Source organism: Zootoca vivipara, chromosome Z1 (genome assembly GCF_965207765.1).
Source record: "Zootoca vivipara chromosome Z1, rZooViv2.hap1.1, whole genome shotgun sequence".
Lineage (NCBI taxonomy): Eukaryota > Metazoa > Chordata > Lepidosauria > Squamata > Lacertidae > Zootoca > Zootoca vivipara.
Window position 1 is genome coordinate 20,663,907 of NC_142583.1, and position 531,094 is coordinate 21,195,000.

The 531,094-nt window shown below is 42.3% G+C and overlaps 13 protein-coding genes and 3 long non-coding RNA genes across 49 annotated transcripts in view; 9 read left to right on the forward strand and 7 right to left on the reverse strand.

Moving 5' to 3' along the window:
• Positions 1-5,990: 5,990 nt before the first annotated feature.
• Positions 5,991-30,943, reverse strand: TRMT9B (tRNA methyltransferase 9B (putative)). 5 transcript variants are annotated; one of them, XM_060278810.2, is made up of 4 exons: positions 30,812-30,943; positions 17,650-17,804; positions 14,550-14,723; positions 5,991-12,361 (listed from the first exon to the last, which is right to left on the reverse strand). In XM_060278810.2, exons 1-4 carry the CDS (start codon positions 30,853-30,855, stop codon positions 11,325-11,327), a joined length of 1,410 nt encoding a protein of 469 aa, XP_060134793.2. In that variant the 5' UTR covers positions 30,856-30,943; the 3' UTR covers positions 5,991-11,324. The 5 variants fall into 5 exon arrangements, with proteins under 5 accessions (XP_060134793.2, XP_060134794.2, XP_088517050.1 ...); XM_060278811.2 differs by lacking the exon at positions 30,812-30,943 and adding an exon at positions 30,585-30,723; XM_088660924.1 differs by lacking the exon at positions 30,812-30,943 and adding an exon at positions 18,048-21,995.
• On the forward strand, positions 30,023-65,525 carry LOC148687297 (uncharacterized). 3 transcript variants are annotated; one of them, XR_015947863.1, is made up of 4 exons: positions 30,038-30,138; positions 55,607-55,817; positions 61,918-62,182; positions 65,508-65,525. It is a non-coding gene; the product is annotated as an uncharacterized LOC148687297 (long non-coding RNA). The 3 variants fall into 3 exon arrangements; XR_015947861.1 differs by lacking the exon at positions 65,508-65,525 and having other exon boundaries at positions 30,023-30,138; positions 61,918-62,219; XR_015947862.1 differs by lacking the exons at positions 30,038-30,138; positions 65,508-65,525 and adding an exon at positions 48,130-48,301 and having other exon boundaries at positions 61,918-62,219.
• On the reverse strand, positions 33,641-34,703 carry LOC148687298 (uncharacterized). The gene is made up of 2 exons (XR_015947864.1): positions 34,526-34,703; positions 33,641-33,959 (listed from the first exon to the last, which is right to left on the reverse strand). It is a non-coding gene; the product is annotated as an uncharacterized LOC148687298 (long non-coding RNA).
• A 24,409-nt stretch (positions 65,526-89,934) lies between the features above and the next one.
• LONRF1 (LON peptidase N-terminal domain and ring finger 1) lies at positions 89,935-109,390 on the forward strand. Its single transcript, XM_035112593.3, has 12 exons — positions 89,935-91,898; positions 95,759-95,877; positions 98,083-98,205; positions 98,478-98,624; positions 99,452-99,680; positions 99,765-99,861; positions 101,048-101,162; positions 102,392-102,513; positions 104,047-104,205; positions 104,285-104,447; positions 106,831-106,983; positions 108,109-109,390. The coding sequence occupies exons 1-12, from the start codon at positions 91,271-91,273 to the stop codon at positions 108,265-108,267; spliced, it is 2,214 nt and encodes a 737-aa protein (XP_034968484.3). The 5' UTR covers positions 89,935-91,270; the 3' UTR covers positions 108,268-109,390.
• Positions 109,391-111,490: 2,100 nt separating this feature from the next.
• PAICS (phosphoribosylaminoimidazole carboxylase and phosphoribosylaminoimidazolesuccinocarboxamide synthase) lies at positions 111,491-154,160 on the reverse strand. Of its 8 annotated transcripts, none has more exons than XM_060278813.2 (19): positions 153,754-154,160; positions 150,727-150,813; positions 146,182-146,661; positions 144,275-144,364; positions 144,063-144,167; positions 139,624-139,707; positions 134,787-134,858; positions 132,682-133,041; positions 131,764-131,829; positions 129,822-130,009; positions 121,719-121,758; positions 119,558-119,755; positions 117,194-117,372; positions 115,828-116,007; positions 115,615-115,728; positions 114,087-114,170; positions 113,817-113,997; positions 113,430-113,588; positions 111,491-112,111 (listed from the first exon to the last, which is right to left on the reverse strand). In XM_060278813.2, the coding sequence occupies exons 1-19, from the start codon at positions 154,130-154,132 to the stop codon at positions 111,945-111,947; spliced, it is 3,213 nt and encodes a 1,070-aa protein (XP_060134796.2). In that variant the 5' UTR covers positions 154,133-154,160; the 3' UTR covers positions 111,491-111,944. The 8 variants fall into 8 exon arrangements, with proteins under 8 accessions (XP_060134796.2, XP_088517061.1, XP_088517065.1 ...); XM_088660935.1 differs by having other exon boundaries at positions 146,182-146,619; positions 153,754-154,144; XM_088660939.1 differs by lacking the exon at positions 150,727-150,813 and having other exon boundaries at positions 146,182-146,619; positions 153,754-154,144.
• Positions 122,302-170,753, forward strand: PPAT (phosphoribosyl pyrophosphate amidotransferase). 3 transcript variants are annotated; one of them, XM_035112602.3, is made up of 11 exons: positions 122,302-122,853; positions 157,454-157,520; positions 159,621-159,827; positions 161,088-161,200; positions 162,079-162,224; positions 163,886-163,958; positions 166,224-166,375; positions 167,720-167,847; positions 168,398-168,619; positions 169,195-169,315; positions 169,707-170,753. In XM_035112602.3, exons 1-11 carry the CDS (start codon positions 122,726-122,728, stop codon positions 169,880-169,882), a joined length of 1,533 nt encoding a protein of 510 aa, XP_034968493.1. In that variant the 5' UTR covers positions 122,302-122,725; the 3' UTR covers positions 169,883-170,753. The 3 variants fall into 3 exon arrangements, with proteins under 3 accessions (XP_034968493.1, XP_088517073.1, XP_060134792.1); XM_088660947.1 differs by lacking the exon at positions 122,302-122,853 and adding an exon at positions 153,683-153,708; XM_060278809.2 differs by lacking the exon at positions 122,302-122,853 and adding an exon at positions 154,300-154,533.
• Positions 170,754-174,322: 3,569 nt separating this feature from the next.
• Positions 174,323-207,551, forward strand: AASDH (aminoadipate-semialdehyde dehydrogenase). 3 transcript variants are annotated; one of them, XM_035112315.3, is made up of 15 exons: positions 174,323-175,471; positions 175,949-176,200; positions 181,235-181,355; positions 185,119-185,429; positions 188,482-188,674; positions 193,148-193,389; positions 194,051-194,157; positions 194,537-194,709; positions 196,026-196,218; positions 197,207-197,322; positions 198,657-199,419; positions 200,234-200,397; positions 201,022-201,147; positions 201,834-201,965; positions 203,822-207,551. In XM_035112315.3, exons 2-15 carry the CDS (start codon positions 175,971-175,973, stop codon positions 204,209-204,211), a joined length of 3,261 nt encoding a protein of 1,086 aa, XP_034968206.3. In that variant the 5' UTR covers positions 174,323-175,471; positions 175,949-175,970; the 3' UTR covers positions 204,212-207,551. The 3 variants fall into 3 exon arrangements, with proteins under 3 accessions (XP_034968206.3, XP_034968207.3, XP_060134790.2); XM_035112316.3 differs by having other exon boundaries at positions 174,553-174,807; XM_060278807.2 differs by having other exon boundaries at positions 174,593-174,988.
• On the reverse strand, positions 193,583-313,070 carry CRACD (capping protein inhibiting regulator of actin dynamics). 7 transcript variants are annotated; one of them, XM_088660929.1, is made up of 14 exons: positions 312,946-313,070; positions 277,746-277,847; positions 273,657-273,740; positions 251,125-251,290; positions 243,014-243,149; positions 235,510-235,674; positions 232,882-232,950; positions 228,687-228,872; positions 223,527-227,106; positions 221,791-221,981; positions 218,821-219,013; positions 212,518-212,674; positions 208,412-208,472; positions 203,912-204,125 (listed from the first exon to the last, which is right to left on the reverse strand). In XM_088660929.1, exons 3-13 carry the CDS (start codon positions 273,721-273,723, stop codon positions 208,454-208,456), a joined length of 4,929 nt encoding a protein of 1,642 aa, XP_088517055.1. In that variant the 5' UTR covers positions 273,724-273,740; positions 277,746-277,847; positions 312,946-313,070; the 3' UTR covers positions 203,912-204,125; positions 208,412-208,453. The 7 variants fall into 7 exon arrangements, with proteins under 7 accessions (XP_088517053.1, XP_088517055.1, XP_088517056.1 ...); XM_088660930.1 differs by lacking the exon at positions 273,657-273,740; XM_088660927.1 differs by lacking the exons at positions 203,912-204,125; positions 273,657-273,740; positions 277,746-277,847; positions 312,946-313,070 and adding exons at positions 193,583-193,811; positions 251,968-252,112.
• Positions 313,071-316,190: 3,120 nt separating this feature from the next.
• On the reverse strand, positions 316,191-350,293 carry CEP135 (centrosomal protein 135). Of its 3 annotated transcripts, none has more exons than XM_060278805.2 (26): positions 350,092-350,293; positions 348,633-348,788; positions 347,582-347,772; positions 345,602-345,769; positions 344,339-344,480; positions 343,682-343,766; positions 341,722-341,850; positions 340,625-340,840; positions 338,737-338,802; positions 337,893-338,043; positions 332,899-333,092; positions 331,246-331,389; positions 330,951-331,094; positions 329,391-329,456; positions 328,571-328,722; positions 327,777-327,892; positions 325,785-325,939; positions 324,671-324,726; positions 323,692-323,860; positions 322,784-322,894; positions 320,790-320,975; positions 320,233-320,442; positions 319,681-319,883; positions 318,283-318,387; positions 317,913-318,050; positions 316,191-317,523 (listed from the first exon to the last, which is right to left on the reverse strand). In XM_060278805.2, exons 2-26 carry the CDS (start codon positions 348,743-348,745, stop codon positions 317,502-317,504), a joined length of 3,432 nt encoding a protein of 1,143 aa, XP_060134788.2. In that variant the 5' UTR covers positions 348,746-348,788; positions 350,092-350,293; the 3' UTR covers positions 316,191-317,501. The 3 variants fall into 3 exon arrangements, with proteins under 3 accessions (XP_060134788.2, XP_060134787.2, XP_088517060.1); XM_060278804.2 differs by lacking the exon at positions 350,092-350,293 and adding an exon at positions 349,288-349,945; XM_088660934.1 differs by lacking the exon at positions 350,092-350,293 and adding an exon at positions 349,288-349,916 and having other exon boundaries at positions 316,191-316,348.
• On the forward strand, positions 325,568-340,084 carry LOC148687299 (uncharacterized). 2 transcript variants are annotated; one of them, XR_015947865.1, is made up of 3 exons: positions 325,568-325,690; positions 326,626-326,726; positions 339,952-340,084. It is a non-coding gene; the product is annotated as an uncharacterized LOC148687299 (long non-coding RNA). The 2 variants fall into 2 exon arrangements; XR_015947866.1 differs by lacking the exon at positions 339,952-340,084 and adding an exon at positions 333,073-333,210.
• A 2,248-nt stretch (positions 350,294-352,541) lies between the features above and the next one.
• EXOC1 (exocyst complex component 1) lies at positions 352,542-381,903 on the reverse strand. 5 transcript variants are annotated; one of them, XM_088660943.1, is made up of 20 exons: positions 381,790-381,903; positions 378,342-378,475; positions 375,508-375,638; positions 374,096-374,255; positions 372,094-372,281; positions 370,558-370,785; positions 369,367-369,499; positions 369,105-369,214; positions 367,972-368,025; positions 366,277-366,426; positions 365,332-365,437; positions 361,981-362,025; positions 359,304-359,467; positions 358,072-358,182; positions 357,907-357,983; positions 357,432-357,660; positions 356,728-356,911; positions 355,456-355,655; positions 354,162-354,356; positions 352,542-353,148 (listed from the first exon to the last, which is right to left on the reverse strand). In XM_088660943.1, exons 2-20 carry the CDS (start codon positions 378,463-378,465, stop codon positions 352,996-352,998), a joined length of 2,742 nt encoding a protein of 913 aa, XP_088517069.1. In that variant the 5' UTR covers positions 378,466-378,475; positions 381,790-381,903; the 3' UTR covers positions 352,542-352,995. The 5 variants fall into 5 exon arrangements, with proteins under 5 accessions (XP_088517069.1, XP_060134779.2, XP_088517071.1 ...); XM_060278796.2 differs by lacking the exon at positions 381,790-381,903 and adding an exon at positions 381,030-381,237; XM_088660945.1 differs by lacking the exons at positions 367,972-368,025; positions 381,790-381,903 and adding an exon at positions 381,030-381,237.
• A 2,075-nt stretch (positions 381,904-383,978) lies between these two features.
• EXOC1L (exocyst complex component 1 like) lies at positions 383,979-392,148 on the reverse strand. Its single transcript, XM_035114126.3, has 3 exons — positions 391,906-392,148; positions 387,277-387,407; positions 383,979-385,705 (listed from the first exon to the last, which is right to left on the reverse strand). The coding sequence occupies exons 1-3, from the start codon at positions 392,024-392,026 to the stop codon at positions 385,436-385,438; spliced, it is 522 nt and encodes a 173-aa protein (XP_034970017.1). The 5' UTR covers positions 392,027-392,148; the 3' UTR covers positions 383,979-385,435.
• A 4,057-nt stretch (positions 392,149-396,205) lies between these two features.
• On the forward strand, positions 396,206-437,952 carry LOC132592607 (uncharacterized). The gene is made up of 14 exons (XM_060278256.2): positions 396,206-396,486; positions 399,235-399,346; positions 404,306-404,383; positions 408,541-408,629; positions 411,592-411,742; positions 412,271-412,354; positions 425,824-425,888; positions 429,995-430,072; positions 430,521-430,581; positions 431,043-431,097; positions 432,779-432,828; positions 434,174-434,233; positions 435,156-435,203; positions 437,291-437,952. The coding sequence occupies exons 1-14, from the start codon at positions 396,206-396,208 to the stop codon at positions 437,516-437,518; spliced, it is 1,440 nt and encodes a 479-aa protein (XP_060134239.2). The 3' UTR covers positions 437,519-437,952.
• Positions 437,953-464,459: 26,507 nt separating this feature from the next.
• Positions 464,460-478,980, forward strand: NMU (neuromedin U). 2 transcript variants are annotated; one of them, XM_060278792.2, is made up of 10 exons: positions 464,460-464,784; positions 467,986-468,044; positions 468,836-468,883; positions 469,016-469,075; positions 470,437-470,466; positions 470,580-470,630; positions 474,154-474,228; positions 477,644-477,697; positions 477,877-477,916; positions 478,652-478,980. In XM_060278792.2, the coding sequence occupies exons 1-9, from the start codon at positions 464,595-464,597 to the stop codon at positions 477,910-477,912; spliced, it is 603 nt and encodes a 200-aa protein (XP_060134775.2). In that variant the 5' UTR covers positions 464,460-464,594; the 3' UTR covers positions 477,913-477,916; positions 478,652-478,980. The 2 variants fall into 2 exon arrangements, with proteins under 2 accessions (XP_060134775.2, XP_060134776.2); XM_060278793.2 differs by lacking the exon at positions 470,580-470,630.
• Positions 478,981-480,525: 1,545 nt separating this feature from the next.
• Positions 480,526-488,507, forward strand: PDCL2 (phosducin like 2). The gene is made up of 6 exons (XM_088660789.1): positions 480,526-480,558; positions 484,062-484,182; positions 484,859-484,949; positions 485,571-485,705; positions 487,135-487,343; positions 488,386-488,507. The coding sequence occupies exons 1-6, from the start codon at positions 480,526-480,528 to the stop codon at positions 488,505-488,507; spliced, it is 711 nt and encodes a 236-aa protein (XP_088516915.1).
• Positions 488,508-500,081: 11,574 nt separating this feature from the next.
• CLOCK (clock circadian regulator) overlaps positions 500,082-531,094 on the forward strand; it is a 36,456-nt gene continuing 5,443 nt past the window's right edge. Inside the window, exons 1-19 of one of the 3 annotated variants that reach the window (XM_035111565.3) lie at positions 500,082-500,544; positions 514,515-514,637; positions 514,976-515,067; positions 516,010-516,069; positions 517,741-517,889; positions 518,532-518,623; positions 519,535-519,624; positions 521,134-521,254; positions 522,618-522,731; positions 523,862-523,980; positions 524,789-524,871; positions 525,083-525,189; positions 526,023-526,170; positions 526,426-526,501; positions 526,973-527,114; positions 527,417-527,517; positions 528,927-529,016; positions 529,419-529,577; positions 530,419-530,625. In XM_035111565.3, coding sequence (XP_034967456.3) covers positions 515,021-515,067; positions 516,010-516,069; positions 517,741-517,889; positions 518,532-518,623; positions 519,535-519,624; positions 521,134-521,254; positions 522,618-522,731; positions 523,862-523,980; positions 524,789-524,871; positions 525,083-525,189; positions 526,023-526,170; positions 526,426-526,501; positions 526,973-527,114; positions 527,417-527,517; positions 528,927-529,016; positions 529,419-529,577; positions 530,419-530,625 — 1,905 coding nt within the window. In that variant the 5' untranslated portion in view covers positions 500,082-500,544; positions 514,515-514,637; positions 514,976-515,020. The remainder of the gene's footprint in view (positions 500,545-514,514; positions 514,638-514,975; positions 515,068-516,009; positions 516,070-517,740; positions 517,890-518,531; positions 518,624-519,534; positions 519,625-521,133; positions 521,255-522,617; positions 522,732-523,861; positions 523,981-524,788; positions 524,872-525,082; positions 525,190-526,022; positions 526,171-526,425; positions 526,502-526,972; positions 527,115-527,416; positions 527,518-528,926; positions 529,017-529,418; positions 529,578-530,418; positions 530,626-531,094) is intronic. The other 2 variants (XM_035111564.3, XM_035111566.3) reach the window with 2 other exon arrangements.

The following is a 531,094-nucleotide window of genomic DNA, read 5'->3' on the forward strand; positions in this document are numbered from 1 at the left end:
TGTTTGTAGATACAGCTGGTCTTCGTCTCGGGATTCCTCTCTTCATGCCCATATAGCAAAATAAAATCCTCTCCTATTTTGGTTTAATGATCTACTGAGGCCTTCAGCTGACAAGCACTCTTGTGTGAATCAACCCTTTTAAGTAATCTATGGATCAGATTGCGAGTTTCAGTTTATCAAACTGGGTCAACACAACATTACATGAGGGACTTACTCCAGCTATATCCCAATTTAAGTCCGTCCGTTACTGGCAGAGCTGTTAAAAGAGGTTTTCACAGCAGAGAGGAAACGCTGTTGTCCTGTCCAGGAAACATGTAGGTTCCTTCAAAACAAAAGGGACAAAAGACCAAACGATAAATCGGAGAAAGTTTAATGTTTGCAAAGGAAGGAAGTCGAGAACTGGAATGTTGGGCTTCATGTGTCACTTTGCAATGCTGTCAAAGAAAGTAGTCAATTAAAATGCTACTTTTGTGCCTCTAGAAGGAGAGATTCCATTTTTGTCGCCTCCTGCGGTAACATTCTGAATGCCACATCGATAATTAAGTAGCTGCTGCTGTGCAGCAAAGAAGGCATCTCCTTTTGCTGCTGTTTTTCCAGCTGTGAATCCAAAGAAATGTCAGAGCATCCTCTTCCCCCCCCCCACACACACACCAGCACCCCACCTCCCCATCATTTCAATGGGATGTTATATATATTATAAGGTCCAAGATATAAAATAAATGTACCAAGCAAACACATACATAAATACCGGTATATAAACCGCATGTCTGAAACAGTACAGGAAAAAGTCCTGAAACCATTTTGTCTCTCCCAAATTGACTTCAAATGTTTCTTTGCAAGGAGGGAGGAAATGAGAAAAACCTCCCCATTGTCTCCCTGCTCACAAATCCTGCCTTAAGTGCACATATAAGGTATGAATAGGGTGAGCCTGTGACCTGGACTCAGGAATTAAGTATTTATCATCACAAAAGAATAGCCAGGCTAGCCAGGTAAACCCATCAACAGGTTTCGGGTAAGACAGGATTCTGTTGTAGACCGCCCCTTCTCTGATGTATGTATGATGTATTGGGGAGTGGTCTTGGGCTCCAGGGTGGGCAATTTCAAAATGTCTACCGTACAGAAGGGCTTGCACGCCATTGTTCTGGGTCCCTCCTGCCTCCAGCGTATGGTTGTGAGCACCCTGTTGCAACAGTTAATAAAGATCAGGCTTACTAGCTACTTTGCTTCTCAATATTCTCTGGTTGGCCTCTGTTATTTTCTCCTACCGATGGAGAACCTACAAAAGGACTCTATATGGGCTCTTGGGTACCCCATAAGGGAAAAGGAGCAGTTTTTTCTTATAACAGGGACATGTCCTTCCAACAGAGGAGCTCAGGAAGGCGATAGGGGAAAGTGGTGTCCTAGATGGGTAGCCTTTTAGAGATAATTGTGATTACTTGGGAAGAGGATTCTGTTGTGCTATGAAATGACTTCGCCATTCACATAATTGCACTCATCAATCTTTTTTCAAAGGGTAAACTTGATGCTTCCATATGGGCAGCAATGAAATTGTAATAATGAACCTTTACAACCAATTTGGGAGTTTTGTGTTCCTAAGCTGGATAAGTGAAACACAGAGTCTTGTGCAAAAGGGGAAACACTTGGTGCAATGGCAGGGCATCAGAAGTCCCCCAAAGGAACCATGATGTCGCAGCCCCCACCCAATAGGTAAAGAATGGGGAACTGGATGAAGCCCGTCGGTCAGATCCAGAACTACTACCCCTCCACCACCCACTGGCCACTTTGATAAAGGCCACCCACCATAGCTGCCAAGTTATCCCTTTTTTAAAGGGATTTTCCCTTATGCTGAATAGGCTTCCTCGCGAGAAAAGGAAAAACTTGGCAGCTATGCCACCCACCTGCCCATCACTTAACATCACCATGACATCAGGTGATTCAATTCTTATGTTCATATACAGGGTGAGTCTTTTAAAAGAGGCCCCGTGGAACATGTGTACTCTGTATCCACGGGGCCTCTTTTAAAGAACTCACCCTGTATAATGATTGTGTGGTTATTGCCCAGTATCGCATTTGCCCAGTATCTCATTGTTGTGATTTAATTATTAGAAGCTTGTGATGCATACACCAAGAGGAGTGGCCACTGCTTTCTCTAGGCAAAAGAAACCCTATTTGGAAGGGCTGTAGAACCACACAGCTCTATTGCTAACCTGCAATAGAGATCAGCAAAGCAGTGCACATACGGCATGATTGACTGAATTGAGTAAATAGATTATTTTAAATCCTGCTGCTGAGTAGATTGCATTGCAAACCAGCTGAAATGTGAGTTCTGCGGTCAGGGTGGAAGCATTGCTCCAACGAAATTTGTTCCTAAACATATGGGAAATCGTGCAAATTCCTTATACGTTCGTTGCTCCTACAAGCCAATGCTTTCAAAGTGCCTGGCAACTCAACCCTGGCAACATCACCTCGGACAGATACGCTTGTGAAGACAGAATGTCATTTCTTTGTTGCCAGCATAGAATGTCACGGTTTATGACAACATGTCACCTGCAACGATGGACACACCTCAACCTAAGCAATTCCGTCCATGCAGCAATTCCAAAGCAACATGGATATGTTTCCTGCATATTCATATAAAGTGAATTCCGCAAAAGGAGGAGCCAAATGTGCCGATTCTCAGGTTTTAAAATCTATTGTATAGGATTAATTTTTAAAAAAATAAATTCCCTTTGTAAAATACGTGCATCTGTGTGTATGAAAATGCAACATGGACATTCCTAAAGCTTTGGAAATTATCAGTCTAGTCAAACAGCAACAGCTGATGGGCATGTACCAGCACTGTGAAGTAGATTGGGAAAACTCCCGTGGCACACAAAGGGAGACAACCAATAGAGTTTATAGTGGGTGGGTGTGGCTTGAGACTTGTGGAACCTACTTGTTTTTTGCTTGAACCCTGAGATCCACCAATTGCAGCCTGGCACCAAATAATGGTTCAAGGGTGGACATACACTTACAATTGAGGGACAGGGTGCCTCTGAGCACCTTCAAATGTTTGGCAGCGATATGGAGAGGATACAACAGTGATGGGTGTGTTGAGCAAACTCCCAGTGGGTGTGTCTTAGTTGCATAACTGTGGGCTGCGGCACAAAACTCTGGCATCAGTGTGGAGGGGATACCAGACTTGGGAGGTTTGATTTGATTTGATTATTTCATTTCCATATTGCTTAATATATTTTTTAAAAATATATATCTCTTAAGCAGTGTACAAAAACCTGAAGTAACGACAGACAACTTAAACAAAATATTACAAAAATGTGCAGCTACGTATAAAAAGGTTACATTCGTACAAAGTTACTCTAATATGCATAAATCAATATCAAGTCATTTTCCTGCTGACACAACCTCCCTCTCAGCCTCCAGGTTCTCACTCATGGTCCAGCAAATTCTCCTTCTGAGGTGGTTTGTGGAACAGAAACTCAGTGTATTCATTTTTAAAAGCCAGTGGCACACATACCCATATCCTAAGAGCCCATTGGTTAGGCGACAAGATTTATTATGCAAAGCATCATCTGGAATTGTGATGAGCTTATTGTTGTTACTAAGAAGTCGATGCACGTCAGGTAAGAAATATTACGTCCCAGACTCTTGATCACCAAAAGATGGGAGCTTTGACTATTCTCTAAAACAGTCTGGAAGAGGTATTAATCCTCTGTCAGGCAAAGCAAGAAAGCTAGCAAGAGCTCTTAAGGCTGATGTTCTAATGCCTTCTGAATTAAATATACTGAAACTAAATTCTAACTTCTCTCTCTTGTATATTTTTGTGCCTGGGAAAGCGGTCTCTTAGAGAAGAGCCGTATTACAAATCCTCCTCAATAGGCTGAGCACCCTCTAGTGGAAAATTATGTCTGTACTGCTGCCCATAGTTATAAACTATGCTATTGCACTTATTACTTCCCAAGAGAAAGTGTTTACTATGAGAAGGCTCTGCACACTTGTGGCGATTGGCATCTATAAATGAACTTTCACATATCCTGCACACACCGCAGGCATAACTTTTCAGACCATGCCCCAAACGCAATGCTGTTTCATTGTGCACATGTTCACCTGTGTGTCATTCATTCAGTGCTGACTGGCAAAATGGTGATAAATCAAGTTATTTACATGTAGGTGTGAACCACTCTCATATTATTATGAGCAGGGTTTATTTTTGAGAAATTGTGGTTCGGTGACTAAACACTAGAACTATGGGAAGAAACTAAATCAGCAAGCAGATGTCTGCAAAAGCTTCACAGACAGCCAACCTATTCGGGTGGGCATTCCGGGTCATCCCAGTTTCCAGATGGACAGTTGTTGTTTTCTCATAGCAGAGGTGAGGAATCTGTTGCCCTCCAAAGATTATTGAACTCCAACATCCATCATCCCTGACCAATGTCCATGATGGTTGAGGGTTGATGGGCATTGGAGTCCAACCACATCTGAAGAGCCACAGATTCCCCATCCATGGCTTGTACCAGCAAAGAATCCTATTGTATCTTTAATGCATTGTGACTGATGGCATATGTAAGTCATAGTTGCTGCCAATGTTTTTAGCAAAACACACAAACACTCTGATTTCATTTATGTGTATTTTTATGGTTGCAAAAATTCGGGCGTGTCTGGGTGCCACTGAGCATGTGCAGGGTTTCTTTCAGTTAATACTGAATTTTAAATCTTGCAACCCACCCTGGGACCTGCTGGTGTAACAAATACAATAAGAAGCAACAACACCATTCAGATACCATCTGTTGGCAACACCACCTTTTTGTGAGAAAAGCAGTGATTTGTTTAAGGATATCCAATTTGCAACTGCCCTGAGGGCCACACTAGGCTTCAGTGCTCTTCTGAGGTCTTATGGGGAATCTCTCTTCCGAAGGTGCCGCAAGCTTGTGAGGCCAGATGCAATACCAATAACTTTCAAATAGCAGCACTAGCTGATGCTATTTGCATTAAACACACAAACAAACATACTGCATTGTTATCAAGATGCATTTAATGTCCTGCCCAATTTGATCTTGATGCACTCATATTTTGCACTTGGCTATTTGAAGTAGCCCTGGGGGAGCAGGAAAATGCTCATCATCACCATTCCAAATTATCCTCCCGGAAACATTGTCTAGTGTTGGTAGAATATGACACTCTTGATCTTAGGGTCATAGATTCGAGCCCCACGTTAGGCAAAATATTCCTGCATTGCAGGGGGTTGAACTATGTGGCCCTTGGGGTCCATTCCAACTGTACGATTCTATGATTCCATGTAGTTGTATCTTGGTAACCTTACCATAGATGTTACATTGAAAAAATCCACATTTGTGCAGCAAGGAAGCCAGTCTCAGATGCTAGAGTGAGTTATCCTTTGCCCAACTACGGTACAACTAAGAATTTATCAGTGGGTTGGGGGGCTCTTAAATATGTACAGGTCTCTTTTCAACTCTCTTCCATTGCATCAGCGCTATTATTAATGCTAACCTAAAGCCTCTTACAGGCCTCATCCTATATTTTCCCAGGTTAAATACTGAGCAAAAATGACAAACAATTTTCAGTTGCCCTGTTTGTAAATTGATTAGCAAATGTACCCTTTCAGTCCAGAAGAGGGCCACCTAACATTAAGTATCCCTTTGACTTGAAAGCTTATTTATGCGGTGCTACACATGCCTCGCAGCACCTCCTGACAGCGAACTAGAGCCACCGATTTCTAGCCACCATCGCCATCAGATCATTTCCATCTGCTAAACATGCAGAGCATTTCTACTGGAAGTGCAGGACAACTGCTGAATCACCTCTTAGGTCTGCAATCCAGGTGGGTGCATGGAATAGTCTTGCTTTCAAGCCCAGAGTTCTAAAGGAGTTCGCTGCTGTTTCGAAGCCCTGAAACAAACGTGGACAAACGCTTTGAATGACAACTGAATACAAGTCCCCTGGATCAGCCAACGAAATGATAACTCACCCAGACACACATTTATTTATTTTTATCGATAACATAAATAATCTTTATTAACGTACCATGGAATAGTTGAAAACCTGGACATTTAAAGTTCAATGATGCATCATGTTCTAAATGTCAGTGCGGACAATTACAGTACACTATTTGGTATGAATTACAACACTGAATAGCTGCCAGGCTGCGTACAAGGCAAAGAATAAAATGTAATGCATTGACATTTAGCTCCGAGGTTTTATATTATTAATTAAAGTCCACAGTTCTGCTGCGTTGCAGGTTAATGAATATTAGCTTCTATCAGTGCATTGCTTGACCCTGCAGGGTCTAGTGTAATGTCCAACTGGGTTTCGTGCCCAGTAGTGCAAATGCAGTTGCCAAAGTAGTGCAAACAAAACCAAGCCCAATTGCTCATTAGCGCTGCCTATATCTCACAGCCACAAAAGAACTGCAAACAACCACATGATAAATAACAAAATGTCAACACGTTGCACAAAGAATAATTGCAGCTTTGACAGCCTATTTGTGCTTTCAAGATCATCTCCCTCTGCAGCTCGGAGGGAACCAATTTAATTGCATGTTGCAGAAAGCCAATAGCTTTCCTCACGTATAAATATGTACATCTACAGGTTCATTAAAAGTAATGTAATCTGAGATTCGACATAGGTAATTCTGAAGGTGAGGTTTGTTCCACTCTAACCAAGGATGCTTTTATTGCAAGTGGCTCTTCTGGATGAGGAAACAAAAGTAGCTTGGGAACAACAAAGACAGACCATTGCTGGTTTTTATTAATATATTGCCTTTTAAGCTCAATTCAAAAAGCTGATCCCAGTATTTAAAAATCCAGCAGATTCAGACATCACTTCCATGACACACCATGCTCTCTTAAATACAACCCATGCCAAAATAAATGCCAAAGGGCATACAGAGAGGATTCTGGCACATAAGATGCAACTTTGGAATTGTCTTCCAGAGATCCACCAAAACCGAATCTGCACATTTTCTGGAAATAGTTATAGATTAGAGTAATTAGCATATTGTAACTCATTCCCCTATCCCTGGGACAGGGCAGACTATGCCAGATAAATACACACACTGAAGCAATACATTGAGAATAGCCAGTATGCCATGCTAGCCATGGGGACAGATCGCCAGGCTCCTGTTATCATGCAGGGTGCTGTAGACAAGGAAGAACACTGAATGAATGAAGGGCATTTACATCCAATGGCAGGAATCAAGAGGTGAGCTCCAACTGAAATCCGTGGAAGAAGCGACATGGTCCTACTCCTTTTTGGACAGGGGTGCCCAAACTTTTTTCAAAGAGGACTAGATTTGATGAAGTGAACATGCGTGAGGCCCGACCAAAGTTGCTGAGCTTTTTTACAATTTTTACAATTTTACCCCAAAGTTGTTGAGCTTTTTTAAGAATTGAAGTTGCTGAGCTTTTTTTTAGGATTTTACCCCAGGAGGACATATACTGCCACAGGGACCGAATTAAATCAACTGGTAGACCGGATTACGCCCCCGAGACGGACTTTGGACATGCCTGTCTTTGGACATCGGGATGGCAAGCAAAGAGGTAAGTTGCATATCTCATGACAACTCCCTGCATGCCCCCCTGCCCAAACCATTGTGTGACTCTTGAAAAATGAAGTCAGAGCACTATTACACCAGCAGGGCTCCCCCCACACAAAGAACATGCCGCCAAAGTACATTACAGAATCCTGCCCCTGGTAGGAGACCCACAGAGGTAAAATAGATTGCTGGATTCCCCTCCCTTTTGGCAAGTGACTGTACTGATGGGTTGGTGATGTGATCGTACTGGACTATTTATTTTAAATGTTTGTAAATGATGCCAATAAAGGTTTTGATTGATTGACACAAAGAAAAAGAAGTAAAAGACAGCAAAATGATGGCCATGGTGTTGTAATAGTGCTCTGACTTCATTTGCACTCACTTTCTGCAGCGTTGCTAAGGGTAAAGGTAAAAGAACTTGGATGGTTAAGTCCAGTCAGACTTGACTATGGGGTGTGGTGCTCATCTCGCTTCAGGCCGAGAGAACCAGCGTTTGTCCACAGACAGCTTTTTGGGTCATGTGGCCAGCATGACTAAACCACTTCTGGTGCAACAGGACACTGTGACAGAAACCAGAGCACGAGAAAATGCCATTTATCTTCTGGCCACCTATTTATCAACTTGCACTGGCGTGCTTTCGAACTGCTAGGTTGGCAGGAGCTGGCACAGAGCAATGGGAGCTCACCCCATCGCAGGGATTCAAACCACCAACCGTCCGATCACCAAGCCCAAGAGGCTCAGCCAAGAGGCACAGGACCACCTGTTCCCTTCAGGACATGCCTTCAGCAGCAGCAGACCTACAGGCATTTGCTAGTAGACTCAATAGACCTCACTTCTGAGTAGGCATGCATAGAATCACACTGCAAATTGAAAAGGAGACTATATGGCTATTATTTTGTAAGGCTCACCCATGGAAGTTGCTGCCTGTTAACTGCGGGACTATCTCACAAAAACGCAACAGGGGCATTCGACAGCTGATGATGTGGGAAGATGTAACATATAAAGGATGTGGCATCAGTTTGATTAGATGGAGGCACTCATCAGAAGGGCATTTCTATTGCAGCAAATCTCCATTTAAAAAAATAAATAGTGATGATATGAAGCAATCTCCCATCAAATTGTCAAGTATAATTCAGCCATTGAAAAGGCAGTTAAATCTCAGATACCTATGGTAAGTTATTTGCAGAGATGGAGGTCCTGGAATATTTAACCCAACTGATTTTAAGGATCCCACTCTCGGATATAAAAGCACCGGCAATCAAGTACTTCTTCACATTTATGCTAGTCATCACTTCATTGCCCAAGAAGTACTATCATAATGTACAGGATGACTGAACAAGCAAAGCAAGAGTTCATGTGAGTTTTAAAAAGAAAAAGAAAACTCAGTCTAGCTGGACTAATGGAAAAAGACTGCAGAGAAAAAACACATCGGGTGGTATTCAACTACATTTTATTCATAGTAAGTCCACTGAAGTTTATGGACCTAACTTAGCCATATTCATTTATTTTAATGGCTCTACTCTGAGGTAAAACACAGCTGAACATTGCCTACTATCTACATCCATCCATGAAATTTAAGGAGTGTTTTGTTGAGCACTACATGGAGAAAAGAAAGACAAGTGCTAGTCTACGAATAAATCAATTCATCAGCCTCCCTTAGGAAAGCAGAAATGTTTTAAGGGTCCATTTAAAGTACGGAAGACAATGTATTCAGGACTATGCAATCCAACTGCTAGGGTTGCAGCTTTGGTCTTTCCCATGAAACATTTTGTCTGCATTCAGACACAAAGCTAAAATTATGGTTTCATGCTATGTGAACATTATCACATCCACCCTCCTGTGTAGCTACCAGGAGATCAACAGTTTCAGCTTTCAACTAACAGTGATTTGTCATTATGTGTAAAACCAGACAAAATGTGGTTTGTCTTAACTGTGGTTTGATGAGATGTCATCTGGCCATCCAGACATTGTTAGATTCCCCCCCCCACAACTCCCACTAGCCTCAGCCAAGATGGCCAATGGCCAAGGATGCTAAGAGACGCAGTCCAGAACATCTGGAGGGCACCACATGGCCTCCCCTGCCCAAAACCGTAGCAAAGCCCAACCAAAGTTCTGGGTTTTTTAGTTCACAACTAATCAGTTAGTTGAAAATGGAAGCATAAGCTTCTGCTCTTCTCACAGCCACATCGTAATTGAGCACTGTCTTAACCCAGATGCACAAGAGAATAATACAGTGGTTTCATATAAAGTTCTAGTAGGCTTATCTCCCAAACACACGACACACCACACAGGCATTTAGTGTAGTGATCACACATTAGAGTAATTACTTCCGAGTTCCTGGAAGAGGTCGCTCTCCCCATGGTTCATCACAGGCCCTGTTAGTTTAGCAAAAACCTCCCTTAACTCTATTCAACTCTGAACAATGACCTGGTTCAACTAAACTATATTTTAGTTGGCAGGCAAAAGTCTCGAGTTTTTGCTCCCTTTCGATCCTCTGTTAGTACAGCCATAAGATCAGAAGCTTTTGCTTCCCTTTTCAGTCCTAGTTCGTTATGTGTGAACCAGAAACTGTGGTTAGGCTTACCTACGGCTCGGAGTAGAGACAGGGAACCTGTGGCCTACCATATGTTGCTGAACTACAGTTTCTATCATATCATCATTGGTCATACTTGTTTGGGGCTGATGGGAGCTAAAGAACAACATCTGGAGAGCCAAAGATTATCTAACCCTGGATTAGAAAAAACAACCCAGAATCAGAAACCATAGCTTAAAGTTGTGTGCTTCCATAAAACCATAGTTAATCCTAAATACAATTTGTTTCGGTTCATACATAACAAGAAACCACAGTTAGCTGAAAATGAAAGTAAACCTGTTTGATCACCCCTCTGTGGACACACCCGAGATGAGACTCATTCATGTAACACAAAAACCATGGTTTTATGTTATGTCTGAATGTAGCAAAAAAAATGTTTAGGGGGAAATCAGCTTGGTCCAAGTTGCAAAACAGGCCTTTTAGGCTGTTTCCATCATCATTACTTGAGTGAATATGATGAGCACAGTCGATAGCCTCAGTTTATATATGCATCACTTCAGGAAACAGTGAAAGACACCCAGAAAGACATTCCTTCTACAGGGCATGTTTGATTTTCTCGGACTCTTTTTACACTTCTTTTATCCCTCTGGTTGTCTTGATTTTTCAGTTCATCCCTGGCTCTCACCTCACATGTCTCTAAGATCCCACAGGAAACAGCACCTGAAACCCTCATTTTACAGTGTCCTTTTTGCTACAGTGAAAAAGTATCCTATGTATGTACAGTCTATTTGGATAGCAACATTGAAAAAGAAAAGAAAATAGAAAAGCAACATAAAAAGCAAAAGCCTTCAAATACGATGTGTGTGCTCCTCTAAGCAAAAGTCCAGCAAGTAAAATGCATGCAACATATTTCAGTGCCAATAGGCTAAGGGCTGATCTTTTCATTGGGTGAACATTCATTCATTTATTTTTGGGTAACTAAAAAAAATGCCCCGTTCCTCATCTTACAAAAGGCTTTATTTATAAAATGTTCTTAAAAACGCAAAACAGATTTCCTAAAAGCAATATAAAACTATGGTGGGTGTTTGCAGAAAGCCTGCATTTCTGCAAAATGGCAAGTGCCCTTTTTCACAATGACATCCTTATCCACACATTTGTTCCCACGCACAAAAGAATGGGAGATCAGATATGGGGGGGGGTTTCTCTAAAATTCCATAGGAAGCGATATCTGAAGCCCTTGAACTATGCATGCTGTTGTTCACCTGCTTTCTTCACAATAATGCACCAGTTACCATGATCATAGCTTGAACTTATTATGTGAACCTCAGGCACATTATCCTCAAGCAGAGAGCACAGCTCCCCTTCCCGAAAAACATGGTAATAGCGCATGAAGGCTTTTGTATCCTGACCACAAGCAACTCGGTCTCCCACAGCCACGGCCGCATCTACAATAGACTCACTGGAGCTCGCCGATGATGTCCTTTTCAAGTGTTTGCCTGCAAAAGAATGACTATTGCCTGGCGGGATGTAGCCGTTGCTTACATTTTCCACAGAGCTATCCAGGAATGGCATTTCCCCATTTTTACTTTGGACTAAAGCAGGTGGCTCACCGTTGAAATCTCTCAGCGACCTTGAGGCCGCCAGCCATTCCAATCTTTTGCACGCCATATGCTTCATAAACACGTCATCATAATTATCTAGTTGCTGCTCTTTCAGCAATGGTCCTCGACAGCCTGAATCTACACTGCAGTGCCTTGATGGCTGAATAGAGACGGCATTGTTTGTCCATCCAGCTGTGCTCTTCAAAGGCTGCATCTTCTCATTCTGCTTCCCCAAGGCAGACTCATCTAGTGATCTGGAGGAAAACCAGGAACGAAAAGATCTCCCAAGAGCACTGTAAACTCGTTTCTCTTCCTCTTCAGAGATTTTCACACAACAGGCTTCAGCTAAGCAGCTGCCAGTAGTCCTCTGGGGATATTTCTGGTCAAGGGTAATAGGGTAGCTGTATTTGGAACCCATCAGCTGGTCTGGGGGCATGGTCTGAGATGTTACGGTATGAGCTACAAGCTCCGTCTTACACGCACCCTTGCTGCGTTCAGAAAGCAACCGGGAGCAGAGGGCTTTGTTCCATGGAACAAACACATCTTGCTTCTCAAAATGCCGATTCTTTTGTTCCATGGCCCACACATAAATCATCATCTGGCCGCCAGGTACCAGCACCCTGGCCATTTCTTTTATTGCTTTGATTCGTCTTTGTTGTGTGGAGAAATGGTGAATCACTGGGGAGAGAAGCAAAACGATATTTTACATTCATGGATGTGGGGACTCTGTGCTAAAAATATTAAAATACTGTGCCTTTTACATGTGTGTCAATGCAACTTTACAAGTGAGATGACAATTTTCACGTTGTTTTTGCACCTAATGAATAATTTCTATAATGCTGAATTTAAACAAATGTTTTAGGTATGATGTTAAAAGCTCTATCTCATGCAAGGCTAGAAGGAGTATGGCGAGTGGTCTGAAAAACAACCAACCATCTAGTCTAGGCACAGGTTCTTGGCTATGTCACAAGGCTTCATCCTCAGCCTATGTTAATGACATACCAGCTAGCCATGTTTATCTGCAACACACCCAGGATCATGATCTCTTCCCCTTGCTAGTATATCAAGCCAAACCTCTCTCTTCACTGCTCCCCAAAACAAAATGAATTATTCTGTGCTGTTCAGGTACGAGGGAGGAATTGCACAGATGTCAGCAAAAAGAATTTACTGTTGCAGAAATTTCCAGATTCAATCCCTGGCACTTACAGTTAAAAGGATTAAATCCCCTCTCTTGTTTATACTGTACTGATTTTAGAAGTAGTTGCTAGGAGAGTAAGAGAAAACATAGATATAAATGGGGTAAAGGTGGGACATAAAACATATAAAATACAGTAAAGGTGTTTGCAGACGATGTGGTTTTAACACTGGAAGACCTGAGGAGTAGTGAAACTAAGTTACTTGAAGAAGTTGATAACTTCGACAAGGTTGCAGGTTTTAAGATAAACAGAATGAAAACTAAAATGTTGATTAAAAATATGGATGTGCAGTCAAAAAATGAATTGGCGACATTGAGTGGTTGTAAGTCTGAAAAAAGGTGAAATATTTAGGCCTATGGCTTACTACAAAGAACCCCAATATATTCCAAGTTAATTATATTAAAGTATGGAAAGAAGTTTTAAAAGACTTGGAAGTATGGTTGAGAATGAATTTATCTTTGCTAGGAAGGATTTCAGCTATAAAAATGAATGTATTGCCAAATATGTTATTTTTATTTATCTTTATTTATGGCAGGAGGATATCTCTAGATTTATCTGGCCAGGGAAGAAACCAAGAATTAAATATAATATATTGATTGACACTAGGAAAAGATGAGGCTTCTCACTGGCAGAACTTCATATTATATTATGAAGTTGCATGTTTGTGCTGGTTAAAAGATTGGATAAAGTTGGATAATTCTTAACTGCTAGACTTGGAGGGGTACGGTGTTAAATTTGGTTGGCATGCATGTCTATGGTATGGTAAAGCTTCATTACATAAGAATTTTATTAATCATGTAATTAGGAAAAATATTTATTGTATTTGGGGAAAATATAAGAACCTGCTAGAAAGGAAAACACCTTTATGGTTTTACCCATCCAAGCATTCTTCGGTTCTGTAATTTGTACTTTTGTACTTTTATAAATAAACTTTTGTACTTATATAAATTCATATTGGTGTTTTTTTTTTAACGATCAGGTAGTGGGTGACATGAAAGACTTCTGCCAGAGATCCTGCTGCAAATCAGCATAGATCAGTGGTTCGCAATTAACTAAGTACTATGGATCCCTTAATTATCAAAAGCCAAGCCCTGGACCCCCTTCTGAAATTTTTTGATACGTCTGTGGTAGTTTTTGTTATATGAATGGTGCCACAGACCCCGAGTGAGTTACGCAGACTCCCTGGGGATCACAGACCACCAATTGGGAACTACTGGCATAGATAATACTGAGCTGAGTGGACAAATAATCTTACCTGGATGTGGTGGGCAGGTCGACAAGCAATGTGGGTGGAGCAAGAAATGCAAATTTTACCTTTGTACAGTTTCTACGCAAACTCATGCACCCTTCTGTAATCCTCCATCCACAGAAGGAAGAGCCATTATCAGAGTTCTGGGACACATTCCAGCCATGGAAAAACACTTGGGGGTGAAAAAGGACTGGTAAGGGCTGTGGCCTGGAGAGAGGGGGTGTGGCCTAGGGAGAGGTCCAAGGGCCAGATATAAAAGGCCTGGTGGCATATTCAACCTCTGGACTTGAGGTTTCCCATCTCTGCTCTATACTATTCTTCATATTCTGGACAAAGTGAGCAAACAGCAGTGGAGAAGCACACATTGTATAGTGAACATATTTTACTTTTTTCTTTCTTTCAAACATCCAGACTCTCTTACCTCCCACAGAAATGATCGCGTTGAAGCACTGACCCCGGAAAGGGAGATTGAGGTTATCACAGATCATCACTTCGCAACCATTATTTCTTGCAATCTCTACCAAAGAACCGCAGTAATCACATCCAAGATTATACACCTGGCTATTGACACCAAGGTATTTTCCAGTCCCACAACCTTTAAAAAATAAAAATAAACACACTCACACAAACACCAAATGTGGTTACAGAGGGACAAAACATTCTCTATTGTTCAAGTGTTCAGCTAACGGAGTAAAACTGTGTTCTCAAAGTGAATATAGACCACTGAAACAGACAAATACAGTGGTACCTTGGTTTTCAAATGTAATCCATTCCAGAAGACCGTTCGAATTCCAAAATGTTTGAAAACTGAAACCTCAATAGCCGACAGCTAGGCCTCAGGATCTTGCATTCAGTGGAAGCTGCATGGCACATTCGACTTCCGAGGCGTGTTTGAAAACAGAGGCATTTACTTCCGGGTTTACGGAGTTCGAAAACCAAAATGTTTGACAGCAGTGACATTTGGAAACTGAGGTACCACTGTTACCGTTTCTTACAAGAATCGCCAGTAAAGATAGGTTTAGATTGCTAACATCATGTTAATGCTAAAGCTGTCTTCTTCAATCCACCCTGCACTTACAACTTTAGGGGACTCAGCATCCATCCACAGAAACAGCTGGAGTCAATTCCTGACCTATAGCTCTCTTCATTCTAGTGACAGTCTATGTAAATGGCAGTCTCATTACTACAAGTGTCATTCTGAATATCCTTCAAAGCTACTTGGACAAATAACTGGGTTTTAATATGATGTGTATGACATTCTGCCCTAATCCACCTTTAGTCATGGATTACAACTGGGATGGATAGGATGTAGATGAGCACTCCCATCTGCATCCAGAGATCCATCCCAGTCAATCCTAAGAATGAATATTGGGATACAGATGTTCATTCAGATTAACATTAACAATAATATGCCCACATGAAGCCTCCATCACAGATCTCTGTTGCTGGATTGCAGCATTCTTCCATAAAAATTACTGCTACTCATATGTCAAGCTTTAGGAGTGACTACAAAATGTATCTCCTTCCTGTGCGTAGGTTCAAATGGAAAGCCATGAAAAAGTACCACTCTAATGCAAAACCATTCAAAGAAATCTTTTCAAAAAAGTGCCTGAAAACTGCTCCAGGCAGTCAGAAGGCGAGTGATGAAGAATAATTTCTGCCAATTTTCAGCCGGAGAGATGCAGGGAAGCAGCAAAAGGGACTAGTTTACTACAGTATAAGGAATTCAGATGAAATGCTTCCGATTGCCTTAAGAAACAGCCCTGAGTCTTTTGGACCTGCTAATAGTGTTAATGGAAAAACTGTCTCCCAGTCACTACAGAATGACAATGGAGCATCTTAAATAGTAAGAAATCAGGTAGGTAGCCGTGTTGGTCTGGGTCGAAGTAAAATAAAAAAATTCCTTCAGTAGCACCTTAAAGACCAACTAAGTTTTTGTTTTGGTATGAGCTTTCGTGTGCATGCACACTTCTTCAGATACAGTGAAATAGAAGTCCCCAGGCACTTATGTAGAGAAGGGGTGGGGATGGGGAGGGGAGGGGGGATCACTCAGAAGGGTGGTGGAAGTGGGTGATTGACTGACTGATAGCTGTTGATGACCGGAAACGACTGCAAATGGTTTTGCATGAAAAAGCAAGGGTTGAGATGGCTGAAGATCACTTATCATGTATAATGAGATAAGAATCCGATATCTCTGTTCAATATCGGATTCTTATCTCATTATACATGATAAGCGATCTTCAGCCATCTCAACCCTTGCTTTTTCATGCAAAACCATTTGCAGTCGTTTTTGGTCATCAACAGCTATCAGTCAGTCAATCACCCACTTCCACCACCCTTCTGAGTGATCCCCCCTCCCCTCCCCATCCCCACCCCTTCTCTACATAAGTGCCTGGGGACTTCTATTTCACTGTATCTGAAGAAGTGTGCATGCACACGAAAGCTCATACCAAAACAAAAACTTAGTTGGTCTTTAAGGTGCTACTGAAGGAATTTTTTTATTTTAGTAAGAAATCAAACATTCAAAGTACAAGCCTGCATACTTCTTTAAGCATACTATTGAAAAATGAAGGCTGCAATCCAGCACACAGTAGTAGACATTGTCATAGTAATATGATGATCATATTTGGCATTTATAGCGCACTTAATAATTCAGACTGTTTCAAATGTTTTCATAGTTGTTCGGTTTGCTTAGTGCTGGGTAGGGGTGAGGTACTGGGTTGGAAGACAGACAGCTCAGCTAATGGGGAGGATGGTTGGACAGGTATAAGCTACCCATCATTCTCCGAGCCTGGGATTTCCTGGATGCTATGTCACCAATCCACCAGTTCTTAAACTGCAGCGGTGTTCCAGGTCAGTAATTGGTAACCATCTTCCATCCAAGGTTTAATCCTAGAAAGGGATGGCCAAACACCACCCTGCTCACCTCAAACCCCATCTGAATTTTGAAAGAATCCCCACATGGTTTCACCCACCTCCACCCCTCACCCCCCCACCCTTCTTTGCTTCAAAAGCAAAGAAAAAACTTACCATTGCAAGGAGGTAACCAGAAGCAGGAGGCATCCAAGGTACTAGTCAACAGGATGACCAGCCTACCCATACAACTGCAGAAATTAATTGATGCTTCTGGGCACGATTACAGAAATTTATCCATTGACATCACCAGAGGGTGATGTGAGTAAAAGAAATGCTTGTATTGAGCTGTTCCCTTCATCAAAGTGAACACGAAGATATTGTGGACTCTTGTCACCACATCAGAGCTCAGGGCTGGAGTTCATGTAACTTGTGGTGGATAAATAAATAAATAAATGTATAGTCTCCCCCCCCCTCCTTTTAATGGGACTCGAAATTTAATAGATATATGGCACATCCAAACTTCGTACATAAGTCATACATTAGTGTGTACATAACAGGATGTAAAATCAACTTTCTCCTATGTTCTTAAAGTTATAAGGATTCTTTATGCTGTCTCTCTATCTGTATACACATCCATGCATCCATGCACACAAACATACACGTACCTATATCAGCAATGAGGCTGCCTGGCTTTTGCTCTAGGAGAAACTGTCGGACGCGAGGCCATGCTTTGCCCTGCAGATCATTGAAATAGGCAGCTGTGCTTTCATAGACGTTATGCACATGTTTCTTTTCTAGCTGGGAAGCCTCATGTTCCATCCTTCAAGAAACAAACAGACCAAACATGCACTGAACAACATGTTCCCGAGTTAAATTCCAAAAAAGAACAGCCATGAAGAGAGGTCCAATCTCGATATACGGCAGTAGAACAGGCTCTTGCGAGAACTCCTCTTTTAAAAGTTACAAGGGAAGGGAGTTCCCAACTTTTCCAAGCAACATCTCCCACCCCCCAACCATTTCTGCATACAAAAATGCATTCTTCATTTGCCTCCCAACGTCTTACTTTGGGTGGAACGCTGCTTGTTCTCTCCTCTCAGTCACCCTGGTTAGCAGGCCTCCCTTTTTTCTCTACAAGTGCTGCCTGTTAATAGCCTCTTGCAGCAGAGTGTGGTGCTATAACCAGATCACTCCAGGAAGCAACATAGGCAACCCACTCAATGCACCACAACGTCTCCATTTGCTACTATTTTGATCATTTCCTATGTTACCAGGGTGGCATAACTGTCCCTGTTTCTATGTAAGTCAGGCTTCCACGCTGCTGCTATGAGATACGGTACCTACATTCCAGCCACAAACAGGGGAATCCCCGCTTAAGCGGGGGTTCCATTCCGTGCTGCTGCACGTGTCATCGGGATGTGCACAAGCAGGGATTCCTCCATTCCACCCCTGCCCCCTTTTGGGTGGGGATTTCCCTGTACAGTCACTTGGACTGTTTGATTAGGAGCCACTTTGAAGACACTGGTGTGGACAACTCGCCTAGTTGCTACTTCCCACTGCGTCTCCTCCCATCCATTTGCAGTACCAAAGTGACCTTTCTGGGACTCCACTCCAGATTTGTGTAGTGTTTACTCCTTTGCCTTTTTTTCTCCCGAAAATGTCCTGTAAGGCAGCGGGTATGGCGGTTCTTTGGGGTTTACTCCCAAGGCTTTTCTCACAAATGAGTGTAGCTGCAAGGCAGCAGAGGTTTAGGGTCAGAGATTTCCTTCTCCTAGGTGGGCTACTTTCCCAGGTTGACAAACCCTATTTGCCCCTCACTTCCCTTTACACCCCATGCAGAAATGGCCTCCTTGACCGTGGGACCCACTATTGGTCTTGTCCACTGAGTCCACCAGAGTCTGTCTTTGCATGCAGGGCAAGTCCCTAACTAAGGTGTGGCCGTTTCTTCTTTTCATCTATTCTCTAACAATGAGCTGAGCAAACTTAAGTTTGTTTCATGGAGCCTGAGGAGTTTAAATGCCAAAGTGCCTGGGCTGCAAATACTTAACTGGAGCTTTCTTTCAGTGTTAAAAAAGGCCGAGGCTACAATTGTTGCTTTACCCCAGAAAAACCAAAAGCATGAAAAAGCCACTACCTTTCTCTGGCCAGAGAAAGCTAAAGCTTGTTTACCCAATCGTCTCCAAGGAATCCAACAATACATAAAAGAAACACAGGGGAGGGTGTGGTTTTCGGGAATTATTCAGAAGCACTAAAACATAAATCATGTCTTAATTTGCAGAGACCTCCACAGACTGAATGCCTGGAATCATATTTTTAAAAACTCCTGTACTATCTCCTCTGCTGCTTTTATAATTCATTAGTGTTACAGTTTAAACTACCACAACCAGCAGAAACATTTGATTGCTAAGGATCCCCTAAGCAAGTTTGCAAGACTCTTGGGCTGGGGTATTGTTTAGGGGTAACGGGATTCTGGGGGGTGTTATTGATATTAATTTTTTGTATCTTAATTTTAGATCTTATGATTTATGTGGAAATTGTTCGATTTGGTTGTGCTTTTTGATACTTTATTTATTGTTTATGACTGCTTGTGTTATGCCTGTACAGTTGTACCTTCAATCCCGAACGCCTTGCAAGTCGAATGTTTTGGCTTCCAAACGCCACAAACCCAGGAGTGTTCTGGTTTTGCGAACATTCTTTGGAACCCGAACATCCAACGTGACTTACATGACTTCCGATTGGCTGCAGTAGCTTCCTGAAGCCAATTGGAAGCCACACCTCGGTTTCCGAATGTTTTGGAAGTCAAACGGATTCCGTTTGACTTCCGAGGTACCACTGTAGTTAGGTTTATTTTTTATGTTGTAAGCTGCTTTGAGCATGATGGCAACTATGGAAAGGCGGCATACAAATAAAATTATGGATGTATGTTTACTTGGAAGCAAATCCCACTGAGTTCAATGGAACTTATTGCCATAAAAGTATGTAGGACTGAAGTATTCTGTTTTGTTCCCTGCATTTTCACCTTTTGCAGCGAGGGAACCACCAGAAGGCTCTCAGAGCTGAACCTCAGTGTCCATGCTGAACAATGGGGATGGAGACACTCCTGCAGGTATACAGGACCAAGGTAAAGGTAAAGGGACCCCTGAACATTAGGTCCAGTCGTGACCGACTCTGGGGTTGCGCGCTCATCTCGCATTATTGGCCGAGGGAGCCGGCATATAGCTTCCAGGTCATGTGGTCAGCATGACAAAGCCACTTCTGGTGAACCAGAGCAGCACACGGAAACGCTGTTTACCTTCCCGCTGTAGCGGTTCCTATTTATCTACTTGCATTTTTGACATGCTTTTGAACTGCTAGGTTGGCAGGAGCTGGGACCAAGCAACGGGAGCTCACCCCGTCACAGGGATTTGAACCGCCGACCTTCTGATCAGCAAGCCCTAGGCTCAGTGGTTTAACCCACAGCGCCACCTGGGTCCAAGGTAGTTTAGAGCCCTGCAGTTTTCACATTGAGCACAATTGCAAACCACTTAAATTTTTCTGTGGTCAAGCCTGCTTGATCTCAACAAACTCGGTAAGAACAAGCCTTCATAAGTGGTTTGTAAATAAAACGTGTTGTTTCCACTGCTTGGAACCCTTTCCTTTCTTCCATGCATGTCTTGAACAAGAATAGAAAGCACATAACTGCAAACCACTTTACAAAATTGCCAGCTTCTGCCAACAATGCATTATACTAACTTGGCTGAAGGTTAAAGTTTTCATGCAAAGCCCAAAGTCAACACATACTTGATCCAAGAGCATACACTGGAATTTCCAGAAGATCTCTTTGGGAAGTGTGGGAAGCCTCAGTTGATCCTCATCAACTGCAGACTGTGATGAAGAACAATTCATAAAAGGCATTGAAGGAGAGTGTGTCGAAATTCTTGGAGAATTTCAGATATAAATTACAATAAAGTTCCTCAACTGCAATTTGCATGACCAAAAGCTACACAGAATTAAAGCAACAAAAGCTTGGAACTCAGCCTTCAGAACTAGGTGGCTTGGACCTCCCTGAGGATCAGATGTGACACATGATATCCATGAACTGGTTCTTCTAAGATACTTTTTTAAAGCAACTGCAGGAGGACCAATTTGGATTTGGACCACAGTGCTGGGGAAGCAAGGTTTAACCCTTCTCCCCTGCTATGGTTGGGACCAGTCAAAACTGAAAACTGGCTACTTCTTGTTTGTCATATAGTCCATAAAGTCAAATGTAGGTAGCAGCTTAACTTTTTTACTGCATTATGGGGAATGGGGAACCTACGAGCTTCTAGATGTTGAATTCCAGCTCCCACCATCGCTGACCATGCAACTGGGGCTGGTAGGAGTTGTCATTCAGTATATTCTGATTTTATTCTGTGAACCGCCCTGAGAACTGCGGGTATAGGACAGTATAATCAATAATAATAATAATAATAATAATAATAATAATAATAATAATAATAATACAGTATAGACATCAGGTTGACAGTATGTTCTACACTACTGTCCAAGTAGAGTAATTTTGGCTTAGCTCAGCAGCCAGTCAATATTCTTCCTCCCCTCGTCTCTCAGTACATGTCAGAAGACTCAAGAAAGGGAGGAAACTGGTTTCTCATATCAGGCTGGGCTCTCTGCAGCAGAAAAAAGCAGGGCAAATTTCTGGCACAGGAGGGTGGCGGGGAGTTTGGTCGTCTCTGTCACATTACACTTTGGAGCAGGCAGAACGTTCTAATGTTTCCAAATCTCAGAACAGTGTAAGAGATCTTCCCCAATGGAGAACTTGGCGCAGTACGGAGGACTGTGTGCTTCTGAGCAGCATCTGACAATGTCAAGTGGCAGGGGGCGCTTGCTTTCAGCAAACTGGCAAGCAGGGGTGAAAGAAGGCTAACTGACACCCGGGGCAGGGCAAACCACCGGCTCCACACGCGTTGCGCCACTACATACAACGCATGCGTTGTACGTAGTGGTTTGCTGCTGGCGCCGCCCGAGCGCTGTACAGACGGTGGTGGGATCCTCTGCTCGTGGCTGCAGAGGCGGCAGAGGGATCCTCTGCTTGCGGCTGTAGCGGCGGCGGAGGGATCCCACCATCGTCTGTACAACACTCGGCCGGTGCCGGTGGCAAACTGCGCATGTGTGCAACACCGTGCATGCATTGTACGTAGCAGTTTGCTGCCGGCGCTGCCTGAGCACCATACGGACGGTGGCGGGATCCTCCACATGTGGCTGCGGCGGCACAATGGCTGCTCGCGCTGCCGCGTCCAGGGGTGGCGGGGAAACCACCCCGTGGGGTGCCTTCTTGTCACCTCTCCAGACATGGCGCCCGGGGCGCACCCCCCACCCCCACCCCTGTGACGCGACTGCTGGCAAGTGGGTTTGAGAAGGCTTGGTAGTGGCTCTCCCTGAAACTGCTGCTCTACAGGAACCACCATCTCAGTTAAACCAAAATTTGCTCTCTCTGTTGCTTACTTGCAGACCATTTCCCTTGCTGTTCCCCCGTCACTTTAATGTGGTAATAAGGGTGGAGAATTGGAAGCAAGGTTGAAGGGCATTCTAGTGTCCTGCATCTTAAACAAGCCTTCTGGTAGAACTTATTTCACTTTGAATTTTTAAGCCAGTTATTGGAGCTCTTCTTATTTTTATACAGTGCCTAGTGGTTTCAGGAACAAGATGATAATAATTAATTATCAGCAGCTTGTTCCTTTCAGACAGAAGTCTGTTGCTTTAATTTCACTGAAATGCTTAAGGACGTTGTTCACCCGAGAGCTCTTCCATATCTTCTGATATTCTGTTTCCCTGTTTATTCAAAATTATTCTATGAGTTGGAAAAGGGGGGGGGGGTGTTTAGCCTCTCTGTGAAGTAAAAGCACATTGAGTAGCATGAATACTGTTAATATTTGCGAGGCTTTTCTTTGAGGAAATGAGTCATCAGGCCTGAATGTGTAATTATAGCAGAAATGCATTATTCTTTGTTCACTGAGAGGCTATAACTACATTTCACCCCTCCCTGCAGAGCTTTTTTTTTTTTTTTGAGGGGGGAATAAAAAACAAAACTTACCACTGAATCCCTAAAAGTTGGAACCGCAACTTCATGAAATATCATTTTCCCACAGGAAACCATTCTGCCCATCCCCACCTCCATTAAAGTTTAAATAGCTAAAGTTTCAAAGATGCCTCTTTAAAAATACATATTTTTTAATTTTTGTTAGCAATGTGAGAGAAAGGTGCATTTTTCTTTTTTTAATTAAATATTAAATTTATTACATTAACACGTTGTAACATTAACACGTGTGCATTAATAAACCCACATAGTATCTTAATTAAAGTGATATCCTACATACAATAATTATGATATGCATAATTTGTATCTTAAGAGGATTACCTTTCAGTGTAATCAATTCAAATTGTTCTAGGTCCATTTTGCGACAGGCATTTCATTCGTGCGAGCAGTTTCTGAGCTCTGGGCACAGTACTGCACCTAAAATTTCACATTAAAACTGCAGAGTGGAAGAAAAGGAGGACCTTTTTCTGCCTCCCCACTTCCAGCTACTCTCTGAAGACTAGAGAAGAGACCCTCTTAAGAATATTAGGGGGGGTGGGCAGGAGAAGGATTAGACCATTTGAAAAATGAACATAACATTTTAGCTGCAGCTCATTCATTTTCAGCTTTGTATTCTTGTTCTGAAAAAAGTGTGCCTAGACATTCCGTTGTTGCGCCCATAACCTAGGTTTAAGGTGTCATTTAGCTCCAAGCTTTCATACCTCAGTTTCTAACACTGTTACCTTTGTCTTAATGCAAATCAAGAGCAAAGACTGTATTTCACCCAGTAAAAAAAAAAAATAAATAATAATAATAATAATAATAATAATAATAATAATTTATTATTTATACCCCGCCCATCTGGCTGGGCTTCGCCTGCCACTCTGGGCGGCTTCCAACAAACATTAAAATACATCAAATATCACAGATTAAAAACTTCCCTAAACAAGGCTGCCTTTAGGTATTTTCTAAATGTCAGGTAGCTGTTTATCTCTCTGACCTCTGATGGGAGGGTGTTCCACAGGGTGGGTGCCGCTACTGAGAAGGCCCTCTACCTGGTTCCCTGTAGCTTTGCTTCTCGCAGTGAGGGAACCGCCAGAAGGCCCTCAGCTCTGGACCTCAGTGTCCGGGCAGAACGATGGGGGTGGAGACGGTCCTTTAGGTATACAGGACCGAGGCCATTTAGGGCTTTAAAGGTCAGCACCAACACTTTGAATTGTGCTCGGAAACGTACTGGGAGCCAATGTAGGTTTTATTCCTTCTTAAACTTCATTATTCCAATACAAAAATAATTAAAATGATTCCAATTCTCTGACAAGAGGTCAAAGATGGGGAGGCAGCAAGAGAAGTAGCATCCAGTACAATTAAGAAAGATGGGAGCTCCGGAGTTTGGGAATACAGATTATAGACTCTGCAAGAGGGGTGAAGAATGCACATACAAGCCAGGGTATCTCCCTCTGGTGCCCACCTGGAACAGCTCACTGCTAATGTTGTGCCAGAATACCCTACGTCATGCATCCTCAGACTTCGGCCCTCCAGATGTTTTGGGCTACAATTCCCATCATCCCTGACCACTGGTCCTCTTAGCTAGGGATCATGGGAGTTGTAGGCCAAAACATCTGGAGGGCCGCAGTTTGGGGGTGCCTGCCCTACGTGAATAGAGAAGGATATTGGAGATTTGGATTCCAGGAAGCAGTCATTTCAACTCATGATCCTTTTTCTTACCCATCTCTGCAAGAGCAGGTCCCCAATCCTAATGACCAGCAGTGTGTTCAGCTTTTGTGATACAGGAAGGAGCTAAGGCATAATTTAAACACAGCTTTGCAGCAGAGACTCGATGCAGATATTTAAAACTCCTTGATGGAGACCAAAAAGAAAACCTAGTTGGCATCTGCACATTATCATACCAACTTCTTCAAATACGGGAGTTATAGAGCTTCGGTTATCAGAGTTTAGATAATCACACTCACAGAGGTGTATACTGCACTCCACTTCGCGAATTGGGAATACTTTAATGGTTTCTTCCAAGCAGAGGTCACGCTCAGAGCAGAGAACACTGTTGAGTAGTTAAGGCCAATTGAGGAGGATGATTCATAGCAGTTGCCTTTAGAAGCCAGCTGCTCAGTGTTTATGCTCTCAAAGAGGAAGACTGCAGTTCAAAACGGTCCAAGACTCTCAGGCTACAGGACGATAATCGTTATTCCCCACAAGTCAGTACTGGGGCCCTAAGCAACTCCATTATGATCTACGGTGAGCTTTGCCTGGCCAGATCTGGATGGACCTCCTACACAACTCAAGGCATTGAAGGAAACTTAAAACTAACCAGGGTATAGATGCCAAACTTCATAAAAAATGATTATGTAGAGATGCAAATTTAGGATTTAAATATTGCAGAAGGCCAGTGAAGTAATTTATAATGGAGAACACCCCAGATGAAGTCTACCCTGTTTTGGACATTAGATAAAGTCCTGTCTCAGAAGAAACAGGCTGACCCTGGTTGAGATGCTGATGTAGGGTGGAAATCATTATGTTTCAGTTCGGTAAGAGAAATCATTGAAAAGAGACTGATTGCCCAAGCCCGACCTAGGTTCCACCTTCCCATTATCCACGAGTGCATCAGCCTAATGGCAAAAATAAACAAATTAATTGAATTAAACTGCCCCCCTTGGCCTTTAAGGGCATTCACATTTTCTGCCTGAGCCACTTCATGATAGACCCAGCTGTTCTCAACAGGATTCCAACTATGATACTATCACTTTTTGCATGGATCAGTCTTTTCCCCACTGGCTCAGATACGCTACCCCTGGGAAAAGGTCCAGCCTGTTCTGATCACACCTTCTGCTAGCTCACAGAACATCACAACTCTGTCCAGAATTCCCAGATTTCCACCTTTTTTTGGAATAATTTCTGTGTCTTCAAAGGGTCAGGGAGTGGCAGAAAGCTAAACTGCATAGCTTTACTCAACACTCCAGCTGGATCTAAGCACATCAAAGAAGCGTTTCAGTTAAACGCATTGTAAACTCATACAGTACAGGGAAATCCAGTTGGGAAAGACAGGACTCCACAGTGCCGCCTGGTGTCACAACCTTATATCGCATATACAACACATATAAAATGTTTTTTCTAGCTGATTCCTCCGTCTCTATGCTGGGAAAATCTGCAACTCTTTGACTCCTGCCAGTTCAGCTTTGAAGTCACATGATAAGTCTCCTATCCATTGAAGCGAAAATCCAGTAGGAATTTTATCAACATACAAGATTCGAATCGTACCCCAGAGTGCTAAAGCCTGCCTGTCTGCTAAGATTTTTAAAATTATGGCATGAACTGCATTTCTTTCTTTTTTAAAAGATGAATTACATAATAGATGGGCTTTATTTAAAGCAGCAATTATAGTTGGTGCTTATTTAAATAATAATAATTCCATCCTGTTCATAGCAAGATTAAAAGTACTGTGATTATTCTTTGATGTTGCCAGGCTAATTAAAAGTGTATTTGCCGCCACTGACTTTTTAATGTGAATGAATATATTACCTCCTGTGGATGAATCATGTATTGAAGTATCCATCACAACTTCCAAACCATTCCATTGTTTCCTGATTAGATTTTTATTATCCCATGAACTAAAGTGGAATTAAATATTAACAACACAGCACTGAATTTGGTTCTCTATCAATGAATTATTCAACGCACTATGTGTATCATTATAGATACATGGTAACGTTTACCAGGTTTTAGATGCAATCTCGGACTGGGTACTGGAAGTCTAACTGGAGGACTGGTGGAATTGGGGTGGCAGGTGCTGTTGAGAGGATTCAACCTCCTTTAGCAGCCCAAGTGGGATGGCTTTGCAAGATTCCCTTTACACCGCTGTGCTTGAAATTCCAGGTTGTGACCGTACCCTTTCCAGCAATTCCAATCACACTGAAAGGCTGGGATTCAATCGCTAACAAAGCGACTATTCCATAATGACAATTTTATTAATTATACCCCACCCATCTGACAGGGTTTCCCCAGCCACTCTGGGCGGCTTCCATATACGTGTATAAAATAATAATAAAATCCCTATTAATATGTTGAGATCAGGAGTGGAGCCACAAGGCTCCCACTCTGCCCCCCTCCCCAGTGCATACATACATTTTTACACCATTTCACCATCTGTGCAGGGCTTGAGACGTATCTTGAGCAGCAAGCAGAATAATGGTATAAAGTGCTAACCCCCAGACAATCCATCATTAGACTACATCTGCCTTCATGTTCATTTCATGACGACAGTTATTCAAAGCCCTGCAACAGTCAGGCTTGTGAATTATATGAAGTCGGACAGCGATGTCCCTGACGCAGAGGCCATTGCTAGTAATTAACAATTCTGGTGAAGATTCACCCGGCAACAAAGTGAGTCTGCCAATTCCAACTGATTAAATATTTTGGCATTTTTACAAGAGAAGCGACAGGACATAAAGAGTCCTACAATTTTCTATCCCGCCCCTCTTTTTTGCCTCCTGCTTTGCTCCATGAGCAATTATAGGATGGATTATTTTATTTTTATTTTATTTTTTTGAGCTAGGTTTTTAGCCTGCTTTTGCAAATACTCTCACACACTGCTTGCCTTTTTTCCATGCCTGTTTTGGTTCACACATTCAGAATTGTAATCAGCTGCACGGTTCACATCACTCGAGGCAGCTGTCTGTCCCCACCAGCAGTCTAAACACCGCATTCTGTACCAGGCCCAAGGGCAGCCACTCATAAAGTGTGTTGCAGGAATCTAGTCTCTAGGTCAGGGCCCAGCAACCTAAGGCCCATGGGCCACAAGCGGCCCACGGGGGTCGTTTAACCGGCCCATGAGCCACCCCCGAACCGAGCAACCTGCTCTGTGAGTCCGTGTGTGCTGCGTTAAAATGGCACAGCGCGGGGACTCGCTTCCACAGCATCGGAAATCGTGCCTGCGCAGATGCCAGAAATCACAGGCGCACATGCGATCTGGCCCACAGTGGGATCTCCTTTATCTAGTCTACCAATGGTCCAGAGCTTCCACAGGCTCTCCTGATTCCTGGAGCAAACTGGCTCTCCTGATTCCTGGAGCAAACTGACGGCACTGTGCTCCCAAACTCCTAATAAACACTTATTTGATAAATGTTTCCATTACATTTATGAGATCAGGTCAGGTCTTCATAATTTGTTAAAGATTAGGAGACATACACTTCCCTTTGAGTGAATAGACTCTTGGGACATATATCATTTTTTAAAAAAATCAATACAATAACGTACAGCTCAACACATGATTACAGTTAAAAATGATGTTGAAAACAACCACAACACTAAAAAGTCTACCATTAAACCAAACAAAGAGGCAAGTTCACTCCCCCAAAGTCCTTCCTAAACAGGAACATCACCAGAGAACCTGGGCTGTGTACACAACATACATTTAAAGCATATTTGCATGTGACTTCCCCCAAAGAAGTCTTGGACGTGTAGTTTGTTATAGGTGCTGGGAATTGCTGTTCTTTAAGGGGTGTCCTGATAATTCTCAGAAGTATCAACAATCTACAGTTCCCAAGATTCTTCGTGGGGAGTCGTGGGGAATGTATGGTGTATATGCAGACCTGGTTAGCAAGATTCTCTGAAACTGAGTTTTTTTACATCCTTGGAACTGTAGTTTTTATATTCACAGGACCAGATATTCAGAGCATGGCAAAAATACCAAATACAACTATAGTATATGAGAACCATATAAATGCATCTTAAAATCTGTTTTAAGTCAGTAAAGGAAGAGAAAGCACCAGAAAGATTTTTTTAAAAAAAACAAAACAAACATAATGTATTTTTTTAAGCACTGAATTTAAAGAATTTGCTAAGGGAGAGAAATCCGAGTTAGGGAATTCCATCCAGCTCAAAAATGAGAGCAAGGGACTCTATTAAAGAGTATTTTAATAATATATTATAACAAGATGCAACAAATGTTTTCCTAATTGCAAAAGCCACTATGCTCTGTCATCTCATTATGCACACTTTCATTATAGAATAAACTATGTGTTGTTTTAACTATCTACTGTCTCAGATATATTGGTTTGCCTTTAACAAATTTAACAGATTCCCCACCACACCAAATCAGCTTTACAAATATTTCTCCCCAAACAGGATGGTTTAAGAAGAAGTGGTGTGAAGCAGCCTCGAAAGAAAGAAAGAACGTGGAAATATATACCGTAGCTGCTGAGAAACTGGATGAGCCAGGCACAAGTTAAAGACAGGAGCATATGGCTACCATGTTCTATGGAAGGAAAATGTACTTGGTGCACAGATATGCAAACACAAAAGTGCAGGCTAGCAACAGAAGGGGAAGCCAGCAAGGCATCACCTGGCCACCTGCTACTCCTGGCAAAGAGAGCAGCACAAACACACCCACATGCATGCAAGATCACTATCACATTTCTGTCTGGAAATTAAATCGCACCACTGAACTAGACTGGATGAAATTATTCCACCCTGGCTTCTCCAGCTGGACTAGATTTGCATTCCCTTGGCACCTCTCATGATGACACTGCTGATAATTTCCCCACATGAATATCACTTCTGGGGAGGGGGGGGGGAGAGACACATTCACCATCACATGCCACTTCTGGCGGCTGTAAACATGTCAATACTGGCATGTGCATTCGTTACACACGAAGGCATGGGTGTATCCAGAATTTTTGTTAGGGGGCAGACAGGCCTTTTGTTAGGGGAGGTAGAACCTCCGTTTGCTATGTATTTTTATTGATTGATTTTTTTGGGGGGGGTGGCAGCTGTCCCTCCCTGCTCCCAGTTGGCTAAGCCCATGCACGGAGCTTCACATCTTTTCCAATGCATATGTAATATCCATGCAGAGAAATTGGCAGGAGACTTCAGGTCAAAAGAATGAGACAAAAACTGAAGGCAACTGCATGAAGTTCTCCAAGTCAGCTGAGAGGGCTGAGGCAAGATCAGAACAGGGTGGTTGCTTTTTTTCTTTTTCTTTTTAACAGTCTCCAGCCATGAGGATGCTACAGAGCTTCAAGAACAAAACAAACGAGCCTCGAGGCAAGAGTTACACCCCCACCCACTTCTCTTCAAAGATCTGGTCTATTTTAAGGTTTATTTATTTGTTTGTTCGTTGCAGAATGCAAAACAGCTACAAAGATCGAAGGAGGGAGGTGGGGCCACTGCTGCCGCCCGTATGAAGACCTTTCAGCCCCAAACAGCAGAGAGGCGTCCAAGCAAGTGGCGAGGCGGAAGAGGAAAAGGGAGAAGTTGGTGCCGAGCGGGATGGCATCTAAAATCAGCATCTCTGTTGAATTGTTGGACAGGGGAATAACAGGAGTTTAATGGACGGGTTTGAACATGCACCAGCGACGGGGATCGTCCTGCACGTGCGGTGTGCATACGGTATAGGCAAAGCATGTACAGGCAAGCAGAGGCAGATTTATTCTTAAACCAAACCGACAATGTCTCTCACCCCCACCCCCACCCCCTTTTCACAGCCAGATCCCAAACATGTCGGGAAAGTAACCCTCGCTGCGTGCAGCCGGACTCCCCTACCCGAGTCCGCTTGGAACAGTCGCCCCAACTCTTCGAAGCGGGAGAGTCGGGAGGGCGCATCGCCAAAGGGGGGCGCGGGATTATACAACGCTTCGGTCGGTCTACCGTATGCATCCTAAGAGAGCCGCGAGAGGCATTGCTGAGAAGCCGCAGTCTGTGTCTGCCTGCCTGCCTGCCTGGCGAGCGTCCTGAGAGCCGCCTCGTTTCCTGCCCTCGCCCCCGTTTACCTGCACCCGCCGGTAGGAGGCAGGGTGGACGAGAGCCGCCTCATGCGCCTCCTCTATCCGCCGCGCGCCGCAGGTTGCCGGCCGCGAGCAGCAGCAGCAGCACCGCCACCAGCCGCCGCCGCCGCCTCTGCATCCTGCCCGGGGAGAAGGAGGAGGAGGCGGTGCCTAACTCGGGCTACGTCGGGGGCTGCGAGGCTCCCCTCGGCGGCTGGGCTCATTCCTCCTCTCTGCTCCGGCTCTCCCTTCGCGCCTCTCCGCTGGCGCGAGGGGGCGCGGAAGCTTCTGCTGAGAAGATGGGAAGGTGACTGGGAGGGGGGGGAATAGAGAGGCGAAGGCGGCTCTGGCGCTTCACGAGCAGGTGAGAGCGCGCGAGAGAAAAAGGTCCTCGGCACTACGACGCAGGCGGAACGGCGCGCGAGAGGAATGCGAATAGGCAGCCGGGGAGGCTGCGGGAGGCGGAGTGGGGGGAGACGCCAAGGGCGCGCCAGGGAGGGAAACCGAAGGCAAGGGCAGCAGACTTTGTGGGCAGGATGCGAGCCAGGACACACCCCCAGGGAGACGAGACCCAAGGCATTTGGGCACCTGAGGTGGACGGTGGACCCCACCATTGCGCCCTCGCTCCTTGCCAGGGAATAAAGGGAAGGGAAGATCTACATCAGAAGGGGGGGTGAGGAAGATTGACATCAAGATCTGTTGTCCCAGTGGATCCTGTCACCTGAGGTGGTCACCTCACCATGCCTCATGGGTGGGCCGGCTCTGGACAAGCTGCCCTGCCTCACTCAGTGCCGTGGGACTGAGTTGCCAAGCCGCCATTTTATATTACTGGTTTGCACCCCTTTTTCCGCCTCCAGGTTCTCCCCCTTCTGATTTAATCCCTCACAACCAGGGCTATTTTTCTAGAAATATTTGTGCCAGAACTCACCGTGAACGCCTCCCTTGTTCTCTCACATTACAGAGCCCACCTGAGAGGTGAGTTCCGGCTAGGGGGGAAAGGCCTGCCCACAACATTTAGGCTGAGACACAGGAACTGGGCCCTGGTCATCCAGTGAGGTTCACGGCCCTGTGGGAGGTTTGAACCCTGGCCTCCGCACACACATACCCCCAGGGCCTAGTCCCACACACTGAACACTATAGCACACAGTGCCCCTCCAGGCAATTCTACATGAGGAGCGCTGTGGGAAATTGTGACACCTAAGTGTGTGGTGGGGCTAAGGCAGCCATTGGTGCAAGCACCATGCCTGATACCCATAGGTTTGTGACAGGGCGTTTTTCTTGTGGCTCTACATTTGGTCTCCCACCTGTAAGTGAACCCCTACGTGCTTGGCCCTCATTGGGCTGAATGTTGTCAATTTTTCTTATATTTAAGCAATATGCAGTAAGTTGATTTTATTTTTACAAATATTTCTAGACCACCCCTCATGCAAAATATGCCTTTAGATTACAGTTGGTCAAAGTTACCTGTAAATCCACTAAAAATCAATCCTATATCTTTGCTATATTGCAGCAGTGCAGTGCAACAGAATCCTGTACAGCAGTGGTTCCCAATTACAGTAGCTACGGTAAGTACTGCAGACCCCTTTTTTTCTTCTTCTTCAAACGTCAAGCCATGGACCCCCTATTTTTGAAAATGTTGATATCTCTAGGGTAGTTTTTGTTATGTTAATGGTGCCACAGACCCCATGGTTGGGTTGTGCAGACTCCCTGGGGTCCACAGACCACCAGTTGGGAACTACTGCTGTTCAGGTTTACTTGGAAGCAAGTCCCACTGAGTTCATTGGGGCTTCCATTTAGCAAGTCTGTTTGAGATTGCAGCATCCTAACTGCATGTAATAGGGAGTAAACCCTGTTAAATGGAACAGCAAACATGCATAAAATTGTGCTGTTAGTATTGGTGTTCTTAAAGGCACCAGATCACCTTAGCTAATCCTACAGAATTACATGTTTCCTGCTGCAGTAAACTGAGCTGAAATGTACTTACAGACTTTTAGAGGAATAAGAGGGCATGAAATTTGATGCAGAACTGGGGACCAGTTTAAAGGAAATCACTTCCGTTCCAAATTCTGAATGGTGGATCTCATTAAGATATCTCTGTGAGAGAAAGTAAGAGAAGCAGAACCTAGACTATTTATATAGCAGGCAGGGGTGGACTTTGATAATATGGTTCCTTGAGTGAGGCAAAAATTTGGGCCCCCAAATGTATCTTCTCAATTATGGATCTTATCAATTTGGCACCAGCCCAACACCCTGCATGGGAGAACTTCTACACTGCCCTAAATCTGATGCTGCAGCAGGGAAGGGGGGAAACCCGTGGCCCTCTAGATGTTGTTGGACATTTCAGCATGATCAGAGATGATGAGAGATGCAACCCAACCACAACCAGAGGCCCACAGATTCCCCATCCCTGACATGAAGCATTTAAGGATAGAAGCAGGCTTGGTTTTCAGTGGCTACAATCTGGGACACAGTTGTGGGGAGACGAAATCTGCCTCTTACCCCAGAGAATAGGGCCAGTGAGGAATATACAGACCTCATATGCAACCCTTTGATTTCTCTCATATAAGTGAATTGCTGCCATTGCCCTGGTTAAAAAACTTGACATTCATGGGGGAGGTGGGAGGAGACGCGGGGAAATGAAGTGCTGCCTTTGGAGACAGCACTGCCATGGCCTTTTTCCGATGTGTCTGTGATTTGATTGCCTACTGTGCTTTCTGTGACCCAGACACCTGACCGCTTCATGAATAATCCTTTTAACAAATGAGAAGCCACATGTCTGACCTAAAGTGATACTGAAATACATTGCAAGAATTCGTGCAGAAACAAAGCAGAAAATTACAACTTATGCTTTTTAAAAAATCTGTAAGTGTTGCTCTCGTGTTCACTGCTGGTGAATATCGTGCCGGGGTCCTCTGTGTAACCACTCTTGGCACCCATTAAAGCATGGCAAAAGATACCCGTAAACATCTACAATGCTTAGCATGCGACAACATTAATACCCATCCATCAACTGGAATGGTTGTGTCATCAATGGCCCTGTGCCTTTTTCATCACATAGTGTGCTGCTGTAGCAACCTCCCCTCTTCATTGGCAGCTTCATTGTTCTTGATAGGGACACTGTGTTTCAGAACCTTTGCCCAGCGTAAGTTCAGACCTGGTGAGGAAAATATATGACAACCTTTTGTTAGAGATAGATGCTGGTGAAATCCAGAATTCTGCAGCCTTGGGGACTTCATACCAAAGCAAGGGTGGGGAACCTCAGCCCTGAGCCAATGGAGGCCCACTGGTCAACATGTTAGCATTATCCTGTCTCTAGTGTTCGAAACTCCCATTGTTCTAGGCACATTTTCAATAGGGAATTTCATTAGCGCGAGCAGTTTCTAAGCTCAGGGCGCAGTACTGCGCCCAAGATTTCAAATTAAAGCTGCAGAGTGGAAGAAAAGGAGGGCCTTTTTCTGCCTCCTTTGATTATAGCTATAGATTAAAAACATTTCCCTGCTTCTGATTAAGAGCTCTTACTCACTTGAGCTCACTTCATTCTTACAAAAGCCATGAAATAACCAACCTCTGAATGGTAAGGTGTAGTGTTTTGGAAGTTTTATAATTAACCTCTTAAGTACAGTATTGGAAGATCCCATGGTGAGGTCATTGTGGTTGCAAATAATCTCATGTTTACCATTTGGATTCTCCTCTTAAGAATTGAAATGAAAAAGTGCGTACCTGCTTTGATTCTGTTATTTGCATAGTTGTTAGGTTGTTACCACTTGGCATCATTACAGTAGTTTTAGTTTCCTCCTTTGCGTTTTCTATCCTAGTCCAAGTTGCTCCTGGTTGCATAGATTCTATCTTTAACAAGTTTTTCTTCTTCAGGGGGCTTTGTTGATAAATGCTGACTTTTATAGTTGGACCCAGGTGGCACTGTGGTTAAACCACTGAGCCTAGGGCTTGCTGATCAGAAGGTCGGCGGTTCGAATCCCTGTGACGGGGTGAGCTCCCGTTGCTTGGTCCCAGCTCCTGCCAATCTAGCAGTTCGAAAGCACGTCAAAATGCAAGTAGATAAATAGGTACCGCTACAGCGGGAAGGTAAACGGCGTTTCCATGCGCTGCTCTGGTTTGCCAGAAGCGGCTTTGTCATGCTGGCCACATGACCTGGAAGCTATACACCGGCTCCCTCGGCCAATAATGCGAGATGAGCGCGCAACCCCAGAGTCGGTCACGACTGGACCTAATGGTCAGGGGTCCCTTTACCTTTACCTTTGTAACTATTCAGTTCAGCCAGATAGCTTTCCTTATCTGTTCTGAAATAAGTGACATGCCACTGAATCAGACAAAGTTGAAGGAAGGAGGCCAATGCTTTATAAGGTGTTAGAATGAATGGGAGCTGGAGGATGGCTAATGTCCAAATGCAACCTCACATTTCAAGAGCTGTGAACCTCACCTGCTCCCCTCCTCTGTCTATCTGTAGTATTTTAAATACTTTTTAAATAAGATTTCTTACCTGCCCTTCACAATACAGGCCAAGGCAGATTGCAGCATATAATCTTAATCATATAGATATAAAAACAAATACAAAATATGCAATCATAAAAACAAGTAAAACAGTCCCAACCAAAACAAAACAGTATAGATTCAACAACAAAAAGCTGAAACTGTCAAAGGACTCAGTAAAGGGGTACATCAGTATACTAAAGAAGATGTGAAAAGAGGATGCTAGAGACATCTGAGTAGTGAAGGAGTTCAATAATTTAGGGGCTGCCACCAAGAAATCCTTCTCCCCTCTCCCGGTACTTTGATATTTGGGGGGTGAATCCCATTCTTTTCCAGACACCTTACCCCTCCCTAAATGATGACCCATGGTAGCTGACATATCTTCTCTCTCCTTCCTTAAGTTTTAGCTACCGGTAGTTCCCTCCTTGTCTCCTCCTTCTCCGTGTTCAGGACTCCTCCTCCATGTGTCTCTTCAGGAATAGTCTGTTCTCATCTCAGCAGAAAGGCACTTGCCACTTATATTCCCTCAGGGAAAATCTTTTAAACCATATTAAAAGGGTTCTAAAGAACCCCATATCAAATAAAATGAGACTAGTTAAAGGGAAGCAGGCATTTTTGCTTGCTTCTCAGTGGTTCTGGGGCATGATCTAGTAGGTCCTGTAGGTATTTGTGAAGGGCTAGGAGTCCTGGATGAGCTGCTCTGTACCTTGCTTGCCTTTTCCCACCTGGCCTGGGAGAGCAGGGCCCTGACTGACTCTGGCTACAAAAACTAAGGTTGCTGAACTGACTCATGTGCTGGGGTGTTATTTAGAGGGAGGTTGTTGCAGTTATTGATGTTATTTTTTTTTGTATCTTTATTTTTAGATCTTATTACTATTTATGTGGAAGTCAGTTTGGTTGTGTACTTTTTGATGTGTTTTATTTATTGTTTACAGTTAGTTTTGTAATGTTAGTAATTATGTATTTTTTTCATGTTGTAAGCCACCTCGAGCCTGGTTTTAACTATGGAAAGACACCTTACAAATACAATACTGTAATGAATGAATGGGAATGCTGGCCCCCCCCCCCCCGAGGAAACAAACAAACAAAAAAGTCACAACCAACTCCATCGTGAACTCCTGACCCCATGGCACTTCTACATTATGCTAAATATATATATCCAAGCCTTTTTTCTACCTGATTTCCCTCTACCATGGGAAAAGTAAATGTAACCTTTCCCACGATATTTTAAACTTTTAAATTGTTTTATTGCATGGTTTTACTGCTTTAAACTGATTTGATATATATTTTTATGATATAGTGGTAAATAAATATTTTCATAAATAACATTTTCCTTATTCTCATCTTGTCCACTTTCAGGCACTCTAGAGAAAGGGAGAAAGGGAGGGGGAGGAACTACTACCTTGCATGTAACTTTTTCTCTTCCTGGTTCTTCCACTTTCCTCACAGCAAAGTCAAGTCTCTAAGATGCCACCTCGTAATCCCATATAAGGCCATGCCCCACCTCTGTTATCTCTTCTCTATAAAATAGCAATTAAGCATATGGTCCAAATAACATATAGGTGGTATATAAACCAAGCCTTCTCTGTATGTATCTATACTGGTATTTCAAGGTGCAAAAGCTAGTGCTTCTAAATCAGTGTGGACCATTGTCATTTGATCTTATCCCTAAACCCCATTACTCTTATAAAGAGCTGGCCTCGCAGAGTAAGCAGCCTCATATTTTGTTCTTATTGGTCAGTGCTAAATCCCCCAGAGTAAGCAATCATAGCCAATGTGTTTCCCCCCCCCCCTGTGTGTACACAATTGTATCCAGTAAAGATCCCAAGATGAGTATTCTCCAAATTAGAATACATATGTTAAGTTATAGGTTAGCATGCATTTGTGTACATATATGATAGCAAATCTAGTAGCAGTCCATGAAGCATATTTTGATAACTACCAACTGGATAGGGTATTTGAAGACATTAAGGAGCCCACCTAATTTTTACGCTGAACTAGCTGGCTATAGTATAAAACATTAGGAAGAGATCTATCCCTCTTCACTTGGCACAAGAGAATAGCATAGCACAGCTTGTAACAATAACCTGTTCTTTGAAAGTTCCCACAATTACTTTGAAGCAAGTGGCACAAAGTGGGGGGAAATATACCCAGGATGCTAACCAACTGCTACGCTCTTGCCTGCATCACTTGATAGGTGTGTAGATTTTTCTAAAAGTATTCTTGGCTTTGGCACCTCTTACCTGTAGGACAATATATTTGTCATACCGGCCAGATTTATATACAAACTAGGGCTATGGGAAGATCTCATGCTGTGACCTTCAATGTTTATCACCCCAAGCTTGATGTGAGGATTAGCCAGTTAGTATCCATAAAGCTCTCTGAAGATTATAAAGCATTTTGTTGCATAAGTGTTAAGCATTAAATATGATAATCAGATATTACTGACCAAGAGTCCTTTATATTGTTTTCACAAACCGTAACAGTGCTTTCAGTAGGCTTCTTTTTTATTCATCAACTGGACAAAATCTGTCCCATTAAGGCAGAAGCTGTGGAAGTATTTCTCTGTTTTCAAGCTGAATTGAATGTATACTTGCCAGCTTTACAAAAAAAGGGGGGGGCACAGCATGGTAATTTCCAAAAGTACGAAAGACCTGCAGTTAATGCTTTGCTTGGTACATTGTGGGATTTATATATGGGGAAAGTTGTGGAAGAAAAGGTTTAAATGTCATCTTCTCCACTGCAGTGGTCCCAATACAATGTAGGGGTTCCAACAGCTGTTTTAGAGGAAATATTATTATTTTTAAAAAAACCAAGAGATTATCCTAGATCATCCAGGCTGGTTCTTATAAAAGGAATGCCTATATGACAGCATCCTGGATACCCACTTGGGCACTATATTGTGACGTGCACTCCAGTGGTAAGAGATTTCATGGGTGCCAACATAGACCCCTAGTTTGGTTTCCTTGGAATGAAGCTTACCGGAAACAGTGGTGTATCTGGTTTTATTTATACATATATACAGGCTGAACATAAGGTGGAAGGATTCATAGCATTAACACTTCAACAGATCTTGCTCCTCCATTAGTTTTTTGTTTGTTTGTTTTTTGAGGGGGGTGACCATAGCTATGGTTTCAGCAGAAAGAGCAAGTCAAGCCTCTCTGTCTCTCATCAGGTCAAGAGGACAGTGGCTCCTGGCAATTTCTCTTTTACACTAGTCATTGACATCTTCAGTCCAAGCGGAGAATAGAGAAAGCCTGACTTCCCTTCAGCCTTGCAAAGAGATACCTAACAGACTTGGCTGCAGCATTCACTTAGCATAGAGCTCAACAACTCATAGTCAGTCCTCAATGACAATGTGTAGATCACTGGACACTGAGGTCCAGCTCCAAGGGCCTTCTGGCGGTTCCCTCACTGCAAGAAGGAAAGCTACAGGGAACCAGGCAGAGGGCTTTTCGGTAGTGACGCCCGTCCTGTGGAACGCCCTCCCATCAGATGTCAAAGAGATAAATGACTACCTGACATTTAGAAGACATCTGAAGGCAGCCCTGTTTAGGGAAGTTTTTAATGTGTGACATTTTAATGTATTTTAATCTTTGTTGGAAGCCGCCCAGAGTGGCTGGGGAAACCCAGCCAGATGGGTGGGGTACAAATAATAAATTATTATTACCGGGTATTATTATTATTATTATTATTATTATTATTATTATTATTATTACTGCCAGTTTTTTTATACTGGGAGTAGATCGCAGTCTCTTGGGAGTTGGACAGGCCTGGTATAAAACAACAACAAGCAGTTGTGTAGCCTCATGACATGTGAACAATCCCCTGGCAACCGTATGACTCAGCAAGAGGAATCAGTATTTTGAAAGTGCTGCTTCATACAACGAAGAAAACTCACAGTTCCATCATTCACAAAGCACATCTTTGTTGTTTGAAGGGCACATGCCTATCTGAAAAGATATGCTAAGCACATCTCCAGAAGCTGAAACTGGCCAGAGCTTTTGGGCATATGGTATTTACCATGATTGCTCCAGATTGTGGCTTTGGATATTCTGAACAAGTGTGGGGAGAGGAAACACATCCCATATGTGCTGCCTTTGCCTCTAGTTGTTAAGAATATTCACAGCCACTCAAAAGTTGCAACTCTAAACATGCTTCCTAATCCCACACTGAATTCAGTTGGATTTAGTATCGAGCAAACATGGATATTCATAGTATTTAATAGAAAACCTCTGCAACCAGGCAACTGTTTTTGTCATCTGTTAGAGCCTGTTTTATTGGTTAAGTTAACAAATTATTTTCCTTCTTTCTGTAATACTTAAACTATTAGGAGAAATAAATGTGACCTCTTCAACACACACAAGATCCAGCGCTTCATGTTGAAAGCACTGGTCTAAGCAACAGTAAAGCGTTTTAGTTTATGTGCCTCCTCATTCCTGGAATTCAACAGAGATTACTCCATTTCTGGCAAGGCAGTTCCAAAAAAGATTTGTCTTGTAAACATGCTAGAGTTTTGAAAACACACATATATTAAATCATACTTAGAGCCAAGCTTTTGCCTTCTGATTAAGGCTGACAATTTTCAGTGCTTTCTGTATGGTAAGAATGTTTCCCACTTGTGATTTAATTTTTGTATATCTAGCTTTCCTTTTCTCTTTTGAGATGCTATATATTTAATATCACTGCAGTTTTGAGTGTTGCATAATAAAATCAAAATCATGATTTTCTTTTTGCAACATGTACACTTATTATTTAATAACTGTATTGCTTCTCAGCTGCCCCCTTTCAGCTCTGCCCACTGGAATGTAGAATATCTGATCCAATTCATTTTGGAAACTTCTGTGCCATCTTGAAGAGGCTCATTGGCTTCAAGTCAGTGTTCCAACTGCATAGATCGGCTTCTGACTACTTTGTATGTACGGGAGGGTTCAGAGTTTGATGGATTTCCCAGTCGGAAAGCAATGACTAAAGTATGTCAGTCATGACCAGGGAAATTTTCAAGACTTCCCACTTTAGAAGAAGGAGGTTCTTTATCTGAGAGCAAGCCCTGTACCAGCAGTCGGCCAGGCCAGCCACTGGCAGCTCAGAAGGGCCCCTTGTCAGCTTGACCTGACTGCATGGCCTTGCTGCAGCCCTCACTCCTGTGTGGCTGTTTTAGCAGTGAGCACGTGGTGCTGCCACTGTTGAAATAGAGTGAAGCTCTGTAGTGGCCAACTGCCAGTCTAATTTGCCCAACATACAATGTGCTGGTCTGTCTCAAAAGACAATGGGAATGAAGTCAAACCATTGGAGAATCACAGCGCCTGCTGTGGCTGCAGAGGCTGATCCATCTATAGATCTTTAGTTCGGGTTCAACTATACACAGAAATATGTGTTGCTACTGTTAAAGAAACAAAAGAAGAGAAATAGCAGCCACTGTATGTGAGAGGGGGCGGGACAGGGGCCTCTTGGCAGTCCCATGCCAAGGACCCCCTGAGGTCTGGAAATGGGAGTTGGAGTCTAGCAATACTTGGAGGCAGTGGCGAACGGTGCTGCTTGGCTGCCCGGGGCAGTACATACGCAGACCACCCTGGCACATGCGTCGTAATGTCATGACGCACGCACCAGACCGGACTGCGCATGTCCACACATGCGCAGTCCGCGGCGGCATGTGAGGGCGGCTGCAGCGGCTGGCACGCTCTGCGAGGGCAGCAAGCAAGCTCTGCGAGGGCGGCGGCGTGCAAGCTCTGCTCGGGTGGTAGCAGGCAGCGCGTGAGGGTGGAGGGTGGCTGCAGCAAGGGCAGCGGTGTGCTCGGCCAGAGGAGGCCGGGGCCGGCCAGGGGCCGGCAGCGCTGCCCCCACCAGACTGGAGCCAGGGGAGCCCCGCCCCCTGCCCCTCCCTTGCTACGCGCCTGCTTGGAGGGCCACAGGTTCCCACCCTGCTCTGTTTGGTCACCATGCTGGTGAGTACTGTTCACCTCATATTGACTTCAATCAGTTGTGTTGACTTATTGAGCTAGAGCAGGCACATCCAACAGGTAGATCCCTACTCGCTGGATCATCACCTTGTTTAAAGCCACAAAGACCATCTATGGGCCAATAAATCATGGCATATGCCCCCTACACTCAACAGATGGTAACACACTTCTAAAAGATAAAGAAGCTATTGCACTGCGCTGGAAAGAACCTTACCAACATCTCCTTAACTGCAACTCCCCCGTAGCTGCTGAGGTCCTCTCACAAATTCCGCAAAAACAAGTTAGAGATGAGCTTGCAGTATCTCCAAATCTTTGAGAGTTGTGTACAGCTATTAACCAATTAAAAAACAACAAAGCCAGTGGACCTGATGGGATACCTGCCGAAATCTTCAAAGTGGGCAGAATTGAACTTACACAACAACTTCACAAGCTCATCGAAAAAATCTGGGAAAGAAGAAATCCCAGCAGACTTTAGGGATGCCAAAATTATCAATCTCTTTATAAAAGGTGACAGAACTGATTGTGGAAACTATTGAGGTGTCTCTCTATTAGCTGCGGTCGGCAAAATTCTTGCAAGGATCTTAGCAAACCATCTGGTAACAATATCTCAGGTGACCCTTCCTGAATCCCAAAATGTTTTTTCTGCCTTCTAGGGGGGACAGGGGACATGATTTTCACCACTCGACAGCTTCAAGAAAAATGCAGAGAGCAAAACCAACCCCTGTATATGGCGTTTATTGACCTGACTAAGGCTTTCGACACTGTAAATCGTAATGCCCTGTGGACTGTCATTCTGAAAATTGGCTGCCCAGATAAATTTGTAAACATCATTCGGCTCCTCCATGATAATATGACAGCAACAATCGCAGATAACAATGGCTCTCAAAGTGAACCATTCACAGTGGGATCAGGTGTTAAACAGGGTTGTGTTATTGCCCCAACTCTATTCATTATTTTCATTGCCATGATCCTACACTTTGTCAACGGGAAACTCCCCACCGGAGTAGAAATCATATATCGAACAGATGGAAAGCTCTTCAATCTGAGCAGGCTGAAAGCAAAAAGTAAGGTTACCATAACTTCTGTCATAGAGCTTCAGTATCCTGATGACAACGTAGTGTGCACACGCTCAGAGGATGACCTCCAAACCATCCTAAATATCTTTGCAGAAGCTTACGAAAAGCTTGGCCTATCACTCAACATCCAAAAAACCAAAGTGCTGCACCAACAAGTACAAAGCGCCACAAATCCAACTCAGCGGTGTAACGTTGGAAAATGTTGATCACTTCTCCTACCTAGGCAGTTACCTTTCCACAAGGGCCAACATTGATGCCGAAATCCAGCATCGCCTGAGCTCTGTGAGTGCGGCTTTCTCCCGATTGAACTGCAGAGTGTTTGAGGACATTCGCAGGGAAACCAAAATGCTTGTTTACAAAGCTATTGTACTACCAACCTTACTATATGCTTGTGAAACATGGACCACTTATAAACGCCATCTCCAACTCCTCGAAAGATTCCATCAACGGTGTCTCCGAAAAATTTTACACATCACTTGGGAAGACAGGCAAACTAATATCAGTGTACTGGAAGAAGCAAAGATCACCAATGTTGAAGCAATGATTCTTCAACATCAACTTCATTGGACTGGTCATGTTGTGCAGATGCCTGATGATCGTCTTCCAAAGCAACTACTCTATTCCGAACTTAAAAATGGAAAGCATAATGCTGGTGGTCAACAAAAGAGGTTTAAAGACTGTCTCAAGACAAATCTTTAAAAATGTAGTATAAACATTGACAACTGGGAAACACTGGCCTGCGAGCGCTCCAGTTGGAGAACAGCCTTTACCAAAGGTGTCATGGGCTTTGAAGAAACTCGATCTCAGGACGCAAGGGAGAAATGTGCTAAGAGGAAGGCACGCTTGGCAAATCCACACCATGATCAACTGCCACCTGGAAACCAATGTCCCCACTGTGGAAGGACCTGTGGATCCAGAATTGGCCTCCACAGTCACTTACAGACCCATTGTTAAAACCATGTTTATGGAAGACAATCTTACTCGGCTACGAGTGATTGCCGAAGAAGAAGACCGGTAGATCACTGGACATCTGTGGCAGATCACTGGTAGATCACTGACTCCCAGGGCCATCTCTAGGCCCGGGTCCGGTGGCGCAGGGCGCCAGGCCACCAGGGGCGCCACTGCGCCCACAGAGAGGCACGGCGGAGGCGGCCCCAGGTGCACCTCTCAGCTGTTCAGTGGCTTCAGGCCGCTCTCCGGAGGCATGCGGGCCTGGAGCCGCCTCCGCCGCGCGCGCAGGGGCGTCGCAGCAGTGGGCGGGCAGCGCCCCCAGGACCGGCCCTACGGCCAAGCTGGGTGGCGCAGGGCGCTGGCCCTCCAGGCGGCAGCCGCACTGCGCCTGCCCGCTACGCTGGAAAAAGGGGCGGGGGGTGCCGGAGGGATCCATCATGCCAGGGCACCAGGTATGCTGAAGACGGCCCTGCTGGCTCCCCCCAAAGAAGCTCAACAACTTTGCCTCCCCTAAAAAATGCTCATCATTTTAGCCCTTCATACCCCCCAAAAAAGACAGCTTTCCTCCCACCTCAGAAAAGCTCAACAACTCTGACCTGAACCCCTAAAAATGGGACTTCCTCCTTCCTAAAAAATCTCAACAACTTTTGACCTGAACCCCTTAAAAACATGGTTTTCCTCCTCCCTAAAAAAGCTTAACAACTTTGACCTAAACCCCCCAAAAGGGGGTAGATCACTGCCAGTTTTTAACTCTATGAGTAGATCGCAGTCTCTTTGGAGTTGACCAACCCTGAGCTAGAGCAGTTCAATACGTCTTGTCTAGCACTGTGACAGATTAATGAATCCTGCATTTAGTCCTGACTCTCACAGTCCCATGACACATGCTTCCTACTGCAGCTATGAATGTAATTCCTTATTTTTCTAATGCAGTAATTTGTTTCCTTCCTTCTTAATCTGATTTTTCAATTTCCGCAGAACTATCTTGAAGGGTTAAGAGCATTAATAAAGTTCAAATGTTTTTAATAAAATGGGTGCCTTTAATTATACCCTTTATTTTGCACTATAAATAATGGCTCTAATAAGAAGAGGAACAGTTTGAAAATGAGTGACTCATGCTCCCTGATTTTATGGAAGTTTACTAGTTGGTACGTTAAGTCACTGAGGAATGAGGAAACACTAATTATATTGTCTGAGACTGACCGGCCTCATTCTTCAAGCAGCTAACTGAGTTGCTTTGTGCATTTATATCTACAATAATTGGATTCTGAGAATCAGAATAGATGCTTTAATTAAATTGTAGAGTAAGGATGGCTTTTTTTAATGTTATACAATGTATCACTTTTTTAAAATACATGAGGCTTCTACATTTGCCTCCCAATAGTTTTATAGGTCAAAGCCTTGTTTGAAGAAGCTAAATGCCATGCATGAAATGAAGCATGCCCGAACTTCCAAACACACTTGTCAGTTGCTTCCATATTTAAACGGGTACTGTATTTGGATTTTCCTTGCCTTTTTTAGAATCCCATGAAGGGAGCAGTGCCTTGCTTATTCAGGCTGCCTCTCCCTTCCTCTTACTTACCTCTCCTCTGGTGGTGAGTCAATTCCGCTTTGAGACTGCTAAACCTGCTGCTGTAAGGATGGGCTAATACCTGGCAGCTCCTTCTCCTTTCCCAGGGGGCATGGATATTTGGGGGAGGGAGGCAAGAGGTAAGCTGGTACCAAGCGCCTTTTCACCTTCCTCTGCCTACAGTTGCTGGTAGGAGAGTGTCTTGTCACTGTCTTGTGGATTGTAAAACACAGTGGGAGCTCAAATACAGAGGCGCTATCCAACAATTAGTCATGCTCTTTTACATAGTACATGTGCAAGGTTTTTGTGTCAGCGGTCATGTGGGTAGGTTCTTTTTCGCTCTCTCTCTCTCGCTTCCTCTCTTCTTCCCCAACCTTACATTGATATGTTGAAAAGGTTCTATGAACGGAAAACAGAGACACTGTATGTACTTTTGTAATTCAAGAAAATCTTTAATAAAAACATTTAAAAAAATACTTATACTCTTCGGCACTATGGCCCCTCCATGCTAAATGCAAATTGGCAGAAATCGCACTTCTGAAATGTCTTGTGCAAACTACCCCTGTATTCAGGTAACAGCTTTCCATGTTCTCCCAGCAGTGGCAGCCAATTATGTGGAGCAGGGTGAGGAATTCTATAATTGTGTCCCAAGTTATATTATCCATGATGATGGGAGGACCAAGACACACATAGCTGCAGTTTTCAGCAGCAGCCACCCATACATAGAGCATATTCTGTTTGGCTCTATGGCAAATTTAAGGCAATGATGCAAATAATAACTTCCAAGACATAATGGCTGAGAAGTGCAATAACACGCAGTGCATTATGGGAGGTTATGCTTCTAATGAAGTACAACATTTTTGCATACAAACTGCTAGGAGCTGAGCACTAAGGAGAAATAACAGGTCAGATAATGCAAGTGAAGTATGGACTATACCTTCTCATGCCATTATTAGTAGCAGGCAATGTGACGCACTGCTGATTTGAAGGTATTTGCCCCTTTGTAAATTCCCTTTACAGCAGATGTTAAAAAGAAAGCCTCTGTGGTGCACACAGAAACAGCTTTCTACAAAAACAACGCAGTCAATAGCCAAAGTGCTCTGATTCCCAGGAGGGAATTACACAAGACGTCTTGAATAAGAACATACAGAGCTAGACTGTAATCACTGAGAGAGAGAGAGAGAGAGAGAGAGAGAGAGAGAGAGAGAGAGAGAGAGAGAGAGAGAGAGAGAGAGAGAGGTGAAAGCTTCTTTGTATGAACTCTTAGCCCACAGGCACTTAAGAGCTTTCCAACTTTTTCTGTGGCCTGGTTACATTTCACAATTCCCGTGATGTTTAGATGGAGAACACCATGTAAACAGAAGTCACACAGTTCACCTGCTCCAATACAGGTAGTTCACACAAAAAGAAAAAAGCAGAGTTTGTCTTGCTCAGAACTCAGAGTCTTTGCCAAGGCTGGCCAAAGATATTTTGGTGCCCAAAGCACAGCAACACAACAGCAAATGGCATCCCTCCAAGTCAAGGGACATATTTTACTTTGGTACCTGTGGCCAGTGTTTAAACTGAGGTATGAAAGCCAGCAGCTAAACAACACCTTAAACCTAGGTTATGGGCGCAACAACAGAATGTCTAGGCATGCTTTTTTGTGAACAAGAACACAAAGCTGAAAATAAATGAACTGCAGCTAAAATATTATGTTTATTTTTCACATGGTCTAGTCCTTCTGCCCACCCACCCTACTATTCTTTAGAGGGTCTCTTCTACAGTCTTCAGAGAGTAGCTGGAAGTGGGGTGGCAAAAAAAGGTCCTCCTTTCCGTCCACTCTGCAGTTTTAATGTGAAATCTTAGGCCCAGTGCTGTGCCCAGAGCTCAGAAACTGCTCACACTAATGCAATTCCCTGTTGCAAAATGCACCTAGAACAATGGGAGTTTCGAACATTGCCTGTGGCAGAAGAATCCCAGAAACACGCCAGGCACTCCTGTCTTCCACTGCCTCCCGCAGTTTGGTCAAACTCATGTTTGTAGCTTCGAGAACACTGTCCAACCATCTTGTCCTCTGTCGTCCCCTTCTCCTAGTGCCCTCCATCTTTCCCAACATCAGGGTCTTTTCCAGGGAGTCTTCTCTTCTCATGAGGTGGCCAAAGTATTGGAGCCTCAGCTTCAGGATCTGTCCTTCCAGTGAGCACTCAGGGCTGATTTCCTTCAGAATGGATAGGTTTGATCTTCTTGCAGTCCATGGGACTCTCAAGAGTCTCCCCCAGCACCATAATTCAAAAGCATCAATTCTTCGGCGATCAGCCTTCTTTATGGTCCAGCTCTCACTTCCATACATCACTACTGGGAAAACCATAGCTTTAACTATACAGACCTTTGTCGACAAGGTGATGCAGGGCCAGCCCTACGGCCAGGCTGGGTGGCGCCAGGGCGCCCGCCCGCCAGGGGGGCGCTGCACAGCTGTGCCCACCCGCCTGCTGCAGAGCGGCGCCCGCCCACCTGCCGTGGAGCTGCACCCCCGGCAGCTGCGCTGTGTGTTGCGCCCGGCCGCGCACTTCCCTACTTCATATAAAACTTTATTATTAATTATTATTATTTTTATTAATAGTAGTAGTATTACTATTAATAATAATAATCAACACCCTTAAGAATGAACACTTTTCTTTAGTTCTTTAATCTCTTCCTATGTATCAGAACCATTCAGAATAATTTAAAGGGGAACTTGGATGGTTGAGTCTGGGGTCCAAATTAAGTTAGTAGTTAATGAACTTCAGTTTCTCCACCTTTATCTTAGTTCACTTGTTGAGACTTTGCATAGCCTCACCTACCTCTGGAGGAAGATGGAAGATAGCTGGATGCCACCAGCATACTGACAATTCCTCATCCCAAATCACCAGGGCCCAATCTCTCCCAGCACTTTCATGTAGATGTTAAAAAGCATGGTGGGCAGGATTAAACCTTGCATAATAACCCCATAAGGTAAAATGAAGAGCGGCAGTCCCTCAGCACTACTTGTGACCCAGCTGGTCACTTTTAGATCTCCATGAGTGACACTCCTATTAGTGCTATGTGGTCCCGAGATTGGTCTTATGTCTGCCAAAACCAGGGCTTTTAGTGTGGTGGCACCTGCCCTTTGGAATGAACTTCCAGTGAATGTCAGCCAAGCAGTTGCAGTAATAAGGTGTTTTCTTAAAATTCATCTGTTCACCTAAACTTTCCTTGAAGGGAGATCTAGCTGTGATCTATTGATTTTGATTTTGATTTTTTTATTCATTACACATCAATAGATCTCTGTCGTTGTGCACACCCTGTGGAACACCCTCCCATCAGATGTCAAGGAAATAAACAACTATATGACTTTTTGAAGACAGCTGAATGCAGCCCTTTATAGGGAAGCTTTTAATGTTTAATATTTTAATGTGTTGGAAGCCGCCCAGAGTGGCTGGAGCAACCATATACTGTAAATAAATTATCATTGTCATTATTTTATCAGTTTTTATTGTTAGTTTTATGCTGTTCACCACCATGGTATTTCCCCCCCCCCCTAATGTTGGCTGTGTATAAACGATTGAAAGTTTTTTTTAAAAAAACCAGGTAGAGACATACACAGAACTTCTAAGGTGCACTGCCTCCAACTCCCACCTCCACTAAGGTACCCCATACGATGCAACGCTCAGTATTACTTAGTGAATACTAGTACTCAGAATATTCCATTCTTACATCTATGTAGGCCAAATGTCAAACTGGCTTAAAATAAAAATATCTAGTAGGAGGAAAGGGCAGATCTGGTGCTTCTGTTTACAATGCCATGCAGTACAGTAATATGTAACCTTTTTGGTTTAATGTGTCAAATGAAAATTGGATGTAGTAATTTAAACAGGCAAGAATAATATATCCATATAATTAGCACAGCACTGTCCTCTTCATCTTGTTTTAAGAGAATTGACCCCAACACTTCAAAAACACTTCAAAGGTTATATTTAATTTCTTCCACCATGCTGAGACAGAGTTTATTCAAATACATTGGAAAAGACTCGAGATGGTTGTCAAGCGGGAAAGAAGCCACATTAAATAAATATATATATAATCTCAAAGCCCACTGTGCTCATCTGTTCTGCTGAGACATCTGTTCTCGAATTCTGTTGCTAACAAGCTGTGAGAACAAATAAGACATTTCAGCCTGAAATAACTACCCTATAATTGGCATCCACACTGCTGGGGCTGAACTTGAACATTAAGTTAATTTCTTTTTTAAAAAAAATTAAAATTAAATAACCATATTATTAAAGCCTCTCTGATAAGCCTATAGAAATCATCAACTTTTCTATGGTGTTTAATTGCTGAGAGAAAGACAGTTTCATTTTTAAAACTTTTATCTCTTTGCCTTATTATGCATGGCATTTATACTCCATCTTTGAGCCAAAAAAGGCCCCGAGTGATTTGCAAAAATCAGTATAGATTTGGAACAGTGGTTTGCAGAGGGGCATAGTTCAGAAGGCAGAAGCGGGGAAATTCTGGATGGGGATCAGCTAGGAGAAGAAACAATGGAAGAGAGAGGGTTAACAGATTTACAGTCTCTGGACAGCATTCCTCCACCCAGCCCATGGTCAAGAAGAGCTCAGAAAGTCTCAGAACAGAAAGCACAGAGGGTACAACTCAGATTACAAAATGTAGGAGTGACGTAAATTAATAGGGACAGAAGGGGGTGTAGTCCTTAATTGGGAGCACCGCCATTTCTAGGAGATGTGTTCTCGCTGTGATTATTAACTGGTAAGATATTCCTTTCTTTGATCTTCTTATCTACTGCGGGGGCGGGGAGGAGAGCTGATTCCCCAAAGCCTGACATTAGAGGTTTTTAAGCAGGTGTTGGGATGGCCACCTATTAGAATTGCTGCAGAAATGGATCTCCTGCATCAGCCAGGAGGTGGTGGTGGACATCCCACACTATGATTCTGTTGACCAGCAATCCAACTAACAAAAGAATGATTAGCCAGAAGCTGTAGCAATATGTATCATCACTTCATGTTTGAATTCTCCTTGGATTTGCACTTTTTTAAAAAATCTGGTTATTGTCAATGTTTTAATGTTGATGTTTTATTAGGCTTTTAATATTTTGTTGAGAGCTGCCCAGAGTGGCTGGGGCAACTCAGTTAGATGGGTGACATTATTATTATTATTATTATTATTATTATTATTATTATTATTATTATTTGTGTGGGCTCAGGTCACCTCCAAAGAATTTAATACATCAGGTAGGCCATATTCCCGATGACATCAAACATACAAGAGTCTGTTCTAGCTGCAAAAAATTCATTAATCTTCCATGCTGAACCTTTTGAAACTTAACAACACTGTGCCGCTGCTACTTGTATCTATCAGAGCTGGCAACCTTTCAGGCACCAAATGACAAGAAAATACTACCTCCAATTGATTTGTTTACTTAAGATGTTCTTGGCTCCTGTCACCATAAGCCACACGGTACTTAAAAGCAGCCACATTTAATTAAGTTTCTAGGCACCAAAGCCCTCTAATCTGGACACTTCTGAAGCCTGATGACTAAGTGCCAAACCATTATTGTTCCAACCTGTCCTCACAGATGCGAACTTTGGATAGGAGCTCCCTTAAATCTTGGCAACAGAATTCTGGGTTTACGCAGCCTTGCTCATAATTGCCAGTCATGTGGGACCAAAAAAAAAATAGATTCCAAAAAAAAGATTCCCAGCAGAAATGGTTTTCAAATTGCCTAAGTTCATTAGTAATGATGAATGGATACCCATTGCAAATACAACACTGGCAATCATGGCCATTTCAAAGATTCTAGTTTGCTTGCTAAATCCAAGTACAATATGCCTACTAGAGTGAACATTTTCTGATTCAAAGTGAAAATGCTCTGATGTGAATTAGCTTAATTTGCGTAAGGAAAATTCCAAGTCAAAATTTTCCTGAAAATCCACATCGCTGATGATAAATATTGGGCAGTTTTCTTCTGCATCTCTTGCATTAAGTCCTTCTCTGTCTTCCCTGTTGGAAAGGAAGACTGTGCCTTTCCTTCATTTATAGGGACTGAGCACAGCAAAGTGAATAGACTGCTGAATTTCAACCAGGCCAACCTGGATTCAAATTCCAGTTTAGCCATGTCATTTACTAGGCAGGTTTTACAGGCTTGACCTCCGTGGAGGCAGTTTGGTATACAAATTGTGTATTCGAACCCTTGTATTGCCCTTGAAGCAATTTTTATCTTCCATTCCCACCATGAGCCCCTCAAATTAAAATAAAAAATGGCCACTGGTTATAGGAGCACTGGAGTGATCCTATAGTTAAGTCAGGTGACAAAACAAGTTTCTGCCATTATATGAGCAAGTTTGTTTGTTCTTCCTCACATAATTCATTCTTAAAGGTAAATAAATGTATTGTGGGAAAGGTGGATTGTGCTCTTTTAATGTTACTTTTCTCTTTGGTCCTTTTGTAAGTGATAGCTCAATGATGCTCAAGTACACACAATCTGTAGGAGGGCTGGCTAACCTATTGTTCTCCAGATATTCCTGGACTTCATCTCCTATCATCTCTGTTGGCCATGCTGGCTGAAGCTGATGGGAGCCTGAGTCCAACATTATCTGGAAACCATCCCTGCTCAGTAACATTGAAGCCCTTGCTGCTAAACCATGCCACATTCATCACGGAGTCTGATCATTCATTCATTCATGAGGGAATTGGTTTGTTGGCAAAATACACTTCAGGCTCCTTGCCCAATGCGCAGATAATCAGAAGACCTGTTCTTTCAGGTAACAAAACCGCTAGCAATCTTTTATGCAAATGTTTTCTCCTCATCTGATAGCTGATGCTGAGCTCTCCTGCATTGGGGATAGTACTAGCAGATGCTGCAACACAACGAAAGGTCCCTTGACACTAACAAAACAAGCCAATTCTGCCTCTGAAGCACAGAATTCGATTTCTTCCCATCTGTTTCTTCCGTTCTGATAATAGTCTGAGTTACAAGTCTCAACAGATCTGCTGCTGTCCCTTTCACAGGGCTGAAAAGGCAAGATCAAATTACATGCTGCCAACAAAGTCAAAGGTCTTTTCCTTTGAAAGAGATGCAGCACGGGTTTGTCCATGGACTGAGAGCTTTGAGCAAAGCCCTCTGATGCATTTTAAAACCTACCTATAGCTGTTCTCATGAAAACATGTTACCTTGTATTTGTAGGCTGCAAATTGTGTAGGCTGGATCAAAATCACCCTCCCCCCAAAATAATATTATCTTCCTTGTTAAAACAGGGCCCAATTTTCTTATGCTTTTCTTTGGCATTTTTGCGAGGGGGGTTCCACTTACTTTATAGGGTCTCAACAGGAACTGCAGCTAGTATGAATCTGTGGAAAGAGCCACTCGGCCACTTCCCATTGACCCCACTTTGTCAAATGCCTTGGGAAGGCTGTGATTGGTGTTACTCCCAATACATTCTGTGAAGTGTGGTTAGTGGGAAGCAGGGAGAAAGCCCTGCAGCAATGAAAGTGGCGTGGTCGAGGGAGGTGCTTCATTTTTACGTTTTAAAAAAGAGAGAGTTAAAAATAGATAGCCCTTGATCACCTTATAGATTAAGTAAAAATTTAAAAAAGCAGCTGCCCTTGCAAAAAACATCAGAGAGTTTTGCCCCTTAAGTTTTCCAACTGCTTTATCTTGCTTCTACTCACCCAACAAATGGACAAAAAGAAAACATTTTTGAAATTTTCAGCACAGCTCTAGCTTGATACAGAAAGAGCACAATCCTGTTTCTCAGTTAGTTTGCCTGGAGAGCCTTAGGTGTTCAACTAAGCCTCCAAACTGCTGGGTCTAGGTTCTAGAATATATGCTGGCATTGGGCGTCCTATGGCTGGTGCATCAGTAGAGTAATCCCACCACTGAAAGAGGGATTTGAAAACAGGTGCTATAGAGGGAAGAGCAGGAACATCAATATACTAAGCTCTTTGAGACCCCCAAGAGATGGACTCCTATGATGGCACATTATGCCAGCAAAAGTGGGTTGCATAAGTAGAAACACATACCCCACTGAACACAATGGAGAAGCCAATAACACTGTCATTCTGCTCTGCACAAATGTCATAGATTATTGGATCCTACCTAAACTATGCCAATGTTATGCTTACATTAGCAACCCGCCAGAGTAGCAGGTTCCTTGGATTGCACTGCCCAGCCAAACTACCCTGTCTAGCAAGTTTCAGTTCATACACCATCCCCACAATGACAACAATGGAACACATTTGCAACGGAACTCTCCATGCATTTTAAAAGAAGTGGGAGATGTTTAGAAGAAAATCCTAAAATGATACCCATGCGCTCCAAAAGAGTCTAGCAAAACAAGTGCTCGTATTTCTAGCTCTCTTCCCTCTTCTTTTTAGGCTGTAGATTAATTGTTTAAAAGCATTAGGAGCACAAATTTCTCAGGAAGTGACGCAGGAGACCTGGCTTTCTTTACATGTGGTTTCTATGTATTAATTTTTAATTTAACCAACTATTTGGGAAGCTGTGTTAGCAGCAGTCCTAACAACAGTTTCTTGCCTCAGACTGTCACCCCCACATTGCACATACTTAATAAAACAATAAAATTAAAACTACAGAACTATATGTAGAAGACCGTGTACGGTGTGTTAAGTGTGTTGCAACTTGTTAAGTCAATGGACTTCCTAAGCACCATGCTTGACTGTGAGCCATACTTACTAGACCCAGCACATATTTCATGTGTACTGTACATTGCTATAATATCAGTCACGACAAATTCTAGGAGCTGTTCATGGAAGAATAGGCCCCTGTTAAGCCTACAGCAAGTAGTTTTTAGAGATGCTTTATTCATAGAAGGCCTTAAGCATTCTGTAATAGCTTCCCTCTTATATTGTGTTGGATTCTTTCCAGTCCCCTGTTAGCAAAACCACACAAAACAATCAATGATCTGAATGACGGAAAGAAAGAGAAGGAGGGGGAAAAAATCAGCACAGGACCCTGCTGTAGCTATATTAATTGAAAGCAAGAGCTTCATTTCTGAAAAGTTAGAAGAGAAAATTCGTTCACAACAGCTCTCCATTACAGACAGTTGCTAAGGCAACTGCTGCTTTCAGATTTATTATGCTCTCCAAAACCTATCCAGTATAATATTACAAGCCCCATAGGTGGTAAGCTGCTACATAGCAAGACTCCGTTTTGTCCAATGATCATTATTTAATTGGCTCACATGAGAATAGGAGCATCAACCTGACGTCCAGTGAGATTTGTTTCTTTCTTTTTTTCCTATAGAAGAGTTAAGCGCTGGCCTAGGCAGTTTTTTACTGTAGTAAGGTGCTATATATTGAGTTCCCTAAGGAAACTTCTGCGTACACTTAGAACAACTGGTTTATTTTTAAGAGGGGAGAGTATTTTCAAGCAAATAACCAAAGACTGAAGTATTCATCCAAATGATTGTAGAAATTATTCCAATATGTCAGTTTGTAGAGCAGGGTTTCCCAAACTTGAGTCTCCAGCTGTTTTTGGACCACAACTCCCATCACTCCTAGCTAGCAGGACCGGTGGTCAGGGATGATGGGAACTGCAATCCAAAAACAGCAGGAGACCCAAGTTTGGGAAACCCTGGTGTAGAGTATAAAATCATCCAAGATTCCATTTAATGATGTACTAATGTTCATGTGATGATACCACAAAGTGGAGTATTGATACAGGTAGGTAGCCATGTTGGTCTGCTGTAGTCAAAACAAAATTTTAAAAATCCCTCCAGTAGCACCTTAGAGACCAACTAAGTTTCCTATTGGTATTGGTGCATGCACATGAAAGCTCATACCAATAACAAACTTAGTTGGTCCTCCCTTTGAGGGAGAACACAATATATGATACTCTGTAAAAATATTAACTGCTGTCACTGAACACTAACTCATGCATGAAACATTTCCCTTTCTGCATCTTTTTTTTTTTTTGAAACTGGAGATGGGAATGTTGTAAATACATCCTTGCTGAAAACATAATTTTCCATCTGTGTGACATTAGACTGGACAGAGCCCATTTGTCTTGTTGGCTAAACATATCATGCAACAATCACTGTGATATGAAATTATTTAATAGGCTGTTACAAAGGCTCTAATAGTGGATAAAAATAGCATGTGCTTTGATAAATCATGCTTATGTGCTATCTGTATTTTAGCCAACACGTTGACTATTCCCTGCTCAGAGATGGATCCTTACTTTTATGTACTACTGGAAAAGAAAGGGTAATGATTTGCCAACAGTAGTTTATTACATTTGCATCTTCCTGCTCTTCCTCCAAGAAACAAGCAGCATTTTATTCTCACAAGCAACCAGTGAGGATACAAACAAATTAATCAGAGACAGTGATTTGATTGAGACCATCCAGTCATAACTAGGCAGGAATCCGAGACTTGATTTCGTCCTTTCAAACCAATTACTTTTTAAAATTATACCACATTGGCCCCAGTTTGCCTATTTTTATGTAAAATTGAGGTGATTGTGTCAGAGGCACTGAATTATGCTCAAGATTGAGGGGGCTCATGTGCACATGACACCACACATGTGACACACCTGTGTGATGTTGTGAGTGTAAGGAAGAGGCCATGAGGCCTGGTGGGGCCCTCCGCCACCACAGCCCAGCCCCTCAAGATTGGGGGGCTCAGCCTCCTCCCAACATACTTAGGGGAGGGCTGAGGACAGAGTTGGTGCCTATGGATTGTGTGCAACTTGATTCAACAGGATTGCTCATCTCTTCCCTTCTAGAAAGAAGAGTGATGAAGTTGATTCCTCTGTCTGGACTTCTGCCAATCACATGACAAACACCAGTGACTGACTGGCTTCTTCCTTTCCCAGTATCATGGCTGGATGACAATGTGGTTTAACATTTTTATAAACACCTGCCAATAATGGAGCACAAAGGGAGCCAGGAGGCCACAGACTGGGGAGTTGGTTGCCACCAGGAGCTGCAAAGGAGGTGAGAGGTTTGGGACAACAGGGGATGGCATCTATGAGGGCTCTGCAAGCTTCAGACCTCCAGCCTCAGGCTAAGTATCAAGAGGCTGGTCCAGCATTCCAGCTGGTGGTACAGTAGCCTTGGACTCAGCAGGCTCCTTCTCCTCTTGCCTTAAGATAAATTCACATGTGCCTTTTGGGCTTTATGATCATTTGGGCAGTGCATCAAGAGACATAGTGATGGCCATTACTTGAGATGGAAATGTAAAAGGTTTTAAAATATTCATGAAGAATTGGACCATCAGTAAGTTTTTAACCATGGTATCTACATTTATAAATATTAAATAATAATAACCAACAAATCTCTGCATGTACCTCTCTCAGTTAAAGGCGAACCCTTTTATTAAGACAGAAATTTTATGTCATGGAACTTTGTTGATCTTCAAGCAACTACAGATTCTTTTGTTATTTTCGCTGCAACAGATTGGCCTTCCCAAACCGTACATTTAAAGCACATGGTGTCCCCAAAGAATCCTAGGAGCTGAAGTTCGTTAAGGCTGCTGATCATTGTGGAGGGTGAGCTACAGTTCCCAGCATTCTTTGTGGGAAGCCACTGCTGTTACTAAGTGCTATAAATCTGAGTATGGGGTGTTGAGAATAAACAACCACAGAAAGACCACTCCCTCCATGCTGTTCTTGTGCGCTTCCAGAGGTATGTATCCTCCTGCTGGACTGAGTAAATCTAGCTACCGTGTTTCTCACATTTTAAGACACCGTCTTATAACTTTTTTCCCTCAAAAAAACACTGGGTGGCTTATTTTCAGGGAATGTCTTGTTTTTATTACGTCAGGAGCAGTGCCCCTCTTGCTCCCTGGCTCCCTGCGGGGCAGGATTCTTGACTGAAAGAAAAGGACGGGCAACAGCCACCACCAAACTCCGTGAGAGGGAGTCTGAGGGAAGGGAAGTGTGTGCGTCCCTGGCCCAGCCCTCTCTCCCCGGCCCTGGGATGTTCGTGAGGGAGGGAGGGAGGGAGCTCCTCCGAAGGGCTGCTCTCTCTCTCTCTCTCCTCCCAGGTGGGGACTCACTTAATAGCAATCTGCTACACTGGAGCTTCTTAAATTTAAACCAGTACAGTATAATGGAATCTATCTGTGTGATGCAGTACGTATAGCAAATAAGGATCTCTACCAGCCAGCCCAAGACTTAAGAGCGAAAGTTCCAACAATGTAGCACTTTGTAGCACTGATAGCAAAGAGGCTACCGGCTGATAAGAGATACTGTAGAAAACAAGGCAGTTGAGCAGCAATTAAAATGGTAAATGGTAGCAATTGTAGCAATTGAGCCAGCAGGAAAGCGGGGTGAGATAATCTGCTGGTCCTAACTGCTTCTCTTACCCACAAAATGTTAACTTTTAGTAGCTCCTAAACAGCGAGAAGCCACCGGCAGCGATCCCGGTACCAGTAAAAATCCTTAAAGGGGCAGCTCTACAGACAAGCAATAGAAAGAAAAAGAATCCTCACTTTTTAAAAGGTTTTTAAAAGGGGGGAAGGTGGGGGGAAGCGAGAGGTGGGCTCTGTGTGTGTGTGTGTGTGTGTGTGTGAGAGAGAGAGAGAGAGAGAGAGAGAGAGAGAGAGAGAGAGAGACACGCAGGGGAGAGAGAGAGAGAGAGAGACGCGCACACAGAGTCTCTCCCTAAAGGGGAAGGCAGCGTCTTCAATCGCCCCTCTTTTCTTCCTCCTGTTTCATCTCCTCCCCACCGCAAATGCCACTTTTCTCCTCTTCACTCACACAGCCTAGCTAAAAAAAAAAAAATCGAACGGGAGGGGAAATCACGAGTCTGCAGCAACCAGCAGCTATGGCTCTTCGGTGCATTTTTACAAGCTTTTAAAAGAAATACGTGTCTTTGGAGCGACAGCAAAATGGGGAGAGATTTTTAGGGGGGGGAGTTTGCTGGCGGGAGGGGGGAAGGGTCTATCACTATGTCTTATTTTCGGGTTATGGCTTATATCGCACAATTGCTTAGAAATCCTGCTATGTCTTATATTATGCCTACGTCTTAAAAAAGGAGAAACACGGTAGTGGTGCAGTAGGGCAGATGCTTTGTTCTTCACTATACTGCCAATTAAATGTCCAAATGAGTAAAGTGTACCCAATTCTGGCAGTGCTTAAGAGCATAGAGAGAGCCTGCTGAATAGCTCATCTGGTCCAGCATCCTGTTCTTACAGGGGACAAGCAAATGCCTGTTGGAAGCCTGCAAGCAGGACATGAGCACAACATCACTCTGCCTGCCTGCAGTTCCTAGCAACTGGTGTTCAGAAGCATACGCTTCTTTGGATGCCCTGCCAGTGAAAGGTCATGGCAACATTTCTAGATTTTCTCTTCTATCTCTTACTTTTTATACAACTATGAGTCACATGAAAGCCAAAAGAATGTAAGTAAATGAGTTTGGGTTAACAGCATGGGGATGACAATGACTAACCATTAGTCCTCCTTTTTATATCCCTGAGGACAAAAACAAAAAGAAGCCATTCAGACAAACCAAAACCAATTGTCCACCGAAGTTAAAACGTCATTGTGTTACCAGGTTTTCCATTACAAACTTAATCCGTTCCGGAAGTCTGTTCCAAAAACCAAAGCGTTCTAAAACCAAGGCATGCTTTCCCATAGAAAGTAATGCAAAATGGATTAATCCATTCCAGGCTTTTAAAAACAATCCATAAAACAGCAATTTAACATGAATTTTACTATCTAACGAGACCATTGATCCATAAAATGAAAGCAATAATCAATGTACTGCACTATAAAATAAATAAGACAGTGTTGTAGATGTTAAAAAGAATTTTTGAAAAAAAAATTAATTACCTGCACTGATGATAGTCATTGCTTGGGGGGGGGGGGCTTTTATACATTTCTGCAGTCACACAGTCAATCAGTTAGTAGCTGAACTGGGTTCCACACAGTCACAAAAGCAAGTCACAAAAACAAAGTCACAAGCCACAGTCACAAGAACAAGTCAGTCAAAAAAACCAAAAAAGCCACACAAACCAAAATGCAAAAAAATTGCAAAAACAAAAGCTCCAAATATCACCTCTGTGTTGCATGGGTACAGCATTAATGCATCATCTTATATTGGGAAATATGTACTTGTTATATATTTATACAGAAGTAAGGATCAGCATGACTTACTTCCTGGTAATTATGCCTAAGATTGCAATCTTATTTATTTATAGACCATCCTGCCCCAAGGATTTAGAGCAGTCGGCAACTATTTCATATAAAATCAGAAGGATACTAGACATAAAATCAAACACAGAGAACTTCTGACTAGTTTAATGTGGGGTGGAGGGAGGGACATACTGGGTTTATGCATTATACGTCCTCTTCCAGAACTATCTGGTTCTCCTTAGACGAAACCACTCCACCAATTTCTTTCAGTTATCCACAGCATGCAGTCAATTTTTAGCTTAGCTTTACATAAGGTTTGTTCATGTTAATCTATTGCTCCATTTCCATTAAGCAATCAGTGGTGTGGTTCAAAGCTCAAAAGGTCATCTGTGGCATCAGCTGAGCATGAGCATGATGCTAATTCTAGGGTGTTTGCCATCTCTTATTCCGGTGTAAAGGGACCCCTGACCGTTAGGTCCAGTCATGGACGACTCTGTGATTTAACCCACAGCGCCACCCACGTCCCTTTTATTCAGGTGCAGCTCCATTCAGTTTCAGCAGAAGCAAAAAATGACCCTGTAGATGTGTCCAACACTGTACAGTATTAAGCTACATACTGGACTGCAATGAGGGCAGGGATTGGGTGAGTGCTTTGTTCCCTGAATACTCTGTAGCTCAGTGTCAGGAAGCAGCTCAGCTTCTCCCATGTTAAGGTGAAACAAAGCAGCACAAAGCCATTGGGTTAATTTGTTGCAATGATGCAGGTCCTCAAGTTGGGGGCTACAAAAATGTTCTTTTAAAGGCCCAGTTTCTCCTAAATTTGAATAGAATCATAGAATCATAGAGTTGGAAGAGACCACAAGGGCCATCCAGTCCAACCCCCTGCCAAGCAGGAAACACCATCAAAGCATTCTTGACATACAGCTGTCAAGCCTCTGTTTAAGGACCTCCAAAGAAGGAGACTCCACCACACTCCTTGGCAGCAAATTCCACTGTCGAACAGCTCTTACTGTCAGGAAGTTCTTCCTAATGTTTAGGTGGAATCTTCTTTCTTGTAGTTTGAATCCATTGCTCTGTGCCCGCTTCTCTGGAGCAGCAGAAAACAACCTTTCTCCCTCCTCTATATGACATCCTTTTATATATTTGAACATGGCTATCATATCACCCCTTAACCTTCTCTTCTCCAGGCTAAACATACCCAGCTCCCTAAGCCGTTCCTCATAAGGCATTGTTTCCAGGCCTTTAACCATATTTTGGTTGCCCTCCTCTGGACACGTTCCAGCTTGTCAGTATCCTTCTTGAACTGTGGTGCCCAGAACTGGACACAGTATTCCAGGTGAGGTCTGACCAGAGCAGAATACAGTGGTACTATTCCTTCCCTTGATCTAGATGCTATACTCTTATTGATGCAGCCCAGAATTGCATTGGCTTTTTGTAGTTGGATTAGCTATGCACTGAGCGACGCACAAATTCTGTAGGGTAGCATGATGTCAGGATTTTATTTTATTTTTACTTTGTACAAGGCAGTCATGAGGTAGCTGGATCAGCCCAACCACTTATTAATCTGTTACTAGCCAGACACAGGACACCAAAAAAGGCAGCCCAGAAAGTTTACTAAAATGACACAATTCAACCCAAGCTAAGCACATTTAAGTGTAATTGATTATAGCATGAGAAAATGAAGCACGGAGCTTCACTTTGGCAAAAAGTGATGTTGCATGCATGCATGCAATGCAAGACAGCCCCCCCTCAGTATTGCAACAAATATCAAGGGGGCCAAAGACATATCGGCCTCCTAGGGTTGGCGCACCTAATACACATCTTTTTCGTCTTGGTTTCTTTGGGGAAGACTGTAAATGTTTAAAATCAGTGCCAGGTTTATGTATAGGCTAAGTAGGCTGAAGCCTAGGACCTCTAAATCTAGGGGGCCTTGCCAGCCTGCCTGCTCCCCAGTAGGCAACCTCCCCTCTCCCAAAATTGCAAACCCAAGACTCATGCAGAGAACTAAAATATATAAAAGGCAAGGTGAGCCTTGGTTCAAAACAATGATGTTCTGCACTTACAGTTAAGAGCCACATATGTTCCCACATTGAAAGCAGTTGAGGTCAAAACTTTTAAAAATAGCAGGAGACATAATCAACAGTTTATGTAAGATGGAAGCAAATAGACGTTTCAAATCTGTGGTATGACCTTCATCACCATGGAATGAGAAGTATAAAATACCACTCTGTGCTGGTATGTCAGCAAAACACAATTGGACTCAGAATTTATTTCTCCTGTAATATATATTTGCCAACCCTCCTGCATGCAGGTACGACCATCCGGGTTCATTTAAAGACCATAAATGAATATATATGTGGCAATTTGCAAATTGAGCTCCTGAAAACATGCATTATTCATGAATCAGACGATACTGAGTCATGCCCGGTATAAACTGAAAAACCAAAATGAGAAATAGGGCATGGAAGGAGTTTTCAAACACCCAGAGTTATTTTTAAATTTAATCCTGGCCTCGGGGGTTTGCAGTCTTATTTTATGTTTTACGTCAGAGCAGGAGCATTTCACGCAGGAGAAACGGCTTCTTGCTGACTTACTTTGGGAATTGTCCTCAGCCTGGCTTGCAATGCTGACATTGTAGCAAATGAACAGCAAGGGGAATGGATTCTGCTTTTTTAATGATGATGTGCCTGCATAATATCAGGTCAGGATGGAAAATGAATTTTTTGGGGGGGGGGGGTGGAGAGGGAGAATGGCATACGGCTCCCAGGAGTGCAGTGCAATAAGAAGAAAAATGCATTTTAGATATATGCAACTGAACCAGAAGTTTGCAAAGCCCCTTTAGGTTATGCAACCAAAGACGGACCAAGGTGGCAGGGGGACCTTTTTAAAATTTGTGTTGTGTTGATTTTTAATTATTAAATATTTTATTGTGCTATTTATTTGTATATTTCTCCAAGCACCATTTGTAGGAGACTACAAATGCAAGAAATGGATGTGAGGGCGATCTGGCTGCGACATCTGTCACCCCATTGATCGCCAGGGTTGATTCGGCTGATCTGGCTGGCTAGGCGGGTGTCCCCTTCCTCCCTCACCGCCCCATGTGTGTCCCTGCCGAAGCTGCGCATTCGGTGGCAGAGGACCATCCCAGATAGAAGGAATGTACCATTCGTCGGTCAAGGGTATACGATAGCTGCGCTCCCCTGCTAGAACCTTCAAACAAATGTAAGAAATTAATAAATCTGATAGATATAAGTATGAACCTTTTTGCAACTTTCTTTTGAAATGTCTTTATATTTTCAACTACAGTCTTTTTTTTGCAAGCTAATGTGGGACCGACTTTGAAATAACAGTATATAAAGCAATAAACAAACATCAGGAGAAGGTGGATCAATAAGGCATAAGAGCAAACAGCACAAAAACACCTGTTTGAGTACACATATTTTTAAAACCCCAGTAACAAATTCACGTCTTGAAATCAATAACTTCTGTGTGGCATTTTGCATCATCAATAAGCCATTTAGAAACCAGCAACATTTTATTTTTATAAATCATCTTTGAATATTGGATTGGCTGTCAGTTGATTAAAAAAAAACCTCATCCATGGATAATGTTTCCCAGAGCTTATTGTATCATTATTTGACAGTAAGTTGTCTATTTTTCTATTTAGCTACATTTTTAAATTTAACCACTATTTCAAGAAGAGAAAATCAACTCTCTCCTAATTTGTAATAATCAAAAGGCACTCAGGATTCTGTGATTTTCTTAATGTGAGCAAATATCCTTACTTAATATCTCTGAATTTTAGGTCACCCCCCCCAGCAACATTCATTTATTAATTCATATCTAAGGAGCTCTGGTGGCGCTGTGGTCTAAACCACTGAGCCTAGGGCTTGCCAATCAGAAGGTCGGTGGTTCGAATCCCCGCGACAGGGTAAGCTCCCATTGCTTGGTCCCAGCTCCTGCCCACCTAGCAGTTTGAAAGCACATCAAAGTGCAAGTAGATAAATAGGGACCACTCCGGCGGGAAGGTAAATGGCGTTTCTGTGCACTGCTCTGGTTTGGCAGAAGCAGTTTAGTCATGCTGGCCACATGACCTGGAAGCTGTCTGTGGACAAACGCTGGCTCCCTCGGCCTATAGAGCGACATGAGTGCTGCGACCACAGAGTTGTCCGCGACTGGACTTAATGGTCAGGGGTACCTTTACCTATCTAAGGAGCTCCAGGTAGTGTACATGATCCCAACACCAGCATTTTATCCTGACAATAGCCCAGTGAATTTGGTTAGTCTTGAGAGACAGCGATTTGGCTCTAAAGCTGCAAACCTATACACAATGTTCATTGTTGAGTTTATTTCAGAGCAGGCATGATTAGAATTGCGCTACCAGGGGGCTTTGTGACCGAGTGGGATTTGAATCAGAGCCTTGCCATGCCTTAAATAAATTTATCGTGTCATAAGCTTTTGAGGACTCAATCATGTTCGTCAGACGCACCACTCTGTAGGATGCTGTAGTTGTATCCTCTTCCAACAGTTTTCTTCAATCTTGGGTGTTGGATTGCACATTTTTAAATACCTGGCTACATTCCTACAAATCTCTTGAGTGTCTAAAAATGTATTATATGGGAAGATTGGAGTATACAAAGCTGATCAATTGGGGGTGGGGGTTGTTTCATAGTTTATGAGTGTAGGACAGTTCCTGCTATTCTACTACTGCATCCCTTACCACACACACAAAAAGATATGCTCTGATGCAGCTGACTCCAGATAGAAGGATCATAAACAGCCAGCAGCATTAAATGGATCTTGACTAATGTTTGAATTGCTGAGAGACTCATTTGGAGTAGCTCCATCTCGTGAATATGCCAGGCGTGTGGCTAAGAAAACAGCTGACTGCCTCTTGAGATTATAAAAATCTGTTTGACCCATTTTTTTAAAAAAAATCAATGTAATCCCAACCAGAGCAAAAATAAAAACCGAATTTATTTTTGTGACTTTGGCCCTTCTGCAAACCCTGTACATAAAATAGTTCTTTTAAATCAGTCAGCACATATGTAATACCTTCTCATGTGACTTGGGGCAGGGGACCACCCATGTGCTACATGGGAGGTGGTCTTTAAGCCACCAAGATTCATATTAGTGGGGAACATGCAACACTTTTCCACAAAACTTCATGCCTGTTTTTATATGTGACCAGTGGGGGTCACAGAAGTTTCATTGAGTCATAGAATCATAGAGTTGGAAGGGACCCTAGTGATCATCTAGTCCAACCCGCTGCAATGCAGGAATATGCAGCTGGGATCGAACCTGCAACCTTGGAGTTATCAGCACCACACTCTAACTGAGCTATCTCAGCTTTGATACTGGCTCATTCTATGCCATTAGGTCAGAATTTTTGGAAGAATTACAAAAGTCAGGCTAAGAGATTATGATGCTCCAAGGACTGGATGAGAAAGTCGATGCAAATTACCATCACCTGATGAACAAACATGCAACTATTCTTCACTTCTCTATCAAGCTTTTCTGTCTCCAAATATTATACATTTTGACAAGATGGAGGCCTGTATCGAAGCAGAAGTCTTCCAGATGGAGGAAGAACTTGTGTGAAGCATAAATTCATTGCATTTGAAAGTACAGAGCCACAATCCTATCAGAACAGCAATTTTAAAATCCACATCATTCTCAATTGTAGATTTAAGAAAGTTTTTAAATCCCTCCTACTGAGAATCTGTAAGACTTGAAAATATATTTTGGCTAGACATCTTCCAAAGGTGGTGAGAAATTTTAAGCCCCAGTCAAGTCTTACTTTATAATTTGAGAAAGTAGATACCAATGGCAGGGTGGGGAAACTGAAAGGGAAAAGGGAAATGGATTTCCAAATACACTGAGATAGAATCATAGAATTGTAGAGTTGGAAGGGACCTAAAGGGTCATCTAGTCCAACCCCCTGCAGTGCTGGAATCTTGCCCAACATGGGTCTCAAACCCAAGACCCTGAGATTACTGTAAGAGCCTCATGAATTGGGGTCAGTGTGTGAAGCCAGCGGCCACAATGCCATTCACACATATCCCTTGTACAGTATTCCCAAAGATCTTTATAGGACTAGGAAGAACCATATTGGTCCTTTGCATCACACTGAACTGGTAGCTGCTTTCAGTTATGATTCCCTGTTTGAGACCACTGATTCTTTACATGAGGGGTCAGCAACCTTTTTCAGCCATGGGCCGGTCCACCGTCCCTCAGACCATGTGGTGGGCTGGACTATATTTTGGGGGAAAATATGAACGAATTCCTATGCCCCACAAATAACCCAGAGATGCATTTTAAATAAAAGCATACATTCTACTCATGTAAAAACACCAGGCAGGCCCCACAAATAACCCAGAGATGCATTTTAAATAAAAGGACACATTCTACTCATGTAAAAACATGCTGATTCCCAGACCATCAGTGGGCCGGATTTAGAAGGTGATTGGGCCACATCTGGCCCATGGGCCTTAGGTTGCATACCCCTGCTTTACATCAATATATATGGCGCACCCATTGCTTACAGAAACCATTCCCTGCAAGAATTCATTCTTATACTACATCCAAAGGAGTATGCTCCCTGATTCATCTACCCCGAGTCAACTTACAAGAATCATAAGCATTCTGAAGCATTAAGTGATTTTTAACTAACGCTTGAATAACAGCACCAGATCATGCATATCCCAACAGCATGACTCATAAAATCACATAATGCCTGGGGGATGTTTAATAATCGACATGGCCCATTTAAATTGACAGCCCAGCCCTAAGCAGAGCAGAACAGACAAAATTGGTTTTGTGCAGCTAATTTTGTATATCCTTTACTTATCACACTCATGAGAACGTATAGCTAGCTTTGGACAGTCACAGATCAGCTGCCTGAACAGCTGGAATCTCCCTTTTTGGAGTCATCATTTGTATAGTCTTTGTTCCAGTAATTCAGCTCTTGAGGAGAGCATAACTCATCATCCAAATGCTGTACCGTACTTCACATGGACTGTATAATAAACAAGCTATAGATTTTCATAAATTGCCTAACATTTCCGCTTACCAAAACATTTGATTAACCACACTTGTCAGATGTCCTTCAAGGATGAAATTCCCCGGAGCAGCAATGGACAAAGGGGTGGGACAAGCAGCCCCTCATTTCAGATCAGGTGGTGTTTTTTTCCAATGTTTCTGGTCAGTTCACTGGTTCTACACAATTAGTAACTATTGTTATGAACCATTACATTGTGCAGTCAATGCACATGCTAGAGACATTTAACCAAACTCCCTTTGGTTAAAAAAAACAAAAACAAACCACACACACCAAATGTTTACCTTGAGCTGAAACAATTGCTATTGTTTTTATATAACCATGGTGATTTATGCAGCATAGAAAGCAGGAAATGCAACATTCGAAAAGGTGGAGCACAAAAGATGACAGATTTGCATAGAATCATAGCGTTGGAAGGGAACCTGAGGGTGATGTGCTAATTTATATGTACATTACTGAAATAAATGCACTTTTCGACGATTCTAATTTTCCGAGTTTCACCTGTACATATGGAAATATAGTGAGGAAGACTGACTTGCAAGCCTGCAAAGTCTGCTATCCAGGCACAGTTGATGAGCAACTTCAAGCCCCCTGCTCCTTCTTGTATTTCTTTGGACTTGGACTCACCATCCCTTCAAACAGAGAAAGAATGCCTATAAACAGAGCAGCAGTGGCAGACTTGAGGCTTGCCTGATCTACATTGTTTTTTACTAGAACCCCAGCAGATCTACCAACCAGATCTGCAACCATGTGCAAAGGGCATGCAGTTAGAATTTAAAACAACAGTGCCTCTGAGCACTGAGCATAGGAATTTGTCTCCAGCATCGGATCCAAACTGAGCTTACAGTTCCTTCATGCAAAAGTCCACTCCTTCTTAGCTTTCAGCAGCCTGATTTGGGTCATTTTGGCTGTGTACACACAGAAAATTAGTTGGTTCAGTACACCCCACATGTGCCAGTTTTGCATGTTTGCCTGGGCAGGCCGGTCTTCCTGTTTTATATACCTGCTGGGATTGACAAGGCCCCAGTGTTTTTCTTACAATCCCCTTCTCAATGAGTTAATTTTAATCTAGCAGGTAAATTCTCAAAACTTTCTTTTTTGTTAATTCGAGCAACTGCTCTCAGTTCATTAAAACAGTATTTCTACCTGCAACACATTTGAGCAAAATTGCTCCTCTTCCTTTCACAGATATTTTGTTTCCATTTCCAACTGTAGCTGCACTGCCTCTGATGAGTTATCATTTAACCCTTTGGGGGGAGAATTAGCATCAGATGTCATGTGCATGGAAGTTGCCAAATCAATTAACCAACTAGAAGCGTAACTATTAATAGCACCAGTTTTCCTATAACTTGATATGGCTGGATAGTTCTGATTGAACTGCAAAAGCATTTTTAGTTTGCTTTCTGTTGCCACCCTGGAACCTCTCTTTTCTGCTTGTATATGTTGATAATATAATTTTGGTTACTGAGAACAAACAAGATTGTACAAAAATAAGATTGGGTGCAGGCCTGGCCAGGACATAGGCGTGCTGTGACAAATGTGACCGGTGTGCTTGCTTGCTTGATTAACAGCTGTTAGGAACTTCAAGGTCCCTGCTCTCCCTTCTTATGGCCTTTATATTGGACCTGGAGACTCCAATAGAGAGCATTCCATGTCAAGAAGGAGGGCAAGTGGGCACCCTATCAAATGACAGGGCAGGAGCTACATGGAACAGGGCCTTTTCACTAGTGGTGCACATTGTATGCCTTGCTCTTCCCAGACCTGCTCTCTTTTGGCCTGTATTTTGGAGCTTTATAATTTAGGAAGAATTTGGAAGAACTGGTTGACAAGTCTTATCAGTCGCTGGCGTATGAGCGGATTTTATTTGCTATTCTGGGCTCCTGGTGCACCAGGGTTTACACCAGCGTAATACAGTTGGCGAGGACGCCAGAAGGGATACAATTTACGAACTTTCTCCATTATCTGCACAGCAGGGGGTGTTAAGTCAACAGTGCAAAGGCTAAGCTGAAGCGTTTCCTGTTGGTTACCTGCTTTCATAAAAAGGGGTCGCTGTTTGGTAGTACCCGATTGGTTAGCTGTCAAATTCTAGAGCTCCCTATTGGTGGCTCTTTGGTAATTCCAAAAATACAGAGTCCATTAATAAAACACAGTGTTCATTCATAAAGCAGTAACATAAGTCTCCATTGCTACATATTGGGTGCGTATTTCAGTGGTTGAATGTACAGGTTTATGGCCATGCTTTAGTGTAGTGCTTATGTGACTGTGAATAAAAGGAGCATGGCTCATCGTCCCAGGGTTTTTTGGGGGGTGAGAGGTGACAAAACTGATTTCCAATAAGTGCCCCCCCTTTATTTCCATAACAAGTCCTTGCGTCTGTACTCTGCATAGTGACACCAGGGACCTAGAAAGTGCAGGGCTTGTCAGTCCAACCTCTGCCCAGTCTCATCAGGGCTGACCTTGAGGCAATTGGAGCAATTTGGCCAAATTGGGCCCCGCGGGCCACTCCTAAGGGGCCCCCTGCACCAGGGCAATCTAGATGGATTTTATTTACTGTATATCTATAAGATTTTGCAGACTTTGGCTGTGAACTGGGGCCCTACAAAAAAAAACACCTGAAATTGTGCCCCACTTCTTCAAATAGGATCCCACTGGCTAGCCCTGAGTCTCATAGTTGCTGAGCCTGAGTTGTCCTGCCCTTGCATGAAGCCTTGGGTTTGCAATTTTGGGAGAGGGGAGACTGCGGCACTGGGGAGATGGCAGGCTGGCAAGGCCCCCCTAGATTTAGAGGCCTTAGGCTTCAGCCTACTTAGCCTATACATAAATCCGGCACTGGGTAGCAGCTATCAAGCCTGTGCTTTTTAAAAAGAAAAGAACATTTTCCCAATAGAACTGAAGCACCACTAGGTGGCAGCACTTACACAAAGATAATGAGGTAACTCAGAGCTAGGGCAGATTAAGAAGAAACAGGAGCAGTTTAAACACTGACTGCATTGAGAAAGATCAATACAGTGGTACCTCGGGTTACAGACGCTTCAGGTTACAGACACTTCAGGTTACAGACTCCACTAACCCAGAAATAGTACCTCAGGTTAAGAACTTTCCTTCAGGATGAGAACAGAAATCGTGCGGCCATGGCGTGGCGGCAGCGGGAGGCCCCATTAGCTAAAGGGGTACCTCAGGTTAAGAACAGTTTCAGGTTAAGAACGGACCTCCAGAACAATTTAAGTTCTTAACCCGAGGTACCACTGTACTGAGGAGGTTCTGAGGAGATATTTATAAGATTATGAATAATACTAGTATCTTGAAGCCCATTAAATTAACGGGTGCTAGAACATACGATCCCCCCCGCCCATTCCCTCTCTCCCCCTCCCTTCTTTTCTCCACCCACACGTGCCAGGACTCTCCTGGGCTGCCACTGGCGCTGCTCCTCCGGCGCTGCTCCGCCTCCTCCTCCTCCGCTGCCGCGGTCCATGCCTAGGCAGGGGAGGGGGGAGGGTAGGGGCGGCCAGGGCCCTCTTTCCTTCCTGCCCTCCCTGTGGGCTCGAGCCTGCTTTTGCGAAGGGTTGGCGGGGAAGAATGAGCAGCATCCCTCCGCTGCCACCGGCTTCTTGCTGAACGCGGCGGAGGTGCGGGGTAGCGGAGGAGATGCTTCACGGAGCAGAGAAAGAGGGGTGGGCGGCGGGCAGCTGCCACCCGCCCCTCCTTCCCTGCTCCCCCCCAGGCTGCTCTTCCTCCCCCCCATTCGCTGCCCCCGCTTCTGTCTGCCTCTGACCCTGCACCGTGAGGGAAACGGTAGGCAGAGGGGTGGGGGGGGAGTGTGTGTGTGTGTGTGCATGACGCCCGCTTGCTGCTGGTCGCTGGGGGGGGCGCCAGAGGGGAAGGAAAAGAAAGCAGCCTACTCCTCCTCGCGCTTTGAGGCAGTGAGGCGCTTGTCCGGCCAGGAGCGGCGGTTGGCAGCCACAGGGAAATGGTAGGCAGAGGGGTGGGGGTGGAGAGAGAGCATGTGCGTGTGTGTGTCCAGTCCCTGTGTCCATGGGGCACATGCGCAGTAGCGCGGACACAGGGACACAGGGACTGGACGCAGAGACACAGGGACTTTATTATATAGGATCTTGGCAAATAGATTAAATCAATTCATTTCTGGGGAAATACGTCAAAGATGATCAAGCTGGATTTGTGAAATGAGAGTCTTAAGAATAAAAATAGTGGTTAATATAATTTATGAAAACCATTTTTTTAAAGAAATCAACCAGCCAGGAATGACAACGTTTAAATACACCTAAACAATAAACTGGTGAAAACATCTCAGCAGAAATGTACAAGAAAATCAAGGTACCCACATAATTCAGAACAGTTTCTAGCAATAAAAACACACACACACAAAAATAATCTTGGAAATTTAATCTTGATCCCAACAAAAATTCTGAAACAACACATCTTGAGCAGCAGGTTTTTCTGGATTAACAGCAAGATGGTCAGCAGTAGTAGCTGGAGTCAGCCAGGGCCTCCCACTCCCAGGCCTGGTGGAAATAGGCCAGTTGACTCACAGGTAACAGAGATGGTTTTAGGGTAGTGTGACCAGTTTGGCTGCACTGGGCACTGCCCTGCAGGGCACCCTGCAACAATACTGTAGAACTGAGCACGAGAAGCGGGGAGTGACGAATTTTAGCGCCACACAGGGCACTGCTGAAATTTGAGAGCCCAAAATCCACCACTGCAGGTGAGATGGTTTCTAACCACTCAGTTGGCTTTTAGAGGGCCTGGGCGGCAGGTGGGAATGGCTGCAGTTAGGAATTAACAAAAGGGCCATTTGTCTAGAACTGGGTTTCCCAAACTTGGTTCTCCAGCTGTTGTTGGACTACAACTCCCATCATCCCTTGCTAGCATGGCCAGTGGTCAGGGATGATGGGAACTGTAGTCCAAAAGCAGCTGGAGACTAGGGCTGGACAATAACTGGTTTTCAATATCACAATATATCACCAGCTAAGCATCGCAATATATTGATATATCACGATATCTGAAATAAAGAAGGAACTGTGGAACGCCCTCCCATCAGATGTCAAAGAGAAAAACAGCTACCAGATTTTTAGGAGACATCTGAAGGCAGCCCTGTTTAGGGAGGCTTTTAATCTTTAATCGATTATTTTATTCTTCTGTTGGAAGCTGCCCAGAGTGGCTGGGGAAACCCAGCCAGATGGGCGGGGTATAAATTATTATTACTACTACTAGTACTACGCAGAGGTGAACAGGACAATGTCCTGGCAACTGCTACTACTTAAGGCTCTAAAACTTCTAAATGATGATATTATCAATCACTTCACGGTCACTATCAGCAGCAGGCAAGCCAAAATGCATCCAAATTAAGACTTTGGGTTTGGAACTTGGCTACCAAATGGTGGTATTCCGGACAATCCAAAGTACAGTGATAAGTGATAGTGAATACAAATAATCTGCGACTGCCAGAGTGTCAGCAGGCCTACTAGGTGGCAGAAGCGGCAGCAGCCTGGTGGCGGCAGAATCAACAACAGGGGATGGGGCAGAAGCAGTATGATGAACTTGTGAGCAGGATTCGAGCTATGAGCAACAAAAGTAATTAGATTGTAATATTGTGGTTATGATTTGATAGGAGATAGGGTGCAGCTAAAGGGAAGAAACAACAGCTCTATGGGAAAAGGGGTGGGAAGTCGAAAAAAAATAAGAGAAAAGACAAAATTGTGTTTTGACCACATATGTCAAAAATGTTGAAACTTAATAAAATATCATTTTAAAAAATAAGTAAGTGTTGTTAGTTGTTTCTGTTGTTGTTGTTGTTTAGTCGTTTAGTCTTCGTGACCCCATGGACCAGAGCACGCCAGGCACTCCTGTCTTCCACTGCCTCCCGCAGTTTGGTCAAACTCATGTTGGTAGCTTTGAGAACACTGTCCAACCATCTTGTCCTCTGTCGTCCCCTTCTCCTAGTGCCCTCAATCTTTCCCAACATCAGGGTCTTTTCCAAGGATTCTTCTCTTCTCATGAGGTGGCCAAAGTATTGGAGCCTCAGCTTCAGGATCTGTCCTTCCAGTGAGCACTCAGGGCTGATTTCCTTAAGAATGGATAGGTTTGATCTTCTTGCAGTCCATGGGACCTTGTTTCTGTACCATGGTCCAATTAGTGTCCTCTTCAACTTCCACCAGGAACCTCCTTGTCCCCCTCAAAAGCCTATCCCAATATCTCTGGAACCACACCCCAGGACAGATGAGTGATGCCCAAATAAAATATCCTCCTCAAAACAAAAATGTGCTGTGTGTAAGCTGGCCTGATTTCACCCAGTAATGGACTTTATGACCTAAAACTTGAGATGAATACTTCTTCTGTTTTTTATTGTTCTTCCCCGAACCATATAAGCATCTGGTTTATTCTAGTGGTTGCTATGAAAGGAGCAAAACATCACAATAAAATGGGGGCTTTTTTCCACAGGATTGTGAAGTAAACATTGCTGCAAAAAAACATTGTGCAAAGATAAATACGTCGCTGCCAACATGTGGCAACAGAACTGGCATTCTGCAGCATCGGGACGCAAGACCTGTGCTCCATATTTTAAAAGTTTGGCAGAAACACAGCAAAGAGTTGGATAAGGACTCCGGCAAGAGCCTCACAAACATAACAAGTTTAAACAGGATTCAAGCAGGCTGGTGGTTTGCATTGCATAAGCATATTTTATAACCACGAACAGAAATTGTTTAGACTCGAGGACGACAAATAACACAGGCCTATGAAGCTGAAGATACAAACGGCGATTCATTTATACCTTGGCAAAACAATAACGTCTTAACGGTGGGCTACTCATCATTAAATATGAATATAACTGGATGAGGCTTCAGAAATAGCTACATAATCACAGTGCTTAACAGGGAAGTAGCTTTTTCAGATTAATGAATTGGGAAATAAAGTCAGTGTAGCTCATTTGAAGAGAGGAGGAGGAGGTTTTCTTCACCAAGGCCCTGTCTTCTTTAGCCATGTTACTGCACCAGGTACACTGATAGCACAAGTCAATGATTAAAAACCTACCAGTTTAAGACCGGAGTTAAGGCTATCTTATGATGGCCCAAGCCCCGCAAAGCAAGGAAATTGGAAGATAAGGCTAATGGCTTAAGAGACATGCCACATGATCTTTTTTTAAAAAAAAATATTTTTATTAATTTTCCAATTAAAACCAATTATATCACATTCAATATTTCAAATTATACACATATATATATCAATCAGACCGAATGTTATGCCAAATCATCTAAAGAATTTTTTATTTGGGTTCCCATGCTTCAAGAAATTGGGAATTCCTCGCAACTGTCCACTGCCGTCTTTTTTCTAAAGTTCAAATCGTCCTTCAAGTTCATAATAATCCAGATCTTCCCCTTACAGTCACATAGATGTTTTCCACTTTCACGATTGTTTCCCAGCTGCTGATATAAATATCAAACAAAGTCTCACAGATGTTCTTTCTCCTGTGTGAGTTAATCAGTCCAGCCTCCCCATAAATCTTCTTAATGGAGCTCCTGTTGCGTTGAAGCAATTCGAAGTAGCGCCATCTTAAAAAGCTCAAATCACTTTCGCTTTCCTCTCATGGCCATGAAAATTTACGATCATTATAGAATTTACAGCTTTTCCAGGCAGGAGACCCAAACATCAAACCATAGACTCTTGGTAAATTAATGGATCTCCTTGCCCTATAGCTGAACTTAGCTTCAGGTCGCTGCTCCAATTTAAAGTGCGTCACAGCTCATAAATCCTCCGAACGCATTCAGAACTCCTTCCGTCCGACTAGGGGGGGGCTTTTCTCATCGGCAACTCCACATCTTTAAAAAAATATGCTCAGTAACAACAGTTATAAGGTTCAACTCACACAGTCTTTTGCTTCTCTTTCACTCCAAACAAGCCAGGACATCGCGTCCGGGAAGGTACGAGGCAACAATATGAAGAAAAAAAATAAAATAAAAACTCACTCCCCTTATCGCTCCGTCCCCATCAATCCTTCTTCCAGATGCAGTACAATCTTTGACTCCTCTCACTCGGCAGCATAAATTTCTCAGCAGTAAACAGCGCTTCTTTCCCTCCTTCTGAAGTATGTCCATAGATTTAAGCCTAATTATCTTCTTTAACCATGGAAATCCCCGCCATGCAGATTAGCGTCCGGGAGTCCTGGCCCTTGTAAGTGCTCAGCCCAAGCTCCCCCCACTCCAAAAACAGTCGGAGTGGGTCTGGGGGCATCGCGGGCCAGCGGCCCCTCTCCGTAACCCCCGGAGAGGGTAGGGGGTTGCCATTTACTCCCCTAGCAACCGCCAAATTCCTTACAAAGGTCAGAGAGATGGAAAACAGGTCCGCCATTCCTGCAGGCGGAAACCGGAACCTCGAGACATGCCACATGATCAACAAGGATGTTGTGCGATGTAATGTGCTTACAGTTTACTGTGGTCTAAACCACAGAGCCTCTTTGGCTTGCCAATCAGAAGGTCAGCGGTTCGTATCCGCACGATGGGGTGAGCTCCCGTTGCTCTGTCCCAGCTCCTGCCGACCTAGCAGTTCGAAAGCATAAAGATCTACATTGGCTCTCAGTACGTTTCCAAGCACAGTTCAAAGTGTTGGTGCTGACCTTTAAAGCCCTAAATGGCCTCGGTCCAGTATACCTGAAGGAGCGTCTCTACCCCCATCATTCTGCCCGGACACTGAGGTCCAGTACCGAGGGCATTCTTGCGGTTCCCTCGTTCCGAGAAGCCAAGTTGCAGGGAACCAGGCAGAGGGCCTTCTCGGTGGTGGCGCCCACCCTGTGGAATGCCCTCCCATCAGATGTCAAAGAAAAAAACTGCTACCAGATTTTTAGAAGACATCTGAAGGCAGCCCTGCTTAGGGAGGCTTTTAATGTTTAATAGATTATTTCATTTCATTTTTCTGTTATAAGCCGCCCAGAGTGGCTGGGGAAACCCAGCCAGATGGGTGGGGTATAAATTAATTTATTATTATTATTATTATTATTATTATTATTATTATTATTATTATAGATAAATAGGTACCGCTGTGGCCGGAGGTAAACGGCGTTTCCGTGCACTCTGGCTTCCATCATGGTGTTTGGTTGCGCCAGAAGCAGTTTAGTCATGCTGGCCACATGAACCGGAAGTCCGTCTGTGGACAAACGCTGGCTCCGTCAGCCGGAAAGCGAGATGAGCACCGCAACCCCATAGTCGCCTTTGACTGGACTTACCCGTCCAGTGGTCCTTTACCCCCCCTTTTTTTTATACCTTCCATGCACCCACGCTTTTCCTTGGTCTTTCAGGCCCAAATCCAGGTGGGGAGGATGGGAGTGCCTGAGACCAGCCAAGATGCCCGTTGTTGTCTTTCTCCTGTATTGCCTTAGGAAGCACCTGAGCCCTACTGTACCGCAAGAGAAATCTGCCCGTGAGTTGACCCATGAGTTGTCTGTAGGCTCCTTATGCAAGTTTAATGTGTTATTTCTGAGTTGTGGTTTGTGTATGTCTGGGTATGTAGGGTTAGGGGTGTGGGAGTTGTCAGAGCGTGTGAAGTTAGTGTGTGTTGGGGTGTGAGGTTGCAGGGGAGTATTGGGGTTCTGGTTGTATATGTGTCAGGGTATGGGGAAGCCAGAGGGACGTTGTGTCAGAATGTGTGGAGCTGTTTACTGGAGAGAGTAGGGGTTGCAAGAGATTATGTATCTGGTGGTGGAGGTGGCTGGGAGTGTTTGTTGGGGTGTGGGGTTGTAGGGTGGAGCAGGGTGTGGGGAGTTGCACTGAGGGGAGTTGCAGGGACAGTAAGGGCCATGTGGGGCTGTGGCAGGCGGCCCCTCCCACAAGTTTTCTCAGGTTTCCATATATGCCCATAGGCCCCAAAAGGTTGGCACCCCCTCATCTAACCACTGCACCACATAATTACAGTATTTCATAACTAAAGCAAGAGGCAATGCCTCTGTGACCATTGAAATACTGGCAAAAATATACCCCAATGCTGTGTATGCACCATATTATTTGTCCTTGCTGCCACAAGCTTTAATGGATAATAAATTGGCAGTTTTGCCTGTCCCTGCCAAGTGGGTGGCACTGCCTTTCAGCTTTTCTTTCTTCATCTCAGTGTTGGCCTTGTAACATTCAACGAGGAAGAAGATGGGGACAAAATCAGAACTAACTGGCTCTATCTCTCGTTAGGTTATGCCTGTCTTTGGCTCCGTCTTCACCACTGCTGCAGGTTTTGCATTCGAAGAAGCAATTATAGTTTCTCTGCCCAAAACTATTTCAGTTCTAGGGATTGGGAAATGTGATGCTCATCAGTGCAAAGCGATTGCTTGTAGGAAAGAATCTGGATGCCACACAGCCAACGAGTAGCAAATGCACGTGTCTGTTGCATGTAAAATTGCTCAAGTGGTTAAAGGCTAGCCTCTTCGCTCCCTCCATGGCTGTTTCCGTTTCTGTAGCCTCTGACTTTATCAGCCAGTCCACTTTTTGCATGCTTAGCGTGTGGAAAGGATTATACCAATAAACCAATTAAAGGATTGGAGGTGAAGGAGCAATGCAGAATGAGCTAAATTGGTAGTTAACTGAGTAGCAGGCTTTTTATACACTGCAGGAAACATCTAGGAAGAAGATGCTCTAATCTAGTACATCGGCATTATGCAAGAGATGTGAACTAGTTCTCTCCCTTTGGTGGTGGCAAACCAAACTCAGATGCACCGCAGCTTTCACGTCATCCATTCCCACTGAGTGAGACCACCTAAAAGATGTGACCTTGTTGTAGCATGCATGCCAAAATAAAATAATTTACTAAAGCATCCTCCTAAATGTTACAGTGTTCAGAATTCCAGACACTCTGTTCCATTCCTCCCTCTCAACAATCAACAGCCAACAGCATGCTCTGACCTCACTGAACTGCTTTGCGAGCCTCACAGCTGAGGTTTCTCTCTCTTTCTTTCTTTCTTTCTTTCTCTCTCTCTCTCTCTCTCTCTCTCTCTCTCTCTCTCTCTCTCTCTCTCTCTCTCTCTCTCTCTCTCTCTTGCACATCTTGGGGTCCCCCCCCCCAATGCCTGCTGCTGGTAATGCTGTTTTGGCTTAATCAGGAACAGCATGCAGAGAACTGAAAACACTTTTTGTGTACAGAATGATGCCGTAAAACAGCAGCATTGATATTTTTCTGATCATTCTGAAAGCTTTGGTCTGCTGTCTGGAAACTTATCAGACTAAGGGCGGATTGGTTTTTAAGGTTAAGGACTGGTTTTGATAACGCAGATGGACACATGACGTTTTGCTTTTTATGTTCCTAATGTTCCTTGTCTTTTTTTATCGCTTAATTTTTTATCGTTTTATGCTGCTATATTGGTGAAACACTGCTCATATGTCCTTATGTAGTGTTTCACCTTTGTTTTGTTTTTTACTGCATTCAAACTCCAACTCCCCTCCAATGCTAAAAACATTTTAATTAACAAGTATGCCCTGTGATGTTTTAGAATGATATACCATATCTAATATCATTCTAATAGGGGGAAATGATGTTAAACAGTCAGCGTAGATCCAGCCTAAGTTACAAATGAGCGACCCTGGCGAGAGCATTCAGTAATCATGATGCCATTACTTTAAAATCCCTTTTCGCTGGTTGCTATCCATAGAATCTTTGACAGTGCAGACTATCAATTATTTTATAATTCAGAATGTCTTTAATGTGGCCTTTATTGGATTGTTAAATTGGAAAACTTAATAATTGTGTTTTTTATATATACATAAAAAAGACAGTACAGACTCGCAGAGAAAGGACTCTGGTTATTATCTTAATGTAGTTTCAAATGGGAGGTCATATAACTTTTTAAAATGTATTTGTTTATTTTTTTGCTTGCTCTTTATTAAAAATAATCACGGAGTTGGTTAGCAAAGATTAGAAGTAGCCAGCATTTACTGACCATTGCCACCTGACTAAAGCCGATTTTTTAAGACTGAGTCTGAGCAAAAGGACCAGGCTCCTGTTGTCCAATTGGATAGACTTATATGTTTCAGAGAGGGATCTGTGGTGCAGAACTCTATGTGTCTACATCAGGCACCCCCAACCTGCGGCCCTCCAGATGTTTTGGCCTACAACTCCCATGATCCCTAGCTAACAGGGCCAGTGGTCAGGGATGATGGGAATTGTAGTCCAAAACATCTGGAGGGCTGAAGGTTGGGGGCATAGCTGCCAAGTTTTCCCTTTTCTCGCGAGGAAGCCTATTCAGCATAAAGGAATTTCCCTTTTAAAAAGGGAGAACTTGGCAGCTATGGTTGGGGGTGGCTGGTCTACATGGATGTAAACCCCACTGAATTCCGTGGGAAAGAAAGTGCATATAAGAATGCAGCCACAATCCACCGAGATGTTCTCCTGTGTAAATGAGGGCAAACCAAGAGCATGGTTGTGTTGAGAAATTTTGAGCAGTGTTATGGAGCCCAAAGGCAGGCAGTGCTTCGAACCACTGAAAGAGCATACAAAAGTCAGTTTAGAAGCATGGCCAAGGAACTGAAACATATTCTGAGAATGGAATCTGTCCGCATCTGTTGGAGATTGCTTGGGGCATTTCGGTGCTTGGAGAAAATCCATGGCAATGAAAATATGATAATAAGGTGAATGAAATGATGGCCAACTTTCTGTCCTAAAGGCAGGGTGGGGCCCTGGTTTCAGGTGTCTCAGGAGTCCTCAGATGACTTTACCACCCAAAGAGGGAATCAACATTGATCTTCAAATGCACGTTTTAATGTTTTTGTTGCTATATTTTACATTTAAAGTTCTCAAACGTTCACAAAATTAGTGCCATTCAGATGCTCTAATGCACACACATCGAATATACATGGAGAGGGATGTGATCACGACTGCAAGTCACAAGTGGTACCTCTGCTGTGCACAAAAAAACAGGAACCCCCCCCCAAACACGTGTATGAGCCTGTACAGTGCTGTGTGTATGCACATGAGCAGGCTGCAGATGTGAAAATTGATACCTTAGGATGGTGATCTTGCCAAAGCAATTCCGCTCCTCCCTACACAGTGCATTATCTATTGTAATCTTCATCCGGGACAGTTATAAAAGCACTTCTACTGAGGTGTTGCAATACGTAAATTTGATTGGTGCACTTGGTGGCCTTCAAAGTGTGCTTCAGAGAACTCTGGGTGGGGAAGGGGGACCACTGGAAGCTTAGTGGCAAAACCAGAAGTGGCAGATAAGCTTCCCTGAAAGACAAGGTTGCCTACTGAAGTGTAGGTGGGCTCCCACGAGGCAAGACACAGTGATAACAGCAAGAACCTTTACTGAACTAACAGAACTAGACAACAGGGGCAAAGCAACTGCTTATATATATTTCTGAAGGTCTGGGCCACTCCCACTCCCAACGTTATTGGCTGTCTCAACTTACAAGCTGCGAATCATGACTCAGAGTTTAAGGGCCAATGGCAGAGACCCAAATCCTGGATTGGATATCATGTATCAAATCAGAACACAGGGGCTCAGAATCCTTAGTCCAGACTCAAGCTCCGGCAAACACAGACTACTGAATACATGCCTACCACCACCAAGGGTCTCCTAAAATGCAAGGAGTTGCAGGGAAGCGTTAGGTGGGCTTTAGGGTGAACTTCATGTGGAGCAATAGTGAACCCCAGAAGGCCAGACTATGTGTAAACTCAAAGCCATCCTAAACAGGTAACACTCCCTCTTAAAAATGACTGATCTGGTGAGTGGAAAGGAGGGAGCACTGCTATTTTTCTGGGGAAAGAGGCACAATACCTGACCTCACCGTGAACGCCTCCCTTGGTCTCTTAGAATGGCAATGGCGCCCACCTGAGATGGACCAGAAATGAGTTCCAGTGACTTCCAGCTGAAAAAAAAGCCCTGGGAAGGAGTGATTTCAGTAGAATAGTACTGATGGTTTGGACTACAACACCCATCACCCCTAATCATTGTCTATGCTGGCTGGGAATAACAAGAGTTGTAGTCTGAAACAGGAAGCATGAGGCAAGGGAAGGCTGATATACACACTTACTTGCGAGTAAGTGCAATTGAACTTAGTGGGATTTACTTCTGAGTAGACACCCACAGGATTGCTCTGTAAGGCTGCAATTGTAAACATGCTTACTAGGGAGCCAGGCTATTAGACAGAGTGGAATTTACTTCCAAGTAAAAATACATAGGACTGCACTGTAAGGCTGCAATCCTATGCATTTCTGCTTTGGACAGTTGGACTTACTTCCAAGTAGATATGTATAGGATTGGATAGAATATAATATTAATAGTCTATGGCAAGATTGCCCCTACGGTACTAGCTTCTAATATATTTTCCTTCCCATCTCTTATAAAACATATCGCATAAAGAGTTTTGCAACTGTGTGTGTTATTCAATGAACTGGAACGATCAGAGTACAGAAAATTACACCGCAGTTATGGCCTAAAAAGTTATGTTAAAAACAGGATTTTTTTTTTATTGATGATAGTGACAGTAAATAAAGGAGGTCTGGGAAATCACCTAAAGAAGGTAATGATCCCAAGAATGGTTTTTAAAAAAGCAGAAAAGTTTAGTCAATTGTTGAGAGGGCAGGACTCACTTGGTAAGCAAAGAAATCTGCAAAACAAATCCTTTACAAGTGAACAACAAGAACATTACGTCCAGTAATGTGCTTCAAGGGTGCACCTCCTGAGCAATGTTGCAAACGTAACAATGAAATTTATTGTTTAATTTTTAGTAGGGATCTGAGAGAAAAGATGCCTTCCAGTAGAGCGTAAGTGGAGTTTACCAAACAGATCTGTCACAAGAGGTAGAAAGAAAACACAGTGCCTAGAACTTAAAGGAAAGGAAAGTGTTGTTCAGCTACTTAAGACAGTACATGCAATCATTTATTTTTAACTTGGTCAAATAGTACACGCTATAGTTTATTTTTTTCCTTGGTCATTGTGATAAAATCTCTCTTCTTGGTTATGTAACCTGTTCACATGTATGATTCTTTTTTCCTCCCTAAGATTTCTTATTATTATTTTAAACAAAAGTGTAACCATAGAACAATACTGATGGCCCAGTGATTTACCAACTCTCCTTCTCACTTGAAATGGGAAGGTCTGCCTGGGAACCACATCTCTGTCATCCAAGGTTCCCTCCAATGGTTGCTAGACTCCAACTCCCATATTCCCCAATTATTGGCCATGTTGGCTAGGGCTGATGGGAGTTGGAGTCCAGCAACATCCAAAGGGCAACACATTGGCTGCTTCTAAAATAAATTAAAGGGCAGGGAGGGAAGGAAGGAAGGAAGGAAGGAAGGAAGGAAGGAAGGAAGGAAGGAAGGAAGGAAGGAAGGAAGGAAGGAAGGAAGGAAGGAACTGCCACAGCAAAATAATCCAAGTACGGTAACAATGGAGTCACCGCTCAAAGAGACAGCTAAAATAATGCCATATATAACTAGGAAGATGGCATTGATTATAAGCAACCATTTCCTTAGAGTTTTTTTGACATCTGTCTGCCTCAAGAGACAATAGAGTGCCTCTGTGGGTGAAGTGACCTCCTCAGGGCACAAGCCTCAGCAGTGTGTATGGAAGTCCTGGGATGCCCAGACCACAAGACATCCCCTCCCTGATGTGGTCCAAAGGAAAGCGGAGCAATACGTTTGGCATCAGTTCAGCTTCAGGAGTTGTCAGAAAGAGACATACAAGGTGCCGTCGGTTTAACCATCTTAGGGATTCCACTCCAGATTTGTATAGGGTTTACTCCTTAGCCTCTTCTTCTCCTGAAGACATCCTGCAAGGCGGCGGTGGTCCGGATTAGAGTTTTCCTTCTCCTAGATGGGCAACCTTTGCAGGTTGGTGTCTGTCCTCACTTCCTCTTCTGTCCTCACTTCCTTCTAAAGCACATGCAGAAACTGCCTTCTTGACCATTGGACCCACTATTGGTCTCATCAGCTGAATCCTCTGGAGCCTTTCTTCACATGCTGGGGAAGTCCCTAACTCCCTGAGGGTTTGAGGCCCATCAGCTACCCTTACCTGGTTTAGCTGGCCAGTAGAAGCCATTCCTGGGGTGTGGCCACTGCCGTATGCTTCTAGGAGGCACTGGTGAGAACTGAGTGCAGGCTGGACAAACTGACCCAGAAGGAGCACAACATGTCCCTCACCAAAGTTACTACCCATCCCTTAACATCCCACACATCCTTAGAGTAAATGTTTAGCATACCACTAACCTAGAGGTCCACTGAGGGGAAAACATGTTCCAATACTGTGAAGACAATCCTTTTTGGCCACCAAAGCAGCTCCAGAGCAGATGATGTTAAGGGTATGGCCAAAAAAGACAGGTATCATATCCCAGGATTAAAGTATTTACTTTGTGGTTTAGTGAAGAAAATAATTATTTATATCATTGACATCCTCAGGATTCAGACTTTGTGCAAGTGAGCCTCCCTAGGAAAAGGTCAAAATGAGGAGTAAAGATAGGCAGAAATATCAGTTGATGTTGTTTGTTTTATATTTCCTGTCTGGGGACAGAAAAGGAAGAAAGATCCATCACGCAGATGGAAATAAAAATACTTGGAGCAATGAAGCATTGGGTCGGGTGAGGAAATATCATCCCCACTCAGCCATGTGCACCTATTGATAGAAGGTTTCCTACGTTAATCAGGATGGGAAAATGTGGCTTCCCCACATGTTTAATTTGGCTCTCATTTTTTTTCCATTTTAGGAGTGAAAGTAGCCAGTAGTAGAAATGCTCACCTACATTTTCTGTGATGTCATGAAAGGCTGTGGAGTAGTCACCTGTCATCTGTCTAACCTTTAACAGAACCTGCCCTGCTTGTCATAACTGCACAGAAGCTGAAAGTGTACAGTCGTACCTTGGGTAAAGTACGCTTCAGGTTGAGTACTTTCAGGTTAAGTTCTCCACAGACCCGGAAGTGTTTACTTCCAGGTTCCGCTGTGCGCACATGCACAGAAGCGATCTGTGCGCTTGTGCTCTATCGGCGCTTCATGCACTATCACCGCTCGGGTTAAGTACTTTTCGGGGTGCGAATGCCACCCCAGAACCAATGTAAGTACTTAACCCGAGGTACCACTGTAAATGTTAATTTTTTTCATCTACAATACTGTCTTATTTATTTTATTGTACAGTACAATGATTATTGCCTTCATTTTATGGGTCAATGGTCTCATTAGACAGTAAAATTCGTGTTAAATTGCTGCTTTAGGGGGTGTTTTTCATAGTCTGGAACGGATTAATCCACTTTCCATTACTTTCAATGGGAAGGTTCGCTTCAGGTTAAGTACACTTCAGGTTAAGTACGGACTTCCAGAACCAATTAAGTACTTAACCTGAGGTGCCACTGTATAAGGGACGTGGCTGGCACTGTGGGTTAAACCACTGAGCCTAGGGCTTGCCGATCAGAGGGTCGGCGGTTCGAATCCCTGCAATGGGGAGAGCTCCCGTTGCTCGGTCCCAACTCCTGCCAACCTAGCAGTTGAAAGGACGTCAAAGTGCAAGTAGATAAATAGGTACCGCTACAGTGAGAAGATGAGTTTGACCAAACTGCGGGAGGCAGTGCAAGACAGGAGTGCCTGGCGTGCTATGGTCCATGGGGTCACGAAGAGTCGGACACGACTAAACGACTAAACAACAACAGTGAGAAGGTAAACGGCGTTTCCATGTGCTGATCTGGTTCGCCAGAAGCAGCTTTGTCATGCTGGCCACATGACCTGGAAGCTGTACGCCGGCTCCCTTGGCCAATAGCGTGAGATGAGCGCCACAACCCCAGAGTCGGTCACGACTGGACCTAATGGTCAGGGGTCCCTTTACCTTTTTACCACTGTATAAGGAGCTCTGCTTTCATCCAGAAGCAAACCTTTCTGCAGAGAAGCTGGGATCTGCAGAGCAAGTTCTACGTTTAACTGGGTTTGTTTGCTTTTTGGCAAAACTTTTTTTGCATAGCTTAACTTGCAGAAGACTTTGTTTGGAAATTAGCAGTGTTTATTTGCACTGCCCAATGTTTATTGATTTTGTCTTGATGGAGCGCTGTACCAAGGTGTGATATAAAGCAAAAACACTAGGAATACACAAACCAGGGAGGTTCAAAAACTATGTCTTGCCATAGACTTATGGATGGCTTAGAAATATGCTCTTGCCTTGTCCCTTCAATCTGATCTGTCTGGCAGCCTTTTCTGTCTCCTTCTCCTTAGGGCAAGATGGTTCTCGATTAGCCACTGGGAGGGGAGGGGCTGCCTCACCTAGAAATAATAATGAACCTCTGTGAAGAAATACAGTAGTACCTCTACTTACGAATTTAATGCGTTCCGAACGCACATTCGTAAGTCGAAAAAATTGTAAGTCAAATCCCATAGGAATGCATTGGGAGAAAAAATTCATAAGTCAAAGCAACCCTATCTAAAAATTCGTAAGTAGAAAAAATCCTATCTAAACCGCATCCAAGATGGCGGATGGAGCTCCGTTCGTAAGTAGAAACATTCGTAAGTAGAGTTATTCGTAAGTAGAGGTACCACTGTAAATGCTTTGTGGGGCTTTTGATTCAACTGTTGAAGGGGGGACCCAATACAGAGTTGAAGGACGTGGAACAGATCAAATCAAAGTAGCAAGGTAGTAAATAAGTCTTAAACACACACACGCAAGTGTATGTATTGCATAATGGTTGACAGTTACGCAAAAACAGTGCTAGATCAAGTGGAACACGCTCTCCTCTGCATCCTGGGCATACAAGTCATAAGATAGGGATGAAGTCACACCTAGTCTACCATCTACCCATACAACCTCATATAAGCTCATAAAAAGTATGTGGTACTGATGGTGATGGTTTTTAATACTCACCGTTAATCAGGAGCCCAAGGCAAATATGGTAGTTCTCTGTCCCCATTTTATCATCACAACTGCCCTATGAGATATCCCAAAAGAGATAGTGGCAGACAACATTAAACATAATGGCCAAGTAGAAATCTGAACCCGGGTTTCCCTGCTCCTAGTCTAAGCTTGGGGAAAACATACAGCTGAAACCACTTCACACACACACAAATCCTAGCATGCTATGGGTTAAACTAAGGAAGAAGCTTCCACCTGACAATTCTAGTTTTTCCACACGCAAGGGTTTTTGATGTTGGATTGAATCATGTGATCCCTCACATGCATCATGAAGTGGCCATAATCCCCAGAGGGCTGTACCATGTGGTTGTTGTCCCCCCCCCTCCCAAATAGACAGATCAGCTGCAGTAACAATGCTTTTAAAAGCATGGCTCTTAATGGTATGCTTAACAGCCTTGTTCCTAAACCACTGAATCCAAAATATTTAGATTTCCTGGAATATACTTGCCGTTTTTCAGAGGTTGCTTAAGAGGCTAGCCAATCTGCCAGTGGGTGATAAATGAATGGATTTACAACATAGGATTACATTTTTAAATACTTTGGAAATCAGGGTAGCTATTCAAGAACATTTCTTAAAATGTCGAGGCAGGAAGCAAAAACAACCATGTTTTCTACGTAGGGGGGGGAATGCTTCTACGTAGCCTTTAATCATTGATACAAAGGTTATCAAAGGTTGTTTTGAGTTTAATCCGGGCAGCCAGAAGATCACAGCAAAAACAAAAGTCTCATTTTTTATTATTATTACTTCCTTATGTAAGTGACTGGCAGAGATCCAGCTCTTCCCTTCTAATACATTCCTGAGTCAACAGTGCATCAGATGCTTTGGAGAAATTATAAGAAAAGAAAAGAAAAATGTGCAACCATCTTCAAAAAAAATTCCTGGGAGGGAGACACTTTGCTTTTTATTGGGGGTGGTGGTGCAAGGAGGAGGGAACAGGACATTTTCCATATCAGGCCAATTTATTTGTGTTCTCTCTCTCTCTCTCTCTCTCTCTCACTCACTCACTCTCACACACACACTTTTAAAACAGGATGTTTCCCCAAATGATCCATTCAGATACTGATTTTAATGCCAAATGGCAGTAAAAAAATATTTTTAAAAAACTGGGTTGGGGGAAGAGATGGAATCTGAGAATGAAGGGAAGAATCGGGATAAAAATGATAGAAAAGAAGAAGCAAGAACTGCTAGCGGGGAAAATCTTTGGCAGTGAATTCAGGGGAAAATCTTTGGCAGTGAATTCAGTGAATTTGGCAGTGAATTCAGTAATTCTGTTACTGAGACACTGACAACATCAGATTGTGTACCATACAGTGTGGCAGAGAGGACACGGTTAACCTCCAAAAATAAATAGAAATGTCTAGAACAAAATATGGTCCACATATGCAATAGCTTCATTTAGAAACACTCAGCAAATCTCTTGACCATATCCCTAGAGCGAAAAGGTTTCGAAATTTGAGAAACTGTCATGAGTACACGCTACTTCCTGTCCAAAGAAACACGCAAACCAACTCCCAGGCCCTCCAAGTGTTTATATTTTCCAGGAATGTCCCTGATTTGGAGAAGCCGTCCCACTTTCTGATTTGATCCCAGAATGTCCCACTTTTCCTTAGGATCCCGATTTTCCTTGGAGAAATGTTGGGAGGGTATGGAGTTACTGTCTGAAGGCAATCCTGTATAGGGAAGGTTTTTTAATGTTTAATATTTTATTATGTTTTTATATATGTTGGAGGCTGCCCAGAGTGGCTGGGGCAACCCAGTAAGATATGTGGGGTATAAACAGTAAAGTTACCAGTATCATTATGGAATGGGATGTCCCTATTTTCACCAGAGAAATGTTGGAGGGTATGCACTCCCACAAACATAACCAGGCAATTCCCCCCCCCACCCAAAAATGACCAAGCAATATGCATCCCAAAGGAGAAAACCCACAAAAATACCGGTACACTTGGATAATTCTATAGATCCAAAAGCCACACTACTAAATAGGCAACACTCTTCAGCGCTTCCCAGGCTTCCACCAGCACAGGTTCACGAGGGTTGGGTGGACAGACGAGCCCCTCGCATATGCCGATTCCAGCCGTGTTGAGCAACTGTTTCTGTACAACTTTGCCTGGGCCAATACCTGGGAGGGCATTATGTCTCAGCATCAGAATATCAGTGCTGGGATTCTCATATCTGGTCCCAGAGGGTCCAGTGCTTATGCAGCAGCTCACGAGATCAATTTGCAAGAGTTTCTTTGGACATTCAGATGCTCCTAGCCACCCGCACACCACAATTGCTTTGTGTTTCCAGAGGTTACATTTGCATGTGTAGACCTTTTAACCACCCCCCAAAATAATTTCAGACAAGACTCAAATTTTAGGTTTGGTTTTTTGGCAGAATTTAGGCCACAACTTTATTGATTACAATCAAGTGAGTGGTTGCATAGGCTCTGGTTCGGCTAGCTCCCTGCACCCTTGCAGGTAGCGCTGACTCTGGGCACCAACCATAAGTCAGCCTCGGGTGAACACCTGGGACAGTGGCAAGCAGGAGCCCCTGCTAGACCTCCTCCCAGATATCCCCTGGACTCAGGCCCAACGGGCACAACCCCTCACAGGGAAGACCAACCATGAGTCTGTGGATTACTTTAGCGGAATACCCAACGCATAGGGATGGCTAGGCATCCTGCCACCCCTATCACCTGAACCAGAGCCTATCCGCAACCTTACAAGTTGTGACGATTTGCTACGCAGCAGGCGAAACCCAAATGGCACCAGCCAGCCAAGTGGGGAAAATTCCTGCCGTGCCCCTCTCCCAACGACAGGCAACACACGATGGCATAGCAAGGTCAAGCACAAGCCCTAAATATAGAGAGAGGTGGGCGGTTGTTCCGATGCACTGAGCCCAAAAGAGGAAGCTCAGGGACACGTGCATGGGCTTAAATAGAGGTCCCTTGATCAATTTGACTGGCGTCCTTCTGGCCCAATTGCACCCAGGATAGAGGGACCTCCAATAGGGTGTTGTGGCCATCCAAACATTCCCACCCACAACACCGGGTCTGGTTGCCATGTCGCACCGCATCACGTGCCCTCTTGTTAGGGAGGACCCGATTTAAGGAGGTAACATTTGAAAGGGAATTTTTTTCAGATAAGAATCACTGCTTTGAGGGTTATTGTTTTGGGTGTGGGGTATATACATCTGAAACTTGCAATTTTTCCCTGTGCAGCAACTCATCTGTAGTTGAGACTCCAGTTGCAGTGAGGAATTGAGTGGCTGAAGGTGCTCTAAGGCCACACCGACACCATAAATCTACGCACTATGATACCACTTAAACAGTCATGGCTTCCCCTGAATATCTGGCAGTTGTAGTTTAAGGGTTTGGGGAGTTGTTATGAAGCCCCTATTCCAAAAGAGAATTAGTTCCCAGAATTCCCTGCAAAAAGAGATTGACTGTTAAACTACTCTGAAAATTTCAGCTCTGTGAGGGGAATAGAGGTCTCCTAACAACTCTCAGCACCCTTGACAAAACTACAGCTCCCAGAATTCTTTGTGGGAAGCCATGGCTGTTTAAAGTGGTGTCATAATGCTTTAAGAGTAACTGTGACTTGAAACAGCTATGCAATCTACACTGTGCCAACTTGTTCTCTAATGGAATCATTTTCTCAAATATGGTCCAACAGCTGGTTTTTATGCAGAGAATAGGAACTCTTTTACAGTTTTGTAAGAGTTAAAATTATATCACACATATTTTTTTTTTAAAAAAAGCTTATGTAAAAGGAAATTAGAATGCTTAAATATGCACTCCCTGCCTGTTTTACCTGATAAAAAGAAGCCTTGAGTGCATTTGGTTATGTTTGAGTGCCCTGTACATTATGCAACCCTGCTTCAAAGGAAATAAACCATTTGTATGCTTTATATAACAGAGCAAAAAGCTGCAGTCACAGTTGACAGATCTCCATAAATGAATTGTATTCTGATTGTAAAGCAAAATGGTTAGAAGTTAGAAACTGCTATCTTTATGACATATACATACAATCTTAATTCTTCGTGTAGGGCTTGGAAGGGGTGATGTTGGGGGAGTTCTCCACAGGATCCAAAGCTTCCCCTTTTACGTGAGCTACCCCAGGCAAAGGGAGAAAAACTACACCATCCAAAAGAGAGAGGGAAAAAACACCATCCCTCCCACCTCCAGCTCTATTCAGCATGAGCCTGGCAGGGGTTAGGAAGTCGTGATTCATTTACCACTGACACACACACCCGGCCTCCATGGGATTGCTCTGTAAATGGCATTCTGAGCTCTGTAAATGGAATTCTGGCAGCACTAACAGATTGATGTGAGTAAAAAAAGAAAGCATGAATAATACTTAATAGGACTGGGCCTAACGTAGTTGGAATGACCAGCCAACCAGTAAACACATATATACGCACACACTCCCCACTAGTCCAGATTTAGTTATGAAAATGAATTAATTTAGGACAAGTGTGGCAACTGACATAATTCTGCAAATCTTCCTTATGACATTTCCATGTGCTAGATTTTGTTAAACATTAAAGCTGCCTCTAAGGATTGTTCTCTGTGTGCATTAGCAACATCACACACTATCCAATAGGTGCTCATGATAGTCATATAAGTACCTGTTGCAGAAGTATTTGACACACAGTGGGGGCCAATTTTGGCTGTCTCCCCAAGAGAACTGCTTGAACAGCAATTTACAAATAAATGTAAATTGAAACTATGATAGGGCAGAAAAGGGTGTTTTTTCCAACTTCCTACTGGTTGTTTAATACTAACTGCAAAATGAGGGCCGATCAGTTAAGACAGGAAAAAAAAGTATGATGGAGGAGGGCAGCCTATGAATCCAGGAGCAGGCATGCTAGTGTCTTTTCCTGCCTTTCCTCACTTTCTCATGGAGAGAAGTTGGTCATACATGACCATTATGGTGCAGGAGAGGACACTGGACATGGCTGGGTGTGTCGATCCTTGGTTCACACTATTCTTGTTCTATGGCAAGCCTAAGGGCCTGGTACAGTTAAGTGTAATAAAAAAATTGTTTTTGTTTTTAAGGGTTTGAAGGTATAGCAGGAGTTACAGGCAAACACAAATAACAGACAAAAATGTTTTTGATATTTGCTAAACATTCTGGTTGTTTAACCTTTCATTTTTTCAAAAGTTTTAGAACGTAAGAAAAGCCATGCTGGATGAGGTCAAGGGCCCATCTAGTCGGGTACCATGTTCTCACAGTGACCAATCAGATGCTTACAGGAAGCCAACTAGACAGATCTGAGTACAAAAATAATCAGTGGCTAGTATGACAGGTACTTCAGACAGTGGCAATGGAACATTTTCATTGCCAGCCTCTTCCTCCACGAATTTAATGCAAATTCTGTGGTTTAGCTAAACGTTGTGCAAAAGGTACTTTCTTCTGCCAATTTCGAATCTGTCCAAATTAAGCTTCACTGGTTGTCCCCTATTTCTAATACTGAGAGACAGAAAGAAATGTGGATGTCATCCCTTCCCGGGGACAACTGGAGCTGCCATCTCTTTTCTGGCAGGGCTCCTGTGTGTTGCAGGAGAAATCCTACAGGTTGAGCTTTTCCTGCTGCAAAACCTCTGTAAAGGAAAATAATAATAAAAGGGACATCGGGTATTTCCCCCCTGCCTTTGCATAGTGTACGGCCCAAGCCTGGCAAAGGAGAGTTCCCAACTCCTGCGTCAGTGGATCATTGCGCGTGGGAATGCAAACTAGTCTTTAGGAAGTCAGCAGAAAAAGAGGAGGAGGAGCGCTAAATTCCTACGACCCAACCCTTCCCTATCTGGGCCGACCATCCCGCCCGGCAGCCAGCCACGCCCCTCGCCGCTGCCATCCGGCAAAAGAAAGTTATGGAACCAAGCGCGAGCACGTGGCCTTGTTTTATAATTTCCTCGCCCCGCCCCTTTCCTTTGTCGCGCTCCTCGCGGTGGCCTGCCGGCCAATCACAAGTAAGCCTTGCGCGGAAAGCCGGATGACGCTCCGGTTTATGTAAGGCCATGGCGTCGCCCGCGACGCTCTTGCGCTGAGAGAGAGAGAGATAGGGAGAGGAGATTGGTGTGGTGGGGGGCGCGGACTAGGCGGGGCACGTTGGAGAGATGGAATCCGGACCTTAAGGTGTGGAGGGGGGGGGGAGAGTGCGAGGTGCGGTTGAGGGGATTTGAAAAGAGGGCGGAGCCTCCCGCGAGCGCGCTCAACCGCCAACAACGTCCGAAAAAGGCTGCGCCTGTCAGAGGAAGGAGGGAGTTGGGGGCGCGCGCGCGCCCGGCCTCGTCAACCGCCAGCCGGCTCTGTCGTCGGTGCTGTTACCTCAGAGAAGCGGCGGCGCTTGGGGTCGCGCGCCACACCCCCTCCGGTGAGCCGGACGGAGTGGAAATGGCGTCCTCGCCGGTTCCTGAGTCGGCCCCAGAGCCGGGGGGCAGCGGCACCCATTCGGAGCGGGAGCTCCTGCTCCGTCGCGGGGAGCTCCTGGCGCTGGGCAACCACCTGAAAGAGGCTCTGGAGACTTACTCGGCGGCGCTGCGCCTGGGCTCGCCCAGCTCCCGCCGCCGTCTGGGCGCGCTGGTGGACTGCCTGGTGCTGCACTACCGTCTCCGGCAGAGCGGCGAGAGAGCGGGCGACGCGCCGAGGGAGGGCGGCGGAGGGAGGGCGGCGGCGGCAGTGGCGGAGGAGCAGCCGCAGGGGACCGCCGGCCGGGAAGACTGCTCCTCCGCGGGGCTCTTCCGCTGCCCCGGCTGCGAGGGCTTCTTGGGCGAGCCGGTGGTGGCGCCGTGCGGGCACGCCTACTGCCGCCGCTGCGTCCACGAGCACCTCCGCGCCCGCTGCCGCCGCTGTGGGAACCCGCTGGCTTCGTCGCCCGTCGCCGTCGCCCTGGGACACCTGGCAGAGAAGTGGTTCCCGGAGGAGTGCAAGAGGGCTCGCACCTGGCGGCGCCTAGGAGAGATGCTCGTGCAAGGGCAGCTGCGGGAGGCCAGCGAAGCCGCCAGCCAGGCCCTCGAAGACGGTAAGAGCGACGGCCGCTGCTCGGGCCTCTGAAGCAGGAGGGGTGGGAAAGGGGGGTTCTTGTGGGGTAAAAAGGACCCTTTGACTACAATCGTGCGCTTTGGAGAGCCTGATCGAACTCGAATGTGCCTTGGAATGGCTCCAGACGATCGGAATCGGTCCCGTGAAGCGCACCGGTTTCTTGATGGCTTGCAAGCATAAAGGACCGGCTTCCTAAAGAGGCCAGATGCTCCATATCGCCCTAACGCAATACTTCTGGGCGAGCTGAAGTCACGCATTCAGCCGGGAAGTGAGTGTTGCATAACCTAAGCGTAATCCAGATTCCCATATGTGAAACAGCCCCCGGCGCACTTCAGTTGGAAACTGTAGCTAGTTTTCCAGTGAAATTGTGCACATCAGATTGCGAATTTAACATGGCCCTCAGAGGTGGCAGCCTGTATGCAGGACTTTTGGAAGTTCCTGGAGAGTTGGCTTTTTGCAAGAATTTCACAAGTGAAACTCATACTGCAGATTGTCTTTCACCTTTTCAGTGAGTACTTAAGGTGGAACAGTGAACCCTGATGTTTTCTAGGGGGCATTATGGGTTTGAGGTATCATGTTGGTTATTTTGCATAATGTGGATAAAGGCTTTGTTGTGAGTGACCTGAAGAGATTCCCTACTTTGGAGCTGTGAGTTTCCTGTTACCCTTTGTTTTGTAGGGAGGTAAAAATGCTTGTTTTGTTTTTCTGAAGCTATTTTGTAAACTTTTCCAGAGTTTCCAAAAGCTGGCATTTAGATGTACTGTATAAGCAAAGAGGAATCTTTGAAGATGCATTATATGGGATTAGCTTTGTTAGTTGATGAAGTGCTATGGGACTGTCAATTTCAGAAAGGTAGTGAAAAAAGTTTAAGCGTCTAAATTTTGGAACCTATTTTCAGAGTATATTACATAAAATTTGGAACCTTGAGTAAAAACCTGTCTATTTCTAAAAGAAGGGATGCAAATATGGGTGAAAGAGCACTCATTCATGGGCTTAGCAACTGTGTTTTGGAGGTGGTGGTCAGAAGAGACTTGGCTGTGAAACCTGTAACACTGAGGACCAGTAATTACTCATGATGAATTCACTTTTACCAGAAGCCTATTTTCAGTCTTCTAAAGTGTTACTGAGACAATTCGCAGGAGGCAGGCTAGTTGCATAAGCAGATGGGGGCGTGGAAGGGGAAAAGGTTGTATAATGCTGGTGACATCACAGATGGGAGTGTTGAGTCTTTCACAACACTGTTTGGAAAAGACTTGTATGGGGAGGTCTAGAGATATGACTAGGTTAATATTCTGGGAGCACTTCACAGTATGTTCAGTATTGAGTACTACTTGTAACACTGACATAAACTAAGGAAAGTTTAATTGTGCACATGCTTTTATATCTCTGAAAGATGTTGAATCTGGGCTTGGTGATTGTGTAACTATTCTGGTTTTCTGGTTGTTCAAATCATAATAGGGGTCTAAATTCTCATTCGTTGAGAACACTATACTGTATTCTGTCTTGCACTTTTGCTTCTGTGGTCCTGGTATCTTACTTTTGAGATGCAGAGCAATGACCAACTGAAATCATTGGGCATCCTAGTTTCTAATTTAAAAGCCTAATCCCAATATGTTAGTACTACATGTCCTTAATTTCAAGTCAGTAAGAATATGGGAGGGAACCTCAAGGCCTAGTGAAGAAGTCTTACTCTTGATGCTTTCATCCAGTAGGCTAGGCTAAATTTGGGAAGTGGCCTATTGTGCCATATTTATATGACCTTAGATTCAGTTCCTAATCTCCAGCATGTGGCTTGATCAGTATAAGTGTCTGAGTACTATGTGGGGCATCTGATATAATGGAGCTATAAACAGCCATAAAGACTTAGAAAGGACTTCAGCTGGACTTGTTTGAGTTGTTTTTGGTCTTGCTATGTGTACTAGGAGAGTGTCTCACTGTCCATTCAGATGCATTTGAATACACAGGATGGGAAATGCTAGATACCAGCATTAATTACTGTATTGCTATAGGCAAAACTAGCAACTTTTATGCTCTAGTTCAGCACGGAGTTGAATTTCTGATATTTAGTTTCTTGGCCTGTCTAGTGCCTGAAGTTCGTTGTGCTAATGTTGGTTGTAAACTCGTCTGCCTCCTGCCAGTACCTCATGAAAATGCTACTGTATGACTCAGGAGCTTCTTTTCTTTCTCCTTGCAGTCTCTCTCCGACCCTAAAAACCACCCCCACCCAATATTTTCTAGAGGGTTATGGGACCCTTTTGAGCAGATTTGCAGGGCTGTTAAGGGGCAGAGAGGAAGGTGAAATCTAATCACATGAGGAAACTTGCACAACTTTGAATATACATATAGGGCAGTATCTACAGTATGCTGCAGGTCTTAGCAATCAGCTGATCTTTTAGACTGTGTGTACCACTCAGTTGTGCAACCTCAAAGCAGGGGTTAGTTTCCTTTTTTATATGTTCTGTGTTAGTCCCTTTCAGTATGTGCAAACTAGCTATTAAACACTGTCAGCGGTCCTTTACCTTTACGGCATATTAATTTTAGTACGAATAATATTTTTGGAATTGAATTTGTAAGGAAGGAAGGCACCCCAGAATTGGGGCTTAATCCTTTATGAAAATTGGATAATTCTTTTAGGAGTGTTAAGTTAGGAGTTATTTACATACTTGTACTGGGAGCAGGGGTATAGCAATTGTATATTTTTTAATATGCCACCTTGGTGGTACGTTTGCCTCCTAGATTTAAAATTGCTATTATAACTCAATGTACAGTAATTAGAAAAAGTATACTTTAATACAAAATAATAATCATAAAGTGTGTTTACTCAGCACCTTGCCCACATAATCAAAGAAAAGAGAAACTTGGAAGCAGTTGATCTCGTTTCATAATTACATGATGTGCCTAGATGCATTTTGGGGCATGATCAAAATGTGTCTTAAGATGTTTGGAAAACTGAGGCCATATCATGTCAGTGTCTAAAACTCTTGAGGTATTTCAAACTGTTGGAATTTAAGGGTTAGAAACAAAAAAGTTGACAACTTGCACAAAAGTAGTGTTGTCTTCTTGAACTGTCAAGCTCTATGGGAGTTAAACAGGCATCTACCAGTACCAGTACCGGTAAATGTGACAAGGTGATATCCACAATCTGTGTGGTTTCAAGTAGTTCATTTTGTTTTCAGAGTGGAAGATGTGATTACAAATTCACTGATGTTGCATCTACTACGGCTGTGCCAATATTATCCTTTTAAGCTTGTAAGCAGTTAATATCTTTGCTTTCACGTCTAAGTAAACTTTACTGCTGCAAGCATAAAGGCTAGAAATACAGTGCCAAAACACTAGTAGACAGAAAACACTGAATTCTGTCCTTGCTTATCCTATAGACTAGGGTGGTTCATGGATTTGCAGACTGCCCAACTTGGGAGGAGTTTGAAGGAAGATTGGTCTTGTCTTACAAACTATGTCTATACAGATTTTAAGACCACATTGGGTCCACAAAATCAGCCTAAATTTCTGTTTGGGCTTTGTACTACGGTAGCATTCAGATATTTTTATTGGTCTCTAAGCATATAAATAGTTCCTGTAGTTAGGTTAATTGCATTAGGGTCTTTCAGAATCTTTACTATCACCTTATTTGTAAGGGTGTTTTAACATTTGGTAAGTCACAAATCTTTACTAACAAGCTTGTCCACATCAACAGCATGAAATAATGAACTACTTTTTTGGCCTGGCTTCTTGGAAAATGTTATTTTCCATATAAGTCTGCACTGCATGTGTATTTTGGATTATAAAAACATAAGCAGTTTCTATTCAGCTACATGACAAAATCATTGGTTTTTATTTTAGATCCTAGTGATTTGATACTACGGGTTTATAGAGCTGAATCCTATGCTGGCCTCCAAGAATTTAAATCTGCCCTGGATGACCTGGATGCTGTTACTGCTAAAATGCCAAATTGGTCTGAGGTAAGTCTAAATGCAAAGTCCTATTAAGTCATCCTCAGAGTTGATTTCAGTGGTCTTACTTTCAAGTATGACTGATACTGAATATCACATACAGTGTAATTGTTTTATGAAAAATACAAAAACAAGATGCTAGAAATTATGTCAACATTTTCAAACCCACCTTTATCCCAGGCAAGCATTTGGGAATCATTTCTTATTTTCCCCCATGGATTTGCATGGTGGTAGTTCTGCTGTTTTGACCCACCTTGGGTCAGGTTCACTACATGGATTGAGTCTTTCAGCAGGCACACTTCTAGCAGAAGCCCTGTTCTGATTGTAATTATGTTTTCAAGCACAATTGTGCAGAAGTTGAAAAGCTTTGTCGAGATAAAAATGTGGGAGTGTTTCAGCTTCGTTATAAGCACTTCAAGTCAAGAGTTGAATGATCCCTCCACCCCCAGTTCTGCAACTGGTTTTGCAGTTGGTTGGTTTGTCTATGTGCACATGCATATAATTTTTCATGAAACAAGAATATATACTGCATTCACACTGTGGATGAATAAATCAATTTTGCATGGTGCAAACAGGTGGTTTTCAGCAGTAGCTATACGTATATGGTGCAGACTAAGGGCTTGTTAGGGGACACGGGTGGCGCTGTGGGTTAAACCACAGAGCCTAGCGCTTGCCGATCAGAAGGTCAGCGGTTCGAATCCCCACGACGGGGTGAGCTTCCGTTGCTCGGTCCCAGCTCCTGCCAACCTAGCTGCTCGAAAGCACGTCAAAGTGCAAGTAGATAAATAGGTACCGCTGTAGCGTTTCCGTGTGTTGCTCTGGTTCGCCAGAAGCGGCTTTGTCATGCTGGCCACATGACCTGGTAGCTGTATGCCGGCTCCCTCATCCAATAACGCGAGATGAGCGCCGCAACACCAGAGTTGGTCACAACTGGACCTAATGGTCAGGGGTCCCTTTGCCTTAAGGGCTTGTTCACTCTTACGTTTGACCCATTGCTTTCCCTCAGGGAAACCTGCGGTTTAGTGCTGAATCGGAGCAAATGGCAATCTGGTTTTCAATGGATTGCCTTTTATTTCGATTTATCACTAAAGTGGGGGTTTTCCAGGGGAAAGCAGCAGGGCAAAGGAAAACTGTTCGGACCTGTTCCTAGAAAGCATGGGATAAGCATCCATGCTTTCTAGGCACAGGATAAATAGAAATGTGGATGAGTATGGAAGGGTAAAACAAGGTCTGAAAGAAGTGAATGGAGCATGGGCGTACCCAGGATCAAAACTAGGGGGGTCACACCAGCCACGCCCCCCACCCCCAGCCACCCAATTGGCTGGCTGGCGATGACATGGCCGGGATCCCCCAAGGAGGCGTGGTCAACATCCACGCCCCCCCGAGGGGAGGGGGCGTTTCAGCCCACACTCCTTCCATATATGCAAATGAAGTGCCGCGGAGCATTGTGGGGCAGCACTTTCTGTGCTGTGCTCGCTGTGACTTGAAGGAGTGTGGGCTGAAGTTGGCCCAGGTCCAGGTTTTCCTTGACGGAGGCAGCTTTGCTGCCGCTGCTGCTGATTCGCTTCAGCCTAATAGGCTGGGGCGGAGGACAGCTGGCAGCATCCCTGCCTGTCGTGCCATGCTCTCCAGCTGCCCGCTGTGCCTGGCCCTGCCTGGCAGGGTGCCGGACCATGGTGGCTGGTATAGTTAAGACGGCCCTGCCCGCTGCGGCAAGATCGTGTACCCGACTGAGAAGGTGAACTGCCTTGACAACAGCGCGCGCCGCGAGCTGTTTTATACAATCCCCCCCCTTTTTTTTGCTTCTGGGGCAGCTGCCCCCCTGCCCCGCGCTGGGTACGCCCATGGAATGGAGTATGTTAAGGCTGTATGCTGTTTATTCCAATTGGTTCTACGGACTGTAGGAAGTAGTGATGGTAGAATGCATAGGATGTGCCATCCTTTGTTTGAGTTCTCTGCTGTTATCGTGTCTCATTGCAGGTATTACACTAACTCTTAAAACCATTAGCGCCATTGTAGGTTCTATTGGTTTCACTGAGGCTTTCTTCTATAGCAACTTGTAAGATCCCAATCAAATAATTCAGTGGCATGCATAGGAAGCAAAAGCTCTATTGTACCCAGTAGGGCTAACTTCAAAGGCTCAGGCTTCTAAATCTTTCTGTGATGCAAACCAAATGATTAACATTCAAATACCTTTGAATCACCCTTTTTTAGGTCTACTTTCGGAGAGCAAGAATACTTAATAATGCTGGCTCTAAAGATGATGCCTTACAGCTCCTTCTTCATTGCCTAGCCCTTGATGAAGAATTTATTCCGGCAAAACTAGAAGTTGAGAAGGTATTTATATATTTTAATGCAATGCTTAGTTTTTGCTTTCAGTTCTAATACTTTTCAAATGTTACTGCCTGTGAAGAGGAAGTTACCAATGTTTGTGTAGAAAACAAAACTTGCATTACAGTTAATTTTTCCAGAGATCTGAAGCCTGGTGAACTACTTAAAAACCTCAGCTGGTTCACTGTAGTATATTAAAAAGTTAGAAGAATGGGATGATTGGATTTACAAAATTTTAGTAATAGCTGGCTAATTCCTTAATATTGTCCATTTCACAGATGCTGTGTGATTTGTTATCACCAGAAAGTGTGAGAAAGAGTCTGAAGGAATCTGCTATGAATTCTTCACATGTTCGAAGTAAACCATTTATCCATGGTTCTGAAATGGAAGAGTCCTGTGAAAATTTACAGCACAGTTCAGAGCCAGTAAGTAATGATTATTATTTTTCCACACATGATATTTCAAATGTTGCCATGCACAATATGTAGGTTGTGCTGTTGACTTGCTTCTTGTTTCATCTTATTCTAGTTTGATGCCACATAATTTTGAAATTTCAGTTTTGATAGGGAATGTGGAAAGAATCTAGAAAAATGTTCAACATTGTGGAGAGGAGAATGTTATTTATATGCTAATGAAAATTATGGGAATGGTTTTTTAAATAACAATTATGAAGTAATATTTTTTAAAAAAAGTTTTTCCTGTATGTGCTTCTGCTCCCAGTCAGAGTTGTTTAGTGGTGCAAGTTAAACAAACGACGAAGCAGTTTAGAGCCAGAATTTTAAGTTTGCTTGAGTTCTGAATTCCAAACAGTTCTTTGTTTCTAGGGACTCCTGAGGTTCTATTTTACCACAGTAGAATGTTGTGCAAGTCTGTATTTTTAGGATATTGCTTTTTATACTCCCATGTGTTTCTGCATTCACACATGGAAGTTGTGACATGGTAAGGTCCCATCTAATGATGTGCCTAGTTTCATAAGTGAGAATGGAAGTAGAATTTTAGAAATACAGAATGACAGCTAATATTCACTTAGGACCAGATATTATTAGTTCCCTGCAAATCATATTAATAATGTGAAACATTCTGAAGTAGTCCACATAAATTTCAAGGTGGCCCTTTGCACTAGGAAATGTGCCTGTTCTGGATAACAGGGAGGGTTTATCAAAAAAAATTGTGACTCTGCTGGCGGATATTGTTGCCAATTTATCTGAAATTTGATAAAGATTCCATTCCCCCACCCATTGTTTTTTGGTAGAATTTAGAAATGCAAGAGCCTGTTGGAGGAAGCCTGCATCGTGCACAGTCTGCCCATTCTCTCAACTCAACAGAAACAAATGCCAAAGACGAGGGATTAAAAAGGGTTTCTTCTGAACCTCTGCTTTCCAGCGAAGAGAAAGGTGCTTTATTAAAAAGAAAGTGGTCCCTTTCTGAACAAGATGTTAAAGTTATTGAAGATGGAAGGAATAAACATAAAAAACAAGGAGGTAACTATTTAGTCATGCATATTGATGTCTGATAAATTCAGTATTTCATGCTTTGATAATACATATCCTGTTTTGTTTATTTAGAAACTACAAAAAGGGATGCCACCTTTCCATTCAATTATGGACCAGTTCCAGAGGATTTGATTGATGTTTCAGACTTTGAGTGTTCATTGTGTATGAGGTAATACAGTGGTTTCTTTAATCAACCTTTTTATTACCCATTTGATCATCTTTGTCTTTGATCTCTTCTCCATCTTATGGCAGCTTTTATTTTAAGGTTCTTGCTCTAAAGCTGCTGAAAATTGCTTCTGTGTGCAAATTGCTCCATGCTGTGCAAAGAGCAAAGCACAATATTTAAGTGTCTTGCTACATGTGCTACATGCTCTCAAACTGTGGTCCTTAGACAACCAGTGATTCATAAACTTAATTCAAGTGGTCTGTGCCATGTCTTTGGAAAACCAGTAACAAAAGCAATTAAAATAATACAGCACGTAACACAGCACATTACAATTCCTACAACAAGCATTAAAATTAGTAAGTGGTCTGATGAGACAGCAATGTTCCATCAGCCCCATCAGTTAAAATGTTTGGGAACCATTGGTAAAAGATAGTATTGATGTCAGTTGTGCATTTTTGGCTAGTGCCAATGAGTGAACTCTTCACTCAATCAGGTTGGTACATATGGTGGAAGACTTACAAATATTTCTCTTGGGCAGTAATGTATTGTTTAATAGACATGATAAGGGAATGTTTGCAAGAGAGTTAGGGTTTAACCAAATGACCCCCTAATATTGCCAAAAGTACAGTTTTGGCAACTACTTGTCAAGCCCTGTCAAGAACATAAGTCTGGTTATAAACAGTCAAGCCTACAGGTTCTGTGCAATTCGCTTGCATCTACTGCCCAAGACAAGACTCCATGACATTTCTCTTCAACACTTCTACCACACAGACATTTCATAGAGCTTGGAAGTCTAATGAACATGCATTGTCACTAATGCCAAATGTCTGCTAGGAGGAATAACAGATTTTATTTTTTAATTATTCTAAGCCTACAACAGCAAGGTGCTTACAAGATAAAAGCATCCTAATGGAAAGAGGATATGCACCTTCATGAATATAGTAAAGGGGACATCAGGAAAAGCTGGATGTCAAGGAAATGGTGTTAAGAGTATTGTGTCGGATCCTATACTAATTTTTCCCAGAATACTGCTAAGCTTGTGAAGCTCACAGAGGAAAAATTAGTGCAGATAACACAACTACTGGCTGAAAAATGAGAGTTTGTTTTGTTCTGACTTGGCTTAATTTACATGTTTTAATGTTTGTCACTAAAGTGACTGTAGCATGATTAACTTCTTAATTTTTTTCAGGCTTTTCTTCCATCCTGTGACAACACCCTGTGGCCATACTTTCTGTAAGAATTGTTTAGAACGATGTTTAGACCATTCTCCTCAGTGTCCTCTCTGTAAAGAAAGCTTAAAAGAGGTAATATTTACCATACACAACATTGCTGTTTTCTAAAACAAATATTTGTAATGTGGGATATATACGATTAAATAAAAACTTGGTGGAAGCTAAGTCTTTGTTCGGATGTTTTTCTGCAATGGAAATGGTTTTCAGTATTCCAGTTTCAGAAGCTTCTTTTGTTGAAAGTATCATCAGTAGGAATTAGGGCTGCTAATTTTTGCTCAAGAATAGGACATTTATTAGCTATAGAAAGTGAGTGCATGTGGTAGTATATGTGATTTATATTTTTATTTGTAAACTGCATTAACTCTGATTTTATCATAGAAAGGCAACATATAAATGGCAACACAAAAAATCCTGTACACTGATGTCAGTTGCCAGAGAGAGAAAAGCAAACAACAACAATTTTATTATTTATACCCCGCCCATCTGGCTGCATTTCCCTAGTCACTCTGGACGGCTCCCAGCAGAATAGTAAAAGTACAATAAAACATTAAACATTATAACTTCCCCACACTTCCCTTTTCCTATGTCCATCAGAAGCCAGCTAGCTGATTTGAGTGTGATTTTAAAATGTATATCTCACTCTTCTTTATAAAGTTTGGCTGTCCACAATAATGAACACAAGAACAGTCTTGCTTGATCACAGTATGGTCGCCCAACCCAAATGAGTGGCAGCATATGTTCCCAACAACAGCCAACAACTACATACAGAATAAACTGCTGCTTCCTCTCCTCAGCCTTCCTGCAGAAATGGTGTTGCCTACCTTGGAAAAGCAAAATGGTCTCTTTCAACTATCAGTGGGCATCAATAGAGCCTTGTCACTTCTGGTTGAGCTAGCTGAAGTGCAGAGCCAGAAAGTGAAACCTTAAGTGTGCATTGTGAGGTTTATGCTACAAACAGGTTGTTGCACAGGATGGCTGCATATTGGGCTAAAATTTTGATTGAGGCATAACTTTTTAATTGATTGAATTGACTAATTATCATGTTGCTAATTAACTAATTAACCCTAGTAAAAACTCTGTTGAAAGAAAATTTGAGGTGCAGTGGATTATTATAAATACAGTAGTTCTAAAGTGAAAACTGTATTCAAGGGAAACAAAGTGGTCAATGTAGGATTGTTGTCTCACCCTGTTTTCTGCTTGATGTCTAGAAATTGAAAGCTGGTATTAAATAATAATTTGGATTAGCAACATCTTTGCAGTAATTAAGCTATAATTACTTAAGATTTTATTTTTACTTCTAGTATTTGGCAAGTAGACAATATAGAATTACACAGCTGCTGGAAGAACTAATAGTAAAGTATTTACCTGCTGAGCTATCAGAGAGAAAAAGAATTAATGATGAAGAAACGGCTGAATACTCAAGGTAAGTTTATAAACTGACTTATTAACAAGTTTAGGAACAAGTACTAAACCATTTCAGTTGTGCCTGCTTTTGAAAAGCTTTCTTCCCTCAACTACGTTTTTACTTAACTCATTTTTTGAAGTGTAGTCTCAGTCTACTTCTACTAGATGGATTTGTTACTGAATCACGACACTGAAGAGAGCAAACAGAATAACATGAATTTGGTACAAGCAGGTACAGTGACCTGTTTGATGCTTGCAAATGCAGGTGGTTCTTCCTGCTTTTTCTTGCAAAAGTTCCTCTAAAGGAGCTCAACATCATGTGTTATCCTCACAGCAATGATTCAAAAGAATCGGTGAACTTTATAGCCAGGTAGCAATATCTCAGGCCCAAGCACTGCATAGTAATGGCATATTTTTTATTTTTAAATACAGATCTATTCCAATTATGTATAGAGCAAGGACGGAGGGCTTGATTTTAAGAGCAAAAGGTATGCATAGAGCAGGGGATGTGGAGTCTCCCTGTCCATGGCTTACCTCCTTGTTGTCTGTCCTCTGGTGTCAGATTTGCTTCTAGTACTGGATTCTGGCTTGAGGGATGGGGAGAGAACTCCTGGTTGGAAGGGTCCCGCACATCCTGCCCATACACTTCTCTTTCAAAATCATATTCTACTTCCTCTTTATACATGGTTGGCATATGATCACATGGATGTTATTAAAAAGCTTTCTTTCCTGTTGATTTTTGCTATTGCTTAGAAACGTGAGGTCATTCTAATCCAGGCGTCCCCGAACTGCGGCCCTCCAGATGTTTTCGGCTACAACTCCCATGATCCCTAGCTAACAGGACCAGTGGTCGGGGAAGATGGGAATTGCAGTCCAAAACATCTGGAGGCCCAAAGTTTGGGGATGCCTGTTCTAATCTGTTTTAGTATTTCAACATTTGTATGTTTTAAAGTAGGGTTGTGATTTTTTCCCTTGATATTACTGTTGTATCTTTTGTAAGTCACCTTAAGGTTTTTCACAATCAGTGGTGTCTAAATTTTATGAAATAATAATAATTAATAAAATAGTACTTTGGTTTAGAATTGCAAAAAAACAGATGAGAGAAATTTTTATGCTAATTGAATATCCACATTCCATTTGGATGACTTAAAAGAACTTGAATTAAATTATTTACAGAAGTCTTAACAATGCTTTTTTCTGGGGGGGAGGCATACCCCTAAACATTTTGTGAATCTTTGTACTTTTGTCCACTTACTGTATTTATTTCTCGATTTAAACTATGGAATGATGATTTTCTTGAGTCAAAATGAGAGTACCCATAAACATTTTTTTAGAAAAAAAGCACTGAGTCTTAAGCCTTGTTTCTCTTCATATTGTATACATCTTCATTCCTGTTGATTTCAGGCCTTGTGCTATAGCTTAGCTTTTGTAAGAGGTTAAAGGAGTATATGTACAAAACACAACCTACTATTTACCTGTAGCAAAAGGGAATGGTTGGAGCAATGTAGGTTTTAAAAATACTATTATATTTTTTTTTGTATTTTGTCTTCAGCTTGACCAAGAATGTTCCAATCTTCGTTTGCACTATGGCCTATCCAACTGTGCCTTGTCCCCTCCACGTGTTTGAGCCAAGGTATCGACTGATGATTCGAAGGAGTGTAGAAACAGGGACAAAACAATTTGGGATGTGTATCAGTGACCCTAAAAATGGGTATGTATGTGTTCCACAATTTATATCTATATAGTGTTTCCTGACACAGTGGATACTGACACAGTGCCTCTTTTTCTAGCTTTGCAGATTATGGCTGCATGCTGTACATTAGAAACCTTGACTATCTCCCAGATGGACGGTCTGTTGTTGATACAGTTGGATTAAGAAGATTCAGAGTTCTGCAAAGAGGGATGAAGGATGGCTACTACACTGCAGACATTGAGTATTTAGAAGATATAAAGGTATTGGTTTTCACATTCACTTATTGCTTAAAACAGGATTTTAATAATGCATTTTCTAAACATTGGATATACAGATTATAGCCTACTTATTCTAATGCAGGCATCCCCAAACTGCGGCCCTCCAGATGTTTTGGCCTACAACTCCCATGATCCTTAGCTAACAGGACCAGTGGTCAGGGATTATGGGAATTGTAGTCCAAAACATCTGGAGGGCCGAAGTTAGGGGATGCCTGTTCTAATGTAAAGCTACTTTGTATATAAAGCATGTGCATTTAACATCCCCTTCTTAATCAGAATAGAAACTTGCAATTTACAATGGATGGTAAGAGGTTTTAATTCCAGATTTTAGGTGAAGACATGTTTTAGATTAGCACTGCAAAAATATATATTTAGGGAACAGGTGTCAACTTCTGCTTGAAAAAATTGCTTTTCTGCTCTACTGCCTTGTGGTTGATTCTGGCTATGGAGCCCAACCAATTTCTAGTTTAAATGTTGAAAGGAACACACAACAAATAAAACAGGTGGTCTTACCATTTGAGTACTATTGGATACTTGAAGAAATAGTTATTGTCAAACTGCCACTTTAAGCAAAAGTATCAAAGGTTATAGTTTTAGGTTACATTAAATGTGTCTTAAAACACTATTGATCTCATCCTATATAATAAAGTCCCTGTGTCTCTGCATCCAGATTCCGTGTGTCCCGTTTTCCGCGCTACTGAGCATGTGCCCCACGGACACAGGAATTGGACGCAGAGACTGGACGCACACAGAGCCGGGGGGGGCGGAATGCGGTTCTCTCTCCCTCAACGGCTTCCCCTCCAAACTGCCGTTCCGCGCCTCGCCTCCTGATTAATGGGAAGAGGGGAAGGGACTGTGAGGGATTGAGCCGTGAGCGTGCGTTCTCCGCCGCCGGCGGGGCGTTCGTGTCCCCGCCGCCGCCGTTCCCCACCCCCACCCCATCGCCGCATCCCAACCCCTCCCCCCACCCGGCATGTGGCGGGCTCAGCTCTGGGTGGGTTGGGAAAGGCGAGGAGAAGGAGGCTGCTTTTCCCCCTTTTTTTCTCCCCTACGCTCCCCCCCCCCCGACGACCAGCAGCAAGCGGGTGTCACACACACACACACTCTCTCTTCCCCCCACCCCTCTGCCTACCGTTTCCCTCGCGGTGCAGGGTCAGAGGCAGAAAGAAGTGGGGACAGCGCATGGGGGGGGGGAGGAAGAGCAGCCCGGGGGGAGGAGATGTTTGACAGGGAGCAGGGAAGGAGGGGCGGGTGGCAGCTGCCCGCCCCTCTTTCCCTGCTCCGTGAAGCATCTCCTCTGCTACCCTGTGCCTTCGCTGCATTCAGCAAGAAGCCGGTGGCAGCGGAGGGATGCTGCTCATTCTTCCCCACTAACCCTTCGCAAAAGCAGGCTCGAGCCCAGGGGGAGGGCAGGAAGGAAAGAGGGCCCTGGCCGCCCCTACCTTCCCCCCTCCCCTGCCTAGGCATGGACCGCAGCAGCGGAGGAGGAGGCGGAGCAGCGACAGAGGAGCAGCGCCGGTGGCAGCCCAGGAGAGTCCCAGCACGTGTGGGTGGAGAAAAGAAGGGAGGGGGAGAGAGGGGGGAATGGGCGGGGGCAATTGCATGTTCTAGCACCCGTTAATTTAACGGGCTTCAAGATACTAGTTCATATATAAGAGCTTTCATCTTGAAAGTGCTGTTTAGGTGCAAGCATCCCCTGTACACATGGAAAGTTGCTTTTGACATTGGAGCTCATGAACTTTCATGAGAACTCTGTGTTTTGCCTTGCACATGGAACTCTGAATGTGAAAGACATGGCTTATTTGGACAATCCTCCAGAGTATGGTTTTGAAAAATCACAGGTTCAAATGTTCTCCATTCTTTTCTATGCACAGCTTAATGTGTTGTTTTCTGGTCTGTTTTCCAGTTTGCCATTTTACACAAACAAACATGCTATGGTTTCATCTTACTTTCCCAAATAGGGTTGCAGACCACTGTTTCATCCTGGTTTGAGAGGCATCCTGGAACCATAACTTGTTTAGATGTAATGGCTCTCATTTGGATTGATTGATTGATTATTTAAGGCAATACGGTAATTTCCTAAGCCCATGCATGAAGGCAGGGGGGGGAAGGCTTGAGCCTAGGAGGTGATACCCCAAAACATGGTTTGAATTATTGACCCAATCTAGTTTTTTGAGTGAGATGCTTTGCTGCTAATGGCAGTATTTTGATGAACTACTTCAGCACTGAATTTTTTCCCATTCTCTTTAAATATAGACTGAACTCAGACTCACAATTTTTTCTTTTTTATGTAAATTAACTTTGAAAGTCTTCACATATACAGCTTAATTGTTTTTTTACTATACTGCACTTTCTTCATTCATAGGTTGAAGATGAAGGTGAGATGAAGAAACTTGGAGTGCTTCATAATTTTGTATATAGCCAAGCTTGCAGTTGGTTCCAAAGCTTAAGAAACAAATTTCGTAGCCAAATACTTCAGCACTTTGGTCCAATGCCAGAGAGGGAAGGAAACATACAGGTATTCAGACAGCATACAGTATCTCTCTAGCAATTCTTGGCTTGATATGGGTTGGTTTGTTAGTAAAGGAAGCAGTAAAAAGATTGGTACAGTAACTGATGTGGTGGTAATCATTGGGCAAAAAAATGGACAGCAGCTAAAAGAGAAAGAAGCCAAGATGGTGCCAATTAATATTTATTCAAAGAACTGCAAAAAGCCCAGTGTGTATTTTAAATATGTGGTTGTGTTGCGCAATGAAGCCAGGCTTTTAAAAAGCCAGTTCTTGAACTCCTTCCTCTAGAACAGGCATCCCCAAACTGCGGCCCTCCAGATGTTTTGGCCTACAACTCCCATGATCCCTAGCTAACGGGACCAGTGGTCGGAGAAGATAGGAATTGTAGTCCAAAACATCTGGAGGGCTGAAGTTTGGGGATGCCTGCTCTAGAATATTCTTCTATTTACACTATTTACACTTAAGCAATAAATGTTCCTTAACACTATTTTGAGGTTGTTCACTTTCTGTGGCAATAAGGCAACACAAAGTTGCATGTGGCTAGTGGGATGGACAAGTGCTGTTGTCACAGTGGCTGTCAGCATAGGCAGACTGAAGCTTTGCATTGCCAAGTGGCTTTGAGATGTCCAGGACATTTCAACTAAAACATCTGATGGATAGTGTCAACCTGTCTATAATGGTAGTGAAATTTACAGCAGGGAAACGCTTGGCATCTTGATCTTGTGCTGTAAGACACAGCTGCCTTAGGGCAAACACTTTCAGTCACAGACATAGAAGACAATATTTAAAACTTCAGATTGAGATTACTGCTGGAAGTTGTTTTTGTGCAAGCTAGCTAATAAAATCACCTCATTTTACGCTATCAGGAAATCTTGAAAGCCTAGGACCTGGTGGTTGAGACACAGTGATAATGACAATGGAAAATGAAACTGTTGATGCTGTATTGTTTTTAATATTTGGTTGGAAGCCACCCAGAGTGGCTGGGGAAACCCAGCCAGATGGGCAGGGTATAAATAATAAATATTATTATTATTACAATGTATTTTGATCTCTAGAACCTGTTCATTTCACATCTGTGTTGTAAGCCATTTGTTACATTTAGTACATTCTAAATTTTTGTTCCTTATTTTTAGGAAATGGCTAATGGACCCGCATGGTGTTGGTGGCTTCTAGCTGTCCTGCCTGTGGACCCTAGATATCAGCTTTCTGTGCTGTCTATGAGATCTTTGAGAGAACGACTAATAAAAATTCAAGATATATTGATGTATTTCTCTAGAGACCAGTCCAAATGACTGACTGACTGGATCTAACTGAAACAATACTCTATTCTAGCTGTAACTACAGCTGGAGTTCTTGCAGCATTTGCACTTTTAGTACTGGTCTGAGAACTGTATCAGAACTGCTTTCTTCCTTCCTTTATTAATCAGTTCTTCACATGGGTCCCCTCAACTTGAAGGGCACCACTAAAATTGCACACAGAAAAATTAAATCCGAAAAAAACTATGGGGAAATTCTACTTTATTTGCACTATATACAAGTGAGAATGTATCATCCTCTGATGTATTTCCACTGATTAGTTAAGAAGCATTGGAAAGTGCAAGATTTAAAAATGTCCAAGTTTACAATATTAAGGATGCATTCAAAATCTTGCAAATCAGAACTTGCCTCCGATACAGCATCCTGTTGCTATTTGCACAAAGTATTTAAAACGTAGTATTGAATGTTGCTATAAAAAACTTCTGTTTTGTGAGTGTCTTAACTATAAATATGGCACAAGTTAACTTTCTTGCATACTTTCAAAATAAAAATGATTGTATGAATTTGGAGCCATGTTAAAGAACAATTGAAAAATAGGTTGGTCAAGAAGTTATTGAAACTGTGAACACATTACCTATAACTGTGCATTGTGAGAGACTGGATTAGATACAGATGACTACTAGGTGACTCTTTGGAGTGGTTGCTTTGAGCACTAGTCTTTCCAATATATAACGAAAATATGATTTAATGCACTAAGTATACAACAGTGATTCCTAAACTTCTCTGACAAATGAGCAGATTTGAAAATACTATAAGTGACTGCTTCTCTTTGCTCCATGAGTCAGCTGCAGTTCACTCACCATACCCTTCTAGGCAACTCATGAAAGTTTGGGAACTACTGAAGCATTGCTACAAAAGTTAAGGGTCTAACCAGTTTTTGAAAGTTCAAAAACATTTGGTGCAAATAGGACTTCCATGCCTTATTCATATCGCTATTACACAGCAATGCAAAGGTTAGCATTCTGCTTGCCAATAGGTACTTTTGTAGTTTTCAGTTTGTGTATGTCTGACTTGTATGTGAAATCATTTTGTAAAACTCTTGCTTTTGCTAATATTTAATTTTCAATAAACCTAAAACATATTTTTTTTAACTTACAACTATTATTTTTTTCTGTCTCTGTTGGGCTTTTTATATAGCACCTCTGGCCTAAAGGATAGTTACCAGAAACCTGAATTGTTATATATGGATCACAGTAGTGTCCAATCCCTACAGCTTGGCTATGTTCTCTTATTGGCTCAACATACAAAAAAAATTGGGGGCAGGAATGGAACAGTCTTTTGATTCTGTTGTTGGTACTTCATAATCATCAAGGACCTCTTCCTGTATAAGCCCATATCATTGTTTTAAGGTATATATTTGATCAATAAGTACACTATCTTGAAATATTAAGGCCACATCCATACATAGCTTTGCTGCAATCTGGGAGTCTTGGAACTACCGTATTTGAGTGGCATTCAGAGGACACACTTGATGTTGATGGAATGATCTCTTGGGAGTAATCTCAGGAAATGCAGGTCTCTGAAAATGCAGTGGAATAGATTGGCGCCAACTTTTCTGGGTAATCTGCAGTGAGCAGGTTCTAAGAACAATTGCAGTTCTACACTGATGCAACCCCATTTGCCATCATACCTACTGTTGCAAGCAGAGATCGAAAGATAAATTTGGGCTTATTCCAGCAAGCTGAGTCATGATGTTATGCCTCTTATTGTTGGAAGACCTTAGAGGCAGGTACCTGGACCAGATTTTTTTTAGTTCATATCTTGTGCAGTTATTTGTATCGTTGCTCGGTAGAATGAGATTTTTACCTTTCACCAGTCTTAATGGGTAAAGCCCTTTATGATGGAGCAGGAGTGTATGCTCCATTTTCGAGTGCATTGAAATTCTCATCCTATAATGTTGCTCTTAATGGAGTCCTTTGCTACTGAATGAGTTACCATCAAATATTTCTAGGTGGCCACATGCCATTCAATAGTAGGTGACATGGAACATGCTGTCAGCTGTGATGGTTTTTGCTCCCTGTCTTCAGAAAGCTTATGTGAGCGGAGAGATCATGGTAATTGCCTCTTAGTAGCCAGCAAGCCCAATCAGACATGTGGCCTTACCTTGTTGGATCTATTGCTCTTGACTCTCCACCCATACCACCCAAGCCTTTAAAAGCATGTTTTAAAGTTTAAGGTCCCTGGTTATATGATTCTTCTGTTGAGGCTGAGAAGATTAAAAAAAAGGCAGCCCTGATGTTTGAGCAGACCAAACCAGTCAGCACTGAACCCTTCTTCCAGGTGGGCCTATTATGTCTGCACTGTTCCCGAGGACTCCCGTGACTTCAAAGTCCCTCCACCACCCTACTGGGGACAGGAAGTGTCTTAGGTTTTGTTAAAGGAGGATGCTACCATGAGACCTGAGGTAATGCATCATTTTGACTCTTCGGACTTCCGATGAATTGAGTAGCTTCTCTGCTGTTCCTGCTCCTTTGCCCAAGCAAATTCCTCCTCCTGCACCAATAGTCTCTGCAGCTTGCTCCCAACCAAGAGGCCCTACTGGGTTCTATTTCCCCTGAGCTGTTGCAGGCTGCATCACAGCCACCTCAGGTGTTGCCAGCTCAGTCTTCCTTACCTATGGCCTCCCCATCTCTCCCTAGTACCTCTCGGCTTGTGCACAAGGACAAGGATGGTTCAGGGTGTGGAATATAAGGGTGTTCACAGTATAAGCTGGTGAGAGCTGCAAGCAATCTTCCTCACTCTTCAGGCTTTCAGTTGCATTCTGGGTTTTGTTAGTCTATTTGCCAAGCCTTGGTCCCTACAGTCAATAGGACAGCAAAGGCATTATCTGAATATCTTGTTTGACCAAAGGCCAATCTTTCCCTCAGAAGCCCAAAATACATAAGTATATATTTTCTAAGCCAGGCATAGCCAAACTGGTGCATTCCAGATGTTGTGAACTACAGCTGCCATCCCTGATAATTAGCCAGGCTGGCCGAGGCTCATGGGAGCGCTGATTGAAAACATCTGCAGGGTTCAACATTGGCTACCCTTGTCCCAAGCACTTTTCCAAGGAAGCCATTGCCAGGTGGACAGTATATTCATAACCTAGGTAGCAGGCAGATTCAAGAGAGATTTGAGAGATGTGTGATACTGAACAGCTGACAACTGCTTTCCTACTTGATTTACACTACTGTATGATTAAAAAAAATACCACACTAGTGAAAGCTTCTTTTATTCCTATTTGGTAAACACTTTCCCTCTGAATACAGACTTCACAATACTATCTCTTGAAATAATGACTAGCCTTTCTTTCCTCTGCAACATTGTTGCATGTTGAACAGGTTCTTAATTAGAATCTAGGTTAAGACAGTTGCTGTTATTGCTAGCTGTTCAATAGAAACTTTGAGAATTAACATTCTGTTCAGGATTACAAATCAATACAGGTAACTAGCTCTGTTTAATAAGCTATTGAGATGGTTCAGTTAAAAACTACTCCATAATACTTGTAACATTTGTGAAGTTCTACAGCTTTCAGAAAACCAAAGATTAACCTTATGTGCTTGGAACCTGCAGACTCATCTGTTTATGACAGAACTGGTGAGTGTGTTCTTGAGTTAGAAATGGTATGCCAGATTCTGATAGCTGGCAGAACACAGAACGAAGAAGTGGTTTATAAATTGCATTCTCTCATCTTTTTGTCAGCCTGCTTGAGCGAGATCCATGTATTCAACATACTTGAGCGCAACTTGGCCCACACAAAGTGGTTATTCAGCCCAAATATCTGAGCAGCAAACTGGGCAGCACCTTCGGGTGAAAGAATTGTGGAACAGCCAAGACCTGTTTAAAAATAAAAAGGAAAGTTATAGCCTTTGTTTTGATTTTACAGCTGTCCATCTATATACAACTGCAGGCAAATGCAGTTACCATGATTAAGCTAAACCCTGATATAATTTTCAATTATAACCAAACCTCACAAAAGTGGGTTTGGGAGGAAGAGATTTCCAACCACGAGGGGGCAGTACAACACTACTCAAAGTTGTCCTGGTCCAATTCTAAAACTGCTCTGAAGAACCATGATGTATAGTTTTAACTTAAGTCAAGTTTTGAGTTGTACAATGCATCTAGTCTAATGCAGATCTGAAGACTGAAAGTCCTGCTTTTCTGTTTGGAGCCCTGATAGCTCTAGATATTTTTAAAATGTGCCAGAAACATGCTTAACTGCTCAGGCTCTAGGTATGGTTTTCAGGAAATACACTAGGACTCTCTCTTCAAAAAGCTCTTACTATCCTCCCCCCCCCCCCTTTCCACTCCAACCACTATTCAACAAAAGTCGTAAACTACACAGAATAAAGCAGATATGCCTTATTAACATGATTGGAAAAGTCTGAGCAGAATGTACACAACGATGGCTAAAACTCTAAAATCTATAGTTGGGCAATACCTTTTATTGGGCCCATTTTTATTACTATTTCCTAACTGGACTTTATGAAAACACAAAAATACATAGCATAGTAACAAACAAAAACAATACAGTGGAACCTCGGTTTATGAACACCTCGGTTTACGAATGCCGCGGACCCATCTGGAACAGATTAATTTACTTTCCATTACTTTCAATGGGAAAGTTCGCTTCAGTTTATGAACAGACTTCCGGAACCAATTACACCCATGCTTCGGGTTAAGTACGCTTCAGGTTGAGTACTCCGCGGACCCGTTTGGAACGGATTAATCCACTTTCCATTGCTTTCAATGGGAAAGTTCGCTTCAGTTTATGAATGCTTCAGTTTATGAACAGACGTCTGGAACCAATTGTGTTCATAAACCAAGGTACCACTGTACCATCCTAGTTTAAATGGCCATAGATTGCTTAATTAGCCAAAGGTCTGGGAGGAGGTGGTTTTTGCCTGGTACCTACCTAAAGATATGTAACGAAGGCGTCAGGCAAGCCTCACTGGAGAGAGCATTCCAAAAATAGGGAGCCCCCACAGAAAATGCACATTAACTTTGGAGTAAGCCCCGATTAAGTGACAAATGTGTCTGGAGTGAGCAGTTTTGATCAAATTACGGGCAACGGAATAGCTGTGCTTTGACCTTGAAATATGCACTGCCTCTTTGCAAACAGCAGTTGGTTTCAAGGGCAGGTACCGGTACTTACCACTGGGCAACCTCAGAGATGACCATATATCCTGAGCACCCCAGTCGGCAGAGAGTGGAGGACAGTTTACAACAGGATATGCTGTGTTTCCAGACATCACGGGTCCCAGACCATTGCTTCTGCCAGCTACTGCTACAAACACTGTAGGAATTCCATCACCTAATAATTGATACAAAAAATACCTAGCATCAAATACGATGCATGCCTTCCTTTATCCTCTTCCCAGGAAAACTGTTCTTATGAGAATAGAAATAATCTCCTGTGTTTGTTATAGTCAAGAGATAGACTGAAATCAGTGCATTTAAGTAACTTAGGTCCACTGATTTCAATGGGTCTAAGCTAAATAACAATGATCATCACTCTAGGTTTAAACAAAATCAGTTTTACCTTCATATTCAGCTTTGATCCTAAGTGTCTCATCTGGTCCTTTGTGAGCAGAGGTCACTCGTAATTCACAAGGAATGCCAAAGTTTCCACAAGCCTTTTTTATTTTTTCGCAGTGGGCAAGATCTGAAGTGGATCCCATTAGCACGACCACTCTGCCTTGGCTCTGTGGTTTTAACAAAAGCTAGCAGAAAGGAAAGTCAAAGGACAATTTTAAGTACTTGCATGAGAGGCAATGAGAATTATCTGTCTCATGCAGGCTGGTGCCAATACCTCCACTCTTTCAGCCACCCATTCAAAGTTCCTCTTCACCATCTGCAGAGCTTCAGGAGTCACTTCTTTGAGGTCGCGGTAAGACTAAAAGAAACAGAAAACAAAATACATTCCACTGGTTACAGCATCTGACTATGAAGGCAAGTCAAGTTGAGTCTTAATTCAATAGAGGTGCTAATAAACAACCCAGTTTCACATAATCAAAGTAGTGTGTTTTATTTATCATTGGTCAATTTGAATAAAAAAACACCAATCAAATGAATTCCATACATTTTAAAATTATTTTCATATTTATTTCACTATTTAAAAAATCAATTACTCACATGGGATTGATAATAGCATTATTTTATTAGTTACATGAGGGTCATTTGGATATTTTTTATAACAAATTATGAAAATTACATTTGAATATGCAGAATTCATGACATTATGATTATTTTAAGCTATGCTCCCACAATTAGCAGCCAATTCTGCACCCCCCACAGATCTTGTACCCAAGGTTGGGTCACTAGGTACAAAGGTAAGAAGAGTTTAAATTTAAAACCTCAGTGGATTTAAAAGCTGGGGCGAGCATCCTATTCAGCTTGTAACAGGTGCCAGAGAGAATAAAGACGTTTCTCAACACAGCAAGAATAAAAGTTTTCAAAGACGGTGCCAAAACACAAATTACCAGCTTGCTGTTACGACACCAAGCAGAGGATTTTCAATTATTGTGAGAATAGAGGTTCATGGTGCCTTCACTCTCCTTTCTCCCTTTAAATACTTTTGGAAGACAAGTGTCTAGTGTACAGTTTCAGTGGCACAGCTCTGCCCCATGGAGGAGGCTATGTACATTCTGGCGCTATGGTAAGTACATGGCGCACTCTTTATAATGTGCCATACAGGTCAAAGCTTAAGGTGGCCCCTTCACTATACAGTGGTACCTCGGTTCTCAAACGCCTTGGTACTCAAACAACTTGGAACCCAGACACTGCAAACCTGGAAGTAAGTGTTCCTTTGAGAACTGTTTTCGGAAGCCGAACTTGCTCCATAACAGTGTTATGCTTCTGATTTGAGTGCCACGCTTCCGTTTTGAGTGTTATGCTGAGGTCTGTCTGTTTTTGCGATTTATTTTGAGTTTTTGTGGCTTTTTGTTTTGTTTTGACTGTGTGGAACCCAGTTCAGCTACTGATTGATTGTGTGACTGCAGTACATTGTTTATTGCTTTCATTTTATGGATCAATGGTCTCATTAGATAGTAAAATCCATGTTAAATTGCTGTTTTAAGGGTTGTTTTTAAAAGTCTGGAACGGATTAATCCATTTTGCATTACTTTCTATGGGAAAGTGCGGCTTGGTTTTGGAATGCTTTGGTTTTAGAACAGACTTCCGGAACGGATTAAGTTTGAGAACCAAGGTACTACTGTGGTTAAGGCAACCCAGGCTATGAAGCTGCAAGCACAGAGTTTCTGCAGCAGTAGTAGAAGAGCAAAAGATAGGAGCTCAGAATACTGGCTTAAAAACAAAAAAAACCACAAGCATAGAATTACCTGCTTGTCTTTCTGCTGTTTTCTGTCTCCAGATGGCCACAATCGCCAAGAATCATTATCAATGACATCAGCAAGAACAATCTCTTTTGTGGCTACATTCACACCAAACTCAACCTAATAATATCCCAAAGGAAGGTGGGGAAAAGTTGAAGTTAGCTAATTTATTGTTGCTTTCAAATTGACACACACTTTTAAAAGATCACTTTATTATACCTTCATGTCCACTAAAGTACAGTTCAGGGGCTGCCATGCTTTTTCAAGTATTTCAAAAATGGCTCGAGTAGACTGGGCCATAATGTCAACTTCAGTCTGCCCAATTTCAAGGCCGGCAAACTTGAACTTAACTTCAATGAGTTGCTCTTCAGACCACTGTGGATCATTGGCTGCATCATCCTGGTAAAACAAACAGTGCATTTTATTTAGAACAGCTTCGCATTTTCACCAGGCACCCAGTTCAAAAAGCACACCATCACTTTGGGGGGGAAAGAACTGGAAATTTTTGGAATGTGTTATTGGCTCAAGTACATTGTTTTTACTTGATGCATCAACTCACTACTTTTGAAAAAGTTGGTATCTCTGTGTTAGTTTTTGTTATGTGAATGGTGCCACTATGCAAAACTGGACCATGCATATTCCATGCGAGTCACATGAGCACTCCCTCCCCCCCAAAAAAAATCCAGGATGTCCCAGTCAAAAGGTATGTGCCATGGACCCCCTGGGTGGGCTACGCGGATCCCTGAGGTCCACGCAGTACCAGAATTACGTATAAGCTAAACAAGCTATAGCTTAGGGCCCAACTCTCTTGGCCCCCCCCCCCCAAAAAAATTTAAAAGGAAATAAACGATGTAAATTTCCAAAATATAAGATAAAAAATAAAATAAAATAAAACCTACATACAGCAACAGTGTTTTGTGTTGTGTAGGCTCCTATGCTGTAAGTAATGGGCCCCGCCTGCTAGCCTGCTCCCTAAAATATCACTGGTTTGCTCATTTCTATATATAGGGTGCCTACATTCTGCATGTGCAAATGGCTTTAGATACCTATTAAGTCCATAAATAGCAGTTCGAAAGCACGTCAAAATGCAAGTAGATAAATAGGAACCGCTACAGCGGGAAGGTAAACGGCGTTTCCATGTGCTGCTCTGGCTTGCCAGAAGCGGCTTTGTCATGCTGGCCACATGACCTGGAAGCTGTACGCCGGCTCCCTCGGCCAATAGTGCGAGATGAGCGCGCAACCCCAGAGTCGGTCACGACTGGACCTAATGGTCAGGGGTCCCTTTACCTTTACCTTTAAGTCCATAAATTACCATATAGCATATATTCAACGCTAAAAACAGTGACAATTTGTTGTTGACAAAGGACAGCTGGGCATATAAAGGGCCCCATTACCTTCAGTAGCTTAGGGCCTCATCACACCTAAACCCGGCCCTGCAAGGACCACCAATTTTTTACTATATTACTGGTTTTAACATATTACTAAAGTGGAATGACTTCAGTCGTTCCCAAAAGTCTATTAGAATCAGCTGATGTCTGGTATCCCATGACCACCACCACACCCAAGCCATATCTACATTACCCACCTTATAAAACATCTCAATCTTAGGTGGGTTAAAGCGGTAGCCTTCCTCAACGCCAGGGTTTCTCTTCAGGAAAGAACCTGTAGCAATTCTTCTGCAAACCCATTCAATTGGAATCATTTCACAGTGAGCAGCGATGAATGCCGTGTCACTATGTTTCCTCACAAAAGCAGTTTTAATTCCTGAAAAGGGAATTAAACAACTCATTAGTCCTATGACTGAAACAGGCTTCTAAACCAAGAACGGTGTGGGGGGGGGGGGAGAGAACCATAATCTATACGCCTATAACACAGAAAATACATTTCAAGAGTTTGGCACAGCAATCTTGACCTGCGCAAAATTGACGGGTGAAGCATACAGAAATAAGCAATGTTAGGAGACAAATACTATAGATATAAGAAGCAAATAAGAACTGGGGGAGACACAACTTGGAGCAGGAAAAGAAAAGTTACTTTCCTCCTTTAATCTTTGTTATGTCTGGAGTACAGTTATGGATGGTTCGAAGCCAAGGAGGTTTCACAGTGCAGCAAGCCCAAGCATATTAGTTTAGAAGCCCATCCCATTGTGTCCGTGAGCTTTACTTCCACATGCATAGGATTTCGGTCTCAGCATTCCATGCAAGTTAATACAAGATGTTTGGCTCTCTGAACTCAAACCTGTTAGTTGCTGTCAAGGACCAGGTGGCAGGAGAATATTATGGATCTTTGAGAAGGAGCAGGTAGTATAGTAAATAAAGCTTTAGAGCTGGTATAGATATCAGTTGGCGGAAACTGCAGGAGGGGAGAAAACTCATGTCCTGCTTGCGAGTTTCCCATAGGCATCTGGTTAGCCACTGTGAGAACAGGATGCAAGACTAGATGGACCACTACTGGCCTGGTTCACCCAGCTCTTATTAGGTTTTAATATTCTTTGAGGAAGAGTGGGGGGGAAAGGTTAAATGACATAGTTTACACAGCAATCTCTTCCCAAAAGGCATACCATCACATATTCTGGCAGCGCAGCATTAAGTTCAGCTTGGGAATCTGCAGCACTAATCTGGAAGAGATACAGACGTTCTCGCCTCCAAAAAGGCAATGTTTAAACCAGCAAAGTTTCAATGGTTCAGGGGGGTTCACTTTGAAACAGGAGAAAGGGCTCTAAATGAGTTAATTTTTAAACCAAAGAGCTTGCTCAATACCGCCGTTTCCTCATAGCACACTGGCCTGAAGCAAGTTTGAAAAGCTCATTCTAATATAATGATGCAGGTTTTATTAGAACTTTTGAATAACCTATAGTTTGCAAGGGCTATTCTTTATCCTACAGACTTTAATGTACAAAGGTTGTAATACCAGGCTATTGGCCACGACTGCAATCATGGCCCACATTCTTCAGAATAATCCACACACAGAGATAAGGCATAAGGAGACTGATAACATTCACATATGCCACAGAAATTTGCCTGTGCAATGGGATCTTCAGTTTCTTTTCTCGCTCCTAAAATCTGCCCCAGAGCCTCCATCAACCCTTCAGATTGGGGGGGGGGGTACACCAGGTGGTGGGAGAAGCCTTGCTGTGCTAGTGGATATTCAACTGCACTGGCATTTGGTCTCATCTGAAGTGTAGTAGCTGGGGAGTCCCTGGTTCAACTCTCACCTCAAGCCACAAACTCACTAGGTAGCTTTAAAATACTTCCCCCTCAGCCTCTGCTATCTCCCCATTAGCGATATTTGGATAATACCAGGATACCTTCTATGGCATTTGTAAGACTTAATGTATGTGAACTAGTTTGAATGCTCAAAATGTAGTATGAATACATTTAGGGTTGCATCTATTTTGAACAGACAATGCGGAATGCTTTCAAATGCTTAAAATTCATTTGGTCACAAATAAGGTGCAAATACATGCTAAAGCAGGCATCCCCAAACTGCGGCCCTCCAGATGTTTTGGCCTACAACTCCCATGATCCCTAGCTAACAGGACCAGTGGTCAGGGATGATGGGAATTGTAGTCCAAAACATCTGGAGGGCCGAAGTTTGGGGATGCCTCTGCTAAAGCCTACTGCCTGAGCAAGGCCTTTAAATGTTATCAGTGGTACTGGAGGACACAGGCATTCCATGTAACCTATGTGTAAGGAATGAGTAGTTTTATCATTTTTACATGGGTGATTTCCCCCAGAAATGTTGGTGTTGCAATCTTGAGAATGCATCCCATGTGGTCAAAATAGTACCTACTTAACACATACTAGATTCCATATTACCAGGTGGACAGTGTATTCATAAGTTGCAAAGCGATGTAACCTCATAGTGACCGGTTATGGTTTTATTGCTTTAAATTGTTTTGTCAGTAAGTGGTTTCCCCCAATGCAGCTCCATAATTTCCACCACTTACCAGCCTCCTGGAGCAACTGAAACACACAGCTTGTTGTTGTATTTGAGATTGCGGCCTTCCCTTCCATGAGATCCTTTCTAGCTGCATTTCCGGCTGTTATCTGGTCTTTCGATTGAAGCAGAACACATCCCGGGAGATTTGGCAATTCATAGACTTCTTTTGTTTTCCCCTCATTTATTTTTTTGCCAAGTTTAAGTTCTGGAGGAGGATGGAAAAATAAAGTTTTAATTGTTAGGTCCTGAAAGCAGCTTTGCAATCCAGTTAGGAAACCTAGCAACTTCATCTTGGAACCCTATTGCATGGTTGTTTTTGTTTTTCCAGAAGTAATTTGCACTGTATTCAGTGGATCTTACTGTGAGGTAAACCTCAGTCCCTCCACAAAAGCAGATGCAAATCAGATGGTAAGGATCCCAGTTCAACTAATATGCATGCAACTTTCACTGTAAGGCTAGCTGCATTCACATTTCCAGATACACAGTATTCAAAATGATAAAAGAGACAAATATTAGAGTCTATGAAAAGTTCAATGGAACAAAACCTTTGCAGAACTTGCTTATAACCCTACAACCGAACATCAGATGTAATTCTGAAGATGGTCCAGAAACTGCAATTAGTTCAGAATATGGCTGCAAGGGTGTTAGCTGCTACTGGGTGTTACAGCCACATTGTATGTGTGGTTTGCAAACTACACTGGTTCCCAGTTTATTTCCAGACTCGCTTATGGAAATAAAGTTAGAGATTGAGTAGGCCCTTTAGATTTTCCTGCTGTCTGAAATACAGAGGATGGCTGCAGAGGAAAGGACCTACTTGCTGATAAAACCCTCATTATGAAATGCTCTCCCTGGGGGACCTACCTTGATGTCATTTCAGCACCAGAGGCCTTTTATATTACCAGGTTTTTAATACTTTTTTTAAAAAATCATTTGTACATTCCTTTTATTCTTACTGTTTGTTTCTGTTCCTGATGCCTACTTTTTTACTATTAATTTAACATTAGCTTTATTCCAATTTTAACTTTTCATCTACACTAGGAACCTTCAGAAGGATGTAGTATAAATCCCTTAAACCAGGCTTCCTCAACCTCGGCCCTCCAGATGTTTTTGGCCTACATCTCCCAGGGTCCCTAGCTAGCAGGACCAATGGTCAGGGATGATGGGAATTGTAGTCTCAAAACATCTGGAGAGCCGAGGTTGAGGAAGCATGCCTTAAACCAAATTATATTGTACAACAGAAACTTCATTCTTCACGTGTGGATCCTATAAATTGTATTGTTTAAAGTCTTAACCTGTATATTAAGGTATTTCTATAGCTGTTAGAGTAGTTAATGCTTTGATAATATAAATGTTTTAAGTTCTTTGTGTTAATCTAGCATATTTTCTTTTAATTGTTGAATGGTTTTGTGTACATTGCGGCAGCCTTTGGCTATGTGCAATAAAACTGACCGACTGACACGTGTGGATCCTTACATAGTCCATTAAAACTTGGCTGGCTGGAACTCAGGGCATGAACTCAGGGAATTTGAGGCAGACACTCAAATTCCAGTCATATCTATGAAAACGCCCAAGGGCATTTTAACCTGCACCTCCTGCACAGAAAGCATGCAGAGGATCTCATGCAACACTACATGCATCAAAATAACTGCATGCACTCCTTGTTTTATAGCAAATTTCAACTGCTTGCCCAGCACACACAGACTGTGAACACAATATGAGGCATGTGAAATCAACACAATTGCATGTGTTGTTTCTTATACAAAGGAACGGGGGGGGGGCAGCACTGGATTATTCACCTTAGTCCTCAGTAGAGCTAGATAAGCACAACTGAAGTGAAATCTGACTAAGCAACATAAAACTTTTGAAACTCCCTTTCTCAAGCAGCAGATCTGTACACTGCCCGCAGAAGGATCTTAGGAGAAAATGTCCTCCATGCAACAGGAATCTGCCTATAGGTATAACGCATATTAAGGCTGCGTACCAGTTTCCTCCCGCAACAAACTTTTGAAAGAAAGCCCGGGGAGTACCGAAGACACGATTCCCCTACAATCTACATGGGGAGGTGGGATACAATTCTACTACGCAGGCAGGTCCGTCCCTGGCGAAGGGCAACTGGTGGACGCCGCCGCCAGCTCTTTCCCTCCGGCAGCGCGGGCGAAGCGACTCACCTGAGCGTATGGGAGGCATCGCAGAGACCGCCTGGGACGCCTAGGATAGAACAAAACCAAGTTAGCAACGCGCGAGGACAAGCGCAGCACGAGAGGGAAGCGACCCGAAAAAGAAGCGCGCGACGTTCAGAGTCCGGAGGCACTTTTGGGGCTGCGTAAGAAGGTGGGGGGGGGAGGACAGCGGAAGGGGGCGGCCAAGGGGGGCGGGGCGCGGCTGCAGAAACCCAACGCTTCCATCTCATTGGAAAGGGAAGGGGTTGGGCCACCTAAAACTCTCCGCCGGGGCCACATCCTGCCTTCCAGCCCCCTTTCCTCCACCCATGGGATGTTTTTAACACACACCCCCACGACCCTTTGGTACCGCTTCTCCAATCTGAGGCGAGCGCCCGCCAACGCCCCCTTCCCCCGCCTCGCGCTCCGTGGCGCGAAAACCGAAGTCCCCTCCCCATCCCTTTATTCCCTCTAACTCCGTTTCCGAAAGGGGGGAAAAGCCCCTTCCGCCGCGCGCAAAGCCCAGCTTCGAGCTCCCTCCGCCCTCCGCGGTGTCTTCATCACTTTGGCCACCCGGAGCCCCTGGGCAAAACTCGCCCTCAGAAGCGCGTGCGCGCGCCGAGAGGGGGAAACAAAGTAAACTTGTGTGGGAAGAGAGAAAGAGTGAGAGGGCGCTAACTTGTGTCCACAGACAGATACAAAGTAGCCCCCCACACACGGAAAGGCGACCTCTCTTGCTCTGCTCTGGGGTGGGAAAACCAACACCACCACGCGGGCGCGCGGAACAGCCCCTAGGCGGGGAATTCCCCCCCCAGCCCCTTCCCTTCGTAATGTATGCATGTAAATGAGGCGGGCGCGAGGGGTGGGCACGGAGAGGAACTTGCGCCTCTGAGGCCGCCTCCTCCTTCCCTCCTCCGCCCTCCCTCCCCCCCAAACCCAGGCGGCGGCGGCAGGAGGCAGCAGCGGCAATAACAGAAGCAGCTGCGCTGACAACAACACGTGTTCGCTCGGGCACCATGGAATTCGAGGAGCTGGGGATTCGGGAGGAGTGCGGCGTGTTCGGGTGCATCGCCTCCGGCATGTGGCCCACGGAGCTGGACGTGCCCCATGTGATCACGTTGGGGCTGGTGGGGCTGCAGCACAGGTAGGGTACACGGCGTGGCGGGGGGGCTGGCGGTCTGGGGAAGCGGGGGGGAGGGTGGGTTGCTTGGAAGGCCTGGGCGCAGGTTGTGGGGGCTCGATGCACCCTGTTAGGGCAAGCTCCCTATAAAGGCAACTGTTGCATGCAGCCGCGCGCCAGTCCTGTATACAACTGCTTGGGGAGAAAGTGCATTTAAACCGGTGGGAGCCGGATTGGGGTTTTGGGGTTGTGCATTCCTAGGATCGGGCTGCGCCGAGAGGCAGTAAAGAAGCGCACAGCCGTGTCCCACCTCATGCACGCGTATGCTGAGTGGAATTGATTTCTTTGATTTTGCCTTTGTAAATGTATGCAGGATTGCATCCTACGGCCCTCGAGGGCTTTTTGCTGCAGTTCCCTATATTTAAGTCCGGTAGTTGCAGGTAAGTTTAACACTGCAGCGGTATGCAAAACCAGGGCTGGCATCAAACTTGCACAGCATCCAGATTCTAATTACTGTCATAGAACCGTGTGAACTCCCATTATATCCTGCCACAAACTATTGTTTCGCCTAAGCACTTGGAACAGCTTAATTTCCTGCTTGGCTAATGCATGCTAGAGCAAAAGCAGTCTTGTTTATCTCGAAAATGTGTTATCTGCCCTGCATATGTAAATGTTTTTACATATGCAGGGCGGGAACTATGCAGAATGCATGATTGTTGCTGTGAACACACCGAGCATTTAAAGCCCATTGCTTCCCCCAAACACGCCTGGAAACTCCGATTTACCCCCTCGCAGAACTACAGTCTCCAGCACCCTTAACAAGCCACAGTCCCCAAAATTCTCAGAGCTGCAAATCCTGGAGTAATTTAACAATCAACCCCTCTTTTGAGGGAACTCTGGAAATTGTAGCTCTGTGAGGGGATTTGGGGGGCAGGCGGTCTCTTAACAACTCTCAGCCTCCTTAATAAACTACAGGTCCTAGAATTCTTGGGGAGGGGAGAGCCATGACTGTTTATTATAAAGTGGTATAGAATTTTAAATGCAGGGTGTGACTGTAGCCCAATTGCTGCTCATGGGAAATTAGAGGGGTGCGAAGAGAGATAAAACTGTAGCCACAGTAGCTCCAACTCTTCCCTCAAGAAGTACCCATTTAATTAGGCACTACACTTCCAATGTGCTGATCATATCTGACAATGGCTCGTAAGGTTCTGAGCACCTGAACACTGCAATCTTATGCACATTTGCTGGGAAGCAAATTCTAGGAAAGTCAGCAGGACCTGACTTTTGAGTACAGGTAAATGTGCACAGGACTACACTGCACATCTCTGCTTGGGGCTTCCTTTGTCATCAAAATACTCGCTAAACATTGGCTTGCCTAATCTGGCCAAATATGACCAAACACCCTGAAAATAATAATGGCACACACCACAGTGGTAAAAATAGAACAATATAATAGTTCATTTTGTGTATGCGCTAATTTTACCCTAAAACTGGAGGTGAGCTGCATCCCTCTACTGATAAACCCTACCCCTACATATGAGGGATGTGGGTGGCGCTGTGGTCTAAACCACAGAGCCTAGGGCTTGCCGATCAGAAGGTTTGAAAGCACGTCAAGTGCAAGTAGATAAATAGGTACTGCTCTGGCGGGAAGGTAAACGGCGTTTCCGTGCACTGCTCTGGTTCGCCAGAAGCGGCTTATTCATGTTGGCCACATGACCCGGAAGCTGTCTGCAGACAAACGCAGGCTCCCTCAGCCTATAGAGCGAGATGAGCGCGCAACCCCAGAGTCGTCCACGACTGGACCTAACGGTCAGGGGTACCTTTACCTTTGCCCCTACATATAGATCACACTTCCATAGCTGCCTGACCTTTCCCCCTCTCTTCTGACTTGTCAGTCCTTAATATCTCTTCATACTTGTGCATGGACCATTTAATGTGCCGTGGTACCCTGGGGTGCCTTGAATGATAGTCAGGTGTCACAGGCAACATTGGCCTCTGTCCCTCTTTCCCTTCCTTTTCTAATGCCCCCTTGCATCTCTGCCTCCCCATGGGTTGCACAGCTGTTTATTGCAGGAGACCTGGCTATAAGCTCTGCAGGCGAATAATGCCTCTGGGAGGCACCTCTCTTTGGGGCGAGGGGGGGCAGCTCAGAGATCAGGGGCGGCAGCAGCAGCTGCCCGGAAGACTCCCAAGTAGAGGGGAGAAGAGAGGAGGCTGAGGGAACAGTCCACAAAGAAGGGTGTTTGAAAAAGGGTGAGAGGCTGCCAACTCTGCAGGCAAGGGGTGAGATAACATGGGTGCTGCAGAAAGAATGTAGTTGGTTAAGGGAGCCGTGGACTCAAAAAGGTTGAAAACCTCTGTAGTAGAGTATATATCAACTTGACAAAGTAATGTATCCTTGGATGCATTCACACATTACGCCAAATCATAGATTAGTACCACTTGCACAAGAAACACTAGCTTGGTTTGTGTGATGCAGTAAGCCAAGCTTTAGTTTAGCAAGAGCATGTGGACTCCAAGAGAGGAGCTCACAGACACTTTGCTCCACAGTCCTCTTTGCTGCTGTCTTGCACTAGGCCAAGGTTTAGTTTAGCATGCACACCATCCAAACAAGGGACTCATGGTTAAGCTCTGTTCCCCAACCACAAACTGGTTAGCGTTAGCCATGGTTCAGGATAACAAAATACTTTTAAACAGTGGTTAGTGATCCTGGCTTGTTTGTTTCCTAAACCATAAATTACCTTGGCCGTAGTTCTTGGCTTGAACATTATGGTCTGGTTTAAATGATCGTTCCATGATTTTTAAAGCCAAGAACAAGTATTGAAGCAGACAGCCCATCCCCTTACTTTAGCACTTCATTTATGGTTTGCATTAAGCCAGAATTCCCTGTTAGCCCAACCTGGGGAATTCTGACTTAGCATCAGTAAACAGACCAGGAATACAAACCAGGATGGTGATGCAAGTCAGAAGCAAAGCACCAAAGAGGTGCAGTAGGGCCTTATCATTTTAGCAGCGCTTGCCCTTGGCCCCCAATGCTCATTCCAGGTTTCACAAACAAGAAGAGGCATCTGGGGGAGTGCATGAGCCCAAGGCTTGGGCTTGCAACACTAAACTGTGACTTTGTATTACATATGAATAATCAGGCCAATACGCTTGCATAGTTTTAGACATCGAGACATTTCGTTTTTAGCAACAGTGATGTATTCACATGAATCAGCACTAACAATCTGATCTGTAAGAAGAGTGTACAGGAGGCGGGCACCCCCCACTCCCGTTTTTCACCTCCCTGCTGTTGGTTGTTTCTCACTTTGACAGTGAGACAAAAACAGAGAAAAGAGCCTGGAGTGGTGGGTTGAGTTACAGTGAAACAGGATGGGAGGACTCAGTGCCTTCTCTTGCATGGTACTTTTACTGTCCAAGTAAGACACATCACTACCTGCTTGCTTCATATGTGACTTGAGCAGAGAAATGCAAGGCGATGGCCCCGTTGCATCTAATTTGGCCCTTTTGAATGAAGTCAGGGTGCAATTTGGAGAAAGACCTCTTAAAATCATGCTGCAAATGATCAGTTGTATATGTTGCTGTTTCACACAAAATGGCACCAGTTCTGCCATAAATCATATGATAAGACTGAAGAAAGTGAAATGCGGGAGGGGGGACTTTGATGGCATCTAATTTGAGAAAGGCACATTAAAAATAATGATTGCTTAAGTGTCCAGAAACTTTTACATACGAGATGGCATAGGTTTCAGTCTCATGAAGTGAGTGAATAGGCCTTTCAGCCAACAACAGTGTCTGATTAAGAAATCCTTCCTAAAAATAATACAATACTTGAGGTTTGGTATGTTAGTGACCTTCGGAAACGTTCCCACAATTAGTGTTTGGCTTCACCATGTACCTTATAATGGGAACAGAAGCTTTTCTGGAGGTGGGGGCACATCTTAATGGTGTTTTCTTTTGGGGCAAGTCCTAAAGTTTTGTGTTGAGGCCAATTTCTACAAAAAATGTCACAGGTCTCAACCATGTACTGGCAATAACCGATTTATGTGCATCCAATCTATGCATGACTGTGCATGCGCGCATAGGCCAGAAAATGAGGTGGGGTGGGCTTATGCACAGTCCGTCAATGTGCATGGTGACCCAGAATGCAACTCCCATGCAAAGAGGGAGTTGCCTGTACATTAGGATGCAACTCAACATACTTGAGGAGTTCTTGGAGGTACGCTAAAGCCTAAATACTAATAACGTCCTTTATAGGACTCATGCTTCATGTGTTCATATACAAAAGCTGTTGCAATGCCTGAAACATACATACTTCATCTGCTATGCAAAACCACCACAAGCTGTTGATCTATCAAATCTAGCCTTTTTGTTACTTGCAAACACGAGATAGGGTTGGTTAGTTATAAAACCTGTTACAAAACTAGGCTGTCCAACAAAGAAAGAAGACTGAGCAATATTATGAATATCTTGATCCAGTCACTTAATCCATGTTAATTAATAAAAGTTGGGCGGGGGGGTGGGGGAGACGTCATGTGAGTCCTTGACCCAGGCTGTTCTGCAGCATGCCTTTTGGAACAAGCTTTGGGTTTGTTAATTTTTTCCCAACCGACGCTCCATTTTGGCAAGAATGAGATGTCCACAGACTATGGGAGTTTCTGAACACATTCCACTTACTCCCAATCAGAACATTTGCGAGGCTGCCTCCCAATCTGAACATCTGGCAGCCAGCATGCATGGTAACATTTTAATGGAACAGGCATGAGTTTTGATACAAGGAAAAAGGAGGGAAGCGGTGCCCTCACAGTTTGCATTAACCACTGTTGCAAAATAATAATAATACGGTAATTCTCAGGGTGATTATATATATATATATATATATATGTGTGTGTGTGTGTGTTTTGGCCCTTCTTGCTTTATGTAATTGTAGAGTAAAGAGATACTTCATTTCAAAAGATAAGATTTCTTGTGCTTTCAGAAAATGTGCTTTATCAGTTCATTTCTGGAGAATAAAAATCCTCACCTGACCTCGCCTACATAACTTTCAAGGTCCTTGGGGAAATGGCTACAATTTTTTTCCTTTTGCCTGATTTTTACAGGGTCATTTTTGACATGGTGGTGGTGTCCAGGATTTAAGTCCCAAGCACTGCAACATTTCCTTGTAGTGGAGTCACTCCACCCCATTTTGGTTGTCCTTTTCTGAACCTTTTCCAACTCTACAATATCTGTTTTGAAGTGAGGAAACCAGAACTGTACACAGTATTCCAAATGCAGTCACACCATAGATTTGTATAATGGCATGATATCAGCAGTTTTCAATTACTTTCCTAATTATCCCTAACATGGAATTTGCCTTTTTCAAAGCTGCAGCGCATTGGGTTGACATCTTCATAGAGCTGGCCCCTATGACCCCAAGGTCTCATTCCTGGTCAGTCTCTGCCAGTTCAGACCCCCCACAAGCGTATATGTGAAATAAAAGATTGCCCTAATGTGCATCGCTTTAAACTTGCTTCCATTGAATTGCGTTTTCTGTTTTACCACCTACAGAAGAGAAGATACTGTCCGAGACCTTTGAATTACTGTAGAATGGGAAATTTTACTAAAGGATTACGTTTCATACCATATAATGGAAAGTGGGGTGCTGGAAACAAATTTAGACATGCATGGGCTTCTGACAAACTAAAGTATTTGAAATTTCAGGAATGCAAAGCACAGAGCAGTTTTGTTGTGATAGCCTGTATAATTAACAGCAAAACCAACAGTTCACTGGCAGCTTAAAGATTACAAAACTATTGTGGCACAAAGTGACTGTGAAGTTGAACTGGCTTTGTCAAATGTGCTTTTTTGTGTGTGTTTTCTGATCCATGAAAGCTTCTGCCAGGATTCTGTGTTAATTCCTTATTTAAACAATAGACTAGCACAATTTACTACTCTGGGGGAAAAACTACAGGAGAAAGCAGGGATTTCTTTATTTTTATGAATTTTCTATGCAATTAAGTTTGTTAATCTGGCCAATAATTTCACTGTTTATCTGACAGCAGGTGTGTGTGTGTGTGGTTTTGGATCATTGGCTACTAGCTTTTCACTGATGTCAACCAAGAGTCGCTTTACTTCTAAGCATCTTTTACCAGCTGTGCAAAAGCTGGGACTGTTTCTGGATCAGAACTTGACCACAGCAGTCAAGCATTGGTGACTTAAAGATTTGATCAATGCAATGCACTCTATGTGGGGCTCCCCTTGCTCTTGATCCAGAGGCTGCAGTTAGTGCAGAATGCTGCAGCACAGTTGGTGACAGGAGTGAGACCCTGTCAGTATACAGCACCTTTGCTGGAGATCTGCACTCATTGCAAATCTGTTCCTGGGCCAAGTTCAGCTATTGGTATATAATTCCCCTAACAGCTTGGGACCAATTGACTGGCAGGATCGCCTTACATCACACGTGCCCTCTTAATGGTTTTGATGTGTAGACCCACCACTGTAAAAAATGCCACATAATACTTGTTCCCCACTTATAAGAAATCATTCTTTTAGTGTAAAAGGTAAAGGTAAAGGGACCCCTGACCGTTAGGTCCAGTCGCAGATGACTTGGGTTGCGGTGCTCATCTCGCTTTACTAGCCAAGGGAGCCAGCATACAGCTTCCGGGTCATGTGGCCATCATGACAAAGCCGCTTCTGGCGAACCAGAGCAGCGCACGGAAACGCCATTTACCTTCCCGCCGGAGCGGTTCCCATTTATCTACTTGCACTTTGATGTGCTTTCAAACTGCTAGGTTGGCAGGAGCAGGGACCAAGCAAGCAGTGGGGATTCAAACCACTTCACTGTATTCTTTTTGGCATGTTCTTAATGTTTTTATTGTTTCCAACTGTTCGCTATTTGCAACACTAATGTTTCTAGTAAACTGCTTAGAGAGGTTTTGTTAGCGTCAAGCGGTATGCAACTTTTTAAAAAGCCAAACATGTTTATGGGGGGGGAGGAGCAGAATTAAACCAACCTGTTGCACTGCAGGGATGCTGCTATTCATCTGTGTTCTGCTGGTATCTTGCATTTCTTCCTGCTTGTAAAATCTCTCTAGAAGCATCCTTCGGCTCTTGATTACAGTATGCATGCTGTCAGACACACTTTGCAACTGGATGGTTAAGTTATCAGAAACACTTTTCTTAAACTGAATGGGTGAGGGTTCTATAAACGGAAAAAAAGCAATTTAAAAGATTAGCGACGAGGTGACCCTACCTTAGCTCATTTGAATCTAGCATGTGTTAATAGTCAAGTCATTGGAATGATGTATTTGTTAAACTTGCTAGAGTGTGAACAGTAACATTTATTTATCACAGTTGTATCCTTCCATTCCTCAAAGGAGCTCATAGAGGTAGGCACTGTACATGGGATACTTTTGTGAGTGGGATCTTCAACGAAAGGTTGCCATGTGGACTGCTCATGTACAAAGTGCCTGCCTGCCATAGCCCCTACATTCCCCTTCTCCCCAGTTATCTGTTTCTTCCCCCCACTGGCCAGCAATCTGTGGCCATGAACATGCTCAGTTCTCCTTGGGTTATGTTGGGGTTATGCTTTTTGGTTTTTTTAAAAATAAATAAATATATATTTTGTACTTCTGCAAACTTTGGGATTTTATGTAGGTATGTCGTTGTCTTTTTGAGCTTGTTTGTTAATGAGTTAGTTTCATCATTGATGTAAATCACTGTTGCTTATATAGCTTCATGGCTGCGTTTGCATGTAACGCTAAATCAGGGGTCAGCAAACTTTTTCAGCAGGGGGCCGGTCCACTGTCTCTCAGACCTTGTGGGGGGCCGGACTATATTTTGAAAAAAAATGAACGAATTCCTATGCCCCACAAATAACCCAGAGATGCATTTTAAATAAAAGGACACATTCTACTCATGTAAAACATGCTGATTCCCAGACCGTCTGTGGGCCGGATTTAGAAGGTGATTGGGCCGCATCCAGCCCCCGGGCCTTAGTTTGGGGACCCTTGCGCTAAATCAGGGGTCCCCAAACTAAGGCCCGGGGGCCGGATGCGGCCCAATCGCCTTCTAAATCCGGCCCGTGGACAGTCTGGGAATCAGCATGTTTTTACATGAGTAGAATGTGTCCTTTAATTTAAAATGCATCTCTGGGTTATTTGTGGGGCCTGCCTGGTGTTTTTACATGAGTAGAATGTGTCCTTTTATTTAAAATGCATCTCTGGGTTATTTGTGGGATAGGAATTTGTTCATTTTTTTTCCAAAATATAGTCCGGCCCCCCACAAGGTCTGAGGGATGGTGGACCGGCCCCCTGCTGAAAAAGTTTGCTGACCCCTGCGCTAAATCATGGTTTCCGTGCTATGTGCATGAGTGCCAATGAGTCCAAGCAAAGTACTGGGCTCACACATTACACCCAATGCATTTCCTCCCAATGCAGCAAAGAGGTAGATTTCTGCTAACTTTATTTGAAGATTCATGTCTTAACATTATGGACCCGGCTGTGTAAGGTGAGGAAGAGGGAGTGTGCAAGCCTGGCACTTTCTTGGGCATGAAGCAGAGTATACAGTGGCTCTAGACAGCATATGAAGATAAGTATTTACATCTGCTGTGGAAGGCAGAGGAGCATGTGTACCATCTTTTGTATTCTGCAGGAATGATGTGGGCTGGTTTGGATAGGGTTGCATGTGATTACAATTCAGCCTCATGAATCCATAGCTATGTTTGTCAGGCAGCTTACCTGCATGCACAATAGCATCCTTTGCAACCTGTATACACAAAAGGCAGATTTCTTTATCCATTCTTGTTTCCTATCCAGATGTTTGTTCTCTTCAGGTTTAGTGTGCACAAAGCACTTAACACAGATGGAAATGAACACATTAGAGATTTATTCTCTTGTGAATTTGTGTCATCGATCTACCTTTCAAAATAGTGTAACAATGCAAATAAATTCTTACCATCTTGAGAGGCTTTTCTTTTGACGCTCAGTGGGGCTGTGTCTGTGGTAACTTCTGCAGCTGTCTCTTTAAAAAGACAAGAAGTGTTCTGTGACAAAATGTTAAGAAAGATGGATCCTAATAATAAATACATAGCTAAAGTGTTGGCTCGAAGAAGACAACTTGAACCCCTAAGGAAGAAGCAGACTGGGACATCAGTTTTTATTAGTATGTGGATTATTAATAATGGCAAAATGAACGTCATTCTTATTTATATGTAATACTGTCGGCCCAAGTTCAACATGTAGCCAGACAGATTCTCAGTGTAAAGTGAGGTGGGTCTCTTCCCACAAGTTTTTTCTTAATATGCCAGTGAACTTGAAGGAGGGGTGGAATCTTTTCCATCTATGCAAAAAACCTGGAGTAGGGAAGGTGGATCTCTCATTGTGCTCCAGTCTGCTAATGAGCTGAACCACAACCACATGCCTAAACTCCAGCTTCACTTGTTTGTAGCTTTATTCTTACAAAGAATGGGCTGGTTCAGACAGACACAATACCCCTGGATAATGTAATCACAGCGACCCCAGGCACTGGAGCTAGTGCTATTCAGACTTCCAGCTTAACCAAAGATTTGAGTAAAGTGGGGAGGAAGATTAAATCAGCCTTGTATTTACCAGCTTATCTGGTAGCTACAGGCAATAAGTAATTCCATCCCATGAGTGGGTTGATTGAGGAAGAACAGATACCGTATCTGCATTTCTCTTTCCCAATTCCATTTGGTTTCCATGCTGGGTGTGGAGAAAGGAAAGCTTGTTCCTCTGGTCTACTCTTCCTCTGCCAGTTGCTTAGTAATGATCAATGGTCTGTTTGTAGGCTGTATATGCATGCTCTGATTAGTTTTAGTTTTAGGTGTCTTATCAGTTCTGCAGATATGCATACCTGAGGGCTGACTTCTCAAAATGCAGTTGATTTCATCATAAAACCTCATCCTCTTTTTTGCATTGCCAACCTGATCATTTTCTTTTTGCAACGCACGATATTCATATTTTAAGTTTTTGTATTTTGTGCGGCACTGCTTCCAGTCTCTGTCTATTCCAACCTTCATTAGCCTTCTGGCAATCTCCTCAAATATTTCTTTATTCCTTGTTGCTCCTTCAAGCATTTGCTGTATCTCCTCATCGGACCAAATATTTATCAGAGCTTTGACTTCATTGTCACACCAGTGTTTTCCTGCTCCTGTGTCAGTAATTGTAATAACTCTAAAGTGATTCTGTGCTTCATTTAAGGACATTTGATGGTCTGAAAGTTCAAAATAAAATAAATAAATGATAATAGATTAATATTCAGAAACTAAAACAACCACAACTTTATTCTTCCTTTTTAAAGCAGAGGTAAAAAGGTTGGCAGGAGGTTGGCAGGAGCTGGGGACCCAGGTGGCGCTGTGGGTTAAACCACTGAGCCTAGGGCTTGCTGATCAGAAGGTCAGCGGTTCGAATCCCTGTGACGGGGTGAGCTCCCGTTGCCTGGTCCCAGCTCCTGCCAACCTAGCAGTTCGAAAGCACGTCAAAATGCAAGTAGATAAATAGGAACCGCTACAGCGGGAAGGTAACCGGCGTTTCCATGTGCTGCTCTGGTTTGCCAGAAGCGGCTTTGTCATGCTGGCCACATGACCTGGAAGCTATATGCCGGCTCCCTCGGCCAATAATGCGAGATGAGCGCGCAACCCCAGAGTCGGTCACGACTGGACCTAATGGTCAGGGTCCCTTTACCTTTAAAGTACCTGTGGTCCTTCAGATATTGTTGGACTGCAGCTCCCATCATCCCTAACCATTAGTCACGCTGGGGCTGATGGGAGTTGGAGTCCAACTGCATTTAGAGAGCCACAGGTTCTCCACCCTTGTTTTAAAGCAGTCTTTCCCAAACTTGGGTCTCCAGCTGTTTTTGAACTACAATTCCCATCATCCATGACCACTTGTCTTGCTAGCTTGGGATGATGGGAGTTGGAGCCCCAAAACAGCTGGAGACTCAAATTTGGGAAACGCCACTTTAAAGGTAACAGAAAATGTTCTGAATTAGATCCACCACGTATCAACGTGGGAAAGGTCCAAATGGGAAGAGTAAACTTGCTTTCTGAGTGTGCTGTAGAATATTGTATCTTGTATTTGTATGCCAAATACTGTACTACTTTGGCACAGAAGTATTTCTGTATTTAACAGGGTGCTCCCGCAAACTGTTTACGGCTGGTCTTCTGACTTTGGCTATCCATATGCAAGATGGGCATAGAAGGCTGGAGTGCATTTTGGTGGTGAACCAATTGTCCAACCATAGCATATGGCCAGGTTTTCAGAATCCAAGCATGCACCTTGACATAGTTCCTAAGAGCTGGTTTACACAGGAGAAACTGGGAAGAACTAAGAGGATGTGCGGCCACAATTATAAGTACCACTTCTCTTGCTCATGGACGTACTCTACTTTGTAGGGGTGGGGAGCCCCAAAAGAATCAAAGCTTGTATCCAAGGCTGCCAGTACAACCCTAGCCTTGTTTACTCAAAAGTAAATCTCACTTTGTTCAGCAGGGTTTGCCCTCTACATGTGTGTTAAGTATTGCAACTTTTCAGTTTTTCAGAAGCAATTAAGCTTTGTTAAGTTTAGCGAGACTTAAGTCTCAGGGAAGTGTGTCTAGAACTGTGGTCTTCATGTTTCAGAAAGCTCCTTCAGACATGTAATATAATGTAACGGGAGACGGGGACGGAATCAAATGTGACATTATAGATATTTCCTAATCATAATAATGACTAGATTTGAGTGTGCTTCAGGGCAGCAATGGGATTACAAACTGCACAGGAGTCTAGAATCCTTTTTGGGGGGAAATTCAGTTTCTGCATTGGGAAACATGCATGTTAACACTGAATGTTGCAACAATTTTGTTTGTTTCAAATGTACAATACTGAGAGCTAGGAATGCGTAGAGGCATAAGACCAGGGTCTTGACAGCCTCCTCCTCCCCGCTGCCCCTCAACCCAAAGCAAAGGACCAATCACTTACCTGCCCCTGTTATCTGTTTACACATTGAAAACCCAGGTGCGTCCTCTGAGGTTGTACTGATAGAATCATCATCTATTTTTAAAAAGACATATTTAAAAAAAATGAAGCATTTCTGCTCTTATTGGGCGTTTCTCATCCATCTACATCTAGAATTGCAGTTAAAACAGCAATAATCAAGTAAAATTTGAAGCTGTGTTTCCCACACTTCTACTTTAATATTCTTGAGCAGGATGAGCGGTTTCAGAAAAAGACAGGAATGGTAAGCATGCCTCCTTTCGATTCTCTCCATAACTTTTCCCACCTTCTTTTCAAAATGTTGGCCTGAACATGCACAGTGTGTAGGCACTATCGTATGCATGCACAATCTGTTATTTTAAAAATAATTTCTCCACCTTGCAGCCTTTGGCAAATAGCATCATAAGCTAGTCAGAGGGCTGCCAAGTGGCCCAGCTGTAGGCCTGGCATCCTAACAGCTGCATCGCAAAAAGCCAGTGAGGTTCCCACAACTGGGCAGAGCTGCAAATAATGTCCACAACAGTTGTGTGTGAGTGGCGCTATAGCCTGGACTGTCATGGTCAGGCTTAATCTGTAGCTCCATGGCAGCCTTCCCTCTTCCTTTACATCCCTTCCACTTGCAGTATTAAAAAAAAAAAACTAATTAATAATAATCATAATACCACGCTCATCCGGCTTTGTTGTCTTGTAACAAAATTTCATACTTCATCTGGTAAACGGCTGCTTTCTTAAAAATCACAAAGTATTACCATTAGTAATCTGGTCTGAATCTAACCTAAGAGTTTTGTGCAGCCCAATCCAATCTATGCATGCTTACTGGGAAACAACTCTACCAGTGTACAGAGATCTGCAGCCTTAAACAGATACCTTGTCTTAACCTTTTAGAGGGTCATTATTTTCCTAATTCGCCTACGTTGCTGATCTGATTATAAGAAGCTCTGTTATTATGCTCTTTGTATGATACAGTGTACGCTAGATTTCACTATAGATGTCCAAAAGGGTTTCTGGCACATGATGTACGGTTTGTCCCTTAGGAGGAGAAATCCGTCTTTCACGTTGAGCTACTTAAGTGTAGGACACTTCAGAGCACCAGAGTCCAATTAGTTGCCTTGGCTAAAACATTCAAAAAGCCTCTGAATGGTGTCTTGATGACTTTTTGTTTGAAGCTGCTACTGGTCAGAGTAGCTGAATATACAAAAACAACAACACACCAGTATTGGGGGGGGGGGAAGGCTAGAAAACCCACTTTTCATTCAACTCACATCTGAGTTCACATTAATCTGTCTGAATAGAAACATCTTATTTTCGCCTACTCCCAAGTACACAGGAACTGTGGAAACAACCGTGGGGGTTCCTTTCATGAGCAGAATGACACTGTTAATGTATAAAGTAAATGAAAATATTTTTTCCCTGTTAAAACTACTATGTCCCAAAACAAAACAATATTGGCTGTGAGTCCCGGAAGACCTTGCAGGCCTTATCCCCACCTGGCCAGGCAGGACAGGGCCCTGACTGACTCCAGTTATAAAAGCTGAGGCTGCTCAACAGACTTGGGTTGGGGTATTTTTTTGGGGGGGGGGTTGTTTAGAGTGTGTGTGTTGCTGATATTAATATGTTTTCCCTTCCGCTCCTTGCCAGAATTTCAAATGCAAACATTGCAATTTGGAACAAAACATGTAAATTGTGTAACATTTATATAAGCCTTTTAGATTGCATAACCAAATTCAGATGCTTTTGGCATATGATATATGCAGCTTCAGTTATACTGCTTCATAACTTCTGAAATCAGGACAGAGGAAGGCACGCACAGAAATAGTCCTAAGTTAGACGTTACAGGGAGAAGCAAAGTTACAGGGAACCAGGCAGAAGGCCTTCTCGGTAGTGGCGCCCGCCCTGTGGAACGCCTCCCATCAGATGTCAAAGAAATAAACAACTATATGACATTTAGACGACATCTGAAGGCAGCCCTGTGTAGGGAAGTAGGGAAGTTTTTAATGACTGATGTTTTAATGTATTTTTAACCTTCTGTTGGAAGCCGCCCAGAGTGGCTGGAGAAACCCAGCTAGATGGGTGGGGTAGAAATAATTATATTATAATATTATAATATTATATTAAATATATTTATATTTAAGAATCATATAATCACCCAGGCACAGACCGTACTTTCAATTTTGTTCTAGATTGCACCGTGTGTATGTATGATGAACCTTCCTAAAGTGGCTTGGGAAGTTTGTACTTGTGATGGACAGCTTGTCCGCTACTCGTTGGGTGTAACCTGGGCCTGTATAAATTAAATCTCTTGGCCACTCAGCACAGAAGCATTCAGGAAGTAGGGATCCATCGATTTGGGAACCTCAGATCTCTGCTACCTCATTTCCCACTTCATTTTGGTGCATGGGTAGAACAGGCCTCTGTTGTAATGTGGGAAGGGGCTTGGGGCTCTTGCCTGTGTGGAGAGATGTGTGAATTCCAAATATCTCGGTCCTCTCACAGATTTTGCTCCACGCTCTCTTCATATGGCACAGTAGAAGTGGCACTTATTTTCCCACACTTGCAGTTCCCAGGCCTTACTGCATCATGTGCCTTCATACCACACTCTCCAAATCAAGACCATTAGAGATAATGTTGGCAAATATATGGTCCTGACTGCCCCCTTTCTGAAAATAAATGTGGATGTAATTGTGGGCCACTTATAGGGGAGGACTGCAAAGAGGAAGAGCTTCAAATATATCCTACCCTGGGAAGGCTTTCTCCATTAAATGCTTTTGGTTTCAGGACCAAGCTGGTGGCAGGTATGACAGACTGCACCAGGGCAAGGCATTTGCAGAAAAGAATTGGTGAAGCCTGCTGACTCTCCTTTGCAAATCCTTCAGCCCAGCCTACATGTTTGCACTATGAATGATGTTCGCCCCATGTTTGCTTTGTAAGATTTTGTTTAGCCTTCAGTTTTAGAGCCCAGAACTTTTTTTGGGGGGGGTTGATGCTTGGCTTGTTCAGAAGTACTCAGTATTTACCCTTTTTTGAACTACTACTTATGCTTTCTTTTGGCAAAGGAATTTGTGTGCTGCTGATTTCATGCAGCTAATTTCCTCAAATGGAGTGTACATGTCCAAAACAGAGCAGGCATTTTGCAGAAAGGGAATCAGTTCACATGATACTTTATCATTTACATTATCTTTACTTCTGTGTGGAATATTTCATTGCACTCATGTGATGTGATTCTGTCTTTCAAGTTGCACAGATGTTGTGTTCCCTCTATGGAAGCAAGGCTACATTGAGTCCAATGTTTCCTTCACTGAGCTATTTTAATGTGATATTTCACCATTCCTTTACCATAGCATTTATGTGATCTGTACACATTGCTTATTGGTTGTCCCTAAAAACACCAAATTTGTCTTTACGGTCCTTTCACCCTAATAATAATAATAATAATAATAATAATAATAATAATAATAATAATAATAATTTATTATTTATACCCCGCCCATCTGGCTGGGTTTCTCCAGCCACTCTGGGCGGCTTCCAACAGAAATATTAAAATACAATAATCAGTTAAATAATCAGTTCCTGGATTTAAGGGGTTGAGAGACAATAAATATAGATAGCAGAGTGCCGTATTGTAGATCCCGAATCCAGCATGCATTTCTGTGCATGATTGTGTGGAAGTAAAGTTGATGGCATGTACAGGCGTCCTCCCACTTACGTGCAATTCATTCGTGACCGCATATACCTGTGGCACCAATAAATAAATACCAGGAAATGGGGGAGACCTGGAGAGTCCTTGTGGCTCACTAAGAGACCCTCCCCAGAGCCCAAAGAGGACTTCAGTGAAGGCGAAGGAATCCCCAAAGAGCCCTGAGAGCTGCTCAGCCTCTCTACCTAGCAGTTGAAGCTCAGAGTAGCACAGCCACCACTGCTCATGTGACCTCCAACCCCCAGCAGGTCCCAGAGCTTCAATTTAGGTTCTCCAATTTAGGTTCTCCTATGTGCATGGAGGGCCCAGCACATAACCTTACAATGGTACCTCGGGTTACGAACTTAATTCGTTCCGGAGGTCCATTCTTAACCCGGAAGTTTTTTTTAACCTGAGGCACGCTTTCACTAATAATGCTTTCACTGCTGTTGCTGCCGCCACATGATTTTCGTTCTCATCCTGTGCCAAATTTCGCAACCCGAGGTACTGCTTCCGGGTTAGCGGAGTTTGTAACCCGAAGTGTTTGTAACCCGAGGTACCACTGACTCCTTTAGTAAGTGTGCTTAGGGTTGAGGATTAAGGTGTCTTGCATGACCATATTTAAGGTCTCTCAGTCTTGATTTCCCATGGAAGTTCACTTCAGGAATTCCTTGAGGTCATGAACAGAATTGTCACAGAGAGCTCAGACTTGGAAATAGTCTTGATCATAGGTGTGAAGTTTGCACTTTCTTTGTTCCTTTAGCCCAAGAGTGGCTCACCATTTTTGTCCCAAGGGCCGCATTTGCTCTTGACCAGTGCTCCCAGAGCCACTTGGCTGAAGTGGGTGTGGCCCACTGTAAACCAGGGTTACTGGTTCGCACATAATGCTGAGCCAAGATTTTTTGAAACTGAAAGAAAACTCAGCAGAAATCCTCCTCCTGATGATTTGGAACGGGGATAAAGAAGGAAGATTTGCTGAGATTCATCCACGTACCGCTGAACCACAGTTTAGTGTTGCATGAGAAGCACACTGAGTTATACATATAAAAAAGCTAAATAGTTAAAGCTAACTATCTTTAAAAGTAAAACCTCTGTACTGGAGTGAGGATGGAAGAGTTTACAAATTCACATGGGAAATGGTTGACTTACCCACGTCAATCGGCTCTTGCTTTATGTGTGTGATCTCTGTACCTTCGGGAGTACTGTGGGTGGAATCGTCATCTTCTGGGATTTCTGTGCAAATTCAAAGAAAACTTTAGAAATGCATTTACTAATTATTATTGGGTCCAAGATAGCATATGAGATTTCTAGGTACTTTTGTATAGCACATTAGACATAACCTTTCCACGTGGGAATAATGCCTGCATGTGATGGGGTCCCAATATGGCCTAAGTTCGCATTTACCCTCTCAGCATCAGCATGCAGTCAGTGTGCCAGACTGGAGACCGGAAGACCTAGGGTCGTCCCCCATGTAGCCTGTCCAGTTCTCACTCATGGCTCACCTGGAGGTAGTGGACTGCACACGGGTATGGGATATGTACACAGAGTTTCCAATTTCCTTAATAAAAGTTTGGTGTCAAGGTGGGAGGGGAGCGGGGAATTTGGCTTTGTGATGATGACATATGGGGATCTTGCAAAGAAATGTTGGAAACTCAGATATGTAAGTTAATTGCCAAATGGCACCTTAAACCTGGGTTATGGTTGTCACAAAGGAATGTCTAGGTCAGGCATCCCCAAACTTCGGCCCTCCAGATGTTTTGGACTACAATTCCCATCATCCCTGACCACTGGTCCTGTTAGCTAGGGATCATGGGAGTTGTAGGCCAAAACCTCTGGAGGGGCGCAGTTTGGGGATGCCTGGTCTAGGTACCACCCCCCCGTTATGTTTATTGTTGTTATTTTTGCTGTCGTTATTTGTTTACTTTCTATGCTACTTTAAAAAAACAACCACCTCAAAGCGGTTTACAACACATTAAAACATCAAATAAAACAATCCAGAATAAAACAAATCCAAGCCTCAAGGAGAATATTTCAGATCCTTCTCTAAGTGATATTTTGCTTTCCCTATATTTATGTACCTGCTTAATTTATATAGCTGCCCCATAGCAGAAGTACTCTAGGGAGCCAGGGTGGTGTAGTGGTTAGAGTGTTGGACTAGGACCTGGGAGAACAGGGTTCAAATCCCCACTCAGTCATGAAACTCACTGAGTGACCTTGGGCCAGTTGCAACATCTTAACTTACTTCACAGGGTCGTTGTAGGGATTAACTGAGGAGGGGGGTGAACAATGTACTCCTTGGAGAAAAAGGTGAGATATAAATGCCATAAATAAGCTCTTCTGCTTCCCTGCTTAAGGAAGTTGGAGGAACCAGCCCGGTGGAGATGTCTGTCACCAACCTGGTATCCAGAGATCTCAGCTTGGTCGCAATTGAACCTGTGCCAGTCGTGAAATGCACCTGGCTAATTTCTACAGCTGTCACACGAAGTGACGGTGTTGTGCATAAAGAGGCCTGGTTTGCATGTCATGCTAAGCCAAACCAAACCATGATTTCACTCATGGCGGTGCAGCAGCAGGAGGACCAGGGGAGGAATGCAGTAGCCTCATGCTCACAGCTTTGTGCTAAGTTGTTGTTTGGCTTAGCATTTCGTGCAAACCTGATCATCGAAATGGCTGTGTCCCCAGAATTACATTAATTTAGTAAATGGACCAGTGTGTTACTATACCTTCTTTTTCATTTCGGGGGGGGGGGACTGTCCACCAAATGGATTGTGAAAATCATTTTATTGACTGCCAGGGATGCCAACTTGAATAAAATATTGGGCAGGGGGCAGGTAAGCCACACACCCCCCACAAAAAATTGATCACCTGACACAGGACATGCACACCATTTGAATGGCGGTGCCCATAAACTTCGGGGGGTAGCCCCCTCTAGTATTTTATTGTGGGGAACTGAAGACCTCTTGGCCCCTAGGAGTTGGTTCCTATGTTGACTGCAACAGGCTGCAGTCACCATCAGAAAAAACACAGTATTCTTCCAATATTGTAGAGCTATACTCCTGCATCTTTTGATAGCGCAGATGACACTGAGAATTCTCTAATAATATAATTAATTGAAGGAAGACATTTTGGCAGAGCAATCACAAGTCATTCCAAATTGTTTGCCTCTCTCTCTATGCACTTCTTCTGCGTTTCATCACGGCGAAGTGGGTGGAATGCTGACCTTTAATGTAATTGGTTTCTGGCTGTTTGATGATGCTCCCCTTGTGATAGATAGGATGCGGCGGATCATTTTGTTGGTTACATCAGGGGAGGCTGACCCAGCAAAGAGGTAAATGTCCAAGGCTGTGCAGAGAGGTCAGTGACTGCGTTATCTAACTCCAAGCCATGGTCTCGGGCTGTTAGATAATGCTGTCAAACATTGAGCAAGAAAAGATCACTGGCAGCCATAGCGTTTCACTAAAGGAAATTACTCAAATCCTTTTATAAATAAGACCTTTGATAAATAACTGCTGAATTTGGTATCTGTTTAAAAGGCATTGCTTAAATGGGTTTCTTAGCTACTCACTGGCAGCATGGGATTTCTGAAATTGTAGCCAAGTTTTGCTGCCATCAGTTAAAGGTCCTTCACACAGAGCAAACAGGCAAGCCCATAGTTTTTTCTCTTGCATTAGAGGAGTAGGCCAATTATACAGATTTATAGGTTTAAAAAATTCCTTCAGTAGCACCTTAAAGACCAACTAAGTTTTTATTTTGGTATGAGCTTTCGTGTGCATGCACACTTCATCAGATACACTGAAATAGAATCCACCAGACCCTTATGTATATTCAGAGGGTGGGGGGTGGGTGGGAATGGGTGATGGGCTGATAGGAGTGGTAAACCTGTTGATGGCTGTTAATGACTGCTGATGACTGCAATTGGTCTTGCGGGGGGGGGGAGCAAGGGCTGAGGCGCTAAAGAAAGCTAGATCATGTATAATGAGATAAGAATCCAATGTCTTTATTCAAACCTGGTCTCTCCATAGTTTTAAGCTTGGTAATAAGTTGCAGTTCAGCAACTTCTCTTGGTAAAGTAATTTGGCACCCTCTGCTGGTGCCAGCATGAGGCTGTTTAAGTAAACCATGTGTAGTAACTATGCTTTCTTTTTTTTTAGAAGTATCTCAGAAACCTGCTGTGTTTGTAGGAAAATTTGAAATGTGACCAGGTTTTGAAGGTCAGGAAACATATTGTACGCTCCAATATAACTCCTCTTTGGTGTTGGTCAGGCACTGACTGGCAATTATTGGTCAAATACGAACTAAAGAGATATACTTCATAACCATAATAAACATTAGCATTCTATTGAGTGCTCATTGCCAGCTAGGATTCATGATCTTAAAGAGTAGTAAATAAAATTTAGGGTTGATATGCCTATTACGTGCATTCTGATTGCGTGCACACACATTGTCTGGTTTCTCTCTCCCCACCCCACCCCAGGTGGCTTCAAAGTTTTACATCTCTACCCTTGGCAGAATTACAAATAGTGTGGGGAAGGGGGAGTGAGAGTGGGGACGCAAACTCAAATTGCACATGATACATAAGGCAACCTGTGACTTGTCTAAAACAGGCATCCCCAAACTGTGGCCCTCCAGATTTTTTGGCCTACAACTCCCATGATCCCTAGCTAACAGGACCAGTGGTCAGGGATGATGGGAATTGTAGTCCAAAACATCTGGAGGGCCGAAGTTTGGGGATGCCTGGTCTAAAAGGTACTGTTTAGAACCATAGGAGAACATCTAATGATTTCGGCCACGTTCAAAGGTAATGAAAAGCCTGACTTACCATGATTTGCTGTGACTGAGCAGTGTGAGATGCACCCAGCCTAGTTGCTCTCACTTTGCCCTTTCCCTGACATGAGTGGGGGATACAAGGAAGCCACGTTTACAGCATGTTTTGTTTTGACATCTGAGCCGGCGATCCTGGTGTTCCAAACAAGCCAGGATCGTAAGCCATCAGGAAACCTTGATTTAAGCCTAGTGATCCAAACCAGGGCTCCAGGTTCAGAGAGCCTAACAAGCCATGTGTAATTTCAGCTTCATGGTTTGTTTCTTCAGTTCACACAGGGGATGAGCAAAGTGTTAAGCGATCAGGCTGCATGCATGAGTATGATGCTCATTAACAATAAACCAAGATAAGCCAACAAACCTGGCTTATTGTTACAGGCAACCTTTACATGCGAAAGATTGCCCTTTGGTTTTTCATCACTTGACCTCCATGAAGTCTTTGTTTCTGCTATGGACAAAGTATCCCCATCAGGATAGCTAAGAATGAGACTCTTATTCTCAAGGTTGTGGGTTTGAGCCCCATGTTGGGCAAAAAGATTCCTGCATTGCAGAGGAGTTGGACTAGATGCCTCCAGTGGTCCCTTCCGGCTCTGCAATTCTATGATTCTATCGGATGGGATTTGTACAAGTCTCCTCCTTGCCCACCTTTATTGTTGGCCATTGAATAAGCTTGGGCTTGGCTCACAGTTTAAAATTGTCACCTAACATACATCCTCACATTTAACCTTCTGTTGCTTTTTAGTAGATTGTAGCATAATGCTGCTCACCTAAGTCAGTAACTTCTTCTTTTATGTCTTCCTTCACATGTGTGGTAATGGGCTCTTCCAAATCTCCATTTAGATAATTAGTTCGGTCTACTGCGCTGTGGAGCACTAGATGCACAAAAAGAGATAGTTATGCAAATGCTGATATCCTACTGCAGTTATATTTTACTTGTATTTTAATCGAGGGATTCACAAACGGTATCTCTTGTGTTTACCTGGGTCTTTCACTTTCCTTGTGTCTGTGAGCTGCAGATCTCCTGACATACTACTAACAGAATCTTCCGCACCTGTGTCTCCATGTAATTCTGAGTGAAACGTTACAGGTTATGACATTAGGTTGTGGAATTATTATAACAGAAGGAGTCTTACTGCATTTATTCTAAGGAAACAGTTTTTTTAAAATTTAAAAAGCAAAAGCAAAACACAATAGTAAGATGCTTAGGCATTTTCCTAGATGGTCCCCAGAAAATCAAAAGTGAGTTATCCAATTTTATGTATCACCAACCATGTGGCTTAATTCTGCAAAGTAACTTAAACAAAACCAGGACTCTTGTCCGTAAGGTCCCTGCAACCTACATTTAAATGAATTAGATACACCGGAGTGAGGAAAAGAATGAAAGAAGCAAAGATAACAAGGGCTGGAACTTTCTTTTAGACAAACTTCTATTGTTCCCCTTCTAGTCCCTGCCAGTTTAATCCTAGCTATTTATCTCTACTTTGGCCTCCAAGCCATTCTGATAAATAAGGTTTTGTCCCTCAGTTGAATCATATGCTCTTGCAAATGTTATTACGTGGAGGTCAGGAAGCACAAAACTGTAGCTAACTATTTATACTATAAATACTTGTGTTTTTCATTGCCTTATCAGTACATTGTAAACGTGTTTCCACCAAATGACCTCTGGCATCTCCAATTTAAAAGAAAGGGGGAGTTAAAGGTATTTAAATATTCCCAGGTGCTTCACACACTCAAATGTCCTCCACACACAGAGTTTTTGTCAGTTTCAGACAGAAAAACCAATTGACTGAGCCACAAGTTACTCAGGACTGGGTGGCAAGGAAGGGGGGGAATGTAGTTTGGTAGCAGTGGCCCAAGGCTTCACCCCCACCCCAACGGTACTTGTGTTTCCATACAATCCACTAGAGACCCTTTTAAGAGTACAAATTCATGTTTCTACATTATCACTATGTCATTGCACTTTATGACATTTGGAGTTATCATAAACAGTAGTTTTGTATTTCTATTTAGATCTTGTAATGGAATATCCTCTTTATGGCATTGAATCATAGAGTTGGAAGAGACCACAAGGGTCATCCAGTCCAACCCCCTGCCAAGCAGGAAACACCATCAAAGCATTCCTGACATATGGCCATCAAGCCCCCACTTAAAGACCTCCAAAGAAGAAGACTCCACCACACTCCTTGGCAGCAAATTCCACTGTCGAACAGCTCTTACTGTCAGGAAGTTCTTCCTAATGTTTAGGTGGAATCCTCTTTCTTGTAGTTTGAATCCATTGCTCCGTGTCCACTTCTCTGGAGCATCAGAAAATAACCTTTCTCCCTCCTCTATATGACATCCTTTTATATATTTGAACATGACTATCATATCACCCCTTAACCTTCTCTTCTCCAGGCTAAACATACCCAGCTCCCTAAGCCGTTCCTCATGAGGCATCGTTTCCAGGCCTTTGACCATTTTGGTTGCCCCCCTCCTCTGGACATGTTCCAGCTTGTCAGTATCCCTCTTGAACTGTGGTGCCCAGAACTGGACACAGTACTCCAAGTGAGGTCTGACCAGAGCGGAATACAGTGGTACTATTACTTCCTTTGATCTAGATGCTATACTCCTATTGATGCAGCCCAGAATTGCATTGGCTTTTTTAGCTGCTGCATCACACTGTTGGCTCAACAAACCTCATCACAGTTCACATTCCTTCTTATTTTTTGCACTTACGGTTTTGTTTTGTTCTCTTCTTTGACCTTTTAATTATTATTATTTGTTTATTTGTACTTTGAATTAAACAGACTTTTGTAAACAGACCTTTATATATAAACTTTCATATGTGTATATATATTTACTAGTGCAAAACTGATAAAACTAATTTTGATGGCTCAGAACTGTTACCTCTGAAATTCCTTTCTGTTTTAGTTTCTGCCCATTCTGCAGGCTTCTCGCTGTCGTCATTATCCGATCTAATTGTTTTATCTGCATTGCTGTGGCCCAGAATAGCATCCAGCTCTCTGAAAAACTTCATACTTTTGCTTGTGTTGCCTGAATATTGGGCATTTTTTACACTCTTATATTCATGCTTTAGATTTTTGTATTTTGTCCTGCACTGCTTCCAGTCCCTGTCGATTCCAAATTTTTGGAGTCTAGCAGCAACATGTTCAAATATTCTTTTGTTTCTCACTGTTCCCTCGAGTTGTTGCTGGATGCTTTTATCTGACCAGACACGTATTAGAGCTCTAACTTCATTAATAGTCCAGTGTTTTCCTCCTTCATTTGCTACAGATGGAATGTATGGCAGACTTCTGGTCGCATCTAGTATTGGGGTTGGGTTACCTGCATCAGGCAGAATAGGGGAGAGACTCAGATATGTGTTACCTGCATTGAGTGGGATGGGGTCAGGATAAGGTAAAATAGAGGGTGGGAGAAGAGAGAGAGAGAGAGAAATGGTTTTGGTGAACTTTTTAATTCCTGTGCACGTTTAGGCTGCAGTCTTATACCCACTTACCTGGAAGTAAGGCTCAGAGAGTTTTACTTCTGGGCACTGTTATAAACATAAATTCAAGGTAGAAAACAAATTGGTTTAGCATATAACAGGCTTTCCCAAACTTGGCTGCCCAGCTGTTGTTGGACTACAGCTCCCATCATCCCTAGCTAGCAGGACCAGCTGTTAGATATTATGGGAATTGTAGTCCAAAAACAGGAGGACAGCAAAGTTTGGAAAACTCCGACATATAAGGTCTCTGATTTAACAAAAGCCAACATTACATATATTCTTCCAGTAGCACCTTAGAGACCAACTAAGTTTGTCACACGAAAGCTCATACCTATGACAAACTTAGTTGGTCTCTAAGGTGCTACTGGAAGGATTTTTTTATTTTGTTTTGACTGCGTCAGACCAATACAGCTAACTACCTGTAACTATTACATACATTGTTAAAGCAAAGCCATACTGACTGCAGAAACAGAATCTGCGCAGACCCTCCAAGTCTCCCTGTTTTCCAGGGATGTCCCTGATTTAGAGAAGCCACCCCAGTTTCTGATTTGATCCCAGAATGTCCCGCTTTTCCTTAGGATGTCCCTACTTTCACTGGAGAAATGTTGGAGGGTATGGAGTTATCCAACCCCCGAGCCATCTGAAGATAATCCTGTATAGGGAAGTTTTATTATGTTTTTATATATGTTGGAAGCTGCCCCGAGTGCTGGGGCAACCCAATAAGATGTGTGGGATGTAAATAGTAAAATTATCCATATGGAATGGGACATCCCTATTTTCAACAGATAAATGTTTGAGCGTATGATGGGACCAGATTATCAGTGGTGCTCTCATTCTTCTGTGGGGGTCATGGTTTCAGAACTGTGTATAATATAAAGTGTGAAAGATCAGTGCAGTTTGAAATCAGTGGTAAAAATCGGTACCATTTTGAAAGATTCAGAGCACTACCCTAATTCAAAATGATGTCCAATTGTATGTGAACAGAGATGAAGACCTGCTCCTTCACCTCAGGAACCATCATTCAAAATTAGGTTAAGATATATTAAGAGATGCCCAAATGCATAGCGAGCAAGCAACTTTCCAAAACATTTTAAGTGGAACTTAGTGCAATGCTAAGGCAGTCATTCTGTCAGCGCAAGGGTATACTGTGGAAAGTTGTCCTCCTGAAATCCATTCTAGGGGTTTCTCCAACCCTATGGAACAGATTTGAGGAGTGGGCGTGTGGCACGTGTAAGGAAGGGAGGGAGGAAATCCCACTGCACAAGCAGAAATTATTGTGCTGACGAGGACTTGTTAGTGGAATACCCCCACAGTACATAAAAATATAGAATCATAGAGTTGGAAGAGACCACAAGGGCCATCCAGTCCAACCCCCTGCCAAGCAGGAAACACCATCAAAGCATTCTTGACATATGGCTGTCGAGCCTCCGCTTAAAGACCTCCAAAGAAGGAGACTCCACCACACTCCTTGGCAGCAAATACCACTGCCGAACAGCTCTTACTGTCAGGAAGTTCTTCCTAATGTTTAGGTGGAATCTTATTTCTTGTAGTTTGAATCCATTGCTCCGTGTCCGCTTCTCTGGAGCAGCAGAAAACAACCTTTCACCCTCCTCTATATGACATCCTTTTATATATTTGAACATGGCTATCATATCACCCCTTAACCTTCTCTTCTCCAGCCTAAACATACCCAGCTCCCTAAGCCGTTCCTCATAAGGCATCGTTTCCAGGCCTTTCACCATTTTGGTTGCTCTCTTCTGGACACGTTCCAGCTTTTCAGTATCCTTCTTGAACTGTGGTGCCCAGAACTGGACACAGTACTCCAGGTGAGGTCTGACCAGAGCAGAATACAGTGGTACTATTACTTCCCTTGATCTAGATCAGGCATGTCCAACAGGTAGATCGTAATCTACCGGTAGATCACTGGACATCTGCAGTAGATCACTGGTAGATCATTGGCTCCCCCCAAAGAAGCTGCACAACTGTGGCTCCCCTAAAAAAATGCTCAACATTTTATCTCCTCCCTGAAAAAACTCAACAACTTTGACCTGAACCCCAAAAAGGGGGTAGATCACTGCCAGTTTTTAACTCTGTGAGTAGATCGCAGTCTCTTGGGAGTTGGCCACCCCTGATCTAGATGCTATACTCCTATTGATGCAGCCCAGAATTGCATTGGCTTTTTTAGCTGCTGCATCACACTGTTGACTCATGTCAAGTTTGTGGTCTACCAAGACTCCTAGATCCTTTTCACATGTACTGCTCTCAAGCCAGGTGTCTCCCATCCTGTATTTGTGCCTTTCATTTCATTTTATTTTTTGCCCAAGTGTAGTACTTTACATTTCTCCTTATTAAAATTCATCTTATTTGCTTTGGCCCAGTTGTCCAATCTGTTAAGGTCATTTTGAAGTGTGAGCCTGTCCTCTGGGGTATTAGCCACCCCTCCCAATTTGGTGTCACCTGCCAACTTGCTCAGGATGCCCTCAAGCCCATCATCCAAGTCATTGATAAAGATGTTGAATAAGACTGGGCCCAAGACAGAACCCTGTGGCACCCCACTTGTCACTACTCTCCAGGATGAGGAGGAGCCATTGATGAGCACCCTTTGGGTTCGGTCAGCCAGCCAGTTACAAATCCACTGAATGGTAGCATTGTCTAGCCCGCATTTTACCAGCTTCTTTACAAGTATATCATGGGGCAACTTGTCAAAGGCCTTGCTGAAATATAATCTTGAAATAAATAAATTTGCTGGCTCTTTGATTACTCCTTCTATTGTTTGATATGCACCTGAAAGCACCATTGATCGTCTGATTCCTATCTCAGAGTTTGTTCCAAAAACACACTCGACTGACATTTTCTGCTTCAACAGAATCCTTCTACCATATGGCTCCTAAAGAGCCCTGGAAAAGTCTGAAAACCTTTGCAGCAGCACTCGAGTCTTAAGAGGTTGTTTCCTGAAACAATGAAAAATAGATACACACCCCTTGCGCTTGCACACACAGAAGCACTTGCACACTCACACATAGTCCTCTCTGGATCTCAGCTGATGAAGCAGAAAAGTTTGACCATTTTATTTCATAGCCTTATATCAGTGCCCATGAACTGCATGTTGAGTTGAGTTTTTACTTCCTCTGCCTTCGATGCACACAACCATGTTCTTGTTTCCAATCAAGAACCGAATTGCTGCATAAAAATAAGTAATTCCATTTTCTTGTATTTTATGCAGATGTTAAAGCGAACACCACAGAAACCGGGCAATAAGAAACCATCCCTGAATGCCCTAGCCCAGGCACGTCCAACTTTCAAGAGACTGAGATCTACTCCCACTATATATAGGGGGGGGGAAGGGTCCTGTGATCTACCATGGGCACCCAACGATCTACCAGTAGATCAGTGTTTCTCAACCTTTTTTGGGCCACGGCACACTTGTTCCGTGAAAAAAATCATGAAGCACACCACCATTAAAAAAGTTTAAAAAATTAACTCTGTGCCGCCCTATATTGACTATAATTATGACTGTAAGAAACACTTGCCAATTCCTGTGTTGGTTGCAATCTCCTGTAATAAGGCTTCACAAGCTGTCCGGCGGGTCAGTGTTGTTTATTGGCGGCTGCCAGGCTCGTTTGCACTGAGCTTTGGGAAAGAGGAGGAGAAATATTGCTTTCCGGCGGGTCAGCGTTGTGCATTGGCGGCCGCCAGGCACGTGACAATGCAAATCGCCCTTTTCATCGCCGCACGTCGCGGCACACCAGCCAGCGTCTCGCGGCACACTAGTGTGCCGCGGAACAGCGGTTGAGAAACGCTGCAGTAGATCACGATCTACCTGTTGGAAGGCCCTGCCCTAGCCTTTGCAGCATATTTGTTCTGTCCCTCTGACACAATAATATTCCATTCTCAACGACTATGAGAAACAGAGAATTTGCTGTCTCTTGTTTGCCATCCTTTGTTACCTTGTTGAATGGGCCTGCAGTGGGACATAAAAAGTAGTGGATTTGCAGGGGGGTCTTCCTCCTCTTCCAGTGTAACTGCAACTTCACCTGGGATGGCGGGGGAGGAAAAAAATTTGTTATACATAGGAAAGGCATCAAAGATATTGTCGTATGAATTATGACTTGCTACAGTATAGATATTTCTAATGCAAACTTTCTATTGAAACCACAACATAGATTCACAGTCATCAGATATCCTCAACCAGGCTAGTTCCTTGAATATATTAATTTCAAATAGTTACAGCAAATCTTACCCTAACATAACACATTTTAAAATGTAAAAATGAAAGAAGAAGAAGAAGAAGAAGAAGAAGAAGAAGAAGAAGAAGAAGAAGAAGAAGAAGAAGAAGAAGAAGAAGAAGAAGCAAAAATAAAGGATCTTTAGATAATGTGAAGTAGTAGATAGTGTGGCTTTTATCTAAAGAATCTTGAGGAAAACTCTTTACTCCTGAGATGGGGCCTGGCTTCCCACCCTCTTCTGTCTTCCAAAACCCACCCCAGAGAATAAAGAGACCCCCTCGGATTTTTGGAAGATGTGACTGATCCACTTATTCAAGTGTTAGATCCAAGCCAGTATTTTCTCTTTTACATAGCAATTCGATGATGTAGGCCAGGAAAGGACAGGATCACGCAATCTTCATCTAATGAAAGGCTATTTAGCATCTGTGCATTTTTATTTTTATTTTTTGCAGTACAATCCCAGTGGGGGCTTACTAGTTGGGAAGTGAGTATAGGATTGAATCTGGAGTGGTGGTGTTATTATTATTAGTAGTACAGTGGTACCTCGACTTACGAAGGCGATCCGTTCCGCGGCGCTCTTTGTAAGTCGAAACCTTCGGATGTCAAAGTGTCCATTTTGCGCATGCGCTAAGCACGATTTGTGCATGCGCAGACCCCGCGCGCGGGGCGAAAATACTTCCGGGTTTGCCAACTTCTTAAGTCAAAACCTTCAGAAGTCGAGGCATTCGGAAGTCGAGGTACCACTATAGTAGTAGTAGTAGTAGCAGCAGCAGCAGCAGCAGTTGTTGTTGCTATTGTATAGTTATTTATACTCTGCCTTTTTCCCTGACATGGACTCAAGACTGCTTGCAGATAAAATAAGAACAGCTAAAACATTTAAAAAACAAAATGTTTGTTTGCTTGCTTTTTAATATCCATGCAGTTACGGGACATCGATCTCTGTGGTACGTGAAACGCATGTAAGCAAAGCAAGTTGTATCACATGTTTTAAAAGGAAATGAAAACTACAGCACAATTCATTGTTAGCCAGGACTGATACTCTTGCTTCCCACATACTTCAGTAATGAAAAAGCTAGAAGAAATATCCAATCTTCTATTTTCCCCACAATACTTCTGCATTACAATAAATTTATTAAATCTGAAAGTAATCATGTAATTGTTCAAATATGTTCTCATCCATGTAGCATTAAACTATGGCTCAGTGTTGTGTGTGAATGTAGCCCTGTATTTATCTGGCTGCTCACTTCCTACGTGCAACATGTAGGAAATTACAATGTATGAAGAGACTAACATATTTGTTTTTCAAAGTCATTGTGGTGAGTTTGTCCTTTTTGCATTTAATAGAAATATGTGTTGCAGAGCATTTGGGGGGCATTTCAGGCCCTAACTGCTATCAGTGATTGGACTTTAAAAGATAAGATAGTGCTTTAAAATATTCCCCAGCTAAAGTCTGCTGCTCAGACATCAGAATTCCAGGAGACTAAAAACACTCTGAGATGCCTAAAACTAGCTGGCTGTCTCTTTATCTGTCTAAACTGCAGTCTTTCTCACACAGACACCTGAATTATCTGATTATTAGTTGGGAGGGAGGTCTGCCTCCCCCCTTAATTTTTTCCTATTCCAAACATTCAAGGAGCAATTGTCTAACTATTTAGTTTCCACGGCAACGTATCTCTTGTTATTTACATAACAAAGGATGTGCCTGGCCAGACCTGGCCAGCAGGTTCGACCAACTTTAAGCATTAAATAGGAGAGGCCCATTAACCCTCTCCTGTAGAACCTCCAGTCTCTCAGCTATATACAAATTTCCTTATTTTTATAATAAACATACTTTCATACCGGTATTGCAGATTATATTTGCAACGTTTTGCCTTTCCAAATTTAATTCTCTGATTTTAAGGGGCAAGCAAAATATATCGCATATCATCATACAGGCCTCTGGAAAACATGTAATATTAAGCTGCCTTGCGATGCATATTACTTACTGCTACTGTATTATTTAAAGCGTTTTAAGCCGCTTTTTAGAGCTACAAGCTCCGAAAGGGACATACTGTACAGAAGAGTGAGAGATATGGCACAAATATTCACAGCTGAACAAATTAATATGAGGAGCTGTTCTGAAGACCTCAGCTATTTTTATTATCGCTGTGAAAAGGAAAGAGACTCCTATATCCCCATCCAAAGGAATATTCATTAACTGCTACTTCAAAAAGGGACAACATCTTTCCATCACTACAAATAGGTGTCTTTCAACCTTGGCCCTTTTGTTTTTCATTCCACCTGAGCTTAAATGCATCATCTGCAGCATTTTAAATTGTATTACAATAGCATAGCTCGTCCCACAATTATTATTTCTCTTTGGTATGAGCTAGATAGCTGCAAATATATATATTATATGAACAGTGACAGATAATCCCAATTAAAAAGCAATAGAAATTTGAAAACCCCTGCTCTGATGTTTTTGCTTTCCTTTACAGGAAAGGCCTCATCAGTCTAGCTAGCTCCAGCAGCTGGTTTAACTACCATCAGGCTTATGTATTTATAGAAACGCTGGTGAGCAGAACCGTCCTCCCCCCCCCCTTCACACACATACACACACACACAGATAAGGAGAGAGTGCATTAAGTCAGTTTGTTCTTCCAACTGTGCCATCTGTGGTGCAAAGTGGGGATTGAACCCTAGCAGCCTCTTAATGTATTTCAGGTAAAGATAATACAGAAACAATTTTCTTTATCTTTTTTTTTTTACCTTCATTGTTCTCCCTGGTGGCATTTATGATGTCATTTGCTGAACACCTGCCGTCTTCTTCCTCTGTTAACTGTGTGACAGGTTCATGTTGCAATATGGCATCCAATTCGTGAAAAAACTTCATGGTCTTTGTAGCATCTCCTGAGTTGTGGGCATATTTAACTGTCCTATATTCATATTTCAGGTTTTTATACTTTGCACGACATTGCTTCCAGTCTCTGCAGATCCCCAGCTCCTGTAGCCTTTTAGCAATGTAAATAAATATTCCTTTATTCCTTAGTGTTCCATGGAGTTGCTTTCTGATGGTTTTTTCTGACCAGACGCTTAACAAGGCTTTAACCTCCTCCTCAGTCCAGTGCCTTCCTGCTCCACTCTCCATGTTGAAAGTGACCTGGAAATGATTCACTATTTCTAGCCAAGATTTTGTTTCCTAGGAAACCAGACGGCTGGTTGTCAGTAAGCTCCACAGAGATGAAAGGATCTAGTTTTACTGGCTCAAGCTGCCTGAGGGGAGTAACTTGAGAAACTGCCAAATAAGCAGGTTCCGTATTAGACGCAGGGAAATAAAGCAGCTCAGGCACAAATGATTGCAAAGTATGTTAATAATTGGCACTCAGAATAAGCTGTTTTCTGCTTGACAAAATGCATTCTTTAACCCTTGTTGTGCGCAGTGCTTTAAAATGTAGTCGCTGCTTTGAAATGAAAATCGAGACTCTAAATATATGCCGCAGACTGAATTGCAATAGCTTTGGACCCTTGTGCTGTAATACTTGCTAGCAAGTAAGTGCCTTTGATTTCAGAGTATGTTCAAGTTGTTTAGGATCGCTGCCATAAGCCTGTGATTCACAATCTGGCATGCTTCTACGTACAGTGGATTGATCTAGTCTAACTGCAAATGTAGCAGTTTTAAGTAAATTCAGTATCCACATGTTTAGGCATTTTGTGATTTGTAGCAAACAGAATGGTTGTAGTTTATGTTTTGAAGATTTAAAGGTATTGGTAATAATTTCATGTGGGTGGCATTTATTTGAGTTTACCAACAATGCACAAAAATGAGCAACCAAAAAAATAAGAACAAATTAGTCTCGGAGAAACTATATTAGACTATTTTATTGTCCAGAAAAGTAGATTTGTCTTTTCCAAATCAAAGCTTTGGTTTTTCTAAAAAAAAAATGAAATAAAAATACATATTGTATTGAATTCAGGCTTGGTCACACTTAGAATTGACCCATTAAAATCCAGTGGAACTTAAGCTGATCATGACTAACCTGAGTTTCATGAATTTCCACAGACCTGCTCTAGCTATGGTTATGCCTATATCCAGCCCATAAATGTTGGTTGTATATAATTAAAACTACTTTAAACAGCTCTTCATTTTATTGTTATGCATTCCTGTCACCATTGCTGGATGTAGATACAGTATTTTGCAGCAAAGTTTGTTTTCTCCCACTTAATCGCCAACATGCACACGCGAGCAATTTAAACAAAGCTTCAATAAAGCCAGTTGCATGTTGCCGATGCTGATTATAGGTGATATTTCTGTGGTATGGTTTGTTGTTTCCAAATATTCTCATCTGTTCCTGAGAAGGGCACATATATGGGATCTTTGGGGTCCAAGAACGTCTTAGACAACCCCCCCCCCTTGAATATTTTATGTCCTTGCAAATGCACAAAAGGTTTCTAGGGACACACTTTGGTGATCTGTCACCCCGAGCAAAGGCCAAAATTTGGCGCCCCAAAATGGATCTTCTCGATTATGGATTGTCTCAATTTTGCTCCCCCATTGCTTGGCACCCTGTGTGGGGGAACCGCTCACGGCCTTAGGATTCCATCCCCCCCTTAAGATTCTTTGTGCTTTTGCAAATCTGGCACTGTGGGTTTGTGATGGGTGAAAGCATTTCCCGTTGGGTTGTACATAAAGTCCAGCAAGAGAAAGTGACCTGCTTCAGGCTATACCTTGAAGAGTGGGGTGATAGATGAAGACAGGAATCGTTGCCTAAATGGTTTTCTTGCAATATTTAATATGGTTTCCCTACCTGGGATGGGGGATTTGGACTGTGTTCCATGGGGCAAAACATCTTGAGTCAGCACTGGTAAAGAAAGGGATGCCTTGTTGTCAGACAGTGAAAACGTCAATGAATGCAGGCAACAACAACAACAACAACAACAACAACAACAACAACTTATTACTTTATACCCCACTCATCTGACCGGGCCTCCCCAGCCTCTCTGGGCAGCTTCCAACAGGATATTAAAAACACAATAAAACACCAAACATTAAAAACTTCCCTAAGCAGGGCTGCCTTCAGATGTCTTCTAAAAGTAAGATATAGGTAGTTGTTTATTTCCTTGACATCTGGTGGGAGGACGTTCCACAGGGCGGGTGCCACTACCGAGAAGGCCCTCTGCCTGGTTCCCACAATTCTTTTGCGGAAGCCAGGTGCTTGGTGGGTTTGGCAGCCTTTATGGCCTCGGTGGAAAACACAGTGACCAACTGACAGCTATGACAGGGGTGGGGAAACTCAAGTCCCGATATTGGTTGGGCTCCAGTTCCTACTGGCTGCAGCCAGTGTGACCAATGGCTAGGGATGATAGGAGCTATAGTCTAGGGTTGCCATATTCCAAACAGTGAAAATCCAGACAGAAATTTTATGGATAATTGTCAGAAAATGACATTGCCAACATGGGCTGCCATGCGTACAGATTTTACTGGGCATTTTGTGGATTTTCCGCCCAGACGCCACTGCCGACTGCAGTGTTTGAGATATGTCTGGGAAATTTTCAGATGTATGGCAACCCTACTATAGTCCTGTAACATCTGGAGGGACACAGGTTCCCCATCGCTGAGCTACAGTCTGGAGAGAAAAGATTTTTATTTTACTTTTTCGGAGAGCCCAGGGGCTGTCTAAAAAGAGGCACCACTGCCTATGGTATGTGCCGCTCTCACATCTGGCAAACAGGTTTGGCAGGCTGTTCCGATTGTCTCAAAATTCTGCGGAACCTTCCCAGAAGGGAAGACTAGGACTAAAAATGTGGGTACACCTTGGGAAGTAAAATCTTCACAGCCATGGGCATAGTCGGGGGGGCAGCTGTCCCCCCATCAATAAAAATAAACAAAAATACATAGGTAACGGAGGTTCTGCCCCCCTCCCCAACAAAAGGCCTACCCTGCCTAACAAAAATCCTGGCTACGCCTAAGTTCACAGCCCTGCAATTCCTTTTTAGAAATGCCACCACACTTCTTCATCCTTAGAAAAACACAATACAGTGCAGTGCAATATAGACAAGAAAGTGTATTAGTGTCGACAAAAACAAAAACAAATTAAATTAAAAACAAAAGCATATTACGTACCCGCTATCACACTGAACATGTTTGTAAGATTTTGCGTTTCTTTGTGTCTCCACCCTAAATACTTCTTTTCTGGAAGCAGAGCCTTGTACCCGGATTTGGTGGTTGATGAGGGAAGGTGAAATTCAGGAGGATGGGGGTTCTCTTGCCGTAGGATTCCCCTCTTCCCCTTTAAGGTTATTTGCTTGTTTGCATACAAATATGTTCTCTAGGCATTTTGATACAGTACTTCCATATTGTGTATGGATGGTGCTGTTTTGGCTACATAGGAATCCACCCTTGGATAATATGTTGGCTGTGAGTATATAAATGCCATTGTGGTGCCATCATCTGCTTTTGCTTTTCTCCTAGAGGCCAAGAGAGTGCTGGGATTGTGACAAGTGATGGCGAGTCAGCCCATTCATTCAAACTACACAAGGTAATCTGGGAAGCTTGTTTACTGTTTGTTTATATAGTTAAGAGAAGGTGTGGCTTTCACACGTAGAAACCTTCCGTTTCAGTCTCTGAGATATTAAAAATAATGCTGAGAAGCTGAAAAACCATTCGCTGCATATATACCTGAGGTAAACCTCGCAGAAGCTGCATAGCTGAACAAGGTTTTGAATATGAGTTTCCAGTATCTAAGTTATAAATTGTGTATTGTAAATAGCATCACAACATGCTACTTCAAACACAACAGTTTTCCTGAAAGAGGAGCAGGGGAAGTGAGCAAAAGGTATATACACCATCACATGTACCCATTTTTTTTGGCCAGATCACCATATGTATGGAGTCACTAAACCGTTAAAAGAAATGCAGTCTTCCCAAATTATATTATACAGTACCTGTGCTCTGTGATAATGCAGGGAAGATGAGATGGATAAAGTAGGGCTGCCAACTTTCTCAGTTCAATTTTGTCCCTACCTTAGAAAGCTTGACCTGTTTATTTCTGCAGATCAAGCTGCTGTTAAGGACACAGCGATTTAATATGAGGCCACTGCCCCCACCCCAACCCCTTACGCTGGAGATCCTAGCATGAAGCCAAGCGGTTTGAAAGCCAGTTCGGATAGACAGTGATTTGCCCAAGGCCAGGCAGTGGTTTACAAACCAAAGCTATTGCCACTACACTACAGTAGTGTAACTTTATTTACCTACTAGTATCATTAAGCCCGTTAAATAAACGGGCGCTAGAACATATTTACCTATTCCAAGTGCCAAATGATTATTACAGGAAAATTTGTTGTTGTTGTTACTACTACTACTACTACTACTACTACTACTACAGTTTATTACTAGCCTTTCATACAATTAAAACACAACATTAATATTAATATAAAATATCACACAGTATTTAAAACCGTTTGAAACAACTTGAAATTACAAAAATAAGGCGGGTCCTAAAATATATATACATCTCAAGGGTAAAAGAGGTGCCTCTTCACTATTTGCCGAAAGCTGTATAGCAGGGGTCAGCCACCTTTTTCAGCCGTGGACCGGATTGTATTTTGAAAAGAAGAAGAATGAATTCCTATGCCCCAAAAATAACCCAGAGATGCATTTTAAATAAAAGGTCACATTCTGCTCATGTAAAAACACGCTGATTCCTGGACCGTCCGCGGGCCGGATTAAGAAGGTGATTGGGCCGCATCCGGCACCCAGGCCTTAGGTTGCCTACCCCTGCTGTATAGTGAAGGTGCTAGATGCAGGTAAAGGTAAATGACCCCTGGACAGTTAAGTCCAGTCAAAGGTGACTATGGGGTGCAGTGCCCACCTTGCTTTTCAGGCCAAGGGAGCGGGCGTTTGTCCACAGACAGCTTTCCGTGATGGAAACCAGAGCACACAAAAATGCCATTTACCTTCCCGCCGTAGGGGTACCTATTTATCTACTTGCACTGATATGCTTTCAAACTCCTAGGTTGGCAGAAGCTGGGACAGAGCAACTGGAGCTCACACCGCCACACGGATTCAAACTGCCGATCTTCCAATCAGCAAGCCTAAGAGGCTCAGTGGTTTAGACCACAGTACCACCTGCTTCCCAGTATTGTGCTAGATGCACCTCTGTGGAAAGGGAGTTCCACAACTTAGGGGCTGCCACGGAAAATGTGTTTTTCTAGACTGCCACACCCTAAGCTTCTGAGGGTAGTGGAACAACCAAGAGGCACCCTCCTACGATCTTAGCATCCCAGAGGGTCTGTAGCAAAGGGGGTGGTCTTTCAGACATTTGGGGCCTGAATCTTTTTAGGGCTTTAAACGCTAACATGAGCACCTCGAATTGGGCCAGGGAAAGAACTGGCAATCTATGCAGCTGTTTTCAAACAGGGCTTATACGAAATGTGAAGGGAATCCCAGCCAGCAATCTGGCTGCTGCATTTTGGGCCAATTGAAGTTTTCGAGTCATCTTCAATCTGGAAGTTTGGGGACAGGAGCTTGTTTATGTGTGCGCGCACATGTGGATTAATTTTAGCTTGCTAAAATATTTTGGGCAGTATTGGAATTTGCTCTTAAGAGCATGTAATCATTTCCCATTCTTGTTTCGCAGGGGATGGGTCTGGTTAATCATGTGTTCAGCGAAGACAGTCTGAAGAAGCTGTACATTTCAAATCTTGGAATTGGCCACACAAGATACTCTACCTCCGGAGTCTCTGTCTTGGATAACTGTCAACCATTTGTTGTGGAAACTCTGCATGGGAAGATTGCTGTAGCCCACAATGGGGAGCTGACAAATGCTGCACGATTGAGAAGAAAGGTACAAATTCCCCAACCTGTAGTTCTTTTGGTCTACAGCTCTCATGGCCGTTGGTTTAGAACAGTGATGGCCAAACTTGGCCCTCCAGCTGTTTTGGGACTACAACTCCCATCATCCCTAGCTAACAGGACCAGTGGTCAGGAATGATGGGAATTGTAGTCCCAAAACAGCTAGAGGTCCAAGTTTGGCCATCACTGGTTTAGAAGGATGGGCAGGGCCGGCCCACTCATGAGGCAAGGTTAGGTGACTGCCTCGGTGGGCAGGATCCACAGGGCAGCGGATTCCGTTGTAGATCTTTATTCCCCTCTTGTTCCTGATATAGATCTTCACTCATCCCTTCTTCCCTAGTGGGAGGGGGGGTGCACCATTTTGTGGTTCGCCTCAGGCACCAAAAGGTCTTGGGCAGCCCTGAGGATGGGACATGTAGTCCAACAACATCTGGAGGGCACCAGGTTGGGGGAGGCTGGCCCAGGATTCAGGATTCTAAGCATGAAGAAGCAGAACATGATAGTAAATTTGCATTTATAAGTGGCACATAACCAGGTCTTTGTTATATTTGACGGTAGGAAAATAGTCAAAATAACAAATCATTAGGATGGTAAGCATAAATGTGCACAACTGTTTTCATGATATTGAGATCAGCCACAGATCCCAGGCAAGTGCCACGAAGCCACATTGCTAATTTTGAACACCTATCCTTCCCCTTCTGCAATGTACCAGATCCTTAGTTGTATTTTATTTGCCCTTCAGTTGATTTCTTATCCTCTTGTAGTTCATCCTCTACCATATGCACAATTTGTGATATATAAGCATAACAGTTTATACTGCAGGCGTCAGCAAACATTTTCAGCAGGGGGCCAGTCCCCTGTCCCTCAGACTTTGTGGGGGCCTGGACTATATTTTTTGGGGGAAATGAATGAATTCCTATGCCCCACAAATAACCCAGAGATGCATTCTAAATAAAAGGACACATTCTACTCATGTAAAAATACATGATTCCCGGACTGTCCGTGGGCCGGATTTAGAAGGCGATTGGGCCAGATCCGGCCCCCGGGCCTTAGTTTGCCTACCCATGGTTTACAGCAGACATCCCCAAACTGCGGCCCTCCAGATGTTTTGGCCTACAACTCCCATGATCCCTAGCTAACAGGACTAGTGGTCAGGGATGATGGGAATTGTAGTCATGTGTGTTTCTTCTACAGATAATACGAGAGTTGCATATACTTGATTAATGCTGCATTTTGGTCCTTTGTTTAATAGCTAATGCGCCACGGAGTGGGACTGTCTACCAGTTCTGACAGCGAATTGATCACTCAGCTGCTGGCATTCACGCCCCCTTTGGAGAATGACGACTCCCCAGATTGGGTAGCAAGGTAAAGCAATTGGTTTGAAGGGAAATAAGTGAAATAAGCAGGACTAAGCAAAAGGAGTACAGTCATACCTTGGTTTAGGTACGCCTCGGTTCGAGTATTTTCAGTTTAAGTACTCCGCAGACCCGTCTGGAACTGATTAATCCACTTTCCATTACTTTCAATGGGAAAGTTCGCTTCAGGTTAAGTACGGACTTCCAGAACCAATTACACTCATACCTCAGGTTAAGTACACTTCAGTTTAAGTATGCTTCAGTTTAACTACTCCACAGACCATCTGGAATGGATTAATCCACTTTTCATTACTTTCAATGGGAAAGTTTGCTTCAGGTTAAGTACGCTTCAGGTTAAGTACGGACTTCCGGAACCAATTACACTCATACCTCGGGTTAAGTACGCTTCAGGTTGAGTACTCCACGGACCCGTCTGGAACAGATTCATCCACTTTCCATTACTTTCAATGGGAAAGTTCGTTTCAGGTTAAGTACACTTCAGTTTAAGTACTCCACGGACCGTCTGGAATGGATTAATCCACTTTCCATTACTTTCAATGGGAAAGTTCGCTTCAGGTTAAGTACGCTTCAGGTTAAGTACAGAACCAATTGTGTTTGTAAACTGAGGTACCACTGTACAGTGGTATCTCTGGTTACGAACTTAATTCGTTCCGGAGGTCCGTTCTTAACCTGAAACTGTTCTTAACCTGAGGTACCACTTTAGCTAATGGGGCCTCCCGCTGGTGCCACGCCACCAGCGCGCGATTTCTGTTCTCATCCTGGGGCAAAGTTCTTAACCCGAGGTACTACTTCTGGGTCAGAGTCTGTAACCCAAGGTGTTTGTAACCTGAGGTACCACTGTGTATTAAAAGAGCTCTCATGTTTCAGGATAAAAAATCTGATGAATGAAACACCCACTTCATACTCGCTTCTGATGATGCATAAAGACATCATTTATGCTGTTCGTGATCCCTATGGGAACCGTCCACTCTGTATTGGCCGTCTTGTTCCAGTAGGTGATATTAGTGGAAAAGGTAAGACTTCATATTGTGTTTTAATTTGTTGGAAGCTGCCCAGAGTGGCTGGGGTAATTGTTGTTGTTATTTAAATCTCTAAGCTGCACCAAGTTCTTGTTAGGGAAAAAAGTAGAGTATAAATAAATACAGATGAAATTCGGAAAATTAGAATATCGTCGGAAAGTGCTTTTATTTCAGTAACACAATTTAAAAGGTGAAACCAATATATGAGATAGATGCATGACATGCAAAGCAAGATATGTCAAGCCTTTATTTGTTGTAACTGTAATTATTTGTCGTTAGGCTGGTCAATTATAAATGGAATGTAATTAATGAAATGTAACAGCGATGTTTATTTCTGTATTATTGTAACTATTTGTTTTATTACCGTGGAATTTCCAAAAGAAAGCATTTGTAAAAATTAAAAGAAAAAATAATAATAAGTTGCATTACCGACGATATTCTAATTTTCCGAGTTTCACCTGTATATCACCATCATCTATTTGATATGTTCATACGGTATGTGAGCTATGCTTTGAGTTAACTGTATCAATGTTCATTTTGAAACACTTACCACTTGTACTCTTTATGCTTTTAATGTTCAACTACATAGATAAACATTGGATTTAGTGGAAGAACAGTAATCCTACATGAAAAGAGGAAACATAAAGTGGAAAAAATACATAACGCCGGAGAAAATAGCGTTCTAGTTACACTGATGCAGTCTTAAGTAACAGTGATAAAAGCCTAATAAAAGTATCAAATAACTAGGGTTGCCATATTTCAAAAAGTAAATGGTAGAATGGAGGAAATATTTTGTTTCTTCTGCTTAAGTTTCTGGCTCAGTTCGCTTGTGATTGCATCATGAAATTTTATATAATATATACCTGAAATAAAATGCTAAATTCTGGGTAATAATGTTATTATTCATCCATAACACCTGAGATATTGGGAACAACATATAGGCAACCAATAAATACAACAAGAATGTGTGTCTAGTTTCATAGGTATTGGTACATCTTCAGAAACACTATAAAGATTAATTCTAATTGGGACATCTTTTGGTACCTAGATCAGCCACTAACTTGTGTTATTATGTTGCAGCAATTTCACTCTTTACATAGCAGTTGTGTTTGCTGCAATTACATCCTGTGTTGCATCTTGCAGTAACCATGAAAAATGTGAAGGAAATATTAATTCCTAAACAGACAGTTGTCATGTGCTGATTAGCTATGGTTGTGCCAGCCATACTTTCACAGACAGCTCCACTGCCTGTTTAGGGATGCATTTCTGTCCTTCACAATAAATATATGCTGTAGCAAACACCAGTATAGTTTACAACAAACAAAATTACTGTTGAATGCATGACTGAGTTTCACGTTCATATCACTCGTGGTTGGCCATCAGTCTGATAAGATGTTTTACAAGCAATGTCACCATTGCAATAATACTTTAAGATGCTGCATTGATAAATTATCAGCAGTATTATATTTGACTGTTGTTTGAGAAAGCTAACGAGCATTTGCAACAGACCTAGTAATAGAGTTAAGTTGGTACACTGTTCTACTGTTGTTTGTTTATTTTGCAACTCTGTATTACTTTTCCTTTGACAAAAAAAATCAATTAGAAGGAGTTTTTTAAAATAAATGCTGTTATTACTGTTTTAAACTCTATTACAGGGAAACCTAATGCTGAAACTGAAGGATGGGTAGTTTCTTCAGAATCGTGTAGCTTTTTATCTATTGGAGCAGAGTAAGTTCGTTTGTTACATAGTTACATATGTTACATAGTTACATATGTTACATAGTTTGTTACATAGTTGGAAGTGCATGAGACTCAGAGTCGTGGGTTGGAGCCTCACGTTGGGCAAAAGATTCCTGCATTGCAGGGGGTTGGACTAGATGACCCTCATGGTCCCTTCCAACTCTACAGTTCTGTGGTTCTGTGTTTCCTTACACATGAAGTAAAACCAGATTATTTCTGCTATTTTGTACTACAACAACTTGAAGAAAAGGTATTGTTGGTCTGAAAATTAAACTTCCATTGAAGTCAATGACCCATTGCTTTGAAGGGAGCTGAATTGTACACCATCTATATTTAGAAGATAAAACACTGACAAGTGATCTTTGACAACCAACTATTAGCCAGCTAATTATTAATTTTTTGTTTTCATGTTTTTGTATAAGTATGTTACATAAACAAAACAATCATCACGTTTTTGTGTTCAAAGAGGCATGGAATCTCCCTCCCTCCCTCCTCAGACTTCTAAGGATAGCAACAAAATGTGTCTCTAGAATTTGGGAAGAGAAAATGACAAAAAAATTAGTTTGTTAATCCGTGCAGAATAATGACCAGCAGTTTGTGAAAAAAAGGCAAAGGCCATTTAGATTTCGCTAGGTATCTTTTCCATATGGGGAGAAACTGCACATTGCCGGAAACATGAGATTGCTGGTAAACACTGCGTTCCTGATGTGAATTCTTCCCTTGATCCTTTATAATAAGTAACAACACTTCCAAAATGACTTCTCAAGTTGCATGTTTCTCTGCCTCCACTAGCCTACAGGTGGAATGGATGCATAAAAATGCATGACATCATGACATGACACACACTAAGTGACACATTACAGCAGTGGGAAGAAAACTTGATCTGGGAATTCTATCTTCTGTGTCATGTAGTAGGTAACTTCTGCCCACAAAGAGTAAAAAGGGGGAAACCAATATTTCACAAAAAGAAGCCTGTGTATACCTGGAGTTTCCCTGTTAAGACACCTGTCTGTTGCCAGATTTTAGAAAATGGCAGACATGTTTAATTCCATTATGAACTATTAGTCTAATAGGAACTGACAATATATTTGACAAGTCTGCCATCAGGCAAGCATGAAGGTGGCAGCTATAAATAGATTATCAAAGAAGATAAAAACTGATTTAATAATGCCACTATTTTCCAATGACATTTTGACACTTTCTGTCAGTTCACATATGGCACTAAACATAAGTAGTGTTACATAACTGAGCCTTGCTGTCGCCAACTTCCTCCTTCTCTCTCATGTCAGCTGAATTCGTTATTTCCGGTTTCTAACAAGCTTTACAACCAGACATCCAGCTGTGGGTTGCATTTATCTTCCAAATCAGTTTCACATTGTGATTTGCAAACCTGGTTGGATGGCAGCAAAAAAAAACCTCATAGGTTAGTGGTTGGCTGCAACACAAAGTAAGAGAAAGGAGTGATCACACTGTGTGCATTCAAACAACATAATACAATGGTTTGGCACTGCATGTGAGCCAAACCAATGTCTTTCAGTTTGCACGTGTATTAGTCAACTTTTAATATTCGACTTTTGCTTGGTTAACAAAACTATTTTGTGAAACTCTGGTTTTTGTTTTACTCTCTGAGATCAACATTTGGAGTACTGCAATTGCTTTTTCCTCTAAATCACAGTAAATGTTAATTATAGTTACATATCTGTACCATCTGGGCTAAATAAAATTCTTCACCAAGAAAGCTGACTTTGGTGTTCTATATACATTTTCCAGATTGATCACATTTGTTCTAGTTTTCTTGGTCAATATCTCCTAGAAAAGGAGAAAAGGAAGGATACTAAAGGCCTGCCTCTAACCTCTAGAAATCTCATTGTGTAATCTTACGCACATATACTTCAGAGTAAGCCCAATTAAGCTCAAATGGACAGTGTCAGTCATTTTCTTGCAACTGAGATTTCAGCCAGTACTGCTTGAAAACATTGTCTTCACAGCTACAAAAGGACTGAAAACTGAATTTTTCAAATGAGATTTTCCAAAATCTTAGTTCTAGATCACATTCTGAACTTATTTAATATGTCTGTGAAATTGTTGCATGCACAAAATTATTGTGATTTTGTCAGCCACAAAGGAATGCACATGCCCCCAGGTTTTTCCAACCCGAAGGCACAGTATCTATAATGACTAATCCTCTTACAATTGCAGTGTTTCTAAAGATCAGTTTTATGAAGATTTATAATATCTAACTTTATTTTCCAGATATTACCGTGAGGTCATGCCTGGAGAGATTGTGAAGATATCCAGAAATGATGTCCAGACATTGGATGTTGTGCCAAGACCTGCGGGAGACCCATCAGCATTCTGCATTTTTGAATACGTGTATTTTGCGAGGCCTGACAGCATCTTTGAAGGCAAGCTATGAAATTTGGTTTATCAGTCATACTTTTAGTTTGATGAAAATTATACCCGCATATTTGAATCAAGATTCACAAAAGCATTGGACAATTTTTTTCAACAATTGAGGGTACATTAGGAAAGTCTCACAAGATCGATTTTATGGCTATGTTTAATGTATTGTGAAATCTAGTTAGGTCTTCGGCATCTGTAGGGAGCAGAGTAGGGTTACTTGGAGAGCTGAGAGCTTTCCTTACAGGTTCTATACAGGGACAGTAAAATAATCTTCATGATTTTCTGCTAGTTTAAATAATAAATAAATAAATAAGGTGTTTTTTCAGTGTAGTACCAGAAACTATATTGTGGTACTTTGTGGGTGGGTAGCTGGGTTGAAAAGGATTTATTGGGCCAGTGGCCTGGTTGCCCATTTCCACGATACATTTTTTTAAAAAGATAAAATAGAGGAGACTATTTGGTTAGCTTGTGGAGCATCATAATGAGCGCAGTGTATTTCTCCTTACAATATCTATGGTCACACACATCTCCCCCATGCTTCCTACTTTTTCTTTGAATGTTGCTTTCTTTGTTTCGTTAAAAAAAATCATTTCAGTAAAAGGAAAGAAATGGTCCTTGTTAACAGAGCAAATGCTGAAGAGACTGGGTAACAGGAGGGAGGCAGCAGTAAATCACACCAAGCAAGTTGGAGATAACTATTAGCAAAAACAGGATCTGCACAGGAATGTCAGGCCTATTGAGCAAAGCAACTAATCTCTGGCAGGTCTTGCCTCCATGAAGCAGTTGCTGAGACAGAAAGTCCCTGCCTCACCACAGCTGCCAAAGTCTCAAAGGTTTCCCCCAAGCAATCTGAGACGGTGCCTGCGTGAAGCTAGCTTCTCCTCTGCCCTTTTTGTGCCTCTCCTGGTTCTGGGAGACCAGGGGGGAGGGGAGCCTGTCACAGCAGGAGGGGGAGACACCCATGCCTCTTCACTAGCCAGACTCATCTCTGCCTTTTGGCCTCCCTCTTCTGCCTTAGCTTCTGCCTCTGATTCTGAGTTTCTCTCTGCCACAGACTCCCCCCACCCCCCAAAAAAAGCCCCGTTACTTCTCCGGCTTCTGATACTTCCTCCCAGTCTTCTCCCTCTGACCCCTCATTGTCGCTCCACTACCACTTCCTGGGCTCTGAGTCTTCTTCCCTGCTGGCTCCTCCTATCATTCCTCTCCATCCAACCAGTCCGTGACACTGGATTTAAACTTTTACTCTTGCCTTGGATTTTTAAAGGCAGTCGGGGAAAAAATCAGTTGAAGATGCTGGAATCAAAACTGTACAGAACTAATGCAAGTTTTTTTCTCATTCTCCACAGGTCAAATGGTCTATTCTGTACGGAGGAGATGCGGCCAACAGCTTGCGATTGAAGCCCCAGTGGAAGCTGATTTGGTTAGCACAGTCCCAGAATCTGCAACACCAGCAGCTCTTGGATATGCTCAAAAGGTAATGTGCCTGATTCTTCTCCTTAATCTGAAATCTCACATTTTTGTTGTAGGAATACGCTTTTTTATTTAAAAAATTTAATTGACATAATACCAACTTGTAACACAAAACATTTTAAATGCAGATATTTATCTTGTAGCACTAAAAGTTTCGATCTTGCCTTCCTGAGTGCACTTCAAGCCAGCTTACAAGAAAAAGATAAATACATCAAACGAATGGATTACTTTTAAAAACAACAACACAACATTAACATAGACTATAAATACACATGCAAATAAAATTCTACCGATAAAAATATTACTGCACCCCCTCACCCCCAACCCTGTGTGAATTACTAGCTTTTTACCATTTTCCAAAGAAATTCCCCAAACACCAATGAAGTTCATGTTTTCTCCAAGAGATTGCATAAGTTTCTTTGGCTGTTGTAGTTGAACTCTTCCCACTTAGTCAACTCTTTTGTGTATAGAAAAGAAAAGGAATGTTGATGGATAATTGATCTTAGCCACTTTAGATGGTACTTTGACTTTTACATTCTCTCTTTTTTTTCTAGTGTGGACTACCATACATTGAAGTACTGTGCAAAAACAGATATGTAGGAAGAACTTTTATTCAGCCAAACATGAGGCTAAGGCAGCTTGGAGTGGCCAAAAAATTTGGAGTCCTGTCAGACAACTTCAGAGGGAAGCGTGTTGTCCTTATTGACGATTCTATTGTACGAGGCAACACCATTTCACCCATAATTAAACTACTGAGAGAATCTGGTGCTAAAGAGGTAAGGAAGTATTGCTGTCAGTTTTTGAGGAAGGCCGGGACCTCCGGTGCTGCTAGCTGCCATGGCGCTCACCATGTTGCCCCGCTGGAATTCCCCAGGCATAAATCAGGGGACATTAATTAAAATCCGGGGACATTCCGGGTACAGATTTTGTCCAGGGACAGATTGGTGAATCTGGGGACTGTCCCCGGGAACTGGGGACATCTGGTAACCCTATAATAGTCTCTCAAGTGTCTTGATTGAGGTGGAGGAGGAGGTACGGTAGTACTCTGCTCCTCTCCTAAGAGCAAACCCAAATTTATTGGCTCTGTTGCCAACCAATCAGCCCTCTCTCCTCCTTGTAGTGACTTTGAATTTTGCTGGTGCTGCCTATTGGAATTGTGGGTGGTGAAGGGGGTATTGTTTTTGTTGGTTATTAAGATATGCATTTTGTGTTTTTGTATTGTAAATCACCGTGTGATCTTCGGATGAAGGGCAGTATAGAAATTACATAAATAATGGTAATAATACAAACAAATTGCATAATTGAAACCCTGTCAATATCATAATAGAATTCCCCCCTCCTTTCTCCCTAGGTGCATGTTCGTGTAGCTTCGCCTCCAATAAGATTTCCTTGTTACATGGGAATAAACATTCCAACAAAAGAAGAACTCATTGCCAATAAGCCCGAATTTCATGACCTAGCCAACTACATAGGTAAAACATTACATTTTCAATCATTGTCAGTAAAGGTTATACATAGAAACATGGACACTCTTTGTGTTAAACAGCTTGGGTGGTGACTATCCTCTGGCAGAAGGGAATCTACCAGTGAAACAGGGAGAGAGACAGTTGTCAGCTATGCATTCCCCGACCCTTTTTAAAGCTGCATTTGAGATTGGAAGACCTTCTGGAGCAGATTTAGGGAGGGTAACTATAGGGTACTTCAGAAATATCACCGAAAATTGGCTCCTTTCCTATTCTGCTGACAGACTTCCATCCACTAGAGGACCTCACCATTGGGTACCACCTTCTTCATCTTTAGGGTGTCTACAATAATGCAGCATTTTTTTTAAAAAAAATTTTTTTGTCTTTTTTCTCCTCCTAGGAGCTGACAGTGTTGTTTATCTTTCGGTAGAAGGATTGGTATCATCTGTGCAAGAAAGCATCAAGGCCAAACAAGATAATGAAAACAACCTTAAGTCCAACAAGTTTCGGGCAGGGAAAATTGGCCATTGCATAGCATGCCTTGTTGGAAAATACCCTGTAGAGCTAGAATGGTGAATTTCCAGAATACAGTTACCACTGAATTGAAGTTTGTTTGGAACTGACAAGATGTATCACACCCAAAGGTGTGCCATAAATTGCTACCAAGGAAGTTATCAAACCACTCATTTTAGTTAAATCTTTATTCGGGATAGTGAGGACTGTTCAAGAACTTGAAATAAAATGCAAAAATTATGCAGTATGATAAACAGTAGTGCTGTAACTTGGGGTGGCAAAGTTTCTTGATTCCTTAGCTGGCCTAATCCTGTCAAGAAACTTTATCTCTTCTCGGGCTTTTATTCACAACCTTGGTTTATTACAAATGACATTCTGAATGAAACTGTGAGCCATTAAGTCATTTCAATTTTTTGAACAGCGTTCAATGGGGGCGGGCAGGGGGAAATGTGAAATTTGGTTTTATATACCTGACAAATTCTGAATTCATAGAATTCTGAATTCCATGCTTCCCTAGAAATTTTTATCTAGCTGTTTGAGTTCTGTTTAAGAATGAAGTAAGTGCCTGTATTTTGCTTATGTAACTAAATTCATGTGTAATAACTTGCTTCCAAAGAGACTGAATATTATTTTTATACAATATGTTGCTGAGACTGGAAGACTCAGGGAAGTACTAAACCAAAATTCTCTAATACCTTGAGCCTTAACAAATTCAAACCTGAATATATATGTACTGTCTTATAGTGCTTTCATTGTGTGTCAAAGGGATTTGACAGGGAAAATTAGGCTGATAACCATCCTGAGTGCTGATTTATTTTGCTAATTTTCCTCACTATGTTTTCGTTGTGAATACTTAACTGTAATCTGAGTGAATGTTTTTACTGAATGTAAGCCTTCAAAGAAGACTCAAAACATTGAAAAATCATCATGTGGACTTATTTTAGTAGAGTATTTTAATGTATGGTAGTGTTATATATACATATAACACTTTAATATTACTGCTTTGTTCAGTGGGTTTTTTTTTTAATGTTGTGCTTTTGTGAATGGAATCTAAATAATTTTTGGTGGTTGTAAAATGGCGACCTAGATATCTGAGTTGAATTAGAATTGCAGCTAATTCTAACCCAATTCAAAAATCACTGCTCATGCATTGAATTGACACATGAGCGGAGCCTGCTCCTGGAGTCACCTAGCCCATGGCTCCTCAGAGTGAGCATGCATGTCTGTTGGGAAATCTTCATATACTATGAAGCCTTTGTATATTCAGACAGAGGTCTGTGTATGCAGCCTTGCCTTAACACATGAAGCCTTGAGTTTTCAGGACACTTAAGAATTTCCGTGAATGTAGAGCTTTGAGCTTAGCATATTGTTCCAATGTGGCCTGTGCTGTGCCAAAAAGTGACCTCTTTTTACCGTTCTCCCATTGAGTAATGAGTAAAGAAATTGCATTCAAAAACTGGCAAAGAGGGGAGCTAATCTTTGTAAAATTCTGACGGTGAGGTGCAGGGTTTTTGCCATAAGGTAAGCCCCAGGGCTTTTTCACATCGGGAAGGGCAGGCAACCAGGAAAAGCAAAGTGCTGAAGAAAGGTTACTGGGTTGCCTACCTTTCCCGATGTTAATTTTTTTACAAAAATTAACTCCTCTCTTTGCCAGTTTTTGAATGCAATGGGAAAACAGTAAAAAGAGGTCACTTTTTGGCACTGCACCACCAGATGTGACCGTCTTTACTTTCCCTGTCAACTTCCTTTTTTTAATCAATGCCTGCATTTCTGGGAAGTTTCCTCTTTTGAAGTCAAATGTGGCTGTACCAGACCTGCTTGGCAAATGTCCACCTATATGTTGAATTTGACAGCACTGTGGCCAGTGACTCCTGCAACAACACATCTCAATCCAGGTCCAGGGCTCCACTTACAATGCAACCAAGGGTTGCTTCCCCTCTGGTCAGTTTCAAGACAACTTGGTTACAGGAATCTGTATTTATTTCTCTAGAACAAACACACAAACATGTTAACAGAGAACCAATGGGCAATGGCACATTTTACAAATATTGTTCCAAATAAATGGAGTGAAGATATAAAGGATTGAAGTACCTATGTTAGGAAGATGACTTATACCAGGTGGCTTTATTTGTCCGTCTTGCAGAATCCAAGCATATCAGCCAAGAGACTTTTCACACTACCTCCTACTGAGCCCTTTTTAAAAGGGCAAATGCCAGGGATTGAGTCAAGGACCTTCTGCCTGCAGAAACACGTGTTCTATCATAGACATATGCCCCCTTCTTTGTAAGGTTATATCTCTACTGTATTAAAGGCCTATTCTTAAAGGTTAAGGGTCTTGCTTGCTCACTTACTGCCCTTGAGAAAATAAAGGTTGGTTGTTCCCATTTTACAGATAAGAAGTTGAGGCTTACTCAAGGCTGCCATGATTTCCCCTAATAAACCTACGGCTGGGCTGTGATTTAAATGTTAACAGTACTCCTGAAGTTATGACCTATTAGCTTTAAACCTAAACAATCCCTGAGTTTCAGGGATCATTTCTTCCTCTTCCCTGCCTCTGCCAAGATTTCTGTTTGGTTGAAAAGTACAGAATTTCAAATTGTATCATTTCTATATTGTAACAAGGAAAAACAGTAACTTGTGGAACATTAACACTTACTTCCCTCAATCATTGTTTCATCATGTCCAGAAAATTATACACCACCTAAATTTTATGTCTGACAAATATTCCTGTCGTATGTAGAATTTACTTTGCAATACACTTAGTGTACTTAATTTCAGTGAGGCTTAACTGAGAAGACAGGTAAAGGATTGCACTCCACAAGAAATGTAACTACATTCCTAAATATGTCTGCAAAGAAATAAGCTCCACTGAATTCTATGGGGTTTACTCCCTGACCCTGTTAAGTTGATAGGATCGTAGTCTATACTGGTTAATCTTAAAGGTACTGTACTATAGAAGACTGTGAACAAGAGACCTATTAAGCTTCAAGCCCAGGAGGAAAACGGCACCCTCACCACTTCACTTCTGTATCTTTTCAAGAATGTGGAGTAAGGTAGAAATATATTAAGCGGACTAGGAAATGGGGAAACAAGCATTCAAAACCCCACTCAAGTCATAAAGCTCATTGAGCTTATCACTACCTCAGGATTGTGAGGCTCAAATGGGGAAGTGGACAACCATGAATGCCACCTTCTGGTCCTTGGAGGAAAGGTGGAATATGAATGAGGCCCAACCTCTGCTTAAAAACCTCCCAAGGATCAAGCACAAAATCAGTGATAGGGGGTGGGGATGGAGACAGCAAAAAAGCAAAGGGCTGGGGACTGGGGTCCCAGCAGAAGTCAGAATCCGTTCTTGATTTGTGGCATGGGGAGGCAGGGGAAGGAGGCTGCCCAAGATGCATGATCCCACAGCAGAAGCGAAAGGGTGTGTTTGTTTTGACCCAAGCAGGTGAGCTAAAATTCGTAAATGTCTTCAACGAGACTGATCATCGGGGCGCTCCCCCTCTCGGTAAAACGAAGTTTACGGTATGCTCCTTGCTGCTTGTGATGCAACAGTGGGAAGCAGCAGGACAAACAGTTGCATAGGAAAGGTAGTTAAGGCAGCAACGCCAATTCTTCTGCCCAGTTAAGGCAGCAACGCCAATTCTTCGCACGCTCCCAAAGAATTACTCCTGGCACCACTTTTTTAATCGTTTACTTATTACACCGCTTGATACAAAAGAACCCGAACTAGTGTACAAAAATATAAAGCAATAAAATATGAGAAAAAAAATCACAGCCGTACTTTAGTACAATGTACGAAGTTAAAATGCTGCAACAGATCAAAATTTTCTTTGCTATCTGGGTAAAGGTAAAGGTAAAGGGACCCCTGACCATTAGGTCCAGTCGTGACCGACTCTGGGGTTGCGCGCTCATCTCGCATTATTGGCCGAGGGAGCCGGCGTATAGCTTCCAGGTCATGTGGCCAGCATGGCAAAGCCGCTTCTGGCAAACCAGAGCAGCACATGGAAACGCCGTTTACCTTCCCGCTGTAGCGGTTCCTATTTATCTACTTGCATTTTGACGTGCTTTCGAACTGCTAGGTTGGCAGGAGCTGGGACCAAGCAACGGGAGCTCACCCCGTCACAGGGATTCGAACCGCCGACCTTGTGGTCAGCAAGCCCTAGGCTCAGTGGTTTAACCACAGCGCCACCTGGGTAGGCTTGTCTAAACAAAGATTTATTCATTTTTTGCGGGCGCCGAAAAAAGTGCAGCGCAGGCGCCCGCTTGATCTCAAGGGGCGCCGGTGCTTTCGCATAGGAGCAAGGATGCTCTCACGAGCAATCAGCCTCGAGGGCGGTGAAGACACGCGGGAGCCCCGCAATCCGAAGCATCGGCCGGCGCACAAAGCATCCGGGTATCCTAGGGCGGGGACACGGGCGATGAGTGATGGCGTCTCGGTAAGATCAGTAGCAGCATCCGCCGCCCCTAGCCAAAGGCGCGTTGCATCCCGCGCTCTTCCTCAGAACGGGATGGCGTCACGCCCTCCCAGCCACCAGGAAGGTGCGCGCCTCCACCCAATCAAAATGCGGCCTTCCCCTCAACATATCCCGAGACGCTGCTACAGAAGAATTCCCGTTCCGGCCTCGAAGACAGAGACAGCCCCATCAGGAAAAATAGACCAATCGCGGTGGGGTCTGTTAAGTACGGGGCGGGGCAGAGTAGTCCCTTTTCGCTCAGTTAGACTCTTGCAAGGGCTGGTGGGGGCGGGGCTGGAATGAGGAAGGAGCAGGTGGGGGCGGGGCTGGAATGAGGAAGGAGCAGGTGGGTGCGCGCACGCGGGCCACTCGTCTCGCGCGGTTGCCGTTGGAACGAAAGAGTAAACCGAGGGCCGGCCAAGCCGTGTTACAGGCCGCATAATAAACGGTTCCCCGACGGCTTGGCTATCTTGTACTAAGCCGGTGGTAGTGAAGGCGTCCCTTTCGTTTTCTGAACGCTGCTGTTTCGCCGTAAGTAAGAGGGAGAGGGAGCTTCCTGTAGGTCGAAGTTGTGCAGCTTCCCTCTGCCATCTTGACAAGGAAGTGGATGTGCTTTATAATCCTAGAACTGCGGAGTTGGAAGGGGCCACGAGGGTCATCTAATACTAAAACAACCCTCTGCAACGCGGGACTCGAATCCATGACCCTAGGAGTAAGAGTCTTGTGCTACTACTGAGCTATCTCCCATGTTTTGTTTCTCTTTTTTAAACGACCAAACAAACTGTATAGTATGTAAGAGGCAGAAGCCGCACTCTTCAGAAGTACGGTTGCTAAAACGTCTGGTGGTTACATGTTTTCCTGTTCTTTTCGACAGCTGCAGTTTCTTAGGAAGTCACTATTGTAAAACCTGTGAGATGGCCATGCCCACTGCTGCCGTGTACACTAACCCAGGCATCCCCAAACTTCGGCCCTCCAGATGTTTTGGACTACAATTTCCATCATCCCTGACCACTGGTCCTGTTAACTAGGGATCATGGGAGTTGTAGGCCAAAACATCTGGAGGGCCGCAGTTTGGGGATGCCTGCACTAACCCCTTTGAAGAATTTACCAGGAGGAAATGCATCATCGGCCTGAAAAGCTTTCCCTACCACTGACATGATAGGACCAGACCAGCTGTCTCCAAACAAGTATCCAGGTGAAATCATTTTGCAGTGGGTAAAACTTCTGGCAGCCACACAAAGAGCGTTGAGTCTTTTACCGACAGCACCTCCTTGACTGAATTAGTTGTTAATTTACATGGGTATCCCTTCCTTGGATTAAAAATGTGTCCTAGGTTGGAATAGGTTGAAGAAGTTATTAGTTTAGGGTTTCATTTCTAGGAGAAATATTTGTGAAAATGCTTATTTCTCTCTCTTAAAATTATGATATACCTTTCATGTTTTCTCCTTATTTGGAAGAATAGTTCATATTTAAAGCATCTCAACTGTTCATTCAGAATGGCAAAAATGTTGGAAGTGGAATTGGGATAATCATCAGAATTGATAAAGGGGTATTATGTATATTTTGTGAAACAGACATGCCTCCACATTCTTTCAAATTTATATTGAGAGTATGCTGTATTTTACAAGGTTTTTTTATTTAAAATATTTAATAATTATTTTCTCTTTTACAGGTATGCAGTATAAATATTTGCAATGAGTCTTCAGGAGATTGTTCAGACTGCAGCCAGTTTATATCCTGAGAGAAGAGCAGTATGCTTTGATGAATGCACCAATAAGGCTCCAGTTATCTACAATTACAAAACAGTTATTAACCTAGCCACAGAACTTAGTGATTTCCTGAAGAAACATTGTAATTTCACTGAACGATCTGAAATAGGCCTCTACTGCTACCCAGGAATAAACCTGCCTTCTTGGATTATAGGGTATTATTTCTATACATTGTTAATATATAAGTATAGGATGAGTACAGAATGTTATATATGCTATACTGTATATAGAATATGTTACAGTCGCCACTTTAAGCCAGCTTAGTTTTTAAAACAATTGTTTGCATTACAGTGGGCTGGTGCACAGGATAAACTATGGTTTAAAGGTGAACATGCAGTGGGCTGGTGCCCAGGATAAACTCTTGTACACTTCACTTATAACTTGTTAGTCTTTAAGGTGCTATATGACACTTCCTTGTTTTTTCATCAAGAGATTAACACAGTTGCCCCTCTAGAAATCCTATAAATGCTTACTCAGAAGAATGTCCCATTGAATTCAGTGGGACTTACTCTTAGAAAAGTGCTTATAGGATTTCACTTGAACCAAATCTCCACACCAGTTTAAGATTTGTTTTGTTCGGGGAAGGTTGCGAAAGCTCCGTGTCGCCCCGTAAGAGCCCCAGATACAGCGTTCTGGGGACGAAGAAGCTCAGCGGTGTCCCGTTGCGTGATTCCCCGACTCGCCGGTAGCCCTAATAAGAGCGCCGGAGGAGAAGGGTGGTAGTCGCGGGGGCCATTTTGAGCACCAGCGTCACCCTGGAGGAGTGAAGCTTCATGCCGGAGGCGGAGAGCGATAGATTCTCCCAAAGCTAAAATTGGCGAAAACTTCACAGATCGTGAGTAATTGGATTTATTCATTTTTATTCAGACAATTTGGACCACGGGAAGAGGTTCTAAAAATGGGAGTCGATCTCTTCCTATTGTTGGATAAGGAAGCAGTAAAATGCCCTAAAGCCGAAAAAAAAGTTGAGTGATTTTAAAATCCCAAAGAAAGACCTTTATTTTACCCCTACAAGCAGGGTGTAGGGGGGCAGACTTCTCTGTTAAAAAAGGAAAAATCCCTGCAAAAGAAGGAGATTGAGGGGGAAAGCCCCTTCTCAACCCTGGTGCCAGCACCCTATGAGGAGCAGCAAGGAAACACTGAAAAGTAATTTTGACAGCTGTCAATAAAAGTTTGAGACTGATGTTATATGTTATGTGAAGAAACTGAATTGGTTTAAGGATTATAGAAATGGTTTTAGCCAAGATGGATTCTACTGTTTTTGAGGACTGAAACTCCATTGTTCTTTGTCCTCTAATCTCCATTCTGCCCTTGAGTTGGAAAGAATGTCAACACCCAGAACTTCTGCTTTCCAACAGACTGTGTTGAAATTATTGCGAGATCTCTTAAAGGGGCAGCCCTTGAGTTGGAAAGAATGTCAACACCCGGAACTTCTGCTTTCCAACAGACTGTGTTGAAATTATTGCGAGATCTCTTAAAGGGGCAGCCCTTGAGTTGGAAAGAATGTCAACACCCGGAACTTCTGCTTTCCAACAGACTGTGTTGAAATTATTGCGAGATCTCTTAAAGGGGCAGCCCTTGAGTTGGAAAGAATGTCAACACCCGGAACTTCTGCTTTCCAACAGACTGTGTTGAAATTATTGTGAGATCTCTTAAAGGGGCAGTCTACTGTTAGCAAGTACCTCGGACCAGGCACAGGAATTAAAAGACACTTCTGCAAATGAAAGGGAATTTGAAAAACAAGTTTCAGATGATGCGCAACAAGACAAAGAAAAGGAAGAAGAAAGAGTTCAGCATGAAGAGAAGAACCATCAAGAAACATTTGGGAATTTGGCTATTGTGGAAATGGAACATCAAGAAAGAGAACTGATTTTAGAGGGAAATTGGGAGGAATGGGAAAATGCAATCGGGCAAGGGAGGGATAACGAGGGGTGGGAGAGGCAGAAGGAGGGGAGGATAAAGACTTGGATTTTAAAATGGGGAAGAGTGGGGGTGGGTTGAGAAAAATCGTAAATTTGTATTAAAAGCAGGTTGAAAAACGGTTTTGAAATCTTGGCTGGATAATGGAATTGTTGTACCGAATGGGGGAAAGAATCCAGGGGAGAGGAGAAGGTATTCAGGAAAAATAAGGTTTATATATGAGTTTAGAGATTTGAATAATTATTTGATATTTCTTGTTGGGGAGGGGGGGAGAAATGGCCTGGGAAAAGAAAATATGATTATTTGGTGGAATTAGATTTATGAAGTGTAAAAATTGTTTTTAGGTTAGTAAGATAGAAATTGTATGTTTAGATAAGTGGTTGGGTGGACATCCGCCTTTACCTCTCCTTGTCATCCTGGAGCCTCTTGTGGCAGGGGGGGTTCTGGGGGGAAGGGAGGGGGAGGTGGGGAGAAACTCAACTACAAAATGGACCGCCGTCGGCTGTCCACCCTTCATGGGACTCTTGTGGCAGGAGGGGGCCTGTGGAGGGTGGGTAGGAGGAAGGTGGAAAATATGTTAAGGAGATAAGTTTAGATATTAGGCATAGAGATTGGAATGTGTGCGTAAAGAATAAGAATTGAAATTGGGTTGAAGAAATCTGCTATGATTATTATTAGGAATTATGAAAATCAGGAAGAAGGGATTTGAGGAAGTCACCAAGATAATGTTAAACAAAGTAAGAGATCGAAAATATGAGACACGTTGTTTGTTTGTTTGTTTGTTTTTCCTTTTTTTTCTTTTTAGACTTTAATGTAAGTGTGGATAATTAGTTGGGTGGACATCCGCTTTTACCTCTCCTTGTCATCCTGGAGCCTCTTGTGGCAGGAGGGGTTCTGGGGGGGAGGGAGGGTGAAGTGGGGAGAAACTCAACTATAAAATGGACTACCTTCGACTGCTCACCTTTCATGAGACTCTCTTGTGGCAGAAGGGGGCTCGTGGAGGGAAGGAGGGAAGAAGGCAGAATATGTTGTGTATGTTATTATGTAAAATCAATAAAAATAATTTTTTTAAAAAGATTTGTTTTGTTCAGTAACTTAAGCCACTAGATGGCGTGATGAGCACACTGATGAACCAAACCCATTTTTCTTTAAAAATACTGGGCTTTTGTTACTTCAGGTAGCTTTGCTCACCTAAAACTGCTTTTAATTTGGTGGGACAGGATCCAAAAGGATGCACCCAAGGCCTTGGACATGTAGTGGAATTCTGTACCCTACCCCCCCTTTATGAACAGTTACCTCCCCTACAACATCTGAAATTTCTCGGTTTCAATATTAGCTTGCTGGATCATATGGGTGAAGCTGTCCAAAAAACACAAGATTAGAACCTGAGTATTATTGGTATCCATGCGTAATCATTTATAAAAGTGTGAAATTGAAGCAATTGTAGATAATGAGTTGTATTGGATTAAGTGATGCTCAGAGTAGATCCAAGACCAATGGATTTGAGTCATGACTAACTTAAATCTGTTGGTTTCAGTGGGTTAACTCAGAGTATGACTTATTTGGGTGCAACCAACTTTTTATGTAAATCAGGACAATAGTACCTTTATGTATGAATTCCTTTGGAGAATGGTCTTAAGTAACATTCTCAATTTTTTTAAGTGAAAGAAAAAGTTGCAGTTTGCTCCAATGAATCTAGGGTGGGTGTGTAAGCAGATAGTGACATGCACACCCCTTGTCAGGTTGGTGTGTGTGCTATACAATTTATTGCACGTACACTGGTTTTCCATGTACATTTCCAGGCTGAATCCAGCTTTTGGGGTTGAATGCACACTGTCTTTGGAACCAAAAGTACAGCTCCTAACACTTGCTTAGAGATGGAGGGAAAATAAATTGAATCCAGCCCACACTCGCCTCTTCCCACCAGATATAAGTTGACATTGATATCAATATTGATTGGCAGGTAGTAATGTTCACTTCTGGAATTTAAGCATGGAATGTTAGGATGCTGCATACATGCTAGGATAATGTAACATAACTGGAGTAGTCTAGCTAGTTTGTTTTTCACTTGACAGCAGTTGACACTAGCTTTTAAAAAAATAAATAACTGAGTAGGGTTTTTGGGAAATTCTATTTTGAAACACGGGTATACAAGAGATGGCTAAAATAATCATAGGTTATATTTATATACCTAGTTGATGTCTTGTTACTAGGTAAGCGATTCATGCAGTTTGCATGCTAATCTCACCACAAATGAAAATAGAATTATAATGTGTTTGGCATTTATGAGTCTCCTCCACATTTCCTCCTCCAAATGCATGCACCCATTGCGTTATTTATTGATAACGGGTTTATTTCTGCCCTTAGGTCAATTGCAAAAATCTTAGAAAATCTGACATTTGTAATTTATGATGTACGTCATTCATTTTCACTTTGCCTGACAGAAAAGATCTGTGGAAATTTCCAAGTAGATTTTCTTACTCATTTGGGGCAGGGGTTATGTTCCGGGTCCCCGCACATGTTGGCGGAACCCACACAAAGCATTCCACCCCACTCCTGTGCTGCCCTTTTAGTGATATTTTAGGGTAACTTCTGTGTTCAGCGCTGTGTGCAGTCACGCGGCAATTGGGCACACGTCAGTCGGTTGTTGCCTGTACAGTACAATAAACTAAAGCCTGTGGCATATTACGTACTTCCTATGCAAAGATGTGCACACCCTAATCACAAAGTTTTTGTCTGTTCAGGAGAAAATCTAACACATGGAGCAGTTCCTGAAGGTCGAACTAGACCTGAATAAATGTATGGAGGAACTACTAATTATGTCAGAGTTTCTTGGTTATTTAATAGTGTAGGAGGGGATTTTTATTTGGCCCATGATACATGGTGAGGGGAAATTTTGGGTTGGTGTCATTGGGAGATTCCCCCCCTCCCCTTGCTAATTGCAGCATAGGGCAGAGATCAATAATGGAAGTGAGGGCAAAACTTTGGCTCGTCGTGCTGTCCATATAAAAATGATGTGTTTGTGCAATTTTTTAAACAAATACATCTGATATAATTGGCAGTAATGCATTTGGCATCACATGCAGTTGGCCCTAAAAATAGTTTCATTACGTTAGTAAACTCCGAATGCTGTAACATCTAGCAAAAAGACTACTTTTAATGTAAACCTGTGGATATTTAGATTTTTCCATTTGGGTTCCTGATAATTTTTGCTACAATGTTTGGTAGAATTCAGAATGCTTGCTAAATTAAGGATTTTGTTTTGCTAGAATTCTCCAAGTGCCAGCTGCCTATTCACCTATTGATCCAGATGCCCCTCCAAACTTGTCTGCATATTGTATGAAAATGTGTAACTTCCAATATGTCCTTGTGGAGAAAGACAGAGTTGATGTAAGTGCAAAAGCTTTCAACATGTTTTAATTGGAATATTAAAATGAGATTTGGAATTACACATCACCTTTCATTTATCAAACATACAGCTTAATATTGCATGTTTTATTAGAAACTAGCTGACCCGGCCACGCGTTGCTGTGGTTTTTTTCCTGTGATCCTCCCCCCCCCAATCCTGTCCCGATCCATGACGTATCCTGCCCCTCCTCCCTCCACCCCGGCTCATTACTGTGTTTCGGTAGGATAGCCTTTCCTCTGTTGTCCCTGGGGAGTGTTGGCCCCTCCCCCATGTATCTCCATACCTTGGCCCCCACCATTGGAGAAGGAACTGTTAGTTTATGGGTTGGGTTTGTTTAAATTTTTTTTAATGTGATTTGTGCAGTTGTATTTTTTATGAATATAGTTTATCCTGGGGTTGTCCTGAATCTCTGGAAGGTGTAAGTCAGGGGTCAGCAAACTTTTTCAGCAGTGGGCCGGTCCACTGTCCCTCAGACTTGTGGGGGGCCGAACTATATTTTGAAAAAAATATATGAATGAATTCCTATGCCCCACAAATAACCCAGAGATGCATTTGAAATAAAAGGACACATTCTACTCTTATCAAAACACCAGGCAGGCCCCACAAATAACCCAGAGATGCATTTTAAACAAAAGGACACATTCTACTCATGTAAAAACATGCTGATTCCCAGACTGCCCGCGGGCCAGATTGAGAAGGCGATTGGGCCGATTCCAGGTCCCCGGGCCTTAGTTTGGGGACCCCTGGTGTAAGTGGATGTTGGAGTGGCCTGTAACCTACATAAAAGAAAACGTTAGTGGAAGCCTTGGTTTGGTGTGGGTTCCCCCCCCGGCCTGTCAGGGGCTTACATAAAAGAAAAGCCTAGTGGTGGCCCCCCCGCCTGTAAGGGGCCTACATAAAAGAAAACCCTAGTGGAAGCCTTGGTTTGCTGTGGGTTCCCCCCCCCGGCCTGTCAGGGGCCTACATAAAAGAAAAGCCTAGTGGTGCTTCCCCCCCGCTGCCTGTCAGGGGCCTACATAAAAGAAAAGCCTAGTGGAAGCCTTGGTTTGGTGTGGGCTCCCCGCCCCCGGCCTGTCAGGGGCCTACATAAAAGAAAAGCCTAGTGGTGTGAAAATGGCTGCTTTGGAGGTTTAATTTGCTTGGTTGATGATGATGTCATTTGGTTTGTGGGTGTGGCTTATATTTCACAGGAAGGGAGGGGGTGGAGGAGGGTACTACGCCACTTGAGGGCGCTGTTTGACTTGGTGGAAAAGCAGGTCTGTACCTGGGCAGGTGTGCGATTTGAGGGATTTTTGCCCCCAACAACGCTCTAGGAGTGGCCTGGATCGTTGTGTCAAAATTTCAGGACGATCGGTCAAGCGGTTACGGAGAAAAGTGTCAAACGGAATTTCACGATTTTTACATTTTTATATATATAGATATCCTGCTGAGTTCAGTGGGATGTACTCCTAAGTAAGAATCTATGGGATAGTGATGACATCAACTTGGATGACTTGCAAAGAGGATAAGACTATCAGTGACTACTAGTCTTAGTATACCATATGTTGTTGGTAGCATGCCTCTTTACACCAGTTTCTGGGAGAATTCTTTGTACAAGTGGGAATATTGCAGTTATGCTCAGTTCCTTCTCATGGGCTTCCCATAGGCACCTGGTTGGGCACTGTGAGAACAGAATTTTGGCCTAATTTGGTCTTTGGTCTGATCCCTCAAGGCTTTTAGGTTCTTATTGCAGTTGAATGTTTATTTGGTTAGTTTTAAAACCCAGTCACCTTCATTTTTATATGTAAACTTTGCATAATACATACACAGTAATTTGTACATCTGTTTAGAAAATGGAAATTTTCCTGTTCCGGATGGAAAGAATCAACAAAATTCAAAACCTAGTATACCTGGAAGTAAATTCAATTGAACTCAATGGGCTGTAGTAAAGAATAGGCAGTTTGTAAGCTCCTGGTTTGTCTCCTTGTTGTGGTGTAGTTCTAAGGGTGCACCCTTAGGGTTAAAATGTCTCATTCCTTTGAAGTCAGATTAGGTACCCCTAATCTGTGTACACTAATGCTGTGGCATTGTGTGTGAAATTAGTAAGAAAGGAGTAAGATAATTGATATTAGAAAGTCTGTTCTGTCTTTATGTATTTTGTGGCGGAATCATCAATGGTGGCGTGGGCGTTGGGGGTTGGGTTTTCTCTTGGGATGTGTGCGGTGGTAGTGTGGAGCGGTCTCTATTGGACGTCGTTGTTGAAGGTTTTGTCGTGGGTGACGTGTCTCTCAGGGTGGTTTTTTTGTTTTTGGTGGGGGTTTGGGGTTACTGGGGTAATGCGAAATGGCGTCATGTTATGGAGGGTGGTTGGTGTTGTATAGTAAGTGTAAAATGGAGGTGGTTAGGGGTCCTGAGGTGGGAGTTATTGGTGGGTGGGGTTTGGAGGTTAGTGGGGCAAGGTGGGGGGTTAGTGGGGAGACGTGGGATGGTGTAAAGTTTTAGAGGGCGAGTGTGGAATGTAGGTAGTCATGGGTCCGAGATGTCGTGTCTTACCTTTATAGTCCTGTGTGGCATGGAAGAGGTGTAGTTGTCTGAGGAAGGTTGAGGTATGTGGGGTCCTATTGTTTATTGGGTCCTTGAGTTTGTTGGTGGTAGCGTCTCCTGGGGCGCATTGGGTTTCGGGGAGGTTGAAAGGTTTCCTGGAGTGAATTGGTTCCCTTGGAGATGGCTGCAGTCTTTTCGGGGTGTGATGGTCGGAGGGGAAGTGGCTTATGAAAAGGTGTTGGTCCCAAGGAGGGGGTCACGGTGGCGTTGGGGTTGTCGGGCGTTGGGGCAGCGTTTGAGGGAGAGGTCTTCCTCCGGAGGAGGCGGCCGCGGTGGTGTCGGGGGCTGTCTGGGGTGCGGCAGTGTCTGAGGGAGTGGGTTGAGGGAGAGGCCTTGTTCCCGAGGAGGGAGGCGCGGTGGTGTTGGGGGGGTGTTGGGCGGTGAGACAGCATCAGAGGATTCAGGCTTGGTCTGGAGGAGGTGGCCACGGTGGAGTGGGGTTTGTTGGGTGGTGTGGCAGAGTATGCGGGAGCGGTGTTGCTCCCGAGGAGGTGGGCACACTGGCGTCAGGGCTGTCGGGAGGTGGGGCAGCGTCAGAGGAAGGGGGCTTGTTCCCGAGGAAGTGGGCACACTGGCGTCGGGGCTGTTGGTGGGGTGCGGTAGTGTCTGAGGCAGTGGGGTTGCTCCCGAGGAGGCGGCCGTGTTGGTGTCAGCTGTGTCCGATGCCGTCTTCCAGACCTCTGGGACGGCGTGGGCCTGGCCTACCCAGAGCGTTGGTGGTTGGATCTCCCTGGATGGAGTAGCTCGTGCCGGAGGCGGGGTCTGTGGGGTGTGGGCTAGTTTCCATGGGGATGGAGGAGGTGGAGGAGGTGTGGGGATTTTGCCACTGGAGGGTGCTGTTTTTGTTTGTATAAAACAGGCATCCCCAAACTGCGGCCATCCAGATGTTTTGGCCTGCAACTCCAAAGGGCCAAAGTTTGGGGGTGCCTGGTGTAAAAACACATTTTTACCTGTGTAGGTATGAGGTGTGAACATTCTGAGGTTATAAAAACACTCGGGTTGTGGCGTGGACCGTTGCGGTTTCGGAGAAAAGTGGAGCCCACAATTCCGCAGTTTCTACATTTTTATATATATAGAAGATAGGAGTACACTATAGAGAAAAGAACAACAGTATGTGCACACGAGTATTATTCAATTAAAATCATTCTTTCTCTCTTTCAGAAATTCACAGTGGCTCATGGGCATTTGTTTTGCCATGATTCCTTTGAAATACCAAAAGTCAGTTTGATTCTTTTCCAGAGGAAGGGCAGTAATATTGGAAATTTAAACGATAACAATGAAAGTTCTGCTGTGCCAAGCAGATTAGAGGCACGAGCCTTGGACCAGCTTGAGACAAAACCATTCAAAGACCTGCTGGATGTCAGACAGCCAGGCTCCATAGCATATATTTTACATACATCTGGAACAACAGGGATCCCTAAAATTGTCAGGGTTCCTCATAAATGTATACTGCCAAATATTCTTCATCTTCGGTAAGTGCTTTCCTCCAAAAAACCTTTAATAAGACATTTAAAAATAATGGTGACTAGCTTGAGGCCAGGTTATTTATTTATTTGCTTTCATTTGTAGCCTGTCTTCCTTTTCACGGGATCAAAGTCAGCATACCTAATGACTTTCTGCCATAGCTGTCACCAAATTTTGCTTGTAGTAAATATTCAGAATTCAGAACTTGTATCAGAATAACACCATGTTTTTTTACCTGACTTCATTTAACTCTAGGTTTATTTTTTAAATGAGTTTGGTGGTAGTTTGTGCTCTGATAGCATGCTTGTAATTAATATTTAACATTGTCAGGGTGGTGAAAGTTTGGCATCTTTTGGACATACAGTATATCTATATATGCATACTGAATAGAAAGTGCCACTGACTTCAGTGGGTCTTATTTTCAGGGAATTGGCAGTATAATTGACAGATGTCAAAATGTATATCTGTACAAACATAATGGCCCAGTTCACACTTAGACTAAACCACAGTTTATGTGGAAGACGCTCCATGAATTCTAATGACCTGTTGGACTCACTCCATCACCCCCATCTCTCACAGCAAGAAGGAGAGAACTTAATTTTCCTATCAAAGAATCTCTGCTTAGCAAGTATTACCCAGGGATTTGGTTTAAAACAAGCAGTAGTTAATTGTTAAGCAAGTAAACTTCAAACCATGGATAATGAAACGGGCTTTTTTTCAGTAACCATTATAGTTTTAAGTAAAAATCCTTGGTTCATATGTAATGTTACGCCAAGATTCTTTAAAAGTGAAACAAAATACTGTAGAAGACCTCCTCCTCCTCATTGCACAGGGGGAGGTGGGAGTGGATGAGCCTGATGATTTGATCAGGCTCATGGAAACTCATCTACATAGCACCAAACCATAGTTATGTGTTATGTGCAAACCTCAGCCATTGATTTATTTGTGATAGAATGGTATGCTTGAACATTGCAAGAGTAAAACTATTGCAACTTCATACACCTTGCAACAAATGTTGAGTTTCAGAGCTGATGTCTCATTTGAGTACAGTACAGATTTTCCCAGGAGAACCCTGTGTCTGCTGTTGGTTGATTTCCCAGTCCCCTTCAGCTTGACACGGCTGTTAGATAAATTGGTAATAAATGAAATATGAGCTCCCACAGGAATATGGACCTCTTTTTAAAAAATGAATTGTGCAGAAATTATTAGGGAGATTCCTTGTTCTTCTTTTTGTGGGCTTGTGTTTTTTACTTCCTTAATCAGCAGGTGTGTTGGGGGGAAGAGACAACTGAAGATCGCAAACAATGCAGGTGTATCACCCAAGCAATGCAGATACAGCCTAGACTGGTGTCTCTTGGGACTGGTTCACACAATATTCATCACTTTATCCCACCAAGGTTTAATACTACAAGCAGTAGTATTACTGCCATCACCTCTAATGCTGTGCTTTTGAAATAAGTTAGTTGGCAGTAATCAAGTGTAAAAACCAAAACAAAAAACCAAGTGATGGATGGGTGAAACATCCCCTGGAAAACTGGGATTTTTTTTGGTACAGTATTTCAGCTAGTTATTTAACTGCATCTGCAATTTGCAGAGTAAGAAGTAAATATCTATTGTTGTTTTTGAAGATAGATAATCTTTGCATGTTGTTTTCATATTAATCACAATTTATCTTTTAAAGATGTTTCTAATTGTCTTTAAAACTTTTATCTTGCCCCTCACCAACAGAATTTCTGTTTTGCAAGAGCTTTGTTGTAATTCCAGTTGATTGCTTGGATGCACTGCTTTCATAATAGAAATAATAAACCATATGGGTGAATTAAGCCATTTTGAGTTCTAAAAAAGAGGAAGCAAAAAGCACAGGCAGCCTTGAAGAAACACTTTAGCTTTTGTATCATTTCAGTTTATTTCCTAACATGGTACTCGTTATTTTTCTTCCTTATCTGCTTGACCTGGTTTTTATTTTGGACCACTAAGAACATTTTGGGTGTAATCCAGCAATGTTAGGTGCTTTTAGGTTTCATTTATTTTTCTCCCATTCAAATACATGGAATTTGAAAGTGCTCAGCTTTGGCTGGATTGTACCCTACAGCGGTCGATTGTACCCTGCCTTTTGTGATAGCAGCATTTCAGGATCTGTCACAATCACATAGAAAGTGGGCTAAGCTGGGGTTTTGCTGGGTGAGGAGTACAGAACACTCACCATGGCCACAGATTTGCTTTACCTGCCCACAGCCCCTCTCCCCAGACACTTTCCCCCAAATGATAACAGATGTGATTATGACTAAGGGAAAAAAGGCTTGGGGGGGGGAGGAGTAACTACAAGGAGACAAGCTATTGGTGGGACAGGAAGAATTTGACTAGAGTCACCCACCATGCCCGTTTTAAATTTACCTCAATCTGTGCTGGGTTTGTTTAATTTTACAACATTTTATTGTGCTTTGGCGTTTTCCTGCAATTAAAGTAAAATCAATTGCAAACCTTCCAGTTTCATGTTGAGGTTTTTTTTTTTAAATGAAGCCTAAGAAACATTCTAGGTTTTAGAAAATAATTATTCAAGCTTGACAGATTTTAAACAAAGAAATATCCTGTCAGAGCTCGAGAACAAGAAGACCTAAAGGGAGAGAGAAAACTGGACCCACAGAATAACTGAATATTCCAGGTGGGGGAAATGAAAGTGGGTAGGGGGCAGTAGAGCATTTTCAACTCGTCATGCCCTCTTATACTGGTGGGAGGGGGTGTCATTGGCCTGTTTGATGCCCGCATGTTTCTGTACATCTCCACTGTTAGATATGTGAGGGGGGGGGGGGGTTCTATCTGTGAAATTGCTACCGTGTTTCTCCAAAAATAAGACACCGTCTTATATTTATTTTTCCTCAAAAGAACACATGGTGGCTTATTTTCGGGGGATGTCTTATTTTTTTTATTAGGTATGGTACAGTTTAACCTACAAGGTTAAACTGCCTATCACTATGGCTTATTTTCGGAGATACACAGTAGTTTTGGATTCCAAAATGCATGTGATGGTTGAAGAGGTATTTGTGTGTCTTTTTTCTTTAGAGATGTATTTAAGGTTACACCAGATGATACAGTGTTTATGGCCTCTTCCCTGACATTTGATCCATCTGTGATTGAGCTGTTCATTGCTCTGGCAAGTGGGGCTTCCCTGCTTATAGTTCCTAACCTGATTAAAATGGTGCCACAGGAGTTGTCCAAGGCTCTTTTTCAGCACCACAGAGTGTCTGTATTACAGGTAAGATATGAGAAGTGCTGTTTGCTCTGAATGCTGCTTCTGCACAACACTGGAATACAGTGGTGCTGGTGCTGCCCAGGACTCTCTCCTGCTGTGAGTGCCCGCAGGCCCTGTCCCTGCCTCTCTCCACCTGGTCTAGGGCGGGGCCTGGAAGGCCTCATAAGGACTGCTGCCGCTGCTCTGCTCTGCTGCTGGTGCTGCCCAGGGGAACTTAAAACAGCACAGAGTTCTTTTTAAAACGCTTTTTAAAGAATTTTTTATGTTTTTATTTTCTTTGGGGTGGTAGGTGGGAGGGATTTTTAGTTGGGTGTGGGAATCTGTTAAATTTTGGTGTATTGTAATTTTTATTGGTTTTGGTTTTATTGTTTTATTGTGTTTTTAGTGTTTTTCTTTTGTTCCGTTCTTTGCTGTTTTTACAGAGGTTTTATTTTATTTTTAAGGGGAGGGGTCAGGGCTGCCTGGGAGGGGGTCCCAGCAAGCAAAATGGCTGGGGCAGATTCCACAGGGGGGGATGCACTGGGACAACCGATCTCAGTGGTCACGGGTAGGAGGAGGAGTTACGCTAAGACCAGACCATGTCATTACCGAGGAGGCAGACTTAGTCGTTGTCTGAGGACTATCACTGCCTCCGGGTCTGGTCCTGACCGGACGGATATTGGAATCAGCAAGGGATACCCACATGACCTGAAGGTGCTGCTGTGCAATGCCAGGTCGATGATGAATAAGACCACTGCCATTCACGACCTGATTGTGGATGGAGGATTTGACCTGGCATGTGTGACAGAGACCTGGTTGGATGAAGCCGATGGACCCGTGCTTGGCGCTGCTTGCCCACCAGGTTTCTCTTATGCACAGCAACCCAGGCCATCTGGGCGGGGAGGGGGGGTTGCAGTGATTTTTAGGAAGTCATTAGTTTGCACCAGGCGTCCTATTGGTAAGACTGAGTTTTCTGAGTGCATGTTCTGGAAGTTGGGCAATAGGGGCAGATTCCTTTTGGTGTACCGACCTCCCCGCTGCACCAAGGATTCCGTGCCCGAGCTGCTTCAGGTCGTGTCGGATATGCTCCTGGAGACACCTAGCTTGGTTGTCTTAGGGGATTTTAACATCCATGCCGACACGACCTTACAAGGAGCCGCTCGGGACTTCGTGGAAAGCATGGCCACCATGGGGCTGTCCCTGAATAAGTCTGGCCCAACTCATAGCCGCGGACATGCCTTGGACTTGGTGTTTACCTCTATGGATGTTGGTGATCTGACATTAAGTAAAAGCGAAACAAAAGAAGTGCCATGGTCAGATCACTTTCTGGTGCAACTGGACTTCTCCGCAACCCTTCCCCTGCAGGGAGGTGGGACCGATTCGGATGGTCCGCCCCCGCTACTTAATGGATCCAATTGGCTTCCAGAGAGTGGTAGGGGATGTTTTATCCCATGTCGATGGCCTTTCAGCTGATTCCCTGGTGGCCCGCTGGAATGCACAGTTAACCAGCGCTATTGACTATCTGGCTCCGAAGCGCCCTCTCAGATTGCATGGAGCCCGGACAGCCCCATGGTTTTCCCCGGCGCTGAGGGCGATGAAACAGTCGTTGAGACGGCTAGAGCGCCGGTGGCGGAAAACTCATTTTGAATCAGACCGGACACGGGCTAGAGCTCAACTTCGAGCCTACCAAGTGGCAATGGCGACGCGAAGAGGACCTTCTTCACCGTCTCCATCGCATCTGCAGAAAACAGCAGCAGGAGACTCTTCCAGATGGTTCGCAATTTAGCGGAACCACCTGCTCCATCCGGGCCCAGTACGGGCCACATGATCTCCTGCAATGATTTTGCAAAGTTTTTTGCAGTTAAAGTCGCTCAGATTCGGGAAGAGGTAGACTCCACCGTGGGAGCAGGGCCGGGGCGGGGGAGTGCTAGAGTCCTGTCTAGTCAGGTTTTGTGGGATCAATTTCAATCTGTTACCTCTGAGGATGTGGACAGGCTGCTTGGACGAGTGAAACCAACCACCTGTCTCCTTGATCCTTGCCCGTCCTGGCTTATAAAAGCTAGCCGGGAAGGGCTGGGCGATGGGCTTCGCGGGTTGGTAAATGCTTCTCTCCATGAGGGAGCCTTCCCAGACCCGCTGAAAGAGGCGGTTATTAAACCGCTTCTTGAAAAACCATCTTTAGATCCGGCCAATATGGCCAACTATCGCCCAGTCTCAAATCTTCCATTCTTGGGCAAGGTGATTGAGCGAGTGGTTGCTGAACAACTCCAGGCACGCCTGGAAGAAGCGGACCATTTGGATCCCTTCCAGTCAGGATTCAGACCTCATCATGCGACTGAAACTGCCTTGGTCGCACTGGTCGATGATCTCCGGCAGGCTAGGGACAATGGTGAGAGCTGTTTCCTTGTTCTGCTGGATCTCTCAGCGGCTTTTGACACCATCGACCATAACATCCTTCTGGACCATCTAGAGGGCTTGGGAGCTGGGGGCACTGTCATGCAGTGGTTCTGCTCCTTCCTCCTGGGCCGTGTTCAGAAAGTGGTGGTGGGGGATGAGTGTTCGGACCCCTGGGCTCTCACTTGTGGGGTGCCTCAGGGTTCTGTCCTCTCCCCCATGCTTTTTAACATCTATATGCAGCCGCTGGGAGAGATCATCAGGGGGTTTGGGCTGGGTGTCCATCAGTATGCTGATGATACCCAGCTCTACCTCTCTTTTAAATCAGAACCAGTGAAGGAGGTGAAGGTCCTGTGTGAATGTCTGTAGGCGGTTGGAGGATGGATGGCGGCTAACAGATTGAGATTGAATCCTGACAAGACAGAAGTACTGTTTGTGGGGGACAGGAGGCGGGCGGGTGTGGAGGACTCCCTGGTCCTGAATGGGGTAACTGTGCCCCTGAAGGACCAGGTGCGCAGCCTGGGAGTCATTTTAGACTCACAGCTGTCCATGGAGGCACAGGTCAACTCCGTGTCCAGGGCAGCTGTTTATCAGCTCCATCTGGTACGCAGGCTGAGTCCCTACCTGCCCACTGACTGTCTCTCCAGAGTGGTGCATGCTCTAGTTATCTCTCGCTTGGACAACTGCAATGCGCTCTACATGGGGCTACCCTTGAAGGTGACCCGGAAACTACAACTAATCCAGAATGCGGCAGCTAGACTGGTGACTGGGAGCGGCCGCCGAGACCACATAACACCGGTCCTGAAAGACCTACATTGGCTCCCAGTACGTTTCCGAGCACAATTCAAAGTGTTGGTGTTGACCTTTAAAGCCCTAAACGGCCTCGGTCCGGTATACCTGAAGGAGCATCTCCACCCCCATCGTTCTGCCCGGACACTGAGGTCCAGCTCCGAGGGCCTTCTGGCGGTTCCCTCGCTACGAGAAGCCAAGTTACAGGGAACCAGGCAGAGGGCCTTCTCGGTAGTGGCACCCACCTTGTGGAATGCCCTCCCACTAGAGGTCAAAGAGAACAACAATTACCAGACCTTTAGAAGTCATCTCAAGGCAGCCCTGTTTAGGGAAGCTTTTAATGTCTGATGGATTTCTGTATTTTAGTGTTTTGTTGGAAGCCGCCCAGAGTGGCTGGGGGAACCCGGCCAGATGGGCAGGGTATAAATAATAAATTATTATTATTATTATTATTATTATTATTATTATTATTATTATTATTATTACAATGATGATCAATCAGTACAGTCATTTGTCTTCTGTGCATTTTTAAATCTCTCAATGAAAATGTGCAGTAACTGAAAAATGAGACTGACATGTTAAGGATCATTAGGAAAAGGATTTTGGGGGGGGGGATGGGCTGTCTTCATTTTTCCAAGTGTAGCTTCTGTCAATGTTCCACGTGAGCTTTAGGCTCAGTTGACCTGCTTTTATTTTTACAAATGAGTAAAAATAATCAGCATGTTGCTTCCAAGTAAATATTTTAGATTTGAGCTATATGCGTACTTGGGATATATGAAAACTGTGTTTACAGCTTCTTAAAATTTGGACATTGACTCAAAGAACAGTAACTGAGTAATTGCTGTTTGTAGAGTTTCTGCTTAGGGTTGTCTCAGAGAGAAAGAGGCCACTTAGCCACAGCTTGTCTTCCAGCAGTGAATTAAAGCCCAATCACTCACTGTGAGCATCATGAGACAGTGTCCAGGTGTCCAAATGTTGAGAACCTAGTCTGTGTAACCATTGTCCTTGACTAGCAGAACCAGTAATAATGGGTGCTCAGTAGCCACACAACTGATTCTGCTGATTTCTCCTTTCATCCAACATTAATAGTTTCCAAGCAGCACAGAGTGCATAGGAAGTTAAAGTGTTGCCACTCTCACGTTTTAATTTGTGGTACAGAGGGGCCCTAAGTCTAGCTAGTGGTCTGCTGCAGTCTGAATTCTGTCCACAGAGCTTCTGGTTGCCTGTTTCTGCTGTATATGGTAGTACAAAACAGAAATAGATTTTGGTGGATGGCAGATATTTATCTGGAAACTTATTTTCTCTAATGCGTAGGCTACACCCACACTTCTGCGCAGATTTGGAGTTCAGTGCATTAAATCAACAGTGTTGTCTGCTGATACGTCGCTGCGAATCTTAGCTCTCGGTGGAGAACCATTTCCTGAACTGAATGTGCTAAGAAGCTGGAGAGGAGAAGGAAACAAAACACATGTGTTTAATATCTATGGTATTACAGAAGTTTCCTGCTGGGCCACATGCTACAAGGTTCCCGAGGAGGTTTTTAGTTCTGATCACCGGTAGGAAATGTCATTCTGTTTTGCTGCCTGCCTGCACACTTCGGTTGTTGAATAAATGATAAAAAGCTTAGTAGTACAAATCCTCTGTAGATAGAAAGATCTTAGTGGATTTCTGTGGGTGTTTGATATGAGAGAGAATTTCAAAGGCAGGCCCTTAACATTTGGATAAAATGACCTTAAAGAAGCAGACACATTTTGAGTAGTGCTTGTGTTGCATTTTTAATCTTAAGAAATAATTCACATGAGCTGAAGCATCTGTCAGAAATGGTTGTTGGTGTATTTCTTTTTCCAGAGATGCTTTCTAACATCTACATGATGTTTGGGCTGAGATGTCGTCAACATGCAGATGAGACAGTTTTGCAACACTTTTCCATCTTCTAATCCCAAGGAGGCAGTGGAAAATCTGAACAGATGTCTGGGAGCTAGATTGGGGTACATGACAATGAATAAGTTGAAAATTGAACCAGACAAGTGTCACGGGTTGGGAAATACGCAACTGCGACTGGTGATCCGGGACAGAGTTGCATTCCTCCAAAAGGGCCAAGTATTTAGTTTGGGAGTAGTCCTGGATCCTTCACTTTCGATGTTATATTTATGAACTTCTCTCCCTATCTCCTACCCCTACATTACTTTCCCTCTTTTTTTCTCTCCTTGGTTTTAGATTTGATTCCATTGTACCACTGGGAACCCCACTGTCTGGAACGATAGTTGAAGTCAAAGATGCCAATGGTTCTGCCGTTGTAGAAGGCGAAGGTCAAGTGTTCATAGGTGATTTTCTATCTAATATTTTTAATTGTAGAGTTCACTACCTGAAGATGTGAAAGCCATGGGCTTAAATGGTCCTTTAAAAGGATTAGACAAAGCTATCAACAGTTGCTGGTCATGATAGCTACTTCAAAGACAGTATGCTGGAGAGGAGTGAGCAGGCTGTTGCCATCATGCGCTGTATGGACCCTGCTCGATCAAACCAGAGGCACACCTAGACCAGTATTCTATTCTTACCATGGCAAATATGACCATTTGCCTATGGGAAGCCATAAACAACACTCTCCTGTAAAAAAAAGTTTCTTGCTTTCTTTGTTATCTGCTCTTTAGCCATTTCTGGCTCCTGACGTCTGCTTGTGGCACACAATCTTTTTTTGAACAGGAGGTGAGGAACGTGTCTGCTTTCTTGATGATGAAGTAACACTACCTAAGGGCACAATGAGAGCAACTGGAGACTTCGTAAGAGTAAAGGATACCGAAATGTTATTCTTGGGGCGGAAGGACAATCATATTAAACGTCATGGCAAGCGCCTCAGTATGGAATATGTACAGCAGGTAATGTAATAAATAACAAAGTTCTTAGGTAAACCGAGAGAGCCTGGTCATGATCTTTGTCCTGTCAATCTCAAGTCTGGAGTACTGCAATGAGCTCTACATAGGGCTACCCTTGAAGACTGTCCGAAATAGGCAACTAGAGCAGCAAGATGGTTGTACAAGATGGAATCATGTGACATATTTCCTGGGGATTAGTTCCTTTTGATTATCTTTTCCCAATTCGTAATTCATGTGGACACACTGTACAACAAAACAGGACAAGAGACTTGGTTCTCTCTAGACAAAAGGGTCCCCCAAGATATGCAAGAAAACCCTGCCTTAATAAATCTAGACCCCGTTCCCATACCAACTCTGGCGAGGAATGAGGGCTGCACATGCATGCTACCTTTATTCTGCCTTTGAATGTTGATAATAGAGAGTAACATACGGGCACAAACCCTCTGATAGCCATGGCATTGAAGAGGAGCAAGCAGTCTGCTTTCAGAAGGTGGTACATGACCTTGTAGCTGGCTTCATAGATAACCCACTGAAGACCTGCTTGAGCCCTGTGCTGCTTGTGTTACTAGTAGGAAGGTTGTTGTCTTTGTCTTCTCTACTCATCCCTCTCTATTGTTTTTGGTAGAACAGCATTTGTACTTTTCTGAAATAGTATTGAGTATTCAGTAACTCTTATTTGATTGCTATTGATTCAATACCTTCTTTTCATGGTGTACAATATTGTTCTACAGAAAATGCCCAATAGAAGATGCATTTTGAAGCTCTAAAATTATTCTCGCTGGTTAATAGTGGCCTAGACTCCCCCCCCCTCCGAAGATAGTTATCTCAGTCATACTGGAAAATTCAAACAATACTCACAGCCAACAGTATTTATTTATTTTCCATTCACATCATGTGATAGGAATTTATGATATGACTATCTCATGATTAAAATATTTGTATTCATTGCCAGCGTTGTTCTCTCCCCACCTCCCCTGCCTTTCTCTGTAGCTGATAAATAGCTACCTTTCAAGCATTCTGTGTAAGTGGAATATTTATAGACTCCTACACGAATAGAAGTTCAATAAAAAGTGCTTATGCATCTCTCATTGTCTAGGTCCAGCAGTGCAATAACATCCACCAAGCTTTTCAAATTACATATTTTTCTCGTTTTTCAGTGCAATAATTTTTAAAGTCACTAAATTTTATTTGAATTATAAAATGAAGAAAGAGTTGAGGAAAATAGAGGTATCTGATTTCCTTCCATTATATGTTGCTTGTAGTTGTAGCTTTCTGTAATTGTTGCTAGAGTAAGCCAGAATAATTACTTTATTTTGCAGATTGCGGAAGGCTACTGTCAAGTGGAAACATGTGCTGTGATATGGTATCAACAGGAAAAATTAATTTTGTTCATTGTGCCCAAAGGCAATTTAGAAAAGAGAGAGATTTTAAAGAAACTCCAGGAATGTCTTCCTAGCTATGCAGTCCCAGATGAGGTTTTGCTGATTGACACTTTACCATTCACTTCACATGGTAAGATAAATTATGTTTAAATAAATGTCCTTAATAATTTATATTAAGCACACTTCCATTTTAAAAATCAGCTCAAATTGAAAGTATATTATTTAAAAATGCATGCAGGACTATGCAGTGCAAACATCCATGCATACCAAGTTTTGAAAGTATGAAAAAAAAACACAAAACTGTCTAAACATGACAGCAACGATTACATAGAGATCTCACTTGTCAAGTCTCCTTGGGGAGTCTGTCCTATAATTGCAATGTAACTTTGCAAGCAGTATACGTATATTTTTTATTTAACTGTTGTGTAGAAGCCAGATGTGTCAGATTTTAGTGAATCTCAGCAAAATCAGAGCCATTCTCAGAGCTTTAATTTTCCTTTTCCTTTTTTTTTGGGGGGGGGGGAGCAACAGACATATAAGAAAGTTTTGTAACACTCTCAGAACTGGTTTGCCACACAGACTGAAGGACAAGCTATAGGTAATACTTCACTAAACACATAGAGCTAGCCTGAATTGTGATGGGTAGTGGTCTATGCACACCTCCCAAGCTCCCCCTACACACACATTTTCTGCAGCCTCGCCATCATCACCACCACCCCACTCCTCCATCCAGCATGGATTGCATTAGGAAAGAAACTCCCATGGGCATCAATGTGAGGTTTTTTTCCCTAATGCTCATTGCCCTCCTGGGAGGTCAGAGTTGAGGATTTGCTTACCAAGATCATAACTGGGGTTGGAAGATTTAAACCTCCAGCGGTGCTGTGCTTCCAGTGACTTTCATTCCCCTCGCATTGCTTCTGATATTTTATTTTTAAAATACAGCACGATTGTTAATGTAGGTAACATAATGTGTATTTTGTCCTCGAGGTCTGTGTTATAGTAAAATAGATGTGCATGCCTATTTGTACCCAATGAAACTTTGAGCCTTAGCAAATATATTGAAATCCTTACCTTTCATATAATGTTGGTTTTTAAAAAACTTTTTATTTTGTACAAAGGCAAAGTGGATGTGTCTGAGCTGAGCAGCATTTACAGCAGCCATTTGAACTCTAGAAGGAGTGACAGCAAGCTGAACGAGAATGAATTGTGGGAGAGATTGCAGCATTTGTGGAAGGTAGTGTTTTAAGCTACATCTGTATCATAGCAATTAAAGTTTTCATACATGTTAGGAATGAGGGCGAGGAATATAGTCTAAATGTGTTTTTTTTGTCATGTGCAGCATATACTGTAAATCCCTCCATTAATTTGGTGTTTTACTACAGCCTTGCAATAATTATATGGACACCATTACAATGGTACCTCACGTTAAGAACTTAAATTTGTTCTGGAGGTCCGTTCTTAACCTGAAACTGTTCTTAACCTGAGGTACCACTTTAGCTAATGGGGCCTGCCGCTGCCGCTGCGCCGTCACCACGCAATTTCTGTTCTCATCCTGAAGCAAAGTTCTTAACCTGAGGTACTATTTCTGGGTTAGTGGAGGCTGTAACCTGAAGTGTCTGTAACCAGAGGTATCACTGTATCCCTCTCCCCTACCCACCCTCCTGGAAGGCTTAAATGTTGGTAAACAATTGTAGCAAACAGATTGGCTTGCTGCCATCTAATCTAGCAAAACTATCAGAAAACCATTTCCCAAACCAAAAGAATTATATCAGTACTTGACAACTGGGAATAAGTGGAGCATGGATTTTTTAAAATTTAAAAATGGCCATTATGTAGTGTTTCCTAATATATTTAGCTTCTAATTTTTATGAGCTGGAGCTTGTATACAGATGAACATAATTTTTACCCTGTGTTTCTTAAGATGTGCATGCACTGTTTGATTTTATTGTTCTGTTCCAGCAGATGCCCCTGGCTAAGTTAAGACCCCAGAACCAGGTTGTTGGCAGATATAGCATAAATGAGCACAGAGAAAGGGCCTCCTTATTTCAGTGCAAGAGAAAAGGGGCAATAACAATTGCTTCCTTTTCCTTTCGTCCCAACAAGTTTTGCCCTGTTTTATAGAAATAAATCTGGAGTGAGCCAAGATTTTGGGTTGTATCCAATGTTATTCATACTGAAATTAATGGGCAGAACTTAATTGGGTAATCAACTTTAGTTTGACTGGCCAGCTACTTTTGTTTTGTACTTTTTAAATATAGTTTTATGCTTTATTGTTGTAGACCACTTTAATATTGCAGTATATAAAAGGCAGTATAAACACTTTTATTTATTTTTTAAAAAAGACTTCATTCCTACATGGGCAACCTTTCAGGGGCCATGTGCCAGTACCGAACAAAACAGAAGTAGAAGTGGGAAGAACCATTGGTACAAAATGCTGCCTTCCAGCTGTGCAAAAGCCAAAGGTTTCTATGCACACACTCACACCGCTCCATCAAGGCAAGCAAAGAGGCATTATCAAAGTAAAATGTTTGTGCATTACATGTTTTGCTTCTTCCTTTCACCCCCTAGGCTGTTCTGAATTTACCAGATGAATCCGCAAGCATTTTAAAAGAGTCACGGTTTTTGCACAGTGGCGGGGATTCCTTAAAATCATTACAGCTCCATGATGAAATTGAACATATGGTAGGCAAGACTGTCCCTGGCCTCCTGGAAATTATTCTCAGTAGATCCATTGAAGAGGTCTACAGACATATCTTAGAAACAGTTTTCCCAAGCGAAAACCTGAAATTAAGCTGTGACAATGCTGTAAAAGGAAAGCTGAGTGAAAGCAGCAGAGAGGAGCCCAGTCAAAAGTATGTGCAGCTAAAACCTGAAAGATCCCCAATAGTTGAATCAAATATTGTTGGCTTTACTGCCGTGACCCGAGGAAACCGGCTGTTGTCTATGGGTGACCCCTTGAAGAGCCACAGTAATACAGAGCAAGCTGGAGAAAGCGAAGTTTTGCCGAGTGTGTGGGATAAAACAATTGTCAGCGGTGCAAATGTGGCAGAAGATGATTCTATACTAAACACTCCTGTACATGAGAATATTGGGCAAACAGCTGAAAAGTGTATGTTGCATCTCAGATGGAAGTCAGACCTGGGCAAATGTGTGGATGCATCTCCACTAGTTGTCGCCGAAAAGTTATCTGCCTTTGTATACATTGGATCACATTCTCACGTGATTCAAGCAATTGACCTATATTCAGGAAAAGTCAAGTGGGAGAGAAACCTTGCAGATCGCATTGAGTCATCCGCCTGCGTATCTAGGTGCGGAAACTTCCTCGTTGTTGGTACGTATTTAAGTATCGCTTTTCTCTTTGTCATTCTAAGTGTGGGGTGGCTAACCCTCAGCCTGCAGGTCTTACCTGCTCCCCCAAGCAATTTTGTTCCTTTTCTCCCTCAAGGCCTTAGCAATGTTGGCAGTGGCAGAAACAAAACAAAAGACATGGTGCTGGAGGTGGTTTTTGAGGGGGAGGAATCTTATTGATCAGCGGGGAGGGGGCAATTACAAACAGATCAGGTCATGTGTCCTATATATTTGTGTACAAGGCAGTGGTGTGGCTATACCCACTTTTGGCTACACCCATCATTGGCTTAGAGCAGGCATCCCCAAACTTCGGCCCTCCAGATGTTTTGAACTACAATTCCCATCTTCCCTGACCACTGGTCCTGTTAGCTAGGGATCATGGGAGTTGTAGGCCAAAACATCTGCAGGGCCGCAGTTTGGGGATGCCTGGCCTAGAGTGAATAAGGTCCATGGGCCAAAAGAGTTTAGCCACTGCTCTTCTAATCAAAACTTAACTGAATAACTAGTGATTTTGTAAGAACGCTTCGTAGTTCAGTAGCCGATTTAGTTCTTTTTTTATTCTAGTAAATAAATGTGGGATGTACCATGGGCTAGTAGTTTTCTCAGCATGTGAAAAGCAATGTCCATCAATAGAGACCAGTTTATAAAGAATGTCACGGATGTTATGAATGGACTTCCTGCATTTGAATGAATGATAAGCATGTGAGGACTTCAAAAATTCAGTAATTTTGTGGACAATTAAATAATTCAGTGCCTATCCAAATATATCTGCTTTCTGTGGCTGTGATTATTTGCAGGATGTTATGATGGGTTGGTATATGTCCTCAGAAGGAGTGATGGGGAAACACACTGGACATTTGCAACTGAGGATGCGGTGAAAAGTTCTCCAGCTGTGGATCCTTCCACAGGAGTAGTCTTCATTGGATCTCATGACGGTCATGTATATGCTTTAGATATTTATGTAAGTAGTCATGAATGTTAGGCCAATAAATAATAAAAATGCCTCCTATAGCTAATATCTATATAGCGCAAAGCAGGTCCCTTAGATTTTAGTGGAGCTTCTAGCTAATTTAGAATTGCAGTCTTAAGTTAGTAAAATGTAGCTCAAGCTCCGCAAAAAACTGAAAGCTACAAACCGTCAGCTGTTAGGGGCTTTTTAAAATCCCAGAGTTAGACCTGCTTTAAATGTGGTTGGCTTATTTGGTGCTTACAACCCTAACACCTTAGCCATTTAAAGTTCTTACCACACCACTATTCCCACAATTGTTACCACCCAACAGAGTCGGTATGGCATGCAACACCACCCCATTTTAGCTGAACAGTTAGCAGTTATCTGCCTACTGCTGCTGAATGTGTCTAATGCCGTTTATGAGGTAGAACTGTGAACCCCCTATTTTTGTTCTGAATAGTAATAATGAACTGGGTGCAACTTTGGGTATAAGTAACATCCCAATTAAGCACAAAGATTCATCCACAGTGGAACACATGCTAACACTGTACCACTTTGAAACCGTGTATTGCACTTTAACATTTAGTTGAGCAATGGAATCATTAACTTGCATTTGTCTTTCTGTTATGCTGACAGAAGAAAGAGTGTGTCTGGAAATTACACAGTGAAGCTGGAGCTGTATTTTCCTCTCCTCACCTAAATCTGCTACCACATCACCTGTATGTTGCTACACTTGGAGGGCTCCTGCTAGCTGTAAATCCAGTATGTAACTTTATTGCTGTTTATGGTCCAGAAATAATACAAATGCAGAATTAAGAACTCAGGGTGGGGAGAGGTCATAGTAAATGCAACAGCAGCTTGGGAGACAGTGAGATGAGAGAAATAATCCTGAGGAGCCGCCATACTCTGTTTTGATAACGCATGCTGTGTTAGTATACACTCACCACAAGAAACACCATCACAAACAGAACTTATTTGGGAATCAAAAAGCTATTTTTTTGTTTAATTCCATTGGCTTAGTTCAGAACCATTTCCCTTCTTGTATAGTTATGTGATTTGTAAGGTGGCGACTAGTACAGGAGAACCATCCCTAATCGCTTAACTTGATTGATGGCATTGCCTTGTTTCAGCTGTATGTTCTTCCCATTTTATGGCAGAATATGTACCTTGGGGCCTGTGAAGTGGGGAAACACGGAGAGCTGTGCTAGTTCACTTGTTACTGCATTTGTCACTTTTACCTCATACTGTTAGTGACAAATTCCAAATGGATTGGAATTAGAAGAATGAAGTATCTTCATTGTAGGAGCAGCTACTCAGACGCTAAAGGAAGAATGTTCTTTCGTTTTCCTAGTATCAGATACTTCTATGTCTTTGGCCAGCTGCTTCATTTTCCCATTAGCTGAAGCCCTGGGATGCACTAAAACCATACATTTCATGCTTGCATTCAGATTACGGGGAACGAAATCTGGAAGAGCTTTTGCGGAAAACCGATCTTCTCATCACCACATTGCAACAAGGACTGTGTATGTGTAGGATGTGTGGATGGAAATTTATATTGCTTTAGCCACTTTGGAGAAAAGGTAAGCACCTGTCTTTATTTTCTTTCCTTGTTTTCAAAACTTGGATTAGATTTAACTCAATTCACTCTTTTTAGCATCCATACTGGCCCAATGAAGCTTGTGTTATGTAAATCTGTTTTTCACAAGTTAAGATGTAATAGAGTCACACAGGAGCAGAGAAAAGTTCTATCTAGTCCAGCATCCTGTTTCACACAGGGGCCAGGCATGTCTGCTATTGCCTTCATGTCATTTTTGCACCAGAGTACATCACATTAAGGGACCCATGTGGTGCTGTGGGTTAAACCACTGAGCCTAGGGCTTGCTGATCAGAAGGTCAGCGGTTCGAATCTCTGCAGCGGGGTGAGCTCCCGTTGCTCGGTCCCAGCTCCTGCCCACCTAGCAGTTCAAAAGCACATCAAAGTGCAAGTAGATAAATAGGAACCGCTACAGCGGGGAAGGTAAACGGCATTTTCGTGCGCTGCTCTGGTTCGCCAGGAGCAGCTTTGTCATGCTGGTCACATGACCCGGAAGCTGTCTGCGGACAAACGCCGGCTCCCTTGGCCTATAGAGCGAGATGAGCGCCGCAACCCCAGAGTCAGACACGACTGGACCTGATGGTCAGGGGTCCCTTTACCTTTACATCACATTACTAAGGATTGGGAAGTTTTGGCCCACAAGCCAAATGTGGTCCACCGGTTACTTCCATAGAGCCCACAGCTGGTGCAGGTTACCACCACCATTGCAGCAGGTTCAGACAAATTCCTCTTTCAGGCAGTGGAGCCCAGTAGCATTTCTATCAGGAAGCCATGCTTTTTTTTAAAAAAAAAAAGTTGATGTATGCAGTATCTTCCAGATTAGAGCTGAAAAATTCCAGGCGGTTAGTGGCTTTGCAGAAGCCACGTGATTATTCAAAACCCACAGTGCAGTCATATACATGTCTACTCAGAGGCAAGTCCCATTGAGTTCAGTGGGGCTTTTTCCAGGTAAATCTATATAGGATTGCACACTTGATAATGCTTTCTACCAGTTTACTAGAGCTGATAGTGATAACCTAACTGGATTGTCGTTTCAGTCTCTTTCTAGTCCATAAGACTGTTCTGCTTTAACCTTTGGTTTTAATACCTAAATATGTATTTATAAGCATAATTTATCTCAACATGTGCATTTTGATACTTCTTGGAGCCAAGAACTGTTAGAACTTTGAGAAGTCTCTTTACATATATGTGGAGTTCGCAAGCGCTGTCTTTGCTGTTTCTAGTCAGTTCAACACTTCCATCTCACCCAAAGTCCTTGGGTCCACCTAGGATTTAGTATGAGGTCGATTCCCTAGTTCTTGGTTCCAAGACCAACTTGTTCTAGGACATCTAGAAATTTTGCCTCTTAGTCATATCTGAAACATGCATCTACTTAGTTTGTGTGAGTTATCCATAGCTACAGCATTTCTGTTTGCTCTCAAGATCAGTCTGGGCATTGTGCTCAGTGGGGTGAGAGGATGTCACTACTACTATTTTATTTTTACTTTATTTTATTTTTGTACGGGGGGGGGAACTGCTTTTGCTATCAACTGCAGTTCTTGGGAGTATCTATCACTTTTGAGTTTTCTAGTTGGACTCTGTGACTTCATCTTCAAGCCCTAATTCACACATGCATGTACCTGGAGGTGCGTCACTTTAGGTTTCAATTGAGGACTTGCAACTGAATATCTTAATGAATGTTGTAGGTGAAATGAAAAAGGTGGGTCTGCTGGATTAGGCCTCAAATTGTATAATTTGTAAAGTTATTTGTGAGGCAGGTACTCATTTGTGACAGAAGTAAAACATGTGGCTGATTGGTGACACTAATAGAAATTTCAATAACTTCTCAATATTGTCACGCAGAAATGGAAGTTTTCCAGCAATGGACCAATTTTTTCATCGCCATGTATTTCACAACTTTCCAGCGATATATTTTTTGGATCCCATGACAACTTTACTTACTGCTGTAGTACGGAAGGTAATTTATTGTGGAAATTTGAAACAACTTCAACTGTATATGCAATTCCATTCGTTTTCCATCATCATGCCTTACAAGATGAAACACTTCTCGCAGTGGCATCCACAGATGGCAAAATATGGATCTTGAATGCCAAGACTGGCTTGGTAGAAGGTGAAGAGAAGCTTCCAGGAGAAGTGTTCTCATCTCCTGTTGTATGGGGAACAACGATCATTGTAGGCTGTAGAAATAACTATCTTTATTGCTTTGATTTATGTGTTTCTAAAACCAAATAAGGTGCCTAAAATTTCCCTTTTTGGTATTTTTACTTTTGCTTGTACAAAATAGGGCTGGGTGATGTTAGGTTTTCAACATCACGATGTATCATTCTGATCTGAAGATACACCTCGATGTTGAAACAAGCTGCATTTGTAGGGAGAGAATTGCCAATTGTGTTATTGAGCTAGATCTGATCCTATAGTTTGCATTGCTTGCATTGTATGAATTCTGACTGTATGGCTGTAGCCCTGGGATGTCTTGCTTAAAATGCTTTCCTCTTTGCCTCTATGCCTCTGTGTGTCAAAGTGCAATCAAGGCCGGATGAGCTGGCCCTGTCTGGAACACAGAAGCGCTTATCAGCTGCTATGCCTGACGCATAGTCTCACTCAAGGCTGCTAGAAGTTGCTAGCTTGACGCGTAAACTGAAGGCTGATAAGGCTACACATTGGCCCCAGCCTGTGAGGCGTGGGGTAAAACTTCTGCGGCTCTCACTGCAGGAACTGAGGCGCTTTCACCCCAGTGCCTCATGGGCAGGGACAATGCAACTTGTTTGCACTGCTCAGGGACCCCAATGTCTGTTGAGGGGCAGGCAGCCATGTGCCCCTGAACAGAAAAGTTTAAGGACTGCTTCCACTGCTGCTGCTGCTGCACAGCGCAGAGTTCTTTTTAAAATGTTTTTAAATGCTTTTTTATTTCCTTTCACCTTTTTAAATCGGATGTTTGTTTGGGGTTGGGAATTTGTTTAATTTGGGTTTGTTTAATTTTACTTTGTTTGTAATATTCTGTTTTTGGTTTGTATTGTTTTATTGTATTTTTTATATATAGGTTTTATTTTGTTTTTAAGGGGAGAGGTCAGGGCTGCCTGGGAGTGGGTCCCAGCCAACAAAATGGCTGGGGCAGGTTCCACAGGGTGTGTGTGTGTGCACTGGAACAACGGATCTCAGTGATCATGGGTAGGAGGAGGAGTTATGCTAAGACCAGACCATGTCATTACCAAGGAGGCAGGCTCAGTCGTTGTTTGAGGACTATCCCTGCCTCCGAGTCTGGTCCTGACTGTTCCAGGTGGTTCGCAATCTATCCGAACCACCTTCGTCATCGGGGCCTGGTAGGGACCCCAATATCTCCTGCAATGCTTTTGCAAAGTTTTTTGCAGATAGTCGCTCAGATTCGGAGGGAGGTAGACTCCACCGTGGGATCAGGGCCGGGGCGGGAGAGTGCTGGAGCTCTGTCTAGTCACGTTTCATGGGATCAATTTCAATCTGTTACCTCCGAGGATGTGGACAGGCTGCTTGGACGAGTGAAACCAACCACCTGTCTCCTTGACCCTTGCCCATCCTGGCTAATAAAAGCGAGCCGGGAAGGGCTTGGCAATGGGCTCCGCGGGGTAGTAAATGCTTCCCTCTATGAGGGAGTATTCCCAGACCCGCTGAAAGAGGCAGTCATTAAAACGCTTCTTAAAAAACCATCTTTAGATGTGGCTAATATGGCCAAATCTTCCATTCTTGGGCAAGGTGATTGAGCGAGTGGTTGCTGAACAACTCCAGGCACGCCTGGAAGAAGCAGACCATTTGGATCCCTTCCAGTCAGGATTCAGGCCTCATCATGGGACTGAAACGGCCCTGGTCGCACTGGTTGATGATCTCCGGCGGGCTAGAGACAAAGGTGAGAGCTGCTTCCTACTCCTGCTGGATCTCTCAGCGGCTTTTGACACCATCGAACATAACATCCTTCTGGACAGTCTAGAGGAGTTGGGAGCTGGGGGCACTGTTATACAGTGGTTCCGCTCCTTCCTCCTGGGCCGCGTTCAGAAAGTGGTGGTGGGGGATGAGTGTTCGGACCCCTGGGCTCTCACTTGTGGGGTGCCTCAGGGTTCTGTCCTCTCCCCCCATGCTTTTAACATCTACATGCAGCCGCTGGGAGAGATCATCAGGGGGTTTGGGCTGGGTGTTCATCAGTATGTGGATGATACCCACCTCTACCTCTCTTTTAAATCAGAACCAGTGAAGGTCCTGTGTGAGTGCCTGGAGGCGGTTGGAGGATGGATGGCGGCTAACAGATTGAGGTTGAATCCTGACAAGGCAGAAGTACTGTTCGTGGGGGACAGGAGGCAGGCAGGTGTGGAGGATTCCCTGGTTCTGAATGGGGTAACTGTGCCCCTGAAAGACCAGGTGCGCAGCCTGGGAGTCATTTTGGACTCACATTTGTCCATGGAGGCGCAGGTCAATTCTGTGTCCAGGGCAGCTGTCTATCAGCTCCATCTGGTACGCAGGCTGAGACCCCTACCTGCCTGCAGACTGTCTAGCCAGAGTGGTGCATGTTCTAGTTATCGCCCGCTTGGACTACTGCAATGCGCTCCACGTGGGGCTACCCTTTGAAGGTTACTTGGAAACTACAACTAATCCAGAATGCGGCAGCTAGACTGGTGACTGGGAGTGGCCACTGAGACCACATAACACCGGTCCTGAAAGACCTACATTGGCTCCCAGTACGTTTCCGAGCACAATTCAAAGTGTTGGTGCTGACCTTTAAAGCCCTAAATGGCCTTGGTCCAGAGTACCTGAAGGAGCGTCTCCACCTCCATCATTCTGCCCGGACACTGAGGTCCAGCACCGAGGGCCTTCTGGCGGTTCCCTTGTTGCGAGAAGCCAATCTGCAGGGAACTAGGCAGAGGGCCTTCTCGGTGGTGGCGCCTGCCCTGTGGAACGCCCTCCCAACAGATGTCAAAAAGAAAAACAACTACCATACTTTTAGAAGACATCTGAAGGCAGCCCTGTTCAGGGAGGCTTTTAATGTTTAATAGATTATTGTGTTGTATTTTTCTGTTGGAAGCTGCCCAGAGTGGCTGGGGAGACCCGGCCAGATGGGCGGGGTATAAATAATAAATTATTATTATAAGGGAGGCATCCCACCCCCACCTCTGGCTTTGGTGAGGTGGGGGCTCTGTTACACTTGAGGAAGCCCAGCGAGCTACCTCTTTCTCCCAGGAGGTAGAGGCAACCCGCTCACCCCCAAGTGTAATGGAACCCCAACCCCACCTCCACTGAAGGGTGGGCAGCCACGCACCCCAGAAGTTCAAAGAAGCCATCTGCCTGTGCTGGCTGCTGAGGGAGGAACAAAGCTACATGCCAATGTAGCTTGCTCCTCTGTCAGCAGTATGAGGGCCAGAGCGCAATGGCTGCTTCACCCAGTGGTGAAACGTCTGCTGCAGCTCACCCGCTGGTGACACCCGCAGTATACTGCCAGGTGAAGCAGCCATCGTCATCTGGCCCTGGCTGATATTAATACATTGCCCAGGCCTAGTACAAAATAGAAAACCTTGCCTACAGTGTAAAAACATCTATTAATTTAAACCCCAGCTTCCTGACATAACAGTTACTTGTGTACTTTAAATAGCCATGGTCATCAGTGGCTAATATATTAAAATGTACTGATCATGGCTGTGTAAGATGCCATACTATATTTACCAGGGCACTTTAGAATGTGGAATAATTTTTATCCCCCAAAAGGCAGCATATAATGTTTAAGAAAGTGTCATTTGAAATTATGGATTTGCTATACAAAGCATTTCGAAAACATGGCTTGAGCTTTTTATTTGAGAGCAACATCAACCCCAACACTGATGGTGTGATAGGAAAGTATGAGCTGATAGGGTTCAAGGGTTCACTGTTTAACTTTTTATCATATATTGCAAAACCAATATATGTGTGGGGATAAGTGTCCCACCAGCAGAAGGATCGCTGCTTGCAAAACAGGACTCCCTGCCGCCTCTTCCCCCGCACAGACACATGCAACCTCTGTAAATCTGCTTCAGAAGGTTGAGGGAAGCACCAAAAGCCCTGTTGCCTAAGCAGGAATCCTTGAGCTGGCAGGACACTTAGTGCTGCTTTGGCTCATTTCTGTAATGTGCAAATGACAAAACAGAAGTTACATTTGTTCCAGAAAACAGGTAGATGTTGAAAATCAAAGCACTAATTTTGTGAAACAATGTGCTCTTTCTATTACATGCTATAAGGATCACGCATAGATACAGGACAATTTTTATCGACCTCCATATAGGGTGCTGTTAACAGTTATGGATGAATTATTGTGTGACTCTCTATGCCATCATAATCTGCTTCTAAGTCCTCCAAGCCCATTAAGCAGATTTTAGGGCCATACAGGGTGGGGTGGGGGGTGGGGTGGGTAGGGAATGTTCCATTTATGGGAGTACAACTCACTGTTTTTTCCCTGAAATATCACCAACAGGAACGAACTTCTTGTTAAACCTTTTCATGTAACCTTAAAAAAAACAAGCAGTAATGAATAACCCATAAATGAGAACATAAATAAAAAGTACTTTCATAGCTACATAAACACTTGTCTTTTTTTATTGAAATAGAACAAATTCTCCATGATTAACCATTTACATTAAAATTTGACGATCAAAAACCAAAAAGAGAAATTGCACTAATATATCCCGTAGTCATAGATAATTTTACTTAGGTTTTATTGTTGGTAAAAACACATAATTAGATACCTATAGCAATTCAGGCTTTCCTTAAAAGATAAACCTGACATTTGTAACAAAAAGACAATGAATACGTACATCTTCTGATAACTTTCAGCAGATTATAATTTAATATGAATTAAAATGACATTAGTATAAGAAACAATTGCACTTTAAAACATTTGAAAAATTAAAAAGTACACAAAACAAAACCCCACAATTGTACATTTGTTCATAATTTTATACACCACTATATGAACAGAGGTTAAGCATCTGTAACCTCAGAAATAATATTTTGTTCCCAAACGTTAGTGATGCCCAACTCCTGTTGAAATCAATGCAACAAAGTTAAGCCCTATTAATTTCAACAGAACTTGGATATGATTAACTTCCTATAGCTTAAGTCTTTTGTATATAAGTTACTCCACTGCCACCAAAAGTTGAGACCATATTCTACATAGTGGTCAGATCAGTTTTTTAAAGTGTTTTGAATAAATGTCATGTTTGTTCAGTAGAAAGGCTGTGACAGAGCTTAAGCAAAGTAACACTTCATTGGTATTTAGTGCAAAATTTTCAAGTTGACTTTACATGAAATGACAATGTTGAAAATATAGGCTTCTAAAAATGTTTCCAAAACAATATTGTACATATCCCTCAACTCTGATCCAGATACTGATTCATGAGTGGAAATGGGAATCTCCCCCTTCCTATAAATGCAACAGAGTGCTGCACTGGACACCCCCCCTTCCCCATCAAATGACTGGGGAAATATCTGCAGGGGCAGCACACCTTGCAGTGTAACCAATACATCAACTCTGATGCCCTGATCATGCGTAGAGTGAAGGGAAAGTGGGTTCCTCCCAACTTAAGTCCAGGTGTCCCTTACTGCCTACAGTATGCTCAGGGTTATCAATGCTGATGGTATTCCTGATGAACATTTTAACAGCAGCAGGGGATGCACAGCCTTCTGGTTTCCTTGGTTCTCTGGATCAGAGCCTCCGAATACTATTTTCGTACACTAGACCCCCCCTTATGCTTGAAAACACTTTGCTTCTGAAGCTTTTGAACTATTTACTCACTATACGCTCTATGCTAACAGTGTGTCTAGAATTATTTGGTAGGTCTCCCCCCCCCCTTTTTATCATGCAAGTAGCACCTTTCCCCCTAAAATTAGTATTCATCCCACCCAACGCTTCGGTTTTCAACCCCCACATTCCCCTTTCCTGCTCTCCTGTTCCCAAAAGTTATCGGAAATGGATTTGAGGAAACAAAGTTGTAATTGCAGTTTATGCAATTCCAGGTTTAAGCACTACTAGATTAAGCGTGCTTTAAAAAACATTTTCTACCACCAGCAAGAGGCTTTTGCACCAATCAAGGCAGGCCTGTACTTTCTTTGTATACAGGCTGAACTATGTGCTACTTATCCCACATTCAGCAGGAGCTCTTCCTGGTGTCAGCAGGTTACCTCTCTCTAAAATAAAGGAGGGTCACCAGTAAGTTTTGCATGCGATGTACATCCACAAACAGACTTTTCCCATCATGCCCCTGCTGGCCAGAAGGAGCCCAATCTGTGCTTGTATTAGGTAGGTATATGGGTTTGTGCCATGGGTTAAACAAAAAGCCTCAACATACCTGTAGAAATCTTTGCCGCTTAAGTGGATGCATATAAGCTGTTTTCAATTCTTCAAGTAACTGGCTCTTTATTAACTTGATTCCCACGAAACCCTAAAGGCTGCTAACAATCCTGAAATTGATGGGTTATTTACGAACGCTTATGGTTTGAATTTAAATATGAAACCAAAAACAACACTGATAGCCCACTGACCACATGGACATCCCTTTGTATAGCAGCTACATAACTGCCAAAACCCCTTTGTGCTTGCAATTTTACAGAAACACAACTGACCTTTCGTTTCCTCTGTAGGATGCCTATTTATTAACAGCATCTGCTGCCTTAAAAATATACTCTGGAGCAGAACTGCAGTTCTCAAAATGTTCCTTGGATTAATTATCGAGTTCTTCCATTCTGGCAAAACAAATGTGGTACTATGAGGGATCCTGTTGAATTAGCCATTAGTTAAGCAAAATGCACCTTTGTCTCTTACAAACAAAAGGGGCGTTAAAAATATAACTAGTTTTATGTGGAATAGTTAGAAGACCCCATTAGCTGTAGAATACACAAACCAGGCAAACTGGAGTTCTGTTTAAACCGGTTCGTATCTACTGGAACAATCTGAATTCCATACCTTGTAGACCTATTTGGTGATCCTTGAATTTGAAGCAATTTTAAAAGTAACCATAAAAACACATCACTGTTTCCTCCACATTTTAGAGATGAAAGATTTAAAGGGGAGTAAGACTTACATGCAAATAAATTACACTTATCCCTGCAATGTTCTTTAGCCAGATTTACAATCTGAAGTCTGTTCTATGACTTCCTGTACTGAGTATCTAACAGTAACTACATATTTTTAAAACATGCCATTAACAAAAGTGCTGAAGTCATGTTCTGCCAGCGTAACATGCAGATATGCTGGCACAGATGTTGAAAATCAAAGTGCTAATTAAGTACAGAAAACAATTATTTTCCTGAGAATATGCAATCTAAGGTCCATAAGAACGAAGTCCAAACAGTCTAGTTTCTGCAGTTCAAAAATTCCCCATTTTCACAAAGCTGGAATCATGTCTCCTTTTGTTAATATTTTGGGTTCCTAATATGCAACCATTTAGGCATAGGGATAGTTACAGTACATGGCTAAGTGGGTTTTTGTATAATATTTAAATTACCGGTATGTATAATTTGAAAGATTAGTGTTTGTGGCCTTCACATGTGTGTTTAATCCTATTTTTATCTGTGCTGTGCTACCAATCACTGAAAGATGATTACCATATATTACCAGTATAGCTTACTTCTGCACACAATGGCAGTGAAAATATTGTCATGGATTTTGCATAAGAGCTTCTGCATGGTTTGGAGAATCATTGCAGGAAAAGGCATATTTGATGCCACCCTGTTTCAGCATGTTAATTATTTATATATATATTTCCAGTTAGAAGCAGCTGATAAAGGCAATTTTTCTCACAATGAAGCTTTTTAGAACAAAATACTGAATTTGTGAAAATATCTTGATGGGTTCTCATTACAGGAGAGCTAACTCGGTTACTAGCTCCAAACTGAGAGACACTACTATATTGCAAACTCTATGGTAGGACTGGGCGTATTGGTGCTTTTATCAGTCACAAGTTAAACTTATTTTAAATTCATCCATAAATTATTTGCAACATTAAGAAAAGGTAATCATAGTATACTCTCTTTACTACTACTAAGGCAGGTCTTCCAGAATCCTGTAGAATCAGTAGAGATTTATAAATTTATCAGTAAATGGTATTACTTCCTCTATTCAAAAGTGGAAACAACATGTGCATTACATTCATTTTAGCAGCTTAAGTGGCTGGAATATCTGCTTTGCAGCAACATATTAAAAAAAACAACCACAGATGGAAATCCATACCATAAGAGCCAAAATTCAGGAACATTTCGGCACCGATCCTTAAAGTGGTATGAACCCCTAACACATAACATCCATATGCTTTCAAGAGATGAAACTTGAGCTTTGTGCCTAAACCTCTATTCCATAGTCCCTAGATTTTTGATGCAAAAGATTCTAAAATGTAGGTGAAATCTGCAGTGAGCCAGGAAAACTGTTTAAAATGTTCTTCATCCTTCAGGATATGCGCTTATTTTTGTCCCAGTTGGTTCTGTCATGTGAAAATACAAATAAAGAGGAGAGAGCAATTAATAAACAACAGAAAAAGAGCAAAACCAGTATCGTTTACTTAATGATTTGGGGACAGTCACTCCAGGCTTTTGCTTTCCTCTTGGCTAAGGCCAGCCAGGCAGGTTCTGTCGACACTGGATTAGTTTCTGGCGTGGAGAATCTCTTGGTGACTTCTTTAGTCAAGGGTGACGGTGGAAGAGAATCTGAGATCTCCACTGTTAATGAAGAAAAAGAAAAAGTTCCATCACTGCAAAGTAAAATGGCAGAAACTTACCAGAAACATTGTCATGTGCATGTTCAGTGTGGCAGGAGAGGCATTTTAATAGGCATGCAAGAAAGTTGGAGAGAGCAAGATTTCACAGCAAAATTCAAAGGCCTGCCCAAGATTGAATTGGAAAAAGGGAGATATAGCTGAAGTGTATTCTTATTCCTATTTAAAATAATTCATAACAGCCAGAGTTATAGGTGTTTCTGAGGAATAACCACCCTCTCCTCCATGGTGCCCTAGCTATGTGGGTTTCTTCCATTTTATACTGTATTTTATAAAAATGTTCAGTGTTATCACTGGGGAAGGTAAACTGAGCCTGCCTCAATCTAGACTTTGTCTTTATTGTTGGTTAGTACCATATTTTCTGGTGTATAAGATGACTTTTTAACCCAGGAAAATCTTCTCAAAAGTCGGGGGTCGTCTTATACGCTGGGTATAACCAGACTGGAGAATCTGTGGATGCCGCATATGGTGTGGGGAGCTCAAAAATGGCCGCGGCCGCATCCCTACGGTATGAAAGCAGAAAGGGCGGCGCTGTACAAGTACGGTAAATCCACTCACCAGGAGCAGCGCTGTGCCCACGGAGGCCATTTCTCCGGCCACGAGCCGCCCGGTCACTGAGCCGCCTGCTCGGCAAGTCCCCACGCTGCACCGCGCTAAACCGAGTGGTGCTGAAAAAGGCATCTGTGCACACGCATAAGCAATTTCCAGCTTCTGGGCATGCCTAGATGCCGGAAATCACTTCTGCGCATGTCCAGGCATGTGCAGAAGCGATTTCCGTTGCCGTGCTGCCCATGCCCAGAAGCTAGAAATCGCTTCTGTGCATGTCCGAGCAGAAGCGGTTTCCGGTGCCCCAGAAATGGGCAGCGCAGCATTGGGAATCACTTCTGCGTAGTCTTATACGGTGAGTATATCCCAAACTCTATATTTTAACTGGAAAAGTGGGGGGGGGGGGTTGTCTTATACGCCCAGTCGTCTTGTGTGCCGGAACATACGGTAAGTTCTGACTCTTTACGTGAAAACCAAGTCCTTCCTCTGGAAAAGGACTTTTGTGGCAGTTGAGAAGTTAGATTGCTACAAAAGCCTAAAATCAGGGGAAATAATTTTGAAGCATTTCTCCATTACCTCTCCTCTGCATGGCCACAACAATGCGTAAGATTGAATTCATCTGAAGCTGCAGAAGCGTTCATCATTGGAAGCTGAATTTATAGCTGTGGACAGCATAAAGGGATTCGAACCATTCACCCTACTTTCTCATCTAAGTTTGTTGGGCATGAATTCTTTCAAGAAACATTACACTCCTAAGGAGAGGACTGCCTACCTTGCTGACATGCTATACTAATGAAAAGTTTCCTACTTATTTGTTAATGGTTATTTTAGGGCTGGTATACTACTAAGTCAGTGTTGGAAACAAAATTAGTTAATTGGAGTTGAACTTACTCTCCAGGTTCAGACATGACAAACCACAGGAGGACTTTTTTTGAATCAGGCAGGGACTGCAGGAAGGGGGAGTCGCATATCCACCCAGGACGGAGAGAGACATTCATGATTAAATCATGCTTAAGACAAACTGTGGCAAATGTGACTTTTTGTTTTTGTCTAATGGGACGCGGGTGGCGCTGTGGGTTAAACCACAGCGCCTAGGGTCGATGGTTCGGATCCCCGCGACGGGGTGAGCTCCCGTTGCTTGGTCCCAGCTTCTGCCAACCTAGCAGTTCGAAAGCATGTAAAAGTGCAAGTAGATAAATAGGTACTGCTCCGGCGGGAAGGTAAACGGCATTTCCGTGCGCTGCTCTGGTTCGCCAGAAGCGGCTTTGTCATGCTGGCCACATGACCTGGAAGCTGTATGCCGGCTCCCTCAGCCAATAACGCGAGATGAGCGCCACAACCCCAGAGTCGGTCACGATTGGACCTAATGGTCAGGGGTCCCTTTACCTTTAATGTTCCTCCTGAAGGTGGGGAGTGAACCATGGGAAATGGGGACTTAATGTTACATGCCATATACGATAAACTCTATCATTAGGAAGCAAGAATTGGGGTGGCGGGTGTTGTAAAAATCTTTTAAAATGCTTTAGAAAATTGTTCACTATACACTGGGACATCTCTTGAGATTGTGTAACCAAATCTTGCATGCTGTTTCTGGAGATCAGGGAGCAGGTTTTAATCTATATTTGGATATTGTTGGCTGCCATTTTGAATTAAGATGGCAGACTAAACCTTTCAAAATTGCACTGATATTTTTGGTGCCTTAGAATTCCCATTCAATGCCAGATATACAGCAGTTAGTAAACAGTAAATAACACAAAACAAAACAGAATTTCATTTTCTGAGGAACTTCCTGCACAAATTCTCTGTTTCATCATAATCTCTTCAAAGACATCTTTAACCTTGAAAAACAAGACCTTTGGAAAGATACAACATGCTTTTGGGAGAAACCATAATTAGTCTTGCATTTCTCTGACCTATTTTTTTACCAGTAGGGATTCAAAGCCTGCAGAAGCCGACTCCTTTTGACTCTTTAACATTTGAGAGATTGGTAGACTTCAAAAGCTTTATAGCAGGGCTGAAATATCTAGTTTCCTCGCTGCACCAGCTGAATAAGCTTTACATGCAAATACTCCAAAATATGTTGATTTTCAAACAATATTCTGAGCTTCAGGAGTAATAAGTATATAATTATAAGGATGCAAGTAGGGTGAGGCAGGTGGCTGGAAGAGGGGGGGAGCGGAGAGAGGCATTGGTACTGGGTGACATCAGACACCCTGCCTTCCCTCCTTGTAAAAGCAGCTGCCTCCAAGAGGCTGCTGTTTCTGAGAGGCATTTTCATCAGGACTAGATCCCACTGAGCCTGCTGACCATCAGTCTGCATGGCTATAACTGTTCAACGCACTCCCCAAACTTGCCCACATTGCATTGGTGCTGGAAAAAGTGACACTCTAAGGCCAGCCTGCCAGGTGTGTGTGTGTGTGTGTGTGTGTGTGTGTGTGTGTGTGTGTGTGTGTGTGTGCTATCAGCGAGGAAACACCAAAAGGGATTGGCTATTTGGGTTGTGTCTTTGGGGTCTAATGAGGGCTCTGTTGAAGATTAATTCCCCTTGTCTGCTGTCATGGGATTGTTGTTTATCACATAATGGTGTATGTTTTCATTCCACGGTGGGAAGTGACGACAAGATGTTTGTGTTACTGTGTGTCCTGAAGTGGGGCTATTGTCCTTTGTTCTTTCTCTTTGCTGTCTGATGCTAGAGAGAGAGGGAGCCATGTTGCAGTGCTCCGAGTGTATTATATGTAAATGAACGTAGATTAGCCAAAATGCTGAGTTCTGTTACGCAACTGTGCAAACTCTGCAGATCCCTAAGTGTACTAATGCTTCTTGGCATTAGTCACTGTGAAGTTCGGGCTGGAGAAAGCTTTTGAAGCTCCCAATCGACCAGTAGGAAGAGAACATGTCAGTTGGGCATGTGTCTTTGCCAAGGTCCTACTCGTGTGTAGGAGATCCTAACAGGCTCACCCCCTTTTATTGTTTTCTCAGGCATGGTATGATGATGTTTGCCCTTCTCGTCCTGTTGTTTTGTAGCATTTTTTATATAGCATTTAAAATACACCGAACAGACTCAAAACCTGACAAGTTATCAGCGTAGCAAAAATGCAAAAATATTCACATTAGCGATTCATCCACCCATCCTTACTATGCATAAGCTGTGGCAACAAAAGGAGATACCAGGTTTCAGTTAGGCAGTCCCAACTGTCTGCATGTGGAAGCAATCTCTGCTCTTCCTCACAGAGGAAACTGAAGACTCACCCAGGGCCGTCTCAAGCCGGTCGGGAGCCCTGGCGCGGAGATTGCTCCGGCGCCCCCGCCCTGGTGGGCAGGGACAGCGCGCAGCACGGCTTCCGCGCAGCACCCTCCTGGCCCCTCGTGCCACCGAGACTACCCCTAGAGCCAGGCCTGGTTGTTGTTGTTGTTGTTGTTTAGTCGTTTAGTCGTGTCCGACTCTTCGTGACCCCATGGACCATAGCACGCCAGGCACTCCTGTCTTGCACTGCCTCCCGCAGTTTGGTCAAACTCATGTTCGTAGCTTCGAGAACACTGTCCAACCATCTTGTCCTCTGTCGTCCCCTTCTCCTAGTGCCCTCAATCTTTCCCAACATCAGGGTCTTTTCCAAGGATTCTTTTCTTCTCATGAGGTGGCCAAAGTATTGGAGCCTCAGCTTCACGATCTGTCCTTCCAGGGAGCACTCAGGGCTGATTTCCTTAAGAATGGATAGGTTTGATGTTCTTGTAGTCCATGGGACTCTCAAGAGTCTCCTCCAGCACCATAATTCAAAAGCATCAATTCTTCGGCGACCAGCCTTCTTTATGGTCCAGCTCTCACTTCCATAGCCAGGCCTGGACTCACCCACAAATCAAAGATACTGATCCAACAAGGGCCAATCTGCATGAGAAATCAGGTTTCCATGTCTAGATTGCTCCTACCTCAAGTACAAGGAGTCGATGTGGAATGAGGGTAATGAGGGTGTGTCTGAGAACGCCACACATTCAGCTTGTGGAGTAGTCCATTCTCTCCTTGATTTAGAGTTCCCTGGGAAAAACCGCAACCCTCCCAGATCTATCTCCCTTTTGGAAAGAACACAGAAGCCCTCCCCATTTTTGCCACTCATCTTGAAACAGGAGCTAATTGGTTTCCCACAACGTTATTATCCTGAGAAAAGTTCTAAGCGTTATAGGTTGTTGATATCAAAACCAACAGCCATGGTATCAGTTTTTAATGCCAGAGCTCAACCCTAGAATGGATGAGGGAAGGGCAGAAGAAAAGTGCTCAATTTATCCCCTCTGCAAAAATAAATGGTTTGCAAAGCTATGGCTCTATCATGTGAACAAGGATTGCAATAGTAAATAATATGGTGTACATAAAAATTTACTCCCCCTGGCCACCATTGTGTGTTACCCTACCATGAAATAAAATTCATTGCCCCTCTTGTTTCTATCAGCTAATCAGCCTGCAGGTTTTAAAGGCACAGTTTAAGAGTCACACAAAAGAAGCAGTAATTAGGCAGTATAATCTAGGAACTTAATGGTTTCGGTGCGCTAGAGGGAACAACGTATTTATTATACTAGCACATTATTCATTAGTATAACAGCTTTCTCAGCCATCTGCCAGCATTGTATCCAGGCACATACCTATCAAAGGCCATATTTTCAAGAGGAATTTGCTAATTCCAAAAGGAGAAAGGCAGAATTTCCTTTTCTTTTTTCCAAACCACCAGCAGTAAGTAGCCTATTCAAACCAAGCTGTAAAATCTGAATTCATCCAGTTTGTCAATAAATGTTCAGCTCCACGGGTGTGAGAAGAAACGACAAGAAAACTAAGTACAATATTCATCCAACCTCCATCTAGTCAAACACTGCGGCCACAACTCCCACTAAGGCATATTAGTAATCGGAGGTTAGCTGAGTATAGTAAGATTTGCCTCCAGGTGACAAGATGAGAAAACGTGTGCGAACCAGAACAGGAGTTCTTCCAGGCTGCTGGTAATGTGCAACATATGAGTAACCTAGGCACGCTAGTAATAAATGATGGTTATTATTTTTTTGTGAGCTAGTTAGCTATGAGCACCCTCAGTGCTCATGTCAGGTCAGCAAAGTTATGGAACTTGCTCCATTTGAAAGTGTATGTTTTCTGAAGCACTGAGCCTCAAAAGCCCATGGCACCATGCTGAAAAACAAGCCAGAAAAATAAAATGTTCTCTTCAAATATAGTATGGGGGAATAAAATACAAAAAAACCTTCCAGTAGCACCTTAGAGACCAACGAAGTTTGTCATAGGTATGAGCTTTCGTGTGCATGCACACTTCTTCAGATACACTGAAACATGCACACGAAAGCTCATACCTATGACAAACTTCGTTGGTCTCTAAGGTGCTACTGGAAGGATTTTTTAAATTTTGTTTCGACTACGTCAGACCAACACGGCTACCTACCTGTAACTAGTATGGGGGAATGGGAGACATAGCATGAGTCAACAGGGGAGCCATTCAGAGACCACAAAAACGTCAAGGCTGTGATATAACCATGACAAAAACAACAACAACATACCTGTCACAGATGTAGGAAGAGTGTTGGATTTTTTAAGCTGTTCTCTGCGTTCAAACCTTGACAGAGGAGTCTCAGCTTTCTTCTCCTCTTCCTGGGCTGCAGGTCTAGGCAGTGTACTAGTTCTGCTGCTGCTGCTGCTGCTGCTGCTGCTGCTGCTGCTGCTTTTAGTATCTGTCTGATTGCTGATACTGGCCTAGCGCAAAGAACAACAACAACAAAAGCCACATTACATTTATAATATTTCATTATAACATAGTAATAATATATTTACAGTGCAATCTTATACACGTGTAGCCCCACTGAGTTCAAACTACCACGTAGGTGGGTTATAAGACTGCAGCTTTGGTAATCATAGAATTGCAGCCTAGATGAATTAGCACTCACCTAGGAATAAGCCCCAGACCAGGGGTAGGCAACCTAAGGCCCGGGGGCTGGATGCGGCCCAATCACCTTCTCAAACCGGCCCGTGGATGGTCTGGGAATCAGTGTGTTTTTACATGAGTAGAATGTGTGCTTTTATTTAAAATGCATCTCTGGGTTATTTGTGGGGCATATGAATTCGTTGTTGTTGTTTTTCAAAATATAGTCCGGCCCACCACATGGTCTGAGGGACAGTGGACCGGCCCATGGCTGAGAAAGGTTGCTGACCCCTGCCCCAGACTGACAAGCAAATGAACCAATAATGTGATAATGTCATTTCCCCCCATTTTCTCATTTGTCCAATTGTAAGTTTTGTTCTCCATGTTTGAACATCAATTTGTATGTTTTTTCATTTTAAAAAAAAACCTCATGAAAATTCATCAGCCTTTTAGTGTGAATTTCTCCTAAAATACATGCTTCTGCAAGGCAGTGTCATGTTATATAGAAATCTATGTTATATACACCCCCCAAATGTATATAATTTCACTAACATGCATTCCCCAAGCATACTTAATCCCCAACAGAATGCATTTCTGTACACATTACATAGCATTGCCAAATTCAGAGAAGTGGCAAATTTCAAAGGGTGGTGGCTGAAAAGTGAGAACAAAGTAGGCTTGCCTTTGCAGGTGTACCAAATTGAATTGTTCCCTCATCTCTGCTTCTGAGTAAACAGCATAGATTGCATTGCTATTTACATTCTTCATTACGGCGTTCACGTGGTTAGAGTGTCAGACTATGACCTGGGAAACCAGGGTTCAAACTTCCACTCAGCCATGAAGCTCACTGAGTGCCCTTGAGCCAGTCTCTGCCTCTCAGTTCAACCTCCCTCGCATAGTTGTTGTGGGAATTAAATGAGGAAGGGGAGAACTATGTATGGCACCTTGGTAAGCAAACAAGATAAAATAATGTAAGCCAGCAGAATCGCCACAAAAAGCTGAAAACTGCAGCAGAGCAAACCAAGCACAGACACAAACTTCCTCTGTCCTCACACGCTTGGCTTTCAGGGTTGCAAGAGATAGTTAGTTGCATGTTCCCTAAGGTATGGGAAGTGCTGCAGCTCCACTTCCCTCCTAACTGCCCAGAGCATAGCTGCCAAGTCTCCCATTTTTCACGGGAAACCCCCGTTTTTAAAGCTATTTCCCGCTGTTATCACAAATGGCGAAATATCCCGTAACTCCCCCGGATTTTCAAAGCAGCTCCTGCCAGCCAGGGAGGCTCCTTCTGCGCATGTCTGGACATGCGCAGAACCGATTTTGGGTGCCACGCCGCTGCTGATCCCGGATTTTTCAATCCAGGAGTTGACGGATATGGCTCAGAGTTCCTTTCAGTTTGGCTGCACTCTGCATTTAGACTGACCCAAGATTACCGAATTTTTCCATGTATAAGACGACCCCTATTTGGGGGGACTCCAAATAAAGAAAATGGGGGGAGATTGCACAGAGTTGTTTAGCTTTTTCTGGGGGGTATGGATTGCTGAAATTCGCTCACCTGCCTGACCAATGCTGCCAATTGCATGCGTCACCACCAGCAGCCGCCAATCGCCCGCCCAATTGCCGCAGTGGCAGCAAGTCAACAGCAGGCTTTGCCACAGCCACCAATCACCCACCAAATTGCCGCTGACACTCTCCTGCTCACGGCTGGAACCTATCTCACGTCCCCCCTCTGCACTACCTGTGTATAAGGCGATTCCCCTCCCCTTCTTAAAATTCTTTTAGAATTAAAAAAAATCGTCTTGTACACGGGAAATTACGGAATTTACCACTGGACTGTGTCACATGTGGGATGGGGGGAGGGAGGGATGAGAGGAGTGAGAACTGCAGAGGGAAAAGGAAAAAGTTTGAGGTTTCCAGGGTGTGATAACACAAAAGGTTCTCTTGAGATAATTTCACTTAGATTGTATGGACAGAAGGAGCTGTGTGCTGTTGGTGGGGAGGTGCTGCAGTGAGGTGTGAACAGCAGACTTCTGCTGGCCAGCATAATTTTTTGGGGGGGGGGCAATGACAAGCAGCCAACTTCTGCTTGAGAGAAGGTGCCAGTACGCAAATCCACATGCTGTCCGTGGAAGAGGCTGCACGTACTACACAAGGAAAGATGGAAAAAACCAGGGGAAGAAAGACCTTTTTTTGCAAGCTCCCCTTTAGCATTGAAGTCACATAATGTTTGCTTACTAACAGGAAACGGCTATCTGCTCTCTATGTGTGGACATACTGCTCTTATTCTTTCACCAGCCCCTCAATGAGTATCGTGCAATATGGAAAAGGTTGCATTTCTCCCTCCAAACCACAAAACAAGCTTAGAAATGAGGACTCCCAAGATTCTTCTGGTCCCTCAATAGTCCAGTTCTACTATGAATGAAGAATGGTCATGACCATGACAAAACTACGCATTTCCCCACTGTCTTTACTAGCCAAAGCTTAAATAATTTCAAACATCGGAAGGCAGCTAGGGAGAAAAAAAAATCAGGGATCATTCTTTTGGATTTGTTAGATCTGCTGTTGCTCTTTAAAAAAAAAAGAAAAAAAACCGCCTCCAGATTTATGTACTTACATTTTCTTTAGCAAGTTTCTCAGCTTGCTTGGCCTCCCTGGCTTGCCTCCTCTCCTCTCTGGTTGCCTGCTGCTCTCGAAAGCCCTTCTGCTTCTGCAGAGCCAATGTGATCCAGAGTGGCTGTGCGGTTTCAACTTTTTCAATCAGCTTGGAGCCGTCTATGGAATGCCTGCTCTGAAGAACTGGCCTTTCTAGAAGAACACAACGCACAAGGGTTTCAATTTGTACGACGGAGATGCATACAAGATATTCAAGAGGAATATCTCACCCAGTATTCTGTCAGAAGTGTGGCTTGGTGTGGTGCAGCGGCCAGAGGGTTGGACTATCATCACTGTGGAGGATCAAGGCTCAAATTCCCACTGCTGTAACATTTCTTTTTAGGGGACTCAATAAGTTCCTTATGATCCCTAGCACGGCATTCACCTTTCCCCCTGCCGAGCACAGGGTCAATATTTTCATTGAGGTGTTTGCCATGACCCCAAAATCCCTTTCCTAGCAAGTCACTGCCAGCTCAGACCCCATCAGTGTATCCACCACTAAGCAGCTGAAAGCTCAGTCAGCAAAGCGTGAGACATTTAAATCTCAGGGTCCTGGGTTCAAATCCCACATTGGGCAAAAGATTCCTGCACTGCAGGGGGTTGGACTAGATGACCCTTGTGGTACCTTCCAACTCTACAATTTTATGATCCCACAATTCTATGATCTTTTTTAAAAAGTAGTAAAAAATAGCTATCCTCTCCTCTCTCACTTTCAACATTTCCTGTTAGCCAAATCAGATTTGGCTCCAACTGAGCCTTTTATCCCTTTCTCCTTCATTGCGAGCTTAGCTCCACACTTCTAGAAAACATTTGGATGAGACTTCAGCAGCGCCAACTTTTTCAACAATTTTGTTAACAAGATCTTTGCATCCTTAAATCTCGGTGCAAGCTGTCCTAGAAATGTCAAAACTTGTTTTCTCTGTAACCATCTATTGAGCACCAACACCTCCGTCTATTTCTAGAAAGTGTGGGGGTTCAATTTTGGAGTTATTTGACATGCTATTTTGGGAACATTTGGGCAAACTTTCAAGCTTGCAAATGGCCATGCTGTAGAAAATGAAGTTTAGAAGTCCCACACAAGACGGCTGCCCAAAAGGGCAATCTCTGGAATCATACAGAACTCCACCACTGCCATTCATTTCAATGGAACACAAGCCAAAGGATTAATGCACAGATCTACCCCTCCTGTTGAAGTGAATGCGGAAGGCTTGCATGCACAGGAGCTCTGTATAGGGACACTACATTTGGATGCAGGGCTTTACTGCAATAACATGACTTGCCAAAGATGTAGATGTAGGAAAATGTGGAGGAGTCCTTATTGGGATATGAGTTTACTGGGATGCATTTCCACACGCACGAACATCTCTAGATTACTCAGATTAATTAGTTGCTTCTATTGTCAAGCACTGTGTGTGCTGCAATGTGACATGATACCAAAAAAAAAAACCAACAACTTTCCCTGCTATGTGTAATCTAATTTTATGCAATGAAAACAATCACTTTATGCGTCAGTCCTTAAAGAGACGTGTGAAATCACCCCTGGTGTGCGCATAATAAAACTTTGATGGAATCCAGTAATGAACCTATAAAAACCACCACCGAGGAAATTATACAATACTGTTTAAGGCTGACATTTTGGATATTGATCCCCCTTGCTCACCACAGAGCTGTATTTAGGGGCAGTATTTCTTCGCCTACCTTTTTTCAACGGCTCTGGCTTCTTCTCTGTTCTCTCTCTCCATGGCATGGTGAGGGATGGGAAAAATGACCTCTTCTCCCTAGACTCTTCCTCTTCCCCCTTGCTTGCCTCGTGGGCTTGTGAAAGCAGAGCTTTAGCTTCAGTTTTTCTCCAGGTGGTGTCAGGCTCAGTTTTAGCCACCCTTTGCCCTGTGGATTCGGTTACGTGAGATCTGCGCATTTTTGAAAGAGGGGATGATGGCGGAGTTTGGCTAGTGGGCTTTGGAGCCAATGCAGGTTTTTGCAGGAGTGGTGATTTGCAGACGGGTTTCTCTTGACTAGGGGCAGACACGTGACTGCTAGCTGCGAGAGATACCGGTGCAGCTGTCGTATAATTCTGATTAATATTAGCTGAGGAGCTCTTCACAGAATTAACCATGACATCTTTTCTCTCTTGGCTTGGGGATTTGTTCTCTTTTAAAAACATATCATTCGCATCTTTCTCATTGTCAGGTGTAACCAGCGGGGTGGGCACACCGTCGAAACTGTCTCCTGCGCTGTACCTTTTCTTCTTCTTCTGCTCAGCTTGCTGATCATAGTGAAAGCGCAAGGAATAGTTGGTCCTCCTTAATTTCACCCCAAATGGGGACACATTTTCTTCTCCATTTGGGGAAGCACTGTCCAGTTTCCTCATACCAACCTTCTGCTGTGTTTCCATAGCAGCTGCTGCACTTTCCGACTGGGCTACTTCCTTACTTAGAGAATGTGAGATGCCTGGAACAAGGAAAGATGGGAGATCTTTGGCAAATTTACAACCCTCGGTGTTGCCTGCCACTTCGTGATGTATTTCAGTATTTCCTGTAGGTGTTCCAAGATTATTCCCTGCAGCTGACAGTGCCTCGGTATGAACAGTCTCTTGGGTTGAATGGACCATGGGTGGACCCAACTGCTTGGCTGGCTTTTCTGCTTCAAGGCCAACTTTACTCTCGGCACTTGCATTAGCCTTTGAGATTTCTGAAAACTTCTGCCATGCAGGAGTGATAGAAAACTTTGCACTTGCAGATAAGGTCTTGCGCAAATTACCGTGGGGAGCGTTTTGTCCTTTGGGTGTCCAATCATCGCTATGCCTACTGAGGCTTCCTTTGTCTCTCTCATTGCGCTTGCCATTTTCTGCACTTTTTAAGATTTTTGACCTAATAGAAGCCCACTCAGCTGGGATGGCTTGGTTGCCCAACGGCTCTTGGGCATATTTCACTTTACTATTCCTATGCTTTGCATCTGGCGATGTTTTTCGTGCGTCCATCGTTTTTATTTCTTCTGTTAAGCCAAGTAGAGATTTGCAAGCTGTATCTTTTATCTGATTGAGGTTGACCGCAGTTCCACAGAGCTGTGCTCCGGTGACCAAAATTGCTGTATGGGGAACACACAGAGAAGTCGGGGGACCGTGAGAACCTTTGCTGGATTTAGGAGTCATCAATTCTTTTGCAGCTGAAGGAGTTGGTGCCTCTTTGGCAGGCGTAACTGGGCTCAGATTTACTTTCGGAAATATAATTTGCTTTTCTCCAGAGGATACTTGGAAGGTAAATCCCCTGGGCATAGTTTGCCTCGCGTCAACTTCCTGCCATCGTAGCTCCTCACCTAATATTCTTTCCTGCTCTTGAGCTTCAATGTTCCTTTTTTGATGGTGCCTTAGAGTTTCTTCTTCCTTCTGCTCTTTGTCTGGCTGCTTTATCATTTGCTGGGTAGCTTCTTTAAGTGGAAGATCTTTCTCGGGGCTTTCCAAATATTGCTTTTCCAAATGAATATTTTTGTCCAGTTGCAACGGGAATGACTTGTCTTGTTCTTTTGGCTTTTCCAGTGGTCTTTGTCCTTCTAAACTAGGGGATTTCTGTTCTTCCAGCTTTCGTCCTTCTTCCCTCTCTATCAACTCTTCCTGTTGCATCCTCTTCTCAGGCCATGGCTGTGGTTCGCATCTTTTGTGTTCTGCTGCTGATCTAATTGGTTTATCCAGTTCTTGCTGTTCTTGTTTGTCGTTATTCATTTTCTCTTTTAGATTCTGTGGTAGTTCTTCTGGTCTCTTTTGCTTTTCCAGCTTTATGGCACTTCCCTTCCCTTGCAAACTTTCTTCACCTTCTAGATTCCTTTTTTCCTCTAGATCTTTTTGTCTCAGGTCTGTTTGCCTTTTTTGCACGAGAAGTACTTCCTGTTTCAGTTCATCCTGATTTTCAGCCTCATTCATTTGTTCTTCCAGTCCTTGCGCTTTCTGTCCTAAATTCTGATGCCCTTGTTTTTCTTCCTGCCATTTTTGCTTCCCCTGTTCTTGCCTGTCTTTCCACCCTTGCTGAAAGAGCTTTTTATGTTGTTGCTTTGCCTCTAATTCTCTGTGTCTCTTTTCTTCAACTTCTTCTTGATCCTTCAGTTCCTGCCATTTTTGTTCTTCCAGTTCCCGATGTCTTTGCTCTTCCTCTTGCCTTTGCCTTTCAATCGCCAGTTCTTGCCACTTTTGCTCTTCCAGTTGCCTTTGCACCTCCAGTTCTCGGTATCTTTGCTCTTCCAGTTGCCTTTGTGCCTCCAGTTCCTGATGTCTATGCTCTTCCAGTTGCCTTTGCGCCTCCAGTTCTTGATGTCTATGCTCTTCCAGTTGCCTTTGCGCCTCCAGTTCTTGGTGTCTTTGCTCTTCCAGTTGCCTTTGCGCCTCCAGTTCTCGGTGTCTTTGCTCTTCCAGTTGCCTTTGTGCCTTCAGTTCCTGATGTCTTTGCTCTTCCAGTTGCCTTTGCGCCTCAAGTTCTTGGTGTCTTTGCTCTTCCAGTTGCCTTTGCGCTTCTAGTTCTCGATGTTTATGCTCTTCCAGTTGCCTTTGTGCCTCCAGTTCCTGATGTCTTTGCTCTTCCAGTTGCCTTTGTGCCTTCAGTTCCTGATGTCTTTGCTCTTCCAGTTGCCTTTGTGCCTTCAGTTCCTGATGTCTTTGCTCTTCCAGTTGCCTTTGCACCTCCAGTTCCTGATGTCTTTGCTCTTCCAGTTGCCTTTGTGCCTCCAGTTCCTGATGTCTTTGCTCTTCCAGTTGCCTTTGCGCCTCCAGTTCCTGATGCCTTTGCTCTTCCAGTTGCCTTTGCTTTTGTTCCTTTAGTTCATGCTGCTTTCGTTTTTCCTGTTGCATTTGTTCCTCCAGTTCCTGAAGGCCCTCTTCATTCCTTCTCTGCTCCTCTAGTCCTTTGTTTCTCTGCATTTGAAATTCTTGATGCCTCCGTTTTTCAAGACTTTTCTTTCCCTCTTGACCCTTTCTCTCTTCCATTTTCAAAAGCTGCTCTTCCTCCTGAAGCTTCTGTTTTTTCCCTTCTTTTTCCCTTTGGCATTCTTGAAGTCTTTTGTGTTCCGTGTGGCTTTTTACCTCTGCCTCAGCCATTTCTACTTTCTTCTCAGTCTCCAAGTTTCTCCAGCAATGTTCCAGCTTTCTTTTGCCCTCGTTCTGTTCTTGGCTTTCCCTATGCTGGATAGGCTTGTCTGCAACATGGTAGCCATCATGTTTGGAGAGCTTATCTTCATACAATTGTGGTTCTAGGATTTCTTGTTCAACCTCTGCCAACGCCACACTTTGCATCTCCTAGTGTCAGGAAACAGAAACAGTTTAACTTAAGATTTTTTATTTATGCATCCTATGATGTGGGGAGTAACAGGGTAATTAATTAGTTGTTTTAAGTCAATAAGCCTGGAGTTCATAATAAGCCACCTTACATTTTAGTTCTTTTTGCTATAAATAAATGCATATATATATACATTTGGTCACAACACTGTGCCATAAATTATGGCTAAGTTAACCAGTCTGCACACACAGTTCAAGTACTCTCACTTTGCTCCTCCTACCCTGTTTCTCATATTTTAGGACATACCCATAAAATAAGCCATAGCAGGATTTTTAAGCATTCAAGGAATATAAGCCATACCCCGAAAATAAGACATAGTGATAGGCACAGCAGCAATGCCGGCCGCGGCAGGAGGAGGAGGAGGAAAAAAATAAGACACCCCTTGAAAATAAGCCATAGTGTGTTTTTTTGAGGAAAAAATAAATATAAGACGTGTCTTATAATATGAGAAACACGGTATCCCCCAGCAAGAAAACAAACCACGAAGTATCTGGTTTAGCATTATTTTTCAACCAGTGCTTGTGGTTCTTTTCTCCCAAACATACAATCTGAAAACAAGCTTTGTTTAAGCTTCCCAATCATAGTTTGTTGGAGAGAAACAAATAATGCCAAGCCAAATGTTTCATGGTTATTCCCCCCCCCCCAGTTAGAAGGGAAGAGAAAAGTGGAAGAACATAAGCTGCATTCACTAGCATACAGCTTGTAGACAAATGTCTTACCCATAGTTTATGGCTAAGCACTACATGAAAATGCAGTCAGTGGATCATCAAAATACTTTGCCATTCACTAGGAATGACATTCTGGAACAGGAAGGCAAGATCACAGCAGCCTCAGGACATGGATCTACAAAATCCCTTCACCCTGGTGCAACTCTCCCATTTTAATCCCCTACACCAGGCATGTTCAACAGGTCGATCACGAAGGCGTTCTAGGTCGTCCATTGGATGTTCTAGGTCGATCCCCCCAAAAAGCTCAACAACTCTAAACAAGGTGACTTGATTCTTACTTTATAGCTAATAGCTGGTGGAATTGTCCTTTATGATTATCCCCCTTTTAAAAAGCAAAGAAAATGTGTCTAGTTCTATTTAAAGGAACATATAATCAGTTAATGCCGGTGTATAAATAGCTGTTCACCTGTCACCTATAAGAAACAGAAACTGTCTCCAGGTTACCATGCAAAGGTGGTTTACTAAAATTAACACTCCACCCCTCACTGCTTTTAGATATCAATTGGCACACATACAGGTATGCAGGCATACAGGCTATTAGATAATTAGTAGGCTACTAATGTTTATGGACTTATTTCCATGATTCAATCAGTGCTCATCATAGTGTCTGGTGGCAATGAACACCCGAAGCCAATTACATGTTGTCTGATGGTTAATCAAAAACATGAATACTGAAAAAGAGTGAAGAGATAAGATTCAAATGTTATACACAGCTCTTAGTAGATCTGCCTGTCTCACAATCAATGACTAAAATGTTCATCTAAGTTATGTCTGTATCTGTGACTATATAGAAAGCAGATAAATTTCAATACCTGTGATAACCTTCTGTGCTTTTTGGAAACCCTCTGATTTTTTGGCTTAACAGCGAGTTTGTGCTTTGCTGCACTGTTGTCCAGGCGGGCAATTGCCAGGGGAATTGCATCGAGGTTGACCGTTTCAATTGTGCCAGAAGGTGAGTGGTGCCTTTTCGGCCGCGATGATGATTTGACCGGTGTAACCTGTTAAATTGTCGCAAGTGGAAATGAATTTGATTTAAATTGAATTGACAGATTTAAAAGGATTAGCAGATTTAAAACAAAACAAACCCTGAATTGAACAGTGTCTCCATTAATGAACTCAGCAAAATCCAGAAGTTTCCTTTTGTGGAAACATAGCTTCTCATGGGGGCACCTCATTTTTCCAGTCAAATGGAAGAACTGCCTCCTCTTCTATTATGTAGCCAAGACACTTAAGCATTATGCTATCCCTATGCAACCCACCAGCTCCTGACATACCTGCCAAGTTTCTCATGGAGAAATCCGGGATTGGCAGCCGCACGACACCAGAAGTTGCGTAGACGCAACTTCCGGTGTCGCTTTGCCCATTTTTGGTGCCCATCGATGGGCAAAGTGACACCGGAAGTTGCGTCTACGCACTTACGGACATGCGTAGACGCAACTTCCGGTGCCGGCCATTTTCTGGTGCCCATAGATGGGCAAAACGACAACAGAAAAATGGCCGCTGACAGGAGCCAAAATAAGGGAGATTAACGGGAGAGGAGCTGAAACAGGAGACCACCGGGAAACAGTAAGGAAAAATGGGGGTTTCCCGGGAAATACGGGGTACTTGGCAGCTATGGCTCCTGATGTTTATAGACGCAGGTCAAGAGATCTGGTCTGCCCCCAATGGGGCCACACATCATGGCTCACTGCCACACAACTTAGTCCAACCTCTCCCTTTGATCACTCAAGTACTCTGTTAGCAGCAGCTAATATGGACTGGGAATTAGCACTGGGACAGAATCCACTTCATCAGTACAGCCTCACAAGAGAAAGGCTGACTGGATGTATCCCAGTCTCCTTGCCAGCAAGGGTCCGCCATTTGTGTCCCTTCCTCAATGGTCATGAAAGAACCAAGGGAGCAGCGGGGAAGGTGAATTAGGAGCAAGACTAGGTTTGGTAAGTCCTTCAAATACCTGCAAGCCCAGGGGAGCTGCCCAAGATGGCTCCTCTGTTTGCCAACACAGCAAATGTAAGGTATTTCAAGTTGTAGACAAGTTTAACAGTTCACACAAGGCTGTGTATAAAAAGTGCTTTTAAAAGTTGTTGTTCATCCTAGGAATTATGTTACCCATACTTCTGTTTATTGAGCCAGGACTACAGTAAGCCTCCATTCAGACTTGTGGCTCAGTAATATATTCTAAGCTTTGGATGTATGAGACCCAGTTCCAAACTCTAGCACCCCTCCTTAAAAGAAGTCACCCACTCTACCGCTCCATAGGACCTTATCAAGCAATGCTATACTCGCATTATACCAAGACCAAATCCTGCTACACCACAGTATGCTAGCATCACTGAAATTTCCTACCAGCGTATACTTCATGACATTTTGCCAGTACGGTGAAGGTTCTGTCAAATCCTATAGCTCCTCAACCAGCGGATCTACAGTAGAAGATTGCACCCCTAAAAGACCCACTCACAGAATACACAAGATCCTGGATCAATATGCAGTTGTTTCTCATTTCCTTACAAAACTGTGGCTTCCCTTCTGATTCAGTAACAAGTTCCCTGGCATAGAGGTCTGAAAATTAAAAATTCAGGAAGGGACACTCATTGACTTATCACCAATTACTCTACCGAGACTAAGCAAATATTAACTGGCAGCCCTACACAAAATTTAAGAGGCTTTTAAATCTAATATTTATTTGCCCTTGTTTAATAAGCTCGTTAGATCCCTTGCAGAAATTAGCCAAAATGTCATAAATGTTAATAGGCTCATAATCAGCAATGGCAGCAGTAAGTACAGAAATATAAAGAGTGTACCACTTTCCATATTTTAGGTATTCTGGGCTTTGTAAAGCTCTATTTCTTGACTACTGAATCATGTGACATTATATTTATTTTGTCACCCATAGCCAAATATGTGTTTGGTTAGCTTCATGTGTTTGGTTACCCTGCAAAAAACCTGAGCCTTTAAGTGTTGCCTGGAAGGGGGAATTTCATCAGGTACAGATTTCTCCATCACAGTGATGTAGTGAGAGGAGAAGCCACACCTGAAAGAATCATTTTACTCCTATGTCCTCTTCCTTAAGACACCCTGGTCACATCTGCACCATACATTTAAAGCATGTGGCTTTCCTCAAAGAATAAAGTCATACCTCGGTTTAAGTACGCCTTGGTTTGAGTATTTTCAGTTTAAGTACTCCGCGGACCCGTCTGGAACAGATTAATCCACTTTTCATTACTTTCAATGGGAAAGTTCGCTTCAGGTTAGGTACGGACTTTCGGAACCAATTGTGTTTGTAAACCGAGGTACCACTGTAATTGGAACTGTAGTTTGTTAAGGCTGCTGGGAATTGTAACTCTATGAGGAGCGGCCCACAGTTCCCAGGATTCTTGGGACGAAGGCGACCATGCGCTTTAAATGTATGGTGTGGATGTGACTCGTGTCTCTGGATTTCCTGCTCTTTATATCCTCTACTTTCTGAGACTTCTTTCCAATCAGCAGATTCCCTTCCTGCCCATGTAGTTCCTCCTGCCTGTACTATTCTGCTGCCTTTGGCAGAGTGTACATGCAGAGGATGTGCTCACATAGCCAGTGGCAGTGGCTTAGCGTGGGTTGCCAGTGCTCAGGGCTGCCAGAAAATGGCATGCACATTCAACTGCCTAATGGGATCTGTGTCACCCAGGAGATCGCAGCCACAGAGAGTTGTTACGTTGTCTGGAGAGATCACCTCCTGGTTTGTGTAGAGAAGCTGCTTTCAATGGAGCCCATCGACAGAAATGCACAGCTGTATGGGTACTGAAATTTTGCACCCCTAAGAGTTTTGCGCACAAGGCAACTGCTATGCCACTGGCTAGTAGTATGCCCAAAATATCTTGGGGAAACCAGGTGCCTCTTCCACAGTAAACACCTTCCCAAGGAAGCATAGCGGCTTTAACACTATAAGCAGACAAAGGGAAGCCAGGCAAGCGGGAGAGGGGGCCCATTGGCAAAGGAGGAGGTGCTGGGCAAACAGCCCACAGTGGGCCTGGAATCACATGCAGGGTCTAGGAACAGCAAAGCAACTGGCGTTTTTTGGAAGTGGCACTCAACGAAATGAGAAGTAAAGGAAGCACAAAGAAACTGAGAATCAAGGGGCAGCTTAAGCATTACAAACACGTGATTTGCTACTGAGTGCAATTGGTGGCCTCATCCAATTCTGGCTCTGTGGTTACGTGTATCAGTAGGATGCTTAATATTTTCAACCACCTGTTTGTTAGGTTCCAACTACAAGTGGAAACATGCAAATCCAGATTTGCCCTTAGTGTATATAAAGTATGGGGCTTCAAATAACAAATGAGGCATGCAAGTGGAACTATCCCACAACCCGTTCCAGCCGCATTGGAGTCCAGCAGATGAGGAAGTCATGTTGGAACAGAGATTGAGGGAAGGTTAAATTATAAGCAGGGGAAAGGCTGAGCACCATCTTCAAACTGAGCTCCCCAACTGCCTGCTTATTATATGACTAGCACAGATTCGGCTTAAAGACACAGATCTACCATCATCACATGATGTTTGAGTCCCATATTCACATTTTATGGCTTTAGTGTACATGCTTAGAAATTTCCACTTGTGCTTTTAAAATTGTAACGTAGAAATGTAAGAGTGCAGACTGTCAGTATTTTGCAGGGGTGATTCAAGCATAAACTGGAATGCTGGGTTTGTGCAATTAAACTGGCTTAAAGGGCTCTATTGCCCTAGTGCAACAAATCCACTTTTAAAAAGAATGGTACCGTTTGCAGTTTGGAAAGGGACAGGAAAATGTTTTGAACAGTGTGGGATGTGCAAATGACTAACAGGAAGACTTGTAAACACAATGCAAGCAAATCAGAACGAATGCTCAATGAAGACCAGGTATAATACCGTATAAACGCCATGTAAGCAGACCAGGGCAAAGCTCACTAAATAGGTCCTATGGTAGAACCTTAAATGCAATGGCTATAGAGGTCCTTGAAACAAATGCAAAGAACTATTCATGACTATTACCTTATCTTCCACTTCCTGCCTTGTTCCACGCAAACTTGCTGGGCTTAATGAATCGGGTGTGCCACCTGCCTGGAAAAATAAGATTATGTTTGCCAAATATCACAACTATGGACTACCATTATAGAAGTGGTAGAAATATCTTAACGACCCCCCTCCATCTCCTCAGACTCCTCTGTTCAGCAGAGGGACCCTCTAGTTAGTTTCACTGCTCTCAGAAGTTTGGTCTGGGAGAGGACATTAGAAAAAAATATTTTAAATAGTGTTGCATTCTGCCCTGGTGCTGCCATGGGAACTGAGGGTAGATCCACAATTTATACAGCACACATTGTTGCCTGCTTACAAGTGTTATGCCAGTGTGTTCAGTGGCAAACACATGTAAGATTTCATACTCATGCCTTTAAAAACCTGTGTATGCTTATTTGATAGTGAAACAGTTCACACACATGTACATGAGTGTTAAGACTGCTATTCTCGACTCCTTTGGGAGGAAGGATGTGATAGAAATGAAATGAAATGAAATAAATAAAAATAGCTGTGCTTGCCATATAAAATATGGAGCTGCCTTGGAGCATTCAACTCTAGTCTACATTGACATTCAAAGCAATAAAGCCTCAGTGAATGTACTTATTTTCAGAGTTTCTTACACACAGTGGCACAACAAAGATCCACCTAGAAAAAAAAATATATGTGTGTACTTGGCAATTTCAAAGTCTGTTCAACTGAGCTAAAGATGATGCACACTTTCAAGTCCCCTTAAGAGAGACTTGCGCAATATGCAACACCCAGTGTCAAGACAAACCTTCGAAATATGTTCTACATATTCTTTCCTGGCTGCCTATCACTTATAATTCATGTGTGTCCCTGAAAGTCTGCAAAGCAAACAATTTATCTCTTAAGTTCAAGGTTGTTGGCACTTGTGGTTTTATAAATAAGTCTCCACATTGCAGGCTTTTAACTCCCTGGATGCTGAAATTGGTGGGGACTGTATTTTCTTTGTCTTTTTCATGAATTCCCTTTTTTTTTTACAATTGCATTTTCTTTCCTGCAAGAAAATGTGTTTGCCTCTGCCTGTTTACCTCAATTCCCAGTAAGCAGCTCTTTAAAAACAACCTCTTTAGGATTAGTTGTCCCTGCTTTTATACTATATACAAACTAGTTCCAAGAAATTATGTGGCTCAGCCAGGGATGCATTTAAAGGCAAATCTATATCATTTGCACTTTTTGAAGCAATTCACTAACTGAAAGACAGCAGTCCTTCAAAACTTGAACTTTTCTGAATTTTGCAAACAAAAATGCATATACTACAGTAAAGTGTGCACAGAAATGAATTTTATATTATTATAATTATTACATGTGAATAACATACAAAAACACATTTTATTACGAGAAATTGCTTTGCAAACATGTATCTATTAGGTAAAACTGCATAAAAATGTGTATATTGGGAACAATTTGGACTAAAATGCTGGTTAATTTTTAGGAGGATTGGGTGTTTTTTTTTATAAAAAAAAAGCAAAGTGATGTGGAAATGAAGAGAACTAAAGACTGGAAACATGAGAGGAGCTGAAATTGACAGATTTCCCACCCCTAGGATGAGCTCGCATTGTGGCCTGAGGAATATTGGTTAGATCTGTTCTGCTTCCTCTGGCACCCAGGAGTGGCATCCATCATTTTTTTCTGGTACTTGGTAAGGAGATGGGCACAGAAGGACATTTGAGCCCTCAAATTGATTCTGACGGATCCTACACTAACTGCCAGCGAATGGTGCCCTGTTCCCAGGGGCTGGCGCTGTCAGAGACTCCAAAATGACTGGGTATGTGCTGGGTGAGAGAGAATCACACATGACTCCTAGTGCTGAGATATCGAGGAGTGCAATTTGCAAGGACCTAAGCACGAGATTTCAGTTTGCTCACCTCACCCGAAATGCTGTGAATAGGTGAGAGCAGCCAGCTCAACGTGGGCTATAGTGCAAGCAATGGCAACATTATCACCAGCACTTAGCCGAAATGTATAATAGAGCTGGAAGGTCATGGACAAGTCTTGAGCTTGACATGCACACAGTATGGGATAACGCAGGCATCCCCAAACTTCGGCCCTCCAGATGTTTTGGACTACAGTTCCCATCTTCCCTGACCACTGGTCCTGTTAGCTAGGGATCATGGGAGTTGTAGGCCAAAACATCTGGAGGGCTGCAGTTTGGGGATGCCTGGAGTAACGCACAGTCATTGCTGATTCACAAAACAAATCATGGGTAATGAAATGTGAAAACATATGTACATTTCTCTATATAGAAACTGTCTTCCATTGTCTGTTGTGTTTTGTTTTGTTTTAACATCAGGAAAGTGACTCTAAACTGGACCAATATGTAAAGTTCTCAGATCAAGCTTCATGACTTGCATTAGCACTGAACTTGTGAACATAGTGGTTGTATCTGAAGTGAATGAAGTCATGTGTGCTGCATTCAACAGCCACATTGCATCATGTTTGATGATTCTGCAGCTTTTTGAAATTAGTTCCTCCAAACTCCACCCCCAACGTGCACCCAGTGTGAGAAAGTACAAACTCACCACCGCCAGCAGCAGGCAACTGCTTCTGACATTTCCCCATTGTAAGGTATCCAGGACTTACTTTATTATTGCTCTCTGGAAGGACCATGTCTTGCTGTGAATCAGTCTCCATGGGGCTACTGAGTAACACATCTGCTTCCAAACTAGCCTTTGCTTCCCCAACTGTCTTCACTGAAACAGTCACTTGTGAAGGTTGGCCAAATTTAATATTTTTGGCCAACTGTTGCTGGAAAAAACAACAACACCCTGCATATTAGAAAGGAGACACATTGCTGTTCATACCCTCTCCTACACAGTTTATTCCTCTCCAACAGTGATGAGGCCCAAAATATTCAGCATTATCAGATGAAAGAGAAGGCAGTTAATTTTAGTAACTGTATTAGAACAACAGATCACAGGCTACACTTAGCACATCTTGATTTGTGCGAATACTCCCATCTTTTATGTCGACCAATTCCCAATGGGCTGGAACCAGTTGCTTGTTTTTAACCATAGAGCATCCTATTTCTCCTGTTCTTCTGAGTCTAGGCTTCCACAAAATCCAAATGCCTCCTGGTTTCAGATTTAAAACTAGACAATCTTCACGAGGGTGCAGTACTGAAGAAACCCTACTCAATGGCCCTAAAACAGTAAATAATCAAGCTCCCAACAATGGGGGTGGGGGAGAAACAAGACCCAATGCCACAAATAATTTATTGGTAAAAATTGGTTCCGACTGTATCTAAGCTTCTAAGATTCCATTCCAGAACAAAAAAAGTGATAAATAGGCAGCCCTAAACATGAAGTATTGTAAGTCAACAACCTTAGGTGACAGCTTATGGGCAGCAGAATGGGAGACACACTAAAGTTGCCACCAAAAACTCACCTAAAAGTGAAATTCAAAGTGGATTTGAGGGAATCTGAGGAATTTAGAATCTTAAGAAGATATCTGCTGGTTCACACCAAAGGTCCATCTACTTCAGTATTCTGCTTTCACCATGTCCAACAAGATACTTACGGGAAGCCTGCAAACATGTCAAATGAATGCTTCGGGACTAACTTAGGGGGGTTCTGGAGTTTGCTAAAAAACAAACGTCCAAGCAAATTTGGTGGTCCCTGCTTCAGGGGAAAATCTGAGAAATTCTGGACGCGTTTCAGAAAGATTTGTAAAATTTCTCAGGAGATTTTGCACAGATCACAGAAAGACAGATCTGACCTATGGAGTCGAATTCAGCTAGTGCTCTTTCGCAGGTCCCATTCATTTCAGTGGAACTTGTGCAGGTGAACTTTCAAGCAGAATAATGAGCTAAAGAAAGAGAAGATGCATTCGGATTTTCTACCCCAGGAACCATTTTATATTTGTATCTCTCACTCATCCTAAAGCAGCAAAATATGGATGAAGTGTAGCAGATAAGTTTCCTTGTTCCTCCATAATTACTTTTTTATTATTGAGTTGGTATTTTTTTTAAAAAAAAAATGTAATCTGCTTTCCTTTAGGGAGTGGGTGGGGGTGAGGAGAGGTGATAATTTGTATCTTAAGAGCACTATCATTTAAGAAATAGAAAACGATGAGAAAACCTTCCCGCTTCTTATAACAGCAGCAGTCATTTTATAGCACAATTGCCGCTAGACCAAATTTGTGGCAGACAAAGGAGTGAAGCTCCCGAGGGGAAAAATATACTCTCAAGCTCTGGAAGTACCCCATCATTAATAAAAATCATTATGGCTTGGGAAACAACTACTAAAAAAAGAGAATTTATTAAATTAATTAATATATTATTTGCATTCAGCTGCTTTTAATAAACCGAAGTCAGCCCTGTTACCTTCTTACTCCCTGTTAAGTTTATATACTTCTGGCCATAGAATCATAGAACTGTAGAGGTGGGAGGGACCCCGAGGGTCATCTAGTCCAACCCCCTGCAATGCAGAAATCTTGTCCACAGCTGGTCCTGGATGGGCTCGAAACACCAATCTTCTGATTAACAGCCAAACACACTGACCTATCATGGAGAGTAAAGGGCCAGTGTGTGTGTCCCCCCCCCCCCGCCCCCATGAATCATAACGGCCAGATTCCCAGATTTATTTCTTATAAAAAGAAAGCTACTATATTTTGTAGAACCTGAAAATGTGCAGGCAATTCTCTTTTTTTAGGTGGGGAGAAAATAGCCTGTTCTCCCACTTCACTTCGCTCCTACCCTGGAATTTTTTTCTGTGGTTGCACTTGCTAAGATCATTATTAAACTTTTTCCTCAGTAAACATAGAATTGCGTTGAAAATTAAAAACAATCAGATTCAACCAATACATGGTGCTCACTATTCTTCAGGTATCATACAAGTAGGGCCCTTGCTTATCAATCTTTAGTTATATCCTAAAGTTATACTCCTTGCTATCAACCTTTAGTTATATCCTGCCACCACCCCAACACCAGCTCTCCTTTGCTTTTTTCCTTATTGGCTATACTGTTCAGGAGTGTTCCATTTAATTCTTCCCTTGCTGCTCAACAGCCTCATCCCAGTATACCTGAAAGAGCATCTCCACCCCCATTGCTCAGCCCAGACACTGAGATCCTCCTCCAAGTTACAGGGAATCAGGCAGAGGGCCTTCCCGGTAGTGGCACCCACCCTGTTCTCCCTTCAGATGTCAAGGAGATTAAGAACTGGGAAACCCAGCTAGATGGGGCAAGGTATAAACAATAAAATTATTATTATTATTATTATTATTATTATTATTATTATTATTATTATTATACCTAGCAAAGTCTTTAGAACTGAATAATACGTTACACAGAAATGAAGAAAGATAGCGTGTGAGTGGCCTGCAAGTATTATTTCTATACTTCTGCTATAAATAATGTGTGGATTAGTGGATTCCAGAGTAGGAATGACTGCTGGGAGGAGCGAAGGAAGAAGACGAAACGCCACAGTACACCTGCATCAGCACCAGCAAACGCCTGGATCTGCCACAACTGCAACAGAACCTGTCTCTCCCATATCAGTCTCTACAGCCACAGCAGGCACTGTAACTTAATGATGGAGCACTTCCAGTGCTTGAGAATATATTTTCCCCTCAGCAGCTTCACTCCTTTTTCTGCCACATATTTGGTCTAGCAGCAATTGCGTGGACAGGCGGAGTCCCTCAACACCCCTGGCGACCTGCTGAGCGGAATAAAGACGCATGACAATGTGCTAGGGGATTAAAATTGGCCACAACTTTATTAATATTCAGATGTAGGGAGACCTTGGCTCATGCATTGGGCGTTATCCTTCCCAGTCCCCAGCCGGGGTTCTGGGAGGCTTCCGGGTTATCCACATGTATGGGGGTTGGGGCTGGCTCTGGAGAACATATGTTCAAGCAGAGAGAACCTGCCCCGTTCGCTGCTGGAAGGGGGAAGTGATGACGCCTATTGGCATGGTATTGGTCTAGGCTTCCCCCAATACCCTGCTCTTGTTGCCGCAAATGGGGTGAGGTCTCCGCCTCACGCCCCTCCCTCTAGGAAAATCGCCAAAGAATTCCGCCCAAGGCCTGACACCGCCAAAGTTGTGACGTATTGCTACGGGAAAGGCGAAACCTGCCAATGCAGGAAAATTCCTTTCCGACCCTTCAACAGCGGCCTTGACGTAGCAGCGCCTGTGTACCTGTGGAGAAAAGGTTAACCTGCAAAAGAAACTTGAATGAGGGTGTGGAGGGTGGGAGAAGCTCCGGAACCAACTGGTGCTTGGAGGTAAGATTCAAATTCTCTTGGTGTGAGCCGGACAGTCCCTCCCCTTACCTGGCTATCCCCTGGCAACACCTCCCCAGGCAGGATTGGACGCTGGGCTTGGGTAGGCGGAGACCCCTGGCATACTACCTGGGGAGGCGATGCCAGCCCCGAACTACCAGGGAGTCGCCCTATGGGACCAGGGGGCTGCGTGCATCCATGCAAAAGTCACACACACACACCCCCAATTGATGTGTGGAGCAGTCATTGTGCTATAAAATGACTTAAGGCCAGTACTTTTTTCCTTCTTTTTTTTAGAAGAATATTTATTAAGGATTTTCTTGGTTTACAGAAATATGTGCAATGTCTCTCATAACATTTTTACAGATCAGTTTCATTTATTGAGACATTGGGAGGGAATTTTTAGGGGTACTCCCATTTTGACTCAAGAAAATCACCAATTTTATAGTTCAAATCAGGAAAAAAATGAATACAGTAAATAGATAAAAGTACAAAGATTCACAAAATGTTTAGGGGTATGCGTCCCCTCGAAAAAAGCACTACGGAAGACAGGTGCCAACCAGTGGATTCTACCTACAGACAGCTCTGTAAGCAACACTTGCAACTCACAGGCCTCACTGCCATTGTGCACCGAAATGTACACCCCCGCCCCGCCCCTCTTTGAAGAAAGGTAGCACTTCTCTGATTGGCACCAAAGGGCTGAATAAATGGACATACATTTCATGTGAAAAGTAAACTCTTTAAAAGGTATTTGGAATGGGCAAATGGAAAATTTAGCCTTTCTTTCTTGAAATAGCTGGATGAATCATACTCGGCTAGGAGAGAGGAGACTGTTAATTTTTATTTTGTAAATTACAGGGAAATTTGCCACAAGGTTTTGTCTCTCTGCCTGTCATCTAATGTGTGAAAATCTACAGGAGACGCACGCTCAAAGAAAAGGATACATGCTGATTTTTTAAAATAAATATGAGATTGTCAAATCCAGACAGAGGTTTTCAAAATAGAGGTATTCTTTCCAACAGGGGAGAGATAAAAGATACTAAAGAAGATAGATATCTACTGTATATGAAACAGAACTATGACTCATTTGCTATGTGGCTTTGGTCAAGGTTTCATATTGTATCTCAGAAGAAACGAATAAACCATTGAAATTAAGCTCAGAAAGATCAGAAGACTCCATTAAAAAAAAACCTTTTTAGACAAAGCAGTAGAATGTTTTAAAAGCAAAAAATCAACACTACCATGAGATTTATTTGAATAGCATTTTAGATTTTATCTTACTCATGGACTCTAGATTCTGTATTTAATCACCATTCAGCCCCACCTACTATTTTCTGTGAAAGTTGGAGGGAGGGGTTAAGCACCATCTTCAAATATCTTAAGGGCTGTCACATGGAAGATGGAGAAAACTGTTTTTTTCCCCTACACCAGAAGGTAGGACTCAAACCAATGGATTCAAGTTACAAGAACGGAGATTCCAAATTAACATCAGGAAGAACTTTCTGACAGTATGAGCTGTTTGACAGTGGAACAGGCTCCTTTGGAAGGTGCTGGACTCCTTCCTTGGATAATTTTAAGCAGAGGTTGGATGGCCACCTGTCATGGATGCTTTAGTTGAGATAATAATAATAATAATAATAATAATAATAATAATAATTTATTATTTATACCCTGCTCATCTCCCCAGCCACTCTGGGCAGCTTCCAACAGAAAAGTAAACTATTAAACATTAAAAGCCCCCCTAAACAGGGCTGCCTTCAAATGATTCCTGTATTGCAGGGGTTTGGTCTACAATTCTATGATTCTGTGTCATCTGCTGGCTGCAATATCCACAACACAATGATCCTGACCGCTTCTACATGCGTGCACCCAATCTGTACTCCAAATTACTGAGTTGAATCCATGTGCTGGCTTTCAAATTCACCACACAAATGTCTGTACATGTGTGCAGCATAACGTGCAAACAGCTCTAACTTTCCCAAAGGATAGGAAGATCTCCAAGGGAACTAGCTGTTGCTGACGGCACCAGAGAGAATGCAGCCCAGTTTCCCTACCTAAGGAAACCTTTAGGCATCCAAGGGCACAGACTGTGCTAGAGATTTTACATCATTCTTCTGTCGTATTTCACATAATGCAGCCAGGGCATCAAGGCACTGATGTTCAAATAGACATCAAATTACTTGTGCTTATGAAGAACTATTATCTTGCTGCCTCATTATTACACTCTGTGGCTCATATGTATCCATTAACCATGCCTTTGTTCTCTTCCACAGATTCCTTAAATTCCGGCTTTTGGCAAGAGGCCCATTTAACCCCTTGTCTCTTACTCTTCCTTCATCCTGCTAACATTTGGAACATCAAGCCTGCAACATTTCTACTTGTGCAGTTTCCTTCCCACTGTTCCTTCATACCTTTCAGACTATGAGCCTTTGGAAGATCCATTTGTCATCTTTTATAACTGCAACACTATTTTACCCATCCTATGTCTGTTCCGACAGGCTGGCCTACGCCTCTAAATAAAGATGCCTTCTTATAGCATGGGTATTGTGATGTTTCCCCATTCACAAGCTGCTGCAAATATTGATAAAGGCTTATGAATGGAGCTGCTGATAGAAATGTTATGTGTCAAAGGAAGCTGTATATGTTCATCTACAATGCACTGGTGCGGGGGGACCTTTCGTAATCTGCAAGTATTTGAAGTGAAATAACAAAATGCCTCTAGGCGTGGCATTTTTATTTGATTTTATCATGTATTTTGTTCTGACTGACATATATTAGGTGGGATATATTAGGTGGGACCTACAGTTGTCTTAATACTGTATTTGCATTTAGCCAAGCTCTTGGGGGAACTTTCTTTTATGAGGTCCTATTAAATGTTCTCATTAATAAATTTCTGTCAGCTCTCTTTCAATATCTCCTGAGAGCCAGAAACCAAGCACTAAACCTAAATGTTCTAAATCAGTGTTTCCCAACCTTGTTCCAACCGTGGACCCCTTCCAACCTGCTTTCCTTCCTGTGGCCCTATCCACCAGCAGAACAGACTTTTTGCCTGCGTATCTCCTTCTCACTGCAAACCCTGCAGAGCATATCAGGGAGGAGTTTTCTATTTTCAGGGAGATTTTCACATTCAGATACACACACAAATCTACAGCCCAGGGAAAGCTCTTCCATTTGCTTGTGCTGATTTTAATCATTTTTTTTCTTAGTTAATTGACATCTTGTGACTGGATGGAACTCATCACCACTCATGCATTGGGACTTGACAGATGCATAACAAGCCTTTTTACTGCTTGCCATGGACTGCCAACAGGTGGTTTCAAAGACATGCTGCATGCATGCATGCATAAATACCTTAAATCGGGAAGGTTAAGCAATCTTTTTTTAAAAAGAAGTAAAATAAAAAGTCTTCCTATCTTCCTATCTCCCTAACAGATCCTTTGTCCTCTGGAGATGGGAGTACATTTTAAGGCTGTCTTGGGCGTTGGTTTATATTTTATCATTACATCAGATAACTGTTAATTATTCAATCCTGATTTAATCAAGATTTAACTTTCGATTGTGTTCAGTTTAGTGGGTTCTAAGTTGTGCAGACCTCATGTAGCACAAACAACGGTAATTGAACACGTGGTCAGTGCTTCACCTAATTTTATCTGTGGCCTTCATGCTGCAGGGTTATGGAGGGTTATGGAGAACGCTGCCAGAAACTGTAAATTGCAAATACACACACTTAGAATGAACCCACTTCCCTAACAGTGTGACATTTTGCATAGCAATAGGATCAGCAGAAGGAAGGAAAATGTTGAAACAAGAAAAATTAAAAGAGTTTGAACTGTAACACCTGTAGTCACGTTGCTTCCTAATTCTTACCTGAAGGGTTTTGACTTTGCCTAGGATGTTTTCTTGTGACATTGCTTGAAGAGACTCTTCACTCTCTGTTCGCCCATCAGGTATAAAAATACTCTCATGGGAAAAGGCCCGTGTTCCCATACTATGATTGGAAGACCTGAAGCATAACACATAGAAGATTTTATTTTGTAAAAGCATCCCTGCCATTTCTCATTGCACTGCTCCCCCAAATTAATATATGTATGTATTTAAAACTGTGTCCTAACTGGTTTTGAAGGTTCAAGGTGGGGAGGTAAAATATTTAATTTGCACTCTATTCACAACTTTTCTTCCACAGCTTACATTTTCCACAAGTACCATTTGGTGAATATGGAAAAGGCCAATGAGCACGATATATGTCTGCTGTATACAAATCTTGGCACAAAAAATATACACGGTCTTACAAGGAATTACTGCATACTAGTTTTTAGGCACATGTGATGGTAGCTGACTAGATTATACTCAGAACCCACTGAAATTGATGAACATCAGTTAGTTAGGACTTCAGTTTTAAATACAGAGACTAATAAATAAGCTCAGGTCGATCCGGAATTTGTTTTGTCCAAAATAAAAAGTCTATCCGTGAGGCAGTTTCTTGAATTAAAAAGTTTTAATTTCGATTTTGATCGCTCAAAATCCATTCCACATGCCATTGTATACTCATTCTAATATCAGTTTATGGACTGTTAATATGATCCAATGCCTCTACACTCACAAGGTCTGTGCTGGCAATGGAATTGTTCAATCTACTGACATTGCTGAAATCATGGCAGCTGAGCAGACACATGGTTGCTCAAAGCAAGCAGAGCCATGCCCATCAGCTCCGCTTACTCCCAAAGAGACTGTATATAGGATGTGTGAATCAGCCATATGTTGTCCTGCACCACTAGTCTCACATTAATCCGCATGAGTGGTAATATATATATAATCTAGGGCAATTTACCATTTGCATTTCAAATGCTTGATTTCCTTGAAATGAAATTATGAAGCAAAACAGAGCAAACGTCAACGGGAATGTAGATTTCAAAGGCTTTGCTTTCCAATTCCCAGTTATAGGAGAGATGAAAATTTATTCTTGCTGTTATATCATTACGATATGAAAAGCTTTTGTCTTTGAAAACTTAGTAAACCATGAATAAGAGCCTTTGGAACAAATGCAAATTGACTGAATCATTTTTTCTCTAAATATAAATCAAAGCAGAAGCAAAGCATTATATATAATATAAAATGCAGCTACAGTGGTACCTCTACTTACGAATAACTCTAGTTACGAATGTTTCTACTTACGAATGGAGCTCCGTCGGCCATCTTGGATGCTGTTTAGATAGGATTTTTTCTACTTACGAATTTTTAGATAGGGTTGCTTCGACTTACGAATTTTTTCTCCCAATGCATTCCTATGGGATTCGACTTACATTTTTTTTTTACTTACAAATGTGTGTTCGGAACGCATTAAATTCGTAAGTAGAGGTACCACTGTAGTTGTACTAGTTGTCCACAGAGTTAATAACTCTCTTGAGCTGGACTTGGCTAGTAAGCTTTAAAATAGTTCAGTACATCATGTTATCACAATTTTTGAGAGCTACAAGAAGCACTGGACACCTTCATAAAGCTTGACAGTTTCTGCTTGAGACACTAAATAATTGTTTACTGCTGAAGTCTCCCAGCCATTGAGCATAATCAAGCCAATGTAAAACATGTTGATGTCTTATTTATTTCAGCAGGAGAGGTTTAAGCACTTGCCTAGTTCTGCCACTAGAATCAACAAGCCTTAAAAGTGCTTAACTTCACTAGGATCATACTCAGTGTTGAGAATAACTCAGAATTGCAGAGAATTCAAGACACAAGGGAGTAAAATGCTATGTGTCAATAAAGACAACACAATGCATTTTAGTACATGATATTGCACCATTCATGCATGTACAGGACTTCGTTTTAGAAACCCTATCTACATCTAAAGAATCTCAATTTGAAAACAGATGGGACAATAATTTAGACATAATTTATTAATATCGTATCAGATTCCAGAGGGGGTAGCCATGACAGTCTGTTGCAGCAAGAACAACAAAGAATATTGCGGCACCTTAAAGACTAACTAGTTTTTTAAGGCATAAGCTTTCGTCCTCCCTCCCACCCCCACCCCCCAAAAAAGCTGTGTGCGGAGAATTGCCTGACAGTGCTAAAACTTTCTTTGAAGTTTTCTCCACAGTTCTTCAAACAGCTAAACAGTCAATCCGCTATTTGGCTTAAAAGCGGCTTGTCTTTTTGGCTGCCTTTCTTGCAGCGGTGGAGATGTCAAAGAAAATTCTGGTTGTGTGTGCAGTTCTACAAGTGACTTATCTGAATCACAAGTTCCAATTATAGACTTCATAGTAGCGCTTCCTGATCTATTTGTAAAGAAAAGCATCAACATCTGACCCACTGCCTGCAACACTAGTACACTGATCTAGTGTGCAAGTATTACATAAAAGTAAGGAGCACTATCAGGGACGCAGGTGGCACAGTGGTCTAAACCACAGAGCCTAGGGCTTGCCGATCAGAAGGTTGGCGGTTCGAATCCCCGCAGTGGGGCGAGCTCCCGCTGTTCAGTCCCAGCTCCTGCCCACCTAGCAGTTCGAAAGCACATCAAAGTACAAGTAGATAAATAGGTACCGCTCTGGCGGGAAGGTAAAGAGTGTTTCTGTGCGCTGCTCTGGTTTGCCAGAAGCAGCTTATTCATGCTGGCCACATGACCCGGAAGCTGTCGGCTCCCTTGGCCTATAGAGCGAGATGTGTGCCGCAACCCCAGAGTCGTCAGCAACTGGACCTAATGGTCAGGGGTACCTTTACCTTTAAGGAGCATTAATAGAGGCCAGAAGTACAGTTATAACATAGGAAAATTCACTTTATCGGTTTAATTAGAGATCTGTGGCACCATTCCAGCAGGTAAATCTGGTGGCAGCAGTGCCTAATGAGTTTTTAAACTACATGGGGTAATGTCTGGAGAGTATTATATCTCTGAACAACCAATGATACTATACACAGGTGGCCAATGTTATAAATATTTATTTTAAAATGTGTAACCCGTCAATCTTTAAAAAATTAGACTCAAAGTGGCTTACAAAACAAAACAAAAACTGCTCAAATAAAAAACCAAAAAAACTCAACATGAAACGAGGGGAGAACTTGGTTTGTGGTTGGTTGGTTTGTGTCTAGTTGAGAGAAGATGACAAAAATCATTTGCTCTTCTACACACTTAATTCTCCAGTCCATTCTAGATACATTCCATCTTTAATCATTCCACGATTCTATGATTATGTCCTTTCCTCTTATGATACTTTATGGCTGTATCCGCTACATATCCTGACGGATATTTCTACATGCGAGTATGTTTATGGTTCACCTGCAGTGAAAAGAATACATTTCCAAGTATAGCGATTTATCTATATTGCATCCTTGCACAGTTCTAAGACCATTATCATCTTTTGGAAACCTCAAGCTGCCACATATTTTTAGGAGTGTAGAAACCTGCCTCCCACTCCCTTATTGAGGCATTCGCAAATAGCAAGGAATAACAAGGAAATGGAAAAGAATGCGAGTAACATTCTGCAGTGTGCTCGCACCCATATGCCTTCTTGTTTTTACCAGCTCCAGAGAAAATAATTTCAAAATATCACTTTTGGGGTGCCAAATTATTGGGGTGCATTAAAAAAAATCCTGACAATGAATAAAGAATTGCTTAGAGCAAGGTCCTACTGTGTTAACAATCCTTTTACTAAAAACGACATGATAATACTATGACAACAGTTGCCATGATACATGTGAGTGACTCTTCAGATACTTACGATCACTGCATCCAAGGCTGAGCTCACATTGGTGTTTTTATCAGAAATTTGACTGTGAATTACTGTGGTGGAATGGCTGCTTGCCTCTGTCTGTGGGGTGGCGACAGCTGCAGTTCAGCCTGAGTCGTGACAACAAACGTCCACCCAAGACCAGAGCAACCAGGGGAGGACGTCATTTCCTCCTCCCATGAACCCCAATGATTTCTGAGAGCTCGCCCACAATTCTAGCCAATCGAGGGTGAGCTTGGGGGTGTGGCTTGGTGAATGGATCTGAGTGCAGCCCTTGCCCCCTGGCTTCACCCTTGTTTGCTCTCTGGACATAAAAGTAAGCTTTGTCCGGTTAGGCGGCACAGTTGGAATCCTGCCAGTCCAGGGAATCAGGGTGTCCCATTGAAAGCATCCAGGGTGGAGGTGCTTCTGTCCAGATGCCCAGAAGGGGCCTGACAGGCCATAGCTCCACCCAGGTGATCTCGGACAGGGTCACCCTGATTTGGTGTGTTCCATAGGGTGATCTATACGCCTTGGTTAACCATGGCAAGAAAATCAACCAGCAGTTGGGTTGGTTGATTCAGGTGCAATGTTTGCACCAAAATTTCTGAAATCGATATGGTTTTGGCTTGTTTAAATCCCCAGTGCTTGTCCTATGTTTATTGAAATCTGACCTGGGGCTCGCCAGCCACGGCTCCACTGCGCCTTGGGCCCACAATGCACACCAGAGCTGAAACATGCACTATCTGCAAGAGGCTTAACTACCACGAGAACCATGCAATGCAAGATGCTAAAGGGAAGAAGTATGCACTCCAAGAAATAAACAAGAAATGAAGGTTGGCAATATCATATCTATCTCATATATTAGTCTCATTGCATGAAGCAAACAGGCAAAAAAAATGTTGAGAGGCCACAAAAATATACCAAAATGTATTCTCAATCATGTTAAGTGGCACCTGTAATTTCACCATTTTCTATGCTTGTAGTGTTTGAGTTATGCATTTGCCATTATCACTGCTGGTTCCTTCATTGACTACCTTGGCCTAACTGGTGAATCACTTCCCAGCATCAGTGATCAAGAGAGCAGCTGGAGATTATTTATTGCAGCTTCAACCTTTACAAACATATCTGAAGAAGTGTGCATGCACACGAAAGCTCATACCAAAATAAAAACTTAGTTGGTCTTTAAGGTGCTACTGAAGGAATTTTTTTTACTTTACAAACATACTGTGGGATGAGGAATAGTTTATGCAACCCAATTTCACAGTTGGAAATATCCTTCCTTATGCAAAAAAAATTATGTTATAATAAAAAAAAGGCTGTAACTTTTTAATGATATCATACATTCTGCATCAGTGCCTTCCAGAAATGCTAGATTTGAGAAAATAAGATACTTGCCTGCAGGAAAAAAATGTGTTTATAATCTCTTTTGTATTTTCAGAGGCAAGATTGGAGTCAGCTCATATCTGGATTATTGCAGATATGTCCAAACCCTCTGAGATATAACTGGTTGGAGCCAGGATGGAGAACGTATTCCAGATGTTGTTGGACTCCAACTTCTATCATCCTTGATCACAATGGCTGGGGCTGATGGAAGTAGAGTCCAATAAGATCAGGGAGGGCCACAGACTCCATACCATTGGATTAGAATGTTAGACTTGGACTGCATAGATCTGAATGCGAATCCCCTCTCAGCCATGAGCCTCATTTGGTGGTCAAGTGTCAAGTTATTCTCCCTAACCTATCTCATAGGATGGCTGGGAGCATAAAGAGAGATAAGTTTCAGACATGCTGCACTCAGAAATGCAGAATACAATTGTGACAAATCATTAAAACCACCTGAGTGCCAAATAGAACTATATAATGAGAAGAAAGGCAAGAAAGGGGAAATGTGTAGCTCCAGATAAATAGCATGTACAATATTAGGCTTAATGTTATACTTAGAAATAAGGAGAAAAGCAATTTGTTAAATAGTTCTGTTAGATTATTAATTTTGAATTCACAGATTCAATAGGCTTTGTATGGCTCCCAGTCAACATGGTGGATGCATCAAGCTGAGAGTTCCCGCAAGCAGATTTGGCAGCCAGCCACTTCAAAGTTAAGCATCAAGTACCCTTGCTTTTAATAATAATAAAAAATGAATGCCTAAATCCTCTGTAACTAGGAGATATGAAACAAACATTCCTCAGTATGGAAATCACTACATTAATTCCAATTCAGACCCCAGATCCTCCAAAGTTTGGGCCTGCTCAGATAAGCCACTTTCTCAGCCTTCTCGACCCACAGTACTTCTTTATACCATCTAAATTTATTTGATATTGATATTGGTGGCATCAGGAACCAGAAGGGCTCTGTTAGACCCAATGTTCCAGGAACCCTTAGAAACACAGTTCCCATTACTTTTGCCACCACACTAGGAATGTCAGGAGACCTGGAAAATCAAATGTCAGGTTCCTGGTACTTAAACATTGCTAAACTGGTGCTCTGTCCACCATCGCTGACCCTGTGGACGAATAAGAAAGTGTAGTGGGCTGTGGCAGAGAATAGGGGGGAGAAAGTCGATTCAGTTTGCTTTGAAACCCAAATCAAATCAACACTTTCCTAAACAATATGAGAACAGAAACTCAGGCATCCTTTGAAATTCACACTTACCCGGATTTTGCAATGCATATACTGGGGAAAATGTGCATTTAAATGAATATGTCAGAGAAAATATCCTACAAAAATGCATTATATTAGGCTTATATTGCTTGCAAGAATGTCTACATTAGCCCAAACTACATACGAAAATGAGTTTATGAGGGGTGGAGGTCACGCTAAAATGTTGGATAATTTTCATGAGGACTTTTTAAATACAGTGGTGCCTCGCTAGACGAATTTAATTCGTTCCACGGGTCTTTTCTTATAACGAAAAATTCGTCTAGCGAATCCCATAGGAATGCATTGAATTTTTTTTGAAAAATTTTTTGCCCATAGGAACGCATTAATTGAATTTCAATGCATTCCTATGGGAAACTGCGATTCGCTAGACGAATTTTCCATAAAACGAATTCGTCTAGCGAGGCAACCTCCGCTCGAAAAATCCTTTCGTTAAGTGGAAATTTTGTTAAGCAGGGCATTCGTTAAGCGAGGCACCACTGTAAAATAAATCACAAATTCCTGCAGAAATGTTGAGAATTGCATTTAAGATTGGGGAAAAAATAGAACCCAAGAGAACCAAAATGTACAGATCCTTCCATCTCTAATGGAGGAAGGTGGCAATAGAAGAAGCCTATTCTGCTGCACATCTGAGGTGCAAAGGAGCTGAGATTCAGAATGAGTTTGAAAAGAGAATGATTTCCTTCCCATTTCAGGGATGGGAATACAGTGGTACCTCGGTTTATGAACACAATTGGTTCCGGAAGTCTGTTCATAAACTGAAGCGAACTTTCCCATTGAAAGTAATGGAAAGTGGATTAATCCGTTCCAGACGGTCCGCGGAGTAACCGTTCATAAACTGAAGCGAACTTTTCCATTGAAAGTAATGGAAAGTGGATTAATCCGTTCCAGACGGGTCCGCAAAGTACTTAAACTGAAGCGTTCATAAACTGAAACATGGGTGTAATTGGTTCCGGAAGTCTGTTCATAAACTGAAGCGTTCATAAACTGAAGCGAACTTTCCCATTAAAAGTAATGGAAAGTGAATTAATCCGTTCCAGATAGGTCCGCGGCGTTCATAAACCGAAAATTCATAAACCGAGGTGTTCATAAACCGAGGTTCCACTGTAAATTGTTCTACCTGAGCTCATTTCAAATTGAGCAAGTGTGAGGGGAGAAACTCACCCATCATTACTTACAATTTCTTTCCTCACGCATGTTCTGAACATTTATGTATTTATTTAAGACAGTGTATAAACGTCTAAATGGTTTCATGCATGAAGTGCCTGCAGTGTGTGTGTGGGGGAGGGGAACTATCTCCAAGTTTATCCTTTGTAAAACACCTACATAGCTATAGGTCCGCCAGTTAACTTTATAGTAATGTTTTAACAAACACCTTATAATATCCAGTGTTTAGCATACAGGGATGCAAAAGCTGCAATCCTGAAACCAGTCCCTCGGGAGTCATCAAATTACAGAAGCACTTACTGTACTTCAAAATAACTGCACTGAAGTAACAGCTGACAAAATGCAAAACGGCCATGCTTGATTCAAACAAGAATTCTCAGTATAGCTACCATTTTTCTTCCAGGCAGGCTCAGGACAAAAGGTGCAGCAGCAATGGCAAAATGCACGTTTCATTACCTCAGACCACTGTTTGTCTCTTCATCGGAAGACAGTCCATTGCAGACATTTCCAAAGGAACTGCTCGGTTTCAGCTTGGTGTCCTCTTGGTCTGGGGTTGCCTCCCGTTTTTTCCTCCTACCAAAAAACTTCTTAAAAGGCTGGAATTTGCTGGCTTTTTTCTTGTCTGCAGATAATGAGACAAATGCACACAGGAGCTTATCAACACTGCACCTCTTTGCACCCTTGGGTGAACGGAAAGGCAGTTAGTTAAGCACTTGCCAAGGAAGAATGAGGCCAAAGAGCAGTCAAAAGTCTAAGCAAATGTTGTGCTTGGAATTTAAATGCGTGCACTCCACTTACTGCCGAGAAAGGCGCTATATATTAAGAACAAGACTGGAGGCATTAAAACTGAAGGCCCTGCCACTGCAAAAGCTAAATGGAAAGCATTAAAATATCTGCCCTCAGGTTTTAAAGATTCACACTTGGGTGTCAGGACCATAGCTGCCAAGTCTCCCGTTTTTCGCGGGAAACCCCCGGATTTTAATCCGTTTCCCGCTGTTATCCCGAATAGAAAAAAAAACCCAGAAATCCTCCAGATTTCCTACCTGCCAGGGAGGCTCCATTTTGGGTGCCGCTCTGCCCATGTCTGGGCTCCCGGAAATCGGGCAGAGCGACTTCCGGTGCCGCGCCGCTGCTGATCCCGCATTTTCCAGTGGGAAACTTGGCAGCTATGGTCAGGACCAGACTAATATTTAGAGGGGGGGGGAGGACTATATGCAACGACCAGTATGTTGCAGAATTAATGACAGTAGAATTAATTTTTTTGTGCAACGCACTGCTTTGTTGCCGAAGGAATATTACCTGCAACAGATACTAAGCAGAAGTGTGGAAGGGGGAGTTGCAACCAATTTATTACAGTATTTAAATTTCTTAGCGGGGTAGCCATATTAGTCTCTTGCAGCAAAAGCAAGAAAAGTCTTGTGGCATCTTAGTAGGCTAGCACGTTAGGTTTTGTCAACTAAAGGCCACTTCATCCTGAGTTGCAGGTGCATATATACATTGGGGGAAGGGGTGGGTTAGTGAACAGCAAGGTCAGAAGGAAATTAAATTCAGAAAAGTACAGGCTGTGACCGTAACCTTATTAACAATGGCCTATCACAGAAAAACAGTAATTAGAACACAGACATCCTGGCATTGGTAGGACAATTAACACCTGTGGTTTGGTAAAAATCCATTGTGTGGATTCAGACAGACAACATTGTGTCTGCCGAAATGAAATGCATTCCATGAAAGCTTATGCCGTGACAAATTTGTCAGTCTCGAAGCTGCCACAAGGCTCATTGTTCTTAATATTTAAATAGTGATATCAGTCAGTATCACACAGATGGCTTGGCTAATGACAAGGTGGGGCAAAGATGGGAGGACTGGGCAAATATGTTGATTCAAGTTTTGCTTGTTTGAGTCAAAGCTATGGGCATCTGGGAGGTAGCTTCCTCATATCCCAGGGCAACTGCTGCCTCTCTGTGTTTATGGGCCATGATACCATTTACGCTGTAATGGCATTTTGGTAAATAAAGACCACTCCCTAGTTAGAGAGTTGTACGTTTAACTCAATTTAGACACCGGTGAGCCTAAGTTAGGGCTCGGAAACTGTAGCAGCCCAGGATCTCAATTCTGTCTCAGAGCACATATAAGACCAAGTCACTGGTTAAGTGCAGATGCTCAACAAATCACATTGTGAATGTGGGGGGATTTCCCTGCTTAAATGTGTGCAAAAGTGCAGGGATACTATGGCTAGCCTTGTAGTACAGTACAGTATTCTGTAGCTGGCGTTGTTGCTTCAACCCTAACTGTTGATTAGCTCTGCACTGCTGCAGCTTATTGTTGTTGCTTCCTGCTTTAATCAATACCTTAACACGGGAATAAAGGTTATTCATACTGATAAAGGCATTGTTTCCAAAAGGTTAATAAAGCATCCTCCCACCTCCTGCTTTTTGGGGTTATTTTAGGAAAGAGGGAAAGGGTTAGAAAGAAGATTGTGTTGCTATTAAACAGGACACTAAATAAAGGGTAAAGGGACCCCTGACCATTAGGTCCAGTCATGACCGACTCTGGGGTTGCGGCGCTCATCTCGTGTTATTGGCCGAGGGAGCCGGCATACAGCTTCTGGGTCATGTGGCCAGCATGACTGAGCTGCTTCTGGCAAACCAGAGCAGCACACAGAAACACCGTTTACCTTCCCGCCCGAGCGGTACCTATTTATCTACTTGCACTTTGACGTGCTTTCAAACTGCTAGGTTGGCAGGAGCTGGGACCGAGCAATGGGAGCTCACCCCGTCGTGGGGATTCGAACCACCGACCTTCTGATCGGCAAGTCCTAGGCTCTGTGGTTTAACCCACAGTGCCACCCGTGCTATTACACTATTATATGTAATTACACACACACACACACACACACACACACACCACACCAACACACAGACATGGCAACTTCAGAGTTTCTTACTCTGCAGTTTCTTACATAAGCAACAACGAACTTTCTATTACAGTGCAGCAACCCCTTTTGGGCTGGAAGAAGATTCCAGCCTGAGGTTTCCCCACCCCATTTTCCCGTTTCCGTCCAGTACTTCCTAGAAATAAACAGTCATTTTCTTAATATTAAAAAAGTGAGCCTAAATTTTATTTACATATTAAAATGCATACTTAACAGCACACACCAATTAAATACTTTGAAAACTCAGGAAAACTTTGAAGGAATAAATACTATAAAATAGGTAAACAACATCTGAAATAGAAATCATACACTTAAAATCTGAATGTGAAGAAAAAGCAGGAAGGACAAACATTTCCTTAAGACAGGTATAGCAATGAGACTCCATAATAGCTTGGAAGAATCAGATTCTCACTCTGTGTCACCTGCTATAGACGAGCATAGAGACAACCAACTTAGTAACCAGGTGGTTAATGTAGGGAAGCCTTATCATTGGATTAGACCAGGCATCCCCAAACTTGGGCCCTCCAGATGTTTTGGACTACAATTCCCATCATCCCTGACCACTGGTCCTGTTAGCTAGGGATCATGGGAGTTGTAGGCCAAAACATCTGGAGGGCGGCAGTTTGGGGATGCCTAGATTAGACCCTTGACTTTTACCACATACAGTGGTACAGTTTTTGAATGTCTCCGCTGACCAACATTTCGGTTTTTGCATGCCGTAAACCCAGAAGTAAATGCTTCCGTTTTCGAACACGCTTCGGAAGTCTAACAGCTTCCGCTGAGTGTATATGTTATTTTTCTCAATTTTCTCTATTAAATTTGCAGACCGCCATTTGCGCCTCGGTTTTCGAATGTTTCAGAACTCGAACAGTCTTCCGGAACGGATTACATTCAGAAACCAAGGTACCACTGTATTAGAATACATGGCTATAGAGCCATCACACTATGGTTTCACTAATACTGACAAATGAGCAAAAGCGTGGGTCTATGTTTCAGTGTCATTTCCAGGTTCGGTGTGTTGCGGTCACACACACAGGGCCGTCTTAAGCACCTCCGGCGCCCTGGCGCTGTGGTGCGACGGATCCCTCCGGCGCCCCCCCCATTTCCCAGCGCGACGGGCAGGTGGGCAGGCGCTGCTGCGTGACGGGCGGGCGGCCTCAGCACGCAGCGCTACTGCCGAGGGCGCTTTTGCGCGGAAGAGCGGCCGGCGGGCGAAGCTGCGATGCGCCCCCTGGCGGGCCGGCGCCATGGCGCCCTGCGCCCCCCAGCCTGGCCGTAGGGCCGGCCCTGCACACACATATTGAATGAGCGTTAACAGGGGGCTGCCTGTATATTCTTTTAAAATACATGCTATTTTAGTTCTGTAATTCTAAAAAAAGGGGGGGGGAAGAATAGCCCTACCGAAAGAGAAAGAGAGAGAGAGAGAGAGTGCTTTATCCCATACCAATAAATGTATGCAATCTTTGTCTTGCTGGAGATAAGCTATCAATTTTCCATGGTGTGCTTGAAACCACTTTTTTAAGCTGGTTGTCGCTAATGGCCTGCCATACAGGAGTTGAAGAGAACAACTCCACTGCTTTGCCAAATTTCTAATCAGATGCAGATGTGCAGTAAAATTCTCATCACTTGCCAGAGCTTTGAAAACCTTACCACACCTTGCTATATTACTTCTTGATAAACGGTTATTTGAATTTACCTATAAAATCCCCCCCCCCAAAAAAACCACTAGCAATGAGAGCAGCTACAATTGATAGACTGAGGAGAAGAATCTGGAAAACACTGCTGGCCAGGATTATTATTATTACGTGCCCACCGTATCACAACTTTTCAAGAGAACAGAGCCATGAGCCATGCAGTACTACAGCACAACAGCAGCAGATGGTATTCCGGATCTGTTCTTGCGTGGGCAACATAATCTGCCTATAAATCTCATCTTATTATTGTGAGCTGCTTCGAGAACCACTATGTTATACAAATATTGTAAACAAACACTGCAACAGCCTATATTTCAATTTCTTAAGCCAGTCATTTTCATTTTGCAAAGATCAAATAATTGTGAAGGCAAGTACACCTGGGAAGTGTTGGGTGCCAAGAGTTTTGTAGGTGCAAAATTCAGGGTGCTTCTGTGTTCAACCCAGTTTAATCAAACCTTGATTTATTATAACTTTTACTAAATCCAATAATTATGGGTGCCCTTGCACCTTTTAAAACTCTGCCACCCCAAAATGTAACAAGTGCACTTGTGCTAAACCATATTATCTGTCAGACATAAAAACCTTTACTTAATTAAATTCAAGATGGAAATGGAAATAGCATGAAACTAGATATAGTATTTTTCCATTTTTCTGTCTGATCCATAATCCCATTACTAAAGCAATATTACAAAATAAAGCATCTGATCTCTCAACAGATTGCAGTTCCTGTGCCTCTGATATCGCATTACTCAAACACCAGGGACAAATTAATGAGAACATTACAGCTAAAATCACATTACCCTTCAAAATGACTAGCATTATTTTTTTTTAAAAAAAAACCCCTCCTAAATACATTTTTAAATACAAAATGGATTGAGAAGATTCTAGGAAGGTTCACATGTAACTTAAACCATGGATTAGTATTGTGGTAACAACCCAATTACCGTATTTTTCCGTCTATAAGACACCCCCATGTATAAGACGCCCCCTAGTTTTTGCGGCAACAACCAATCGCCAGTCCACGCTAGGCACTATCCATGTATAAGACGCCCCCTAATTTTTGACATTCTTTTAAAGGGAAAAAAACCTAGTCTTATACATGTAAAAATACGGTATTAACTGGCTTTTTGTTCTCCCTCTTCCCCTCTCCTCTGGGGTAACCAAAAGGAGAAGCTTCTGCTTACATTTTAGATTAGGGGCCTTTGGTGTCTTTCGGAGAGTCTGTTACTTAAATTTGCTTTGGGATGTGTGCAGGCTTCTTGCTCGTTTGTGGGGCGTTCCAAGGATTGCCAGTTTTTCAAATGGTTAAATTGTGGCGCTGACAACAGTTTATTACATTTCCAGCGTGTCCCTGGGCCCAAAAAAGGTTGGGGGACCCCTGTTCTACCACCCTTTAAGGCTCAGCTATGTGCAACACCCATGCCTTCAAAGAGAGATACTGTCCCCAGGAATACATTGCTTCTAAAAAATAATAATACTTCCTATAGCAGTGATGGCGAACCTATGACACGCATGTCAGACGTGACACGCAGAGCCCTCACTGCTGGCACGTGCCCCATCGGCCCATTCGCACTGTTGTTGTTGGTTCCCCCCCCATTTGTTCTCCCGCTCCTCCTACAGCTTGTCTCCACTAGAGCTTGTCTCCGCTACAGCTTGTCCCCGCTGTTGCTGGTATCCAGAGATTGGGTTTTTAACCCTTTCTGTGCTGTTTTTTCCTGGCGCTTTGGCAGACTGATTGGGTGTAACAGCGTTCATTTTTTAATCCATTCTGTGCTGGTTTTTTGGTGCTTTGGCAGACTATGTTGGTGCTGCATGTTAGTTCCAGCGAAGGTATTATTCGTTATTTATTTCTGTCCCCCCCCCCAAAAAGCACAGCAGCTTTGGGGCATCCCCCCCAAAAGCAAAGCAACTTTTGCACACACCCCCAAAAAACCTCCAAAACTTTGGTTAGCAGCTCCCCCCAAAAAGCTCAACAACTCTGGGCACTTTGTGATAAATAAGGGTTTTTTGGTTTGACTAAATACAGTTATATATTACAATTATACCTTTTTGTTATTTAAACTATAAATATCGCGAAATTATGGGTTTTTTCTCGAAGTGACACACCACCCAAGTTATGCTCGTTTTTTTGGTGAATTTTGACACACCAAGCTCAAAAGGTTCCCCATCACTGTCCTATAGAGATAACTTACCCAACGTCAACTCACAAGGCTTAAACAGAGAGCTGCAAAAAATTGCAGTGGTTCCCTCACTAACAATGAGGGGATGTCAGAAGAGACTCAAAGTTGTCTAGATGATATGTGGCTGAAATTCTAGAAGTGCAATCAAGTATTGACCAGCAAACAGGAAAAGTATCCTAGCTGTTTAAGCTTTCCTATTTTGTGGATGTTACTATTGCTTCTGAAAATTATACAGATCCCTGGTGCAATTTGTTCTAGTAAACCTAATACCAACCAACACACATAATAGGAAAATAAATGGCTCACCAAGATTAAAACTGACTAACCAGAAACAATATTTGATTTATATAAATTTTACTATGTGCTTTCCACTCTAGAGCTAAGTGAATAAAAGCTCAGGGTCAAGGCCGGCTTTCTCACTGAAGAACACAGTATAAAAATAATTCAGTGCAAATCAAAGAGGCCTTTAGAAGCAAATTCCATGACCTAAGGCTCCCAGCCTTCACATTTGACAAGCACGTTCCAGTATTTTATGCACTGTTCAATAAGCAACACATTTTATCAATGCTTGCCATAAGAAATACTGTATCTCCCCGATATATTCTTGCATTTTCAATAACAAATTCTGCCGTATTGCCATTTCCTCTGCCCCCATTACCTTTCACTGCCATATTTCACACCCACTCTTGGCCCTACTGTTCTCAAAAGAGAATAGAAAAGGAAGAAATGGGCATGTGTGGGTGATTGGGGATACAGAATTAACTTCATGAAGTCAACTCCTCACTCTCATTCCTATATTCGCACATTTCTTTTAAATTGTCAGTCTTTCACTGACAATTTTTGCCTCGTGACAACATTTGAGGAAATAATATAGCACCCTTAAAAAAACCCAGTTGATTAAGCTTAGTTTTAATAATTACATAATGTAACTATGAAAAGCCATTTAATAAATGAATAAATGTATCAACCCGTTACTTGAAGCAAACACTTCTCTGCACATATTGCTAGGTCATGGTTTATCAAACTATGGCTTATTTGATCGTCTGAACCCAGCAAGCTAACTTTGGCTTGTTTGTTGCCAACAAAAAACAATTTGAAGCTATAGTTTGTTATTGACCTACGAACCTTGATTTATCTACAGCTTGGTGTTACGTGTGAACCCGGCACCCTCTCTTAACCACTCTTCATTTGGCCACTGAATCCCAGATGCTTACCAAGCATCAAATGCATAAGCAGCTGCAAAACAAGCTATAGTTAGTCTGACCATCAATGGGACCATTTGTGGTTAATCCATAGTTTTTTTAAACAGATATGGCTTAGCCATATGTGCAATAAGGCCACTACCTTCACAGGAGACTGTAAGTGGGCTAAGAAGTATTGGCGCAATGACAATCCTATTTCAAAGCAAACAGCTCAAAGAAAAATGTATCCCAGAGAAGCCATCATTTAATTGCACCGTTTTGATCTATTGAAGTCTGTAGCAATGAAGCGTCATCATAGGCGTACTATAGCCTTGGAATTTTGCTTTTGTGGGACCCCAAAGCATAGCTGTCAAGTTCTCCCTTTTTAAAAGGGAAATCCCCTTATGCTGAATAGGCTTCCTCGTGAGAAAAGGGAAAACTTGACAGCTATGCCCCAAAGAATTGCTCCCCAGTTCAGTAAATATTTAGTCATTCGCAAAAAAAAAAATGTTTAGTGTTGGGTAATCAGGAGTCACAGCAAATGTTTGGCTAAGTTTGATGGGAGTGGCATGCCCAGAGCTGATCCAGGATAAGATGAAAACATGGTACTGTACTGGCATTAGAAAATCACTTCCCTACAGGCAGTGTAGGCTTGTGTGTTGCTTTTATGGACAGTAAATTAACTGTAGATTGTCTACTTATGATGACCCAACCTCCTAGTTTACTCTACCCACCCTCTGCAGCCTCATCCCTTGGCTCAAACAAGGTGCAGCAGACTTCAGCAGCACAGCCTAGCCAGAGAGCCATGTAAAACATTAATAAACCAGCTGAATTTTCTCTACTTATGTGTGGGAGTGTTCCAGCAGACAAAATAACTGGGAGCCGGCATAGATTTTTCCTGCAGCAGTCATATGCCAGGTTGGTTCACAATAAGTGAAAAATCCAGTTTTCAAAGGCATCCAGTTGCAATCATTTGTTTATGCAAACATTTCTGATATGCCAGCATTGAATACCAAAGATTTGTAGAGGCAGATGTAATTTTACAGCTATGAATTTAATTGTAAATTGTAAATAAAATCTGGAAAGAGTGAATGTTAACATTTATCGCAAGCAAAATTCTGTATACAATAAAATTATAATTTTAACTGCCCTTGTTTTTCTAGCTATCAAACAACATCAGATTACTGTCAAAGAGGTTGCCAGATTTCCCACGGCATGCTGGGAAAATCCTTTTATGTTCTGAATGGCTGCATTTCCCCTCATCTCTCTTTGTACACACAAAGCTTTTTATAAAAAAAAAAGTCAAGAAGCCATGTAAGCAAAAGCATTCAATAGGAAAACCTACTGGATTTAGAAATAGCTTTCCACAGTCATTTATTCAAAGGCAACATTGCTAGAGTACTTACAGCTTAACTATGAAATATTAACTTAAGAATGGTAAAGTAGGAACTGTAGTCATTTTGGTATAGATACTCTGAAACAACTTTGGTTAATATACAGTATTCACAAACGTTTATCTGAGTGCTTATTGTTGCTTTGTTTTTATGTAATAGTTGCATGTCATAGGCTTTTATTTAAACAAAGATATAGCTCAATGCCACAAATAAAACAGCTTAGAGATGAAAATGAATAAAAATAAAAACTAAGTTAAAAATTAATAATGGTAAAGTAGGGCTCCTATTTTTCACAACAGTCCTATTTATTTAAAAATTGGTAAAATACCTACAGTGGTACCTCGGTTTTCGAACACCTCCGAAGTCGAACATTTTGGAACACGAATGCCGAAAACTCGGAAGTGCCTTGGTTTTCGAATGTTTTAGAATTCAAATGGACTTCCGGAACAGATTATGTTCAAAAAGCGAGGTACCACTGTATTGTGAACAATGTTTATATGTGAAGGGAAAACTAGCACACAGCATAATTCCATGGAGTCCCCTATTGATGGGGCTAGCAATCGTAGGTCGTGGGCAAGTTTTGGTCAATGCAACGATGTTCATGGTGCACTGTTAAATTGCCCCCCATAGGAACAGGTTACAGTCATGAGTATGTAAAGGGGTGTGCTTGGAACTATTGCTATTATAGGAGCTCACTTTGCTTCCTACCATGGTAATCCAATGTTCTAGGAAGAAGTCTCACACGCACCCCAGCCATGCCCCAAATGGTCTCCCATTTACTTCAGCTCCTCAGAGAACTCAATACAGGCCTTTGAAATCAATCAATCACTATATTTGTGGTGGCAGCTGCTTACCGCAGCTGGTGGGGGTGAAAGGTAGGAGCAGGTAGCACCAGGGGTCACAACAGCCATTTTTATCTGTTTCTTGTCATGGTTCCTTGCCCTTGCTTTAAACCAAAGTAAACACAGCATGCCCAGTCTTTCGGTTGCTTCCTGAGCAGTCTCCAAAAAGGTGTTTTGGCTAAGCTCCCTTGTCTCAGAATTGCAGAATTCTGGCTGACAAGAGCCCTGAATAAATTCTGATTGGCCCAGAGACACCAATCAGAAAGAAAACTGGGCAAAATATTTTGAAGTGCTTGCAGGGGATTGGCTAAGGGCATAGGTTTTGATTTTAAAATAAACCACTTGATGCATTAACTGTGTCCCTATTGGCTAGGTACTGGCCAATCTCAAGGAAAGAAGGCTACCTGGATGGGTATGGATAGTCTTCCTGAATATTTTAAGATCTCTTCCTCTGAAGAGTGATGGAGGCAGGGTTAAGTCATGGCGACGCAGACCCCAAGAAGGAAGACAGGCACAGAGTGCATAATTACGTGGGCGAAGGAGAAAGGAAGAGTTGGTCTCAAGTTCTGGGCTTAAAGGGCAGGGGGCAGACCTTGGCAATATGCCACTCTGTACGAGGTCATTTGATGCCCTCCCCCCAGCCCTCGTGGCACTGGCTTAAGCCAGGGTTTGGGAAGGAAGCGTGAGGCTCTGGCAGCATCTTGGAGACCTCTTCTAGGACCCTGCCTGAGCCCCCACGTCTCCTTCCCAAATCTGGGTAAGTGGACTTTGAGAAGGTGCCCTCTTTGGCTGAGTGCCCAGTGCAGCCACGCTGCTTGTACTGCCCTAAAGCCACCCCTGTAAAGGGGAACTGTGGGGTTGAGGGAGGCTGCTGTTGCTGTTCCTTTTGCTCTAATGAGGCAACCATCCATTTGCCCGCCTTGTGTATGAAAGGAGACTATAGGGTTAGTGTGTGTGTGTGTGTGTGTGTGTGTGTGTGTGTGTGTGTGTGTGTAAAGCAAACAATGTCTTGCCTATTTAAAAAAAACAAGCGACCAGGAGTGTTGCACAGAAACCACACAGAATGCAAAAAGAAAAAAAGTTTGTTCTTAAAAGATTCATTGCAGTTTAATGTGTTTTGTCTTGTTCAGGAACATCCTACAAAGAATTTGGGGAAAAAATGAAAAGTCAGTCATACGGTAGACTACAGAAATAACACAGTTGTAAATAGTATTATTTAAAATACTCAAAACACTGGAAAAGTAAGTGTTTTGAAAAAGAAAGAAATTCTAGCCAGCATTTAAAAATAATATGTTAATAGGACAGCATTTCAAAATTCTCAATTACAGCAAAAAAGTCAGTATTTCTCATGGTGCCAGACAGAAAACAGATATTTCATGGACTCTGAAAGTTTGAGGTATTTGTTGAACTAAGGTTTGAAATGGTGACTTATTAAAGTTTACTTTAATAATGTTTTTTAGATGTGGACACACCAAGCTTTGCTCCAGCCTCTCCTCTGCCTTGCCCATTACGAGCTGCCCAAGGGAGGAGGCCGGCAGCAGTGGCCATGGGGAGGCGATGGAGAGGCAGAGTGATGCTCCCTTGCTGCTGCAGCCACTGTCGTTCAACCTCCTCCCTGAGCTCTGGCCAGGAAAATAGGGACATCCCGGGATCAAATCAGAAGCGAGGATGGCTTTCATCATTCTGGGACTGTCCCTGGAAAAATCAAGAGACTTCCAGGGCGTGAAATGTGTACTCCGTATGTATCAGTGGCTATCGAAAGCAGTCAGACATAAATCAAAACCTGCAATCACACCATCTCCACTTACGTTTGGAGAATTTGGGATACTTCACAGCAGCTACCGGTAGTACTGTAATGAGTCATTCACATATCTTAAAAGAGGAAAGGAAGCCTGCGTCGCTGCCTATGGTACCATACAAAGAAGAGAGCTTTAAGTTCACCCGCTTGACAAATGTGAATCTTTTCCTTTGTATTCCGCTAACACCCAATACTCCCACGCACACTGACAAAGCAAACGCTTCTTTATTATTCAGGTCTGCGGTGCAAGAAGCCAAATAATCATTTAATTTACAGTTCTGAAGAAGAGAGTAGTTAAGTACTCCAACACATTCAGATGTCTTTAAGAAGAAAAGAAAAGAAATATCTCTCTGCGTTGGCAGCATTCCTGAAGATTGTGGGCACAAGTTGCCTGCTATTAATGGGCAGTTGATATCAGAGGCCCTATTGTATTGCTCGCTTGTATCAAGTGTGCCATGGAAACAAGGAGGCCTCAAAAACACATGAACTGAAGCCAGACTTTGAGTCAGGTACTAACATAGCAGGGAATGAACTAGCAGGCAGATAAGATTTGCTTCGCTTGCCAGGCGAATGGGAGTGGCTTTGGACGTCACTGAATGGGAAATTGAGTGGGGAGGGGGCATAAGGCAAAGGGGGCTTGCACTACGCAAGCAGAAGTTGCACAGTTCAGTCCCCAACATCTGCAGGTAAAATAAACTCAAATCTGGGAAGAAACTAGAGTCAGCAACAAACAAATATTCTGCCTGGCTACTGGCATTTTTGCTTCTTTATATCAGGCATTGTGGAGTGGGGATGTCTCCCGATTCATCTGAATCTGCCAGGCTCCAATCTCCAAATCACCAAAAGCCAACAGGCGCCAGCCTTTGACCTGCAAAAACTAGCCTCCGGTTCCAACCACTGACTGGGTATTTTTAAAAAATGATAATGACAACAGTAACAATACCTCCATCTAGAGCAGGTAGGGGGAACTGGATTCCCAGCTGGTGGGCTGAATCCAGACCTCTCTTAGCCCTGTGGTCCACTTGGGGGTCACAGAGCCAATGAGAGCACCGGTGTAGCAAGGAGCGGGCCATGCTCCCCCACAGCCTGGTCCCTTACTGTTCTCGCTGGTCCTGCAATCCCAAAATGCCTAATAAATGCAAGAAAGCAAACAAAGAAGGCTGCACCAAAGGCCCATCCAGATTTGGCCAGGAGCATTTCTTGTCACATGCAGGAAGGAGAATTTGTACTTTCCTCCTCCTAAGGAGAGGAAACTTGTCCCCTTTGACCATAGAGGGAAATGAACATTATTCAAAAATGAAATAAAAAACAGGCCCATCCAAATGCAGACATCACTTCTGGGAGTGTGCTTCAGGGCTACATTTAAAGCTGCCCTGCCTCTGAGCAGTTGCTCTGTCATAAAAGAAAAAAGCACAGAGGCAGGGGAGAGTCAAGAAAAGCCCTAGGTATCGGTGTGCTACGCTTGTCCATTGTTACATTCTGTGTGCTTTCTCGAGAACACCAAAACCTACAAAACACATTGGTTGGGCTAGTGGACAGACTACTAAGGGTTATCTCCAAGTGATTTTTGTATCTGTTTTATTTATATAATTTGCTTTAAAAAATTATACCACTTAATAGTAAAAACCTATACAGTGGTACCTCGGTTTGCGACCGCAACCCGTTCCGCGGAGGCTATCGCTCCCCGAAGCGGTCGATCCCCGAAGGCATGCTTCTGTGCGTGCGCGAAGCGCCGATTGCTGTGCAGAGCACGTCTGTGCATCCGACGCCGCGGAACCTGGATGTAAACACTTCCAGGTCTGCAGCGGTCGCTCGCCGAAGCGGTCGTAAACAGAGGTAGGTGCAAACCGAGGTTTGACTGTAAGCTGCTTCCATAAAAGCAACAAGAATGCAACAACATTCAATAAATGTTTCCTAAAAACTAGAATACTGTAGAACAAACCTATATATATATCACAATTAAAAGTGGGCAGCGTACAGAACAATATTCCTTGATTTGACGCTCCTGGCAAAAGCAAAACAAAAAAGCAACATTTTTGTCATCCTCAGAATGCGGCATCAAAGTCAGCTAAATTCCATGAGTGCTCAATATTTCAGTTTAACACCCACCCACCCAAGCATTGTGTCCAATCTGGACATATAAGAATCATGCTGAAAAGAACAGAGCCTGTCTAGGGGAGAGTGACCAGAATGGTGAGGATCTGGAAACCTATGAGGAAAGGTTGAAAAAGACATGTTTGCTTGGCAGGGAGAAGAGAATAATAGAATTGTTGAGTTGGGAGGGACCCTCAGGGTCATCTAATCCAACCCTATGCAATGCAGGAATCTCAATGTGTGGCTCCCCCACCCAATTTGAAACCATGCCGGACCCTGCTTAGCATTGCAAATGTGCTAGCTAGACCAAGGGCTGTCACACTGAAAATAGAGCAGATTGCTCCAGAGGACACAACTTGTACCAATGGATGGAAACTGTAGGGAAGAAGATTTCATCTAAACAGTAAGACACACTTCTTATCAGCAGGAGACAGCTTTGCAAAAAGCAACCCTTCACATGAAGTATTTAATCAGAGACTGACAGCCATCTGCCAGGGATTCTGAAATCGTATCCTGCATTGTAGAAGCTGCACTTGGTACCTAGGGTGGATTAAATGGGCTCCAAGATACCTTCCAACTCTATGATTCTATGAATACTCATTGTGGAATATATTGTGTGGTTTCATTCGATAGGATCTGAATTAAATCAATTACCTCCTCTTCAGGTATGTAAAAAACAATAATATTGCAATCAATGCCTTGCCAAGAGATGCAACTGCATTAGGTTTGTGCATCAGCATGCTCATCTGTTAAGAAATGTTGCCTTCCTTTGCTATGTCTCTTAGGCGATAATCACTTACCCGGGAGTAAACCTCATTGAACTCAGTGAGATTTGTAGTGTTATTATATCAAAATTACTGGTTACTAATTTTTACTGTTAAAAAAACGATAGTAGCCAATAATTATAAAGGAGTCTAATGACACATGATTACTTGCAGAATTCAAAGGCATATCAAGACTTCTCAGTTTGTTTCACCATAATGGGTATGAATGACCTGCCACCAATCTGGTAATCTAGTATCAGCACAGACCAAAAAAAAAAATGTACCCAACTGCACAGTCCCAAATCTGTCAGGTATACCATTAAAATCATTTCCCAATCCTGCAGCATTCAGGATCAAAAACATGGAAATGGGAATTAAACTATTGTTATCTACCAGTTGCAAATCTGAACGCCAGTCAAAACAGGTTCCTAAATTCGACACCTACAGTTGATACTAACAGAAGTTACCAGCAAAAAACAAACACAGCAGCATAATGGGAAACAAATTGATCCTAAAACCGCTGTAGCTGAATCAGTCTAATTTGCACACATGCTTATGAAAAAGCGTTGTGAACGTGGAATGAAAAGCAACAGCATCTCAGGTTTGCAGATATGAAACACAGCAGGTTATACATTCATCAATCATTTTGCAAGAGAAATCAAACCTAAGCTACAAATCACCAGCATTATAGCAACATGCTTTTTTTTTTTTAAAAAAAAAGCAGCACGCTTCTGAGTCAGAGATCACTGTGTGCTTCATAATTCACAAGAAAGGCATTTTACTTACAAGGTTTCTTAAGCAAATTGATCATTCTGAACGGCAGGTGAGAGGCAGAAGCAGAGAGCCTTTCCTGCTTTGATCCCCTTCAAAGGAAAAACTGAAACTATGAGATCACAGATGGAAAAATTTATCCCAAAATTGGTTAAAGAATATTTAAAAGCAAATGAAGTTTGTGTGGGCACAGCCTGGTGGTTCAAGTTGAAAATACATGGGCTATATTTGGATTTCAGAAAAAAAGAAACGCCCACAGATGTCTTTGGAAAGTAAAGAAGCCTCTAGCAGGAATTGTTCCTACTCAGTAATAAGTCAGCAAGGCAGGGCTCAAATTATATAACAGGAGGAAAAGGGGGGGACCTTAACAAAATGCACAAGCCCCAACTTCAAACCTCCTCCCCAGTATAATCAAGTCATGACAACTCTATGGACTCCTAAAAAAACAGTAGCTTAAGGGGCCACCAGAAAAAGATTGGGTTGGAGACCTTTTGCCTCCCCACTAATTCAAGCACTACAGAAAAATTTAGCATTGGAATAATGAGCTTGGGCATCACAGCTACCTCAAATATTGTAAAATATATCCCATTCACTTGCTTGATAACTTAGCCTCACCACATCAGAGCGAAAACATATGTGCCTTGATAATCATGGGCTGATTGCATAGGTTGGAACTAAACTTGTTAAGGAACAGAAAGAAGGTGATTGTTGAAAATAGAAGCCCAGTTTTGTGGTACCTTTTCCTCAAGAACGTATAGTACTATTTACCTCATATCCTGACATCAGCCAGTGGCATGGAGCAGGAACAGAGGGAGAGAGGTGGACTTAACATGCCAGCACTTGGAATTGTGCTTGAGAATTGTGCTGATATAGCAGATTCAAAACTGACTTAATAGTCTCCATCCAGCTGGTCCAAGCCAATAATCATGAAGCAGTATATATTCTGCTAAAGACAGCTTCTGAGCCTTCCTCTGAGGCAGTCCCTACATATAGCATTGAGGACCGTGATGAGGCCATTTCCGTCCCAGAGGGATTGCAGTTAGCACATCAGCCTCAGCTAGTAAGAAGTAGTTGGGAGCCACAGAGGCCATTTGTCCCTTCAAAGAAAACGGCAGATCTAAGTTACACGTTGAATATTTCAGGGAAAGCGTCAACCAGCCCACAACAAGCTCAACATCACCTCCGAGCCCATATGAGTCACTTGCCGCACCCTGTCTTATCTTGATTGGGTTAGTTACAGACCACAGCCCTATTCAGGCATTAGGGCTGATTAGGGAATGTCAACATGAGCAGGAGCTGGGGATACACATGTTGACTCCGTCCCCCAAAGCCCTCATGTGAATGAGCCTCCACTCCTGACTTTCCCATATGGAGCTCTGAAGAGGTGCCTAAGGTTGTTCAAATGCAAACACTGAGAAGCCTCCACACACAATCAGGAACTCTGCCTTATCAGGGCTCCTGAGAACCACAAATGTCTTTAGCCTCCTTCCAACCCCACTGGTGGGGCATCAGAATACATGCCTCCCGTGCCTTCTCCTCCTGTTTACATTCCCTACTCAGGCTAGGCTAGAATTTCACAGCTTCAGCCAAGTTTGATGAAAAGGAGAAATAGAGCAGGGTTCCATCGGCTTAATACTTTGCCCCTAAATCCCTGGAAAACATTACTCGACATACTAATATAGATTTTTTAAAATAGCCAGAGTGACCTATTAAAATAGCAGGAGCATCAACTGCCCATCAAGCCCATTAAAAAGCTTAATTAGCTTTCAAGCTATACAAAAGCCTAGAGAAAAAGATGGCCAAGTCTTCACAATAGAGCACGTCTGCGCTCTCTGAAAATGTGTAATTAAGGGCAGTTTCCTTGTCCATTCTCTAGCTGTGTCTTTTATATAGGAATAGGGGAAAGTAACTTGGCAAACAACTCTTAGCATGACCTTTGGGGAAATGCATTAGCAGCACTGACACCAATTTGACATTTTATTTCAATTGCCTACTTCAAGGTGAGCAATAGCCTCTGGGCCTGCTAAGAGCTTCTTTAACTAAAATCTAGATATAAATCTTTCATGGCCACTTTATCAGGGCTTATGAAGCTGTTTTGTTCTCTTCTTTCAAATATACATTATCCTCAACCTTAGACAATGGAGTAAGAGAGTCTGAATTGATGCCAGAGTTAGACCTTGAACTCAAGACAACGTGTAGGTTCAGCAAATACGCACCCTGGTGAGGGGGGAGAAAGAAGTTAGCTCCAGATGCCTGTCAGCGCAGATGAATGTTAACAAAATGTAAACCAACCAAAATTCGCAAAAGATTGCAAAAATCACCCCATTAGAAACAAAGCATCACGATGCCCGGCAGTTACACGAAGGGCTGAATGTGTTGTCTGTGAAAAGAACGCCATATGGAATTAATAGGACTGGTTCCAGGGAGAGCACACTTCCCATGTTCTCCTAAAATCTTTAATCCACCTCTCCTAATGCTTTCTCAAGAACCGCAAGAGCAGTAGGGAAGATCGACTGGGGATTGCAAGTTCTAGAGCCATGGTTCCCAACGTGGCTCACGCCCGACAGGGGGGCAATTTGAGAATGAGTTATTAACAGTGAATGGCCTTTTAGGCTTCCTCCACGTGAATAGGAGTTCACTTTTTGAATAATAAGAATTATATGTCACAGGGGAGGGGGGGAATCAGGATTTTAGAGATGCTTAGGTGGGGCATGGCCCAAAAAAAGGTTGGGAACCACTGTTCTAGAACATTGTTTGGTGGGCCACACATTTATGGACCTCAGCCTGTCCCATCACATTTGTGCTAGCCACAGGAAACAGCAAAGGATTATTATGTTTAATCATAAGATAGTTATTTCTTCATTTAGGTATCAAATTGAAATTTTATTGATAGGTTATTATTACAGCTGGGCAACTCTGCAATTCATTGTCTGAAACTGGTATGATGTTCAGATCACGATACCGGCTGCAGACTTTTTGAGCTGGCAATATACATCGCAGCTCCCCAACCACCGCCAGCACAGCGCATTTTACTCCCAATTTCTTCCCTCCAGAGTGATCCAGCTCTGAGGGCCTTCTGGCGGTTCACTCACTGTGAGAAGTGAGGTTACAGGGAACCAAGCAGAGGGCCTTCTCGGTCGTCGTGGAACGCCCTCCCGTAAGATGCCACAGAAAAAAACAACTGTCTGACTTTTAAAAAACATCTGATGGCAACCCTGCTCAGGGAAGTTTTTAATGTTTGATATCATATTGTGTTTTAATTTGTTGGAAGCCACGCACAGTGGCTGGGGAAACCCAGTCAGATGGGCAGCATATAAATAAGTTATTTATTATTATGATTATGTTTATTATTAGGTGGCTCATTCATTAGTCAGGAGGAACCTGTGCAACCATTTAAACAGTATTCCAGCAGTTCCCATGCAATTATGGTAACTTTGTAAGGCCTCCACACTGATAATGGAAGATGTTTGTCTGAGCTTGCTAGAGGAGAGAGCAGTCTCTGCTGCTAATGTTCATCCTTGCACTCCAGCAATGACATAACCCTTAAGTATTCATATTTTACTCAAAAAGAGATCTGGCACCTTGCCTTCCTTGTCTAATTAAAGTTGGAGATCCTTTAAGCTCCTTCCAGTATTGTTTTTTCTCATACGTATCTGCTGACAGGTAAATTCCACTGCCACTTTTCATGGATTGGGCGGTTAAAAAAACATTCATGCACAGCCAGAGAGATAAAAACTGCAAACAGAAAGAAGTGTAAAACACCGTTCTAAGGGGTGGAAGAAAGGCAATGAATTGAGTGAGGTCACACAGCACGCTTCAACACACAATGAAATTATTCTCTTCAGCTGAATAATTTCATGTCAGTACACTGCACCAATAGTCACAGCAAAAACAAAACAAACCCACGCTATTTGCAATTATAAAGAGACAGAACCATCACAATGGCGATGGAACCTACTGCATCCATTGGCTCTCTTTATGCTTCCACTTTTTCCAGTTCCAACCCAACGGAAATTGAACATCTGCCCCAAGCATTGCTTGTGACACAGTGACCAAGGGACAAATACCAAGTACCCCTGTACTACCCTATGACCTCTCAGCAGTGTCTACACTCATAAGTTCCCTCATATCTACACTCTCAGCAGTGTAGATATGAGGGAACTTATACTAATGATCAGTGAAAAAAATGAGATAATGACCAGTGAAAAAATAACCAGGTTCAGTCTTCTATTCTGTCTCCAGTTATGGAGTCAGCTTTGGGGAAAGTTATGAGGACAAAATCTCATAAAACATTTTCCTGTGCGAAAAGGCCTTGTCATCTGGGTGATTGGGCCTTGTCAGTTGGGTGAGGGGATGACAATATGTTTATAAATTAATGCATGCAGAAAACAGAGAGGAAGTTTTTCTCCCCCTCTCAAAAAACTAGAATTTGCAGCAATCTCACCCCTTACAGTGCTACAACTCTCAGCATCTGTAACACAGCTAAAGCAATTTGCAAAATTCTTCAGGTGGGGAATGTGCTTTGAATGTATGGCGTTCTCCCCTCTGAGATGAAGTTATGCCTTCAAAGGAGAATTAGACCCATTCATGTTGAATAGACCTATCAACGAGGAAAAGTTGAGGGAGTTGGGTATGTTTAGCCTGGAAAAGTGGAGACTGAGAGGAGAAAGCCATCTTTAAATATCAAAAGGACTGTCAAATGGAGGATGGAGCTCTGCCCTAGAGGGCAGGACCTGAGCGAATGGCATCAAGGTACAAGGAAGAAGATTCTGACTAAATATCAGGAAGAACTTTGACAGTAAGAGCTGCCTGACAGTTGAATGGACTCCCTTGAGAGGTTGTGGACTTTCCTTCTTTGGAAGTTTTTAAGCGGAGGTAGGGTGGCCATGCAATGTTGAATGATATCTGTCCATGTATGATTTAGTCAAGATTCCTGCATTGCAGGGGGTGGATTAGATGGAGGGGGTCCCTTCCAACTATACGATTTTATGATTCTACGATAGCCACTGAACATCAGTTGCTAGGGAACAACAGTGGAAGAGGGCAATTGCCTCCAGGTTGCTTGTCAGCTTCCTGGAAGCACCTGCCACTGTGGAAGCAGAACGGTGGGTTAGAATTACTAGACAAACTTTCAGCCTCTCAGCAGGACTCTTACGTTCCTTCTTATATTCTTATAAAAAGCTAATCTTGTGCAAGCATTTTGAGTTTCCAGATCGGGACTGCTTCTGGAATACTGGAATATTTAGCTGTCTGTCAATTTGGGTCCCCTACCGCATCAGTAGGATTTCCATCTTATGCCCTTGGGCTGTAGTAGTACCATTGGCCGTTGACCTGGCACAAATCCTTTAAGAGGCTGCATCTTTTCTCCACCTCCTTGTATGAAGCAAGTGTAAGCAGGGCATCAATAATTCACAACTAGTGCCTTATTTCCACATCAGCAACAATAATATGTCTCTGTCTTAAGCGTGCATTTCTTGTCTCCCCTCTTTCTTAGGTAGTGAGGCTGATTTCTTTGCAGAGGTTGTGTTCCCCTTCAGGGCAGAGGAAGACAGCCTAAAGAAAAAGGAACAACTCCTTACACATACCCCATCCTTAGTTGTTTTCTGGCCTCGGTGCAAGTTGAACCACGTGCCAAGTTCTGAATTAGCTGCTGTAGCTGTTGCAAACTCTTAAGAGTAGGCAGCCGAAATCCAACAAATTATGAGCTTATATTGCAAGTATATCTGTTCAGGATTTCAATGGGAACACTTCCATGTTTAGCGCTATGGGAGAGATAACAAAACCCTGACTAAAATAGCAGCAATGGGGTACTTTTTAACAAGAGTATGTCTCTTGATGCATGAGGGTGCAAGGTTTTGAGTGACGTGGAATGCTTCATTCAGTATGTGTTAGCCTCAAAGCTTTTTAAAACACTTGCCTTGCTTGTCTTTGTGTATAGCTTATTCTCTTGGGTAAACGTGGAAATAGCTGCCTATGCTCTGCATTCCTGGTTGGAGTCATCCCATCCCATCAACAGGAAGCGTTGTGTTATGACTGGTAGTATTAATTTCACATTTAAAAGCCCATGGCTTGTAAGTAATACCCTAAATAGGTTTATGTAACAAAAACAGTTCATTGCCCTCATAATTTCAGTTCTAAATATCTACTGCGTGTCCCTTAGCACTCGACTACCTGATTTAAGAGTTTCAAGGCCTTATGTGACATCAGGGTACATAAACCAGTTGCAGCCTTCAGCTTTTGTCTTCTTGGGGTGTTAGAAAATAGGAATGTATCTTATTTAGCTCAATACAGTCGTACCTTGGTTTTTGAACAGCTTAGTTCTCAACCATTTTGGCTCCCAAAATGAATGAACCCAGAAGTGAGTGTTCCAGTTTGCAAACTATTTTTGGAAGCTGAATGTCCGATGGGCCTTCCGTGGCTTCCAATTGGCTGCAGGAGCTTCCTGCAGCCAATCAGAAGCTGAGCTTTGGTCTCCGAACATTTTGGAAGTCAAACGGACTTCTGGAACAGATTCCGTTCGACATCCAAGGTACAACTGTATTATCCAGTAGGGCTGTGCACCAGATTGTGCTGAATCCCCAAACAAATTGGGATTGAACCCTCCTGCTCACATTGTGATGGGGGGGGAAGTATCGTTTCTTCCTCCCCACCCCTTCCCCTCCCAACTGTGTGTTTAATTAGGTTTTTAAAAAATCCTAATTGAACATTAGCCCCACCCACAGATTGATCCAGGACAGAATCTGGGTTGGATTTCCCTGGGTTGGCCCAGTTCAAGTAAGGGCTGCTCAGGGTCCCCAGACTGGGCTGCCAGATTGGGTTGGGAAGAGCTGTGCACATTCCCATCCCAATTATCTTTGCCGACTGGTAGTAGCACTAGCTAATTTCAGGCAGGATTCCTTCTCAGGCCTACTTGGAGATGCGACAGATTGTGAGTGGGACCTTTTGCATGTAAAACAAAAGCTCTTCTGTGTCTATGGTGACATTAGACTAGTTCAGCCACTGGTTACAGACAACATTTGCAGCTGTAGGAACCTGTGGGTCTCTCTCTCTGCTGTGCAGATTCTGCCCCCCACCCCCTTTCTTAATGCTTTGGTTGGTTGGCATCTGTCCATCTCAGGAGACAATGGAGGAGTGCGCCTTTTGGGGTGAAGTCAAAAGGTTGGAAGGTTACATAGTGCTGGTGTTTTCCCAAGCAATTTCCAAAAGAAAATATGCACCATAAAATCAATTAAAATAACACGGATGTGAACATCCAAAAAGATTAACCAAATCTCAAATTCTGTCTCTTTAATTTGCATCCCAAAGCAAAAGTTTAGAGTTGTTGTTTTTTTCCAATACCTGCAGCATTGCTACCCAGGCCCTCAGACTGAACATTGTGTTCTGTATCTCTTTCATCTGTAGCCATGGTTTTGCTAAATGATACTGAAACAAAATTACAGCATGACAAAGTTTACATCGATTAATCATGGAATTAACGCCATTAGAGTGCAGGCTCCTTTCAGCATTGTCTGTTTAACAATGAAATGAACCATACTTTAGCTGGGTTCCCCCCGGCCCAGAAAGGCAATGTGCAAGAGACAATGGCTGCAACTTATTTTAATTACCTTTCCTTTTTTACACAACACGGGAATGGCGATTACCTTTCATAAACAATGACGAGAGTTGTAGTTTTTCTCGTTTATACCATCATCAGGCAAAACAAATGAGCTTGGGCATGATAAGGTTTGAACTGCGTAATTGTTTTTTCCCCCCATTACAACAACTAGTTTATGCCAGCTGCTCACCTCCCCAGGAGCCACAGGGAAGGGAGGGAAACAAAAAAAAGCAGCATGCTGGTTGCAAAGAGAAATGAAGGGTGTGGGACTGGGGCAAACAGTGGGAAAGAGGAAATGCTGAAAGAACTACTGAGAAAAGGAATGAGTAAGAATGGGAAAGTGAGAAGGAAGAAGGAAGGAAAGTGAAAGGAGGAGTGAAAGTGAAATAGGGTTTTTCTTCTTTTCTAGCTCAAACTCTCCAAAGTTAAGTGTCTAGAGCTGGGGGCACTTAAAACTACAAGCTGGAGCCTGAAGCATAGCAGATACCTGCCCTGGGGACAAGGCAAAAGGGCAAGGCTCCCATTTATACCAGGTCTGGCCAATCCAGAGAATTATTGCAGAGATAAATGTTGCAGACCCCATTCCCTTTTACCCCTGGAGAGAGTGGTAGGGAGTGAACAAAATAGATTACAAAAGGGTGTGCTGGATAAAATAGGACTTTAAATTTATTCCCCGCCACCCAACTGGTTTGGATGACTGTAAGGAGGAAAAACGGTGACAAGGTCATTCATGGATCAAAAAGGAAAAGATGACTATGAAGGAAACATACCGGTAGAAAATAGATAGCTTTAATAAAGCAGAACTAAATGTAGGCTTTTCATATTTTGCACCAGACAAAGGAATTAAGACAGAGTAGAAAATATGCCTATGTGTGCCTCTCTCTGTGTATGAAACTATTACCAAAGAGGAAATGGAATAACAGACTTGAGAGACTAGAGGCTTGAACAAACTAAAGAGGATTTGTGTGTGTGTTTGTGTGTGCATGTGAAGAAAGAGAGCAACAGTATACCAACATACCAAACAATTAATGGCAACAATGGGTTTCAGCACTATAGCAACATGCAATAATTCAACAGACAGCTGCAAAATGAAAATTATTCAGTGTGCTGTTTCATATCGTGCTGCAGCCAATGAAGGATTCTTAAAAAAAAAAGATTTATCTGCATGGTGACATGAAATAAGTATCGTGGTAAAGTAGATGTATAACTATGGCAATCTGGAGTAAACAGGATATATTTATCCACTTGGCTCCAAATATTAAAAACTGTAGGTGATCGGGAATCAGCATATATTTGAAGGAATGCAGAAACGCCAACACAACTTGCATACTGATTCAACATGCTTGCAAAGAATTTCCTTCCACCTACAGCAGGCATCTTCTAGTATGCATGGCTTCCAGTCAGACAAAAGTACAAGTTATTTCAGTTGCAAACATAAGTTAATGCAGGAATGGTTTTGCTTGGCGCACTGGGAGGCAGTAGTGCTGCCAGGGTAGCACTTTGGGGTAGAAGCCCAGGACCCTACTCAACACAATGAGTAGGAGAGCTGGCTCATCACACTTTACCAACTGAGTAAAATGATAAACATTACCATCTAAACCAGTGGTCCTCAACCTTGGGCCTCCAGATGTTTTGAGACTACAGTTCCCATAATCCCCGACCACTGGTCCTGCTAGCTAGGGATCATGGGAGTTGTAGGCCAAAAACATCTGGAGGCCCAAGGTTGAGGACCACTGATCTAAACAACTAAGTTGAGAGTCTAAAAGCTGCCTAACTGTACCACTGGTATGTCTGTGTGAGAGAGAAAGGGAGAATAAATGCCACTTAGGGAAAACTAAAGGGATCAATATTCGTTACTTTATAATATATAAAGGACCAAAATTAGTCTTCTGCAAAATGTTTTGCTTATATTTCTAAAACTTTACTTGCAGTGCAAAACCCACAGAGTTCAATAGCGCACACACAGAAACACTACAATCAGAGTTTAGGACTGCACCTTTGTACTATTTGTAGGGAACATGCATCTTCCAATGTCGCAGGCCATAATAGTGCCTTCAAGTTAGGAATTCAGTTCATGAGAGAAAGAGCAGTACTGTACTGTATAGACCAAATGTATCACTTCTCACAGTCCCTGCATGAGAACATTGAAATGGTACAATCCCTGTGTAAGAGCTAGGCCACCTCAACTACACATATCTAACCAACATTACCATTTAAACCTCTCTCTGCTTCTTCTAGACTAGAGGGACCCAGGTGGCGCTGTGGTTAAACCACTGAGCCTAGGGCTTGCTGATCAGAAGGTTGGCGGTTCGAATCCCTGTGACGGGGTGAGCTCCCGTTGCTTGGTCCCAGCTCCTGCCAACCTAGCAGTTCGAAAGCACGTCAAAATGCAAGTAGATAAATAGGAACCGCTACAGCGGGAAGGTAAACGGCGTTTCCATGTGCTGCTCTGGTTTGCCAGAAGTGGCTTTGTCATGCTGGCCACATGACCTGGAAGCTATACGCCGGCTCCCTCGGCCAATAATGCGAGATGAGCGCGCAACCCCAGAGTCGGTCACGACTGGACCTAATGGTCAGGGGTCCCTTTACCTTTACCTTTACCTGCTTCTTTACACCCTCTTTATATCTGTTAAGAAGCAATTCCCTCGCCATACAACAAATTTCATTCCCCACCCCCTTTCCAGTTCTCCAGGCACCACAATAGTTGCGAGCTTACTCTCTCTAAATCATGTTTAACTAGCCACAAAATTAGCTGAAGTAAGCTCCCTTTCCACTGCCATATATACACTGGCTCTTTGATCTGCCCTGAAAGTTTATCTGCTTTATTATAGAGTACCTAAAAAAGGTAAAGGAGCCCTGACAGTTAAGTCCAGTCACAGACAGCTCTGGGGTTGCAGCGCTCATCTCGCTTTACAGGCCAAGGGAGCCAGTGTTTGTCCACAGACAATTTTTCCGGGTCATGTGGCCAACATGACTAAGCCGCTTCTGGTGCAATGGAACACTGAAAACAGAGCAGCGCAAGGAAACGCCATTTACCTTCCCACCGGAGTGGTACCTATTTATCTACTTGCACTTTTTGGCGTGCTTTCGAACTGCTAGGTTGGCAGGAGCTGGGACCGAGCAACGGGAGCTCACCCCGCCGTGGGGATTTGAACCGCCAACCTTCTGATCGGCAAGCCCAAGAGGCTTAGTGGTTTAGACAACAGCGCTACCCGCGTCCCATAGAGTACCTAAAGGTAAGGGGACCCCTGACCATTAGGTCCAGTTGTGGACAACTCTGGGGTTGTGGCGTTCATCTCGCGTTATTGGCCAAGGGAGCCGGCGTACAGCTTCCAGGTCATGTGGCCAGCATGACAAAGCCACTTCTGGCGAACCAGAGCAGCACACGGAAACGCCGTTTACCTTCCTGCTGGAGCGGTACTTATTTATCTACTTGCACTTTGACGTGCTTTCGAACTGCTAGGTTGGCAGGAGCTGGGACTGAGCAAAGGGAGCTCACCCCGTCGCAGGGATTTGAACCGCCGACCTTCTGATCGGCAAGCCCTAGGCTCTGTGGTTTAACCCACAGCGCCACCCGCGTCCCTACTTGGAGTTAAACAAGTAGCATTGCCTTTTTGTTTATCATTGCCTGCAGCCAGCTTTGTAGTGTCTGTAGCTACAGCTTTCACTGCTCTCCACGACAAGGTTTGAGCACTTTTTGGTAAATATACACAAAGTGCATGTTTAATGGATTCTTCATATAGCACTGTCAGGAGGTACCCAAACCTACATTCATAGAATAATTAATAATAGCTTAGCTGTCAAAATATCTTTATTTACAATGTATTCCTTACCTTCACAAAGTTTAATCTTCTTATATACGGGTCCACTCAGGCTTTTCCAAAGTATCAAAACTTTGCACGGATCGGTATGCCAATTAATGCTCTTCTTTCCAGCTGTTTAGGAGAAAAAAGTGATAGTGTTTTAGTTTAGGGAAGACAGTTCTCTAAATTTATAGAGCAGAATTAAGTTTCATTCAGGTTCAGTAAGGTTTTCTCCCAGGTAAGCAGGGACAGAATTGCAGCCTTCTTGGCTTTAGTATTTTTGAACTGTTTTAAATTGAAATATTTTGAATATTGTATATTGAATATTGAAATATTTTGAATATTGTATTGTTTATTGCTTTGAGTCCTCGTGGTAAAGCTGTGTACATACTATTATATATATATTTACATTGCTAATGTTAAAACACAATCCACAGGTCATCTCATCATCTAACATGATCAAACAAGCCATGGCTTGTTTCTCCAAAGCTTGTCTTGTCTGCCATAATGCCAAACCACAGTGACAAACCAACCAGAAAACAAACTCTGGTTAATTTGCTGGACTAGGTTCAGGTGTTCTAACAAACCACAGTTTAACTAATCAAACCATAGTTTAGCATAGTGTGTGAACCAGGTCAATGGAGATTTAATTCAACAAAATACAGTCTTGCTAAACGGATCGTGGCCTCCCCAAAGAATTCTGAGAATTATAGTTTGGTGAGAGTATTTAAGAATTTCACTACAAATTCCTAGACTTCTCATAGGAACACAGGAAGCTGCCTCATTCTGAGTCGAGACGATTGGTCCACTAGGTTAACATTCTTTACATTGACCAGAGGTAGCTCTCTTTAGGTTTCATACAGGGGACATTTCCAGTCCTACCTAGAGATGCCAGAGACTGGACCTTCTGCATGCAAAGAAGTGCTCTACCTCTGAGCTGCAATCCTTCTGCAAACTTCAATGAACTAAGCTGCCAGGGGACTATTGTTTTAACTACTGGAGTACCGGTACATTGCATAAATATGCCTGAAGTGTTGCCTTCTATATGACACACAGACAGCAGCAATAGTTTTTAGTATAAATAAAACAGCCACTAAATGTGAAGGCTGAAAACTCAAACCTCCGCCTACTATGTTGGGACAATGTCCCCGTTTCCCAGCGTCTCTTTCCCTGACACCGATTGCAATAGCGCTATTCTAACTTTACTGGCAGAGGTGTCAAGAGTACAGCACTCTGGCAACAAAGAACCTGTTGTAACTGAGAGACAACAATTCAATTATTTCTCATGCTTCCCTCTAGAGGTAGTGACCCTTTTTGGAGCCTGTCATCACAAGGCTATCACGTTTCTTTCTATTCTTTTCATCCTGAAGCTTAAACGACTTCTAGTTAGCCAGTTGCCAACCAAAGACAATGCAAGACACTGGAGCCTCATCCAATTCTGGGTTGTTGGGAGTTACTCTAAAAATCATTAGGCTATTTCTACATGACTTGGGGCCAAGTACAAGATACATGAGTTACATGTCTACATAGTTTTTAGGACTATTTAAGCCATGCCTCTTTCTTCACAAAAACCAGTCACCAAGTCCCCCCGATCTGCATCAGGACTGCAGTACCAGGGTGAGGAGGGGGGGAGGCTTTCAACCCTTCCCTCTGTGCTCTTTTCCCACCCAAAATGGTCCCTGAAGGCAGCTGCAGTAAATAGCAACTTGTGAAAGATGTTCAGCAGCGAAGCAACACAAGAGAAAACTTAACCCACCATGCTGTGTTTCCCTTTCAGATTGTGCCCCTCACCAACTGCTTTGCCTTTGGAACATGACATGCCCAGTCCCCAAGCAGATTATTTAAATTCCCCGCCCACGTAAAATTGGTCCAAGACACCTTGCAAATATCTGAAAATGAAGCTGGTTGGCCACTGTGAGAACATGATGCTGACCTAGATAGACCTTTGGCCTGAAGCAGCAGGTCTTTTCCTATCTTCTAAGGAGGCCATGAAGTACACCTCAACACAGTAAAAGCACCTGTCAAAAAAAGTTGGAGAACTTGTCCAGAATATCCCAATTACTAGAAGAGCCCGAAAGGGAAACATGTCCCTTAGCTCAACAGTTAAGACTCAGGACATTAGTTTTACCTCATAAAAAGGTTTAAAAAAATGTACAGGGGAGGAAAATGTTGGGCCATGGAAGTTCTGTTGCCACTTCACACACTTGAATTAACATGGTGCTGGGAGGGAATTCCCTATAGCATGCCAGGAAAGTGCTTCGTCTGGACAACGCAAGCTTTATTTATTAAAGTGTGCTATATGGTATACAGGAGTAGCTAAAAGGATCCCTTGATGTTTCATAAGCCTGAACTGCCTCTGTAGTTAGAGAAAGTGGGGATCTTGTAAATTCATCACTCCTGACTAGCGCCAGTGAGGCTTCTTTCCTTAACGGGTAAGAAACAAAAGCTCTTCACACATTTAATTGTTTCTGCTTCCTCCTGCGGTGAAAAGTGGTCCACCGACATGTGGTTATCACATCAGCAAAAAGAACTCAAATGTTCCTTTAGGAAGCAAGGCCTAACTTTTGAAATGAACTGTAAGAAATAATGCAACACTGCAATACATACTCCCAGGAGGGTAAAAACTAAGTGGGCCAATATATAGGGTATATAGAGGTCTCACGATTAGCTATTACTAGTTCAGGAGCCAAAGAAGCATGCAACTAGGGGCCCTTGCAAGGGCCCCCCGACACCAAGCTTTATTGTTAAATAAATAAATCTCTAGTCCCGCTAGAATGAAAGTTATGAAGCTAAATGTGCAGGTATCCTTCTGTACTATTTCTGTGAGATTAGCCAGTCTGGCTGCTCCCACCTTGAAGTGCTTTTAGCCAATGAGTGAAATCAGGACTGTGAATGATGAGTGGGGTTGTTTGGACATGAGGTGCAAGGAATCCCTGGGATCTTGAAGAGCTGCTATTTTCCTCTCCCCTTTAGTGCACTCTTATTGCTTCTGCCTTATTTTCTAGTCCTTGGATTCTCAAGGACCCACTTAGATTGCCCTTTCTTTCTACAAAGCAACCAGGATGCATCATTCCTATGATTGGTTTGCCTGAGATCAAGTTCAACTCCCCAGAAGTTGTTTTCTGTAAATATTACCACACAGTAAGTGTGAGTGGAGGTTAAAAAAAATCCCCCCTCCAAAAAAATGAAAAGTACAAAATGTCAAAACTTTGCAAAGAGGCTTAGGAATGTCTCCTGAAATACAGGTACACATTAAGAATCGATATATATATAAAATGTAAAATGTTCCCGTTCGTACACTGCCAGCTACCTCCGAAACCGCTTGACCGATTGCGTTGAAATTTTGACACAACATTGCATTCCAATATGTGAGTGCTTATATAAACTTAAGAGTATATAGATGTCACACCTGTGACAGGTAAACACCTGATTTTCTGTAAAATTGCACCCTCTATTGGACGTCAAAGGAACGTCCTTTGTGTAAGAATGGCGCCATCTGTTGGCCATCTACAGAACAGATCCTATACAACATCTATCCTCCCAGGACGCCATGGGGGAACCTGGGGGGGGGGGGAGAGAATCGGAATATAGAGCTTGGGACCTTCTGTGATGATAAACGAACCAAGAAGTCACTAATTCGTATCACAGCTCACCGCTTCCATGTTTGACTCACCCTTCAGCACCGCCTACACCCCCAGCCCCTCCTCCTAGTTCCAGATAGCCTACAAGACTCTCACTCAGGCAAGTGAATTAACCCCGTGAGGAAAGCGAATAGGATAAATGAGCAAAGCTTAACAAAAACCAATAGAGCCCAGACCTAAATACGTAGTGTGAATGCAACTTCATTGAAATGAATAGGGCTTACTTCCTCTAGCATTTAGGAAAGAGGTATGCTACCTCCCTTCGCCAAATTGTGTTGCTGTGAGGTTGCACATGTACACCAAGCCTAAACTTGATCAACATCTCTAAAATTACCTGAACAGAGTGGTGAATCAAGGGAACTTTACTCAATATGGAAAAGAGGTATTTGCAGCATATCCACTAGTTTTGTTTTATAAGTTTTCATTTTATAAGAGAGTGGGAGGGAACAGGGTAGAGGCAATGTTACAATTGGCACACACAGGCTTTTTTATTTTACAAAAACAAAAATTAAAAATTAAAAGGTGTATAAAGGTAAAGGTAAAGGGGCCCCTGACCATCAGGTCCAGTCGTGTCCAACTCTGGGGTTGCGGCGCTCATCTCGCTCTATAGGCCGAGGGAGCCGGCGTTTGTCCGCAGACAGCTTCCGGGTCATGTGGCCAGCATGACAAAGCTGCTTCTGGCGAACCAGAGCAGTGCACGGAAACGCCGTTTACCTCCCCACCAGAGCGGTCCCTAATTATCTACTTGCACTTTGATGTGCTTTCGAACTGCTAGGTGGGCAGGAGCTGGGACCGAGCAACAGGAGCTCACCCCGTTGCAGGGATTCAAACCGCCGACCTTCTGATCAGCAAGCCCTAGGCTCTGTGGTTTAACCCACAGCGCCACCTGGGTCCCTGCAAAGGTATACTTAATCACTATTAATATTATCTCACTTTCTTCTGTCTCATTACTGCCCAAGTACTCCAAATGACTGGAAACAGGTAAAACAGATATGAGGGTATGCACCACAAACAATCATTGATTTATCTTATAACCTTCAACTCATTTAAAAAACACCAACTGTTTCCAGTCATAGGTGACAACATCTGACTCGGCCACTTGCCTGGTAGAGGCCGAGATGAAGCACAGCTTCTCACGTTGACATTCCAGCATTCCATATCAGCAGCGAATAATTTGTAACATTTCTATACTACCAGTTCGTAAATCAGTTTGGCAAAGGAGTTCTGTGGGCCTTATGAAGTAGTAATTCAACATAAATAATTAAAGACAGCCAGGCAAATGGCCTATTCTTTCCTTTTATAACCAGAGGAGTATGACAGAAATACTCTCCCCACTGAGTAATTGGAAGAAAAACCTTTTGATAGGTAGTGCTCTAGACCACTGGTCCGTGGCACGCACACATTCACCCTTGTGTTATAGCAGATGGAAGATGCTTTGCAGCATACTCCTAATTTCAGTCTTGTCAGCCCATGATCCATTACAGCACAGAGTTGCTAAAGTCTTCCTGTGTTGTGGAGCCTCTCTCTCTCTCTCTCTCTCTCTCTCTCTCTCTCTCTCTCTCTCTCTCTCTCTCTCTCTCTCCAGAGAGCAAACTGTGTAGCACAGTAATTAAACATGCTGTTTGCCTGATCTGACCTTCACAAAGTATTGCAATAAAGTCACTCATCCAGGGATAATAATTTGATTAAGCCAATGGAGTAACGGATTCATCACTACCATTGGCAGAAAGGTGAATGAGTTTAAGATCACATAGTTGGGCTTACGTTCAGAACAGTTCTGCAAAGTTTTCTGATCAATTGTTGATGGAGGTTGCTCTGCAGTAATGCTACATACTTATCCTAAAATAGTTGTTGCATTTTATTTACACACACACACACACACACACACACACACACACACAGAGAGAGAGAGAGAGAGAGAGAGAGAGAGAGAGAGAGAGAGAGAGAGAGAGCTCTATCCTACAGATTAAAGAATCGGTTTTCTTTCAGTATATAGATAAATCAGAAGTGTGGAACAAAGTTTAAACAGGGTCAGGGAAAAATCCAGAGAGTTTCTTAGACTCACAGAAGAAGCTTCCACTTGGCCAGAGTAGGTAATTTTTGATATTTTTTCTTTGACCATTGCAAGCAAACTTCATACAAGATAAAACACTGCTTTGTAACCTTCCCTTAATTTCCAAAGAAGTTTGCCATGTGATAAAGATGACAGCTATTTAAGAAAACCAACTCTAACCCCACACCCCAAGCTTCATTAGTTCTTTGGCCAGTGAATGGGGATGGTAACACGAGGAGGAAAAGATTGTAATACGGAGACATCTAGAGAAGGAATTCTCCAACCCTCGTTTTTCTACATGGATATCACTACTGTGGAGGAAAAGGCCTAATGGACACATCTATGCAGTACTCATGAGTTGAAACAAAGGTAAAACTTATTATGAAGTATGATCCAACCACTGTTAAGCATCTTTTCATTTCCAAGGAGAGAGATTTCAAGTGCGCACTTACTGCTTAACTTGGCTAGATCATTCCTCTTGCGTGTTTTGTCATCCACAGTCTATGTGTGTTGACTCAACAGGCGCTGAGGTCAGTGGTAACTATGAAAGCTTGTATTGTACGTAAACAGAAGTTGGGCAGGACTTCAAAATGACTGATGGATTGCAACTGGCAAGCTGGTTACACCACCTTGATAGATGCTTCTGTTTGCCTGGCACCAACACACCAAAGATGTTAGTATGTTCCCAGGCTTTTAAATATATGAATGAATGTTTCACATGCTATTTATATGTTGTATTTTTATTTTATCTTTTTTTTGTAAACTACCCTTGAAGGGCTACTTTCAGGCACTATAGATAATAAAATCCACACCACTTTGAAAACCTTGGGAGGTATCCTAGGTACCTTACCCTATAATTCAACTGGGAGAAAAACCCAAAAAATTAACATTCAGCCTTTTTGCTATTCAGGTTTGTGTCTTTCTTGACCCAATACATCTGGATGCAGATAAAGCCAAGCAGATGATAAACATCTCTGCCATCCGTAGGTTTTCAATTTGCATATTCGTTTTCCTCAGGAACCACCAGTTATTCCAAAGAGAGGGAGGGAGGGAGGGAGGGAGGGAGGGAAAGTAAAAGGCCATTGAATATTTTTTACAGCCTTGTAAAGCAAGCAATTTTTCATTTTAATTATACGAGGAACTCATTAACGCTGTCTACGGCTCAGATGATTTAGTGGGTATACCCTGGGTGTCTTTCCACATGGTCTGAAATCTAAATGTTAACTGGAGAAATATTTATTTCTAGACAATTGCTATTTGACAACTCCTGGCCTGCTAAAATCAATATGTCTGGTATTAAAAACAACGCTTACTGGGGTGTTTTCAGGCACAAGCATTAAAAGTTGTTATATAAAATGGATGCAGCCCCACCAAAAATGTTCAAGCAACAGATTGGGAGAGGTTGGCGAGTTTAGGAGCTGTTTGGGCATAATGTAAGTTGAATAGTAGTGGCAGTATGGTTGTTGCACGTCAAGGCCCCGCACCACTTCCTTTGATGAATAAAACACATGAATAAAACACGTAGACACAAGTATTTTAGGTTAATGGGCTAATAAAGGCCACAACTTTACTGGTTACAGAATGTGAGTGGTATTGGCTTTAGGCATTGGACCCGAACCGACTATACCCGACTTCTGCCCGTCATGCAGGAAGTCTAACAAGGGTTAGCCATCAGTAGGGGGAGCCCTGTTGATGTACATCAACTCGGAGCTCCCCCCCCCCCGGGTCACTGGACAGGTTGTGCCATGGCCCTAGCCTCCACCCGGGCTTCGGACAGGAACCACAACCCACAGATTCCTTTAACGGAATACCCTTAAAGAGGAGGGGTAGGTGATGGCCACAACCTCCCCTCCCATAAACCAAGTTTTTCCAATGTGTAACCGCCAAAGCTTACAAAGATGTGATGATTTGCTACAAGTGGCTGGTGCCAATCTGCCAAGTGGAAAAATTCTTACCAGGCCCCTTCAACAGGCGACCAACCGAAGTCCATAGCAAGGCCGAGGTGATGAACGCAATAAGAAAGGATGGGAGATCCGTGGAAGTCGGGAGCAGAAGGAAGAGCTCGTGGCCGCTTAAATGCGTCAAATCACACACACAGCTAGCCGGATTGGCTGGCGGTCGTGATGCGGGCCGGGAGTCCCCTATGACATGGGGGACATGCTGAGGGTGGGAAAGTGTGGGGCCTACACGCAACCCGCCCCTCTCTGAAGAGGAGCAGCTCTGTCATTCAATTTTTATAAAATGACAGTACCTCTGCTGAGCTACTATTGTTGAAGTCAACATCCACTCTGGTGGATCATTGGTAGAGTTTGTTAACTGGCTTTAAAGTAGCTGTGATTGTGTATACAAACAGGATGAGAAAACAGAATATTCCACACAGAAAGAATATTAATTGAAGAAAACAAGGCTCATTTCTTGAAAATAATTGCGGCTTTTATGCCATGCCCTTTTCAACACCCTGCAGCAGGATTCCATCCAGTGTGGTTATGCACTTTCTGCCTACCATTGTGTATTTTTATATAGGTACATGCAGTCTTTTGGCAGGAAAAAACCGAGCCAACCAAGGAATGCCTGAAGCACAAAGAACAGCCCTATGCAGATGATCAACATCTGGGTACAACACATAGGAGGATTGAGAGCATACCGGTAACTTGCTTACCAGGAAGCAAGCCCCATTTTGCTCAAGTGTTTTTACTTCTGGGTAACGTTTAGTATTGGGAACTGCAAAAATACTTTTTATGACCAGAGAAAACCTAACCTGAAAAATAAACAATACACCAAGACGGAAAAGCTAACTGAAATTAAATAGGAAGCTCATCAGATGAAGAAATTTTCCATTGTAATCTAACTCTAGCCCACACCACGTAACCTAGATTTCGACTGACTATTCCCACCCCAATAAGTGCAGTATTTAGAATATGATTAAAAGAGTAACTGAGCAAGAGAAAGTAAACATGACATTTTGGTGCCTGGCATCTACCAGGTAGAAGTGATTTTTTAATATTAAAGTGAATTCCCCTGAGCAGATGAAATAAATTATTGCATTCTGCATACATTTCTTTATCTATCACTGCTACTGTTTGCATAAAGAACCGACAGTGTGCTAAGCACCACTGGTTTTTATGGATCAAAATTAAGTGCTTCCAGCATCTCATACAGTTGCATAAAGAATAAAGGTATCTTTAGTGCACTCTGGTTACAACACATAATTTCGTTTTGGACAGCACACTATTGATTTTCATTTTTATGCAATGAACCTCTATTTGAAGGCTACCAAATTTATCAACAATTGATCTGCAACACAACAGAAATAGAATCATCACTGCCTTGGAGAGTGGCAGCCTGGATCATTATCCAGTACACAATTTGTCTGATAAAACCCATTTGTTGCCGTTTGAGACACAGGTGGATAACCTGTGGCTTGTACGTAGCCCTTAGCTATTCTAGGTGTGGCCTACCCAGCCCTGAAATGTCCTACTCACCTTTGCCCACTGCCCAGCTGAGCAGCACAGAGACAGCCATTTTGAATGCAACAACAACAGCTTTACTATTTGTACCCTGCCTGTCTGACTGGGTTGCCCCAGCCACTCTGGGTGGCTTCCAATAGAATATAGAAACACTTTCCATCTGTGTTCCAGATCACAAGTAATTATTTCTCAGGAGCAGCTATGTAACTGACTATTTCAAAGTATAAAAAGTATCCCAACAAGCTTTTTAAAAAATGTGCTGGTTCTTGCAATTTTATCTCAAATGCATCCAATACTGGGTACTGAAAACTTGCAATGAATTTTCCACTATTCTTGAAATCACTTTGGTCCACCCATGAAATCCTGAAATGGTGCTTGTCAATTCCAAATGTCGCAGTGCAGAGCAGTCAAGGAAGACAGTTTAATAACATACAGCAAAAAGTAAAACCTACCCCTTTTGATGAGCAGGTCCTCAACATTTATATTTTTCAGACCATCACAACAGGGAAGGGGTGAGGAAACAATTATTGAAATGATTAAGGGTGTTCCTGTTTTCCTGAAAAAAAATCTTCATTTTTTGTTGCTGCAGTCATCTCATTCTGTTGAATCTTAATAGTCATTCAAAAAATAATAATCCTGGCAACATCAAATTTTGTCCCTTCTCAATGGGGCATTAATTTATGCAGCCAGTTGATTTTGGGCATGTCTTCCCTCAAGTGAAACTAGAACTGGGACACCCAGATGGGAATTCCACTGTCAGTTGCACATGCCTACAGCAAAAATTGTTGTTGTTACGTTCTGATCTCAGAGGAACTCCAGTGAAAACGTTGCCGAATGTTTTGTTTATTGCTTACTACCCTAAAGAGAGGACCAATAGTCTAGGGCAGAGCTATCCATTAGATGTAGCTCTGATTCTTTTTTGCATGTGTGTGTGTGTGTGTGTAGAATTGATATTCTGGCAGGAAAACATTCTCAAGTGACATTTAAAAACCCAATATTGTTTGCGTGTGTACATGCATGGTACAAAATGGCCATTGCTATCTTGATCCACAAGCTCAGAAAAAACTGGCAGAGCAGAGCTAAAGGCTATGAGAGAAAAAATGGAGTGTCTAACCTCAAGTTTCCCTTGTAACTGTAATGCAAAGCCAGATGTAACTTTCTCTGCTTATTGATGAGCAGGTAACAATAAACAGTGTTACTAAGGAACTAGTGAGGAGTACCCAGTGCTGCCGGGGAATTTGTAGAAACCAAAAATATACTGTGTTCTTTAAATGGATAGTGCAATTTGCGAGTCTGGACTTTTCACGCCCCAAACTGGGCAAAGCAATGCCAAAGTAACCTTTTGGTCCACCATGTTGATTCAAACTTGCACCTGCCACACAAACTTTGCCAGAGACCTCCATCCCACCTCAGGAACCATCATGCTGAGTTTGACAACAATATCTCAAGAGGCAGCAAAACTTATACCAGAAAAAAGACAAAGTAATACCAAAGTGTTTTTTGGGTGCACCATCTGGATTCAAAAAAGCAACCGACATCCAAGGAGTGGCAGAGTCTGCCGCCCTTGCCTTTGGAGCACTCATGCCAACTCCTATAATGCAGGAACCTTTTGTCCAATGTGGGGCTCAAACACATAACCCTAGATTAAGAGTCTCATGCTCTAGAGGCAGCCAAACAGATGTAGGGACAAAACCCTTTCTAACATATATGACTGAGTACAACAGGTTTTCTCTCCTTTCGCTTCCCGCTTAAGGTGTGCTTAAAGATATAGACTGATCCTTACAGCAGGTGCACTGCTCAATTGCTTCCTCCTCTGCTGATTCTCCATCACAAGGTTCCCTCTATCGTTTTCAAGGTTTTTATTCCTCTCTACGCTCCAAAACCCAAAGCAATGGTCTGTGGAAGACTCAGCAGAATTGGCAGGGATTAAACACTCCTTTTCTCCTGCCAACCAGACCACCTGTGTGTTTCCTACTTCATGTTAACTTTTTTTCTTTTCTTTTAGTAGATTTGGGAACACATGGTTGCTAAGATAACATTTCAACCTGTCACACAAAGATTTAAACTAATTTAGGGCTATTGACTTCAATACAATGACGTACTTCAGTCTGTGGATTGCAGATTAGGTTGTAAGAGAGAGATCTCTCTTCTTGCAGCCTAAAGGTTGCTGCTTTTTTTTTTAAGATTCATGAGTATTCTGTGCTCTTGCTAAGACCACACAACTATTTTATATGCTTCACCCATGCTTGGGAGTAAGGTGTTCTGCATGAGTTTCCCATGAGAACTTGGTGTTAAAATGGGATCCACTATGAACATTACTACAGCTGTGCATAAAGATTTATTTATTAAATTCAAACCAGGTGAATTATAAACAAAAAATCCATTTTCCTAGAACACCCAGTGACTACAACTGTTACCTATGAATCACTATTTGCAAGTTATCAGATTGTACCTGCCAGCACTTGCCAAATACCTTTCCTGACAGCAGAAATCAAGACTGTGTCATAAGAAAAAAATTCATTACAAGATGAGGTGCCAATCCTCTGGGTTCATTGTGGGGGTGGCGGTTTAATAAAGGCTAGTTCTGTTCTTGGATGCTCCAAACATTGAGGAAATGGTGATGAAGGGAGAAAAGACTGGGGCAGCAAATCCATTTTTGGGGCAGGCCATTTCTACTGGACCTTAGACAGGCTTTGCATGTGCTATGCTGCTGCCATGCCTTTGCTGCTGTGGATATGGCACCACTATAAATCAGCTTTAATGTACCGTAAATATCGGGTTTAAATGTAATTTTGATATGTGTTTTGATATTCCTGTTGCACGCTGCCCTGGCGTATATTTCTTAAATGGAGGGCAGTATATAAATAAGCTAAATAGCAGCAATTAATGTAAAGCGCATAAAAATAACGTGGTATTGAGTAGAGTTCTGCTTCCCAGGAATCTCAGCTTTCACTTGTTAAAGGACAAGTTCAGGCATAGGCAACCTTTGGCCCTCCAGATGTTTTGGACTACAATTCCCATCATCCCTGACCACTGGTCTTGTTAGCTAGGGATCATGGGAGTTGTAGGCCAAAACATCTGGAGGGCCGAAGGTTGCCTATGCCTGGAGAAATTTCTAGTCCTCAGGGTTCCTACATGACATAGCTATTGTTTTCCCCACATTACCCCAACATACGAGATCTGAATCAGGAATTCAGAGTTTGTTTGATTCAGCTACATACTCTGACCAATGCACTTTTGTTCTGTGAAGCTTGTGTGATTTCAATGTGTGTGTGTATATTTTCTCCCACATAATTCTGAATTTAGAAAATTATAATGGTGGCTTCTTACAGAGTAAAAAAACACCCTTTCAGCTAATAATAGTACAGATCAAACTTAGATGCAAGATGATGCACATGAAAGAGTGCCAACCAAAAATTGCATCTTTGCTTAGGTCTTTTCGAAGTTCATTTCGGATGACAGAATTGCAGTATGTTATTGAAGTGTATGTCCTTCCTTAAATGATTTTTTTAAACAAAAAGCCATGCAGTGAAGACTTCAGTAAATGTTTGCAACTAGCAAGAGACAAGAAGGAAGCATTCGTTTCCCTCTCTCCCATGAGACTGGGTGAAAACCCTAACAATGGAGTGGTACCCATGTGCTGAGTCAGGCAGTTAGCTTCTGCTTGGAATCACATACAGACCAACAGCATCTCTTTCATCCCTTGTGGAATGATGCAAATGGCTAAATGAACCAGTGCACCTTCACTGCCACATCTGAGTGGCTTGTATGAAGACAGTTAAGAGGCTAGGAAAACTTAAAGTTAAATGTTTGACTGAGTTTATTTTGTACAACTGGAACAAAGCTAATTAATAAATGACACGTTAAAGAATCACTTATGTTTTAAACACAATAAAACTTCATCTCTGTTTTTGCCAACAAGAGGTCCGTCTGTATTTTTCCAGCGAGGTACCAGGACTCACAGCCGTGGTGACTCAAGAGAGGGCAAAACTCACCTCAGGCAGGGAGGTGGTGGTTTGTGTCCTGAAGTTACACGGAGGAGGCTTAGAAGGGTAACCGGAGGTGCCAAGAAGTTGCCAGAGTGCAAAGGGCAAACTTTTACAGTGGGGAATCCAACTGAGGGAGACCCTTTACTGTAGGCAAGAGGTTATTCCATCGGACAGCCTAGAGTTTCCTAAGGTACCAGGCCACGCAAGCTGGAAGGCTCTCCTTACTTAGAAACACATTAGTAAAAGGGGTTTATTTTTGAGGCGGCAGGACCAGAGGGTGGGTGTTTTCCCCTCTGGATTCCTGTGTCGCAGTGATAGTAAGGCAGAGTGGGACCAGGGTCGTCACATGATGGAATGTACAAAAATGCCTCAGGGTAGCACATGAAAATGAGAGCTCACACCTTCCTTTGTGGGCGCCCTTTGTGGGACCGCGCGCAGCACCTCTGGCTACGTGCGACTCACCAGCTGGTTGCCTCCCTGTGCTAGTTATTGGGGGTTCCCACCAAACCCCAGTTAGCCTATCAGAACCTTTGGAAAGCATGGCCGGTTGCATAAATAAGAGGCGGAGCCGGCAGCAAATCAGGGTAGCACATGAAAATGCTGATGAAGATCGGTTGAAGGGAAATGACTAGGGATATATTGTAGCAGGTTTTTTTTCCCCTATGAAGGACTAAATGGGTTTTCTTGCCCCCCAAGAAAACAAAACAAGGCTGCAGGCGCATATTTTCTTGGGAGGAAACCCAAATGAACTCAGTACTTCTGAGTAGGCCTGCACAGGATCATGGAAATCTAAAAGTTTGGAACAGATTTGGAGAAGTATTGTGGCCAGGCTTAAGTCTTCTCAAAATGCAGGCAACTCCAGGAAATACATAAATGATAAATGCTGTACCTACAAAGTCTATGTACACATGAGCAGCTTGAATTGCACTGAGGTACCGGTAATTACTCCCCCCTCCCCACCAAATGTCCCACCTGCCTTCACTGAAGTTGCAGTGGATAATTGAATTAAACTGCCAGTCCACTGTGCAGTGGTGAAAAACTCAACAGATATTGAGGTGGGAAAAGTTGCAGCAAAGGGCAGTCAAAGTGATCAAGGTGTTGTAACACTTCCCCTAGGAGAAAAAGGCTAAAACGCATTTGACGTTTTCATTTGGTATGAGGACATGAGTAAGTTAAGGGCATGAACAAGGTTATAAAATTATGCACCTTACACAAAGAACTTGTTTCACATAATACCAACCACTCTGGACACCCAGTGAAGTTAAGGGCCTGTGGATTTAGGACAGAAAACACTTCTTCACACAACACATAACTAATTTACAAAATTTAATTTATGTTGTTGTTGTTTAGTCGTTTCCGACTCTTCGTGACCCCATAGTAAAAGTAAAGGGACTCCTGACCTTTAGGTTCAGTCGTGACCGACTCTGGGGTTGCGGCGCTCATCTCGCTCTATTGGCCGAGGGAGCCGGCATACAGCTTCCAGGTCATGTGGCCAGCATGAGAAAGCCGCTTCTGGAGAACCAGAGCAGCACACGGAAATGCCATTTACCTTCCTGCTGTAGCGGTACCTATTTATCCACTTGCACTTTGATGTGCTTTCCAACTGCTAGGTTGGCAGGACCTGGGACCGAGCAACGGGAGCTCACCCTGTCGCGGGGATTCGAACCGTCAACCTTCTAATTGGCAAGCCCTAGGCTCTGTGGTTTAACCCACAGCGTCACCCACATCCCTTCGTGACCCCATAGATTACTTCAAAAGAGAATTAGGACAAATTAATGGAGATAGCTAAAACCAGCACACACTTTCTGAGGCAATATACTATTCAATGCCAGTTTCTGGAGCCAATCGTGGATATTCTGTGTTCTCCTGCCTTGCACTAGCTGTCTACCAGTTTGAACTTATATTTCTGATGAGGCTAAAATGGGATAACCCACCCCCCATATATGGCACACTGAAGGGCAGGATACAAACGGGGGCAAATAAAGAGCTCTAGTCAGGAACCAGGTTTTATAGTTTTGCATAGCAAATGAAAAACAGGAAGCGTTCCCACCTCATGGCACTGTGAAATTACAGCGATCCCTTGCCCTTTATGCTCCAAAACTTCAGCTTGCAAAAACAATGTTAGGACACGACTGCATGGCAGAGCTTTGTAATATTATCGAAAAGAAAGGTCAAATAAATGCCATTGCGCAGAATGACTGGGGGTGGAGAGAGGATTTCGAAACAGGCTAGAAAAGCAAAATGGGAAGCTGAGACCGCTGTGCACACATTCAAAACACATTCTGTCTCTCAAAGAAATTTGGGCACTATAGTTTGCCCCATAGAGTGTTACAGTTAACAGCGACCTTTAACAAACTACAGGGCCCAGAATTCTTTGAATGAAAGCATGTGTTCTGAATGTGCTTTAAAGGTATCATTGTGTACACAACCTATGACAACAAATGAAGTGTTGCCCATGGGTAAGATCTTGAGGTAAAATGTGTCTCTGGCTAAATACAAATGACCCTATACGAAGTACAGTAGACATTTAGTACAGTAAACATGCCTAGAGCTCATTTCGTGATTTCTTCCTTTTGTCTCGCGATTTTTTTAGCACGGGTCCAAGAAGTTTTGCTATGACCCGTCACTTCTCCTGACAGAAAAGTGGGAATATGTTTTTTTATTTAGTTATTAAAAATATTTGCTGCCCTTCATTCAAGAATCATATGGTGGTTTACAATATGAAAACATAAAAATGCACAACATAGAAGAAGAGTTTGGATTTGATATCCCACTTTATCACTACCCAGAGGAGTCTCAAAGCGGCTAACATTCTCTCTTTCCCTTCCTCCCCCATAACAAACACTCTGTGAGGTGAGTGGGGCTGAGAGACCTCAGAGAAGTGTGACTAGCCCAAGGTCCAGCAGCTGCATGTGGAGGAGCAGGGAAGCGAACCCGGTTCACCAGATTACGCGTCTACCGCTCTAAACATAAACAATACCACCACCAGCATCCCAGTCAGGCGTGGTGAATTTTTAAACTTCCAATTTCCAAGTTGCAAAAAATGAGGAGTGTGCAGGGAATTCAAAATATATTTTGGTTTTGCAGTAACCACACCAAGACCTGTGGGTATAGATTGGTATACAAATTTAATAAATAATAATCCTGAGAACTGTAGTGTGTGAAGGGTGCTGCAAATTGTAGCTCCATTTCCCCCAAGATTCTTTGGAGCAAATAATGTGCCTTTAATGTACATGTATGGTGCTTACACAGTCCTAGACAACCGTTCCTTTCAGGTGGGAATCATGCACATACTAAAATAGTCAGCTTCTGCAATAATAGCAGATTGAAAGGTCTTACACAACAACTTCCCCCAAAAGACTGGACTTCTCCCCAAAACTGGACTTTTAGCAATAATGTGATGGCAAAATGTACTGGGAGCGTGGGGGGATAACACCTGAAACCCGCTGTTTGCTGCTGAATCGAAACAAATGGCGGTCCTTAGAAAACTCAACTGACATTTCCTCCAATTCAGCAGTAAATAGGTTCTGCTGGGGAAAGTGAAGATACAAAAGGAAAAAGCCTCTCAAACCTGGGCCTAGAAATCACACACCCCACAACAACTTGGGACCTAGAAACCTCTCACCTAGTTCCTTAGAAGACTCCCTGGAAAAGACCCTGATGTTGGGAAAGATGGAGGGCACAAGGAGAAGGGTACGACAGAGGACGAGATGGTTGGACAGTGTTCTCAAAGCTACCAACATGAGTCTGACCAAACTGTGGGAGGCAGTGGAAGACAGGAGTGCCTGGCGTGCTATGGTCCATGGGGTCACGAAGAATCGAACACGACTAAACAACAACAAGTTCCTTAGATTGGGGGACGGATGGACCCCTTCTCATTGTTTCACCACAAGGGAGTGAGATGGGGCACACAAACACCCCTCAAGAAGGCCCTGACTATTATATCAGGAAGTAAGTCATTTCTCACAGTGCAACCTGCCCTGGGATGAACTGATGAAGGGTGGCTTAAAAACTGCCCATAATAAATAAAAGGGAAGTGCTTGCTATGTCATGGATAGGAAAGCCCATCCTGTCCCCACAGGACATGAAAGTCCACTTCCACATTTGGCACCTGTATGGCTCTAATTAATCTGTTCAGTTCTGTCAAATTAGCTGGGCAGTCGGCCAGGTGTGGTCTGGCTAAAGAGGGCTCCTTGCAAAACCAATCTGTGAAGAGTGAAGGGCATTTCAGCAGGAGATGAAGAAGAGCATTTGAATTTATTCTATTTGTAGGAACATTAGGGGAGGGTCACATTGATCAGAATGAGCATTTTTTTAAATGCAATTTTTGATACATCATTGAGTCACTCTTCATGTCATCAAAAAAGGAAGGACTTCCATGTTTTCATTGCCAGTTGAGCTTACATTTCCGAGACGTCGCTCAGCACCATTCTAGAAGTAGTGTGTATGTAAAATACACCTTCCAGTTTCCTCTATGAGCCAAGAATACACCTCAGCATAGCTGCCAATTTTCCCTTTTCTCGCGAGGAAGCCTATTCAGCATAAGGGAAAATCCCTTAAAAAAAGGGATAACTTGGCAGCTATGCACCTCAGATTTCTTTTTGAGAAAATAACTCAAATTTGTGGAGGTACACTCAACGATGTCCTTGTCTTCTCCCACTTAGGACTACCTTGAGGTGGCAATAGTGGTCAAAAATCAGGGAAGAAGTTTTTTAAATAAACAGTGTGACTGACTGGCCACCAGTTGAAACTGACTATATTATTACGAACTCCCTGCCCAGATGTTTTTCAGCTCCTGAACTGCATAACGTACAGCCGCAAAATATGACTGACAAAACTAGTCTCCTTGCTCTTCAGAGAGCAAAATTTCTGGCCTGTTCCTGGGGCATTTTCTCAAAGAAGTCAACAACCATGCTAAAATGAGCTTTGTTTTCACCCATAGAATGGTGGTGATGGTAGCCTCCGAGCGCTCAGGGAAACAGCTCTTCTATCTGCTCAGCTGTCACATATGAAACAAGTGGTTTTCTTTGATTTGTCTGAAGGCTGGGGACTTGCGCTGGTTTGGAATTATAATTGACTACTATTTCAGTTCTACAAAGAATAGGAAGTGCCATTCACGATAGATAATTAATCGTATCACATATTTGCAGGCACACACTCATGCATTTGGAAAAGGGAAAGCAAAATATCTAGTAAATCTGCCTCACGTTAAGTCAGACAATCATTGGTCCAACTAGTCTATCTGTTCCGACAGGCAGTACCGGTAGCTATCCAAGGTTTGAGGCTGGAGCAATTTCCAGCAACCGCGCAAGATCTTTTAAATTGGAGATTAGAACTATGCCATGCAAAACTGCAGCTCAGGTTCATAACATTACTTTCTGGACAACTATGTAGATACAGCCAGTAGGCCTGCTTTGGTGACAAAAATCTGACTACCGACACCAGATGCTCATGAAAGAAGTGTGGTCTTATTCTGTTCTCTAAACCTTGGGAGCCAGACCGATTACAATACAGGCTTCTCTTTATACAGTGGTACCTCGGGTTACGTACCCGATTCGTTCTGGGGTGTGGTACGTAACCCGAAAAGTACGTAAACCGAACAACCACTCCCAGGTCTGCCGAGTACATAACCCGAAATGTACACAACCCGAAGCGTACGTAATCCGAGGTTCGACTGTAATAGGTCCTTATCCTGCAGCAGAATGAAAGTCAGTTCATGTAGCTACTTCTGTTCACTTTTCTGTAAACTCTTTCTTGTGGAAACATCATGTTAAGTCTTTTATGCTTTTGGTCCAGAGGTAGCTAAGCATCTAATGCTCTCAGCCCCACCATGAAATAAGAACCATCAGGACATTCTCAATGGAAGTTCTGCAATTGTGTAACTCACTTATTGGGGAGATTCGCCAACTCCTCATGGCTTTTTGAGGTTTCCTTGAAAGATATTCATGTTATTGGAAGGCCTTTTAACCATTTACATTTATTTGATTCCTATTTTTTTCTTTTATTGCTTGTTATATGTAGTTTAATTGCATTTCTGTAAGTTTAATATTATAAGCCACGTTGTGATTTGAAAAGCAGAGTACAAGTACTGTACCCAGATTTCCTTGCTTTATTACAAGGAAAGTAATAAAGGCCATCATCCTTGATTATCACAGAATTATTATTTTTTGCAACATGCGGTTTTTTTAGGTGTCACAAATGTTTTAGTTTCTGCTATGTGCTTGGGAGAATTAACATTAAATCTCAGAAATCAAGTTTCACTCCACCTGTGCGTAAGGAATACAAATTTTACTTCGGTATTCAGATCAAGACCATGGGCCCCACATATTTGTTGTAAAACATACATTACCCTGCTGACTACCCTGGCTAAAAGATGAATCTCGCAGAATGCAGTTTGCTGTACTCATGGTTTGGAGAGAGCGCGGATAGACCACGCCATAGACTGTGACTTGTGCTTGACTCAACTTGAAAGCAGTGCTGCTTCACATAGGCAACAAATACCCTTCTGCTCCACTAACTTATGCTATCCATATGAAGGAATTGCATGACAACATGTGATGTCTTCTACAATGCATTCAGTATAATAGCTATAACAACAATGCTTGGCACATCTGCAGTGATCTGAAAATAATTGCACTCCTCCTCAGTTTACAACTAGGATACATGAAATACACAAGATACTATTGTTTTAGTTCGAGTGGGACAGTCAAGCCTGAACTAGTATCAACATACTTTCAGATTGCTGTGGGGCATAAGTAAAATATAAAAGTGAAATACAGATGCAAAACAACATCAGCAAAAAATCAGGTGTGTTCATAATTTAATTAAAAAACCCTACTCCCAGATATTTTTTGCCTCACTTACTTAATAATAAATTCTTCAGCATAACAATGGTGGGCAGAAGACAAAATCTGAATCCATTTCCAAGTTCAGCACCCTATTTTGTGCAAGACAAACAATATTTCTTGCACATCACAAAGATTTTGTGAGGGTTTTTTTTTTGTCACAGAGTGTTTGATTCTACTTCTTAACACACAAGGCCTCAGATCCGGTGATTTCATTTACTGACTATGGGCAATATCTTTTGATAGATATTTCATCTATGGATTTGACTGACACTAAGCCATAGATGTGGTAGAGTATTCCATACATTAAGAATATATTTCTTGGGTCTCTCCCAAACTTACAGTAAATCATCTTTAGTGGATAAGCCCAATTGCTGCTATTATGAGAAAAATCCCTTGCTCTATCAATTGTTTTGACACAGTCTTTTTTTAAAAAAAATAAACATCTATTATGTCCTCTCTGTCGTTGTGGCAGCTTCTCTTCTCCCTGTTCAACCTTCAAAAGGTTTTTGTTGTTGTTGTTTAGTTGTTCAGTCGTGTCCGACTCTTAATGACCCCATGGACCAGAGCACGTCAGGCACTCCTGTCTTCCACTGCCTCCCGCAGTTTGGTCAGACTCAAGTTGGTACCTTCGAGAAAACTGTCCAACCATCTCGTCCTCTGTCGTCCCCTTCTCCTTGTGCCCTCCATATTTCCCAACATCAGGGTCTTTTCCAGGGAGTCTTCTCTTCTCATGAGGTGGCCAAAGTGTACTGGAGCATCAGCTTCAGGATCTGTCCTTCCAGTGAGCACTCAGGGCTGAATTCCTTAAGAACGGATAGGTTTGATCCTCTTGCAGTCCATGGGACTCTCAATAGTCTCCTCCAGCACCATAATTCAAAAGCATCAATTCTTCAGAGATCAGCCTTCTTCATGGTCCAGCTCTCACTTCCATACATCACTACTGGGAAAACCATAGCTTTAACTATACAGACCTTTGTTGGCAAGGTGATGTCTCTGCTTTTTAAGCTGCTGTCTAGGTTTGTCATTGCTTTTCTCCCAAGAAGCAGGCGTCTTTTAATTTCACCATCTGCAGTGATCATGGAACCCAAGAAAGTAAAAGCTCTCACTGCCTCCATTTCTTCCCCTTCTATTTGCCAGGAGGTGCTGGGACCAGTGGCCATGATCTTAGTTTTTTTGATGTTAAGCTTCAGACCATATTTTGCGCTCCCCTCTTTCACCCTCATTAAAAGGTTCTTTAATTCCTCCTCACTTTCTGCCATCAGGGTTGTGTCATCAACATATCTGAGGTTGTTGATATTTCTTCTGGCAATCTTAATTCCAGTTTGGGATTCATTCAGTCCAGCCTTTCTCAAAAGGTTTTGCTTCCAATCAAAAGAAGGACGGAAATGTCCTTGTAAAAGAATCAGCTGCCATTATCTGAAGAAGCTGAGTGAAAAGAATGCCCTCGCCCCACCCACAGGAGCAGAGCAGCTGTAGCTGCAAGGATTACAAAGGATAAGTGAGAGTCGGACCTTGAAATCTACCCGAGTACTGGGATGACATCAAATAAGTCTCTTCTTCCCTTTCAGTGCTGAAATTCACACATGGCTCTGCTTTCTCAGAAACGACTTTAGAGTTCAACTATGGTTACCAGGAGTTTCACATGCATACCATGTTAAGTGACCTAACCTAGTTACTTCTGGTTATTTCTTAGTCTGTGTACAAATCACACATTTAAAGTATGCTCTCTCCCCTCCCCAACTATCCTAAGAACTATAGTCCACAGCTCACAGAGCTACAATTCCCAGCACCGTTAATAAACGATAATTGCCAGGATTCTTTGGAGAGGGGAGGAATGTGCTTTAAGGCAGGGTACTCACCATGCATTTCAACACCTTTCTAAGTTCATTATCAAACTGTTTCAGCTGTTCCAAGAAAACATCATGATGTAAGGCGAACTGATTGACTGTTTCCCCATCTGAAGGCAGCCCTGTTTAGGGAAGTTTTTAATGTTTGATGTTTTATCGTGTTTTTAATATTCTGTTGGGAGCCGCCCAGAATGGCTGGGGAAACCTAGCCAGATGGGTGGGGTATAAATAATAAATTATTATTAAGGCACCTGCAGTTATCCCAAATATCCTACAAAACGATTACTGTACATATTTTGAACTTCACTTGCAGCACACACCCCAGAAAGGATGGCAAGCAGTGACTTAGATTAGCCATTTCCAAACTTTCTACCATCATCAAGCACTTCCTTATGTTTAGTCAAAATCACATATTTCCTTGTAATTTGAACATTTTGCCTGAGCAACAGAAAATAAATTTGCTCCATTATCTTTTGAGCCCTTGAAATATTTCTGGATGGCTGTCATACAGTTTCTTAATCATCTCTTTGCTAAGCTGAACAACCTGGATGGTTGAGTCCAAACACTTGGGAACAGGGCCAAGGCCTTTCTGTTCTTTGTAGCCATTTAGGGGCTTCAAGTATTTGGCCTTTTGAGGTTTGATAATGTCATGATATTTATGATATTTAACTTGCTTTATCCTCCCGTTGACTTTTTAATGCTATATTTGTATTTTGTTTATCTCTTTGACATCTGATGTCAAAATGCGATCAAACAACTACACAACTTTCCAAAGACATCTGAAGGCAGCCCAGAATTGGGAAGTTTTTAATATTTGACTTTGCTGTGTTTTATGATGTTGAAAGTCACCACCCAGTCAGATGGGTGGGGTAGTAGCAGTAGTAGTAGTAATAATCATCATCGTCATCATCATCATCAGGGCCGTCTTAAGCATATCTGGCGCCCTGGTGCGAAGATCCCTCCGGCGCCACCCCCGCGCCCCATTTCCCAGCACGGCTGTCTGGCGGCTCAGCAGACATTACACCAAGAGAACCTCAGTTATGGGGCATAAAAAGTACCATTAATACTCAAATAATCCTCAAAACAAAATACTTTTCAATGACAAGTGCTGGAGTAAATGGCTTGCTACAACCTGCTGGGCATCAACCCCGCAGTGTGCATTTGATAACATAGTTTTAGATCCCGTACAATAAGGACGGGACACCTTTGTAGATTGGTTGGGCAGATTTTTATCTCCCTCTACCCCACACACCAACTTTGACAGGTGGGCAGGACTACCTAACTGTCAATCATCTGGCAGTATCATTATGCAAGATGATTTGGCCACCTGTCCAAAGTTGGACCACGGAGATGATAGCGAACAAACAAGACTGACCTCCTTTTCCCCCCTGCAGGGTTCAGGTGTGTGAGCTCTCTCTATGGTAACTCATTACTTCAGGTGTAGGGCACGTGGGTGTGGCTTTTGAATAACAGTCTCAGTGAACTACAGTTCCCCTGCCCTTGCTCAGCTGGTTGGATATTTCAAGTTTTAGGAATTTCTGTTGTTGCCAAAGCTTATTATTTGACGTTACCATGCCATCTTACTGAATCTTACTTAAACCATATGAGACTTTTAAAAAATAGCTCAAATAAATATATCAAACTTGAGAAGCATCAAGAACTACAGTAAACAAGAATACTGCTAATTTGCATTACTCGGTTGCATGTTGACAGGATTTGATCACCATCTGCATTGCAATCGCACACTGTTCTCTTCTCTCATCTCTTATATTCATTTTCCCTTTGTCCTTTGGCTCACCCCACTCACCGCACCATTAAAATGTGCTACATAAAATCATCACAGCCTTCAAAAATCCACCCTAGCTGTGAAATGCCATAATCAACCCACAGCCCAGTCCTATGTGTGGGAGACCTGAACATATATGATATTCCCTTGTAGTTTCAATTTTTCCAAAAGAGATACTGGTACTGAGGAAAGTTTTTTTGGTTTTTTAAAAGAGATACAGAACAGTTATTTATATAATCAAATAATGTTTACATTTCCTCTAAGCAATGCTGGAGAAATGTTAATTACGGCCTTGTGGCGGTTCCCTCACTGCGAGAAGCAAAGCTATGGGGAACCAGGCAGAGGGCCTTCTCGGTAGTGGCACCCGCCCTGTGGAACGCCCTCCCATCAGAGGTCAGAGAGATAAACAACTACCTGACATTTAGAAAATACCTAAAGGCTGCCCTGTTTAGCGAAGTTTTTAATCTGTGATATTTTAATGTATTTTAGTGTGTGTTGGAAGCCACCCAGAGTGGCGGGTGGACGGGGACGGGTGGACAGATGGGCAGGGTATAAATAATAGTTGTTGTTGTTGTTGTTGTTGTTGTTGTTGTTGTTGTTAATGTGGGGGTATAGTAAAGCTGAGCTTGCCACAAATTGAGAAACTTCATTTCTTGGAGACAATTGTCATAACTCAGCAGAAACACTGTGAAGTATCATCAAGAGTATTATAGTACTTTCTAATCTGAATGATCCCCAACTGCCTATGTGTGTGTTTTATAGTCAGAGCTTCTTTTTATCCACTTTGATTTCATTCCCCCCCCCCCATGGTAAGGCTTCCAGATATCTGGTCAACACTCTTCTATTGTTCTATTCTTTTTCACACATTTACTACTATATGAGGTTTCTGGGTGCCAGACTCCTGTAATCCCTAGATCAGGCATCCCCAAACTGCGGCCCTCCAGATGTTTTGGCCTACAACTCCCATGATCCCTAGCTAACAGGACCAGTGGTTGGGGAAGATGGGAATTGTAGTCCAAAACATCTGGAGGGCGGGAGTTTGGGGATGCCTGCCCTAGATTCACCAAGTGTTAGAATTTAATCTAGATTTGGTCCGTTAAACTAATCCCTAATCCCTGGATCCAGATTAAGACAAAATAGCTTCCTGTGCTGAGGTGAGCACCTGAGTGATAGGCCATTAAGAGAACAAAGGCTCAAAAGGCTCTTGCGAAAAAGAAAATGGGTGCCCCCCCTCCCTCAACAGATAAAGTTTAGAGAGTTTAGGAGTACAGTGGTACCTCAGGTTGCAAACACTTCAGGTTACAGACTCCACTAACTCGAAAGTAGTTCCTTGGGCTAAGAACTTTACCTCAGGATGAGAACAGAAATCGCACGGCGGCAGCAGGAGGCCCCATTAGCTAAAGTGGTACTTCAGGTTAAAAACAGTTTCAGGTTAAGAACGGACCTCCGGAACGAACTAAGTAATGTGAGATGGATGCAAAATGCTGGAGGCTGGAAAGGCAGAGTCAGAGCACAATGTTTGCTTTCCGCTTGAATCCAAGGCTGTGGTTATGGGAGAACCAAGACCCTTTTGGGGTGTTAATGCGGTGAACCTCTCAATCATAGGGTCAGGTTGTATTTATGTGTAACTAAACCATACAACATAAAGACACCAAAGTCTCTGCTGTGCCTCATTCCAAAAGGAAACACGAAGCCTGGGAAACCTTGGAATCTTGCACTGCTCGGAGATTGGGGTGGCATGCAACAATATATATTTAATCAGCACACCAAGGAAAAACAAATTGCTACAGTGAATGAAGCAGTCCTTTTACTTGGTGAAAAAGCTGAGTGTGCCTTTTTTATTCGCTAGGTTATTATTTATATCGTTTACAAACATAACCCAAAAAAGGCAGTTTCCTGCTCTGAGGAGCTTACAGTGTACTTTGATGAAGGAAATGGAAGAAAGGGGAAGGGGAGGTTGACACTTGGAGTGAAAGTGAGCAAAATGGGCAGACACAAGATCTTCTCATTTGAAAGATAAATACAGTGGAACCTCGGTTTATGAACACCTCAGTTTATGAATTTTTGGTGTATGAACGCCGCGGACCCATCTGGAACGGATTAATCCACTCTCCATTACTTTCAATGGGAAAGTTCGCTTCAGTTTATGAACAGACTTCCGGAACCAATTACACCCATGCTTCAGTTTATGAACGCTTCAGTTTAAGAACTCTGCAGACCCGTCTGGAACGGATTAATCCACTTTACATTACTTTCAATGGGAAAGTTCGCTTCAGTTTATGAACACTTCAGTTTAAGTACTCCGCAGACTGTCTGGAACAGATTAATCCACTTTCCATTACTTTCAATGGGAAAGTTCGCTTCAGTTTATGAACAGACTTCCGGAACCAATTGTGTTCGTAAACCGAGGTACCACTGTATCTACTTTTATCCTAGTAGAACTATTAACTAAACTGCATTAATCCACTGCCAGAATATAGGGCAACAGTTCCTGTTTGCTGAGGCAGTGATTGTGCAGGAAACATTAAACAGACTGCTATTTTGCACTATGAGAATATAAAATTGCCAGGCATGCTACTGACTAGGCAGCCTTTTGACAGGTTGATTGGGGAGGGGGGGGGGTCCTTGGAAAGACATAGTTGCAGAACTGTATCTAAATTTGCCCCCAACGGAGTCGAATTGCCAAAGCAGGTTCCAGGCATGGTAGCTCCATTTGCAGAGACAGAACATGCTTTCTATACAGGAAGGATGTGTTGGGCTCTATATTGTGACATCTCAAATCAAACAATTATACAGCAATTACCCCCTTGTTTGGCAACAATTTCACCTGCTTCAATTTGAGCCCTGACTAACATCTTTGTGATTATGATATTAATCATAAATATCTTGATGCTGCATCTTAATAGAAATTTAATAGAATTTGTTATCACAGATAAAAGTATTGGTACACTCTCTTGCACAGTCGTACCTCGGAAGTCTAACGGAATCCATTCCGGAAGTCCGTTCAACTTCCAAAACATTCGGAAACCAAAGTGCAGCTTCTGATTGGCTGCAGGACGTTCGGCTTCCAAAACTTTTTTTTAAAAAGCAAAAGTCAGAACACTCACTTCCGGTTTTCAATCATTCGGGAGCCGGAACATTCGACTCCCGAGGCGTTCAGGAGCCGAGGTGCAACTGTACTTCACTCTTTAGTCCTAGTGCTCTTCTTGGCTAACACACCTGCCCTTACAAAACAAAACAAAAATTGCAAAGGAAATAATAATGCTGCCAAAAGTGGAGCGCTATCCCTGAAATCCTCTGGCTATTCAATCCCTGGAAGCGGTGGAAGTGCTGCTCTGTGGGCAGATAGGGGAGTGTGGCCGTGGAACAAGATGCCCAGCACCAGACACCTGGAATACTTAAGGAAGGGTTCAGTGGCTGGAAGACTCTGCTGGCCAAATTTGAGTTTGCTGCAAGTTGAACAGGATAGTAAAGGTAAAGGACCCCTGGACAGTTAAGTCCAATCAAAGGCGACCATGGGGTTGTGGCGCTCATCTTGCTTTTCAGGCCGAGGGAGCCGGCATTTGTCCACAGACAGCTTCCTGGGTCATGTGGCCAGCATGACTAAACTGCTTCTGGCACAACGGAACACTGTGACGGAAACCAGAGCACACAGAAACGCCATTTACCTTCCCGCTGCAGCGGTACCTATTTATCTACTTGCACTGGTGTGCTTTTGAACTGCTAGGTTGGCAGGAGCTGGGACAGAGCAATAGGAGCTCACCCTGTCGTGGGGATTCGAACCGCTGACCTTCCGACCGGCAAGCCCAAGAGGCTCAGTAGTTTAGAACACAGTGCCACCTGCGTCCAAAGGACAGGATGGTACATCTACACAAACTCCTAACCCCTATTACTGACTCCAGTGGGAGGGAGCAGGGTAAATAATAATCACTCTTCCTGCCAACCTATTTCTGCATTCCCACCCCCACCCCCTCTAAGATGGTGCAAATTTACTCCCAGCAATCTGAGGATGGAGCTTGCAGCCAGAGGATTCCCAGTCATAGGACGGTAGAGATGGTTTCCCATTATATGCTATTAACAGCAGCTATTAAATAGAACACTTGTCCCCCCCCCCCAAAAAAAAGAAGAGAGGAAAAAAAGAGCACCACTCTTTTACATGACCTTTGCAAACGTTGGAATGTACAGACTGAGCTCAAAAATATATTTTGTTAATTGATTGTTAGGCTTCAAAATCTGCTAGGGCAACTAGAGATGTAAATTTAATATATTGCTTACAGGCATCAACATCTGTATATGAATGGCTCCTTCTCTAGCAAAAACATTTCCTATCTATTTACTTAGGACTCGAATTATGAACATCAAAAACACAGATTGCTTGGAGCTTTCAAACTATTCTCCTTCTTGTTGCAATTTAATAACAGCTGCCACAATTCAGGTAGCATTTATAGCATGGTTGACCAACTGCAGTTCTTGTAATTATAGTCAAGCACCAAGATTTAAAGAAAATTAATCCTGAGGAACACAAACACTGCAATCAGTTAACACTATCACCATTGTTTTCCATTCTTAAAATATATAGAGACAGAAGAACCACTACATAGGCCTACAATTTATAGCAGACAAACAAAATTTCTCCTTACGATGGATCATGGGCATAGCCAAGGGGGGTCAGCTCCCACCCCAAATCAATAAAAATCAATACAAACTTGAGGTTCTAACCCCCCTAACAAAAACTGGCTATGCCCATGTGCTGGACCATTTCATTTGTTCATTTCCAGTGTGGCACTATGTCACCATACATTACTTTTTATTACTACAGTATTTGCAAAGTGGGAGGTGTTTAAACTGCCCAAATCACCATGTCAGCAGGATGGCCAATTGATCAGGCATTTTGCTTTTATGTAGGTAAAAGGAAACATAACGTGGGTGGTGCTGTGCTCTAAACCACCAAGCCTCTTGAGCTTGCCGATCAGAAAGTCGGTGGTTTGATTCTGCACGATGGGGTGAGCTGCCATTGCTCTGTCCCAGCTCCTGCCACCGGCAACTGGCCAGTAAATCCAGGGAGGATTTATTGAGGAGGGGTTTTACTACTGCCTCCTTCAAGCAGGCAGGTATCTCACCCTCTCACAAGAAGACATTAATCTCCACCCTGGCCCAGCCAGCTGTCTCCTCCCTACTCGTTTATCAGCCAGAGCGCAAGTGGTCGCCCTGACTGATCCAAGCACCTTATCCATGTACTTGAGTCTTATTAGCTGAAACTTATCCAACATAGCATTGGTTAGCCTCTGTCTGTCTTGGAAGACAATGGAGGACTGTGCCTTTGGGGGTGAAGTCAAACTGTTGGAAGGTTACAACACCTGCTGTACATAACAGGACTAAACAGTGCTCTGGTGCTCTGGGCCCATATATATATATATATATATAGTGTTCTGGACCCATATAGAATCATAGAATCGTAGAGTTGGAAGAGACCACAAAGGCAATCCAGTCCAACCGCCTGCTGAGCAGGAAACACCATCAAATCATTCTTGACATATGCCTGTGAAGCCTCTGCTTAAAGACCTCCAAAGAAAGATGCTCCACCACACTCCTTGGTAGCAAAATCCACTGCCGAACAGCTCTTACTGTCAGGAAGTTCTTCCTAATGTTTAGGTGGAATCTTATTTCTTGTAGTTTGAATCCATTGCTCCGTGTCCGCTTCTCTGGAGCAGCAGAAAACAACCTTTCTCCCTCCTCTATATGACATCCTTTTATATATTTGAACATGGCTATCATATCACCCCTTAACCTTAAATATATATTTAGAGAAAGAGTGTGCACACACACACAACTTTAGAATAAGACTTCATGCATATGACAGTGGATTCCAATCCAGGAAACTTTATGCCATGTGCAAATCTTTAAGCTACCACAGAACTCTGTTTTTGAAAAGGCCTGATGAACCAGAGAGAAATTTTGAGAGGAACTGGAGAATTCCAAGCAGATAATTACCTGGATTATCAAAGACAACTGGAGAGTGTTTATAAAAGAATTCGTGGAATATTAGCCTAACATTTTCTGTTTTAGCACAATGTCAACAAAACCACTGTACAAAAACTGCATGTATACCTTTTTAGATTCTTGGACTCCAGGGCAAATGCCATCTAGGCAGGAAACATGGAAGAGCCTGCTATTTAAAGGGGGGAAAAACCCCTCAAGAATGTCCTTAGACATGTTTTGAGACAAAAATGTACAAACCCAGAGACTGAGGCCACTATTAAAGTTCACGGTGTTGGTCGAACAAACCAATGTCTCAAACTACTCATTTTAATGTAATAGCCAAAAGTGATATCCATGCATTGTTTAATTATTTGTTCTAAAGATTCGATGCCGCTATCTATGAGGCTACTTGTACAATAAGAGTCAGTGGGCCTATACAACAAAAGAACTCGAAACACAACTGACAGAAGAAACACTACGCCCTCGAGCACCTGGGGAAAATGTATGAACAGCTGCATATAATTAACTTAAGGGATACGTTAGGGGTCCATAAGTTCAAAATTTCCATTTTTATTTCCCCCCAAAGTGCTGACTGAGGGACTATTCAAACAACTGGGATTCAGAAACTATTCCCTGAGGGTTGTCATCCTGAGTCAGCCCTGCCTACGCTGGGAACTCTTCCACAGTAGTTGCTGTGGATTATCATCATCACCCATTGTCTGGAATTGCTCCTCAACCCTGCCCTGTTTTGGAATGCAGACTGGCCGGACATCTCTTGAATTTCCCTACTCAGATTGGCTCTTGCCTCCTAATTAGTCCTGTAAAAATAAGCAGGAAGAGGCTATTGCATGAGTAGGTAGGCAACCTAAGGCCCAGGGGTGGAATCTGGTCCAATCACCTTCTAGATCTGGCCCAAGATTCAGCATATTTTTACATGAGTAGAATGTGTCCTTTTATTTAAAATGCATCTCTGGGTTATTTGCGGGGCATAGGAATTCGTTCATATGTATTTTTTCAAAATATGGTCCAGCCCCCACAAAGTCTGAGGGACAGTGGAGCGGCCCCCTGCTGAAAAAGGTTGCTGACCCCCATAGCTGCCAAGTACCCCGTTTTGCCTGGGAAACCCCCGTATTTTCTTACCATTTCCCGCTGGTCTCCCAAATGGATTTATCTCTCGTAAATCCCCCAGAAAGCAGCTCCTGCCGGCGGCCTTGTTTCTGGTGCCGCTCTGCCCATTTCCAAAAATGGCCACGCCATCAGAAGTTGCTACTACGCATATCCGGAAGTGCGTAGAAGCGACTTCTGGCATTGCAGATATTTTGGAAATGGGCAGAGCGGCGCCGGAAGTCGCTTCTACGCACACCGACTTCCAGTGCCGCGCCGCTGCTGGTCCCGTATTTTTCAATCCGGAACTTGGCAGCTTCTTGGGCGGAGAAGCAGGGGCCGGGGGGGGGGGGAGATGGGAATTATATTAATATCCCTGGGTTATAAAGATCAAACTAGAACGAGAAAAAATGTTAACAGTATGGCACTCTTAAAAATTACCTTCTGAAAAGACTCTAATCAGAAATTTCTGTCCTGCTTTGGTCACACTTCTTAACTATTTCCCATTGAATACCTTGTATATTAAAAAAGTGATATGCCACTCTTCAGTTAAAACTCTTAGGACAGCTTATAGCGAAATAATGAAACACCATAATGCATAGTACATTGCAAAAATAAGACCATAGAAGTTGCAATTAAGACACACTTGGGAAAAATCAACAGAATGAATAAAAACATACTGTAAGTTAACTGTGTTGGCCTGGTTTGCACAGCAAGGCTAAACTAAACTGTGGCTTACTGAGAACATGCAAACATGTTCTTGGAGAGACACTCACAGGCATTTTCTCCCCCCCCCCCCCCGGTCTTTTTCATTCTAATAACACACTGAGCTAAGCCAAGCTTAGTGTGTCATCCAAACTTGGGCTTCCTTGCTGGCTACAGCTTGTGGTCAATGATGAGAGCGCTTAACCATGAGCCCAGATTCAGATTACATACTAAACCAAACTTTGACTTAGTTCAGCACGGTGCAAGAGTAAAAAAGACCAGGGAAGAGCAATGCTCCCTTTCAAGTCACTTCTCTCTCAGCCTCAGTTTCTCTTCCCAAATGAGAGAATAAGAAAGAGCTTTCATAAGGCGCAATAACTAAAGAAATAAAAATCAACTACACGGAAAACACTAGAAATCACCCTTCTTTCATAAACTAATGCCCATACTGCTGTACCCTTTGCTGTCTCCACTGAGGTGACCTTATAGATCTGAAATGACACGTTTGAATAATAGCCCTATTTTGTAAATCAGCAGAATCAGGTACATCAGACCTGCATTGAGAAACCTGAACTCTCAGGCCATCTTTTCTTCCCTTTTAAAATGCTAAGTTGAACGTACACAATCAAGACTGCTTTGACTGCTGGGTAAAGAAAAGGGAGCGGAAAGTTTAGAGCAAATGGCCAGTTCTCACAGTGAAGGGAAATCGAAACAAAATAAAAGAATTCTTTCCAGTAGCACCTTACGAGACCAACGAAGTTTGTCATTGGTATGAGCTTTTGTGTGCATGCACACTTCTTCAGATACATATGTGCATGCACATGAAAGCTCATACAAATGACAAACTTAGTTGGTCTCTAAGGTGCTACTGGAAGGAATTCTTTAATTCTGTTTCAACTACAGCAGACCAACACGGCTACCTTCCTTTCGAGCACAGTTCAAAGTGTTGGTGCTGACCTTTAAAGCTCTAAACGGCCTCGGTCCAGTATGCCTGAAGGAGCGTCTCCACCCCCATTGTTCAGCCTGGACACTGAGGTCCAGTTCCTGGGGCCTTCTGGCGGTTCCCTCGCTGAGAGAAGTGGGGTTACAGGGAACTAGGCAGAGGGCCTTCTTGGTAGTGGTGTCCACCCTGACCTATCAGATGTCAAGGAAATAACTACCTGACTTTTAGAAAATGTCTGAAGGCAGCCCTGTTTAGGGAAGTTTTTTATGTTTGATGTTTTATCGTGTTTTTAATATTCTGTTGGAAGCCGCTCAGAGTGGCTGGGGAGACCCAGATGGGCAGGGTATAAGTAATAAATTTGTTGTTGTTGTTGTTGCTTGTGTTCAGCCTGCAACCTTAACCCAACTTACTTGGGAGAAAGTCTCACTCAACTCAGTGAGAATGACTTCTGAGTATCCAAGTATAAGATTTGCACTGTGAAGTGCAAAGGAATTCAGATAAAACCCTAACCTCACATGCATTGACTGGATCTAACCTGGCAGTGACTGACTAGGAAAAATATATTGGGGTTATGGTGGATCCTGCAGTGAAAAAGCCAATCCGATGTGTGTGTGTGTGTGTGTGGTGTCTGCGAAAAACCCAAATGCTATGCTAAAGATTGACATAAAGGAATTGAAAACTACAAGTACGGTAGTGTAATGCACAAGATAGCCAGTAATTTAATGCAGGTCTATCAACATATGCCAGCCTGCGTTTGGAATAATGGGTACAGTTCTAGCCATTCCACATAGAAAAAAGGGTATATTGTAGAGCTAGATGATGCAACACCAATAGGAGGGACCTTATGGGCAAAATAAATGGCAGCCATCACCTGGCAACTGAGGAGTGCCAACCCCCTGCTCACCTCAATTCCTCTACAAACAATACTATATCATTGCGTAACATTGCTCAGAGGGCTGGCGGCGGCTCATCACAGTAATACAGGAGGGGAAGTTTGGCAAGATGGGTGTGTACCATTATGGCTCAACACCAGCAATACCAGTTCTTCCTAAGCAAATGCTGGGGGAGGCCACCATCGCCACAGGTGGAAGCATGATGGCAGATTAAATGGATCTTGAGTCTGCTCTTGCGTTCCTCGAGCTACAAGTATTCATTTCTTAATGATTTTCTGCGGTCTGTTTATTCCCCCCCCCCAACAAATAGCTGAGTAACACCTAGTGAAATACACACTGCCCTTTTCCTTTTTGCGTGTATGTGTGCGTGCAGTAATGTGAATGCTATTCTTACAGAGCAACAATACTTTTTATTAGGACAAGAAAAAATGCCACACGTTAAGTGAACATTTTTGATACCTCTAATAAAGTTTCCTGTGACCTTTAGGGTTTTTTTTTTTTTTAAGATTTGCACTCTACTCAGCTTGCCTACTGTGTTCCTGAATATTGATTGCAAATTGGATTTATTGTATAAAGATTCCGCTTCCGTTCTCGTATCAACCCCCTAAAACACACAGACATTATTGATATCATCACAGAGCTACTTCTTTTGAGGAGGAGACAAATGAAAAATGGGCTTTAGAGTACTCCTTGTACTCTGGGCATGCTTCCCTTCTCTCTACTACTAACCTCTTCCCCTCCCCCAGCTTCTCAATTTCAGCCACACTATTGTTAACCATATTAAAATTTCAACATGTACGGTTGTGGCTTCTAGTTTTCCTTTAACCCTCTTGGGCAGACCAGCGCAAAAAAATGGAATATTTCCTAAATCCCAAAGACCGCTTGCACAGTTAAGAAAACCATGAATTTGCAAAGGATTCCGACCTTGATCACCTACTTCCTTGAAACAGCAGAATTTGTGCAATTCACACTTTCCAGCTGTCTGGAGAAAAGAAGTGAGGAAGTAAGGGCAATCCTAAAACCAATTTACCAGGGAGTAAATTTACTCGCTGAGCTCAGTGGGATGTGCTCCTGGTGTAAACAGGTTTAGGATTGTCCCCGTATAGTCAGGGTTGTTGTTTTTTGCAAAAAATAGTATTATGAATGAAAAGCCTTGACTGAAAACAGACGTCTAATTCCAGATAGTGTAACCTTTAGGGCGCTTGATCTAGTTATTGGGTGGGTGGTGGGTTCGCAGGAAACGAAACCTTCTGTCTTTCAACCATGATAACTAGCAGATTTCACAGCTCATTAAAATATGGTGACAGGAGTTCCATGATAAATGGCCTTAGAGAAGGTTAGACAAAGCAATGCAGCTCTCAAGCTTTGTGGGAGATGTAGCAAGCAAACAAAAGTCATCCCTTTCTCTCTTGCCTCCGGGAAAATTAATGCAAGAATCAAAGAAAACACTAACCCAAGGGATTTTTTTTTAAAAAAGGAAGAAATTCAAAAGTCAGTGCACACTGAAATCTATAGGGTATGTAAGTACTGCCAAAGCAATCCTTGCCAACATGCATAGCTCTGCTTTTATTTAATCCTTTTAGATGCCAATGTGTACGTTCATCACAGATGCCTTTCATTGATGCTCAAGAAATACCCTGTTTTCAGATAGCTGACACATCCCCTAGGACGGTTGACTGGCAGCCTGCAAGCCAGCCTTCCACGCAAACACAGACCCACACACCACGCAAGGAAATAGCAGCCTGCAGTCTAACAATAGACAGGCGCGGAGTCCCCCTAAAAAAACCACAAGAATGGATTTCGGGGGTTAACGGAACAAGAGGTGCGAACGCCTGAAAGCGACAAGGTCAGGAGACGCAAACCAGACGGCAGGATTCAAACCCACGCCTCGGCGGCTTCTGAACAATGCTTTTATGCGTAAATACGCGTAAGAGAGAAAGAAGACAAAAAGGGGGGGGGGGTGCGAAGGTCCTACCTGGATTTGGCGACGAGAAATTGAGTCGGGCTTTCCCATCTGCGGTCCAGCCAGCCAGCAGCAGCCGCCCAGCTTCGTCCCTTAAGCCGCCTCCATTGCTGCCCGCGCTGCTGCCACACCATGGCAAGGCGAGCCAATGCGATGCCGGCGATCACATGCTCGGGCTCTCTCCCTGCAACCCGGCAGCCTCAAGTTGAGAAGGGAGGGAACAGGCTCCGGGGAGGTCGAGGCGCAGTCGCTCGCTCGCTCCCCCCCCCCCTTTAAACTAGGCTTCTCTCTCTCCGGCCCCACCCCTAAGCCTCGCCTAATAATAGATCATTCGGTAGAAAGGAGGCTACGTGAGCGTTGTTCGATTCCCGCGTGTGATTCACCTTCGTGGAACCGCAATGCTTGTTCCAGGGAGTCCAAAAAAAAGGAGGTAGGGCTTTCTGAAATAAGGGGCATCGTTAAATTGCTGTGGATCAGCTGCTTCCTCAAATACCCCTTAAAATAAGCTGGCATTTAGTCTCATTAGGCTACCTGCATATTGCTAAATGGACATACCGTACCCATGTCGACTGGTTTCTCTGGTGTGTGCTCTCTAGTCCCATTGTCTGTATGGAGTTTAAAGTCGTCGGCAAACTGGGCTTAAAATACTTGAATGGCATAAACCTGGCTCACCTGTGGACCTCCAGGTGTTGTTAGATTACAGCTCCCATCATCCCTGACCCTTGAATACACTGGCTGCAGCTGAGGAGTTAACTAGATAGAACTGTCTACAGATACATTAGGCTGGCATTGCCTCTTTATTTTAACTATTATACAGTGGAACCTCAGTTTATGAACACCTCGGTTTATGAATTTTCGGTTTACGAACGCCGCGGACCCATCTGGAATGGATTAATTCACTTTCCATTACTTTCAATGGGAAAGTTCGCTTCAGTTTATGAACGCTTCAGTTTATGAAAAGACTTCCGGAACCAATTGTGTTCATAAACTGAGGTACCACTGTATGACCGATCTTAGAAGTACACCGTGGGGAACATGAAAAATACAATGGCGAAAGAAACCTGGTGTATTGATCGCTAGACTTAATCATAGATTTTCAGCTATTTCTAGTCAGCCGAACAACAGGTTGAGTTGCAAAGTCAAAACAATGCCTCTCAGTTTTGCCTATCCTGATTCAGACTTCCTACCCACAGAGAATACCTTCTGCAGAACACACTGCAGAAAAACTGGAGGAGCATCATACGTAGGGGTTTTGTAATGACACAGCAGAACAGTATGCACAGTGCATTTGTTGTGTAGTTTCCAAACCGAGGTATGAAAGTGCACACTGAAGGTAGTTTCTATGGTGTTTTCTGCACATCATACACGCAGAGGGTCCAATGTACAATGTCCACTAGGCTGGGAAGGACCACTGCCAGTCAGTGAGCTAGAGGAACCTATAAGGCAGCTTCCATGCTCCTATCACAGTAAAACAAACTGTGGTTTATATTGGGACTACACAAATATTTTCTTTGCTCCTCCCCAGTCCATAAACAAACATGTGTTTTTACTCCTGCACAGTGGTGAGCTAAGCCAAGGTTTGCCTTAGCATGTCATCTGAAGCTGGACTTGTGGTTAAGCTCTCCTTGCTAATCGCACACTGCATACCTTGGCTACAACTTTTGGTTAGTGTAGAGAGGAGAATGCTTAACCAGGAGCCCATGTTCTGATGACATCTTAAGCCAAACCTTGGCTAAGCTTTAGCACTGCACAGGAGTTAAAAGACTAGGGGAAAACAAAGTTCTGTTCTTGTAAGGCATAATTTGGCTTATCGTGACGTGCAAAACATGCCTGTATAGGTATGTCCCTAGATGGATTGTTGCATAAACTTACACACAGAGAATAGGGAAGTTTTTGTGCAGGAGGATTGTTTTTTAATTTATCTACAATGTAGTGCTTGATTTTCATGTCTAATATTTTTCTAAAAATAAGCAAAATGGTTCAACCATTCGGAGGCCACCTTGAGCTCTCCACACTTCGTTAAAACCAGAGACACATTTTAGACATTTTTATTTGCATTGCTTACAGCAGACGTAATTATTACCCTGTGCTTATTTTGTAAGATAACATCATATCTTTAAAAGCAGAATGGCAGAAACCACCGTTTCACTCCTTCACGACACTGGTGCTTCACATAAAAAAGGCAGCACATAGAATAAAAAGCTGTTTTTCAGCAGTGAAATTCACAACGGCCCATTTCAAATGCAACAGGAAACGTGCAGCACCCATGTCGAACACTGGGGCTCATGGGCGTACCCAGGATCAAAACTAGGGGGGGCAAGGGGAGGGGCCAAGGCACGGAAGGGGAGGGGCCACAAAGTGGGCGGGAACGGCGAACTCGCGCTCCGCCGGCTTGTGCCCCTCCCTAGAAGCAGGGCTGGTGGGCGGAGGCGGAGCCCAGCCCGGCGGAGCGCGAGTTCGGCGTTCCCGCCCACCGCGTCGCGCTCCCTGGTTCCCCGCCGCGCTTGGCCTTGCCTGAGGGCACGCCGGGGAGCTGGAGGGAGGGTGCGGCGCGGCGGAAATGGCGAACTCGCGCTCCGCCGGGCTGTGCTCCGCCTCTGCCCACCAGCCCTGCTTCTAGAGTAGGGCAGCTGCCCTAACTTGCCCCGTGGTGGGTACGCCCTTGCTGGGGCTCATGTGCTTTCCCTCACCTCTCTCCATTTTCATGGTTACGATGAGGTTTCTTTAAACTAGGATCCAGTCTGATTCTGTTTGAACTAATTAAAGAGTTTTAAAACCAGTTACGTCCAAACTTGGGTTACATGCTTCCAACCTCATCTGTTAAAGGGAAAGGGGAACACATGAACCTGAGGCTTAATAAGCTTATGCATCTTGCAGGAAACCATGGTTTCCTATTACATTTGAACTGGTCAAATATCTTATTAATGATTTATTAAGTTTTATAATAAAATAAATAATAACTACAATATCTTCCCAAGGGATTTGTTCTTTTCTCTTTTTTGTAGTTTTTAACCTAAGCCACGTGTCAGCTGAGTTTTCATCAAGTACTGATGCTGACTTGAAAAGCCAAAGGAAATGTTCAAAAATATTTATGGCATATTAAGAACATGTTCACCATTTCTGAGTGTGTTCTCTGTTACCACTTTCACTGTGAATAATGTGAACGTATGAAAACTTACCATACTAATGTGCTGTCAATACCTTAAAAACAATATATGGTCATCCTTAAATTTAACACAGCATTTCTGCTGAGACTATTGTTCCAGTTAATATATATTTTATTTATTAAAACAATATGTTTTCACAGTTTTATTAAAAGCAACCTAGACACAGCCAACTTCAGGATTTGGGGCTTCCATTTTTGTCGTATGTCATACTCCTTTTCTGTTCTTCATAGCAGTTTCTATAATGGAAACTGGAAAATATGTGCTTTTGAAGAAAAGTTTTAAATCAGTCTGCAATTATTGCTTGGAAAACTGAAGTTCTTTCACATTAAACATTAGTATATTACTGTGTATTATACCATTAAGTACGTATGTTACAGCAGAAGTATGTTAAACAACATTAATATACTGGAGACAATTCAGATATACCCTTAATCCAGAATTCTATTCACACTGAAACACAGACAGATCAGCTTTGCATATGGAGGTCCCATAATTAAGATTTCTTTAAAATGAAACAAAACTAGAAAAAATGAACGAGTTGTGGGCAGAGGTAGCTCTGTGCTTAATGTATGCTTCTATACTCTGAAAAGGTTAGTGGACAGAGATGACACACAGTCAACATAAATAAAGTTGACTGTTAAGCAGAACCTGCTATTATAATATGACATTATTGTGACAATAACTTCAAGTTTATCAGTCTTTTTGCAATAAGATTCTTACTTCACTTACCTAATAGTTTTTCTAAACTAGCCTGCCTTATTTTACGCCATTAAAAGCTGCAGCTCAGCTGTGGCAACTCCTCAAACTTTATCACTGAACTTTAAAAAAAAGAAAGAAAAGTGTTGACAGTTCCATGATAAGCATATATATTGCATTATTACTAACATGATAATTTAATGCAAGCAATTGTAATTGTTTTTAATAAGAGCAAAATTTAAGTAATTTTCAGAATACAGGCTCAGCTCTGAAGTGTGTTAAAGATATATATGAATCCTTGATCTGCTATTTTTGTTAAGTTTATAGACAATGGTAGGTTAAATTGAACATTATTTAAGACTTACAGGTTATATAAAATTAGTGGGGTATAAACAAAAGAGCAAATAAATGGTAGCCTAAAAGGCTATTCATGACCAGCCATCTTCACTTGGTTTTGTAGTAAACAGCTTGCATTTGAAAATGAGATTAACATTCATACACTTTGGTCGTAACCTAAAGTCAAGACTCATCCATATATTTAAGAAATATTGTGTGATAAAATAATGTTCCAAGGGTTGATCACACATTCATTTTTCTCAATGTTTTCAATGATTTAACAATGTTTAGGAGGTAGAGTTCATGTCAGTGTTGACGAGTCCAAACATGTTAAAACTTCTATTACTGTTCTTCTTTTAAAGTAATTGATTAATCCTTGAAGCCCACACCTCTGAGAAGGAAAAGATTAAAGTTATTATATTACATTGGCACTATACTGTCCGTTTAAGACATGATAATTTAATATTTTCTGTGGAATCTGTCACTCAGTACTTCAAGTCAGACTGCAGTACAATAAAAACTATTAATAATATACACTGGTATAATTTTAATTATCGTAGCTACACAAAAGACAAATCAGCTCCTTGCATACAATAATCTCTCTCTCCCCCCTCCCCCATTACATTCACATGGAAGGGCCACAGAGCAAACGCTTACTGTTGTCGATCTATAACTTACTCTTGGAAAAATTCTAACTGCAGACATTTCATTTTACGTTTCATATTATGAAAACTAATAACATGTCAAAAAAGTAAATACCCAATCTATTCAATGACATACTTGTCTGCTTGTTCTGTTACCACTGTAACTGTTCTTTCTGGAGAATGTGAAGTTTTAAAAGTTGAACTAAGTGGGGATGAGGCACGTAGTGAAGTAGTAGAGAGACCATGTCGACGCATCTCTTGAATGGCACGCTCCCTATTCAGTAAAAACAAGAAATTGTGAGCGTATTTCCATGCATTTTGCCACATTGGAAGCAAGTTGGAGCTATACAGAGAGCAAATAATAATAATAATAATAATAATAATAATAATAATAATAATAATAATAAGCCACAGTTCTATACAAAAAGAAGAAAAAGCCCTTTCATTAAGTGTTAAAAACATAGGATTTGTGACACTGGGCACTTTTATAAAGCAAATTCACTTACCTTTCAAATCGTTCTGTTGTCAGCTGCCTTTTTACAATATCATAATCAGCCTGCAGCTGTGCAAGTTTATTTCGGGTTATTGAAACTTCCCTATTAATGCTTGTTCTAAAAATATTGCAAACAAAGAAAGTTCTTAACAATTGCACAGTTACAGATGGCATCTTATAGGAACTTTAAAAATAGCGGCAACAAGGCAGATAAACAAGGAGCAAGAAACAAAAACAAAAAAACCCATATATGCAGACATACAAATGTGTACACACAAATGCAAACACATACAATGAAGATATTTCTCAACTGTAAGTTTGTAACTATTATTGGGGAAGATTCTTATCAAGGTCAGTCCAGTTCAAGTATTATGCTTGGAGGTAAAGTCACCTCAATATGGAACTTAAGACCAGCTCACATTTGCTCATGTTGCTAATTCCTTCCATATCTTTGAGATTTCAAGTGTGAGGAATCAGAATATGAATCAGAAACTCAGGGCTGCATGAGACTGCACTGAGTACCCCAAACATCTAGAGCAGGGGTGCCCAACGTCCAAGAGACTGCGATCTACTCCCACTATAAAAAACACTGGCAGTTGTCTACCCATCAAAGTTGTTGAGCTTTTTGGGGGGGGGTCGGGTTCCAGGGGCACCCCGTGATCGACCTGTTGGACACCCGTCATCTAGAGGGAATTTAGCACTCCTGTTTACATGAATCAGTCTCTAAGGCAGTTTCACTAGTTCCTTTAATTTACCATGGCTGAAGTCAACACCTGACCCTATGGATGTATGTGCAGTGAGACAGTACTACAAAATCATCGTTGAAAGAACATATGATGCTACCCTTAATTCCAAGTACAGTGGTGCCTCGCTTAACGAATGCCCTGCTTAACAAAATTTCCACTTAACGAAAGGTTTTTTTCTAGCGGAGGTTGCCTCGCTAGACGAATGCGTTTTACGAAAAATTTGTCTAGCGAATCACGGTTTCCCATAGGAATGCATTGAAATTCAATTAATGCGTTCCTATGGGCAAAAAAAAATTCAAAAAAATTCAAAAAAATTAAATGCATTCCTATGGGATTCGCTAGACAAATTTTTCGTTATAAGAAAAGACCTGTGGAACGAATTAAATTCGTCTAGCGAGGCACCACTGTAAATGTCATTATCTTTGGGCGCAAGTCTAGGAGGACCAAGGGCTGAGACAAAAATAACCGAGACTTAAAAGAGTTTACAGCAACTAAGTTATATAGTTTGTGCAGAATGGTGTCAGAAATTTAGGATTTTATCAGGTGAAAATGGTTTTTTATATATACAGCTAGGTTTCTCATGAGGCCAGATATCTTTGTATGAAGTTATAAACAGTAGCTTTAAAATGTTGTAAGAATAGTTGTTCTGCACTTTACAAACATACAATTTACTCTCCGAGAGTGTTAACTTGTCCTTAAGTAGCTGTATTTCTGAATCTTTCTCATGGGTTATCAAATGATTCTGAAAATCTTTGTCTCTGCTGGTAGACAAGAGTGTTTCCAAGTTCTGTATTGTAAGCCGCTCACTGGACAATTGTTTTTTTAACAGCTCTGTTTCTGCTTTTGCATCTTCACATTCTGATATTACCTAGAACATAAAAACAATTCATTCTAATTAACAGTTTCAGGTTAAATATTAAAGGTCTTATTCATAGGCATCCTTTCATATAGACAATTTCTATGCAGATGCTTAACTTTATGTTTCTGCTAACCCAGAAATGGTACCTCGGGTTGAGAACTTTGCTTCAGGATGAGAACAGAAATCATGCTGCGGCGCAGCAGCCGCAGGAGGCCCCATTAGCTAAAGTGGTGCTTCAGGTTAAGAACAGTTTCAGGTTAAGAACAGACTCCGGAACGAATTAAGTTCTTAACCAGAGGTACCACTGTATTGAACTTATTTAGATGTGTTGTACTAAGAGCTAAATTCTTCCTCTTACCCTCTCAAAATCCATAGATTTGGATGTTAACTGACGTGAGAGACTTTCTTTGCTGGACTCCAGTTTGGCACACAACTCTCTAACAGAAACCACATCAACAGAGATGGATGACTTTTCTTCTCTTTCGCGTTTGAGAGTCTCCTCCAGTTTGGCCATACTTTTTGCCATTGAAGAGATCTGTGATTCATAAGCTTGGTGGGCAATGATATGCTAAGTGAAAGACAAATGCAACTCTATTATTACATGCAGGCATGTGACAGTCCGTCTCACCGCACGCTAACCAAAATTCAAGCTCTCTTGATCATTGAGTTAATATAAAGAAAACAGCCCCCACCAACATGCCCCCCCCCAAATACACTTATAATCATTTATAAGCCCTAACATGCTTCAAGAACAGAAATAGCTCTGAAATTAGTGTTCCCATGAGCTGAAACCAATTATTAATTAACATACCTTGTCCTTTGCAGAAATCTCCAATTAATGCAAAGGCATATGATTAAGAAAGCACATTAGGATAAGGGACTAGGTAATAAAGTTCAGCTAGTGTCAGTAATTACCTCCTGGATTTCTTTTTCCAGTAGTTCCGCTCTCTCTCTAAGATGTCTTCTCTCAGTATCAACAGAAAGGAGTTCCAGTCGTACAGAGCTGCTTTGCCCCTCAGCTTGGTGGGCCTTTACTTCCCAGCTTTCAGCTTGGTTGTAGAGCATCTGGAACTTTTCCAACAGCTCCTTGTTTTCTCTTTCCTAGTTCAAAGCAGAAATATATACCATTGAGCAATGAATCACTGTCTCAAATGCTTTCTACCCACAAGAAATCATCACACTGCTTCACTACACATGGTAGAAGAGTTTGAACCTGAACTTGCACTCTTCTCCATATTTTACTTGCACCCCAACTCCCATTTCTCTCCTTCCTCTTAAATAAATCATATATTTTTTTTTACATCCTCATCTTTGTTTACAGTGAGGCTGAGTCCTTGAGTTAGAACCTCAAAGCATTTAAAGCAGGTGTTGCTTTTACAAGTTGATACAAATTCTGATGATTACACATAAGAAGGGTGTCATATTTTATGATCTGTCTGTTGTATAAATTTTCAAGGACTAAGGGGGGCAGGAACAGTCCTTTGCTATGATCCAAGTGTATGCACACATAAAACCTGTAGCTCCAGCATGTGTACAAGTTTTAAAAGCATTTTGGAAGTTTGGTGTTAATAGATCTTTAAAGTAGAACACACAGAAACCCCAAACTCTTTCTCAGTCTAACTGAATATAAAAAGCTATCTGCTGATTTGGAATGCGAGATACAGAAAGATTCCCTTTCAGAAGAACTCGTTGCTCAGAGGTCTCTGGGTTATATCCTGTCTTTGCTGTTTAAGGAAGTTTTTAAGGATGGATGTTCTATCGCTTTTTAAATTATTATTAATATTCTGTTGGAAGCCACCCAGAGTGGTGGGGGAAACATAGCCAGATGGGCAGGGTATAAATTATTATTATTATTATATTATTATTATTATTATTATTATTATCATCATCATTATTATTTGCTACAAGTAACAAACTGCATGTAGTAGGAATCTGTAAGTTCGAGATATTCTGAATAAGATTTTGATTTTTTAATCATTTTAAATACCTTTCACAAGCAGAATCTTAAAAACAATGCTGTGCTACATTACATGATAGGCTTTTCATGGGCTATGTTAATTGCAATCACACTGCATACATGCAGAGTCTGTTACTGGCTTCAATTTAACAACCTGAGAGTGGGCATGGCGCTTGAAAGCTAGGGCTCCAATACTCAGTACAGTGGAACCTCTATTTGCAACCATAATCCATTCTGGAAGTCCGTCCAGAGGTCGAAACGGCTATCTGGGAGAGGCGCCGTTCTACGCAGGTGCGGGCAGCGATCGCTGCTCCTGAGCATGCGCAAACGGCGCAAACCCTCCGGTTACTTCCGGGTTTTCTGCGGTCGCAACTTGAAACGACTGTAAGAAGAGGCGGTGGTAAGTAGAGGTTTGACTGTAGTGTGCATGTCAGCTGCTGAAAGAAAGCAGGCTACAAAACCTAATATGCTGCTGTATTGCCTGCCTAGTCAGGTCTTGAGATGCAGCTTCTAAATGCAAAAGCCCTACCCAGGGCTGCAACTTCTGTTGTAGCCAATAAAAGATGTTGCAATGAGTGCTTGGTTGGTGTGTATGTATGTGTGGTGTCCACAACAGCTGCTCTGGTTTGCAAATGTGCCGATGGGCCCAAAAAGGTTAGAGATCCCTGGTTTAGCATTATGTTTGAATGCAGGCATTGTGCTGGCAGTACAATTGTTAGGCCATATCAAACAGTATTAATATCAAAATCTGTACCTGAAGCCAAATTGTCACCTTTGGAATGTATAAGCTGAATGTTTATTTCATGTTTAGTTTTAATAGTTTCCAACCGTCTCCACCTCTGCAACACTCCGCTTGTGGGTTGATGCTAGGCCATGCCTGATCTTAACTTTTAAAACATGATACACCTGATTAATCAAATATTCATGGGAACTTCCAAATGCACTTCCTCACCTTTGAGGCCATTAAACTTTCAAACCTGGAGACTTCCGTTATGTAATTATGAACTCTAATTTTCATTTCTTCTTTATCACGTAATGCTGCTTCCAGTTCAGATGAGATTGCCTATTTAGATGATAAATTGTTACAAATATTACATGCAAATAAAATAAGGCTAGCTCTCCTTTGGTAACCCTGTGCCTGAGCTGTACCAGACTTCAGGCTTCAGGCTGGGATTTGTATATGTACTTCTGCATAGAAAAGAAATTCCCTATACAGTACATAGAACTTAAGAGATCAGGGAAACACTCATTTTCTATGTTTTGTTTTTAAATAAAGGAGCATTCCATCATGCAGCTCCCCCATCTGCAGTCTGAAATGGAAAAAAGCCCAGACAAAAATTAACTACCCTAAAGGGAGAACTTGCCCTATAATGGCTAGATTCTAACTTAATGTTGCTTGAACAATCACTTGATGGCTATTTTAAAATCTCACACTTTTTACAGCTAAATTTAATCTGAAGAAAACATGTAAAGAAACACAGTTCCAGAGTAGAAAATCTGGACAGATGACATTCCAAGTGGATAGCATCACATTTAAGCAGGGTTTGACAGTTCCTACATACATGGCATTAGTATACAGATGTCTACATCATGTTAATCCTCCAGGTGTATGCACCAGTGATCTAGTTTAAATATGATGTTGGTTGGCTGCACATAATCCATAAATGTTTTATATATATCTAGTGTCATGTTTATATCACCACCCCTAAAGTAAAAAAATATAGCTTGAATGTAATGCTGCCACTCTTAACAAACACACTAATTAAAATTATCCAAGCTACAAATCACATCAAAGATAATTTCAGGTACCCAAACATTATTTAAAGCAATTGTGACATGTTTAATTATGAACTATTGTACCTGGTTTTCTCTGACCATTGTGGATAGATCATCCTGTAATCTTCTGTTCTCTTTCAAGGCCAATTCTTTCACCCTGCTGACTTCACCAAGCTCAGAATGTGCTCCCTCGATCTGGCGACGGACACTGGCTAGTTCTCGGTCTTTACCGCTTAAGGCATCCTTTAATTGGCTAGCAAATGGGGGATTTGGAAAACCTTAAACAGAATTTATCTTTTTGCATTATATAAATCTACGTAACAACTACATTCCAGTAACTAAGATGAATCATCTCAAGTGTTTTTAACTTTGCATTAGATAGTAATGATAACGTTATTGTACAATTCCATCTTTGCAGTCTACATGGGCTTCTCACATTTATTAGCAATTTGATCACCAAGCATTATGCCTGAAATTCTGGCACAGCACTATGATTGGTAACATGGGCCACATAACAATAATAATAATAATTCAGAAGTACCACCAACTTATAGTTTGTTTTAACCATATAGTAAGGCAAGACTTGGCGCAGATGTTCAAACTGCAGTTTGCTTTGCATAATATTAGTTCTTCTACTTACCCTGCAAATACTCAGTTGCTATACTGAATTCCTTTGTAGCATTTGAGTATTGGCAAGGCACCATCAATTATTATCATTGGTTGGCTGTGGAAAAGATCAGGGAACATTACATTTTCCTCCTTTGAAATATTTTGGCATGCTCCTGAGCAAAAAAACAGCCCTCCACTGATTCTCATGTAAGGTGCACAGAATTTCACCTTAAAGTACATCTGCAAGTGCCGAATTAGGATAATCGTAATTGCCTTAGGTTTCCTCCCTCCTCCAAATGGCCATATTTTAGCCTTCTTCAGAGGAACCATCTTCTTCAACTGCAGTTCACATGCAAAGGTTCAATTATGAGTATATTAGCTTATTAAAATACTTTGATTGCTATAAGATGAAATTTCAGAGTCAAAAGTAATAATTTTCATGACTATTACTTACTCTAAGGACGACTCTAACTGAGTAAGAGTTTGTCGCAAATTGAGGATAGTTTTTTCCTATGGAAAGAAACATGATTGCAAAGATTATTGGTTTTATCTTATCCTAATAGGTATGATCAACAAGCGAAATACAGATGTAACAAATATATAGCATAATACAGTAGTTACCAGTCATCCACTAGCAGTCTCTTGTAGTTTAATATTTTAAGGATAGCTGAAGCAAAAAAACTGGGTACCTTCAGCTTACTAATGGTCAATGATATTCAACATTCATTTGCATTTATTTATTTTCCTTTGCACTCGATTTTTCTTTTGGCCATCACTACTTATGGCCTGAAGGGACTGAAGTGTGAGGTTATTGGTATACCACATACCTTCCCAGGAAAAAATGTGGCCTCTTGTAACCATCCTAAGTTCACAGTTTCTTTTCACAGTGCTGACAACACAAGATTCTGACAGCAAGGCACAGAGAAACTGGAGAGCAGAGGTGGAAAAACTGTTGTACAAACCCCCTCCCCCTTTCACATTTGCTTCACAAAAGTGCTTTTCCTTTTCCCTACTCTCTCTTGCATAAAATAAAAGCAGCAAAGGAGCATGTGGGCCATGTGTCAACATTTCTCCTCCTCCTGCTTCATGCCAGCAGTCAGAAAGCTGGGGGAGAAGAAATGAAAGAAATACACGGAGAAGGTAAAGCTGAAAGAATCTCAGTAGCAGTTTCATTTTATATTTTTATTACTAAATACTCATTTATTATTCCAAGCCTCTCTGTATTCATTAGATTGTGAGCTCTTCAGAAGCACTTATAGGGGTGCTGTTTTTGGTGATTCTGCTGAAACTTCAGACTATAAACAATTCCCCCCCCAACTCATTTTTTAATCTTTAATGTACAGTTTGATTTTTTATTATGTTTTAAGGAAGCTGTTGACAGTTACTAATTTTGTTGAGTTCATAATTCTTTTGTTGTCTTTTATCATTATGCACCATTCAAGACTTACAAGTGCTGACCTGAATCAAAAGTCAGGTAAGCAGAAATCTGCTAGTACAGTAGGCCCTCTCCTCCCAACTCCAGCCCATGTGTCCCCCTGATGTGTCTATTCCATGCCCCGTGTACATACCTTATTGGCTAAATTGTCATCTAGATAAGCAACTCTTTCTGTCTTTTCATCTATATTTTCCTGGAGGCTGTCTTTTTCCTTAGCTAAGACATTAATTGTACTTCTGAGCACACTGATGGTCTCATCCTGTGCATGGTGCTTATTACTGAATTTACCTGAAAATAAATAAATACTGTTTGAATTATGGAGAGCAGGGGCTCCCAAAATGTGGTCTGCAGACTACATTCCGGTGGGCTTCAGCATGTCTGTAGATTTGTGGTTGAAGATGGGAAACAGTATATTCATTGCAATGAAAAGTCACATTTATTTCAACTGTATTTTAATCGCTTCTTTTATATCTTCTTTTGTATTTTATTGTACTACAATTGGAATCTATGGAATACAATAAAATATAATTTATGAGAAATAAAAGAAGCAATAAAATGCAGTGAGAAAACCATACAGCATCTAGAACAGCACATTACAATTGATACAAAAGGTAAAAAAATAATTAAGCAGTTAGCGAAGACTCTTAACAATTTTCAAGCAGTCCCTAGCGGGGAAAGTTTAGGGATCTATTGATGTAGGGCTTAAATGTTGTGTGAGCAGACATTCACTCATGTAATGGAACGTCTCCTTCCCCCTGCCACTTTATCTCTGACCCCCTCACCCAACAATATCTGTTCTGGAGAGTTGGGGATCACCTGGAGTAGTATTTTGGGACACCCAAAGGGCTACACCGGTGTGTGTAAGACAGAGTTTGGCTGTGCAAGTGGAAATCCACAACTTGGCAAATATCATCAGACAACTTACATTTATGTATGATATACCTTTTTGCTCTGTTTGTGGCACCTTGTTCTAGACTTTAATGGTTGGCAAATCTTTACTGCGAAGTTATTGTCAATGGAAGTGAAGGAAGAATGCTGGGCAAACTCACCTCACTACAAACGCCTGCCAACAAAGGTATTTTAAAGCTAGTCCCTTGCTCTTTGATGGCTTTGAAAAACTAGAACCCTGCCAGAGGGTACATGCAATAAGTGGGCTTCTCCGCAATGTCTTTCACCACCCTCTGAGTTATGAAAAACAGCAAGGGAGGTATTTGCATGAACAAGAAATAACAGGGAAATGTTCTTGCTTGCAGTCCTCCGGTTCCCCTCTCAAAATCTTTCTCAGCTCCTTCTCACATTTTCCTGCCTCTGTTTCTTCATTGCCAAATGAGGAATGGCTGAGATGGGAAAAGCGTAAAAGCACAAGAGGACCCCCTATTTCATGCCCATGTTTCTTTCCCTACTTCTAAATCTAGGAGTGGGGACTCTCCAGTTCATGGGCCAATGTTGGCATATCAGGGTGTGCAATTGGGCCTGTGAGTCCATTCTGCCAAACCATGCCCACCATAGCTGCCAAGTTTTCCCTTTTCTCGCGAGGAAGCCTATTCAGCATAAGGGAAAATCCCTTTAAAAAAGGGATAACTTGGCAGCTATGATGCCCACCTGTCACAAAGGTGGCATCACTGGGTGATAGTAGCTAATGGGCAGGGTTCAATTCTGCATTGGCTGCACCTGCCAATTCCCCATAGGTGTAAATCTTGTTCAGACCCCTGCAGAGAGCAGGATTGAAGTCTCTGCTCATTAGCTGAGTGCTGCTTCTTCCACATGTTCTCTGTGGGGAAGGCACTGGCAAAGAAGTCACCTGATGTCAGATGACTGACAGGCTGGCATTCACATCCACCTGTCAAAGTTAGCCTTGGGATGTGGGGAGATAAAGACTTGGCCCACTGGTTCGAATAAGTTTGCTGCTTCTGCTCTAATCCCTGTTAGCAATTAAACACTAGAAAGGTAGGATGCAATAACGGGGGACCAAATTCAATGCTACATTTGACAGTTGTTGACCTCTTGAGAAGAGGAAAGGCAGATGGCTCCAATGTTCTGTGCCAGGAGTTAAACTAGTCCCAATCTCTTGACTTTTCAGATTAAGTCATAATTTTTTCACTCTAAGAAATAAAACAGCATTCACCTGTTTTTTCTTCTAGCAATAAAATTTCTTCATGAGCCAAATGAAGTTCATCATCTTTAAGAGCCAACTGATGCTGCACTTCATCTAAAGACTTTTGTATCTGTTCATTTAGTAGTCTGCAGAATTGATATCCATTTTGGAGGAAGGGAAACAGGTGCAGGTTTTTAAATGTAAATAAGTTAGAATATGATATGCACAACCTGAAAACACTGCAAAGCACAGAATTATGCAGCAAAGGGAATGACACTTTCCACTTTATCTTTATTGCAAATTTAAGTTGCTTACTGAGCTTACAAAACAGTTCTGAGCTTACAAAAGCAGCAATTAGTAACTGTACCTTTTAAAACTTTTTTTAAAAAATAGCCTCAGAAAACTAAAACCATGCATTGTGATATACCAGCTAGAAATGCAGAGACACTGAACATTATACTTTTAAGGAATCCAATCTTTTATCTCCTGACACAATTTGGGGCTTAATTCAAACCAACGCACAGCCCAAACCTCTTGCTTCATTATTAATAAAATATCTGGACTGAACCCTAGGATGTGTTAAATAATACTAAATTGTCTTCAAGCATATTCAGTGTTCCTTTCCATCATTACTGAGCAACCAGAATGTCCACATATTATTTTGAATTAAGGAACACAGCTTTCAATATGACTTTCAGGCAATTATGGAGCCTGCATCTCTATTTAGGCCCTGACAATTCATGCAAAGATTTCCTGTAAAATGACATAAATAAATAGATTTGAGCACGGCACCAGTAAGATATTAAATACACGGCTGAACTTACTGAAGGGAGTTTATTTCTGTTTTAAATTGTGAAGCATCTTCAGACAACTGAGATATCTGATGAGACTTAATATTTGATTCATCTTCTAAGCAGACTATTTTGTTTTTTAACAATGAAATAGTAGTTGTTTGATCAAGATGTTCAGTTTCCAACTGCAGCAGAAAACAACACAGAGATATTATTTTCTGAATCTGCTAAGAGCAGCATTTTTCTTGAGAAAAAAAATTCAGTATTTAAAAAGCTAAGCAAAATCCTAACAAAGACCAGTTCACTCAAATTCAATAAAAACTGCAAAACTACAGCTGCAATCTTAAACTCCTTAGAATCATAGTGCTGGAAGGGGGAACAAGGGTAATCTAGTCCAACCCCCTGCAGCGCAGAAATCACAGTTAAAAATCCCTGACAATGTGGCCCAGTTTTTTAGTTTTGGTCCAGTTCTCCAATCTGTTAAGGTAATCCTGAATCCTGATTCAATCTTCTGAGGTATGAACTACCCCTCCTGGTTTGGTGCCATCTGCAAATTTGATAAGCACCCCCTCATTAGGGTATTTCTTCATTGTGAACTCCACCAAAATATTTTAAATGTTAAGGCGCAATGTAATGGCAGTAAAGCTTACAATAATGTAGCTGCCATCAAGAATATGAAAAGGAGTTGCTAAAAGTTCACATGGTGTCTATAACAAACCTGATCTTGCAAATGATCATGAGAAGTAAATGGGCAAAAGCCATAGTCTCAATCATAATTTGAATAGTCAACGCACAAACAATTACATTCCATCACTACGCATTAATAACGCCAGCAATAATTTAAATCACTTACTCTGTGAACAGTGTTTTCCAAGTCTGATATTTCCTGTTCTAACTTTGATTTTTCATCCTGATGGATCTTATGAAACAAAGAAAAACAACTCATCAGAGGGCATTGTTTAATTGTCTGGTTAACCTTTAAGCATCTGATTGTCTAGGGAGCATGGGAATTAGGAGACATAAAGAAAACTGCACCTACTCTTTAAGCCTTTAGAACACTGAACTTGGCTAATATATGTGGTATGTGGAAAGGAGAGCTGGAGTCAAACTCAGGCCAGCAAGCAAGAAGCAGAGTTTGTCAGAGAAGTTAACTCTTTATTCAAAGAAATGGTATACAACTCAGCAATACTTCCCAGCAAGTCCTGCCCCTATAGAGCAGCTGCCAGGACTGAACCTTCAACCTCCTCTAAAGCTCCTCTGCTGGATGTTTCCCAAGCAGCTTCAAACTGCATCTAGGCATCTCTAATCACATCATTTTGCATGTCCTTGGAGACAAGGGTGGAGGGGAGCTTGTCACAGTAGGGGAGGCAGGTTCCCTGTATTCTTCTGCAGCCTCTTGCCCCGCCCCCTGCCCCTAAGTTGGAACTGCTCCCTGTCACAGGCTCCCCTTTTCACTAAATCCAGTTGCCCCTTCAGCATCCAACAACAACTTCCACTCTTCTCCCTCTGACCTCTTCTTGGCGTCCCGCCACCAATCACCAGGAACCTGCTAACAATTACCCCTTACACCTGCTAACAATTATACTCTGGCAATGTCACCTGCCCCCACCTCACAACCAGAGGCTCTTCACTCCAAAATGGGTGTCGGGGCGGGACGGGGGGCGGGACAGGACATCCCTTTCAAGCTGAACTTCTGCTTTCGGCTGGCTCCACCCTGCCTCCATTTGTTTCCTGCAGGCTCGACTGATAAATAATTCATTGGGAGCAGAGTCCTGGTGTCAGTTGTTGAAGCCTCTCCTCTGCTCCATAGCAGCTCACATGGATACTCACGCAATGTTAATATTAACAACAATAGAAGCAGTGCTCTTTTTTTCTTAAAAAATGTTTAGGGGTACTCTCATTTTGACTCAAGAAAATCACCATTTTATCATTCAAATTGCGAAAAATAAATACAGTAAATGGACAGTAGTACAAAGATTCACACAAAAAAATTAGGGGTATGCATACCCCTGCATCCTGCTAGAAAAATCACTATATATATATGGGTCCAGAACACTATATATATGGGTCCAGAACACTATAAGTATTATATGCAACATAGCAGCTTATTGACTTCATCTGTAGCATGGTGTTCCCCCCAAAAAACTGAAGCTTTAAATTATTATTATTATTATTATTATTATTATTATTATTATTATTTATATACCACCCTTTATCACAAGATATCAAGGCAGTTCACAAGATAAAAATGTGCCTTAGAATTTTTTTAATGGCTTTGGCTGGAATTAGTGACTTGACGGTCCTGCTTAACTGCACCATCAATGGGAGCAGCGACTTCTGTGAGGTAATAAAGTAGCCCTAAGTTATCGCAAGATGAAACATTACAAAAAAGCATTATTTGTAAAATGATTACCTTTAACTTCTCTCTTAGTCCTTCTTTCTCTGCCACCATTCTTCTGAAATCAGACAATGCAATGTTTCGCTCCTCTTCTGCGTAGCTTTGGGTCATTAAAGAAGTTTTTGTTTCTCTCCGTAGACGGTTTAACTCATCTTGAGACTTAAAAAGTAAAAAAATTAACATTTTTAGTGTATCAATAAAATGAATATTCAGTACTGTATATGCAAGATACCAGAGCATGCAAATCTCGGCTCTATTATACATGTTATGTCCTGACAGTCAGTGGCCCTACCTATTAATTTGGACTTACCCGTTCATAAAGAATACTTAGTTTGTCCCTTTCTGCAGTTAAGAGTTTGACATTAGATTGAATTTCTATCATGTGCTTTTCAAATCTTTCTAGCATAGACTGTAGCTCATCTCTTTCTCGGGTAACCAATCTTAGATCACCATTCTGTCAAAAAAAAAGGGGGGGGGAGGAAAATTACACATCAAAAACTATATTACTACTGTAGTTGCCTGGCACAGATACTGTTACTGATAGGTGCTACTGATGTAAATAATCAGCGCTGAAATCCTGGGTTAAATTATGATAAATTATAATGAAGTAATTAAGACAGATAAGTCTGATGACAGGATTATACTTCAAACTATGGCTGAGTTCAGACAATCATTCCAGGCTTCATAAACAGATTAGCATGATAATAGTGGGTCTATGTGAGCCCTGGGCATAAGGAATATTTGTATTTTAGGCTGTAGTCCTCTGCATGTTTAACTAAGGAAAAAATCCCACTGAATTAAGTGGAATGTACTTCAGAGTACATAAGACAGTACTACTACTGAATAGTAATATTACCTTATTGCCTCATATTTAACCCATTTAACTCCATTTTTGGACAATATCAAATTGCTATTAAAGCCCAACAGATACCTTTCAAGATCCAGCTGGCAGTAAAATTGATTTGATTTAAAACAATTTGTTTAACATCAAAAGACATTTTATTGACACCACATTTCAAAAACATAGTTCAAGCACTAAATTTACTGAGATACAATGTTTACTTGAATTCTTCATTGGGCTAAAGCCATGAAAGATACAGCAGAAGAGAAAGCAAAACAAAAACAAACAAAATGCTTAGGTGAAACATTGCACTCATAGTAAATAATGTCCCCAGTGGCCTAATAGGTATTTTCAAGAATAGAAATCAGAAAGCATTGTCACATATTTGCACTATAAGTATAAATGTGCTCCAAGCTGGATTTCAACTGATGACAAACTTTTCCTGAAGTCCAACTGCGCCGAAACACTTTGCAATGTTTTGGGTTTGGGGCTATTTGTTTTATTTTTGCACACAGATGAATGTAGAGGGGGGAAATATTACAAAGCAGGGCGGTGGGGGGGGAGGACCTATTCTAGGACTTCTGAAGTGGTCTAAACAGGAAAAAACAGCATTTGAAAAATGCAATTTTCTATACCATATTCTGAGAATTTTCTGGTAATAGAATGGATCCCAGTTAATGAAGGTGTTTGACAGTTTCTCTTTTCCATTCACACTGGTAAACTAGACAGATAGCTTTGTAAAGCAAACTTTTTTTTCAAAATTGAAAAACAGGAGTCAAGGGTAAAAATGAAACACAAACAGTTAAGTGACCCCATATTCTTTGAATAATACATTGAATAAGAAGTGGTTCAGGTTTGCTAAAAAGTTTTACAAATATTTTGAAAAGCTGCTGGGGTCTGCAGCAAATCCACTGGCATACAAGCATTAAACCTTGCACTTATATTGAAAAACATGTTTTCCCTTACTAAAACAGTATGAATTCAGTCAAACACTGACTACTTGAGAAATGCTTCCTCCTTACTACTGGTAGTCACATCTGAGTAGTGGGGCAGTTGTAAACTGGGGGACCATATGAAAAAGGTTACTAGGCATTATAATATATTTAACAAAAAAATTATTACCTTTTCTGGTGACTTGCGTAATGGGCTAGATCTTTGTTTAATTATTTTTTGGAGACACTCTAGTTCACGCTTATAGTAGTCCCTGTCTTCTTCTATAGTTTTTATAAATGCATCCAGACGAGAAGGTGATTTGTCCCCAAGTGCTATACCGCCTTCTAATCTCATTTTCTCTAGTTCTACAACAAGCTCCCGATCTGCATGAGAAATTAACCAACAAGCATGAATGAAGTTAGCATATACCAGAGGTGGTCAGTTTAAAGAAAACCAGCACATGGTTGAAGATATACAATGAAGATGCTAGAAGGAGCAAAGTCAGACAGAACTGCATTCATCCATCCTCAAGAAAATATGGACTAAAGGAGGAAAAATGCATTTTAAAAATTACTATCTTAAGAGGCACCCTGACAATCTTTTAAGAGTGGACAATACCAAGGAAACAGGTTTTACCATATATGATGAAGAAAGGAAAAGAAAAATTGGGCTCATTTCGAAATGGGCATCGCCAATTGAAATAATTACAATTAAGAAAGTAAATTCAAATGGGAATTGGGGAAGGTATGCAGACTTGCTGCAGGAACAGGAGGGTAAATTCGGACTTTAAAATATGAAGAAGTAAAACAATATTTAACAGGGTGGTTGCAGTATCACCAAATAAATAGTAAATTTAAAGAGGATTATCTTAAAAATGGCTTTCAGACTGAACCCTCTCTATTAGAGGTTAATTTATTACAAGGGGATCAAAAAATTATAAACAAGATGTATAAATTATTATTGGAGTGGGAACTGAAGGATGAAATTGTAAAGGAAACAATGATTAATTGGGCGATAGATCTGGGGAAACCGATTCAAGTGGAGAGCTGGGAAAAACTTTGGAGGAACTCATGGAAATTTACGGCGTCTGAGGTGATTAAAGAAAACTTGGTGAAGATGTTTTATAGGTGGTACCTCACGCCGGTAAAAATCAAAAAAATGTATAGAAATAAGGATAATCTCTGTTGGAGATGTAAAAGGGAGGTAGGGACATTTGTACATATATGGTGGCACTGCGACAAAGTTAAAATATTTTGGAATGCAATATTGGAGGAATTGAAAAAAAATTGTAAGTACAATATTAAAAAAAGTCCGGAATTTTTCCTACTAGGAATGTTAGGGGAGGATATCAAAAAACAAGATGAGAAATTATGCCTATACGCGAACGGCAGCAGCAAGAATTTTGCTAGCGAAATACTGGAAAAAAAAGAAACCCCCAACATTAAAGAATGGCAGGAAAAATTATTAGGATATATAGATTTGGATAGATTAACAAATATAATAAGGGGAGGGAGTTGGGAAAATTCGGCAAAAAATTGGAGGAAATTGGGAGATTATTTTAGAAAGCAGTGCCCCATGATAAAAACTTGGATTTGCTTTTAACAACTCGCATAGAAAGAAATGTGATAAATAAGGGAAACAATGTAAAAGGGTAGAAAACTGTAAACCCGGGAAAAGGGCAAGCGGAAGTCGACTTACAGGTGAAGTGTGGCTAAGTATGAATGTTTTGTGTATATATGAATTTATGGATTATGAACTTATTGCTCATGAAATATAAGTGCTATAAGAAGATACAGGGATAAACAATTGGGTTTATTTATATTTGAGTTTGCATATTAGAATACAGATTTTGTTCTTATTTCTGATATGACCCAAATTTTGAAATGAATTTTTACGTTATGCTTTATGTTATGTTATGATTTAATTTGTTTATTAATTGAATTATAATTTACTATAAGTTTTTTTGTACTTATATATCAATGTATTTATTCATTTGCTCTTTTTTCTTCTTCTTTTTTCTTTAATTTTCTGTTTTTTTGTAGTTTTTGTATGTTGTGTATGTTTTGTATGTTTGTATTTTTTTTGTATGTACAGTAATACCTCGGGTTACGAACGCGATCCGTTCCGGATCGCAGTTCGTAACCCGAATAGTTCGCAAACCGAGCGCGATGGGCGCCGCCATTTTGCGCATGCGCAGATCGCGCGCGCGCGGCTTATGCACGCGCGCGCGGGGCGAAAACACTTCCGGGTTTGCGCAGTTCGTAACCCGAACTGTTCGCAAACCGAGGTGGTCGTAACCCGAGGTACGACTGTATTTTAACTTTAATAAAACTATTTTATTTTAAAAAAATTAAAAAATTGGGCTCACCTTGTTGTTGTTTAGTCGTTTAGTTGTAAAATGTGTAGGTAACTCACCAGTGAAATAAGTTGTAAATGTTGACTTCCGGTTCGTCGCGGCGGTGAGAAGGACGCAGGGACTTTCGCGTGCCGAGGTCCCTGGCTTCTCGGAGGGGGGGGAAGTCCGCAGAGCGAGCGGACTCCCCGTAAAAACATCGGATCGAGAGTTCCGATGACTCAGGAGCCCAGCGGCCGCTCCGTTTGGCGGATCCCCCGCCGCCCGAGAGCTCAATAGAGCGATCGTGAGCCGGCGGGGTTGAACCGCGGGAGCCATTTTGGGCCACATCTTGCCTCCGGGAAGCGAAGCTCCGAGTCCTGACCCGGCAAGCGGCGGATTCTTCCGATTTGAAACTAAAGATTCCTAAAGAAGTGGAACTTTGATTTGGACCTTAAATTTGCTGATTGGAAAATAGGAGAGACTTTAAAGAAACGGAAGCCGGTCTCTTCCTAATGGGAAACTGGGAGGCGTTTGGGAAAAAAAATCCTAAGCCGAATAACAAAAGAATTTGAAACTGTGGACCCGAGAGGGAAAAAAGACTTTTTGGAACCATCTCAGCCCCTGAGTCCGGCACCCCTTGAGGTACAGCGGTATTAAAGAGAAGAGCGTTTTGACAGCTGTCAAAAGCTGTCAAACTGTCAAAAGACCGGGTGGATTGATTGCACTGCTGTGAACAGGAAAAATTGTTTGGAATTGTCAAAGAATTACTTAAATTGGAAGTAAGAATGGATTTGGGACTGAGTTAAGAACTAAGAAAAAGAACAGCCAAAATGGAGTCGATCGTCTGAGAAAGGAATTTTCCAGTACCCATTGTTCCCTACACCCTGTTTATCTGCGGTTACGAGAGGTATGAAAACAAAACTTTCTCGAGCCTTCCAGGAGACTGTGCTGAGCTACTTGCTGTCATGGGAAGATTTTTACAAGGAACGGCAACATCCCAGCTCACCACCAGTTGAGATTGAAGTCCAAGTCCAGGACTTAGAGGTTAATTCAAATTTGGAGATTATTGACTCTGAGACTGTGGGTGATAAGAAACAATTTGAAGAGGACTTGGACTATGACAAATTTGTTTGGGATGAAGCAAAAGATGACCTCCAAAAGGGAGAAAAACAAGCAGAACAAGAAGATGAGAGACAAAGGGACTTAAAGTCTAATGGAATTGAAGATCCTGGAAGGGTTAAAATGTGGAGTAGGGTTTTTGTGGGATGGGAAGGACAGGGGCAAAGGGGGGCAAAGGTCTGGAGATGGATTTGGGAAAGAATGGGTGTGGGGTAAAAACTTTAGTTAAAAGGTATTGTTTTGGTTTCTGAAAGACGGTTTTCGAAATCTTGGCTTGACAATGGAAACGCTGAACCAATTGGGGGAAAAAGACTTGGGGAGAGGAAATGGAATGCAAAAAGAAGGGGGGAAAAAGTTATGTTTCCTTAAGGGAGTATAAGAATGGTTGGGAAAGAACTTTTAAGTGATTGTAAATTATTGCAGGTTAAGTGAGGTGTTTAGGCAGAAAGCTGCCCACTCTCCTCTCCTTATTCTGAGGCACTCAGTGGCAGGGGGTGCCCAGATGGGTGAGGAGGAAATGGAACCTTGGAAGTGCTGTTACCCTGCAGGTACCTCTTGTGGCAGGAGGGGACCTGTGGGGGGACAGCATGAAAAAGGAGGAGGATTGAGTCAATATTATAAGATTAAGATTTGAAACTGAGTTGGAAAATTCGCCACAAGTAATCAGTTTTTGTTGGAAAACCATGAGGAAGACCACCGAGGGAGTCGCAATTAAGATGTTAAAATAATAAGAACTGGGAAGTTTGAATTCTTCCCAATTTTTTTCTTCTGTTTTTTCTTTCTTTCTTTCTCTTTTAGGTTTGTTAATATGATTAAGAAAGAGTTGGGGGATGCAGATCCCCATAACTCTTCCCTACCTGTTCTCTCAGTGGCAGGGGGGGGATATGGGGGGAGGAGGGAGGGGGGAAGCAGAACTCAATTCATAATTGGACCCCTTTGATTCTTAAAGCACACGGGTCCTACTGGTGGCAGAAGTGGACCGGTGTGTGGAGGGAAAACGAAGGGACAGGGTTATACTGTATGTTTTGTTCTGTAAAATCAATAAAAATTTCTTTTAAAAAAAACAAAAAAAAGAAATAAGTTGTAAATGTTAAAAGTTCTGTTATCTTTAGTGGATTTCCCCCAGCATTTAAAATACAGTACAAGCTATCACAGTGGTCCCCAACCTTTCTGAACAATTCTCATAGGCACTACAACAGAATGGCTGCAGTGGTGGTGAGCCTAGCACAAGACACCCATTTCACAGAAGGCAAACTGTTTCCTGCCTCTCCCCACCCCTATCTTTATCACTCTGTTCCACTTGGCCCCTTCCCAGCACTGCTACTTCCTTCACCACCATCAAAGCCCCACCCCACCCCAGATAAGGCTGAGAGGGAACAAACAAACAGCAAAAGTAAAGCAAAGAAAAAGCAAAACTTCAGAATAGAAAAGAGTATTCCATAAGGCACATTGCCTTCCACGACATCCCAGCTTTTGCCCTGCCTGTTTTGTTTTTTTTCTGTTGGGTTGGAGTCTGCAGGAAGACTTCCAATTGGGCCACATTGTTGCTATTGCAGCAATAGGGTGGATAGGAGCCACAGCAACTCCAAGGAGTGAGCTTTTGGGGACCCAGGGAACTTCTTGGTAGATACTTGGTAGGTACAGGTACTATGCTGTGGATTTCAGGGCTATCTTGTCTTAGGTACAGGGATCTGACAACATGATCCACCAGATCCCTTAAAACACATACCTATTATTTCAAGGTTTTCAAGTTTTTTGGCCAGTCTATGGTTCTCTAGTTGAACCTGGTTTAACAACACCTCAAGATTTTGTTTTTCATCAGTTTTTCCATAGAGTTCTTCAGTCAGCCTGTCTTTTTCTCTCCGATATGTAGACAACTCCTAAAGTCAAATGTGTATTTTTCAAAATAGGATAGTACAATAAATATAGTGTTTGTAAAACAATATTTCATTGACATAGGTATTTCTACTTATACATGATGCTTAAATCTAAATTCTAGTCATCTTCCAGACAAGTTATAATAGCAAAATGTGGCATAGTGAAAGAATGTCTCCAGTAATGGGAAAGTGCAAACAATGTCTTTGTCCATGGAGTTAGAGAAAGACAATGTACTTTTAAAATTCCAGGTTTGGGGAAAGCAGAGAACTGCTTTCTCAAAATCTACTTGTTTCCTGTTGAAATCATGCGACTTAACATGCTTAACTGACTGGCTTGTGCACACTCTCATTAATATGTGTAGCTTTCAAGACACAGTAGTTAGTTTTTTGTTCTGTTTGCAACAGAGTTTAGTCTAATCTGAAAACCAGAATACTGTTCTACCAAATCATGTCCAATAAAGGATATCACTTATTTTCTCTTTTCTTCTTATACATTATCAGCTTGTACATTATCAGCTGTTTGTCAAGTAGTAGAAAAGCAGCACGGCTATCAAAATACTGCCACTACTTCTGCTTTCCTTTCTTGTTCTGTTAAACAGATGTCTTTAGCACACACATTATATTTAGCCTAAGTATCCAAGTATTAAAAATGCATTGAGTTAAATAAACTTATTCTACTTTAAAATTGTTACTTACTGACTTAAGCTTCGCTATAGTCTCTTCACGATCCTGGATTTCATTGTATTTTTTTTTAATCTCTTCCTATAAATCATAAATGTTTATAATGTTTATAAAATGTTCATAAAAAGAGAATGGTCTTTATAAATATGCCACCATATTACACAGAAGTAAAAAAAAATTATATATATTTTTACGGTCATATTTCTATTTAAACATAAAATATATCAAGTAAGTCCACATGGTAATTAATATCTATTACAGTGGTACCTCGACTTCCGAATGCCTCGACTTCCGAAGGTTTCGACTTATGAAGTCGGCAAACCCGGAAGTCTTTTCGCTGCGTGCGTGTTCTGCGCCTGTGCAGAAGCGGCGTGCGCGGTCTACGCATGCGCAAAGCGCAAAATCGCGCTTTGCACATGCGCAAAATGGACGCTTCGACATCTGAAGGTTTCAACTTACGAAGAGCACCGCGGAACGGATCGCCTTCGTAAGTTGAGGCACCACTGTATATCTATAACTTTCATTCACATAATTTACAGAAAAAGAGCAGGGAAGTACAAAACTGTCTGCAAAATGTTGTGTAGGTTTATATGCATCATAAATGAGCTCATGTAGCAGAGTACATACAAGGCCAAGCTACAAAGTTAGTAAGTTGAAATCTAGTCTACATCTGAACTCTGTATGGTCTCAAGCAAGCTGCTCCCTCTCAGCCTCAGGCTCTATCTGTAATATAAGAGAATCTGACCTACCTTGTACAGTATGGCTGTTGTATGGTTTACAACAGAATGCATGTTAAATGCATCAAATGTTTGAAAATGTTATACAGTATAAATGTTATTTGTATTATTCCTATAAACCAGGGGTCAGCAAACTTTTTCAGCAGGGGGCCGGTCCACTGTCCCTCATACCTTGGGGGGGGGAACTATATTTTGAAAAAAAATAATGAACAAATTTCTATGCCCCACAAATAACCCAGATATGCATTTTAAAAGCACACATTCTGCTCATGTAAAAACACACTGATTCCCAGACCGTCCGTGGGCCGGATTGAGAAGGCGATTGGGCTGGATCCAGCCCCCAGGCCTTAGTTTGCCTACCCATGCTATAAACTGTAGCAAAAAAGCTTTGCAGTTGAACTACCATAATCTGTGGGTATAGGGTGGTATATTAATAATAATAATAATAATAATAATAATAATAATAATAATAATAATTCTATTTACTTGTCAGATGGGGATACAAGGAGCAGAGAAACCCAGAAATTACTGTAAATAGTACATATTTTGAAGCCGCTATGGGACAAAGAAACCTGGAGTGCAGCAGAAAATTTGATGGAACTGGAGAACAGTTGAATGATATCGGAAGTGTCTGGTGGCAAGGGGGATATCAAATGACTTGGAAAAGATCTATGTGAGGAAATCTACAAGAAGGTCTCCAGATCCCTTCTGCAGAATAAGGGAACCCAGCAGGCTAAAGAGAAGTTCTCTAGCAAATGTGCAGCATGTCCACAAGCTGTCCTTAGTAGGAAAGAAAATATCAAAACGCTCATCTGACATCCCCAAAGGTCCTTTTGGAGGTTAAACTAATCCTTCTTATAGGATATGGTTACTCAGTTCCTTGGCCAACTACAAGACAGACCTCATTCCACTATAATCTGCAAGGGCCTGTTACAAACATTGCAGATACAACAAAATATCAAAATCCATACATTACAGCAATGATATGGAAGTAATGGCTCTCCAGATGTTGCTGGTCTGAAAATTCTCTTCTGCACTACACTTTATGAAATTTAAAATACAAGGGCAAATGCATGCACTTTTAAAAGCAGATGCAACTCCTGAAACTTTTCATTGGGAGTTGAGACATTTTCTTGATGTTCCACCAAGTTACAGAATTCCCTTACCTTAGCCTGTCCAATTTCTTTATCTGCAGTCTCAAGCACAATTTCTTTGTGCCTTTCCAACTGTTGTGCCAAATGATCTATTTCACTCAATTCTTGGCACAGTTCTTCATTTTTATTGCTTAAATGAGCCACTTCACTGGTGACATCTTGCTTACTGTCCAGCAGCTCTTGTATGCGCATTTCAAGCTCTTTGTTTGTTTGCTGCAGAAATTCAATCTGAAACACATTCGCACCACACAAAATGTTTCAAGTTAATAAAACAGTAGAAGCACAACTACAGCCAAACAAAAGCTAGCAATTAGTTCTCAAATAACTTTCCATTATTAGCTGTAGTACTTCATGTTCTTAGAACGTAAGAAACATTTGAGATCTGTGGACATTTTAATTACCTGAATAGCCAAGTCATGAATTTAGTTCCCAAACATTTGGAGGAAACAGCCTCCAGAACATTTCACCCATATTACCATTGCTAAATAATAATAATAAATAATATTTTTTTATTTATACCCTGCCCATCTGGCTTGGTTTCCCCAGCCACTCTGGGCGGCTTCCAACAGAATATTAAAATACAATAATTTATTAAACATTAAAAGCCTCTCTAAACAGGGCTGCCTTCAGATGTCTTCTAAAAGTCTGGTAGTTGTTGTTCTCTTTGACATCTGGTGGGAGGGCATTCCACAGGGCAGGTGCCACCACCGAGAAGGCCCTCTGCCTGGTTCCCTGCAACTTGTCTTCTCTCAACAAGGGAACCGCCAGAAGGCCCTCGGCGTTGGACCTCAGTGTCCGGGCAGAACGATGGGGGTGGACATGCTCCCTCAGGTGTACTGGACCGAGGCCATTTAGGGCTTTAAAGGTCAGCACCAACACTGAACTGAGCTCGGAAACGTACTCGGAAAAGTTTATCGGCTGGAACACAATGACCACAAAAGGAATAAACTAACTTATGAGTAGGTGTAGGATACAGGCAGTAAAATGGGACGTGACATCTTTGATCACAGTTATGGATGGATTTGGAGTTGCAGCACTTCACAAAAGCTTTATCGGGAGCTGAGGAATCTTGCAAAGGTTTCTAAGTGAAAGAGACTCAAACATGTTACCTGTAAATTTAAGTGAGCAATAATTTTTTCATTACTTCTGCTTCTGGCTTCCAAAGATATGACATCATGAGAGCGACCGCCATCCAGTGCCAGGCCTAAACGCTCAATCTCACTGTCTCGCAGCTCAACCTTTGGAGATAAAATCATTATTCTTTTAAAATGATTTAGTGTTGCTGTTATAAATGTCTGGCCAGAACTTCTCCACTTAGAACATAAGGATATGGGACTGTTCTGGGGATCCTATGATTTCCAATGAAAATACTCATCCTACCAGAAATTATCCTCAACACCAGTCTGATGTATGGACCATTTGTGAATGTGTTACCAGAGAGGCTGTGATAGCATGCAGGAAGGGTCCTCCTCAAGTGTTCTAGGGGCCTGTCAAGTTCATCAAAGCCACACATGCCAACACAACACAGGTAAAGTGCAATGAGATTAAGTTTCTTTGAAAAGGAAACTGAATATTAATAGGAATCTCTCCTTAGGAAGCTGCCTTGGGGTTTGTTGTAGAACTGGTGATGCTTACGCACAACATTTTATCATTGTAATCATCAAAATGCCAGCTAGGATTCCCCCACAATTAATTGGGATTTCCGTTTACAGTCAAACCTCAGTTGTTGAACGTAATCTGTTCTGGAAGCCCGTTCAGCTTCCAAAATGTTCAACAACCAAGGTGCGGCTTCTGATTGGTTGCAGGAGCTTCCTGCACTCAAGCGGAAGCCGTGTTGGACGTTTGGCTTCCAAAAAACCGTTCAAAACCCGGAGCATTTACTTCTGGGTTTTGGGCTTTCAGGAGCTGAAACGTTCCAAAACGGAGGTGTTGGGGAGCTGAGGTTTGACTGTACCACAAAAATTATCAGATAACCCATTATACACGTCCGGTCACTCCTGGTGTGGATGCTCACTAGCACATTTTCTTGTGGATGATTTGTCACATGTTTTGGTGGGTGGTTTCTAATACCACACACCTACTTCTGTTTGCTCCTCACTTGATACAAGTGCGACAGTTTCCACCAACTGTCTTATGCTGGAGGAGTGTCCAAATTTCGACTAGCCAGTTAGGAGGAGTTGTTCTCTCGAGATGTCTACACAGTACAAGTAGGGTATTCACTCAGAAACTGTAATCATAGTAAATACATCAGGCACTTTTGTGCAAGTCCTCAGTATTGATTTTTTTTAAAACTAAAATTAAATGCAAATCGATACTGCCCAGTTTCTCCCTCATCCCATCTGTAAAGAAAGCACATGCCTCAATTTTGTATTTTGTCAAATATGGTAACTTGGGCTGGTAACATTTTCTCTCCTATGCTTCCTGCTTTATTTTGTTTTGTTTTATTAAAGGAATACATGCACATAGTTACAAAAATATTGTGTGCATGCCCAGAACAGAAAAAGGCAATGGAAGGGAAGGGAGGAACAAGTGAGAAGGATAAAAACTCCTCTGTATAAATTCTGTCAAGCTCTACCCACTGAGATAGATGGATGGTGCTATAATATCAGTGAATAGCCCGGGAAGGAAAAAAAACAGGAGTTTGGTGAAAGCTAATGTGCCAAAACCATACACAGAAAAATTGGACCAACCTCTTTGCAATATAGGGACCCTAACTGAAATGACCCATATACAGAGTCAGAATCCTGACCCATCTTGGTCAGTATAGTTTACACTTGACTGCAACTCTCTAGCATTTCAGACAGAGATTGCAGATTGAGTCCGAGATGCTCTGCATGCAAAGCATGAGCTGTACCACTGAGCTACATTCCCCACTCTGTCAGCAGAATGAATACGGAAGTAGCTATGCCAAAGCAAGCCACTACTGGCTTTTAACCAGAACATTAACAAAATGCTGACAGTTCCTGGGGGAAATGCTGATCTTAAGATCCCTTCTTCAGCAAAGAGAAACTGTAGACTATACTGAAAAGTTAAGAAGCAAAATACACACCCCTTAAAATATTAGTTTACCTGTTTGCTGTAATTTTTCACCTCACGTTCCGCTATCTCTAGCTTTTCTTGCAAGTCCGACACTTCTAACTGCAGTTCATGAATTCTGAAATATATTTTATATGAATGTGAGTTTCATTCAGGAATTATACATTAATAAAATATTTTCTGCAGACAACTAGTTCTCTTATTATTACCTGTTCTGCAGTCACTCAAAATCTTAAGTCATGCAATAGCTTGCATACATTTAGAAGCAGAAAAACTTAAAGTAATTAATACAATGTGTTTTACATTAATAACCCCCTCAAATAGGCATAGTACTCACTAAGAAAAATATACTGAACTTTGTAACCTTATAAAACACTGAAACCTAACATTGCTAATCCCTTGTTTTATGATCACAGTGAAGAAGTCCGAAGGAAGGCCAAAGTGCAATACATAAACTGTTCTGGTTTTTAAAAATGTATAATGAATGCCATAGTAACTTTTGATTTCTTGTGATTTTGACCGTGGGAAACATAAACGGTGATTAAAGAACTAAGTAATTCTTCCCAAACATTTTCTCCCACAGAAGTGGGAGGGGAAGGGTTAGAGACTAATTCTCATTCATAGAAGACTGGAGGGAGATGTCAGGATGGCATTACTAGTATGTCAAGATTTTAAAAGACCATTAATCACCTGTTGTCAGCCACTTGAAGAAGATCTGCAATATATGGGTCATCTGGCTGAGGAATTGGATAAGCACCGATTCCTGAGGGAGGGACTGGTTGGTCTATCTGCATACGCTGACGCCTGAATGGAATATTTCTTTTCCTACCACCTACAAAGATAAATGCATATTACTAAGAATTAAAGAGCCTCAAGAGTTCTTCTTTATACTGAAGAACCAAAGAAATTCCTTTGTTACTGGAATAATACTTTTAAGCAGTAGCTAATTATATGAGTGGCAAAGAATACATTTAACAAAATGTTCATTAAAAGAAAAGCTTAAATGAAATCTACATGCTATATAGACATAAAACTACATTAAAGCCCTCAAAGACTAAGAGCATGCATCAATTTCATTATATTACTGTGTTTGCAAGCATAAAATTGTGTAAATCTCTCCTTCATTGATTTCAATGGGAAATAACAGTGCAATCATAACCATGACTGCTCAGAAGTCCTTTCAATTCAATGGTAAATGCATATAACTAACAGTGAGGTTAGTATTATTGCCTAAATTCAAGTAAATTCTATAATTCCTATGTATGTATCCTAAACCCCATTGTATTCAGTGGTACTGAATAAACACGCTTGTGATTGGGCTGTCAGTCTCCATCCAACACTATATTTTAGTGTGGCTATACAAGTAAAAGTCTAGATTTTGCATATAATGCCCTAAGAATAAAGATGGTCATATCTCAGCCTGAAAGCACAGAGGCAAATCTTTACTAAATGCTCATAGAGCTCTGAGATATTATGTTTTATCTGCAACATGTGTCGTAATCTGGCAATTCCTTGTAGGCACCAGTGGCCATTGGTCACGTTGGCCATCACCTTGTGGGCTTCCCCAACAATTTCAACTGAGGAAGGGATAGATACGTGGAACTGACTTCTATCCCAAAGAAAGTAGGTAATGTCTATTTATTTTTCAAAAAGTATGCCTTGATTTACTTTATAAAATAAAATAGTGGTTTTAAACTGTTAACTAAATAAATACAATGCACAGTCAAAATTATTAAAATCAATTTAATAAAATAAAATAATGAAAAAACAAATCAGCATAAAAACAAGGGGACAGATATTTAACCTGTACAAAAATCTCAGTGAAATAAAGTTATAGCAGCTCACCACCTAAAGCTTAAAAGAGGGGGAGAAAACCAAACCTCTCTAAAGGGAGTTTGATAACCGAGGTTCTGCAGCAATTATTAGTGCAGAATCTGAATCTGCTAAGTGTACCTGGTGTCTGAACCACTGCTTGCAGATTTTTCTCTTGCAGTTGCTGGATCTTGTCACTCTTGGCTTTGTTCTCTTTCTCTAATGATCTAATTTTATGTATATACTGGTTATTCAAAAATTTCATATCTGCATTCTCATGTTCAACTTTCCTCAGTGTAGTTTTCAAACCTTTAAGGAAGAAAAAAATTCAACAGTATTCTTCCTTTTTATTCTACCTACATACTAGGAATAAAAAACAGCTCAATATTTTTCTTCTATCTCTAAGTGCTAAAATGCACATGTGCTGCAAATCTCAATTTGCCTGAACATGTTTTTAGTTGCTTGTCTCTTTTAAAAACATGACAACAACAACCTCTTCCTAAACAATCATCTCAAGGTGATTTACACGAGATAATATAAAACAGTTAAAACCACAAACACAACAGATCCATTTAAAGCAAGACTACAACCCTAAGAGGTAGAGATATTCATGGTATTCCTGCATTGCAGGGGGTTGGACTAGATGACCCTTCAGGTCCCTTTCAACTCTACAATTCTATGTTTCTATGGTAAAGACCCATCACAGTGTGTGTGTTTGCAGTCACTGCAATACAGCCACTTAACTAGTTTAAAATGAAGTGGCTAAACACACACATATGTGCACTTCAAACTTAGATCAGTTTTGGGGATCGTATCAAGTATTATTGTTTATTAATATTATTATTTATTCAATTTATATACCATCTTTTATCAAAAGATCTCAGGGCTGTGTACAACATTAAGAAGACATTTTACAATGAAATATTGCTTGAAGCAGCCTTAAGAATCAGTTAAACTATTTCTCATTTCCCTGACTCTTAGTATCATAGCTTCTCATGGAGAACACTAGCATGCTGTGGTTTCAAACTTTATGTATTTATTTATAAAAATATTTATATACCGCTGTGTCATAGATGTATCACAGCAGTTCACAACAATATAAAAATGTAAAACCAATAAAATCATTAAAAGTTAAAAACAAGCAAAAAGAAATTTATAGCATAAAAAGACCACTGTGGCCTGCATAGGCCTGGCAGAACAGAAAAGTTTTCAGTGGACATTTAAAAGTTGGCACAGAAGGTGCCTGCTGAATCTCTATTGGTAGGATGTTCCACAGGACTGGGCTGATGACACTAAAAGCTAGGTTTCACCTACTCGGGGAGCAACCAAAGACGTTCCTGCAGATGATCTCAGTGATCAAGCTGGTATATAAGGATTCAGGTGATCCCTGAGGTGTCCTGGACTCAAGTTGTTTAGGGCTTTGTAAATAAATAAAAGAACCTTGAACCTGGCTTGGTAGCAGATGGGCAACCAGTGCAGCCGTTTTAACAATTGTGTCACTCCCACAAGTGGTCTGGCTGCAGCATTCTGCACTGGCTGGAGCTTCTGAATCAGACCCAAGGACAGCCAAATATATAGTGCATTACAGTGGCCTCGAGATTATCAATGGACTATAGTGGTCAGGAATGGCTGTGGTTAGAGAACCAGATGAAGCTGGCAGAAGGCACAACTAGCCACAGAGGACAACAGGGCCCCTAGTGACAAAGATGCATGTGGGAGTGCCCCCAAACTATGCACTTGCTCCTTCAGAGGGAGATTCCCAAAGAGCTTCCGTCTTCCCAGGATTCAGACAGTTTATTGGCCCTTATCCAGTCCACCACTGCATCAAGAAACATAGTCTTTGGGTGGCATTCAATGCTGCCATTCTGCTTTTGATGTAATGGAGAGAACCACAAAGATAAAAGGTAAGGTGATTTTTGCAGATTCCATCTTCCTGCTGCGTCATCAGCGCAAGTGCTTCCAAAACTCACCAAAAAGGGTAGAGTGCTACCACCAAACTTATTAGAGGCAAGACTTGTGGGATCAATGGCAACCACAAGTTTTGGCTAACTAACAATGATAGTCAAAATTTGTTGCCCTCCTTTCTAAGAGACAAATCATCAGTTAGGTTTTCAATATTACCTTTGACCTGCTTTTCCAATTGTTCTTTCAGTTTCAGAATTTCTAAATGTAGTTCATTGTTTTCACGGGTGAGCCTAGCATTTTCTTCTCGATAAGGTTCTAGAATAACGTCAAAGTTGCTGTATTCTTTTTCAAGTTTTCCAGCAGATAGCTTAGTACTCCGGAGGCTCTCAGTCGTATGAACAAGGTCACTGAAATGGAAGGAAAACAAATTTCCAGGCTTGAGAGAGGAATCCTATAATGGCCAAAACTAGTATTTTGTATAAATACCCTGCTCCAGTCACCCCCTAGGCCAGAATAGAGACAGATTTTGGCTTGGGGTACTAGCCAACCAGATTAAAAGTAGAACATTTCATCTATTTCCCTATGTCTATGTAAGTATGCATGGACTACAATCTTAACCTTACTTAAATGGCCAAGTTTTCATTAAAATCAAAAGGGGATTTACTTGTACACGCAATAAAGGAGGAGACAAGCAGGCAGCATTTCTAAGATTAATGTGCAACATTTGGTTGGCAGAATTTACCCTGACTTTGTGGCTACATATACAAGACATCCCACTTATGCATGAAACCAAACATTTGTTTTTTCAGGATGAATGCTGCTTACAGGAACAGCATTCGCACCATTCTTTAAGCTGATTGTTCAAATTAAACCCTATTTTTATTGGCTAGGACATTTAATATTGTACACCAGGGTTCCCTTATGTCACAGGAATGTTCCTGTTACAAATTTTTCTATGCACTGCACTCAGTCATTTGTTCTAAAACAGTTGCTTATTGCAGCTAATTTTAGGCATGCTTTTAAAAGCCAGTTACAATACATTCTAGTGAAATCTGAAACTGATGTCTTTAGATTGTGTACAGTGAGGTTACAAAAGATTACTTTAAATTGCATTTCAGGATTAACATAGGATATTTGCTTTGACAAAGCCACCTCAATGCATTTCACAGAAGACTAATTTTCACCACTAGTGTAATGTAGTTAAACAGCAAATAGCAATCCAATAGCACCTATGAGTACATTTTGCTATTCCCTTTTGTTTTGATACCTAAAAAGCTTTTCCACCAAAGGCAAACTCTCCACTCCTAATGGTTGTCGATAACCCAGCTGATCCAACCGCTTCCTTAGATTAACGAACTTTCGTTCTGCAGCTGTGCTCATTGTGAAGATATTTTTGAACTGTCTTTTGTGAGAAAAATGGGATCTGCAAATAATTTAAGCACATGTTAGCTTACACCATTACAACACAAACATGCAAAACCAAGCTCCTTGCATTCTGGCACTTGGTCATGACCTGATACAAGTTAGCATGGTATTCAGGCAGCTGAGACATTACTTTTTACCAATAAAAGGGTGAAATAGAAGAGTATGGATGCAAACTGGAGTGTCCCTGACATATCAAATTCAGAAACCAACAACAGATTAGAGTTCGTAAATAAGATGTAGCCAGGGCATCGCATGAGGTGCAACCAGTCAACCACAATCCAGTACCAATTCAGACCACACACTAGTGACTTCTACACAAAATGAGTTGAAGAATAAGCACTGTGCATGGGGTTTCATTTTGCGATGCTAAAACTGGGGGAAACCCGCCTCTTGCCTTCCACTCTACATCATAGTTGCAGCATTCCCCGAGGCTCTGCGCCCAGTGCAACCAAACCAGTTGCATCCGGGGCCAGCCACTGTCTCTCAGATTGACCTACCTCATAGGGCTGTTGTGAGGATAAAGTCGGGGAGCACGGATATCACATATGCCAGCCTGAACTTCGTGGAGCACATATAAGTGTGTGTGTGTGAGAGAGAGATATATACACAACAGAATCATAGAATTGTAGAGTTAGAAGGTACCCCAGGGGTTATCTAGCCCAACCCCGTGCAATGCAAGGAATGGCAACTATAGCATACATGACAGATGGTCACACACCCCTCTGCAAACAACAGTGGGGTGTGTGCTGTTGTTTTTCGAGAGCAACTATTCTACAGCAAGGATTTATAGGAGAAATATAGATATGATGGGTCAAGAAGCAAGCAGAAGAGCAACGACGTAGGAGAGAGGCGAGGCTGCGGTGAGCAGCTGCAGAGACAAAGGGATCGCAGTGAAGGGAGCAAGGGGGGGGTGCGACTGGTGCTCTGGGCGGGAGGGTCAACCCAAGGGGGGCGGCGAGGAGGGGACTAAACATGAAGTAGCGATTGTGGGACCGGGGGGTGGAGAGGGTCTGGCCAGAGCCGCAAGACAAGAAACCCGAAGTGGCTGGCCGCTCTGTGATTGCGGAGGACGAGGGCGCCAGCGCTTTCTCAAGGCAGCCTCGTTCTCAAGGCCCCAGGAAGCGTCACAGCAGCTGAAAGGGCTGCTCCCTTCGCAGTGACGTCACCTCCCCGCCGTCGCCATGGAAACGGGCCCTTGGTGAGGCCTCTCTAATAAATCTCGGCCGTTAAACCCGCGGCCTGGTTCTTCTCCCCCCCACCGCTCGCCCTCGGGGCCCCTCCTGGGTCTCGGGCTACTCTACCTTCGCTTCTTTCTCCCCCGCAAAAAAAAAGCCTCCCAGGAAGTTGGAGCGGCGGTGTGGGCCGAGGCGGCCGTTTGAAAATGGCGCGCGAAGCGTCCGCCGCCGCTCCGCTTCCGCCCGGCGTCGCCCCCAGCAACGGCCCTCCGAGCGCGAGCGCGCTCTGGGGAACTTTTAACGGACGAACCGGGGCTCCGCCGCGCGCTGCCGCAGCGGCCTCTAGCGACGGAGGCTGGGAGGACAAGTTTCGAGAGCCTTTTTAAGGGTCACTCGCCCGGCCAGGAATCTCCAGATGCGCTCTAGAAACTTTGTTGTTGTTGTTTAGTCGTTTAGTCGTGTCCGACTCTTCGTGACCCCATGGACCAGAGCACGCCAGGCACTCCTGTCTTGCACTGCCTCCCGCAGTTTGGTCAAACTCATGTTCGTAGCTTCGAGAACACTGTCCAACCATCTTGTCCTCTGTCGTCCCCTTCTCCTTGTGCCCTCAATCTTTCCCAACATCAGGGTCTTTTCCAAGGATTCTTCTCTTCTCATGAGGTGGCCAAAGTATTGGAGCCTCAGCTTCACGATCTGTCCTTCCAGGGAGCACTCAGGGCTGATTTCCTTAAGAATGGATAGGTTTGATCTTCTAGCAGTCCATGGGACTCTCAAGAGTCTCCTCCAGCACCATAATTCAAAAGCATCAATTCTTCGGCGATCAGCCTTCTTTATGGTCCAGCTCTCACTTCCATACATCACTACTGGGAAAACCATAGCTTTAACTATACGGACCTTTGTCGGCAAGGTGATGTCTCTGCTTTTTAAGATGCTGTCTAGGTTTGTCATTGCTTTTCTCCCAAGAAGCAGGCGTCTTTTAATTTCGTGACTGCTGTCACCATCTGCAGTGATCAAGGAGCCCAAGAAAGTAAAATCTCTCACTGCCTCCATTTCTTCCCCTTCTATTTGCCAGGAGGTGATGGGACCGGTGGCCATGATCTTGGTTTTTTTGATGTTGAGCTTCAGACCATATTTTGCGCTCTCCTCTTTCACCCTCATTAAAAGGTTCTTTAATTCCTCCTCGCTTTCTGCCATCAAGGTTGTGTCATCTGCATATCTGAGGTTGTTGATATTTCTTCCGGCAATCTTAATTCCGGCTTGGGATTCATCTAGTCCAGCCTTTCGCATGATGAATTCTGCATATAAGTTAAATAAGCAGGGAGACAATATACAACCTTGTCGTACTCCTTTCCCAATTTTGAACCAATCAGTTGTTCCATATCCAGTTCTAACTGTAGCTTCTTGTCCCACATACAGATTTCTCAGGAGACAGATGAGGTGATGAGGCACTCCCATTTCTTTAAGAACTTGCCAGTTTGCTGTGGTCGACACAGTCAAAGGCTTTTGCATAGTCAATGAAGCAGAAGTAGAAGTTTTTCTGGAACTCTCTAGCTTTCTCCATAATCCAGCGCATGTTTGCTATTTGGTCTCTGGTTCCTCTGCCCTTTCGAAATCCAGCTTGCACTTCTGGGAGTTCTCGGTCCACATACTGCCTAAGCCTGCCTTGTAGAATTTTGAGCATAACCTTGCTAGCGTGTGAAATGAGCGCAATTGTGCGGTAGTTGGAGCATTCTTTGGCACTGCCCTTCTTTGGAATTGGGATGTAGACTGATCTTCTCCAATCCTCTGGCCATTGCTGAGTTTTCCAAACTTGCTGGCATATTGGGTGTAGCACCTTAACAGCATCATCTTTTAAAATTTTAAATAGTTCAGCTGGAATATCATCACTTCCACTGGCCTTGTTATTAGCAGTGCTTTCTAATGCCCATTTGACTTCACTCTCCAAGATGTCTGGCTCAAGGTCAGCAACCAAGGTCAGCTCTAGAAACTACTAGAACTTAATTCTCTCATTCTGCCTAAAAAGTGAATAAATAGTAATCTGCAATGGATTGTTAATGCCAGCATACCAGAACAGCAAAAACATTAAGGAAGAAACAGAGATGGCTGAAAAGGCAATCAAAACTATTTTCACTGCAGCATCACTTCTTTTATCTGTACTACTTACATATTGCGTATTCCCCCCCCCCCCATTTTTAGTGCTGTGCATAAGGATCTAAATATGGTTTAAGTATCTTATTCAAAACTCCTTTTAGCAATCCATTTCTTATGCAATCCAGGTGTACAACCATAAGGGGCAGAAGTTCTTCCCAAGCTTGGGCGGAAAAACAGATTCAGGTAGGCTTTCTCTCCAGCTGAGTACCGAATTTAGCAGTTTTCTTCATCAATGTGATAACCAATTTAAAGTTCTAGTCCTTAGAATCAAAGAGTTAGTTCAGTGTTTCCAGGGAAGCTTCAACTAATGTATGCATGTAAAAAGTAAAAACACATAAATATAGTATCTGGATCCCTCAGTTGACTGACAATTTTTTCCTTTTGTGTAATGCATGTCATAGGATAGGTAAATAAATACAAGGAACTCCTTTGTAAACGTTATTTTTATCTTGGATCAGAAGAATTACAACCGTAAAGTCATGTAAATAGATTATTGGGAGCATGCTTGCAAGTTCCTTCAATCCATATATTAATACATTTTGATACAGAATCCCTTTCAGCCTTGTACAATAATTTTAATACTTTAACATAATTACTGGACGCTACAGGAAAGCCAAAGAGTTTAGTATTTATACAAGGCTAATATATCAACATGGAAAATAAAACAAGCCAGACTGTGTTACATGTGAAAAAGTATGCTTTAACATTGTTTCTATCAAGTAAGTAAGCAACATTTCTCCTCAGGCCATCAACTGATGGACATAAAGATAATCAAGGACATTCCTCAAAATTCCATCTCACAAAGTAACAAGTCTTCAGTGCTAAAAGTTTCTTCCCAGCAAATTCATTAGTTTATCTTGCTTTAACCCTTGGCAGATACTAGTGAGACTGTGCAATGCTGGAGAAGTAGTCTAAAATGTCTTGGATAGTGAACTCCATAGTAATTCCAGATCCAGGATAACAGCGTGCTATTAAGCCCTCAAAATGCTTGTACTGACGTATGAACTCATCTTGCATAGAATGCCACACCACCTACCAATAAAAGAAGAAAAGCAGAATTTCAGTAATGTAAATATTACAAATCCATGTCACTAAAGGCCTGTCCTGCTGATTGGCTTCACTATTGAGGACAGCTCTGCATCTTCCAAGGAAATGTGTGTGTGGAGCCATTTCCAACATTTAGCTCCATGGTTAAGTATATCGGCACTGTCTCTTTTGCCATCTACCTTTTCCTAGGACCTAGGACAGTGGAGTTGCTGTTGCTATGGAGAGGCAAGGCAAGACAGATGGGCAAGAGCCAATTCCTTGCACACATGCATCGAAAACAGCAGGATGAACCTTCTCCCTGCTCAGCTTTTGCCAGTATATGTACTTTTATATATGCCTTCACATGCAACAACCAGTAAACAGGAAAGCCCACTGACACCATCACAATCCTAGCCAGTTATTTGCTCAGGAGTCCGTTTACAATTGTACCAATAAGACAGCAACATCCTAAAGGCTTCTTTACTTCAGATTATAGGTGGAGGTTCAACACTAGCAAGTGAAATAGAAAACAAGGCTAGAATGTTTCTCTTTGGCGTGCAAGCTTCCTGTGTAGAAAGAGACTCTGAAGTATTCCATCAGGTGAGCCTCACCAAGTGACATAACCCAAACACAGCCTTCCTTCCTCCCTTCTTCTATGTCAATGTGGATTTTCCGTTGTTGCTTTTATTGCTGTTAGGTGCCTTCGGCATCCCCCCCAAATGGAAATGTGGGATATAAATGCAACAATCATATAAATTAACCTGGTTATTGTGTCTTCACTGTGGCCTGTAAGGCTGAATGTGCCCTGCACTTCCTCAAATGTTCTCTCTCCCCCCCCCCCTTCCCGGCTTCACCCTTTATCTGGATGCAGTTCTATGATCTACATCGTTTTACCGCCAGACATTTTCTACCTCAAACGTGTGATGTTCTACCTTAAACAAGAGACAAACCAAGGACAGCAAAAACATTTACACAGCATTAACTGGGTTTATACACACTCTTAATACCTATTATATTACCTGAAGTAGGTTTTCCTCTTCACACAAGTGTTTGTCCACCTTCTTATAAAGGTTGTCCAACCCCTTTTTCACTTCCTTGCCGGGATACTCCTTTATAACTTTTCTTAGCTCCTGTTTATTGAACGCCAGCTGGTAGCTCACTTCCTCTTCTCTTACACCTTGCGCCACACGAGCTTCAACGCCCTCAAAGAAGTGCTAATGTGAAGTATTCAAATATATTAAAATCCACAAACAAAACGGTGCTCAGCCTTAAACACCTGGTATTAAGCGTGGCTTCTACACATTTGAACTATTCTCATTGGAAAGCAGTTTTTCCTGCTTATTTTCGAAGTATGAAACTGACCGGATTTCTCTTACTTGCTATTGTAAGAGAGGTCAGGTGCCACCTAGATCAGCAAAATGCAACTCATCACACACAAAGCTCTACATTCTATGCCTGTGCCCCATAGATATATATGTAGCCTATATTGTTATTTCTGCTTGTACACATTGGTTAAGCTGGACTTCTCCCTAGAGCCACTGCATCATCAATTGGTCTTGCAGGAAGGATTCCAGGAGAGAGAGGGGCATAGGCAAAGACCTTCTGTCCAAGTGGACTTCAGCACCACAGCAGCTGTACTCATCCCAATGGCTTTTTATAGGTTGATATTAAGAATGTGTGTTTGTGTGCTTAAATGAAGTTTATTTATTTTTATAAGCTACCTTTGAAGGATATGCATCCTGAAACTTGGGATATAAAAATGTAATAAACAAAGCCTTTCATATTTTATTTCAGCCCATTTTCAACAATAATGTAGTTAGATAAGATGCTGACTAGCAACAGTACCCCATTTCACAATGTGGATATTTATCAGATCAAAACACCACATATGTTGCTCATTCTACTCTCGATGATTAAATACAATCTACAAGCTTGCCTCTCCATAACTTTTTGAGATGCGTAGCGATAACCCATGTCATAATATGCCATTCTTGTTCCTATCACAACTTCCATCTCTTCTTCAGTATTTTATTGCAAGAGAGTAGGTGAAACAAAAGAGCTTCTGTAGCCTTTGTGAAACCTATTTTTGTTAGGGGTTTTAGTATGTACTCTATTCTTCCATCATCATATGCTATATAATATTACAGGGTGAATGCTAAATTTATGAATAAAAGCAGGTATAAATAGGTCTTCCATACTAATTAACAATTGGAATGTGCATCTTGGGCTGTAGAAGTCTGCTTCTGACAGCCTTCTAAATTTAGTATTTGTTTTTAACCCCCAGAATTGAAGTTATAGAAGGACATGTCTTACATTTAATTTCTCAAGTGGCTGTCCCAAAGAGTAGATGACGTAGGACTGCAGGTGATCCGTATATTTTTGTTTAGCTTCCTTTTTCTCAGCCTCCAAACACGAGATTTTCAACCGAGAAAGAGTTGCAAAGATATGGTGAAAATTCTCCATCATGACCACATCCCGCGGTGTCTTTTGGCTTTCATTTGCTACTTTCTCCACTAAAAAAAACCCCAAACCAAATGACACACATGGTCACACCAACAGCAAAGATGGCAAAGAATCAACACATACATCTCAACACATAAGCATAAACCCTCAGCACATAATTTCTGAACAGCATATATTTAGTTTCAGGTAGGAAGGTAATATCCATGTCTTTTTAAAACCAGACAGTAGGATTTCTGGGATGGAAATAAGATAACCCACTCTAAAAAGAATCCTGAAGTGGCTGTGTTGATAATATACAAACACAAAAGGAACTCTCCTATCAAGTAAAGCACTTTTAAATGCTACATAGTTTAATGGAAAAGTTATGCACTTGCTTATACAAGTCTTAAATTTTGCTAAGTTGTGCCTTAATTTTTTTCCTGTTTGATGACATGCCATAAATACAAGTATACAACTCCATATGGAAAACAGCTGTCACTGTGTTTCTATTAACTAAAAAGGCAAGATAGTGTCCTGATTTGCACATCACATGAAGACAAACCATGGCTTAGCATGAAAATGCAGACTTCCAGAGAGGTCACAGCTGTTTGGCTCACCCCTAGTTATTTCGCTGCTGCGCTGAGTATTGTCATCTACATCTAGATTTGTGGCTTATCTCTTGCTAGACAAACCATGAGTTACAACCCAAGTTAGTCCTATGGTTTACAGCTTGTGGTTTATCCAAGGGAGCTGAACCATGAGCCTAGGTTTGATAACAAACCATGGCTCAAGCTCAATGTAACACAGAAGCAGAACAACCAGGAAGGAGTAAGTGGCTATGTTTGCCTTTCCTGGACCCTGTGTGCTTGCGTCAAACAATAATTCACCTTAGCACGGTGTGTGAACCAGGCCAATATACTGAATGCAATGCTTCCATTTTCAGTTTTAAACCATGTTATAATATAAATAGCTGGCATACGAGGACAAATCAGGGTTTAGTAACAGTGATTGACAGGACAATCAGAGGTAAATTCCAATGAGTTCAAGTGAGGGTAGGACTGGAGCCTTAACCCATTTCATCAACAGGATGACACTATATATGAGATACAACAGAAAAAGGACTGATTATGAGGCAGACCTCACCATTAGTGAAAACTCCCCTAATAAGTTTTAGGTAGGCTTTATCTAGGTCTCCTCTGCGTTCAGCATTTCTGAAAATAGATTCAGCTAAGGCTGCAAACTCTTCAAATTCAGCAACAAAGGGGAGAATTCCAACTTTACTCTTCTTGGATATCTTTACATCTTCCATCTGTTTGATTTGGTTACTCTGAAGAGGAAAAACAAAGATCGCAGACCATAAGTTGTCGTTTTAAACTGAGGAAGGGAGAGAGGCGATACGAAGGCAGATGGATCCAAACTGCAACCAACCAGGAGGCAGGACATGTGCCATCGTTCCTCCACCCCAGCCAATCAGATAGTTTATTATACGATGCCTTATAGTTAAACGTGAGTTAAAGGTCAATGCAAGGGGGGGACGACGACGACGACCCACTGAGCCATAGGACCTCCGTGTATTCCGCATATAGACAAAATAGATTCACACTGCACAAAACATGCTCCTTATGTGTGATCCTACCCCACCTTGTTCTGCAGGGCAGGGATTTCAAGTTATTGGGCGTATATAGGTAGGAATCTATGCACATACACAGCACTGCCATCTGATATGGCCAATTCACTGAGGCAAGGGGAGCAATCCTACTGCCTCACCAAATGTGAATTTCTACCTGGTTTGCCGAATGTGCGCATCGGCCCAAAGAACCTAATCATGAAAGCCGCTGAAAACTTACAATGCACTTGTCAAAGTTCCTTTTGACGGTCACTAAAACGTTTCCAAGTGTTGTGCTGAGGAAGGACGTTGGATCCACGTTTTGGGCTGTCCATACGTGGTGACTCATTTTCACCAGCATATAAAGGGAATTAAAGCTATCAATCTTGTCCCCAAGAGCAATAAGGTTATTCAGTTCTGGCTCAACGCAGCGAAATATTTTTATCATCATCTGCCGGATCATGTGATTCCTGTAAAATACGGTGTGGACATTAGGCAAGTGCGGTACTTACTGAATAATTAGTTTTAGAAATCTAGGTGAACAATTAGTTCCCAGATCTACTGGTACAAAGCACAAAAGGGGAAAAGGGGCTTTGCTTCATTTTAACGTGACACTGCCATGATCTTAAATAATTCCGCTTTTAGAAGCTTTACCTGTCATGATTCTAGAACCTAGGAAAATACATTATTTTGTTTTTGCTTAATACTGAACATACTCTGAAGACATTGACTGTAGACCACCAGTATTGTGTGCCCTTGATAAAGTTCCTCCATCCACCTCCTCTGCATCACTCTGAAAAAAGAAGAGATGGTTTAGAAGGAGATCGCTCCTTGTAGCAACTCAAGTTTTTGAGTCCACAATATTTAAAATGGAGTTGTACCATGGGTGTTCCAGGAATGCTAAGATGCTGTTGAAGTTTGAAGAATTTACTAATGAAGTCTTGTTCTGCCAGACACAAGGGTTCCAGTTCACTTAGGACTTGTTCAAAAATCTACAAAAAACAACGAGAAAAACCCCCATACATTTAGCATACAAATGACTGCCACTCTTGATGGCCCACAGTCAAGAAGCACCATATCTATTTCCTTCGAAGGTACGTTCACACATGGCTCTTGTCTGTGGAGTTAAAAAGCTTCTCTGGTCTTCAGCTTCATGCTGGTAGCATCCACACCGATGAACAAATGCCTAAGCTACTGTTTAACAATGATAGGATCTTGGTATCCTTTATACTATGGTTGAGCATCCCTTAGTCGACCTTATGCTAGAGCTTGCATGTCAATTGCAGGCACAGCCAGCCACACAACACATACACAGACACACAATTATTGCACATATTTGAAGTCCTTATTTCACCAAGTGTCAGGGGATTGTTGCGGCTACTCTCGAGTAAAGACGCTCCAGTCCGTGCTGTCTTTTAAGGTTTTATTGTGCATATTATTTACAGTGCAGAGATAGCAGAAAACATGACCTCTTAGTCGCAGAATGGCGCCCTTCTGCTCCGGGGCCAGCATAATAGCTTGGGCACCCCAAAACGCCGCCCTCTCGCCTTACTTTTGGGCTCGCGCCTCAATTCGGGCGCTGGAAACTGCTGAGCTCCCTGTTCCCCTTGTTGGCTGGGGCAGTGCCTGCGCTCTGACACATCGCTGAGCCCTCCCTTCTCCACGTATTAGCTGGAGCAGTGCAAGGACTCTGATGCCTCGCTGAGCCTTCCCTCCTCCATTCCGCTTCCCCCTGACCTGCTGCTCCCGCTCTCGCTGGGCAAAGTGCTGGTCAGGATGATGGGGGGAGGCTCCCTGACACCAAGGTTTGCCAATTGCCTGCTGTGCCATGCTTATTACCTACCACGCTGTTCTGGGAAGACCCCAAACCTCTGGAGTAGCTTTTCAAGGGGCACAGGGGAAACGGGTTAAAAACTACTCCCCGCTTCTGTTATTGAAGGCATCTGCTGGATCAAAAGCCCTTTTGTAAGCAGAGGGGTGCAATGGGCTCCAGAGGTCCTCGTGCAACATATGTAACACAAGAGCGAAGGCCACAATTACACCTAGTGTGAAAGGAGCGTTGTTTAAGCGCAGTTATAACACGCAGCACCAGCCAATGTGCTTACATTTTTACCTTATCAAACTTTGTTCTATCCGCCACATCGAGGTCAGATGCAGACATGTTCCCCATATCCAGCAAAGAGGAGGACTGAGACCTGCGATTTCCTGAACTCTGAACGGAGAGTTTGTTTAGGCTAGAAGTGGAGCCTGTCAGCTTCCCAGAACTTCCATGAAGACCTAAGGTGATAATGAAAGCCCCGTGAGGAATTGTGCTCTGTGGAATAATGCGCCACAATACAAATAAGCATTGTCTATTCAAGGTTAGCATTCCCCCGTCCATCTAAAGACTGCCAGTACTTCCCCTACATGACAAGCGGACTGTTGTGCTCACGCATTTCTTCACCTACAGGTGAAACCCACATGGTTCAGGAACAAGCACGTAGTGACAGACATTTGGGCTCAGCAAATGCAAGGACTACTGTAGTGCTAATAACATTCCAGAAAAGAGCACAGATAAGGGTGGATAGACAGAACCAGGTGCGATTGATAAGGGGCGTCTTCTAGAAGCAAAGCAGAACAAAGGCAAGAAATTACTATTTTCTTAACAAGAAAATAGTAGCAAACACCTGCTTGAAAGATAAGGAAGCATTTTACCCCCTTGAGGCCTCTTTCAGTAAAATTATTTCAACTGCAGGCTGCCCTTCCAGATAAACTCTAGCAATGAATATGGTATTTTGATCTTTGACCTTGCACAGACTTATTCTGTGGTTTTCCACTTCAGTTGCAGAAAACTGAAAAGCAGTAGTCTTTTATGCAACTGTACTACTTTCAATATGGAAAGAAGCCACCACTGTGCTTTTTTGTGAGAATATGTAACAGCAAAAGATTCTGGCTTGAACTGTTTGTAAATTGTTTTTTTTCTACCTTGCTCTCTCTTGCTTCACTCTATCAGTGGCTTTATCTGGCTACCATGCAAAACCCTAATTCCATGTTAGAAGAATGAACTTAAAATAAAAGAATAGAACTATTTTCCTCCTCTTCTGTGTAAGATTAAACCGCATATTAAAATGCAGTTAATCTTCGTTAGTTAAAACAAGAAACCTTCATAAATTAGGTTTTGGTTTGTTTAATGTTCACTATGGTGCGTGGAAACAAACTGAGTTCAAACCCTAGTCAAGTTCAAACCATACTGGCTTGCTTTCACTAACCATAGTTAAGATTAATCAAACTTAAGTTTCGGGTTGGGCAAGGTGCAGTTTCTCTAAAATGGAAGTGAAAGTTTCAAAAAACTCACTGCTGCAGCAGACAAGAGAGGGAATACAGTACACAAATCTAAGGCTCATCTCGATTCATTCTCGTACCCAGTGTTCAAAGTAGTGCAAGAGGCTAAGATTACCCTCTGAATGAGGAGAAATGTCTTCCATTTGTGTAAAGGCACTGTTGGATCCAAGCCAAGTCTAAACATATGGCTGGATCCAAGAAACTACCTGCTGCATGGTGGCATCTTAAATATTCATCCTGTAGAACCTCGAGCATTGTGAAGAGCTGGTCACTGTAGCCTCCAGCTGTGTGTTGCAATGACTGTTGCCACAAGCCTGCAACCAGTCATGTGTATGGTGATTCCCTCTGCATGAACACTGCATGGTGGAGGTTACACATGACAGCACCCATGGGTAACCACCACGCTATAAAGTTTAGGACTAGAGAAGTTGGTCATCCCTGCTTCTAAGCATTTGAAACAGATGTTAAGTGGGTATAAGGGGAGAGTAAGATCACTGAAGGCTGGGGACATCTATTTTAAAAAAACACCAGATACAAATGGCTATGCAAGTTCACGCAGCTACAGTTTGAATTGTAGCATAGACAAGCTCTTAGTGGAAACATGATGAGACACTCATGACTGCCATTTGCACAAAAATGAAAGAGAATGTGCTTCCCGCATGGCAAGCATTATGTGGTGCAGAAGAATCTCATGGCAATATTATTCCTCTGGTAGCACTGTCTGTAATCCCAAATAGGCCTGTAATCGTGAGGGCAGATGAGCAGGAACTCCCCATAGACTAAATCAGAGCTCCATTGTGAAATTTTCATGGGGGTGTTTGTCTTGCCTCAAAAAAGCATCCTGTGCAGACATGGCCTGGGTTTAAAAACAAATTTCAAAATTCGTTTCTATTGTATTTTGCCTATAAATGAATACCACACTGGAGATCTCTTATAGAGGGGGGGGAGAGGAAGAGAGACCTTCAACCCATGGGCTTAATTAGGCCCGATATGGGATCTTATGTGGCCAAGACTGGTTCTCCAAAACCATCTGCCCCAAACCTGATGTCATATACTGTACGACATCAGGTGAAGGGCAAGCAGAAACAGGAAGCTTACAGGGTAGTCCCTATTGTGCATTGGCAAGGGAGGCTTTCTGTCAGTGCCAATCAGCTGATGGCTGGCGAGAGCAAGCCAGTTGGGATTGGCTACAAAACGGGAGCTCCCCCCGGAGCTGAGAAGGTCCCATTCACCCAGCCATATTTGTCCAGCGAGGGATAGGTGAGAAAAGGATCTGTCTCCACCCCGCCTTACAGGGGTCCATTGTCAGGTTTTGCTCCTTTTTATGATTGCTGTAGCACTCACAAATTTGTGCAAAAACGTTGCATCTAACAGAATCCTGGTATTAATAGGTTTTTGCCATGACAATTACGCTTTACACAGACATGAATGCACTGGCAATAACCATTTAAAGCGCTCATCATACTCACTCTCCGTTTCCTGTTTGACAGCACTTTCTTTTCGAGGCAGTGTAGCTGGGATGGATTAGGTTGCAAGCATCAAAGACAAAGACAAGTTAAAAATGCATTTTGCACAAACCATGCACGAGATGCAAGTTAAGCACTAGCTGGAAAGAAACATGCAGATAACTATGAGAAGCAAGTAACTACAAGTTGCAAACAAACATAGCTGGGGAGGTACCCATCTAGAATTTTTAACTATGCAGGAAAATGTAGATTATGTTTCGGTAGCACACTGAAGATTTTCCAGTTTGTGTTTGTGTGTGTGTGTGTGTGTGTGTGTGTGTGGAAACTCGACTGTGCAGGGGGGGGGATCTCCATTTTGCCAGTTATGGCAGATGGAACACTAGGCATTCATAAGATACAGTATGATACAAATGAGAGGGCAGATGTTGCTGAAGACATTTGGGTTGTCCAGAGAGGCTGTAGTATGTGAATTGGAGACACATGTCCCAGGATCCCTTAGGGACACCACAGGGGATTCTGCCCACAATCCAGTAGTTCTGCCCCAGCATCCTCTGAAACATGGCAAGTTTAATGCTTTAATGCTTGCATAGTTGGATTGGTCTTGGCAATGGGAGACCTCAACTACAGAGCTGCACTGCTGCACATGCACAGAAAAGCCTAAACTAACGCTCACTGTTCATAGATCCTCCGTTGTAGAAAAGGCAACTTCTACAATCTGATGACGGCTGCGGCATAGAAGTTGCATTGTACAAAGTCAGACCATTGGTCCTTCTAGCTCAGTATTGTCTATGCTGAAAGGCAGCAGATCTCCAGATGTCTCCTACAGAAGTCTTCCCTAGCCCTACCTAGAGATGTTCCGGACTCAACCTGCAACCATTTGCACACAAAGCTACAGCGCTTCCCCAAGACTGTGAGACACTATCTAAATTTCAGTCTCCTGTATCTCTGGTAAGTCTGGAGTATTGTCTCATTACTGGCAACTTAATATGCTTTTTAATGCCATAACCATCGTTTCCATGTGGCATGTTGAGATAGTACACTAAATGCCTTCCAAGCTTCAGATGCAATTCACAATGAAAGAGTTTAGTGTTTCACTTCAAACACACTGCAGAGGATTTTTTCTCCTCCTTCCTACCATGCTACCTTGAGGGCCGGGGAGGTGGAGGGACTGAGGCAGGGCAATATTTCTGCAGGCAAACTATGTTTACTATGGGTTCACAATAGCTATTATTAACATTTCCACCCCGTTTTTACAGTAACAACGCACACTTGTCCACATAGAAACCTGGTAGGATTTATGCACTTTTGGAGAGGACAAAACTGTCAGGCCGCAAACACAAAACCACAGGACACAAGGTTACTTATTACTGAATGCGACTTGGAGGTTGAATTCCAATCTAGTAGCAACAATTGGAGAGACAGGTTGCATACACAGAAGATTTGATGTGCAATGTTCACAGTGAATACAATACTACATGTAAAATAATGGCTTGTTAAGAGCCATGAGATCTGGGCTGCAGCAACCAGCTCAATATCTCTTCACATGATGAGCCTCTATGGTAGACTGAGGTACAACAATAGGCTTGATTACCTTCCTCACAAGGTGAAAGGGTGTAACCTAGCTAAGCCTGGCAGGGCAGCTTACTCTATGACATTAACCCCTTCATGCATTAATTAGACTTAATCATGTTGGTTATGAGGCTGGTTATCCCACACAAAGTACCTAAAATTTCCCAAACCCTGTACATATATTAACAAATAAGATATTTTGCAAGCCTATGGGCATGGCCTAATGCAAAAAAAATGGGGAAGAAAGAGGAAAGCATGTGAACATGACTTGCAGCTGCTAGGTCACTGTCACAGGACCTTTGCATATGTATGTGGGGAAATAATATCTATTTATTGTGGTCCTTCCTCCTCCTCCCTCAGTGTTTTCAAATTTACACGTTTACCAAGAACATTTTGGGGTGGGGTGGGGTAGATAAATAAAGAATAAACAAAATGAGAAGAGGCACAAAAAATAGAAGGCTCGCTCCCAAACACTAGAAATCATTCCTGACTAATCTCTGGCATTTTGATATTTCACCAAACACTGTTCATATATGTCTGTGCTTGAGCTCAACTTAGCAGCCTTAAGGGCTAGCAGTGTGCCTTAAAAAACAAACAAAAGAGGACAAGCTGAAATTCCCAGGATGCTAAATTCTGCACCCAATATTAATTGGGGCAGTATGATTGCATATTTACAGAGTACACAGAGCCCTGGCTATCAGAGACACCGCACTGTGGGACAGGGCGGCCTACATTATTGAAAATGCAGGAGGTCACTGTATGGAAGGAGAGATTTAAAAACAGTCAATCTGTGAAGGTGCAACACCCCATACATTGAAGATAATGGCTTATCATGGGCCATTATCTAAAAAGGGTCCCTTTAGGCAACACGTAATATTCCACTGCATTATAGCTTACGTAATCATGCCCTGCATTTCTGATGTTCAGACTGCAAGTGCCGTTTCTTATGTAGCCAAAATGGAACCTTCCATCCCAAGAGAGAGAGAGAGATATCAGTAGGCTTGGGGAAACACTGAGGTTTGTGAAAGTACAAACAATCTTTTAGGGGCTGGGGAACACCCCCAAACAACCCGGTGAGTACTAAGTGTACTAAATAGCCATGGAATGCTGCCTGACTGTTGGAGCAGAGAGATTGAAAACTGGAATAGAGAGAATGGATGAGGATGGAGTGTTTGGAATCCTGAACAGGATTTTGCTGTAAGCTCCACTTGGCTCCATGAAAATCCTTACAGGGTTTACTATCAATTGCTTGAAGTTTTCTTTGATTTAAATCATATTCTATTCCGAAGGGTACAAGTTACGTTACACAATTTATTTCCAGTTCTGTCCATAAGCCTTTTACGTACTATGCTCTCCTCAGGACAGAAATTCCGACATCTCCAACTCCCTACTGCCATAAGTGAAACTTTGAAAAGTCCTCATGATCCATTACAAATATTTATGCTCATGAATATTTACTATTCACTAAGACCTCTGAGCATAACCCCAGCACCATCAATATGAGCTTTCATACAGAAGACTCACTGGATCACATCTTCAGAAATATCAAGCAGCACTGAGCAAAACAGGCTTGCTGCTGGTCCCCTTGCCACTTGTCAGGCACAACACCGCTAGAATTTTAGGCTCCAAATTTAAATTGTGACACCTACACCCCTTACTCGAAACTTCATAAAACACTTTTGCAGCCACTGCTAAAATATCTGCTGTCAGTCGCAAGAGTAGAAACCTCCTTAGGTTCATTCTGACACAAAACTGAAAAAAAGGGAGCACCTGTTATATACTTACCAAACTTCTTCCCTTCCTTCGTTGCCCCAGTCATTTTAATCTTGGCAACTTCAAAGAAATCCTTTATTTCCCTGTCATACAACCGTGATAAGTAGTCCATATAGTTCTTAAAGAAAAATGAACACACATTACAGTAAAGGTTTAGTGGCTTCTCGGGAAGAGAAATATATGGCACATCACTTCAAAAGACGTCAATTTGGAATGCACAACATGTGCCTGCTGTGATGTCATGCACGATGCGTGCCAGGCTCCCTCAGTCTTGGAGGCAACCTGGTGCACCTCTGTGAGGGGCTTACATTCCTGGATACCGCACGTGTAAGTGAAATTGTGTATACTGGGAGCACCATCTAAAAAGACTCTAAACCCCCATTTGACCTCTGGAAACCCTTGGAAAACACTTTAAAAAACCAACACCACCTACTAGACTCCCTCCAAACCTCCTTTCTCAAGCTCCATCTCCCCACAGACCTCAAAGGTTGGTGCAAAGGCTCATGGGATTGCACCTGCAAAAGCTCCTGGGATTCCGAGCTGCTCTTTTTGTGCCATTTTTGCCCTTTCCATGCCATTTCTGGGTTTGAATTGAATTCTTTATTTATTTCGCGGCGCGGCGCATGCACGAGGTTGCAAATGAGTGTGGAGTTGCCTGGATATGCAAGTTATCTCTACAGATGAAGAAACTGAAAATGCAACTCTGAGCACCAGAGGAAGCCTGCAGCATAAGGCAAATTGTGTTGCAATTTTATCTTGAGACTCATAATCTCAATAAATCAAAAGGAATAAACTTAAGACTGAAGAGGGCACAGTAGTGGTGGAAAGGAGATTTCCTATGTATTCGAGAGCTAATAATCCCTAGACTGCTGCATCATCTCACACTGCTAACTAATTTAGCAGAATAAAAGACTGTTTGATTACCTCCCATATGATATTTCACTTTGAGCCACTCACCGTTGTTAGCCCTTCATATTTTCCATAATCTGTGTTCTTTAACCACTCCATAAGTTTGGCATAGCGCAACAAGTCTCTGTGAAAAGGATGGTGGTTCGGTAGGGTCAACTCAATGGAGTGCTGAGCAAGAGTGGAACTTTGGTCATGGCCCTTGGCAGAGGAAAGCAACAGAAGAAAGTTGTGTGAACATAACAGTAGAATGGCAAACCTGGATACCCTGGGAATTTGCCAGTTTGTCAGATAAAAGATCTGCCTTGCTATTTAGCAGGTATGCTTTTGCAGCTGTTCTTTGTTCCTTTCAGTACTTTGAAAGAAAGAAAACAGACATAAAAAACCACAAAATATTCAAAGAACAAAATAAATGCTGAGCTACAGATTATGTGTTAGAAATCACAATGCACTCTCATCAGGACTTGCGTTTTCCATTTGAAATTTCAATATTGCTCTCATTAACCTTGTAGCGACAGCGAAGATACTGTCCCACCAGATTCCAAAATCATTTATGGTATATAGAGTGAAACAAAGCCCAATTTGTTAGATTTTGGTTGAATTTCTTCAATATTATTTTACACAGTAAAACAATATAAATTTGATGATATGCTTTAAAAATGCAACTCCAGATAAGATGATGAATAGAAAAGTGCCAGTTAATAGAAATCATTCACAAACATGTAAGCCATTCTGTCACCCATTCATTCATCTGTTTAGAGAAATACATCATCACTCTATAATATGCCCGAGAGAGTCAGTATCTCAATTTCACTGTTAGACACAATTTAACAAAGCTATTCAAAGCTGGTTTCACTCCCTTTTGAGTTATATTATGTTAACAAAATGCTAAATATGATCAGCCCCAACATTCACATGTAGACTTCACAGGTACCAGGAAAACCAGATATCCTATATACTAATTGCAAACTCATTCTCTTAATGTGGATCCTTATGTATGCCAAATGGCATTATCCACGCACAAGAGGGGGATATCAGCAGGTTCCAGAAGTACTCAAATCTTTGGGGGGGAAATCCTGCCAGAGGCTGGGGCTGGGAAGATACCCAAAACAGCCCAAAGAAGACTGAGCATGGTCAGTGGGCATGGAATGCTGACTGACTACAGGGGTTGGGAGGGTGGATGGGGGACAGAAAGCCTTGGGGAAGGGGGAAGTGTGTGGCATATCCTTAAAAAGGCATGCCTGGCTGGCAATTCAAAGCAGGAGTACTCCGAACTGCAATATTTTGCAGCAGGTCCTGCTTGTTCTCTATTGAGGACAATAATGTGACATTCAAGAATGACTTCACTACAATTTAATTTCTAGTAGTGAACTGCGATTGTCATACGAAGAGTGGTATAAAAATTTAATAAATAACAGAAAGTAAATAAAACCAGCAGTTTCCATTCGCCTTCCCTGCTACCACCCACCCACCTGTGCAAATCACATTGACGCAGCTCTAACCCAGTCTATGTTGATTCAACATCTTTGTGCCTAAGTTGTGCATCTTTTACAAAGCGCATTAACAATACATAGGAAGCTTTGGTGTCGAGGTAATCCTCAGAAGGACTTGTTTCCTCAAGTCACAGAAGCCATATTTTCTTATTTTGCAGAGGCAACACTGCAGGACATACATTAGGCTTAGCAAGCTTTTTAAAAGACGACTCAGTATAATTAAAACAGGTTGATTCGAACTCTCTGTACTCACAGGAACTGAAAGATAGTAGGACCTGTTAATGAGACCCTTCTCCAGCTCTATAAACTATTTGGAGATAAAATGCAGGGATGTAAACACTGTATTGAATAGAGATGCCCACACAACCCATTCCTAACATTAAGCTGTGCATGTGACAACTTAAAAGCTTCAAAAACAAAGGTGATACAGAAGTTAGACCAAATATTAATTTGTAAGTGCCACACAAAGAAAATATATAAACATCTCAGTCAGGATAAAAGTTTGGTCTCTTAACAGTGACCAATTCCCCTGGGAAGCTTAGCTCACAAGGAAGGCACTGTATTCCTCCCACAATAGGTAGAAATCAAAAATATATTGGCTCTAAAACATGTTCCATTTTTGCATATTGTAACTAAAAAAAAAAAACATGTTCCATTTTTGCATATTGTAACTAAAACCCCAAAACAGGCCTATCCCGGCCTCCACTCATTATTTTGTAAAGCCATCTAATCTCTTGGCCATCTCCATCTCCTAGCAGTGAAGACAAGGAAAAGCAATGCTCATATCCTATTTCTTGCACTGCAGAGAACCAGGTAGCATCAATTCACCAGAATATTTGTGCACTGGAGCCGTAATACTGAGATGCCAGTGTTTAGTTAATTTTCCACATAAAGGGTATACATACCCTCCAACATTTCTCTGATGAAAATAGGGACATCCTATTCCATCATCATCATCATCATCTTACTATCTATTCCCCGCCCATCTAACTGGGTTGCCCCAGCCACTCTGGACAGCTTGCAGCATATATAAAAACATAATAAAACATTTAACATTTAAAAAACTTCCCTACTTCAGAGCTGCCATACCCTCCAACATTTCTCCCATGGAAACAGGGACGTCCTAAGGAAAAGCGGGACATTCTGGGATCAAATCAGAAACCGGGACGGCTTCTGTAAATCTGGAGTTGTCCCTGGAAAACAGAGACACTTGGAGGGGCTGGCTCATTTCACTAAATTTTCTTTGCCACTGATCATTAAGGGAGCAAAGTGATGCAAAGCAGTCAGACAGCTTAAAGGAAGCCTTCCGTGAAGTATAGAATTTATTGAAGTCTCTGAAAACTGAATCAAGCACTCATCTTCAAAATATTTACGGAGTCAAAGTACCTGCTGAACAAATACATTGTTGAGGTGGCTGGCCAGTCTCCGCGCAAACTGCTCTCGCAAATCGCTAAACCGCTGCTGCTGCTGCTTCACAGCATGGAGCATCTCATGCCCTATAATCAGAAGAGGAAACCAAAACAAAATACTGCTTCAGTAAGGCAAGTTTCAGAAAAGAGAAAAGCACTGGGGAAAACCAGAAGACTTCAGCTGCAGAAAGACAATGGTAAGGTGTGTGTGTGTGTGTCTTGATTATAAAAGCACTTACCTGGCTGAAGAGTTACACTCATGCACTGTAAGAGTGCATCTGCCGCATTAGTGCAGGCCTCAATGCCCCGGGAGGATGAGAGGTCTCCTTCCTGGAGGGCCTTGATGTGACCTTTTGCCAAATCCATATGGTTCTGCAAGAACAGATGTTTACACTGGGAGGGCAAGCACTAAACTTCAAAGCCTTATTTATCTTTCACAGTCTACAGAAAGGAGCTCAGATTATTATTTTGCATATTCCAAACAAGCACCGCTAATCTAATTTCCACCCACCATAATGGCCCTTGGGCATGGATTTGCATGTTAGCGTTTTTTATCAATTTCCACCACTGCCGCTAACAAAACGCCCCATACAGATCGCTAAGTTGACTTAAGCACACAAACACATTGGAACCAAAAGTAAACTGCACGGAGACAGAAAGCCCATTTCGCCAGGTGAAGTGCCCGCCGCAGACAATGGAAGTGCAAGAGGCAGCACTCTGTTTGGCTTAGCATGACTTGAGAAGCAGACCTACGGGGAGCTGCCATTGAAATACAGCTATGCATTCAAAGGGCTTGAGACCAGGTAGGGCAGTCTTATCCCACATGCATTTTAAGATCTTTGAAGAGACCCTGTTCTATGTTCTGCCAACATCTGAAACGCTTTCAGTAGGAACACAAGAAAGAGCCAGGTGCATTTAGGCTTTATAGTTCCTTCCAAGGGAGACCAATCTCTTTGCTATCCCTATGCAAAGAAGTGACAGTCTTCCTGAGCCTTTAGCCTGGCTGAGGCAATTTTAACTGGGCTCCTGATTTGTTTTTTAACACCTATCAGCCGCTAGTTTAAAACTAACAAATCAATTTTAAATCTGTTTGAAGTTTTAAATCCGTTGTTATTTTTATTACACACACACACACACTTTTGTGATTATCTGTTTTGTGCGCTTCATTACGAAAAAGGCAGAGAAGAAAATTAATAAATAAATATGGGGAATAGTCAAAAAGTGTCCTGGGCATGCCAAAGTCCCTGGACACACTTAAAGTAGCTCACTGAACCTAAAGCTATGCAGCTGAACAGCTAAATGTGTTTTATTGGCATTAAATATAATGGCAGTGTGCAACTACTTTTTAATCTATTGTAATTCACTCAAATTTTGGTTTGGGTTGACTGTGTGTTTGAACAAATAAATACGTAAGTATGTCACACACTTACAACAAGGAACTCTATCTCTGAAAGTAATTTCAGGTTGTTAGTGTTGCTAAGATGAATTAGATGGTTGCTTTCCGAAATCTGGTCCATTTGTTCTTTCACGCTCTGGAGCATTTCCTCATAACTGCTCAGCTTCACTTCAATTTGGTCCACCTCTTTCAGTGCCTCATCCAGCAGCTTCATCAAGATGTTCACTTGTTTCTCAGAGGCCATGATCGAGTGGATGTTTGCCTGCAAAGGAAATAATATCCATTACCCATCTTACATCGTATTTCAAGAGTTGGTAGTCACTAAATGCAATGACACCAAGTTGGAACACAGCCGATTAAAAAACAACAACCATAACTCTCAGAATTATTACACCAGCATTCATGTGCACCAACCTGGAGCCCTCCAGAAGTAAGTAAGTAAGTAAGTAAGTAAGTAAGTAAGTAAGTAAGTAAGTACCATATATTCCAGCGTATAAGACGACCCCCAACTTTTCCAGTTGAAATATAGAATTTGGGATATACTCGCCGTATAAGAAATACAACCCGGAGTATAAGACGACCCCCGACTTTTGAGAATATTTTCCTGGGTTAAAAACTTTTATATGCTGGAATATACAGTAAGTAAGTAAGTAAGGTGGCGCTGTGGTTAAACCACTGAGCCTAGGGCTTGCTGATCAGAAGGTCGGCGGTTCGAATCCCTGAGACGGGGTGAGCGCCCGTTGCTCGGTCCCAGCTCCTGCCAACCTAGCAGTTCAAAAGCACGTCAAAAATGCAAGTAGATAAATAGGAACCGCTACAGCGGGAAGGTAAACGGTGTTTCCATGTGCTGCTCTGGTTTGCCAGAAGCGGCTTTGTCATGCTGGCCACATGACCTGGAAGCTATACGCCGGCTCCCTCGGCCAATAATGCGAGATGAGCGCTCAACCCCAGAGTCGGTCACGACTGGACCTAATGGTCAGGGGTCCCTTTACCTTTACCTTTAAGTAAGTAAGTAAGTAAGTAAGTAAGTAAGTACTGTAATGTTATTATTAAGTCCATCTGACTGGGCAGCCCCAGCCACTCTGGGCTGCTTCCAACAAATAGAAAAGCAACTGTTATCATCCCTGAACATTGGCTATGCTGGCTAGAGCTGATGGGAATGCAAGTCTAAAATATCTAAAGGGCATTAAGTTGAGGACAGCTGCCACAAACCCTGGTAAGTAGCAATGGTAGAAGAAACTTTGGCCCACCAGGCTTCCCTGTTTGGCCCCCCTGGCTGTTTTGTCCAAGCCACTCATCACCTGATGTGAGGCATGGACAAGTAAAGGTGTGGATTCAAGCAGCCCCAAATTCAAGGCATGGCTGCAAAGGAGGAACCTTGGTGGTCCCTCCAAATGTTGCTGGGCTACAGTTCCTATCGTTCCTGATCACTGGCTTTGCTGGAGTCCAGAACATCTGCAGAGGACCACAATGGCTGCTCCGAGCCCAAGTCCAAACCAAAGTGTATTCTGCACAAGCTTTCCATTATCTCTTGCAAAGCACACTGCCAAATTTCAAAATAAATCATTACCCCATCGAGCACTTGCAGTTCTCTGGACAACTTATCTGCGAAGGCCTCTGCATTGGAGATGGCATATTCACAGCCTTCCATCATTATTTCGATGTCCTGCTCTTCTCTTGCATTTAACTCTTGGTACTCGTCAACCACCTCTTCATCTCCTCCTGCCACATTCTGATTCTCACCGCTTGGAACCGATTCTTGAGAGAGCAGAAAAAGATTGCGTTCATGAAAAATGGATACAAGGGCTACCGTCTTAACCTAGGTGATCAAAATCTTTTTGAATGACTGACAAGACCACAATGCCAAAGAAAGTGGAAGAGAGCTGTCCATACAATGTAAGCATCATGAGTTTTCTTCAAATGGTAAGTTAGGAAACACTATTATTCTCCAAGTCATTTTCAATATAAAAAAGAGGCTAGTGTCATGTTTGACATTCTGCTCTAATTCATTCAGGCTCCCTTTGGTACAGAATATGATAACTGGAATTTATTGAATGGTAAAGGCTTTGACTACATTGAAGACCTACTCCTGGAATCATACCTGGGTAGGTAATTTTTGCCCCTGCCAGGATCCTACCTAAAACCTAGGTAGGATCCTGGCAGGGGCAAAAAGGCAAGCATAGGCAAGCTCAGCCCTCCAGATGTTTTGGAACTACAACTCCCACCATCCCTAGATAACAGGACCAGTGGTCAGGGATGATGGGAGTTGTAGCCCAAAACATCTGGAGGGCCGAGTTTGCCTGTGCTTGTTTTAAAGCAGCAGACAACCAAACCTTTGCTATGGTAAACAAAAACTGACTCTTTTCCAGTGTCCATCTCTATACTCCTTCCTCACCTTTAAGAAGTCACAGAAAAACATTTTATCCATCTGTACTAAGGTTTGATCTCTTTCCCCTTACTTGCCATTTTCTGCCCTTGCTTTTTAAATGGGTGCTTGCTTTACAAAAATAAAAGTACTGATTCTCTCTCCACAGTCAGCTGAATACAATCTATGACCTCTGTCCAATACAGTTCGTTTCAGCACAGCATTACCAGGTAATTAAATAACTAACATCATTTGCATTGCATTGTGAAACAGTACTTTCATGACATTTCTTCACATTTGGAGATGTTTCAGCTGCTCCTTGCAGCATTAAGGCTTCAAAGGGTTATGAATTTTAAAAACTCTTGAATAGTATTTCCACCTGCATTTTCAATATATTCCTGAGTGACCTGAAGAAATGTGTTTTGCTTAACAAGATAGGTCATAGGCAATTTTAAGAAAGCAAAAAGCAACTGAATTAGTCACACAGAAGAAGAAAAACAGAAAGAAAAGGTGTTACGCACCTTCTGCAACTTTAGGTAGTTCTGGAGAATTAGAAAGGATTTGAAAAGCAGAGGAAAGGAAGCAAAGAATATTAGCTAAGCAGTGAACAAACACAGAATTTTTCAGAAATGGCAATAAATTGTCACAGAGTCAAAGCTTTGAAATTTAAGTAGATTACAAAGCAGATTTCTTCATATACATGCAACATCTGGTAGATCTCGTGTTTTTTTATTAAGCTTTTAAACATACAAGCATGCAGGCTGTGTAATTAACAGTTACCTTAGTATTCTAAACTTGTATTCAGTTGCTTTTCTCAGAATGGACAGGTTAGACCTGCCAAGCAGGACACCTTAAAATTGATCTGATAACCATTTAAACTTAGCTTTAGCAACTAATAAGTTACATAGGCTCTTCAAGTACGATGTACAGGAGTCCAAAAGCCCAAGATTTCAGAATCTCCCTGGCAAAACATGCCTCAATCCTACACTTACCACGCTAATTAATTTCAAAAGAACTTCCAGGAAAGTGGACCATGTCCTAATTCAGGTCAAAGACATATGAAGCCAATAAAAGCCTTAGTTATTGTTAGTATATGCATGAATAAGGGCAATACAAACAACATGATTTTCTACTACTTTTAAAATATGATGAAATCAATATTTTAACTAGAATACAGAATTATGAAAGATTCAACTGAAGTTTTTACCTTCTAGAAGCTGAGAACTAACATTTATGAAGTCGATCTTCTTTCTAATATACCGCTGATTGAGTTTCCAAATGCATGAAATGAAAGTGTTCTTTTCTGCTATACTGCTAGCAACCCATTTGTACACTTTTTCAAAATGCAGGTCAAACTCAGGGTTTTCCTGAAAAACAGGGACAAAACAATGGGGGAAATCACAATAGTACGTTCCCAACATAATGGTTTAGATTCCAAGGGGAGATCTAAGTAATACATTTAACACATATTCAATGCACACGGCTTCTTCTAAAGAATCCTGTGAACTGTAGTTCTGCAAACTACAATTCCCAGTATTATTTTGAGAAAGTCAGGCGCTTTAAAGGTGCGTTGAATATGCTTTAAAAGCATGGTGTGGATCTATAAAAAAAAACTTCAGCAAGCAAAGCGTTCCATCAGTTATACTCATGGGATGCTCCCACTAACGGAAGCAGAGGTGGAGACTTTCATCACTATAATATTCCCTCTTGAAAATCTGCTGTGGAGGGCAGAGAAGCCTCTGGAGCAGCATGGGAGGGGGGTGCAGGGGGCAAAGGGGAAAGAGTGATAAGTGAAAAATGCAACCTATCCTGTGCTCCAACAGGAGCCTCTGCTGGATCCAAAAGCCCTTCTGTTTACAGAGGGCTGGTAGGCATCCAAGCCAATGTATTTTCAAACAACACAATGTTCTTTGGGGTTCTTTACAATACAACAGGACGCGGGTGGCGCTGTGGTCTAAACAACTGAGCCTAGGGCTTGCCGATCGGAAGGTCAGCGGTTTGAATCCCCGCAACGGGGTGAACAGCTCCTGCCAACCTAACAGTTCGAAAGCACGTCAAAGTGCAAGTAGATAAATAGGTACCGCTACAGTGGGAAGGCAAACGGCATTTCCGTGTGCTGCTCTGGTTCGCCAGAAGCGCCTTTGTCATGCTGGCCACATGACCTGGAAGCTGTACGCCGGCTCCCTCGGCCAGTAAAGCGAGATGAGCACCGCAACCTCAGAGTTGGTCACAACTGGACCTAATGGCCAGGGGTCCCTTTATCCAGAATAAAGGTTCAGAGCGATGCTTGGTTTGATTTTAAAGGTCTACAGACAAAGAAAATTCTTGTGCAGTGCATGAAAGAAACAGAAAACCATCCCTCTGCACATTGCACCTTCTCTCCAAAGGAAATTCTCTTCTATAGAAGTTAGATGTGCAAGCTGCTTCTCTATACACTTACTCAAAAGTAAGTCTGAGCCTTCAAAGAGTTGCTCGTAAGTGTGCATATGAGGGCAACCCTGGTTTCCAAGTCCACTGAAGTTAGCAACTTGCCAAAGGCATGGCAATATGTCACAAATGAAAGTTGCATTTACTGCCCATGCAGAGTGAAGATTTTAAGCCATTATAATGAAGACATACTTTGATGGCATCCTTGGCATCAACGACAGCAAGATCTCGAAGCACCCATGCAGTCTGCCTCTTGTAGAAATCTCCCTTGTCAGATTTTTTCACCTTTACCACGTTTACCTGCACCGGGCGTTCGGTTGTCACTGTGGAGTACAATAAATTGCTGATCACCACAAGACCCAAGCACCAATGTAAGATGGATAATGCCCATTTTCCCACAGCCACAAGTAAGAAATCCTAAAGCAGATATCCCACCCCCACATTTACTTTATATGAAAATGTAAACCTAAGAGATACTCAGAGCGCAGAAGGCAGCCAGGCCCTCTCAAACGTGGAAGCAGACATAGTCAGCAGCTGCTAAGCAGGAAGGAAACATTTTGCTGTTTGCAGATATTAAAAGCAATTACCAGTACCATATTTACTCAATGCGCCATTGAATCTAATGCACACCTTATTTTCGCAATGTAATTTGGTCAAAAAAGGTGAGCATTAGATTCAAGTAAACACGGTATAAAAATCAGTGCAAGCCACTGATCTTATGCAGATGGCCCCTTAGGAAGCCTCTTTATGGCAAACAGGACTCAAAACATTGCAGCACCTAAAATGTTGGTGCTGGTGCACAGAACACTTTATATTTTCTTTTTCAGAGGAACAGACATGTTAGTCCATTGCAACAAAACACAACAAGTCTTGTGGCACCCCAAAGACTCACAAATTTATTGTAGCATAAGCTTTCACGGATTCAAACACACTTGATCACCCCGGGTATAGGGCAGTATATCAATTCAATAAATAATAATAATAGAGCAAAAACATGAAGTGAAATATGAGTTGACCGCTATATAAAGTAGAAAATGGCAGTGTGGGTTGAATAGAAATGAGATACAAAATCACAGTCAGGATCCTTTGAATTTACATATATGTGAAACAGGCACACCTTTTACAGTAGTAGGTTGGTAACAATTTACTCAGCACTGCTAATATTATTGAATTAGCACTTGTATTGTGGCAGGGAGCCATTCACAAGAGAGTGCTAGCACATAGATCCTGGCATTTGTAAGCTAATTAACATTTGTAGCATCCGTTGCTACCCCTATGTAGGATAGGTCAAGGCCAAGTGAGACTTAGGAATCCCAAGTCCGCAGCAATATAACCAGTCAGCTGACAATGTTTTCCAGCAGAGAACCCAAAACTGCTTGTCTGACATGCTTGACAAGAATCCCTTCTACAGTAGGCAATAGCAAAAGCACAAGCTTTGGGGAATTCCCTTTAGACATAACCTATCAATTGAAGTTAAGTGCTGAAATGCTATACATACTTAAATCATAAAAAACACCTTTAAGAGGAGTAGTTACAGGTAGGTAGCCGTGTTGGTCTGAGTCGAAGCAAAATAAAAAAATTCCTTCAGTAGCACCTTAAAGACCAACTAAGTTTATATTTTGGTATGAGCTTTCGTGTGCATGCACACTTCTGCAGATACACTAGAAACAGAAGTGTCAGACCCTATATATATACAGAGGGTGGTGGGGGTGGGTGGGAATGGGAGATGGGCTGATGGGAGTGGTAAACCTGTAGATGGGTGTTAATGGCTGCTGATGGCTGCAATTAGTCCTGGGCTGAGGTGCTAAAGAAAGCTTGATCATGCATAATGAGATAAGAATCCGATATCTCTATTCATCCCAGGTGCTTCCATGGTTTTAAGCTTGGTAATGATTTCCAATTCAGCAACTTCCCTTTCCAGTCTGTTCCTGAAATTTCTCTGTAATAAAACAGCTGCTTTGAGATCTTGTATAGAATGTCCTGGGAGATTGAAGTGTTCTCCTACTGGTTTTTCAGTCTTATGGTTCCTGATGTCAGATTTATGTCCATTTATCCTTTGGCGTAGGGTTTGGCCTGTTTGTCCTCACCCACAATAATACAACCACCAGACTTAACATGGACACTGGTACCAGAGCCTGCAATAAACCCAGATGCCAACTTTGCTGCCACATACACCCGGACAACATCATTACTGGCTCCAACAACATCCAACATACCATCTCAGGACTATTTAATTGCTCATCTTCTAACATTGTGTATGCCATCAAATGCCAACGGTGCCCTTCAGCTCTCTATATTGGACAAACAGGCCAAACCCTACGCCAAAGGATAAATGGACATAAATCTGACATCAGGAACCATAAGACTGAAAAACCAGTAGGAGAACACTTCAATCTCCCAGGACATTCTATACAAGATCTCAAAGCAGCTGTTTTATTACAGAGAAATTTCAGGAACAGACTGGAAAGGGAAGTTGCTGAATTGGAAATCATTACCAAGCTTAAAACCATGGAAGCACCTGGGATGAATAGAGATATCGGATTCTTATCTCATTATGCATGATCAAGCTTTCTTTAGCACCTCAGCCCAGGACTAATTGCAGCCATCAGCAGCCATTAACACCCATCTACAGGTTTACCACTCCCATCAGCCCATCTCCCATTCCCACCCACCCCCACCACCCTCTGTATATATATAGGGTCTGACACTTCTGTTTCTAGTGTATCTGAAGAAGTGTGCATGCACACGAAAGCTCATACCAAAATATAAACTTAGTTGGTCTTTAAGGTGCTACTGAAGGAATTTATTTTACCTTTAAGAGGAAATATACAATAATTGTACAGTGGCTTTCCTAACAAACCAGGTTATTGTTTTTATTTAGAATGCACACATCATTTAATCACTACACTGTATAGGTGAAATTGCACTATTTGATAGTAAATAAAGTACTGTATCAGCTTTTAGCAATGAGCTTAATTAGGAGTTAGAAAAAATGTTTGCCCATGCTTAAAACGAAAACCACATACCTGTGGCACACAAAAAGCAGTTTCTCTTCTTTTTTCCTGCTTTGCAAACATTAACAATACTTAGTAAACGTTCATCATTTGGAGTGAAAATATCCCTCTGTAAGGCATGCTTGATTGCAGTCATTTTCTCTGAGCTGTAAGATATAGGCAATAATAATAACATTTAAGTACTTTTCTGAATAGATGAACTCAGCCACCACCTACTGGACCCAGGAATTGAGGGTGTCTGGCCCCCGCAAACTCATACCAATATAATAAGAGAACAGTGTATTTGATCCTGTGCATTGGTTGATGCAGGATTTTGAAGTTGGGACGTGGCTAAAATCAACTTACAAACATAACTAAATTTAAGCTAGTGCATGAACACCCTTAACAGGCCAAGTGTAGCACTGTATGCTGTGCTCACAAACACATGTGCATATTGAAAACATTTTTCTTTAAAACCAGATAAGCTGCCTGTGGTAGAAATCACATCCCAACTCATCTGGAAGAGCAACCATTAATGAGTCAACAGCTGCAGAATCACATGTGAACATTTGCTACACCTAAACAAAAAAACAGGCTGAGCAAGATTTAAGTGTTTAAAATACCAAAGTAGCTGAAGACAACATGCTGCTTCCACTAGCTTAACTACACAAATGACAAATTTAAAAAGTAAAACAATTGGGGTACATTTCAGCTGCAAGCATTTGTGGATTTGACAGTGCTTTGAAACAAACGGTACAGATTATCACTTAACTATAGTGTAGGTCAGGACACGGTGGGGCCAGTCACAGGGATGACCCGGGGTGGGGGGAAGAGGGGGTGTGATACGTCATGTGATGGGACAGGTTGGGGGGGAATCACAGGGGAAACCCGGGATGGGGGGAGGAGGGGCGGGATATGTCATGGATTGACACAGGGTGGTGGCAGTCACAGGGATTAGCCACGGCAATGCGTGGCAGGGCCAGCTAGTGGTTTTATATTCCCATTTTGAAATAAAATAAACTTCTTGTTCGATTTCAGTTTATAATTCTTGCCTGCTCATTGGGGTTTGGTGGGGAAGGGATAGGGTCGACACCTGTCCTGTATACTGTATTACCGTATCATTCCGTATTTCTATGTAAAATGCTATGACCGGTATTAATATATAGTTTTGTCCTGCATTTCAGGTCTCCTCTCTGTGCCAAGTTAGGAATCCTCTCCAAATGCATGTGTTCGAAAAGGTGCATGAAAGATCACGTATTTAAGCTCTGGGCAGCCAAGCACAGACAGGTTTACAAATTCCAGAGGGACCATCCTGTTAGGCTGCAACTGATTGTCATGGATTGCTTTGAAGCCTACCAGAGAAGAATGGCAGATGAAGTTGATGGACTATGCAGAAATGGCTAAAATGACAGGAAGAATTAGAAATCAGGAAGTCCAAAATTTTAGTAAGGAATGGGGAAAATTCATAACTTATCTTAAAGACCATTGTAAACAGTTAAAATCGTTCATAGGATTGGAATATCACTTGTAGCTTAAGGGTGAATTCTGTGTGTTCAGTGCGGTGGAAGTATTGTAAGACGTAATGAATGTAGGTAAGAGAGGGCTGTTGACTCAGTCCTTCTTTTCCTTTCCAATCTTTCTTTTTTCTTCTTTCTCCTTTTTTTCTTTTTTAACTTTTTACCTTTTTCTTTTTTCTTTCTTTTTCGCATATTAGTCTTTTTGGGATTTTAAATCTATGTAAACATTATAAAAATTGAAGCTATATATTGTATACATATGTATGTACTGTTCCTTGCAATAATAAAATTTAATTTTTTTAAAAAGGGTGAATTCTGGACACAATGGAGATGGAAAAGATTTGGATCATCATAAAAGATGCGGGAGGAAATGGTTGATAATAATAGGACCCACAAAGGGGAAGATGGAAGTTCTTTGAAATCTTGTGGGGTTTTTTTAAAAAAAATACTTTACTGAGCTTAAAAAGAAGTAACAAACAAAAGGATTATCCAAAAGAAAGAAAAGAAAGTGGTCATATTTGTTACATCCCATCCCATCACAACAAGTTCTTGTTTCTAGCGACTTCTCGCCACCCCATCATGTAGCTACCACTCAGTGTAAGTCAGGCACCCCCAGACTTGGCCCTCCAGATGTTTTGGGACTACAATTCCCATCATCCCTGACCACTGGTCCTGTTAGCTAGGGATGATGGGAGTTGTAGTCCCAAAACATCTGGAGGGCCGAGTTTGGGGGTGCCTGGTCTAAGTGATAGACTAAGTCCTTGAAATCTTGTTTTTAATGATTTATGTTTATCTCTGTGAAATTTTAATTTTTAAAAAAACCAAATAAATAATAATTATTTTTTTTAAAAAAGGATTGCTTTGAAGCCACTTCAGCACCAGATCAAACAAACAAACATCGCCCCCACCACCGCCCCTCCCCGCCCTTTGCCAAAACAAAGGTGGTCGCGCTAGGATGGGGCCGTCTGGAGCTTAGGAGAGGAAAGCCAAGGCAGGCGAGGGCGGGTTCCCGGTGAGGGATTCGGGACCCTCTTCCGAAGAAGAGGGGCGCTTCGACAGCAGGCCTGGGGGGGGGGGCGGTTGAGTAAAGGGTGTGAGGAGAAGGGGCCACTGCGAGAAGCTCCGGAGGGGCGGGTAGGGGAACCTGCCGGTGGACCCCCACGACCACCCTATATGCACCCCCATGCAGAGAGACCCCTCTTACCCCGCAGTCTGGGCTGGGGAGAAAAGCCCTTTCCCGAAGCTGCTCCTCTAAAGCCGCCGGCCGCTGTCAGGCTCCGAGGAACCGCTGCCTCCTCCTCCCTCCGTCCCTACCCACTCGCCTTTCCCACTCCTGTCACCGAACAGAACCGGAAGTACACGGAGTAAAGACCGTAACACGTGACGGAAGAGCGTCCGCCGTCGCGGAGATCAGCGGGGAGGGTGGTAAAACCATAGATATCGAAAAATTAAGAGTGACACGGGGTGACCCGAACCGTTCTGAGCAGCTGTGTTTCCTTTCTTGCTCCTTTCAGTGTTTCTGAACTTGTGCGCTGATGATAACTTCGAATAAAACCAGGCTTAGAAAAAGGGCAATTTCAATGATATTTGGAATCCATTCTTACAAATACTGTAATAGGTTGAGATCTCGTGAAGTACAGTAACAACTTTGTAAAGTATACAGTTTTTGGTTTTTCCCTCTTCCCCCTTTATTTTCCCTTCTACATGGGTTATGTTTCTCTTTCTCTCTTTTATTTACGTCTCACCATGTTTAGTGCACATATAATTATGTACTTTTTGGGGGGGATATATAACAAGTGTGCACACAAGAAGAAACTAACTGACTGAATATATGCTATACTGTACTTGAAAGCGAAAAGAAAAGAAAAAAGGCATTGCCCCTGGGATTGTTTGGGGATCCCACTCGCACTTAGAACAAAAGGCTAAGTTTGCAGGCTCGAATCCTGTACAAAACAACTACATACCTTCTGCATTGCAGGGGGTTGGTTCTCAGGGTCCCTTCCAACTCTGCAATTCTATGGTGGATATTTTAATAGACAGCTGCCATGGTGTGTGTGTGAGAGAGTGAGAAAGAGAGCGCGTGTGTGTGGATTTTGACATACTGTACCGGTAACTTCCAATGCAAGACCCGGAAACTCTCCATGCACGTAATTGCATGGGTCATTCTATACTTTTCTATCTCTGTGAGAGGGAAAGATGCAAACAGGAGGCGCAGGACCAAAAAAGGGTGGATATGGGCGTTGATTGTGGATAGAGGGCGGGGTTATTAAGCGTTCTCTTTCCTTCGCTCCTCCGACCGCGGGCAAAGGGGCGTGGCGAAAGCCCATGGCATATATAAGCAATGTGCAATGTGGGGAGGAGAAAGGGCTCCGGATATTTATTGGAGTTAATGCTTTGCGTGCTTCTTAGTCCAGAGCAGCTGTGTACCTGGGTCCCCATCCGCTGGAGGCGGTTAAAGGCTTCTCAGTACTGGGTGCATGCAGTGATGTTAGTGAAGAAAAATAATAATAAGGGCGCGCGGGGGGGGGGGGGGTCCCGCCAATGCTGCCCTAGACAAGGTCGATTGTGGTTTGCATTCAGTCAGATTTATTACATGTTTTCCGCCATTTGCACTTTAGCTATGTTCTGTCTTGTTTCACTGTCTTAGTTCTTCAAAAAAAAATCAAGCAGCTCATTAACTGATCACTCGCGACCTCCAGCAAGCAATCAGCTTTCAAAAATATGCCACCCTCCAGCCAGGACAGTAGTCATGCAAGAGTATTCATTGCAGGATCAGTTTTCTTCGGTGGGTAGGTGGGTGGGTATTATGGGCGTACAAGCACACAGTTTCAGTCACTGAAACATCAGACCCTTCAAATTTGAAACCAGCTGTCCAGTCAAACCAAACTTCCCTGTGGCCCACCATTCTGCAAATATGCTTGATCTACAGCAGGGTGGTCCAACATGTGGTTGGAGGGCTACATGTGGCTGGTGGGCTGCATGAGGCCCTCACTGCCTTTTCTGGTGACCTTTGGCAACATTTGATGTTCCCCCAGCCTTCACACTGCCTTTCCAAAGCTGGTAAGCAAGGTGCTGGGCTTTGGGAAAGACGTTTGGGGGCTCTAACAAGGCCCTAGATTCCTTTCATCTCCATTGCAATACCTAGTTAGCGCTTTCCCAGCTTTGGGAAGGAGACGAGTGTAGTAATGCCCTTTCTTAACAATGCCACTTCAACAATTTCTCACAAACTGTGTGTGTGATTCTTATTTTACAATTGAAGTACCGGAAACTAACCCTTACTTCTATCTTTTCACTGCCCCTGCCCCCCCCTTTTGTCTCTGCACTAAATTTAGGGCCAATTTAGACTTTCCGGCAGCCCCGATGTGAGCATCTTGGAAATGTGTGATGACCTCAGCATTTCATTCAAGTCAAACCCAGATCTGCCACTGAGTCAGATAATCACTGCAGTGCAGTGGTTAGAGCATCAGGCCACAGCTGAAGAAATCCAGGTTCAAATCCCCCACTGGTGACTTTGAACCAGTCATCCTATCTCAGGGTTGTGAAGATGAAATGGAGGGGTGGGGGTTGGAAACCATGTACAATGCCTTAAACTCCCTGGAGGAAAGGTGGGATAGAAATGTAATACAGTAGACAAATCCCTTCTCCATGAGGAGTGGCTGATTTGCGCTAATGCAAATGTGCCATTTGTGTGAAATGGCTCCTCCGAAATCAGGATTGTAAATTGGTGCTACAAGAACTATGCAACACAAGGACATTCCAGTTCATGTAAGTGGCACCTCTGCAAACCAAAGCTCTGTTCAAGGGGTCCCCATAATTGGGGGTTGGGCAGGGGGGGGTTGTATTTTAAGATACATGCCATTCGTGCTTGTTGATCCTAAATCAAACCAATTAAAAATATAATGTTTTAAAAATTACATTGCTGTAATAACTCAAGAATTCCTGAGCTATTGTGCTCCGAGAACCTTTATCATATATCATTCATAAAGGTTCTCGGAGCACAATAGCTCAGGAATTCTTAAGTTATTACAGCAATGTGATTTTTAAAACATTATATTTTTAATTGGTTTGATTTAGGATCAACCTTTATGAATGAGGTATCATAAAGGTTCAAATCAGCTCACTTTCACAACAGAGTGTGCAGAAATGCATGTATGATATCCAGTTCATAGTAGTATTTTGTATTTTAAGTATACGGTACATTGTATTTTAAGTATACATTGTATTTTCATGTGAATCCTGTTACACATACAAAGAAGAACCAAGCAAGAGCAAAAATAGTTGAATGTAACAAATATGTAGTTACATAAAGTAATCAGTTCCAAGTACACCAAACAAGTCTGTCGAAAATATCTGTTCATTTCTTAAGAAAGAATGGCAGGGAGTATTTACAGTTCGCTCTTTGTTGTTTCATTAAAATCTTACTAAAGGGACTTCCTCCTGCAGCTACCAGTGCTTCAATATGCATGTCAAGTATAAAATTGATAGCAATATGTATCTGCTGCAGGCTGTTTTCACGTGTAAAACTTAAAATTAAGTTTTGTTTTGCTTTTTGAATAAAGTAAGCTGCCATCTATCAAGTTAGACCACTGAGTCTATGTATCACCCCACATTGTTCAAAGCACATTCAAGACACATTTAAAGCACATGGCTTCCTCCGAAGTATACTGGGAACTGTAGTTTCCCTAACACACCTGCAATTCCCAGTACCCTTCTCAAACTACAGTTCCCATGATGCTTTGGGGGAAGCTATATGCTTTAAACATGTATAATCATTATATAAATCCAGACTTTTACCCTCTGCTCGTGACTATTTGCAATCCAAATGGAACTGCATGATTCCCAGCATATGCTGTGCAACTCTTCTGATTCTTTATTTATTCATTCTTGTTGTGGTCAAAGCGGACACAACTTGTGACCTGCAGAGCTGAACATGGTCCCCCAGCTCTGCTTCAAGTCTGGGAAGTGCAGGACAAGCCACATTGTCTGTTCTTTTTATAGGCAGCAAGAGCCTGTTCCATCTTGGCTTGGTGGGCACAAATTGCGTATTGTAGGAATGTGCATATTTGTTGGCTTTATGTTCTAAGGCTGCTAAAGATCAGAGGTGGCAGAAATGGAAAACCATCTTATAAAAATGCATAACAAGACTAGTCTTTGCTGCTCCTGCCCACTGCAATTTATTGCATGCACAGTAACAAAGGGACAGGAGACAACTCCTTGCCTCCTAAAGCACCAACACATGCCAGACTACAGTTCCCAGGTTTCTTTGGGAGAAGCCAGGCCAGTTAGACCGGTATAAAACATACAGTTTTGTGTAGCTATAGCTATATTGCAATCTTATACATGTCTATTCAGAGGAAACACCATGAAGTCCAATGGGGTACGTGATTACAGGAACAAAGCCTGAATATGTGTTTCAATTGGGTGAAATGAGTGGTTGGAAATAGATATTTAAGCACATACATACATTGTCAAGACTCTCTCTTTGAGATGAACAATTCATATAAAAAATTGTAACCATTTATGAAAAATCGAAACCCTGACAGTAAGGAATTGAACTATTTAAAAACCTTATTTTGAAATGGTATCCAAATCCGGAGAGAGTGATAATAGTCAGACAGGCAGAGGGCACAGAGACAGACACAAAAGGTTGGATGCGTAGAAGCAGATTCTCATAAGTACTAAGCAGTCATCCCCATTGTTAGAGGACCAGAATGAATCATCATTTATGTAGGTAAAATCAAAGTTGACTATCTTCAAGTCCTTCTGGAGGTACATCTCGTTCAGTTTATTTAATGTCCGCGCAAAGGCGTATTTAGATGCACAGCTATAAGCTTCCCAGCTATAGACTTTCTTGAAATGCATATCAAACCACGGATTATCCTGAAAAGAAAGGGGGGGGGAAGAGAAAAATTATTACTTGTACGATAGTGTCTAAATCTTTATTGCACTGCACTCAATTGTCTTGTAGCTTGGGCATGTTATTGTGGATTTAAAAAGTATTTATCGATGCAAGATAGATTTTGGAAATATTTCCCAAACTCTTGAGTAGTTCTAATTTGTATAACTTGTGTCAGTTCTTTTTTGGGGGGGTGGGGAGGTAATCCTTCCAACAGTCAGCAGAAATTTGGATGAAATAGAAATATTTCAGTAGTTATAATTTGCTTCAGATATGTTCATTGCTATTAAAAATTAATTCTGACATTTTGAAATGGTGTATGTCATTGAAATAGAATCAGATGAGAGCGAGAGTCTCTGTCTCTCTTTCTCTCTCTTTGACAAATCAGGCCTAAGTCTTAAAAGCAGTGGCTTACAACCAGTGTGCTATGGCACCCTGGGGTGCCTTGAATTATGGTCAGGGGTGCCGCAGGAAGCACTGGCCTTTGTCCCTCTTTCCTTCCCTCCCTCCTCTGATGCCCTCTCACATCTCTGCCTCTCAAATGGTTGTGCAGCTGTTTGTTGCAGCAGCCCTGGCTACAAGCTCCCCAGGCAAATGTGCCTCTGGGGCTAGCTTTGGGATGCTTCCCAGGCCCCTGTGGGGCAGTGTGAGAAGGAACCTCTCTTTGGGGCAGGAAGACTCAGAGACCAGCTGCGGCTGCCCAGATGACTCCCAAAAGAGAAGGGAGAGGAGAGGAGCCTGAGGGAACACTCCACAAGGGTGGGTGGGTGTTTGAAAAAGGGTGAGAGGCTGCCAGCTCTGCAGGCAATGGGTGACATAACTGGGCTCCTGATCCCCACAGGGGTGTTGCAGAAAGACTGTAGTTGGTCAAGGCAGCCATGGACTCAAAAAGGTTGAAAACCTCTGCCTTAAACTTTGAAGTTCAGTTAGGCCAAGAGGTTTAGAACTTAAGACATAAAAGGAAGCAGGAAGTAGATTTGAGAGACATGGAGTGGAGACCCTGGTGAGGAAAGAAATTGCCAACTTTTATTTCTAACTTCATTTTGCTCAATAAATTAGCCAATTAAACGGAATAACGTAAGTTGCATGTGAATTCCTGCCTTTCTAGATGCTGTGTAATTTCCTATTAGTGAGGATAGTTCTTCCTTCTTCATTCAAAATGTTTGTATTCAATTAACAAAAAGTCTGGTTTACCATGTTGCATAAATGAATTTCCATAGTAATTTGAGCTCCAAGATGGCAGTGCTGAAATTGACCATAAGATAACGTACTATATCAATACTGCTTAAATAAGACTGTAATTTCCCCACATTTTGGAGCTTTAGAGAACACGGAAAGCCCTTAAACTCAAAGGGTTCTTTTTGTTGCTGCTGCTAATTGGATAAGGTTCATAGAACTGAAAGAGACTGCTTAGTGGTTTTGGCAAGCAAAAGTTGTATGTGGAGCAATCATGATGTAATTTTAAAGTAATAACTTCTTGCGTTAGTGTTTCATTCCAAAGATTACATCACAAACTGCAGTACAATGATGCCTTATAATAAAACGCAGTCCTTACAGTATCAGCTTCTTTCCCATCAATCATCTCCAAATCGTCAAGAAACCATTTTTCAGATATTTCATAATTCTCATCGAGGCCTATTCTAAAGTGTTTCACCATAGTTATTTGTACTTCTTCACCTTTTGTTACTGCAAGACAAAAAAAGAAGAAGATTTTGCACAGATGATACATTTCTGCACTTATCTGAAAATTAATTCCCTGTTATTTTTAGAAACACTATGATTTCAATTAATGAATAGGAATCAGCAGTGTCTAAAATTTGTTAAGTTTGGATACATTTAGCAGGCATATTTTATCTTGTGCAATAAGCGTACAGTACTTATTTGGAAGCAAGTTCCAAATGGCACTTACAAGTAAATGTGACTAAGATTGCCACCTCAATATACAAACACTTCAGTGGCACCGAAACATCCTGTACAGGCTGGCTAATGGACGTACAATGTTATTGATATATTAATATAAGATTGTGATGGTAAAGTTCACACTGCCTCCAGTGTTTTGTGCATTTGTCCACTCTTAGATTCTCTCACACTGATGTTGCATTCATGTTGCATCCACTAATTTGTTGTTGTTTAGTCGTTTAGTCGTGTCAGACTCTTCGTGACCCCATGGACTATAGCATGCCAGGCACTCCTGTCTTCCACTGCCTCCCGCAGTTTGGTCAAACTCATGTTCGTAGCTTCGAGAACACTGTCCAACCATCTCGTCCTCTGTCGTCCCCTTCTCCTAGTGCCCTCAGTCTTTCCCAACATCAGGGTCTTTTCCAGGGAGTTTTCTCTTCTCATGAGGTGGCCAAAGTATTGGAGCCTCAGCTTCAGGATCTGTCCTTCCAGTGAGCACTCAGGGCTGATTTCCTTAAGAATGGATAGGTTTTATCTTCTTGCAGTCCATGGGACTCTCAAGAGTCTCCTCCAGCACCATAATTCAAAAGCATCAATTCTTCGGTGATCAACCTTCTTTATGGTCCAGCTCTCACTTCCATACATCACTACATGGGAAAGGCATAGCTTTAACTATACGGACCTTTGTTGGCAAGGTAATGTCTCTGCTTTGTAATATGCTGTCTAGGTTTGTCATTGCTTTTCTCCCAAGAAGCAGGCATCTTTTAATTTCGTGACTGCTGTCACCATCTGCAGTGATAAAGGATTAGTGATCCACTAATTTACCGGCACCTAAATCTGGCTGCTGCTTCAGAGCCAGGGATTTCACCTCTTTACATGCTACTATATTAATATTATTATTAATAATAATTTTATTATTTATACCCCACCCATCTGTCTGGGTTTCCCCAGCCATTCTGGGTGGCTCCCAACAGAATTAACACAATAAAACATCAAACATTAAAAACTTCCCTAAAGTTTGAGGGGGAAAGGGTTAGGAAATAGGTGCTTGCAGGAAGAAGCCTATATGGGAAAACACAGTGTCTATCACTGTCATGTTTGATATCCTGAGAAAGATGCTCTCCACCCCAGACCATAGCTGCCAAGTTATCCCTTTTTTTAAGGGATTTTCCCTTATGCTGAATAGGCTTCCTTGCGAGAAAAGGGAAAACTTGGCAGCTATGCCCCAGACCCATGCCATTTTCTCTTCACCTCTGTACTGCTCAGGTTGCTCATCCTCCCTTCACTTTACCAAGCAGTGGGAAGGAAGCAAACAGGTCCATTTTTCTTTCACACCCCCCCCCCACAACATTGCTACCTCCTCTAACCAACTGGCTCAAGGCCAGGACCATGGTAACTTGCTTGGAGTACAGTATCTGCAAAGCCTAGGATGCATATGCAAGTGCTTTACTTTGCACACTTGGGTCTTCCAAGTTTTGCTTAGTTTCAGTGGAGCTGTCCAGGGTGCTGAATGATGGAAGATGCCATATGCCCAGTGAAGAACTGGTGTGTTTGTTGTGGTTTACCTCACACATTGACTCAGTCTTCTGACAAGCATATAAAGAATGATGTATACATATGCACTTTGTAACTGATGCACTTTGTGTGATTTGCATGATGCAACACGTGTGCGTGTTTGTTTAAAAGCCCAACTCTTAATATACTTTTTTAAAATAAAAAGTGCTATGAATATCCACAGATAATCCTCAGCATACTTACTTTGAAGTTAATCCTATTAATTCCAGTGCGGTTTATTTCTGAGTACAGCTAGATCTGTCACTTTGAACCATGATCCTGAATATATTGACTGAAACCTAAGAGCTATTTTAAATACATACACAAAGGATTGGGTATGTCCCATTGATTTTTTTTTTACATTTCCTGTTCAGAAGAGCAGACTTCTATACCATATCACAAACTGCTTTTGGAATTTTTTCACTTACTTGCTGCTTGAGAAGCACCATTCCAAATCCCTTTGTTTGTTTGCAGCTAGTTTGCTGCTTTGGAAACTGGCCACTGCTTTGCTAAATATAGCCTTCCCTTTTAAAACAATTTTTGGAAGACAAATTACATAGTTTTTCTTTGCACAACCCAGTTGTCAAGCAAATTGATTGGAACCAAGTTGCCTTTTAAGTTAATAGGAATGTGGGTGCATTGGCGGACCTTGGTGTCTCAAATTTCAGTGGCAGGTTGTGCGGTGCCAAAATCTGGTGCCCCCCGCATCTCGCCTTCCATTGGATGTAAGAGTGGTGGCACCTGCTTTGGCACCCCAGAAGCTCTGTGTCTGGTGTGACTCCAACGGTTGCGCTCCCCTAGATCCGCCTCTTGTGACTGTCAGGGTGAAGCTCTGGGTAAAGCAAATTGAGGACTGTGAATATCAAAATGAATTCCAGAGGCAGCAGTAGGTTCTGAAACTCCACAGTGACTTACTGAATCTTGTTTTGGTCTCTATATTAATTTTTGCCCAGCAGTGAAGCAAACAACCACTGGGTGTTAAGTGAGAAAAATGCAGATAGTGAAGGATGTTGTTTTGAGGGAGGTTTTGCAGATGGCCCCTGCAAAAGGGCAGCTTGAAGGAAGCTAGGGAGAGCCAATGTGTCTTCTAGGAAAAGAATCTCTCATGGCCAGCAATTCCATATATTCTGGGCAGAAACAATTTCTTCACCCCCCTTTTGTACAGTCGTACAATCTGAGGTGGTAGCCTTTGATGGTGTCCTTGCTTTTTCTTTCCTAATATTCTGGGCAGAAACAATTTCTTCGCCCCCTTTTGTACAGTCCTATTGATTACAAAAAATGTTGCTTCCCCACTGTTTCAGAAGAAAAGTCGTCTCTCTGCATTCTCTTGAGGTCTTGCATTTGGAAATATTTAGCAGCATGAAACAATGCAACCAGAAGATCCTCATATTAGTGGCATACCTCACCCCAACATGGGTGATAATAGAGCACACTGACCATACATAATATAGGTGATAAAAATATTATAAGCAGAAGATAATCAAGGATATTAAAGTCTTTGAATTTGTTGGGGTACTTTAAAAGTACCGCCACTACAAAATTATTACCGGTGCTTATATTATCATATTGGGAAGAAAAGAGGATAATCTTTCCCTAGGGTTTTGTAGGAAATTTTGCACACATACAAACTTCTGCTTAGCATCTCTGTTTAACTATCAGAATAGCTCTATTGGCGATGGTTTGTGGTGATAAATTATTGCATTGCAAAAACACCTAGTATCAAGGCTCAAAGCAGTGCAACAAATATCTAAACCATTTGTAGCTGCACAGTACTTACAAAAGAAGGAAAAACTAACAACTCCTCTACAACAGCTACCACAACTACAATTCAAACAAACCCCACAAACTTACAATATCTTCTAGCTTCACACATTTCTCAATTACTGGAAGATATACAGAACCCGTAAACACTGTTATGAGTTGGGCCAACTTGAAGTGTGCATGGAGATGTCAACAAACAATTAATTCAAGTCAATCCTGAGCACATTGGCTTGAAAATGAATGCAGTAAGAATTACATCTAATCAGAAATAGGCTTAGTACTGCAGATTGAAAAGGAAGATGCCATTTCGCTGGCACAATATTAAATGCAGTCTACCTACAGCTGACACAGTGAGATGTAAATAAGCATTTACAAACAGTCAAGCTATCAGCTAAAGACCCTTACTTAGGAGTAGGCCCCATTAAAATAAGTACAATTGAATTCTGAGTAACCATGCGTTAGAATTTACTGTAAAAGCTAGATTACTATTCTTTTTCTTGGACTTGTGGGAAGCACCAGCCTCTTAACTCTAAACACCTTCAAAGTCCAATCCCCGTCACATTTGCTTTGAAGAAAATTCCATTGATTTCAGTGGATCATAATTCCAAGCAGATGTGCTTAAGGCTGCTGCCTTACTTGGAAATAAATACCATTAATCAGAATACATCAGATTTATTGGAAATGGCATGACATTGCAGCCAAGAGACCCCCTGTCAAATATAAATATTTAACATTTGTGTTGGATTTTTTCAAAGCATCCCACACACATTATATCAGAAACATCCATTATATTACCTTTCTGCTGCAGACTGAGACAGAGAGAACTGTGGTTTCTCTACAAGGCGCCACATTAGTTCATGACTGAGGTGAGCTTTGAATCAGAAATTTCTGACTCCCAACTCACACTCTTAGTCATTACATCAGGTTGGAAAGCTTTAGCCTGGACCTTGTTAGGTCTTTTCCTGTTTACCTGAAGCACAGAGGTAGAAGCGATCTTTGCCCGAACACTCAACTTCAATGAACTCATACAAGCTTTGCCCGAGGGATTTGAACAGCTTCTTATTGAGGTCCTCTTTCACCAATGATGACATTGCCTTGGCTTTGATCACGAGTGACCGAGGCAGATGTTTTGTTTCCACACCTCTTCTCTCTCTTCCTTCTAGAGGTCCTTCCAGGAGTTAGGACCGGAGTTCAGTGTCACACGGCAATCAGGCCACAGCTCCCAGCTTGTTGGCCAGAAGACCAGCGGCCCCATTCAGAGTCCTGCCCAGCAAAAGAGGTTCCTCTTCTCTGACATAGTTTGCTGATGTGAAGAGAGATTCTCTTCTGTGGGTTTCAGCAGCCCCCTGACTCTCACAGGGCAGAGGCATCTTTAATACCAAAGCAGCGAGGAAGCCCCATTCGCACTAACTCATTTTGATTCCATTATCCCAGTCAGTTAACAGCTGCCTGGAGCTATTGATTGGGATGATCTTCCATTAAGGATATTACCACTGGCGAAAGAAGAGACAGGAGCAGCAGCTACATCTCCTCGCCCGCCCTCATCTGCAGTGCCGCTGCTGTTCCTGAACACTTAACTTTTGCCACAAGTCTACGTGCATCGTTTCAGAAATGAAGGGAAGCCAGACAGTTCTGGCTCTGAAATCACCTGCCAGTTCAGAAAGGGCTTCAGCACTAAATCCAGATCTTCACTCTCAGGACACCAGAAAAAAAAAAAATCCACCATCCGGGTTATAGTAATTCTGGAAAGCTGGTTTTTCTCAGGTAACCCTTTCCATGCTAGAGTTTTGTTCCAGTGCTATACAAATGTTGCAAAACATTTCGTTTATGAAACACTCTGTTCGCCCTTTCCCAAAGCTAATCCCTTCCACAAATATTTTTTGAAACCATTCAATTCTGCGTAGTCTTAATGACTTCCACCTGCTTCATTTCTCTCTAAGCCAGTGGTTCCCAGCTTTTCTTTTTGCCATGCTCCACCTAACCATCTCTAAAATCCTGACACACACACACCCGTGACATATATTTCTAATTATTCAAAAAGTGAGCTCCTATTCATGTGGAGGAAGCCTAAAATGCCATTAACTTGGTGTACCCAAGCTTCCAAATGGCCCCCTTAAAAATCAAATTGCCCCCCTGTGGGGCGTGTGCTTCATGTTGTGAACCATGACTAAGCCAGAGGTCAGCAACCTAAGGCCCATGAGCTGAAAGCAGCCCATGAGGGTCACTTAACCAGCCCATGAGTCGCCCCCGAACCGAGCCGCCCGCTTGGCGAGTCCTCACATGCTGTGCTAAACTGGTGCAGCGCGGGGACTCTCTTCTGCAGCTCTGGAAATTGCTTCTGCGCATGCCCAGATGATGGAAATCACTTCTGCACATGCCCAGAATCCGAAAATCGTGCAGAAGTGATTTTTGGTATCTGGGCATGCGCAGAAGCGATTTCTGGCCCCACGGACATGCACAGATGCAATTTCCGGCATAGCGCTGTGCCGGTCTGGCCCATGGAGTCTCTCCATGGGAGTGATCCGGCCTATGCCCGGTAAGCCTTGCCAACCCCTGCTCTAAGCTCTATATTTTGCCTGTTGGGTTCAACACAATATATCTCCTGTTTTTCAGAGGGATTAGTCCCATTTGGGGGGGGGGTGCTCAAAAAGTGCTAGACTGGCAAGCTACCCTCAGCTGACGACCTGAGTGGAAAGAGCATCTGTAAACACTATTGATTTTAAATAATATCTTTAATTTATCTCCTTGCTCATTAGCAGAATTGCTTTCTCTTTTCTAACTCCCCCACTCCCCCAGGGAGGCTATTAACAGCACATTTAAGCCATTTTCACAAATGATATTTAAATCAGTTTTGCATTTTCTCTGCTGCATGGAGTATTTACTAGTTAGAATGTGCCTTCCGTTTAAAATGATCTCTCATCCGCTTTCTATGTTCACACAAATAGAACAACCGGAGTAAGGAGTAAGTACCATCGCACTCAGGGTCAAATAGACAAAACTAATGAAACATCAATGTGATGACCCATTTTATTTTTAAAATCTGCTTTAGGAGGAAGTTACTGAGAGTGGGGAAGCATTAGTGGGGAGGGGGTGCCAATCCTTTCCTCACCTGACAAATCAATTATCTCCTAAAGTGGCTTTTCAAGTCAAAGGAGCCTTTGGGCTGCCATTCCATGCATCATGTGCAGTTTGGCCCTCAGCTGGTCTTACTTCTGATGACCACCTCAGCTTTGTAACTGAATTATGCTTCTTATCCCTACACTTTTATATCGCCCTCAAAGACACTTGTGCATAAACACGAGTACTGTACTATTGAACTGCAAGCAACCATGTGTGAAAGGTGCATTTTCACGGCAGTTTCCTGAATGCTCGGTAGATGTTTTATAAAGAATTTGTGTTGAAGGAGGAGCATGGAAAGTAGATTGAGAGTATATCAGTAAAAAAATTGTAGGAGAGGGGCACAGCAGTGACCTTAATGTGGGTGTCTGCTATAGACCTCCAAGAGGACTTGGATAATGCCTTCCTAAAGCAGATTACCAAAGGTTCAGAAAAGGAGAGAGAGATATAGTAGTCATGGGAGACTTCAGCTACCCTGACATCTGCCGGATTCCAAACTCTGCCAAGAATGCAAAGTCCAACAAATGCCTCTCTCTTCTTTTTGGCAATCACTTGTAGCCGAGTAAGATTGTCTTCCATAAACATGGTTTTAAAAGTGAGTCTGTAAATAACTGTGGAGGCCAATTCTGGATCCACGCATCCTTCTACAGTGGGGACATAGGTTTCCAGGCGGGAGTTGATCATAGTGAGAAGGTTTACCAAATGTGCCTTATAGAATCATAGAATCATAGAGTTGGAAGAGACCACAAGGGCCATCCAGTCCAACCCCCTGCCAAGCAGGAAACACCATCAAAGCATTCCTGACAGATGGCTGTCAAGCCTCTGCTTAAAGACCTCCAAAGAAGGAGACTCCACCACACTTGGCAGCAAATTCCACTGCCGAACAGCTCTTACTGTCAGGAAGTTCTTCCTAATGTTTAGGTGGAATTTTCTTTCTTGTAGTTTGAATCCGTTGCTCCGTGTCCGCTTCTCTGGAGCAGCAGAAAACAACCTTTCTCCCTCCTCTATATGACATCCTTTAATATATTTGAACATGGCTATCATATCACCCCTTAACCTTCTCTTCTCCAGGCTAAACTTACCCAGCTCCCTAAGCCGTTCCTCATAAGGCATCGTTTCCAGGCCTTTGACCATTTTGGTTGCCCTCTTCTGGACACGTTCCAGCTTATCAGTATCCTTCTTGAACTGTGGTGCCCAGAACTGGACACAGTACTCCAGGTGAGGTCTGACCAGAGCAGAATACAGTGGTACTATTACTTCCCTTGATCTAGATGCTATACTCCTATTGATGCAGCCCAGAATTGCATTGGCTTTTTTAGCTGCTGCATCACACTGCTGACTCATGTCAAGTTTGTGGTCTACCAAGACTCCTAGATCCTTTTCACATGTACTGCTCTCAAGCCAGGTGTCTCCCATCCTGTATTTGTGCCTTTCATTTTTTTTGCCCAAGTGTAGTACTTTACATTTCTCCTTGTTAAAATTCATCTTGTTTGCTTTGGCCCAGTTGTCTAATCTGTTAAGGTCATTCTGAAGTGTGATCCTGTCCTCTGGGGTGTTAGCCACCCCTCCCAATTTGGTGTCATCTGCAAACTTGCTCAGGATGCCCTCAAGCCCATCATCCAAGTCATTGATAAAGATGTTGAACAAGACTGGGCCCAAGACAGAACATTTCTCCCTCCTGAGTTCGAGGATCTTCAAAACCCATGACACCTTGGGTAAAGGCTGTTATCCGATTGGAGCGCTGGCAGGCCAGTGTTTCCCAGTTGTCGGTGTTTATGCTACATGTTTAAAGATTTGCCTTGAGAGAGCCTTTGAACCTCTTTTGCTGACCACCAGCATTAAGCTTACAATTTTTAAGTTTGGAATAGAGTAGTTGCTTTGGAAGAGGATCATCACTGCCTTGTTGACAAGGTCATTTCCCAGAAGGTAGGTAGAAGAAGCAACAAGGGGGAGGGGAACAACGGGGGAGGAGAAGCTCCTCCACCTGTTGAAATTCTGCCACGCACAGCTGTTTTAAGATACAGAACCTGGCGAGAGGAGGGAAGGGGAACACTGGTTGTTGTAAAGTTTCTCTCCCTCTCTGCCGTTGCCCGAGGTTTCCGTGCCCCAGGGTGTGTGTTCGCGTTCCCGCCCTTGCGCCCAGGGCGAAAAACATGCCCAAGGCTTCCCTGTTCCGCCTTCGTGTTGCCACAGGAATGAGCCCGGGGCGAGGCTGCTCCTCCCCACGAAGTGTTGGAGACGGAGCCATGGCCACCTCGCAGCGAGAGGCAAACCCTCTCTCCCCTGATGGGGATCGCTCTCCTGCCCGCCATCGCTCTCCCGCGCCCGCCTCCTTTTCGCTTCCTTGCCAGGGAGAGGCGCCGGGACGCCGACGGTTCCGCAGAGCAGCCGCCGCGGTCGCCCATCTCTGCGGACTGCTGCTGAACAGGAAAAGGTAACTCGCCCTCGGCCGGCTCCACTCTGTCTTCCCTTAAGACCCGCATGCTGAGGAGACGGAAGGCCAGTTGTTTCAGCGCCTTGGCCAATGGGGGGGATGGTAGTGCGCTCTGTGCATGCCCTGGGACTACTGCACATAAGCGCGCGCGCGCTGCCTGCCGTTCGCTGCCTTTCTTTCCGCCCCACGGGAGCCATGGCTAAAGAGAGGCATTTGCACAACTCTTTTAGTTAGTAAACAAGTTAGGTCAGAAGATCTAGAACAGGCATCCCCAAACTGTGGCCCTCCAGATGTTTTGGCCTATCACTCCCATGATCCCTAGCTAACAGGACCAGTGGTTGGGGAAGATGGGAATTGTAGTCCAAAACATCTGGAGCGCCCAAGATTGGGGGTGCCTGATCTAGAACTCCTGACTGGTTGATTTAGAGCTCGATTTCAGAGAGCTGACTCCCTGGAATGGCTGTGGAAAACTCCCAAGCCCCCAAATTATTAAATAAACACGCAGATCCCATACATTTGGGTGGATGGCGAAGCTGCATCTAGGCAGTCTTCTCACTTTAGGAAGTGTTCAGTCTAATCCTATGGAAGCAAGCCTCACTAGGTTCAGCGGGATTTCAGCAAAGTGCGTTTAGGGGTGCATCTTTACGCTGCCACCATGTTAGGGCTTTCTTCTGAGTAGGCATGGATTGCACTGCAAATAAACTCAGGGAGCATAATAGAGTAAGAAATAAGTCACAGAGTTAGAGGGAATCCTGAAGGTCATCCAGTCCAACCCCATCTGTTCCATCACCTGTTGATGGACACTCATATAGCAGCTATCTCTGGGATGGCTGCCGTTGGCCTGAGTGAAAGGAGGCGTATCTGAACCCAGAAAGTAGATAATGAATTGCATTCAAATACATTTGCAAGCCAGCAAGACCTACCCCCCACAACAGCATACAAATTGATATGTTTAATTTGACCCAACGCACACACACACACACAAGCAAAACACAGCACCCTCCAGACTCTCACAGCACCAGCAGAATAAAATACCTGTCTACATAATGCTGACACAAAAAGCTTTGCACATGTACCGGTAGCATGTACAAGAATGTATTTTCACTGTCTTCCCCTTTCCACCCCTCTTTCTCCATGTCTCTTTTCCAATAACCTCATATTTCCTATAATAATAATGTCTTACTTCGAACAGGACTGTTTTGTTTGACTAATTCAATGACTTGAAAGCAGAGACTCTGTGCGTTCTGCTATTACCCAAGAAAATCTTAATAAAAACATTTAAAAAATACAGCTTTCAGGATGTGCTGTTTTGTTTGTTTGCTTTCCCATTATCTTGAGCTCTCACTTCCATAACTTGGAACAATGTACCTCAGCTTAAATGTGATGTGCACTGCTAGCAGCAAAAGTTTGTTCCCTACCATATTAAATTAGTCTCTAATTAGTGAAATTCTATGCTTGTTTAACTCAAAAGAAGATCCTGCTGAGTTCACCAATGCTTATTCTAAAGCAAGTGTACAGAGGAATGCAGTCTGATGGCTCTTTCAAATAATATTCAGGGATGCTTCCCTGATCCCAGCCTTCCTCTTCTCCTTGCTTCTACAACTAGTAGTTCTTCCCAGGGAATTGCAGCCTGGATTGACGTCCAGGAGTCCTTATGGGACCCCAAAATAGTGTGAAGCTTGCATGCTACTGCTTTGCATGCTACACGCTGGCTGTGCATTGACATTGCTTCTTCCGTGCTTTGCTTAATATGAAACTACAGTAGTACCTTGGTTGTCAAACTTAATCCGTTCCAGGAGTCCATTTGACTCCCGGAGCCATTCAAAAACCAAGGCGCGGCTTCGGATTAGCTGTAGGAGCTTCCTGCACTCAATCAAGCTGCGTCGGACATTTGACTTCAAAAAAAACGTTCGCAAACCAGAACACACACACACACACAGCCGATTTGTTTGCAAGCCAAGCCATTCTACAACCAAGGTACCACTGTACTGTCAAAGTTCGTTTGTTTGTTTGATGTACAAATTAGTGAGATGCAAGAATAATGAACAAGTGTTTCACACACTGCCTTTCTTTCTGAATAAGATGGACTAACAAAATGCCAGTTGAAAATAATCTCTGAAATCAGCTCAATAGTTGGTTTTAGTTATAAGAATTTGATATTTACAGAACTGACAGTAAAACATACTTGTTCTGGCAATTTTACCAACATGAAAGGAGGGTGAAGCCTTGGGGGGAGGGGGAGGCTAACAACAAGCAAGAATGTACTGGTATAATTTTTTGTTTGTTTTGTTTATTTAACAAAATTTATAAAATGCTTGATTATTAGAAACCTCTAAGCAGTTACAAAAATTCAGAATGAAACATTAAAATTACTGATTAAATACAGGTGTTTCGGAATATTCAAAAGATGATTCAGTTGTACGCTTTTTCTCTATGGTTTAAGTAACTTCCTTTTAATTTACCAAGTTAGCACATGGGCCCTGTATCTTTGTATCTGCCTTATTTAAGTATTGCTTTATCTTCACCTTATTTTAGCCGTTGTATGTACCATTTATTTATCTTGATTAACACTGGGAATTTTTTGCTGCTCTCAATAATTAGAAACTTTTTAAAAAGAAAGAAAGAAAGTAAAGTATACTGACATGCAAACCACGATGTCTTTTGAGAAAGGGCTAGATAAGAATAAAAATAGATAACTATTGTGTAAGCTCCTGAATAGCTAATGCCACACTTTTTTTTCTTGTGCAGATATATTGAAAGGAGTCAAGCAGTGCAATGGGCAACATTTTATCTGGAGAGGCAGATGAACTTCAAAAGTGACTACTTGTTCAATGTCAGTGATTATTCTAAAAAACAATTTGTGAGTATTTTTTTAATGTTTCATGAGTTGTTAAATCTCTAAAAGCCTGGTTACTGTGCCCCTTGCCTGCTAGCCATAATCAGTCTGCCATCCATTTATAATATGAGGATAGTAATATTATCCTGTGCTTCAATACTTTTGTAAGGAGTACTTAGAACATAAAAATGTGAATTGCTTGGAAAACTTGAAATGTGTTCTCTTCTATCTGGTGCTGTTATTACTGGGGCAATTCAGAGCTGATCTGGGGTACAGAATACAATCTGGGGTGCAATGGGCCACATTTTATACCCATACAAGTTTATTTCTATATGAATAATTCTGTTAGATTAAAATAATGTTCAAATAAAATTATTCCTATGCTCATCTTCTAACATTGTGTATGCCATCAAATGCCAACAGTGCCCTACAGCTCTCTATATTGGACAAACAGGCCAAACCCTACGCCAAAGGATAAATGGACATAAATCTGACATCAGGAATCACAAGACAGAGAAACCAGTAGGAGAACACTTCAATTTCCCAGGACATTCTATACAAGATCTCAAAGTAGCTGTCATATTACAAAAGAATTTCAGAAATAGACCTGAAAGAGAAGTTGCTGAATTGCAACTTATTACCAAACTTAAAACCATGGAGAGACCTGGTCTGAATAGAGACATTGGATTCTTATCTCAGTATACACGATAAAGCTATTTTTAGCCATATCACACCTGGCTTTTCCCTGTAAGACCAATTGCGGTCGTTAACAGTCCCACCAGCCTTCTGAGTAATACCCCTCCCCACCCTCTCACTATATATAAGGTCCTGGTGACTTCTGGTTCAGTGTATCTGAAGAAGTGTGCATGCACACAAAAGCTCATACCAACAACAAACTTAGTTGGTCTCTAAGGTGCTACTGGAAGGAATTTTTTTATTTTATTCCTACATTGTGTGTAGTTGGGGTGGGGAGGGAAATACAATGAACTGCAGAGCCCTGCTTAGGGAAGGTTTTTAATGTTTGAAGTTTTATTCTGTTTTTAGTGCATAGCTGCCAAGTCTCCTGTTTTTCATGGGAACCCCCCGTATTTTAAACCGTTCTCCGCTGGCAGCCCGGATTGGAAAAAACCCTGTAAATCCCCTGGATTTCCTACTTGCCAGGGAGGCTCCATTTTGGATGCCAGCACCGCCCGATTTTCGGTGCCCAGACATGGGTAGCGCAGCACCAGAAGTTGCTTCTATGCATGTCAGGACATGCGTAGAAGTGGCTTCCGATGCCGCGCCGCTGCTGACCCCGCATTTTTCAGCGGGAGACTTGGCAGCTATGTTTTAGTGTTCTGTTGGGAGCCGCCCAGAGTGGCTGGGGAAACCCAGCCAGATGGGTGGGGTATAAATGATAAAAAATAATAATATTTATTTATTTATTATTATTATTATTATTACAATGCATTTTCACTTTAAATAGCTTGAAGTTACCAGAATGCATCTCTAGGTTTGAAGTCAGCATGACTCATTCCCCTGAATGTTGGATACGTACCCAGAAAAACTGGATTTCCATTCTAGCTTCTGCCATTGAGTGACCCAAGTGGCAGATCATGAACTCAGTCTTATTTCCCTACCTGCAAAGTGGAAGTAATGGTGCCAAGTGCTATTTAGGGGATTGTTTCTCAGTTGTAAGCATTTGCACGGAACATAATATTTTGTAATGTCATGCCCATTGCCTATTGCTGGCTGGCATGCCCCATCCAAAGCACTTATTTTTCTGGCAGAGCAAATCAAATGATTTGACACTATTAATATAGCACTTTTGTAATGAACATTAACAGATGAGGTGTAATTCTGTTAACTTTCCTTTTCTTTTTAAAGTGGAAAATGTTGCTTTGGATGAGAGTGTATTTATTCAGAAAATCTCTCTCCTTCTCTTAAGTCCAAAGAGTTACAGAGTTGCTCTGTTTTGTTTTTATTAACGTCAGGACTAAGTTCATTACTGGGAGAAGTTAAGGACATCAGGTTTTTTATTTGGGAACAGAGTGATTAGAATAATGTAGGGCGAAACCAAAAATTGGATGTGTTTCTAGTAAACAATGAGTTGGGCTCCAGAGAGCCCATTACATGAGGAAAAAGAACTTCCAGCTCCATTTGCTACATTACACAGCATAAGTGTTATGTTTTTGGCCTATATTAAAACCAGTTTTTATTTACTTGGGCTTTGCAATCCACTTGCGCCTCCTCTATTCTAGTTACTGTATATGCTACTCTTATATTAATCTGTTATTTATTGTTATTTTATGTGTATGTTTTGTTTTTATTTAACTTCTATGCTGTTCTATATTCAAAATAAATCTTCAAGTGATTTATATCTAATTTTTTATTTGAAACATTTTAAGCAATGCAATTAAACCAAAATAAGGTAGAAAAACAACCCCATAAATATCCAAATACATAAAAATGCAACATAATTCGTATTTATCAAAGAAAAAATTAGATACTACTAAAAGGCCCTAACATGTTGTAATACAACCAGAAATTCAGGAACCATGCTATCATACCCAGTCACTCAACAACCACTTTCTTCTTACACCCACCACATCAGTCCACCCAATCAGTTTTCACTTCAATAAAACCCTGAGTATTCAGCAACCAATCATCATGTATATGCAAATAGGTCCACTGAAGAGCAATCCAATAAGGGAGCAAATATAATTCCTACCCCACCACTCACCTGGAACAATACAAACATTGTCTCCTCATTTCTCACCTAAGGAAACTTGAGTCTTTCCCTACTTGTGGAGAGTTGAGCACATCCACCAAGCACACCTGAGACTCACCTTAAGATTCATGAAGAGCACCCCTGTCACGCTAACAAAAACAAAACAAATCTCTCTTAAAGATCAAGAATGCTCCAAGAACAATAGTTTTTAAAAAGACATGATCCCATAGGCTGAAACTGGATGGTGCTCTCAGGATCTCCAAGGGGTCTAGGCTAATTGTGGGATCATGTTTGCTACAGATAGAGCAATTTTGCTCTCAAAAGTGTTTCACAAATCTTTCGCAGTAGGCTTTAGTTCTAGGCATGCCTGTTTGGGTATGATCATTGTTAAATTCAGTGGGTTTTACTTCTAAGAAATGCAGAGGTCTATTATATAGATCCAGTATACCTTAAGGAGCGTCTCGACCCCCATCGTTCTGCCTAGACATTGAGGTCCAGCTCCGAGGGCCTTCTGGCGGTTCCCTTGCTGTGAGAAGCCAAGTTTACAGGGAACCAGGCAGAGGGCCTTCTCGGTAGTGGCACCCACCCTGTGGAATGCCTTCCCACCAGATGTGAAAGAGAAAAACATCAACCAGACTTTTAGAAGACATCTGAAGGCAGCCCTGTTTAGGGAAGCTCTTACTGTTTAACAGACCATTGTGTTTTAATATTTTGTTGGAAGTCACCCAGAGTGGCTGGGAAAACCCAGCCAGATGGGTGGGGTATAAATAATAAATTAAGCTGAGTTCCGCTTCCGCCTGCAGGAATGGCTGACCCTTGTTCCATCTCTCTGACCTTCATGAGGAATTTGGCGGTTGCTAGGGGAGTAAATGGCAACCCCCCTACCTCTCCGGGGGTTACGGAGAGGGCCCACGGGCCCGCGATGCCCCCAAACCCACCCCGACTGTTCAAGGGGTGGGGTGGGGCTTGGGCTGAAAGCACTCATGAGGTGTCGGAACTCCCGGACGCTAACCTGCATGGCGGGATCTCCATGATTAAAGAAGATAATTAGACTTAAATTCATGGACATGCTTCAGAAGGAGGGGCAGAAGCTCTGTTTACTGCCAAGGAATTTGCGCTGCTGAGGGTGAGAAGTCGAAGCTGTATTTTATCTGGAGGAAAGATTGATGGGGACGGAATGAGAAGGGAAGTGAGCTTTTTTATTTTCTTCATATACTCTACGAGTTACTTCATACCTTCCCGGACACGATGTCCTTGTTTGTTTGGAACAAACGAGAAATAAAGGATACCTGAGTGAGTAATGAACTTTATAAACTATATTGAGCATATTTTTTTGAAGTTGTAAAATTGCTGAAGAGAGAAGCCCCCCTCTAACTGGATAGTCGGAATGCCTGGAATGCGTTCAGTGGATTTATGGGGTGTGACGCACTTTGAATTTGAACAGCGATCTGAAGCTAAGTGCAGCTACAGGGCAAGGAGAGCCACAAATTTATCAAGAGTTTATGCATAATGTGACGGCTGTGTCTCTTGCCTGGAAAAGCTGTAAATTTTACAAAGATCGTTGGTTTAAAAAAAGTTTTGAGAAGAAGCGAAAGTGATCTAAGCTTTCTAAGATGGCGCTGCTCCGTGTTGAAAGACTGACGCAACAAAGAACACTCCATAAGAAGATTTATGGGGGGGGGGCGGACTGATTAAAACTCACACAGGAGAAAGAATATATGTGAAATCTCGTTTGATATTTATCTCAGCAGCTGTGGAAAAATCGGATGAAAGACGGAAACATCTTAGTGACTGGTGGGGAAAGATCGGGACTATTATTGACTTTGAGTGACGATTTGGACTTTAGAAAAAGACAGCAGTGGACAGTTGCGAGGAATCCCCAAATTTTTGAAGCATGGGAACTCCGAAAATATTATATGATTTGGCATAACATTCGGTTTAATTGATATGTATTTGTATAATTTGAAATAATGGATGTGATATAATTGTGTTTTAATTGGAAAATTAATAAAAATAGATTATTTAAATAAATAAATAAATAATAAATTAATAATAATAATAATAATGTGGAATGCATTCTTGAAGAATTATGTCTCTAAAGTATGTTGTAATCCATTTTTAGAAAACAGTCAAACCAATACAAATATAGAGTTTAAAGAGATACGCATGACTGCAATGAGTGCCTTTATACTGTGTGTATAAGTAACTAGGGAGTAGCTAGGCTACAGTTAATGTAAAGGCTATTGGATAATGTGTCCATTTTCTTTGTGTAGCCAAAGAAAGGTTTTGAAAAGCTTAAGCGTCTGTTACATATTTGTCCGAACCAAAGAAGGCAGGAAGACATTCTAAAGGTGAGAGAGAAGAAATACTATGTACTGCCATCATATGATAATGTTGATATTAGTCGTTTTTGTGGTATTATTATTTTAATTGCACGTTATTTTTGCAATATTTTAGTTGAATGACAGGCTGAAAATGCAAATAATAAACGAATAAATAAAATATCTGAAGCATTAATATGGAAAGGCATGTGCCGAATTTATCACCTTATATTTGTAAGGAATTATTGCCTTTGTGTAAATATTTAGCTACAGTACTGCATTTTGTTTACCATACTTATTTATACATTTTTTTAAAAAAGTTCTCTCTCATTTTGCCCCCAAATCCCCAAATAGGTAGCTGTCATTTAAACAAAAGTTCTGTCAATGTTAAAAGAACAAAGAGTCCCCCCACCCAATAGCAATTGATTACACATACATCCTGGCAGTTGTAAACCAATTACAGGACAGGATCAGGAATTGGTTAAGTACCGTAGTTGGAAACTGACAACCATTTTGCAAAATAAAGATAATAATACAGTGGTACCTTGGTTCTCGAACTTAATCCATTCTGGGAGTCTGTTCGACTCGAGAAATGATTAGAAAACCAAGGCATGGCTGCAGGAGCTTCCTGCACTCAATTGGAAGCCGCATCAGACATTCGGCTTCCGGAAAACGTTTGCAAACCAGAACACTCACTTCTGGGTTTGCGGCATTCGGGAGCCGATTTGTTTGGGAGCCAAGCCGTTCAGAAACAAAGGTACCACTGTATAGCCAGTGGGATCAAAGTTCAACAAAGGATTTTACATCTACATAAATGTGCTTAGGAATGCAGACCTAAAACCAGCATCCTGCAGGAACAGCTTCTAAAGTGTTATGTATAGGACTTTGGTGCCACGACAGAGAACCACTTTGGCCACATACTTATGTTAGAGACACTAGAAAAACATAGTCCTCTTGAGAAAGGTAAGAGACAGTCTTTAGTCAAATGCAGCCTTTAGTTACAGTATTTCTGTTTCTAACGAGAATTTCCAGTGATTGTCTAATACCGTATAGATAGCTATGAAAAGTAGAGTTCAAATTTAATGAGTGCTGGCCATCTTTCTCCTCTCCATCCTCTAAGGCAGGGTCCCCAAACAAAGGCCCGGGGGCCGGATGTGCCCCATTCGCCTTCTAAATCTGGCCCGTGAATGGTCGGAGAATCAGCATGTTTTTACATGAGTAGAATGTGTCCTTTTATTTAAAATGCATCTCTGGGTTATTTGTGGGGCATAGGAATTCATTCATATTTTTTTTTCTTCAAAATATAGTCCGCCCCCCCCCCACAAGGCCTGAGGGACAGTGGACCGGCCCCCTGCTTTAAAAGTTTGCTGACCCCTGCTCTAAGGGGTTCTATGGGGAAGTTATAGTTTTAACTCTTCCTCCATAAGCAAGCTGCATAATCACCTGTCACATAGTAATGTATAAAGAAACATTTTGTTAGCTATCTGTAAAATAAACAGGCTTTTAGAGCTCATAGATTTTTTTTGTTTAAGTGTTTCAATATAAAAAGCCTTTTTTGTAAACGCAAGTCTCATTGTAAGGCATCTGACAAATATTGACAAAACTTTCTACCTCTTAAAGTTGCATAACTAAGTGTTGCTTTGTTTATTAAGGCAGCAATCAACAACCTAAGATGTCTTTTTTGCATCAGATCCTATGCCAGATAGATATTTCTTTGACTCATTAAACATGTTTTATATAAATAGTTGTGCGTACCCTTATCAGTAATAACAAAACAAACCATACATCAACTGATAGTTGCTAATGCAGTTATTTAGATTCCCCCCCCTAAAATTGTATAATAAATAATTAAATAAATGATTTCTTATTACAGTATTTATAAGATTGGGGGGGGGGAGGGATGAATCTCTTCATCAGGGACAGGGCATGTGGGGAGTGAAGATGTACATGGGATGTGTTCCTCGGAGGCTGGATCTGCTGCCCCTGTTACCCCACCTTGCCTCATGAGAGGGAAGGCCCTGCTCCCAGGTTCAGTAGGCAAGCAGAAGTCAGAAGAGGGATAGAGTTGCTTGCAACCAGAACAGGGTAGGTTGCTACCCTTTAAGTAATTAGTTGCAAGGCCGGACACCTGGTTAGATGCAGTGATCTTTTTTTGCGTATCACATTGTGATATTCCTTGAAGCTTCAATGAAAGAAGGAAACGTTGAGCCCTACCATACACCACAAATTATTAAGTAATCGCCAGAGTTCAGAAATGATATTTTAAACAGAGCATAGGGGATGACACTAATGGCTTTACTACGTGACTCAACAGCTTCTTACCACTTTCCATTAACAATCTCCATTAACAATCTAGCGCAGGGTTGGAGAGAATGTTAAGGGGAAGTGTATTGAAAAGGTGTTAGTAGCCTATGGTCAATAGAAAAAGGAGATGTGAAAAAAACAAGTATATTTAGCCAGGCAGGCTGAGGTGGTGTTGGTGGGGCATGGACAGCTGTTTCGGCACATGAGCAGAGGCACATGAGATGGAAGCTCAGCTGGTTAACTTAGATTGCAAGTAGAAGCTCAGGCCTAGATTGGGGAAACTGAATTGGAGACAGTGTTATTGAAAAGATTTTGACAGGCAAGAATAAGAGTGACAACAAGGGTTTGAATGCTAAGGGGATCACTGTACATACAACTGGTCCTTGCCACATTAAAACCAGTGGTTTTGGTGTACAATTAAGGATTTGACAGCTCAGTATCATCTGGGGGACAAATCTGGAACTTAAACTCATTTATATCCGATGTGCTTGCATATTCTATAATTCTTGCCTCAGTGTCCCATTTGTCAATGGAAGTACCCGATATTCCTTTATTCTACATAAATGCTGTGAGGATAAATAGTGAGATTCAAAGATAAAAGAGAATACCAACATTGGGGCAGTTGTGTGGGCAGATAGGGTTTTTAACAGTTGTATAGAAAATATAATTTCAGCAGGTGTAATTTACATGATGATGGATCACAGAGACCAGGACACTGAGTCAGAGATTATAGTGCTACCAGCTGAGCACAGTTTACGGTATGTTGGTGATTAGAGGTTTCCTAAACCTGAGCTGGCTAGCAGAACACTGAACTATACCCCACAGCAGTAGGTCTGAAAGAGCTAGAACCAATACTCTCATCAGCAGCTTCCTTCAGGCTTTGAGTCTGATAGCACAGGGAGTGCAGTAGTTGGAGCACAGAAAAAGTGCCCATCTTTGGGACAGAAGGCTGGGTCTTGTCTCTAGCTCTCTGAAACAGAGTAGACTGTAATCAGAAGGCTGCAATTCACTTCCAGTCCCTGCTGCAGCAAGTTGTTCACAAGAAGCTCTCTTTGGTGCTGCAATAACTGACCTGCCTCGCTCTGTGGGAGCAAAATAAAACACCTCCCTCATGTCTGAATGAAGACTTGGAAGTGCAAGCCCAAAGCTCTTTGTGGCTCATTCTTGAAATGCTAAAGTGTAGTTCATGTCTGAATTGTGCCTGCTGCAAGGGGGAAAAAAACAAAATATAAAAAGGAGAATTCCTGGATGCCAAGATCCAAGTTTGGGGCAAGTGCTCTTTGATGAGAGAACCCCAGCAAAGATTTAAAATCACAAAACAGACAGCAACTAAAATGTGGAAATATAGGCTGTTAGACCTTAAAATACGACCTTCCAAAATTCCCCAATAGGGAAGTTAAAAATGGTTTATTTACAAACTCTCCAAAGCTCAGATTTAGGTGCTTTTCCATACAGCATTCAGAAAAAGTTGCACAGGCAATAAAACTTGGCTTAGTTAGAGTGGTGGAAGCTCATAAATGATTGTTCTAGGAATTCAAGAGTGGCTTTGTTGTCTCAGCTTGGAGCAACCAACTCAGTCCTCTTTATACATTATGTTTCTCATGTAGACTGGGGAAGAATAATAGGCCCGATTACCTAGTTCCTCCCAAGGTGGGTGGGTGGGAGTGAGCTAGCTAAGCCTGGCAAGACAGCTTACTCTATGGTGTTAACCCCTTCATATAGTAAGTAGACTTAAGCATGTTGGTTATATGATGCTGGTTATCCTATAAATTGAGCCATGGTCTTCATGACAGAAAGTTTCTAGTGTTGCATGTGTAGCACACAGTTAATTCAGCAGTATCCACGAGTCCAGCTTTTAAGTATAAAATATGCTCTTCTTCCAGATACAAGCATGTTTGAAGACAAACAGAGCCTTTCAGTGCTTGCCTAGCGTAATTCAACTCCAGCTGTGCCAAGCTTTCATCTACCAAGAGTAAGTAAGAAGCCTGGGCGCTACTTATGTATTGAGGATGGGATCCATTCCATAAGCTTCCTTCAGAAAGCTGGGTCAGAAGGTGAACATTTTTCAACAAGGCTGAAATCCTTTTGATTAAATATTTATCATACTTCAGAAATGCCCTGCCCTGTTAAAATAAAATATTGACAAGTGGAAGCTACATAATTCTTCTCTGGTATTCTATGATTTCAAAAAGGAGTCTTCTAATGGAGAGCTTCTGGACCTTTGGTGACTAAGACAAAATCAAGCAAAACCCAATTTAGTTAATAGGAACTGCTGCTCTCACAGAATAACTCACAAAGCTGCATTAAAATTGCACGCTTTACCATGTAAAATGCGAATCAAGCTTTTTCATTCTCGCCACACTTAATTGAACAAGGGAAATTTTGTTGTTGTTTAGTCATTTAGTCATGTCCGATTCTTCGTGACCCCATGGACCAGAGCATGCCAGGCACTCCTGTCTTCCACTGCTTCCCGCAGTTTGGTCAGACTCATGTTGGTGGCTTCAAGAACACTGTCCAACCATCTCATCCTCTGTCGTCCCCTTCTCCTTGTGCCCTCATTCTTTCCCAACATCAGGGTCTTACCCAGGGAGTCTTCTCTTCTCATGAGGTGGGCAAGTATCAGAGTCTCAGCTTCAGGATCTGGCCTTCCAGTGAGCAATGGATAGGTTTGATCTTTTTGCAGTCCATGGGACTCTCATTTTATACACAGAAAAATGTTGTGGTGAATACAGATGTTACTTAAGGATACAAGCAACAGCAGGCTCTGCACCCGAGCTGTGAGGCTAGTTTTGTAATTTACATGATACACACGCATATCCATGGCACAAATCGCTGATCAGTCTTGTCACTCGTATTCAGATAGTCTGCATTCTCTCTCTCTCTCTCTCTCTAAAAAAAGCCCATTCCATATATGTTTATCTGTTCATCATTTATTTATTTTTTAAAGAAACATGCATTATTTGAAAAGTCTTGCAAACCTGCTTGAGGAATAGGGTAGGGAGTGCAGATTCATGACCTCATCAACAGAACCAAATAAGTTCTCTCCAAAGGTGTATCTTTTTAATTCACTCTGCACCGCACTGCATAACTGTACACGCTTTTAAAAAATTGTTTACAAAGCAGTAAAACTGTCTCTGGCATTCTTGCAGCAGTGCCTTTGTAAACAAGACTCAGCAGTTGGAAGTGACTTGTATAAACTCACATATCCAGGAAATTTCAGGGGTGCTATTTTAAGCCACTCTGTTTCCTAAATTGCATAAATGGGTTACTAATTGTTTTCAGGATTCAGTCAGGAACAAGGAGGGTCAGTCAGAAAGAGAGGATGGGACTTGATAAAATTTCTGAATTTTCCATTTCCAGTACCTACCAAGTATATGGGAAGAGGGTCTGGGAACACTTTATCAGGTTCTAGAGTGACTGAGGCCGAAGTCCATTACATTGAAGGGAAAAAATAGGACTGAATTATGCTTGAGGATTTTTATGTACAGTTAATAGCAACTCTGAGCTAATGCCAGTGTACTGGAAGAAGCAAAGATTACCTGTGTTGAAACAATGATTCTTCAACGTCAACTTCATTGGACTGGTCATGTTGTTTGGATGCCTGATTATAATCTTCCAAAGCAGATACTCTATTCCTAATTTAAGAATGGAAAGCTAAAAGGTTGGTGGGTAACAAAAGAGGTTTAAAGACTCTCTCAAAGCAAATCTTTAAAAATGCAGTATAAGCACAGATAATTGGGAAACATTGGCCTGCGAGCGCTCCAGTTGGAGAATAGCCTCTACCAAGGGCATCATGAACTTTGAAGAGGCACAAACTCAGGACGCAAGGGAGAAATGTGCTAAGAGGAAGGCACACTTGGCAAATCTGTGGAAGGATGTGTGGATCCAGAATTGGCCTCCACAGTCACTTACGGACACACTATTAAGACCATGTTCATGGAAGACAATCTTACTTGGCTATGAGTGATTGCGAAAGAAAGAAAGAAAGAAAGAAAGAAAGAAAGAAAGAAAGAAAGAAAGAAAGAAAGAACTCTGAATTCTGAACAGAGAGTTGCTGATGCAGAACTGTGTTACAAATTTGTACTGGGGCCAGAGCAATTTTAAATGAGCACTGCCTGTTGATTTTAGTTCTTAACCAATATACAGTGGAACCTCGGTTTACGAATACAACCCGTTCCACTGAGGCATTCATAAACGGAGGCATTCGCTCCCTGAAGGCACGCTTCTGCGCATGCGCGAAGCGTCGATAGAGCGCTTCTGCGCATGCACGCACTGCGCAGATCGCTTCTGTGCATGCACGAGCTGCGCAGATCGCATCTGTGCATCCGACGCTGCAGAATCTGGATGTAAACACTTCCGGGTCTGTGGCATTCGTAAACGGAGGCATTCGTAAACGGGACTGTTTGTAAACCGAGGTACCACTGTAGTCACTACTACCACCAGTAGTGATGTAGATGCTGGTGTTGTGGGAGCAGCCAATGGATATTGTCGGTGAGGTTTATGCAGGCTTCCAGGGGTCTGTAAGTGGCCCTGTAAGTGGTCTGATTGACACACACACACACACACACATACACACACACACACACACGAGTCTCCTGCCTGAAAATGTCCCACAGCAATATACTTCTTCATTTGGCTGATATAAAAATGCCTACCAGCAGAAGTCTTATTAAAATCAATGATATACCAACAGTAAGTGGTCATTGGATTGTTTCATTAGTAAGAAAGCTAATATTTTTTATTCTTTTATTTGCACTCTAAGATGGTTCTGTGGTTAGGAAGAGCCACTGATAGGATAATAAATATTTTTTAAAATGATATTCATGCCTTAATGAAGCTTTTCATTTTGGTCACCAAACTTCTAATAGCTGCACGCCCATCCCTTTATTTTACCTGCAGTAATTTCTGTTGATGTTGTTATATTTTCAAAACAGGTATGAAGCTGGGACAATCATTATCAGTCAAGGACACGTAGCAACGGAATGCTATTTAGTGTTGTCTGGAAAACTGAAAATCGTTATAAATGATGCAACAATTTTAACCCCTGAAACATTATATGAAATTGAAGAGGGGAATTTTATAGGGGTAACTATTGCCATCTATGTATTGTCGAACAATTTGTGAGAAATGTAGAGATATGAAAGAGAAGCTCTTCAGTGATACTGTATTTTCTTTTTGGGAGGGATAATTCTAAATACATGTTTTAAATAATAAGTCACCTCTCTACTCATGTGTTTTCTAGATGTTTTCTCAGTTGGATGTGGGAGGCATAATTTGTAGCTCATTCTATATTCTAACATACTGTAATTCTGGTACAGTGGTACCTCTACTTACGAATAACTCTACTTACGAATTTTTCTACTTACGAACGGAGCTCCATCCGCCATCTTGGATGCAGTTTAGATAGGATTTTTTCTACTTACGAATTTTTAGATAGGGTTGCTTCGTCTTACGAATTTTTTCTCCCAATGCATTCCTATGGGATTCGACTTACAAATGTGTGTTCGGAACGCATTAAATTCGTAAGTAGAGGTACCACTGTAGTAAACTCTTGCGCATACTGCTGTGCAATCCTATATGAAGATAAATTGAAACTCCTTTTACTCCCTGAAGGAAACCTGCCTGTTGACTAATACAAGACGCCCTGCTTCAGTTATATGTAAATCTGATTCAGAACTTGCTGTGATTGACAAGGAGGTATGTACACAAATCACTCCCCTCAAATGGCACATGCATTTATTTTGGCTTACAGTGAAATGAACTGATTTTTTTTCTGTAAAAGGCTTTAAATAAACTTCATAATATGGTTGTATAATAATAATAATAATAATAATAATAATAATAATAATAATTATACAACCATATTATGAAAGACCTACATTGGCTCCCAGTACGTTTCCGAGCACAATTCAAAGTGTTGGTGTTGACCTTTAAAGCCCTAAACGGCCTCGGTCCGGTATACCTGAAGGAGCGTCTCCACCCCCATCGTTCTGCCCGGACACTGAGGTCCAGCTCCGAGGGCCTTCTGGCGGTTCCCTCACTACGAGAAGCCAAGTTACAGGGAACCAGGCAGAGGGCCTTCTCGGTAGTGGCACCCACCCTGTGGAATGCCCTCCCACTAGAGGTCAAAGAGAACAACAATTACCAGACCTTTAGAAGGCATCTCAAGGCAGCCCTGTTTAGGGAAGCTTTTAATGTTTGATGGATTTCTGTATTTTAATGTTTGATGGATTTCTGTATTTTAGAATTTCTGTTTTGTTGGAAGCCGCCCAGAGTGGCTGGGGGAACCCGGCCAGATGGGCGGGGTATAAATAATAAATTATTATATTATTATTATATTTATTATTATTTATACCCCGCCCATCTGGCTGGTTTTCCCTAGGCAGCTTCCAAACAAATATTAAAAACAATACAGCATGAAACATTTAAAACTTCCCTAAACAGGGCCGCCTTCAGTTGTCTTTTAAAAGTAAAGTAGTTGCTTATTGCCTTGACATCTGCTGGGAGGGCAGGCGCCACTACCGAGAAGGCCCTCTGCCTGGTTCCCTGTAACCTCACTTCTCGCAGTGAGGGAACCGCCAGAAGGCCCTCGGAGTTGGACCTCAGTGTCCGGGCTGAATGATGAGGGTGGAGATGCTCCTTCAGGTATACTGGGCTGAGGCCGTTTAGGTCTTTAAAGGTGAGCACCAACACTTTGAATTATGCTCAGAAGTGTACTGGGAGCCAATGGAGATCTTTCAGGACCGGTGTTATATGGTCTTGGTGGCCACTCCCAGTCACCGGTCTAGCTGCCGCATTCTGGATTAATTGCATTCTGGATTAATTGCAGTTTCCGAGTCACCTTCAAAGTAGTCCAAGTGGAAGATAACCAGAGCATGCACCACTCTGGCGAGACGGTCTGCAGGCAGGTAGGATCTCGGCCTGTGTACCAGATGGAGCTGGTAGACAGCTGCCCTGGACACAGAATTAACCTGTGCCTCCATGGACAGCTGTGAGTCCAATCTGATTCCCAGGCTGCACACCTGGTCTTTCAGGGGCACAGTTACCCCATTCAGGACCAGGGAGTCCTCCACACCAGCCAGCCCCCTGTCCCCCAAGAACAGTACTTCTGTCTTGTCAGGATTCAACCTCAATCCGTTTGCCAGGGATGAGTCTAATGCCAGACAAACTAGCAAGGCGTGACATCACAAAACAAGATAAAGAATATATAAACAGTTGTCCCTAGAAGGACTGAGCCAGTCAGGAAGATGCAGGCAGAAGGAACAAAGTGGGATTCTTGCACTTCTGTTGGCCTGTCCATCACTGCAAGTGATTTGCTTGAGAAATGGTTCTAGACAGGTGAATAGCTGCATGCAGAACTCCACTTCTTGTTTGGCAGGCACAGCCCCAATCAGGATATGAGAAGTTCCCTCTTATTTTGTTATTCAAAGAAGTGGCTTAATGCTCGTCCCAAGTGTCACCCCTTCAACACCCTATCAGCATACAGACAGCCATCTTCTGTTGTTGCTATTCTAGAGCAGTCCTTACTAGGAGTAAATCCATTGTCAAATTGTTCCAGTTATGAATATTTGTTTCCGTCAAATGCCATAGCAAGGTTTCAAATAGCAATGGACAGGGCAGCCTTGCATTCTCATGGCAGCGGATATAAATATGATGGTGAACAAAAGAAAAATATAGTATATAATTGGCACAGAAGCATCTATCATTAGCAGAAAATGCAGGTCAGCTAACATCACATAGATTCAAATGATAACCATGCACATGAGGATAAACACAGCTCAGTCTTGCCTTAGCACCGGCTATCAAAATGCCTCCTTATTTTCAGTCGCAAACAAGTTCTATTTTACAGAGTTGACCTGTGTGATGGTTCTTCAACAGCTGGTGGAGAAATGTATTTTAAACTGATGGAGTTATAGGCCAAGAAAACAATTTTAACCTTTGTGGCATATACAAGAGCCTCAGATTAAAGGGGAACCAAATCAAATTAAACGGGACTTCCTTCAAAGTAAAGATGTTTAGGGTGGCACTATAGAAATTCTCTTCAGCATGTTCTCACCCATCATCTGCTTATGATCCTGTACTGAAGAACACCATATGATCTAATCTGTATTGGCAGGTGAATTACAATTTGTCATATGAAGAACTCTAATGTCGAAGTTCTTGCTTGTTTTTACAAGAGCAGTTTTTTTACTGCTAGGTCTTGGGCATATTATACACTCAGTTTCATGAGCAAAATAGGTGAGAAATCTCTCTTGGCAATATGAATGGCTCACTCAAGCTAGGTATTTAAGTAATGAACGTGTGATTTGTGAGTATTGATATCTTATGTAGAAATATCTGCTATTCTCTTCATCTACATGCCCTCCCCCCACCCATTGTACTCTTCATTTTTTCTGGTGAAGAGGGAATGAGTAGTATTAATTGTATTAGGACGTAACAGGGTAACATGCCTTTAATAGCTGTCATATAAAGTTATGAATATATTATATTCAGGTTGCAATCCTGTGCACACTGTCCATAGGGCAAGCTTAACTGAACACTTTGGGACTGACTTCTGAATGGACATTCATAAGATTTTAAAGCAGTAACAGGGATAGGTAAAGGGACAGAATTATCAGGTTCGATTTCTTTTTAAAGTGACACAGGGAATGCTGCAGAATTTCTTTCCAGTCATGTAAGAATGTGTAACTCAATCCTGCTTAACCATATCTATGCCAGCTACTAGTTCCTACTGAATGCCAGTTTCCTTTAGAAAAAGTAGAGAAACAGGGTTAAAAATAACGATAAATATTGCTAAGATTGTATCTGTATAATGTGTTTTATGGAAACACATTGCTGCATGAGTAATAGTGTATTATGCACATTTATTGCATTATCTTCCATTACTCCTAGGTACACAAGGTAACGTCAAATTTTCCAAATAAGGAGATCAGTGCCAGCCTTTCCCCCTCCATTTTACTTAAGTATCAGCAATGTGCTATATACCCACAAATTCCAGTTGCTTGAAGTAAAAAACAGAAATGAGAGTTACCCTTTCCAAATATTTTAAGAATGAGAACGTTCTTGATTTCCCTGGCTTATTAAGTTCTGGGAAGAAAAACAATGTATTAACAATGAATACTGCAATCTTGCGTCTTACCTTCAGGTAAGGCCTGATGAAAATATTGAATACAATATAATGAATACATCCGAATGAATAAGAATTAAGCTGCACCTCACTTTAAAATTGCTAGTAATCTGGAAAGGATATACTAATCATTAGTATGTTAACTTTGAAACTGTCATGCACCTGTAAAAAAAAAGTCTATTTTGTTTTTTAAAATGAGAGAAGGGTAAAACGTATTTTATTAAATGAACTTCATGAGAGATATAGTTCATGATGGTAGCAATGCAAGTGTTTAAACAGAAATTCTCATTCTACCGTAGCAAAAAGGTGTAAGAGGTCTGATGCAAAGTCTGTAGCAGAGGAATGGCGTAGACCAGGCATGTCCAACAGGTAGATCGTGATCTAACAGTAGATCACTGGATGTCTGTGGTAGATCACTGGTAGATCACTGGCTCCCCTCAAAGAAGCTCAACAACTTTGGCTCCCCTAAAAAATGCTCAACATTTTAGCCCTTCATCCCCCCCAAAAGACGGCTTTCCTCCCACCTCAGAAAAGCTCAACAACTCTGACCTGAACCCTTAACAAATGAGGCTTCCTCCTTCCTAAAAAATCTCAACAACTTTGACCTGAACCCCTAAAAAACGAGGCTTTCCTACTCCCTAAAAAAAGCTTAACAACTTTGACCTGAACACTGTAGATCACTGCCAGTTTTTAACTCTCTGTTTCAGAGTTGGCCACTCCTGGCGTAGACGAATGCTGCTGGAATTTTGTGTTTGTCAGTTAGGGTGATGACTTTTTTACAACCTCATTTCCCTGTATCATAATTTGATGAGCTTTCATTAAAGATTAGATAAAATCTTACTTTCAAAGAAATTTGATTTAAAAAACCCCTCACGCACAAAATGATTTTGAAAATTTTATTTATCAGTTTTTTGACCATTTTTGAAGTCACTGTAAGCAGATATAAAATTGAACCCAAGCTTTAGAGTCACATATATACAACATTATATAGGGTCATCGAACACACAAGTAAGCTTTTTTTAGCTGCAGTAACAGTATAGACGCCGCTAGAGGACGATGTTTTGCTACCTCTCCTGTAGGTTCTTTTCCCAGCATGCCCGGCAGGGTCTGCTGGCTGAGTTTTGAGGTCCCAAAAAGGGGCTTTTACCTTGTGCAGGTGTGACATTTGTATAACCCTATGTTGCTAAGAACACTCCCCATTGTGGAATGTGGTGTTGTGTCCAAATTTGATATGAAATATATATAGAATTGTTAATACAATTTTATGAAATGGTAAAACTGCATATAAAAAAAATAAAAACGGTTTGTGCGTGACCTTTTTAAATATTTCAATGGAATATACCTCATTTTAGTCATTAATAGGCAAATTTCATCCATTTGTGCTACAGGAAATAATTTTTGAGAAAAAAATTGAAAAAGTCACCACCGTATAATGTCGGTAGAATCCTCCAAGCATATTACATATCCATCCTTAAATTTTAGTGGAACTTGTGTGGTATTCCTATCTAATCACCACTTTGAAACAAATTGAGACAGTCCGGCAGCAACAGTAGATGAAGGGTTGTGTGCAGTATATGTTCTTTATTTGTTGCATTATGAAAAATATCTCCCTCCTCGAATAATTAGATTTTAGCAGGTTATCTTCTTCCGAGAAAGGGAGAGTGTTTGCCAGTCACCTATAGGAACGTTTAGCTCCACTAACCTTTATGTATTATTAATATTTTAGACTCAGCAGTGCCTTCATTCCTCTTGTTTTATATTGCAAGAGACTGAAGCTTAAACTCTATAGGAATATGCCTACTTAGGGGAATTGAATAATGGAATAAAGAAATAAAAAGGTACTTTAAAAGCCTTCTAAACTCCTGGGGCTGGGGGGGAAGGAGGAGGCCTTTATAAATGTTTTCACTTCACAACTGCAAGTAGTGCAAATGAACAGCATAGAAACAAAATTCATGGCCTTTCTAAAGGAAGTTGACTGTATTACCCAAGATGATTTACTATCCTGGCGCTTAGGTGTAGATTAGAGCTACTCTGTTCATCAAAATTACAGCCTAAGCCCGACCTAGAGGGAACACTTTTTAAAACAGAAACATACTTATCATTTAGACAGAACAATCCTTTGCCATTTTACAACCCCCCTCAATGTCTGAATTTCAGGAATTCATTTCTATTCCACACAAGAGCACCACCGGGCTCCTCCAGACAACCTATTAATTCAGTATGCATCTTAACTTGCTTCCACAAAGCTTATGCAACAGGGAGATTATTTTTGGTCTTTATTGAGCATTTGTCCTGATTTATTTACAAGGTGGTTATACAGCAATGAACAGTCATCTTGCATGCAACATAATTTGCTTGCAAGGTGTCCCCGTTAATCTTTTGTTCATTCCAGCACTTCCCCCATCACTTTCCTAACTGGAAAAAGTCTGGGGGTTTTTTGTTTTGATTTTTGAAGTGGGTTTGTTGCACTAGGGTAAAAAAGCACTTTAATCAGTTTTAATTGCATACGCCTAAAGTTGCATTATGGACTTGAGCCTCTCCCACAAATTAATGGATTGTCTATTAACAATTTAATACTGCTTTATATTATATTATCGCTGAAAATGTTGTAAAAATTAATAAGTTCCCTTAAAGGGAGATCAGCCTCATAAGGAGGACTGAAATCCTCTAAGGAGCAGATAGACCTAGGCTCCTTTTGGTCGGGATAAAATGACAAAGACCAAAAACCTGGGGCTTGTAAAGCAAAGCGTGATCTTTATTTAAAAAAACAACAACAGAGGTCTGTCCCATAAAGAACGGTAACATAAAGAACTGTCTTAGAAAAGCATTGATACTTTCTAGCTGTGGGGCAGGCCCACTCTTTAAATCACTATCTTACTGATAAAACACTGTGGCGAGTTACACCGGTAAAGGGTCCCCAGACGTTTGACGGTCTATAGACCCAATACCTCCCTCGCCTATTTCTTCCCTTTTTGCTGCCACCAACCAGTATATCTGTGTACTGGTACACAATTGATTTGAACTCAGTCTGTTGAACAGGGAACAAATCAATTAAGTTTATTTATTGTGCAGATCTTACAAGCATATTAATTCGTATTGGTTTCTCAGTTATGTTTTCTTTAAGCTTAACCGTTAGTCTTAGTTCTCCCCCTGTTCTCCCTAACTGACATTCTCTTCTTAACTATTATAGATTCTCCCCACCGCTCACCTCACTAGCTTCTCTAACCTTCTATTTCAAAATCCTCTCTACCTCTCTCATCTAATCCACCTCCACTCAACTCCTTTATCGCCATCTAACTCCCCTCCTGTCTGCCTGCTTCTCCTTATATATCCCCTGCTTCTGCCTGGAGAGCTCCCATTGGCCGTTTCCCTCCCTGGCAACTTAACTCTTTCTAGACCCTCTAGAGGTGAAACGCCACAAACACCTTAACACTTGGCTTGAAAATATCATTCCTGTGTACGTAGTGTTTTATTTCTAACAAGGCATGGGACAGAAGTTTGCTTGGAAACCATATTTACAGGCCTGGGAACCCTGTTGCATCGTCACAGCTGTCTGAGAGCTGGCTTTGGCTTTTCTGTGGTACAAAATAATAATTATACTCTGTTTCACATGTACAAATCCTTGGCTGAGACCTGGCTTTGAAACAAATTCTGGGGCTGAGCTCTGACCAGCCCTGCTTCAAAGTAAGTCTTGTGTAAGTAGTTCATGTCGTGCCTTGCTGACTGTTAAGATGAGGAAGAGCTATCTGATCATTAGACTGGATTGACATTAAGTTGATGTATGTTTTATAGAGGTCTATTAATCAGAGCTTGATGGATCCTGGAAGTTTATTCTTCAAAACATTTGGATGGAGAGTTGTTTAGAGACACTTAACTACAATTGTTTACTAATGTTTTATGATTCATCTCATAAAATCCCTGTCCTGTGGACTTGGAAAGCCTGCTGTATTTAAAAGATAAATGGTAAAAGCTGGATTTTATCATGTCTTCTTCTCACTATGAATCGGATTAAATCATCCAGCATAGTGCTCCTTGCGTTCATGCAGGTCTCAATAGGCTACATTGAGCCACCTCTCAGTTTAACTACCTTGCAGCTGGAAAGAACCAGGAAAGCCAGCTGAGCTCAAATGGAGGACGTACGGAATCATATAAACATGATTAACAGAATAAATGAATTAGTTTTGCTTCTTTCTCATTATTCTGAAACCCCAATCAGGTTGAATAACAATACTGGCCTTTTCCAGCTCTTTCTCTCTTTCCACTAAAAAAAATCTCCCTTTCTTGAATTTTGATGTTTAGAAGATGTGACTGCAAAATGTCCATGGTGACCCTACCTTCTCCAAAAGATATGTGTATATCGTTGATTTGACACATTAGCCCTAATGGCAGCTGGATCCCAAATGGCTTGATTCAGTGAAAGTGGGACAGACAGTTCATCATGTCATAAAACTGATTCAGGGCTTTGCCACTGGAAACTATAGATTGGGTAAATCACAATTAAATGCAGTCTTTTTGTTTTGTTTTCTTCTTTTAAAAGTTGCTTGCACACGGAAAACCAGATGTCATAAAGACATATAATCTACTATAACTTCTCTGACATGTTGAGAGTTTCGTGTGTAAAATATGAGAGGAGCACTAAAACTAGCAACCTCACACTTGCAGCTCTGAAGCGGTACAGTCCAGGAGTAGTTTTACATTGTTTTCTATAATGGGATTTAAACATGATTACTTATAGGAAAATGATGTGACAATATATTAGTTTACACACACAATGTCTTACATAACTTTTGATGCTTTAGTCCTATATCACTCTCTTTTGTGAAAACATCAGTTCATGTTCTGATTTGTGTTGTCAACACATTCAGCATAAACCACCAGGAGTGGAAGCCGTGTGAGTTTAATATAATTAAATGAGAGTTATACAACACTTAAGCTGAATTTGTATTAAATTGTGTTCTGCGTTCTAAAAATTACTTTGCAAGCTGATAAACATCTTCCTGTGGTTAACTACAAGTTACAAATTGTGGATCGGCAATATAATTTTATGATTGTTGCTGAGGAAAGATACTTCCAAGAGATGAAAATGAGCTTTCAGGGAAAACAAAGAGTTGGATTTTCTTCCCTTCAGTCTCTAATCCCATTCTGGTTTGGATCCAACATGCACTTAAATGTACTGGAAATGAAAGCTGGTGGTTTCTCTCTTGCACGCGGGTACATTTAGGGTCCATTAGCACATATTGTTCATATATTCCTGTAATGATTTCCACACAGAAGTGCTGTGTGCGAATGGTAGCAGTGAAGAAACACTATGCTAGTAAGCCTTAAGGCTCATAGCTGCCAAGTTTTCCCTTTTCTCGCGAGGAAGCCTATTCAGCATAAGGGAAAATCCTTTTTAAAAAGGGATAACTTGGCAGCTATGTTAAGGCTGCAATCCTGCACCTACTTTCCAGGGAGTAAGCCTCATTGAACTCAAATGGGTAGAGAGATAGGATTGATTTCTGGGAGCAAAAATTAAATGGAACAAAAACTCCTGGAAACATTTGTGTCATGTTGAGCTGCCTGCCTCTACACCATTCACACAGTGCATTTGCACAGGAATCCCCCTTGTGGCATGAGGTGTGGAAACAGAAAATATGACATTTGGGGCTTGGAAAGCTACTACCCGCGTCAATTTTTCTGAGAAAATAAATGCCAGGATAGGGCCAGAAGAACCATGACTTTGAAAACTGCACCCTATCAGACCTGCTTCTCTGTCGGGCACGAGGATGCCTGCAAAGTGGGATTGTGTTCCTCCTGGTCATAGCTGCCAAGTCTCCCATTTTTCATGGGAAACCCCCGTATTTTAAACAGTTTTCCGCTGGCAGCCCAGATTGAAAAAAATCCTGCAAATCCCCCGGATTTCCTACCTGCCAGGGAGGCTCCATTTTGGGTCCTGGCGCCGCCCGATTTCCGGTGCCCATACATGGGTCTGGACATGCATGGAAGCGACTTCCGGTGCCGCTCCGCCCATGCCTGGGCACCTGAAATCGGGTAGAGCGGCACCGGAAGTTGCTTATACGTGTGTCCAGACATGCATAGAAGCGACTTCCGGTGCCGCGCCACTGCTGATCCTGCATTTTTTGGAAGTAGACTTGGCAGCTATGCTCCTGGTGCCAAAGGAAGAAAGTACCACCCAAAAGATAGTTGTTTGCTCTCTATCTCTTATAGAGTGTTGGTTTGTTTCCTGCCTTCTCTCAAAGCAGATAATTTTTTTCATATTTGATGCAGCCTCTTCTAGCCTCTTCCTCTGTCTACAGTTGTGCCTACGATGCTTAAAGTAGGGGGGGGAGGCATGTCTGTGAAATTCTCACCCCACTCCCCAACTTTGCCCTTTCCTCTCATCTTTTTTATGTGTCAATTGCTCCCTCAGTAACAGTCTCCTCTTGAGTACTCTCGGTTTAGCGACAGCCCATTGTGCTTGCCTGTATTTTATACTTTCCCTTTTTACATTTATCTGCCATGTTCCACCCCAGGCATAGGCAACCTTGGCTCTCCAGATGTTTTGGAACTACAACTCCCATGATCCCTAGCTAACAGGCCCGGTGGTCAGGGATTATGGGAATTGTAGTTCCAAAACATCTGAAGAGCCAAGGTTGCCTATGGCTGTTCCACCCCAAATGTGCCGGTTTGTCATTGTCCTTGCACCTCAGCCTCCTGCTTCCCCAACTTTTGTCTTCTGTGTTCTTTCTCAGCTGTCGATTGTGAGACGTTATGCCAAAAGCTTTGAAAAAGATATTTCTCATGTCTTCTTCAGAGGCGTGCGTGCTTAGAGAGCTGACTGCTATCTTGGCAGTCGCGGTGGCACAGGCTGCCAAAAGATGATGGCTCAGAACGCACCACTCTGGCCACCATTTTGAGCAGGCAGTGAGTGGCTCGGAACACTGCGCAAGGCCCTGTCAGGTCCGCAGTGGTGGCGGCAGACAGGAAAACCACATGAGGCCCAAACGGCATGGCTTGGGTGTGGTGGGCAGGGGTTCTGGACTATTAGCACCTGTCCTGGCTCTCACTGGAGGATGAAGAACTCAGACCCGGCGTACGGTATCTGCCCAAAACTTTAATGCATAGTGAGGTAAAGGGACCCCTGACCATTAGGTCCAGTCGTGACCAACTCTGGGGTTGTGGCGCTCATCCCATGTTACTGGCTGAGGGAGCCGGCGTACAGCTTCCAGGTCATGTGGCCAGCATGACAAAGCTGCTTCTGGCGAACCAAAGCAGCACACGGAAACGCCGTTTACCTTCCCGCTTCCCGTTTACCTATTTATCTACTTGCATTTTGATGTGCTTTCAAACTGCTAGGTGGGCAGGAGCTGGGACCGAGCAACGGGAGCTCACCCCGTTGCAGGGATTCGAACTGCCGACCTTCTGATCAGCAAGCCCTAGGCTCTGTGGTTTAACCCACAGCGCCACCTGCGGCATAGTAACTAGGGCTAAAAGGCACAAGAGGTGCTATGCACGGCTATGCAAGCTGTTGATCCAACTAGTGACATTCTCATTGGCACCCATAGTATGGGAATGGCTGGTTAGCCGGTCAGGGGGTGAGTGGCTGTTGCGGCCTGTTGCAGAGAACTCCCACCCCCCAGGGAGCAACGCCTGGGGACCAGCAGCCAGCAAATTGGGGAATTCCCAGGTCAGCCACTGGGGATTGGCAGGTTTTTCCGCCAGCTGATTGATTTGAATTCCAGCTGGGCTGAGTGGATGGGATTTGAGGAGCCCATAAAGACCAGCTGCACCTGACCCCAGAGACCTCAGGTATATGTTTGTTTATGGGATAGTCTTACATTTCTTTAAAAACAAATTTACTTTTTTAAAAGCATTATATTGAATCTTCTGATAATGGCTGGGGGAATTAGATCTGCATCTGACAGAAATTTACTCTGACAGGAGTATGCGGGGGGGGGGGGGAGATGACTGTGTGTAGCAGAAACAAACAAAAAGGCGAGAGAGCAGTATTCAGCAAATCCATGCCCTAGAAAGTGAGAGGCTCCTCTAATGTGTGTTAAGTGTTTGTTTCTCGGAGGAAACAAGAGTTATCAGGTCAGGAAGGTGAAAAAGACTTCTGGAAAAAAAGATCACCCCTTCCAACGCTGCTTACGTCGAAATGAACATTTAAAGAAGGGGAATATTAATACTTATAGAATTTCTTCATGCATTTTTAATAACTCCTAGCTTTTGTAGCTGAATCTGTAGTGAATGAAGGTACAAGAGGTTGAGTCATCACACTGGTAGCTGGTGCCAACTTCTAGGCATTAACTTTAATTATTTATGGGTTTTTGCTGATAGAAGTTATGGCACATTTTAGAAAGTGAAGATTCTGCCTTGCTCAAGCAAAAGGCCTATCACCTGGCTCAGTGGCTGAGGTTAACAGAGGGAGAAATACTGCCTTCACTTTTGCCATCAAATCAGAGCTGCTTGTTCGTATCTTTGCTCTTTTTGGTCTGGTCCATAATCAGTAACTACAGTACTAATAATGTTTCCTAATATCTTAATCATTATTAAAGGATTGAGAGCCATCCACAATGTTATCCTTCCACCTTTCTGCCATGCAAAAACCCCCTTCCCTATCCCATATTATCCATGATGTAATGTTGCATATGCTCCGTGGCTAATGCCAAGTTCCTTCTGAGCCCAGGGTCAGGATGGCAGGCACCCAGACAGGCACAGCAACTGCAGGTGGTTTGTGGCGGTAGTGGCAGCATGGCCAGGGCGCTCGCTCTGCCTGCCTTTCTCCCTCCTTCCTCCAGCTGCCAGCCAAGTGCCTGCATCTCCTTTGCCAGCTGCTGCTAACCAGGTGCACTCGTCACAGCACTCTGGCTGCAACCGCAGTATTTGGGGGGCTGTCCCTGCTGCAGGAAGGCGCCGTCTCCCCTAGCTCGCCCGACTGCCTGCCTCTGCTTAGCTGCTCGGGGCCAAATCACACAGAGGAAAGGAGCAAACAAGTGGGGGAAGGAGGGACCAGCGTTGGTTGGCATGGGCCAAATACTGACGGGGCTGGACCCCCAGAGAAAAATTATGGCAGGGGGCCAAGGTTACCCAGCCCCCACACGAGTTGGCGCGCCTGATGCTAAGAAACCCTGGATTCAAATTTTTATTTCATGTTAACCATAGTTTGCATTTAACCTGCTGCAGATAGAATCATAGAGTTGGAATAGACCACAAGAGCCATCCAGTCCAACCCCCCTGCCAAGCAAGAAACACCATCAAAGCATCCCTGACATATGGCTGTCAAGCCTCTGCTTAAAGATACAGTGCTACTCCACAGATGATGCATAAAAGGGAAGCGAGTTTGAATTCACACGGGGGAGGTGGAAGGGAAGGGGTGTACAATCTATGGGATCCACGTTGAACAGATTGAGACGTGTTATATCTTTACCCTATCACTATGGAGGCCCAAATTGCCTAACAACGTAAGATGTTAACGAACAAAACAAAACACCACCCTGGCACCACCAAGTTCCTCGTTATCAAAATATGGAAACAAAGCCATGGTAAATTATTTTATCACACTGATTTAAAATATTTGTCGCCTGCTCTTCGTTGTAACAACAATCTCACAGTGGATGCATTAGATAACTTTAAAAGACGAAACGCAAGAAACAAAAATGTTATTCGCAATATTGACCGCCAGTAAAATAATGAGCAAACAGCATTAAACCCCAACAAATGCCTGAGTAAACAAGTGTGTCTTTTTGCCGGCTGCTGAAAACTTGGTGACAATTCTATTTCAGAGGAGGAGGAGTTTCCTATTAGGGCACCACCACCGAGAAGGTCCTGCCTTGGGCTGCTACGTAACAAGCTTCAGATATCTGGCGCCCCTCGGAGAGCCTCCCCCACAGGCAGGTCTATGTGGGAGAAAGCATTCCATCAAGTATCTAGGTCCCAAGTTGTATAGGTTTTCTACTAGTCAAGTTTATATATAAACTTTATATATAAAATTTGGTGCTGGTATATGACACAATTAAGGTTACTTCCTTAAATATAATTTTTGTTTTTTGTTTAACAGGATTTTAAATGTATCCTTGCCAACTTACGATGTGAGCAACACCGCACAACTTGTCTCTTTTTAAGGTAACTTACTTTTTATCTCAAAAAAACCAACAACAGTGCTTTTTTAGATTATGACTGTAACCCTAAAATGAATAACATGTGTGTAGCCCATGCTTGGCTGTTGGATAGATGTCTGCTGCCTGAAAGTGAAGGAGAAAAACAACAACTCTTTTGCACATTAAACTATATTCTTCTGAGATGTTTAATATTTCATATATAGCTGGGTTATTTTTGCTTCAAGACTTAAGGTCCATAATTAATGTATGCCTGTTAAGGTGTACAGCTTGTCAAATATTCTTAAATTTTAAAGGCAGTCAACCAACACTGACAGATGTAAAATGAAATAATTCAACTCTTAGATTACTTTTTATTTCTACTTAAGGTGCCTGTATTGGGAGGCAGGAATCATAAGGGAGCGATACTTTCATTGGAACAACTTGTTTTCAAACTGCAAACGCAAAACAGGTTTTAAAACTTTGCAAAGCTCTTTAAAACACAGTTTGAAACCTTAATCTGTTTTTTCTCATTTTCAGTAGATGCTGTCAACTTATTTTATCTTATGTTTCTGATTTTATAGGAGACACCAGTGATTTCAGTTATCCTAGCAATGTGTTTTTGTGATATTGCCCAGTAGATGGTGCTGGGCACATTCAAATAAAATACTATTTGGACAGAAGGGGGAAAGACACAGTTTAGGAGCCAAGATGTGAAATAAGAGAGAATGTGTGTAGCATCTTTAATAGAAGATAGATATGAGTGATCAGCTAGTATGCAAATCTTACAATGGATTTCATGAAGTTGACTGTGATCTTAACAAGGTAGAATCTGTGACTCACATTCTTTTATTTTGTGAATTTTATAGTGAAGAACGAGCTCGACTTATTTTACCCCTTTTATCAAAATTTACACCCTTGCAATATTATTTGGAATTTCCCCCCGAACTCTTACGAAAATTCCTTCTGGAAGATTCCTCAAACCCAGTGTCATATGACATGGCTAAATTCTGCACTTTAGCTATCAAGAAACGTAAATCCCTCCTATTGAATGACACATTGCAAATTCCTTTTGTGTAATTGTTTTAGTTCTGGTGATGTTATTGCTGATTTTCTTTCGTTTGGAATTATGATATTCTGTATTGCTGGCTTTTGCTGTAATAAAATTGAATTGAATTGAAGTTGACTGTAAATAATAAATTGAGATTCCTAATTTTCCCTTGAAAAAATAAAAAGAGGAAAATGAGGAACAGTGGACCTTGGTTCTCAAACTTTTTCCATTCTGGGAGTCCGTTTGACTCCCAAAACTGTTAAAAAACCAAGGCACTTCCAAGCGAAAGCCACATTGGATGTTCAGCTTTCGAAAAATGTTCGCAAACCGGAACACTTATTTCCGGGTTTGCGGCGTTCGGGAGCTGATTTGTTCGACAACTAAGCTGTTCGAGAACCAAGGCACTGCTGTATTTAGATAATTTTTCTCCTCCACAATTATTTAAACACCAACACAGAGCAATGAAGCTGCGTGATTCCTATCAGGAGGGCCTGAGGGCTACACATAAGACAAAGAGCACTTTAGATCAGCAAAAATAAGTTATTTCCCCCCCTCCCTCATGAATATTAGAAAGGTAAGTTCTGCCTCAAACACAGGATGACAAACTAAAGGCTGCACTTCTATGCTAGACAGACTTTTCAAGAGCATAGATTTGTCAGCAGCCTTTGACATGGTCGATCATGATCTTCTGGAACACCACCTCGCCGACGTGGGGATACAGAGCATAGCCTGACAATGGCTGTGCTTTTTTATCTCTGGTCGGGGGCAGAGGGTGGTGCTGAGGAGGGAGATGTCACCGTGCCACTCCTTGGTGTGTGGAGTGCCGCAGGGCACAATCCTCTCCCCGGTGCTTTTTAACATCTTTATGTGCCCCCTTGCCAGGATTGTCAGGAGCTTTGGGCTGGGTTGTCACCAATATGCTGATGATACTCAGCTCTATTTGCTGATGGATGGCCACACCGACTCAGCCCTGGGCACACTGACCAGATGCTTGGAGGCTGTGGCTGGATGGTTTCATGGGAGCTAATTGAAACTAAATCCTTCGAAGACAGGGGTCCTCTGGCTGGGTCGGGATGGCATGGGGATGAGGGACCAACTCCCTTCTCTTGCGGGGACCCAATTAGTGCCACTGCCTTCCGTTAAGAGTTTGGGTGTAATCCTTGATGCCTTCCTTTCCATGGAGGCACAGGTTACAGCAACAGCCAAGGCGACATTTTTCCACCTTCGCCGCATCAAGCAGTTGGTCCCTACCTTTCCCGCCCTGACCTGGCCACAGTGATCCATGCGATGGTCACCTCCAGGCTTGACTACTGTAATTCGCTCTCCGCGGGGGCTGCCCTTGAAGCTGTCCCAGAAACTCCAACGAGTGCAGAATGCTGCAGCGAGGCTCCTCACGGGGTCCCTGCCATGGGAGCATATTCACCCGGTGCTTTTCCAGCTGCACTGGCTCCCGGTGGAGTACAGGGTCAGATTTAAGGTGCTGGTTTTGACCTTTAAAGCCCTTCCCGGCCTAGGACCCTCGTACCTACGGGACCGCCTCTCCTGGTATGCCCTGCGGAGGACCTTAAGGTCCATAAATAGCAACACTTGAGAGATCCCTGGCCCTAAGGAAGTCAGATTAGCCTCAACCAGAGCCAGGGCCTTTTCAACACTGGCTCCAGCCTGGTGGAACGCTCTGTCTCATGAGACCAGGGCCCTGCGGGATCTGATTTCTTTCCGCAGGGCCTGTAAGACAGAGTTGTTCTGCCTGGTCTTTGGCTTGGAATCAACTTGAATCCCTCCCCCTCTTTCCTTTTTCCTTCTGTGATGGAACCCCTTGTCACAGATGGGTGTTGGCTACTCCCAAGTAAGCACTCCACACATCCTCTGGATTTTCAGAGTTTTATTTTGCATGCTATATACAGTGGTGAGATGTCTCAAATCATGTCTTCTCTGCATGGATGAGAAGCCCGCAATGGCGTCTGGCGGGCTCTGCCTCAGTCTTTAAGACTGGTCCCCAAAATGCCCCTCCTGGCACTACGGGTCCCCGTAGTGTCCAACCTTTCTCCTCAGCTGCCGTTGATTCTTCCCCCTCCCTTCCACCCTTTGATGCAGCTTGCTCCACCCCTTCTTCTCTGCTTCCCAACTGCAGCTGAGGCTCCAGTATTCTGCTAGAGCCCTGGAACCTCCTCCCTGCCTTGCTGCTCTTGCTGCCGCTCTCCCAGCTGGTAGAAGTAAGCAGAGTGGGCTGCTCTCTGCCAGCCCTCTCTCTTACACCCCTATTTGGGGACTTCCGCCCATGTAGGACCTGCCTTGGTGGATAGTTGGCCTTGGTGAAGATTTGACGTTTTCTCCCCCCAAACAGTTTTGAACTGAGCTTCTACTGAAATGAGGCTGCATTTTAAGTTGTATTTTAATCCTGTTTTTAAGTTGTATTTTAATCAATTGTTTTTATACCTGGTGTTAGCTGCCCTGAGCCCGGTCTTGGCCGGGGGAGGGCGGGGTATAAATAAATTTTATTATTTATTTATTTCTATTATAAGCATTAGTGAGCTCATTGAAACTTATTTCCAAGTAGATGAGGTTAAAATTGGGCTATAAGGCTAAAATGTAACCAGATCACTCACCTTTCAATGTTCCTGTTTTTGTTGGCATGACAGCATTAAAACACTGTTATTTCCCTTAATGCTGCTACAGAATTCTATACTGTATTTGTATCCTTTCCCTACTGCTTTTTATTTATTGTTATATTAATTTATATCTTTAACAGAGATGCCAGTGCAGTTTAAATCTCGGAGACAGCCTACTGAATAACAATAGTCTGCTCTCTATCCAACATTGAGTTAAGCCTAAACTGTTTAAAGGCACTTCAGGCCACAGCTATTGCCTGAGAATTCAACAGCAGTGCTGGGTCTAGAGACCATCAAGTTACAAACCTACTCCTTAGCAAAGTGTGTGGTCTCCTCTACAACAGTCATTTTCCCAACCTGAAAGGCCACCAAGTTTGCTACTACAGTATCAAGTAGTTTTATTTTGTGTATTTCAGCTATAGAAAGATACTTCATTAACAGTTCTAAGATATGTTCTGCCTGTTTTCTCTGCAGAAACCTCCCACTGTTTTCTACATGGCCATCAGGAAAAATAGACCACCTTGTCCATTGCTGTCTATGGAAATTTTACAGGTTGTCAATAATAATAAAAACTTGCCTTTGCAAAAAGTTTATAACGAATGGCAAATTTGCTACAGTTGTCTGTAGATTTTTCTGTAACTGGGCCCATCCATTTTCCTGGGGCTCAGATGTTCCGTTTCCATGAGTTATTAGATTTGTGTGTGAGTGATCTTAAAAGTTTCATCAAGATAAAATACATATGTGGTTCTACAGGGGTTACTTTTTATATGCTTATCTGCTCATTTAGAGCAGAATCTTATATTCTTTATCATCTCTTTGGGCTCGAGTTCAGATTGAGTATAGCACAAAACCAAAAATAAGAAGCACAGAAGTCTCTCAAGTTAAGGGTCCATTTAAATCAGATTTGTATGTATCTGAGTCGGACTTTAATCTGAATCATGGGCGTCCGAAATGTTTACGTATTGAATCGATGCCATTTCATTTCTTTCACTTTATGCAGGGCTGGTACAACTGTTTTAGCTGACACCCTGAACTCTTACTTTCTGGTTATTGTGAAATCAGTAAGTATCTTAAAATAAGCTAGCACAATAGCAATGCCATGTTGGGTGGGAGGTTATCCCACCATAAAATTTATATTGGCCACATTGAAAATGAAATGTACATTTTTTTTTAATACCAAAAGCCACTTTTTGTGGCTTCAGAAAGTTAGGATATCCATATAACAATTCCAAGGGGTTAGCTGTATTTCTTCTTGTAGCAAAATCACATCCAAAAAGGTTGTGTTGCACTTTAGATACCAGGTTCTATGTTCATTGTCACAGGATATGAAAACAAACCCTATTTTTTTGCTTTTCCAAACCAATTTAAACGCATGCGCCATTCTTTTCCATTGATGTATTTAACTCTGGATAATGCCCAGTTTGTAGTTTAGCTAATAAAGGGGAATAATGGTTAAAGTTAAAGAAATAATATTATAGTTAATGCAATACAATATAATACAAATATTTCTCTATTCTTGTAGGGCCGTTGCACGGAGGCAGCAAAGCTGGATCCAGAGACAATTAGCACCCGGGATGGTGATTGTTCTAATCTTTTTAATCAAATTTTGACCAAAGTAATTCAAAAGAGGAGATAGAGTTCACTAACTTCCTTACATAACATAAGCACATCCTGCAATAGACAACTTTTACTATACTCTGGGCACATTTTCAGTACCTCATGGAAAGAGTAACAGGCTCCACTAATTTGGAAACAACAAATCGAGCAATTGCTGACAATAAAAACAAGTGTAAGCATTCAGAACTGACTGTTTAATTGCAAGATTAGTGCTTCTAATTTGCTAGTGGTAACCTGTCAGAATGGTCTCCACTACCTGGTGACCACTCTTACATTGTGTGCCACAAAATAGAAGCCAGATTTGTGTTTGTGTGAAATGAAGAAGTAAACCATTATGGCACATTCTTTTATCTTAGTCTCTGGCATGCCCCTTCTTTAGCACCTACCAAAGCCTCTCTTTTGTTCTTCAAAGAAAGTTCACAATGATAGCCGACAGTCCTCATTTTGTGAACATGGAACTTGGGCAGCTTCTTCAGCATGCAGAAATATATACCACAGTCGTACCTCGGAAGCAAAACGCCTTGCGACTCAAATGTTTTGGCTCCTGAACGCAGCAAACCTGGGAGTGACTGTTCTGGTTTGCGAATGTTCTTTGGAACCCGAACATCTGATGTGGGTTCTGCGGCTTCTGATTGGCTGCAGGAGCTTCCTGCAGCCAATTGGAAGCTGTGCCTTGGTTTCCGAACATTTTGAAAGTTGAACGGACTTCCGGAACGGATTCTGTTCGACTTCCGAGGTACGACCGTACTGACTTTTTCTAGGACTTTCATACGTATGGATTTCTACAATCACAGTGTCATGCACCCCCTTAGGTAACAAGCACACCATCCATTTAAGGCACATTTAAAGCACATGGCTTCCCCCAAAGTATCATGGGAACAGTAGTTAACCCTAACAGAGATACAATTCCCAGCACTCATAACAAACCACACTTTCCAGGATTCTTTGAGGGAAGCCATGTCTTTTAAACGTATCGCGTATATATGTGACCTTGCTGTCAAATCAGAATTATTTTCTAGTATGCGAATGAATGGTTGATAGATGCAGAAGAGATAAATGTTTGTTGTCCCAGTCTCTGAGCTCATTTTAGTATATTTACTGAAAATAAGCAGGAGCTTTTCTTATAAACTGTATTTTAGTCTGAAACCACAAACAAATTACTATAATAACTAATCAAATTCATGCACACAGACATGAGAATAGCCATTGCGAATGATGATTTGGAGGCCAGAGCCCCCTATTAGAGAAGCCACTTCTACACGCATTGCCCTAATTGGCACGGTAATGCAACCTGAATGAGCCAACTCTGCTTCCTGCTTGATTTTATTTTGTCTTTTTAATTAAAGCATAATTAAGACAAGTTCTGCAAACATCAAACTGAACCCAGCACACTGCAATTCGCAAGCAATAATTTAGTGTCATGTTTTCTTTTTTAAAAAAAAAGAAAGAAAAGAAAGGCCAAGGGGTCACATGATCTGTGGCAATGATGCTGGAGCCTGGATTTGTAATAAGCATTATGTATTCTGATACGTAGGGTGATGGTTTCAAAAATACGTATATTTTGAAGCATTCTGAATACTAAAATGTTTTTAAAAGCTATTCTTTTTATTATGATTTGCTGCATCTTTATAGACACCTCAGCTCCACTGAGAATGACACATAGATATACATCTGAAAAACAAAGGCCACAGGTAGGACAATGAAGTCACTTTCTTTCCTTTATGTTTGTGTACATGAGTATATGAGTGCTTCTGGGGCATGGAATTCCATAATCTGGGTCCCACACCTTTGGAGCACGCCCTATATTGCATTCCTACCAATCACATACCAGTGATTTTGGAGTGGGGCTTCTGAAGATAGCCTATGTGAGAAGACAATATAATAATATAATATAATATAATAATATAATATAATTAATATAATATACTCCTTTAAATATCTTGGACTTGGGCACAATCTGTTTCATTTAAAGTTGATCACCAATACTTTGGAAAGCCAATACTGTAAAGACTGACACACACACACACACACACACACACACAGAGAGAGAGAGAGAGAGAGAGAGAGAGAGAGAGAGAGAGAGAGAGAGAGAGAGAGAGACTCGTACCTTGGATCCCGAACGCTTTGCGAGTCGAATGTTTTGGCTGCTGAACGCTGTAAACCCGGAAGTGAGTGTTCCAGTTTGTGAACGTTCTTTTGGAACCCAAATGTCCGATGGGGCTTCCGTGGCTTCCGATTGGCTGCAGGAGCATCCTTCAGCCAATCAGAAGCCGCACTTTGGATTCCCAACGTTTTGGAAGTCAAACAGACTTCCAGAACAGATTCCATTCAACTTCTGAGGTTGAACCAGTGTATATATTCTAACAGTAATATATTCTGACAGCAGTCTGGAAGCAGTATTTTGCACTAAGCTGGGCAGGCATCTTGATTGAACTCTGAAAATACAGCTGCCCCTTAGAGCCATGGCAATTTACAGAGGTTTTAATTGTATGTTCTGGACATTAGTCACCCATTAGCAGCACAAACATATGGCCAATAAGCATGCTGGTTTTCTTTATTTTATTTTTTCACGTTCTCTTCCCCCAACCTCCATGTGACCGGAAAAGGTAGAATCAATTCTACAAAATGAGAATATAAACGTGCTTAAGCTGTGTTTTACAGGATACAGAATTTAGCTTTCCTTGCATTCAATTTGGATTTGTTCTGCACAGAATTAATATTTTTAACCTAGAGAACACAAATTACAAATTTGACTTACAACTGCATTTATCTTCCTCCCTGGAAAACTGATAAAGCTTTATTACTCTCTTTTATCCCAAAGGCATTTCCTCTCTCTTAATTACAGCAAATAAAACAAATTAACACAAATTTTCCCCTAGTGTATTCAGTTATGCTCTAGTTAACTTTTCTGCTTCTTCCTCAGTCCAGTCAAAGCAAAGCCCTTGGTGGTTAACCTTTCTTAACTTGACATTTCCATCCTTAAGAGTAAATTGCTAGCCCATTGCGGCATTTACCACATTTTTCTTTTCACAACAGGTAGCTTCATTAGCTCCCCGTTTCCTAAAGATTAGGAATCTTGAACAAAGTGATATTTTTGTGAGTATCTGAGTGGCGCAAACCTTATTGAGATGGAAACAGCATGTGTTTGAAAAATTGCTCCAGTTGGCCAAGCCTGAAGAAAAAAGGCTACAGGACAAACTAGAAAAAGTGCTTAGAAAATTAGTTCCATGATAGTCACCTTATTTTTTGAAGGTAATAGCTCTCCAGATCTTAGGCTGAAGGTTTGTTGCAAATTTTAATGCAGTTATTGGTACAAATTCTTCTAAAATATATGGAATGGCCATTCTTTTAATGCTAATCTTTTCCACATGGAAAAGCAAAATGGAGCAATTGTCATTCTTAGTGACTGACAGGGGCCTAAATTCCAAAGTGTAGCAGAGGTGGGGAATTGGAGCTACCTGCCTGGCCAGAACCAGAACTTGCCTAACCTACCCCTTGATGGTCACTGCCCACCTGTCAGTTACAGGGTGTCATATGACATTATTCAAAGCTCAAACTGTGTCTGCAAAGCAGCAATTCTTCTTTTGCATCTCCAGCCACAGAGGTGAATAAAGCTCCTTTGTGTTCCCAGCTTGAATTCAAGTTGGGGATGCAAAAGAATCAATGGGAGTCCACTTAAGAGTGTGCACTGCCAATCTTCAATTGCAGTTGCAGCTTGAATTGAAGCTATGGCTGCAAGGGAAGCTTCTTCCTTGGAACTTTCCCACATCTGACACCACGTGATCTCAGGTGTGAGAATGGTGGGTGTGGCTTGCCCAAAGCAGCCCATTGGGCCAACTTCCAAGCCAAGGCCTTGTGGGCCTAATTATCCCATGGGCCAGAGGCTTCCCACCACTGTTCTGTAGGAACTGGCTGGGGGAATTTGGCTGGCACAACTCCAAAAGATTGACATGTGAAAGAAAGTAAATTGTTTTTAGCATAAACGCATCAGTATTAAAGTGTATGTTTGCCATTACAGGGATTGACCGAAATAATGGACAAATTCTGTGACCTTCAACTCAGTTTGGTAAGAAATTATTTTGAACAATGCAGGAAAAACCATGTTCCCCTGTCTCTCTCCAACCCCATATGCTTTATTTAGGCTTTTAAACCTTTTTAATATTAGGACTGGGAACCAGTTGTCTCATCCTCAGATTGAAGGGGGGCGGAGCTCTCTCTATGCAAAAAGTTTTAATCCAGTTCCTACAAGTGGAACACCATGAATTACAAATTACATACAAATGCAATAAACAGTACCTGATGTCCCTTTTCTGTTTTAAATGCTGCTTTCCAAACCTGTGTTTCCAAAGTAAACTTGATTCTGGAACCCCAGTGGGGATAAATGTGGTTGAAGGAGGGATGTTTTCAGGAAAAAGCAGGAGGTAGGGGAATAGTTAAGCATCTTCTTGTCCTTCCTCAATGGCAAATCACCCTCCCTCCCACTATGACAAATTGAGTGGATAAAGTATCATCAGACTTACATCGCATACAGCTGCTATATGATGTGTATCTTTCTAAAAGGCTACAATGCCTCTGCGTGGGGCAGGTGCACAGGGATCAATGTGTACTTTGCTGATTGATAGGGTGTTGTTACTATTTTTATTTTGTTTATGTTGAGGGGTTGAGGCCTCAATTTCCTACTTTGATTTTATTTATTTTATTTTATTTATTCAACACTTTACCAGAAGTTGGGAGGGACCCACTTGGCTCTTGTAGGAATTTGTGAAGCAAACACAGCATTGGGCAGCATAGCTGTCAAGTTCTCCCTTTTTTAAAGGGAAATTCCTTTATGCTGAATAGGCTTCCTCACGAGAAAAGGGAAAACTTGACAGTTATGCTTGGGCATTTATATATTGCTTGATGAATAAGCTTTTCTGAAACACTCAAAGGGGAAAAGGCAGCCTGCCTTGGTTTAGTGGCCTACAGAGAACATTTCTAGATGTCCATAATAACACTCAAATGGTGACATGCAAACAAGGATATTTGACATTTAAGTTATGAATCACAAGGCTAGCACTGGAGTAGTGCTCCTGAATACACACCTGCCAATCTACAAGTGAAGGAAGGATGTGGGCAAAACTATAGAAATTTATATTGGGCGGTTGAACCTACACTTTCTCACTTCCTTCTCAGAGTAGCCTTTTGGCAAAACCAGTAGCCAATCATAAATATATGCCTTAGAAAGATTTCTTGGTCTGCTCCGTGTCACATAATTTTTTGTTAGCTCACAGCAGAAGTCCAGTTTCTTCCTGAATTAAATTATTTTTGTAGCAGGAGGCAGTGTTTGTTCTAAAAACGACTAGCTGTCCCTTATTGTTTTGTTTTGTATTTCTCAGTTATAAAGAATTCCCATTGTGTTTTGAATTTGACTGGTCAAACATTTGTCATTTTTCAAAATAAAATCTATACAGTGCACACCATGTAACTGCTCCCCCAGAGTCTCATAATTTTTTTATGACGAGCAAGCAATGTACTGAAGAATAATATAGAAAGGGGTACTGTCTCGAGACTATAATCTTAAGTGCCACAGTTGTGCCTTTCCTTATCCACTTAAAAGCTGTGCAGTGCATTCAAATAAAGCAGAACATACCAAAGCTTTCAGACCAAACCTCAGTTGTGTGCTTTTCCTAATGGAATATTTTTTTAGCCATGCTGTTGAGTAACTATACTTCGAACCCTAGCCAATGCATCACAACTACACATTGTGAAATGCCTTACTCTTATATAGTCTTCTGCAAGTGGGAAGACAAACCCCGTTTGAAAATAAAAGCTGAATTTGCATACCACCCAAAACTCTTGAGTGGCATGAAATTGAAAGGGATCCAAAGACAAGTACCGTATTTTTCCGTGTATAAGACTAGGGTGTTCCCCCCCCCCCTGAAAAATAATGTCAAAAATTAGGGGGCGTCTTATACATGGATACATCTTCCCCCATTTTCTTAAATCTGAGTCCCCCAAAATAGGAGCTGACTTATACATGGGGGCATCTTATAGACGGAAAAATACAGTAACTTTTCCAGGAACCTGAGCCCAATGCAGCCCAATTATTTGTATGGTTTCAGAAGAAGTGTGAAGTTCGCTCTGAATTCTGCATTGCTTTCCCTGCTTTCACAGATCAGCGAAGGAGCAGAGTGCATATTAATTCCCAAAAGACTTTTTCTTGAGGAAGCACCCCTTAAATCCAGGCAGATAGCTCTAGAGATGGCGAACAGCTGCCCCACAAAGAGTACGATCCAGGAAAGCTACATTATACATCAACTATGGAGCACCTACAAGTTGCAACTTGTTAAACAACACCTTGAAAGGCGTGGTAGGGTACCTTCAGCAAATATTAGTGGCTAATTGGCATGTTTGGTGGACAGCCCTAAGTTTTCTGGATTGCTAAGAAAATTTGTTATTATATTTCAGTTCTGCTTAAATTAATGATCAAAGCATTTCGCACGGCGACTGAATAAAAACACATAAAACCTAATAAAAATCAGCATTTAGACAAAATGTCACAGCTATAACTAACAGGTTTGCCAACACTCTATCCCCAGTACAATGGCCTGGCTATGGCACAGGTCTGCTGATTATGAAAGACAACAGAGCCTAGCATGGGGATTCTTGCTTCTCTTAGCATAGCTTTACCAGTTTAGAGACAACGATTGGTTGATGCAGGATCACAAGTGTATATTTACAGTACAAATGTTGATTTCATATTGATTTAACTGCCATGGCACCCCTGAAAGAATCCTGTAACTATACCTTGGTCAGGGTTTTGAGAATAAATTTTGGTGGTAATTTCTTCATTATGCATAATGTCATGCATGGGTACTAGCCAATGGGGAAGCGAGTGGCGCTATGGTCTAAACCACCAAGCCTCTTGGGCTTGCCAGTCAGAAGGTGGTGAGCTCCTGTTGCTCTGCCCCAGCTCTTGCCAACCTAGGAGTTTGAAAGCATATCAGCGTGAGTACATATATAGGTACTGCTGCAGCGGGAAGGTAAACGGTGTTTCTGTGTACTCTGGCTTCTGTCACGGTGTCCCATTGCACCAGAAGTGGTTTGGTCATGCTGACCACATGACCCGGAAAGCTGTCTGTAGACAAATGCCGGCTCCCTTGGGCTGAAAACAGAGCATAGCTGCCAAGTTATCCCTTTTTTTCAGGGATTTTCCATTATGCTGAATAGGCTTCCTCGCGAGAAAAGGGAAAACTTGGCAGCTATGAAACAGAGATGAGCACTGCACCGCATAGTTGAATTAGACTGGACTTAACTGTCCAGGGGTCATTTACCTTTTACTAGCCAATCAGATTCACATGAACATCACTGCACAGCAAAAGAGATTCTTACTGGACTGAAAGTCGGATTCAAATTCATATACTGAATAGGAGACTGGGGAAGCATATGGGAAAATAGAAAGAATATTGAATCTGCAAAGACATATTGTTTGCATATTGCTGATGTTCTTACTACAGTGGTACCTCGGGTTAAGAACTTAATTCATTCTGGAGGTCTGAAACTGTTCTTAACCTGAGGTACCACTTTAGCTAATGTGGCCTCCCGCTGCTGCTGCCGCGCCGCCGCTGCATGATTTCTGTTCTCATCCTGAAGCAAAGTTCTTAACCCGAGGTACTATTTCTGAGTTAGCGGAGTCTGTAACCTGAAGCGTCTGTAACCTGAAGCGTCTGTAACCCGAGGTACCACTGTACTGTAAAGAGGGGCTGGTGTGTTATTTTTGTTTTCTCAATATGGCCTATTGAATATTAATGTATCCTATGACCTCCCCCTTTTCCATAGTGTAATATACTTATGCATAAATTCAGTGTAAGTCACTTTGAGATCCTTGGGTGACAAGCAACTAACAAGTTTAATTAATAATGAAACTGTAATATATACTGTAGCCTTTCTATTGCAGAAACTCTTTAATTTGTTGATTAACTGTAATATATACTGTAGCCTTTCTATTGCAGAAACTCTTTAATTTGTTGATTACTTGACATTTTGCTGGCCTTTCCCATGTAATGTGAAGGTTTTAGTGCCTGTTTCCCTTGTGCAGGGTTATTTAATTTCCTCCAGAAAGAAAGCCCAGAAGTCCTGGGTCTGGGATTATTATTATTCCAAGGCTCCCCAACTCAGACCTGGAGTTTGTTGTTCTTTGACTCATAGTGTTGTGGCCCATACTAAATGGCTGTGAATCTGTTTCCGTAACGTATAATGGTTCCAGGAGGCATCCTCCAGTGCCCAATTATCTCCCATCTGGAGAGGCAGTATTCATGATTTCCCTTCCATTTCTATCTCTCCTACAATAGCAATTTGATAAAAATAAAAATATAGTAATTTTAAAGGCCCCTAATAATCCCCTTTAGATATTGTCACTCCAGCTAATATGTTGTATGTTAAAAACAGATGCTTGATTTCCGCTAAGGTTATCAAGTATGCTTCATAATTTCTGACAAAATGAGAAAAGGGTCAGTTGCCAAATGTGGAATGTGGCACAAATGGCTTTAGGAAAAAATACTGCAATCAATTAAAACTTTTGTGTGCAGTTATTGCTTAAAAATTGGAGAAAATCAGGATCCACTCTAGAAATATATCTGCTTAGACTACATGCAAAAGTAACAAAGGAAAGAGCAAGCTTGTATACTGTAGTGCTGAATTTTTATCTTTTATCAAGTATGTTGCTGAACTGGAATGGATCTACAGAAAAGATGCTAGTCAGCAGAGAGAAATGCTGAAGAACTTGGGTTGTGTTTCCACTCACCTTAAATTTACTTTGGTTCTTCTTTTATCAGCATGATCTGGGTGGGTGGAAGATGGCCCTCTCTAGACTCCTCCAATGATTTCAGAAATGAAGGGAAAGGGTGATTTACACCCAGAGCTCTTCACTTCAACCCTGTAGAATGGCTTGAAGGGGCATCAGGTAAAGCTCCTCAATGGCTAGTTCCTCTCACCTTTTAAAAAGAGTGTGTCAAGGCATGCAAAAGCTGTCCAGTCTTTTGCAGTACGTATGGGACTGCTGGAACTTTGAACAGCAGCCCCACCACCAAGGCAGCATTGCCAACCATACCAGCTTCTTCCACTCCACTATCCCACACGGACTCTATTAGAAACAGCTTCCTCAGGTTTTGATACAGGATACCGAGGGCATCCTTTATTCCCTCCTGTTCATTTACAGTTGTTGTGCGATTAAACTGGGTGTTTGCACCATTCAGGAAAGATGTGGGCTGTACCTAACTTGTAAGAACATAGTGAGAGTCCTGCTGGGTTGGCTCAAAAATCCATCATTTTGTTTCCAACAGTGGCCAGTCAGATGCTTCTGGGAAGCAAAAAACAACGTTTCCTATCATTTATCCCCCAGCACCTGCTATTAAGAGATTCCATTTGGTAATAGTGACTAATAGTGACTGATAAATCTACCCCTGTGGAGTTAGTTAGATTTTTTAAAACAAGAATTTGACTAAGAGAAACTAATACTGGGCTCCACAAAGTTCCTCTACACATCATAAATTAATTCCAGTATACAACTAATCTGAATTTTGAAATAAGAAAAAACTCCCAATGAGGAGAACATCTACTTAAAATGTACCTTTACAATAGATACAACAGGAATCAATAGAAAGTGAGGATGGATGCTACTAAACTGCAGGCTACCTTGTCTTTAAAAATAAAATGAAATAAAAAGCCCAGTGGGAGAATAGTTCTTGAAATGACCTGAAGATGAATCTGAAATTCATATTACTATTTTGACTGGAGGGCTGTTTTCCTTCATCTGTCCCCCACAGAGAGTAACTCCAACTAAATAACATAATGAAGAATTGACTTGCTTGGTCCAAAATGCAGACATGGTGGAGTATTTAGGCAGAAATCAATTTTAATCCCAGGACTTAAAGCTGATCAATATAGGAGGGTAGCTTATTAATATAGGAGAACACAGGAGGCTCTCCTGTTTGCTAACAGTTCTTTAGATCCTGTCAAGCTACCATCTTGGCTGTGAGTTCTAGAGGACCTGCTCCCTGCCTTGCAGGCCTTTCCCCACATGGCCAGGGAGGGTGGGGCCCTGACTGACTCCAGCTACAAAAGCCAAGGCTGCTGAAGAGGCCAGAGGCCATTTTGGGCTGCTCTTAGTGGATCCAAGTCATTGAGGTTTTCTTTTGAAATATTAAAGATACTTTTGTTAACTTTGCTGCATTAAATGAGCATTCTGTAACTGAGCTCTTTTGTAATGTTTTGTTTTGAAATAATTGAGATAATATTTTAGTTTCCTGTTAGTTATGTTGCTTTGAATGTATACTTTATATTTGACCTTCTTCAGTAATGTTTCATTCTGGATTGTTTTATTTGATGTTTTAGTGTGTTGTAAAGTGCTCTGAGATCTTTTTCTTAAAACTATGAAGCAGTATAAAAATAAAATGAATAAAAATAATATACCTAATTTGTAACCCACAAATTAAATGCAAACTAAATGCAACCTTCAAGCCATGTGTACTAGTCCTCTAAAGTCTTGACAATTTCTCTCCCTGTGCCTCTGCTTTCCGTCTCAGACAGGTACCAGACAGGTACCCAAAGAAGGAAGTTTACCTGAGTCCCTTGTAAATGTGGGGCTATGAGCTATGGAGCATCACAAGTTGTGTGCAAATCTAGATCCTACCAATGCTTCATCAGAGGTTCCTGTCTGGAAAGGTTATTACCCCTTAATCTCTCTGCATTTAATGCTCACTTGAAAAACAACAATTCAATGTGCAACATTTCCCTAGCATGAAAAGAAAGGCAGCCTAGGCCCAGAAGAGAGCATAGTAAAGGTTTTTTGTTGGTTGTATCCTTTATCCTTACAACAACCCTGTGAGATATGGTTGGCTAAGACAGTGATGAGCCCAAGGTAACCCAGTGAACCTTATAGCTGAGGTAGGTTTTAAATTCTGGTTTCCCTATTCGAAGTCTAATGCTGCATGAAACTACATTGGACTGGCAGAGAAGAGGAGAAGAAGTTGCATCAGTATCTGCCAGGATGGGAAAACAAAAACCAAGAAAGGCATGAAATCAGATAAAGAATATCCAAGATCCACAAAATGCACAGGAATGTTGCTTTCCAGTTGAATCAGGACTCCACCTTCACTGCAAAAATGATGGCAATGTTCATGCCTAATTTCAGTACAGTACCTTAATTTTTTGTAAACAAACAAAGAAACAAACAAAATCACCACAACACACAAATCATGTAGATTTCTCTAGCTCATAGCTCATCCACACACATCTGGGATTCTTAACCTAGCAAGTTAAAGCTCTTGCACATATGCTTAAAAATTAAGCACGGAGCTCCTCAATAAAGGAGATTTCACCAGCCTTGGCAATTCTTTTTAGCCTCCTACAGGAAGCTTGGATCTTTGAGACCTGCGGTCCCCGAGTAAGTGAACAATAAGCATGAAATTACTCTGTGAAGTCTTGAACTTTTATCCACATTCTCTCTTCTGATTAATTATGATTAGGGCAACTTGCAAAAAAAAAAACCAAGTAGTAGCCAAAAGTAATAAGCAAAGGCACTAGCAATTTGAATGTGTGCCACCTTACTGTCATGTAGTCCGCAAAATGCTCCATAATTGGTTAGTAACGATAAGAAAAACAGCATACCAAACACCAAGCTTCTGACACACAGAGAATGTGCTTTCCTACAGACTCATTACGAGAATTTGACAGGAACTACACAGCTTCTTGGAACAAACTGCAGTTGAGTATTTTTCGTTAACCCACAAGGCGCCCATCAAGATGTAGTGATTGTATATAACACACCTCAGTAGGAGCTGTGTTGAGGAAAGATAGTAATGTAGACATAGCGGGCAAATTTTACTGTCACCACAAGCTGTAAACACAGTCAAGCTTTCTCCCACCCCTTATTTTATTTATTTAAAAACTACAATGGTCTCAGTAATCGATTGGATGGAGAGAAAGTAGGAGGTGGAGGATTGTTCTTCCTCTATCCTCTCCCACAGGCCCGGCTCTAGGTAGACCCCCGGTGGCGCAGGGCACCATGGCGCCGGCCCGCCAGAAAGGCGCCGTGAGCTGCGCCCGCCCGCTGGCCGGCCGATCCGCCGGTCCGCCGCGCAGCTGCGCCTGTGGGAGCCGCGCTGCGCCCACCCGCCCACCGCGCTGGGAAATGGGGCGGGAGGGCGCCGGAGAGATCCGGCGCACCACAGCGGCAGGGGCGTTGAAGACGGCCCTACTCTCCCACTATCAAAGGCAGAATTAGAAGTGGAGTCTATTTATTAATTACATTTATATACCACCATTATCTTCCAAGGAGCTCAAGGTGGTGTGTGTGATTCTCCTCCTCCTCATTTCATGCTCTGAGGTAGGTTAGGCTAGGAGATAGTGGCTGGACCAAGGTCACCCAGCGAGCTTCATGGCTGAGTGGGGATTCAAACCCTGGTCTCCGAGATCATAGTCCAACACTCTAACCATCGCACCACGCTGGCTCTAGAACCTGAGAGGGCTGGTCCAAGACATTTGGTTGCCTGAAGCAGAACAGCAAAAGGGCAGCCCCGATCTAGTCAAGATGTTTAGCACCAATAGCTACCCAGGTTATTCTGGTACCCAAGGGGCAAAATAAGTGTGCCCCTCTCCCTCACAGTACAAATAACAAATAAAATAAAAATGAAGCAACTAACAGTTTGCTGCCCACAACCAATGGCCTGGGGCAGTCATCACATGGTGATAGGACAAGCCATGAGTCTGAGAAGAAAGAAAGGAACATGCTTCCACCTGCAAGCTCATAATGCTTTCTGAAGCTGCCTTCTGGTAAGTGGGAATTGCTGGGCGAGAGGTTATCGTAGTGTGTGGACCCCTTTCCCTATAATTCTGGAGCTACTTCTAAGAAGAAGGTGAAAAGACACTCCTCCGCCTCTCGTCTCCCAAGTTATCTTTGTCTGTGGTGGCAGTTTTAGGCGTAGCGGGCAAGCTTTGCCTCCACAACAACTTTTTCTCTAGGTTCTATGTTTTTCACTATAGTAATGAACGGCAAGTAAGTCACTCTATGCTATGTAAAAGAAACACTATTCACATTGAAGCCAACCCTACCCCCTGTCCCTGGTGATCTCAGTCATCTAAATAAACTAAGCTTGCTCCTATTTTTGTAGCTCCATCCTGGGATGGATTTCTTGGTCATGCTATAAAGTAGGATCAAATGTCAGCAATTGTATATAAACCAAAGCAGCTCTATGGCTAAGGCAAGTGTAAGCCAATGTGTTGCCCTCCAGCTGCAGCCAACATGGCCAGTAGTCAAAGATGATGAGAGCTGTATCCATTAAAGTCTGGAATGTACCAATATGGACTAAAGCATAATAAGTTGTTAAATTCTACTTTCTATTTTGGACTGTCCCTTGTCTTCTTTCATAAAGGATCATTACACTCGGGGTTTACCTAAATGTGGAAATGCTAAACAAAACCTTCACACATGGCAGCTTTGTGCAGAGTCATCTACAAGTTTTATCATACAGGGTGTTATGTATTAGTGTTCGCTTGCTTCCTCCAAGCAAATGCGCTGACAGCGGTGCCTGATGAGCGGAAGCGGGGTCTCTTCCTCAGTCTGTGCGGCCCCGAGGTATTCGAGATAGCCCGGGCCTTGGTTGCACCCCTAGCTGTCGAGGCAGTGCCATGGGACACATTTCAAGGGAAGCTCCGTACCCACTACGCGCCCAAGCCGTCTAAAATTGCTGCCCGCCACGCCTTCTACCACAGGAACCAGGCTGAAGGGGAGTCCATCAGCAATTACATCGCTGCTCTCAGGAAGGCCGCCCTGCATTGTGAGTTCCAGGACCTTGACGACGCCCTGATGGATCGAGTCGTCTGCGGAATCCAGAACATCCGTCTGCAGCGGCGCCTCCGTCTGCAGCCAGACCTCACGCTACAGAAGGCCATGGAGGAGGCCACAGCCGCAGAAGCTGCTGAACTCTCCACCCAGGAGATCCGCAAGGCCAGCAGCCCACACTCCACTAAGAAGCCAATTCAGGTGCACCATGAGGAGGTTAGCAGCCACGAGACTTCTTCTTCAGACGACGATGTGCACCAAACCAAGCGAGAGCGCAGAAAACTATATACACTAATACATAACACAGGGCACAGCTTTACAGACTGTACATGCGGTCTGTAAAACCACCTCATACAGCAGTTCTATAAAGACTGATTTCTTAAGCATCTGGTGATTGAGCATTTCCACCCCCAACAGAGTAAGTAGGGAAATAAATTTCTTGCAACTACTGTGGCTGTTTTCTTGTACACTTAGTCTTCTTTAACCCTGCCTAAATTAGCAACTCCCCTCCCATATTTGGGGGAAGGACATGCTGCTAAGGTGAGCAAAGTCATTTCCCTCTAGTTTTCCCTGTGGACAACATTCTTTAGCAACCATGCAATCCCTAACTGGCCTAGAATCTGTCAACAGGACAACACTAACAAACATGTTACACAGTGATGTAGTATAAACACTGACAACTGGGAAACACTGGCCTGCAAGCGCTCCAGTTGGAGAACAGTCTTTACCAAAGGTGTCATGGGCTTTGAAGATACTCGATCTCAGGACGCAAGGGAGAAACGTGATAAGAGGAAGGCACACTTGGCAAATCCACACCGTGATAAACTCCCGCCTGGAAACCAATGTCCCCACTGTGGAAGGACGTGTGGATCCAGAATTGGCCTCCACAGTCACTTATGGACCCATTGTTAAAATTGTGTTTATGGAAGACAATCTTATTCGGCTACGAGTGATCGCCAAAGAAGAAGAAACTTCATAATTGATTTCATGGAGCCATTGTTTTGAATGCAACAGTCTCTGGGACGCGAAAGACTGCAGAATTGTAGTAAACTTGGGTCACTGTATAGCTGGAGTCTGTATTTATGGATTAGCAGGACAACTTTGCACACAGCTGTATCCTCAGTGAGTTGGTTGCACTTAGAACTAGTTGAAAAGAATCAAAGTGAAAAGTAGGGCCGGCTCTAGGGGTAGGCTGGGTGGCGTGGGGCTCCAGGGCGCTGGACCGGCAGGGGGGCACCGCACGGCAAAGCCGTGCGGAAGCCGTGCTGCGCGCTGCGCCCACCCACTAGGGCGGGGGCGCCGGAGCAATCTCTGCGCCACGGCGCCAGGACACCCGACATGCTTGAGATGGCCCTGGTGAAAAGTTAGTTATGGCTCCCTTTAATCCCATTGGTATCTTCAAGACTAAGTGAGACAAAGTTAGTCTGAATCCCACTCACCATTATTAGTTCTTGCTTTTATTTTTGTCTCTTTATTTTACATTAGTAATGGCCCTTAAAGGCTGGTATTTTCTTTCCCTGAGTTACATGGTAATGTGGCAGAAATAACAAGCTGACATTTCCTAAGTTTTTCATATAGTGAATCTTCTAGAAAGTTACAAGTCCCACTGAACTGGACTGGCTCGGGGGCACAGTAGTGCTTACATTCACTTCAATGTAGCGTACACAGGAGAGCTGTTTAGTGGATTGTGCCCAGAGAAAATAAAGAGCCAAGGGATAGACCAGAAAAGTTACTCAAGTTCAATTTTTCTTTGCAATGAATCAGTAATGTGTCCTTACTCATGGATAATATTGTCTTTTTAAAATGCAAAAAAAGTTAATACCAAAAGCTATTCCTGCAGCCACATTTTAACATAATGAAAAATGCATGATGACTAGAGTGGGCAAAAATCAGACACACACACACACACACACACACACACACACACACACACGAGTATTCTCTAGATCGGAAAAAGAGATTCAGTTTTTATTTGTAGCTCATGAGAACTAGGACAGTAAGAAAAGTCACACTGAAACGACAGTAATGTTACCCTCAAGATAAAAAAAATACCATGGAAGATTTTATAATAATGTAGAACAAAATTATTATTTTTCCACTGAGCCTTACAAACAGCTTCTTGCAGAACAAACTTAATTCCTTTTTTTTACTGTGTTTCTCCAAATGCTAAAAAACAACTCTTGAGATTTCCAATAATTTTAAAATCAGTAAATAGATACATGGTCCAGAAGAAAAACTATTGAAGGAGGAACATTCATCCTTCAACTTTGTGGTAACAAGATTATCTCGCTGGTGGTGTTGGATATGTCTGTCTGTCTGTCTGTCTGTCTGTCTATTTATCTCTTAGCCACTGTAGTGTAGGTATTGGTACTGCCTTGGGCTGGTATGAAAGTTCCAGCTGGTGCAGAATGTGGCAGCTATATTGCTGATGGAGGAACAAGGCTGACAACATGCGACACCACTCTGAAAACATCTGCACTGTTGCTCATCTGCTACCAAGCCAGGTTCAAAGTCCTTGTAGCAATTTACAGAGCCCTGAACAATTTAGGAGCAGGGTACCGTAGAGGCTACCTAAACCCTTATATCCCAGCTCGATCACTGACATCATAAGCGGCATTGTTTGTCGCCCCCCAGTTGGTGAGACTCATTTGACAGCAGTAAGAAACCAACCCTTTACAGTGGTACTTTGGGTTACAGACACTTCGAGTTACAAACTCCGCTAACCAGGAAGTGGTTGCTCCAGGTTAAGAACTTTGCCCCAGGATAAGAATGGAAATCACGTGCCAGCGGCGCAGCGGCAGCAGGAGGCCCCATTAGCGAAAGCACGCCTCCGGTTAAGAACCGTTTCAGGTTAAGAATGGAACAAGTCAAGTATCAAAAAGCAGAGACTGCTTGTCTCTGGAGGCTGGACTAGACTTCTAAGCTATCTTTTTAGCATCCTATTGTGATTGCAATAACAGCATAATGTCTAAAATTGGAAGCACATTAGCAGAAGGAAAGTTACCAAAGCCATTCTGAAATATAAAACAAAATCATTATTGTTTCTTTTAACATTCCAGAACTTATGCTTAAAGCTTACGGAGGACCATGGTGTGACAATTATCCATGCTTTCAAAAATCGTTTTCTGCAAGCAAAATTGCAGTGTAAAACTATATGGAATTGTGTATAATTTGTAAATGAGTGTTGTGGGCATACTTTGTGAGCTTTGGATGAGAGATAATAACATCTTCCCACTTTTTATTTTTCCTTTTTTTTACAAAATTTGTATTGCCATCCACATTTCTTCTCATTGTTTCAAGTAACATAATTCCTTTTATTTCAAATGTACCAGCTGGAGAGGTCAGTTGACAAACTCTTTCAGTGGTCTGATCACAATGAAACACAACACATTTTAATCCCATGAGTGTCAGTTTTTAACGCACATTTTTTTGACACAGCTAAATTAGAATATTGAAGATGTGTGTGTCACATACTACAATAAATAAAAATTCACTACTCTAAGGTAAACAACCAAGGTTTTATAACATGCCATTCAATAGTCTGAAACATGAGAAAGCATATGGCAACTTAACATTTGACTTTTGAGATCAGGAAAATAATATTTTTCGTAATGTCATTTTTGTAACGGAGACGATAAATGAATAATTAGATCACTCTTTGTGAAGAGATAAACAGAACATGAAAGCTTAATAGAATGTGCTTCTATTCAGCAGACACAGAACCCAAACCTCCATAAGACCGAAGCAGGAGACTTTACATCTCCTATAGCCTTTAGCTCAGTACTATAACAATTATAGTCATTGGCAGCTCTGTGCTTAACACTGAAAATTCAGCAGTCCCCATCTTGCAACATCAAGATGGTGACATAAACCACCCCCTTTTCAGAAGTTATACGTTCAACATTCTTCAAATGACAAATCTGGGAAATAAAATTGGTAGCTTTGCAGAATACAAATATTAAGGTGAAGTCTTCAGTTCCTTGGTTATCACAACAGGGCTCTAATCTTTCCAAGCCATTACATGTGTCTGAAATGCATTACATGTGTCTGAAAAGTGTAGAAACATTTTGGGATTGGTTCATGATGGTGAAATGGCGTGATATAGCAGAAAGCATGCTAGATCTGGACTGAAGTTCAAATCCTCATTCTGCCATAATGCTCGTTGGGAAAATCACTCCATCTTTCTAACCTACTTCTTCACAGAGTTGCTTCAAGGGCAATGAATGATATTCTCATAGCTGCCAAGTTTTCCCTTTTCTCGCGAGGAAGCCTATTCAGCATAAGGGGAAATCCCTTTAAAAAAGGGATAACTTGGCAGCTATGTATTCTAACCTCAGCCCTTTGGGCTTCTTCTGATTCTGTGTCTTGCCCCAAATAGAATTTTAGCGACTTCTTCATATTGGGAGATGTGAAATGCTGGGTGGGATCAAAGTGAATGGCAGATGAAGAGGAGTTGCGGTATAGAGAATGAAGACAAATGAAATGAGAGAAAGAGAATGATGGCATAGATAAAGAAGATAGCTGTGAAAAAGGCTTGTCAGATATGTCTAGTTATGGTTGTAAAACTACTGGTTATTCTTTATCTTGTTCTAGTATCCTTTTATAAACCTGTTTAATGCTCTTAAATTATAGTGGTCTGGGAGGATTCAGATAAAGCAGATCTCATCTCAAATATCTTGTACTGATATACAGAATTAAACATATACAGGGAGAGTCCTATTGCTCTCAGCTAGTTGTTGGTAGCTAGTTGTTGAGAGGACTATCAAGGGGAGTCTTAACTCAATGGACCAAGTGACCTAGCAATATTCAGCTGTAAGGGCCTTGTTAGGGTGCTCCTAGGATGTTGCAGTGCCATCTCATACATTTTGCATCTCCCTGCACCCTGCATTTTGAAAATCAGAAAATCCGTTTTATTTTTTCCAAAATCACCAAGGGGATTAAGTAAAATTATTCTGGGTTCCCCGCCTTATTTAATGCATTGGTTCTAAATACATTTTATTGGAAAATCAGTTCTATTAAAATCAACAGGAGTCATTTCTGGGTAAATATGAGAAATGAAAGGTTAAACATTTCCTGTCAACTCCAATAAGTGCCCCTCCCCTGTCTTCTGATTATGGGTAAAGGGTAGACAGTTTTTGCTTCTAGTAATACTGGGGTACATTCCGCTATACTTTCTTAATGGGCTGCACAACAGCAATTTATGAAACTACATTGCTGTCAGTGAAGGATGCATACACACACACTATGGTACATCAAGCTTACAAATAATGAACTAGGTCTGTGCAGATTCTAATACAACCAGACAGAGCATAATTGTTTGTTTTTCCTCTTCAGAGCGCAGTTCACCGCTCCTGTGGATGCATCATGTGTAAGGAAGGAAACAATGGCCTTAGCAGAAGGCCCATTAGCTACCGTATATTTGTTTTATTTGTCTTACACCCCAGTCCTAAACACACAGACATCATGTATACCTTCACAATTTTGTTTCTGTCTGGCGGATCTGATGCACGCATTGAGCATACACATTCCTAGCCCGTGGGCAGTCTCCATTGATTTTCTAATGTTCCACACAGAGATGGTACAAATGGAACAGAAAACGGCAAGTTCAACACAAGTGGTATATTCTACCTGAACTTTTCTTCAGCTCCAGTGATTCCACTGGTGTTTTCACAGAACTTCCTAGTGAAATCCGATGCCCTTAATCTGCTTTCAACTTGGATTAGAGACAAAGACCACTTATAGAAAATTTCTAAGATGCTGTCATCAAGAGGATAATACCCTCATCCTACTTATCAGAGATGACTCATTACTTTATGTTGCAATTTCAAACTTTTGAAGGGGTACTTTTATTCTAGTCTTTCTTTTTTAGGCCTAGCTCTGGGTTGAAGTGCACTTTTCAAAAACTTTTTAAATTAGCCCTATGCACCAAGGACTGTCCACCCCACTTATGAATCCTGCACAAGAAAAACTGACAACACTCTTGAAAATTTGAACTGATCTACTGTGCGTGCACAGGCTTGTTAATATTTCTGCTAGAAGTCCACAGAATACCTCTGCTAAAAGTCTGCTGAAATGATCGAGGGGACATTGAGTAAGGAGTGATATACTAGAAGTTAATAAAATTATGCATGGCATGTTGAAAGTATATGAAGCTTTTCTCCCTCCCGCTACTCACAGACATGTGATGAGGGTGAATGTTGGAAGATTCAGAACAGTCCATAGTTAAACTATGGAGGCAGCAATGGACACCAACTTAGATGGCTTTTAAAGGAAATTAGACAAGTTCAAGGAGCAAAAGGCTATCAATGGCTCTGTTGGAGAAAACATTGCTTCTGAATAACAGTTGCCGGAAACCACAGGAGGTGATAATGCATTTATGCACAGGTCCTACTTACAGGCATCTGTGAGAAGGCTGCTGGACTAGATGGGCCATCGGGCTGATCCAGCAGGTTCTTCTTCTATTCTTATGAGTTTTGATAAACAGAAACCACCCATATCTTTCTAGCTGAAAGGCAATATAGTAACTACTTTGATTTCTATGCTGATCAGATGTTCCTAGAAATCTTATTAGCATGGGGGCATTAATAGGTTGGCCTTCTGGTTCCTCCACTCAGATCCGATGTGGCTTACTGGACATTTTGGGGTGTGTGTGTGTATGTATGTACATAGCACAATTATTGGGCTGTAGCGGACAAAACTGCCCCATTCGCACAAGAATTTCTGCTTATGCAGGGGAACTTTCTCTCCCCACAAATCTGTTCCAGAGGGTTTTGGGGAAACCCCAGAAGATATCCCTGCCCTCTCTCTGGTGTATAAAGCAATGTAAGAATGCAACTTGAAAAGTGGCAGGGGAAATGATCCCACTGCATTGCAATCCGCTAATGTGTGCATGCATAACCTCTGTTTCTAAAGGTCTCACTGCAGTCCAGACCACACAAAAACTGTAGTTGAAACATAAAGCAACGGACATCTTTATTCCTTTCAACAACGCATGATATCATTCCAATGCATTTTGAGCGTGACAAGCTCTCTGTCTGTAAAAAAACAATTTAATGTGCTCACTGGTGTTCCGACAGCTCAAAGGTCACTTGATACATTGCCACAAGGAATAGACTTTGCACCTTTTGTGAACTTCTACTCTTTTTTGTTTTTTGTTTGTACAAGGCCAGATCATACAAAATAACCCCAGCTACTTCAGATATGGAAGTGTAAAAATTTCCTTCCTTGGGGATACCAAGCTTCAGCTAATTCTACTATAGTATAGTGAATGTACTGTACTAATAGCAGCCAGACAGATCCTTCTGAAAGAACTGCAAGATGGTGAGCTCCCCAAGTTTGTCATAGTGCTTATGATTATGGGCATTCATTTATTTATTTTCCTGATAACATTTATAAGCTACTTTTCACCACAACGTGGCTTTTGTGACCAATAGTTCAGCTAGGCCCACTGGCAGATTTCTGGCTCTTAACAACAGCAGCAGATAGCCAAGAGATGGGGAACAGGCTGTGGGGAAACCACAGGAAAGAAGGGTCTCTCATCTGATACAATTATCCTTCAGGCTAGCAATTCTTAACCTTTCTTTTCCATGCATCGCTTGACAATGACTGGGAATGGACAACTTATTAAGCTTCTGTTTGTTCTTCAGGCCAGAGCACAGATATATAACTCAAGTTGCAATAACCATAGCCTTGCCTTTCTAATACAATGAATGTGCCTTTCTTGGAAAGGAAAGTTTTTGTAAAGTCAAGTGCAACGTTTGTCAGTTTTAGGCTAAGGTCATGTTAAGCAAAGTTACCTTTTACCTGGTAATTTTTTTAAAGGGAAAAAGCGACATACCACCACCAATGTTGTATGATTAATATAAGGTAAAGGTAAAGGGGCCCCTGACCATCAGGTCCAGTCGTGTCCGACTCTGGGGTTGCGTGCTCAGCTCGCTCTATAGGCTGAGGGAGCCGGCGTTTGTCCGCAGACAGTTTCCGGGTCATGTGGCCAGCATGACAAAGCTGCTTCTGGCGAACCAGAGCAGCGCACGGAAACGCCGTTTACCTTCCCGCTTGGAGCGGTACCTATTTATCTACTTGCACTTTGATGTGCTTTCGAACTGCTAGGTGGGCAGGAGCTGGGACCGAGCAACGGGAGCTCACCCCGTTGCAGGGATTCGAACCGCCGACCTTCTGATCAGCAAGCCCTAGACTCCGTGGTTTAACCCACAGCGCCATATAATAGGCTCTATTTGACAATCTGGCCCTGTTCAAAAACAGCCTCAGTCTCAATAGTAGGAAAAAGTAAATCAAGTGCAAGGACCATTTCACAGGTCTTCTATTCTTCCACAATGTTTAGTGGACCACCTGAATGGAGCTCACGGATCGCAGGGTGAGAATCTCGGCCATAGTCTTTGAGAAGCACACAACTAGCTCTGACCAACTACAGAGCCCATTTAAAGCCGTAAATCTGAGAGCAGTTAATCTAAACACACTATTTCCCCTCCCCCAAAGGCACACCCCAAATTGCTCTAAGGACAACAAGTATCAAAAACGGGGGTTGATCCTGATAAATAGGGACCATGGTAGCACCTGCTGACATCTGCACAGAGAAGCTGCTTAGGCAGTTTACATCTACAGTATGTCACTACTTTCAATGTCGCATCAGATGATCCGGTATATTTCACTGGACCCTTCATGATAATCAGATACAGTGGAACCTCGGTTTATGAACACCTCGGTTTACGAATTCTCAGTTTACAAATGCCGCGGACCCATCTGGAACGGATTAATCCACTTTCCATTACTTTCAATGGGAAAGTTCGCTTCAGTTTATGAACACTCCAGTTTATGAACAGACTTCCGGAACCAATTACACCTATGCTTCGGGTTAAGTACGCTTCAGGTTGAGTACTCCGTGGACCCGTCTGGAACAGATTAATCCACTTTCCATTACTTTCAATGGGAAAGTTCGCTTCAGTTTATGAACGCTTCAGTTTAAGTACTCCGCAGACCGTCTGGAACAGATTAATCCACTTTCCATTACTTTCAATGGGAAAGTTCGCTTCAGTTTATGAACGCTTCAGTTTAAGTACTCCGCGGACCGTCTGGAACGGATTAATCCACTTTCCATTACTTTCAATGGGAAAGTTCGCTTCAGTTTATGAACGCTTCAGTTTAAGTACTCCGCGGACCGTCTGGAACGGATTAATCCACTTTCCATTACTTTCAATGGGAAATTTCGCTTCAGTTTATGAACAGACTTCCGGAACCAATTGTGTTCATAAACCGAGGTACCACTGTACTGTCTCTGTATTTTCCATCTGTTTGCAGTTCTTTCAAGGCTACTAGAAAGGGCCTAGCCCCTTCAGCATTATAAAAGAAAGAAAGAAAAGATTTTCATTAAATTATAAAACAAGCAAAAATGGCACAGCAAATACAATTAGGGGATACACATTAAAGAACAATTGTTTTCACTGTCACATTACAGAGCTTTGCATCTAATATTAACAGTTACACAAGATCAGAAGAGGAGCACAAATTCTATAAATCACAGTTATGAGGTCCACATTTCATGCATTGGAACAGGCAGGTCATTTGCAGAAGCCTAAGTGATAAATCCCCAGCAGCTGGCATAGAAATATCCCAGGTCTTCAGATCCTTTCAATACTTTTATATCTCAGATATTGCCAAATTCCAGACCTGGGAGACAAAATTGCTCTGATAAACCAATAGCTTATTTACAGCTCTTGCAGATGAAAGCCCAAACATCTGTCCGTAACTTCATTCATTTCCCTAGAAATGTTTTTCTTAAACTCTCTGCCAGTTCTCTGAAAATTAAGATTTTACTAAGCAATGTGGATCTGCCCATGCGGTGAAGATTATATGTATACCAAAGAATTTTTTTTTAATCAAATTATTGCAACAATTCTATTTAGTCAAAGCAACAGCAGAAGCAATATTAATAGCAACAGTTTAGTGCTAAAATAAACTAACTACTAGGGAAGACAGAAATGTGCAATGGTAACATATCATTTATGAAGCATCAAGTGGGCAATCATTGCTACTAGTTGATGGAAGTCATTTGATGTGAGTGATGAAGAGAAATGTGCAGAGATGAAGCTAGAGGGGAAAACACAAGAGGGAAATCATCTGATTTCAACTATTTGATTAGGGAGGACACAAAAGTGCCTGACTTACATGTGTTGTCTGATGAGGAGATCTTACAGCCTTGCTTTTTACATTGAGCTTGGCTTCTAGGATAAAGAAATGTGCGTCAAACTTTGTCTCCTTTTATAAGAGTGTTACTTCTATTATAATTTCCCCTCAATTTATGCTGCAATTCATATTCCAGAATGGTCACATTAACTGCAGTAGAATTATTCCGGGTAAACTCACAGACTTCATTATTCGGGCTTCCACAACAATACTCTGAAATAAGTGGCTTGAAGTTCACAACATATCACTTTAGTAATATTCCATAAATGTCTTCAGGTGAAATCCTGACCCCCATTATAGCCAATCAGATTTTTTTATGACTGCAGAAAGACTCCCCCCTCCTTTTAACATGCTGCAGGGAATACTATTCAAATTCTTAGCAACATTTTCTTAAAAATGAAGTGCTAAGTGGGTTTTTTCCCTGGCCCAACAATTTGTAGAGCATTTTTTCCTTGACATATTCAGTAAAACCCACATAAAAGCATAATGATGTGCTGAAAAAAATGCAATCTTTCAAAAGCTTTTTGAGTTTCTCTCCTGTTCTCATTCCCTTCTTGTGCCCCCATCCTAGTGCCCCCCCTTTTAGTGTGATTTCCCCCCTCTGCTAGAAAAGGTCATGACATTTCAAGGTGTTCACTTCCTCAAGAACTATGCTGAAGCCTGAATCCTTGAAGTAATGAGTTGTGTCTGCCCTGTCAATGAAATTGTGCTCACAGGCAGAAACAAATACAGCAGAACTAAGACCAAGAAGCATCTGCCCACTGCCTATGACAGTTTGTGGTTACTAGAATTCTGGAAATTATTGCAAAGCATTTTGCAAAGGGCAGAAAAACATGATTAGCCACCTGCTCTTGTCATTCTTGAAACCTCTGTGTGGTTCTCAACCTTCACATACGTGAAACAAAATAATTTAGGCTTTATTCCTTATTTGTCTATCTAGAAAACAGTATGTGCATTGTTCTTTGTCATAATAACAGTATAGGTTGGTTCTTTACACCTTTTAGGACATCTTTAACAACACAGCTTTTTCTGCAAGGAAGACTAGGGTTTATTTGTGTACATAATTTGGTGTAGGGCATGTGTCTGGTAGAACAATCCAAAACCTCTTTGCACTGGGCTGGGGCGGAGGTGGACTGTGCAGAGGTGTCCCCCTGCCAGGCTCTCATCAGCCCCCTGCTGAAGAACTCCTGGCTGGTGGCAGGCAGTGAAAAGCCACAAATGCCAAAAATGACTAACCAACATGGGTGTGTGTGGACAGGTGTGCTAATTAAGGTATTTCTAGGGTAGTAACTTTGGGGGACAGTTGTTAGCTTGAGATAGGCTGTTTTAACTTTGTACTGAGAAATGTATCTTTTTTGACTAATGGTCGAATAAAGAATGATGATGATGATGATGATGAGCTTGAGATAGGCACATAAAGAGGTCATGCTATAGAGCAGGGTCCCCAAACTAAGGCCCGGGGGCCGGATGCGGCCCAATCACCTTCTAAATCCGGCCCGCGGACAGTCCGGGAATCGGCGTGTTTTTACATGAGTTGAATGTGTCCTTTTATTTTAAATGCATCTCTGGGTTATTTGTGGGGCATAGGAATTCGTTCATTTTTCCCTTCAAAATATAGTCCGCCCCCCCACAAGGCCTGAGGGACAGTGGACCGGCCCCCTGCTGAAAAAGTTTGCTGATCCCTGCTATAGAGTAACAGGCTTGGGAAAGTATCATTGGCTACATTGTCCATTTATTAGAGGGCGGTGTAAAAGGTTTGCAGCTGCCCCTTGTATGCTTTTCCAAAAAGTTAATTTGGTTAATTGTAAAGCTGAGAGTACATTCTCATAGTTCTAATAAGTGCAGGCCAAACATGGTAGACCTCTACAGATTTAGCGTTCTGAGGGTGTGGTACCTTGAGGATTAAAATCTCAGTGACAGGAACGTAGCTGATGCTTGTGTTTGTGGGTTGTGCAATGGAATGCGACCAAACCTAAAGTCATTGCATTGAAACAAAATTTTAAAAAATCCTTCCAGTAGCCCCTTAGAGACCAACTAAGTTTGTCATTGATATGAGCTGTTGTGTGCATGCACACTTTTTCATTGCATTGAGTTTAGGATGGCAAAATTCAAAGGATACCAAGGTTTGGCTGGGCAATAGTTGGTCAGGTATAATGAAGTGACTTAGCTCCCCCATCAGTGCCTTTCAGAAGGAGAAAATGAGAATTTGTTATGAGTTCCCCTCTTTCCAATACTGCAACCCCCCGAGGAACTGCAGAGCTGAGTGTGTGTTTATCTTTGTTGATAATCCCAATTTATTATTGTATCTCCCACTAAATTTAAATATGGAACATCATTTGCTATTATTGTCACTTTACAAAGCAAATAAATCATTTTGTTCCACAATCTGCCTGTAAATTGAATTAATAAAGAGCATCGCAGGAAGAGGAAATGTAGCATTCCAGGATATAAATAGGGTGGAAAAGGCTCATGGTCTGTGGCTGATTGTACAGGCTGCCCATTTCTGAATGCTTCAGTGTTTCCATATTATCATTTAAAAAATAAATAAATAAAATATTTTCATGAATTACAAGAGAATGTGCAATGTCTCTTTTTGTTGTTGTTCAGATTATAAAGTCTTTTGGTTATGTTCAATGTAAGACAATATGATATTCAGAGATAGGGAGAGAGAAGGGAAGAGAGGGAGAGAAGGTATTTCTGTTTTTAAAAAGCAAAATGGAGGCATATGGAAGTGCGGGTAGGCAGCATGGGGACAGCTTGGGTAGAGACAAGCAGTAGAGCAGGAAACCCCTTTTTCTTTTTTAAATAAAAACCGTTAAGACTTCCTCTCGTAAGTCCTGGTACAGTGCAGCCCTTAGAACCAAGAACTATGATCTGCAGATCCCTGGGAGGCAACACAGCTCAGTAGAAAAGCACATGCAGAAGGTCCCTACCAAGTTCAATCCCTGGCATATCTTGTTAAAAGGGTCAGGTACCAAATGATATGAAGGAACTTTGGTGGTGCTCCCAAAGAGCTGCTGCCAGCATTGCGATATAGTACAAAGTGTGATGGGCAGTAGTCTGATTTGATAGAAGAAGAAGAAGAAGAAGAAGAAGAAGAAGAAGAAGAAGAAGAAGAAGAAGAAGAAGAAGAAGAGGTGGTGTTTGGACTTAAGGGGTCTCAAAAGTGGGTAACAATCTCCTTTCCCTTCCTCCCCCACAACAAACACTCTGTGAGGTGAGTGAGGCTGAGAGACTTCAAAGAAGTATGACTAGCCCAACTTCCGGCCGATTGCGCAGCAATGGCGGGCGCCGTTCTCCTCAGCTGAGAGGGGAACGTGTGCCTTCGAGGCAAGAGGGGACTGCTTCAGCGCAGCAGCCTCCCAGAAGAAACCCCGAATTGAGCGTTTCGAGGATGTGGATCCGGCAGACGCCAGAAGCGAGCTCCCCCCTCCCTCGGCTAGCCTAATTCTGGGCAGCGAGAGAGCAGGGGGTTTTGAGCTAACGTGGCGCATTGGAGCATAGCTATCTCAGAGGCACGAAGCTGCGATCCTGCCAGGTAACAGCAATCAGTTTTTCCAAAAAATTGAAAAAATTCGAGAACATTGGATACCATGAGTAAAAGGAGAAATTTAATTTAAAAGATTATAATTGGAATGAATTGGCCATGGGAGGAGATTAAAACAGGAAGTCGATCTCTCCCATTGTGAGGACCGTAATGCTGTTAATTTGCCTATAGCCGGAAAAGTGAAAGGAACCTTCTAAATATCAAGGACTGGACTTAATTCCTTTCCCCAGAGGCAGGGTAAAGGGGAGAAGGATTAAACTGATTGAAATCCCTGCAAAAATTCTTGATTTGGACTGGGGGAAATCCCTCTGGAAACTGAAGTCGAGTCCCGGGAGGAAGCAGCGAGCCGCCATTATGACATCACAATAGAAAGGAATTTGTTTACCCTTTTGACACTGAGAACTGTCAATTGTGAAGAGAGTTTGACATTGCTCCTTTGATAAATGGACATAAGAATTTTAAGACATGAAAAAAGAATTTAAAAATGAGAAATATAACCAGTTTGGACATAAACTTGATTTCTGAGGCTTTTGGAAATACAATTGTTCAACTTCCTGCTCTGCTCTGTTCCCATGAAATCTGAGATAAACAGGATGACTGTAGCCACAATATTGTCTGATGGCCTTGGCTTCCAGAAGGATCTTTTGGAAATGTTTTGGGACTTGAGAAACGAACTGCAACAAAACAATATATTGTTGTGTAAAAGTAATACAGAATGGAGTGAAAGGAACCAGAATTGTCATGATAGAGAAAAAGGATTAACCCCAACAGAGAGCGAAGTCACACAAGAGAAACAACCACCAGTCTTGGACAGTGTAATGGAATTTAAAGTTCCCCCAGTGAGAGGGGGGGGGAACAGAACATCTGCCTGATTCAAGGAGTCACCAAAGAAGAACTAGCATGGAGTAATGTCTTCCCAGTGAGAGAGGGAGGGCAGGATCCATACTGGGGTCAGAATACAAAGGGAATAAAAACTGAGAAAGGGCTGGAGAAGGGAATTTTTGTTGGATGGTTTTGTACTACAGTATTCGAAGAATTGGGTCGATACCAGGGGATGATTGAAGAAGAATGGTGGGTAGGCTGGGACAGGGTGGGAGTGGGGTGAGGGGTAGTAATGGGTGTAATTTCTTTGACTTGATGGTCCGAAACTGGAATGACTTATGGAATTCACTGATGAATCTGGGAGACCCGGAGTTTAGGGGAAGGGGGGGTTAAATTTGATTTAATGGGTTTAAATGTCTATATGATATAAGAATTAATATTTAAATTTATGGAAAATTCTTGGTAAAAATCTCTAGGCTAAGGGGAGAAACAGAAGATAAAGGAAGGGAAAATAATTTTTGATTTGGATAAATTGATTAATTATTGGTGGAGAATAGATTATATTTTTAGAATAGGATATTTGAGTGTTAATGATAAAATGTGATAGATTAATTTAAGAGATAAGATGAAAACTGCTTAATTGGATAATATAATGGACCCAGGGAGGGGGAATCGAGGAAGTCAACAATGTTAAGTAAATAAAATAAGATTTGAGAAGTTTTTCTTTTCGTTATGTTGTATTTTTTATTTTTGTTTTCTTTTTCTCTTGTTTTATATTTTGTTCTGAGTTTTTATTTGGTTTTTTTGTGATTTTGTATTTGAAAAACGAATAAAAATTATTTGAAAAAGAAAAGAAATATGACTAGCCCAAGGTCACCCAGCAGCTGCATGTGAAGGAGCGGGGAAGTGAACCCGGTTCATCAGATTACGAGTCCACCGCTCTTAACCACTACACCACACTGGCATCCAAAGGTGGATGTCCTTTGTTCCTGCAAGATCTGCAGGTGACCACAGCACACTGAGTTCTTAAGGGTATGAGTCTGGCAGTTCCTGATTGAAACTGGATCTGAGAATTGACCTAAGATAGTCTGAGTTGACTAAAAAGAAAAGGAAGAAGCTGAACTGCAGCAAGAAAGACTGGTTTCAGTAGGATGAACAAATGGGACGATTTGTTCAGTAAGTGTCAGGCCAAAGCATGATATTTACATTGACTGCTGCCCATGCTATGATTTCCATACATACGGTAGGTAAGTGTAGCAAAATAATCTTTACACACTGTTTTACTTTTACCTTTGTTGGTAAATGCCCTTGGGAGTTGAGTAAACAAGTAATGATGAATTGTGATACACATGCCTGATCAAAACAGCCCTAATGAATTATGTGTTTGCTGCATAGCATTTTAATAAGTCTCCTCCAATTTTCCTCGTGATCCACTTTTTCTTCCTGTGGGTTACTACAGTGTTTTTCATATCATTTCAGTCATTCTATAATGATTCCTAATGCATTAAGACATTTCACTGTTAAATGGAAAGTGATCGAGGTAACGAGGAAAGGATGATTAAATCTGTTCTTATTCAGTTTGTTATTAAAAAAAATGTAAATGTATGAAAAAGCTATTAATTAGCATACGGGTGGATGTGAAAGAAAATATGTATATCCTCATCATATTCACAGGGGACTTCAGCTGAGAAACTAGTCAACTTTTCATCATACATTAGAATAGCAGGTAAACATGAGTCTTGTTGAAAGCCTTATGGTGTTGCTGTGATGTTGCAAAATCTTTGTCGAGGTGGCATTATGTTGACAGCTGGTCTTCGTCTATTATAGCAGTATTTGGCACATATCCTATTATGGTAAACCAGAGAACGTGGAGAGTGCAAATCGGGCAAGTGGTATGAGGGAGGAGGGGACAGCCGGGAAACAGGCAGAGTTTGTTCAAGATAAGATCTTCTGAAAACAAGGCAATAGTCTTCAGGACCCTGGACAGAGCCCAGGGAGCAAACAATTTGTTCCAACCAGGTCAGCCTCAACTGAGTCTTTTTGTGCTCTCTGAACTTGACTTCACCTCTCAGGCTTTGTCTCCCTGATGATGAATACAAAGACTTAAGAAGGCAGCCCTCTGGCCTGGAGCCTAGCACTCAAGCACTCTGCAAACTCATGCTGCCAGCACTCATGCCCTGTGTTGATGGTTTGCAAGGCTTTGGGAGACAAGTATTCTGGCCCCGCAAAGGAACCAGGTTGTGGAGCTACAGCCTTGGGGGATCCAGGTGCAAGGAACTTTGGCATTTTAGTCTTAGTGCTGCCAGTGTGGGAGGTGGTCTTCAGCATTTCAGGCTTGGGAATCTCTGGTTCAGTAGTCAGAGTCATTGACCCTCCAACCTCTGTTCAGGTCACAGCTGGACTTTGAGATCATTATAGCAAGCATCTTTCACTTGTGCTAATTTTGAAAATGTGAGGCTATGTATCACTAATGTCTAGCCTAGGTGGGGAATTTTTTGCCATCCAGATGCCATTGAACTACAACTTCATCAGCCCTAACAAACATGGCCAAAGGCCAGGGATAGAAGGGCCAAAGGTTCTGCATGTCTGTTCTAGCCCAACAGTATCTACCCTGGCTGGTAATGGCACCCTAGGGTCTTAAGGTAGGATCGTTCACAGTTTTTCTACCTTTAATCCTGCAGGCTGAATTTGCCACTTTCTGTATGCAAAAGCATGTGCTCTACCACTGAGCTATGGGCCAGTCCCTTCTGTTTGGAAACGCTTCCTACAGAGACAGGATTTGAGAAGATATGACCCTCCAGTTGTGGCTGGACATAGCCGGCCAGCAACAGTTGGAAGGCCACATGTTCCCTACTCAAAGACTAGATAATTTAAGAAGGCCACTTTGGGGTGGGGGATATCACATGCTCAAGTGCTTCCTTACGGGAAAGAGTATATCCCTGCAAGCCAGAAACAAGCACTGAAGAAGGCAGACTAGGGCATGCGCCACCTCAGGATTTTGTTTCACAGTGTCTTTTGTGCCATGAGGGAAATATTCATGGGGCTGGCGCCCCAGGTCCACCTCCCAAGGCTGAAAAGGTTTTAGTTTAACCTCTGGATCGCTAGTAAAACTGAATTACTGTTCAGGAAATGATGCACATCTAAAAAGTTTGTCACAAACAGGAGAAGTGTGGAAAGCTCCGGGTTACAGGGAACCAGGCAAAGGGCCTTCTTGCTAGCCACTCTGCCCTATGGAACGCCCTCTCATCAGATGTCAAGGAGATAAACAACTATATGACTTTTAGAAGACATATTTAGCTAAGATTCCTGTATGGCAGGGGTTTGGACTAGATCTTGTTGATTTATTGAATTTATATACCTCCCTATGCCCAGAGGGCTCAGGGCGGTTCACAGAACATAATCAAAATATAAAACCACAACATAGATAATCAAAATAAAAACAACAACCCAATACCCTCCCAAAAGAAAACCACGTTTTAAAAGGGAACAGATGACCCTTGGAGTCCCTTTCCAACTCTACAATTCTATGACCTGAAGGAAGCCCTGTATAGGGAAGTTTTTAAATGTTGGATGTCTTACTGTGTTTGATGTTTCCATTTGCTGGAAGCCACCCAGAGTGGATTGGGCAACCCAGTCAGATGGGCTGCATATAAATAAACTATTATATTACTGTTGTCTTTGTCCATGGAGTTTCTTTGGCAGGGATACTGGAGTGGTTTGCCGGTTCCTGCTCCAGGTGGATCACATTTAGTCAAAACTCTCCACTATGACCTGTCCGTCTTGGGTGGCCCTGCATGGCATAGCTCAGGGGTCCCCAAACTAAGGCCCGGGGGCTGGATGCGGCCCAATCGCCTTCTAAATCCGGCCCGTGTACGGCCTGGGAATCAACATGTTTTTACATGAGTAGAATGTGTCCTTTTATTTAAAATGCATCTCTGGGTTATTTGCGGGGCCTGCCTGGTGTTTTTACATGAGTAGAATGTGTCCTTTTATTTAAAATGCATCTCTGGGTTATTTGTTCATATATATTTTTCAAAATATAGTCCGGCCCCCCACAAGGTCTGAGGGACAGTGGACCGGCCCCCTGTTGAAAAAGTTTGCTGACCCCTGGCATAGCTCATAGCTTCTCTGAACCGACAAGGGAGTGATCCATGAAAAGCAGAGACATCACCTTGCCAACAAAGGTCCGTATAGTTAAAGCAATGGTTTTCCCAGTAGTGATGTATGGAAGGGAGAGCTGGACCATAAAGAAGGCTGATCGCTGAAGAATTGATGCTTTTGAATTATGGTGCTGGAGGAGACTCTTAAGAGTCCCAGGGACTGCAAGAAGAACAAACCTATCCATTCTGAAGGAAATCAGCCCTGAGTGCTCACTGGAAGGACAGATCCTGAAGCTGAGGCTCCAATACTTTGGCCACCTCATGAGAAGAGAAGACTCCCTGGAAAAGACCCTGATGTTGGGAAAGATGGAGGGCACTAGGAGAAGGGGACGACAGAGGACGAGATGGTTGGACAGTGTTCTTGAAGCCACCAACATGAGTCTGACCAAACTGTGGGAGGCAGTGGAAGACAGGAGTGCCTGGCGTGCTATGGTCCATGGGGTCACGAAGAGTCGAACACGACTAAATGACTAAACAATAGCAATTATATTAATTTTACTTGTCTTATTCGTGCGCTCCCCTCTGCTCCCTGAGGCGTCTTAGGTCGAAGTGGCTCCCACGCCCTGGGTGAGAACCTCGGCCCTTCCCCGGGGTTTCCAACCCCCCTCACGAGCCACCTCTTGCCACGTGCTGGAAGTCACTTACTCCTCGCTGTCGTCTCCCGCGCGCGGCAGATCCCATTCCTCGGGAAGGGCGGGAAGGAGAGGCTGAGGAGGGCGGGGTGACGCGCTCGCCGTGAGTCAGGCTGCTGCCGCCTGCCTGCCTGCCTGGCTTCCTCATGTCCGGGAGATTTAAAAGCCTGAGCTCCTCTGACTGGAGTTTGCAGTGCGGGAGCAGAGCGGCGGGAAAAGCGCGCGCGCCAACGCGAGGGGAAGAAAGCCGCGCGCGCCAAAAGCGGGAACGGGCGCCATGCAAAGGGCAAGCGCCTGCTGGCGGCGGCAAGAGCAGCCTGCGCCGCCTGTGGCCGACGGCGTTGGCAGCAGCAACAGCAGCAGCAGCCCCTGCCGCCTCTCCAACCCGAAGAGGCTGCGGTCTGGCTCGGGAGCCGCCTGGGCTTTGCTCCTCTTCCTCCTCGCCTTTGGGGCGAGCGCGTGCAAAGGTAAGCGCTCCGTTTCAGAGGTGCCCCTTCCCTGGCACGAGGGCTCCTCTTTGCCTTCCTTTGCGCAACTGCTCCGGGTCTTTAGGAAATGCAATGTCTCTTCACATTTCGAGCTAGTTACCTCCAAAACGATCTTTCTAAAAAATAAAACTCTGTTTTTAAAGGGCCCCATGCACGCACACGACGGTTTGCAGCTTTATAAATCCCGCTCTGTTACGAAGGCACACCTTTTCAGCCCTTTGCAAAGAAGCAAAGCGACCCACGCTGCTTTCTTGACTCTGCATTCCGTTGATGCAGGCTAGGCAGGCGGACACCAGCGGGTAGTAGCTCTTCCCTGCTACATTATATTGAGATGCTGGCTGGCAGACAGCTGCGGATCTTTTGTCAGGGAGAAGAATGGAGCAGGGTTGTGATCCAGTTTGCTCTATGGGTGCTGTGCCTGAAAATGTCTTGCCTTTGTGCCTGATGAGGAATTATGTGAAACTCAAAAGCTGATGTCGTTTCATGGCAGCCTAATACCATCCTACCGACGACAACAGTTTTATCAGTTTTGTCATTTCTTGTAATGGTATATAGGTCTGTTTGTAATTTATTGCATCTTGGCTTATAGAAGACTCCAAGGCATGTTATATGGAATTGTCCCATAAGGTGGTAGGTGAGATTTCTGCTGCCAATTTATTATAAAAATGAGGTAGAGCAGATTTTAAAATCCTGTCCTGTAGTATAAGTAAACCAGCAATAGCATTTGCTCGTTTTCCCCACATTCCTACATCTACTGTAGATTAGTTAAAATCACAGTAAATGAGAAGTGTTTCATTCTTCTGTTTCATTCAGCGCCTGCCTGAGCATCAGCACGTTACTGGATTCTAAACTAATGTGGGAGATAAATTTTGTAGAAAAAGTAGGATAAAAAACAAGTGTCCTTCTTTTCTATTCACAATCCATTCTGTGGTTCAGACTCTCCCCTCCCATGTTAAGCATTGATGGAAAAGGTCTACTCTTTGATCATCCTGATTGCATGTAGGATGGGCATGTTAAAGGGTGATATACATGACCCTGAATGAAATCTTAATAATAAAGTAGCTGTCAGTTTAATTTCAACTTCAAAGTTCAGAGGAATTTGTGCAGGGTATAGTTAGCAAGCATTTCTTCTATTCTAGTCCATTAGATTTACCAAAAGAAAATGAAAATGTATGGGGAAATGAACAAGAAGTTATGCCTATAATCCTGAACAAAGCTATTTATTTTATTCCCTTCACTTGAATGCAATACACAGATGCAGTCTGCATCTGTAAAATGAAAGCATGAAATGCAAATCAAAATAACCTTCATTACTTGCTTTGCATTTCCATGGTCAATAAATAACCTTACTTATAATTTTAAAAATCTGCATAAATATGATAAAGAAGATAAACATAGTAATCTAATACTAATTTACACAGCTGCTATGCATAGTATAATTGTGGGCCAATAAGGAATGTTTTATTTCTGTCCTTCATTTTCAGATTACACACTTGCAAGACTGAAAGCAGCTAAAAAGTCAGAATAGACAGACAATCTCTTTTCAAATATTAAATATGATTCTGCCCTCTCCAGTTCTTATTATCTGCCAGTGAAGATCGCTTGCTGCATGAGTTAGTAGTAGATATATATCTATAATAGCCATAAAAGTGCAGGCCACTGAAGGCAATCATTACAATTTTCATATGCTCTGAAATTTTCACTAAAAAGCTTTCCTTGTGGACAAACATTTAATTCTGGGGGTGCCCACCTGTTTTTACATCATCTGAGAAAATGGAGGTTTGGAACATGCCTTTGCTGGGACAATGTCTAGTTCCAGCAGGAGTTTTGTATAGGAGCTTATTCATTTCTAACCAAACTGCCTAAGGAAGTACTGTATTTTTTTCTGATCACGCTTAACGTTCCATTTTTTAAAACTGAACAAAAAGAAAAAAAACCTTGTTCAATACAAAGTTTCCCTGTCATTTTATGTGGAATTTAACAGGGTGCTAAATAGTAAATAGAATTAGTGACAACTTTAAATAATACTTTTACAGTTTCAGAAAACTTCCTTGCTTTTTAAAAATATATATATAAACAACTCTTTTCTGTGTGAAGCCCTCCTTGTATCTGAGATACATCATCAATATCTTTCATTTTTGTTCTTTCCAAAGCTTGAAATATTTATTTCTGAAAATGTACATGTTTAACATATTTGCAAATTGTCTTGGTTTTGTGAGTTACATTGAAATGGCCATTGACTACAAATAAACAAAAAAACAGACCAATTGATACAGTACAGAACTTATATTTAGTGCTTAAATGGTTTGTGGTGCTATTAAGTGTTGAATCGTAATATCATTCTCTTGTCTGTAACATTCATTAGTTTTCACTGAAATGCTCACACATACAAGCTAGAGAACCCCATATTGATGTTGGCAATAGAGTGTGCCTCCAGGGGTAAAGTCAAACCACTTTTGCTCTGTTAGCAGCTCTGAACTGACCTCTCCACGGCACAAGCCTGGGCAGTGTGTGTGGAGGTCCTGGAATGCCCACACGACAAGACCCCCCCCTCTCACGACAAGACCCCCCCCATTGATGTGGTCCAAAGGAAAGCAGAACAATATGTTTGACACCAGCTTGGCAGCAGGAGTTGATGGAAGGAGGTGTACAAGTCACCATCCTTAGGGACTCCACTCTGGATTTGTGTAGGGTTTACTCCTTAGCCTCTTCTTCTACTGAAGACATCCAACAAGGCAGCAGAGGTTTAGGATCAGAGTTTTCCTTCTCCTAGACAGGCTACCTTCCCAGGTTTACAAGACCCACCTGCCCCTTTACAGCATGTGCAGAAACCACCTTCTTGAATGTTGGACCCACTATTGGTCTCATTCACTCAATCCACTGGAACTTGTCTTCACATGCAGGGGAAGTCCCTAACTTACCAAGGGTTTGACCCCCATTGGTTTGCCCTCACCTGGTATAGATGGCCACTCGAAGTTGTTCCTGTGGCCGTTGTTGCATGCTGACAGCTTCTAGGAGCCACAGATGAGAGCTGAATGCAGGCTGGGGACCAAAGGTGGACAAACTACCCCAGAAGGAGCATGATGTGTCCCCACCAGAGGTACTACCCCTCCCCTAACACCCCAGAGAACCCTGTATTATAAATAACATTATGAACAGGCAATTAATTCTAATTTCCAGGTGCACCGATGGCACCCCATGTTCTACAAGGAGAACCAGATTTGCAGTTATCAAATGAGGTACAGTGAAATATCTTCTGTACTGTTTGTTTAGTTTTTTTTACTTTAGAAAAGGCATTTATGGTTGTCATTATTATTATTATTAGCACACCTGCTAGAGTTCCTTAAGAACAATATATGCTCTCTTTATTTGAAAGGAGCAATCTGCTTTCCAATACCACAATGGCATGGTAAGGGGCTGTCGGCAATGCGAGATAGTGTGCACATCACATTTCCACGGTGCAGATTGAAGGAGCACAAGTGACACTTTAGAACAGCTGTGGCTGAATATTGCCAGTAAAAGAGCTTGTGTCCCGACAAGATTTAACAAGAACAGAACAACTAATGTTCATGCTTTCAGGAATTAGGCTCTTAGCTCTTTTCAGGTTTAAACCTTTGGTTAGATTTTGTTGTTGGTGTTGCACTTAAGATGGGTCTTAATATTAGCCTTAAAAATTCTGTTCTCTGATCTGTCAGATAAGATCTGGCTAGTGTCTTTCATGTACGGACTTCTCATGTGTATTACACAGGACTTGGTGTTGCCAAATGCTCCTAATCTTATGCTAAAATGCTTGAGTGAGCTCTGAGTTGCTGTTTCATGACGGCTTGTCACAACGTTGGGTGCAAACTCCTCTTCAGGAAGGGCGTGTCCAATTGTCTGGCTCTCTGAGGGGTGGTGGTGGTAAGCCTTCGTTCTCTGTCAACTTAATATTAAAAATGATGGGACCTCACATAAAGCTCAACATCTTATTTTCCTATTTTGCTTCTATTTCAATCCTATGCTATGTTTGCTCTCTTGTCTATATTTACAGATAGATGATGTGTGCTCTTCTTACCTGGTCAGGGATACTCCATCTCAGGTCAGCCCAGTCAAAAAAATAAAATAATAACAATAATAATAATTCGAATATGCTAAATTTGTCGAAGTAGATGCTATTGCTTCATTTATCACATGCCTCAGATTCTTCTCTCTCTCGCTCTCTCTCCTTTAGTCCTCTAATACATTGGAAGACCTTTGCTATATGATTCTGGAACTTCTACACAAAGCTCAGGTAAATCCACTTAACATTTTCTTTCTGAAACATGGCTGCCAGCATATTTTGTACAGTGTATTGCAATTGTGCAGTTCAGTGTATAATAAGTACTGATACAATTCTCAGCTTTGTGGCTCTCTGGCAGCAAGTCCTTCAGGGCTCTTTGCAGAAAACTAGGTTTACTTACGCGGTAGCAAAACTGTTCCTTGATGTCTGAGAAGTAGTACAGGTGCAAAACTATGTGCCGCTGTTTCTCTAAGTCTTATAGAACAGAATGTGTGCCAGCTGGCGGTTCAGAGTCCGCTATTTCTAATCAATACTGTTAACATTTTGCAGTTGGTAATTTGTGTGTACTTTCAGCTCAATAAATCCATGGTTGCTTTAAAACAGAACAAAGCCTTAGTGGAAAGTTAGGCCACTTAACCTTCATATGACTCATAGACTAATCTTGTGTCTCCCCTCTCTTTCAACGTTTATTGAGATGCTAGTGCCCTTGGTATGCAATTTAGTATCTTATCTCAGTTACCATGTTCTATAAACAAAGTTTCTGGTGCTAGTGGACTATATAGGGCAGCCACAAAGATAAGCTAGTGTGTGTGGACCATATCAAAAGAGAGATATCAGAATCCAGAGGGTGTTAGCTGGATAGGATTTCTAGGGACAAGTCTTTAGTGCCCTGTATAGTGCCTTGTAATTACTAGGACAAAATATTACCCTGAGGAAAGATGTATTCTACAATTATCCTTGGAATACTTTCATGATATAATTCTACTTCACATTGTAGTTTTTGTTATTATAGTGCTAGAACTTTCTGCGAAAGTGTGCCATTCCCTGCAACCATTGCATTCTGTAAGAAACTGAAACCAAAACCAATAAGGAGAGTATGAAATGCACAGAAATATTGGCAATGTATTAGGTGGAGTATTGTGTTTCAGTAATAATTCGTTCTTGATTGTGGTTTCACGGCACAAATTATCTTGCAGAATTATCTAATGTCATTGTCTGCCTCTGTAAAGCAGTTGTCGCATTCCATGTAGACTTCTGAACCAATTGCAGTGAACAGCCAGATGACAGTTCGGGGGGGGGGTATTGATTCTGTGTGGTTTCTGTGGAGTATAGCTACCGTGGAGAAGAAATGAATATAAAATACTTAAAATCTTAAACAATTAATGGTGCAATCCTATGCATGTTAACTCAGAAGCAAACCCCAGAAGTAAATTTAATGGAGCTGATTAATCTCAAATAAAAGTGCCTAGGATTGCAATCCCAATCAACAATTCCAAAGACACTAAAAACGATAAGTACTGTACCATGCTATTTTGTTTTCCACAAATGTCCAATCCTTGGTTGTTGAAAGTCTTTGCCAATTATTTCCACAGGAGTTAGATGAAAAGGACAACACCAAAAGAGTAAGTTCTTTGTGTGTGTGTTTTTAAATTTTTTATTGTGTGTTAACTGTCTCAAAAATCATTACATATTAATCTGTTTCAAAGTAAAATCCACTTTTAATTTCTTTGAACAGTTCTTATTCCATTATTCTAAGACCCATGACACAGGCAACTCAGACATTCTGGTAAGTTGAACTGCCCATTCCCCTGTGAGTAAAGACAACATGATATTATCATCATTATTGGGGCTTCAGTTGATTCTGCCTGATATTGAATTCCTAATATGTAAAAAGTTTTTAAAACCAAGAACCAATCTTGCTTATAGCCTAGTTACAACAGATGAAAGCTAAATGTGAATGCCAGAGGTTCTAAATTTAGTAAAACTTGTATAATTAAAAAAAAGGGAAAGAAATGGATGCTGAGTGACAGGCATATATGGAACTGGCTAAAGACATATACATTTTAAAGTTAAAGCTGAGGGTGAAGAGCCTTCTAATACAAATTAATGTTTTTATTCTAAAACACAATAAAGTTAATACTAGTTCCTTTATTAAGGATTCCAGCTACAAATATAGATAGTGTGAATTATAAAATAAAGTTTTCTTCAGAAAGAACAGTTTAGAATATTTCTTTTTGGGGGTTTTATCATAAACAAACTAACTAATTAACTAAACTAACTTGAAATATCCTATATGCAAACATAATGGAATAACATTTTACATAAGGTGTTTCTTATGTAAGTGAGTTTGTCTTACATTAAAGTTCATATCTGTTTAATTAGTGTTCATTTCGTAACATAATCAGTGTTCTATGTTTATTGCCACTGTTGTCTGATTCCTTCATACCAATATGCAATATAATGGATTTTTTGTTCCAAAGTTCAGCATATTACTAAAATGTTATAAATATAGAAATATTTTGTAGCTAAAAGTGACAAAGCTGTCGTGAATTTGCAATTTCTTTGGGGTTTATATCTTGGTAGCTACTTTGTGTCTTAATAATTCCATGTTGCAGTCCCATAGAAGTCGTACATTTTATTATGTTTAGCTTATCACCAAGTTTCTACACCAATGGAAATTCGAATACATTTTAAAACATACATTTTAAATAAGCTGGGCTTTTGATTCCTCACAGTATTTGAGTAAATAACCCCACACAAATCTTTTGATAAAAGTAATTATATTAGAACCACACCTAACTCATTATGAAATCATAGAATAATAAGATGTATTTTATCTTTAGCTTTGAACCTCATGGGCGCAGAATAGACCATTATGCAATTAATATATTTTGTGAATAATGGTTATAGATCTGCTGCGTGAAATGTTTCACACTTTTTAAACAAGAATATAAATGAAATATTTTTGAGAAACATTGTGTGCAGTGCTGTTCAGTTATGCCCTGACCACTAAGAGATGTTGCAAGTATATTGGAGCACTTGCAGAGCGGCTTATTCTGATTTGGGATTCAGGTTTGTAGGGCAACAAAAATTTAGGCTTGAGGTTTCCTGGGGGAAGTGAGGAAAGCAGTAGAGCAGAATGCACGCAGACTGAGGTTTAAATCCTATACACCCTTATCTGGGAGTGTCCCATTTAACTCAGTGTGGCTTACTTCTGTACAGACTTGTTTAGGAATGCACTGTAAGGAATGAAGAAGAGCAGGAGGTTAGGAAGCCCAGAATTGTTTCAACTGTGGACAGCAACTACCGTACTGCTTTTTAGCAGTATTATTATAATAATTATTTATTGAATTTATATACAGGCAGCCCTGTTTAGGGAAGCTTTTAATCTTTAAGAAATTAGTGTATTTTAATATTTCTGTTGGAAGCCGCCCAGAGTGGCTGGGGAGGCCCAGCCAGATGGACGGGGTATAAATAATAATAATATATATTATTATTATTATTATTATTATTATTATTATTATTATTATTATTGTCTCAGGGCGGTTCACAGAATAAAATCAAAATATAAAACCACAAAATGCATAATCAAAATAAAAACAACAATCCAATAAACACCTACCTTGGCTGTGTGCCTTCAAACTAACTTAGCATATTGAACTTGAGTTGCCATTCAAGTATTTTGGCCTCACTGAAGCTTCAGCTTCAGTTTTTCTCCTAAATATTGCACCTTGTATTGTGGAGGGCTTCTGGAAGGGGGCATATAGATTGTGGGGATCTGTGTAGGATAAAGGGGACACTATTCCTTGATTAGGGACACGGGTGGCGCTGTGGGTTAAACCACAGAGCCTAGGGCTTGCCGATCAGAAGGTCGGCAGTTTGAATCCCCGTGACAGGGTGAGCTCCCGTTGTTTGGTCCCAGTTCCTGCCCACCTAGCAGTTTGAAAGCACGTCAAGTGCAAGTAGATAAATAGGTACCGCTCTGGCGGGAAGGTAAACGGCGTTTCCGTGTGCTGCTCTGGTTTGCCAGAAGCGGCTTTGTCATGCTGGCCACATGACCCGTAAGCTGTACGCCGCAACCCCAGAGCGCCGCAACCCCAGAGTCATCCGCAACTGGACCTAACACTCAGGGGTCCCTTTACCTTTACCTTTACTCCTTGATTAATGAGGCAAGTTCTTCTTTGTGACCAAGATGAAGAATTACGTATGAAATGCTATTAAACAGATATGCTAGATTTCTGCATGCAAAATAGAAATTCTCTTCTCCCTATGAGCTTCCTGTGCCCTCCCCAAAGCCTTGGGGTAACATGCAGAACATATTTAGGGAGTATTTGTACATGCAGGTGAGAGAAGAGGGTGGGGAAATTCCTTTGCAGAGCCAAATGTTCTTGCAGTACAGTTGGATGCTGCTTAGATTTATTAGTTCTTCTTGGGTTTCCAAAATTTTCCTGTCTGGATATCTAGGAACTTGGCATTATCCTGAGATTGTCCTGCTAGCAAGAAACCCTAGGGAGCTTTATCTAATGTCTGTGGTGTTAGATGGCCCATGGCAACAAGCAGAGGCACCCAGGGCCATCTTAAGCATATCTGGTGCCCTGGCGCTGTGGTGCAAAGATCCCTCCGGCGCCCCCTCCCCATCCTGTTTCCCAGCAAGGCTGTCTGGCAGGCAGTGCGATGCCCCCCTGGCGCATTGCGCCACCCAGCCTTGCCTTAGAGCCGGCCCTGGAGGCACCTCATCCCATTTCACCACCTGAGGCGAAACAGGAAGATGCACACACTGCTCAGCACCCTCTTTCCTTGCTGCCATTACCAAAGCCTCGCTTACTGGGACACACAGCTTCTGGTGAGATCTCATGAGAGCCCCACAAGAAGTCATGGAAGCCTCTGGAGGTATTTGTGTTATCTTGTAGGGTTTGTGTGAGATCTTGCCAGAATGGAGAATCCATTGTAGCTGCTTCTCCAGAGGCAAGAGTGGATTCTGCCACCGAGGCCCTGACAACAAACACTCAGCTCTCATTTGCTTTTCCAATCAGTGCATCTTCTTGGAAGCGGCTCTGCATGCCCATGTCAAGCTTGCAAACAAACACAGGAATGGTACTTCTTGGTGCTACTATTTCCCCCATCATTTATGCAGGAAATTGCAACATCAGAAACAGCTATGGCAATGTCTAAAAATATTGTCCCATCAAACATCTTTGTGTGCTCTGTTTATGAGTCAGTGCTGCAGTGATGGGTTTTGTTTGTTTGTGTATACATCCTGAGGCCAGGACTTCATTGTCGTTCATGTGTCTGTATTCATATCCTCTCAGTCGTCTGTCCTGCATCCTTTGCTGCAACTTGTTCCACAACTGCATGAGAGGAGACTGAAGAGATACAAAGCAGACGTATGTAATGATCCATTTTTCTTTCTAAAACATGCTGTTTATTATTCTGTATCATTATACCATCTTTCAAGATTGACCGAGACTGTGCTTTATTTAAAGCATGTGCATGCTTCCTCCTCAGAAGAGTTACCTGTATATTGCAATAGGTCATTTTGGAAAGTTACATAAACTGGGAAAACCTAATAATTGGCCATTTTATTCATCTAAACAACTGTATTATCTTTCCTTTTGAATGGCTGGATTTGAGGTCGTGCTATGCTGGTTGAAATTAAGGGTTTTAATAATGTCATTCAAAGGGCTAGTCCTATGTAGGGACGGGGGCGTAGCCAGGATCAAAATTAGGGGGGGGCAAGGGGCGGGAGCGGAGGGGCCACAGCGGAAATGTGGGCGGGGCCACGTGGCCTGCGCCTCCCAGGTCTTCGGAGGAGGCGGCCCCAGGCTTGCATTCCCTGCGCGACTCTGGAGCTTCGCGCCGGGAGCGGGAGCCTGGGGCTGCCACACTGCGCCCCTCAGCCTTTGCTTCTAGGGGGGGCAATTGCCCCCTCCTGCCCCCCTGCCTACACCCATGTATAGAGACAACATTTTACAGGATCAGGCTTAATATCCTCGTACCAAGGCTGCACGGGACAATATTGGTGCTCTTCAGCGGTCTTGTGACCTGATCTTTGACCCTAGTAATACCAGCAAAAGTGGCCCTGTTGAACCTTGATTTATCCCTGCTAGTATTTTATGAAAGCCATGGACAGTGGGGGAGGCAAGGGCTAGCAGAAGTGATCTTAACAGTGATGAGTCAGAAGAGAGATAATCTTACTTGCCTGAATATGTGATTTCAGGCCACTCTGCCTATCATAGCCACCTGTAGGGGGCACATACCTTAGTGCAAATTTTAGTTTTGTCAACATCTTTTTTAATTTCTTGCACTAATTAGATCTCTCTGCCACAGCTTTGAATAGTTACTAGATTTCCTTGATGCAAAATGCAAATTTGTTAGATGACTCCATCACAGTCTCATAGGGTCCACTGGGAACGATCAATTCCATGCTATCGGGCATTGGACTGGGTAGATTTTTTCTTTTCTTTTCCTTTCCTTTCCAAGGCCACTGGTTTCATCTAGCATATTTTTTTTTACTTGGAAATGCAACTAAAGAATAGATCTGCCAGTCAGTTGTGAAATATCCTTTCTGAGATACTCAGCTCTGTTACTTTGGACAGAAAAGTCCAGTAATTGAAAATCCAAATTTATTTCAATCTTAAAAGCAGAGCTGCCAGGATAGCTGCTTTTAAATCAAGAGAATTTAAAATATGAATCACGTCACCAGAAAAAAAAAGGAGGGTTTTAAATTTGTTTTTGTAATGCATGCATTTTTTTGGAATAAGAGTGCCGTCTAGTTGCTGGCTATAACAGCCTCACCAAGTCATCAAGTTTGAGTCTTCAAGAGCCAGCTAGTTTCCTGAGGTGTGATACCATTAAAAAAACACTGGGTGGATATATTGCCACATTCTATCAATTTTTAAGATGCTACTCATTTGATTAAACTTCAGATGTATATGAATAGCTACTACCTTCTTCCTCTCCTTTCAGAGCTTCAAATTCAGTCAGTTCTAATCCCATGAGGTACTGAAAAAACAACTAAAATAAGAACCATCCAACTCTACAATTCGATGATTCTATTTTGTTGCTTGCCTTTAAGAGGAGAAATCAGAACAGATTATTTTGTATGTGACCTACTAATAAATATTTCAGAACTTCTTTTACATGTTAGAAAGGGAAATGATGCAAACAGCCAATACATACTTACACTATCACAGCCTGAGATTATCAGATTTTTGTTTGGAAGCAGTTAACTAGAAAGCAAAGAAGAAACCAAAACTGCTTAGCACAAATGCTAAAACTGTGAAGAGTCCAGCTGATAAATAATTACATAATGGAATCAGGGCAGGCTGCTAGCATGCATTAACAATTTAATATAAAATACCTGCAGTGCCCTTTGAGGAAATAGCAAGACATACAAGATGTATTTGAAATTATTTTATTAATTAAAAGAGCAAGCCATTTTATACGGAATAACTTGCAAGGCTGAAAAACAGTCTTGCTTGTGCCCTTTAGATAATCATATTTGGAATTTATGTGTTGAATTCAATATTTGTGGAAGAGTCTTTAATCTAACAGAGGCCTCTGCTCATAGAACATGACGGGAGGCAATTTTTACAAATTCTCTCTCTCCGCGCCCCCTGCTGCCCCCTGTACCTTCAACACTCCTCTGGAGAGCCCACCAATCTTTAAGAACAGATTTTGGGTGGGGGAGCACAGAATGTTGCAGGGGGGAGAGAGAGTTGGCAAAAATCACATTCTTTCTTCTTCACTTAGAGCAGTGGTTGCCAAATGGTGCGCCGTGGACTTTAGGGGTCCACGTAACCCACCCAGGGGGTCCATGGCACCATTCACATAATAAAAACTACTAGGGGTCTGCACTACTTAGCTAACTGGAAACCACTGACTTAGAGAATCAAAAACCTTTCCAGAAATGGAAGGGCACAGTTTGATTCAACCCACTGAATATCTGAATTTCACATTTTATTTGGCATATGCTTCTAACTTTTAAAAGTCGTTCAGTTTTCTTGCTACAGCTTTTGCAGATACACTGATTAACTGCACTGCCTAACTTTTAAGAATATTGTGCCTGAGTGCTGATGTGGATGCTTTGCTATACTTGCATCTTATGTGAGGGTTGTCTTCTGGGAATAGCACGTAAAGCCGGAATTACATACAGAAAAACAAAAACCTTGGCATAGCCCCCGCACAGAAAAAATCTTACCTTCCAGAGCTGGCACACCAAACACATCTTACCTGCTCCCCTAAGCAAGGCAAAGAGCTTTTAATATTAATATTAATAGCTATTTTTATTGGGTTGGCTTCCTGGATACATTTTTTTCCTGGAATTATTTTCCTCCTTATAGACCGAGAAAAAGCTAAATTGTGCGTGTATATTTCTTTGTTGCTCGTTCATTGAATAATTGAAAAGATTTATGTATTTTTTTATTATACCAAGGCACAGTAATAGAAAGAAGCTTGTCACTGTTTCTCATTCCAATTTTAGACAAACAAAATGTAGGTTTCCACAAATCTATGTATTCATTAAAGTAATTGACAGCTTCTTTTGTTTGCATATTTATATTTCTCTTTCTAAACTGTCACCAAAAGTAGGTTGGACTCTCCACCCAATCCCTACCACTAGCCATAGCACAAATCCTAGAGATATGCAATCATTATAAATTTATATTATTTTATTTATTAATCTTTAAATAAGAAAATTCTCAATATTTCATGCCGTTTATGATCACTTGTGTTGCAGCATAAATTGTTGTTACATTGCTACTCAAGTGTGTGTTGTTTTGAAATCTATTCTCTTTTCAGGAAGAACTTCGAATACCTGGAGGAATTCAAAGTAGGGGCTACTTTATCTTCAGGGTGTGTATTTTTTTTTGTTTGTAATATGCCGGTGATTTTGAAACAAACAAATTCAAGCATTTTAGAATCCACTTTAAATTTGTTTACATTTTTGAATCAATTTTAGTGGGCCCCTCAGTTAAAATTCTTTTTAAAGCATTCAAAAAGATACTACTTATCTGACATTATTTCTTTTTCAGCCACGCAATGGAAGGAGATCTGCTACATTTCGTTAAAATGGTATAAACCTTAATTTTTCACTCAGGACAGTTTATTTGTTTGTTTGTTTGATTAGCCACCTTTCACCTTGAGATCTAACAGCATGTTATATTACAGTTTCCAACATAGCATTATGCTAGCAATAATAGCTGCATTATTGCTGTGATGATTTCTTAGAACCAGGCTACCGAAATTTAAATTTAATAGTGACAACCCTTTTCTAAAAAATTACAGAGCAGATTGTTTTAAGTCCAGCCCCTGCCCACCTGAGTGCAACGCTGAATGCATTTAATGTATTCTGGGGACTGAGATCGCGTGGATCAAAATGCCATGAAGTCTCTGTATCCTTGGGGCTCTTGGTTTTCACAGGTCCACCTGGCTTCAACCACAGCTTGTTTGACATTGGTCATAAGGTGCTGGGGGGGCAGAGGGATTTGCTGTCTTCATCTCCACTTGATTGCAAAGCTGGAGCCCCCATGCTCTACCCACAGATAGAACCAGCCAATGGGAGGGAGAGAAGTGACGCACCTGGCCATACTTCTCCTGGGCTGTTATAGGCAAGATGTGATTATTGGGTGGGATGTGTCTGTGATGGCAAGGGATCTCTCAAGAAAATTCAGGGGTTTAAACGAGGAGTTCAAAAAGGGAACTTCCATCCCCTAACACTGCCAGTCTATATATGTCCTTTGCCAGGATTGTAACAATTTTAAAAGTCACTACCCATTATATAATTGAACATTTTTTTATCTTTTTCAGGATTCTTCAGCCTTACACCTAAAATCATCACAGGACTGCAGACAAGATGGGCATCCTATTCTTTATATGTAAAATGCTCTCTCTCTCTTTCTTTTTAGATACTTCATCAACTATGTACATTTCCTATAATTAAAAAAAATGCAGTGTAACCCTATGCATGTTGACTAACAAGTAAGTTTCAGTGTGTTTAATGGAGCTTACTCTCAAATAAGTCAGCATAGGATTGCAGCATAAGGTGCAGTTGTTTCTTTCCGAAGTATCTTAAAATAATTCTGTTTCCTCATCTCACATTCTTTGCAACTATGTGTGTAATAAAATTGAAAACAAAATACTGTTGGTGTTAAGATTGTTGCATGCAAAATACTTCGACCATAGCAGTATTGCTACACGTGGTGTGTGTGTGTGTGTGTCCCCCCCACCTTTTGTTGTAAATAAAGGCACTCTGTAGAGCGTTGTTTTTAATGAGAATTTTTCAGTTTTTAATGTCATACTTTGGGTCTTATGGTTTGCAATTATGGTTAAGTGCTAATATCTAACATGAAATCAAATGGGCCCTTCTTGCATACTGTGATGTTTCTGCTAGTGGAGAAACAGAGCAGTGGAACTACAGTCAATGAAATTTAGCAGTGGGTAAAACTTTCAAAGAGGAGAATGGGTGCCATGAATTAGAAACACGTTTAGAAAGCACATCTAACAATAGCCAGTTATTCAGCTAACTGGATCTGTTATTTCCAGAGGGATATAGTTTACTGTAGCAAAAAGAAAGAGCCGTGTGGCCCCTTAAATATGTATTAAGTAAGCCCTTTGTCATTGTGCAGGGCTTAATTTGTGTTAGGAGTCACCTGAGGGTTAGGCTTGGGGGCTGGGATTAGTGTTATGACATAGCTGTTGAATACATGAAGTTAACATAAATGCCTTAGTTCGTGTGTTCTGTGTATCTCTCCTGTCACCAAGTAACCACAATATACCACCATACATCAGGGTGTTGGGAAATAGTTTTGCCAGCTGACAAGCCATCTAAGCATGGCTGGAGCATCTCATTAAAAATCAAGCAGAATCTTCACTTCAGATTGTGTCCACCATGTGTATGAAAAAAGCTGGCGATACCAGTTTGCAGAATGAACGCACCTTTAACAATTACGCATTTTTACATTTTTTGTCTATACAGTATATGTTTATTTATATCTTCACCTACCTACCTCCTTTTTCTCTTCCCTTCTTTCTAATGTTAAACCTACAGTGCCAGGGTCGCCTGCTTTACTGGCCGAAATGTTGATGGCTGTTGTAAATAGCAAAGGCGAAAGAGCAGGCAGCCTTGTTTTGTAGCGCCAAACAATTGTGTCCCACGAAAGTCTTATGTCATTAACCTGAACTTGATCAATGCAGGGGGAATAAATTGTTGAAAGCGCACTGATAAATTCAGAGCTGTCCTACCTACCACCTCTTTCATGTAAACTTATCACTGAGACTCACCACTACAAAAGAAGATGGAGCTCTCACAATGGCAGTTGGAATCTCATAGCTGGCTCCTCCCACATGTTCTCCACAATAAGTTGTGTTCTGAAGCAGTTGCCTGGTCATTCTATCTACCCGGCTTGCCAACTAGGCGCAGGCCTGGCCTCATATTTCTCTGGCACTCCAGGGCCAGGTAGCAAGGGATCACTCTTGCTGCACACAAGCAAGACAACATGCAGGTCAGAAAGATAGAATGTAATCCATTGCCATAGCAATTTCCTATGGGCAGTTCCATAGTTTAACTATGCACACTATATGAAGAACTTTCTTTTATCTGTCTTGAATCTTCCAACATGCAGCTTCATTGCGTTCTAGTGTTGCAAGAGAGGAAGGAAACGTTTTCTCTAGCTACTTGCGCCATGCCGTGGAAAGTTTTAATATACTTGTACCATGTAACCTCTTACCTTTTCTCTAAACTAAAAAGTCCAAAATGTTGCAAGCTCATCTTGGTTGCCCTTTCTGAAACCTTTTCCAACCCCAATTTATCCTACGTGCCGTCTCGCCACAGACTTGTGTAATGCCGTTTCTGATATCGGCAGCCTAACAACTATCAGTTTTAAAAGTATGTCTAAACTGTATAGCACTTTGCCCCTTTAAATATTTAAATGGTGTTTCAGCTTTTGTGCATCCCTTTAATACAAATAATACAAATAAGGGACACGGGTGGCGCTGTGGGTTAAACCACAGAGCCTAGGGCTTGCCGATCAGAAGGTCGGCGGTTCAAATCCCCGCGACGGGGTGAGCTTCCGTTGCTCGGTCCCTGCTCCTCCCAACCTAGCAGTTCGAAAGCACATGAAAGTGCAAATAGACAAATAGGTACCACTCCGGTGGGAAGGTAAACGTTTCCGTGCACTGCTCTGATTCGCCAGAAGCGGCTTTGTCATGCTGGCCACATGACCTGGAAGGTATTAGGTATAAGGTATTAGGTGTTTCTTGGAGTCAAACATACAGTGGTACCTTGGTTCTCAAATGTAATCTGTTCCGGAAGTCCGTTTGACTCCCGAAACGTTCAAAAACCAAGGCGCGGCTTCTGATTGGTGCAGCCGCCCCAGAAACAATCGTCAACAGCTGCATCGGACATTCAGCTTCTAAAAAACATTTGAAAACCAGAACATTTACTTCTGGGTTTTCGGTGTTTGGGAGCCGAAATATTCAAGTACCAAGGCGTTCGAGAACCAATGTTCCATTGTAGTTTGGTTTATCTTCTTCCTATAGCTTTTCATATGTCTTTCACCCAACGAATCAAAGCTCCAGAATGTTCCACCTTGGTCCTGAGCATTGGCTTTCTAGAACCTTGTTGCATTTTCAGCTCAGGCCAATTACAGAATTATAGCCATTTAACCTATTCCTACCCAGCTCTACAAGCAGGACACAGAATTCTGATTGCTATAGGTGGGGGTAGAAAAAAGGAGATGGAATTGAGTATCCTGGAAGAGGATATGGTTCACTAACTGGAACCCTGAACAGGAGCTCTCCACATGCAGCCTTTTGTTGTATTTATAATTATCCAGTCCACACTATTTCATTTTATAACACTGCCATTGTGTCACCTAGTTGCTCTTCCACATACTTTACATGCACTACATGTTTAATTGAAGATTCTGTGATAGCTTCTAAATCCTTTGGGATGTAAGTATTTCATCTTTAAAGGCTGCCTCAGCTTGAGTAATAGGAAACCATATCTCATCTCAAAGTAATCCAATTTCAGCATCCAGGAGAAGATTCATAAATCCTTATTAGAAGAGACAAAAGACAGGCTATTGCCTTTGCCTCTGATTTAATTTATCTTCTGTCTCAACAACATATTTTGAAACCCAACTAAAGGAATAATCTGCAATCTGCCAGGGATTCCGAATAAGTGTGAGATACACTGCATAAAGCACTCCTGCTAATAGTAACACTTTCCAATCTCTTGCTACGCAAGTAATATTTCTCCAAAGGGATCTCTTGACTGAAAGTGAGAGTACTACAAAATGAGAGGTTTGCGGATTACAGCTAGTATCCAAAGTCATTTTTTGTGAAACTATGGAAAATCAACTTTAAGGCCCAGGTTTTCTATTCCAGAGATGGGGAGCTGCAGGCCTAGGAATGCAGTGGTCTATTCAGGAATATGGAAGCAGACAACTGAATTCCAAGTCTCCCACCTGATGGGTCCCAGGCACTTACTCGGGGTTTGGTTTCTTTGAAATGAGGGAAGAAGGGACTGTGGTGTCTTTAGGATATATGGTTTAGTTACACATATATACAACCCAAGTTGAACATGGAGGAGCCCACAGCGTTAACACTCCAAAAGGGTCTTGTTTCTCTCATAGTCACAGCCTTGGAGTCAAGCATAAAATCAGCAGAGCTCTCACACTGCCTGCCCTACACCCTGCTTCCAGCTCTCTCACACAAGACTGCCCTTAACTACCAGCCAGGTGAGGGGGGGCACCCAATTGCACCCCCACCCATTTGCCCTCTGGCACAGAACAACTTCTTTTGTTATACTAAGGGTCTTTAACTCACAAAGAAACTTTCCCATTAGATTTTAACCCTTGCTGGAACCAGAACCCCAGGGATTAGAAGGCACTCAAGACTCTTAATCTCAGGGTTGTGAGTTCAAGCCCCACAATGGGCAACAGATTCCTGCATTGCAGGGGGTTGGAATGCATGACCCCCAGGGTCTCTTCGAACTCTAGGATTTCTGTGATTACGTGGTCATACGGGTTAATTACGTGGTCATACACGGATTAACTCCCCAAACACACAGCACTGTAACAATAAGCACTGGTGCCAGTCAAACCTGTTTGGAGAGGGTATTCTCTTTGAGAGGGTATATTTTCCCCACTTGCTGCCCTGGAATGAGTCCTTGGCCCAGCCCACCTCATCCCCTTTCCCCCTACTACAAATCAAATTTCTGCCCCAAGCCTTTATATGGGGGCATCCTCTTCAGGACTAGCTGACCTAATCCATCCAAGGTTGGCAGCAAAAAAAATTCCTCTCTGTTCATTCTCACGATTTCCTGAGTATATCATGCACCCAAACAGAGGCAAAACTCACAAGACCATGGGTGACCTCATGTACATACACACATGCCTGCAAATTCTCCTTCTGCAATTTTTCTTTCACAGATGGACTATGAAGTGGGGGTGGGTGGGGAACTATCACCATCCACTCCTTACCTCCAGCCCAGGCATTCCCAAACTGCGGCCCTCCAGATGTTTTGGCCTACAACTCCCATGATCCCTAGCTAACAGGACCAGTGGTCGGGGAAGATGGGAATTGTAGTCCAAAACATCGGGAGGCCCAAAGTTTGGGAATGCCTGCTCCAGCCTGTAGTTTACTCTTCTCTGGGGCACTTTCTTCCTTCTCTGGCCTGACTCCCTCCAATTTTGGGGGCTTCAGCTTTCTGTGTCTTCCACACTGGCAGACTCCTGGACAATCAACCTCTCTTCTTCTTCTGGTACTGACTGGAACTCTTTACAGTCCCAGGTTTTTCAGCTGATCATTCTGTTCCTCAATCTTTTCAGCCACCCCTCCAGCCTGAATATACTGCAACTGGTCTTCAGGGTCAATCTTAACCCCTTGTAGTGGCTGATCAGGCAAGGCCCTCGGCTCCTTGCATGGAGTCTCTTTTCTCTTCAAAGGTGCTTTTTAGCTGCCACATTTGCTCCTGGGTGTTCCTGGTACATAGCTTTTGTCTCCTCTTTTGGACTCTTAAATTGCGGTTTCTGCTGCTCCATTTGCTGCTGGAGTATCAACCTAAGCTGTTCCTTAGCCCATCCTTCAAGGTGGCTGTGATGAGGAAGAAGGGGGCAGGCATGCCCCATTGCATGGGCAGAATTCTGATAGTACTTATTTAGATTCAAGGCAGATTACTGTATATTGGTGATATTTTGCATTCCTATTGCAAAAGGATCCAAACGAAGATACAGAATGGAATGACATACTAAGAGAGTTTGGTATACTGCCTCCAAAAGAAGAGGTTAAGGATGAAGTTGAAGAAATGGTTTTACGTTTACAGAAAGAAGCAGAAGGTAAGTGTAGTTGTGAAAAGTATTGTCAATTATTAAAATTAAGACCCACCATTTCAGCATTGTACCAGGCGGCATAGTACAATAGAGAAGTAAAGTTGTCCCTGCCTTGCAGAATATAAAGGTTGATCTACACAGTTCAGCCTTCCTGGGATTGTGTTACTTGAGAGGACAGATAGCAGATCTATTGTTCACCAAGACATTGTTCAAGTAATGGAAAGCTAATATGCAGTGGGAAAGATTCTATTCTAACCTAGACATTGCCTGATTGTCCAACTTTCTACAAGCAGTGAGTTTTAAACAAATAGCCTTTATTACAATTCAAACTATGGTACCTGCCTTGTGTCCTTGCCCACTGGAAGGAAAATAAATTTGCTACTTCATCTATATGATCCTGAGCCTGCATTTTAAAGCAGCTGAGGTGCAGAAGGATAGGCAGATACACTTTTTTCTGAATGTGTATATACACAGCCATCATTAGCATATATATGGAAATTGCCTTCATTGAAAGCTCATTGCACAATAGCCATAAACTTGAATATTGTAAGCATGGAAGTTTCCCATTCAGGTTCCTCTGTCAGATACTCCTTTTGGAAGCAGATTCAAAATTTGTTTAATCCCAGAAATTTAATCCCAGAAATATGCATGTTCTTCATCACCCCCCCCATTCTTCTTTTAGTGAAGCCATATGAAAAAATGAACCTGAAACAACTCAAAGAAGCTGAAGATGAATTTGATGAGGAAGATAGAAAAGCAGTTGAAATGTATAGGTATGCCAAACTACTAGTAACCACTCCCATCACCAATACTGAGTAAGAATATTCTAAACTGGAGATTAAGTATAGAAAAAGGACACACTTCTTATCCATACAACCCTCCATATCCCTTCTAAAACATTACTGCATAATTTAACTTATTTAGTTTCCCAGGGCGGCTGTAATCCACAAAACCTTCTGCTACAATAAATTTCTTTGACTTTAAGATCTCACAAGTTTATTTGTTGCTTTAACTGTCTGAAATTCATTTACTACAGGATAAATAAATTTTATTTCTAACGTTGATGGAATTTCTTTTTCATGAGCCAGTAGTGCCACCTAGTGATTACCACATCCAAAGTTCCTGCATGCTGTATTGACTACTCAAAGTTGGCATATTGCTCAAATTATTTTTCTGCCCTCTTGTTATTCCTATTTCGTAACCTTGTCCACACTTATGTGGACAGGCTGCATGTGCATTAGAATAAACTGTTCCCCACATCTAACAATGCTCCTTTCCTCCAAACCTCTAAGGAACAGGAGTGATCACAGCCCACCCACTGTCAAACTCTCTCCCTGGTGTCTATTAATAATCATATGAAAAGTTATTAGTTCACATGGCTTTTGTTAAACTAGGAAACGACGTTTAGAAGAACTGCAAAAAGGACAAAGATTTGGAGAACTCAGAGAAATTTCTGGAGAACAGTATGTGAAAGAAGTTACAAATGCACAAAAAGGTGTCTGGGTTGTCATCCATTTATACAGATCAAGGTAATAGTGAGGATTTCAAAAAGGGTGCTTTAAAATTTGGCAGAATAAAACTATATACATATAAAGTTAACTCTGGGTTATGGCTTGAATAGGCACCCATTCTTAATAATTTGTGACTGGTTTTCCTGAGGCAAATATCTGTAACAGATTTCTTGTAGATCTGCAGTTTAGGAGCATCAATGAAGACTCTCTATGTTCATATGCTATCAGCAGTTGCAATGTCCTGTCATACTAGCAAATGGGGGCTCCCTTGATAGGTAAGCCTAGCGCAGAAAGGACTGTGGGCTAGTTCACACATGGCCTAAGCCAGGCATCCCCAAACTTTGGCCCTCCAGATGTTTTGGACTACAATTCCCATCATCCCTGACCACTGGTCCTCTTAGCTAGGGATCATGGGAGTTGTAGGCCAAAACATCTGGAGGGCTGCAGTTTGGAGGTGCCTGGCCTAAGCCAATGTTCCTCAGCCTTGGGTCTCTAGATGATCTTGGACTACAACTCCCATCCAGGGCCGGCTTTACATAGCCCCCCGGCGGCGCAGTGCACCACGGCGGGGGGCTGGTAAGCTGGGCGCCGACCTGGCAAGGTGGGCGCCGCACGGCAAAGTCGCGCGAAAACCAATTGCGCCCTGCGAGGGCGGTGGCGGGCGGCGGAGCGATCTCCGCCCCTCAGCACCAGGGCGCGCAATCTGCTCAAGACGGCCCTGCTCCCATCATCCCCAAGCAGCTTCACCAGTGGTCAGAGATGATGGGAGTTGTAGTCCATCAACTTACGGGGATCCAAGGTTGAAGAACTCAGGCCTAGGATATACACATGAAAGGAAGTAGAGCCATATTGTCCAAACTTCCCTACTCTGCTGCCTTCCAAATGTTTGGGACAACCTCAATAAGCCACAGCCAGCACATGGGTCACAGGTTGCCATCCTCAGCAATAGACTATTTGTGCATTTTGCAGGGTTGCAGTCTGGGATATATATGTGTGTGTGTACCTATTGTAGGGTGCTAGGAACCTCTACATAGTAAGGGGATGCATCCTAGAATGAGCATGAATACAAATGGCATATTGGCTTTTGTTCTGGGGCAAGAAAATGCAGCACAGCTTTATGTGCATAGGAGGATAGCTTTGGGAACATGTCATGGGTATCAGTCTCATGCTAATGGGCTAGTGCAATGGGCTTAGAAATGTACTCAGGAAAGGGCTCAGAAATATTGAGTGCAATATGCTGAACTGAGCAGGGAAACAACTGGAGTGAAACTCAGCCATACAGTGGAACCCAAAGTAGCGTACTGTCCTTCTGATGTGAAAATGTGAGTGTGAATTTAGTGGAATGGTTGATAGCGGTTTGGTGTGTGTGTGTTTTTTTAATTTAGCATTTCCTTATTTGTGCCAGAGCTTAACCATCAAACACATTTGCTCTTTTGAATTTTTAAAGCATTCCGTTGTGTGTGTTAATTAATCGACACCTCAGTCTACTGGCCACAAAATTTCCAGAAACCAAGTTTGTGAAAGCCATTGCAAACAGCTGTATTGAAAATTACCATGACAGTTGCTTACCTACATTGTTTGTGTATGAAAGTGGAGAGATAAAGGGCAAGTTCATTGGAATCAGAGAATGTGGAGGAGCAAATCTTACAGTAGAAGGTAATGCTCAAAACACTTCAGCAAACTAGAGGTCAGTAGACAAAGATCTGGCTAGTTATTGCAAATTTATGTGAACTGCAGCCTTCTTTATCTTTGCAGTTCTTAGCCATATTAATGACTCCTTTCCACCCATTCTTTATCCAAGTTTTATTTCTCTCAGGCTCTTCCTTTCCAGCCTTGTACCTTCTCTCATATTGTTCTGTACTACTGCTTGTTTCAATCCCTATTTTCAAATCCCCTTCCTTTCCTGTTTTAGACCTCCTGATCTGCCTACCCTGGTCCTCCTTAAGATCTATGAGCTCAACCAAACACCAATGGCAACTCTTTGGATTACAGCTGCTGAGCCACTAGAGACTCTTCTGAGTGTTCTGTCTCCCAGTGATGGGAAGATAGTTGAGAGACCGCCCCCAATGCTGCCACTGAATTTATATTGTAATATAAATTTTACAGTAAAATGTTGCAGTAGTTCATAAAAGAACATGTGAAGTGTGAAACGCTTCAATGTGGAATAACCGAGATAACTATTCACTGAATATTGTTACTTTACCAACAAGCTTTGGCGTAAGTTCACAACTAAAGGCAATAGTTGTTTACTTAAAGACATGTATTAAATAGCCTGTGAGAGAAGGACTAGAATGGGCTGTCTTGCTATTTTTTTAGTGAAGGCAACTTTAAGGTATGTGTAGGCAATTCAGGGCTAGTAATTTCTGTATACAGTACTTATTTACAAGGCTGGTTTTTAATGACTCCAATAGTGTTGTGCTATCCAGTGTAAAATAATAACTTCCTCCCACTATATTTTAGCTAACCATTGAGTTCTATCTGTGAATACTATGTTCATGAGTTGTATCATGAAAGTAAAAATTTCATGTACCAACCCCCTGGATTGGATGTAAGTAAAACGGCAAGCAGGTGCAGACTGAGGTTGGTGGGCAAGTGCCCCATTGACCCAAACATACTGGATCATAATTCTGGGATATAAATGATTTATTGCTAAATATATTGCTACTTCAGTTTGTCTCAACAGTCTTTGTTATTTCAGAACTTGAGTGGAAACTGGCAGAGGTTGGTGCTCTAAAAACCGATTTAGAAGAAAACCCCAAGAAGGAACTTGTGGATATGATGACATCTTCAGTTAGAAATGCCTCCATAAATGATGTTTAGACGAACATTAACTGGACATGTAAAGACACAAACACTGCTTGAGCAGAAGAACACTTGAAGGTGTACCTGGCATTTCCGTGTTTACGTTTGGCTGGATTACTGCTTAAATCAACACTGCTTAGGAATAAGAATAAGTAAATAAAAACGGCACAAATGCAACCCACTTGCTGTATTCACACTCAGAACGTATTTTCTGCTCCAGTCCAGAGCTCTGTATGTACTATTAGCCCAATTATCTGTCAAGGGGGCTTATTTCCTAAAAAGTGTGTTCAACATTGCAGCCATCACTCATTTGTTCATAAGTCATATTTCCAGTGAGAGATTTGTAGGTCTCACTCTCACACAAAGGACAAATGAATCAAGGTAAAAGTCTTGTAAAAATCAGAAAGCACGTACAGAACACATGTAGGAGCACCAGGTCACTAGTGTTGGGAATTATTGTTTATGGGTTTGTAAAAAGCAGAACTGGACTCAACAGAGGGAAATAGCTTCAAAAGATCACTGCCTGTATCCCTGGCCATGCCATAGTTAGCACCCAAAACTATGCGGGAAAGTATTGTGCAGACACACAGTTAGGTTAGAGATGACCCATTGAAATCAATGGGTATTAAATCCACTGATTTAAATGGATCTACTCTTATGAGGTAGCTGGATATCAGCCAGTATTTTTAGTGCTGGGCATTGTACAAAGAAATAGAAATAGCACAGCCCTGCCTGCTGGCTAAGTCGTATCTTGTTAATACATGCAGGGCTACGAGACTCATTCAGATTAAATCAAGCTTAAGAAGCAACAGAACATATTGCCTGAGGAAAATAGTCTCAAGGTATTGGAAAAAAAAGATTGGCCAAGTATTTATAGTGCCTTTCTTCTTTGTAATTTTTTGAAATTTGCTAATACATGAGAAGGGTGAAGTGAGTTTCACAACCACACGTGCAGCAGATTTAGTTGTTCAAAAACACTCATAGTTATTTCTCCTGAGAACTGGATTATTAAAAGTATTAATAAAAAACATTAGCTGTTCCAGAGATCAGTAATTAACCCCAAATTCTGAAAGCCTGTGTTTGTACATGCAATGTTCTGTTAGCACCTTAGAGGTTTGTGTATCTCCTATTCATTCCTAGCTAGACAAAACACATATGCAGGAGAATGATGAAGCAGTACACTTTGTGGAGTTTGTGTTCCACAGGGATCATTTGGCAAAGAGAGACTGGGGGGCACCTTCTCTGCACAACAATTGTGAGCTTTGCATTCCTCAGCAGCAGCTTACTGATTCCTATTATAACTGATCTCCCCAGAGCAGGCAAACACCAACTCAAAACATAAATTTATTAAAAACAATAATTTCTTGTTTAATGAACATTTACACATCTATTTATTTATGCATTAAAATATATCCCTGCCGTATATTCTCAAGTAGAGAATTTGCCTGCATCGGCTTCAGTCAAGTAGTTTGCTACAGCACAGCACATAATTAACCTTTAAATAGAATGGTTTCATAGTGTGGGTGATGAATGAAATAAAAGGAGAAGTCATTTGTGAGTTCCACATTCACAAAAATTGCAGATAACTGAGCACAGTTTCAAGCTTTTATTCAGCAGTAACCTCATTTTAAGAATGAAGCAGTGACGACTAAAAATATCGATGGAGGTGTGTGAAGACTGCAGAAAGAGCTGAGAAGAATCTTAATAGCTGTTACTCATAGTCACCAGTAGGCACTTCACTAAGTATATACTGGTAGGCCTGCATTTGCACTTGTTCATCTGCTGTTACCCTTATTCCTCCCCCTTTTACTCGCAGACCACTTGGGGAAAGCGATCCTGTCTAACTGACTACTAACACAGGTATGAGTATTCTGAAAGTAATTGTTGTGACGTGGGGTTTGTGATTTCAGCTCTCTTGACAAAACATGCTGGAGACAGTTCTCTAGTAACAGCTCTTTATTAAAGTGAACAAGACTGAAGACTGAGGAGAGGAAAGCTACATTTATAGGGACAGGGGACTAGCTAGGAAGGGATACATTTTGGAGGGAACAATATCAAGCAATCACAGTGCTGCCTTTTGGAGGAAACCAATAAGACAGAGGATCCAAATACAGCAGCTTAAATGAACCAATAGTAGCTGTACCCTCTGGAACCAAAAGGCAGTTACTTTATCCTAATGCAAATACAGACAATAATAATACAGATATAAAATCCTTTGACTCAATACACAACACCCCTCCCCCCCTAGTGAGCACAGCAGACGTAATCCCTCAGGTACTGTGGGGTCCTACAACTTCTACCTGATCTCCTGACAACAGGTGTTGCAGGTTCTGGATTGGGTGTTACCTGTGGTGGAGGGGCTGCTATAGGGGTTTCATCAGGAACAGATGGAGTCCCAGACATCTCAGGGTCCCCGACCTGTACCTCGTCATCATGAGGACTAGCAGACCCTGGTTCATTTGCTGAAGCCCCTGGTGACTGTACCTCTGGACCATTTTCACTCTGGTCTCGCAGCTGTGCGTCATTAGCCAGGGATGAATTATCTGGCTCCTCCCTGCTGAGCGCCCGGCGCCTCAGCTGATCTATATGTCTCTTCCAAACTTGCCCATTTTCCAAGGTCACATAATAGGACACAGGTCCACTAGCCCGGGTGATCACACCGGCCACCCACCGCGGACCTCGTGAATAGTTCCTCACCCAGACCAGATCTTCAGGGGCGAGATACCTTGTTGTGTCAGTCTCAGCCTGGGGGGTTGCTCTTGAATTACGGTTTGGCATTTTATCTGGGTGGACATAATCCAGCACCGTTACCAGTCTTCTACCTAAGAGCAGCTCGGCTGGCGACTTGCCCGTCGCAGTACACGGCGTCGCATGCTGCAAAAATAACATTCGCGCAATGCGAGCCGACCAGTTACCCTCCATTAAGCGCGCAATGGATTCTTTGGCTGTTCTTACCATGCGCTCAGCCTGCCCATTGGAGGATGGGTGAAAGGGCGCGGATGTGACCCCTCTTATAAAGTTATCAGCCAAGAATGCCCTGAATTCTTGGGATACAAAAGCTGCCCCATTATCTGATACAATGGTCTCAGGTAACCCGTGGGTAGCAAACAGCTGCCTCAACACCTTGATTACGGCAGCTGATGCCATGCTAGGGACCATCGCCACTTCTAACCATTTGGAATATGCATCAACGATAACCAAAAAGACCTTCCCTTGGAATGGCCCAGCAAAATCTATGTGCAGCCGGCTCCAGGGAGTCCTGGACTGCTCCCACCAGTGGACTGGTGCTCTGGCCACTTCTGGCCGCACCTCTTGGCATGCCTTGCATGTTCGTACCCATTGTTCTATGTTCTGGTCCATTCCAGGCCACCACACATAACATCGGGCTAGCGACTTCATCCTGACCATTCCCGGGTGTCCCATGTGAAGCGTCTCAAGAACCCTGTTTCTCAGTGGTGCTGGGATTATCACCCTATCTCCCCATAGGAGACAACCCTTATGCATGGACAATTCGTGCTGCCTTGTCGCATAAGGCCTGAATTTTTCTTCATGCGGACCACCTGGCCACCCCCTCCCCACCCAAGTGAGCACACGGAAGAGAACAGCATCTTTCCTAGTTTTCTCAGCTATATCCGTAGCTGTTACAGGAGCCCCCAGAAGTGTTTCTAGCATCATAATGTGCCCGCCGGAGCAGGATCCTCATTGCTCCCGCCAGGAAGGGGCAATCGACTCAGCGCATCAGCATGGCACAACTGTTTCCCCGGCACATGGGTCAAGGTGTACTGGAACCCATTCAGGAATATTGACCAACGCAACATTCTGGGGGAGAGAATTTGTGGCGTTTGTTTGTTTGGGTTGAACAACCCTAACAGTGGTTTGTGGTCCGTTTCAATGGAGAAATGGCGACCGTACAAATAATCATAGAACCTTTTGATTCCGGACACAATAGCCAGTGCCTCTTTATCAATTTGAGCATAGTTGCGCTCTGTGGGCGACAACGTACGGGAATAGAAAGAGATGGGCTTTTCCGACCCATCCGGTTCCCTATGACTCAGCACAGCCCCCAGACCGTATTGAGAGGCATCACATGCCAGGACCAGCGGCTTTGACTCATCATAATGAGCAAGGACGCTCCTGCTACTCAGCATTCCTCGCAAGGAGTCAAAAGCCTTCTGCTGCTCCCGCCCCCATCGCCACACATTCTTTTTCTGCAATAGTCTATGTAATGGTTCAGCTACCGAAGCTTTCTGGGGTAAGAACGAATGATAAAAGTTAATAAGTCCCAGGAATGACTGCAACTCCGTCTTGTTCTGTGGTCGTGGTGCCTCGATGATGGCCTTAATCTTAGCATCTGTGGGGTGGATGCCTGATGCATCAATTTTAAACCCCAAGAAATCCACAGTTGGCACCCCAAAACTGCATTTTTCTTTTTTCAGTTGCAACCCCACCTCCTTGAACTTGAGCAACACTGCACGGACACGCGCAACCAGTTCCTGTGGGTCTTTTCCAGCAATCAAAACATCATCAAAAAATGGCAAGACCCCCGGCAGACCTCTTAACAGGCGTTCCATGAGCCCTTGAAAAATCCCTGGGGCCACACAAACTCCGAACTGTAATCTGTTAACTCTGAACGCCCCTTTATGTGTGACAATAGTCTGTGCTTCCGCTGATTGTGGGGTTACTGGCAGCTGTTGGTAAGCTTGTGCCAGGTCAATTTTGGCGAACACCTTGCCCCCAGCCAGTTTAGCCAACAGATGTGATACGACTGGAATGGGGTATGAGTTTCCCTTGAGTGCCTTATTGATAGTACATTTGTAATCTGCACATATCCTGACTTCCCCATTTGCTTTAAGGGGTGTGACGATTGGAGTCTCCCACTTAGCAGAGTCCACGGGTGAGAGAACTCCCTGCTTGACCAATTTATCCAGCTCTGCCTCGATCTTGGGTTGCAGTGCAAATGGCACTCGCCTTGGTTTGAGTCGGATTGGAGCCATCCCGGGGTCCAACTCGAAGTCAACTGGGGGCCCTTTATAACAACCCAGTTTTCCATTAAAGAGACCAGCAAATTCCTTGCATAATACCTCACTCATCTCAGGGCAGGTTTGGATTGAATTAAGCCCTGAGATACTCAGTCCCAGGGCAGGGAACCAGTCAGTGCCCAGGAGACTGGGGCGACTGCCCTTCGCAATCACCAGTTTGAGTACAGCCTGTTTGTCCCGGAACTGTACTCTCACGGCACACATTCCCATAACATGGATGCGGCCTGCTGAGTACGACTGCAAGGTTGCCGGAAAGGGCTCCAGAGGGGGCAACTTACCCCTGGGGAAGAATGTCTTCGCGGTCTGGTCCGACACGATGGTGAATGCGGATCCGGAGTCCACCTCCATGTCGCACTGCTGACCCTCAATCTTCACCTTGACGTGTGCCTTGCCTTGCGCTGGAAACTGCACGGCCCTCCCGTTGATCTCCGTTACGTAGTGGCAGTCCTTTAGAAAACGAGTTGCTGTGGGCGGTCTGCGATGCTCCAGTCTAGGTGCTCCTGTCGCTCCCGACGCCGCCGATCTACAGACCCTGGCGATGTGACCCGTCTTCCGCACGTCCGGCAGATAGCATCCCTGAAACGACAACTCTTCCTTTCATGGTTTCCGCCACAACCTGGGCAACTGCCTCGGCGATCTCTGTGCACTGTGCAGGCCTGACGCACCGACTCGACCCCACGGACTGGGCTCTGGCTCGGAGTAGCCTCTAGCTCGTCCATGGCATGCGCAACTTCTATCTGTGGCTTAGTGGCCTTGCGACTGGCATCAAGCTCCTCTCTTTCATAATTCTCCGTGGCGGTGGCCTCTTTCAAGGCTGAAGCAAGGGTAACCTCTTCTTTAGCCACGATGCGTCTTCTGGCTTTCTTGCTGCTCAGACCACCAATAAACCGATCCAGGAGAGTCTCTTCCAGATTTTGGAAGCCGCAGTGCTGAGCGAGCTTCCGGAGTTCAGCCAGAAATGTGGATACAGACTCCCCAGCATGCTGCTGCCTCTTATGGAACTCCATCCGCCGGGCCATCTTGGTCTCAGTAGGCGCCAAGTGGCTTGTTAGGCAGGCAAGAATATATTTGAGAGATGTCTCACTCAGCTTCGCTGGAGCAAGTAATGCCTTGGCCAGCTTGAAGGTCTCGGGCCCACAGTAGCTCAGGAATGTGGCCCTTCTTTTGCTGGCATCGGTGATCCCTTGAGCCACTGCAAAGAACTCGAAGCGTTCGACGTAGTCTTCCCAGGTGTGGGGCTCTGATGGCTGGAAGGGCTCCAATACCCTTGGACTCTCCATTGTCCTAGCGGGCAGGGTCGTCTTCTCAGCTGGCCAGTGAGTCTTGTTCTCAGCTGCAATCCGGACTCTGAGGCAGGGTTGTGTTTAACCGCTCCTCAGCATTCCGGATCCCATCCTCGTCGCCAGTTGTTGTGACGTGGGGTTTGTGATTTCAGCTCTCTTGACAAAACATGCTGGAGACAGTTCTCTAGTAACAGCTCTTTATTAAAGTGAACAAGACTGAAGACTGAGGAGAGGAAAGCTACATTTATAGGGACAGGGGACTAGCTAGGAAGGGATACATTTTGGAGGGAACAATATCAAGCAATCACAGTGCTGCCTTTTGGAGGAAACCAATAAGACAGAGGATCCAAATACAGCAGCTTAAATGAACCAATAGTAGCTGTACCCTCTGGAACCAAAAGGCAGTTACTTTATCCTAATGCAAATACAGACAATAATAATACAGATATAAAATCCTTTGACTCAATACACAACAGTAATATGGCAATATGTACTGTAAAGATTACTACTAGATAATTTTTAAATGAATGAATTTGAGGAGCATTGGTGTTGCAGTGTGCCTCAGTTTGGGGGAAAAACTGGCAGGCATGGTCCATATCAGTTTCTGGGGTGGATGATAGCTCAGGGAACTCCATGTAAACATGCCACCCACCCTTCTTTCTGAAGAGGAAGTGGGATTTCATGAGTATCCTACTGTTTCGTTTCTTAATGTGGCAAGTTCTGCTGTGAATGAAGCTCTACTACACACTATGGCAAGATGTGATGGAAACAAGCCAAAATTAAGAATAACACATGAAACAAAAATATTCGATGACTGGGTGGTTCATTGGGTGGTAAGACATCCAGGGAAGGGCACTAAGAGACTAATTTAACGGAACGTTTACATTGTTGACTAGCAATTTGCACCTACAGGAACTCTGTTAGAGGGCCCTGTCCCAGTGTCCCAGTGTCCCACTCTACTTGTCCAAAAACCTGCATCTTCTTGGCAAAGTAATACTGCATGAAGAAAGCACTCATTTCCACAAGAGCTAAAGCCAGCCTCATTCCCTACAGACCCTCTCAGGTGTGAAGAGCTGTAGGGTTAACCGTTAGATAGTTCTGTTACCCTCGGGAGTTCAAGGTGACTGCATGATGGCCTGGGAGATGGCACTCTCTGTGGCAGCCCCTCAGTTGTGGGATTCCCTCCCATAGCATTAAGCCTATATTGTAGTGCTGATGGCACACTTCTTTACCCTGGCCTTTGACACCTGAGATCTGTGTTATCAGGAACCATTCTATTCCTGAGACTGTAGTTTGTTTTCAGAATTTTTAATACTGAATTTAAAATGGTTGTAACCCGCCCTGGGACTTGCTGGTGAAGGGCAGATAATAAATATAAGAATATTAATAAATGCCATCTTTTTCTGGAAAACATCTTGGAGCGTACCACCAGCTTATTTAATGCAATGTATTTGTGCTACTCCATACAATAATGAAAGTAGCAGAACAATCTTGTACATGACTACCCAAAAGTAAGTCCTATTTAATTCAATTGGGCCTATTCCCAGCAGGAGTATGATTACACTGTGAAGGAGATAACTTTGCCATTAAAAAAGCATGACTTTTGTCTTTTCTGAGTCAGTTAGTTGAGAATGTTATGGTGTTTTATCTTCTTCTGGGTGCTCTTGGCTTCCAGTCATATGTGCCCTTTGCATCTCACCTTTCCATTGCATAACATGTGAAGTTATTAGTATATTTAAAAGATGAGGGTTTGTCAAGATTAAATGGCCTTGATATGGCTTTCTTCCCCTGGATAAGTTTGAAAAGGTGTCCCTAGATCAAATACAACCACCTGTTCTTTCCCCTTGTGCAAATTGTATTTACACATACTGTATTTAGGCTTTGTCTCAGCAGGGGATAAGAACTAACAATACTATTATTAAATACTTTGCTTCCTTCGTGAAATCAAAATGAAATGTTTTCTCAAGCAGCTTCCATAACAGTGAACACACACCCTAATTGCAACTACAGAATAACCTAGTTAATATTGCCTTTTGAAATTCCATATTTCCCTTTGTCCAACAATTGTTTATAAAATTATTCCTATTCCACCATTTTGGAAATAGCCTACACAAGGAGGCTTACCATATCATAAAAAGGATCTAATAGAACCAAAAATAATAAGGGCAACAATTAATAAACAGGCCAGTTAAAACAATTACGTATAAAGTTACATATGGAATTCTCACTGTACCTGTCTGCTGCAGCTTTGGGTCTATAAAGGAATCTGTGGGTATCCTTATGTGGGATAAAGTCACTTCCCATAGATGAGCAAAGTACTTTAACATGGTGTTTTAATTCTATGCATATTTTAGCCCATTGCTATCCTACACCTTGCAAATAATGTTAATGACTGAATTCTTACTTGAGTTGAAATCAGCTGGGATTTCTTCCCATCCCAGATTAAACCTTCTGGTTTAATTAAAAAGCTACAGTAGTTATGTATATGTTGGTCTTTACACTAGTATATTCCGGCATATAAGACAACTGGGCGATTAAGACGACCCCCAACTTTTCCAGTTAAAATATAGTTTGGGATATAAGAAATACGACCCGGTATATAAGACGACCCCTGACTTTTGAGAAGATTTTCCTGGGTTAAAAAGTAGTCTTATACGCAGGAATATACAGTACTTTTTGTAAACCTTTAACGGCAAAGCTTTTCTACAAAAGGGCATGCTCATTCTTGATGTTTGTTTATACAGCTTACATATTCAACCAATTCTATGTGAAACTAAAACTGTTTTAAGCCTCACCTAGTAAGTTGCTTGGCAACCTCAGTTACAAAACTTACATAGAAAAGATAAATGGGACACACTGGGCATTAATTACCTCAAGTCATGTGTGCAGTAGTATTAACACATTATACAAGGGCTAAATTGTTACCAGTGGTATATTTCCAAGCTATAAACAAGACCTAATGCTTGAACAAGGTATGTCAACTGTGCTTTATTTCTTTGCTGATCTTTCACATAAAGGAAGAAAATTTCAATTAAAAAACAAAATTCTAGAGCAGTGCCATCTGTTGTGTGGAGAGTCAAAGGAACAGCATTTCGATCATCATCATAATAAAAATATACAGAGGGGATCTAAAGCGGTTTCATAATTGTTTTAAAGAACTTACTGTGAATACATGGCGTTCAAGTTCAGTAGTGAACCATGGCAACCACAGTAATAGACATATATTGCATTAGATTTCAATATTAATCATGCTTATAGCTTAACCATAAGCTCTATACCAGGGATAGCCAACGTGGTGCCCTCCAGATGTTGCGGATTTCAACTTCCATCAGCCCCAGCCACCACGGCCAATAGCTAGGGGTGATGGGAATTGTAATCCAAAACAATCGGATAGCACTACATTGCCTCCCCCTCCCCTTATGCATGGCAAGGGTGTTGTGATTGCACCATTCCTGCTCTTCCAAGAAACTCAGTGGTAGATGTTGGATGTTACATTTGCAGAGGAGAATAACGTATACCTGTAGATCTAATGCATCTACACCAGGGTGGTCCAACATGCAGCCCTCAGACCTTTTTTGGTGTCCCTCAGCAATATTAAACTCCCCCCCCCCACTGCCCTGCATTCTCAAAGCTGGGTAAATGAGGTGCTGAACTTAGGGAAGGAGACTGTGAATCTTCCCTCCTCCTTCCCAAAGTCTAGGTAGCCGTTTTCAAACTTTGGGAAGACAGCGTGAGAGCTGGGACATCAAATTTTGGCCTCGCTTCCCCTGCACAACAAGGCAGTGTGTGGACTGCGGGTTATTTGTCGAAGTATTATTGCAGCCCACTTGGTATGAAAAGTTGGGCTGCCCTGATGTACACTCTGAAGATTCTAACTTTGAAGTGTACAGATTGCAGGATAGTCAAACCTGTATGTACTGGCCTCTACACAAATACCGTATCTAATAAGGGGATGGTGGGTATGGAGGAAGAGTGGTATGCTAGCATGATTTCTATTTGTTACAGCATGTAAAGTACTGACACATGTAATGTAGCTGTATAGTGTTATGCATATTAGTTAGTATACTTTTAGAATTCAGCATGCCTGCATGTATTTTTGCTGCTACATTTCCTTAGCAAGGCTCTTTCACCCTAAATGGTTGGACCAGGAAGAAGTGCAACAAGAAAAGTTTTCAGTCATGCTCACTGCATTTCTGCCAGATTACTCTGTCTACCAATTTTCTGACAGCTACCGGTATTACAGCTCCTGTCATCCCTGTTGCTCCCACATGTTGATGAGAGCTGGAAGTCTAACGTTCAGAGAGACAGATAGTCCCCTTGCCGTCTGTAATGGAGCCTTTCAGAACCAGGCTTCACATCTGAGCAGTGGATTGTATCGAGACATCTCAAAGAATCATAGAAATGTAGACCTGGAAGGGACTCCGAGGATCATCTAGTCCAGCCCCCGGCAAATGCAGGAATCTCAACTAAAGCATCCATGATGGGTGGCCATCTAACCTCTGCTTAAAAACCTCCAAGGAAGGAGAGCCCACCACCTCCCTTGGGAGTCCGTTCCAGGGCGGAACAGCTTACTGTCTGAAAGTCCTTAGCTGGAATCTCCTTTTTTATAACTTGAATCCGTTGAAATGCCATCTTCCTCTTTGTCCAAAAACTCAAGGCTTGGTGATGAGGCCGTCTTGTATTGCTTGATCTTTTTGGCTCACCTGAATTTTTTATATAAAAAAACCTCATTCTTTGCGTCAGATTCTGAAACACTGAACTTTAAATCTGCTTGGGTCCCCGGCGGCGCTGTGGTGTTTGCTTTTGCTTTTTGTTTTTAAAATGACGACACTGGGCAACATATACGTAGTTCAAAGAGCTTCTGCTGCGAACATGGGACTTCCAGAAATTTACTCAGGAGGAGGCCGGACTGACTTGCAAAGGCACTTGCGCCCACGCTGCTTCCACACTGCAGGTTAAGGAAGAGTTTTACGGGGCCGAGTCAGATGCCCCCAAGTCTCCATCCCTCAGCGCCGTCTCTGCGGCAGCAACGACGTAAAACGCTTCCGCTTTGGGAGAAGGCAGAGGGCCCTCCTCCAATCCCGCCCATCGTCCCAAATCCTCCCTCGCTGCTCCCCTCCTACAAGGTAATCTGAGGTCACGGAGGCACAGCGAGAACGCCCTGTCCTCTTCTGACGCATGCGCAACACATCCCTTTCCTCTCTCCCCCGCTCCGCCGCCACCTCCCGAAGGTTTCCATGGCGCATGCGCAGCGAAGCCGCGGCCCGCTCCCTGACGAAGAAGGGGAATCACCGTCGACTCCCCATCTATGCGCGCGGTAGTAATGCGCATGCTTAGTACAGACCAGGGAAGCACAGGGGCCTGGGCCGGCTCAGGCTCTTGCAAGCCGATATACCGCTGCAGCTTGCTTGGCGTCCCTTACCACCGGCGCACGCGCAATACGGGCAAGGCTCCTCCGGGCTCGGCGGCTGATTCCGCGGCTTGTTTTGCCGGTAAGCGCGAGAGCGGCGCATGCGCGGTCGCGGAGGGAGACCTTACGGCCTGGCGGGTTGTGGCTGCTTACTTGAGAAGCGGGGGCGAGCGATCCGTGTCGCGGCGGTGGGCAGAAGAAGAAGAAGAGCGCGAAGGGAGGCGGCAGGCTGGCAGGGAAGCTCGGTAAGGAGGATACGCCAGCGAGCCGCGGTCGCCGGCCTTGAGGGGGGCTCGCGGAGTCCTGCTAGCGAGTGGGCTGAGGTAAACTTTGACAGGCGGCGGGCGCGACGGCGGGTTCGGTCGCTGGCGCAGGTCTATGATCTCAGTGCCCCCCCCCCGACCCCGCCGCCAGTTGAGGGCTTCGCGTGACCCGCTGCCGGGTACGATTCAGCGATTCAGGCCCTATGGGGCGGCCGGGAATTTGGGAACAGCCTGAGGGGCAGCCCTCTCCATCTTCCTCCGACCCCCACCCCCGAACTCCGGCACCATGGCGAGCCGGAGACGGGGCAGCTCCGGTGTTTCATAACCGAGGCGGGAGGGGGCTGTAAGGGGCCTTGGCTGCGCCCATCCCGCTCTCCGGGTTGCGCCCGGGGTCTCCGGTTTATTAAGGGCGCGCCAGGAGTGGTACCGGTTTGGGGTATCCCTTCTACAACCGGCGCCGTTTGGGTCCTGTCAGAAGGCTGCCCTTCCCTGCCCTGCGAACCCGGAGCGCGAAGAGGCATTTTCCTTTTTCTCTTTTCCTTCTTGCGCTACAGCGGCCCTGAACCTTATTTGAATGCTGATGATGCAGGCGGGGAGGGGTTTCCTCGCCTCTCTGGAGCCGCTTGCTTGTGAGCGAATCTAGGGCATTAGATCAAGTTGGAGCGCCCACGTACTTTCATTTATTTTGCCGAGATCAGGACCCTGGCCCTTTCTTTAAAGCAAAGGGGAGAATGCTGATGTGTCAAGCCCGCTTCAAAGGTACCAGCTGGTTTCATTTGGTAGTCAGGAATGCAATCTGACTTTTTGGTGTCGTTGGTTTCTTAGGTCTCTGGCTCAGTTTCTGCTAAAATGTTATACTGTACTGCAAAAAGATCTAATTTAGCAGAAAGTGGAAAGTCAGCATGTGATGATTTCTTAATGTGCTTCTTTTTGTTAAGTAACATGAAAGAAAGGCTGCAAGCCTAAGCATACTGCTGGTAAATCTTGTTTAACTCTGCAAGATTTCAGAGTAACCATGCTGATGATGGTGCCAATGTAGTGTGCGCTTGCAGATAAGGTTTTGTTCTGGTTGGTAACACTTGTAGCTCTCCTTGAGTGAAGAACAACATAAGTGACAGGACAAATTGTTAGATTGTAGCAATGTGCATAACTCCATATACGGCATTTTATAAGTGACCCTACTTGCTTTCTTGTGTGCACATACTGTACTGTAATGGGTTATTTTTTTGTAACCCTGACTCTTTGAGTGGAGTAGATGTGCTGGAAGAAATACCTTACTTTTTTGTGTATAAGACTAGATTTTTTTAACTTTAAAATAAGGTCAAAAATCTGGGGGCATCTTATACACGGATAGTGCATGTGCCCATTTTCTAAATTTGGGGGGTCTCCAAAAGTAGGGGGCGTCTTATACATGGTGGTGTCTTATACATGGAAAAAATCGGTAGTTCTCTAGTATCTACTTAGGAAAGGGATGCGGGTGGCGCTGTGGTCTACTCTAAACAGAGCCTAGGGCTTGCCAATTGGAAGGTTGGCTGTTGGAATTCACGTGACGGGGTGAGCTCCCGTTGCTCGATCCCTACTCCTGCCAATCTAGCAGTTCGAAAGCTCGTCCAATTGCAAGTAGATAAATAGATCTCTTCCACCTCATGAGAAGAGAAGACTCCCTGGAAAAGACCCTGATGTTGGGAAAGATGGAGGGCACAAGGAGAAGGAGACGACAGAGGATGAGATGGCTGGACAGTGTTCTTGAAGCTACGAACATGAGTCTGACCAAACTGCGGGAGGCAGTGGAAGATGGGAGTGCCTGGCATGCTCTGGTCCATGGGGTCACAAAGAGTCGGACATGACTAAACGACTAAACAACAATAACAAATAGATACCGCTCTGGCGGGAAGGTAAATGGCATTTACGTGCGCTGCTCTGGTTCACCAGAAGCGGCTTAGTCATGCAGGCCACATGACCGGAAGCTGTACACCAGCTCCCTCAGCCAATAAAGCGAGATGAGCACCGCAACCCCAGAGTCGTCCACGACTGGACCTAATGGTGAGGGGTCCCTTTACCTTTTTATCTACTTAGGAATAATAGATTGCAGCTTAAATAAACCTTGAAGTTGACCATTCAATCTAGAGTGAGTGATAGTTGCTTGTCAGACTCTCAGCTCAAATGGCCTTGCTTTGCTGCACAGTTTCTTGGGTTGGCAACACTTTTTATAGACCATTAATTGCCCACATTGCTGCTTTATAGAATACAGTACAGTGCTTGTGTTTATTGTACCTATGCCCCGCTTTTATATCGGAAAGCTCATGTACTTCCCATAAGCCTTCTGTATAGGTACAGATCAGGTCTACACAGTTAAACCAGTGTTAAACCAGTGTTCCATTACCTGCCAAAGTCTGTTTCAGTATCCTATAATTTAAGACAAGAATAGTTTAGCTATCTTCATCAAAAAGAAAGGATTCACATAAATAAAAAAATGCATGGTCATGTTTTCCTGGAATGTTGTTGTCAAACACAATTGAAACACCAGAATGATGTCTTACTTTGTGGTATGATGCTGAAGTGGCATGCCAACTTTTTAACCACTCCCAAATAAATAATAATAATAATAATAATAATAATAATAATAATAATAATAATAACAGTTTATTTATTTATTTAATGTGTATACCACCCTATACTCATTGATTTCAGGGTAGTTCACAACATAATGTTACTAGTTAAAACGTTATAGGTGTGCAATCCTTCCTTACACATTAAGACTTGCAACCATAACTGCAAAATTGCAAATAGACCTAGACAGTTACCTCTAGGTGAGTGGGGTAGAGTTGTCCATGCACCCGTTTGTACTGCTCTGTACTGTATATATACTACAGTACAGGGGTGGCCGACTCCCAAGAGTTAAAAATTGGCAGTGATCTACTCTACCCCCTTTTTGGGGTTCTTGAGCTTTTTTTAGGAAGGAAAGCCCTGTTTTTTGGCATTCAGGTCAAAGTTGTTGGGCTTCTTTTAGAGAGGAGGAAAGCCACATTTTTGGGGGGGTGCAGGGCGGAAATGTTGAGCTTTTTTTAGGGGAGCCAAAGTTGTTGAGCTTCTTTGGGGGGAGCCCAGTGATCTACCTGTTGGATGTGCCTGCTACAGTATATGTGGGTTGCTCATCTGGCTCTCTTTCTTACCAACTTAAAGAGCTACAGAGAAACCTTTAAAATATAGACATATTGTATATAAGACTGCAGTTATCTCTTTTACCCTTTCATAGCTCAGTCTGGAAGGAATACCTTCTTGTTCAGCATTGCCTTCCGTGGAGGAAGTTAGAAGGGCTGGTGCCTAGGCTGTGTTGTGATAAGAAGCACAACCTGCTTTCTCTTCTTCCCTGTTTGGTGCATGCCCACATCAGAACTTGATGAAATGATACTGGTAGTGCAGTGCAGGTTTACAAAGTAGGCAGGAGAATTACAGGCATAGCAGAACCTCAGTGAACACTTGGATCATTTATGCACAAAATGCATATCACTGGCCTATGACAGCTTTGTATTTAAATAAAAACCACAGGGATGTATGTACTGTCCAAAAAACAACAACACAGGTCTATACAGTATAACCAAAATAAGTTTATATAACTGCAATCCTAAACTACCTAGAAGTATATTTTTTATTAATTTTATCAACAAACATACACAATACTAAATACAAAAATACAAATACAGAAAACATCAAAATACAAAATACAAAAATACACAAATCAAACAACATATAACGGAAAAATATATCATTTCTCAACCATTTTGATATTCATTGTCTTCCGGCTTCCCCAACTAAACTACCTAAACTACCTAGAAGTAAATCCTATTGGATTCAGTGCGGCTTACTCCTAAATCATTGGGGTTGTGATTGCCTCAATTATGAAACAATGGATCTTCTGTAATGGAAATAAGCATTCGTATGATACTACAGTACTTATTGCCTGAAATAGAATAGTTTGATGGAGGCAAATCAGTCAATACCAGTGACGGTATATCCCACCTGTCTCAATCTTGAATGGGTTAGACGTTTGTAGGGCTTTTCCTGAATTTGTTAAAGAAAGATCTAACCAAATGAAGGTGAGTAGGGCAGAACTTGTAATATCTTGATGATTCTGAACTAAGAAGGTTATTTTCACGATACCCCCACCCACAGATCTTTAAAGATTTGTATAAAATGCATGCTGGTGAGATGAGGATTAGTGATCGGTCTAGAAGTAGTTTCAGTTCTTCATTTTTTATCCATTGTGCTTATGTCATTTCCCATTCATATAGGACATACAGTCCTTTTAGTCTCTGATCAAATCTACTTAATTATAGGAAATTTGCCACATCTTGTTTCTATTATTATTATTATTATTATTATTATTATTATTATTATTAGCTGGCCCTCCCATGCATTGCTGTGGCTCATCCGTGTGATTCTCCCCACCCTGTGCTGATCCATGACGTAACCTGCCCCTCCTCCCCCCACCCCCGGCTTATCCCTGTGATTCCCCCCACCCTGTCCCGACCCATGACATATCATGCCCCCTCTTCCCCCGCACCTCCGGCTCATCCCTGTGATAGGTCCCACTGTGTCCTGACCTATCCCGTCCCCTCCCCCCAACCCCCACCTAGGTGAGTCATTACCTCCATTCGGCCTAGTCTGTAAAGGCTTCGGCCTAGTATGTAAACGGGAACTGAGGTGCTGTTGAGAGGGAAGGTTTCATAGGTGCAGTACGAGTGTAGCCACCACTAGAGGGCGCTAGTTTGCAACCTGGTTCTTTTCTCAGAATGCATTTTCGTCTGAGTGGTGTGTTTTGAAACACAGGGTTTTGGGGTTTTTACCAGGCACAGGTATGACACCTGTCTTTGAAAATGGTATGGGGTTACTCTCATATTTGCATGCGGCATTGTGTCAAAGTTGAACGCAATCGGTCAAGCAGGCCTGGTCCTGGTTTATCTCAAATATTACTGTATGTGAAAATAATTGTCATACTAGTGACATCTCAGTGGTTAACATTGCAGTTATGTCCCTTATTGTAAAGTGTGTTTCAGACAATTACCCTTAGTTAAATATTTTCTAAAAAGGTCATACTTAGTACGACCTGGAAGGTGTTTTAAGTTTTTATCTTTAAAGCACAATAAAAACATACTAAGTGCCAGACTTTGCAGTATTATAAAGACCTAACACGTTATCTAGAATATAAGGGCTATCAATATTTTATACTGTTAGCCTTAGAGGTCCAATAGTACAGAAGTTCATTGAGTATTATGTATATCATTGCTAACTAGGGTTCCTTGCTTATAAGGGTTTGCAAAACCACTTCAAGCTCTGATCAAGATGGACTCCAATTAGTATTCATCATGTCTAACATTGTTTGCTGCCCTGGGACATAGGCTATGAAAGGCAGTATATAAATGCTCTAAATAAATAACTATATGTGAGCAAGAAAGGATTCACAACAGAAGGAAAGAGGGGGAAAGAGCTGGAGTCTTTGACTTGTTGAACTCTTACATGTTTAAGAGATTAGTGTTATACTTGCGCTGGACAAATGTGTAAGTTTCTTTGCCTAATTTTGCCTACATTTCCCTCCTACGAGGAACATTAAAGCAACTGAACAAATCATTATTAACTTGTTAACTGTTTGAAAGTTTGAAATGAACAGTAGTAAAGTAGTAAGTCTCAACTTTCAGGAGGGATGTGAAGGAGGATAAAGATGTTAAAAGTGACACAGAAATTCTGACTTGGAAAACAATAAGGTGAAATTGCAGGAATGGTAGAAGAGTTCTTAACAAAACAATTACAATGTTAAAAACAAGTAAAACAATAAAACTGTTTCAATCAAAGCAGAATTGTGTGAAGTTCCTGTTTTCTTAAGCCACATTTTCATCTGATGTCTAATTTGGGAAAATGTCCAGATGTCCCTCCAAACCAAGTTATCAAAGCAAGATTTTTGTTTTATAGATTTGTTTTAAGAGATTTTTGATCTGTTTGAAGGCAGCCAAATAGCACCATTAACAAAAATAATACAAACACCAATTGTATGATTATATTGTTGGAATCTGTTCTGAGACCTTATGATGAAGGTTGGATAAGAAATCTTATGAATGAATGAATACATAAATAAGATAAATAGTTGTCAGATGACAGGCAGATAGAATAGCTATTGCCAGTTTGCTCTTCACTGTGACATGTGTCTTAGATGAAGTTAGGTCCAAGAATCAAATGCTGCCATCCATCACTATCACGTTCTCAGGATTCTTCCAAGGCCACACCACCTCAGTCCTGCTTTATGGCCCTCTTGCATGTTTCTGCCCGGTTACAGTGTGTTATTAGACTGTGATAATGCCTCCCACTTGCCTGTATGGAAGATTAAGAGAGGTGTGCATACAAATCTCCAACTTGTACATGGTTGAAATGCAGCCTTGGGTAAAAATGTAAGAGTCATAGCTATTGCTCTGTCTGCTTTTGCCACAAACTCCACCTATTATTATTATTATTATTATTATTATTATTATTATTATTATTGCCTCTTTTCCTGCCGAACACTGACATGAGGTTGAACATGAGGGAATGTGGCCTTGGGCTGAAAAAGGTTCCTCATTCCTCATTCCTGACATAGTTGTCACAACATGACATTTTTTGGGCTCCAAAGAATATTCTAGAAACTTGCTGGTCTTGTACCCACCACTGAACAATTCCAGATCTCATTTAGCCACCACAGATTCCCTGCTGAGGTGAGAGAGACATCACTCCTGCCTTCTCTCTTGATGGAAGCCTTTCATGAATATCTGTGGGTGAGACAGGAATGTTGCTGAGTTCCATCGAATTCCTTTCTTTCCGCACAATGGTGAACCAAATGCTTGAGAGCTGTGATGTTTCATGTGAAGCCTTATAGACACTTTTTCTTAGTCAAGTGATAAATAGAATGCTGTATTTCTAAAAATGCTTATTGATGCAGCATTTGACAAAAATGTGAAAGAGAATAAAATGGTGACTCTGTTGTTAAAGTGTTGAATTATAAATGAGATGGGTTTTTTTAAGTGAACATTGCAGGTCCTTGTTGTAGTGAAAGTTGTTTGATATTGCAATGGATCAGATACTGCAATTGATTGTGTTGTTCATGGAAGTTGAAAGTATACCCTACTGAAGTGTCATAAGTTTGAGACAGTAATAACTATGGATTGCATCCAGCCAAGTCCTATTCAGAGTAGACCTATAAAAATTACTGGGGCTGCGTTAGTCATGTTCATTCATTTCTGTGGACCTATTCTGAGTAGGGCTAACACTAGATATAACCCTGTGTAAAGGAGCTGTAGTGCAAAGCACATGCAAAAGACTCCAGTCAAATAACTGGCAATCTTTAGCACTACGTATTCAGACCTGCATCATGCTCTGTAGAATTGTGGGAATGACGTTTTGATTCCAGTTCTTGCTGGTGCAAATAAACCTTTTCAGGGACTGTTTGAAGCGAGAGGGGGGGAACCTGGTTTTTCCACTAGCTTTGTTACTGTTGTCAAATATAGTAAAAGTACTCTTTCAGGGCACCATAATTCATTAATTTATAATTAGATTTATATTCTGCATTTTCTCCAAGGAGCATGACGTTTTTAAGTTTGTCACATTGCTTATTTAAAAAAATTCCTTCAGTAGCACCTTAAAGACCAACTAAGTTTATATTTTGGTATAAGCTTTCGTGTGCATGCACACTTCTTCAGATACACACACGAAAGCTTGCATACCAAAATATAAACTTAGTTGGTCTTTAAGGTGCTACTGAAGGAATTTTTTTATTTTGCTTCGACTCAGACCAACACGGCTACCTACCTGTAACATTGCTTATTTGTTAGTATTCAAAAGTATTCAAATAAATGTCATCTTTGAAAATTAACTACTAATAAGTAGTAAGGAAAAATGAACAAGATGCAAACATTCATTAGTGAGCATTTGAATCTTAGGGCAACAGAATAAGATATTTTTAAACATGAATGTGGTGTATTACATCTATGCCAATCCCACTAATGCTGTTATTTTGCTTCCTTTAAAATGGCAGCTAGTGGGAGCATGTAGAAGATCATTGTAGCATTCCTGTAGCATTCTGCCTACCAGCTTGTCCCATTCTACATTTTTCTGTACCGGTAGCAGGTTGTTGAATAATATAATAAATCTAAAGTGCTCACAAAAGAAATTACAAATTCAATTTGAAATCAAAGTAAAAGTTTTTAAACATTGCTAGTTTTGAAGAACTAGAGTACTACTTTATTCATATTCTTGGCAAGGTATCAGTTACATTATATGGATATTTGTTATATTATGTTATAGAAAATAATTTTGTTGTAGACTTTAAGAAATATATATTTAGTTTAAAAAGAGATACATTGTTTCATTACATCTCCAATAATTCTGTTGATCAGACATTGGCCTGGTTCACATGGGTGGCATGGCAGCTGGTGCCCCCTGGTTCACATCTAGCTTTCTCATCAACCAGAGGATAATGAGGTAACCTTCTGTATTGTGTTGTTATGATAGGTCTGGTGCAAGGCAAGTCATAAACAGTGCTATAGAGCAGAGCTGTATTGCTTCAGCAAATGTCAATCTGAGATTTGGCCCTATGTAGAAATAGCAGCTGCATCCCTGTTGCTAGTCCCACCCTCACTTTTCATGTGGGGCACTGGCCTGCTCCATCAGTAAGCAGAAAGCCCACAACATATTTAGGGGTTATGTTCCGGGGATTGCACCTAAATCCAAAATCATGTACAATCAAAACACATTGGGTTCAGTGGTGGATGGGATTCCCAAAGTCATTTCCCCTGAAACTCCATCGTCTTTTAATTTTTTGCTATGCATGTAAAGCTGAATGCACACAAGTTGAATGCATGCATGTTCAGCTCACTGCAGTACATATTCCAGCTGGAGTGACACTGGTATTGCATGCTTATCTGATGGAAGTGCTTTCTGGGGCTGCTCTTGTGTGCCCTTCCTCTTCGGCTTCAGAGTGTTCCGTCTCAAACAAGTAGGGGAATCCAACTGACATCTTGACGGCAATGAATAGCAGGTCTAAGGAAGGAAAGTGGTTAACATATCTGGGGAAGCATTTTATGAACAATCTGCTTTATGGTTGCATAGGATATCCTGTTTAATTTGGCTTTCATTTAGCATGGGGCTCAGAGCCAAAGAACTTCACAACCCTTTTGTGCAGTTTGGGACACTTTGGCCTGGTGTATGTGTTATGCAGTAGTTCCCTAAGCTGCATGACAAATAAGAGTTTTATTAACTGAGAGACTGGCAAAACTACAGTGGAACCTTGGTTTATGAATTTTCAGTTTAGGAACGCCACGGACCCATATGGAAAGGATTAATTCACTTTCCATTACTTTCAATGGGAAAGTTCGCTTCAGTTTATGAACAGACTTCCAGAACCAATTGTGTTCATAAACAGAGGTACCACTGTACATTCACTTAGAAGTTCCACTGTACAGTCACACCTCGGTTTAAGTACGCTTTGGTTTGAGTACTTTCAGTTTAAGGATTAATCCACTTTCCATTAATTTCAATGGGAAAGTTCGCTTCAGGCTAAGTATGCTTCAGGTTAAGTACGGACTTCCAGAACCAATTGCACTCATACTTTGGGTTCAGTACGCTTCAGGTTGAGTACTCTGCGGACCCGTCCGGAATGAATTAATCCACTTTCCATTGCTTTCAATGGGAAAGTTCGCTTCAGGTTAAGTATGCTTTGGGGTAAGTACAGACTTCTGGAACCAATTGTGTACTTAAACCGAGGTGCCACTGTATTCAGTAAGGGTTATTCCCAGGTGAGGGTGCATAGGAGTTCCACTATATGAAAGATACCGGTAGTTTTTAACTCAAAAATGGTGTGTGTGTGATATATGTTGCTGTTGTTTTTAAAAATTGAGTATGCTTCTTAATAAACATCTGTTTTGCAATTTGCAAAATCTAGAGTGTCTTACTATAAAGGAAACCCCAAGAGAGGATACTATTAGAAAATGTTAGAGGGGGAATTTAACTACAAAGAAAGATTGGTTGTATATTTCAGTCTGTTTGAACTTCTTTGTACTTCTTGAACTTGAGAGACACACAGTGTGCTTTACGGATTCCACATAATTGTAACAGAATTTTATGTTCTTATTAGAGGTGTTGAGCATCAGATGCCAACTTTGTTCATAGGGGTCAAGAATGTCACCTTACGCATGACCTTGGAAGAAAGCATGGTTTGTTGATTATTAGGTTATGAGGCATAAAAAGAAACTTAATCCGTGTATGATATTACTATGATATTTAAAGTAGAACATCCTTGCAAAACTCAAGGTGCTACCTGAAAATCTGTTATTCCCCTTTTGGTTGTCTAGAAGTGGTTCTTATGTGTCACAGGTGACTATAAGCATAGTATAAATGCATAAAGTAAAAGTATTGCGCAGAATTTAACATTAGATGAGTAGGGATGGATGGAACAGTCTTAATCCAGTTCATGTCCCTTGAACATGAGTAAATCAGTAAGTCTGTTCTTTTGTATGGCCATGCAGATTTTTTTGGCTCTTTTTCTTTCTTTTAAAAGACCAGTTACAACTGTTTAGAGCAGTTAGAAACTATGGTGCTTGCGACACTCATTGATAAGATATGAGTAAAAAGCTCCTGGAAGAGGCAGCGCATTATGATGTGCCACCATTTCCCAGGTGATTCTACAGGAGAGAGATGGTTACCTGCCTTGCAGTAATGAGTGGATAAAACCTAATTTATTTTTGAAGACTCAAGCACCAAAAAACATGTTCTGAAACCCACAAGTATAAAGAGGTAAACTGTATAGTGCATGATGGCCAACCGAATTATGTGGTTCATATGGTTTTTACTCTATCATTTGCTCTAATTTTTTGTGTCTTGCCTGGTGTTATGTAGTGGCCATATCTCCTTAAACATATTACCCTACCCATATGGCATTTACAGGTGCACATGTACCTGCAGAAAATTTCCCTGGCACACACAGGCCACCTCCCCAGGATATATGCCATCCTTTAAAGTTCCCTCATTATTAAAGTTTGGTTGCACTAGAGATCATTTCATTTCATTCTTTATTTCATCCATTATGCTGAGAAATGGAAAGAATCATTTGTATTATATGTGTACTTGTTCAAGGAGGGGGTGTTGGGGGGGAACAGGTTTGCAATGGAAACCCAGAAGGTTAGTGAAACGTTTTAGTATCATAATACCTTTATCAACTGAATATCACCAAGCAATGAGCTATCTTCACATAAATCTTCCTTGGTTTGAAGTTCAGTAGAGGAGAGGGAGGAAAGAAGAGAGAAAGATATTCCTAATAAGAAACATGGCATAAGCCTCTTCTGTAATGTATGTATTTGCAATGTGACTTTCTTAAGAAAACTCAGGAAGCTGCTTGAAGACGGTTAGCTTGTGCAGTGCAGAATATCTGAGTTACATATCTATATTTTGTCCTATACCAGCAACATAATTTTTCTCTGCTCACTCTGCTCTACATAAGTCATAAGGTCTCCTTTCTTTAACATCTAGTCTATTATTCAAGTTTGCTTTTAATTTCAGAAGTCTTTCTAAGTGTTTTTTAAACATTCTCTCTCCCCCCCCCGCCCCCGGCCCCTGGTTATAAGCATAGGTCAGGATTCAAAGAACTGTGAAAATAGCTTCATGTGCCCAGAATGGTTTTGGATTTGTTTCCCAGACAGCAGCTGCGTCTCCCCCTTAAAGCCTAATGGTAAACCACATTTGAAACTGGGAGAATTAAAAGGGAGCTTTCTGCTCAAAATGGGGAGGGAAACTTAAGAGTCCCACTAGGTTAGCACAACCTCTAGAATAGCTGTTTGGATGTCTGGCTTAATAATAAAAAGTCTAGGCATTGTAAGTGAGAGTGAAACACAGTTTTAAAGACTACCAATACTGGATGCAATACTTGCGTCATTTATTCCCCCACCCCCACCCCGGACTTGTGTAATGTTTGGCAGAATATTCATATTCTCAAAAGTTTAAAAACACAAGCTTCATGTTACAACGTCCACAGTCTAGATTTCAAAAGACTTCTTTGCGCATTTTAGTGGATACTCTGCCCCCCCCAAAAAAACTCTGTTCAAATGGGAGATAAGGGTTTAACCACCTTAACAGGAAAAGTAGGTCAATAGGACACTAGGCTATTAGGCCAGAAAGACACAAGCAGGTTCTCTGAGTCATGCTTCACTTTGCTTTTCCTCCCCACTCCTTCTTCTGGCAGATTGCTTTTCTTTGTACAGTATTTAGTTCCTGCCCTTTTTAGTTACTTTTAAAAACAAGTAATCATTATTGTTTGTGTAGCTCTGCTGGCAAGAGGATATATTAATCTTCTAAAAGAAAGTTTCATGTTCTCTCAGTATGATTTGCTTCTTGGAAATGGTCTAAAAATACCAGTTAGGAGGTGGGAGTTCTACAACTGAAGAAGCTTTTCCAGGACTCCTTGCAGCTGATAGGGGAAGAGAATGAAATGGCCAGAACGAGGGCAGTATTTTCTGCTTGGAAATAGACAGTGAGTGGGATGGAGGAGGAGAATTGAATGTAGAGATATTTTCCCCAGTTCCCAAGATCTGGGATTTTCTTTTGCATCCTGCCCATTCTGGAGAACCAATGTGTTAACGTAATGTTGGAGTTTAGAATAGAAGATGCATGTGGCATGTCTACATTCTTTCGGGCAACAAGAACAAAATAAGCCTGTGCTAGCTGGCCTGTGCTGTGCAGATACCAATATTGCGGTTGTGGTCGTTGACAGTGTGAAGTTAACAAATGTTAGTTAAGCACTGTGCCAATTGCATGAGTACACCAGCAGGCACCCAATAGTTTATTTATTTATTTTTAAATTTATAAACTGCAATTTCATAGAAAATATAAGGCAGCATACAAAATAAAAACAATGCTACAGTTACAACAGTTAAATCATGGATAGCATATCAGTAAGAACTGACTGGTAAAGAAAATCACATTGCAATTATTTATTTGAACACTTTGAAATTTATTTATTTAAATATTATTAAACTGCACTTTCATAGAAAGTATAACATATATAATATTAATGATACATTACAGTATTAAACTGCATGCTGAATTTGTGCTGCTGTAGACATAGTCTAACATGTGCAAATGTTCCACCACTGTAGGTTTTGATCATTTTTGTAGGGAATTTCTTGGCAGAGATTTGTGCTTTGTAAATAGATGTAGCAATATAAAACTCTCCAGCAGTTGGAGGCAGTTTTGGTATGAAGAAACAAAGATCGGTTTGCGACCGCCGCGGACCCGGAAGTGTTCACATCCGGGTTCCGCGGCGTGATGTGCGCAGCGCTCTATCGGTGCTTTGCACACGCGCAGAAGAGCTGCTCCGTTTACGGCGTACTCGGGGAGCGACCGGCTCCCCGGAACGAATCGTGGTCGTAAACCGATGTATGACTGTATAAGTAAAATAATAGAAACAATTATGATACAACACCTCCAGAGCTATGGGTGGAATCCAAAGGTTGTAAGATTGGATATGTGCTTGCATAACTAATCATTAAATTTACATTGTCCCTGCTGTGTCTCTGAATAGCTTCGCTGGGTGGGGAGGGGAAATTGCCCAAGACTTGCTCAACATATTCGGAATTAAGGAAGCAATACTTTACGTGGTTGTCTGGGAGTAAATCCCTTTGAATTCAATAGGGTTTGCTTCAGAATAGACATATAGAATTACTTTGTAACGCACATAGAATCATAAAACTGTATATGGCTAGTAATGGAATTCATGTATTTTAACAGCTCTGGTCACAGAAGATTAAAGTGTAGCTGCTCAATGACTTTTCTCTTATCACAGATGAATTTCTGTTTTCTTACAGCATGCTATTATAGTGTGTGTGTGTGTGTGTGTGTGTGTGTGTGTGTGTGTGTGTTACTGTTCCTGTACTTAAAATAAAAAGTGGCTACATATTACATGAAAAAAATAATTAGGTGCAGAATTCTAATACTGTTATCTTTCTTTTTCTCTTTAACAGTACTGAATTAAGATATTAATGATCTTCTGCGGAGAATACATTTTGAAGGCTCTTCCCAAGTTGCTCCTTCTGGAACCTTTCATTTTAGAACATTGCCATTTATCATCCAGAAAAGTATAAACGGTAAAAACCCACTGGATTATATTCAGATAATTAGGGTACAGAACCAAAAAGCACAGGCATTGGTAGCAATCCAAAGAACTATGCTTGTCATTTTAAGAGCTTTGGCATTGCTAGACAACATGACAATTTGCTTTTGACAGTGTTCTCAGTTTCAAATATGGTTTGCCATGTGGAGCTGATGTTCAAGAGACACAATCCCAAAGCTTTTTGGGCACATGGAACTAGTTTCATGGTTCTTTAGATTCTGCCTATTGTTCCTTTTGGTGACAGTGGGGAATTTTATTCAGGAAAAATAAGAGAGTGACATTACATTTCTTTCTTTTTCTGTTCTCTTACAGTGCAGACGTACAAATGTCTACCACAAGACTAAAGTGTGATATGTTATGTTCTTTACCATAAGCACCCATAAAATGAGCTCCATTGCAGACAGGTATGCTATGTTTGAGTTTTGTAAATTATTTTTTATTTGTGCATTTTTAATGGTTGCACATGATTTAAAACAGAATTTCAAAGAAGGCCGTTGAAGTTACAGTATCTCTTTTTAACAGGAGAGGTGAACCTGCAGCCTGAATCAAGCCTGTCAAGCTGCTTTAGGTGCTGCCAATCACCAGGTGTCTCCCCTCCCTCTTGTGCAGCCCCATTGCTAGCAAGTTGTTGCATGCAAATGCTCAGCAAGCAGGAAGGAGCACTAAGACCTAGCAATGCCGCTGCACCAGAGGATAAAGAGGTGCCTTTGAAAAGTAAGGAGATGAGGCAGTGAGGCTTTCCTTTCCTCCTAGCCCAGCACCACAGTGGAGAGGAGTTCCATCTCTACTGGTTGTTGGAAAAGTGTGTGAGAGAGACACAGAGAGACACAGAGAGAGATTGAGAGCACCTACTTGAATGCGCCTGACTCTGTGGCTGCCTGCTTGTCTGGATGTATGCAGTATGTGTGTGCATGCCTGTAAATGTGCATTGACCTCAGCCTCTCTTGGCATGCAGCCCTTGGAGCTGTGGTTATCAGTGTGGTCCTTAGACCAAAAAGGTTATCTAGGTTATCTATCCCTCCTTTATAACATAACAGACTTCATTAGCTGTTTGCTATATGAATGAATTGATTTAATGGTAATGCAGAATTGCAAAGATCCAATGAGGGTGTTTCAATGTTTCTTCCTAAATTGTATCTGTGGGTACAGTAGAAAAGGTAATGTTCACAAAAATTATTTTACTTCACATCGAAACCAATCTTATAAATAACATTTTTTTTTAAGATCGATATAATTAGTAATTATGAATCAAGTGTATTTTATCATGTGCAGACTGAAAATGTTTTTCAATATAAAGCTGTTCTTAACATTGTGACTGCCCTCTGAGACTTGTTTTTTTCTTGTAGAGATGATGGTAGCATTTTTGATGGTCTCGTGGAAGAAGATGACAAGGATAAAGCGAAGAGGTATGTTTTTTGAGGTAGCTAGCACCTACCATTTTTCCTGTGGTTAGGATGTATATAAACTGCATTGAAATGGGACTTTATATGTAGGGCAGTTTGCACACAATGCTAAACCATGGTTCAGTGTTATAAAGATGAGCCTCAGCAAGCCTAGGTAAAGCCAACTTCATACCATGGGGTTTCACCTTGTTGTGAGCCAGGAGCCCTGATTTGCATAGAATGCCAAGATTCTTTGAAATTGAATGTAAAATTCTCCTGGCTGCATAGGAAAGAGTATTGGGGAGTGAATAGGAGAGCATGTGAGACTAATGCTTTGTTTGGACTTGCTGAGGCTTGACTAAGTAAATAGTTTAGAACAGGGAAAGAGAACCTGTGACCTTCCAGCTGTTATTGAACTTAATCTCTCATCAGCCTCAGCCAGCATTGCTCATGATGACTGGTGATGAGAATTGTAGTTCAATGACATCTGGAGGGTCACTTCTGGTTTTGTATTACATCTGGACCAGCACATAGATTACACAGATTATATCAGGAAGCCTGTGAAAAGTGCTATATCCAGTGGTCTATAGTATGCACAATGCCCTTATTCCTTGCATACATTGCCAGGCATTTGGTCAGCTGTCTTATCTTACAATGCTTATAACATAGTTGGGGAGAAGGGAGGACAGATTCAAAGCATCTCTTTTCTCCCCCCCACACCCTCTTAACAAGTGACCAAGTGGATTAATTAAAGTTTGTGCAAGGGAAGATACCAACACATAGTCTCTTGCTGAGTGCAAGGATCACTGCATGGGGACCTCGGTTTTTCTGGCTTGGAGACAGTATTAAAATATTGCAATAAAATATTAACATATTTATGTGCTGTAAAGATATAAGACTGTTCAATTTTCAATTTTTAGTTTTTCTTTTAATTTTATCAGGCATCCAAATAAGTCCAAGTGTCTTGACAGGCAATTGACCTCTTGAAAAGCTACTGTAATATGCTTAAGACAAAAGCTTAGATTCAAACAACAGTAAAACTTGTTTCACAGGCTCAGGACTTGGGGCTCCCCCTGCCCTTTTTCTTTTAGCAGTAGCCTATCAAGGCTGCATAACTATTGAAAGGGGAGGAAGAGTGGTGGAGTTTTAAAAAATTCCACTGGGCATGCTCAAGCACTTGTTTTTGCCAAAAGTAGTTATTTGGATTCCACCCAAAAGATGTTTAAAGATATTTAACCACACCGCTAATGTTTCCATGTATAGGGTTCCAAAATGGAATACTAATGTTGCAGTCCTAACCCTGCTTACTTGGGAGTAAGTTCCATTGAATTTAATAGAACTTCTGAGTTGACATGAAAGTATTTCTATGGCTAGTTTTGCCAAATGTTTCCTCCTCCTTACATTTTATTTGAAATGAGTATATTTTATTGACAATTGTAACTTACAATACATTCTGTTGTATCCACTGCTTCCAGGGCTTCCATTCCCTCTTCTCCCCTTGCATGCCCCCCAACCCTCCAGGTGTTCAGGAGCTGAAGGGGATGGGAGAGGAAAGGGAAATTCTGTTATGCAGATGGAAGCCCCTTGTGCTGACAGAACTGTAGCATTGGACGCAGCCTCCTAACCCCTAAGAAATTGCATAAAACTTCCCCCCTTGAATTTTCATAATTGTGTGTGTATGCTTTTTTTTTTAAGGGTGTCAAGAAACAAGTCTGAAAAGAAACGCAGAGATCAGTTTAATGTACTCATCAAAGAACTGGGATCCATGCTTCCAGGCAATGCTCGGAAAATGGACAAATCTACTGTACTGCAGAAGAGCATTGATTTCTTACAGAAGCACAAAGGTAATTTGGGAATGTCACAAGAAATTTGTGAAACAAATTTTGTTGAATTCTTGATACTTAAGTATATATGTGTATATATGAGTTGGAATGGTCCATAATTCACAGATAGTTTTAGTCTGCCTACCTGCCTGGTGGTGTTGGTACTATATTTTCCAGGACAGGGTGGTGGCAAGGTTGAAGGGAGCCCTGGATTGGTGGTGCCAGCAACCCCGTAATGTGTGTGTGCACATGTGAGCTGCTGCCAACCCAGAAATCTCCTAGCTTTCCCCTGACCTATCTCTGTCCTGTTGAATGCAGCACCACAACTACCGTAGTAGTGTGCTGCTGCTCTGCTCTCCCCATCATGCAGTTCTGGTGATAAGTAAATGCTTCTTTTCTCAACCTTTTTGACTACCTCTCTGCATCTTGGTACATTAAGGTAGAATGTTGCAATGAATACAGTTCTCTCACTTGCTCTTTATCTTTTTTGTTTTTGTAACAGGCATGTTTAATGACTGGGCTTGTGTGGTTAAAGAATGATAGTTTCCAATGGGATGGGGAATAACCTGTGGCGCTATTCCCCCCCCTTTTTTTGTTCAAGTTGGCATCCAAAGTTGGGTGTGTGTATTACAGTGTGCGCTCAATTTTCCTTTCCTTTTGCAGAGATCACTGCCCAATCAGATGCCAGTGAAATCCGACAGGACTGGAAACCCACATTCCTTAGTAATGAAGAATTCACTCAGTTAATGTTAGAGGTAACTTAATTATTTTCACTGTAAAATGTGTGAGTATTCTGTCATTGTAAGTATTGCTTTGTCATGTCGTGCGGTATATTTTCAGCTTTGTATTGTAATTAAAATGCACTTTCCCCAATATTCAGTTAAAATATGTGCAAAACAGATGCAAAAGATGTATGTGAAGAATGCTGTTGCCAGGGGGCTATTGGGGGATCAGTCACTTAAAATATTCTGTACCTTTGAAACTTAATTTACCTTCTGTTTTGAAACCCAGTTTGATGATGCCTTTGACTTTTAATTCCTCAGTGGTTTGGGTCCAAAGTAAATTAAGAACTACCCACCTCCATGTAATACTGATTGTCTGTTTGGAAACTTAGAAGGCTCTTTGCTCTCCATCCCACCATTATCTGTAGCTGTAGTCATGTTGGGTGGTATGTGGAGCCAGGCCTTCTCTACAGTGGCACTTAAGCTTTGACACCACACTGGGAGACATGCTTAGCCTGTTCTCTTCCCACCTTCTAAAAGATGGTGAAGACCATTGTTGTCCATTAGGCATTTTATGGCAATGAGTTTAGTGCCTTGGTTTTGTGCTCCTGCTCTTTGGTGTTGAATTGATTTGAAACAATTTGTATCAAATTTGCAATTGCTATTTTAATGTTTTCTTTTGTATTTTAAGTTTTGTGAGCCTTTTGGCAGAGGAGCAACATCACAATGTACTTAGCATAATGTGCATTTCCCCAGGTTTGAGAGCGCAACCCATGAATTGATTGTCAGATAGTGTTCAGTTCCACTGTTCAGGGTGCTGGTGCAGGGAGATTTAAGATTTTGACATCATTTAAGAAGTTAGTCCTGGCTCTTTTTTGTATGTTAATCAAATTGTACAGTGCCCTGTTTGTCTCCTTTTAACTGTCTTTTCTATTTAATTTCAGGCTCTTGATGGTTTTTTCGTAGCAATCATGACAGATGGAAGTATAATATATGTATCAGAAAGTGTAACCCCCTTACTTGAACACTTGCCAGTAAGTACGAGCTGCTTACAGGAAGATATCAGATTTATTTGGTCACTGGATGGACACTTTACCATCTGCTATTCTAGATTCTGGAGCTCAAATAGTATAATATCTTTTTAAGGACTTCATCTTTTCTTCCATTAAAGCAGCCTTAGTCCTATTTCATGTGAAAGGCACTTCAGTGGGTGAATCAGGAGCATCAGACATTTTTCTCTGCTCATATACACACAGCCATCACAGTGTACCACAGTGTGCACAGTGTAAATGGTATATGAAAATAACACACATATGTTTGTGTACCATCTTTCCTTCATATAGACGATTTCTCACTTATCAAAGGGCATAAGTACTGGTATTTTGTTTTTATCTTGCCCTAATAATTTTATTTTTATTCTTGCACTAAGAAATTGAGACAATTACAGTTGAGTCTACCCTTGTGTAGATTTGGTTTATAATAGTTGCAGACTTTGTTTCCTCTAAGGAGGAAAGGGACTTAAAGAATCCTGCACATTGAGGTTTTTACCCACAATTGATGTGCATATGGTAAAACTTTTCCTTTTGTACAAACGGTTGGGATGCAACTGATAATTTTGCTGATTTTACTATTGCTGGGTTTCTGCTTGAATTGGATGAGAGGTTAAGTAACTTTATTATCGTCTCTGGTTTTGATGTTTTGCACTGTTGGCCTGGCTCTGCTCCTGTTGGGAGGAAGAGTAGGATAGAAATAGGATGGAACAGAATATAACTTTATTTATTTAGTTAACATTTGCATTCTTGATCAACATGTCAATATAGACACGCAAACCCATAAAGCCTCAGTCAGCAAGTTCAATGTGTTCCTGAAATTGCCTTTGTGCAGCAAAAGCAATGTAATTGTTAAAGTGGCCAGCGCAATATTCTTCAATTACTGTATGTGCTGCCTGGATGCTAGTGTTGATCAAGTGATTCATGTTAACCTCTCCGTAGTGCATATGATATAGCTATAGTTTATCCATAGAGCCTACAATTCCTATTTCCAAAACATTTAGTCTTTGTGATCATGTAAAGAAGATGTGTTGTCAGTTTCTAACAGGATTGCTTCTCTTCAGGGTTTCTGCCAGCTAATTACGCCCCTTTCCCAGATATTGTAAGTTGTAGTAAGCTTAGGCAGGGTATTCCATCCCCCCCCCTCAGTTTTCCACCGTTTGCAATCGATTCTCAATATCCTGTGGCTGCTGAGAATGCTCAGTCCTCATTCAAAGGTTGCTTCTTTAGGTTAAAACATATACCGGTACTTCATTACTGCAATGTCTTTTATACTTTGGATAGGATTATAGCAACGTTTGTTCACTGCATCTGAAATTAGGGCAATCCAGCTTCTTATTGTTGTAAAAATATTTGGAAATGGTGTACTTAATCAGGATTATGTGTTACAAGCAGCATAATATTTTTCTCCCTGACAGCTGTGTTAGTTACTTTGTATTCAAAAGTGACATTTCACAAGATTACATTTTCATTTCATTTTTCTCTCTCTTTTAGTCTGACCTTGTGGATCAGAGTATATTTAATTTTGTCCCAGAGGGGGAGCATTCAGAGGTTTATAAAATACTGTCTACTCATCTGTTGGAAAGTGATTCGTTGACCCCAGAATATTTAAAATGTAAGTTGCACTGTTGAATTATCTCTCAGAAGAAACTTCTGAACGTTTCAACATGTTAAAATACAGTGAAAATATAATCACTGATTTATTCTGTTAAACTAAGAGTTTCCTGAAATCTTTTTCACGTACCAGGTATATGAAAAGGCTAACACTATTATTATATTTATATTTATATATGCAGGAGGTAAGGAATCAAGAATTGTTTCAACTGTGGCTAGCAACTGCTGCATTTTAGCAGTATTATTATTATAATTATTTATTTAATTTATGTACTGCCCTATACTCAGAGGTCTCAGGGTGGTTCATAGAATAAAATCAAAATATAAAACTACAAAATACATAATCAAAATAAAAACAACAACTCAATAATCCCCCACCCCCCGAAAATACATTTTAAAAGGGCATAGGATCCTCACAACATTTAAAGTAAGACAATTAACAAACCTGGACAAGAACCACTTGTTGGAAAACCATGATCTCAGAAATGTCTGCAGATATGTCTGTCAATATATAAAATGAATGTAAATTGTAACTGAACACTGCATTGTAGAATGCATGTGGTCAGTGTTCCAGTGGCCACCCATGTCCTCATCTATGATACTGTCCTTTGCCTTCTGCCCTTCTCTCTCCCACTTGGTTCCCCCTTCAGGTTTTTTGAGGGGGAGGGGCTCTCACCCTCTTAGAGTTGTTTTTCTGAAGATTTTTTTGCACACCTGCAAATCTTCAGTTCCCACAGGCTTACTGATACTTCCTTCTTAAATGTTACTGATGCAATATTGGAGAGCCACACTCAACTCTGAGCTTTGAAAATCAAAGGAGTACTGGGCTGTGGGCTGTCTGCAGTTGGGATGTTGACAGAAGCCTGCTTCACTTTCTGAAATGTTTGTCACTCACGGTTTGTTAATGCCATGGGGTGATGATCATTATCCACAATTCTATTTTATATTGCTCGCAACACTTTTGGGGAGTGGGGCAGCACAGGGTAGATACATACTTTAAGGCTGCAACCCTATATATACCTAACTGGGATTAATCCACTTAGGCTCCTTTGGGAGGAAGGGTGGATATAAATAAATAAACAAAATAAATGTGCCTTACTTCTGAGTAGACATGTAAAAGATTATATTCTAAATGTGTAGGATTTTAGAGTCAATCCTAGTTGAAAAATATTGTGGTAGCAGGGCAGGAAAAGACTGGATGCACTGAAGAACTACTCCCATGTAAAGAATGTAAGATGACACATTGTAAAGGCTATGTTTAAGGTAGCTTCTTCCATTGTTTTGCACATTTTACTCAAGAATATCAGCTTGTAATGTTTTGATGTTCGTTTTGATATTCCATTATGTGTGTTTTGTTCTTCTAGCAAAAAACCAACTGGAATTCTGTTGCCATATGCTCCGAGGGACAATAGACCCCAAAGAGCCACCTACATATGAATATGTAAAATTTATAGGAAACTTCAAGTCATTGAGTAACAGTAAGTTACAGCGTTTTCTAAAAGTATTTTAGATTTAAATTAACTTGTGAAACGTTACAAGAAATAGGAAAAATAATGTACCTCTTTTTTTAAGGAAACAGGCACTGGATTACATTTAAATGAGGATAGTGTAAATTTACAGCACGTCTGTTGACAGAAACTAGGGAAGTGTAGCAATTTCTAGTGAGTCTTGAATCCCAAGCCTCGGAGAGATTCTTGGCTGCTTTGGGCTAAGTGTGATCTGCATACAACACCCAAGTCAAAGCAGAATTCCCCAAGTGCCTAATGACACCTCAGTGATTCAGGTGCTTAAAAAAGCTGCAAACAAGTGTCTGCAGAAAGTGAAACTATTGTCTCTAAGCTCACCATATAAGTAAGACAGCAGGGTGGCAGGGGAGAGGGGCTACTTTATGTCTGTATTTTAAGGAAAACTCTAGGACCAGGATGGAGGGAAAGCTTGTTCAGAACTGTCAGTTTTTAATCAGAGGAATTATTTTGTTAGCACTCTTCAGTCCCAGTGTTTGAGGGGAGGGATGTTGCTGAATAATATACATTTTCTCTGTGTTGTTTCTTGCTCTTTTGCAAGTTTAGTTCTGCAGTGCAGCAAACATCAGAAAGAGTTCTGTTAGACTTCGGAGGTGTCCTTCCCTTTCCTGCTTTTTTCCTACTATCCAACTTACATCTTCAGCACTTTCATTTTGTTTGATTACGTGTGCTTTTCCATTTATTTCCAGTTATTGTTAGTAGTCCCTAATTCTATTTTGATTTTATTTGCTGCTATTTCAAGGGTTTATGTTCTGTTTAGCAGAGTGCAATGTTATGCCCCTTCCCCTTATAGTTCAGGGTCTGAGTACTTTGCTTCTGTGTGACTGTATGCAGTTTTTTTTAAAAAATCACTTTGATCTGAAGGAAGGGCAGGATATAAAAACTGAGATAAGTGAAACAGGCTGAGTGATTTTTACTTTCTTTTTACATCAGCTTAGGCAGTATTTATGTTATTAAATGGAATGTTTTTAGAATGTAGTTTTAATTTTTTCTCCCAGGTGATTTTTTAAAACACTTTGTTTGTCTGATTTTATAGGTCATTCTTAGAACTAGTAGTAATTTTCTTCCCTTCTTCTTGTCCTTAGTGTCTAACTCTGCGCATAATGGTTATGAAGGAACCATTCAGCGATCACATAGGCCTTCCTATGAAGACAGAGTTTGTTTTGTAGCTACAGTCAGGTTAGCTACACCTCAGTTTATCAAGGTATGTTAAGATTGTCATCTCTTCAAAATCTATGATATTTGCTTTCCTTTTGTATTTTTCTTAATCAAAACATTTATTGTTTAATGAACAATAATTTAAGTAACCATACTCCAATCCAGGAAGGGTAATCTGCTCCAGGATGCAGGTGTTATTGTATGAATTGCCTCCTAGATTGGGTCCTGTGCCATTAAAAAAAAGGTCTATAGCCAGCTTCTGTAACTGTACTGCACAAATGTTGGATTAGGACCAAGCATGCATCCCCAGAGGATGATTTGGGCTGTTAGTTAACAACGTGCCTGCAGTACTAGGAAGACTCAATCAAGTTCTCCTCATTGCTGTAGCTGATGTTCAGTGCCTTTCCTATAGGAATTTTGAAATGTTTCCTTCTGTGGTGCAAATTTAGATTTGCTGAAGGCTTCATTGTAAAGAACTTCCTCTTTTAGGAAGGCTATATACCATGTAAATTGCTAGTAAAAATAAAAAAGCACAACTGCCTTCCGTATCCATTCCCAGATGTCAAAAAGAAGTAGGGGAGTTCTGAGGGTGATGGTTCCCCTGGTGGTTCCTTGCACAGAATGCTGAACTTGCCATTCTCATACTGGTAAAACAAGCATAGTACGGGTTGGTCTGTAGCAGCAAGTTGCTTGAATTACTCCTCTTCCAAGCAGCAGTGAAACAGCAAAATAAGAAATATTTTGCATGTTACATTCACGTCGATTTATATGTATGTTTGGAAGTCTGGATTTTATAAGAGTTTTTACATTAGAGTAGAGCAGTTCTGAGAGACTTACGTTTTTTTATTTTTTAGGAAATGAGCACTGTTGAAGAACCCAATGAAGAGTTCACCTCTAGACATAGCTTAGAATGGAAGTTCCTTTTCTTGGATCACAGGTGCCATTTCTTACAATGTAGTACTAAGCGGTAGCACTCTGTTACCGTTAGTGGTCACTAATCCTCATTGGCTGTTTATAGCAAGAATTGAATTTTACTTTTTACTGAAAACGTTTTTATGTAATTATAAGCACAATTTTCTGTTTAAAAAGTGTGACTAATTTTTTACTATTCTGAGAAATAAAAGAACAACTCTTATGTCATTATCCAGGGCACCACCAATAATAGGTTATTTACCATTTGAAGTGTTGGGGACATCAGGCTATGATTATTATCATGTCGATGACCTAGAAAACCTGGCAAAATGTCATGAACACTGTAAGTAAATGTTATAATTTTATGTAAACCATACTAATTTAGAATTGGTAACTTTTGGTGATGTATACAAACTAGTTACAGTGGTACCTCTGTTTCCGAACATCTCAGTTGACAAACGTTTCAGAACCCGAACGCCGAAAACCCGGAAGTAAATGCTTCTGTTTTTGAATGCACCTCAGAAATTGAACAGCTTTCGCTGCATGCTTTTCCATTTTTCAATGCAATTTGCAGACTGCCCTTTGCGCCTCAGTTTTCGAACGTTTCGGAAATAGAATAGTCTTCTGGAACCGGATTACGTTCAAGAACCTGTATCTATATTTGAAAATCTTTTAACTAGGGCTAAAATACTTGTAAATTTATGTTCTAAAAAAGTTTTTAATCACAAAATAGTGCTTAAACAAAAAAGCACTTTAGCACTATTTAAATCATTGCTTAATAATAATAATAATAATAATAAATTGCACACTCAGAATTATAACTTCCCTGTTTATCAGGCTAGGTTTTGCCCACTAGTGTGGATGGAACATTGTGCTATCTGAAGTGTGGAAAATCAATTTCAGTTGTGCATGTAACTAATAGATAAGAATAATGATTGATGACACCAGGAGCTACCATTCTAGAAGCATTCATAGCAGTTCTTGGGGTTCTTTCCATTCTCTCTTTGTATAATATGTTCCACAGCTTTTAAAAATAATTTATTTTTGTGTTTGGGATATTAAAATCAAATGAAGAAAGTTTTGTGTTGGTTTTAAAGAAATGATGTAAACTGTTTAAATGCACATTCTGGAAGTGGCATTTTCTGAAGCAGAACCTTATTTTTACATTGTTTTTAGTAATGCAATATGGAAAAGGGAAATCCTGCTATTACAGATTCCTCACAAAGGGTCAACAGTGGATTTGGTTGCAGACTCATTACTATATCACTTACCATCAGTGGAATTCTAGACCAGAGTTCATCGTATGTACACACACGGTAGTAAGGTAATAGAATTCTGCATAATTTTTATTACAGTTTTTTGCAACAGATTTTTCAGCTATATTTTAGTACTTCTCTCAGCTGACTAAGAAGTCTTCAGAGTCTTCTGAGTTAGTCACACGTAAAAGCATATTAATGCATGAATACATCCATGTTATTTTTCAAATGCATTTAAATAATGTATATAAAATGTTTGCTATCATTCTGTTAAGATGAACGGACATACTAATTGCCTGAAATGTTGGGTTATTTATTGGTAGTTATGCAGAGGTTCGAGCAGAAAGGCGGCGTGAACTTGGTATTGAAGAGTCTCTACCAGAAATAGCAGCAGACAAAGTAAGTTTTCCACCATCATCTTATATTGGTTCTGTTCATTGCTATAGCTTTTAAAAAATAATACTTTAAAAATTGGCTTGTAGGGTTTGCAGTGCCTGCACTTCAGCAGGTGTTAATAATCCACCCACCCAGAGCTATTCATTCTTTCATGTAAATTATCTAGTGATAAGGTGTTCAAAACTGCTCTTGCACAGTTTGGTTTGGATTTTTTGTTTTGCTTTTGGGTTGTCAGAGTGGTGAAAGAGAAGCAAACACTGATCATAGAGAGAAGTAAGATGGAAAGGCGGACTGTTAAGATGGCAAACAGAGCAGGGATAAGTTAAGGGAAGGTGAAGCACATATGTAAGAGATTTGCTTTCATTGTGAAAGCCCCATGTTTGAATATTTGGTGAGATACAGTTAGTTTCTGCTAATTATATTGCTAATTATTTTGTGTGTGATGAACCAGCCAAAACATTTTTATTGTTTTAGAGTCAAGACTCTGGTTCTGAGAATCATTTAAGCACAGATAGTCTCAAAGAAGCTTTGGAGAGATTTGATCACAGCCCTACACCTTCTTCTGCCTCCAGGAGTTCAAGGAAATCTTCTCACACTGCAGTTTCAGACCCTTCTTGTGAGTGCACAAAATCAAAATCTGTTCTATAGATTGTTGACTTTGGGGCCTTGTGATTTTAAAATGAATGGTATTCATGATAATTGTAGCTTGATGAAATTATCAGTTCTACAGAGAGTTGTTAATCTGGTGTGGAGTAAATCTCAATTTTTACCTAACCAATTGGAATAAAGGCTGTTTTGAATATGCAGTGCTATCATTTTATTGTGATGAACTATTGCCTAAGTATATCTGTGCAAACTCAGAATTGTGATGATGAATAAAAGTATTCCTCTTCAATTTTATATTTGCTGGGACATCAGCAACGCCAACTAAGATGACAATGGATACTAGCACTTCTCCAGGGCAAAATCTATCCACTCTTGAAAAGTCTGCACAAAGGAGGGCATCACTTGGTAATCAGGTAATGATTTAGAAAACAGCAACTCATATTTATCTGTTAAGGCTTGTGAACATTCAATTTTTTTTGCTTAAAATACAAACAATACAATAAACAAATAAATGCTTTCAGTTAGTCACCTAGTTTGGAAACTTTCTTTTTAAAGCTTTCAGTTGACTGCTTGAGAATGTCACTATCCTGAATGTGTCCACCATGTACACAGTTCTACTCTCAAGCAGTCAGCTGAGAGCTTTTCGTTAAGTGTCATCTGGCTTTTTAAAAATAATTGAGAGTTTTGCTATGAATCTGAATAGAAATTAGCTTTCAAATAGTGTGGGATCCAGTGGTGCTCCTGCATGAGCAGAACAGTCTTCCCATTCATCTCCAGTTTACCCCAAAATCTGCTCCAGAGGGTAGGTATTATGGATTGTATTTATTAACGCACCAGTGTCATTCCACTGTATCAACAGAACACCCATTTCCTCTCATCCTTGTGTGCCCCACAAATCATCCCTCTGGAACTGATTTTAAGGGTGCAAGGGGGTCCTGAAGGGGAAGAGTAAACTCTGCTGCATACACAGAACTCTGTTGTGTCATCAGAGCTGCAGCTTTGGATACATCCCTATATGTGTTTGTAAAATTCGTATCCTTTTAAAGTACTGCTGTGTTTCATGCCTTTTCTATAAAATGTAAGCATTAGCTCAGTGGATGCGTTTGGAAATGCTTACGAAGGCTACTTGTTCTACAAAAACAAAAGAGGAAGGTACACTGGAACAAAGAATAACTCTCTGAGGCTTCTGCTGTAGATTGTTAGTCTTTGTCTACCTGTTTGCGGTGTATAACACTTGCATTTGGCTTTTTATATGTGTGTATGTTGTGGGTTAAACCACAGAGCCTTGGGCTTGCCAATCAGAAGGTCGGCGGTTCGAATCCCTGCGACGGGGTGAGCTCCCGTTGCTCGGTCCCAGCTCCTGCCAACCTAGCAGTTTGAAAGCATGTCAGCGCAAGTAGATAAATAGGTACTGCTGTGGCAGGAAGGTAAACAGCGTTTCTGTGTGCTGCTCTGGTTCACCGGAAGCAGCTTTGTCATGCTGGCCACATGACCTGGAAGCCGTACGCCGGCTCCCTCAACCAATAACATGAGATGAGTGCCGCAACCCCAGAGTCGGTCACGACTGGACCTAATGGTCAGGGGTCCCTTTACCTTTACCTTTATATTCATGTGGGCAAATCAAATTTAAAAAATGGAAATCAGCAAGTGATTTAAGGTGGTCCAAACTCTTTCTAGCTATCCCGTTTCTTCTCAGATAGTTAGGGAAGATAGGAAGATTACATTTGGGCTTGTCATTTTAAAACCTCCTCTATTCTATCTGCCTCCAAAATACATATTTGATTTGATAATTATGGTATGTATATTTCTTTTTAAATCCTAGTCTTTAAATTCACAATCTATTGGACAACCTTTAGCGCAGCCAATGATGTCCCAGCCTGCATCTTTACAGATTCAGCAAGGCATGTCTCAGGTACTAATTAAATCTGAATGTGTATTAAAGCAGTTCATTTGTATTAAAGCAAGTAATTACATTTTGATCCTTTAATGGATCTTTGTTTGATCTAGAATTCAGTTCTTGAATTTGGGTGCATTGGAAGTAATGTCCCCTGCTATTAACAGGTCCCATTACCTGACTTTTGGTTCAGCAGCTCCTGTTTTCTCTTTGTCTAAGATTTCTCTAAATTGGTCAGCATCCTCAGTACTTTTTTTTTTTAAGTCTTCTTTGTCAGAAATGTCAGTTTATGACTTTAAGGTAAATACAGATAATTACTTACATATGCACGGGGTTGATAGAATTTTTTGTAGTGGTTAATTACTTTTCCTATGGTATGTTTGCTACTGATTCAAATCTTTCTTATGTTTTTCTTTGTAGCCTATGCTTCAGTTTTCTGCTCAGTTAGGAGCCATGCAGCATTTAAAGGACCAATTGGAGCAAAGAACACGAATGATAGAAGCAAACATTCATCGGCAACAAGAAGAACTGCGTAAGATTCAGGAACAACTCCAAATGGTCCATGGGCAAGGACTTCAGGTTGGTTAAAGCTGATCAGATACTGACATAGCTAGTGATTCTACACTTAATCTCTCTCTCTCTGTATTTGTATGTGTGATGGACAGATTGACACTGATTTTTGCATGCTGGAATACAAAATTCTTGATAAAAGACACCTTCATTATTAATAAAAATAAAATAAAAAGTTGTCTAGTAGCACCTTATGGACCAACTAAGTTTGTTCTCATATAAGCTTTTGTGTGTATGCACTCTTCTTCAGATAGCATTATAACTTCATTATTAAGTTATTAATTCAGGAGATTTGTACTTTGCATTTCAACTGAAGTTCTTAAAGGAGCTTACAACATTAAGAAAATAAAATGAGTATATTTTGATTAGTTGGTTCTATAGATAAAATATTTCCTGCAAAAGCATATCTTTAATGTTATAGAACTTAATTTGATCAACCATTTCACTGGAAACCTAGTTGTTCATATCAGCTACTAATAAGGGTCATGTGATATAACTGCGAGTTCTTCCACTAGTAAAATAAAATATAAATACAGGTTACAGTAGTTTAGAATATATGCTTGTAGATAGGGATTTTCCCTGTTACCAGATTAACAGTATAATCTTATTCATGCTTACTCAGAAATAAGACTTGCTGAATTCAATTTTATTACTCCCAGGTAAGTGTGAATAGAGTGCAGCCTAAACCTCATATGCCCATTAGAACACTATTATTAGACAAAATGATAGTGTATATAATTTTCACCTCTAAGATAGGAAATTCATTGACCTTTAGACAAACAATGATTTATGTGTTCTGAATGCTCACTAGTATTTTAAGCACTGGCATGTATTCTTTTTCTTTTGATAGATGTTCTTGCAGCAGTCAACTCCTGGATTAAACTTTGGTTCTGTTCAGCTGACTCCTGGAAACTCATCAAATATTCAGCAGATTTCACCAATAAATATGCAAGGTCAAGTTGTTCATACTAATCAAATCCAGGGTGGCATGAACACTGGGCATATTGGTGCTCAACACATGATACAGCAACAACCTTTGCAAAGTACTACCCAACAGGTAATGCCACACTTGAAGATAATATTTAGCTATGTGCCATTGTTTCTTAAATGCAGCCTCTGTGTCCTTATGTTGCCATGAGAGAGTGCTCCTTTAGTAGATGTTATTTATTCTTCAAGCACTCACTTCTACTAGCCTAGCCTTTGAGGGCAGGAAAGGGCTTAGAGTCAGGAAAGTGTGACTCATATGTCAAAGCCACCTTTAGGAAGTATATTGGTGGATTGAGTGGGTTGTTGCATTAAAAAAAAAACCAAACCTGTCCCACACTTTGTTTAATATAGGAAAGAAGTAGGAAGTGACTGGGCTAGGAAGGTAGACAGTGACAATCCAGGAAGCTAGAGAGTTCAGATTATTGGTGGATCAATTTTTTGGCCATTCAAAAGTGAACCATTTGTCACTGCACAAATGAAGATAGGAAGGAAATGAAATGAAGGGCAAACAGAATTTGCGGAGGTGTTGCCATGGTGCA

Excerpts from the sequence above, each read along its gene's own strand:
- PDCL2 (XM_088660789.1), top strand. The coding sequence starts at position 480,526 with ATGCCGTGGAAAGTTTTAATATACTTGTACCAT. Across the intron at positions 484,183-484,858 it reads TTTACAGAAAGAAGCAGAAG|TGAAGCCATATGAAAAAATG; the intron begins GTAAGTGTAGTT and ends TTCTTCTTTTAG. Across the intron at positions 485,706-487,134 it reads ATCCATTTATACAGATCAAG|CATTCCGTTGTGTGTGTTAA; the intron begins GTAATAGTGAGG and ends GAATTTTTAAAG.
- NMU (XM_060278792.2), top strand. The coding sequence starts at position 464,595 with ATGCAAAGGGCAAGCGCCTGCTGGCGGCGGCAAGAGCAGCCTGCGCCG. Across the intron at positions 468,884-469,015 it reads TCAGGGATACTCCATCTCAG|TCCTCTAATACATTGGAAGA; the intron begins GTCAGCCCAGTC and ends TCTCTCCTTTAG. Across the intron at positions 474,229-477,643 it reads TGAAGAGATACAAAGCAGAC|GAAGAACTTCGAATACCTGG; the intron begins GTATGTAATGAT and ends TTCTCTTTTCAG.
- AASDH (XM_035112315.3), top strand. The coding sequence starts at position 175,971 with ATGAGTCTTCAGGAGATTGTTCAGACTGCAGCCAGTTTATATCCTGAG. Across the intron at positions 200,398-201,021 it reads TATATGCTTTAGATATTTAT|AAGAAAGAGTGTGTCTGGAA; the intron begins GTAAGTAGTCAT and ends TTATGCTGACAG. Across the intron at positions 201,966-203,821 it reads TTAGCCACTTTGGAGAAAAG|AAATGGAAGTTTTCCAGCAA; the intron begins GTAAGCACCTGT and ends ATTGTCACGCAG.
- TRMT9B (XM_060278810.2), bottom strand. The coding sequence starts at position 30,855 with ATGAGGCGGCTCTCGTCCACCCTGCCTCCTACCGGCGGGTGCAG. Across the intron at positions 17,805-30,811 it reads CCTCCTACCGGCGGGTGCAG|GATGGAACATGAGGCTTCCC; the intron begins GTAAACGGGGGC and ends TGTTTCTTGAAG. Across the intron at positions 12,362-14,549 it reads CGCGATCATTTCTGTGGGAG|TGATTCACCATTTCTCCACA; the intron begins GTAAGAGAGTCT and ends TTCTCTCCCCAG.
- EXOC1L (XM_035114126.3), bottom strand. The coding sequence starts at position 392,026 with ATGTCATCATTGGTGAAAGAGGACCTCAATAAGAAGCTGTTCAAATCC. Across the intron at positions 387,408-391,905 it reads CTTCTACCTCTGTGCTTCAG|TAACAAAAGGTGAAGAAGTA; the intron begins GTAAACAGGAAA and ends TTTGTCTTGCAG. Across the intron at positions 385,706-387,276 it reads ATGGGAAAGAAGCTGATACT|GATAATCCGTGGTTTGATAT; the intron begins GTAAGGACTGCG and ends CTTTCTTTTCAG.
- CRACD (XM_088660927.1), bottom strand. The coding sequence starts at position 252,052 with ATGGCTACCCCGCTAAGAAATTTAAATACTGTAATAAATTGGTTGCAA. Across the intron at positions 219,014-221,790 it reads AGAAACTTGCTAAAGAAAAT|GCCAGTATCAGCAATCAGAC; the intron begins GTAAGTACATAA and ends TCTTTGCGCTAG. Across the intron at positions 212,675-218,820 it reads TCTTCCTACATCTGTGACAG|TGGAGATCTCAGATTCTCTT; the intron begins GTATGTTGTTGT and ends CTTCATTAACAG.
- PPAT (XM_035112602.3), top strand. The coding sequence starts at position 122,726 with ATGGAATTCGAGGAGCTGGGGATTCGGGAGGAGTGCGGCGTGTTCGGG. Across the intron at positions 166,376-167,719 it reads GCCTGACAGCATCTTTGAAG|GTCAAATGGTCTATTCTGTA; the intron begins GCAAGCTATGAA and ends CATTCTCCACAG. Across the intron at positions 168,620-169,194 it reads GAGAATCTGGTGCTAAAGAG|GTGCATGTTCGTGTAGCTTC; the intron begins GTAAGGAAGTAT and ends CTTTCTCCCTAG.
- LONRF1 (XM_035112593.3), top strand. The coding sequence starts at position 91,271 with ATGGCGTCCTCGCCGGTTCCTGAGTCGGCCCCAGAGCCGGGGGGCAGC. Across the intron at positions 99,862-101,047 it reads GAGTGTTCATTGTGTATGAG|GCTTTTCTTCCATCCTGTGA; the intron begins GTAATACAGTGG and ends AATTTTTTTCAG. Across the intron at positions 104,448-106,830 it reads AGTATTTAGAAGATATAAAG|GTTGAAGATGAAGGTGAGAT; the intron begins GTATTGGTTTTC and ends CTTCATTCATAG.
- EXOC1 (XM_088660943.1), bottom strand. The coding sequence starts at position 378,465 with ATGACTGCAATCAAGCATGCCTTACAGAGGGATATTTTCACTCCAAAT. Across the intron at positions 368,026-369,104 it reads ACAATGTATTTGTTCAGCAG|TTTATAGAGCTGGAGAAGGG; the intron begins GTACTTTGACTC and ends ATCTCCAAATAG. Across the intron at positions 365,438-366,276 it reads AATATGAAGGGCTAACAACG|AACTATATGGACTACTTATC; the intron begins GTGAGTGGCTCA and ends TTTTTCTTTAAG.
- PAICS (XM_060278813.2), bottom strand. The coding sequence starts at position 154,132 with ATGGAGAGTGGAGCAGGAAGGCACTGGACTGAGGAGGAGGTTAAAGCC. Across the intron at positions 144,365-146,181 it reads AACAGAAAGGAATTTCAGAG|AATTACATGGAGACACAGGT; the intron begins GTAACAGTTCTG and ends CGTTTCACTCAG. Across the intron at positions 115,729-115,827 it reads GTACTTTAGTGGACATGAAG|GTTGAGTTTGGTGTGAATGT; the intron begins GTATAATAAAGT and ends GGATATTATTAG.
- CEP135 (XM_088660934.1), bottom strand. The coding sequence starts at position 349,409 with ATGATTCTGTTGTGTATATATCTCTCTCTCACACACACACACTTATAT. Across the intron at positions 328,723-329,390 it reads TGGAAAACACTGTTCACAGA|TTGGAAACTGAACATCTTGA; the intron begins GTAAGTGATTTA and ends TTTCTGCTGCAG. Across the intron at positions 323,861-324,670 it reads CAGTTAGAGTCGTCCTTAGA|CCAATTAAAGGATGCCTTAA; the intron begins GTAAGTAATAGT and ends CCCATTTGCTAG.
- LOC132592607 (XM_060278256.2), top strand. The coding sequence starts at position 396,206 with ATGCCCAAGGCTTCCCTGTTCCGCCTTCGTGTTGCCACAGGAATGAGC. Across the intron at positions 434,234-435,155 it reads TTGAACAAAGTGATATTTTT|GGATTGACCGAAATAATGGA; the intron begins GTGAGTATCTGA and ends TTGCCATTACAG. Across the intron at positions 435,204-437,290 it reads GTGACCTTCAACTCAGTTTG|ATCAGCGAAGGAGCAGAGTG; the intron begins GTAAGAAATTAT and ends CTGCTTTCACAG.